Source organism: Hemicordylus capensis, chromosome 1, assembly GCF_027244095.1.
Source record: "Hemicordylus capensis ecotype Gifberg chromosome 1, rHemCap1.1.pri, whole genome shotgun sequence".
Lineage (NCBI taxonomy): Eukaryota > Metazoa > Chordata > Lepidosauria > Squamata > Cordylidae > Hemicordylus > Hemicordylus capensis.
In genome coordinates this window covers 57,627,312-58,060,788 of record NC_069657.1, presented here as the reverse complement: position 1 = coordinate 58,060,788, position 433,477 = coordinate 57,627,312, and the positions used below count along the sequence as shown (strand labels likewise).

Here is a 433,477-nt window from a genome sequence, read left to right as displayed (position 1 = left end):
CTGTGCCCACCCTGTACTCCAGCAGCAAAAATAACACTCCTGCCTGCCACATTTCAAATGTGTATACTCCCCACTCCCCTTCCATGAAGATTACGTTGTGTAGGAAGGTATGCAACATTCAAAGCTGTATGTGTATACACTTACTTGGATGTATATTAACTGAAGTAGGTGACAGGAACACACAGTGCCAGCTTGTCAGTTAGCCAGGCAGCAGGGCACAAGTGCATGTGTCTGCCTGCTGTAATGATCACAAGGGATGGGGGGGGCATGCATTCTTACAGTTAAAGGGCCTCAGGCTGCCTGAGTCACAGCCACAGGCCTCCCACCTTAAGGGACAACACACATGCAAACAGATTTTTGGTGCTTTGTGTAAAAGCTCGGTTGGCATTACCAAAAGCATTATATTACATAGATAAGGCACTGTTGCTGGTGCCAGTTTATATTCTGGTTCAAAATATATGGATCTGATTTTAGGATACATATTAAAATTATATACAGGTCCCATATTTCCTCAGAGGTAGCAAAATACAAGTTCCAGTGCAGATTCAGGGCATGATCTAGACCAAGTTAGTCATGACTAAGCTCCACTGAGATAAATGAGAAGGTAATCATGACTTAGTTGAGTCGCATTACATTTTCTACCTTTAGTCTAGTTCAAAAGTACCTAAAACCAAACTGTACAGAACAGAATACAGATTATTAATGCATGGATTTTGCTCTGTCCTAAAGACTGAGTAGATTTTTAGCATGTCCTGTCATACTGTGCGGGAGATGGCAATGGTAAACCCCTCCTGTATTCTATCAAAGACAACCACAGGGCTCTGTGGTCGCCAGGAATTGACACCAACTCGATGGCACACTTTACTTTTCTTGCAGAGGTCACTAGAACTAGCTAAACAATTCTCAATTTGTGACTTCAGGACTGAAGGGAGTTACAACCTTCAATCCTCACCAGGGCAGTAGAAATGATTGCTTCCAGCTCCAGACAGTCTTGGAGGAAGCAGATTATCTAGACCCATTTCAGATTGGTTTTCAGGCGGGCTGTGGAGTGGAGACTGCCTTGGTCGGCCTGATGGATGATCTCCAATTGGGAATTGACAGAAGACGTGTGACTCTGTTGGTCCTTTTGGATCTCTCGGCTGTTTCAATACTATCGACCATAGTATCTTTCTGGAGTGTATCGGGAGAAGGGAAGTGGGAGGCATTGCTTTGCTGTGGTTCCACTCCTACACCTTAGGCAGTTTCCAGGTGGTGGCTTGGAGACTGTTGTTCTTCAAAATCTGGACTTTTTAATGGTGTCCCTCAGGCTTCCATTCTGTCTCCGATGTTGCTTAACATCTACATGAAACCACTGGGAGAGATCATCAGATTTGGTGCAGGGTGCAACCAGTATGCTGATGACACCAAAATCTATTTCTCCATGTCAACGTCATCGGGAGAAGGCATAACCTCCTTAAATGCCTGCCTGGAGGTGCTGATGGACTGGCCGAGGGATAAATTGGCAAAGAGGCACATTTTAATGTGGTGTAACTTGCCCAGCACAGTACCTCCAGTGACTGTTGCTGGTGTCTATCTTATGTTTCTTTTTAGATTGTGAGCCCTTTGGGGACAGGGATCCATCTTATTTATTTATTATTTCTCTGTATAAAATGCCCTGAGCTATTTTTGGAGGATTATAGAAATCAATCAAATAAATAAAAGACTGAATCCAGATGAGACGGAGGTACTCATTTGGCAGGGTTGGAACTCGGGAGATGGGTTTGATCTGCCGCTTCTGGATGGGGTCACACTTCCCAGAAAGAACAGTACACAGTCTGGGAGTGCTTCTGGATCTGAGCCTTTCCCTGGTGTCTCAGGTGGAGGCAGTGGCCAGAGGTGCTTTTTATCTGCTTCGGCTGATACGCCAGCTGCGTCTGTTTCTTTAGATAAACAACCTCAGAACAGTGGTACATATACTGGTAACCTCCAGGCTGGACTACAGCCTTTCTATGTAGTCTGGAAACTACAGTTGGTCTCTGGATCATCTTGGAGCGACCATATTACTCCCGTATTGAAAGAACTACACAAGCTGCTGATAGATTTCTGGGCAAAATACAAGGTGCTGGTTAAAACCTATAAAGCCCTAAATGGCTTAGGCCCAGGATATTTAAGAGAATATCTTTGTTATGAACCCCACTGTCCATTGAGATCATCAAGAGAGATCCATCTGCAATTATCACCAGTGAGTCTGGTGGCTACTCAGGGATGGGCCTTCTCCACTGCTGCCCTGAGGCTTTATGCTTCCTGCTGAAATAAGAGCCTCCCCATCTCTTGACAGCCTTTTAAAAGCCCTTAAAGATGTGTCTGTTCACCCTGGCTTTTAATTAAATACTGTTTTAATAGTTTAACATTGTTTTGAAATTTTAAATTATTGGAATATTTTAACTTATTCTGTTGTCATTTGTATTGTTTTATTGTAAACCAAGATGCAAGTTTAAAAATAATATACCATAATATAAATAATGTCTGAACCTGCAGTTCATCTCGTACTGAGTAGGATTAGTGTTGCAACACATCATCAGTAGGGTAAAACTAACCTGTCTCATGACGATCTATCAGGCATGCACAACTCAAATGACCTGGTGGGCCAAAACTGACCGTGACATGGCTCATGGGGGCCGAGGTCAATTTTCAGGGTGCTGATTATTAAATTAACACTTAATATCAATTAATTAATTAAATCAAATTAAAGTGAAATTAATAAAAATGAATTTGATCAAAATTTAAGTTTTGAAGTTCTGGCAGGCCAAGATTAAAATAAAATAAAATGAATTTAATTAAAAATTCTAATAAAATAAATACAATACAATCTGTACAAAATACACAACAATAAAATGCATTGTTCTTCCTTTCCACCTCTGCCAAAATGGGGCAGTCTTGGCTAGAGAGAGCGAGAGAGAGAATTGGGCAGTCTTGGCTGGAAAACCAGAAAGAGCCACCCCACCATGCTGTACCTCGCGTTGCTTGCCTTCCCGTGCTGCGAACCTCCGTGGTTTAAATTTATTTTTTTTAATTCCAGTTCCAATTTTTTCGTGGCCTACAAGGCCATTTCCCCTTCCTCCCCCTGCTGTAAACCTCCATGTTTTGTTTTTTCTTAAACTAGCAGACGGGCGCATAGCATCTGCACCGCTAGTTTGTCTCTGCCCAGCCGGGCTCTGCCGCATTCTCTCCCTGCCACTTCCCTCCTGCCCCAGTCCATTCCCCGTCCTTCCCCAGTCGGTTCCCCATCGCTTCTCCCCTCCTTTCCGCCCCAGTCCATTCCCCGTTGTTCTGGAGGCACAATATATTTCCTATATATGTAACTTCTAAGGTGAACTATGGTAGCAATCACTCAACCACAACTGTCCACTGTTGGGAGAGAGCAACCATTTCCCCCAATAGTGGATAGGAGCGTGGCCTAATTCGATAGGCCTTTCCAGCACACAGCCTGAGCCACATTAAAGCTTATATGCATAGTGTAGCTATAACTGGTAATAGTGTAGCACCCTTGGAGGTGATTGGTTAATCGCTCCTTTGTAGCCTGTGCGGCATGGGGAGAATGATTGCCATGAACCCTGCTTCAGGACTTCTCCAACCTTTGGGCTGTGCGGTCCGGGGTGGACGAATGCCTAGAAGTATCCAGATCCTCTCTTACAGAAGTGGGGGTCGGCTTTGAAGGAATTGGGTGGAGTGTACCTGCCCATTCCCGAGCCAGGGTGTGTCGCCCAGTAGGGTGCTGGGTAGGACTTCAGAGTTCTGACCTGCTTCTATTGGCCTGCACTGTTCTCTAAGGGTGATTAATCACCTGGTGTTCCAGTCTGCCATGCTTTGTGTAATAGTTAACAAAGTTGTGGCCCTTTTCTTCTATACTAAGTCTACGTGTTTTCTTGAGCTGGGGTCTGGGGACAATGTTTAATTTTTGTTTAAAAATGTTTTAAAATTGTTAGTTGTTTTATTGTTTTTAATTTGTTTTAGCTTTTCATTGTTTTATAAGTTGTTTTAATTGTAAACCGCCCTGAGCCATTTTGGAAGGGCGGTATATAAATTAAATAAAATAAATAAATAAATAAATAAATAAATAAATTGAGCGGATGGGTTCAAAGAACCCACCCCCCCAGCTCCACCCCTTCCTACTTTCTTCATTATCATTCTCACTCTGAGGGGTCACCTGAGAGAGGGTCGAACAAGGCCCCCCTCTCCCCTAGCTACACCCCTGCATGTATGCTCAAGACTCATTTCCACAACCCACCATGATTATAACCTACATTCCTTGGCCATGCGTGAACTGGCTCTTCAGGCTTGTCTAGAACCAACCCACAGAACAAGTCTGTACCTTTAGTAGGGCTGACACAATAAGAGAATGTAGCTGCTTCTCTTCCCTCCTCAGTGCTCCCCCTGGTCACTGGTCACCCACTACAGAGGGTAGAGGAGGAGGAAGGGAGCTAAGTGGCATTCTCTCTGTGTGTTTAAAGGTGCAGGCATGATCTCCTGATTGAAATTTGGCATCTCTGCTCATACAGATATTACCGAGTAATTCAACACACCTAGAACAGTGGATTGTTAAGTCTCCCATTAAGCCTTCATTAGAAGTACAGCCATATTTCCAGACCTGTCCACTTATAGTTACTGAGGACTACAGTCTGAAACTTGAGAGTTTAATTACTTGCCCAGCGTAATTCCACCCCTCTCCTTGGTTGGTCCCACTGCACCCAAAGGAAACATTCCTCTCTCACCTTCCACCTATTTCACCCTCTCTTCTCTGTGGGTCCTGTCAGTCTGTCTCAATGGTGTAGTCGCAAATTCAAAAGTGCAGGCACTCACCATGCGAGCCCACATAGCCCCTCCTACCCCAGCAGCTTCACCCACATAGCCACACACCCCACTGCAAAAAAACACCAAGCAAATGGCCGTTTTATATTACTTATGTTTTAAAATACTGTTTCATTGTTTTCTGTGCAAGCATACAAGCTATGAAAATAACCCTTGAGGAGTTATCCAACACCAGCAGGAGGGCCAAAGTCATGCCGCCCTGGTCTACACTGACTGGTAGCAGCATTCCAAGGTTTCAGGTGGGAGCCTTTCCCAGCCCTACCTGGAGATGTCAGGGATGGACTTACAAGCTGCTGTGGGACATGACCATTTAGTACAGACACTTGCTAAATAATTAATTTTCTGCTTCTAGGACAAGCCACTTCTAGGACTTTTTTGATTTTAAAAAATCAACTGAAAGACAACAGATGGACCAATCCACTTCAGATTTGAGATATGGAGCCTGCCCTACATCTGTGCCCAATATACAAGCCTTGCAACAAGCCATTCCATAAATATACAGGGGGTAGGGATAATCAAAACATGGGAATCAGATACCTTCCATTATCACTAAGTTAGAGGAGGAGGGAGGCACTGCTGAGTACACAGGGCAGCCAACAGGGCCCAGGGGTGTGCACAGTGCTGGCCACTCTGCCTCCAGACTGGCTGCCTGCAGGTAGCCTGCCCTGCCCTGGTTTGTTCTCCCGCTGCATGGCTGCTTGAAAATACCTGCCTGACACCATGCGTGTGCAGTTCGGAGAGCTGCTCGCCTGGCCTGCTTCAGCCAGCTCCTCCAGGCCTAAGCGATCAGGCTGCATACAGGAAGCAGCTGCAGAGACAGACAGGCATGCTCCCCAACTACCTCCAGTAGTAGGGTTTTTTACCCCCAAGGTGGGGCCAATGAGGAAGCCCTGGATTTTGCTTTTTTCTTGATCAGGGCGGGCTGGAGGGAACCTCACATCAGTTCTTGCTTGCCAGGCAAGCACATTGCCACCTGTGCACATGGCTGCCCAGCACTGCCGCCACGGAGAAAAATCTGGTTTCTGAGGAAACATTTTTAGGCCCCGTTGGTGAACTGGACCCCCATCCACTCGTGCTGCCACCCACGCCCACGCCGTCTGCAATCTTCCCCTAACATAACGTGGCACGGTGCATGGCTTCCCCACTGTCCTTTCCTGCCCCTGGCCAGCCTTTCTTCTGCTTTCCAGCAGTACTCTATCCCTTCCTACCATTTAACCAAGAGCACTGATATGCACTTAAACTTGTTCTTCCATTACTTCACTCCCACCTCTGGCTTCTCTTAGTGTTGCTCATCTACCCTAGTAGGCACTAGCATTGCTTTCTGGTAGTCTAGGAATGACAGGTTGCTTACTTGTAACTTGGGTTCTTCTAGTGGTCATCTGTGCTCTTACACAAATGAGCTTTGCGCCTGCACAGAGACCTCGTCAAAGCTTCCCAAGCTAGAATCTCAGCCTTTTGGCAGTAACCTTGCTCCCACAGTATATATGCGGCTGTGCGGGCTTTCCTCCCATCTTCTGAGTCCGCTTATCTGAAAGAGACTAGAGAAAAACTATTAGAGAGGGGAGGATGAGTGGGCATGTAAGAGCACAGACGACCACTAGAAGAACCCAAATTACAGGTAAGCAACCTGACATTCTTCAACATGGTCTCTGTGCTTTACATGAATGGGCACATAGCAAGCTGCACCCGGCACCCTTCTTACCTGGAGGCAGGTTTAGGAGAAGATAGACTGCAAAACTGTCCTGCCAAATGCCTTCTGGCATGGATATCCAGGGCATAATGTTGGAATGAGTGCTTGGAAGCCCATGTAGTCGCTTGGCAAATCACCTCTAGAGGAATCAATCTGTTGAATGCAGTGGAGGCTGCAACAGCCCACATGGAGTGAGCCCTAATAGAGGGTGGTAAGGGTCTCTTTCTGAACTGGTATGCTAAGGTGATGGTCTGTACTATACACTGAGAAATGTTTGAGATGTGGCCTGTTTGCCCCTGTTAGGGCCCGAATGAAGGATGAATAGAGAATGGGACATATGTAGCGTGGCGGTCCAGTCCACATAATAAGCCAGTGCCTTGTGCACATCCAAGGAGTGGAGTCAGCGTTGAGTATCATCCGAAGGATCAGGAAAGAAGGCAGGCAAGGTTGTGAATGGTGGAAAGAAGTGACTATCTTGGGTAGAAAGGACCACTTTGTCCTTATGAAAAGTCAGGTAAGGAGGGTCCACCTTAAGGGCCCCGAGTTCACTGACGCGTCTAGCAGATGTGATCACTGTGAGACTTTACAGGTAAGGAGGTCTATAGAAATAGAGACCATGGGTTCAAAGGGAGGTTGCATGAGTGAAGAGAGGACTAGGGTGAGGTCCCACACTGGAGCCATGATGGGCAGATCAGGGTATATATGTGAAAGTCCCTTGAGGAATTATTTCACAGTCAGGTCCTGGAACCAGGATGGGGAGGTAGTCTGGGAGTGTGCCACTATGGCCGCTAGGTGTACTTGGAGCGAAGGCAACTTGAGTCCCGTCTCTTTAAGCGCAAGAAGGTAGGCGCAGATATGTTTGACCAAGACTAACGAGAGCAGGACCTTCTGATTATCCAAGAATTTTAGGAAGTGGGTCCATTTATGACATATGGTCATAAATGGACGTGCTGAAGGTCTACTGGAAGGGCAGACTGATCAGCCAGGCTGTGAGTTTCAGACGAGGTAGGTCAGGGTGTAGTATGTGTTCGGATTGTTGGGTGAGGAGATAAAATATGTCTGGGAGATGCCTGTAACGGTATTTGGACAGGTGCAGGAGGCGTGGAAACCAAGGCCTCCTGGGCCATGAGGGCGCGAGTAGTATGCAATGTGGTTGGTTCTGCGAGATCTTTTGTAGGACTTGAGGCAGTAGAGGTATGGGAGGAAAGGCATACACTGATAGGTTCAACCAGGGGATGGCAAATGGGTCGCCAAGGGAGCAATGTCTGGCTTCTGCTCGGGAGCAGAACTGGTGGCACTGGGAGTTTGTTGCTGAAGCAAACAGGTTGACCGTGGGAGTGAACCACAGGCGGAACAGGGATTCCAGTGTCAAACAGTGAATTTGCCATTCATGTGACGTTGTACCTGTTCTGCTGAGGGTATCCACTGTCACGTTTGCCATGCCCTGAATGTGAACTGCCAGGGGTGTGATGTTGTGTTGAATGTACCACATCCAGAGATCGATGGAAAAGTGAAGTAGCGTCTCGGAGGAGTTGCCTCCCTGGCGGTTGAGGTAAGCCTTTGCTTTCATGTTGTCCATCTGAATGAGGACAGAGGAGTAAACAATGACAGGTAGAAAACCTCTGAACACCTTGAAAATGGCAGGAAGTTCCAAATAGTTTATGTGGTGTGCTGCCTCCTTGGAGGACCACAGGCCCGTGGAGATGGTAATTCTGTGCATGTGCTCCCCATCCTTCCATGGAGGCGTCCGTGGTGAGTACGAGAGTGTGGCGAGGGGTGTGGAATGCAGCACCTACGCAGAGATTTACTGGGTCATTCCACCAGAGGAGAGATTCCAGGACATGCGGGGGGATACATAGATGTTGTAGCAGGGAGTCTGTTTGGGTGCAGAACACATGGAGAAACCAATGTTGGAGAGATCTGGTTTGTAGATGTGCATGTAGCATAACAGAGTGGGTGGAGGCCGTGTGCCGCAACATCTGCTGTATGACCCGAGCTGGCTGGTGAGGATGACAAAGTAACTCGGAGGAAAGGTCCAGGATGGCCTGGATCCTTTGGTTCAGGAGAAATTTTTTTGCCTGAGTTGAATTGAAGAGGATGCCTAGAAATTCTATCATCCCTGAAGGGATCAGCTTGGACTTTTCGTGGTTTACCTGCAGGCCTAGAGAGGAGAGAAGAGTGATAGTGATCTCCAGCTCCACCAACAGCGTTTGTGGGTCGTTTGCCAACAAAAAGCCAATCGTCCAGGAACGGAAATACCTGAGTGTCCTGTTGGAGGTAGGCAACCACCAGGGCCATACATTTGGTGAAGACCCTTGGTGCCGAAGCAAGGTCGAATGATAGGGCACGGAATTGATAAATGGAATCTGCTATTTGGAATCGGAGGTAGCGACAGTGTTGGGGTCAAATGGTGATATGGTAATATGCATCACATAGATTGATGGAAACAAACCATTGGCCCTTGTGTAGGAGAGATATGATGGTGGGAGTGGTAACCATCCAGAACCGACAGTAGGTGACATGCTGGTTTAGATCGTGGAGATCCAGGATTGGTCGGAGGAAGCCATCCGGTTTGGGAACTGTGGGGTACCAAGAGTGGAATCCCAGGGAGTGGGGATTGTGAACCGGTTCTATGGCAGCTTTGGAGAGTAGGGATTGTACCTCTGCGAGGAGGGCTGGTGTGGCCGGTGTAGAAACTGGAAGGTTGTGTGGAGGAGGAGATGAGAATTCTATGACATAGCCAAGTCTGGTTATAGTCAGTGCCCAAGAGTCTGTGGTGATATGTCCCCAAGTTTATATGAACAAGGAAATCTGGTGCCCCACCTGGGTGGGGGCGGTAAGTCATTGTCATTTAGCAGGAACTTGTGGCGCTCTAGAGCGCTGCTGTTGTGGTCTATTAATGGTGTAAGAGGAGTGCTTCTTATAAGGTTGATATCGCAAGGATTGGTCAGGCTGATGATAGTGTTGTTGTGGTTGGGAAAAGTGTTGTTGTTGTTGCCATCGTTGAGGTTTGTATGAACGAAAGGATGGCTGTTGGAGATTCATGAAGCAGGCGGTGTTCCTTAGCCGCTGAACCCTTTGAAGGGTCTCATCTGTTTCCTCCCCAAATAAGGTGTCACCCTCAAAGGGGAAGTCTTCTATAACTTGGATCTGGCATCCAAGGCAAGGCCAGATGAACGTAACCATGTCTCCGGAGAGCCACAGAAGTGGCCATTACCTTGGCTGTCCCTTCAGTGGTGTGCTTTATGGCGTGTAATTCCTGTTTAGTGACCTGAGTGGCTTCACGCAAGAAGACTTTAACAGGGCCTTGCTCTTCTTGAGGGAGGTGGTCGAGAAAGGGAGATATGCGGTCCCAAAGGAACATTTGGTAAAAACAGGTTGCTCACCTGTAACTGATGATCTGGTAGAGATCCGTCGATATTCATAAGAATGGGTTCTGCGCCTGCGCAGGAACCCCACGGTATCCATGCCTGAGCTCGTCGAAGCGCCCAAGCCACGCCCCCACGCTGCTGCGTGCTATATAAGGCGCGGCTGAGGCGCGTAGTCCCTCAGTTCTTGGACGACCGCCGCGGAGGACGATCATCTAAAGTCTTTTCTTCTTTTTGTTTTGTTTAAATTAGGTAAGTTCATCCATTAAAAAGGGGGAATATCCTGAAGAGGATAGAAGCCACACACCTATACGCACATAGAAGTAGCACTACTGCAGAGGGGAAGGTTGGGAGGGTCTTATGAATATCGACGGATCTCTACCAGATCATCAGTTACAGGTGAGCAACCTGTTTATCTGGTTCGAGATCCGTCGATGTTCATAAGAATGGGTGTTTAGCAAGCTCCAGTAGGAGGGGGGAGCAGTAGTCACAACAACACCTGTTTCAAAACACTTCTCCCAAAGGTGGCCTCTGCCGCAGAGCGTACATCTATGGCGTAGTGCTTAATAAAGGGAGACTCCGAAGACCAAGTTGCGGCCTTACAGATATCCCTGAACGAGACCCCAGAGAGGTGTGCAGCGGAGGAAGCTTCAGCCCTGGTGGAGTGGGCTTTAATGGCTTCTGGAGGTGATTTGCCTTGTAGATGATATGTCAGGAGAATAAGCTCTACCAGCCATCTGGACAATCTTTGTCTCGAAATTGGGGATCCTTTCCTAGGCCCTTTATATGATATGAATAGACGAGTAGAGAGCCTAAAGGGTTTTGTGCTGTCTATGTAGTATAGGAGCGCATGGCGCACGTCTAGAGCATGTAACGAGCGCTCCAGAGCAGAAGTAGGGTTCCCAAAGAATGTAGGTAAGATGATATCCTGGTTCAAGTGGAAGTCGGATACAACTTTTGGTAGGAAAGTAGAGTCTAAACGCATGCGGACTTTGTCTGGTTGAAATAAAGTATAAGGGGGGTCCACCCTGAGAGCCGCCAGTTCACTCACACGTCTTGCTGTTGTGATAGCAATCAGGAAGCTCGTCTTCCAAGAGAGATGTTTAAGGGAGGACGTAGCCATGGGCTCAAAGGGAGCCTGAGTCAGTGACGAAAGAACCAGCGATAAACTCCATGGTTCTACTGGCGTTCTGATTGTAGGGTACACATTTGACAGGCCTTTCAGGAAGGCCTTGCTCAATGGGTGCGAGAACAGTGTAGAGTTGTCACTGCCCGGATGGTATGCGGACAAGGCAGATAAATGGACTCTCAAAGACACGTTAGCCAGGCCCTTTGCTTTCAAAGACGTAAGGTATCGTAGAACCTCCCGGACTGAGGCTTGTTTAGGAAGGAATCCCTTGGAGCGTGCATATGACCTAAAACGGTCCCACTTGCGCTTGTAGTTGCGGCGCGTAGATTCCTTGCGCTGGTTGAGTAGGATATGAGTCAGCAGACTATCTTCCACACTGTTAGATGGAGGGTTTTGACGTCCGGGTGCAGGACGAGACCTCCGTCTTGAGTGAGGAGATCCGGATAGGAAGGTAGGTGCTTGTAGCAGTTCTTCGCCAGTCTGCATACTTGCGGAAACCAAGGTTGCCTTGGCCACCATGGAGTCACTAGGATGCAGTTGATCGGATTGCAGAGAAGACAAGCTACCACTCTGTGTATCAATGGCAGGGGGGGAAACATGTAAGGTGTCTCTAGGGACCAATCCAACTGAAAAGCATCTCCAAGAGACAGAATGTCGTGGCCCGCCCTTGAACAGAAGCGATCGCATTTCGTGTTCTCTGAGCAAGCAAAGAGGTCCACTGAGGGCCTCATCCACTGGTTGAAGAAGGGGGTTATCACATCCGTGCGGAGTTCCCATTCGTGCTGATGGTCCTGCAAGAAGACTCTGCTCAGGTCGTCTGCCAGGGTGTTGTCCAGGCCCTTGATGTGAACAGCTTTGGGGTAAATGCGGTGTAGAATACACCAGTGCCACATTTGAACACTGAGAGCACACAGACTCCAGGAGACCGTCCCTCCCTGGCGGTTTATATATGCCTGGGCGGTTGTGTTGTCGAGGTGGATCTGAACAATTTTCCCTTGAAGGACAGGTAAGAATGACTGTAGTGCTTGAAAAACAGCCAGAAGCTCTAGGAAGTTGATGTGCAATTTGGCACGTTGAGGGGACCACTTCCCTTGAATTTTGTGGTTGTCGCAATGGGCCCCCCAGCCCTGGAGCGAGGCATCCGTCGCCATCCAAACCGAAGGGGAGGGGGATCGAAAGGGTACTCCCTCGAGTAGGTTCTTCCGCTTGGTCCACCAGGAGAGCGACCGGAGTACTTCCGGGGGAAGTAGAAGGCGCTTTGATTGACTGTCTCTGATTGGACGAAATACTGAAAGAAACCAGAGTTGGAGCTTTCTCATCTTGAGTCTCGCATAATAGATTACTGTATTGCAAGCTGACATAAGGCCCAACAGACGTTGAATCATACGGGCTGGCTGTAGGGGATGATCTTGAAACTCGGAGATTTGGTTCAGGATGCAGTTGAATCTCTCCTCTGGGAGAAAAGCTCTTTGTTGTGTTGTGTCTAGGATTGCCCCTATGTAGGAGATTATAGGTGATGGTTCCAGATGCGATTTCTTCCAGTTTATCTCGATGCCCAAATCGTGAAGTAGGTTCACTACATATTGGATGTGCAAAACTAACTCGTCTTTGACTTTTGCAGTTAGGAGCCAGTCGTCCAGGTAGGGGTAGACCGATACACCCCTGGTTCTTAGATGGGCAATCACTGCCGCCATACATTTTGTAAAAACCCTCGGAGCGGTGGACAGTCTGAAGGGCAATACATTGTACTGAAACACTTTGTCGCCGACAGTGAAACGTAGGTATTTGCGGTGGTCCGGACGTATATTGATATGAAAATAGGCATCCCTGAGATCCAGCGTCGCAAGCCACTTTTCCCCCTGGAGTAGTGGGAGGATCTGTTGCAACGCCATCATACGGAACTTTTTGACGTGGATAAACTTGTTCAGACAACGGAGGTCCATGATGGGACGGATCCCCCCATCCCTCTTGGGGATCTGAAAATAGTGTGAATAGAACCCCGTTAGCCTGTCTGCCCATGACACCGGGGCAATAGCCCCCTTTTCCAGAAGCTCCTTCACCTCCTGCAGAAGCAGCCTCGAGGAGGGAGTGCATCTCACCCCCGTGAAGTGTGGAAGAGTCCTGAATTCTATTGCGTAACCATATGTGATAATCTTCAGGACCCACCGGTCCGATGTTATGCTGTGCCATGCGGGGGCATGGCTTGCCAGTTTGATCGTTGGCAGGGACGGAAGGATGGAGAGATCCATCAGTGCTGGTGGAGAGGCCCCCGCTGGCAGGGAAGGGGGGGTGTATGGAGACGGTAGGGAGGTTGGTGTCGATGGGCAGTCCACAGTTTCAAAGACGCTTTTGGGGTTCTTGTGGCTTCGCTCGCTGTGATTGAGGAGCCCTTTTCTTATTATAGAACGGGCGACGTTGGTAAGACGAGTAGGGCTTCCTAAAGTCACGTCTGTCTTGTGACCTGTAGGAAGGTTTGAATTTTCCATAGTTGTTCCTGTACGTTGATGTTGAGGAAGAGGTCGAAGGATGCGAGCTGAAAGTTTTTGCAGTGAATTCTGATTTCTTCAACTGCTCCATAGTGGAGTCAGTTGTTTCACTGAAAAGGCCAGTACCATCAAATGGTAATCCTTCTATTCTTTCTCTCATATCCATTTGGAGTCCCGTAGACCGCAGCCAAGCGTGTCTTCTCAGGGTTATCGAGATTCGCTCTCAGCTAGATGTTTGGCTATGCTGAGCTGTCTGCGTGTTAGTTCTCCAGAGTTCTCTAAGACTTGGTGGAATTTAGCTTTAAAGTCTTCTAAGGATAGGCAGTCCAAATCTTTCTCCAACTGTTCCCAGAGACCATGAGTGTACATTGTAGTGCAGGCCGCATAGTTTGCTACCTTAATAGAAAGGCAAGAGGTTGAATAGATCTTCCTTCCCAATAGGTCCAGTTTTCTACCTTCCTTATCAGGAGGGACTGTGTACCTCTTGCCAGACTTAGACGCCGTGGCACAATCTATTACTAGAGAGTTTGGCGCCGGGTGCTTGAGCAGATAGTCATTATCCCTATCTTGAATTCTATAGAGACTTTCCAATTTCTTTGACGTCGGGGTGGAAGTGTGGAGGACTTCCCAAGCGCATTTCGCAGCCCTTGTAATTACTGGTAACATTGGAAGGGCAACTGGGGCTGTCATTTGAGTCTTCAACATAAATTTATATACTGGGTCCTCGATAGTTGCCAACTGTGACTGGATATCTAGACCAAGAGCATCAGCCATGGCCCGAATCTGTTTGTGGTATGCTTTCATTTCATCATTTGGTGAAACATAAGTTACCGGTGCTACAGCCGTAGGTGGTTCCACAATGGAACTGGTGTCTTCAGGGTCGGACTCAAAGTCAGAGGAGCCGTAGTGTTCTGAGGGAGAGGCAGGCTGCAGCTGAGCGTCCTCAGCACGGTGAGGATCCGTCTGCGTAGCTGAATTACTTTGTAGTTTTAGGAGACTTGTCTGTGTAGATGTAGACTTAAGGTGGAGTGGTGAAGTCTGTGTGGCGCAATGGTTGTTCATGGAGCCACACGTTTGGGTCGCAATTGTCGCAAAAGTTGCAAAGGGATGAGCAGGTGCCACTTGTCTCCAGGGCAGGTTAACGCCATCTCTGTATGGACCAGCTGGAGAAGAGACCCCTAAGGAAGGGTGTCTATAACCACAGGAGTGCCAAGGAGTGTGTGGCAAGTTGGAGGATGGTGGAGCTGGAGGATGAGACAAGGTAGGTGTTCCTCCCTCGGCTTCAACGCCCACTGAAGGGAAGCCGGTAAATGTCGAGCGGCCGCTCGACGTTGAGTCCAGGAGAGACAGAAGAGATCGGGTTGCTGCTGGGAGAGATTCTTCGGCATTGACATCCACCATCTGGAAAGTCGGTATCGGTGGTCGATATCGAGGGGTTACTTGCATCGATGTTGACAGGACTGGAGTGTGCAAGGTGGACGGCGCAAAGGCCGAGGCTTGTGGTGTCGATGGAGAGGCAGACGAAGCCAAAGGTGTTGGAGCTGGTGAGAGAGTTCTTGTTGCCGGTATCGAAGCTCGTGGAGATCGCTGAAGGTTCGAAGCCCGTTCGTCGTCGGGCAAAACTCGTCCGGCGTCGAAGGAGGAAACAGGGTTCGATGTAGTCAGTTGATGTGGTTCGGTATTGAGCACTCTCAACGTCGACATGCCGGTAACGGGAGAATGCGTCGAAGGGGCATCCACGTCGATAACTATCGGTGTCGAGGAAACGGGTAGCTCCTCCAGAATCACCGTCTGTACTGCGAAGTCAGTCGACGTCGAAGGCCTCGACCTCGATTCTGATGACTGCGCCGTAGAGGGAGATGGTGTGTGTCCCCGCGGGCTCTCGTGAGTCTTTCGACGTTTGGAGTCAGTCGGAGTCGAGAGGTCATCATGTCGATGTTTCAAAGCCTTATCACGGTCTTTGGAGTGATGTGAGGGCTTCGAGGTAGAAGAGCCTGAGCTCTTTGATGACGTCTTCTTTTCGAGTGTCGAGTGTCTATCTGAAGTCGAGGCGCTTTTTGACATAGACGACGTTTTGGCGGGAATTATGTCAGAGGTTTTTTCCCTGCTCAACGTCGAAGAAGGCTTTGGCGCCTTAGATGTCGACGGTCGAGGAGTGCCCGGTGTAGATGGGCTCAAAACTTCATCGTAAATTGCCGCACGGAGGCGAAGAGCCCGATTCTTTCGAGTCTGTTTCGAGAAAGACAGACAGATTTTACACGAGGAGACGTTATGCTCCTCACCAAGGCACAAAAGGCAGAGGTCATGAAGGTCCTTGGAGGGTAACTTAGCCCTGCAGCCTTCACACCATTTGAAAGATTTTTTTCCGTCAGCCATAGCAAGGTCGAAGCCGTTCCGCGTCCGTTCGCCAGAAGTCACCGAAGCCAGTCCAAAACGAGAGCCAGAGATTTCCGAAAGCCGTTCCGTAAGTAGAGCCAGAGAATTCCGATATTTCCAGTCCGAGTCAAGAGGATAGATGAACAACCGAGGAACTAGACGAAGAGGCACGGACCGCAGGTCCAGGACACAAGGCGGTCGGAAAAGAACTGAGGGACTACGCGCCTCAGCCGCGCCTTATATAGCACGCAGCAGCGTGGGGGCGTGGCTTGGGCGCTTCGACGAGCTCAGGCATGGATACCGTGGGGTTCCTGCGCAGGCGCAGAACCCATTCTTATGAACATCGACGGATCTCGAACCAGATCGGGCATAATATGCTTGATAGTTCACTATGCGGGTTAGGAGAGAGGAGATACGAGTATTGGCGTCTCCCGAAAGCATCCAGTTTTCTGCCTTCCTTATCTGGTAGCGTAGAGGTCCCGTATCCATGGTTCTTGGACAAGGAGGATTCCACTATCACCGAGTTGGTAGAGGAGTGTTTCCTGAAAAAGGAGTTAACCTGATCTGCAGAGGCATGCACCTTCTAGAAATTGTCCATTTTTTAATTTTTATTTTGAAGTCTGAGGTAGGGAGAAAGGTTTCTGCCAGCAACCTTTCATGACATTTAGGATGGAGCTGTTAAGTGGGAGTGACACCAGGGCATGAGTGTCCTCTTCTATGAGTTGGAATAAAGGGTCAGGGTCAGCTTTATCCTCTTGAGAGGGCTGTACACCCAAGGACGACACCATACGAGAGATAAAATGCGAGTAAAGTTTGTAATCCTCTGAAGGAGAATTGGGTCTAAGTTCTGAGATCAGTTCTGGTGGGGAGGAACCCAAAGAGAGGACCTCTGAGCGGGAAAAGTCAAAATCCTGCCATTCATCTGCTGAGGAGGATTCGGAAGAGTCATCTTCCACAGTTGGGGAGAGGAGGCATCATTTGAAGCACCATGTGTAATGTTGGGTTTAGAGTCTGGTAGCACAGCAGCAGCTACCTGTATAGGGTGGTTTATCGGTGGGACTCTAGGTGGCAGAAGAGAAGTAGTCCTAGGAGGAAGTAAAGGGGGTGCATCGGTAGGTACCGATCATTTCATTGGGACTGTGGCTCTCGATACTGAGTGCATAGGCGATCAAGATCACTCTCTGGCAATCAAAGCGGTACCCGAGGTGACCTGACGATGCGGAGGGCCATAGGGTTCCCAACATCCTTGACGAGAGCCGTATTCAGGAATAGAATGGTACTGGCCTTGGTCTTGGTTTCGGTATCCGGTTTCATAATCACGCTCCTGCTCGAAACGTTCATCAAATTTGACTTCAAAGTCGTGTGTGGCTGTTCGTACTCCTCCTCCGGTTCCGAGTGCTGTTCTGACTCATAGACGGGATCATCAGGTCCCGATATATTTTCAAGGTGACCATCAGTCTCGAGGATGGTTTCGAGCATCCGTAGTTGGCGTTTGATATCGGGGGCTTGAGTTGACAGCACTTTACGTTTCTTTTTGGGAGGTGGAGCTGGGAGCGAGTGGGGCTTCTTTTGGAGAAGCCGATCCGCCTACCGCTCATAGCGAACCTTCTTTCTCTTCTTTTTTAGAGGTCAGTCTGCCGGTTTCAAAGTATGCGCAGTCGGATTTGATACTGATGCGGCTTGTGTTGAGGAATTCACTGGGATCGAGGTCGAAGCCTGAGCCACGAGATTGACGGGTAAGTTAGTCTTGGGCGTTGAGACAACCATCTCCATGGGGGAAGATACGGGCTGTGAGCCCCGAGCGGATGGGGAGCCGCTAGCCGCTGCCTGCATGGCCACTTTAGAATGCAAAGACTTGGATTTTGCAGAATGAAGGTTTAAGGGCTTGCTCCCAAAGTCAGGATTTGAGCCAAGAGGCGCGGTTCTTTCTGGCCTGCTTCATGAATACGGAGCAATGAGCACAGGACTCAACCTTGTGGGCTTCCCCAAGGCAAAACAAGCAGTATTTGTGGCTGTCCGTAGAGGGTATTTCCCCCCTGCAACGGATGCGCTGTTTAAATGTTGTCATTTTGGCCATAGGCCATCAAATAAATAAAGAACGCCAAGCCTGGAGGGCAAGGCATTGTGTGTGTGTGTGTGTGTGGGGAGACTGAGGATGAAACAAAAATGCTAACGAAGGAGGAGGTACAAACTTAAAATAGGGAGAAAAGTAAAAGGTAAAGGTTTATATGTTAGGTGAGATCTAGCACGAGATAAACTCCAACGATGTTGACCTGTCTGCGGATGAAGAAAGACTGAGGAGGGAAGCCCATGCAGCCGCATATATACTGAGGAGATGGGGTTACCGCCAAAAGGCTGAGATTCTAGCTTGGGAAGCTCCGACAAGGTCTCTGCACAGGCACAAAGCCCATTCATGTAGAACATAGAGACCACGTTGAAGAACAGGCAGTGCTCAGTGCAAGACTGCAGCTGGGATATATGAGAATAAACACTTTAACAGCTCCTTTGCCTTCTGCCAGGAGCAGATAACTTTGAAAGGAGGCAGAACAACCTGAGGGAGCATATTCCAGGCAAGTCCGCCTCCCTTGTAATTTGGAGCAGTAGTTGGGAACTGCATGATGGGGCAAGGACTTGTCAGAAGCAGGGCAGAGAAAGGCAGCTTGGGCTTGCATTCAGACTTTTCATGAAAGGTGAAGATTGGGACCTGGCCACTTACAAGCCATGGTTAAAAGAAACAAGCCATGATTGGTAATCTGAATTTAATGCAACTTCTGAACTGACCCAATGACACAGGAACTACCACCAATGTTACTTTGTTAAAAATCAACCACCCAGATAATTTGAATATATGGTAACTAACTCCTTTCACTTTCTGATTTTTATGGTAAGAAATGTATTGAAATATATCTATCAGAATATTGCCTGATCACAAAGGGAAAAAATAATGTCTAGTCCTAAGATATACATTAAATACTTTACATTTGGGGGAAAAGAACTAGTGCCAGCACAGTCTTGCATCATTATAAACATGACAAGAACTGATGTTGAATGCTGGTGCAAATATTTTTGAATGTTTGTGAGATTCCAGAGCTAAGTACATGCAATATAAATATTAATTGGGTGTAAAGGATTATTATCGAAACCTGATATTTTATTAGAAATGAGAGATGTGCCAATAATTGAAGATATAGAAAAAGATACAAACAAGTTATTAAAGAAGATTCACTGTACTGATGGGTGGCGAATGCCTCTCTAGAGCATGGGGTCGTCTCCTCTCGCTTGAAGGAGGCAGTTATTAGGCCCCTACTAAAAAAGCCCTCATTGGACCCATATGACTTAAATAACTTTCAACCAGTTTCAAACCTCTTCTTCCTGAGCAAGGTGTAGGAGAGCGTGGTGGCGTCTTAGCTCTAGGCTGCCCTAGATGAATCTGATTACTTAGATCCTTTCCAGTTTGGCTTCCGACCTGGATATGGGATGGAAGCTGCCTTGGTCGCCCTTGTGGATTGCCTACACCAGGAGATAGACAGAGGGACCAGGAGATAGACAGAGGGAGTGTGACTCTGTTGATTCTCCTGGACCTCTCAGCCGCTTTTGATACTATCGACCATGGTATCCTTCTGTGATGTCTCTCTGGGTTGGTACTTGGGGGCACAGTTATACAGTCGCTCCATTCCTACTTGGAGGGTCGTACTCAGGTGGTGGTGCTGGGGGATGCCTGCTCTACCCCATGGCCTATGGGGTGCCACAGGGATCTATTCTGTCCTCCATGCTGTTTAACATTTACATGAAACCTCTGGGAGAGGTCATCCAGGGATGTGGGTTGCGATGCCATCAATATGCTGATGACACCCAGCTCTACCTATCTTTTAAGTCAGTCAGCAGACACTAGAAAGGCAGTGGATGCTCTGAACTGGGGTCTGGAGGCTGTTCTGGATTGGATGAGGGCAAACAAGCTGAAACTTAATCCAGATAAGATGAAAGTGCTCTGGGTTGGTAGAACTGATCATCCAAGTAGTGAGGTAAATCTGGTCTTGGAAAGGGTCATACTCCCTCTGCAGCTTGCGGGTGCTTCTGGACCCAACGCAGTCCTTGGAGGTGCAGGTGGCAGCAATGTGCAGAAGTGCCTTTTATTAACTACGGCTGGCACGCCACCCGCGACCCTACTTGGAGAAGTCGGACCAGACGTCAGTCACTCATGTGTTGGTAACATCCAGATTAACTACTGCAATGCGCTCTATGTGGGGCTGCCCTTGAAGACTGTTCAGAAGCTTTCGCTGGTCCAGAATGCTGGGGCAAGCATGTTCATGGGTACAAGTCACTTCATGAGTATCACACCTATCCTGTGGCAACTTCATTGGTTTGCTTCTGGGCTAGATTCAAGGTGCTGGTCTTGACATTTAAAGCTCTACATGGCTTGGGGACCTGTCGGACCACATTCACCCATATGAACCTGCCATGGACCTCCACTCATCATCTCAGGCCCCGCTGCTCATGCCCGCCACTAACTGAGATCCGGTTGGCAGGGACTAGAGACAGGGCCTTTTCAGTTGTGGCCACACAGCTTTGGAACACCCTCCCTGAAAAGCTTTGCCATGCTCAGTGTTTTTAAAAAACAACTAAAAACACATCTTTTTAAAGAGGCTTTTTAATGCTCCATCTTTGGTTACATCTGATAGGCTCTTTAGTTTTTATAACTCTCAATTTTTAGCTTTTAAAATAACTTTTAATTTGAAACTTAATACTGATTGTGGTTTTTAGCATGACTTTTAACTTGTAAACTTAACTTGGTTAATTTTATTACTTTTATTTTATGTTGTATCTATTTTATATTGTTGTTAGCCACCCTGAGCAGTAGTGTACTGGAGGGGCGGGGCATAAATATTTTAAATAAATAAATCATACTGTATTGTTCTCGGAAGTTCTTGTTTGCATTAATTTGAGAACAGTTCTTTTAAAGTATTGCTATCGGCATGATATACCATGCCTAACTACAGATGTCCATGAGGTCCCCAACTAATGGGAGCAGTTCTGTGGATGGGTGGGCTGGTGGTTAAGCCCCAGTGAAAATGCTGTGCGTGATCTTTTGGATCCTGGCCATTGAAAGAAAATAATTGAAAACATAAAACATTATTGGATGCAGAATTCCCCTGAACCAGAAGTAATTCTGCTTGAGTCTCTTAAGAAAACAAACAAAACATTAGGAAGTGGTCTAGAATTTATGCTGACAAACTGCAACTGGCAAGAACTCTAAACACATTCTGGGGTGAGTAACTTGGATCATGAATGTATGGGACATATTGTGTAACATACATGACAGAGATGATAAAAATATTATTTTGGGGAAACTGCTTAATAGCATGATTGTGTAGTGAGATACAGTATCAAGTATTTTTATTTAATAAATGAAAAAAAATTGAGTGTACTGCACTGCGCACTAAAATGGAAGAAATAGTAAAACATTAATGGACTGTCTTGTACGCTGCAAACATTTTAATGATTATTGTTGAGCATACACATTGGAAATTTTTTAAACTTCAAACTGCAACAAGTTAAATAAATGTTTTAATATACAAAGAAAATACAACCAAAAGTAAAACTTGCTTTAAAGTGTGCCTTGCACCAGGAACCAGTGTCTTTTAAAAGCTTTATTGTTGAGCTGCGCGCGCACACACACACATACACACACACACGTAAGGATTTGATCTTTTTAGCAGGGCATTTAGAAATCAAAATGTATTCCCACTTGAAATAATAATAAAAGGTTGTGCATGATTATATGCAAAAACAAAAAAACCCCAACACTAGCATACTCCAATAGTGCAGGCATCATTAAAGGAAGGAAAGAAAGCTTGAGATGCCCAATGACTATGTTTTAAGAAAGCAGGTTTCTGACCAGTTAGCTTAAAGCCAGCAAAACAGGGATCAGTGATGGCAACTGTAGTGTACAGGGTATTAAATGCTAAACTTTACACAAATACACTGTTATAAATCTTGTATCAGTGAACACTGAAAATCTGCAGATCTGCTCTTTGGAACAGTCAAACATTTGCTTCAGCTTCCAGTTGCGCAAGCCCTTGAAGCATCACAGAGTGTTCTTGCTTTTTTCTTGCTGGCTGTGTAATTCACTGGGATTTTTTTCATCATTAGCAGCTAACAAAATTATTCCACGTGTTTCCAAAGCCTCATGGATGGGGGAAAAGGGCAAGTCTCATTAGAGCACAGCGTGGAGATTGTATTTTCTGCACATACAACACAAGAGGCTTCACTAGTTAACTCAAAACCAGATTGTGATGTCCCATGTCACATGCATCAGCTCAGTTGAGATGAAAGCCTTTCTCCATGGTAGCAGCTAGCAGGCGCTCTCGCATAATCTCTTCAGAGGAATACTCAGGCAACTTAAGGTAATGCACACAGGTATTCACAGATGGGTAACTTGCATCTGTAGCATCAACCTGCAAATCAAAATTCACAGATACCTTTAAAAGAGAGCTGTAAGTGTAGGCATGTTTCCATTTCATGTTGTTGGGACCTTTAAAAAGAACTATTTTAAAGGACTGTTGTCTTAGCAATAATGCTTCAAACAGGGGATAGTGACAGGTGGTATCTATCAAAGAGAGAGAGGGGGCATGCTCTCACCTCTTGTTTGTGGGCTTTCGAAAGGCATCTGGGGCCACTATGTGAAACAGGATACTAGACCTGATCCAACAGGGATGTTCTTATGTGGATCAAGAGCAACGCAAAGAGATTTAAAACTATCACCTTGTGTCAGGAATCCACATAGAACCCATTGGTGGAACAGACTCCATTGTGTATTCAGCAAGGATTGTCGATCATGTGTTCACATCCATCAACATGAACATGATACATGGCAATCTCTGCCAGTGTCCTGACAGTCACCTTGTTGTATAACAGCTGGTTTTTAAATCCGCCTTGAATAAATTAACTCAAAAGCATAATGAAGGCAGATAGAACCATGCTCAGTCTATATAGTCTTTGTTTATGAGATACTAAGGAATGCCCATACCTTGCGTACAACAGTGAGACGGGGATGGAGGTTAGCCAGACCTCCTGGGGGGAGTGTTGAACAGCCAGTTGTGAATTGCAGGAATGCTTTTCTTTCATCTGAAGACATGCCACACAAAACCCTTACGAATCTTAGGAATCCAGGGCTAAAATAGAAAACAAAACAAAAAATGCAAACTAGCCAAATACTAAACACAGCTATTGTGTAGACTTTTTTCCATGATCAAATTAGTTTTGAGCTACTCCATGAACACTACACATTTAACTGCCTTTTAGAGAATGGGGGGGGGGGGGAAGAGAAGAGAGAGACAAATTGATTCACCACACTGCTAGCCACATTTTAACACCTCATGACACTGAAGCATCTAATGCACAGGAGGCCCTTATTTTAGAAGTTGCATAGAGCAGCTACAGGAAGCAGCAGATACTTTCCTCACAGTTGTTGTATAATGAATTGAGCTTCAAACTTTTACACAAACAAATCTTATAAAAATTTAAAACCCCAAATCATAGACCTCTTCAAAAAATAGTATTCACTTTTAAAAGCATGGTTTTGCTTTGTTTAGAGGGAGGAAATTATTTAAAGAAAAATTACATTCATCTGGCAAACCTTATTTGCCAAACATTATATCACAAAATCGGTATGTAAACACACCATTTCCCTATCTGCATCTACTATGCTGGAATGAAATAAGCTTATTTACTTTCTTAACTGTCCACTCCCAAACAAGCAGTTCCCTCCCTATTATTAACACAGACTATGAACATAGAGCGTTGGCCTCTAGTTTGCCAAATGCATAACAGAGGATTCAGGTCATTCTTTTTAGGGACAAGCTACACTGTGTCACAGTGGATATACTTTCCATGGGCTTTGCCACAAAACCAGGCTTTGAGCGTTCACATCCTCTCTCACTATGCTCAAGCCACGTTGTGTGATCAATGTCTATGTATACATATTCATACCCATTTATCCACCCACACTAAGAGCAGGAGATTCTGAGTTCCCTCCCTGGCATCTCCAAGACAGGGCTGAGAGAGATTCCTGCCTGCAACCTTGGAGAAGCCGCTGCCAGTCTGGGTAGACAAATAATGAGCTAGATGGACCAATGATCTGACTCAGTATATGGCAGCTTCCTATGTTCCTATTAGCCCACCCCTACCAAAGGGGAGGGAGGAATTGCATGAGTTGTAACCATGTACACATGAATTCTCACAAAATGTTCTACCTGCAGAGTGTGATAAGACTAAGGCAGGGCTGTTAAACCCCCAGGCCTGTTAAATCCTCCAGGCCTCTGACTTTCCTTCCCTCCCCACACCATGCTGCTTAGCTTCTTCCTTTCCCTGTCCCCTGCCAAGCGCCAAAGTGCCAGTGGCTTCCTTCCTGCCCTTCCCACATATTGCACTGCTCCTTCTTTCTCCCCTCCACTGAGGTGGTGGCATCCAAAGTGCCAGCCACATTTCTTCTTCCCCTGGAGCTGCTCCTTCCTTTCCCCTTGCCCTACGCAGTGCGGAAGCACCGGTCGGCTTCCTCCTCCCTAATTTATATACCGAGCCATACCAAAACAACCCTGGGCAGTTCCATTAAAACATTAACATAATTAAAAAGATTTAAAATACAATAAAAACTCTATAAAACCAAAACTTTAAAAACTATAAACTAAAAGCCTGACTAAACAGGAATTTTGGGTCCTTCTTAAAAACATTCAGTCACCACCAATCGAGCCAGCGGAAACTGCAACCAGACCTCCCCAGATGACTTTTAACAGGTGGTGGGGGTTGATGAGGAAGAAGGCACTCTCTTAAATACCTCAGACCCAAGCCATTTAGGGCTTTATAGGTAATAACCAGCACTTTGTATTTTGCCCGGAAACTTGCTGGCAGCCATTGTAGTTCTTTTTAAATGAATGTAATATGATCTCTTTGGGCAACCCCGAGGACTACCGGGTTGCTGCATTCTGTACTATCTACAGTTTCCAAACTTTGTACAAAGGCAGCCCAACGCAGAGCGCTTTGCAGTAGTCAAGCCTGGCTATTACCAGCATAAGCACCATTGTTTTAAGGTCGACTATCTCCAGAAATGGACATAGCTGGTGAATCAGCTGAAGCTGGTAAAAAGCACTCCTGGCCACTCCCTCAATCTGAGAAATCATGGAGAGGTTTGGGTCCAGGAGTACTCCCAGACTATATACCTGTTCTTTCTGGGGCAGTGCAACCCCATCCAGAACAGGCAGATCTAAACCACTTCCTAAGTCTTGACCATCTACAATGAGTACCTCCATCTTGCTTGGATTCAGCTTTAGTTTGTTCTCCCCTGAACAGCCCATTACTGCCTCTAGGCAGGCATTTAGGGAAGTCAGGCCATTTCCTGATTAATTTGACATGGAGAAATAGATTTGGGTGTCATCAGCATACTGTTAACACCCTGCACCAAATCCCCTGATGATCTCTCCCAGCGCTTTCATGTAGATGTTAAAAAGCACTGGAGACAGTATGGAGCCTTGTGGGACTCCATTCTGGAGCTCTTGTTTTGAAGCACAACAGTCTCCAAGCAACACCATCTGGAACCTACTCGAGGTAGGAGCAGAACCACTGCAAAGCCGTGGCTCCCACTCCCAACCCCTTCAGGCACCCCATGGTCAATGGTATCGAAAGCTGCTGAGAGATCCAAAAGGATCGACAGAATCACACTGCCCCTGCCAATTCTCAATTGGAGATCATCCAACAGGCCGATCAAGGCCATCTCAACCCCATAGCCTGCCTGAAAGCCAGTTTGAAATGGGTCCAGATAATCCGCTTCCTCAAAGACAGTCTGGAGTTGAGATGCCACCATCCTTTCAATCACCTTGCCCAACCACGGGAGGTTGGAGACAGGCCTGTAATTGCCCAATTCTAAGGGATCCAATACAGGCCTCTTCAAGAGTGGTCTAATTGCCTCCTGGAGACATCCTGCCCTCCCTCAGAGAAGCAATGATCTTAACAAAGCCCTCTCCAATAACTCTGCTTGTAGATCGGATAAGCCATGAGGCGCAGTGTCCCAAGTATCTTGCCCACATCCTCGGGAGTCACGAACTGAAACTGATCCAATTTAACTGCACAAGAAGAGCTGCTGGACACCTCCATAATAGACTCTACAGTAACTAACAGTAGAGTCTAGTTCAGTTCGAATAAGAGAGATTGGATCTGCTGCAGTAACTAACAGTAGAGTCTAGTTCAGTTTGAATAAGAGAGATTGGATCTGCAAAAAATTCATTAAATATGTCACAATAGATAACTGATGGATCCAAATTCTCATTCAGGGGAGAAGGGACATGTACTAGTCCTCTCAAAACCTAGATAACTCTGCTGGACGTGTGCTTGCAGAAGCAATGTGGGCAAAAAAGAACTGTTTCTTTGCTGCACGAGTTGCCAGAGCATAGATTTTCAAATGCGCTCTGTGTTGTAATCTGTCAGATTCAAGCCGAGTCTTTCTCTACTTGTGCTTGAGCCATTTACCTTGCTGCTTCAGGCCCCATAGTTCTTCCGTATACCAAGGGACTAATTTAAAAGTGGGTAGGAGAGAACACTTAGGAGTAATCATGTCTATTGCCCTAGTGAGTTCACTATTCCAAGTTTGAACCAGGGCATCAACAGAATTGCTGGCAGAACCAACCTTAAAGCCTTCTTGGAATCCTATGGGATCCAATAGCCTTTCTGGGCAGATCATCCTAATAAGTCCTTCACCCCTGTGGAGGAGGGTTGTGGCTGTGAGTACAACCTTAACCAGATGGTGGTCCGTCTATGACAATGGGGAAATCACAAGAGTCCCCACCCATGAAACACCTTCCTGATCAGAGCAAAAAACCAAATCGAGAGTGTGCCCAGCAATGTACATTGGTCCCAAGACCACTTGGGATAGGCCCATAGTTGGCATGGCTGCTATAAACTCCTGAACCGATCCTGACAAATAACATTAAAGCCCCCCAGAACTACCTGGTTCTGGTTCTTCTCCCCACCCCACCTGTTATTTCTCTCCCCCTCATCCATCCCCTTCCCCCACACTCTCTTTCTTTCCATCCCCTTTCCCTCTTGTCAAGCCTCCCCCTCCACCCCAATTGGGAAGTATGATATTCAAAATTTCTTCCAAAAGCTAAAAGTCATTTAAATTCTTCCTGAGCAAATTCCAGTGTAAAGTAGTGCATTCAGCTAATCTAAGTGGCAGGGCTAGAGAGGGGGGAAGAAAGGGCATGAGAGAAAAAGCAGGAAGGAGGAGAAAGGAGACAGAAGGTGGTGCAAGGTGGGCACGAGGCAACCAAAGGCAGAGCAAGGCTAGGTGTGGATCAGAATCTAATGAGCTTGACACCCCTGCCCTATGTCATGCTCCTGCACCACACCATTTGTAGTGAATACATGCTGGAGCACAGTGTGAACCAGTCCAAAGTTTCAGTTCACAAATCTCCAGATTTCCCCCCCAAAATAGCTCTGTGAGCAAAAAGCAGAAGGTTCATGTATACATTTCTGGCTGAAGAGTTCTCTTCAGATAACATGTATCAACACTCAAATCTTTCCATAATGGAACAGATGAGCTCCACACACCAGATATATTCAGTAATCCAAAAACCTTTGGTTTAAAATGAGTGTTAAGCTGCTTTATGTTTTCACTTGTGCCCTAAAAAGAATGGAAATTGCAAGTTAAGCTGCCCAACTTAACTTCCTACCCACACTTAGCCTTGGTTTTTCAGTTGGACATTGGGCTGGGAAAGTACATATCCAGGCAGACATTTAACAGGTGTCATTTCCCTAATCACTTCCTAGAGATGCTCCTAATGAATTTCTGCCTGATGCCTCCCTGATCAAGTCAAAGTGTGGGTGCATGGAGTCTCATTTCTAAAGCCATCATTATATCTCAGACTGTACAAAGTCTTTACAGGTGGTACAAGTTATAATGCACGTCTTAATTTGCAATTTCCATTCTTTTTAGGGCACAAGTGAAAATGTAAAGCAGCTTAACTCTCATTTTAAAAAGAAGGTTTTTGGATTACTGAATCTCCTGGTATTTTAAAAAAGGAAAATATAATTAGACACTATGTGGAAGAGCTTACCCAAAACCACGAAGCAAAACTTCCTGATGCTGAACACCAAAACTTTGTAAAACCTTCAACTAAGATATAGGAACTCCCCACCCTTGCCCGCCGCCCTGAAAAAACACAAGTAAATGAAACTAGTGGATTCTAGTTTCACTGGATATTGTCCAGCTCCTGTCGGCTATTCCTCAGGTGTCATTTTAAAAGCTGCTCTGCAACCTTTTTGATTTTAAGTGCCAGCAGTCTGGTTCCATCTTGTTTCAAGTGCAGCCCATTCCTTGTGTACAGTCCTTGCTTGCCCCTAAATGCATCCCAGTGTCTAACAAATTTAAACCCCTCCTCCCGGCACCAACGTCTCATCCACGCATTGAAACACCTCAGCTCTGCCTGTCTCATTGTACCTGCGCATGGAACAGGTAGCATTTCTGAGAATGCTATCTTGGGGGTCCTGGACTTCAAAATACTACCTATCAGCCTAAATTTGGCTTCTAGGATCTCCCGACGCAATTTCCCCATATCGTGCCGACGTGCACCACGACAGCTGTCTCCTCTCCAGCACTGCCTAATGGCCTATCTATACGCTGTGTGATGTCCACAACCTTGTACCAGGCAGGAAAGTCACCATTAGGGGTGTGCACGGAACCTCAGAGCTGCGGTCTGGCACTGTGTTGGGGGTCCCTTTAAGGGCGGGGGAGGGTTTACTTACCCCTCCCACCACTTTCCCCCCTCCAGCGCGTGTATTCTATGTAGTAATTGTGGCGGCAGGATACCTCCTGCCGCCCCTTCTCCCTCTTGAGTGCAAAAGGCTTCATGGAGCCTTTTGCGCACGTCGCGTGTGAGCTTCACGTCTCACCGACGTGCGTGTGGCCACACGCACGCACGTCGGGGAGACATGAAGCTCGTGCGCGACGTGCCCGTGCGCAAAAGGCTCCGTGAAGCCTTTTGCACTCAAGAGGGAGAAGGGGTGGCAGGGAGGTATCCTGCCACCCCAATTACTACATACAATACGTGTGCTGGAGGGGGGAAAGCGGTGGGAGGGGTAAGTAAACCCTCCCCCACCCTTAAAGGGACCCCCCTACCCGAACCGAACTGGCCAGGTCCGGACCAGTCTGGAGGCCTTTAGAATGGCCTCCGAACCGGTCCGGACCCATCCCTAGTCACCATGCAGTCAACACGCGGGTCACAAACCCATCTCTCTATACCTCTAATGATAGAATCACCCACTACAAGGAGGCCCCCATGCCCCGGAGGAGAGTTTCCTGTGTGAGAGGATATGGGCTCATCATTCACGGAAGGGGTCCCATCTAAAGGAGCATTTCCCTCTTCCTCAGGGAACAAGTCAAGTCCCTTCTTGTCCCTGAACAAGTCAAGTCCCTTTTATCAGCTTCGGATGATACACCAGCTGCGTCCATTTCTTGAGATAAACAACTTCAGAACAATGGTACTATGCTGGTAACCTCCAAACTGGATTACTGCAATGCACTCTATGTGGGGCTGCCCTTGTATGTATTCCAGAAACTACAGTTGGTCCAGAATGCAGCTGCCAGGTTGGTCTCTGGGTCATCTCAGAGACCATGTTACTCCTGTACTGAAAGAGCTACACTGGCTGCCGATACATTCCCGGGCAAAATACGAGGTGCTGGTTTATAACCTATAAAGCCCTGAACAGCTTGGGTCCTGGGTTTTTAAGAGAACACCTCTTTGTCATGAACCCCACCACCCATTGAGATCAAGGGAGGTTCGTCTGCAGTTACCACCGGCTCGTCCGGTGGCTACTTGGGGACGGACTTTCTCCGCTGCTGCCCCGAGGCTTTGGAATGTGCTCCCTGCTGAAATAAGAGCCTCTGCATCTCTGATAGCTATAAGGGTCTTTAAAGACCCATCTGTTCACTCAGGCTTTTAATTAAATACTGTTTTAATAGTTTTAACACCGTTTAAAAAAATTTAAATTGTTGTAATGTTTTAACTTTTTCTGTATGTTTTGCTTTGTTGTAAACTGCCCAGAGACATAGGTTTTGGGTGGCATAAAAATATATCAAACAAACAAACTTAAGGATCAATTGTAAAACAACGATCAGTTGGGTCCTAGGGGGAATATATAAAAGTCACTTTTCTGGCATGCAGTCTAAAGGCTGAAACTATGCAAATGGACCTCAAAATCATTTAGCACTTCCTCAGTATTTTTTTTTAATGTCGCCAACCCTTTGAACCCGTTCAAAAGAGGAAAACTTTAAATTGCTCTATATAAGCAATGTTCCAATGGATCTTCACCAAATTTGCAGGGGTACTTTCTCTTCTCACATAGTGAATGTGTGCTGATGGCTAGGCAGATCAGACAAATGGTTTTGATTTTATAAGCAATAGAATGTTCAGGGCGTATAATGGTGGAAAGCTGAAAACACTCTCCAGCGTAACTATGCTGGTGGTGCTATTGCACCAGTATAATTAAACTAGCATCACCCTACAGGATTTTAGCATCAGCAAAGAGGTTGGGCAAACAGAATGCCCAATGAGACTGTCATTTAAATTGTACAACACAGAGTTCTGCTGATACAGAACAGTAAGTGTAGGTCAAATGCTTGCAGCATCTTCTATCTTCTATATATATAATTCACTAAGACGCACCTGTGGCTAATCCTGTTTGTGGCAGCTCTTGCAAGAGTTCACAAGCGAGCTGCTGGAAGGGGGAGAGAAAGTGTGTGTGTGGGGGGGAGAGAAAGTGGCGGCAGCGGGGAGGAGGGAGAACCGGGGGAGAGCTGAGAATGAGACGGGGGGAAGGAGGGGGGAGGAAAAATTAACAGTTGCGCAGATGCTCTGCGCCCGGGCCTGCTAGTTCTAAATTAGTTTGCCCAATAGAAGATAGTAATTTCATTTGCTCTTTGTTGCTCTGTGGTTTTGTGCACTTTGGTTCTATAAAAATCCCTCTGAATCACGCAGAGACAAGCTTCTTTTCCTGTGCTGCTACTCAAAATAAAGTTGTTTTATAGTAGAGAATAGTTTTAGAGAATCTAAATATGATATGTTCAATGAAAATAAATTCGTAGAGGCAGAAACCCTTCAAAAGAACTACCACACTGAGTCACAACAGGCCCTTTTCTTGTTCTGCACTTGTCCCATCTCTCCTCCACACCCTCACCTGCACCTGAGGCAGGAGTGGAAAAACCTGCTCCCAGGAAGTACTTGGTCTAATTGGTAATAATGAAGTCTGTGATTTCATACTATGAATATCTTGCCACAGATATCAGCGTGGGAAAACTGTCTGAAGTGAGAGAGTGTGCTTGCTTGCCATCCACTGGGAAGACTTGGAACATCTGGAAACACTCATTTAGAGGACAAGTGATGCTGATGTGAAACACTGATTATCATCACGGTGCAGGTAGTCTGCACTGGTAGTTCCAGTCTATATGCTCATTTTTTCTTTATTTTCTAATGTTAACTTAGAACTACAGATACAATGATCCTAAAATTCAGATCTTAATTTAATTTCTTCTAAATTCCCTCCACCCATTTTCGAAAGCCATTCAAAGGAATCAAGATATAAGACCTCCTGGTCATTAGAATAATGTACTAAGACATGTAAAAGAAAAAACATTTGAGGGAGCTGAATATGAGAAACGAGGCTATAATGCTGGGTCTGGCAGCTCCAGCACGTTTGCCAGCCCTGGCACATGGAAGGAATTTCTCTGGCCGGCCTGCCCTGCCTCAGCTCTCTCCTGCATGGCCTAAAGCAAGCTTCCCTCAGCTACCTTTCACTTGGCTTGGAGTTCTCTCTCCAACCAGGCTTGGGTCCTGCCATGTTGCTTGCCTCTCCTGAGACTTGGAGCTCTTCCTCCAGCCAAGCTCAGATGTCACTTGTCTGCATGCTTGTTTCTTTGCCCCTTGCATCCCACACAGCTCGCCTCTCCTGAGCCTTGGAACTCTTCCTCCAGCCAGATCCAACAGCTGCCCACATTGCTCGCCTCTTGTGAGGCTTGTAGCTCTTCCTCCAGAGAAGCTAAGGCCTCTCATTTGCTTGCTTGCTTGCTTGTCTCCCCTCCCTCCTTGCAGTTCACCTCTCATAAGGCTTGGGTTCTCTTTCTAGCAAGGCTTGGCGCGCTCTCTCTCTCGCCTGCTTGACTCCCACTCAGCTTGGGGCACTTCTCCAGCTAGGCTTGTGTCTGTCTCTCTCTCGCCCACCTGGCTCCTGCTCAACTTGGGGTGCTTCTCCAGCCAGGCTTGGTGCACGCTCTCTCTCATGTGCACTCACGGGCCTGCTTCAGTCACTTGTCCAGCCAGGCTTGATGCTCTTTGGCTGACTCACCTATCAGCTTGGCTCTTGCTCAACTTGGGGCTCTCCTCCAGCCTGCTCATCACAAGGATAAAGCAGGTAAGTGCCCTCTGATGGTCACAGCACTCTCAATTTTCCTTGTGCATGTATGTTGCCTGCATACATTCATAATAATGAATGTCCACTGAGGATACAGGTATTATTATACATATGTATAAGAAAACCAGTGCCCTGAATTCTCTACAATGTAACTTTTGCTCCAGCCACTACACCTTTAAAAAGGTAAGAATGTTTACATTAAAAGGTACTGCTGGCACACAAAATCTTCAGTAAGGGAAGACTTGGCACACCACTTCTGAAAGGTTGCCAATCCCTGCTATAATCTCAGGAAAACTGGGTGGTATATCAAATAAAGTCCATTACTTATTATATGAATTACATTAAAAAAATTTAAGAGTTAGAAAGGAATTGACAAAGAAAAGTTTGGACAGGTTAAAGTCTCCATACAAGAGATTCCTCTTGGGATGAGAGAGTCCTTTGGAAATTATTAACCACAAAATAGTGTGTGTGTATGTGTGTCTATCCTAAGAAGCAACCATGCTTTTCAACTACAGGAGAACTTCGTTATTTGCAGAACCTCTATTTGTGGTTCCGCACATCCATGGGGTATCATATTGACACCTGTTACCAGTATCCGTGGATCCTAATGGGTTAAAACCCATGTATCCGCGGTTCCCAGAGGGCCGGAAGTGACCCCCGCAAGTAACAAGGTTCTCCTGTACTCTGATCCCTTTATTTTCATATTTGGCAACACCTTTTTAAAAATGGATGTCAATCAATGGCAAAGTGCAACAGTGGTGGTGAGGGTGTGATAGACCCATTTTTTGTAATACATTAGCTATTTCTGAAATAACAGCAGAGAGTGAGTCACCCATTCTTACTTGGAAATTCCCTAACCGGAATGGCTGTCTCATATACTTGGTTTTCCCATTGAAAACCGAGTACATGAAACAACCATTCCAGTTCGGAAATTACTTACTGTTTTGGGGTAAGATCTTATAGCAAGCTTCTCTACACCTATTCTCCTCTGGCCTCAAAAGTCAGCACCTTGGCTCCATTTTCTGAACTACGTTTAGAAAGCAATGTTTGAAATTCTCAGACTTATAATTTACTCTTTCAGGTTCAACAACCCTTTCACTTTCAACTCTTTCAGTGTAGCCAAGTCACAGAACTAGTGAGAATATACAACTGCTAATCATGATCTATCAGAAAAAATAGGTTTGTGAAGTACCTGTCTCGAGTATAGCCAAGTTTAGGTTCTGTGTAATTGATTATATCTTCAGCAGCCCAGGATGGTGATTGATTTCCACAGAGAATCATCTGAACTTCTTCATGGCTGAAGGAACTCAGCTTTTCCATTGGAAAAACTCTGTTGAAGCCATCTGGATACAAAACAATTAGAATCAGAAAAATGAGTTATGAACCATACTACATTTGAAACTTGTTAACAGAAAGGACAACTTTGTCTTACTAGTGACCTCCCCTATATATAGGATCATCCAAGGTAATTGTTTTTATTTTCCTGTTTGAGTCAATACAACTGGTTTTTATTTCTGAAGGAATATCTCCATTCCTAAGACAACATTCATTCCGTTCCTAAGAAGTTTATAGTCTAACAATATCAGATCTACTAGCCAATGAGAGAGGCATTGCCTAGCAACACAGTGACACTTCATTTTCCCCTTGTAGGAAACAAACAAGCATGTATATTTATTTATTTTATTCAATTTGATTTATATACCGCCCTTCCAAAATGGCTCAGGGCGGTTTACAACAGAACAAAAACAAGTAAAACCAGTTAACAAAACCAAAACTATAAAAACATAATAAAAACAATTCCTGACAGGTTTTGAAAGCCTGAAGGGCTTAGTACTATCCAAATAGTATAAAAGAGACCTTCTAACATCTAATGTGTTTACAGCCTTTTCTAGAGGCGTAGAAGGAGTCCTGAAAAAAGGTGGGTAGAACAATGTCCTAGTTTAAATGAAAATCCGAGACAACTTTAGGGAGAAACCCATTGTCTATACGCATGACCACCTTATCTGGATAAAATTTCATGAAAGGAATATCTATCCTGAGTGCAGTTAGTTCACTCACTCTACGTGCTGTGGTGATGGCCACTAGAAAGGCCATCTTTAGAGTCACAATTTTTCGTGATGCTGAGCCCATTGGTTCAAAGGGCTCTAGAGTCAAAGCCGACAAGACAAGAGATATGCTCCGTTGAGAGATAGGTTGTCTTATAGGGGAATCTATATATATATTTCTCCTGGGTGTGCCCAGGAGAAATGCGTCCTGGCAGCCCAGCTGATTGGCTGGGCTGCTGGGGCGCCTGATTGGTCCTGGCGCACCCAGGAGAACGGCGGCGGCCATGGCCGGGGAGCCAGGCGGGCCCGGCCGCGGAGTCGAGGCGGCGGGCCTGGCTGGGCCCGGCGGCGGCGGCACTCTTGGGCCCGGCGGCGGCAGCAGCACTCTCCGGCCCGGCGGCGGCGGCACCCTCGGGCCCGGCGGCGGCACCCTCGGGCCCAGCGGCCGCGGCGGCAGCACCCTCGGGCCCGGCGGCCGCGGAGGTAAGGCGGCGGGCCCGGCCGCACTAGAGGCACAGATGCTCTGTGCCCGGGCCCACTAGTATAGGTTATTCAGGCCTTTTAAGGAGTTATTCAGGCCTTTTAAGAAGAGCCCCTGGTGGCGCAGTGGTAAAACTGCCGCCCTGTAACCAGAAGGTTACAAGTTCGATCCTGACCAGGGGCTCAAGGCTGACTCAGCCTTCCATCCTTCCGAGGTCGGTAAAATGAGTACCCAGAATGTTGGGGGCAATATGCTAAATCATTGTAAACCGCTTAGAGAGCTTCCAGCTATAGAGCGGTATATAAATGTAAGTGCTATTGCTATTGCTATTGCTATTATTGCAGCTTGGATGTGTGAAGAGACTTTTCCCATCCCAGCCTGAATGTCTTGAGGGTAAGGTTGCCACGTGTACTTTGACAGAGTCATTCGCCAGGCCAGAAGACTTCAGTGAAGTTAAGTAAAGTAGAACCTGTCGGATGGTAGCATTTTTTGGTTTAAATCCTGTTAGCGGCATAAATCCTGAACCTGCTCCACTTGCTTGAATAGTTGGACCTTGTGGAAGGTTTGTGTTTGTTTAGTAAGATCTTATTCAGCAGCTGATTTTCTAGGCTACCAGGCGCAGAGTGGCCGCCTCTGGGTGGAGCACTAGACTGTGGTCCTGAGACAAGCGATTTGGTAGTTGAGGAAGCTGGCCGCCTCAGTTTGAGTACCGACAGAAATCAAACCTGGCGTGGTCACCAAGGTGTTATCAGGATGCCTGACACAGGTTTCATCAACAGTCTGGCTACCACTCTGCCCATTAATGGTTGTGGAGGAAACATGTAAAGAACCTCCTCGGTCCAATCTTTTTGAAAAGTGTTGCCCAGAGTGAGAGGGGGTAGTGACCCGCTCTGGAGCAAAACCTTTCGCACTTTGCATTTTGTGCTGTTGCAAAGCGGTCGACTGTGGGGTGGCCCCAAGACGCGAAAAGTGGTTGCAGGACTTGATCATAGAATTCCAATTTTGTGTTGATGTTATTGAAGGAAAGACCGGCTGAGGTCATCCACAAGCACATTGTCTGTCCCTTTTATGTGGATGGTTTTATGGGATGTTATCTGTTGACAGATACACCAGTGCCATAGCTGGAGGATGAGGACACATAGCGATCTCGTGACTGTACTTCCCTGTCGATTTATGTAGGCAATGGCTGTAGTGTTGTTGAAATGTAGTTGGACTACTTGGTCTTTCAACAGGGGTAGAAAGGCCTTCATTCCCAACAATACAGCTAGGAGTTCTAGGAAACTGATATGTAATTACCTTTGCTGTGGGGTCCAATGACCTTGCACCATGTGGGTGATGCAGTGCACTCCCCATCCAGTCAGGGAGGCATCCGTTGTGACCTAGATTTCTGGTACTGGTAATTGGAAGGGTACCCCTTATAAAAACTAGGGATGTGCATCGGTCTGGATCCGTCCGGACCAGCAAAGGGGGGGGGGTGTCTATCTTTAAGGGTGCGGGGGGGGTAGAACTTACCCCTCCCACCGCTCTTCCCCCTCCGGCGCTGCGTTTAAATTTCAAGTTTTCGGGGCGGCAGCGTTCTTCCCTGCTGCCCCGGCCCCCGTTGTTGACCGGAAAAAGCCTTCAAGCAAACACGCATGTGTGCGTTGCGCCGCACGCATGCGTGTTTGCTTGAAGGCTTTTTCCGGTCAACAACGGGGGCCGGGGCGGCAGGGAAGAACGCTGCCGCCCCGAAAACTTGAAATTTAAACGCAGCGCCGGAGGGGGAAGAGCGGCGGGAGGGGTACGTTCTACCCCCCCCACCCTTAAAGTTGGACCCCCCCCGCCGGACCGGTCCGTTTCCGAAGCGGTTCGGAGGCCTCCAACATGGCCTCCGGACCGGTTCGTGCACACCACTAATAAAAACAGGTTGCTTACCTGTAACAGATGATCTGGAAGTGGTTCCATACATTCATAAATTCTAAATTGTCCTTCTTCGAACTCGACATCGGTGTTGAGCACCGTGTCCACAGTCACTTCCACCGTCTCCTCTACCCGAGCTGCTTTCAACGTCGAGGTAGTTTTCAGGTTCGAGGCAGAGGTCGAGGTAGCTGAGATCTTAGATGTCAACGTCAACACAAGTGCACCTGCCATCGATGTTGTTTATGGTGCGGATAATGGCTCCATTCGGCAGTCCCTCGATGTCGAGGTCGAATCCAAAAGCCTCTACATGGGATTCGAATGTGATTCTCCCGACACCGAGCACCCTCTACGCACTGTGCTACGGGAGGTGCACGGCATCAATGGTGACTGCCTTGGTGTTGGCGCTGGGGACAAAGACGATGTCGAGACGTCTGAAGGGTCTGAAGGCCCATAGGTGAGGGTGTGTGTACCTCAACCCGTGCCTGGCGCTCTTTATGCCTATGCTTAAGTTTTTTCCGTAAAGTCTCTGTTGCCGAAGTGCCACCCTTCCTTTCAGGACTGGCCCATGGGCCTTACGGTTTCTTAAAGAGATCCTTGTCTCTCAAGGCCGAAGTCAAGTGTTTAGTCATCGATGCCGAGTTACGTCGAAGTTCTAGCTGCTGACAAACTCTGTCTCCCAGCCGGGAGCATGGGGGACTTCTTAGGCAATAACACCTCTTCTAACAAATATACTTTAAGGCGCGCTTCACAGTTTTTCAACACCTGCTTGTTAAAAAGTCGCGCAGACGGAACACTGCTTGGTATCATGCGCCTCCCCCAAACAAAACAAACAGAGAGTGTGTCCATCAGTTGAGGGAATTTTTCCACGGCAATTCCCACACTGTTTAAAGGTAGTCTTTTCCTTACCCTGTTTTACCTTTCCAGACATGTTTTAGCAAAGAGTGGTCGTACGTTCCGAGGTCGCAAGGGAGAGAGAGAGAGAGATAATGCCGAGTCCAAGGTAGAGAAAGAATTGTCCAAGTCCGTTCCAAGAGTCGTTTTCCAAAAGACAGAAATGCACCAAGTCCAAAGGTTTAAGTAGTAAGAATGGAACAGACTTGGACTATTCTTACTACTTAAACCTTTGGACTTGGTGCATTTCTGTTTCAGAGGGTCAAATTGGTCAAGAGATAAACTTTATCCAAGGAGCAAACTAATCCGAGGACTGATCACTACGGCGGTCAGAAAGAAACTGAGGGAGAAGACGCCCAACCACCGCTAGAGGGTACTGCAGTCACGTGCAGGTGGCAGTTGCCGGTCTCATGCGGAGCTAACGAATTCTGCCCAAAGCTGATCTGCACAGGCACAGAACCCCACTACTTATGAATGTTGGAACAACTATCCAGATCATGTGGTGTTGATTCATTCACCAGGTCAGTGATAGTAGGATCTGAAACACCACTGTCTACACTGGCTGTCTACACTGGGCTCCTGAAAGAATTGGAGTGTGTAGCTTCAGAGAGGTAGCCCTCACTCGTTGCTGAAGGTCCTAGCAAATCTGCTGGAGATCTGATGGGTATAACCACTGGAGAGATCGACACCAGGTGGGGTGGTGCTTGTTTCATCCCCACAGATGTTTAGGGTCTGGGTGTCAGAGGTCTTGATACTTATGCACTTGGTGTTGAAGACCTAGAAGTTGGAGCAGACTTTGATATCGGGGGGATGGAGTTGACTTTGGGAGCCCATCTCGATGCTTGTGCTTCTTTGGTGCCATAGTCATTCCATTCTCCAGGTGTGATGTGTGTCTCTTGTGATCCCATCTCAGAGGGGAGCCATGCGGAGATTTGAACACTGGGGTCGGGGTTTTAGACAGTTTTAGTTGGACAGACCCTGAAGCCAAGTGTCTCGATGTTGACACTTTCAATGTTGAAGTGGTTTCAGCTTTTGTGTCAATGGATTTAGGACGTCACCATACAGCGTATCGCGCAACCTAAGGGCCAAGTTTTGTCTTGTTTGCTTTGAAAAAGACATGCATATCTTGCATGTCAAAGCATTATGTTGCTCCCCAAGGCAGATCAGACAAGAATCGAGCCTATCATAAGAAGGCAACTTATTTCCACACTCTCCACAATGTTTAAAAGACTGTTTTCCATTTTCGAAGCCATGTCTGTTCCGCATCTTAGCCCACAAATCTGAGATCGCGTCAAAACAGTCCATTCTCCAAATAGTCAAAGCCAGTCCGACAGTAACAATTCACACAGAGAAATTCAATGAGTAGTCGAAAAACAGTCTGGTTCAGAAGAAATAATATAATGCTATCTTTTTTACAGAAGAACTCACAAACAATCAATTCAACGAGGAGCCGGAGCGACCAGAGGTGTGACGCTACAGCGGTCGAAAAGAAACTGACAAAGTGCATCCAGCCCCACCTTTTATACTTCCACAATGAGCATGTGGGGGTGGAGTCTGGACACCAAGAGGAACTAGAGCACGCAGCTGTGAGGTCCCTGTGCAGGCACAGTACCCATTCTTATGGGTTACAAGGGATCACAATCCAGATCTTTCTCAAATTTATTTAAGAAAACAGTTATACATGGATTACAGAAAGGAAAACAGGGACAGAATTCACCTGAAGAGAATGGGTGAATTCACTTGGAGAAACAGTGAGATGTGGTGTTGGACTTGGATCAGAGAGCCCAGAATTAAAATTTCTGTTCAGCTTATTAATTAGCCTTGTTTGCAAGTGACCACATTTGCAAGTATGTTGTGATTTTGTATACCTCCATAAGGAAAGTTTAAACCAGTATCCTAAGGTAGCCTTTGAAGAGGTCTGCTGACAAGCCCAGCTTGGGCTTCTCCTTTGCAAGACTCAGGGGAAGGACATAGATATAAACATAAAGGCAAGGACAATCACATTCCTTGTCTCATTTGCATGTTCCTGATGTGTGCCTTCTTCCCTCTCTTTCCCACCATGACCACAATCTATTTCACAAAGCACAAAAACATGCAACCTTAATTTTTTAATTAACTGACCAGTGTTTCCTTTAAATCAGAGAACTGTGTCTCTATTTGCCCACCCTGTCAATTACATACCTCTAAAAGCATCCATCTGTTTCTGTATGCCAGTGTGCATGCAGAAGTCAAACATTAAATCCACGTACTCTTCTGCATTATCCATAGTTACCAACTACAACAAGAACATATGTAAGTTATCAGAGTGTTCACAACATTACATTACAAAATAATGGGGGTGGGGAGAAATCAAGTAATATGTAGTTTATTCCTTTACCTCATCTTCACCCCCAGGCTTGAGATCTACTGCTGAAAAGCCATACACTCTGGATGAAGGGCAAAACTGGAAATTCAGGCTGCAGAACAAGAAAAGGTATTAGCATGGTTTTGTAGTAGACAGCTGCTTAAAATGGGATAACCAAATTTTTAAAAGCAGCTTGTATCTCTCTTTTGAGGTTGGAAGACAGTCTTTGCAAGTGAAAGGTAAAAGAGTCTGGAAATGCATTCATGGTTTTGAGGACAGCAGCCACGAACCCAAGCTTTTTAAAGTCACTCTCTTGACACCTCACCTGACCCGATTCTGAATTAAAACTAGCCAATGCCATTTATGCAGAGAGAGGCAACAGATTTTGCCACCATACTTTCAGTATTTATTTTTAAGACTGTCAATAAATAGCTTTGTCAATTGCAGTTAAAATGTTATAAGAGCATATATCACAAACCTGATTGTCATTAGCCAAAAGTGATAGTTCATTGTAATTTAATCTATTATATTAATCCTCGTAGACGTGCCCGTAGGATGCATCCCAGCACCCAAGGGATTGGCTGGGCGTCAGAGGCTCTCCGGATTGGCTGGGCGGCAGAGGCTCGCAGGGGGCCGTTGGCTGCCACCAGGGGAAATGGCGGCGGTGGCAAGGAGAAGGCGGTGGCAGGCCTGGCCACGCCAAGGAGTCAGGAGGCGGCGGCAGGAGGAAACAGGCAGGGAGGTGGCGACAGGGATGCGGCGCACTCAGCTCTGGTGGTGAGGGAGCGGCGGTTTTGGGCCCGGCCGTGGTGGTGAGGCGGTAGGCTCCTGAAGAGCACCGGGGCAGAGAAGTGGGTGGTGGTGGGCAAAGCCCTGCTGCCCTGAAGAGCAGGGGGGTGAAGCGGAGGATGACACCCGAGGCAAGTGGGGGAGGGCAAACCAGGCGGTGGGGGGGTCCATGGCCACTCCTGCTTCCGGGCCAGCCAGAAAGCCGGGCATGCTGGCGGCAGGGGTGGGTGGGGGCGACCCAAATAGATGATCTGTGCGGGGTCAGCTAGTAAAATATTAAAGCAGAAATCACAGAGCAGGATGGTGAATGTGTGCACAGTAACATCCATGAATCCAAAATGAACATTAACACTACCACCCAATCATCATCCTGTCCAGAGCTCACAGCTGAGCAAAATCTGCTTCAGAGGATCTTCTCCTCTAGTGTGATCTTGGAACAGATTTTTAAAAATGTGATATTATGCTTAAATTCTGAATTTGACACAATTACAGAAATATTATGCAACAAATTTTTGAGTCTGATGCAGAAACGGATTGAAAAAAACAGCATGCACACTGAAAACACATGGAGGTAGTTTAAACAGCACTTTGGTGGTTCTTTGTGTACGTGCTGGTAACATGGAAATTCTTGCAAAAGGTTATATTATAAATATCTAAAGCCTTTTCTGTCTTTGGAGCTTATTCTTCATGTTGTGCTTATACGTTACTCTTAGAATTTAGAACTACTGTTGCTAATTTGAGCTAGGAAAAATATTGTTTAAAGGGGAAGATGTTTAGACTGAAAATCTATGAACGATCAATGGAAAATGTGCATGTTAGTCTGGATCACACACAGAGATGTGGAGTGGAAAATGTTTCTCATACTATGTTTTTCCGTGGAAAAAATTCCATTTGCCAACATCCAGACTAGCTTACGCTGAGCATATGCCACAGCACAAGTTTCAGACTACCATTACGCTGTCACTTTAGTAGGGGAGGGTAATTTTCACCAGTCTCCCCTTCCCTCTGTCACCAAAATATGTCCCTGAAAGTCATAACCAAAATATGTCCCTGATGATACATGCTAAATGACAAGAGTGACCCGATGATCTTAAAGATGCAACCTTCAAAACCAGCTTGTTACAGATTCACAAACATCTCCCTTTCCCTTCATATGGGCACAATTTATAAACTATACATTTATTCTTACTATTGGTTTAAGTGGGACAATATTCTACAACTGTAACAATAGAAAGGAACACAACACAGCATAAATTAAAGGTACAGCACACAGAAAAAGATTTTAAATATTTAATACACGTTTGGCCTTAGCTAAAAAAATCATTTCAGCAGGTATCATTCAGAAGTTCTACCAAGAGGTACCTAGAGAAAAACCAGATAATTCAAAGGTGATGTCTGCATACACACAGAGAAATATCTGTTGGGAATCTTTTCAAGCATGGCTTTATTTCTACATTAGTCTACTCCAGGGATTCTCAAACTTGGGTCCTCAGGTGTTATTGGACTTCAACTCCCATAATCCCCAGCCTCAGTGGCCTTTGGTTGGGGATTATGGGAGTTGAAGTCCAATAACACCTGAGGACCCAAGTTTGAGAATCACTGGTCTACTCTATAAGCTAAGGAGAAAAGACACTGCTTGACTCCAAACGTGGCACTGTGGGAGCAGGAAGTCCTTCCAGTCACATAAGGTGAGGTCCCCAGTATTTGCCAAAGCCTATTGGGCCCTCTGAATACTTCTCAATTTTGCGGGGGGGGGGGTGTCCTCTGGGAGCACCATGGGATGTGGTGTAGCGAAAATGGGATGGGGAGTAACAAAAACAGGAATCCTGCCTTGCACAAGAAATGTTTTCCACTTGTGTGACACCCTTTAGATTCAAGACCTTAGCTTTCTCACTACCTTTCTCATCTGTGGACACCTCTGTAAATACTTAGCTTTTCATTTATACTGAAGCACAATTTAAGATGAAAGTTAGAACATCAAGAACAAAAGAAAGTTATGTTTAAGATAAAAACTGAGCAGACGATATCACTAGAACTGACCAATGAAGCTTCTACAATGACTGACATCCACACTAGTTCAACAAAAGAAGTTGTGTGCACTGGAGAAGTTTACGGAGCTGCATGAAATTGTGGTGCTCGTGTTGCTTAACTGCTAGTAAGAGGCCTCTGGAACCCATGCAAGTTTGTAATGCATTGGGCAATGTGTCAACATCTTCTGCTAGCACATTAAACAGGCTTCCTTTCTTTGCACACAACAGCCTTGCACTAGTGCAACAGTATTAGGCCACTGTAAATGTCACTAGTTTTAGCACTTATCTACATTCCAAAAAACCCTTGATCTAGTCCGTTTCTAAACGTGTAAATTAATTTCTTACATCATAAGGCAGCAAGCAACAACAAGAAGAGAATCATCTTACCCTAAGTCTTCTATGCTAAGTGGAGGTCCAGATCCTGATGGGTTCTTCATCATTAGTTCCTGCAGTTTGGTATTTTTTTCATCTTCTGAAAGGCCTTTGTTGCTTAATATTTGACGTCTCTTAATTGCAAGGTCTTTAATTTCTTTTAAAGATCTTGCTCTGTGAGGGTTAACCAACTCAAAATCGTCCCATGTTAAAATTCCATTAAACCATGCTGGGGGTTTAGGTTTTGGTGGATCAAGGATAAATTCAGATTTAGAATCTTCTTCAAAGCTTCCTACTGAAAGAGAATCATGTCCTTCTTCTGTAGAAGCTTCCGACTGACTTTCAGTGCAGTGCAAGTCTCTGTCACCCCGTGACTCATAAATCAATTTACTCATATTGCTTTTAATATCTCCCATGCACATGAGTTTAAAGAAAGGCTTAGAAATTGGCAAATCCACCAGTCTGTTGTCTTGAATGCATTTAGCTAAGAAAATCCCCAGAAAGTGAAAGAGTTTGGTTATTCTTTCAAGTTCATCACTATCCTGTGGAAATGGTGCTGTGAAAAGTCCACATGATCGCTGTACATAATATCCTGGTGGTTTTAATCCGCCACCTATATCAACCTGTTTTTTAATTGGAGAAAATGTTAGGTATGTTAGCTATTTCAAGAGAGATGCAATACCAACTATCTTTTTTTCTAAACACACAAGCATACTACACCTGACGTGATTCATCGTCTGGAAAATCATCATCGCAGAGCCATGCTCCCAGCTCTGTCCTCTGGAATTCTGCTGCAACCAGTGCATAAAACTCCAAAGTGGGTCCCAAGCCTGTTCCTTCTTCTCCCAAAAACTCCACCTGAAACCACAGACCACAACCGTAGCATAAGAAACTCCAAGTCTTTGTCATTGATCTAGTTATTGTACATCAGGCTCTCTTAACATTAATAACACAGGTTTAAAATAATAATGGAGGAAACTGATTATCTAGACCCATTTCAAACTGGCTTTCAAGCTGGCTATGGGGTTGAGTCTGCCTTGGTCGGCCTAATGGATGACCTTTACTGGGCAACCGACAGAAGGAGTGTGACTCTGCTGATTCTTCTGGATATCTCGGCGACATTCGATACCATCAATCATGGAATCCCTCTAGATCACCTGGGGGAGTTGGGGATAGGGGGCACTACTTTGCAGTGGTTCTGCTCCTATCTCTTGGGCAGATCCCAGATGTTGGAGCTTGGTGACAGTTGCTCCTCAAAACGGAAGCTGTTATATGGAGTCCCTCAGGGCTTGATTCTGTCACCAATGCTTTTCAATATCTACATGAAACCTCTGGGTGAGGTCATCAGGAGATTTGGTGCTGGGTGTTATCAGTATGCTGATGACATCCAAATCTACTTCTCCTTTTCATCTTCGGGAAATGGCACTCATTCTCTAAATGCCTGCCTACAGGCAGTAATGGGCTGGATGAGGGATAACAAACTGAAGCTGAATCCAAGCAAGACGGAGGTGCTCATTGTGGGGGCTCAAAATCTGAGGGGTGAGTTAGATCTTCCCGTGCTGGATGGGGTTACAGTCTGCCAGAGGAAGCAGTATGCAGCTTGGGAGTACTCCTGGACCCAGGCCTCACCCTGGTATCTCAGGTGGAGGCCATGGCCAGAGTGTTCAAAGCTCTGGCTGATTCGACAACTGCATCCATTCCTTGAAGAGTATGACCTCAAAATAGTGATGTATCACAGTTGGTAACCTCCCGGCTTGAATATTGCAATGCGATCTACGCGGGGCTGCCTTTGCATGTAGTTCAGAAACTTCAGTTAGTTCAAAATGTGGCAGCCAGATTGGTCTCTGTTGCAACCCGGAGAGACCATATTATGCCTGTCCTGAAACAGTTACACTGGCTGCTAATATGTTTCTGGGCAAAATACAAAGTGCTGGTTAATCCCTGAACGGCTTAGGTTCGAGTTATCTTAGAGAGTGCCTTCTTTTGCATGATCCCCACCGCACATTATGGTCATCTGAGGAGGTTCATCTCCAGTTACCACCGGTTCATCTGGTGGCGACTCAGAAGCGGGCCTTTTCTGTAGCTGCTCCTGGGCTATGGAATGCACTCCCGGCAGAAATCCATAACTTGAGTTCATTACTGTCTTTCAGGAGAGCCCTTAAAACCTATCTGTTTGGCCTGCCCTTCCAGGGTTTTTAAACTACTGTAAACTGTTTTAAATTGTTTTAAATGGTTGCCCTGGTTTTCCAGGGTTTTTAGCTGTTGGATGTTTAAATTGGTTTTATTTTGTTTTTATAGTTTTGATTTTAATTGTTAACTGGTTTTAATTGTTTTTATCCTGTTGGATAAAAAATGGCCCTGAGCCATTTTGGAAGGGCAATATATAAATTGCATGCATGCATGCATGCATAAATAAATAAATAAAATATAAAACAAAGGGCATGTTTTACCTCAAGAACAGATTTTCTGTCTGCATGAATCTGCATGACATTTTCTGCCCACTCCATCAAGGATTCGCCACGTGGAACTTTCACTCTTTCATGTTTAAGGCGTCCAACTCTAAATTCTCCTGGATCATCTCTTCGCACTGTGCTTGTACTTCGTGTCCGCTCAACACTGGCCTCACGTCGGTTCTGTAGCCACACTATTGCTCTGATGAAAAGAAGAAATGCAGATACTTTACTTTAAAACTAAGCATCTTGATCCAGATCAGATGCTAGTTTAGTGAGATCCTTATGAGGCCAACTGCTGCTGGCAAAAGAATGGAGTTTCAAAAATCTTCAAGTATCCATAGCTTGTAACAGAAGGTGGCCTAATTTAGTTTTTTTGTAAAATCACAGCACACTTTGTGTGTGTGTCTCTCTCTCTCTGGAACCAATTCAGCAACCACGTATTATATTTTTCATTGCAACCATGTATGCAAATCACATCACTTGATTTTTTAAACTGTTTTGATTAGCAGATCTTTTAAACACTTATCAACGTTTCCTAGAGAAGTAGATTGGTATCTGCCCTCTCCAGATATAGAGGGTATCTGCCCTCTATCTCGACAACACTGTCTGACAGCATTTGAAAGAAAACTAGCACTTTCTCCTTCTTTTTCCTAGCAAATAATACTTCTGTAATGATTAATACTTTTTGGATTCTCAACATTGAGACAATACAGAGAAAGTGTTCAACATATCAAAACTGTCCCAAATAAGTAACTTCTTGTCAAGTTTCTTACCTTGATGCTCCAAATGCTGTACATGTGAAATACAGCTGTCTAGTTTCAAACGGAATTAAGAAAGGGCACTTGCTAGTTATCTGTTCACACCAGTCTGGCAAAGCTCCACTTGCTAGTGCCAAAGGTTCCTGTAATTTAACATAGAACTCATTTAAAACACACATTGGCCTATATCTAAGAGTTGTGCACAGGGAATGCTTCTGTGCATGCACGAAGGAAAAGGATAATTTTCAGCAATCCACACTTTCCTCTAAAGCTATCTGGGTCTCCCCAAACTGGGCCCCTGAGGGTTAAGGGACCCTCAGGGACGTATTTTTAGAGGCACTGGTTGGCTGCCCCCCAATCCTCAGGTGCATATTTTCAGGAACATAGGGGAGGGGAGCAAATTGCTGAATAGCAGTGATTTCTTATGAACCAGCATTTTGTGTCATTTTAAAAAAATGTATTTAATACCATTTTGAGACTAGAACCATCATAACTAAGAAGTGGGTATTAGTTTTTTTCAGCCAAGAAGACACAGAAGTAAATAAACCAATACTTTTCTTAATTGTACTTTTGTTATTGTGCTTATTCAAGTTGCCTAGTTCAAAGAAAATGTTTTTTAAAATAAATACGCTAAGCCTTCAAAACTGAAGCCACAATCTACTGAACCGTGTGATGAGTTACATGCATATTTATGGACCTGGATACTACTTCCACCCAATTATGGAAGAACAGCTGGCATACAGCTGCTGAAACTCTGTTATGTCAAAATTAGTATGTGAAGTGAATGGGATAACCAATTCAAAGAAAAGTTTCAAATACAACAAAAAAGAGTGCATTCAAAAGGTTTCACAGCTCTGTAAATACAAGAAGAATATATTTCAGACAGTTAAGTCCTCAAAAACAGCATAAAAACTAGAACACATTAAAATAATCTCTAAATAATCAACTTGGAAAAAATTACCTCAATCTGTTGCAGAATTTTAGTTGTGATTTTTTTGCTTGTAAATTCATCCGGAGGAAAGTTAAAATGAAGTTGTTCATCTCCTTCTGAAAGTATTAACAGAAGTTTTAAATTTTGCACTGCATTTATGTAAGCTTTTAGGGGGATATATGTTATATTCCTTACCTTCTTGAGAAGTTCGAGTTGAATAAGGATCACTTGCAACAATATACAAAATACGGAGCAATTGAAGAACATCTTCAACTCCACAGGAATTCTGCCCACTACCAGCTTTGGCTTGAGGCTGCTCTTTTACTGAACTAAGAATGTCTGAGTTCTGAAGTGTGGATATAGCACCCTGGCTCAAGCTGGACTTAGACCCATGCTCACAAAAATCCTGTATAAATGATCAGAAGAAAAATAAATACACACTAAGTTCATGGTTAGAATGGCAAAATGGTTAATTTGTACTTTCAGAGGAAAAACTGCCAATACAAACATCGTTTATGCAATACAAACAATTTAGTGCTTAGAATGTTGTTAGGCACAGTATTCATACTGCTTATACTGCATGTATCAAAAGCGTACAAAAAGACTGGAGCTCATTAAAGCTAACACATGAAGAGTGGCATATGAACATATCTAGCCAGAGAGCCATTTCATTAGTCACTCATCAAAGCCATCAGGACCCCTCGCATGATGCAAAACAAAGCACATCAACATTTCCAAAACCAATATTTTAGATGCGGACATATACCTTGTATGCAGCTATGAGCTGGGAACAATTTCTGTTTTTCCTAATGCTTTTATTAGTGCCGGTTAATTTCCAGTGGCGCAGAAAGGCTGAATCCGCATTCTTCTGAAGGTAGGTTATCAAGTCATTCTTTGGTAATTCATCAGTGCCAAGGTACTGTTCCACATGCTCTATTGACCAGCAACCCTACAACAGGAACCACCAAATGTTGGTCTTTCCTGATTGTAAAGTTTTAAAGATTTCACATGCACTACACACATTTCTTTAGGGACATGCATTTATGAACATTCTCTGTCATATCTTTGATAAACAAACAGAATGAAGTTAGTGCAGTTTTTAAAAAGCTTTTAAAAAAGCGTACAAACTGCACAAGAATCTGTCTACAGCCAAATAAATATTAAAAGTGTTTTCTCTCACCATTTTCCCACTCTCCTTCTCTTTATCAGAATCCTTCATTTCTCTGTATACAATTCTAAACATAAAAAGATAAAGAGTTATTTATGTTCTTTGTAGCATCTTTACACAGAATAATATGCTATTTCCAAATACGATAATATGTTCAGTGAATCTTGGGGCATATCTAGATTATCTTCTGCTCATACTCTGCATACTAACAGAATTTCTGAATTGTCGACAGCCACCAGTAAAAAGATGCTACTCTTATGTAGTGCACAGATAACATATTCAGAATCCTCTTAGCATGCAGAGCATGAGCATTTAAAAAAATTGTCTACTGGTGTAGCAAGTTTTAGATCTTTATAAATTATCTATGAACACAGATAAACTGCCATTATAGGCCAATCTGAGAGTGACAAACTCTGGTGCTACAAGAATTTTCTTCTCTGTGAATGTACAAAAGGCGCTGCTTATATTAAGAATTTTGGTCAATATTTATTAAAATGTAGAAAATAATTCAGGAACCATTGAGAGGTTAGGGGACGGGGGTTGACTTATGGCCTTTAGGTATCAAGCATGACTGCTACTGTCCAAACACTGCTGCTACACCACCTTCATTCAGAAGATACCAAGAGGAAACAGCAGTACTTGGAGGATTGCTAGCAAACACATGAACAGGACTTCTAGATATACATTTTAAATAGTTTGACTTGAATGGTTTCAGATAAAATAACCAAATTTTAGAATTCTTACGTGTAGGTTGGCTCCCAAATTCGTCTAAGTTTATCAGATTTCACGCTGCCATTGCAAGAAAGCTGCAGCAATTTTTGTACGTAGTAAAAGATAGTTGATCGGAAATTTGTTAGGGGTAGCTCAACTTCGCGGGTTGTACCAAGGCCTGTAACTTTTAAGGTAAGTGCTAAGCGTGGTGATGGTGTACACTCAACTTCTTCTAGACGTTCCGAATGAGGTGTTCCTGTAATCAACAGAGAATTAATGAAAAATGAGTAACCAATTCCTCTCCCACCCACCCCTTTTACCCTTGTATGGACTTTTAGACCCTCAATCCCTCCATACAGGCTTTAGCTTCAATCTCTCCATTAACTCTGCGCCCTTCTTCCCCTTAAAGAAATATTGTCTTCTCCTAGGGTTGTGAAGGGGGCAGGAGGTTAGGAAGGAAGGTGAATTCCTGATGTTTCTCCTTCCCCAAAGCAACATCTGGCTTACAGGATAAAAGAAAGCAGTATGTCAATTCAATACAGTAGATTTTTTTTTTTTTTAACATTTCAGAGATAGCTGGGTTGAGGGAACAATACCTCACTCATTTTGAACAACCCACTCTTCGCCCACTGAAGCTAGCTGTCATTATACTCCCATTCCCTCTACCCCCTCAGGTTGTCTGTCTTTTGCTTCTCTGACATGCTAACATATTAAATATATACCTGGGGGAGGGATTTCAAGATCAGTCGTCTGTTGGACATTAGTACGGCCAGGTCTAGGATCAAAGGCAGGTACTAAAGCAGAAAATTGACGTTTCAAAACATAATCATCATCCCAGGTTCTTCTACGGCCTCCCTTTGTTTCATACTCTTCTTCTTCCTATTAACAAAATTACCATAAAGAAACTGTAAAGATTATTTTGATTATAAGTATCACAGAATGTGTGTATAAAAACTATCTATTGTACTGTAAGATGGAAGAGCCAAAGGTAAAGCATTAAAGACCATTAGAGCAGTTATAACGAAACAAAAGTAAAAAGGATAAACCAGTTACCTGTCCATCTATTACCCACTATCCATCAACATTCTATAAAACTGATGCATCAGTTTTACCCTCTTTAATATGAGACTCACCTCTGCTTGAAAAATTGTGGTGTTGGCAACAATTTTATTGCTCTCTCAGATTTGAATGAAAAAATGACATCAACTATGCTTATGGATCTTAAATAAACTAATCTGGCACACATATTATATTTATAAATGCATATGAATACAATAAATGTACAACTACATTAAACAGACCACTTTAACAAGATGACAGCGGACCTAATCTAGGAGTATTATGGCTCTTGGGCTGCAGCCCATACCTTAAGGTACTGGATTTTCTGTAGGAATTGCCTATGGATAACTTGTGACATGGCAGCAGCACTGGGCTGCATGGCTCAGAAAACCCTTGGTAGGGGGAATATGGCCCACAGGATTCACGTTGGTTAAGTCAATCATTTACTGTGCTACAAACTATTTTTTAGCAATTTCCTTCAGTAGTTTCCTGAACTGAAGAAATGAAGGACTAGTTTCACATTTTTATAGATTCATCCAAGCAACCAAGATCTAATATCCTTTGCCATGTATACACAATAGAAAATTTGAAATAAGTAAATCAGATGAAGTTAACAGGACTATTTTCAATAGATAACATCTAAATTGACTGTAAAATGATGTATGATAAGCAACTTGTACGGCAATTATAGAGGGGCTTTTTTGGTTCAGTGGTTAGAAAATTTTTAGATTTGGATATATCTGGCAGCAGAACCAAAAACTATGGTACATTTAAGGAAGGCTATTGTAAGAATATATATTCACTGTACCATAACTTCTTCATATTCTTGATCTTCTTGATTGTCGTCTTCATTTTCATCATCTTCCTCATCTGGCTCCGGAAGATCTTCATCATCATCTAACTCTGCTAACAAGGTACTAGCCCGGCAGCTATCAAGAAAATCTACACAGAAAAATAAAACAACCCTAAGAACTCCTTAAAAAAAAGACCAAAACCCAAAAATCCAAAAATACCCTCACAAACAAAATAGCAAAGATGAATTCATTATATAAATTCAAAGCAGGAGCAGGGATAGAAAAGCATCATTTAGAGTACTGTTAAATACAGCAGGACTGAAACCTATTTAAGGAATTATGAACATGATAAGCTGAAAAGGGAGAAGAAGTACTTCAGAAAATAACCTGGAAAGGAATGGATGTGGGTCGGGGAGGAGAGGAGAGATCAGGCAAAGTTATTCTTTAAAAAAATGCACCACACACATAAAATCAAGGGAAATGATAAATAGTAATAAGTTTACTATTTTTCCTAATATGTTTCTTCTTCTTCTTTTTTCAGTAAAAGTGTTCAGATATACAAACATCCTTTTAACACAAGCAAATTCTACCAAAGAACCAGTTATAAATCATTTTTATTTCAGTTGCCCCTTAATTTAAGTTAAGGGGACTACAGTGCAATGTCATGCAAATCTTACACTTGTATGTACCAATCATAAAGGAAGACATAATACAAATAAACACACTCTTCTAGAATATCTTCAATAGTGTTTTTTTAAACCTACAGACACAGTTTAAATACTGAAACATAGCCTACCTTCAACCATTATCTGAAGACATTCAGATACTTTGTCTCTACTTTGTGACACTTGTAGAAGCAAATTAGAGAGGCATCAAAGAGAGACAAAGCTGTAATAATGGGTGACTTCAATTACCCTCTCATAGACTGGGCAAATTCTCATGCGAATATTGATAGATAGGTCAAATTTCTAGACATGGTAAATGATTGTGCCTTAGAACAGTTGGTCCTGGAACCAACCAGGGAAAAGACGAACTTGGGCACCTCAGTAGTGCCCATGACCTGGTGCAAGATGTCAGAGTTGTAGACCCACTGGGGAACAGTGACCATAGTGTGATCTAATGCAGTTTATATGGGAGTAGAGCACTACCAAGGAAGTCCAACACAGATCCACTGGACTTCAGAAGGGGAAACTTCTCAAAAATGAAGGGACTGGTAATCTACTGGAAATGAGGGAAAGTTAGGAGGGTCAAATCACTCCAGAAAGCATGGAATTCAAAACCGCAATAATAGAAGCTCAGTTTGGAATATACAAGAAGGAGGAAAGGTACCACCAAGTTCAGGATGACACCAGCATGGCTAACAAGTAGAATCAGGGAAGAAAACTTCCTTCAGAAAATGGAAGTCCTGCCCAAATGACGAGAAAAAAACAGGTTGCTCACCTGTAACTTATGATCTGGAAGTGATCTGTTGTATATATAATTGGTGACGGTGCTGTACAGACCCGTATTTGCGCAGCATGTTGTACATTGCGTTGATTTTCTTGTTGGGTTTTCCACATCTGATTTCCTGCATAATCTGGTGGGTATAGAACAGTTAGGCTATGCCTAAACCCACAAGTATGTGTGATTTGCTTGGGTCGTATATTTCCATTTGGGTCTGTAAGTGTTACACCCTGTGGCCACATACTGTAGTGGCGATCTCCATGTTAAGGGTACATTACTTGCAATTGGTCTGGTGTAAACTGAAAAGGGTCTGGACATCCCTGTTTGGTCCTGAGATTGTCTCAAAGGAGACATTAGTCACATTGGGTTCGATGTTATATATAATATTCTTACTGGCGACATCAATGATGTTTTCGGTACTGAGAGGGTCCCCTCTTCAGTATCGTGTTCAACATCGAGCGCTCCACTCAAAAAGCCATGGAAAGTAGATCCCAAAGGCGTGCTGTTTGTTGATTCTAAAATTGCAAACAATGATGTTGCTGTTTGGGGGTCTAATGAGACGTTTTCCTCTGCAGTTTCTTTTCCAAAGCCTACATAATCCCTTCTTTCATAGTTGTGTTGTGGTGTCATTGTTGACGGTGACTGCATCAGCATATGTGCAGGAGACAAAACTACTGTTCTTCCCGTTATTTCAAAATCCCGAAGAAAGATGGCGGGATACAACCTATCATGGACCTAAGACATCTCAACAAGTTCATCCAGGTTAAGAGGTATTGAATGACAACATTACAAGACATCGTACCACTTCTACACCGGGAGCGGTGACTTGTGACCTTAGATTTAAAGGATGCCTATTTTCATATAGGGATCCAGCCATCCTATCAAAAGTCCCTGAGGTTCACAGTAGGAACCTCAATTTATCAATATTGGGTCCTTCCATTCGGACTCTGCACTGCCCTGTGTGTATTTACCAAATGCATGGCGGTAGTAGTGACCCACTTAAGAACAAGGGGTGTGAAACTGTATTCCTATTTAGATGACTGCCTGCTAACATCAAAGGAGTTATTTTTGCAGATACAGTGGTCCCTTGACTTATGAAGCACTCGACATCCGAAGGTTTCGACATACGAACGACAAAAAATACCGGAAGTCGTTGCCGGTTCAGATGCGGCTTCCTCGACCTACGAATTTTTAGATGCGGTTTCCTCGACTTACGAGTGTTCCGGACCTCCGTGGATGCGCTTTTCGACTTACGAAAATTCCGACCTACGAACGTGCGTTCGGATCGGATTATCTTCGTAAGTCGAGGGACCACTGTACAGTACATGTTGAACCTTCTCCAGGACCTTGGAATACAAGTCAACTGGAAAAAGTCTCACCTGACCCCTGTATCCAACATATCTGACATTGGGGTGGTACTGGATGTCGATGTGGAAAGAGCTTTCTTACCAAAGGAACGCTACCAATCCATCACACTAATGGTTCAGCAGTTTCAAGCCAGTCAGTTGCAGACAGCACATCAAATTCAACGCCTTCTGGGCCTGATGGCCTCCTGCAATTCAACGGTACACTACACTCGGTTGAAAATGCAGAAGCTTCAACTGTGGTTCATGTCTTCATTTCGCCTAAACAGAGACAGTCCTACAAAACAGCTGCTTGTGCCTCTACCAATCCTATGGTCTCTGTCCTAGTGGACACGGAGGCTCAACCTTCTCAGGGGAATACCCTTTCAGGCACAGGCTCCGTCAGTGTGGGTCACGACGGACGCTTCACTCTAAGGTTGGGGCAGACATTGCAATGCCACACAGTGACGCAAGGTCTCTGGACCCATGCTCAAAGTCGTTTTCATATAAACTTCCTGGAACTGCTGGTGGTTTTCCAAGCCATGAAGGCCTTCCTTCCAATGCTGAGATGGAGGGTAGTACAACTACAGTTGGACAACACTACCACCATCGCCTACATCAACAGGCAGGATGGGACGGTCTCCAGGTCTCTATGTGCCCTGAGCATTCAGACCTGGCATTGGTGTATCAAGAACAGTATTACTCCGGTGGCCATCCACATCAAAGGCATGGACAACGTACTGGCGGATGGCCTCAGCCACTCATTCTCGACGGAAATCCAGCACAAGTGGGAACTGAACAACACTTACCTGCACAGGATTTTCGATCTCTGGGGTCGCCTGGTGATCGGCTTATTTACTACAGCTCAGAACACAAAATGCGAGCTGTTCTGCTCAAGAGCGGGCCATGATCCTCTGTCGTTGGAAGATGCTTTCCAGATGGACTGATCGAGTCATTGGACTTACATGTTTCCCCCATTGCCTCTTGTAAGCAGAGTTGTGGCACGAATCCTGGCAGGCCATGTAAAGTGCATCCTGATCACACCTTGGTTGCCCCGCCAGGCATGGTTTCCATATTTACTCAAACTAGCTTCGAACACCTTCGCATTCTCCAAACAGACACTCAAGAATCAAGCATTTCTTTGATCAGCCTTATATAATGAGGCACTTCATCCACCGATGCCAAGACCGGCTTACCCACTGACATCGGGATCGATGTCAGGCATGGTACCGTGCGCAAGGGAAACTCCACAGATGGCACCTGCAGAAAAGCAGTCTAAAGCCACCAAGGAGCCAGAATTCAAATGCCCAGTTATGGTGTCAAAGAAACACCATAAACATAAGAGACATGGGCACTCTTCCGAGAAGGAATTAGAGGATTCCCCACCCAAGAAGCATCGTTGTAAACATCCATTGTGGTTGTCCGCTGACGGCAACTTTGCCCAACATTTTACATAGAATTTGAATGACATCTTCAATGTAGTTGTTGACACCATTATGAGATAGTGTCAAGCCACTCTGGCAAGCCAGTGACAAACCCTAGAATTCTTTTTAACATGTCTTGTCTGTTTTAGCTTGAGATTCACCATTTTACAGTCCTTCGGTCGCTAACCAGCAAATAAGTTGTGTGCCACCGAACGAGTCAGGGGCATGCTCCTTTCTTTTTCTTCCTCCTTATTCAGTCCATATAGAATTAGAATTATCGTTTTTAGCAGTCCTTTAGTCATTAACCAGTATTAATAACTAATTCCTTAGGGTTTGTTTTTTAAAAAATGAAACTATTGACCCCAAGGAGCTGGGGGATGAGGAGCTGACATATAGGCGGACAATTAGAAACTGAATAAAAGGACCCCCTAACTGCCAAAAATAACGGAAGCACTGAGCACATGCGAGGCAGGCAGGGGCGTCTCAAGGAGCTTGTCAATATACCTGTGAGGTCCCTGCTGAGGCGCAGAACCCATTCATTATGAATGCAACATATCAAGATCAAGATCAGAAAGGAACATAAAACTCTGGCAAAAGAAATGTAAGGAGACAATAAGGGATGCAAAAAGACATTGAGGAGCATACAGCTAGAAGTTTCAAGGGGAATAAAAAAACTGCTTTAAATATACCAGGAGCAGAACCTCCCAGGGAGGCAGTTGAACCTTTAGATGATGAGGATATGAAAGGAATTATTAAGGAGGATAAGGAAATTGCAGAGAAGCTGAATGAGTTCTTTGCATCTGTGGAGGATACTGACCATATACCCTCTCTGGAACGGAGCTTCTCAGACTTCTTAGGCTTGGAGGATGAAGAACTGGACCAATTTGTGGTAAAGAGAGAGGATGTTCAAAACTGTCTTGAAAAACTAAATATCAAAAAATTGCCAGGGCCAGATGACATCTACCAAAGAGTTCTTGAGGAAATCAAATGTGAAATTGCTGATCTGTAACTTGCCCTACAATCAGCCCCTGTACTAGAGGATGAGAGAGTAACTAATGTAGCTCCCATTTTCATTTGTGTGGGGTGGGGTGGGGGTCTGGGAAACTACAGGCCAAGCTTAACTTCTGTACCAGGTAAATTGAAGGAAAGCACATGTAAGGACAAAATTGCTACAAATATAGAAGAAAAGGCCTTGCTAAAGGAGAACCAACTTCTGAAAGGGCAAGTCTTGCCTCATGAACCTTTTGGAGTTCATTGAGTGTATCAACAGGCATGTGGATAAAGATCCGGTTGACATAGTATTCTTTGACTTCCAAAATGCTTTTGACAAAGCTCCCCAGCAAAGGCTCTTGAGTAAACTTAACAGTGATTGGATTAGGGGAAATATATATGTGGATTGGTAACTGGTTGAAGGACAGGAAACAGAGAATAGGAATAAATGGACAGTTTTTACAAATGAGGGAAGAAAGAAGTGGGATTCCCCAGGGATCTGTGTACTGGGACCAGTGCTCTTTAAATTGTTCATAAATGATGTAGAAGTTGGGATGAGCAGTGAAGTGGCCAAATTTGCAGATTACACCAAACTATTTAGAGTAGTGAAATCAAAAACAAATTGTGAAGAGCTCCAAAAGGATCTCTCCAAACTGGGTGAGCGGGCAACAAAATGACAAATGTGGTTCAATGTAAGCAAGTAGAAAGTGATGCATATTGGGGTAAAAAAACTACCAACTTCACATATACTCTGATGGGGTCTGAGCTTTCAGTGACTGACCAGGAGAGAGATCTTGGAGTCGTGTAGGGGTGTGCCCGAACCGGGCCGGCGGCCATTCTAAAGAATGGCCAAACTGCCGGACCGGTTCGGCCCTGGCTGGTTCGGGTCCGGGTGGGGGGTATGTCTTTAAGGGCGGGAGGGCTTGCTTACCCCTCCCGCCTCTTTGCCCCCTCCAGTGCCTGTATTTAACAGAATAACGGGGCGCTGGAAACCAGCCGCCCCCCCCTGCCGCCCCCCCCACGAGCAGATTTAGCTGAAAAACTACCAATACCACTGCCCCTGCCGTCGCCCGCCAGCCCTCCCTCCCTCCTAGCCGCCCGCCCGAGTCCTCACCCGATGCTTTGTAAATAACGAGAGGAGCTCCTGAACAGAGCTCCTCTCGCTAGGAAATCCTTCAGCATACTGAAGCTATGCGCGCGCCGCAAAGGACACCGATCGCCGGAGGCCCGGTCTACCCGCCGGGAAAAGGCCGGGTAGACCGGGCCTCCAGCGATCGGAGGCCCGGTCTACCCGGCCTTTTCCTGGCGGGTAGACCGGGCCTCCGGCGATCGGCGTCCTTTGCGGCGCGCGCATGCGCGTGCGCGCAAAGCTTCAGTATGCTGAAGGATTTCCTAGCGAGAGGAGCTCTGTTCAGGAGCTCCTCTCGTTATTTACAAAGCATCGGGTGAGGACTCGGGCGGGCGGCTGGGAGGGAGGGAGGGCTGGCGGGCGGGCGACGGCGGGGGCAGTGGTATTGGTAGTTTTTCAGCTAAATCTGCTCGCGGCGGGGCGGCAGCGGCTGGTTTCCAGCGCCCCGTTATTCTGTTAAATACGGGCGCTGGAGGAGGCGGGAGGGGTAAGCAAGCCCTCCCCGCCCTAAAAGGAAGGCCCCCCTTCGGTGCCAGCCCGGACTGCTCCGGACCGTGCACATGTCTAGAGTCGTGGTAGACAGTTTGTTGAAAATGCCAACTCAGTGCACAGCAACTGTGGACAAGGTGAAATCTATACCAGAGATCATTAGGAAAGGGATTGAAAATAAAAATGCCAATATTATAATGCCCATAAACAAATCTATGGTGAGGCCATATTTGGAGTACTCTGTATAATTCTGGTCACCCTGTCTTAAGAAGGACATTGTAGAACTGGAAAAGGAGCAGAAGAGGGCAGCAAAAATGATCAGTGGCCTAGAGCACCTTCCTTATGAGGCAATGTTACAGCATCTGGGGCTTTTTAGTTTGGAAAAGAGATGACTACAGGGAGAAATGATAGAGGTTAATAAAATTATGCATAGAACAGAGAGACATTCTTCTCCCTCAAACTAGAACCGGGGTCATCCCATGAAACTGAAGGCCAGAAAATTTAGAACCAACAAAAGGAACTACTTTTTCACACAGCACATAATTAATCTATGGAATTCTCTGCCAGGGGATTCTCTGCCATGCTTTTAAGCTTTAAAAGAGGCTTAGACAAATTCATAGAGGACAGGTCCATCAATGGCAACTTTTTATAAAGTTATAAGTGGTTATAAGTTGCCTCCAGGCTCAGCAATAGGAGATCTCTGAATATCAGTTGCAGAGGAACTGCAGCAGAAGAGGGGGCATGCCCTCACCTCTTGCCTGTGGGCTTCTCAGAGGCATCTGGTGAGGGCCACTGTGTGAAACAGGATTCTGGACTTTTAGAGGCCTTGGGCCTGATCCAGCGGGGCTGTTCTAATGTCTTAATTAGTATGAGGCAGCTTCCTACGTCCTGAAACAATACACTCCGGCAACCACACTTAATGTGTAGAGCCACTGCCATGCAGCATTCCTAGTGGCTTCTGTATGGTTTGTGCAATGCACTGTACTTATATGTTCAAGATGCTAAAAACCAGAATTTTCAGTATCTTGTAGGATGAATCCACCAACATCTTAATTTAGTGCTTTCTAATGCCTATTACTTAATTGTAGTTTTCCATTTTTATTTCAAAACTTCCCAGACAATCTGTTTTCTTCTCTTACCTCAACTGGATCTCCCCCCGCCCCCAAGTTAAATATATTAAGGACTTAGTTATATGTTTTACAGTAGTAAACCCTTCTTGTGGGAATCTCATAAATTCAGTTGCATGTGTCAAATAATGTGTGAACACCCCGCCTGTATGAATACCCCCCTGTATGGTAAGAAGGTTACACAGTGGTGGGTGTGGGGGAGAGAGAGAGAGTAGCATTCTGGCACACAGTGTTCTAATTGTTATCATCTGTGTGCAGAATGAGTTTTGTTCTGGGCGGAAGTATCAAGGCAGTATGTGTGCACACGCATTCAGAGTGGGACCTTCCTGATTAAACCTGAGCAGGATCTAAAATTAACTGAGCACACATCAAAAAATGTGAGAGTGTGCGCACGCCTTAGAGGGAACACTGCTGGCACAGTAATAGAGTTCTTGGTCTGCAACTGATGTTCTTCAAGTTGTTATAAGTACTTTTGCACAATTAAATGCTGTCTCCACTTAGCTTGATCTCATTTGCTAGATCAGTGTCCTTCTCTGTAAGGCCTGGAGCCAATGGCGGCCCCAATCAACCTTAAGTGCAGCTCCTCCACTATTCACTTCTTAGGCCTATATGAAGCTCTAGCCAAAGCCTAATATTCTGTATGGTCTCCCCAACACCATGGAGAGATGACCATACTCATTGTCCAATACTGCGCTTTGCCCAGTGTGGGGAGCTCCTTTAAGGGAAAAAGAGGCCTCTTGCAGCCCCTGCACCAACTTGGAAGCCATCCACAGCAGGGGCGTAACAAGTCTGGAGTGGGCCCAGAGACAAAATTTTTTAATGGGCCCCTTGCGCTCACACACACACACACACACACACACACACACACACACACACACACACGACTTGCCTCTGGGGGACCCCTTGAGGCATGGGGGCCCCAAGGCAGCCGCCTCCCCTTGCCTAATAGTAGTTACTCCCCTGATCCACAGTGTGCTGGGAATGTAGCCCCTCCCAGTACTTTACTCCTAGAGCTCTTAAGAAACTGCTCTGTTTCTCTTAAAGGGCCCTCCCAGCAATGAAAAAACATAGGAATATAGGAAGCTGCCATATACTGAGTCAGACCATAGGTCCATCTAGCTCAGTATTGTCTACACAGACTGGCAGCGGCTTCTCCAAGGTTGCAGGCAGGAATCTCTCTCAGCCCTATCTTGGAGAAGCCAGGGAAGGAACTTGGAGCCTAGATGCTCTTCCTAGAGCGGCTCCATCCCCTAAGGGGAATATCTTACAGTGCTCACGCTTCTAGTCTCCCTTTTGTATGCAACCAGGGTGGCTCCTGCTTAGCTTAAGGGGACAAGTCATGCTTGCTACCACAAGACCAGCTCTCTTCCCATAGAAAAAAGTGTAGCACTGTGCAGGTCAGCACAGTGGGAAATGCCTCATACCTCTCACATTGAAGTTTTTTTGCCAATGTGGCCCCCATTTGAAAAATAGTGAAGATCACTGTGCTAGATGGTTGTGACATGTGCGCCAAATGTTTGAGTGAACACCTTCCCACTCATTTCTGTTCTACCACAAAAACAGCAGTTGGGGAGGCCCTTCTCTGTGGCTATTTCCTCAGTGAATTATTTAAGTTTACCTTTTCTCTTACAGCTATAATTAATACCCACCCACCCGTCCTTTTAGTGTTTTCTGTGAATGAGCATGAACTTTCATTTTAAATGTATGTGGATGGATGTTTTACCTTTTTTCCTACTCATGCATGGTGCAACAGATTAGTTTTGAGAAGTGCTGCAGCTGTGCAACAAAAACAATGATCTCCCATAGTCATAATTTTTGGCTGATCTTAGAAAAACACAATGAGGCAAGTCTACGATGAGTCAGACTCGTCGAAATGAGGTGTGCAGGGAGAGTGGGCTTAGCCCGCTCTCCCTGCAGACGATTGCCAAGCAGCACTGGGTGGCTGGATCAGCTGCCCATACAACTGCTGGCTCCGTCACAACTGCGGCCCCCGGAAGTTCCAGGATGCCCGGTGCAAGTGCGTGGGGCATCCTGGAGAGACCCCCAAGCCTGGGAGGCTGCTTGCAGCCTCCAGGTCGGGGGTCTACTCATGTGTCAGCGTGCTCTGTGGTAACACACGACCAAAACGCCAAGGTTAATGGAGAGCTCGCTCCGTTAACCTCAGCTAAGGGGAAGGGTACTATGGAATGTTTGCTGCAGGGAGCTGCACAGCTCCCGTTCCAGCACACGATTGGCAAAAGGAGGGCTAGGCCCCTTAGCCCACTTTCTTCCGATCATGCAAATTGCCTCATGTTGAATCCTGTGCCTATTCCCAGATAGGGTTTATAAACCCCATTTGGTCAGGCTCTAAACCATATTTTGGGAGAAAAATCTACAAAGACTATGGCTGGGTTCACATTAACACAAAACCATGGCTTGTGCTAACCATAGTCAAGAATCACATCACAGTTTGAGCTTCTAGACACACGAATAGGAGAGCTGGTCTTGTGGTAGCAAGCATTACTTGTCCCCTTAGCTAAGCAAGGTCTGCCCTAGTTGCAAATGAATGGGAGCCTAGAAGTGTGAGCACTGTCAGATATTCCCCTCAGGGGATGGAACCACTCTGGGAAGAGCAGAAAGTTTCAAGTTTCCTCTATGGCTTCTCCAAGATAAGGCTGAGAGAGATTCCTGCCTGCAACCTTGGAGAAGCCACTGCCAGTCTGTGAAGACAATACTGAGCTAGATAGACCAATGGTCTGACTCAGTACATGGCAGCTTCCTATGTTGCTAAACCATGGTTTAGAGCTGCTTGTCTACTTTTGTTGCCCATCTGGTCAGCTTCATAAGTTGCTTAGTTCTCTCCCAACCTCTATGGTACAACAGCTTCTTGAGGTGGAATAATGGCCCTAGCCATGGTTTGTTAGTGGTCTATGAATGCACACATAACAGCAAGCCAGAATTAGCACAAACTAGTTTGCATACCAGTTTCAATCATGGCTGAGCACTAGGGATGTGCACGAAATGCAATTCGGAAACCGAATCACAACACATCTCTTTAACACAGAGAGATTACATGTCCCCTTTAACATGGAGGAGAGCAGGTCCATATCTGCTCTTCCACTTGCCTTAATCACAGCACCTCCCCGCCCCCCAGCTATTACTGCGTGCCAGCAGCACTCTCCCCCAGCTGCCCCTGCACGACGCCAGCAAGCATGCGGTGGGGGGAGGGGGCACGTTGATTAAGGAAGTGGCAGCAGAGGAGCAGGTATGGACCTGCTTTCCTCTGTGTTAAAGGGGATGTGAAATCCCTCCATATAAAAGGAATATGCTGTGATTTGGCGTCTGAATCATGTTTCATGCACATCCCTATCCAGCACCAGAAAACAAGCCAGTGTCTGTGGGCAAATTCAGGTTCAGACATTAACAAAAGCCATGACTTCGGTAAACCAACAGCTTCAATGTTACATCTGAATCCAGCCAACTTCTTGAACTTTTCCACAGGCAAGTGATTTCAAACAGCTCTCTACATGAAAATGGTCAAATGTTCATATTATTATTATTTCTTGCTTACACAGTCAGATAGGTGTTATTGACTGGTTTGTCAATCCAGACATCAAGTCCTTCCCAAGGACCTGGGATGGCTGAATTTTTATCATCAATACTGTTGGTTATTATAGATATTGTTGCAAAATATAGGCTGTTCCCAGTAAAGTTGCTTTTTGTAATTGGCTGATAGTGATTTCTGTGGCCCCTATGGTGTTGAGGTGCTCTTCAAGTTGTTTTGGAATTGCACCTAGGGCGCCAATTACCACTGGGATTATTTTGGTCTTTTTCTGCCACAGCCTTTCAATTTCAATTTGTAGATCTTTGTATTTGGTGATTTTTTCTATTTCTTTTTCTTCTATTCTGCTATCCCCTGGTATTGCTATGCCGATTATTTTGACTTGTTTTTCTTTCTTCTCGACTACAGTAATATCTGGTGTATTGTGTGGCAGATGTTTGTCTGTTTGTAGTTGGAAGTCCCATAATATTTTTACATCTTCATTTTCTACCACTTTTTCAGTTTTATGGTTCCACCAGTTTTTGGCTACAGGTAGCTTGTATTTTTTGCAGATGTTCCAGTGTATCATCCCTGCTACTTTGTCATGCCTTTGTTTGTAGTCAGTCTGTGCGATCTTTTTACAACAGCTGATCAGGTGGTCCACTGTTTCATCTGCTTCTTTACAAAGGCGAAACTTGCTGTTTGCTGTTGATTTTTTGACTTTTGCTCTTATTGCATTTGTTCTTAGTGCCTGTTCTTGTGCAGCCAGTATTAAACCCTCTGTTTCTTTCTTCAAGTTGCCATTCTTAAGCCATTGCCAGGTCTTGGTGATGTCTGATTTTCCACTTATATTGTGCAAATATTGACCACGCAGTGGCTTATTTTTCTGCTCGGTTCTTGACTTGTTCTTTCTTGTAGGCCTGCTTTGTTTCATTGGTGTTGAATAGTTTCTCATTATTGACCATTTGAAGTGCATCTTCTTCACTGTCCTTGATATATTCTGCAAGGCCTCTTTTCTCCTCCTCTGCTGTTTGATGGACTTGCAGCATTCCTCTTCCACCTGAGCTGCGAGGGAGGTATAGCCTATCTACATAACTATGGGGGTGCAGAGCATGATTGATGGCCATGCTTTTCCTGGTCTTACGATCTAGCGTCCCTAGCTCTGCCTGGGTCCAGTCTATTATTCCTGCAGTGTATCTGATAACAGGTATAGCCCAGGTGTTTATGGCGTGTATGGTGTTCCCACCATTGAGTTTGGACTTGAGGATTTTTCTAACTCTCCTGATGTATTCACTTCCCATTTTTCTTTTAACTTCAGTGTGTGCAATGTTATCAGCCTGGAGAATGCCCAAGTATTTGTAATGTTCTTTCTCTTCCAGGTTCTTGTTGTTGCTTCCATTGGGAAGTTCTATTCCTTCTGTTTTTGTTATTTTTCCTCTGTTCATTATTAATGCAGCACACTTGTCTAGTCCAAACTTCTTCTTCTTATTATTATTATTATTATTGTTATTAATTCGATTTCTATACCGCCCTTCCAAAAATGGCTCAGGGCGGTCATAGAACTTAATTACCTCAAAGTAAATGCTATGAATGCCAAGCTGTTTTTATCATTTCCCCCACGTATGATTATCAGCAATTAAATTCCTTGCATTACTGAGATGCCTGTTTCCGACATCATTAACCCAATTCTTGGATCCATGGCTTGGAAGTATTCTAGAAGCTTATACGCTCCCTATGTATGTTCCTTCCAATCATAGTTTGCTGTGATGCCTAAATGACAAACTGTGGTTAGTGCTGCCTCCAAGATGTAGTTTGCAAATAGACTTCAAACTATAGTTTGAAGGGCCAGGTTTGTGACATCAAGGCAAGCCACTATATGCAAAACAACCTGAACCACATGAAACTGTGCTACAGAAATACCAAGTACTAGCCGACCCCCACACAGAGCATCTGTGCGCTCTTTGGGGCCGGCTACCTCTCTCCCGCCCACCTGCCCCAGTCTCCGGCCGGGCTGAGTGCCACTGCTGCGGCCGAGGTGCCACTGCTGTGGCCGGGCCTGCCGCTGCCTCACCTCAGCGGCCAGGCCTGCCACCACCGCCAGTCCCACCGCAACCACAACGGCCAGTCCCGCCGCCACCTCCACGGTCGCCCAGCCGGCCAATTCTCCTGGGTGCGCCTCAGCCAATCAGGCGCCTCCACCGCCCAGCCAATCAGCTGGGTGCCAGGACGCACATTCCAAGGCAAACCCAGGAGAATTAATATAATAGATTATTCTAACCCATGAACAGTTTTCAGCATTGACAACCATGCTCAGATGCTCCTTAACGCATACATATTATTCTGAATTTATTTGAGGAATAACTGCAGCATTCCATGTTGGAAATAATAGCCATAAACCTGTAAAATGCAAATGGATGGATGGTTGTAATTTAGAATAGTTCCCTTCTTTTTGTATTATATTTAACTAATTTTTCTACATTTCTAAACATCTTAAATACTGAAACAACTATATAAAAGACACCACTAATGAAAAGCATGTTGAAGAGTGTGAAGAATTAAAATACATGGAAACACTGACATTAGGCCTAAAAGCCTTTGCCTGTGGACCTTTTATGTAACTAGTAATGGGGTAAACAGCTCAGTTATTTGATATGCTTTAGTAAATGAAATTACTAAGTGAGAAACCCATAACAAAAATAAAGAAGAAAAAGAAAAACCATTAATGGGAAATCTGCTTATGTTCATTTAAAAATGAAACTTACCATATAAAGAATATTCTGCTTCCTGACCTGTATCGCTCTCACTAGATGTTGATGTTAGGCTAGTAGTTAGAGTGTTACTAAGTGACTGACCAACAGATAAAACTGTAGTTGCTGTGGCTACATTGCTGCTGCTAGTAACACTGGATGTAGACATGGTCACTGTTGATGTGGTACCAGTTGTAGTCAGATTAGGAAAACTTTGGGCACCCATTAGAGGAGAAGCTACAGATAAAGATATGGTAAGATAAAATAAATGATCCAAGGAAGTAAAATTTACATTCATGAGTGCTGTGTTTTAAACCACTATAAAAAGGTTTTTGTTTTTAAGAAGTCTCCCAAATCTATTGTATTCATCAATGCAGAACTACAGGCTAATAAAAGAAAGGCTCTTTGCTTAAAAAGATCTAAATAAGTATAGGAACTACTGTGAGTAGTTTTGAACAGGTACTATTACATAATGTGTAAATCATGTTATATGAAGTTCATGACAATCAGCAGTATACAGTGTTTGCTGTATACAGTGATTTGTGAGCTCAGTGGTACTTGTGGAACCCTCTTTTCTACTAAACAGATTACCAGCCCGGTTTCAAATCAGGTGCTGTTAGGAGGGCTAAGGCAGGGAAAGAAAGAAAGGCAGGTATATGGTGGGAGTTATCACCATTTCACTTTGTAAACAGAAATAAGTTAGAACATTTTTGCAGTGCTATCTAATTCCCCATCATGCTCCACCCCAGTCTGTGTAGCTATGACAGTTGCTGCGAATTAACAGATTATTACAACATAGTCTTTTGAAAAATGTGAAAATACACCAAGCTTTTTTTAAAAGTTTGTTTGGTCTAGTCAATAAGTCATTGCATAGGGTTGGTTCAGATGAAATGCAAAGCCATGATTTGCGCTGAGTACAGTTTCCCTTTTCTACTGCCTTCTGTGAGAGTCTCCAAACACTACTTCAAACAGTGGCCCGAGGATGAAGAGGGGAAGGATTGCAGTTCAGTGGTAAAGCTTATGCTTTAAATGCAGACAATCCAAGGTACAAACCCTGACAACTCTAAGCAGAGCTGGGAAAAACCCATTTGAAATCCTGGAGAGCTATTGGCTGTCAGTGTACGCAATACTGGTTCATGTCCCAAACCCTGGATTGGATTTGTTGGTTTGACTGCAATGCCCACGCACACTTTTGCCCAAACTGTGGTTTGCAAACTGATTTCAAACCCTGGTTTGGTGGCCGCTCATAACTCATGGTTTGTCTGACAGTGTTTATACAGACATCATGAGAAATCATGGTTTGGCTTTACTCCTGAACCATCTCCTAATCATATTTCATTATGCAGGTAGCTGGCCAGTGGATCCATTTTACTGCCACTGTCTTAATGGTAATATGGGATTGGGGGGCAGGGCAGGCAGAAGTTAAACATGTTTATGGTAAAATAATTGTGCAACCATAAACAAATTGGACAAGTTATCAAACTACATAGCAGTTACAACTGATTTCACCCTTTGAGATCACATCACCACACAATTAGAGGTTAATTATCTATCTCATATTAGTCCAGATAAATGGTTATGATTATGTTCTGATTGTCTCCAAATATATATATATATATATATATATATATATATATATATATATATATATTTTATATATATATATATATATATATATATATATATATATATATACATACATACATATATATATATATATATATATTTATATATTTATATACATATACATATATATATATATATATATATATATATATATATATATATATAAAAAATAAATAAATAAATCTTCTAAATACTCCGAAATATACAATTCTCCCACTTTGTTGGAAGGAGAACTTGAAAAGCAATCCTCTGTAAGATGTTCAAATAATATAGGCTGCAATTCAGATCCCAAAGCATACATATTCTTTTCAATGAAAAACAAAACCATTTTTTACCCTTGTGTAAGTCAAATGTTGCTCATCTCATAACAAAAGAATAGCAAGGCTTTACTAATGCAACCAAATTGCATTAGTAGGCCATAGTTGATATAAAACAAAATGATGAAATAACTTGATATCCATTTTAAAAAATCTAATTACCAGGAGTATATTTCCATATTGTTCTCAATTACCTGCAGCTTTTGTCATATTATTACCCACTTCAGTTCAAGTGAGAAACTGTAATAAACCACATGCACACAAATGGCAGCACTATCCTTCTACTCAGGTTTTGTCATTTATTTGTAGAACATAGACCAATTTTAAACACAGACTTATTTTCAAATATTCCAAATCCCAAACAACTTCTCTAATTATCCAAAATATGATTTTTACAAATTCAGTACTTCAGAGAAGTCAGCGTATAAAAATTATATACTTTTCAAATTAAATGATGTTTCGGACATTCTAAGCAGATGTCAATGGGATATGCATAAATTTCGGAAGACTTTGGTGGTTGATCAGAATTAAGGGCTCAGTTAATACTCTTCAGATCCATAAAAAGGATTACAATGCTACAGAAACATAACTCATATGGTGTTTTAAGGAATCAACTTCTTAATTAAAATATCAGCTAGCAGCTGAACATCCAAACTCTTCTAGAACAGTTGCTATTATACCAGCCTCACCAATCATAGTGTGTAGCAAGATTACTCATGTTGTAAGATTGCCCTCAGTTTCCCCGAAATCAAAGTGCCAGATAAACTGAGCAAGGGGCATTTTGACTTTCCAAGTCTAACTACTGTAACAGCACTAATTTCCTAAATCAAAGTCCTCTCAAAACGTTGGGAAGCAATATCTCTAAAAATAAAATACAAGTTGACCATATTTCAAGGGTGCAAAGCGAACAAATACCCTCTTTTCCTTCTTACAAAGGAATGTTATAAATTGATCACCAAAACAATGTTTTTACTTACTTGCAGTGCTCATTACATTCCTTCCCAAAGTATTAGTGTTGTTATCGCTGCTACTTCGGCTTAAATTCATGTTGTTAGTAGCATTGGTGCGAGCAATATTTGCCACTCTCCGAACAAAGGACTCCAAGCTAGAAGTTTCTCGTGAAGATAAATTAGGAACACTTGCACTGGAACTCATGGGAGCCCCAGCAGCCAGCAGTGAGCTCACTGATAGTCTGTTACTTGCTGAAGAACTAAGGGGTCGCTGGGAAGTGGCTTCTTTATTGGTTAGCTCAGATACTGAACTAACATCTGGAGAACTCACACTAACAATTCCCATGGATATAGCATTGGACTCCCCAGTAGCACGGATTGAGTTGTCAGGTCCTAGCTTTCTTTCAACATTTTCATTTCCCACGTCTGCTGTTAAGGTGCTGGTACTTGCACTGGATGCTGACCCTACTTCAGTCTGAGGCATGCTATCGGCAGAGGAGAGTACAACAATTGGTTCATGGATGTCAGTGCCTGAAACTATATTTTGTTCCATTACATTTTCAGATCTCCGCTCCATTTTGGTCGAACCCAAGCTGATGTCGCTGCTACTGGCCATGCTACACACAGAACTGCTACTTCCTTTTCTACTTGAGGAGCCTGCAGCAGCAGTCATCTTGTCTGGACAGTTGTTTTTCACCAAGCTGCTCCATGACTGCGTTGTGCCTGAAACAGTGGATGAAACAGGTTTGGGTGATGCCGCTGAATCAGGGTCGTACCCTGGGGCAAGCTTGAGGTCAAATTTTCCTTCTGCGCCCATACGGTAAGAGTTAGAGCCACCAGCATCCCAGGTGACATCAATCCAGCCTAGAAAGGGACAGGAGTTTGTGAGACCCAGCAGAAAGCAGACAGGAGCGTGTCAAGACAGTAGCTCCACAATATGGGATCAGCTTCTTATTGGGCCACTATCTCAAGTCACAGAGATCACGTAATGGCTTTTAAAGCCAAACAAAGGGGGGAAAGAATTCAAGAAGTATGATCCTTTTAGCTGTTCTAATTAATACTGGCAGCTCTTTACATAGTTCACTTCCATTATGAAGATCTTAGAGTCTACCCGGAAAATGTAACCGTTTATTATAAAAGGCAACCAATTACTTCTAATTTTTTAAAAGTTTTAGTTCCCTTAAAATATGTAAACTTTGAGCCAAATCAGGTAGAGACATGAGTATTTAAAGAACTTTGCAGATATTTTAACACTTGCTAACTTTTCAAATTTTCATAAGCTAGAGTTTGAAAGTTACTTGAAAAAATCTCCATTCTTGTATGTTAAGTCAGGTTGCCTCACTCCATCTTGATTGCTGCTCTACCATAGCAGTGGTTAATGCACTTCATACTGCCATGGAGATCATGGAGCCAGGTTCTTAAAACAGGCTCCTTCTCCAGGCTGTGGCAAGGCAACTCTGGTTCCTTTGCTGAGATGGGGTGGCGGTGCGAGAGAGTAAGAAAAAAGAAAGAAAAGGGTCTGGGTCCAGCAAGTATCCTTTGAGCTGTTTCCTGCTAGTGATATCAAGACCAATCTCTTGTGCATTAAATATGATGTTGAAAAATAACTGGGATTCATATTTTTGTTTCACCATTACTCATTTTCAAAACCTTGTTATGGAACCCAATTCTGTTTGGTTGGAATTCGGCCTAAACAAGGTCATATCACATGGCACTGAGAGAGGGAACTACTTAATGAAATCTTGAGCCCTTTGTAAAATCTCTACACAAAACCCAAGCATTTCCAAAATGTCTTCTGTGAAGCAACTAATTTTTGCAAGTGATTTAAAGAAAGGTATGTGTGTGTCCTTACTGTAACTATGCCCTTGCTTATAACATCAGAGCAGCTGCAGAAAGAGGAAGCTGAAATGTCTTGTCCATTATATTTCTCTTAGGTTAATCAACAATAAATGATTGTTGATTAACCTCTCTCTAAGCAATATATTGGAGAAATTCTGACTTCATCAGTGAAAGTACTGCTGAAAGTGTACTGGGTAAGACCAGAAGGCTTACCTTACAGAAAAACGTGAAACAAAAGACTGCATCCAATGGTCATATATCAATGCAAATTTTAAAAATTGTGAAAATTATGTGAAGTTTCCCCAAAAGCAGTAATACAAAAGTAGGAAAAAGGGATTTTTAAAGAAGAGAAACTTACTGATGTAAACCATGGCTGGGTTCAGATGTAATAGAAAATCATGGTTTCGTGCTACTAGAACAAACCTCAGAGAGTTGCGAACACCCTCTCCTCTCCTCCTCTCTGTTAGCTTAAGGCAGGGGTTTCCAACCTGTGGTGCTCCAAATGTGACTGAACTACAACTCCTATCATCCTCAGACACAATAAATGATAGCTGGGGATGATGGGAGTTGTAGTTCAGCAACATCTGGGGTACTATATGTTGGGAACCCCTGGCCTAAGGGGACGAGTGAGAACTCACAAGTAGTTTAGTTCAATCTACAGTTTGGCAAAAAACCCCAGTACCAAACCATGTTTTCAGATCTTGGTTTGTTACCAAACCACAGGTTTCCCAACTTTGCATGTAATGCAGAGGTGTTGTTTTCTTAAAAACAAAAGTGTTCATACTCTCTTTCATATGCAGATGAGGCAGAGTGAATAAGCCTGCAACTGTTTTAAGATTTGTTTTCATAGTGGGGAAACCTGGATTACCATTAGAGCTTGTACCCGGGATACAATCCCCACCCAAAGGTTCTTTGTTAATTAAAAAAGAAGAAGTCATTAGATCTAGTTGCAATGGCCTTGGGAATTTAATATCAACCTCTTAACCACAACCCACTTTGATTTCATCTATATGTAGTATTACAAAAACAGCAACTTGATCCCAGTGAAGCTAGCAAGGTAAGAAAAGACACAGGAAAACTGACAAAAGCCAAAAGTGAAAAAGAAAGCTGCAAATGCCAAAGCTAGAAGAGATATAGCAAGTTATTTAGATATTCTACAGAGGGGAAGCATTTATTAGTCTTCAACAACAGGTCATTTATTTATACTGCAACATAGAAAATGTATAGGTGCAGAGGATAACTAATCTGCACACTGGAGCTGCAAACAATTAGTATCTGATGTTCATAATACCAAACTATATTTGAGGGGTACATTGGACTTCTACACGGTCGTTATTTTATAATTGTTACCCATAAATTGTCCCACGCTACCCCAAGGAATTTTATTCCAATGGACCAATAAGGCAAGAAAACAAAGTACTGTGCTTTTTTTGAAATACATGTTTCTCAAGGTACAGTGAATATAATCTCCTAGGGAAGTTTGAACAATAGTTGGGAAAGTGCACGAACCCATCTTCTCCTCTGCCAAGGCCTCTCAGCGCGAATCAAGAGACAGGTGGCAACATGGCCTAACACTTTCAGTTATTATAATGCAGTAAAATCCAAGTTCCCTCCCTGGCATCTCCAAGATAGGGCTGAGTGAGACTCCTGCCTGCAACCTTGGAGAAGCCACTGCCAGTCCTAGACAATACTGAGCTAGATTGACCAATGGTCTGACTCAGTATATGGCAGCTCCCTATGTTCCTATAAGATATGTTGAACCTTTTCAACATTATCAAGCAATTTTCACTTCCTTCATCTGCAAACCTCATTGGCTCCATTTGCATCCTCGTTCATTCTTGCTTTTAGCAAAAATCTTAAATCTTTGAAATCTTTGAAAATCTTTGGAAAGTAATATCATAAATCACTGAAAATTACTTCCAAGTAAGTGTATCAAGGACTGGGGTGCTTATGAGGAGTTTCAAATGAGTTTTCTTTACCACAGAAAACTCACAATGGCAAAGCCATAGTGAAAGCCTGCTTTAAAATGACCGAACAGGTATTCTCTACAAGGCACAAAACTGTATTTAGTGTCTGAACAATCTCTCAGGGAAATACATCAATTCCTTCCTGTCTCCCCACAATTTCTAAATCTACATTTTCCCATTCACAATGCTAGAATATGTAACAACTATTTTAACAACCTAGTAATTTTAGAGTTAGTAATTTACATTTGCTCACCATTGTGTAATTCACCAGTAACAGTGCCTTCACCTTGTGGACTACCATCCTGATCTCTCCATTTCCAATCAATTCCTCTGATAACACGAGCACCTGGAACCATGTATTTCAAAACCTGAGAACGAACCAGTCGCCTCTGCCTCCTTAGGTTAGCTTCTGCTTCTTTAGCTGCTTTTCCTACATACAATTGAAAGAGTTATTATAACACTACTTTTTAAGCAATCACCACAAGATTTTAGCATTTCAACCTGGCTAAAAATATTTACAAAACCATGGACACAATCCAGCCAACAGTCAATGGGTACTTAATAATGATAAAAATAATGGGATCATTATTAACTGTGTTCTGGATTTCACACATGGCTGGAAAAATCAAGAAAAATATTTGTTTCATTACATACATTTACTATAATATTTTTGAGGGTAGGGAGAAATCAGTTCATCTGTACTGCTTACCTAACTGATCCTCACACACACCATTCACAGTGCCATAAAGTTCAAACCCTGACAGAGAGAGGTAGTGTGTTTGCCCACTGGCATTCTTTCCCATCTGTTTGATTCTTACATGTCTCCAACCTTGCTTTTCATCCTTTGGTGGGTCTAGCGGCCATGTTGCTGTTGACCTTGGTTTGGGAGAAATGGTATGAAAAAATTTAGATACTGGTAATTCTAAAAAGCATGGAAACCATAGGCGTACCATTAATAAGACAAAGGGAGACAAGTGTCTCCTGGCCCACAGCCTCTGAGGGCCCCCCCCAAGGCCAGTCCTTGCCCCCATTTCTCTTCCCGCCCCCCCTCCCAAACCTTTAAAATGCAAGAGAAGTGGTGGCCTTTCTGCAGCCCCGCCGGCAGCTACTCCAGAAACATCCTGCACATGGCCAGGGTGTCACTTGGCTCACTACTCGGCTACAATTAACCCAGCAGCCAGCTCCACTCCCCCTATAGCCAGCTCCTGCAGCTAGCTCCACTCCCCCTGTCTTTTCAGGCAGCCGTTTGCTGTCTGAACAGCGTTTCCCCCCCCCCCCCTTTCTCTCCCTCAATGGAGGAAGAGAAATTGGAAAAAACGCTGTTCAGGCAGCAAATGGCTGCCTGAAAAGACAGGGGTAGTGGAGCTGGCTGCTGGGTTAATAGTAGCCGAGTAGTGAGCCAGGTGACACCCTGGCCATGCACAGGATGTTTCCAGAGAAGCTGCCAGCAGGCTGCAGACAGGCCACTGTCATTCTTGCACTTTAAAAGGTTAAAAAGGGGGGGGGAGACATGAGGTTAAGACTGATAGGGCTTCAGCTGGGGGGCGGGGGGTTCCTGCCTTGAAAGAACTCTGTTATTTTTTAAAGGGCTGGATGTAGATTCAACTAACTGCTAGGTTTTATACTAAAGTGGGGCGGGGTGTGTGTGCAGCCATTTTTTTCTTTGTCCCAGTGCCGCCCCCCCCCCCATGTACTAAGATCTGTTGCACCTAGTAGAAGGTGAACGAGAGGAAGGCAGCAAGGGGCCCATTTTACATTCTTGTCTCCGGGCCCACTCCAACCTTGGCACGCCCTTGATGGAAACTGACTAGAACACAGATAAAAACCATTTCATGCTGCTGTTTAGTGATCAACTTTGCATTATTTGAAGAAGAAAGAAGCAACTTTAAAAGCTAGAGAATTATTGGGTTGCATCTAAAGCAGCATTGGTGCAACAGCATCAGCACTAGCCATTTCCCACACCTTCTGCTTGGAAAGCATTCCTGGGAAGGTCTTGGCAACAGTGGGGGATGCAGCACAAGTGGTTGCAGGGGAAAGGGGTAATCCACAGTAAGTAGGCAGAGACACCTTCCACAAGCAAAATTCTACATGTGAAAAATGCTTCTGGTGATTCCTCCCCGGAGCCACCCATGCCACATTCCATACAGAAGATCCCCTGACCCTCAGAACAGCTTTTCAGGAGGGCTCAGTGAACACCTTTCCTTGAACTCAAATAACCTCTTTTAGTATGATGGATTCAGGTCCTAAACCACACATTTCAATGAAATAAGAACACTCTATAACATTATGGATGGTAAATGTCCACAGTTATCATCTAGTGGGAAAAAGAAATGCCTTGTGCAATTTAATACAAAAATATTTAGCATAAATAAAGCACAGCATGCTTTTAATGTATCTAATACAAGAAAAAATACACCGATACTTAACATACCCTGGTTCATTGAGACTACAGTCATCAACATGAGTATAAAGAGTAGTCCAGTTCTGTCCATCCTTAGATACCTGAAAAACCCAATTTCTCAGAGCAGATCTTCCATACCCACGAGCATGGCGTAATGTGTATGCTGATGGTATTACCCAAAGACCAAGGTCTATGGCAAACCATGCATTCTTATCATCGTTCGTATGACAGTTTAGAGCTGAGCTGTCACGGCTTAAAATGTCTTCCAAACGACCATAAGGTAGATTTCTTCCTTCTGAAGATGTTACTACTACTAATCCATAGGCGGCTGGATTTACCCACTCATACGCTGTTCTACAATTTAAAAAGAACAGTGTCACTATTATTCATGAACAAGTATATGAACTTCAATAACCTTAACTTCGCCTTTAAAAAACAAAGTGCAAATGAACTTGCTTTTTATATTATTCATGTTAAGCACATGTTATTAAATGCTTCATATTCTATTTCTATTCCTACCTGTCCTCCTATAAGAACTATAACTTAAATTTTACAAGTTTTAAATTTTAAAACAGACTTAATTTTAAAGTTTTAAATTTTAAAATTTAAACTCTTAAATTTAATGTCTCTTTATCTATTATTTTTATCTTTTTATGAATTTTAATGTTTTATATTATATTTTGTTTTAATTTGGTACACTACCTTGAGATTTTTATACTAGGCGGTATATAAATTCAATAAATTAAAAAAAAATTTATACAGTATACCATTTTTCAACAAAAGTTTCCAAAATGGTTTACATAGAGAATTAATTAATAAATTAATAAAATGGATCCCTTTCCTCAAGGGCTCACAATCCAAAAAGAAACATAAGATAGGACACCAGCAACAGTCACTGGAGGTACTGTGCTGGGGGGTGGATAGGGCTGGTTATTCTCCCCCTGCTAAATAAAGATAATCACCACGTTAAAAAGGTGCTTCTTTGCCCAGTTAAGTATGGGTAATTTAAAAATAATTTTAAAAACTTAACACAAAACAAACTACATGAAATACAGTCTGAATGTTAAAAGATAGAAATGTAAAATCCAATCCAATATTCTACAAATACTGCAGAGTAATTTTAAATTATTTAACCAAAAATTTAAAAAGAAAAAATGAAGAAAGGGCTTACAGTGTCTTTAGATATGCAAAGTTGGGCTTTGGTATTTAAATATAACTTTTTTTTATTTAAGAAGATTCTAGAACTTTGTCAAATTGAAATTAATGAAATCTTACTTTGCATTTGTTCCAATCCAGTATATAATTCCATTTTCATCAAAATCATGCTGGTGTCTGAAAATAAATGTCTGGCCTTCACGTAGTTTTCTTACAAAAACAAATGATGCTCTGTCAAAGTCATACCATTGCTTTGCCACCTAAGGAAGAAAAAAACAACCCTAGAAAGGTAGAACTTTATGAATCTTTTATTTTCATTGTATCTATTTTATTAATGTTGTGAGCCACTCTGAGCAGTAGTGTACTGGAGGAACGGGGTAGAAATATTGTATATAAATAAATATGTTGTGGGCAGGGTGTTGCTCACCATTTTTAGAAGATATTGCTCTAAAGATTCTACTGTTGCCAAAGGCTCCATTTTCAACATTCGGCCTGTTCTGTCTATCAAAGCTGTCTCTCCAGAAGCACGCTCCAAGCGAAACCGTAGTCGTCTAGTTAATATCTAAAGTCAATGTAACAAAGTTCTACTCAGAAACGTAACTTCTACTTATACATTTCTAAACCATATTAAATACTTAAAAATGAATACAAATTCAAGCAACAGTTGATATATTGGAAAAATCAATATATCAGAAATCTATATCCATATTGTACAACTAAAGGAGCAAAAATAAATAAATAAATAAATAAATAAATCTGTGTTACCCAGTACTACTAACTGTCACTTCTACCTTAAGTACAAAGGCTTGTATCCTAAATATCTTATTCCACTCGAACATAAAGTTCTGTTCATGCAAAGGGGAGAATGTAATTTTCACCAAACTGCTCTTGCACAAAAGGAAAATATGCTTAGGATGCAAGCCTGTGCCCAGCCAAACCTCAACGTTTGGGCTCTGGGGACATTAATCCTCTCAACAATTTAGAGGGATGTAGGGGACTCACTGGGGATTGAATCAAGTACTGAGTCTGGTTTGCTCATCCTCTACACAGGCGGCTCAGAGCCTGGATTTGCTTACTTTTCTTTGCACCTGGAAAGGAGAAGAGTAGGAGGAAAAACCAGCTGTAGCCAGTCCCACAAGTCAGGCAGTGAACCTGTGCCCATTCATGCAGAGGCAGGAAAAGACTGGCTAGAGAGAGGAAATGGGTGCTGCCCCCTACACATATATGGCAGAGTCTTTTCTTCAACAGAATCTGCCTCATAGTGGAAGGAGCAGGGAACACTGGACTACTGGAGGACAACAGGTAGGGAGAAGGACTTCTCAGTTTATTGCAATTATATGGGCAGTTCTGCATACATCTCCACTGGAAAAGTTCTAGAGCAAAGGTGGAACTCTGGATCAGGGCTCTGTCTTGGAAGGAAGTCCAGCTAAACTACTAAAACAAACCTTTAGGGATTACAATTTTAAAAGATATAATCAGTGTGGTTTGTTTTTACCTACTACAACTTTATTTTTAATGGTCAATGATACCATAGTCTGAGGTCTTAGAACAAAGAAAATGCCTGTTAAGTCAGTGGCTTTTGAAACACGTATGTTACATTTTCTAGCAAGAAAAGAGCTCAGCCGAAAAGAGATTACCATATCAACCCTCCTTTTCCTAACTCGGTCAAGGTAGCAAAGGAAAAAGGGCAAATAAAAGCATAACAAGACATTACCATTACACTGTGATACAAGTAAATTTTTGTTAACAAATCCATCTTCCACTTACATTTACCATGGACATTCAATATAGTTTCTGGGATTGTACAATGATCAGTAGAGTGATTTCTTTCATTATGGAACATGTAACAATATTTATCTTCAGCATATTACAGTCAATTTCTATAGGACTACAAAGTTACCTGCAGATTATACGTTGATCCTGGCGTATCATACAAGTGTAGAGGTAAACGTTCAATAGATTCTAATACTGCTATCAATTTCCGAATAAGTGCAACAGCTGGACGACTATGAAAATATAGGAGGCAGACATTTAAAAAAATTAGATGCTCTGAAAACTCAATGGAAGTTGAAATCAGACTTCCAAACCCAAAAGGTTTTTAAACACTGCAATAGTGATAAACTGTGTGCAGCAAATGCCACATCAAGTATACTGATTCCCAATACTTCTTAAGATTAATCTACAGTGGCTGACACCCTAACACTGCACTTGCACAAGGCTGCTATGCAAGGGCATACCTGTTTCACAAAGGCTGGAGCTCATGTTCCAGATGAGTATTGTGCCAGCACAAACATCTTTGTGCTTGCTGAAAGAGGTGCACAACCTGTGGCATTCTGGATATGATTTGTGGGGAACTTTTGCGAACAGTGCAATTTTGAACATTCCCGTTTTGCACAGCCACACAACCTTCTTGCACTTGTGCAATTTTATTTATTGCGCAAGTGCAGTCTCAATCAAGATGTCAGCCAGTGTATGAAATCATACATGGTACACAAAACAAGTTTAAAAAAACCCAGGTTGCTCACCTGTAACTTATGATCTGGTTGTGATCCATTGTATTAATAAGGAATGGGTTCTGCGCCTGTGCAGGGACCTCATGGGAAGATTGACTAGCTCCTTGTGACGCCAACTCAGCCCTGCATGTACTCCGTGTTTCCGTTGAATTCAGCAGTTGAGGGTGCCTTTCTTTCAGTTTCTTGCAGACCACCATATCCTGACTATCTTCTAATGACCATACGAGTTAAGTGTTTTTTGCTTGTTTGTTGCTAAATGCTACTGTAGTGGGGTGGTTCGGGAGGGTCTTATGACTACAGCGGATCACTACTAGATCATAAGTTACAGATAAGCAACCTGTTTATCTGGATCATGATCCGTTGCATTCTAAAAGAATGGGTGATTAGCCAGCTTACCACCATGGTGATGGGCACAGTAGCCCCTGAAGCCTATGGCAACACCCATTTCAAAATACTTCTCCTAAAACCTGCTGGCTCAACAGAGCACAGGTCAATGGCATAATGTTTAATGAATGGCTTCTGTGATGACCACACTGCAGCTGCGCAGATGTCAGCCACACGGATTTCAGACAGATTTGCCATTGAGGATGCATAAGCCCTAGTTGAATGCGCCTGTATGGTACTTGGCGGATCTACACCCTGGAGCTTATATGCCTACAGTATTAATTCCACCAACTGATGTGTGAATCTCTGCCATATCAGCTGTCCCTTGGCCCTGCCTTTGTAGGCCACAAATAGCCTTTTCGTTTTTCTAAAAAAAAAATTGTTTCCTCTAGATAGTATAACAAATAACACCTCATATCCAGAGAATGCAGTGCCTTCTCCAACGGTGACTGCGGATTCTGGAAAAAGGTAGGTAGAACAATGTCTTGATTTAAATGAAATCATCATCACTATTTTAGGACAGAACTTCGTATCCAACCACATGACTACCTTATGGAGGATAGAACTGAGTATATGGAGTATCCATGGGCAATGCCCTCAGTTCACTTACATGTCTCGCAGTAGTGGTCGCTATGAGGAACACCGTTTTCAAGGTGAGCCACTTGAATGAAGCCTCACTCAGAGGTTCAAATGGGCTCTCCATGAGTGTTGATAAACCAAGGACAAACTCCACTGGTTTCCTTATCGGAGGATATAAGTTGTTTACAACCTTCAGGAACCTCTTGCAGTCAGGATGGGAGAAAACAGTCGCACCATTCCATCCCTTATGCTTTGATGATATAGCAGCCAGATGTACCTTGAGGGATACATTTGCTAATCCTGTGAGTTTCAAAGTGGTCATATAAAGCAAAACTTGTCTCAATGTTGCCTTGCCAGGAAAGAAACTTTGCTTGCGTGCATACTCCTTAAATCTCTTCCACTTGGAACCACAGTTCCACTTGGAACCCTTCTGGTTGATGGTCTTCTATTCTTAATTAGAATTTTCCTTAGAAGCTGACTCTCCAAGCTGTAATCCACAGAGCCTTTACATCTGGATGCCACACCGCCCCTCCGTCTCGCACAAGATATGGTTGAAGTGGAAATTTGTGGGGGAAACCCTTTGAGAGTTTGAGAAGTGGTGCAAACCATGGATGGCGAGGCCACCAAAGTGTCACCGTGGTTGTTTCGTCCTGCAAAATCTGTGCCAGTACACGGCTGATAAGTGGCTGAGGCGGAAACAGGTAAAGGAGCCCTTTTTTCCATGCATGTTGGAACGTATCCCCCCAGCAACCTTCTCCAACACCAGCACGCTAGCAATATTTTGGACACTTTTTGTTGACAGCAGTTACAAACAAGTCCACAACCGGATGCCCCCATAAGTTGAACACCTACCTCAGACAGGTGCTGTAGATCTCCCATTCGTGGTGTTGGTAGTGCTGCATGGCACAGCTGAGGTTGTCTGCCAGCACATTGTCCACACCCTGGATGTGTATGGCCAGAGGGTATACACTGTGACTGATGCACCAATCCTATATTTGTTGGCTCAAGGGACAAAGGGAGTGGGGTCTGAAAAGGGATGCTGCCCAGCAGATTGGCCTCCACAGTCTACCAGCGTAGCGATCATAGAACCCCTTGTGGGAGCGTCAGCAGCACCTTCTGTTGACTGTAAACATTGGGGCAGAAGTATCTGAGGTACCACATTTGTAGTGGCCGCAGATGTGTGCATCGCACAGTCGCACTGCAGAATGCCATTAACCCCATCAACCTCTGCACAGTGCAGGTGGATTACTTGGGGACTGCACTGAACAGATGAACCACATCTCTGATTTGTTGATATCGCTCTATTGGTAAGAATGCCCTTTTTAATTGCACATCCAGAATTGCCCCGATGTAACTTATGCGCCTTTGTGATTCCAGGTTTGACTTCTTCCAGTTGACGTTGATACCCAGATCCTTCAGCAGCTATCATACAAAGTGCTGCTGCTCACCAGTAGCTAGTTTTCTAATTATGGGAAAACCACAATACCTTCTGTCCGTAAGTGTGCCACCACTACTGCCATGACTTTTGTGAATACACGTGGGGCTGTTGACAATCCGAAGGGGAATACAGTGTATTGGTACATTGCATCTCCCACTGTAAACCGCAGGTACTTGCAATCATTCTCTTGTATTCCTATATGGAAATATGCATCCTTGAAGTCTAATGTTGGCACCCACTCCTTGCACAGAAGAGGAAGTATTTCTTGCAACGTCATCATTCAGAACTTGCATATCCACACAAACCAATCGAGGCCTCGAAGGTCCATGATTGCCCAAATTCCCCCATCTCTCTTTGGGATTTCAAAATAACAGGAGTAAAATCCAGACATCTTCTCTGTCCAACACACAGGGATGATCACTTCTTTCTCTAACAGCGCCTACACCTCCTACAGCAATATTGCAGTTGCTCTTGTGTATTTCATTCCCGAGAACAGGAGCAGACTCTTGAACTCTTTAGCATAACTAGTCTTGATAATTCTAAGCACCCACTGGTCTGATGTTATGTGGTGCCATGCTTGGCATGGCTTGCCATCTTGATGGAATTGATAGCAACTACAAAGCAGATGTTGTGTGCTTTCGCAGGTGGTGGTTATTGGTGTTTCAATTGTGGTGGATCAAAGAGTCTGCTTGCTTTGGTCTTTAGCAGGCTGCTGTAGACTTGTAGATCTTAGTCACACATGATGGCGCATTGTTACTGCCATTACCACAGCCCACGACTCAGTCTTGGCTAAATGCTTGAAAGTGCTCAGCTGCTGCCTAGTGATGGCAGTAGTTTTCTCGTACACCTCAGCAAACCTGTCCTGAAATTCCTCCGGGCTCACTGTAGTATAGTCCTGAAGCAGCGCATTCCACAAGTAATGGTTGTACCTGGTTAAGCATGCCGCAAAGTTAGCTATTCTAAACTAGAGGTGAAATAGATCTTTCCCCCCCTTACGTCCATTTTCCTTCCTTCCTTATCAGAAGGCGTAGTATGGCGGCAGCCCGACTTTGTTGTGGATTCGCAATCAATGACCAATCACTTTGGCATCAGGTACCGCAAGAGGTATGAGTTATCTTCCTCTTGTATTCTGTATAAGCCTTCTAGGTGGTTTGACATCTGCGTAGAGGTTTGCAGCACGTCCCATGCTGACTGTGCTGCCTTACTAATCACAGGCAGCATGGGGAGCGCCACTGGATGTCTTGGAGGCTGCCATCATGTTGAAGACTGGGTCCTTCAAATCTGCCTCTGGTTGTTTTAAGTTCAAACCCAACGCCTCCACCAATTCCCTGATTTGGGCATGATAGGTGTTTAGTTCCTCAGAGGGTGAAACAGATGTCTTTGTTGGTACATCTGACAGTGGATCAGATCAGAAGGATGGCTAGCCCCATCAAAATCTGATTCTGAGGATTCAAATGAATAACCAGCCCCATCAACCTCTACTGGGAGTGCGATCGGAGATGCCCTCTTCCCCTTTCTTTTTTGGCACTGGTGGTTGTGGCATAGGTGTTTCTGGATGAGGTGCAGGAGGCCGCACAGGTGCGGAGGCTGCACTGGTTGATATGCCTCCTCTGCTGCAGTTTGGCAAGCGGTGGATACAGTAGCAGTGGAAATGGTAGGCTTAGGTTGCAGTACATAGCCAGTATTGGTCTTGGGCTGTTGCAGGCCCACTTGTTCCCCTGGGGCTAGTAACAGAGGGCATTGCAAAGCACACTGCACCTTCCATATTTGAAATGGCATACTCTTTGGGCATCATAATTGTTGGAGTATGTTGAAAGCACAAGAATGTGTGATTGGTCTGTGACCCTGTTAGCGAAAACGTGCTCTGCTGCAGGAGCCTTTGAGTACTCACATACTGTATCAGAGACTTCCATGCCATCAAAGCAAATGTTGTCGTCACTGACACCGCCAATGGCCAAAAAAAAAGTTCAAAAGATCTTGGCACTACAGGATCTAGAACGTGCAAAGGTGATATCAGACGTACAGGTGCTGTAGGCACAGTCGTAGCAATATGCAAAGGTGACATGAATGGAGTTTTCGGCAACATCACAGGAATCTCCTCAACATCCTGGTCAATGCAGAGATCACTACTCAAAAAACCTTGGTAAGTTGAACCCGAAGGGATGCTATTTGATGAATCAAGCATAGCAAATAAAGTAGTCGCAGTGTTCGGATCCAAAGAGACCTCATCCTCTTGTGGATGCTCTGTGGTGAAATCAACAAAGTCCCCTGTATCCCTCAGTTGTTGCCCTAAAGCAGTTAACAGGAATTGTACTGGCGTCTGAGCCGGGGACAATAGGAGGACTTTCTTGGGCTGGGCAGCTTGAATAGACACGTGCAGAAAGTCTGTCACGAGCTGACCAGAGATTTATCACACAATCAGTTGTAGTTGTAGCTCAAGTTTCAGCTTTACTGATAAATGGCAAGTTTCAACAAACACTCTCACCACAAATACAGAAACAAGAAGGCAAAGCACCACAGTCCCAGTAAATATCCAATGACCAAGGCTTTCTAGCATAATGCCAGAAGTCCCAATTCCAGGCCCACAAACTATCTGACAAAAAGCACAAGGCTGATTAGACATATTGTTTCCAGCAGTCTGTTCAAGGCCACAAGCTGCCAAATTTATAGCCCACAGCCACGTGCATGTAATCAGCACTCCACCCCCGCCAGCTGCCATAAATGCCTGCCTGGAGTCGGTAATGGGCTGGATGAGGGATAACAAACAGACTGAATCCAGATAAGATGGAGGTACTCACTGTGCGGGGTCGGAACTCGAGAGACAATTTTGATCTGCCTGTTCTGGATGGGGTCACACTTCCCCAGAAGGAACAGGTACGCAGTCTAGGGGTGCTTCTGGATCCAAGTCTCTCCTTGGTGTCCCAGGTTGAGACAGCGGCCAGAAGTGCCTTCTATCAGCTTCGGCTGATATGTCAGCTACGTCTGTTTCTTGAGTTAGAGGACCTCAAAACAATGGTACATCTGCTGGTAACCTACAGACTGGATTACTGCAATGCGCTCTATGTGGGGCTGCCCTTGTACGTAGTCCGGAAACTAAAGTTGATTCAGAATGCGGCAGCCAGGCTGGTCTCTGGGTCATCTAGGAGAGACCATATTACTCCCGTATTGAAGGAGTTACACTGGCTGCCAATATGTTTCCATGCAAAATACAAGGTGTTGGTCACAACCTATAAAGCCCTAAACAGCTTGGGCCCTGGGTTTTTAAGAGAACGTCTTCTTCATCATGAACCCCATCACCCAATGAGATCATCAGGAGAGGTCCGTCTGCATTTGCCACCAGCTCGTCTAGTGCCTACTCAGGGACAGGCCTTCTCCGTTGCTGCCCCAAGGCTTTGGAATGCGCTCCCTAGTGAAATAAGAGCCTCCTCATCTCTGACATCTTTTTAAAAGTCTCTAAAGAAGCATTTCTTCACCCAGACTTTTAATTGATATTTTTTGATTGTTTCAATGTTGTTTTTAGAATATTGTTTTAAAATTTTAAATTGTGTTTTAAATTTTGTGCTTTTAAATTTTTTATTTTTGTTTTTAATTAATGTTTTACTTTTAATCTTGTTGTAAACCACCCAGAGACGTAAGTTTTGGGTGGTGTAAAAATATGATAAATAAATAAATAAATAAATAAATAAATTCAATCTGTCTCCTGCTGTCTTCTTGCCAATAGCTGGCTACTTCTTCGTAATTTCATCACCTGCCGTTGACGTCTTTCCATCTGCGTCCTCTAGGAGATAACAGCCATTCAATCTCTGGTTCAGATCCCGATCCTTCGCTCTAAAGATCACTTGGCCCTGCTGGCTCCTTCTGAAGCAGACACTAGCCCTGGCCTGTCTCAACTACCTCCCCACTCCGATCACAGACCCACCCCTCTTCAGAATCCCCAAGTGGGGGCATGACAAAGTCCTTTGAAATGCCTGTCAATGTTGAAGTTGTTGCCATAGAAGCAGTTGGTATCAACGCTGACCTAGAGTCCATTAATTCAAGTATTGCCTACATCAACCTCGAGGAATGCCAGCTCAACGTTGACAGATCTGATGACGATGTCGAAGCTGATGTCCAAAATGGCTATAGGGTTGCAGTGCTGTCAGAGAAGGCATACTGTCTTTCGATTTTGATTTGGCACGATGCTTCTTTCTCAGTGGAGAATCCGTTTCCTCATCAGGGGAGGGCTTCCTCTTCTTGTCTTTATGTCTGTACGTCTACTTCGATAGCTTCTTTGGTCTCTTAAACATCGGTTCTATATCCTCTGCAGCAGTTTTAGACTGCAGAGCTCAATGTTAGATCCCTGCATGCACGATGTTGATGTTGACATCGATCCTGATCTTGAGTGGTAGTTTGGTCTCGGCACTGGTGGGCAAAGTGCCTCATCATAAAGCACTGCATGTGGTCATAGTGCCCAATTTTTAAGAGTTTGCTTGGAGAAAGAACATCATATCTTGCATGCAGCCGGGTTATGCTGCTCTCCTAAGCATAGCAAACATGAGTCATGATAGTCAGTCAATGGCAATTTAGCCCAGCACTCCATACAACATTTAAATGTTTTCTTCTTTTCCATTGCTGTTCAAGGCGCACCTTGAGGCAGCAGCCTCAGAGTGAAATGAAAAGGTCCCGAAAACACCAAAAGAGCCAGCATGGTGTAGTGGCTAGAGTGCTGGACTAGGACCGGGGAGACCCGAGTTCAAATCCCCATTCAGCCATGAAACTAGCTGGGTGACTATGGGCCAGTCACTTCTCTCTCAGCCTAACCTACTTCACAGGGTTGTTGTGAGGAGAAATCTAAGTATGTAGTACACCACTCTGGGCTCCTTGGAGGAAGAGCGGAATATAAAATGTAAATTAAAAAAAATATATCCGTCCATAACATGCAAGTATAGTCAAATACAGCCCAAAGTCATATAAGAACAATGAAACAAATTTCTTATCTTTTCTTTCAGACAAACGAATCTAGATGAACCGAGGAGCCATCAATGAGGTGTTGAGGCTTAGGCGGTCAAATAGAAACTGAGAAAATGGCGCCCCCAGCTGCCGATTTCAACGGAAGCACAAAGCATGTACTGGGCAGAGTAGGCATCATGAGGAGCTAATCAATCTACCGGTGAGGTCCCTGAGCAGGCGCAGAACCCATTCCTTATGAATGCAACAGATCACGATCCAGATCTATTGGTTGTCTAACTGCAAGTCGTGCTCCATTCACAGAATGAGGTTTTTCCCACCCCTTCTGCTGGGCTGTATCTTCCCAACACACTCTGAAAAGCCAACCTGAGGGTTGGAGGATGCTTGGGAATAGTGTGGGATATGGCATAACTGTGAGTTGATGAAAATTGCCCTCCTCTGTGAACTGAAGTGCCTTTCTACTTATAAAAGGCACTACTGCACCCAACTTCTATATTTCATCATGAAATGGTGTAGGATACTTGACTCCTTCATTTGCTCAAAAAGTACGATCTTAAAGACATATTTTGTTTAGATGGAATTTGATAGCATGACAAAATTTTACATAGGCAGAAATGTAGCAGAGTGATTTCCAAAGCTTAGGACATATTTACCTTTCATCATCTTCATTTTCACTGAAAGCTGTTTTGAAAACATTTATTCTTTCCACTAGTTGACTACAATCTTGTTTCACATCAAAATCCACGCTCTAATGGAAAATGAGAGGACACCACTTAACCAAAAATCAGGCCAGACTGTAAGCATTATTGTGTGTTCTTTATGTAACAGAATGGGAGGCAATTCATACTGATACGAACAGAATCTTGCACTTTGTAAACAACTAGAACAGGGTGCAGAACTGCTCCCAAAGAGGTCCATTCTAGTCCAGTAAATAGAAAACTGATGTAAACTGGAGACTGACATACTTCCTCTAGGAGCATTCAACACCTCAACCCCAAAAGGACACAAAATACAAGCAGGGATACAGCCATGTCTGGGTAAGAACAATCTGTAAGATGCAACACAAATGAGAGAAGACCCAAGTTCTCTTCCAAGCCCTTTTGCACTTGGTGACAGATTTCAGGGAAAGGGAATGAGCTGATTGTGACCATAAGTGATGGCTGGTTAATAAGCCAAGGCATGATCTGTCAACCCGTGTGCCTAAGGTAAGTGAATATACATTGCTTCTAGTCAATGAACTACACAGAATATTTTTTTCTAGGAACACTTACAACCTTTAAATGGACTGTACTTTTGAACAATAAGCTTACATTATTCAAAACAGTAAGAAGTGCCTGCACCAAGCCGCTACTGCACATTTCATATGGTGAAATAGTATTTTCGTCCTTCAGTAAGACTATTAAATTTTCCAAAGCAGTCTTCATTAAATCCCTCCAAGTGTTTTCTCCTTCGATAAACTGAAAGAGCAAGAATCATATGAGTGCTTCCATCCATTTCATGATTACTCAAAAATGTATTGCATCCATACAGTAAGTGGTATAGCAATGTCAAACATTTCATGATGGCTCAGTGCAAATATAAATTATTTCTATTAACTCTTGTTCTCAAGCCCTGACATTTACTTTCTTTCACAAGCAAATCTGAACAGTCCACCTCTACTCAGATTTAGTTTTGTGTGTAAGTTAAAATAAACTTGGGAGTGCTCCCAAGCTCATTTTAAGACTCTGCACATGATTCTCCTTTTCCCCCTCTGCACCAAAACACTTTGAGGGATAGTTTATTTGTATGCTCATCTCAGGCTGATGTTGGGAAAGTAAGTGGCCTAACAACATAAAGTAAAAATCAACCACAGCAGCAATTTAATTATATAAAGCAATTTAATTTTATAAACATTTGAATGATACTTGCCTGCCTATTTGTATGGAGTTCCCAAGCAGACTCTAACTGAGTTGCTATGTTCCTCAGAGTTACAACTACACCTCTTGGCATACTTTCGACAGCTTTAAAATGGTCATCATACAAATCTCTTGCCATGGTTCGTACCTAAATATTATTTGGAGAATCAGAATTAAGTTATATCTATTTATTCTCACCACTTAACTAAAATGGAATATTTTCCAATATTAACATCCATCAACTTATCTTGGCCCAACAAGGTGATATGAACCTGCCCTATACAGCATCAAACCTTTGATCCATCTAGAACAGTTTACATGTCTACTCTGGCAGCAGCTGACCAAGGCCTCAGGCCAAGGTTGTTTGTTTTAACCTGCTAGTCAAGATCCTGTTGCAACTGGAGATGTCAGGGACTGAACCTGGAAACTTCAGCATGCAAGGCAAGTACAGGCTCTACAATGAATGATGGTGCCTCTGCAAGTCTGGACACTCAATTTTATACTAATATCCCTGTAATGTAGGTTAGACTGAGAGACTGTGATTTGTTCAAAGCTACTTGCTAAATTGCATGGCTGAACAAGGGTTTGCTGTGTTTACAAAAATGCTCAGCAAGTTTACCAGTATCTGCTCAGCAAGTTTACCAGTAAAAACAAATAACCTATCGTGGGGCTTGCCTGTTTCACAATCCAGTCTGGAGATACTCAATTCAAGTGCTGGGTCTGTGCTGGATGGAATATAAGCTACTGAAATCCCTGATCTCTAGATCATGCAACAAGTCTCTATGCTGAAAGAAGAAAGTGCTGATAAAGAGCTATTAGAATACTGCAAAGTCATCTCATTCAAAGAAGATAGGGCTAGAGACATCCATTTACTATGAATTGAAATATTTAAGTAACTCAGAAGGAAACATATTTTAAAGCTCATTAGCAAAATGTTGAAACTTACACAAGTTATAGGGGGAAAAGACTTCATCAAAAAAGATCAACCTTGATATGTTAGACACAACCCTCATCAAGAATTAAGCTGGTTTAATGTCAACTATGTATGGTTTGGTATTCCATGTTAGTAGCTCTATGCACCATGGTAGTAACTAAGGCAGAGAGAGAAAAGGAATGGAAACTGCATAATATTTGTGAGCAGCAGCAAAGGAATTTCAAATTGAGATTTGGGTTTGTAAACAGCCCATCATGAGGCAAAGAAGTGTCAGCTCCAGGCAAATCTCCCCTTTTGGGTGATAAGGAGCTTGTGTGGGTAGCAACAGTAGGAGTTCCCAACATTCTGAAATAACATAACTTTCTTGATCTATTTCAACCTGACTTCTGGACCCTTTTGGGAACTTGAACTGCCGTAGTTATTCTGCCTTGGAGCAGAAACTGCCTCAATGGACCTTCACTAGGAGAAATATAGAGAGCAGTACTGTCTTAGTGGTTGTCTTCAATCTCTCAGAAGCTTACAATATCATCAAGCATAGTATCCATCTAGAGCATCTATCCAAGATGAAAGTTGATGACACTGTACTCCAGAGGCTCAGCTTCTTACGAATAAGATGAATATTTATATACCATATTCAGTATCCATAAGAATAAGTAATGTGCCTGCACAGGACCCTCGTGGTAGAACGCTGCAGCTCATCAAGGCAACCAAACCCTGCCCACACACATTCAGCATGCTATTATCGTAAACCTGTCCCACTAATCTGGAGCTATAAATCTCAGCCACCAGAGAGTGAAAAAGATAGGGGCAGAAGTCAAACAACAAAGCCAGGCAGTAAGCGGTTTTTTCAAACCAGAGTCAGTCTGGGTCATAATATCACCAGTCAGTCGAACAGAGTCCAAAGCGTAATCCATAAACAGAGTCCAAACGGTCCAAGGTCAAAACACAGGCACGGCAAACAGGAACACAGTCAAGAATCTCAGTGAAGAACAACGTTGATACCAGCAGAGCAGCTGTGGTAAAGCTGGCTAATATAGGCTGAAACCATGTGCTGTTAATCATGGTTCCCTGACTCAGCAGCCTTGCTTGTTAATCTAGCTGTTCTGCGCATGCGGTCCTTAATCTCCTGCTGTGTCTTTGAGCGATGCCTCTCCACTGCTGAGACTGGCCATCCTTCCAAAGAAGCTGCCACAACAGGCTCTAACTCTTCTCTAGCCTCCTGTGGGCTGGTCCCGCTCTCCTCTGCAAGTTCTGGGCCTTGCACTCCCAACTCTGCTGCCATCCCCTCCATCTCCTACTCCTCTTCGCCCGTCCACATGCTCATGACAGCTATTTAAAGGCAGGCCAGGCACCTGTTACACAGGAACATAGGAAACTGCCATATACTGAGTCAGACCATTGGTCTATCTAGCTCAGTATTGTCTTCACAGACTGGCAGCGGCTTCTCCAAGGTTGCAGGCAGGAATCTCTCTCAGCCCTATCTTGGAGAAGCCAAGGAGGGAACTTGAAACCTTCTGCTCTTCCCAGAGCAGCTTCATCCCCTGAGGGGAATATCTTGCAGTGCTCACACATCAAGTCTCCAATTCATATGCAATCAGGGCAGACCCTACTTAGCTATGGGGACAAGTAATGCTTGCTACAACAAGACTAGCTCTCTCTCTCTCTCTCCTGTTCAGTTCTTGGATGACCGCCATGGAGGACAATAATCCGGAATCAGGTGAGTTTATCATTGAAGAAGAATAGCATGCACACTCAATACACACATAGAGTAGCACTACTGCAAAGGGGTGGTCTGGAAGGGTCTTATGGTTATCGACGGATCCCTACCAGATAAATAATTTATAGGTGAGCAGCCTGTGAGCAGCAACTACCCTGAGCCATTTTTGGAAGGGCAGTATAGAAATTGAATTATTATTGTTGTTGTTGTTGTTGTTGTTATCTGGACCGAGATCCAGAAGAATGGGTGTTTAGCTAGCTCTCCAAGGAGGAGGGTGCAGTAGTAGCTCATGTAACACCCATTTCAAAATGCTTCTCCTGAAGTTTGTCTCAGCAGCAGAGCACATATCTAGGGTGTTATGCTTGATGAAAGGTAACTCAGTGGACCAAGTTGCTGCTTTACAGATGTCCATGAAGGTTAGCCCCAATAGGTGTGCAGCTGAAGAAGCATAGGGATGGGTAGAGTGGGCCTTGATTGTTTCAAGTGGTTGAACACTGTGTGTCTTGTATGCTAGTAGGATGAGCTCAACTAGCCATCTGGACATTCGTTGTCTGGAAACACAGGAGCCTCTCACAGAACCCTTGAGTGCTGCAAACAGACTCTTGGTGGATCTGAAGTCCTTGGTGCAATCCAGGTAATATAAAAGTGCCCTACGCACATCTAAGAGTGCATTGCATGTTCTAAAGGGGTATATGGATTTCTGAAGAATGTAGGGAGAACAATGTCCTGACTGAGGTCGATGTCGGACACCACCTTGGGTAAAAAGTCCGGGTTCATATGCATTAGCACTTTATCCAGATAAATTCTGGTGTATTGCGAATACATTCGCAAAGCTGTCAATTCACTTACACGTTAAGCCGTAGTTATGGCCAGTACGAAGGCAGTTTTCAAAGTGACTAATTAGATGGGGGCAGAACCCATAGGTTCAAATGGATCCTTTGTCAAAGTTGAAAGGACCAAGGATATGTTCGATGGGTGTGCGAACAGGTGAAGACAAATTTATAAGGCCTTTCAGGAAAGGCCTTTTACTCTCTACATGTGAAAAGTGAGTCTTTCCATCATAGCCTGGATGTTGTGAAGATAGCACTGCTAGGTGCACTTTCAAAGATACATTTCCAGCCCTTGTGATTTTAAATCAGTCAAGTAAAGGAGTACATCCTTGATTGTGGCATGGATAGGGTGAAAACCACACATCCTTTTATAATTATGCCTGGTAGATGGCTTCCTTTGGTTTAGAAGAATCCTATTCAAGAGTCGATTCGCCATTCGGTTAGGCAGCGTGTGAGGACGTCTGAGTGCAGTATGCTGCTGTTGTCCTGTGTTAAGAGATCTAGTTCCTGTGGTAGCCTCTGGTAGTGGCTCCCTGACAGTTTGAGTATCTGTGGAAACCATGGTTGTCTTGGCCACCATGGAATCACCAGGATACCCGTTGTTGGAGAAGCCAGGAGGCTAGCAGCCACTTGGTTGATCAGTGGTAATGGAGGAAACATATACAGGATCTCCTGCTGCCAATCCAGCTGGAAGGCATCCTCCAGCTGGAGCAGCAATTAATGTACTTTGTATTCTCTGAGCTGACAAAGAGATCTATAGTTGGCTGTATCCAACTCGTGAAGAGAGTTGTAATGTACTCTGTCTTGATTTCCCATTTGTGTTGTTGTTGCTGAGGGAAAACTCAACTCAGATCGTCCACCAAGTTGTTGTCTAGGCCCTTTATGTGTATGGCCATCGGAAAGACTTGATGTCAGATGCACCAGTGCCATAATTGTAAGCTGAGAGACTTCGAGATACTGTCCCTCCCTGACAGTTGATGTAGGCCAGGGTGGTGGTATTGTCTGACTGCACTTGTACAAGCTTTTCCTGTAGAAGTGGTAGGAAGGCTTTCATTGCTTTCATCACAGCTTTTCATCACATCATTGCTTTCATCACATCACATTTCATCACAGCCAGAAGCCACAGGAAATGGATATTTAATTGTTTTGGTTGAAGGGTCCATTTGCCTTGTATCTGATGTGCTCCGCAGTGGGGGCCCCAGCCTAGCAGAGAGTTAGCCAGATCCAAGGAGTCATTAGAAAGTGAACCCCTTCCAGATCCAAGGAGTCATTAGAAAGTGAACCCCTTCCAGCAGGTTCCTGCCCATTGCCACCAGGTAAGTGAGCATAGAATTTGATCTGAGATCACTAGACGTAGGTCTTGATGATCCATATTTGGACGGAAGACCTACTGAAACCAAAGTTGCAATTTGCAAATTTTAAACCGGGCATATTGCACCACTGTGTTGCAGGATGCCATAAAACCTAGGAGTCTCTGAATTTAGTCAGGCTGGTTGAGATGGATGGTGCTGGAAATGGAGAACCAGGTCCCTGACGCACTGGAAGCATTCCTGAGGTAAATATACCCTCCTGGCTTCCATGTCTAGAACTGCACTGATGTAGTTGATTACACAAACTGGTTCCAGCTTGGATTTTTTCCAATTGACTTGGATTCCTAAATCTTGGAGGAGAGATAATACATATTCTGTCTGAGAAAGTAACTATTCTTTGTTTCTGGAAGTCAGGAGCCAGTCATCCAGGTAAGGATAGACCGATATGCCCTGGGTCCGCAGGTAAGCTACCACTGCAGCCATACATTTTGTAAATACCCTGGGGGAAGTGGCAAGCCCAAAGGGTAAGATTGAGTATTGGTACACTTGATTTCCTACTGCAAAACTGAGATATTTTCTGTGTTGTGCCCTCATGTGGAAGTACGCGTCTTTTGAGATCATCACAAGCCAGTTCTTTTGGTACAGAAGAGGTAGGATCTCTTGTAACGCTATTATGTAGTATGTGGATAAAGATGATTTCTTTAGTCTCGGGGAAGAGGGAGGGTCCTCCAATCCCAAAAGCTTTTGTTTCAACTTCAAATGCTCTGGTGTTGCAGGGGTAGCGGACCTCAAAGAGATTTCTGGAATTTGATACGATGCCAATGTTGAGCTTGATGTCAATGGCTGTGGTTTTGTAGAAGGATGCTTAGACATCAACATCGAAATTTTTGAATTCAATGATGAGGTCATGGGGCGGGTTTCTCCCAATGCTGAAGGGCTTAGTACCTCATCATAAATGGTGATGCGAAGCTGCAAGGCCCTTTTTTCTTATCTGCTTCGAGAAAGATAGGCATATCTTGCATGAAGAGACATTGCGCCCTTCTCCCAGGCAGATTAAGCACAAGTCATGGAGATCTTTTGAGGGAAGCTTCACATTACAGCCGGTGCACCTCTTCAAGGTCCGTTTCTCCTCAGCCATTTTAAGGATATTCCAACTCGTAGTCAAAGTCTGTTCCAAATTTGAAAACACACCAGCGAAGTTCGGAAGCCATTTCCAAGACAAAACCAATGAATTCAGTCCAATATTTTAAATCTTACTTGGAAAGAAGAACTTAATTGACAAGGAGCAACAGCCTGAGGACTGAATGCAATGGCAGTCAGAAAAGAACTGAAGAACAGGTGCCCGGCCTGCCTTTAAATAGCACACTGAAGGTGTGTGGGCAGGGCTCGGTTGCCTTGACAAGCTGCGGCATTCTACTGCAAGTATCCTGTGCAGGCGCATTACCCATTCTTATGGATCTCGACAGATCTTGATTCAGATCAAGGTTCACAGTTCTGGGATGCTTTCAGATTTTTGCCTTGTTCATAGATGTCTAGATTGTGTCTGTGGATCTCTGCCTCTTAGTAAAAAAGTTAAAAGTAGTTTATTCTCATTTTGAATACAGATGGGCTTAGTATTTGAACCAAAATTAAATTTCAAACTAGCAGATAATTTCTGTACTGTGTGTGTGTTTGTTAAGAAATTTAAAAGGCAACTTCTCCATTAAAGTGTTAATTTTCAAACATACTAACCTTTTGCTTTGTTTTTTCTAATTTGGATTTTAGCTTTCTGCCCCTCTTGCCTGTCCAACCAGTCACAAATTCTGATCCTGTAAAGTAAGATCCAGAAGACAAAATATCACATATTAACTGAACTCACACACAAACACACACAGAGTTTTCTTTACCTTACTACAAATACCTACACACTTACCCAAAGAGGTTTCAGCAGTAAATGAATGTTTAGTTCCTCTATTGGACTCAAACACAAAACCTGGCAAATCTTCTTTTAATATTGTAGCTTGCTGACCATCTGAATTGTGAATAGCAATTTCTCCTTCCTTTAGACAGGTAAGAGACCAATTCCCCACTGTAAGTTTAGAAGGTCCTGGGGCCGACAAAATTGGTTGACTCGTTGTGGATGGCTTTACCTGGCTTCGAGCTCTCTGTAACTTCTCTAAAAATTCACTTCGGCTTTCTGTGTTAGAGGGAGGGAGGGAGGGAGGGAGGGAGGGAAAGAGATAAAACTAGTATTTGACTTTTAACCATTAACACACAGCGATTTAGTTTCCATGAAGCAACATATATTATAAGTGCATTTAACACATATTTAAGTTGGAGATTCAAGTTCTCAGGATAGTTTAAACACTAACCCACTATAATACAGAATAATGAAAAGTGACTACTGGATGGTGATGAGGTTACAGAACACATATGTCAGAAAAATATTAGCTTGGATCCTAAGATCTATGGGTGCAACGAAGTTTACATAACCTGCGAGCCATCTGGACAGCCACTCCTGAGGGTCAGAAGATCCTGAGGAATGAGCAGGATGGGGTGTGGAGAGTTGCAGGGGGAGCTGCAAGTCCCCCCACCCCAACCAAATGTAAGCCCCTTCTCTGAGTGAGGTTCACAAAACTATATTGTTGAAATTCACAGGAACATAGGAAGCTGCCTTATACAGAGTCAGACCATTGGTCCATCTAGCTCAGTATTGTCTACACAGACTGGCAGCGGCTTTTCCAAGGTTGCAGGCAGGAGTCTCAGCCCTATTGGAGATGCCAGGGAGGGAACTTGGAACCTTCTCCATGCAAGCATGCAGATGCTCTTCCTAGAGCAGCCCCATCCCCTAAGGGGAATATCTTATAGTGCTCACTTGTAGTCTCCCATTCAAATGCAAACCAGGGCAGACCCTGCTTAGCAAAGGGGACAGTCCATGTTTGCTACCACAAGACCAGCTCTCCTACCATTTCTCTTCTCCGTTTCTATTAACAGTAATCCATATAAAATTAAACTCAGAAACCGATGGGAGAAGGATGTCATACAAATTTTGGAAATGGGAGTGGGAGTCAAGAGGGACACTACAGAGTTGTCAGCCAACTAACAAGAAACACTGGAAATTGCAGTTACCTGCAATAACAGTAAAAAAAAGAAATCAGTGTGTGTATTACACCATTATGTGATGTAATTCTGCTAGGTATTGGCCAACATCCAGACTAATCCTATGCTGCTGCTACAAATGTTTATATACCACTTTTCAACAAAAGTTCCCAAAGACGTTTACACAGAGACATACATAAAGATGGATCCCTATCCCCAGTGGGCTCACAATCCAGGCAATTTACAGCAATCAGCCCTTCCCTCTGCAGCTGCATGTGCCACCCCCAGGAACTGGTGCATTGGTGAGGGATTAGTCTGGATGTTGCCATTAAGACCTAGTTAATGTTGTCAAACAATCACCTGATGAAGCCATGGGGCTACCATTGGTCTCTCAGACAGGCTTGCATGAATGTGCCATGCATGTGAAACAGAGCTTCCACACAGGTGCGTGCGTATATACACATACATACACGTAGAGTTGAGAGTTACATAAAAACAGGTTGCTTACCTGTAACTGATGGTCTGGAGGCGATCCATTGTATTCATATGAATGGGTTCTGCGCCTGCACAGGGACTTTGCGGACCCTTTATTTATTTATTTATTACATTTATATCCCGCTCTTCCCAGAGCGGTGTACTACATACTTAAGTTTCTCCTCACAACGATTAGCTAGCTCCTCGTGGAACCTCCAACCAGAGCTGCCAGAACCTAAGGGGTATACTCATGGGTCAAATGGGATGTAAGCCAGAATTTGGCTTTTAAAAAGCCAAATCTGGCCACCTAGCCTCCAACTGCCATGCACGAGACCGTGCTCCCAATATCCCTTGCAGGTGGGGCGTGATCCATTCAGTTTCTGGCAGACCGTCAGTTGCTTTTTATGACGATCTTAATGACCTCTGTCCTGCCCTTCAGTTCTGCTTTTAAATTGCGGGGAGGTTCAGGCAGGTTTTATGAATACAACGAAATACAATGGATCACCTCCAGACCATCAGTTACAGGTAAACAACCTGTTTATCTGGATTGTGATCCGTTGCATTCATATGAATGGGTGATTAGCCAGCTGTAGCTCTGGTGGAGGGTTGCATGCTATTAATTCAAGGCAGGACTCGTTCTAGCAACCCCCCACCCAAACTCTCCTGCCGTTTGGCATAAATCTATCACATAATGTTGTATGAAGGGCTGGCTTGAAGACCAGGTCGCAGTCTTGCAGATTTCTGCTTTTGAAACTCCTGCCAAATCAGCCACCGATGAAACATAAGCTCTAGTGGCATAAGACATAATGGTTCCCGGCGGGGTTTTCCCTTGAGCAGTATAGGCAAGTTTAATGGTTTGAACAATCCACTAGGCCAACCTCTGTCTAGAAGCAGGCCGTCACTTAGCGTTTCCTATATACAGGACGAATTGCATCTTTGTGCAGCGTATTTGTTTTGTAGCTTTCAAGTAGTATAGAAGTGCTCTCTGGACATCCAGAGAATGCATGGTCCTCTCTAGGTCCTATTCTGGGCTGTGAAAAAAGGTTGGTAGTATTATATCTGCACTGATGTGAAAATCCGTCGTCACCTTTGGTCGGAAACGCAGGTCTAAGCGTAGCAGAACCTTGTGTGGGAAAATCTGCGTGTATGGGCAATCCGCTCTTAAGGCCGCAAGTTTGCTTACCCTCCTCGCCGTAGTGATAGTGATTAAGAAGGCAGTTTTTAGAATCTTTAAACATAGGGTTGCCATAGCCATAGGTTCAAAAGGTTGGTGTAGCAAAGTTTGCAGCACTAACGTCAAGTCCCATTGATGTTGTGGCTTCCGTATCGGTGGAAACAAATTGTTCAGGCCCTTGATGAATCTTTTGCAATCTAGATGGGAAAACACCGTAGCACCTCCCCATCCACCATGCTCTGAAGAGATTGCTGCCAAATGCACCTTCAAAGCAGCATCATCCAGGCCTGCCATCTTTAGGGTTGTCATAAATAACAGTACTTGTTTGACAGTGGCTTTCTTTGGAAAGAATCCTTACCTCTTGGTAAAACGCCTCCATTTGCTGCCACAATTTAGGCGTGTGGATCGTTTTCTATTGTTTGACAGTATTCTTTTTAATAACCTATGCGCCATGCCATCAGTTTCAGCATCTCTAACTGTGGGTGTTGAATTGCGCCGTGACTCTGCGTTAGTAAGTCCGGGTGGTTTGGTAATCTTCGGTATACCTTCCTCGGCAGATGTAACACTGTCGGGAACCACTGTTGCCTGGGCCACCATGGTGTTATCAATATGCTCCTTGTGGCGTCTCTCAGCATTTGCGAGACCACCCTCGTTATCAGTGGTTGTGAAGGAAATAGATAAAACAGGCTCCTGGTCCACTTGAACTGAAACGCATCTCCTAGTGAACCCGTGCCAACTCCTACACGCGAACAATATCTTTGACATTTTTTGTTCGCAGCAGTCACAAACAGATCCACATCTGGCCAGCCCCAGTCTTTGAACAGGGTCTCCAGAAAATTCCTGCCCAACTCCCATTCGTGGTGTTGATTGTGAAGTAGGGATCAACTGAGGCCATCTGCCTGTACATTGTCCGTCCCTTTTATATGCAACGCCGTCAGGGTTATGCCCCGAACTAAGCACCATTTCCAGATTTGCTGGCTTAGTAGGCAAAGTTTCCTCAACACAGTTCCTCCCTGTTTGTTCAGGTACACCACCGCCATGGTGTTGTCCAAGTATATTTGAACCACTTTCCCTTGTATCAGCGGCTGGAACGCTTTTAGTGCTAGAAACATAGCAAGGAGTTCTAGATAGTTTATATGCATTTCTCGTTGGTGACCGAACCACTGTCCTTGAATCTGATGGTGTTGACAATGCGCGCCCCAGCCCCATAGGGAGGCATCCATTGTCAGAGCACATGTGGGGGTGATCAGTTGGAATGGTACGCCCGACCGCAAGTTGGCAGGAATCATCCACCAGTCTAATGCCCTTAATACTACCAGCGGCAGTGTTAGCCCTTTCTGTAGACTGTCATGATTTGGATGGAAGTTCTTGAGATACCACATTTGAAGCATGTGCATGTACAGACGAGTGTTGCAAACCGTCGCATTGCATGATGCCATGAGACCAAGTAACCTCTGAACTAATACTGCTGGTTGCCTTGGTTGCCTTTTGAACAAGCAAATCAGTTCCTTGATTTGCAGAAACCTGGACCCTGGCAGGTACGCCTTCTTCTCTAGCATCTCCAGTTCCGCTCCTATGTAACTCACTTGTAGGGGTGTGTCCGAACCGGTCCGGCAGCCATTCTAAAGAATGGCCGAACTGCCGGACCGGTTCGGCCCTGGCTGGTCCGGGTCCGGGTGGGGGGTATTGCTTTAAGGGCGGGAGGGCTTGCTTACTCCTCCCGCCTCTTTGCCCCCTCCAGCGCCCGTATTTAACAGAATAACGGGGCGCTGGAAACCAGCTGCCCCCCCCCGCCGCCGCCCCCCCCCCCCGCCGTGAGCAGATTTTGCACAAAAACTACCAATACCCCTGCCGCCGGCGTCGCCCGCCAGCCCTCCCTCCCTCCCAGCTGCCCGCCCGAGTCCTCACCCGATGTTTTCGTAAAAAACGAGATGAGCTACCGGACAGAGCTCCTCTCGCTAGGACGGCCTCCATCATACTGAAGCTTTGCGCGCGCGCGCGCATGCATGCACCAATCGCCGGAGGCCCGGTCTACCCGCCGGGAAAGGGCCGGGTAGACCGGGCCTCCGATCGCCGGAGGCCCGGTCTACCCGGCCTGTTCCCAGCGGGTAGACCGGGCCTCCGGCGATTGGTGTCCTTTGTGGCGCGCGCATGCACGCGCGCGCAAAGCTTCAGTATGATGGAGGCCATCCTAGCGAGAGGAGCTCTGTCCGGTAGCTCCTCTCGTTTTTTACGAAAACATCGGGTGAGGACTCGGGCGGGCATGCAGCTGGGAGGGAGGGAGGGCTGGCGGGCGACGCCGGCGGCAGGGGTATTGGTTGTTTTTGTGCAAAATCTGCTCGCGGCGGGGGGGGGGGGGGCGGCTGGTTTCCAGCGCCCCGTTATTCTGTTAAATACGGGCGCTGGAGTGGGCAAAGAGGCGGGAGGGGTAAGCAAGCCCTCCCCGCCCTAAAAGGAAGGCCCCCCTTCGGTGCTGGTCCGGACTGCTCACATCACTACTCACTTGTCTCTGGGGTTCCAATTTCAATTTTTAAAAGTTCACCATGATCCCAAAATCGTGTAGGAGAAGGAGCACATAGTGGACTTGCGAAAGCAACTCTTCCTTTTTGTCGCTGACCATAAGTCAGTCATCTAAAAAAGGATAAACTATGATTCCCCTTGTTCTTAAGTATGCCACGACTGCTGCCATTACCTTGGTGAAAACTCGTGGCGCTGTGGACAGTCCGAATGGCAAAACCACATACTGGTATGCTGTATCTCCTACAGTGAACCTTAGGAATTTGTGATGTCTGTCGTGTATGGCTATATGGAAGTACGTGTCTTTCAGGTCCAGGGTCACAGCCCACTCCTCCCAAACTAGTAGGTGGAGAATTCCCTGAAGTATAATCATCCTGAACTTCCTGGTGTCTACATAACAGTTCAAGTTTCTCAGATCCATAATCACTCTTATCCCCCCATCCTTCTTGGGGATTTGAAAGTACCAGGAGTAAAATCCCTTCATCCTGTCCACCCACTTCACCTGAACAACCGCTTATTTCTCCAACACTTGCACTTCGTCCATCAGTACCTGGGTCGGCTTGGTACACGTTACTACCTGAAAGAGCGGCAAAGTTTTGAACTCTATCGCATAGACAGATTCTATAATCTTCAAAACCCACTGATCTGACGTTATATTGTGCCATGCTTGGGTATGGCTTGCCAGCCTGATGGATGTGCTGACACACACAAGACCGGTGTTTGGGGTCTTGTGTTTGATGGGCAGCTCCAACCACTTCAACAGCTCGAGATTCCACAAAGAGACTGCTTAGGTTGTTCTTTGCCTTGTCTCGGTCCTCTTTGACGCTGGGTATAGGGTTTGTTGCGTTGGAAAGGCTTATATTGTCTCCTATAATCCCTCTTCTCCTGTCTATATGAAGAACGCCCTTGTTGTTGCCTCCCGTATGATCGGTTACGTGACGGATGGCTCCCTGTAGCAACCATAAATATCTCTGCTGTGAATTTTGACTGTTTCCAAGATTGCATGGTCGTATCCGTAGTTTTGGCAAAGAGCCCCTTTCCATCAAAAGGCAAATGTTCCACCCTATCACGCTTCTTTTGTAAATTTGTGGAATGAAGCCATGCATGGCGTCGCAGGGTTACTGCCGTGGTCATTGCCCGAGACTCTGTCTCTGCCGCATGCTTGAATGTGCTTAACAGATACCTAGTAACAACCGTAGTTTTCTCATAAGTTCTTTTAAAGTTCTCCTGAAATTCCTCTGGTGACATTGTCGCAGAGCCCTGAAAAAGCACATCCCATAAGTGATGACCATACCGTGCTAAACAGGCAGAACAGTTAGCTATCTTAATAGCCAAGCTCGATGTGGTATAGATTTTCCGGCCCAAGACGTCTAGCTTCCTGCCTTCCATTTCATTTGGTGCAGAATGGCATTGTCCGCCTTTTGTAGAGGCACATTCATTAACTAAGGAGTTCGGTATCGGATGGTTCATTAGGTAAACATTGTCTTCCTCCTGCACACGATACAGTCCCTCAACTTTACGAGAGGTAGCCGTCAAAGTTTGCAACACTTCCCAGGCAGTCTGCGCTGCCTTCGTTATTGCAGGTAGCATAGGCAAGGATAGCGGATGGGCGACTTTAGCCCGTGCCATCATATTATAAACTGGGTCTTTTAAATCCAGCTCTGGTTGTTTCAATTCAAGGCCTCGGGCCTCTGCCATCTCCCGAATTTGGATGTGATAAGCCTTTAGCTCTTCAGTTGGCATTTGGGGGCACATCAGCTGGAAGTTCTGGGTCCAATGGTTCCTTCGGGATTGTAGGCTCGTCTTCAGTATCTGATGTATCAGAGGAATCTGCGTCCCCTGAATCTGAGACTTCAGTCGGTGCAACTGGCGCATTATATCCATGTACCACTGAATGTGCAGTTGGTTTGGGTCCTACGGGCACAGACGTAGGTGTGTTTGAACAGTGTTGGCTTCATCTAGCCTTCGCATCAGACAAGCGTGAAGTAGCTTGGGCTGGCACAGTCTTTGTTTGTGCACTTACACTCCATTCTTGTTGCAGCAACGGCTGCACTAGACCCGCCTCCTGTTGAGCTTTCCAAATTTTATAGTCTGCATAATCCACTGGGTATACCACCGATGGGGCATGCGAAAAACCACATAAATGTGCTGATGAAGATGGCTGGGCAAAGTATGGCGAATCTGGGTGAATAAATAGCAGAGACTGTCCAGTCAACATTGCCCTATCTGTAGTTGTCTTCTGGAAATGTACTGGGCTTGTGGCTGCTGACACCAAATGAATAGGTCTTGGTAACGATGGCTGATGAATTGGTGACATCAAAGGAGTCTTTGGTGCCGGTTGGATAGTAGGCATTCTAGTTACCGATAAGTGTCCGGTGCCATGCCCAATCTCGACTCCAGAGAATCGATAAAAAGTCGATCCCGTTGGCATGCTATCTGTAGAGTCTAGGAGAGCCAGCAAATCAGTTCTAGCTTTAGCAGTTGCTGATATTGCTTTCTCTGCAGCATCTTCCCCAAAATCAAGATAGTCCTCCATCCGGAGTCTTGGAGTCATGGTGGGAGACACAAGTTGAGTATGCACAGGAGTAAGCTCCACTGCTGCGCAACGCTGCTGCACTTCCTTCGATCCCGAAGTATCGAAAATCCTATATGCCGAAGTGTCTTCAACTCTTGACACTGTGCTGGGCATCGGCATCGACACTGTGTTCGGTAGCGGCACCGACATTGACACCAACTCAGTTGTTTTATGTGCCGTAGTGTCCGATACTGGCGGCATGATCATCGAGCTCGACACCATCGACCCTGATGCCGCTGGTAAATTTAGGCTCTCTATCGATATTGTGACCCATGGTGTTGAAGTGTCGGACACCGCAGAGTCCCAGTCTTCAAAGTCAGATTGCAACACCATACGCGATGGAGTTCGGCTATGAACTCGGGTCTTTGTCTTCTTTCTTGGCGGTGAAGTCTCAGGCTCATCCTCAGTTGAGGATTTGCACTTATGTTTGTGCCAGTAGCGCTTCTTCTCAACCACCTCAGGCTGCTTGAATTCATGAGCCTTGGTGGCTTTCAACTGCTGCTTAGCAGAGTCCGCCACAGGAACACCGGGGCTCGGTTTCAAAGTGCCCGATATCAAAGGGCTTGGCATCGAGGATTCAACCTCCGATCTAGATATCGAAGCCGAGGGTCTCAGCGTCGGCGGGCGCAGTGCGTTGTCATAAAGGTTTGCCCGCAATCTCAGCGCTCGGTTTTTAAGCATTTGCTTCGAAAAAGACGAGCAGATGTTACATTTTGCAGGATTATGCTGCTCCCCCAAGCACAACAAGCAAGAGTCATATGTATCAGTTGCTCATTCTGAGGAGTGTTTAAAAGTTGTTTTCGGCTTGTCCTTGGCAGACGTAGCATCAGACATCCCCCTCGTGGCAGTGGGAATAAATCGGTTTTTTAACTTGTTGTATTAGGGGTGTCCTTAGCCAGTTCCTTTAAAAACAGTACAAAATTCCATTTGTAGTTCCTAATCCGTTTCGAGTATTTACCAAATAATCCAATAATATCCAAGGAGCTATCTAGTCCGAGGTGTAGACGCAATGGTGGTCTAACAGAAACTGAGTAGATCACGCCCCAACTGCAAGGGATATTGGGAGCACGGTCTCATGCATGGCAGTTGGAGGTGCTACGAGGAGCTAGCTAATCGGTCCATGAGGTCCCTGCGCAGGTGCAGAACCCATTCATATGAATGCAACGGATCACGATCCAGATCCATTGTGTTTTTTAAAACTTCTGCCACCACATAAGTGTGATGACATATATATGCTATGCACACAGAAGTACAATTTATACCCACAGTATCTTTATGCCAGGCTGAAGATAGTATACGTGCTGCTCAACATCATATATCTAACACAATCAGTTTACAAAGTCTGTAATTACTATTCAGAGATGTGGGTTTTTAAGAAAATTTTGAATTGGAAACTTTCCCAAAAAAGTTTCCTGTGCAAATTTTGCCTCATTTGCATAACATTTGCATTGTTTTGTCAAAAGACCACTATATTCAATTTTCTGATGTATAGACTGATCTGACTTAACATGTTATTTGACCTATTTATACAGTAAAAAATCTCACCATATTAATTTCTTTTTTCTCACTGTATCTCTAAGGTTTTTCAAGTAGCCAAGTTGAAATTTTAGAGATGGAATATTTGCCATGAAAAACAAACAACTAAACCCCACATCTCTGTTACCATTCAGCATTTATTTAAAACCAGAGCACTAAGCCCTGTACAAAATATAGAACAAATACTCAAAAGTTCTTTGTCATAATCAACTGGGGCGAGAATGAGGCAAGTTTGGCTATGTGCTCAGCTATCCCTTGTGATGAGCTGTATAGCATTGCTGACCAAGGGCTATTACATCCTTCTCAGCCTCAGGGGCAATTCCACCCTCCAACCCAAGCAGTCCAGTGGTTTCAGAAACCTGGTAGGGCTAATAAAGGTTTCTCAGAATGTCTGTCATTACCTGCCTGGCTAATGTGCATGGTTCTTATTTCCCTGGCTGCTGAACTGCCCTCAGGTCTCAGTCCCATTGACCCATGCCTTCTGTGAGGCTCTTCGTCTTACCAGCTTTAAGGCTGCCTACAGCCCAGTAGGCTTACAATGTAAATTTTAATATTAACTATTCACATAATCTTGCCAGTTTTAATATTCACAATTAACTTATCTTTCCTGAAGTTTTTTTAAAAATGGCTATACATAGACAGAGCTGTCTTCACATTTACCAAAGAAACCCCATGATCTCATTGGTAATGAGCAGATAATAGTTTTGTTAGCAAAAGACATGTTGATATAGGCTGTAAATCCCAACACCACTCCAATGCAAAGACGAAAAAAATGTATTAACATCTGAAGGATCAAATATTTCTTAATAAAGAGTTTAAGAAATGCTGAACAGAAACACTTTCAGAATTAAGCCTTGTACCAGTCTGCAGCCTCACACCTGAGAATTTGAATCATAAGAGCTATTAAGCTGTTGCTTAATACGATACAGCCACCTTAAAGTTCATTACACACTTGCTAGTTTATTTTAAAAGTTATTAGTGGTTGCATCAACAAGATAAAAATACTGAAAAGGAGAGGCAGCAAGCAATATTCACTATGTTGAAAAACTACAGATGGCTTAGTGAAGTACAAGTGAAATTCTTCTAGTTCAATGTCTGTCACAGTTTCTCAGCTCCAATGAGAAACTTTGCACTGCTTTTCACACACATGCAATTTCATTCTGCCAGCTAGATGCAAGCCACAAAATCATCATTCCAACTTGCTTTAACTGGAATGCCGTGGATTAACACTACACATTGTCTTTAATGACTGACTAATATTAGTATGCATGAAAAGGAACGAAGACAAATGAATCTAAGATGGTCACTGAACACAGTAACTAAGAAATAAATTACTATCACATGCTAATGGAGAAAAGCATCACAATAAAACTGACCACCTTCCACCTGTTTACATCCTTTACTATTTAGTGAGGCAATTCCTGTAAAATAGAATATCTCAAAATCAAACATATGAAAATATAATATTCTGATGAGTTCTTTAAATATTAGTCAAGAACAAGATTGTACCTGAACTGTCCGATCCTCCTTCGGGACTCCCACTGGAGTACATTGTGGCTAGCTTCCCATCCAAGATAAACCTGAACCATCCATTGCTACCATTGGATAGTTCCAAAGCTGCAGCATCACTCCAAATATATAAGCAGTCTCTTCCTCTAATGATTGACCAATCTCTCCAGTGATACGGTTTGCCCTGTTGCAGCTCTTTAGCATCCTCTTGAGGTTCATCTTCCTGAAAACCAAGATAGATAAAATAAAATATTCCATATAAAAGTAATTTAAAACTAATCACTCAAATGTAAACACAGCCAGACATCCAAACTAAGAGTTGCACACAGGAATGCTTCTGCTCATGCTTGGAGGAGAGAAGCAACTTCCAGCAATATCCACTTCCCGGTTCCTTGCAAAAGTGTGACCCAGAGGGGCACCTTTTTGATGTGTCTCTCAGCGTTGTTTCTGAAGGCAATCCTCAGGAACTCATTTTTGGCAGCTACAGACTGTTGTAGCAGTAAGGGGGGTAGCAAAAATCGCCCCTCCCCTCAATGGACAAGCAGAAGCATTCCCCATGGGCAACATTTAGTCTGGATGTCGGCCTATGAACATATCTGGATATTTTTACATAATGCTCCTTTTAAAGCAGACAGTACCTTTTTATTTTAAACCTTTAAACAAGGTTTAAAATAGAAATTATGACACATTTAGAATTAATGCCTGTGCAACATATAGAAGGAAACTAAAAGCAGGTATCTTAAAAAGCATCTTTAAAAGTTCTGTCTCTTCTTCACCTACTTTCACTCCAAGCAAAATAGAAAGAAGCCTCAAGTCAAACGGCACAACAGAGCTCACTCTTGTCACAGATTAGACAATTAATAGGAGAGATGTGGAGCAATTTCATATTGGCACAATGCAGACTTTACTTATCCTTCAGAGGATAATCTAGGAAAAGTAAGCTATTAAAACAGGTTTATCCTATTGTATACTAGCACTATCAAACAAGTCAAGAAGTAGGAAGGCCATACAACCCATATGAAGGCAGGGAACTGATCAGGATTGCAACAAGCCCTATCACACGCAAGAACAGTAGGGATGTGCACTGACCATGGAGGCGCGGTCCAACGCCGGGGATGTGTGTTGCTTTAAGGGCGGGGGGTTGTACTTACCCCTCCCGCTGCTTTCCCCCCTCCAGCGCTCCAGTTTTAAGCAAAATCTTTGGGGTGGCAGCAGTCCTCCCTGCCGCACCGCCCCCTTGCTGTCTGCAAAATGCGGAAGTAACTCCCGCACATGCACCCGCTGCCGCCGCGCACACTACACACGTCACAGTAACCCCAGCGACGGTCAATTGGACCAGCGAACCGGTTCACAGGCCTCCAACATGGCCTGCGAACTGGTTCATGCACATCCCTAAAGAAAAGTACTGATGGAACAACTTAGGAAGAGTTCACATCACTGTTCCCTCTAAGGTGCGCGCATGCTCACGCACACACATACAACAAATGGCACACCCCAGCACAGCTGTTTCTTGCAAGCGTGCAGTCTTGCCATGCTGCTGCTTCCACCATCGCTGCTAAACTCCCCATCAAGGTCCTGGTTTTTCTCTCGTCCAGCCAGGCTGCTGCCTGTTCTTCCTCCTCTTCCTCCCTTCCCTCCAGCTGGGTCTCTCCTGGTTTCTCCCTTGCCTGGCTGGGCTGCCGCCTTCTCCTGCCTCTCCCCACCCGCCCAGCCAGGTTTCCCTCCTCCTCCATCTGCTCCAGCTGCAGATTGCAGATCCCCTCTGAAGTCTCACTGGGAGAGTCCCAAGTCCCCTCTCGTGAGACCTCCGTAGCAATAGCAATAGCAATAGCACTTACATTTATATACCGCTTTATAGCCGGAGCTCTCTAAGCGGTTTACAATGATTTAGCATATTGCCCCCAACATTCTGGGTACTCATTTTACCGACCTCGGAAGGATGGAAGGCTGAGTCAACCTTGAGCCCCTGGTCAGGATCAAACTTGTAACCTTCTGGTTACAGGGTGGCAGTTTTTACCACTGCGCCACCAGGGGCTCAAGAGATCTGCAGTCACAGGAGGATGGATGGCAGAGGAGGACGAGGTGGTGACGGTGGCTCCTGGCAGCCCATAGCCTCCTCAGCACCACAGTGTGGCTGCCGTGAGGAAGGCAAGACAGGGGTAGGGGGGTTAGGGGTGACTACTGCCTATAGTAAACTTCTATTGGATGAGAGGATTTCACTGTGAAGGAGACTTGCTTGTTTGTGCTAGTGCGTTGTTCGCCAGCAACAAGAAATTTTTTTCCTGTCTAATGTGTGAAGTTCAATGAACTTGCATTATAAGACACTTTCACAAACAGAAGAATTAACTGCACCTATTAGGATACAACACAACTAGATGGAGCTTCATTAGTTACTGAGTTAAACTGAATGTTGGAAGTTTATTACTTGAATTAAGTTTTTATATTGATGATTTAAAAAGGAGCTGGATTATATGTAGTAGGATAAAAGATGTTGATGCTAGAAAATAACAGAGCACATTTACTTACTTTTGAAAGTTTGCCTTTGTAGAATATATGGTCTTGCATCAAGCTAATACACTTTTTGTGAGTGGAATATATATGCAAAGGGAGCAAAATCTCAGCAAGGTTATACATTATTTTTAGCTGTAGGGCATAACATTGTAATATTTATTCAGATCTTTCAAAAAAATATCTTGATATTTGTGGGGGTTTTTTAGTTTGACTCATTTGCTGTTTTAAATGTTGCATCACTTCAGAAATGATGTAGTTAAATGTAGGCTGCCTTTTTAATGTTAGCTTCACTTTGGAATTAAATTACACTAAAGTGGTAAAGCGCAGACATGATTGTAATTTAGTTTGCCCGGTTTTTTCAGCTTTCCTGCTTCTGTTTGTCTTTTTATGTTTGGTGTTGGTTTTTTTGGTGATTCATAGTTTTTAGTGATTTACTGACTTTAAGCTTTTAAATGTTATTTGTATGGAGTTTTATTGTATTTTAACTTTTGTAAACCACCTTGGGATGTTTTATGAAACGCGGTATAAAAATTGAACAATCAATACTAAATTAATTAAATAAATTTTGTGACCATGCAGGCCAGAAGCATCCCATTTGGTGCCTCGAGGCCCGAAAGGCTGGGAGGGAGGAGGAGTCCCCACTGCTGCCTCTGTCGTCCCCAAGATGATGGAGGCAGCACCGTGGCAGAGGCCAGAAATGGGATGCAGACCAGCCCGTGTAATCAGACGGAAGGGAGGCTGGGAGAAGGAGTCCCCGTTGCTGCCTCCGCCACCATTCCTGCCCCTGCCACCATTCCCACCCCTGCAGCCACCTCCGAAGCTATCCACACTGCAAAGCGGTGGTTTTAAAAAGGTACCACTACTGCCTCCAGGAACCTAACCCCGCAATCCTGATATTCGCAGATTCTGTAGAGCAGAAAGGAACCTCTGCGAATATCGAGGTTTTCCTGTATATTTTTGCAAACCACCATGAGATATTCATGAGTGACAGTATAAAGATAAGATAAAATAAAATAAATAAAAGCATTGTTTTTGCAATTCTCCCCATTATATGGACAAATAACCTACTTCACAGGGTTGTTGTGAGGAGAAACCTAAGTATGTAGTACACCGCTCTGGGCTCCTTGGAGGAAGAGCAGGATATAAAATAAGCAAGCAAGCAAGCAAACATTCAGACAAATTGGATATTTGGAGCTGAACCACTAAATCAAATATACTGCATGCCACAAATCCCAAAACAAGCATTCACTTATTTACTCAGGCCAAGATTACACTCAATGAATAATTTTAGTCAATGGTATGCTACATTCCAAAACAAGACAGTGGGTCAATTTAACATACTCAAGTCCTGCCCAGCCGCCTATTCGAATGAACGATACTTTTCACTTCTACTCATTACCCTCAAATTTAACAAATGGACTTATAAATGTATAAGCAATTTGTACTTACTTTCTCTGGTTTAGACTCCTCCTCATTTTCATCATCTGAAGATGGTCCTGCCAAAGTTGACACTTTACTTATTACACCAAGCCTAGCAAGTTGGTCCAGAAAAAGATCTCCTCCTTTATCAACTAAATCTCTTATGATTTGTAAGGCTAGTAAGTGGCCATCATCATCATCCTGAAAGAAGAAGAAGAAAAATTACAAAGAAGCAAAAATAAAGACATACAGCATGTCACTGCTTATTTCATGTACATTTATTACAAACATTCATCAACCTCCAACTTATTTATTTATTTATCTATCATGTTTTTATACTGCCTGATATGTACATCTCTAGGCAGTGTACAAATTTTAATATTAAAAATCACAGAATAGAATACACAAAACACAATAAAAACAATATAAATCAAATTATTAAAATTAATTATAATTAAAAGCTTGTGAGAACAGGAGAATCTTGAGAGTCTTCCTGAAAACAAACAGAGAAGGAGATGTGCTTATTTCAGCAGGGAGCATATTCCAAAGCCCTGGGGCAGCCACAAAGAAAGCCCAGTCCTGAGTCTCCACCAGACAAGCTGGTGGCAACCATAACTGGTCCTCTCCAGAAGATCAAAAAAGGTGGCAGGGTTCATGACAATGGAGGCACTCTCTGAAATAGCCTGGACCCAAGCTGTTAAGGGCTTTATAGGTAATAACCAGCACTTTGTATTTCACCTGGAAACATATTGGCAGCCAGTGCAGTTATTTTAAAACCAGTGTTATATGGTCCCTTTATGTTGTCCCAGAGACCAATCTGGCTGCCGCATTCTGTACCAATTGTAGTTTCCGGACTACGTACAAAGGCAGCCCCACATAGAGCGCATTAGAGTAGTTGAGTCTAGACTACTTAACTTAAAATTAACTTAACTTAAAATTAATCATACACTGACATATATAAGAATGTTTTTCACAAAGGATCCACCACTTAAGTGATAATGCTTGTTCTGTTAACTCAAGAGCTGGAAAGAGGGGAAGACAGTAGCCCTGAAGACTTTCTCTGAAATAAGGAACTTAGAAGTGTTTCATTCATTACACAGCAACAACCTTCACTTCCCACTATTGCAAGGGAAGCCACAGCCCATCCCAATTCTGACTAATGCAAGAGGGAGCCACAGCCCATCCCAATTCTGACGAATATACTTGCATAGTATACATGTGACATATTGCTCAAAAAGCCTTTCAATCAATCCTTTTGCATCGAGACTGAACCAATCTAAACTAATCCACTCAAAGGCACATCCAATTTATACTTAAGTCGAGATTATACTGCAACTTGGACAACCTGTTTCGATGCTCCACTTTGTTTATATTATATAAAATGAAAGCAAAATTACAGAACCTATTCTTAAGCAGTCTATTACAAACAATGCTGAGAAGAATGTGAAAGAACACTATAATTACCTCTTGATCCAAAACAGTAGCAGTGATCTCCACCAGTACAGTAGGCAAATTGTGACCAGCATCAGAATCACAAACCTCTTTTAAAAGCGCTTCAGAACAAAAGTGAATCATTTTTCTGATGAGGGCAAGACTCGCTTTCCTTTAAAAAAAAGAAAAAATAGTATTTTTCTTAACATTAAGGAATGAAAATATACCTAGAAAGGATTGTACTTTGGCTAATACACCTAACTACAGCTCAATCTACTTGTTTTCTAGTACTATAACCTGGAACCAAGATTTCAGCTTGCCTCTGCTGCATAATCGCAAGGGAGACACTCACAGAGTTGGTGCATGGCTGCATTTCATTCTTTGCTAACAGTCCCACAACCCCGCCAGTTTGAAACGGTTTTTTAAAAAATATATGTCTACCAGGAAAATGTAATGAAGCTGTGCTAGAGCAGGAAGCACCCATCTGACAGCAAAGCAGCCGATTCAGTTACTGTGATTATTCGCCCTGCATTGCATGTCCAATATCTTCAGAGTGTGACTGAGTAACTGGGAATAAGGTTTCTCATTCTTTAATGTTATCCTACTTTCAAAAGTTTATTCTTAAAAGGAGTATTAAAGATAAAGCTAACAACAGGGGGGGAAAGGAAGAGGTGACTTTTCTTTAGGGACTCCTCTGCCCAAATATTGAATTCAGCAAACATGAACTGCAGCTATTAGATCAGAATCTAATGCACATCTTAGTCTGATCAGAAAAAGTACCTAGCAAACTTGAGAACATTTTTTGGATAAATTAATGGCAAACAGTCATTTCTAATGAAAAAAAAGTGCACTGAATTCAAGAATTTAGGTTGCCAAATTCTAGGGATGTAAACTGTTTCATGAACATCTGGGGCAGTGGAGAAGGGGCACATTAAAAAGAGAAAAGCAGGTCTTACCTATCCCTCCATTACACCTTTGCTGCCTCTCGCTGCCCCCAAGCGACTGTTTGTATTAAGCAGTCAGACTCTCTGTTTGCCTGGCTGCATTTGCTTAAAAACAGCCGCCTTGGGATTTTCTTAATGAAAGGTGGGGTATAAATTTAACTATAAATAAAATAAATAAAAACTGGAAGTTCCCTGTTCCCAGCAGGAAATGGCATCTGAGCATGTGCGGATGTCAACTTGAAAGATCAGGACACCATCTTGAGTGGCAGCGGGGGCAGCAAAGGTGTAACTGAGGGGCAGGTAAGACATGCCTTCTTCCCTTTATAGTGCCCGATCGGCCCTAGCTGAAATGATTCGGCTGGAGCAGCTCAAAGCATTTTGGCAACTGGAAACAGAGGTGCCAAAACACTTTGAGCACATCTATACCCCACAGTCTGGCCACAACTTTCAAACATTGTCAGTACTTTCTGGAAATGGGTGATATTTGAGGGAAGAACTGTTGGCAACTAGGGATGTCTTAATGGAAAAAATGCACTTTATTAAGAAGTCTAGCCCACCCAATTTTATACCCAAAGGCTTGGCCACCATTTTCCTAAAAAAATGTATGTATAAAAGGAATAAGGAACTTGGGGCATGTGGCTAAAAATGAGCTTTGAGCTATCCCAAATCATACACCCACACAACTGGGAGACTATCATCTCTGAGCCATCCTAACATCCTGAGTAGCCCATAATTCATTTTGGCACATTTTGGCAAACATGTTTTCCCCATCACTAATAAGTGCCAGTACACATGAAATGAATAAGCACTGTTGCCAGATTTGAGGGGTATACTCATGTGAAATAGGGGCTGTAACCCAGAATTTGGTTTAAAAAAACCCAAAAACCTTTACCTTATTTATGCATGTCACTTTCAAGTAGTTGCCAATATACATAAAATGAAGAACTGGGGATGCAGGCTTTAAAATAACCTTTGGAACATCCAAATGACACACTCAACCCACCAAAAGATAGTTGCCTTCAAGACTTCCTAGCATCATATTCAACTTAATGCTTTCTTTCTGTGCAAGTGACTTTCAAGTCACCGACCCTACACTAATCTTTGAAAATGTGTGTATAAAAGAGATGGAGCATTTCCCATCTCAAATAACCTTTTGGAAACTTTGAAGGGCACACCTACATCAACAGGAGACCATCCACTATAAGTCTCTTTAGAACAGTCTTTTGCCCAATGTTTCAAATGACACCCTCAAGCACTCTGACACTACCCTGATCTTGGAAAATAGACATACAAATGAATAGGGAAGTGAGTGTGTGATGCTATTTGAGGGTGGGAGAATTAGTGACAATCCAAGTATTTCTTAAAGACAAAAATATGTTAATATGAAAGTCGAGTTTGCCCAATGTTATACTTCATTCCCCACCCTCAGTTTGGACACCAGTCATACCACATACATGGTTTATTCATAAAGGACACCGTCTCTGGTGATATCAGAAGCTAGATGACAGATCATTTAGGGTGCAGAAGCTAAGGCATCACAAAGGTGACTATGTCCCAGTTGTATGGGTATGTGATTTGGAATGGCCAAAGTTTGCTGAGGTGAACATTCCCAATTCTTTCACCATTTATACATAGATTTTCTAAGATTGGCATGAGGCAAAACATTTGAGACTGTCTTGGGCAAAAGCAAAGCACTGGTCCAAACACAATACCAAAGTCTTGCAAAGAACAATCTCTTTGAGATATGGGCGTGTTATTTGGGGTGGCCCAAATCTTTTTTCTGGATGCACAGAACCAGTGCCTTATCCTTTCATACATAAGAAACATTACTGGCCTAGGGGTTGTGTATATGACAGCATCTCTTGCAAAAACAAAGCCTCGGGCCAGACAATGGCCCAAGAGTTGGAAGTGTTAAAAACCTCTAGGTCTTTATTTATTATTTATTTTAAAAAACATATTTATATACCACCCAAAACTTATGTCTCTGGGTGGTTTACAATAAAATAATACAAATTAAAACAAAATTAAAATGTTAAAAGATTGAAATAATTTAAAATTTAACACAATGTTAAAAGCTTTAAGTCTAATTAAAAGCATGGGTGAACAAATGTGTCCTAACTGCCTTTTTAAAAGTTGTGAGAGATTGGAAGGCTCTTATTTCAGCAGGGAGTGCATTCCAAAGCCTCAGGGCAGCAACAGAGAAGGCCTGTCCCTGAATAGCCATCAGACGAGCTGGTGGCAACTGTAGATAAACCTCTCCAGATGATCTCAATGGGCAGTGGGGCTTATGGAGAAGACAACATTCTCTTAAATACCCAGGGCCTAAGCTGCTTAGGGCTTTATAACCAGGTATTTTACCAGGATTTAATTGGCAGCCAGTGTAGCTCTTGTAGTATAGGATTAATATAGTCCCCCCAAGATGAACCAATCTGGCTGACACATTCTGTACAGTTATCGGACTACGTATAAAGGCAGCCCCACAGAGAGTGCATTGCAGTAGTCAAGTCTGGAGGTTACCAACATATGTACTATTGTTCTCTGAGATCGTTTATCTCAAGAAATGGGCATAGCTGGCCTATCAGACAAAGCTGATAGAAAGCACCTCTGGCCACTGCCTCAACCTGAGACATCAGGGAGAGGTTTGAATACAGAAACACTCCCGGACTGCATACCTGTTCCTTCTGGGGAAGTGTGACCACACCCAGAACCAGCAGTTCAAAATAGTCTCCCGAGTTCCAATCCCACACAACAACTACCTCCGTCTTATCTGGATTCAGTCTCAGTTTGCTATAGCTCACCCAGGCCATCACCGTCTTGAGGCAGGCATTTGGGGAGGTTATGCCTTCTCCTGATGATGCTGACATGGAGAAATAGATTTGGGCATCATCAGCATACTGATAACACCCTGCACCAAATCTCCCAGTGGATTCATGTAGATGTTAAACAACACTGGAGAAAATATTGAGCCCTGAGGGACACCATATGTAAGTTCAGATTTTGAAGAGCAACATTCTCCAAGTGACACCATTTGGAATCAACCCCCAAGAGGTAGGAGAAGAACTACTGTGAAGCAGGTGCTTCCCATCTCCAACCCTCTCAGACACTCCAGAAGGATATTATGGTTGACAGTAATGAAAGCCACTAAGAGATCCAAGAGGACCAACAGAGACACATGCCCTCTGTCAAATCCCCATTGAAGATCATCCAATGCAGTCTCAAGCCCACAGCCTGGCTGAAAGCCAGTTTGAAATGGGTCTATAATGGGTCTCCTACAAAACTGCCTGGAGTTGGGAGGCTATCACACTCAATTATTTTGCTCAACCACGGAAGGTTGGAGACTGGCCTATAGTTGCTTAACTCTAAGGGATCTCAATCAATCCATCATTCTTTATACGGTCCCTCTAAGGGATCTAATGCAGGCTTCTTGGGAAGAGGTCTGATAATTGCCTCCTTAAAACAAGGAAGCATCCTTACCTCCTTCAGAGAAGCATTTATCATCTCTACCAGGTCTTCTACAACAACCCCGCTGCTGGATAGTATAAGCCATGTCCGACAAGAGTCAAGAGAACAGGTGTCAGGCCTCACTGCTCCAAAGAGTTTGTCCACCACATCCTCAGGAGTCACAAACTGAAACTGATCCAGGTTAACCATAAGAGGAGTTGCTGGACACAGCAGGTAATTGATGGATCCAAATTCCAATTCAAGGGAGGAGGGGCACACATTAGCCCTCTCACAACTCTGAACAACTCTGCTGGGCATGAGCTTGCAAATGCAATACGGGCAGAAAATTGCTTATTTGCTGCATGTATCAACTAAGCATGGATCTTCAAATGAGTTGTAATCTGTCTGATTCAAGTCAAGTCTTTCTCCACATGAGCTCCAGTCATCTACCTTGCTGCTTCAGCCCCCAGAGATCTTCTGTATATCATGTGGCTGGTTTTGAAGTGTGTTGGAGAGGATGCTTAGGAGCAAGCATGTCTTCTGCCCTGGTGAGTTTGCTGTTCAAATTCTCCAGTAGGGCATCAACAGGATCACCAGCAGAACCAAGACTAAATCCTTCCAAGGCTTCTTGGAATCCTACTAGATCCAATAACCTTCTTGGGTTGACAATCCCCCAAGTTAGTGGCCCAGTCTGGTCCAAGCTTCTCCCTCCAGGATACTCTGTTGAGGAGCAGAGCAGGGGAGGGGCCGTGGGCGGGGAGGTGGAGTGGCTGTGTTCTATAAGAACAATATCTCCTTACCAGGATCCCTGTTGAAGTGTCTGACCATACTGAATGTGTGTACCTAAGTTTGGGGACCAGGGATAGACTGGGACTTCTGCTAGTGTACTGATTACCTCGCTGCCGAACTGAGTCACTAACTGAGCTGATGGACTTGGTCTCGGGCATGGCGTTGGAGTGGTGTTGGGGGACTTCCAGGCTTGTGGTGTTGGGGGACTTCAATGTACACTTTGGGACCGATTTGTCTGGAGCAGCTCAGGAATTTATAGAGGTCATGACAACTATGGGCCTATCCCAAGTGGTCTCAGGACCGATACATATTGCTGGTCACACACTTGATCTAGTCTTTCACTCTGAACAGGGTGGTGTTCCATGGGTGGGGACTCCTGTGATTTCCCCACTGTCATGGATGGACCACCATCTGGTTAAGGTTGGATTCACAGCCATGTCCCACTTCCACAGAGGAGGGGGGGGCCCATTAGGATGGTCCGCCCAAGAAGGTTATTGGATCCAATAGGATTCCAAGAAGCCTCGGAGAGTGTTGGCTCTGCTGGTGATCCTGTCGACACTCTGGTGGAGAACTGGAATAATCAACTCACCAAGGCAGTGGACACGATTGCTCCTAAGCGTCTTCTCCGACCTGCTTCTAAACTGGCACCTTGGTATACGGAAGAACTACAGGGTTGAAGCGGCGAGGAAGACAACTAGAGCGCAAATGGAGAAAGACTAGACTCAAATCTGACAGATTACTACATAGAGTGCATCTGAACACATTTGAAGATCTATGCTTAGATGATACGTGCAACAAAGAAGCGATTCTTTTTCTCTTGTATTGTGACCCCAAGTTCACATCCAGCGGAGTTGTTCAGGGTTGTGAAGGGGCTAATGTGTGCCCCTTCTCACTTGAATCAGTACTTGGAACCAACAATTACTCACTGTAATGTTTTAAATGAGTTTTTTGTGGACAAAATCTCTCTTATTCGGGCCGACTTAAATTCAAACTCCACAATTGTTACAGCGTCTAATGCCGAGGTGTCCAGCAGCTCCTCTTATGTGATTATCCTGGATCAGTTTCATTTTATGACTCCTGAGGATGTGGACAAGTTGCTCGGAATGGTACAGTCTATAACCTGTCCTCTTGATCCTTGCCCTACATGGCTTATACTATCTGTCAGGGAGACTGTTGTAGAGGGCCTGGTAAAGATTGTAAATGCTTGTCTGAGGGAAGGCAGGATGCCTCCTTGTCTTAAGGAGGCAATCATTAGACCACTTCTGAAGAAGCCTACCTTGGATCCCTCAGAGTTAAACAACTACAAGCCAGTCTCCAACCTTCCATGGTTGAGCAAGGTGATTAAGAAGGTAGTGGCATCCCAGCTCCAGGCCGTCTTGAAAGAAACTGATTATCTAGACCCATTTCAAACTGGCTTTCTGGTGGGCTATGGGGTAGAGACTGCCTTGGTCGGTCTGATGGATGACCTCCAATTGGGAATTGACAGAGGGAGTGTGAATCTGTTGGTCCTTTTGGACCTCACGGCAGCTCTCAATACTATTGACCAAAGTATCTTTCTGGAACATCTGAGGGGGTTGGGGGTGGGAGGCACTTGTTTTGCAGTGGTTCCACTCCTACCTCATGGGCAGATTCCAGATGGTGTCCATTGAAGACTGCTGTTCTTCCAAATCTGAACTTTCCTATAGGGTCCCTCAGGGCTCCATACTGTCTCCGATGTTGTTTAACATCTACATGAAACCGCTGGGAGAGATCAACAGGAGATTTTGTGTAGGGTGTTATCAATATGCTGATGACACCCAAATCTATTTCTCTATGTCAACATGATCAGGAGAAGGCATAACCTCCCTAAATGCCTGACTGGAGGCAGTAATTGGCTGGATGAGGGATAACTGAGGCTGATCCAGATAAGACGGAGGTACTTATTTGAACTCGGGAGGCGATTTTGATCTGTCAGTTCTGGCTGGGGTCATGCTTCCTTAGAAGGAATAGTTACACAGTCTAGGGGTGCTTCTGGATCTGAACCTCTCCCTGGTGTCCCAGGTTTAGGTGGAGGCCAGAGGTGCTTTTTATAAGCATTGGCTGATACGCCATAGGCATCCATTTCTTGACATGAACAACCTCAAAACGGTAGTGCATATGCTGGTAAGCTCTTGGCTGGATTACTGCAACACGCTTTATGTGGTGCTGCCTTTGTATGCAGTCCAGAAACTACAGTTGGTCTAGAACGCGGCAGCCAGGTTGGTCTCTGGGTCATCAAGGAGAGACCATATTACTCCTGGGTTGAAAGAACTACACTGGCTGCCGATAAATTTCTGGGCAAAATATAAGCTGCTGGTTATTACCTATAAAGCCCTAAACAGCTTAGGCTCTGGGTATTTAAGAGAACGTCTTCTTCACCACGTGCCTCACCACCTGTTAAGATCATCTGGAGAGATCCATCTGCGGTTGCCGCCAACTCGTTTGGCGGCTACTCGGGGGATGGGCCTTTTCCGTTGCTGCCCCTGGAGGACTTTGGAATGTGCTCCCTGTTGAAATAAGAGTCTTCCCATTTCTGGCAACTTTTAAAAAGGCATTGAAGACACATTTATTCACCCAGGCTTTTAATTAGATTTATGGTTTTAAATTTTTAATGTTGGTTTTAAACGATTTTAATGTTAATTATTATTTTAATGTTTAAATAATGTTAATTGTTTATTTTAATTGTTAATTGATTTTAATTGTGTTTGTTTTGATGTAAATTGCCCTGAGCCATTTTTGGAAAGGCGGCATGCATAAATAAATAAATAAATAAATAAATACATACATACATACATACAAAGTTTCTGTGATGCATACCAGGTCAGCCCCTTCATCCAGAATCAGATCTGGATTCTGGATGTAAATGCATTATTTACTGACAACTACTAATGCAGGGAGAAGCACACTTACAAGTGACTAGCACCAAAACGAAGCACTTGCCTGGACAGTATGTTACAACAACTCAAAGATTTCAATCTTTCAGCCGTGTGGCTGTATGATTTGGGATAACTCAATGTTTATTTTGAGCTGCAAACCTCTAATTGCTTATTCACTCATATATATAACAATTCTGAAAGACAGCAGCCATTTTCTAATATGGAGACCAAACTTTGGGGTAAAAAAAAATATTCACAGCCTACATTTTCAAATTCAGTGTACCTATTTTCTCAAAACACCTGGTTATTATATTTACAAACTGCTTTTCAACAAAAAAAAAGTTCTCAAAATGGTTTTTATAGAAAAAGAAATAACTAAATAAGGTGTTCCCCTGGCCCAAAAGAGCTCACCATCTAAAAAGAAAAATTAGGTAGACACCAGCAACAACTACTGGAGAAATGCTTTGCTAGACTGGTGGAGTTGCTCTCCCCCTAATAAATATATGAGCTTTACTACTTTAAGAGGCACCTCTCTGCTCAGTGCATGTCTCTAATTGCCCCCAAAAGGAGCATTGGTTTCTTACCATGAAGGCTTCTTTGCTGCTGAATTTGAGGATATCTCAGGTGGGTTATCTTTTCCATGTGCTCCAGGCGCAGAACTATGCAGAATAACTATCAACGCTTTAACTATCAAAGCCTAACTAACAGTAACTATCAAAGCCTGGGAAGGACAATCCCGCCCAGTTCCAAACAGCCAAGTCCAATAGGAGCCAGATAACGTACGAAAGGAAGCTAAAAAGGATCAATGTGCACTGGAGTGCACTGAACAAACAATCAGTAAGTCCCTGCAGTAGACGCGGGTAGCCCAAGCAGGTGGGTCAAGATGTACTCAAATCTTTTTTTAAAAAAAACTTTGTTAAAAATGTCCTCAAATTCAGCAGCAACCCTTCACAGTAAGTAACCAACGCTCCTTTCTCTGCTGCTGGATGAGGACATCCCATTTGGGACCTGCAACAGCTGACCATCCTGGGTGGGACTGCCCCAGTCTACTGCAGAGGGAGTACCTCTTGTAGCACTCTTCTGCCAAAAGCTGCCTTTGCTCATCGGTAAAGGTCCATCTTATAGTATCTCCTGAATGTAGGAGAAAACAATGTTGCTGCTTTACAAATTGTGGAAAGCAGAGAATTAGTAGAGTGAGGTGCCGTAGTCGCAGCTGCCCTTGTTGAATGTGTGGAAACATGCAATGGAACGTGAAGCTTTTAAAGACTCATATGCTAACACAATTCAGACCTTAATCCATCTGACTAAGGTGGATGCAGATGCTTTTTGTTCCATGGACGCCGATAGGTAGAGGAGAAAAATAGAGCATCTGAAGAGCAGAAGCAAGCTGTTCATTTGGGGGAAAACCTTCAAGCAACAATGGATGCCCAACTTGTGCCAGGCATGTTCCAAGGGATGATATGGTTACAGATAGAAAGATGGTAGAACAATTGAACACTGATGGAACCTTTGGAATGAATGAAGGGTCTGGAAGAAAAAATGAATCGATGTTTGCTTACAGACAGAGTTTGTAACTCCAAGACCCTTTTTGCTGAGGTTATTACCACTAGGAAAGCAAGCTTGAATGACAATAAAACGCAGTTGTATCAAATGGATAGGTTCAAATGGTGGGTGAAGAAAGGAGTGTGACTCCACTGAGGAACCGTTTCATGGAAGACTGGAAAAATGTGACCTTGTCGACTGGAACTAAAAGGCCTGATAGGGCAGCTGCCTATTTTTTTCAAGCTGTAAGCCTTCAAGTCTTCCTCCAGCCCTTCATGTAGGAAACCTAGGAGCAACTTGATTCCACAGGATTCCTTACATCTCCGGTTCCTTTTACATAAACGTAGAAAGATCCACCAAGTAAATTTGTAGATGAAGTAAGTGGATGCCTTCCTTGATGCCAACATAGCGTCCACTTTGTATGCCAAATACTCGTACTGACTCAGGATGTTCCTCTCAGTCTCCAGGCATGTAACTTTAGCTACTGCTGGGTCATGATCAGATATGGGACCCTGATTTAGCAGGTCTGGTGATGCTGGGAGGAGCCACAGATCTGATATGGCAAGAAGGAGAAAAACAGGTTGTTCACCTGTAACTTGTGATCTGGAAGCGATCCATTGTATTTATAATGAATGGGTTCTGTGCCTGTGCAGGGACATCGTGGACAGATTGACTAGCTCCTTGTGATGCACCCAACAGCCCTGCACATGTTCCATGCAGTTTGATCAGTTTCAATCATAATGAATGGGTGATTAGCCAGCTTCCCATCCATTGGCGGTCACAGTAAGCCCTCAAAGCTTACCTGCTTTAGCTCCTGAAACCTGCCTCCTTTGACAAATGCAGGTCAATGGCATAATACTTTATGAATGGCTGATGCGATGACCATGTTGCAGCCCAAATTTCCACCATTGAGATTCCTGACAGATGAGAAGCAGAAGATGCTTATGTTCTCATGGAATGTGCCCGTATGGCACCTGGAGGATCCTTCACCTGTTGTCTATATGCCAGGCCTATCAGCTGCACTAACCACTGGACAAGTCTTTGGAGCTATTCTGACAATCAGTGGAAAGCGGGCTACGGGTGCTTAGACCGCTTTCCACTGATCGTGAGACTCACAGGGCTCGCAGCCGAGCCCGGTTGAGTCAAAGTGGGTCACCCGCTTTTGTAGCCCTCCTCTAAGCCCGGGTTAGCAGAGCGAGTGCTCCTCTAACCCAGGCTTCCCGATCGTAAATAGCTGTGGTGTGGCTTCGCGCCGCGGCTACTCACGAGCAGGCCCCACCTCCCGGCTCCGGGGGTCTCCCCAGTATGCCCCGAGCACTCGCACAGGGCATACTGGAGCTTCCAGGGGCCGTGTGGTGCCCGAACTAATCAGCCCCCGCCGGCTCCATCACGGAGCCGGCAATCACGTGGGCGGATGATCTGGCTGCCCAGGGCTCCCGCCCTGATCGTCTGCGGGGAGAGCGGGCTTAGCCACAGGGTGTAATATCTTCATCTTTGCCATCGTATTGTAGACCGGCTCTTTTAAGATCTGGCTGCTTCAACGCCAAGCCCAGAGCTTCAGCCATCTCTCATGCTTGTGCATGATAGGCCTTTAGCTCTTCCAAGGGTGGCAACCACACCCTCTGATAAACTTGAAGATGCTAAACCCTTTGTGGCTACATACTGTACCGGTGACTTCCATGGGGCGTAATTTGCACTTGGTCTTGCAAAAATTGAAATGAGATTTGATACCCCTGCTTGGTCCCCTGGTTGCCTTAATGGTGAGATTAGACATACTGGGTTTGATGTTGAAGGCAGCTTCCTTATTGGTGGCATTGATGGCGTTTTCAGCATCAAGAGGGGCCCCTCTTCGCTATCATGCTCGATATGGAGTCCTCAGCTCAAAAAACCACAAAACGTTGAACCAGAGGGTGTGCAGTCCCAAGATTCCAACATTGCCAACAACGTTGTTGTTGTTTTGGGGTTTAATGAGACATCATCTTCCTATGCCTCTTCTCCAAAACCTTCATAATCATCTCTGTAGTAGCTCTGTTGCGGCGTTACTGCTGTCGGTGATTATATCGGTGTCCAAGCTGGTGACAAAACTATTGGTCTCCATCTCTCCGCCTCGGTTGCAGTGATCAGTGCCACGGTAGGTACCGAGTTTTCAGTGCCATGGTAGGTACCGAGTTTTCTTAATCTGAAAAAATTTCCTGTACCACCATCAGTGAGGGTGTACTCCTCTTGGAGTCAATCGTCTTGTTATTTTTCCTAGGAGGGGAGTCCTCCTCCTCCTCAGCTGAAGAATGCCTGCGCCTCTTATGATGGTGGTGTTTTTGGGTCATCGTTTCTGGTTGCTTGAACTCCAGCTCCCTGATGGCTTTTAGACTGTGTTTCTGCAGATTCTAAATGAGGACTTTCTTTTTCGCACGGTATCGTGCTCGACATCGATCTCCATGTCAAAGGGTATGCCAGCCTCGGCACTGGGGGACGAAGCGGCTCATCATAGAAGGCCACCTGAAGCTGAAGTGCTCGGTTCTCCAGTGTTTGCTTTGAGAATGAGCAACAAATTTTACAAGTTTCCGGGTTGTGTTGCTCCTCTAAACAAAGCAAGCAAGCGTCATGACTGTCCCTTGATGATGGCATCGGTTGTCAATATGACACGGGGCAGATATAGGAACTGTTTTCCCTTAGCAAGACAGCATGGTGCTATCCTCTGATCCAAGGACAGGAGGATGTCAGTAGGTACCAGCACCTTCATCTGGTTCTTTTGCGCTATCACCTTCTGATAAGCAAGTAAAAGTCACTGGAATCCAGCCTAGTTTACAGAATCTAACACTGACACAAGACCTAGTAGGCGTGCTAGTGTTATCACTGGGACCCTTTTGTTTGGAAGTATTGACTGAATGGCAGACAGATGTTTCTGGATATGATCCTGAGGTAAGGTCAGGATCTGTGTTGGTCTAGGGTGGTGTCTATCAGAACCCTCAGATGGTGCAGTCTTCATGTTGGACACAGGTGGCTCCTGCAAAGATTTAAGGCCTCCTGAAGAAAGCTATAAAATTTATTAGCCACTGTACTAGCCTTTCTGATAGATGCTGGATTAGCCCACTCCTGTTTAATCGTATCACTGAAGAATTCAGGGGAAAGGGAATTATCATCTCTGATCCTATTTTTTTGGAAAAACAAGTGCCCCCTTAATATTGGATGGAATCTTTTGGGAAGGCAACAGCTGTAAATCCAGAGTGTGAATAGCCTTATTCAACAATGGGGCAAAGTCATCAGAAATAAATAACCTTCGAAAAGTAGAGAATCAGTGTGTTGGTCATCTGACCACTTCCCCTCTTCCCTATAATCCTGATCTAGATCTCCGGGGCCTCAGTATTCCTTGGAGTTATTAGGCATGGGGTTGGATCCCTGTTTCACAAGGCCCAGATCCTGTAAGTAAGGGGCATGTGGGTGCCTATCCTGGTTGTGTGGGTCTGAGTTGTATTCTGATACCTCAGAAGAGTGGGGGGGGGGGCATTGTTCTTGTTTGTATTTCTCCCAGACCTTGCTGATCTCTTCCTTCTCTTTTTTTCTTTTCTAGGGTTTGGGTTATCAGAGAAAGATGAGGAGGAAGGTGTGCATCCCCCTTTTTTCTGCTGGAGCTATTTGGTGACAATGACTTTAAACCAAGCCTGCCAGGCTGATGGTACAGAGAATTGTAAATCTGAAGTCAAGGCGGTGGGGGCAACTTGTTAAATCCACCAGGATCATTGGGGCGGGGGGGTGGCCTTGGTTTCACTGGCCCTGGGATTGTCCTCCAATGCAAATGGATTGCCTGCCAAAAGATCCCTCTGGTCGCCAGATGACTCGCCTGCCTTCTTTGTTGCTGTGAATTCCCGCGCTCTCATGCTTCTCTCAAAGTGCTTTGGATGACACCACACCTCCCACCTACGTTGCAACCGTTCTGCTTTCCCAAATGCAAAGGCTGGGATCAGAATGGGTGTTTCAGATCTCAGCACTTTGTCCCGGTGGCCTGGGCAGAACAGTTGAAGGTGGCACCAGAGATTATGGCCCGAGGATGGCTGAGTGATCCAGCACTGTAGGTAGATGGTTTTCTAGGGCCATGGCTGCCACCACTGACAGGGCTCTGGGCCGAATTGGGACGTGTGTGTGTGTGTGTGTGTGTGTGTGTATCATCCCCCAAATTGTCCTGGCACTCTAGACTGCCTGAACAGGTCTCACAGCCTACTGGAGGGAGACCCAAAATATCCTCTGCGAGATTCTTCACAGTTGTGCAGCCTGGTGATAATGAGGACCTAGTGATTCTCAATGTGCTATTGGATGGTATGCACGGTTGAAATTGAGCACTGGCCTTCCCCTTAGGGATAGGAACATTGCGGATCTTTGGGTCTGGATGCTGCATGGTTGAGCGAGTGACTGCAGATGCAAAGTCGAAGGTAATTTTTTTTTAAAGAGAAAGTTAAGTTGAAAGTAGCAGATGAAATAACCAGTTAGAAGATATAAAGAGCAAGGGTTTTTTGGGGGGGGGGGGAGGCTCTCTCTGCAACTGGACACAGCCTTGGCGTCGCAAGGAGCTAACAAATTCTTCCCAAAGCTGATCTGTGCAGGCGCAGAACCCACTACTTATGAATGTTGGAACCACTATCCAGATCTAAAAGAACTGGTGGGGTTGTCCTTCTCAGGTTTTTAAAGTGCTGATCGCTATTTTGCATAATCCTGCCTTTGGAGCACGTGGGAAGGATAACCCACGAGAAGTCCTCATCTAGCAGCAAAGAATGACTTTATCTTTTCCGGAAACCTACTAACCTATCACATAAAGCACTGTGCAGATAAGTGCTTAGAGTGCTATTTTTCCTCCCATCTTTCTGCTTGGAAGAATAATTCATGTGGGGCTGTTTTGTTTTTAAGTTTGGCTTCCCCTCTGCAGCACCATCTCATTTCTCATTCCCGATACATCCCATTCTGACATTTATACAGATAACAATGACAGCAATCCAGAACCTTGACAGTACCTCCTTCTATAAAGTATACAGCAGAAATTTCTGTTCCCTTCTTTTTACCTTATTGAAGGAAGCATGGTTTGTTGAAATGTTTGCGCAAACACAGGCAATAGTCTTTTCAAGTATATTGGTGCCATTTCTGGATCACCTTTGGGCTCATTTGATTCTTCTTCATCTTTGTTTGCATCTTTCTTTTTCTTTTCATCTCCTTTGTTAACTGGACACATCCAGTCACCTGCAATTTGTTTTAAGAGACTTTTAATAAAGTATTCTTATACAAGACAAATTATATTTCCCCCGGGGGGTGGGTGTTGTTCATCACGTTCTGTTCTTTTAAATGTGGTGGTGATGCATGTTGCACATAGCTACTTAGGATCTAGGTTATGTGGCAATATATTTCAAAGGTTTACAGTCTTTACAAATATTCTCGCAACAATGATAAGTAACAGTGTTAAGAGAAGTTAGTACTTTCATGTTGCTGAATATATTTGATGGGGCTTTAAGGAAGAAGATATGAGTACAGTACACCCTGACTTAGCAATGCTCACTTCCAGATTTTTCTGAAGCTGCATATTTATTTATTTATCACATTTGTATGCCACCCCAAAGTTCCACCTCTGGGCAGTTCACAACAGTGCAGATGGAAGCAGCAGAAAGATGTGGCAAGCAAGGGGTTAATGGGAGTCTGAGCCTGGTTGCTGGGGTAGATGATGTCACAGACAGACCACACACCATATCCTGTGATTGGCTGCATTTTCCCACAGGGAACCAATTGAATTGGGAGTTGATTATTTCCTCTCTTTTGGGAGAAGGGGTTTCTGTTCTTTTGTGTTTGTCTTCAGTTCTTTGTGGGGTTTTTTTAGAGAGCTGGAAGTTGGGAAGGAGAGAAGAGAAGGCAAGGGAAGTACCTCTCTCTCTCTCTCTGGGGCCTTGCTCATTTTGAGCTGAGGAGTTTACTTGGAGGCCTGTGGAGAAGAACAGCCCCAAGGGCACAGGATAAAAAGGTATTGTAGGGACAGTACTTGTAGTTAGTTTGCATTAGTTTCTTATTTTGTTTTCCTGTGTTGAAAGCTGAAGCTTTCTTCTCTATTATTTTCCTTTTGCCCCAATTCATATCTCTCTGTAACAATAAAAAAAATTTTTTTTTGCAATTGTTAATACTGTTCAGGGGCATAACTATAATAGGGCAAGGGGAGACAGTTGTCTGGGGGCCCACTGCCTTGGGGGGCCCACCAGAGGCAAGTCACATGACTGACTCCCCCAGCCGCGCACCCGCCCGGGCTTCCTTCAGGTAAGCAGGCAAATGGTACTGCAATCCTCTTAAAGCAGCAAGACTACTATATATCCACCTTTTAAGGTTATTGACATGAACTTTCAACATTTACAGCCCATTTCAATCACATTATTAGTGTGATTTTTGAATTCACAAAAACAAGAGCTAACAATTCAGTATTTTAAATTAAGTATACATTACTGCATTACTCTGAAGGAAGCAGTCTGGCAACTTTTACACGAACCTGGAGACTGAAGAATAGCTACCACTTCACTGTGCCCCCTTTCTCGAGCCTTGTCCAAAGGAGTCTTTCCATCCTCATCTCTCAAATCTGGATTGGCACCATGTCTCAAGAGAGTCTAAAAAAAATCAAGACTTTATCATCTAAATTGCTTTAATCAAAAAGGCAGGATATTTAATACTGGGTTTCTTTGACCTTGCTTAGGAAAAAGTAAGCGGTGCCAGGGTGGGGGTGGAAGAGCCATTTCTGTGCATTTTTCAGTAAAGACATTGAGTTTGCCAACTGAACAGATGTAGCTAGCTGCCTTATACCAAACTAGACCATTGATCCATAACTTATTTGTATCTGTAGACTTAGATCCTTAACTATTACACACCAACTCTCAATCCATGGGTTTATTTACATAAGGCTCCAGAAAAAGAAATAGAAAAAAATACTCAGGATAGTTATTTTCAAGAACTTTATATAGGCTTATTGTGAAGCAAATTAAGTTCAGTGCAGTGAAGATTTCCCACTGACCTCCTAGACTCCAGAGGGTCCATGAATCCCAGCTTAAGAATAACTGGTTTACACTAACCTGCAATAGCTCTCCAAGCTTTCAGACAGAGGTCTTTCCCAGCCTAAACTAGAGATACCAGGGATAGAACCTGCATGCAAAGCATGTGTATAACCACTGAGCTACAGCCCTTCCCTCTACTGTATATATAAATGTTACAAGACTATCCATTGTCATAGCATGTATTACCGCTGCTGACAAAATAAATTTAAGAAGATTGCAAAATACTTCCTATGTAATGGAAATAATATATAGATTTTATTCCCTTATTTATACATTGTAGTAAGATACCTGGTAACATCCACGCCAAATTCGAATATACCCCTCTAGAAACAGTATTAATTCACCTTCATACTCCTTCCCCCACTCCCCGGGAAGGTCTTTCCATTCTCTTCTCTAACAGCCAAACTAAGTCACTGACCCAATATGTTGTTGGGCTCGGAATGGCCCAGCAACCTACAGGGTTCAACCTACCAGGTCCAACAATACACTGTCTTTTTAAAAAGAAAACAAAAACCACTATTTACTTCTGCTGATGTGCAAGTTAATGAGAATTCAATTTCTTTAGTTCTTTTAAATTACTTCCCTTTAAAATATAAAAAAAATGTAAATAAGACCAAGACAGTCAAACAATTAATATTTTTTTTAAAAATCACCTTTGCTACTTGAGGTCTTCCAAAACAGGCTGCATAATGTAAAGAGGATGACCTTTGACCCCTATTAACATCAGCACCTCTTTCACAGAGAAATTCAACCTGTTTACAGAAAGAGAGGACATAAGGAGAACAGTTCTTTTTGCTCATCTCTACAATTTTCTTTATGCAGAACATCAAAATTATCCTTTCTCTTGCTTACCATTTCCTGAGTTCCAAAAGCTGAGGCCCAGTTTAAGAGAGTTTGTCCTACATCATCCATGAAGTTTACTTCAAAAGCTGTGAAGACAAGATAAAAAGGTTATTTTAAATTGCAGTACCATGGCCACAACTGATGTAATGAAAACAATGGATGTATCAGCATTCATTCTAGTCTGCAGACCAAGCAAGCCTTTATACATTCTTCCCAACAAAAAGGCAATTAATCCTATACAAAGGCCACAACTGGCAGAATGCTCATGTGCTTGGGTACAACACATTGCACAGTGAAGTAAACATTAAGAAATAAACTAGAAATTACTAAAAATTAATGTTTTTCTGCCTACCTCCTGTGTCAATAGCATCTATCAGGGCATCAGTGTCTTTACTGCGGATGCAGTCTATCAGCTGCCGATGGGAACGCTCCCCAGTACTATCCAGTCTACGCAATCCTGGGATTCTGCCTGTAGATCCAGCACTAGACTTTGGCAGGGCTTTCCGCCCTTCAAACAACAGCACCAAAAGAAGATCTACCAACCGCATAGTATCAAGTACACATCTTTCATCGCCCTGCAATGCACTCTCTATAGAATCTGGAAGCTCAGATCTTAGAAGATCCTGGAAATAATTAAAAGTCTGAACAATAAAAATATACAAGACTTTAGAAAATCCAATGAGAAAGGGATTGCATCTCCATATGAAAAAGCTTAATATTTTAATAAGTCTAATACAAAAGTTGAATGTGCTAATTATCTTTAAATGTGAAAGGTTCTATAGTGCCAAAGAAATTCTTACGTGTGTTACTACTGGAGAGCCTCTGCAGAGTGTTGATAACAAGCTTACAATAGTTGACACCTGATTGCTCAATTTAGAGTCTGCAGCTGCAGATGGTGCACCTGTGCTGCTTCGGCCAGGTTTGCAAGCTGAAGATGGTCCTGAAGCTGTACCGCCTGCTGCAGCCATGCGAGATAGGAGCTCCTCAGTTAATCCATGTTTGGCTAGTGGTGCTGGATCAACTCCACGGCGTGTAAATCGGTCAGCTAGTGAAGCAAAACACCGCAATGCACCATCTGAAACCTGAAACAGATGAACATGTTTGAAAATAAAATCTTAAAGAGCAAATTCTGATAAGCAACCAATTTTAAAGGAAGACAACTATATTTGCTTTCCTTTAAAGCAACTGGAGGAGCAGAGTATAAATATTTTAAATAAATAAATAAAATTTCTTTAGGACAATGAAATTTTAGACCTATCCTTGCCTGACTGCATTTGTTTTAAAATCACACACAGAATAATCTCTCCAAGAGCAGACTTTTTCCAAAGGGACAGTGACAGGAATATTCTGAAACAATATTGTTAAGTATTTCTTAGCAAATTATTTATTAGTCTGAGCTAGAAAAACAGGCTGCTAACCTCTACCAGATGATCTTTCTAGTGATCCATGTTCACTCACAACTTGGGTTCTGTGCCTGTGCACTAACCCCCATGGAAGAATTCCAAGCTCCATGAGACACACTGGCTCTGCTGAATCACATGCATGGCACAACCAGTAATTTCAGCAGGAAAGCACCTTTCTCCTCAGTTCCTGATCAGCTGTTGCAATGAGTGAAGACTGTGGATTGACAGAGTCAGATATGTCTATATAACTGTGGAAGTATCCTAGCAGCAGGGTAGGCCAGGTGGGTGTTGTGAGTCAACATAGATCACCAGAAAGATCACCTGTTACAGGTAAGCAACCTGTCTGTCTTTGAAGTCACCCATGTACCTTCAACACTTGGGTGATTAGCGAGCTCACCAGAGGTGGTGAGTGCTAGGATGCATTTAGAGCACTATTTAAGAAGCCGCCCGAACAAAGTTGGCTTCTTCCTTTGAGTGGGTGTCCACAGCACAATGTCAGATGAAGAGGAGGTCTGTAGACTGCATAACCACTTTACAGATGTCTTTCATGCTGATTCCTGACATGTAGGCTGCTGATGTGGCCATGGTTCTAGTAGACTGTGCCTTGATCCTTGAGGGAGGCTTTACCCCTTGCTGGTTATAGCACATAAAGATGATTTCTACAAGCCAGTGGGATAGTCTTTGTTTCAAAATAGGTTGTCCTTTGCTTTCTCCGTTATAGGAGACAAACACGTTTGTTCGTTTGTCTAAACGATTTTGTCTTATCCATGTAGTATAAGAAGGTGGGCCACCTCTCGCCTGTAGTGAACTGCACATTCGTGGGGAACCTGGTGCTAAATCATTCATAGACAACTTGAGTCAATGAGGTCTTTGATGGGTGGGAAGGGTTTGACGTGAAGGTCCTCGCTGTATAGCGAGACATCTTCATCTTCTCCATATTTTCATCTGTGTACTGAACAGACTGTCCCCCTCAAAATGGCAGATTCTCAATTTTATCCTTCATGTCATTTTGAAGTGATGTAGAGCGCAGCCAAGCATGTCTCCTGAGAGACACAGCACCTGCAATGGATTGTGACTCAGTCTCTGCAAGGTGCTTTGCCATGCTTAAATGTTGCCTGGTGATATCAGCAGATTTCACTAGTGCCATTCTGAATTTCTCACAGAACTCCTTTGGGACGTCCTTTAAGTCCTCTTTCAGAGTGTCCCAAATGGAGTAAAGGCACTTCGCCATGCAGGCCATGTAGTTTGATATTTTAATGGCCAAGCATGATGTAGAGTAAAATCTGTGCCCCATTGCATCCAATTTCCTCTCTTCTTTATTCACCAGGGCTGAGCATATTCTGCCTGATTTACTGCTAACAGTGCAATCAACCACAAGCGAATTGGGCGAAGGGTGCTTAAAGAGGAAGGGGCAGGACTACTCTTGTATCCTATACAAGCTTTCCAGCCTTTTTGATGTTGTTGTGGAGACTGATGGAATGTTCCAGCACACTTTTGTGGAATTGACAGGGACAGGCAGTATTGGCAGGGGCAGCTGAGGAACTGGCCATGAAGTCTTATACATCCTTAGCTTCAGGCATTGGTGCTTTCAATTCCAAGCATAAAGCTTTTGCCATGTCTGCCACCTCAATTTGGTACGACCTAGTCTTTTCTGTAGGCAAGTTAGATGGAGGATGTGCTACAGTTTCATGGGGGATGGGTCCAAAGGGTTCTCTGTTTGAATCAAGTCCCCTTCAGAGTGCTCTTTTTCTCTTTTAGGCAATTTGTGTGGAGCCGGAAAGTTGGTGGAGGATCATACTCAGCTGGGTGAGGTCTCAGAGTAAACTCATGATCTTTTACAGGGGCTTTTTCTAGACTGAGTTGCATAGATTACCATAGCCTGTATTTTTCAAAGTCATATGGTAACGCAGGTGAAGGCAAGTAGTACAGATCTCTAGAATGCCCAAGACCCCTAATGTAGCCCAGGTCCAGGGCCCCTAGAGAGCTCCAGTAGTCCATCTGTCATGTCATGGACGCAAAGTGTGGAGCAGAGTGATGAAATCTCTCTCCAGGAGTAAGATGGAAAGCAAAGTGGGGTAACCGTCTCAGGAGATGCCAATGGAATCTTAGGGATTGGAACAGATTCCAAATCCTCATCCCCATCCAATCCATGCAAAGGGAAAACTTCAAAGGTATAACCCAACAGGGTACTAGCACTGGAGTCCATTAGAGGCTCCAGGCTGACTTGTCCTGCGGTGTCGGGGAAGCCTCTCTAGAAGAGAGATGCTTTTCTTTGCTAGAGATGAAATGCACAGATTGAGCTGGAGAAAATTCCAGAGAAAAGTCAATTACAATAGGTGATGTGGTTGGTGGTAAATTCTGTATAGGAGTGTCCACTTTACTGGTTGATGGAGCCGTTGATATTGGTATCCTAATCACAACAAATTTTGGTCCAACAGACGACATCGGGCAGGTAGCTGTCAATGCCGGTCGTTGTGTCAAAAGAGATCTGGGTGTAATCAATGTCAGTGTTGGTGCACAGGCTATTATCGGTGTCGATGCCAACATGGGCAGTACACCTGATATCAAGGATTCAACTCTACGACAGTTTTCCTGTGTGGTCAAAGGCAAGGGAGTATGAGATAGCTTCGGTGTTGACGCAGTCATCTGTCTTGACGTGGCCAATGTCGATGGTTTGGCCGTTGGCGTGTGGCAATGTTAGGGACTCGATGAGCCCGACCACTCACACTTGTGTTTTTTATGGCGTCGATGATGGGCATCCTTGTCCACTACTGTCTCAGGCTTTTTAAAAGTCGAGTCTCCTTGTTCTTTGTTAGGAGCTTGAGATGCAAAGGCAGTGGAATCCCCTGAAGTCACTCTTGATTTGGAGGGGCGGCTGTTGGCCAACATCAATACTGTTGACATCGGTAGGAATGGAGATTTTAGCATCAGAGTTGGTGGTCTGAGAGCAGTTTCGTAGAGTGCCGCTCTAAGAGGAAGTTCTCTGATTTTGGTTTGCCTCGTAAAGGACAAACAAATGTTGCAGGCTTTCACGTTTCACATTTGCCCTCTCCTAGGCAAATTAAGCATTCATCGTGCCTGTCAGAGGACGGCAGAGTACACCTACCAGAGACACACTTTTAAAAGGTGTTTCTAATGTTCATTAAACCAACAGAGAGCAAGACACACACAAAAGACTGTTGTCAAAGTAGGAAAATCACCAAGAGGAACAAAGCTGAAACAAAATCCAGAGAAGAAACCTGCTATGGAAAGCAAAACTTTCCATAGTCAAGCCAAAGAATCAAGAGAAAAGGTTTTTATCACAGGAACTGGGATGCGACAGAGCAAAATCTTCGCAATGCAAGTAACGTAACAGTCGAGAAGGAACAGAGGAGAAAGGCGCTGTCCCACTAAAAATAATAGTCACGATTCAGTGAAGCTGAAGAGTGCCTTAGGGAGTTAGGAATTCTTCCACGGGGGTTACTGTGCAGGCACAGAACCCAAATTGTGAAGGAACATGGATCACCTTAAATATTTATTCAAAATACCACACTATCTTGTTAAAGAAGTCAAAATAACACACACTAAGGATCTTTAAAGTCTTCTTTTTGGAAAAAGAAACAAGTGGGGAGCTTTCAGATCACCCCTTTCCTCTGTTTTGGTCTCACCCCACAACCATCTTTCCCTGAGGAATATGGGCCCTCAGGGACATAGTTTTAGAAGGCACAGGTGACTGCAGAGAGAAGGAGGGAGCCACAAAAAGAAAGAAAGAAAGAAAGAAAGAAAGAAAGAAAGAAAGAAAGAAAGAAAGAAAGAAAGAATCTCCCACACAAGAAAAAACTCTAGCACAACAATAAATTTGTGCTCTAGTACCCTGCAGTTTGGATTACTGTAATGTGCTTTAAGTGGGACTGCCCAGAACCTCAAATGATTCATAATGTAGCTGCCACAATTTTGCATGAGGCCAGAAGATCTGCATAAGATCCAGTCTCATGCCAACTTTACTGGCAGATGTCCATGAAGGATAGGGAGCAGTGTTCCCTCTAAAAGGGATTCCCAGATGTTGTTGACTACAACTCCCATAATCCTCAAGCAAAGGCTATTGCAGTTGGGGATGCTGGGAGTTGTAGTCAACAACATCTGGAAATTCCTCTTAGAGAGAACACTGATAGGGAGGTACCCAGAAAGTGAAACAGTGGTCTCCCCAGACCAGGTTGCCTGGTGTCATCACCAGTGTTCCCTCTAACAGGGATTCCCAAATGATGTTTGCTACAACTCCCAGAATGCCCAGCCAAAGGCCACTGCAGCTGGAGATGCTGGGAGTTGTACTGAACATCTGAGAATCCCTGTCAGAAAGAACAGTGGTCATCACTATATGCTTGTTGGAGCAAGCTTTTTAGAAATACTGTCTCTTGAATACTGTTTTGTCTTGCTGCTAGTTGTACTATATGTTGTGTTATACAACATATTATGGTGTAAGCTGCCTTGAACGTACTGTACACAAAAAAGTGGGATACAAAAAATATAAATCACCTATTCTCAATTATGGCACTACATATGCTATATGCTACAGAAATTCAGAATTGTTTACCTGATGATCTTCGTGTTTTAATAGGCTGGAGAGGGATTCAACACAGATCTCTAGAGAGGAATCCTGTGGTTCCATTTTTCCACAGAGTCTGGATACGACAGCCATAGCAGAATGTAAAGTATCTTTATGAACCAGGTGTCCACTGTCACGAATAAATGTCAACACACAGTTCAATCCCCCAGCTTCAAATACAGCACCTGACTCACGGGTACAGATGAGTTCCAATACCTAGAATAAAAAATTATAATGAAGTTTAAAAATATAATAGACTTATTTCCTCCTCATTATCCCAATGTCTGCTATTAACTAACTTAAAAAAAAATCATTTCACTGTAACATCTGCTTTTGAACACAAGGAAGTCTTCTGTGCTGCCAAACAGCAAAGCAAGACACAGATTACACATATGCACATGGAACAGATCTAAACAACTGCCTGATTGTTGTTTGTCTCTTTCAGTTTCATGTGTATGTGTAAATATGAAATTATGTGAAATTGACATGAAAAGTTATATGAAATTGACAGAAACTGTCAATATGAAATTACATAAAAGGAAGAATTAAACAAGAAAGATAAAACAGAAGAAAGGAAAAATCTTTCTCTGACAAAATGACGTCAGAGAAAGCAGTATTTAAGTGTTAGTACTGAAGTCAATCAGTGTCTGTGAGATCGTTGTTTCAGGTCCCAAGATGGAAAATGTGTGACCAAGTTTACAAACAGATTTTATAACTATTACAAATATCTAAATTTAAAGCACCACAGCACTTGGTTCAGGGAACTCAATTTACCTAATCCTTAAGTAACTAGAGAAGGAAAGTTATGGACAAAATAAAAGTGTAAACATACAGTATTCTCTAGTTATAAATATGGGAAATATTTGAAAATGCCTGCTAGTTTGATGCATCTTAGTCTGACATAGATAGATTTAACAAAGCTCCATTATCCACGACACAGGTATTTCCTGTTCTTTTAGAAGTTAATACCCACTACTATGGCAATGAAGAAAGAAGATTCAGATCAGATCCTCAGTGCTGGGGGAGAACTAATCCTTCTGCTTCACTTGATATTTTCCTGAATAAAATACCTCAGACCTACAAAATACCTAGTACAATGCCTGTATGTTTTCCCCACAGGACAAACAGCAGTGTGGAGAGGTTAATTAGGAAAATAGCACTAAGATGGGTGAAGGGTTAAACCTTCCTCACTTCCTCAGTATTGTGGTCCTCATTTACCATCTCATTTGCCTATTAACTAACTTCTTTAAAAACTAAAAAACAATGCTCCTATTCCCTCTTGTGTCACATCTTGTTGTTATATATCCCATATAACAAGCTATCAGTTGAAGATGTTAAGCATAGAAGCATGGTTTATAGGGCATGAATGTAATCTCTGCAGGTAAAATGGTTTTATCAGAGTATTAAAAATGTGTGTCCTCACACACACAAATCACAGTCCAATTCTATGTTAACTGTGCTTAAGCCCACTAATTTCAATGCATGCTTAACTGTGCTGGTTTGTAACCAAGGGCTTTTTATTCATATCTGTCCAAGCTAAACCCTTGCAAATCCCACCAGTTTCAATGAACATACACTTAACCCACTGAAATCAATTGGACTTGTAGTTAACAAAGTTGCAATTCTACCTTAAATGACTTCCTTGGGCTATCAGAAAATGTGACAGAAACCCCAGTGTTTTGTTCCAAAATCTTGACACAATAATGAACGAATTACAGACATTGCACATCATATGGGCTGAATCTTTCACGTCGTTCAGTCTGAGAAGGCTGCAAGTTAGTAAATAATTCAGGAAACGCTATCCTTTGTACAAACTTCAAAAAACTATTTTTGGCTGAATGTGAACACATTTTGGCTGAATGTGAACACCCTTTCCCACCATGCATTCCTCCTTGATGCAGGACCACTTGACACACGATATTCTTTGAGAAGAAAAACTTTATTTGGGTCTGGTTCGGGCCTAGTCAAGTATCTAAGCTAGGCCTGTGAGTTATGAATTTCAGTACTGCGGCAAGGGTTGCTATGGTAACATAATGTATCAATATGCTATTTGGAGGGAAATGAAGGAATTGGGACAACATATAGGGTTAAGAACTGCTGGCAAATGGTGATTGGTGCATACTCTCAATGTTACTAGCTATACAGTCTGATGTTTGACCTTTACTGTAATTGGGTAACTAGTTACGATATATGCTCCTGATTGGACAGAACTTTACAATCCTTACTTTGCATAATGCTGAAACTTTGTTCTATTCTACTATGATTGGTTCAGACAGTGTGCTGTAAGCCCCTAACTGATGGGCCTATATTTGCATTAAGACCTGTAACTGTATAAAGCACTTTTGTCAAGTCTACTGGGTGTGCAGGAACCCGGCATGTCATGATAATAAACCTTGAATCTGATGGATGGTGTGGCCTCCACTCATTAAAACGAACTCCTGGAGATTTCTCCAACGTCTTCCTACACAGATAATTCAGGTGTAGGAAAATTCTCTGCACATTATCACTTGTGATATGCTTCCTGACCTGCTATTGGAATTGTATATGGTATTTATATGCCTGTGAGAGAAGTTCTAAAGAAGGTTTAGCTGAAGCAGGCCAAGAGAAAGTGGACATAATACGGGCCAAGACAAGGTAGAAATGATACATTCACAGGGAGCTGCCAGTTGCCGGATCCAGGGAAGAGTCAACATCAACGGCAGAAGAGTGGTGAAACCCAGCAGGTCTCTAGAAGAGCAAGAAAAAGAACTGATATGATTTTAAGGTGGCAAGAGGCAGCAGAAAAGAGGAGGCTCTTCTGAGCCTGTGCCCCGGGAGACAGAGACAGAGACTGCCAGCAACAGTGGAACAGAAGTGCAGGAGACAAATGATTCTTCAGGGAAGCAGCTCTCTAGCTGTGTCACTGTGTAGAATGTGAAGCTGCAAGTTCAGAAGGCGGGAAGGCTAATCAAGATCCTAAACTGAACACTGCAAGTCAAACACAGGTGGAGCGAGGGTAGAATAGGAACAACTGGTTGGGGGATTTTTGTATAAAAGTATAAGGCAGGAAAGGGTAATTAGGCCTGAACATTAATTAGGAGAAGTTTCCATACCAGATCAATTACTTGTACCTTATGCCTAGGTTTTTGATCTTAAGCAACTGCAAGCAAGTTAAATATCTACATCTACAACACCTTTTTATCCTGTAAATAATATGTTGGTTTTTGCTTGTTAACTTGAGTCTCTGTCTGTCTATCCCCTTCATGTTCACTTAACCAAGCTACTGGGGTCTGTAGAGTTTAGCGTGTCTGTTCCTGGGAAGGAGAGATGGAGTGAGTACAGGAAAAGGGGGCAGGAGGTTTAGAGCTTGGTAAGAGTAACCCATACCTCTCAGTATCCCCTCAATTTCATACCTGCACACTAAAATGGGGAAAATTAAACACTGCACTGCACTTCACAAGCGACTGTGCAAGTGGTTTCTCCATGAGAAGAGAGCTGGTCTTGTGGTAGAAAGCATGACTTGTCCCCTTAAGCTAAGCAGGATCCGCCCTGGTTGCATATAAAAGGGAGAGTAGAAGTGTGAGCACTGTAAGATATTCCCCTTAGGGGACGGAGCCGCTCTGGGAAGAGCATCTAGGCTCCAAGTTCCTTCCCTGGCAAAAAGAGAGGAGAGCTGGTCTTGTGGTAGCAAGCATGACTTGTCCCCATAGCTAAGCAGGGTCTGCCCTGGTTGCATATGAATGGGAGACTTGATGTATGAGCACTGCAAGATATTCCCCTCAGGGGATGGAGCCGCTCTGGGAAGAGCAGAAGGTTTCAAGCTCCCTCCCTGGCTTCTCCAAGATAGGGCTGAGAGAGATTCCTGCCTGCAACCTTGGAGAAGCCGCTGCCAGTCTGTGAAGACAATACTGAGCTAGAGAGACCAATGGTCTGACTCAGTATATGGCAGTTTCCTATGTTCCTATGAGGTAAATACTGTACATCATGTGTGAAGATGCCAATTGCCTTGGGTCATTCTTGGCACATCTGTTTTGCAAGATAATCTAACTGTCCTGGATATTCAGGAATGCACATTATTTCATCAGTGGTTATTGTTGTTTTAAACTTGCAATTTTAAATAATAATTAAATACTGGTCTTATAAGTATACCACTGTATACTTAGTTTTCTGTTCCGTAACAAACCAAAACACATACAGCATACCTTTACACACTGCTCAGCCAAATCTCTGCTGGTTCTGTTGTTAAGTTCAACAACTACTAAACGATTACAAAGTGCTTTGATAGCACCATCTACCCCCACGATACGTCGTGTGCATTCTGCAGATACATCCAAGTAATAAGTTATAGCACGGGCTGTTACTTCCAATACATTGTCTGGAGCACTTTCATCAAGGAAAATTTTACACAGTGCTGGCAGAAAGGTACGAGGTGGGCATCTGCAGGAAGAGAAAAATGTGCATTACCCATCAACTGAATGTACACATTTGTCATAATACATCATTTCTCTGTCTACAAAACCTCAGTTTAATATGAGCTAAATTAAAATGAGTGGTTTTCAAACAGTGCTACAGGCAACACAAAGTAATAACCACAACTGCAGACACAAAACTCATTATAAATACATCAGCAGCATCTGGAATGGAAAAAGAAACCTGTTATCTAAACAGGCTGCATGTGCAAATATTGTTGCATGTCAACAAACTCAGCTATGCTTGATTTCAGATACACAGTAAAAAAAAAAAAACCCAATTAGACAAAATGATGAATATAGTAATTCAAAATAAAAATGTCTATACTAATGGCAATTAGTTTGCACATCTGAAACACGACAGGTCTTTAAATTTTGATTTTTAAAATTGATTTTTAACTCATTGTTAAAAGAGTTTTTCAAATGTGTTGTATTGTATTTTGTATGTTCTTTCCCCTCCTTTTGGACTGTTCTGATTTAATGTGCCGTGTGTGTTTATTTCCTGTTTTAATGTTGTGTTGTGAGCCGCCCAGAGAACAATTTGTTATGGGGTGGCCAGAAAATAAAAGTTTATTATTCCCCTGGTCTGAATACCTTCAACTTAACATTTCATTGTACATTTGAGAAGTTAACTCGGCAAGTCTTCAAATACATGAAGGTGTGCCTTAATGAGGCTAGAGAGCAGTATTTCTACTTACCAAAAATAGATAATGGGCTCAAAATGTAACACATCAGAAAAATTAAGCTTGATACTCTTTATATAAAAGTTTACCAAGAACTTCAAATATCAATTAAGGGGATAAAATGATTAATTAGTGAGCCAGACTGGTAAGATTGGCCTGCCTACATAGATGTATCATAATTCAAGTAGATAAAATCACTTATAGGAACATTGTATATAACATACAAGATTGGAATTAGAATTATTTAATATTTTTCACTGTCTTGCATAAAACATCTTCATATTACATAGTTATTAGCAGAGATGAGGTTGAACATTTTCCGCAGAAAAGTTTTTCGAAACAGAAAATTTCCCCATATTTTATTTTTCCATTTCTACATGTTTTTCAGTACAACAATTAAACCACATTAAGCACTTTTCTTGATTTCCTCTCCTCCAGCCCCAGCATCAAAAAGTTCAGCTCAACTGCTTCGCTACTTAAAAGCTTTCAGAGTGGGAAATTAATACTGAGGAGTGTTCTCTTGATATAGGTCAAACAATATGCCAAATCAGACATTTAGGGCATCTGGAAAATCTGCATAGTAATTTTATAAGGAAATAATATATATGAAATTGAGATTTTTTTAAAAAAAATATGGGGGAAATGTATGGATTTTAAAATTGATTTTTCCCCAGTTGTCGTCCAGTCCAAAGCTTTCTGTAAAACCCACATATCTTATTAGAAAGACAGTAATTTGAGACAGTATTGAGCCGACAGTTCTAACAATATTTTAAAATCATGCCTTGAAAGGCATTATTACAAATATTCAAACCCCATAAACAATGCTTAAGGAAACTATTTCAATAGAATTCTAACTTACACAATTTACTCAAGTGTGGTTCAAAACATGCTTATTTTTATGGGTAGAATCCAGTTCAACTGACTTACTGAGACATATCATAATTGCAAGGGACATCTGTAGACCTTAACAAGACATTATGTTAACTTCAGTTGAAGATACACCTATATTTTTTCGGATGCATGCAACAAGTCAAAATGCATGCTAATGAGCAAAATTGCAGGAATTGTACATGAAGGATAGGTAGGCAAAACATATGGCAAACGTTTGTACAGAAATGAAAGTATCAGATGGATTTTTGAAAAGTACTTAATAGGCAGCATGAGACAATAGATAATTGATATTTTATTACATGACTTTAAAACAAAACCAAAAACAAATCCAAGATATTTTTTTTCTTTTCCATTCTCTTCCTTGTTCTTTCTTCTGTTATTTATTTAACAGAAGTGTCAAAAATAGGGATGTGCAATTCGATTCACACAGGAGGGGGGCGGGATTCGTGGATTTGAATTGCCCCTTAAATGAAGTGGCTGATTTGAGGTAGAATCGAATGAGCCCCGATTAGAAGCAAATCGATTCATGTGATTCACGTGGCAGGCATCATTTTGTCTCTGTGTTTTCCCCGTGCTGATTGGTTTTCTGACACTGGCTTGTGATTGGCTTGAGATCTCCTTGCTTCTTGGTTGGCTTGTTGTCATTCAAATCAAAAGGCATGGGCAACTGTGCCCCATTGGCTGGGGGAGGGAGAGGGGAGGCCAAACAAGGGATTGTCAAAATGTCTTTAAGGGGCTGCTTGGAGGCAGACAGAGCCATTGCTTTGTCTCTCTTTTGCAGAGAGAGACTGCAGCAGCACTGAGAGAAGACTGGTGATGGTCTGTGCCTCCCGGGCCCCCAGTGAATAAGAGGGAGGTAATGCCTGCTGGGCTTATCTGTGTCTCTATTTCCCCCCTTCAAATTTGCAATGCTAACTGCTCCGCCTCATCTCTCCCCCCCCCATTGTACTAGCAGCACCAGTGGAATTGTTTTCCTTGTGTGTCCCCCCACTCCACATACACAAGCTTATTACTTTTGGATCCCCCCTGCGTCCACAAGCTTATTGCTCATAGCTAGCTGGCCTCCAGTGGTTTTAATAACTGGGGTGCTATGTTGGGTTTTTTCTCCTCTTGTTCCCCAAGCTACACCTCTTTGCTGCTGCCAGTGTGCCTGGACTGGACCTTTATTTTTTTTGCAGGCTGGTGTGCCCAGGCTGTTTCTCTGTCTGTTTCTTTTCAGGTTCTTTTTTGTTTTGATGGTTTGCGTGGGTGCTTGACAGGTGCCCAGCTCGGCCCAAGAGTGCCTCCAAAAGCAACACCTGGCAGACTCCAGCAGAAGATGTTGCTGGAAGCCCCAAGCCAAAGACTGGGGCCAAAGAAACTCCCCCCACACAGCTATATCAAGTTAAGTTCTTTAAATAGGGCCAAGTTTGGGGAAGAGAAGGATTAGGTGGCATGACCATAGGAGGGGAGGAGTGGGTTAGAGACCACAGTAATCCCCCGCCCTTCTTTGCCTTCCCTTCCACTTGCCCCACTGCTGCTCAGTCCCCTCTAAAAATAGCCCCACCCCAAGAAAGCCCACTTCTTTATTGGGAGAGGGGGGGATTTAATTTTTCTAACTTTTGTGTGAACCACAGTGCTATAGATAGTTCTGTGTGTGGCACACAGAGCATAAATAGACCACCCTTGACCCCACACCCCCTTAAGCACTTCTCCCCCCACCATCAGGGTTAGAGTTCAATTAAAAAACAAAACAAAAAACCAATATGTACTGGAGAATAGATGGCAGAGCCAGGAGCAGATTGCCAGGCAGAGAGAGGAGTGATGCTGCGGCTGGTCATGGTGGGCAACAATACGAGGGACCTACTCCCCAAGTCATCTCCACTGCAGTGGTGCCACACAGGCTGACCTATCCAGAAGAACCTGGTCCCACAGTGCCTGTGGCGGCTGAGACAGAACTGAGGAGGGGTATCCTCCCCTGTCAGAGCTCTTCTTCCTGTGGCAGAGGTGGTCATCAGCTGCTAGTCTAGCTAGATTTCTCTCTTCATCCTCCTCTCCAATCCCCATTGGCAGTGCAACATGCCCCCCTCCCATCCAAGACTGAGGAGGAGCAGGCAGAAGTCATTCCAGTTGTTCCTGTACCTTCTTAGCTCCAGGCGGTGGCCCCCAGAACAAACCAGTAACCCCAGTACCACCACCACCACCAAAACAGCCCCCGATAAGAGAGCAGCATAGCATGGGAGCACTTTGTGCTCTGCCCTGGTGACCCACACCATGCTGTCTGCATCCACTGCATGACACAGGTCAGCAGGGGTAAGGACCTCAAGCATCTTATAATGACAGGGGTGCTGCATCACCTGGGGGTCCATGCTTCTGCTAGCAACTATAGGTCTGGTGTGTCCTTAACTAGCAGCAAGGCACCTGCTCCTGCTCCCAAGCAGAGGAAATTGCCTGTGCAGTGGATGCATTCCTGTTGCAGACACTGGGTGCCATCCTGCTGTTGCCACAGCTGCTCTTGTGGAGAAGTGCTGTAAGACAGCAACTTACTTCCACCAGAGTGAAAAGAGTAGGCATATGCTCAGGGAGAGCCAGTTTGAGCTGGGTTTATATGAACACCTTATCCGACAGGATGTTCTGACCCGGTGAAACCCTGCCTTTCTCTTGCTCTGGCACCTGCAGCAGCAAGAGCCAGCCATCCAAAGCCCCAGAAAGGAGGTGTGGCTTGGAAGTAGGTGACCTGCCCAACCAGGACTGGGTGCTGCTCCTGAAGTTGTCTTGGCACTTGAGCCATTCTTTGTTGCCAAGAACAGCTTGTATATTCAATATAGCAAAGACTGAGCAAGACTTTCCCTGCCACTTTTCTCAAGAAGATGATGGGTGAGCTCCAGAACATGCTGACCACTGAGTAAGCAATCACCTTGGCAGGTTGCTGAGGACTCGAGTGGTGGATCAGCTCAGAGAATCCTTGGGTAAATCAGCAGAGCATTTTTTGTCCTGCCTTTGTGACCCAACGATGAAGGACAAAGTGGTCAACCCTGACCAACTACCCAGGTGGAGCAACCTCCTGGTTGCAGGCAGCATGGTGTCCCTGGCAGGGCCAAGTGAGCCGGGGGTTTCGCCTCCATGTTCCACCCTGTGGTTCATGGAGCAGTTCCTTGGTGCCTTGCCAGGGGGATGGGAGGAGCCCACCAAGCCCTGCAGCAGTGCTGAGCAGTGCATGCTACAGTACCTGCAGGAGCCAGTGGCAGGCCGGGAAATGGAGCCAATCCAGTTTTGGGCAACGTGTCGCCAAGTCTGACTTGGTGACGGATTTTGCGATGGTTGACAGACAGTTCTTCTCATGCCCACCAACCAGCCTTCAGAGCAAGAGGGTGTTCTCCATAGCCAGGGGCATGATGACACCCTATTGCTCATGATTGGATGCTGAAATGGTGGAGCAGTTGGTCTTTCTGAAGGCCAATGTCCCCTTGCATCCCGAGCTGGCCATGGAGTGGGTGGGGGTGACTCATGGCCACCCTCATCCACTGCAACATCACTGGCAGATCACTCCACCCTGGGGAACCCAGAAGTGTCACAGTCTGCCCATTAATGCCGCTGAGCCACACACACTGCCACCATTGCTGATGATGAGATATGGGTTGGTACTCTGATCCATGTGCCAGGCTGTCAGCCAGGGCCCAGCACCATGGTGTTATCCAGACACAAGCAGGCAGGAGTATACTCTTATGGTGAAGAAAGAATACTTCATCTCATAGTAAGACTCTAGAGGAGGTGTGCTCAACTTAAGCTCCCCCCGCTGTTTTTGAACTACAACTCCAAAAATCCCCAGCCACAGTGGCCAATAGTCAGGGATTATGGGAGTTGTAGGCCAACATCTGCAGGAGGACGTAAGTCCTGACCTAGAGGCTTTTTTTCTTGTCAGACCATTGGTCCATCAGTAGTCATGTGCACGGACCAGTTCGAAGGCCATTCTAAAGGCCTCCAGACCGGTCCGGACACGGGTGGTTTTGGTTCGGATGGGGGGTTCCAAAAGAGTTTGCGGGGGGGGGAGGGCTTTACTTATCCCCTCAAGAATGCCGCCGTATTTCTTAGAGCAAGCGGGCAGCAGACCTCCCTGCCGCCCGCTTCATTCTCCCTTTCGCTGCGGCTCTCCTTTTGAATACTGAATCGGGTGGCAGGGTATCTCCCAGTCCCTGCCGCCCTCTTAAATGCCCCCGCTCGGCTGGCGGCCGCCACCTTTAAGCCCCCAAGACCCCTGCCGCCCCTTCCCTTCCCACCGCAACGAGGGGTCGGCAGGAGAACTCCCCTGCCGTCCCCGTCCGCTTCCCCGGCTGGCTGCAAAAGGCTTCTAGAAAGCCTTTTGCGCGTGTGCGCAAAAGGCTTCCTAGAAGCCATTTGCAGCCAGCCGGGGAAGCGGACGGCAGGGGAGTTCTCCCGCCGCCTGCTCTCTAAAGTTTCTAACTTTAAAGTTTCTAACTTTAGAGAGCAGGCGGCGGGAGAACTCCCCTGCCGTCCGCTTCCCCGGCTGGCTGCAAGTGGCTTCTAGGAAGCCTTTTGCGCACGCACGCAAAAGGCTTCCTAGAAGCCTTTTGCAGCCAGCCGGGGAAGCGGACAGGGACGGCAGGGGAGTTCTCCTGCTGACCCCTCTTTGCGGTGGGAAGGGAAGGGGCGGCAGGGGTCTTGGGGGCTTAAAGGGGGCGGCCGCCAGCCGAGCGGGGGCATTTAAGAGGGCGGAAGGAATTGGGAGATACCCTGCCACCCGATTCAGTATTCAAAAGGAGAGCCGCACCGAGAGGGGGAATGAAGCGGGCGGCAGGGAGGTCTGCCACCCGCTTGCTCTAAGAAATACAGCGGCATTCTTGAGGGGGTAAGTAAAGCCCCCCCCCAACTCTTTTGGAACCCCCCACCCCAGTGCCGGACCGCAGCTCTGCGGTTCCGTGCACACCCCTATCCATCAGGCCTCCTGTCTCTGTGGTAAGCAGGATGGAAGGAAGGAGGTTTGATTTTATGGTTTTCTCAGCACTGAGTAACTAAGTATAATATGCTTGCTGTGCTTAGAGGTCTATTGCTTGCTGTTAACTATCTGGTTTTACTGGATCTCAAATTGACAAAGGCAGAACTTGGGTGCCTGCCTTCCTTGAGTTGAGGTTTGGTCTGTTTGTGAGATGGTGTTGAGGCAAGAAATCAACAGTGGCAGCTCTCTGTAATATTTCTTGGTGATTGCTATGATAAGCTCCATGTCTGGCCTTGAGACTAACTCGTGCTTCACTTACCGCTCCGGTTTGCTCCGCAATCTGCATTGCAAAGTGTACTCAGTCAAAATGTGGTTGAAGACATTCTAGTTGAGCTTATGGCTATGCTTGCTGCTAAGGGTGCTGCTGTAGTAGCTGTTGCATAGCTGTGTAAGAGAGAGCAACTTGTGCCAATGATGTTAGTGTAGTGCAGGCACTGTGGCTGGTGGTGTGTTCAGCGATTCTTTTTTGGCCATCTTTAGACTGTGTGTTTGGCAAAATGTGTTGTCCTGTGTTGGGAGGGACAGTGTGTGCTTCTGTTCTGCAGTGCTGTTTTTCAAGGCAAGGTTCCAAAATGTGTGCATTCTGCTTGTTTCAGCCATGGGGGGAAAACTGGGAACTCGAATAGCCCTATTGTTCCCCATGGGTAGGTCCTCGGGACACCAACGTGTGTTGGGTGATATGGCGTGATGGGTGCTACCTACCATCCAACCCACAAAAGAAATGAGCAAGGAGGTAATGCTTAATTTTTTTAGAACTGAAACCTCCATAGGATCCTATTGGTTTCTTGGGGAAGCTTTTAAAAAAATTCAAACTTGCCTGCTTACGCATTTCTTTTGTGGGTTGGGGTGGTAGGTAGCACCCATCATTCCCTACCGCCCAACCCACTTTGGTGTCTCTAGGACCTACCCATGGGTAATAATAGGGTTATTATTCGAGCTCCCTATTGCTCCATATGGCTGAATCACCAATTTTTTGTGAATTTTCAGTTTGATTTGTCGAACCGGCCAGCTCAATGAATCGATTTGGGCTTTTGCTATTCAATGTCAAATCAAATAGCAAAACACAATTCGTGCACATCTCTAATAAGTATCTGACTAGCCAATGTTGGAAACTGAATGCTGGCTTAGATAGGCCTTTGTCCAACCCACCAGCAAACTTCTTGTGTTAATTTGCTTTGTCTACAGATTATTTTCTTATTTGTTTTTCATTCAGCTTGAAAATAAATGTTAAATGTGGATGGATTTGAAAGCACTTGCAATATTCCACTCAGCTTTTTTAAAAAAGAAATTATTCTTATTCCCTAAAACCAGAGGTGTAAAACACACAAGTCTGGAGGTGGGCCGGACTGGATTCCAAAGCACCTCTGGGGGGCCACACATAGCCTCACCCTGCGTTCTGTCCTCGTCCACCTCCTCCCCCACCATCTTGTTTCCTTTCTTTCCCCGCTTTCTTGCCCTGCCACTTAAAATAGCCAAATGCACTACTTTTATACTGGAAGTTGCTTGGGGACATTTTTTGGAAGAAGTTCTGAAAATCATACTTCCCAATGACCAGAATATGCTCAGGGAAACTTTATATATATATTGTATTTAAGAAGTAATTCTAAACAGAACCATCATATTTTATTCTCAAAAACAGGGAAAGGGGATGGGGAGGCATGACAAGAGAAAGAGGGAAAGAGAGAGCGGGGATGGAGAGGCTTAACAAAAGAGAGAGAGAGAGAGAGAGGAAGGATAGGGAGACTAGACAAGAGGGGGGGAGGGGATGGGGTAGGCTTGATGAGAGTGAGAGAGAATGCGAAAGTGGATGGAAGAGCGGGAGAGCAATACCGGTGGTGGTGGCGGGGGAAAGAAAGAAGCCAGCCAGCACTTCAACACATGGGGGGGGGGGGGGAGGAAGGAAAAAGTGGCATGAGGGGAAAAATGAAGCTGGCCAGCACTTTGGATGCTGCCACTTCGGGGGGGGGGGGGGGAGAATGAAGAAGTGACACATTGTGGGGGGAGGGAGCTAGCCAGTGCAGAGGGCACTTCAGCGCATGGCAGGTGGAAGAGAAAGGAAAGATCGGAGTGGTATGGCACAGTGTGGAGAAAGAAGGCTGGAGAAAGGAGCTGCACAGGCTGGATCTCACCCGTGGGCGGCGCCTTAAACTGATCAGGTGGCATCCATAAGAACAGCCCAGCTGGTTCAGGCCCAAGGCCTATCTAGTCCAGCATCCTGTTTCACAAAGTTGCCCACCAGATGCCTCTGGGGAACCCACAGGCAAGAGGTATGTGCATGCCCTCTCTCCTGCTGTTGCTCCCCTGCAACTGGTATTGATAGGCATAGTGCCTCTGAGGCTGGAGACGGCCCACAGCCACCAGACTAGTAACCACTGATAGACCTGTCCTCCATAAACTCGCCAAAACCCCTTTTAAAGCCATTCAAGCTGGTGGCCATCACCACATCCCACGGCAAAGAATTCCATATGAATGAATTCCAGTTGGTCCTAAATTTTCTGACCTTCAGTTTCATGGGGTGACCCCTGGTTCTAGTGTTGTGAGAAAGGGAGAAAAGTTTCTCTCTGTCCACCCTCTCCACTCCATGCATACTTTTATACACCTCGATCATGTCTCCCCTTAGTTGCCTCTTTTCCAAGGTAAAGAGCCCCAGATGCTGTCGCCTAGCCTCATAAGGAAGGTGGTCCAGGCCCTGATCATCTTGGTTGCCCTCTTCTGCACCTTTCCCAGTTCTACAGTGTCCTTCTTAAGGTACGGTGACCAAAGCTGTATGCAGTACTCCAGATGTGGTAGCACTGTAGTTTTGAATAAGGTCATTATAATAATAGCATTTTTATTTTAAATCTCCTTCCTAATGACTCCTAGCATGGAATTAGCCTTTTTCACAGCTGCCGCACATTGAGTCGAGATTTTCAATGTCCATCACAACCTCAAGATCTCACTCCTTGTCAGTCACAGATAGCTCAGAACCCATCAGTGTATATGTGAAGTTGGGGTTTTTTGCCCCAATATGCACCACTTTACGCTTGCTTACATTGAACCACATTTGACATGTCGCCCACTCCCCCAGTTTGGAGAGATCTTTTTGCAGCTCCTCACAATCTGTTGTGGATTTCACTACCCTAAATAGTTTTGTGTCATCTGCACATTTGGCCACTTCGCTGCTTACCCCAACTTCTAGATCATTTATGAACAAGTTAAAGAGCACTGGTCCCAGTACTGAACCCTGGGGGACTCCACTTCCTACCTACCTCCATTGTGAAAACTGTCCATTTGTTCCTACTCTCTGTTTCCTATCCTTCAACCAGTTACCAATCCACACATGAACCTGCCCCCTTATCCCATGACTGCTAAGTTTACTCAAGAGCCTTTGGTGGGGAACTTTGTCAAATGCTTTTTGGAAGTCCAAGTATACTATGTCAACCAGATCACCTTTATCCACATGCCGGTTGACACTCTCAAAGAACTCCAAATGGATAGTGAGGCAAGACTTGCCCTTGCAGTAGCCATGCTGATTCTCCTTCAGCAAGGCCTTTTCTTCTATATGTTTAATAATTTTGTCCTTATGTATGCTTTGCATCAATTTACCCGGCAGCAAAAGTTAAGCTGACTGTAATTTCCCAGATCCACCCTGGATCCCTTTTTGAAAATCCAGACTAATGCTCCATCAGCAGAAGCCCCTTCCATGAATTAAGTAGTATTGAGCTTACACAAAGTGTCCTTGCATAAGCAGAAGCAGCTTCCTCTGATGAAGTGCCAGCAAGACCCATCATCTTTGCTTTTGCTGTTAGTCACTGGGACACATTAGAACAGGGGTTCCCAACCTGTGGTACTCCAGATGTTGCTGAACTACAATCCAATCATCCCCAGCTACAATTTATTGTGACTGAGGATGATGGGAGCTGTAGATCAGCAACATCTGGAGTAACACAGGTTGGAACCCCTGCATTAGAAGACTGAACCCCTGCATTAGAAGATTTCAGGAAGTAGCACAGAAGAAGCAAAGACTACAACTCCCAGCATTGGCCAATTGTCAGGGATTATGCGAGTTGTAGTCGAACAACAGCTAAAGGGCTAAAGCCTTCTAGAGCCCTGCTCTAGTATGAAATTACATAATAAGCATTAGGTGACTAATGTGAAAGCATCGGGGCTACCCACAACACAGTCCTCTACATAACTAAGCAATGAAAAACTTGAAACTTCCAGTATAATACTTTGCTTTTCAGGACATGATCCACAAGTTAAAAGTGATCCATTAGTTCCATATCTTCTGGGTCAGAATTTATGGCTACAGAGCCTGGAACAATGCTCCCTAAAATCTCTTCCATCCATGTGTGGAACAGATTTTATGTGCACCAATATAAAAGGTAATGGTTGGATGTGAACCACTAGTTAAAAAAATTGTATATAATTTAAGATATTCTAGATATGGAAAAAGAAATATTAAAAGGAGGAACAATTAAGAAGGAGCACTGCTTTAGATGTTTTACATAAAATCAAATAAAAAGTATTTTAAAAAATTGTATTAGCATTTTAGAATCTTACATGTAACTATTCCCCCCTCCCCCCAGACATTTTACTCTGTTACTCTACTGCATCATATCTCCATTCTGCTTCTCTCCTCCCCACTGGTCCACAATAGCAGGCCTTTCTTGCCAAGCAAAAAATTGTGACTTTCTGCTCCTTCAACCCCAGGTGCCTGAGATGCACAGCAAACAAGCCCCAGTACCCCTTCCAGCTGGAAAAGGTGCCCGGAACTTTCGGGCTCAGCCCTGTGCTGCAGAGGCTCTCCAAGCACCCGAGTGGCAAAGTGGCCAAAGCCCTTGAGCATTCTTCAGCTGGGGAGGATGCTGGGAGCACTCTGGCTCAGCTCTGTACTGTTGGGGTGCTCTAAGCATCTTGTCCATGAAGCAGCTAGACCATCCAGCTTTCCTTGCAACCCTAGAGCTAGAGACTGGGGCAAAGATTGTCATACAACTGCAGGATGATCCTCACCCACTTGCACACCTCCAGCTGGGGTTTGCTTTTCTTACTTATATATCAGAGGCCCAGTCCACTATGGTGAAGCAGTGAATGAAAATGTAGAGCCTTGTTTCTCCCACACCTCACTGCATTGTACCCAATTCTGTTTCTCTCCACCACCACTCCATTGCAACAGCAAGCATCTGGTACAAATGAAGAGAGTAAGCCCTGCTGGGCAATGTGGAACTTAATCTTGAGTAGACAGACATAAGATTGTTGTGTTGTGCAGAGACTGAACTTTGAAGCCCACTTGCCCCAACATTGTGCCTAACCCCAGTTCCAAGTGGAGAGGAAGCAGGCTTCATTTAAGTTTAACAATACAGAAGGGATCTAAACAGCCAGTCCCAGCAGCTTGAGAAGCTTGTGGGACTAACATAGCCTTTATTAGGGAAGTCCTTATTTCCTATAGGGCTTAGAGATAATATGACATGGGGTTGGGATGGGACTCTCTTTCCTATAATAATACGTTCTTTTGTAATCTGTCTTCTTTACAGATGCTACTTCAGCTTCATTTCATCCCTGGGTCACGGCAACCCATGGCAGAGAGGTAGGCAGTGGCTTAATTGTCTGCAGCTGGCTCGTTCTCTTTCCGCCACCCAGTGCTGGCCTCTGTCTTCTGATATTGTCACTGCAGGCCTTGCAGCAGCTCTGCATGCACAACTGCTGCTTGGAGGAAATGTGCATGCTTATGTGCAACCTTGGATTGTGAGCAACTGCAAGCAAGATGAACACAAATCTGCCCAGAGACTAAAGTTCAGGGCAGCATACAAATTTGATAAATACAAAATTGTCCTTGCTGAAGATGTCCACAGCTGTCAAAATTAAGTGTGCGGCACTTAATGGACTGTTGTGGAGCTGTGCACGTGAATAGCTTAGCACAGGAGTAAGCAACGTGTGCGGTTCTCCAAATGCTGTTCAACTACAACTCCCATCACCCCTAGCCACAATTACAGCTGGGGAAGATGGGAGTTGTAGTTCAACAACATCTGGAGAGCCACACATTGCCAACCCCTGGCTGGAGTGCTGCTACTGTTGCTGAAAGAATGGGAGACTTGATAGTCAAAGAATCACCTTTGTAGAAACCCAGAGTATTGAATAATTCATCATACAAAACACATTCCTAAGCAGGGGGGAAACAAGGTGTAGATGGAAGTAGTTGCCAGTCTACTCAAAATCTCTATCAAAAAACTGAAACAGAAGGTATAGATTAAGACTACTCATTGACCTTAGAAGTCAAACTCTAACAAGGTGCATTTCACATTCAGCTGCCTATCCCAAGGTTTCCTAGCTTCTCTGTAACTATCACTCAAAATGTAAAGCGTCTTTCTCTATGAGATTTTATCCTGCTATTAAAAAATATTCACAACTATATTCTGTGCACCATCTACCACACCACAGGTGCAAAATAAACCTGCACTAGAAAATGAAACAGCAACTCAGGACCAGTTGAAACTCTGCTGAACAGTGTTCAAATAAGCGATATTCAAAACACCTGTACCTTTTCATGCAGCCTAGTGTAGAATTCATACACACAGAAACCATACATCATTAAAAACATTACATTTTGTACAACCCTTTCCAACAGAACAAGAAGCATGCAACACTATTACCATTAACCAATGATACTCCCTAATTCAATTGGGATATCTTTTGTAAATATATTATGGCTGAACTCAAATTTATGCCATTAGAATCTTCTTAGAGAGAATTACATTAAAAATATATATACAGTACTAGCTGGGCTGAGCACAGAACACCTGTGCCTCTAGTTCACTGCCCGCCACTGCCATTTCCTCCCTGCCCGCCCAATGATGCTTCCCCCGCCCGCTGCCATTGTTATTTTCTTCCTGCCCTGCCTTCGTCCACCCCTGCCATTTTATCTGCCTACCCACCAGCCGGCCGCCACTGTTTCCCCCCCCTCCAGGTCCCTGGCCCGGATGCCATCATTTTCTTTCCTCCTGCCTATCCCTGTCGCTATCCAGCAGCTGCTCATGAACTCTCACAAGAGCTGCCACACATGGGATTAGCAACGGGTACACCTAAGAGAAAGACAGATAGGACAAATAGGACAGATTAACTGATATTTTGCTAATCTTATTTGCGAGTCTATGATGACTAATAATCAGTCTCTCTGAATCACTGCCACTGGAAGGTGACTAACAAATAATATAATAGGTCAGTCAGAAAGCCTGAAATGAACACCATTTTATTGCCTATAAGATAAAATTCAGCAATTTTGCAGACTAATCTATAAACCAAATATTTGGATTTAAACTAATTTAATCTCACTGAAGCCCAGAGTACATAATCTGTAGTGCTGGTCTACTACCAGGGTGGATTTGATTTAAATCAAACTGATTTAAATCACGATTTAAATCACGATTTAAATCACTAGCAGGGTGGATAAAAATAAAAAAAATCCAACTTAAATCAAAAAAATCCGATTTAAATAAAAAAAATCCAATTTTTTTGATTTAAATCGGATTTTTTTTATTTTTATCCACCGTGCTAGTGATTTAAATCGTGATTTAAATCAGTTTGATTTAAATCAAATCCACCCTGTCTACTACCCCCCACCCCAGCCCCGCTTAAGATTTATGGCTTCTTAGACTCTCTAGTCACAGTAACATAGCTAGAACTAATAGAGATATAATGGTCTGCTTTGTAAAGAAGAATAGGTAAGGCATTCATATTGCTATTTTTCCAAATGTCTGTGGTTTCTCAGACTCTCCAGTCACAACAAAGGGTTTACTTTCTACTTGCAGATGTATTTCATTATGGCCAAGAAGATTTACTAGCTCATAATAAAAAGCAATTTACTGCTTTTGAGAAGAAATCTTAACACAATATTGTTCTACTAAAAACATCTATTCCTAGCTCCAAGAGAAAAGTTTCTTATCTATGTCACAAACAGAAGTTGCCTATGACATCTTTAAAATTTTTTCTTAAAGTATCAATTGGTAAACGATCATACTTAATAACTGTTCCCGGACTTCCCAAGCAATGAAGAACATAACTGAGAGACTTTAAACATTCGCATCTCCCACTGTTGATGCCAGGAGAAAGCTGAGTTTTCAACTTTGCACACTAGCAGAAGCTCTGCACACTACACACTGGGTCAACATGAACAATCATTTATTTCCATGACGAGACCTGTACCTTCTCATACGTTACTGTGAAGTACACCACTTGCAATTCTGGGTTAGTCAAACACAGCTATACTTTCAACATGCAAGGTTCCGCTAAGTCAGTAGTGCCTATTAACAGCCCTTGATATGAAAGACAAATCTTAAACGTTTCAGAGCATAATGATTAGAGAGACTCTGAAAAGAAAAATGAAAATACTGTAAGCAACTTTTTTGCCACTTTTGGGGGGGAAACTGTATCAATCAATCATCTTTATTACAGTCATAGACCAGCATAAAATGCAGGGGGTGATTACACAGTACAAGGTATAACAGATAACGATATGTTAAAAGGCCTAAGATAACATTAAAAAGCATTTAAATGCATAAAAGGGCATAAAATGACATTAAAATGCATATGAGACAAAGGGATAAAAGGCATAAAAAGGGATAAAAGGCACAGAAAGGGTGTAATTGCATAAAAGCCTAAGTGATAAATATGATGAGACTATATAATTATATATAAAAAGCGCAAAGCTACAGTGCAAAGAAGTGGGAGGAGCATAACTCTTTCAGATGGCACGCTGCAGTGTTTCCTCTAATTGTTTTAAAATAAGTTAAACACTGGAGCTCCTGGCAGAAGCCTCTCCCCTGGCTTTCCCATTGGACAAGGAAGCCTTAGTCTGTATGGACCGATGGGGGGAGGCAGAAGGGAAGGGAAGCTGCTTGGGAGCCTCCTCTGACCTACTAAACGGGAGAATCGGCTCTCTGGCTTGCAGGGGCGGGGGAAGCCAATTTCTTCGCTCTGGCCACAGTAAGAGCTAACGCAGCAGCGGCAGGGGGCAAGAGTGCTGGCACTTCAAGCAACCACTGGAGCGCAGTGAGACTGTGCAGCTGATGGAATCCTCTGAGCGGGGGCTGGATTCTTGTGTGTGCATGCTCATGTGGTCACCTTAGAGGGAATAGTGGTGTGCTGTGTTGGATGAACACATTATAGCATGTAAGAGCCAGCAGGAGCTCAGACTAGGGCTGCTTGGACCCACCGCTTGCCAGTGTTGGAAGGATTTTGGACGCTGCCGGAAAGAATCTGGCAATGCTGTAGGTAATAGCGGGCTTAGAGTCAGAAAGCAGCATCGGGACATAGATATGGCTCGAATGTCCTGGGTACTTGCATAGCAATGGGTGGATAAAGGAAGAGCAAATGTCTCTGTAATGTAAACAGTGAAGTAGGACATGCTCAGTTGTTTCAATCTGCCTGGAGCTGCAGGGGCATTGTCGCTCTGTGAGTGCGATCTTTCTGAAACAGCCTTCAAGCACAGCTGAGGGGAAGGCATGGCAACATGCCAAGGTGAATGCGGGGAGGGCATGGCAACATGCCAAGGTGAATGCCTTCCTATGTTTTGGGATTTCCAATTGATGCCAGGGAGTGTAAATATGTAAGACTTGCACTGATTGTGCTCTATATCCATTATATGCTGTTTGATACAAGCTTTGGCCTGATCATAGCCCATATTAAGTAGAATCAAGCCAAGGGTGGGGGAAGGCCCAAGGACGCTATTTTTGTCTCAATTGACCATTTCCATTTAGACTGGTAATCGTCACATAAGGTTAAGGGAGCAAGACCAATGGGGCAAAAGGATAGTCTGAGCCAATAAGTTTAGAATGGCCACCTACACCCTAGCCTCCACTTTGATCAGGCCTGTCTCCAAGCGCAGAGTGGCATTAGAGACACAACTTGGAACTTGGAGGACTGCCTGTAGGAATTTCAATTGCACACATTCCAGTGGGGCGAAACTGTGCAAGGGACCCAGTTGTGCACTAAAGAAGCTGGGCTAGTGGTTTGGAAATGAACAGGTCAAGAGCTGAGGGAGGAAAAAAGTGTAGCCACTATCTCTCTTTTTCCTGTTGATCCATATGGAATGCAGACAGCAAAGCCGTAATAGAAATCCTTTTTTTCTTTTTTGCACCAAGGGAATCATGTGCACACAAAAGGCAGCAAGCTTACATGAAGGGAATTACTACAGCTGCCACCAGTAGAAAAACTACAGGACCCTGCTGCTTTAAGCAAGAGTGTAAACCCCCAGATACAAAAACAAAATGCATTTCATCTGCTCTCCATGACCCTCTTTTCCCATGATTCATCATTGGTAGCAATGGATTGCTAGCAATAAAGTTGGCCACAGAAAGTCTGGCTAGAGTATTTTCTGGGTTCCTAGCAACAACATTCCATCGCCATGGGAATCAAACTAGCCAGCTAAACCAATACAAGTCTGCACAAAATTATCAAAATGAAAATTCACTTACGTCTCAAAGCATCGATCCACATTGTCTGACATCAAAAGAAGCATACATAATTGCTCTAGTGCTATTAGCTGCATATCTCTTTCATCTCCTTGGCCCATCTGCAGCCATTCGAGCAACGTGTCTGGGTCCACATCTGCCATGATTTTAAAGAACTGCTCTCCTTAAAATTAAAAAGTAACCAAATTTTTTAAAAAAAGAAAAATCTGATCAGAATAACTTCAACACAATAGATCTTCCACTGTGCCAGAATCCCAGGTTTTTGCGATCTTCAGCTGAAAAAGAGACACACAATCCATTAAGAGGCATATATTTAATGTTGCAATTTAGGTTTCTTAATCTTACTCATCACAATGAATTTTAACCATCCAAGGACAAGCATACTCGCCTCTATCTATCTATCTGTCTGTCTATCTACCTACCTACCTACCCCCCCCCCACACACACGCATAGGTATGTATCAAAGCAATTTCCAAATTCTGCAACCTGTATACAGAATGCAAATGAGCATTTGTTAAAATTTTGCTTCTGTGGACCATAGGGATGTGTCAGAATGTAATTCGGATGCCAAATCATGTTCCAGCACATCCCTAGTGGACCATGGGGAAGAGCAATGACCTATGCAAAGCACTGAAACACCATTCTCCATCAGTAGATGTTTCCTAAGCCATGGCTGCTCAATTTCGGTCTTCCTGTAGATGTTGGCCTACAACTCCCATAATCCTTGACTACTGGCCACTGTGGCTGGGGATTATGGGATCTGGAGTCCAAAAACAGCTGGAGGGCCAAAGTTGAGCAGCCCTTTCCTAAGCCGAGCTTTAGAGACTTCATAAGACATTGCTGAAACACTTTCCAGCCAATCTTTGCAGCCATGACAGCTACAAATTTATTTTATAATATCCTATCTGCTGTTCTGTTGCAATGTCATCAAAACAGTATACATTCAGGTACAAGAAGTACTACTTAAATAATTGCATTTCTAGTGCTGAAAGGCCTATCAGGCCTTTCATATTGGCATATTGTAAATATGCCAGGTGCATGATAACTTGGAAATCAAGAAACTTGATGATGGTTTTAGGCTTTTGCCCCACCTTATATATTTGTCATATAAGGGACTTGCATGCAACTTCTACTATTGATCATGCCAAGCATCAACCCCTAGAAGCTGATGCTGTCAATCAAGAGTATTAGCAAAATGACATATTTGCTGCTACATTATAGTGGCACACTAGTCCTCATATTTAATCATGTACTGTACGTTTGATAGTACGAATTGTAATTATACTATGTGAAAGGGAAAGGTGGGCTGAGAAAAGACGAGATGGAACATTAGAATTTTAAGGACTAACTGAGGCTAATATCTTACTAATAATAATCTAGTTTTCTTGGAGTTCAAACGTGCCTTCTTCCAACATCTTACCAGAGCTTGTGGTCTTCCTTTTCATGTGCAATGTAACAAACCACTCAAGCAATAATCCATCACAAAGGATCAAGCAGACTTGATCCTTAAGCAATAATTAAAATCCAGAGACCAACACAATCCAATTTTGTTGCAGTTTTTATTCATTTTGATACAAATGCCACAATTCTATGCCAAACATCTGAAGCAAAGAGGATAAGTACATCTCAGTACAAGAGGGAAGGGCACCATGTACTAAAATCACTCACATTTGGACTATGCTAGACACACTTGCAACCAAGCCTATACATGTTTACTCAGAAATTAAATTCAACTAAGTTCAGCAGAGTTTACTTCCTAGTAAGTGTGCTTAGAACTGCAATCTCATCTCAGTGATCCCCCAATCTGCTGTTCAGATTTACAGCATCTAGTTCTGCAAAGGACACCTCTCTTGTGGCTTGCTAACATCAGGCATAATCAAGTAAACACCAGATGCTGCAAAAACTTTCTTAAAGTTCTCTAGATCTCTTTAGATATCAAGAGCCAAAATGGTATCCTTATTAGGTTCTTAATGGATCTTACACATGATGCTAAGCTACACCTAATTATCCAATTCGTCATTGAAAACCACACCAGACACACCATGGATGGCTCTGAGCAGGAAAGTTATTTACTGAAGTTAAATATGTCCTATATGTTCTATAAGAACATAAGAACAGCCCTGCTGGATCAGGTCCAAGGCCCATTTAGTCCAGCATCCTGTTTCACACAGTGGCTCACCAGATGCTACTGGAAGCCTACAGGCAGCAGTACTCCCCTGCAACTGGTACTCAGAGGCCTTGAGACTGGAGATGGACTATAGCCCTTTGACTAGTAGCCGATGACAGACCTCTCCTCCATGAAATTATCCAAACCCCTCTTAAAGCCATCCAGATCGTTGGCTGTCATCACATCTTGTGGCAGAGAATTCCACAAGTTGATTATGCGTTGTGTGAAAAAGTACTTCCATTTGTTTGTCCTAGATTTCCTGGCAATCAATTGCATGGTATGACCCCAGGATCTAGTGTTATGTGAGAGGAAGAAGAATTTCTCTCTATCCACTTTCTCCATACCATGCATGATTTTATAGACCGCTATCATTTCTCCCCACAGTCATTTTTTTCTAAACTAAACAGCCCCAGGTGTTGTAGCCTTGCCTTATAAGAAAGATGCTCTAGGCACCTGATCATCCTGGTTGCCCTCTTCTGCACCATTTATTTATTTATTTATTACATTTATATCCCACTCTTCCTCCAAGGAGCCCAGAGCGGTGTACTACATACTTAAGATTCTCCTCACAACAACCCTGTGAAGTAGGTTAGGCTGAGAGAGATGTGACTGGCCCAGAGTCACCCAGCTAGTATTATGGCTGAATGGGGATTTGGACTCAGGACTCCCCGGTCCTAGTCCAGCATTCTAACCACTACACCACGCTGGATCCTTTTTCAGTTCTACATTGTCCCTTTTTAGATGTAGTGACCAGAATTGTACATAGTACTCCAGGTGTGGCTGCACCATAGTTTTGTATTAGGACATTATAATATTATTATTAATAATAATAATATTTCAATTTCTATACCGCCCTTCCAAAAATGGCTCAGGGCGGTTTACACAGAGAAATAAACAAATAAGATGGAACCCTGTCCCCAAAGGACTCACATTCTGAAAAGAAACATAAGATAGACACCAGCAACAGTCACTGGAAGTACTGTGCTGGGGGTGGATATTAGCCGTTTTATTTTCAATCCCTTCCTAATGACTCTTAGCATGGAATTGGCCTTTTTCACAGCTGCCGCACACTGAATCGACAATTTCAATGAGCTGTCCACCACGGCCCCAAGATCCCTCTCCTGGTCAGTCACCAACCGCTCAGATCAGCATATACTTGAAGTTGGGGGTTTTCGTCCCAATGTGCATCACTTTACACTTGCCAACACTGAAGCGCATTTGCCATTTTGTCACCCACTCACCCAGTTTGGAGTGAAGTCTGCCAGAGTGTTTACTTAAAGTTACCATCATTAGGACACGGAAAGGGAACAACAAAAAGTTAAATCATACTGGCTTCTCAAAGTAAAATATAAAATATAACTCAGTTCTAAATAGAGTTGCTTGGAAATCTGTCTCTCTGATTAATACTGCTGCTACCAATAGAACTTACTTTCAAGTGAGTGTGCTTGAAATCACAGGATAAAGAGTGCCACTTCCTGTATCTCTGACCTATGAAACAAAACAAAAGCAGCTGGCCCTATATTGCCTACAACTATTACAAATGTAATATAAAGCACCATATTAAATACTTAACCAAAGCTGCCTGATTGGCCTATAAATACACCTCATAGTGAAAATCACGCCAAACTTTATACAATTCAAAAAGAAAGTCAAGAGACACGACTGAATCGCACTCTCTCTCCTACAGTGTAATAAACAGGGGGGAAGGGGCCACAGCTCACTGGCGGAGCACATGCTTTGCGTGCAGAAGGGCCTTAAATGAAAAGGAGTCCCAGAGGGCAGGGCTGGGAATTGCCCCAAGAAAATCGTCGAGAACCGTGAACGACATCAGCCTAGTGGCCCGATGAGGCACCTCCATACTTTAGTAAAAGCATTTAGGGACCCCGATATGGTGACGAAATAAATCCAACGCCGGGCAAGGTAAGCAGGCTTGTTTTACAGACGTTTGCGCGTTTCAGACACCAACATGAGCAATCTCTCCCCTAGTCTCAAACAAGGGTCGAGAACAGCGATAATAAGCCTCACACGCCCGACACCGAGAGGAAACCGATCTCCCTCTCCCCGGCAAGGCCCCAGAGTTTGAGGACCCCCCTGGATAAGCCCCACACCGGCACCCGGCCGGCCTCCTCCCCAACCAGGCCCAGAGGGCCTCAACATAGAACCAGGTCCAACAACAACAACAACACCCCCCTCAGTACCGGCAAAGCGTACCTCTGGGCCCAACAAGTGACGACCCACCCCCCACGCCCTCTATATACACACACACACACACTACCGTCCCCTCCGTAGGTCCAAGTTCTACCTTCCCATCTCGAGAGCCTCCTTTTCCAGGCCTACGGACCACCTCCGCGCCGGGGCTGTGTGTGGTCCCTATCGGCGGACTCGCCTCCACTCCCCCGCGGATCGCAGCCCTCTGCCCCGACGCCCGACCTGAAGCGTCGACGCAAAATCGCCTCAGAACCGAACTCGCCACATCGCCCACTCGACCAGGCCGCGGCACTCGCGTTGTCTGCCAGCCGCAGGCCTCGCAGGGTGACCCGGCCTGGCGGCTTAGGAAAGGCCGCTGCGAGACGCTGACTCCTCGGCCGCAGCGTCCTGTTTCTTCCTCACCAAGTGACCGACTCGCTCGCTCACTCACCTCGGCGCCCCAGACTTTCCTTCCGTCGCCACCGCCGCTGCTCCCGCCGCCTCCTTCCTGGCTTTCCAGAGCCCTCCCCCCCTCAGTCCATAGCCAGGCGGCGTCGCACCCCGTCCATCTTGATCCTCCCGGCAGAGGATTGAGGGGAGGGGGGGGGACGGAGCACCACAGACACGGGAGAAGGAGGAGGAGGAGCCCGCCAGCCTCAGAGTCACGCTTTGGCCGAATCCCGGAGCAGCGCGGGAAGATACGGAGGGCCACCATAGGGGGCGTTGTGGCGGCGGCTTCCTCTGGCTCCGGCGGCTTTTCGCTTCTGGCGTACCTCTTGCCTTTCTACTCCGCCTCAGTCGGTTCGATAAGCTTCAGGACGGAGTGGAGCAACAGCGCTTGTCCAGGTATAAAAGGGTCTCTTGGTTTCTTATAGCAGGACGAACTTTATTCTCGCCTCTCTTGCAAAATATTAGCGTCCTCAGCCGGCTGTCAGTTTTCAAAACTTGTGCATATACACGTCGGAATAGCAGCAAGTAAACGGGACCTTTAAAAACAACAACAACAACAATCACGTCTCTTTATGTAAATATATAGTTTAGAAATATCAGATAAGAAAAATATTTCTTCATGAATTTCATAATTCGTTTGTGGAAATACTTCGCCGTAGCACTCAAATTATGGAGGGGAAACTTGGGGGGCCCATAATTAAATCTGCAAGGCTTCAGGGAGAGGCAGCAGGTCAGTGATAGGCCCTGTTCAGACATAAGGCCAAACCAGAGGTAAATGTGCCGGAGGTTTGCGTTTGTGATTGCCCAAAAGTATGAAACCATGGTTTTGTCACCCAACCACAGCTCCATTTTCAGTCCCAAAACAGAATTTGAACCCTCAGCTTGTAGTGAGTTTCGCTGCTGAAACCTGAGGTTAGAAGACAGTGTTGTCTGAATTCTGCTTCTCCTATAACCTGGGTTTTATGTGCAAGTCCTCCTGCCACCCTAGAGAGGCTGGCTCAGAGCAGCTTATAAATGTGTCACTTCGAGGGCGGCCAAGTTTCTCGCTGGCCGCTTCTGGGGGCTGATTCCCTGCCCTCTGCTGTCTCCTGGCTCCTCTTGCTGCTGCTTGGCAACGCAACAGGGATGCTGTGTCCCTGCATTTAAAGGGATGGAATGGAATTGGGGAAATCATGCTTTAAATAAAAGAACAAGAATAAACACACATGCAAGAAGCCCTTTCATTGATCTAGCACTCTAATCTAGCACATAGCATCTAGCTCAGGCTTCCCCAAACTGCGGCCCTCGAGCTGATCTAACACTCGATCTAGCTCCATTCCTAGGGCTCTCAGATGTTATCTCAGATGTGGTTTATTTGGTCTTAATGCACACAAAGGTGCGGGGTGGGTGGGGAGAAGCAGACCGAAGGACATACCGTTTAATTGTAAACTGCCCAGAGACGCAAGTTTTGGGCGGTATAGAAATATTTTAAATAAATTAATTAATAAATTCCCAAGAATCCCATGGAGAGACACTCACAGAAGGGCCGGGACTATTCATCTGGTACTCCAGGAGCAGGACTCATTGACTTTCTAGGAGAGGATATGTATATTAAGGTAGGTAAAGAACAGGAGCGTAGCAAAGCTGGTGGTGGCCCGTGTGCGGCTGCCGCAGTCCCTGGCCCCACATCTGATGTCGGGCGCAACCCGGCTAGCCCCACCCTCGCGCGTGGTCTGACTCCCTCACAGCAGAGCCCGTGTTGCCCTCTTGTTCAACTGCCCCAGACCAGCTCCTGTGCACAAGTCACATTCCTTCTTCCACACTGACCAGCCCCAAGCACAGCACAGCACAGCGCCCCACACAGCAACACAAACCCACTTACATCCTCCACCCAGGCAGGCTGCACGGAGCTGCAGCCTGGCCCAGCCCCCTTCAAAGTTGATGGAGCTGCCTGGATTGGAGGCGAAAGCCAACCCACCCACCCCCGCCTCCTCCTGCTGGCCAGTGGCTCTGCTGCTGCTTGGGGTTGCATGCACATACACCTGTCTGCCATGTGCATGCACCCGCGCTTGCTACTTCTGGCCGATGGGGGAAACGGGGCGGCAGGGAGGGGCTTAAAAATAACAGAGTGCCGGCAGGGGAAATGCGGCGGGAGGAGTAAGTGCACCCTCCCCTTCCCTTAAATAACTACCCCCCTGGCGCTGAAACAGCCCCCGGAGCCGAAACGTTTCGAAGAGAGCCAGCGTGGTGTAGTGGCTAGAGTGCTGGACTAGGACCGGGGAGACCCGAGTTCAAATCCCCACTCAGCCATGATACTAGCGGGGGGGTGTGACTCTGGGCCAGTCACTTCTCTCTCAGCCTAACCTACTTCACTGGGTTGTTGTGAGGAGAAACCTAAGTATGTAGTACACCGCTGTGTGCTCTTTGGAGGAAGAGCGGGATATAAAATGTAAATAAATAAATAAATAAATAAATAAAGGCCTCCGAAATGTTTTGGGCACATCCCTAGTATGTAAGGCTTAGAAAGACTTCTTTCTAAGAGGGCTACTTCTAATCAGTGTAGACCAGAGATTTCCAGGCTGTTTTGTTCATGGATCACTTCAACATTACTTGGGGTCTCAGCGGACCACTTAGTAAACTTCTTGTTCTGCAGATAAGTGCATATGTAATAATGTAATAAATCCGGTATTTGAAGGTATTAATGTTTTATGTATTTTATTGTTGTTTCTTTTTCTTGTATTTATGCTGGCCTTGGGCCGAAATAAACAAATACATATATACATAATGTAATAAATCAAGTGCAGGGCAAATTACAGGTATTCTCAGCTGATCTGCAGCCTCTCTGCAGACCACCCTGGATGGTGCTCACAGACCACAGTTTGAGAACCTCTGGTTTAGACAATCTTGAGGTAAATAGACCAATGGTTAATGAAGGCAGTTTCATAAGACTTGCTCCATAACAGTCCCCAGCATTAGCCAAATCATGAACTGCAGTTGTTTTCTAAGAACAGTAGCTAAGAAAGTCATCACAAAAGATGAGGTGGGCAAGCCCTCTTTACCCCTCCCCCCATAATTTTAAAAACTGTTTCACTGCAACAATGTGTGTGGTGATGGCCCCAGCTTAGATGGATTTTAAAAAGGATGATGGTAGTGACTATCAGCTGTGCTAGGTAAATGGAAGCTCCACGTTCTGAGACTGTATACTAGGGATGTGCATGGGCGGTGGGGGGGATAACTTTGAGGGTGGGGGAGGGTGCTCTTACCCCTCCTTCTGCGTTTCCCCCGCTGGCGCTGTGTATTCAGATGGTCCAAACACGGCAGGAGGGTTAAGAGCACCCTCTTCCCGCCCTTAAAGTTATCCACCTCCCACCTTAGAACTGGCTCGAACACTGGTTCACGGAACTGTTTCGGCACTCCTAGAATGGAGCATTGAGCGGTTCCAAGCTCATTCCTACCATATACCCTCGTAGAAGATGAGAAGCATTCAATAGAGGAGAGCTGTTGACGTCCTTTAAGTTTCCCAGAGGCAGCTGATTTGCTACTGTAGGGAAAAGAATAGCATATAGACTCACAGCTCTTTTTAGATTTCATGGGTCAATAGAAACCCAGCTGATGTGAACTTGTTGTGGACAGCAGGCACACTATATTGGAAGGGTGAGTAAATACAGTCACCACCTGCTACTTATTTATTCCTTTTACATTCTTCCAAGAATGTAAGGGGAATATAGTCTCCACTCCCTAACCCCCATTTTATTCTCACACCAACTTTATGTGTTTATATGGGTTAGGCTGCAAGACAGTGACTTGCTTAAGGTCACCCAGCTGAGTGGGAATTTGAACCCAGGAAACCAAGTCCTAGTCCAGTTCCAATGGTCTATCCCGTACTACACCACATTGACTCTTATGTCACATCTCCAGTGTTTCAGACCACAAGTGAAGAATTGTTCAGCAGTACCTAAATTTCTAATTCACTGATTTTATATATCATTGTTAGAAACAGTTCTGGGGTGTGGTGCTCCTGCTTCTCAGGGATAATCTTTAGCCATTCTTAGACTTTTTGCTGTGTCAGAAACTCTAGCTTCAGAATGTGCAGAACTCAGGGGAGTATCTCCCCCTTTTCCTGGGTAGTTTTTGCACCAGTTCAGGATTTGCGTGACAAGCTCTCTCCTGGCACCAAGTACTTCATGCCTTGCTCTGCCTTGCTACTGTCAGAAGCCAGAGCTTCCAAAGAGAAGGGAGTGGCTGGCAACAGCATCCATATATACATAGTTGTGTGTCTTCACTTTTGGTGAAATCACATGTGTGCACACACTCATTTCTACAATGTGCATGAAACACATTACAGAACACCTTAACATTGAAGAGAACGTGGCAGCTCCTGTTTGCACACAGCTCTATATACACACTGAATGCACAACATGTGCACTGAAACATGTGCAGCTGAACTGGAGCGGATACATTGAAGACTCAAGTGTGAACTTGTTTAAAGGCAAGCATCCTGCCTTCCTTGGTTCAGCTTGCTACTTGTTTGTTTGTTCGTTCTTAGCTCTATTATTTTAAAAGTCAAAGCTGTAATTCTGTACACATTACATGAAAAACAGTTTCAGTTAAATTGATGGAGATTTCTGCACAATAAAGGTGTTTAGGACAGAGCTGAGAGAGTAAAATTCTATACTGGAATTTAGCTCTCTAGTTATAAAACTGGTAATTTCTGATCCTGATGCATCATAAAGTATGAACCCTTTACTCAAAAAAAATGTATATATGATTATTCTTTGCAACTTGCTATGAGTTAAAAGTGAAGAATAAACATCTCTACATACATACATCCTTGGTCATCATAGTAGCTGTCTTTGTGGAGTTGTGTGACATTTTAAGTAAAGGAATTAGTCACAAAGAAGTTAATGATATAATTACATAAGATTATAGTATGTTTAAATATCATTGGTGACTACACAGAATAGCAGCATGCTGTAGTCACCAGGAAAATGGGTGTGTAAAAAGATCATAAAGACAATGGAAGCTCCTTCAACCCACACAGGCATAGCTAGTCACATTTCACTGTACTAAGACCACTAGAGAGACAATGTATGGGGAAAGGCTTTTGATTGTCATACGTGATGTGTAAATATCATTTTAAGTATAAAATAATGGTAGTCTTTATGAGAAACAGCAAAAATAGGCAGTGATATTTTAATAATCACTGAATGGGAATTATAACATATTGATTTTAAGACATTATAGTCTAGATGAGGGGGACATAAGGCCCCACAATTATTGCAGCCTCTAATGTGGAGGTGTCCAGCAACTCCCCTTATGTGGTTAGGCTGGATCAGTTTCAGTTTATGACTCCTGATGATGTGGATAAGCTGCTTGAAACAGTGCGGCCTGCCACCTGTTGTCTTGACCCTTGTCCATCATGGCTTATACTGTCTGGCAGGGGAGTTGTTGTATAATATCTACCTTTGAGGACGATCGGAAAGCTACAACGGGTCTAGAATGCAGCGGCTCGTTTACTTATGGGTGCCAGAAAATATGACAGGGTAACACCTCTCCTGCAGTCACTGCACTGGTTGCCTATTCACTACCGAGTTCAATTTAAGGTCCTGGTTTTGACCTTCAAAGCCTTGCGGGGTTTGGCACCTGTCTACCGACAGACCCGCCTCTTCCATCCAGCTACATCCCATCCGGTCAGATCTGCTCAGATGGCCCTTTTGTCGGTCCTCAATTTCCAAGAGGTTTGGGGTGCTAGGACCCGTGAAAGGGCCTTCTCGGTTGCTGCCCCACTTCTCTGGAATTCCCTTCCCCTGCAAATTCGTTTAGCTCCTTCCTTGTTGATTTTTAAATCTTTATTGAAGACTTTTCTTTTTCGCCAGGCTTTTACCCTGTAGTTTACCTATTTGCTTTTTTCCCCTTTTTCTTTTTTGTTAGTTACTTTAGTTTTATTTAGAATGTAACTTTAATGCTGTCTTGTTTTGCATGTTTTTGTACACCGCCCAGAGTCTTTGGAGTGGGCGGTATATCAAATGTTTCTAATAAATAAAAAAAATAAAATAAATATCTAATAAATATCTAATAGATATTATAAATGCTTCTCTGAAGGAAGGCAGGATGCCTGTCTCCTCCTTGTCTTAAGGAGACAATCATTAGGCCTCTTCTGAAGAAGCCTGCATTGGATGCCTCAGAGTTAAGCAACTACAGGCCTGTCTCCAATCTTCCATGGTTGGGCAAAGTAATTGAGGGGGTGGTGGCTTCCCAGATTCAGGCAGTCTTGGAGGAAAATGATTATCTAGACCCATTTCAAACTGGTTTTTGGGCAGGCTATGGGATGGAGACTTCCTTGGTTGGCCTGATGCATTATCTCCAATTGGGAATTGAGTGTGACTCTCTTGGTTCTTTTGAATCTCCTGGCAGCTTTTGATACTATCAACCATAATATCTTTCTGGACTGCCGGAGAGAGTTGGGAGAGAGAGGCAATGCTTTGTAGTGGTTCAGCTCTATCTCTCGGCCAGATTGCAGATGGTGTCCCTCCGAGACTGTTGTTCTTCAAAACGTGAACTTTTATATGGCATACTCCATACTGTCTCCAGTGCTCTTTAACAGCTACATGAAACCTTTGTGAGAGATTATCAGGAGATTTTGTGCAAGGTGTTATCACTATGCTGATGACACCCAAATCTGTTTCTCCATGTCAACATCATTAGGAGAAGGCAAAACCTCCCTAAATGCCTGCCTGGAGGCAATGATGGGTTGGATGAGGAATAACAAACTGAGACTGAATCTAAATAAGACGGAAGTACTTACTGTGTGGAGTCAGAACTCAGGAGACAATTTTGATCTGTCAGTTCTGGGTGTGGTTACACTTCCCCAGAAGAAACAGGGGAAGGAATTGGGAGTGCTTCTGGATCCAAACCTCTCCCTGGTGTCCCAGGTTGAGGTGGTAGCCAGAGGTGCTTTCCGTCAGCTTCAGCTAATACTACAGTTGCCTTCCATTTCTCGAGATACACTACCTCAGAGAGGTAACCTCCACACCTGACTATTGCAATGCACTCTACGTGGGGTTGCCTTTGTACATAGTTTGTATAGGATGCGGCAGACAGGTTGGTCTCTGGGTCACCTCAGAGAGACCATATTACTCCTATATTAAAAGAACTACACTGGCTACCAATAGGTTTCTGGGCAAAATACAAGATGGTGGTTATAACTTATAAAGCTCTAAATGACTTAAGCCCAGGATATTTTAACATCTACATGAAACCTCTGGGTGAGGTCATCAGGAGGTTTGGTGCTGGGTGTTATGAGTATGCTGATGACACCCAAATCTACTTCTTTTCATCTTCAGGAAATGTCACTCATTCTCTAAATGCCTGCCTACAGGCAGTAATGGGCTGGATGAGGGATAACAAATTGAAGCTGAATCCAAGCAAGAAGGAGGTGCTCATTGTGGGGGCTCAGAATCTGAGAATTGAGTTAGATCTTCCTGTACTGGATGGGGTTACACTCCCCCAGAAGGAGCAGGTGTGCAGCTTGGGAGTACTCTTGGACCCAGGCCTCACCCTAATATCTCAGGTGGAGACTATGGCCAAGAGTGCTTTCTATCAGCTTCGGCTGATTTGACAGCTGCGCCCATTCCTTGAAGAGGATGACCTGAAAACAGTGGTGCATCAGCTGGTAACCTCCCGGCTTGAGTATTACAATGCGCTCTACGTGTGGCTGCCTTTGTACGTAGTCCAGAAACTTTAGTTAGTTCAGATTGCGGCAGCCACATTGGTCTCTGGGGCAACCCGGAGAGACCATATGATGCCTGTTTTGAAACAGGGCCAGCAGAAGCGCAGATTCTCTGTGCCCGGCCCAGCTAGTTTCCCAATATTCCACAGCAATACAGTCCTCACCAATTACTGTTTTTATTAATGATAACTATTTTAATGTAAACATTTAAGTTATATTGAATTGTCACAGACTGTACCTCTTATATTTCATGGTCATTTGACTGGGTGTGTGTGTGAGAGAAAGAGAGAGAGAGAAATCTGTCACAGTGGGCTCTAGTCCACAGAAATGTTTGCTACTACAAATTTCCTTGAATTGTCCTTAAGGTGCCACAAGACTCCTTGCTGAGAGTCTTGTGGCACCTTAATTTGTTATGCTCTCAGATTGAACAGAGATATTTATCTGCCTTGCTGTAAATCACTGTATGACTGGGAGGGAGTTTCTAAATGTAAAGTCATTCCGGCATACAGAGATCAAAGGGCAGTATAAGCACTTTGGATGACCTCAGAGAACTTAATCACATGGCTTGGGATGACACTGCTTTTCAAGTCTAAGCAGACTGACAGACACTGTTTATTAGGCTTGCAGTCAGATGCAGTAATGTTGTTCACTGTAACTATTTCATTCCACCTAGCACAAAATGCTGGAAATTCCTTTTCTTCAGAAATACATCCTAAAGCTTAAACAATCCACCATACGTTCTTCTTGTTTAAGAAACAGACCAAGTTTAGAAATGTTTTTTCCACTTTCTCTGAAAGAATTGTACAGTAAATTGACTCGTTATTGAGTCTGGCTGACATTTCATTGTTGATTCCCCCCCACCCACCCAAATAGGATTGCTGCTTTGAATCTTTTTCATTAAAGGAGAGAGAGAGTGCACGCTCATGTTTGGGTGAAATTTTGTATTTAAATCATAGCAATGTAGCCCTTCCCCCTCAGTTTTGCTGTTGCACAATCCTGGGAAGTGTAAACAAGTGTCTGGAATCTTGGGCCCTGGCAGTCACAAGTGTAACTCTACATCATTTATAAAACACAGTGTTTACCATTTGCTGCCTTGTGCAATGTGTTGCAACAAGGAGTGTGTCAAAGGTTGCCAATTACATTCTTTTAATATTTTGGTTAGTCACGTTGATGTGGTTTGTGCCTGAGTATTTTGGGAAGGGGTTTTTGAAAGTTCATTCACGACAGTGGAGAACTTTTTTAAAACCGCAAAACTGATTATTAGTGTAGAAGATGCCCAACCACATAATTGTGTATAATAATCAGAAGCAAATGTAGTCTCCAGAACAGCCAGTACAGGTTTTCTTATTTATGATCAGGTATGGCTATAGATTTCTGCTCATGATCCACCTTTCCACGTAGTTCAATAAGATTTTGTCAGCTTACTTCTTATAAATGAAGCAAACATTCTATAGATGTCATCACCTCAGACACACAAGTCTAGCAAACAGGAAGTGACCTCCCCATCTTAAACATCCTGCTTGTTCCTATGCTGCTCAGAACTGAAGTAATGAGGAAGGCTTCAAGCTTTTGGTTCTATCCAAGCACAAGGCTATCCAGTTTTTATTGTTGCTCATGTGAAACTTCTACCATGCTGTAACTTTGTAGAACTCACTTTATTAAAGGATGACGTAACACCTTTTCCAGTGCTTAACTTGGCTAACCTCAGTAACTCTGCATGCCCAGTGGAGCTTTTGACAAACAGCAGCTCTGATCTCAGGGGAATTTCACAAATAGTTTGCAAAGCAGCATGGGATGGGGCTGCAGTTGAATGGGAAAAGAACTAATGAATCCCTGAGCATTGACAAGCTCTTCAGCACACCTAAATACATTTCATGGATTGTGGCCTTAGGGTCAACATAGATGTTAAAAGAGAAACACAGGGTTATAATGTTTCCCTTTTAATTCTAATGTGGGGGATGGGAGGGCATGAGGAGAGGAGAATCCTGGGTATGACAGTGATGCTTAACCCATTCCGTAGCTGCTGGTTCTCCTGTGGAGATGCCTCCCTAGAAAGCTTTTAATTCCCCCCAGCTCAGCTAGGCACCAAAATCAGAAATGAGCTCTGGTGGGGAGAAATTGAAGAGGCAGAAGAGAATTAACAGATGCAATTGAGGTTGAGCACTTTCCTTCTTGCCCCCAAATCCTCCCCTGCAGTGCCCTCTATTGCCAATATCTGGTAAATGCAGGGTTGGAAGCACACAATTGGGGTGTGCACAAACCCACCAAGCTTGGTTCGTGTTAGAACCAGACCAGTTTGGTTTTGCCCCCTATCGAAGCCCGTCATTTGGTTCAGTTTAGGAAGGTTCGTTGAACATTTTGGAGACCACCGCACCTGCATAGTGAGACCCTGCATGGCCTGAGTCATGACCTGGCCATGCAGGGTCCCACTGTGCAGGCACAGGGGCCTCCAAAATGGCCACCGCGCTGGGGAATAGGCCCAGAAAGGGCCAGAGAAATCTAAACCGGACAATTTTTACAAAAAGCAAGGCCAGTGGGGGAGAGGGGGAACCTCCATGCACGCACCCCGCCACCTCTGAGAACCCATCCCCAGAGGGAGAAAGTCAAAAAGAAAAAAATTATTTTAAAAAACTGGGAGGGTGGTGTTCATTCCAGGGTTGTGCGGAACTGGGGGTGTTTTGGCTTAACCCTGAACCTTCGAACCAAACTGGTTCAATATAAAACCAGTTTGCACACCCCTAGCACACATTTGCCAGCATAGCATCTAATTTGGCCTTAAGTCTATATTGATGATCAAGTAAGTGTAGTATTTTTCAAAAGCATACTGGGGTGATGTATTCTCATTGTACACAACTAACAATGTTGCAGTTCCTGTTCCAAAGCCAGAACTGAAGCCTGACTGAAAAGGATCTAGATAGTCTGTTTCCTCCAAGAATGTCTGGAACTGGTCAGCCACTATACACCTTGCCTAGGAAGGGAATATTGACCACAGGCCTATAGTTGTTTACATCCTCAGGGTTCAGACTGGGTTTCTTTAGGAGTGATCGAATAGCAGTTTCCTTCAGTGGAACTGGGACCACTCCCCCTCTCAATGAGGTGTTTAAAACCTACTGGACCAAGCTAAAAATTCTCTCCCTACTAGATTTAATAAGCCATGAAGGGCAAGGGTCAAGCATGCAAGTGGTTGGCTATTGAAGCTATGCAGGTCTATAATACATTGCACATCAAATGCAATAAGGAACCGTTCGTTATAATTAACCAAATAACCAAAATGCAACATCCTGTGGCAACATGTTAGGATGTTACCAATCGACAAACAAGCAGGTAGAATACAGAATGGAAGTTCCTTTGTAATGCAATGGTTACATAACATGCATATCCAGTTTAGGAACATAAGAAGCTGCCATATACTGAGTCAGACCGTTGGTCTATCTAGTTCAATATTGACCACACGGACTGTCAGCGGCATCTCCAAGGTTGAAGGCAGGAATCTCTCTCAGCCCTGACTTGGAGATGCCAGGAAGGGAACTTTGAACCTTCTGCTCTCCCCAGAGCGGCTCCATCCACTAAGGGGAATAACTTACAGTACAGTACACAGTCTCCCATTCAGATGCAACCAGGGCAGACCCTGCTTAGCAAGGGAGGCCATTCATGCTTGCTACCACAAGACCAGCTCTCCTCCCAGTTTATACTGGGTGAAAATGAAGTCTGCCCTTTTTATTCAGGCTTTTGATCAATGAACTGTCCCTTGCTCTTTTTAAATGTTTAGCTGCATTTGTTTCTGAAAAACAATATTACTGAATTGTGTTTTTTTCATCTTGTTAACCACCCAGGGGTCTTAGGATGAAAGGTGGTATGTAAATATAAATAAATAATACTTGACTTTTTATTTTTTGCAGGAAGATGTTAATCAGCATAGCAATTAAACTCAGGGTTTTTTTTTAATCTGAGGTGATTTTTCCCTACATCTGTTCATTATAGTTACCTGAACCACAGTCAAAAACAAGATTATTAAATATCCAAACACCTTTGTCTAACATGAGTGTTAAGGTATTTACAGTTTTCACTTGTACTCTGAGAAACATGAAAATAGTAAGTTAAGGGTCATCTTAACTTCTGCTCCATGTAAGCAGTAAAAACATTGTATATTATGTTGACTTTACAAATAAAGTTCCATGTACCCAACACTTTGCCTTGGTCTTTCAGCTCAATATTTGACAAATTCAACAGAAGCCACTTTCCCAATCACTTGTAAGATACAGCCGATTGATTTCTGCCTACACTGTGACATTTTGTGCAGCACTCCATAAATGAATGGCTTAGAGAATGTGCCTTCAATATCATACGACAGATCTGTGTTCTCATAGCATCTAGCTGCAGTCCTCAAATAACCTGCACTGGATTCTAGAGGAACTTTTATTCCTGGAAAGTGGTCACGGTTGACACCCAATCCTATGAGCACTTAATCAGAAGCCAGTCCAATAAAATCAATAGACTTTCTTCACAGTAAATTCTTCCATGCTTTGCTGAAGGACAGCGTGATGGGCAGGTTGAAGAGAAACAGAATCCTCTTGCTGCCTGAGGATCCTTGGTGGTCTTGATCCTGAATATTCAAGTGCTTATTTAGAATCATTCTTCTGAAGTCTATTCCCATATGTGTAAGTGACACTCTCCAATATTTGTCAGTATTTCCCCATTCCTCCTCCAGTATCAAATACCACTTCTGCCATACACTGCAATACATGCCAGGACCTGATTAGTCTTTATAATGGAGACTTCAAAGACTATTAATTTAAACTAGCTTAACCCGCGCAGAACATCTACATTCTAGTACTTGATTGCTCCCCACAGCCCCTGCCACAGCCCCCCTCACCTCAGAGATCTCTCCACCCTCATCTAAGCCACAATTCTGCTCCTCATCCTCCATCCAGTTGCTTCCACCCCCCTCACCCCTCTTGGTCATGGCTGCAGCATTGCTAGTGCCTATTGGCCAAGGTGCCAATATCCCTATTCCCAGAGATCTCCCCACCCTCACCCAAGCCCTGTGCCTGCTCCTCCCCACAGGAGCATCAGCATCAGCGGTTGACCGGGCCCTTCCTTGCTGCCACCCCCACCATAGCTGCTCGTTCCCCCCTCAGGCCGCTGACAGGCCTGGGCCTGTCCGTCGCCCTTCTTTTTCTCTTCTCCACTCGCTCTTCCTCTCTGTCTTCCTTCCTGAGTTAACAGATCTTGTTCATCTTGTTTCCTCATATAATTCACACAATGGCAGCCTCTTCCTGAAGGGGCTCTTTCCTCCCTCACGACCCCTCTCTTCGCAGACCCCTGGCCACTATCTGTGTGTGTGTGTGTGTGTGTGTGTGTGTGTGTTCCTTCCTCTCCTCTACAATTAAGAACATCATCTGACCAGCAACAGTTGCATTCCAACTGACCTTAACCATCACCGACTCCTCCTCCCTATCTGCATATGGAATCTCCACTGCCCAATCACCATGGCGCTTCTGCTCATGAACTCTCACGAGAACTGCCACGCACGGGATTAGCCATGGATCCCCCCTTAGAGAATTATATATATAGAATATATAGATACACAACTAATTTTTTAAATACACACACACTGTCTCCCCCCCAGCAGTTTGGACCTGAATGTTAAGGTCCATTTAAAAATGAACAAGGCGGGGAAAGCAAGAAAGGTATGTTACCCTCAGCCAAACATTTGTTTATTTATTTATACATTTCTATCCTGCTTTTCTTCCAAGGAGCCCTTACATGTGAAAATTGCCTTCTTAGGGGGTCAGTTTTGAAACTACTGTATCTGTATCTGTTTTGAAACTACTGTATCTGTCATTTCTTAACAGATTTGCACCAATTTTCTATGAGCAGTTCTCATAGTCTAGTTATTCCATGCAAAATTTCAGGCAGGTTGAATGAATAAGTTGGATTTTATAACTGATAGAATGTTCAGGCCTTAATACAGAACTTTTTACCTCTCACCATAATTATACATATACTCCCACACTTGTATTAGATTTTCTGACTTATTCCATAGACTTCGACTGACTCATACAATGCAAAAGCATTATGTTCAAGTGCTGAAATTATATATTTATCCCAATTCCATGAAGGTTATGTGCTGCAGATGCAGGCTTTCATGTATTAATGAATTCCTGTTTGGATCCATGCAATGTGAGACCCATGTATGCCACCGTTGGAAACTAGGTTGTAGCTCAGTGGTAGAGCAGCTGTTTTGCATGCAGAAGGTCTCAGATTCGATCCCTGGCAGCATCTCCAGTTAGGGCTGAGAATAGCTCCTGCCTGAAACCTTGGAGAAGCCACTGCCAGTCAGTGTAGACCAGGGATTCTCAATGTTGGGTCCCCAGATGTTATTGGACTTCAACTCCCATAATCCCCAGCCCCAGTGACCTTTGGTTGGGGATTATTAGAGCTGAAGTCCAATAACATCTGAGGACCCAACGCTGATAATCCCTGGTGTAGACAATACTGAGCTAGATGGACCAGTGGTCTGACTCAGCAGAAGGCAGCGCAGCTTCCTACATTCCTATGTCTGGATTGCCACATTCAGCATCCAGGGCTAGCTGTGCAATTCCTGCTGTTGGAATGCAACTACAAGCAGTACTAAACATCTGGTTATTGCTAACCATTTTGATAGCCCTGGCTATGTTATAAGATGTAAGTGAAGGGTTACACATCTTACTATTTAATTTATACCAGTACCACCCACCCACACTATTAAATTAACTCCTTGCTTAATATTCTTCTCAAATGCATAGCAAACACACTGGGGTAACCTCGGGGGAACAGAATTTTAGGACTAAATAGCTACCTCATTATTGATATCCGATTAAAATAGTAATAATAGAGAAACCACCCTGGTTAGATCATAGCAATATCAATAGGATGAAAGTGTGTGGTGGTAGTATATGTAAGAAGCATGCCTTTGGGTATTTGAAAACTAAGTCAGATTACAATAATTCCAGAAAGGAGTTAGAAAGCTTTAACACAAATATTAAGGGCTGGTTACACGATTGGATCCATGGCCAATAAACTGGGAATCTGAGATTCCCGCAGTTCACAAACTCCCAATTTCCCATCATGCGAGTCTATATATTTTTGGCCATGTGGGGTTAGCACCACACCACTCTGACATCTACCTGAGATGGACAGCCAGGGTTCAGATCTAGGATTAGCAATTGGCTTGGTGTCAATTGGCTGACATGGCCAAACATTTTCAGGTTCACATGATCAGATTCAGCAGCATGCACACAGAAGGAATCCCAGATTTATTTATTTACTGACCATGGATCAGATAGTGTGAACTGACCCTAAATAATTTCAAGGGAGATAGGTGCATGAATAACTATTGGTAGATTTACACAGAATCCCTTTATTCAAATGAAGTATACTTCTGAATACCAGATACTGTTGCCTTCATGCTGTGCTTGTATGCTTCCTAGCAGCTGGCCACTATTAGAATGCTGGACTAGATGAACCTGGTCTTCAGGAAAGACAGACTGTAATGCTGGTGTAATGTGCATCTACCAACTTATAACTGTTTGAAAATGTAAATGTACTTCTCCTTTCCTACCAAGTAACAGGCTTGTCAATTTTCATTACTTGACTCCTATTGAATTGATATCTTGAAGCACTCTAAAGCTGACGAGCCCAGAACCTACAATCAGCACACTGTAGTAAGAAGTGGTCCTTCAAGCTCACAGTTACACCATCAACACCCTTCTTCAAATGGTTTCAAAGGCTACAGAAAAATTCAGCACAATTAGAATAGAATTTGCTACTGTTATCTCAAAGGATACTTCATTAGCAGCCATTCTAATTTAAAGTGAAGAATGAAAAGTCAATGAGAAATTGGAAATAAAAGCACACCTCTACTGTATGGAGGCACTGAAGTAATACTAACTTGCAGAATAAGTGTTCTTAAGACAGGGATTGCAGTGCAGAAAAATAATTCTCTAACAAATGCAAGTTTTATTAATAAAATAGCAAGCAAACACTTAAGTGAAGAAAATTAGTTTTATGTAAATTAGAAAATGATTCATTAGAATTTGGTTCAAGCGGTTAATTCTGTACAATTTACAATTTTATGTACAAAATATATATAGTAAAATACAGTACACTCTTCCTGAGTCTTCTATAGATACTATTTCTGCCCACCCCACCCACCAATTCTTAGACAGAAATACTACAGTTCTCCTAACATTTGGTTTATATCGAGTAATACTGGCATTAAAAGAACAATGCAATGGCTGCTAATACTATTCTTAAAATTAATAACTGAAGTAATTGACTTCTATAATAAAATAAGCCAGTGTTAGAAAGTACCATTTTGTTCTGTTCTCATGACAGATTAACACAAGCCCACTTTAATAAGTCTCCCTTTTTTCTTAGAATAATATGCACCTGGATGTGCATGACCTACTGTACATGTCAGTTTGATCACAGGAAGATCATGAAATGATCATGATATGCCTTTTGCAAAGGCACTTGCATAAAATTAGTGAAACTGTTTATCCTATTAAAATTTAAGAAGGAGATTTATTGAATAACTGGGACTTTCTAAGGAGCAATAAGGCTTCAAACATACACATGTGCTTAACTCTGCAACCATAAGTGTTCCAAACTACTGCACGAGAAGATTTTCATAAAGCTGTTGAGCTTTAGAATTCAGAGGAATTTGAAGTTATTAATACCTTAAAATAGCTGGATTTGAAATACTTAACAGTCATTTTACAAACGTATGGACTACAAGAATTTTTTAATATTTTTACTTGATGCTGTTTGTTAAATTAGCAGCTGGAACACATTACAGAATTGCAAGTAATTTATTGATTCAGGTGGCAAAAATTAGCATTTTTAACAATAACTGCAGCTTAATGTTTGATTAAATAGTATTCCAAATATATTCAAGCCAACACTCACATTTGATGTGCCACCCTGTAGCCCTAGTGACAATGCATCATACATCACTCATGCATCACTGCAATGTTTTCAGTGAAGCTAGCCACATATTTTGTGCCATTAACCCCAGCAGGAGAGAATTTTACCTCTTTCATTCACCACACTCCATGGGAGCCAACAATGAACATACACTAATTAATTCCATAGGATTTTTGCTGAAGCAGCTCTCAGCAATAATCTGTAAACTGCTTTTCAAAATTCTAATTTTTTTTCTTTATTCCCCAATGGGAGCTGGTACACCAAAATCAAATGCAAGTAGTCCAGATGCATGTGTGGTTCTGGAACATGCACTGGCAAATCACAGGCATTTCTTTCCTGTTAACTTGTGCTAAGATCAAAATGTCACATAAATATGCAGTTTTATTAAATGTAAACATTTCACAGGTTCTGATATACCTAATAAAATATTTGATATCTTGTATGCAGAATACTGTTCAGTATTTAGAAACAAACACAATGAGAGTCATAACACTGCATTTTTTTAAAATGCAGCATTTGTTCTAGTTGAGCAAGAGAAGCCCTCTTCTACACCAGGAATTGTATATACAAACTGGTACAACACATGGTTGCCATTTCCATATCCAGAAGCCACAGCTGTACACACAGTGCCTGCTACTACCAGTCAATCTCCTGATAAACAGGTTGCTCACCTGTAACTTTTGATCTTTTGGTGAGCTAGTGTCATTTGCATGGGTTCTGTGCCTGTGCAATAGTCCCCTTGGAAGGATTTCAAGCTCTTTATAGCGCTCTGAAGGTCAACCTCTTGTGTGCGGAGCGCACTTTGCATCCTTGGCACCAGAGTGTTTAGTCTCTCAGTTCCTGAAAGGCCACTGTGTAAAATGGACTTTACAAAGTAACTAAGGTAAGTGCAGTAGGTACATCCGAAAGAGGGGAGAAGCTGGGTGGGTGTTGTGAATGATACAGGATCACCAAAAGATCAAAACTTAACAGGTGAGCAACCCGTTTATCTTAACAGTGATCTGGTATCCTTCACAATGTGGATGAATAGCAAGCTCTCTTTGAAGGAAGAAGGTCTGAGAATGTAAAACTATAGAACTTTTAAAAGTAAAGCCCACCCCAAACCAGCCTCAGACGTAGCGTGGATATTCAGGGCATAGTGTTTTACAAAAGCTAAGCTAGAAGACGAAGTGGTGACTTTCTGTATTTCAGAAAAGGCAATGCTGGGTAAGTGGGCAGCAGAGGTGGCCCTGGCGGAATGGGCTTTGATGGTGTCAGGAGGCTTAACACCTTGCTTGTTACAACAGATAATGATTAGTTGGACTAGCCATTCAGAAAGTCTTTGGCAGGGTATAGGTTGGCCCTTATTAGCACCTTCGAAGGCTAGGAAGAGTCTTTCAGACTTTCTAAAGCTCTTGGTCCTGTCCAAGTAGTAGAGAACTGCCATCCGGACGTCCAGGGAATGCAGAGAGCATTCCCGGGGGGAGAACAATGTCCTGGTTAAAATGGAAATCTGAGACCACTTTAGGTAAGGAGGAATCAGTTCGCATCACAACTTTATTAGGGACAAAGTAAAGGAACATCAGCTCTTAGGGTGACGAGTCTGCCAACTCTCTGAGCAGCAGTAATGGCAAGAACTACTGTGAGTAGAAGAGGTCAGAGTTGCACCTACGTAATTTTGGAACCTATATCTAAAGGCCTTTGGAGCCCCTCTACCCCGCCACAAGTTAAGTATCAGCCCTCTATACATACACACACACACCCCATGACACATGCATTATTTTTAACAAGTCGGTTCTTGACGGCAAACAGCAACTGAACTCACAAGAATATAAAACAGATATATTTATGCAAATATGTATTAGCAGAAACATATTTCCATACCACATCTTTCTTTCTCCACTCCCTGCTCTGTCTCTAAAGCAGAGGTCATGTTCAGCTTCTCAGCATACATCACAGTTATGCTCGGCTGCCTGGTGCAGAAAGGGCCAGTGGCACAGCGTCCATACCAGGACAGACTGAAGAGAATTGGGGGGCTCCACAGGGGGTGTGGAGGCCCTGGACTTCCACCTGGAAGTTCAGGGGTAAGAGCACCTCTGGACGAGGATACATGCGAAAGACTCTACAAATCAATACTATCTTCATATGGCAGATATATTTAAGAAGTCTAATTTTAAGTTTGATTTTGATTGGAGATCTGAGAATATATAGGGCGATCTTTAGATAAATCAGATACAGTTTTTTGGATGGGTGAAATAAAACTACAAGATGTGTTATGAATAAAATTAAGTGGGCCGTCAAGTTGGTGTCAACTCCTGTTTACCACAGAACCATGTGGTTGTCTTTGGTAGAATACAGGAGGGATTTACCATTGCCATCTCTCACGCAGTATGAAATGATGCTTTTCAGCATCTTCCTATATCGCTGCTGCCCAATGCAGGTGTTTCCCATAGTCCGGGAAACATACCAGCGGGGATTCAAACTGGCAACTTCTTGCTAGTCAAGTCATTTTCCTGCTGCACCATTAGGTGGCTGTGTTATGAGTGGTATAGTATAACTGTGGACAAATGTGTATGTTTACATAGAGAGTGATATGCATATGTGTATGAATCTATGAATCTAAATTTAGTTCTTAAGGTGTTTTATAAATGGCATGTGGATAATGAGATCTGGCTATGGTTACAATATCTTAATGTATCCAAGCACTTATTATGGCAAAGGTATTATATAACCCAATCTGTATAAGTTTTTATGGTTTTATTTGTATGTTATTAGCAATTTATTGTGTTTGTTTTTAGATAGTTGAGGGATATGGAATGTCATTGAGGAAGACTTCTTGTTGAAATGTGTCTGGCATTTTAAATATTCTCATTTTTAAAAAATTATGTGATCCCATTTGGAACTCTACTTGGGAAGGACATTCACTTCATCTGAGAACTGGATTTTACGATATCTGGTGGAGTTGTGATTCAACACTTGGTATTTTATATATGTATTACCATGAAGAATTTTTGTGATTCCATTTTATATTTCACTTGAGAAAGATATTCATTTCATCTGAGAACTAATTTTATCATATTTAATGGAGATGTGATTTGGCATTTTGTGAATAATTTCTCTCTTGAAGATTCATTCTAAGATTTCATCTGATACCTTATTTGTAAAGGACATTTGGGAATCAGGTTTGAGTAAATCTAGTGAAACTGAGATAAAAGCTCTGGGATTTTAGGATCATATTATTTAATGGACTGAGATGTTTCTTTGGGAAATTTGGGATCTTTTAGTCTATAGTTTTTGGAATCCATGTGGGTCTTTATTTGACTTGTTTTGGTTTATAAGAATTTTAATAATAATTTTATTGTCTTGATATAAACATCATAGTTTATATATTTAATGAGTTGTGTTGGGTATTTTAATGATATTTAGGGTTCTTTGGCTTGATTGTCATTGTTAGAACCCTATAGTAACTGCTGTTGTGTTCTTGCAGACAAGGCTGACATATGGACGTTTATGGATGAATTGGAAAGGCCAGTATGTTTCAGGGAAGTCAAGAACAGGAGGACTTGGTTGACCAAGGCAACAGTTGCTTTGAAGCCCATAATTTTGCATATTTGACAAACCTCTTCCATTTACAGGTATAGTTGTCTGGTAGAGGCTTTCCACTCATGGAGCAATATTTGCTCTAAAGGTTCAGCCTCCAGGTCATCATGTTCAATGTCCAGAGGCCATGATGGAGCACCTAACCTCTGTTCTGGGAGACAAGATCCAGGCACAATCCAGGCAGCAATGGAGGCTTCAGTACGGTTATAAGAGAAGGGAGAGCCACGGCTGCTTCAGTCACCATGGTGTATTATGAATTTTGTCTTGTGCTATAGGATTTCACTGAGAATACGTGACAAAAGAAGGAAAGTTGGGAAGAAGTAGAACAGATGTGTGGCCTAGGCTATTTGAAAGGCATCCCGCAGGGACTGTACGCCCACTGCCGCTCTTGAGCAGAAGAGGCAGCACTTTGTTGTTCTGGGTCACCAAGTTCTACTTGGGGAGTCCACCAATGAAGGAAAATAGAGACAACATCGTGGTTGACCTCCTATTCATATTGGCAAGAGAGGTTTTTTTCTCTGCTGAGACTTTCCGCTAACATGTTGTCAATGCCCTTTATGTGAAGGGCCAGTGGGTAGATTTGATAGTTTATAGACCAATCTATAAACCTATCAATCTCTGAACTGATGGGTTGCAGAGGGATTTTGATATTGTGCTGCCCTGGCAGTTGATGTTAGTAATTGTGATCCTGTTGTTGAACAGGATGTGGAGTGTCCTGCCACTCAGAATTGGTAGAAAAGCTTTCAGGGGCAAGAGAACAGCCAAGAGCTCCAAAAGGTTTATGTGAAGGAGTGACTGTTGGTGGTTCTGTATGGAACCCTGCACAGTAAGCACTCCACCCTTTCAGGGAGGCATCCATGTTAAGTGTTATGGTAGGAACAGGAGGATGGAAGGGGATACCCATTGCTAGGTTTTCTGGTAGAGCCCACCAGAGCAGGGAGTCTAGTAGCTAGTGGAGATGAGACATTTATTTTATTTATCATATCATATTTTATGATATTTTCATATCGTATCACTTAGCATCCAGGTGTCAGATATGATAAAATGCCAGATAGAAAGAATGGGGATAAAAGTTCCCACAGGCAGGGGAACCTGGGAATCAAAAGACTCTGCTTGGCTGGATGCTGATGCATTGTGGCTACCCCTTTGAGAGAAGGAACACTTTTGAGAGTATTGGAAGGACTTTGTTATCCCTTCACTCAGCTTGGTTGTACTGGTATTGAGGTCTGTTGAATCTCTTAAACCTCTGGGAGTAGGACTGTAGAGCAGAGGAGCAAGTGAAAGCTTTAGCTGTAAACTTTTACTTTTTCATATGTTGCATAGTCTCATCTGTCAGAGCTGAGGAGGCCTTCCCTATCAAATCTTATCTTTCATATCAGGTTGCAGAGAGGACGAACAGAGCCAGGTGTGACACCTTAGAGAGAAGGTGCTAATCATGGTGCAGGATTCTGTTTCCATAAGTTGTTTGGTGATACTTAATACTTTGGCATGAAATATCCACCCATTTTGAACCCTTCCGAGACTGAATAATGGAATTTGGCTATCCAGGCCAGATAGTTGGCTATTTTCATGGATAGACATTATAGCAAATAAATTTTCTGGCCAATGGAATCTAGCTTTCTGCCTTCTTTGTCAGTGGGGCAGAAAGCCTTTGACTGGACTTGCTGCTCAGTGCACAGTCCACAACAAGCGAATTAGGTGGAGGGTGCTTAAATAGAAACCTGCAATCAAGCTCCTTGAATCTAAAATTTTTGAGTCTTTTGGAGGTAGATGTGGCAGTATCTGAAGCATCTCAGGCACCTTTTGCTGAATTAATCAGTACTGGCAGCATGAGAAGTGCTGCAGGCTAGGAAGTTGTAGCAGAGGCAACAAAATCCTTAACAGATGGGGCTGGAGATTTTAGTTCAAAGCCAATAATTCTAGCCATTTTGGCTTTTTAGATGTGGTATGTTTGGGTCTCAGTAGGAGAGTTGCATGGATTATTTGGCACATTGTCATCGGAAGAAGGATCCGATGGGTTGTCTATATGTGTGGATCCAGTGTAAGAGTAAGGGAAAGAGGTGTACTCAAGGTTGGAGAAGTTCTTTTCTGGAATAGCAGGTGTGCAGCGGGTAGCTAGTTTGACAGGCGAAGCTGGATGGGCTGGATCCATAGGTAAAGGAAGAGGAGGTGCCATAGGGGGTTGTGGCACAGAAGGGGGGTCCAGTGGACACTTGAAGGATGGGTCTGCAAGGACAGGTGATGACAGATCTTGAGAAGCAGTGGTAGACTGGAGTCTCTTGAGCTTCCAAAGCCAGACCTCTTCATAATCATATGGCAGAGATGGGCAAGGCATGTATAGAAGGGTTTTTAAATCTCCCCAGCCTCCTGATAAAACCTGAGTCCAGGGCCCCAGAGAAGCTCCAATAGTCCAGCCATCTCCAGTAAGGAAAGTAGGCAGTGAGTGAGAAATTAAGCCTTTTCTTCTAGGCTTGGACAGGAAGGTGAGATGGAGAGCAGCAAGGAGTTGCACATACTGGAGATGCAGATGGTGTCTTAGGAATCTCAAAGGCGTCCAAGCTAGCTGCATTGTCAGCACCAAGACTGTGGAGGGAAAAACCTCTAAAAGGTGAAGCCAGAAGGTGTCATCATTGGAGAAGCCAGAATGGATTGATGTTGTGTAAGAGAGGAAAGTCCTTTGACACAAAGTTTCGAAGGCAAATGTAATCTAAAGACAGATGTTGGGAGAGCAGTCGAAAAAGCAGGCATGTACTTGGCAGACGTGTGCTCGGTTGAGGTAGATAGCGACAACAATGCTTGGATCCTGGCAGAGCCTCATTTCGGCATGGGCACAGAGATAGACGTCGGAATCAGTGTCAATGCCGTTGTTGGGGGTGGAGCTGTGCAAGTTACTTCAATCACCTCCAACGAAGAAGAGGATGAATGCGAGGGAACAGCCTGAACAACCGCTGGGGATGGCGTTCGAAAGACATCCTGCGTCGTAGTAGGCGGTGGTTGACGAGGCTACGCTGAAAGCAGCGGGCGGCTTTTCCGGTGTTTTGAGGGAGAGTCCTCCTTCCCATGTGTACACTTTTTGTGATGACTATGGCTATCTTTAGAGACATCACAAAGCTTTTTTTAAAGTTGGGGAAGCAGAGGAAGGTTTCGGAGTCAAGTCCAACTTGGACAGCGTGGACGTCGACAGTGTCAGCGACAACAGAGAGTGCAGAATTGGGGTCAACTACCAAAGGGCCTTTTTGTAAGGTGCTGCTCTTAAGCACAATTCTATGCTTTTCTGAGGGAAAAGCAAATTTTACAGGGACTGATATTATAATCTTCCCCAAGACAGAGCAAACAAAGGTTGTGTTTGTCGGAAGAGGGGAGGGTTTTAAGCAGAAAGAAGAAGAACACTGCTTAAAAGTCTTCCTTGAGTCCTTTAGAGGGAAATTCCAAACATCAGACGAAGAGTAGTCAGAGAAAACTACAATCTCAGTGTAACTTATAAAGCAAACCATAAATTGTTTCTTTCAGGAACTGAACACAAGCAGCAAAAACTGAGGGAACCATTCATGATGGCAGTCATGAAGGAACTGAGACACTAAGCACTCTGGTGCCAAAGATACCAAGCGCTCTCTGCACGTGAAGGGCAGAGCTTCAGGATGCTATGCAGAGCTTGAAATTCTTCCAAAGGGACTGTTGCACAGGTGCAAAGCCCACATTGTGAAGGATACCAGGTCATCATTAAGATCAATAGATACACATACGAAGGTACACGTTTGCACTCCTTGGGAATGTGGCTATAATATGCTAACATTATTAAAGTTAAACAAAACTGAACTGGAAACAAAAGTACTACTTTATCACGAGAATAATTAGAAATGAAAATGAACTTTTTGTATAACAAAGTGCTTAGGATTTAAAACAAGTTATTTCACAGAAAGTTTGTCTTCAGTTGGATACTTGAACTTTTTCCAGGACTCTCTGCATGCTTAGCTGTTGTCTTGTCTTTTATGCTTTCCTGATTACCCTTCACAGCTGATTCAAGTCTGGCTTTCATTGGTGGAGAAGAGGCCATCAGTTTTTTAAAGACTGAAGAGTACTGTGGACCAATCTGCATCAGATATTGCAAAGCAAACTCATGTAGACTCTTTGCTGAACTTGTGGCTGATCCTAGGGCATTCTCATCCAAAAGAAAAGCAATGAGCATTGGTAGAAAGCAAGCCACTAGCTGAGTTCCTGTGGAAGACAAAGTTTCCAAATACGGATGAATACCTTCAGAAACAGCAGTACTTAAAATAAAATACTTCATTATTTCAGCTAGTTTTTCAGGGAAGCTATTGCTCTGTTGCCTCTTCCTATGACCAATCTGGGTGTGATTCTATTAAAAAGTTGGATCTGCTGAGAGACAGCCAATCCTAAAGGCCTTGCAACTGAGCACTCTGAAGTGGCTAACAATGCGCTTCACAAAGACAAATATCCTTTACTTCTTCTTGCCCATGACACCCTTCTGTGTTCTCACCTTAACTTTTGATCACTTCTTAATGGCACCCTGACTCCCAAATTCTAGAGTTGGGAAGAGAAAGTTATAAGGATACAGGTGGACCTCATTATCTGCAGATTCCATCTCAGCAGATTTGGATATCCACAGTCTGGAAAGAAACACCCAACCTTGGCATATGTGGGCAAGGGGCGAAACATGCCAACCTCGCGTATCCGTGGGTCGGAGGTAGCCGGAAATGACCACGGAGATCATTTCTGGCTGCCATTTTCTTCAACGAAGCTACAAAATGGCTCCCATCTTTGTTAAAGTTTTTAAAAAAGGAAAGAAATGCCAATTTTCAGCCAATTTGGGGGCACAACATGACTCAGGGGGAGCAGCAGAGCACGATAAGAAGCCCCCCCTGCGAAATTCAACCATGTTTCAGCTGATCAGAAACCTAACCCCTGCAATCCTATAGGATCCCATAACTCGATATTTGCGGTTTCCATATCCGTGGCTGCAGCCCGGAACAGAACCCCCACAAATATAGAGATTCTCCTGTATATAATTTTAATTGCTTTGGTATGTTGTTTTTTAAAAAAAAAAGACCCACAGAAAAATCAGTATATAAATAATGCAATAAATAAAAGGTCAGCTCTGCATTTTTCAAAATCATACTTCCAATTATGTATCCATGTAAGTGCCAAGTCATTTTTAATTAACTGATAAACGTTTAAAAAGCCACACGTATTGGAATAACTGCATTATTTCTACGGAACTGGCACTGCTGGCTCAAAGGTGGCAGGGGATACCTTTAAGGACCGAGGAGGGTGCTCTTACCTGCCCCCCCCCCATGCTGTCATTTAAATCAGTCCTGTAGGGCGGCAGCGTATCTCCTTGCCATCCTGGTATACTGCGAACCAGAAGTAGCCAGACATTTCCACTGCACATGCGCACATTGCAGTGAACACTTCCAGTCCACAACGTACCATGGCGGCAAGGAGATATGCTGCCACCCCGCGAGACTGATTTTAATGACTGCGCCGGCAGGGAAAATGTGGGGGTGGGTGGGTTAAGAGCACCCTCCCCAGTCCTTAAATGTAACCCCCCCCAACTTGGAACCACTAGACATTCAAACCAGTTTGGAGGTCTGTAAAAGAACCGGTTCTGTGGACATCCCTACAGCAGCTATTGGGTCCCAACCCAGAAATCTTTGCAACAGCAACTTTTGCACGTTTTAGGATCTTCTCTATTGAAAAACAGGTTGCTAACCTGTAACTGATAATCTGGTAGTGATCTCTTGACATCCATTAGAATAGTTCTGCACCTGCACGGAAGGGTTCTGCGCCTGAGAGGAAGCCTCTTGGTGTGGAGTTCCACAGCTCCTCTCGGTGCTTGCGCCCCACGTGACCACATGGCTATTTAAGGCGGGAGTAAGCACCAGCACTTCAGTTCCATGGAGACTGCTGGAGCAGTCAAGCATCTTTGGAGCATTAGATAAGTTCTACTATGTAGACTTGAACACTACTGCGGAGGAGAAGTTCAGGAGGGTCTAATAAATGTCAACGGATCACTACCAGATCATCAGTTCCAGTTGAGCAACCTGTTTATCTGGAGTGTGATCTGTTGAATCCATTAGAATAGGTGTTTAGTTAGCTCCTTTTAGGAGGAGGTAGCAGTAGTGTTACTGTAACACCCTTTTGAGAACACCTCTCCCAAAATTCACACCCACTGCAGAACGCATCAATGGCATAATGTCTCACAAAGGGCTGTTCAGAGGACCAGATGGCAGCCCTAGAAATGTCCTGAAAGGATATGCCAGATAGATGAGCTGCAGAGGCACTATAAGCTCTAGTTGAATGTGCCCTGATAGACTTAGGCAGCGACACCTTTTGCAGGTGATACATCATTAAGATTGACTCTACAAGCCAGTGGGACAGTCTCTGTCTAGACAAGGCTTGTCCCATTGTTTTTCCCTTGTAAGATATGAGTAGTTTTTTTAAACTTTCTGATTGCTTTTGTCTTTGATAGGTAGAACAAAAGAGTCCCCCGGACATCCAAGGAGTGTGGGGCCTTTTCCAGAGAAAGGGAATCAAAGAAGGTAGGCAGCATGATATCCTGGTTTATGTGAAAATCTGTCACAATCTTTGGAAGGAAAGTAATGTCTGGACACAGCAGCACTTTATCCAGGTAGAAGTGAGTATAAGGTACATCCATCCTCAGAGCCGTAAGTTCACTCACCCTGCGGCCCATGGTAATAGCTACCAAGAAGGCGGTTTTCAGGAAAGTCAGCTTTAGACTAGCAGTCCTCATGGGTTCAAAAGGTGCCTCTTTTAGCTCTGATAGAACTAGAGAAATACTCCACTGTTCCAGTGGCTGTCGTACTGGAGAATACAAGTGGAAAACCTTTGTAGCTGGGGTGGGAGAATACCATCTTCCCATCCCACCCTGAATATTTTGCTGAAATCTCTGCTAAGTGGACCTTTATGGAGACATTCGAAAGCTGTGAGGTCTTCAATGTGGTAAGCTACAGCAGGATCTGCCAGACAGTAGCCTTAAGAGACCGGAAGCTTTTCTTGACAGCGTAGCAAGTGAATCTTTTCCACTTGCTTGCATAGTACTTCCTGGTGGAAGCCTTTCTCTAATTCAGTAATATTTTATTCAGTAGCCAATCCTCCATGCTGTAAGCTGTAGAGTGGGCACCTCTCTGGGTGCAGTACTTGTCTGTTTTCCTGAGTCAGGAGATCTTGACATTGTGGAAGCCTTTTGTACATGTCTGCCAACAGTCTGAGTAGATGCAGAAACCATGGTTGCCGAGGCCACCATGGAGTGATCAGGATACATTTTACTTGGAAAGTTAGAATCTGTGCCACTACCCTCCCCACTAGAGGTAGTGAGGGGTACATGTAGGTTAGGTGTTGTGACCAGTCCATCTGGAACGTATCTCCTAATGACTGCGGGTCGTGGCCGGCCCTTGAGCAGTACTGTTTGCATTTGGTATTGTGCGCAGTTGCGAATAAGTCTATTTTGGGGAAGTCCCAGAGCCTGAAAATAGGCAGCAGGTAAGTGTCATTCAATTCCCATTCTGTCATAAATCTGTTGGCTTGGCTAACCCGACAGGATTTACAACCCCTTCAGCTCTACTTCTGTGAGTTAAACAGAAAGTCTGGAAATAAGAGTAGCAGCGAAGCTGCACGAATGAAAGCGAGAAAAGACTCACAAAGCAAAATAGTAGGAAACAAAATAAAGACCCTTGAACTAAACTAGGTGCCCCCCTCTACGATAACTGATTAATAACTGAAAAACAACAGAGCAAGGAATGAACAGAACAAGGGGCAGCAGAGCAAGGAAATGAACAGAACAAGGCAGGCTAGAACACAAAAGGTTGAAGAATACTAAGTAGGAACACGGTCTGCGGTAAATGAAAGTTGCTAACAGCAATCTGTGCCAATAACAGTCTGGTTAATATAGGGCTCAAGATAACTGGCAGTCAGTCAGGCTTTCCTGACTCAGCACTTCTATTTCCTCTCCTGTGATATATTGCGCCTGCGTGTCTCCCACTGAGCCTTTCTCTTGAGATGCCTTCTGAACACAGGTGAAATTCCAGCTTCCTCCTGATCAGCCTCTTCAGCCCTCATGTCTGTCAGCTGCCCAGACTCCTCTGTATTATGCTGTTCCAGCCCAGCTCCAGTCTGTTCTCCCAGCCAAATCCTGCTGCTGTGCCTCTGAGCCTGCACTCTGCACTCTCAACTGAGTCTCCCTGTTCCTCCTCTGACTCTTCTGACTCAGAGATCTGAGCCATGACACATTTGTGCTGTTCTTCTGTGGTAAACTAACTCAGAATATCGGCTAGGACATTCTCTGTCCCTTTAAGTGAATGGCTAATGGGGTGATGCTGTTCTTGATGCACCAGTGCCAAATCTGTATGCTCAATGCACACAGAGATCTGGACACCGTCCCCACCTGCCTGTTCAGGTAGGCAATTGCAGTAGTGTTGTCCAACTGCAGCTGTACCACTCTACCTCCGAGCATCAGAAGAAACGCTTTCATGGCCTGAAAACCTGCTAATAGTTCCAGGAAGTTTATATGGAATTGACTCTGTCTCCATGCCCACTGGCCTTGAGTAACTTTAGCATTGCAGTGGCCGCCCCAGCACTTGAGTGAGGCATCCGTAGTCACCCAGACAGATGGGGTCTGCAGTTGAAAAGAGACCCCCCTTAACAGGTTGTCCCTCTGAATCCACCAGCTCAAAGACTGAAGGCTCTGTGGAGGTATGGTCAGCTTCTTTTGGGAGCTGTCTTTCAGGTGGAAGGTAGATAGGAACCATAATTGCATCTTCCTCATTTTTTGATGAGTATAGTGCACTGTCATTTTGCATGAGGCCAATAGGCCTAGTAGGCATTGTACTTGCCTCGCCCACTGGTTTGGATTGGCCAGAAATTGTTCCGTAGTGACCTGGTATCTCTCTTCTGGCAAGAATGCCCTTCCTGTTTGGATATCCAGTACAGCCCCTCTGTAGAATATATTAATTACTGGATTCAGATGAGATATTTTTCCAGTTGACCTGTATTTCGAGGTCCCAGAGAAGGCCCAACAAGTATTGTATCTGCGAAAGTAACTCTTCTCTGTCTCCTGACATCAGGAGCCAATCATCTAGATACAGATATATCTTCAAACCTCTTGTTCTTAGACGTGCCATCACTACTGTCATGCATTTGGTGAATACACGCGGGACAGTGCAGAGGCTGAATGGAAGAACTTGATATTGGTAGATTGAAGTCCCCTCTGTGAACCTGAGGAATTTTTGGTAGGATGGTCGAATTCCTATGTGGAAGTAGGCATTTTTTAAGTCTAACGTCGCAAGCCACTGCTCCTGGTGTAGAAGTGGTAGGATGTCCTGCAACGTTGTCAATCAATCAGGCACGGAGCTAGCCAAGCGGCAGCCTGGTCCAGCCCCACTCGGCAACCCCCTCCAAATGTGCCCATGCCCATGATGTCATGCACACAGGGGCATGGCTCAGGCTCCGGAGGAGCCCAGAGTAAACTCCCCCCCCCCATGCCCAGGCCGCCGAGAGCCCGGGCAAACTCTGCGTCAGTTATTTCAGGCAGCGCCGACTGCCCGATAGGATGTTTTCCCCTTCCTCTCCCTCTCTGGAGGAAGAGGAGGAGAAAAAATCCTATCAGGTAGTCGACGCTGCCTGAAATGAGCTGAGAACTCCTTCCGGCTCTCAGCAGACCAGGCCATGGCCCCTTTGCATGTGACATCACACACAAAGGGGGTGTGGCCTGGGCTACCAAGAGCCAGAATGAGTTCTCAGCTCGCCATTTCAGGCAGTGTCAGCTGCCTGATAGGACATTTTCCCTTTCCTCTTCCTCCAGAGAGGAAGAGGAAGGGGGAAATGTCCTATCCAGCAGTTGGCGCTGCCTGAAATAACTGGCACAGAGTTCGCCCGGGCTCTCGGTGGTCCGGGCATGGGTGGGGGGAGTTGGCTCTGGGCTCCTCTGGAGCCCAAACAATGGGGCGTTGATGACCTTTTCCATTGGCAGCCTGGGTTGTTTGAACCCATTGGCCCAATGGTGGCTCCACCTCTGCAACCAATACTTCTTCACAAGGACGTATTTGTTGAGATGTCTCCTGGTGTAGAAGTAGTAGGATGTCCTGCAACGTTGTCAACCCATCAGGCGCGGAGCCAGCCGAGTGGCAGCCTGGTCCAGCCCCGCTCAGCGACCTCCTCCAAATGTGCCCATGCACGTGACGTCACGCGCACAAGGGCATGGCTCGGGCTCCAGAGGAGCCCAGAGCAAACTCCCCCCTCCCACGCCCGGGACATGAGATTTGTTGAGATGTCCATTATTGGTCAGATCTCCCCATCCTTCTTGGGAATCTGAAAATGGCGGGAGTAAAAGCCTTCCCACCTCTGAGCCCATCGCACACGGACTATTGCTTTTTTGTGTAGCAGTTCTTGGACTTTTTGATGTAGGGCAGGAGTAGCACTAGTGAAGCGCAGGCTTCTGGAATGTGGGCGAGCCTTGAACTCTATCGTGTAGCCTGACGTGACAATTTCCAACACCCATTGGTCTGATGTTATGTGGTACCATGCTTGAGCATGGCTTGCCAGTCTGATGGTGTTATTGGCTAACAGAGCCTGATGGATGATGTTGCTGGCCGCCACATGTTGCCCTTTGGTGTTCTGGAAGGGTGATAAAAACGAATTGTCCATTGATGTTAGAGAGTGTGATGGGCTGTCTACTGTCTCAAAGACACTGTTTTGGGGCCTCTCCCTATTTGTTACATTGACCTAGATTGCTTTTATTCTTCTGCGGGTAATATCGCTTGGTGAAAGGCTGATATGTCCTTCTATAACCCCTGCGGTCTTGTCTATAAGTTGACAGAGGACAGCTGTATGGTTTTGACTTTGATGCATGTGCAGCTGATGCAGAGGAAGAAGTGAATGTCTTAGCCGTAAATTTTGGTTTCTTTAGTTTTTCCATAGTTGCATCTGTTTGTTCAGAGAATAGGCCTTTCCTATCAAATGGTAATCCTATCTTCTCCTTCATGTCTACTTGCAGAGCTGCAGATCATAACTAAGCACGCCGTCTTAGTGTGATAGACGCGCTCATGGCTCTGGACTCTGATTCCACTAGGTGTTTTGCGGTACTAAGTAGTTGGCATGTTAAGTCGCCTGCCTTTTGTAGCGTCTTTTTAAAGCAAGCTTTCATTTGGGGCAAGTGTGTCCAGTTCTTGTTCCAAACTTTTCCACAGGCAGTAATTGTACTTAGCCATGCATGCAGAATAATTGGCTATTTTAACTGAAAGGCACACAATAGAATATATCTTTCTGCCTAATACATCTAACTTCCTCCTTTCTTTGTCCGCATGGGTCATGTGACGTCTCCTGGATCCTGAGGATGTTGCACAGCCTATAACTAGAGAGTTGGGTACAGGATGTTTAATTAGGTAAGTACTGTCTTGTTCTTGTACCCTATAGACACTCTCTAGCCTTTTGGAGGTCGGAGTGGAGGTGTGCGGAACCTCGCAAGCACTTTGTGCAGCCTTTGAAATAATTGGTAAGAGTTGCAAGGCCACTGGTTGTGCTGTGATAGATCTGGCCATAAAATTATAAATGGGATCGTCGGGAGCTGTGATTCCAAGTCTAGACCCAATGCTGCAGCCATTTCTCCAAGATGAGAGTGATACGCCTTCAGTTCTTCCATGGGGGATACATGTGAAGGTGTGGCTACATCGGGTGAAGGATCCGGGTCAGTAGTTTCCGATCTGACTCAAATTCCGAAGATCCATGGTGATTTCCCTCTGACAGATCCGCTGGGGAAGAGTGCGGAGAAGAAACTCTACTTGGGGATGGCAAGGGCAAGGGCAAGTCATCTGTTTGAACTGCTAATGAGACTACTTGTTTTTCTTGTGTTTAGTAAGCAGTAGGTGTAGCATCTGTGTAGATGCTGCCACTGTCTTCACCTTCCAGACAGGCACCACAAGAGGTGCATCTCCTTCAGCCAAAGTTTGGATTGGTAAGGCGTACGGACTAGCTTGGGGACACCGACATCCAATCCCCTTGGCTGTCAGGCTCTGTTTTCCTCATAGTCATACCCCAACCCCAGGGAGGTTTGGCCCATTAAAGCAGTCTGCCTTGGCGGAGATATGGTATGGGTGAATCCACAAGTGTGCCACAGGGACACAGTATATAGTTGCGCCGCAGTTAACGTGTTAGGTGTTTGATGCTCCGAGGGAACAGCAGTCGGACCTTTGGTTAAAGTTGAAGTCTCACCATCCTCCGAATGAGGAAAACCTTTAAAAGGTGGATGGGGTAAGTCGTATTCGAGTCCAACATCGTCAAAAGTGCCAGGGTCTAAAGCCGCTCCTTCAATACCTGAAGGGTCAACTTCCTCGATCTCGTAAGTCAGCGGCGATTGGAATTGAGGAGTCACTGAAGTTTGAATAAACTTGAAGCTGGCTCGTTATCCCTCAGTGTCGAAGGTGATCTTATCGGAGTCACTGAAGGAGATAGAGACTGCGTTCTCTATATCGACTCCTTCTGTATCAACGGGCCCTGTGGGTTAGGCATCGATAGTTTAGATGCCGTCGCTTGCTTCCTCGATGTCGACATCTGTGTCGACGTCAGTGCAGGCCGGCGTCAAGTGTCCCCTTGTCAATGTCAAGGGTGGAGTGCATTCTGTCACCCTCAGTGTCGATTACTGTCCAATGTCGAAGATGGCATTGGTGCATTATGTTTTGTCGGTATCGAGCCCAACATTGACATCGTTGGGGTCAGCAGCGGTACTGTCAGTGTTGGACGTCTAGATACCGACACAAAGACAACATCCTGAGCTGAAGTTGGTGAAGGAGTCGATCTCGATATCAATCATTTTAGCTTCTTTTTGTGTGCCCCGAGGCCTCCCCCATTTTTTCTCCCTGCCTATTTGAGGCCTTTGGAGTTCTGAAGGTGGGCAACGAGGGTTTAGACTGGGTCAAAGCCACAGCCCTCAAGCCATTGTTCTCAGAAGAAGGAGTCGTTCCCTCCTTTAAGGTACTGGGGGCAGCCAGTACATCACCATAGATAGCAGTTGTCAAGCGGAGTTCACAACTGCGCTGCGTTTGCTTCGAAGATGACTGGCAAATTTTACACACCAAAGTGTTATGGGTCTCTCCTAAACACAAAAGGCATAAATCATGGCCATCTTGGGAGGGCAATTTAGCCTTGCATTTTGCGCAACGTTTAAATGTCCATTTTTCAATCTGTTCAGCAGTATCCATTCCCTTTCCATATTCGTGACCAAACTACTAGCAATAGCAATAGCACTTACATTTATATACCGCTCTATAGCCGGAGCTCTCTAAGCGGTTTACAATGATTTAGCATATTGCCCCCAACATTCTGGGTACTAGGGATAAGTCCGGACCGGTCCGGACCTGGGTGGTCTGGATTGGGGGTGGGGGGTCGCTTTAAGAGCGGCGGGAGGGTTTACTTACCCCTCCCGCCGCTTTCCGCTGTGGTACCGTAATTAGTAGTGTAATTGGGGTGGCAGGATAGCTCCCTGCCGCCCCTTCCCCGCTGCGGCTTGGCAAAGCTCCCAGTAATGCTTTGCGTGCGCGCACGTCAGTGACATGAAGCGCACGCACAACGTGCGCGCACGCAAAGCATTACTGGGAGCTTTGCCAAGCCGCAGCGGGGAAGGAGCGGCAGGGAGCTATCCTGCCGCCCCAATTACACTATTAATTACGGTGCCACAGCGGAAAGCGGCGGGAGGGGTAAGTAAACCCTCCCGCTGCTCTTAAAGCAACCCCCCACCCCAGTGCCGGACCGCAGTGTGGCGGTTCCGTGCACACCCCTACAAACTACCTGTCCAATCTTTCAACAAAATTCGTCCACTACTCACAAAAGTAGTCCAGTAAGCCAGTCCAAGGTCAATTGCCAAAGTATCCACCCAATCCGTCATCACAATTAGATCAATAAAGCTTAAATCTTAGTCCATAGGCTGTCCAAAGGTCAGGAATACCAAACATAAGTACGAAGAACTCTCAAATAAGCAAGGAACCAAAACGAGGAGCTGCAGAAACTGAGGAACCGATTCCCACGGTGGTTGCAAAGGAACTGAAGTGCTGGGGCTTCCTCTCACCTTAAATATCCACGTGATCATGTGGGGCGGGGTGCAAGTGCTGAGCAAGCTGTGGAACTCCACATGGAGAGGCTTCCGTGCAGGCGCAGAAACCATTCTAATTGATTCAATGGATCACGCTTCAGATCAAGTGGTTGCTATTATCAACTTCAATAATGTGAAACATTTGGGTGCTGAGGTAAAGGGTACCCCTGGATTCATATATGACAGGGCTAGCCACCTGTTTGGCACTTACTTCTTGCACACAATTTAAGTGCTAGATGTTTGGTATCCTCTTTGCATAGCACAGCATCTAAAAGTATGATCTCTGTGCAAAAGTTTTTTCCTCACCCCATGTCTGCAGATTGTGCAGACCAGTGCTAGTACTCCCTGTAAGAGGGAATCCCAGATGTTGTTGACTACAGCTCCCAGAATCCCTAGCTGCAGTGATCTTTGGCTGAAGATGCTGGGCGTTGTAGTCAAGAGCATCTGGGATTTTCTGTTAGAGGGAATACTGATGCAGTGTTGCTGGTTATTCTGAAAATGCTTTTCAGATAATGTTAAGTCAAGAGATATAAATAGATTAATAATAATGTAATGATGACTGGTTATACTTTTACATGTGATAGTTTAACTTTCAGTTGAAATTTCTTTAAACACTCATTTTAAATCTGAGATTAATTAACTAGAAGAGTATCTATTGTGCTGTACAAAGGACACTTACGATGCTCCTCCTCAGCAAGAGCTATTACAGCAGCCACCACTTTTATCCCTTCTTGGATAACTTTAAGTTCAGCAGAATTCTCAGGTTTAGCTTTCTCCGTTTCCTGGAGTTTGCCTACAATTGATGATGCTAATGAATGAATGTAACAATATGAAATAGCTCGATTTGGATATTGAAAAATGGTAAGGAGAAGCTGGTAGCATTTAAGCTGTACCTAAAAAGGAATTGGAAAAATCTAGAATTACAAAACAGAAAGCAATGTTAACATTGCATAATGTTGCATTTGTTAGGACTAACAAAAAACTTCCATCTGCTGTACATCATTATGAACGATGAATTTTACTTTTCCTGTTACAAAAAAGTTACAATGCTGGCTTGCATTGATAGGAGGTTTCTTTTGTACTGGTGCAGCAAGAAGCTATGTAAGATCTACTGTTGGGCCTAGCAGGAGAGGGATAGAGAAGATGATGTAGGGCAGGAAAGAAATTAAATACAGATGCTTTTGTCAGACACCAACATATGATCACCCTGTATTCTTTCCCCCCTTACTCTTAGAAGTTGCAAATTGTTCAGCATTCTGCTTTCCTTCTATATTGTTTCTTTTTTGAGCAAACAACTGCTCTTGCAACTTGTGTTGGTTTTGACAGCACCTATTCTTTCAATACACAGATGTATATGAGCTACAGAAGCCAAGTAGCTCACATTCCAGTCAGTTGTTTTCAACTGCTTCTCTGAAAGCACCTTTCCAGACACCCATCCTCCCAAGCCTAAGGACACCTTACACCCAAAGTCAAGGGTGAGGCATAGCAGTCTGTACAAAGTAAAACTTCTCAGCATGAAAACACAAAACAAAAACCTACTTCTTGGCTTCTCCACAGGAAGTTCAAATCATGAAGCAAATTTATTATACAAAGTCCCTGTGGAACATTCACTGTGAAAAGGTGTTCATGGAGGTCCAAAACTCAGGAGTTCTTGCCAGGTGATTTCAGATTTCTTGTCTAAATTACTGGGACTGGCAGATTTATGTAGTACAGGGAAGCAAGGTAAATGGCTGATAAGGGTTCTCACTCTCACCAACAATATGTTGGGAAAGGAGTATGTAGGATAAACACCCAACAGAACAGAATACTTTAAGTGTTGTCTTAAGCGATAGAAAATAGAGAGCAAGAACAAATCTAGACAGATAGCCTTCTCATCCACTTATCAAAGTACAGTTGCTTGCTTTCTCAGAAGACAAAGTGATAAATGTGTACAAATTGATTTCAGGATATTTTTAAATGATGCTATAAATAGTCACACACACGTCTACTAGTTCTTGCCACCTGGTTTAAAACCTCAAACTGTAAGTCAGAGTAACAGTTCTTAATTCAGTTATTTAGGTTCAGTGAAAGAGCTGAATATATACATATGGCAATGATGGCAGATTTCTAAACAACTTTAAGCAGCTCACAACACTTACAGTAGGATCTTTCGATTCCAGTGCTGATTTAAACTTTTCAATGCAACATATCTGAAGGCATTCCATTGTAGTAACTTCTGGACTTGTAGACAAAATAAATATTGTGACTGCCGTGAGTAGACTTCCTTCATCCAATTCTTGGCGAGCATCATCTACCAATGATAAAACAATCTTAAAATGTGTATTCTGAAATAAAAGCATTTCAAAAATCAGAATGCATAAATATTAAGGCCAAGTTCTATGAGTCAATACAGTTTTTAATAAACTAAAAAGTTAATAAATAGATTATATGCTATTAAGCATGTACATTTGAGGCTGTCTTGTACCAAATCAAGTCTTGTACCACAATATGAGCTGCTGCTAGGTAGTATCTGAGGCCTCCTATTACAAAACAGTTTGCAAAGCTTAGGGACCAGAGAGAAACCAGAAAGGTGCAAGGGTGAGATGGAAACCTGATCATGCCCAATGACAGGAGGGATTCTGCTCTTGTTGGATGATTTCTAATCTGTCCCCATCCCCAACTCCACTACCTTCAGGCAGTATTCAAATCAAGAAAAGCCAATGCTCAAATTCATCTGGAAATTATAGCCTCTGACATGGGAGCCCTTCCAATAAGTGGCTGCTGGCTTGCAGTAATTACTCCGTAATAAGAGGAAAACACTCTGTGTATATTCACATCCCCAAACAACTTCCTCACCCTCAATTACCTGTATCCCAAAAATCAAGAATAGTGACCAAAGCACCACGGAGTAATTCATTCCAAGCAGTTCGGCTTTTCTCTGCCCGAGCCATGGGAGAAGACAACACTCCTTTTAGAGCTTGTAATGATGCAGCTACTGTCAAAGGTAACTGACCAGTGGGTAATTTCACAGCTGTTTCTCGGAAGACTCCAATAATAAGGTACAAGATTGTAGGAAGAACGGCAATGCTTCCTATAGGATAAGACAAAGGATATCACTGTTAAAAAGAAATGTCTTCTGGTGCTTATTGAGCAAGAAAGAAACATCTTATATTCATTATTTGGCATTTTAGAACAACATTATTCAGGACCAATGTTCTACTTAGTAGGAATCTTTACTTGTAATATAAGCACTAGGATGATGCATGTCAGAAAACTCTGGAATTCTGCTTCAAAATTCCCAGGCCCCACCACACCATGAAATCCCCAGCCCCCATTTTCTATCCCTTTTGTGGATAGAAAGCCACTCACGGGGCAAGTAGGAGGGATGACTGGGGAATGTCATTCCTCCTGAGCCTCTCAAGGAACTAAATCCCACCCCCACCCCCGGCATCTCTGTGGTTTCCAGCTGCCCCACAAGAGTGACAAGCTTCCTGCCCATCACCCCTCCCCAGACACTCCCAAGGAGCGATGCAAGTGCCCATCTTCCCCCATGCCAGTGCTGGGTGGCTTTTAAAGTGCCCCCACCACCATCACCCTTCTACCTGGGGCAGTTGCCCTCATGAGTGGCTGCCTCCTTGCGGTGGGGCGGGGAATTCCGAAGCAGAATTCTGAAATTTTCTAACATGCACAGTCCTAATAAGCACTATGAAAATGACGTTAAATAGTTGTAACATATTGAAGTGATATGAGTGATTAATGAAAGGAAAGTAAATGAAAATGTGAGAGAATAATATAACCATAACATTGGAGATATGGCCAATTCTAATTGCATAAGCCATGTAACCTTGCACCTGCAATCTCATGATAGTTCACAGCTCCAACATTGCTCTACTTAAACCATTTCTGTGACTGAGAAAGGGTTACATTCTAGGCAGCTAATAGAATACCATCAGAACCAACTCTTTCTCTATTGGTTCAGCACTAAATACCACTAAATACAAGCAAAATGACACAGGGAAATTGTAAAGATCTTGCCTCAACATGTACTTGAAAATACAAAAGAAAAAGTCACTTCTCCCCACATAGAAAACCTATCTTGGGACTGCATCCTACCTTCTGGTGAGCAGACTGCAGGAACATCAGCAAGGATAGCCAATGCTGCTGATACTAGTCTGCTTCCATTCTCCGATAACTGAGGTTTTCCAGTGCTAATTCCAGGGCTGCCTGTTATCTTAGGGTTAAGCTGAGGCAACTGTCTTACAAGAATACACACACACATTTCCAGTGTTGCAAAGACTAAGGACTTCCCAGGTATCAATCCTCCTGTATCTTTGCCTTCTCCAAACTCTGGCAATGTTTCCTTTTCTTCTGCACCATCATCAACTAAAAGGATAAAGACGGGTTAGCTGTCAAGTGCCCTTTTGTGGATAGAAAATTATTCTTTGAAGTTTTAGACCAAATAGCCAGTTGAATTTGTAATTTTAATCTTCATAGGCACAGAACAAAATATAGCCACCAATCCACAGCATGGACAATCCAGGCATGGAAACTTGCTTGTGTGCATAGAATTGTGTAATTTTGCACAATTAGAGCCAACAGCAGCTATATATTTCCAGAGGGAAAAATCCTTGCAGTGAATTTGTAAGAAAACAAACTCATTCATAAACTTCGGTCCTCATATGCACTTATGAATTGTGCACAGCATTATACTCTGTTCTGTAACCATGAGGGATATAATTTTTTAAAAGGAAGATTCTGCCCTGCAAGTTATGTGCATGAAATTAAAAAAGGCATGAAAACACAAAAGGCTGGGCAGCAACAGGCTGGCATCGGGCCCAACAACTATGATACAATATCTGGTTTCTTTGATGTGCCAGTGCCACCTAATGGTGCAGTGGGGAAGCAACCTGCCTAGAGAGCAGGAGGCTGTTGGTTCAAATCCCCACTGGTGTGTTTCCCCGAATATGGGAAACTCCTATATTGGGCAGCAGTGACATAGGAAGGTGCTGAAAGGCATCATCTCATACTGTGCACATGAAGGCAATGGTAAACCACTCTTGTATTCTACCAAGAAACCCACATGGCTCTATGGCCGCCAGAAGTCAACACGGACTCGACGGCACAACCTTCCCTTTCTTTGAAATGGCATGTTTGAGATTAATATTATGCCAAGAACTCATCTTAGGCATTACCTATTTTCATAGAAACATAGCAAGCTGCCATATGGTCAGACCATAGGTCCATCTAGCACAGTATTGTCTTCACAGACTGACAGCGGCTTCTCCAAGGTTGCAGGCAGGAATCTCTCTCAGCCCTATCTTGGAGAAGCCAGGGAGGGAACTTGGAACCTTCTGCTCTTCCCAGAGCGGCTCCATCCCCTAAGGGGAAGATCTCATAGTGCTCACACATCAAGTCTCCCATTCATATGCAGTGGGAGGACCCTGCTTAGCTAAGGGAACAAGTCATGCTTGCTACCACAAGACTAGCTCTCCTCTTCCTTTTCTGGATCACTGGCATCCAAGTATGAAAGTTTCCAAAATAAATCAAACTGCAGAATACCACAAAGCTGTTTTGCAACTCATACATGCATAGCAATGCAACATCAAGTGTTTGTTAACACAGCAGGATAAATGCATAACACCACAAAATTCCATGCAATATCATTATCTACAGTTTCGCTTTACTCAGGTTACATCTGCACTACAAATGCAGACTGGATTTAGACCAGTTTTCACTGTCATGCTTTCAGCCAAGAAAATCTGGAAACTAATTTTCTAAGAATGTTGGTATTGTTTTGTTTGCCATTTCCTGTTTCCTTAAAAAATTATAACTGCAAAGGTTTTTAGGCAGCGAAGACAAGTGAAGATGTTAAATCATTTCAGTCTGAAGTGTAAGCATGCCCTCTGTTTAAACAATCTGTAGTATTTAAAACAAACACTACATTTCAGAATTATGCTAATAATGAAAAAAAAGAAGGAATGAATTAATTGCCATCACTAACTAAAAAAAACATTTATACTAAACCCTTCCTTTGAAAAAAAGCTGCACTCCAGTATGCCACTTCCAAGAAAAACTAGAGAAACGAACAACAAATGCAGAGTTAAAGTATATTGGTACTATGCCAGCAGCTTTAAGAATCCTAAAAGTTTTTTCCTGCCATATAACAGGCCACAGTCATAAGCAATCTCATCCCAGTGGTATACCTTCTGCACTTCTCCTTTTTTCCTTGACATGTTCCTGAGCTGCAAAAAGTATCTGATGAACAACTTCTAGAGCAGCAAGTTGAATGTCAGGAGACTCTCTGGTCAGTATAAGTCGATGTAAAACATTCAGTAGCTCAACACTCAGCTCCTATAGAAAGGGAAGTTGATAAGGCCTTTTAATTAACTTTTAACACAGCCCATTTTATCCTTATAATAGGCCTGGAAAATAGATTAGGAGAAGAGAGAGCAGCTTACTCAAAGCCACCCCAAATGACTGGATTCTCTATGTTCTATTCACCACATCATCACATTTTTGTAGGCTAAACACTAGGAAAAGCTTCTCAACTATGGGCACAATTCTTAAAACCGCCCCACTGCTTTTACATGATTCCCTTGAAAGCCAGATACCACATGGACCAACAGGCTGTGTAACAACTACTGACACTGCCTGTTACAAGCTGATGTTTTTGTTCTGTTTGAGCCAGTTAAATTTTCTTTTTTAAAAAGGACAAAAATTGCCAGTTTAACCTTCCCCAACACTAGATGACCTCCCGCTATCTAACAAAAATATCCTGAAATGCTTCCAAAGCATAATCTCACTCAGACTGTGCTCTTCATTAAAAAATCAGGACAATTCCAGTAAGCTGATATTAATAACCATTACTATAAACCAACAGTCTGCTTCTTGTGATATGGCCACCATCTGGAAACTGTTTCAACTGCCTCTGCATGGCAGCTATACTAATGAATAAGCTGTTTGTGTACTGGCTCAGAGTGCAGCATGTAGGGATGTGCCTGAATTAGTTTGATGCCTCTTTGAAGAGGTGCGGTTCCCTGCAGCCAAATTTTTTCGGTGCTGGGCGAGGGGTTCCTTCAAAATGAGGCGGGCAGGTCCTACCTGCCCCTCCTGCAAGCTTCCACCGCCCCATTGCTGCGCTGTTCTAAGAGAAACATACCCATGAAAGCAGCAGCCCGTGTCGCAGTCTCCTTTAAAACGTTGCACCGTGGCAACAGGATGCTTCCCCCAGCATCCCTCATACAGCATTGGCAAGCAAATGGCGTCAATGCATGTGCCACCACCATTTGCATGCCAATGCCACATGAGGGATGCTGGAGGAAGCATCCCATCACCACTGTAGGGTTTTTTAAAGGCGACCACTGCATGGGCTACTGTTTTCATGGGGATGTTTCTCTTAGGGCAGTGCAGGGCAGTGGACGCTCGCAGGAGGAGCAGGTAGGACCTGCCTGCCTCCTTTTAAAGGAACCCCTCCCCACCCCCTGGGATGTGCCTGAAGTATTTCGTGCACATCCCTAGCAGTATGCCCAGTCAGTATTCCCGGAGACTTACTATGCAGTTGTGGCCAGTTTGTGTGGCTGGCCATAATATACAACACAGCTCATATTGTGCAGTAGTTGCATCACAAAGGCTAATTCAAGTGACTTCCACACTGTGACAGTATCGTGAGACATCAAGGTATCGAAGAGAGAAATGTGGTTCCTCGAGATGTTGGAACAACAGCCATCGAAGCATTGCAATAGCTGGCAATTCAGACTCAATTTCTGAATCAGATTGTTACCTGATCACCACCAATCTTAGACCTTGGCCAAGGGATATCAAGTAGTGCTTGGAGGGCATGCAGACAAGCAGTAATATTTTCCATTGCTGCATCTGATCGAGGAGAACAGAGGAATTCCACAGTAATTCCTATAAGATGGGGCAAAGGAAGAATGTCATTACTGTAAGTATTCACTTAACCCCAATTTTATTTATCAATTAATACAGTATTGTCCAAATGACAAATTCCAACTGGAATTTCACATGCAAATTGTGACAGCAGACAAATGCTCCAGATCCAATGGGACTGAATTTTAGACTTGCTGCCATTCTGATTCACTGTCTTCAGCTAAGATGGACCACTGGCCGAATTCTAAACAACATAGTTAATTTTATCATAGTATTCTGCAGTCAATCCATAAAACAAGGCAATTCAATCAAGGATAGCATTTTGACATTTACATAACAGTTCATACAGATTTCTAATGGCGCCTTGCAAAAATGACTTTTGAAAAAACATCAAAGCAAGTTCAGAAACTCACTGACCCAAGACAAGGTGAAATCTGTCAGTATTCACATCCTCAGGTGATTTTACAGCAGCCCGAGATGTAGAGTCTTGACACATGGTAGTTGGGGTGACAGGTCGAGAGAGATTAGACAGACCTTCATCTGAATCACCCACAAGAAAACCTGTGCTGGTGAGCCACAATGCTGTAGCATGAAGAATTGGGGCCCAGGAGTTTTGATAGTGTGGTCTTGAATTTTCCATTGTTTCTGCAGTATAGAAAGCACCGCCTACAAAAAATGCAATAGATACCCAGTATTTCCCAAATAACTTATTTTAAAAGATAGGAATGCTTTGTTTTTATTTTTTTAATTATACTTTTTATTGTAAAATAATAAAAGGTTATTCTTTACAAATAATATTCTTCATTTAAACGTCATGACAATTCCAGTAAGCTTCGTCTTCACTCTGCAATCTTACAAATATCATCCTACTTAATCATTTACCCTGCCCACCTCCAACAGGGCAATATGCACTGTGTTCTCTCCAGTGTAGTATTCTCTCTAATTTTTCCAGTGTGTTCTCTAATTTTTTTCATCTGTGTGTGAAATGAGTTTTGTTCTGCGTGGCAGTATTAAGGCAGTGTGTGCACACATGCATTCAGAATGGGACCTTCCCGATTAAACCTGAGCAGGATCTAAAATTAACTGAGCAGCAAAAAACATGTGAGCATGCGCACACGCCTTAGAGGAAACACTGCTGGTATCATGTTACTAGTTACATTTTCATTTAACATATCCAGCCCAATAAGTAGCATTTGAGTTGCTAACTGTATTCACTTGCTAACTGCATTCAATGGAAACATTCCAATTCCATTTGTTTCCTACCTTCAGCAGGAAGCTGAGAGGTGTATTCTGAAGGCAAAGTCAAAAAAGCAAAATCCTGGAGTGCAGCAAGCCAAAGTTTGCTCAGATTACCCAGGTCTGCTTGGACTAGCTCCAAAAGTTCATCCACTGAAGATGTCTGATCTCTGTTGCTCTCCTCCGTGATGCTTATGACCAAGGGTGGCCTGCTGACATCATTTTGTTTTTTCTGTCTTTGAATTGCAACTATATAAACCTGGGTTTCAAGAACAAAAGGATATGTGTAGTCTTGTGTTCAGTCAATGAATAGGAATTTGAGAGAATCAAACAAAATTCCAACTATAATGCTCAACTCCTCAAATGCATATACAGGCATTTAACAGCATTTCTTCTCTTCTGATCAGTTTCAGTATTTAGGTTAATAAGTTATGTGCATATGTATGTATGTACATACAGTGCCCAGAATTCTGTGTGAGCAGATATCTATCACAGAGCTCTCTTTCCTCATACTGCTACCGATTCTTGTGGCACCTCAAAGAACGATAAATTTGTAAAATAGGCTGTCATGGAATACAGTCCACCACTTCATCAGGTGCACGAAGAGTTATCCTCTGTAGGCAAATATATATGGGTATAGATATATAGAGAGAAATTAAACACAGGGGTGCCAAATGGCAGGAAATACAAGGGGCCCAGTCTTGTGACTAGCTTAAACGTATTCACATTTTATTATTTATTTATTTTTACATTTATAAACCACCTCATCCAGAGGCTCTGGGCAGTGTACAACAACTTTTAAAAAGACATAAAAACACACAGTTCAAAACACAGTGCTAAAAACAATGTAAACACAATTAAAAAACAATCAAAACCATTTAAAACCAATTAAAATACTTTTAAAGAACAACAACGCTTTACAAGCCTTGGAAGGCCAGGCCAAACAAATAAGTTTTTAGGGATCTCTGAAGGCCGAAAGCGAGCCTAAACTGCAGATATCTGCCAGAAGTGCATTCCATAGATCAGGAGCAGCTACAGAAAAGGCCCAGTTCCGAGTCACCACCAGACGTACCAGTGATAACTGGAGACGGAGCTCTCCAGATAATCTCAACAAGTGATGGGAATCATATCGAAGAAGGCGCTCTCTAAGATAGTCTGGACCCAAGCCGTTCAGAGCTTTAAAGGTAATAACCAGCACTTTGTATTTCGCCTGGAAACATATTTGGCAGCCAGTGCAGCTGTTTTAAGACAGGCATAATATGGTCTTTCCGGGTCACCCCAGAGACCAATCTGGCTGCCGCATTTTGAACTGAATAACTGAAGTTTCCGAACTACATACAAAGGCAGCCCCACGTAGAGCGCATTGCAGTAGTCAAGGTTACCAGCTGATGCCCACTGTTTTGAGATCGTTTTCTTCAAGGAATGGATGCAGCTGTTGAATCAGCAGAAGCTGATAGAAAGCACTCCTGTCCATAGCCTCCACCTGAGATACCATGGTGAGGCCTGGATCCAAGAGCACTCCCAAGCTGCGTACCTGTTCCTTCTGGGAGAGTGTAACCCCACCCAGCACAGGAAGATATAACTCACCCCTTAAATTCTGATCCCCCACAATAAGCAGTAATATGTGACAACCTCTTCCTAGCAATGCTGCAAAGCAATTCACTCTATAATGTGATTAAAAAAAAAGAAGAAGCTTGTTTCGGTTAAGACCTGTGGAAAGGACGTCTAGCCTAATTATAAATTCTAACAACTGATTCTCACTCTAGTCTCCTTTTGAAATCTCATAAGCTTTTGTAGATTAAAGCCTATCAGATGCATGAAGTACAATCCTCAGTAGGCAGAGTAGAGTGAGAAGCAGTTGAATTAGAATGTATAATGAGGCTTGACACCAAGAACAGAGAAAAGCCACCAACATCAAAAAGAAGGTAGGATAACAGGCCAATGAGTTCTTCACTGTCTCTTATCACGGAGGGAGTGGGGTTGATATAAGTGGAAAGCAGCTGCAAACTCTCCTTGCTGGAAAGAGGTTCTCTGAAGTGTGAACCAGCACTTAGCGTGCAGTACATACAACCACAGCTTCAGGAGTGAAAAATGTATACTGAGCCCACTTTAAAAGAACTGTGATAACATTCATTTACTGCTCCAATTTAACAAAGAATGATGGGGATCTTCAAGTTGATCATTGTTGCTAGAGTAGAAGAGGGGAACTAAATACCCTACTTGTCCAGAGATAGCTCTAGACACAGAGGGCACAGATTTAAAATACAACTTGACAATATATTATCTAATTTCAAATGCTACATGTTACTGCTCAATATATAGTGGGTTAGGTAGTATAACAGAAATACCGTACACAATCAGGAAAGGCTATTTAAGAGTGCTGCTAACAACAAAATCCTTCCAGATAGAAATGCCCTCCAAAATTCACAACATATTGTAATATACAAACTCAGCTCAAGAATCCAGATTTACATCTTTGCTCCACAACTGCAATTTAAAAGCACTATTGCAACTTTTAAAAATTACCTCTGCCCAAGCTTTTAGCACAGCCAAAATCTCCATAGTCGATGTGCCTTCATTGTACACTTGACTTTGTGCTTCTTTCCCAGCCTGAACTTTAATCAAAGATGTCACAAGTAATTGATGAACCCTTTGAAGGTCATTAAGGTCACTTACTACACCGCTTGCTATCCAGGCACTGCAAACCTAGTATAACAGTGAATCATGTGGTTACTTTAAGATGTTGCAGTGGATATTTCTGCAAGAGGCAGACAAACACCAGGTTGATTCAGACAAAGCCAAGCCATGGGTTACCAACTAAATGAACAAGCACTTTCCTCATGGGCATTCCTCCCCTACCTCATGCTCTGATTTCCTCTCTTATTTTTGATTTAGCAGCAAACCTACTTACCACTACATCAGAACAGAACAGTTATAGTTTCCCATTTCATGAATGTGCCTCTGCAAGTCATGGGCACACATGCTTCCTTCCCCCTTTCACATGTGACAGAAGGAGAAGCAGGGACATACCGTAGCTACAATTGAAGGGGAGCGGTGCAGTGGCAAATGTACCTGGGTCCAAGAGAGGGGCACCTTCTGGCTGGGTGACAACTTACTTTTTGCTCTCCCCACTTGCCTCTTCTAAAGGCGGCAGCAGAGGGGAAGAGGGGCCCATTTTCACTTTTTGTCTCAGGGCCCACTCCAATCTTGCTATGCTCCCAAGGAGCAGGAACACTTTTAATTTAAAGTATAGCACGGTTCTACTTTGCATCTGAAAAAGAGAAGTGTGGTTTATTCTAAATTACAGTTATAAAACAAACCAGCTTCTGAAATTATGATTTGATCTTGGTTTGTCTCTCCCTGAGGTTCAAAATAAGCCACAGTTCCTAAGTTCAGACAAAATATAGAACTGTAACTTACCTCAAAGCATAAGTAAAAGCTTTCCCTTTGCTCTTGCATGTGAAAGAAAAGGAGAGGGGAGGGTGATATGGAGGACATGGATTTATCCATATAGGGATATGGAGATAATTCAAGGACACTGAATTCACAATGCAATCAGGTTTAATTTTTGAAAGGATAGCAGTCCCAAATACTATATTTAGAGACAAGATGAATATATAATTGTTTATTATTTCAACTTTTATTTGTGGTTGGTCAAGACTTCATGGAATTTTAAAGATTTAAAAAATCTTGCCTGACATGCTTTTGCTGTTACATCAGGTGGTGTTTCTGGAGTAAAGGCTGGTCTAAGAGCTGCACCAACCTAAAAGAAAGTAATTTGATAAAGTGCTAAGACTCATTCCATTACAAAAACTGTAACTTGAGGCAACAGACTCTGTTTACACATTTTTACAAATACACTTGAAAGGAAAATCGGTTAGATATCATTATACTAAGTGGTAACATGCAAGAGTACTACTAATTTTTTGCTAACTTGCTGGATATGTCAGGGCCAAGATGCATGTTTTAGCTGCTTCAGAAACCATTTTAAAATAGTCACTACCTGGTAAGCTGTTTGTGTACACTGGCTTGCCATGCAAGATCAAGCAACTTATATCAAGTGTAAACTATCCATTACAGAAGTAGAGTGCTGTATGTACAAAATAAAGCATTTTAAATGCTCAGTTACTGTATACATTGTACAGTTCTTAAAAATATAATAAATGTTAGCAAGTTTTTTCAAAACATGTATTTCTCCATTTCTGCTCTCTTTTCAGACTTTCCCCAATTTTTACATAGCCATTATCCAACAGTAAAGAACTGCAATACCTTAATTGGCAATTCAGATTTCTGAAGCCATCAAAAAGATGTTTCAAACAGGATTTTGTTGCTCCTAGCCCATCCAGGTAATGCAGTAACATATAGAACTTTCATTAGCCATCAAAATATGTTCATTTCCAAAATTCCCTTATTTTAGAACAATTCCTCCAAACATCCACAAAGTCAGCTCTTTAATTACTATACCACTAACATTTATCTTCGGATATTTTGCAAGTCTTATTTAGTTTGTGTGGTGCAAGATACCAAAATGCATTATTTATAATGAATATCTTTAAGAATTAATGCATGGGGAAGGGGACATTCAATGCAATGAACTGGCAGGAGATTCACCAGACAAGAAAAAGTACTTCACACAGTACATAAATAATGCATGGAATTTGCTTCCATGTGATCTAATGATGGCTACTTGCTTAGGTGGTTTTAAGAGACAATCAGACAAATTCATGGAGAATAGATCTAAAAATGGCTACTAATTATAATGACTAGATGGAACTTCCAAGTTCAGAGCCAGCATACCAGTGAATAACAGCCACACTGGGAGAGGGCTATTGTCTTCAAGCCCTGTGGTCTTCTCAGAGGTATCTGGTTGGCTATTATGGGACAAGATACTGGACCAGATGAATTTGGATCTGACCAGCAGAGCACTTCTTACATTCTTATGACAACGTTTAATAAGAATTCTGTTTTAAAAAAATAAACCCCAGAAACCAATACTAGAACCAATAAGCTACTCACATTTGCTTGATACTGCTCCAGAATTACATGACCTGGGAACTCTGGCTCTGGTACAGAAGCAAACTTTCGGATGAGAACCAACAACATCTGAAGACCAGAAAGACGAAGGTGGTCACTATGATCAGTGGCAGCCATAAAAGCCATGCGGATCAAGTCAGCTAAATGCAACACTAGGAAATCATCTGAGGGTGATAAAAAGGATGAAGGGAAAAGATGGCAACGATTAAGCAACTTGTTAGTTTTGATTGTAGTCTAGGCCTGCAAAGCATTCATGCCCATCTTCTTACACTTCCTCAGAAAAATACATCTAACACATGGAAAGGAGTCAATTTAGGCTGCAATTTATTGCAGTAGAATGTCACCCTGGGCTGGTTCCATGCACATCCCTACCAATGACAAGTGCAGGTTTTCAACATTTTGTGAGGAGTCAATCATTCACAGCCTGTGCGTTTTGGAAAAAGGAACTTCAATAGTATTGTTTATTTATAAATATACACTATCTGCAAGTTAACAACTGAATACATACATCCTTCATGTCATCTTAATGTCTGCAACAGCAACTGTGAAGAGCCTTATGCTGAATTCCATTAAGCCACTCAAGACATTTCCCAGCTGGTGTCTCAGCTAATGTTAGTACATACCTCTTGAATCCCTTTGCTTCATTTCCTGTGCCAAAGCTATGTCAAAATGAGCATTGCCCGCATCCTCACATTGGCCGATAATTTTACAAACACACTCTGCAGCAAAAACCCTAGTAGACCATCGTGGGTGGGGGAAAGGGTGTGATTTTTCATCATTTTCCAAGGCAAATGCCAATTCATCATCCCCTTGAGTACCCTCCTCTTCTTGGGTAGTATCCACTGAAGCTACTGTTGTGAAATCTGCATGAAGACACAAAAAGGGAGGCAAACGGCTTATGGAGCTATGTAACATAGTTGACCAGAGTGGTGCCAGAGTACAACTATTATTTTTAATCGGCCAGGTGCAGTGGGGAAGTAACTGGCCTAGGGAGCAAGAAGTTGCTGGTTCAAATCCCTGCTGGTATGTTTTCCAGACTATGGAAAACATCTATATCAGGGAGCAGCAATACAGGAAGATGCTGAAAGGCATCATCTCATACTGCGCGGGAGACGGCAATGGTAACCCTCTCCTGTATTCTACCAAAGATGACTACATGGCTCTGTGGTTGCTAGGAGTCGACACCGACTCGATGGCACAACTTTACCTTTATCCATAAAAACCTCACCATGGATAATCAAATAGAAATAGGGGTGCGGGAGGAAAGAACAGGGATAATGGGCAATGAGAAAAGCAGAGATGGGTGGGGAGAGGAGAAGAAGAAAGAATGATGAAGTTGGTGGCCTGAGAGGAAGGATCAAGGATTCTTTTTTTGCCCTCTCGCCTCCCAATGCATTTCCCCCCCTTTTACAGGTGACATTTATTATTTGTAAAACAGGTTAAGAAACCATCTGAAAGGTATCCTCTCCAATGATAAGGTATGTGCTACAAGTCCTGTTTATAAGCAGAAGATATTGAGTACCCAGAATGTTGGAGGCAATATGCTACATCATTGTAAACCGCTTAGAGAGCTCTGGCTATAGAGCGGTATATAAATGTAAGTGCTATTGCTATTGATATTGGCCCATACCAGCAGAGGCAGCAAGGACATCTTTGCAGAGCTTCAACCAGAAGGAAAGTTTTTCAACAGCCATTGATATAAGCATATGGCTCAGGGTCTCTTTGATATCTTGGCACAGTTTTGGATCTAGTTCTTTGTCCAATAAACTCAGCAATGCCCCTTCAAGACCTACTTCTCTGATATTAATGCCTGTAAAGATGAGAGTAAGTTATGAATGCCATCACTGAACAAATAACCATGAATTATTGCCCTCAGAAGCTTACAAAAGCATGAACTGAAACAACATTTAACACACTGGAATAATTTTTAAAAGTGCTTTTGTAATTGCATACTTCCATGAATGCTCACAGATTATCTAAACACAAACAATGGGACACAAGACACTGCCCAGTTCACTATGTATCATTCCAGTTTTGTTTAAAGCATTCCATCTAGCAAAGAAATGCCTTGGGAGAAAACAATTATGGTTTTTATGCCACTTAGAAGCTCGGAGCCCAATGCAATACAATGTATTTTGGGCCTCTGTACCAGCATCTGTTCCCATTGTCTGCTACCTACAGCTATGGAATTTATAACTTCTGAAACTCTGGCTTAGCCAACCTTTCAATATAGGGGTCAATATAGGTGAAAAGATGGGCTAAAGGTCTTACAAAGTATGTATCTGTTTTCAAACAGCTATCCTTCCTGAGAGCAGCTTAAGACATATTGTCTGCAATGAAGTATTTTCAGGCTGTGTAGAAATATGCAATTTGTTCCTCTTTCCTATACAACTACTCCTTTGGACATTCAGAGGCAGCTCGCTAATGAGGTTTGCTGAGAAAATCCCCTCCGCAGTCCCAGCTACATCTCACCCTCTTCCTGTTCAAAAGATAGAGGACAAGGAAGTTGGAGCAGCAAGAAGCAATTCCCTGCTTTGTGCTTTTTGAACAGGCCGAGGATGGGAAGTAGTGAAGAAGAGGAGCAGAAGTGTTCATGGTGGTGGCATCTGCTGTCACCAACCCTAGGTAGAGCAAAGAGTGTCTTTGTGCTCCAAGGGCTTGCAAGGGTTAGACTGGGAGCTCCTGAGCCAAACCTTGCAAGCCTCTGGAAGAAGTGCAAGGTGAGGGTGATGGGTTGTCTGCAACCTTTCATCTTTGTCTGGCGCTTTCATCTAACCTTGTATACCTTTGCAAGAGCACAATGCCAGGGGCTTTTGACAGTATCCCTTCCTTACCTCATGCTCTTGTAAAGGCATGCAAGGGTCAGACTGACAGCTCGCAATCTGACACTTGCAAGGGGCCTGGAGTGACATGCAGAGGCCAATAGCAATCAGTCTTCTTTCATCAACCTACATACCCCCTAAACTGCAGTGGGCAAGGTGGCATTTTGCATCTCACTTCAGGCACCCAATATCCTGAGCCGCCCCTGTGGACATTACAGCAATACGTTTCCCTATATTCTCTCTATCTCAGTGGCTAGCAGGGAGCCAAGCCACCTAATGGCACAGGGTAGAAATGACTTGACTAGCAAGCCAGAGGCTGCAGGTTCAAATTCCCGCTGGTATGTTTCCCAGACTATGGGAAACACCTATATCGGGCAGCAGCAATATAGAAAGATGCTGAAAGGCATCATCTCCTACTGTGTGGGAGATGGCAATGGTAAACCCCTCCTGTATTCTACCAAAGACAATCACAGGGCTCTGTGGTTGCCAGGAGTCAACACCAACTCAACAGCACACTTTACCTTTACTTTAGCAGGGAGCCAGTGGCTAGTAGCTTTGCATGAGGACAGAGTTTTCGATACAGGATAGTATTCAAGCATTCATTCCTGCAGTTTGAAGTGGTACAGTCCAGGAGAAGTTCTTATCACAGGATAAACTGTTTGCCTAAACCGGACCTTCAACACTCCCATACCTGCCAACATGTCCTTATTTTCCCATTCACTTGAATGGGAAAAAGGGACATGGTGGCAGGTATGCATTCCTACATGAGAACCTCTGTTAACTGAGCAAAGAGGCACTTTTTAAAAAGTGGCGATTCTCTTTATTTAGCAGGGGGAGAGCACTGGCTCTACCAACCCCAGCACAGCATCCCTCCAGTGGCTGTTGCTAGTATCTGCCTTATGTTTCTTTTTCTATTGTGAGCCCTTTGGGTCAGGGTGCCATCTTATTTATTTCTATCTATCTATCTAAAACGCTTTGAGAACTTTGGTTGAAGAGTAGTAGATAAATATTCGTAGTAGTAGAAGTTGTTTGGATATGTATGTGACTTCTGGGCCTCTCTCATGTCATTAAATGGCTCCCAAGTCCTAGTGTCCAAGCAGTCAAACAGAAACACATGAATATTTGCAGGACTTTAAAAGGCACAGTAATACCTATACCAAAAATCAAAATTTGATTTGGGGAGGAGGAGAGCATGCAAGAGCTTTTCAAAGTTAGCCAATCTGTATTTTTAAGGCTTAGTACTACCTGGAGTAAAGTCTTCTCTGCTGTCTTTAGCAAGGGCAACAGCATGTTCAGATACTTCAGCTGCCTCTCTCTGCACAAGCTGACGTAAACAAGCTAGTACTGCTCGTCTCAGTAACAGATATGAACTAGAAAGATTCACCTGAAACGTGAATAAGGACATAAACTGGATTGCACTTTTGTAGTTAGTATCAGAAAGGAAAGAACCTAAAGTAATTAAGATTAAAATTAAAGTAATTTCTAAGTAATTACAGCTCCAAGAGAAAACTAAAAGTCATAAAGGAAAAAGCCAGAAGGACAGGAAGAACAGTGTCAAAGTGCAATATTTCACAGAAGCACAACACACACAGTAATGTCTTCCCCAGTACTGCACTGGGGAAAGAACACAACTTAATGTTGCTTCCTTCCCCAGAGCATTGTGAGGCGGTTTCCAGAAAGAAAAGTGGTGATTTATGATGCCACCTATCAAGGTGGCAGCTCTTCTAAGCATGTAAGCCCAGCTCAATTCAATGTGGTTACCTCCCAGCTCATCAGCAAACCAATGTATGTTTTCAATCACATATAGGTTCTGATCCAATCTCCACCATCTTCACTGCATGTGGTTGGGTTTTATTCATCATTGCATTGTTTTATCTATCTCTTAAATAATTCAATATCTTGAGTGGAAACACTCAATAAATACAATTTCAATAAATATTTTTACTATCGGTCTGTCTGTCTAAAACGCTTTGAGAACTTTGGTTGAAGATTGGTTATTTGACATGCAATGAAAAAAGTTCACTCTCTGTCAAACAAAGAATATGACTTCAATCCAAAGGCTCTTATGTGAGCAGAAGCTATTACTGCCCAGATAAGGTGCTTCCTTCACATTTCTACCAATTTCCCACTCCTGCTACAGTTCCCCATGCCGTTTTGGAGGATGCCTTGACGCTCAAGAGTAGCTTTTTAAGGGGGACACAGGGGGCTGCAGTAGAGAGGAAAAGGTGGTTTGATTTTGCAACAAGAATTCTGCTTAAGGTCCTTTGAATCCAGGGATGTAGAAAGGCTTGCAGTGGCCCCTCCCACTGCCTACCCTCACTGTGTTCCCTGCACTGGCCATGCCCCCTGCATCAACGTCAGAAGCATGTTGATGCAGAGGGTGTTGCTGTGTGGTGATTGGCAAGCAGAAGCTGTCAATCAAAAATTGAGTCTGGACACTTCCTCAGTGGAATATTCCTAAGGGAGGGGCTTTAGATTGGAGGAAATAGGAGGCTATTAACAGTTAACCCAGAAGATAGGGATGGTTAGGGTCTCTTGATAGGGTTCTCTAGGGAGGGACTGAGGGTTGGGAATTGGGAGGTTAGGTGGGTAGGTTTTACACACCAGACTAGACCTCTGTCAATCAAGCATGACCAGATACAATTGCTGGAAGTGTATAGTTTATACATGGATTATACAACCAGGCATGGGTGTACCGTCCATTACATAAGGGGAGACAGTTGTCTCCCAGCCCGATGCTTCAAAGGGCCCCCCCAGAGGAAAGTCTCATGATCCATTCCATCCCGACTCCCCAGCTCCCCCCTGATTACAGCCCACTGCCCAAGACTTTAGTATTCCTTTTCTCTCTCTCCCCTTTCCCCATCTCTCTTTTGCTCCTCTTTCCCCATCCTGGCCCCATCCAGCCGGCCTTCTCTGGCGTCAGGGCTCACAGAGAGGCTTTTATTGGCTGGCAGGAGGACGCGGCAGCGCCCTCCACACGCATGGCCGCTGCTCCCACCTTGCTCACAGACAAAGCTGCATGTACGGATCGAGCCACCAACACCGTGAGGGCGGCGAAGCACATGCGACGGGCCCACACACCTTCCTTTCCAGCTGCAGCAGGTGGCTCTTCTCTGCTGCCCCTCTGAATCCCTCTTTGCGCTTCTAAGATTACCAGGAGGTATGTTTCACCATCTTGAAAGGCCTCCTTTGTCCAAGGCGGACGGGGGAGGAGGACGTGTTGCTCTGCCATTTCAGGTTCAAAAGTGCAGGTTGGAATTTTAGGGATCCCTCCCCACCCATTCACTCCAGTTTAGTCTGCTTCTCGCCTTCACACATGAAAAGATCCCTTTTCATACATGAAAAGATCCATAGTCCATCTTTTCTTGATCATTTTAATAAATATGATTCTTCCCAAGCCAATTTCTTGGAAACAAGACCCATTACTTTCAGTGAGAGTTAATTCCAAGTAAAGCTACTAAGGATTGCAGCCTCAGTATCTGCCACTAAATTGTTGTAGCTGCACGAGTCCTCCCATGTTTGCATTTTGCCGCCACAAAACCCAACATCTAGCAGTACTCCTTTCTCTTAAAGAGATAGCTAGCCCCTTTCTGCCCCCGCAAGTTCTCAAACTAAACATGCTTCTGGCTTTGGCAAGCTAGGAGTTACAATGCTTAATGTGGAGAACAAGCAACGGCTGCTGGGGAGTTGCTGGAGACCTCTGAGTCCAGAAAAACGAAGTCAGTTGTGATCTGCCCCTTTTGAAAAGTGCATGCTGCCGAGATCTACAGTTCACCTCTCTTTTTAGGAGCAAAGCACAGAAGAGCTAATTTTGCTGAAGTAATATTAGGTCAGCGGATTGGGCTGTAAAAACAAATCAAGTTCATTTTTACTGACTAAGACAAACACCCTACCAATGACACTTAAGTATCAATGGAATTCCATTCCTTGGCTGTGAAACAGATCTTTGTTTCCAATGCATGAGTTACTTGGGAGTAAACCTGATGGAACTTTAGTGGCATTTCCTTCTGCATAAACTGGTCTCGCCTTGGCCTCCACCTTCGCCCTGCCTGGCCCGTTCCTTTCAGCGACTCGTCCCCTTCCTTTTCTTCCCAGTTTTTCTCTCTTCCACTCCCCCTATCTCTTTTCCTCCAAAGTGAGCCCCCTTCTCTCTGAGCTCAAGATGGCTTTCTCCCAAGTCAGCGTTCACATGCAGCATAGCAACCCTAGACCGCTGTGCCTATTTCCTCACAAGCTGTGCTCCCTGAGCTGCGGGTTGTTTACTCCCAAGTAAGCGTGCCTAGGATTAATGCATGCCAGAGGCATGCTTTGAGTTTGCAAAGCTTAAATCCCTGCCACTATCCTGGATCGGTTAGGAAGTGACGGGCGACTTTCTTTTTCTCTTCCAAAGCAGCTCCGTCCGCTTTCGCACCCCAACTTGCAGAATAGTGTGGTTGAGGAAACGCCTTTTCCCTCCGCTTACATGCCTTGGCAAGCCACCCACAGTTGGGAAGCAAAGTCCACTCCTCCGATGGAGGGGGGGCGCAACACTCCCTCCCCTTCAAGCTGGCCTTTCTCAATGCAGCCCCTTCCGAGTGCAGGCAGGCTGCAAGCCTCTAAAGCGCCTTCTGGACAGCGCCCACCCCATAAAAGGTGACCAAGCAGGCCGGGTGTGTGCAGGGGGGGGTGCAGTTTATTTTACATTTTATTTCCCGCTCTTCCTGGCTTTTCTTCTTCTTTTTGTCTTCCCAAGTTTAAAAAGGGCATACACACCCATCCATCACTTTCATTCAGTCTAATGTTAGCCACATTGAGAAACCTTCAAAAGAGATTTGTCCTGTAGTCTTCGTTCTTTCTCTCTCTCTTTCCTTCTCTCTCTTTTTCTCCCTGCTCTTATCTCTCTCCCTCCTCTCTTCTCTTTTCTTACACACTCTCTCTGTCTCACTCATCTGGGAGTAAGTCCCCTCACCAAAATGACCTCTTACCCAGGAGTAAGGTAAACACATTACTCTCTTCGAACAACCCCTTTCTCAACAGCCCGGATCAATCTCTCTTTCTGCTTCCCTCACTGTCTAACAATCTATTTTTCAAATTCAGTTTGTGTTCATTACCTCCATACATACATAGCCTCTCACCAGTGATCTCTTTAAATTCCCTCTACTATCTCTTATAAACTTCCTTTAGCCTATCCCAATACTATCTCTTTAAATTCCCTTTAACCTATCTGTGTATTAAATCAAATATCCTCTTGGAATTTTATTATGCATGAATGTGATACATTTGTTTTTTTACTAGGGTGCCCAGTGTGTCAAGGTAATGTTAATGCTCTACTATTATACATGCAATAATAATTTTAAAAGAAATATATATAATGACTAAAATCATTATATTCATATAGAATAAAGTGTGAACAGCCTTCTTCATTTCAGATGTAGTGCTGCAAAAGTATCTAATAGTTTAAATCCAATGTTATTTCTATACTATTTTGCAAGTGTATGACTGGGAGGCTATTTTAAGAAAAAAACATTAAGGAAATTGGTTCAGTCATTGCAGCCCACATACACTTCTTTGGCTTTACATTTTATGATGTTTGAACTGATTGCTGAATGTACATTTTTTACTTTTTAATAGGGGTTTATTAGAAGCAAATTTATATTGAGACAAATGGGCCAAGTGTGTGTGTTGCATCTATAGTGGCATATAATAATGCACATGTGGGCACACCGCTTTAAACAGCAAAAAGGTCAGGGAGGAGAATTGGAGCAGTTAAAGATGAAAGAATGTGAAATGTTTCCATTCAAAAGGATATTGCTATTTTATATGTCCCTTTTGATATTAATAACATTGAATTTTGTTTGTATATTTTTAATGTGATGCATTGTTCACATTACTGTTCATTTTAAATGAACAAATGAAAAGGGGCCCATTTTAAAATCTCATCTCTGGGCCCACTCAAACCTTAGTACACCCCGCAACCTGGGGAAGTTATTTTCAAGAGAAGGGTTGGAAGTCACAGAAAGCTTGTTATTTCTTATTCAGTCACCTCAGAAACCTGGAAGTAAAACCACTGTTTATGGACTGAAACAATCTTAAAATAAGAATCTCAGTGTTTGAACATAACAGCTGGTGTATTGATTTGCCAAGATTAAGGCTGACACCTTGTTTCATCAACCACTAAGCGTGTGATCCTACATTGTAGAGTTTTAAATACACACAGAAGCTTATTGTACTAGAATAAATTTTAAATTTTTTTGTTTAGAACTATATACGGTTTCAGTTGAGTCTGCTTAATTCTCTTCATGTTATCCTCGGACATGATACTGAAGACTGTGTTTGAAACCCAAATAAAATTAGAAGTTGGTGATGGCAGTGTAAGAAACAAAAGGATTTAAAACAAAGGGGTCATAAACATTTGTCTTACCATCTATATTTTTATATCTTGTGTCCTGACAGGCTGGCATTGGGCCTGGAAGCACTGATGGTTGGTTCTTCCAGTTGGCAAGACAAGTGCTTTGTTTGCTAGTTGCTTGTTCTTTTATCTTCCTCACATGGAGCAAGGGATAGAAAAGGAGCACATAACCAGTCAACAAAGTGTGCTCATCTCGCCAACTGGGAGAGTCCAACCAGTGGTGCTTCCATACCCAATGCCAGCCATACCCATGAGCAAACGTGCTTCTGGTGTCAACATAGAGGGTATGGCCAACGTTGGGTCCAGAAACGCTGCCTCTCCCTCTTCCAGCTGGTAAGCATTTTGTTGGCTGGATGTCAGGGTGCAGGGGTATCATGGTGGGTGAGGAGTGCTCTGACAACCCCCGGACATTGGTCTCCTCATTGTTCCACAGTGACTATGTCACTGAAAGCCTGTGTCTCCAATTTTAGCAAATGGTTTTGTATCATCAAACCTCATTTCAAAAGAACTCCAAAAACTTCACATCACTAGCATATAAGAATTTTGGTCAGAATATTAAAAAGATTAGAAATAGATATGAGGAGAATAAATTCAACCGGTGGGGGGGGGAGGTTTACAACTGAGAAAGAAGACATAGTACAGTGAATGGAGAATGGGAAAGGGCTGGAAAGGCAATCTACCAAAAAGTACTCTATGCAAGAAATACTCATTATGCCCAATACTCTCTAGCTGATCTCCTAAATGCTGTTTCAACACCACTTTGAGAATTTAATTTTCTTAACTTCTCAATTCCAATAGACAAGGATAAAGTCATATATTTAAAATGCATTAATGCCACAGTCCCTCCACTCCGCCTTCATTTTAAGATGATTCCAGAAGGAACCCACAGACATATGGAACTTGCTAAGTTGTACCTAAGCCAGCATTTAGACAGGTTATCAAGCTTCAATCTGGTTTTTAAAATGGTTACAGAATGAATAAGTGCATAAAGCAACTTATATTTGACCATTTGTTATCTTGTACCATTAAGTGTCAAACATCAGAAACTTGAAAAATGTGAAGATGTGGGGTCCCACAGCAGAGAAGCCTTGTTGGGAGGTCATGGACCTCAAATGTTAATGACACATCATTAGAATGAAAGTGACAAAAGGAGGTAAAATGGGCACATTTTACAAAGCTACGAAATCGCTTATCTATATTTTTGTATGTTTCTGCATGCACACTAATTTACAGAAAAGTCATTAAATGCATACAAAAATATGCCCTGTACATATTTAAGAAGGCAACCATGACTGTATATTTAAGATGCTTGAAATGAACCATTCAAGTACAAAAATGGATACTTCATATGACCATGAGATTTAGGCATGCTTTAAAAATTGAAATTTGCCAGTTCAATTTTTACATGAAGAAGCCAAAACACACAAGCTCAACAGCAAGACAAAGCACAATGCACATTTTGATCTCTTTGATCTCCCATATTTTTTAAGGACAAGGAAAATGGCAAACACATAGGAAGAAAGTGCAAGCAACACACACGCACGCGCACACACAGAGAGAGATATGTTTCAAAAGGTGGTCTCCTTTTGCACTGAACATTATACGTCAAATTAATGCAAAAATAAGGTGTATACAACAAAACTGAGTGCCAGCTATAATGATGTTAAGAGAAAATTTGGTTAGGCTGAAACAAACATCACTCAACATGCTAAAAGTATTTTCCTTTACATTAATGGTTAAACACAGGGGGGAAAGGAGAAAATTAACACACAGCACTGAACATTGCTGAAAAAAATAACAATGCACAGAGACCTACCAACACAGAATTTTCCAACAAGATCTCCTGCACAAAAACAAATGATAATCCAGTCATGACAAAACCCAGGCGTCACCACGGTGATCCGACTCCAACAATACAGGATAAAATTCATTGCATGGTTGTATCTCAAACATGTCATAAGAGGACTTCTTAATTCAATTATCAATACCCAATATTCCCAAGTCCTTAAAATAAGCCAACTGCCTATACTAGTAGCTGTTCAAAGCTACTGATGCGATAATACCAAAAATCCAATTAACATATAATTTTATACTACAGTACATGCTGCTTAGGAGAAAAGGAACACCACCACCACCACCCACCACCCCCAGCAATACAAGTACCCATTAAATGTGGACCAGGAACCAGGCCCATATGTATGAAGCACTTTTATATGCTAACATGCAGGGGCAGATTTAGATCCTGAGTGTAGTAATTAAGAACAATAAAAAAATATTTCCATAAAGGCAGGTGCTAAACTCATAACACTCACTACAGGATACTATTACTCCCCCCACCCGCCCATGACTTGCCAGAACTGGGTATGAAGCATAATCGCACCGTTATATACAGAGTTCGGTGACCCAGATCATCAAGAATTATTCAAAAATATTTTTTATAACGAATCTCTTTCTTAGGACAGCAATATAAAACCCACATATTTATTTCAGATGCCCAAACAGCATTTTGATATCAAAGTGCCTAACATTTCAGAATGTAGACACAAAAAAAGTATACACTGTGACTTTTTACAGTGTTGTCTCTATCCCAATAACCACATCATCAGGGGGCATTATTCATTTTGTCAGACTACAATATGCTATAATTAATGCCATTCTTCTTTCTACACAGGACAAATGAATCAATGTCTATGCTAAAGAATAACTGGACACAATCTGACATTAAAATAGCAAGATTCAGAAAGTAGTAGGAAACTGTTTCAATTTCCCAGAATATTCTTGTTCTGTCTTATAAATTCCATACTTTAGAACAAAAAACAAATGCCACAACCTTTCAAAGGGAAATGCAAGCATGTGATTGCTGATAAATTTACTGAATTAGAATTTAGGTCTTCATCATAACCACAGGTTTTTCTCTCACTACATGTTTTAAAATTCAATTAAAAATAATAATTATTGCCCATCACAGCTGCTGGAAACAATGACAGTTCTAATTTTGTTTATGTTTGAGTTTTATGTAACATTGCAGCAGATCTACTGGATCCCTTGTATGTTATGGCCTTTTGCCGCACTGCTTAGTTTCTGTACATACATTTCTGCCAACTCAGTAGGGATATGCAAAACCTTTTGACAGGCTTGTTTCGAGCTCAGAACAAAAACAACCCAGTTTCAAGCACCATTTTGGAGACCTGTTTTTCCCTTGCTGATTGTTTTTCTGGCATTGGCTTCCGATTGGCTTGCAATCTCCTTGCTTCTTGGTTGGCTTATTATCATACAAAACATTGCCATGGGCAATTATGCCATTGGCTGGGGTGGGGGGGGGGAGGGAGAAAGCCCAAAAGAAGTGAGTTTCAAAATGTATTCAAAGGGACTGGGAAGCAGAGAGAGTCCTTATAGTGTGCCTCTCTTGAAGAGAGGACATCAAGAGAGGAGGAAGAAAGGTTTGATTTTCTTTTCTCAGCACTGAGTATAATACACTGTGCTATTGATGCTATAACTAGCTGGTTTTGCTGGATCTCAGATTGACAATGACAGAACTTGAGCGCCTTCCTTGAGTTGTAGTTTGTTTTGTTTGTGAGATAGTGTTGTGGTGAGAAATGGACAGTGGCAGAGTGAGTGAGTGAGTGAGAGATAGAGTGTGTTAAGAGTTTTCTTGGTGATTGCTGTGATGAGCTCCATGTCTGGCCTTGAGACTAACTTGTGCTTCACTCACTACTCTGCAATTTGCATTGCAAAGTCAAAATGTGACTGAAGACATTGCTCTAGTTGAGCTGATGGCTTTGCTTGCCACTAAGGGTGCTGCTGTGGTAACTGTTGCAATGCTAGGAAATAAGGAGTCATAACTGTGTGTGAGAGCAACTTCTGCCAATGATGTTGCTGCAGCACAGGCACTGTGGCTGGCAGTAGATTTTGAGTCAGTTATTCTTTTTTGGACTGTTTGAAATGTGTGTTCTGTGTTGGGAGGGACAGATTCCTTTTTACTGTGTGCTTCTGCGGTGCTTTTCAAGGCAGGGTTGAAAAATGCATTGCAAATTGCAATGCAAAATTTGTGTGCATTCTGTGTGCAGCTTGTTTGGCATAGGGAACAATGGGGAAACTCGAAACACCCCCATTGTTCCCCATGGGTAGCTCTGAGGGACACCAAAGTGAGTTCTGTGGCAGGACACGATGGGTGCTATCTACCACCCAACCCACAAAATAAATAGGCAAGTGGGTGATTTTTAACTTTCCCCCTTATAGGATCCTATATGCTGATGGGATCTGGATTGTAAGTGACTGACCAGGAGAGAAATCTTGGGGTTGTGGTGGACAGCTAATTGAAAGTGTCGACTCAGTGTACGACAACTGTGAAAAAGGTCAATTCTATGCTAAGAATCATTAGGAACGAGTTTGAAAATAAAAATGCTAATGTTATAATGCCCTTATACAAAACTATGATGTCGCCACATTTGAAGTACTGTGTACAGTTCTGGTCAATGTATCTCAAGAAGGATATTGTAGAATTGGAAAAGGGCAACCAAGATGATCAGGGGCCTGAAGCACCTTCCTTATGAGGCTAGGCTACAGCATCTGGGGCTCTTTACCTTGGAAAATAGGCGACTATGATAGAGGTGTAATACATAAGAGAGGCATATAAAATTATGCATGGAGTAGAGAGAGTGGACCGAGAGAGATTTTTCTCCCACACTCACAACACTAGAACCAGGGGTCATTCCACGAAGCTGAAGGTCAGGAAATTTAAGACTGACAAGAGGAGGTACTTTTTCACACAGCACATAATCTATGGAATTCTTTGCCATGGGATGTGGTGATGGCCACCAGCTTGGATGGCTTTAGAAAGGGATTAGACAAAGTCATGAACACTGGACATGTGGACAGTGGCTACTACTCTGGTGGCTGTGGGCCACCTCCAGCCTCAGAGACATGATACCTCTCAATACTAGTTGCAGGGAAGCAACATCAGGAGAGAGGGCATGCCCTCACCTGTTGCCTGTGGGCTCACCAGAGACCTCTCATGGGCCACTGTGTGAAACAGGATGCTGGCTAGATAGGCTTGGGCCTGATCCAGCAGAGCTGTTCTTATGATGTTTGGGGGAAAGGTTAAAAATCAGTTCAAAAATCGCCTCCTTGGCCATTTATTTTGTGGGGTGGGTGGTAAGTACCACACATCATGCCCTAACACACAACCCACTTTGGTGTCCCTAGGAGCTACCTATGGAGAACAATGGGGATGTTTCGAGTTTTCACATTGTTCCCTATGGCTGAAGCACTCAAAACCTTTTGAGTTTTGTTCCATCAAAACAGTCGGTTCGACCGCTATTTCAATGAAATGTTACGGCTATCTGTGTTTTGTTTTGATCTTGAAACAAAAATGCAAATTTTTTCATGCACATTCCTACAACTGAGCACACCATTTCATATACTTGGCAAAAGGGTACATGAATGCTTACACCACATTAAATCCAATAGTCTTTAAGATATCACAAAATTAATGTCATGTTACTGAAAGCTACTAGTTCAACTACTTTTAAATGTACCTAATGGTGCAGAGGGAAGCAACCTGTCCAGAGAGAAGGAGGCTGTTGGTTCAAATCCCTGCTGGTGTGTTTCCCAGAATATGAGAAACTCCTATATTGGGCAGCAGTAATATAAGAAGATGCTAAAAGGCATAATCTCATACTGCACGGGAGGAAGCAATGGTAAACCACTCCTGTATTCTACCAGGAAAACCACATGGCTCTGTGGTCACCAGAAGTCAACACTGACTCGACGGCACAATCTATGACTGTGACTATTAGAGTTGAATTTCAATGCTGTTTTTTCCCCTTTAAAGAAGAATTGCTTGAAATACTATTATAAGAATAGCTAAAGTGTTCTGGTTCAAAGTCACAAAACAGACAGAAAAAAATGAATTTTAAGAAGTTACTTACACATAGGCACCTTACAAGGCTAGACAAGTTTACATGACGTGGAGCAAACATATGAAGCTGCTGAAGGCAAGAGATGGCTTGAGCTTGGACAAGGCAGTCAGGATTATCTTGCATCACTGCACAGCCCAAGAGACAAGATGCCCTTAAGGCTGAAACTGTAGAGCTGCTGCCTACAAATATGACAAAAAAAAAAAATAAATTAATATGCATATGAAATTATTTTTAAAATAGTTGTTCATTGAGAGTTATGTTTAGCGGGGAAAGTAACCTATTTCAAAATTAACCTATTTAAAACTTTTTTCTCAAAATAATACTTTTGAAATACCTTTTGCTAAACATGACCCTCAATGAACAACTATTTTAAAATTCATAGCACCATTCTTGAATCTAGAAGTATTCTAGATACAGGAACCAGTGTAGTGTAGTGGTTAGAATGCTGGACTAGGACTGGGGAGACCCAAGTTCAAATCCCCATTCAGCCATGAAACTAGCTGGGTGACTCTGGGCCAGTCACTTCTCTCTCAGCCTAACCTACTTAAACTCAAGTATGTAGTACACCGCTCTGGATTCCTTGGAGGAAGAGCAGGATATAAATGTAATAATAATAATAATACTAATATTAATAATAATAATAAGTATTTTTGATGTTTAACAGGAAGAACCCCCTTCCTTTGCTATTGGAACAAACAGTTTCTAGTCTCATGACAGTGGCTGGCAATACTTTCCTTCTCCCTATTGGTAAGAATATGCATGCCTAGTTACATGGAGTATGGATTCCAGGTGAAGAAAGAGAGAGAAAAGGAAAGCAGTCTACAACAGACATAGTTCTTCAGGGAGAGACAGGGATTCAGTTTTTCCATGAAATAGAAGAAGTGGAGCCTAAGGAGAGTCTCTTGCCAGGATTAAAAGGAACTTGTGGTTATTTGCTCAGCAAAAGGAGTATTTCTACCAAATCAACTTTTGGCATCTATAAACTATGAAAGGTGATTCTCCAAGCAATATGGGAAAGAATTCTCCAATATCTGCAAAAACCTGAGCACTTTTAAAAGGGAAATCTCATAGTGCTCCATAAACATGATCATATATGAAAATTAGCAAAAAAAAGCATCTCCCAACTTCACTTCTACTGATCAAACCACAAATGTACACTTACCTTGCAACTCAGGACCCAAAGTGGAGATAAGTGCATTTAAACAGCGACCAAGACTTTGATGAACTTCAGCATAGGCAGGAGGTACAGTCAACAACAACATGAGAACAAGAGAGAGGGTAGGTTCCACATGCACGTGATACAAAGGGCCAGCAGAATCAATGATCAGTGATAGAGAATGTAGTGCCCAAGTCTGTAAAGTAACAAAAATGTAGTGCTGTCACAGACACACACACCCTGACATAAAATTGGTGCACTGTGATCAAATAAAATTGTTGTGTAAAATGGAGTGCACATTTGTGAGAAGGGGAGAAACAAATGCTAATAATTGTTGACAATAAGATGACTGAAAGGTACATAGCTTTAAGATGAATGTTCTGAAAAAAATAATTGCTGCTCCTGGCAGAACTGAGCAAGGGGAGAAGCCAAAAGCTACTGCTTGTAGGATGCAGATGTACGCACGCACACAGACGCACACAGCAGAAACTGACCTCATCTTTCTTGTCTCCTTCAATGGCAAGAGCGACTCGCCTACTCTCATCTGAAAGGGAGGCACAATGGATGGAGGCAGCCCAGGAAAAGGAAACGCTGTGTGTGCAACAACAATGGAAGCCACCCAGCTCAGTTCCTCTAGAGTGAGCACTACTCATGCTTGCCTGAGATTTGGGAGTGGACAGGAACTGAGTTCAAGGACAGTGGTGATGAACCCAAGCCCACATTCATGTTCCTTACTGCGACCCCAGGAGTAAGCACTGTCTCTATCTACCCAGGTCTGGGAATCCCAGCAGAAGTTGCTGTCCCCTTAACTGTCCTCCTCTCTTTTGCTGGATTCAGATGTAACAAGAAAAAACAGGTTGCTTACCTCTAAGAGGTGATCTTTTTGGTGATCAGTGTTTATTATTTATTTTATTTATATACCACCAGACTCTAACTCTAGGTGGTTCACAAAAATAAATCAAAATAGTTCACTCCCAACTTAGAGTCTGCGCCTGCGCAGTAACCCCTGTGAAATAATTCCAAGCTCCATGAGGCGCTCTTTGGCTCCACCGAATCGTGCATGTGGCGTGACTTACTTCAGCAAGAGAGCACCTTCTCCTCAGTTCCTGATCAGCAGCTGTGATGAGCGAAGGATGTGAACAGACAAACTCAAGGCAAGTCATTATTACTTTGGAAGTATACTAGCAGCAGGGTAGGCTGGGCGGTGCTGTGACTGAACATGGATTGCCAAAGAGATCAACTGTTACAAGTAAGCAACCTGTTTATCTTTGAGGTGATCCATGTTCCCTCACAATTTGGGTCATTAGCGAGCTCACCAAGATGGTTGATGGTTTAGAGCACCTTTTTTAAGAACCAAAGTTGGCCTCTGCCGCTGAGTGCATGTCCACAGCATAATGCTTGATGAAGGGCATATTGATGCCCAAAATGATGTGCCCATAACCCTAGTAGAATGTGCCTTCACACCTTGTTGATTGTAACACATGAAGATAAGCTCCACTAGCCAGTGTGGTAGTCTGACTTGAAATAGGCCATTCTTTGTTTTCTCCTTTGTAGGAAATCCAGTTTGTTGGTCCGTCCAAAAGGTTTTATCCGATCCATGTAGTATAGAAGATACCTTCTCACATCCAGGGAGTGCACAGATTTCTCCAGTTCTGTCCTCAAGATGAACTTATTTGGAAAGAATTTGGTTTAAGGAACATAGGAAGCTGCCATATACTGAGTCAAACCCTTGGTCCATCTAGCTCAGAATTGTCCACACAGACCAGCAGCGGCTTCTCCAAGGTTGCAGGCAGAAATATCTCTCAGCTCTATCTTGGAGAAGCCAGGGAGGGAACTTGAAACCTTCTGCTCTTCCCAGAGTGGCTCCATCCCCTGAGGGGAATATCTTGCAGTACTCACACTTCTAGTCTAAGGAAAGCTGTTTGCTCACTGACTCTCCTTGCTGATATAATGTCAACTAAGAAGGCAGTCTTTAGATATAGAGACTTCAGGAAAGTGGAGACTAGAGGTTCGAACAATATCTCCATAAGCATAGATAAAATCTAATGAGAGGCTCCATGGTTTAATGGGCTCTCTCACTGGTGGGAATGTGTTATTTATTCCTTTCAGGAACCTCTTAGCATCAGAGTGGGAGAACATAATGCATTCATCCCAGCTCGGATGCCCTGCAGAGAGCTGCTATGTCAACACTGATAGACGGATTGGAAGATCCTGCTTTTTTCCGACTAGTCAAGTATAAAATTGTATAAAATTATAAGTTTAAGTATAAAATTATACTTGATTAGTATAATTATTTCTCTGTGTAAGCCGCTTTGGAACTTTTGTTGAAAAGTGGTATATAAATATTTGTTGTTGTAAAAGGATTTGACAGATTGAGGCATTGTAGGGGTCAAAGCCCTTGGATACAGCATATAGTGTAAACAGCTTCCATCTGCATATGTAATTCCTCTGTGTTGACTCCTTTCTTTCATGAGGATAGTATCTAATAGTTGAGCCTCCAGGCTATCAGATTCAATAGCTGGAGGTTGGATGGAATATGTGGCCCGCTCCCAGCAATATAAAATTTTGGTCGAGCAGAAGAAAATGATGTTGCCCCCAGAACAGATGGAGAAGAATAAAAAAGCATGACTGTCTGGGCCACCAAGGTGTGAGTTGGATGCACTGAGCCCTTTCCTGTAGAATTTTGCTCATGAACTTGGAGAGCAGGGAAAAGGCCTGGGGTGGTGGGGCAGGGGAGGTTTGGGGGAGATAGTACAAGTGTTTCATCCTGGGCATCTGGAAGGCATCACCCATGGAATTGTTTCCTACGCCTGCCCTGGAGCAGTATAGTCTGCATTCTTTGTTGCCTCGTGTTGCAAACATGTCCAAGGATGGGATTCCCCCAGGTGTGAAAGATGTTCTAAACAAGTTCCGGGTTTATCTCCCACTCATATTGATAGGTGAGGCTTAAGTCCCTGCTCAGAGCATCCGCCAAGGTGTGTTCTGTGCCCCTGATATGTAAGGCAATTGGATGCACATGGTGATTTATGCTCCATTCCCACACTTGTAGTGCTAGAGGGACCAGGAGACTGTCCCCCGCCCCTTGGCAGTTGATTTAGGCAATTGCTGTTGTACTGTCTATCAGAACTCTTACTACTCTGTTTTTAAAGGGGGTTAGAAAGGATTTTAGGGCGTGAAGCACTGCCAGTAATTCCAGGAAGTTTATGTGCAAGGATTGTTGTTCCAGCATCCACATGCACTGGGCTTCCCAGCCCTACAGGGAGGCATCTGTTATCACGGTGAGAGAAGGGGTTGGAAGCTGGAAAGGCACACCAGTGAGAAGGAGTCTTCTCTGGCCCACCTCTGCAGTGATCTTAGCACAGTAGGTGGAAGTGTCAACTAATTATTCTGGTTACAGACTACAGAATTCCAACAGACTACAGAATTCCAACAAAACTACAGAAACCAGTTTTGGAGCCTGTGCATAACCTATTCGGAGTCTTGCATAAGGTGTGGTAGCTGTACATGAGGCCATTAGGTCCAACTGTCTATAGAGGCTTTCCAGTTGCTTGGATGTTGTTGTGGAGGCCAATGGAGCATCCTAAGATACTTTGGCAGAGCTGGCTAGAACTGGTAGCATTGGGAGAGATGCTGATTGAGAAGATGACTAACTGGCCATGAAGTCAAACTCGATCTTTGACTTCTTGTGTTGGTGCTTTTAGTTCCAGTCCCAATGCCTTTGCCATGTCTGCCATTTGTATCCTGTAGAATTAGGTCTCTTGTGTAGGAGAACTGGAAGAAGGGTATGCAACAGATTCATCTGGGGAAGGGTCTGATGGATTCTCCGTTTGAACAGATTCCTCTTCGGAAGACGAGCTAGACTCATGTTCACCTTCAGAGTGTTCTTCCTGACTGTCTGGTGATTTTTCTGTGCTGTAGAATAGTGGATAATCTCCAGATTGGGGTCAGTATGCAGATTATGAGTGGTAGATGACTGTTTCCCTTTATTAAGAGGTCCATCTGGAACCTTAGGCCTTTTGAAGGGAGAATCACTTATGGGCCGAGGTGTGACTTCTTTTTCTCCAGCAGGAACTCCTCTGAAAGCTTTTCTAAGCTTCAATGACTTCCATATTCTATGCTCATAAAATTCATATGATAATCCAGGGAATGAAATAAAGTAACTGCCTCTGCATCGCCTGAGATCCCTCATATAGCCTGGGTCCAGGGCCCTAGAGAACATAGGATGAGTCATAGTGGAAAGGTGAGTCCAGTGATGGTATCTCTCCCTCCATAGGAAGGAGTTTCTACTTACTGGGGATGCTGATGGGGCGTTTTAAGGACTGGGACAGATTCAGAATCCTTATCTCCATCCACAGCATGCAGAGATAAGCTCCTGAAGGTAGAGCCTGATGGGATAGAGATTGTAGAACCCATCAGAGACTCCAGGATCCTTGAAAATGTTTTAAAGAGGTGTGTCTACTCTTGCTGGAATCTGAGTGGATGGTACAAAGCCAGGGAGACATCTGCGGAGAAGTCTATCTTGATGGGGAAAGCTCTCGGTGTCACTGATTTCAGCAATGCTGTCATGGGGATCAAAGTTGGTACAACGGCAGTGTTTGGAGCTTGACAAGCCTGGTGGGTCTTCACATTTGTGGTGTCAGTGGCCATCTTTACATAGTGCTTCTGGTTTTTTGAAGGCCGAGTCTCCTTGTTCTCCATCTGGAGGAGGAGCTCGAGAGCCAGACTTAAAACTAATCCCCCAAAGTTGCCCTCGAGTTTGAGGAGCGACAATCGGTCGACATTGATGCCGTTGACATCAGAAGCAGTAACCAGTGTTCCCTCTAAGTTGTGCGCATGTGCATGCACTCACACTTTTTTTTAATGTCCGCCCAGTTAATTTTAGATCCCACTCAGGTTGAATCAAGAAAGGCCCCACTCTGAATGCACATGCGCACACACTGCCTTGATATTGCCACCCAGAACAAAATTCATTCCACACACCGGTGAAATTTTTTAGAGAGAACAATGGCAGTGACCTTGCATTGATGTTGGGGGGCAGAGTGCAGTCTCTTATAGCAGCCCAGAGACAGAGCTCCCTGCTTTTTCTAGACTGTTTAGAGAAAACTAAACAAATGTTGTAGGCTTGAGCATTGTGGTTTTCTCTGAGGCAGATTAGGCACTCGTCGTGCTACAAGCGACACACCTCAAAGGGGTTTTTTTTTAGTGTTCATTAGAATGTATGTTGAAACATAGGGTGAAAGAGAAACCAGAAAACAGTCCATAGTTCGAAGCCAGAAAGTCACAAAAGAAAATGTAGCCAAAAGCGAAATCCAAAAGGGGAGAATGTGAAACTGTCCTTAATCAAAAACCAGAATACTGAAGTAAACGTGGTGTGTGTGTGTGTGTGTGCACACGCATCTGCGCGTGCACACATGCTTTAACAGGAATGAAATATGAACAAAGTGAAGCCTTTCCAAAGCAAGTAGTGCAGCGGTTGAGAAGGAACTGAAGATAAGACGCTCTCCAGCCGAAAATAACAGTCATGCCACATGTGCAATCTGGCAGAGCTGAAGAGTGCCTCATGGAGCTTGGAATTCTTCTGTGGGGGTTAATGCTTAAGAGTAGAACACACGTTGTGAGGGAACATGGATCACCTCAAAGATCCACTGTTTGTCTCACTTGTTTCTTTGGGATTGACAAACCAAATCTGCAACCAGTTTGAATTAGGTTTGAGAACGGGTTTTTGCTAACCGTTTTTTCCCATTGGGCTGGTTCAGACGTCATGCAGACCCAATATTAAATCTTAGCGTCACGTGCCATCTCTCAGCCTTGGGATCACATAATCCCACCTTCGCTTCTTGCATAGGAGTTGGAAAAATTCTGCTTTTGATTGTGGCTAGAAACAAGCCAGGATCAATTGTGATGTCTGAACAAAACGGCCACAGCTTATTCTAATCAGAGTGCTTGAAATACACCACAGCCGGAAACCAACTTCAAACCTTGGGTTTAAATTGTGATTTCAAGCACTCCATTTGGAGTAACCCAGGATCAGTCCATTCAGACATCACAACTGATCCTGGCTTGTTTCTAGCCACAATCAGAAGCAGAATTCTTCAGATTTGCACGTGGGCAAGGAAGGTGGGAGCATATGAGCCCAAGGCTGTGATGAGCATACAAAACCAAGGTTTAATCTAGAATCGGTGTGACCAGCCCATTATGTCTGAATTCACAGACTACTGACAAACCACAGTAGAGGCCATTGCTCTGCTGCAAGGGAATGCTGCTGCATCATAGGAGTTAACTTAAGAAGTTGAGTCCTAAGCAGATGGGAAATGAAAGCAGAGTACATAGTACTCTATGGGAAAGTACATGGGAAATTTCAAGCAGCCCCCACTCTCACAGCCAGTGTTGTACACTAGCCCCTTTCTCCCCAATACATTCACTATTTGTAATGAGGCTTGGCACCACCAGCTCAAGACAATATAGGAAACAACAAAAGGTCACAAGTTCTACAATTACCTAAAGTGTTTTGAGAATTACTTATAAGGAGACATACTTGTTCGGTTGTCGCTTTGTAAAGTAAGTGCACACTCAAAACCAAATAATACCTGTACTTCAGGTGAAGTGCTATCCTGAGATAATGTATAAAGTATTCCAACACATGCATTCAGATGCTGAGTAGAGCTTATTCCTCCTTGATATCTATAGAGAGATCCCAGAGCCAAAGAATGTCCTGTTCTTGATATAACATCTCTAGCAGATTTTAGCCTGTGTATTGTAAGAAAAAACAAAAATGATATAAAACTAGATCAGAACAGTGATTATAGCAATGAAGCCTGGCTTTACAGGAAGATTATAGAAAAGCAATGGGGAAAATACTCAAGAAGCCTGGCTTTACAGGAAGATTATAGAGAAACAGTGGGGAAATACTACCACTTTTGTCATGTCTCCTCATAGCAAATGGTAACCTCAACTCTTAGGTCTTAAAAGGAAACCAAACCAAAACAACCACCACATAGGGATGTGCAGATAACCGGCTACACACTGGGGCAGCATGGAGGTATGCTGCCACCCCTCAGGACTGTTTTAAAGCACAGCACTGGTGGGGGATATGCGGCCGGGGGGGGAGCACCCTCCCCAATCCTGAAAGCTACACCCACCCACCCATCTTCGAACCAGTTGAATCGCTGGACTTTTGAACTAGTTCTGAGGTCCATAAAATGGCCTCCGAACCAGTTAGTGCACATCCCTACCACATAGCAACATAAATAGAATCAATGTAATATAATAAAACCATGTTATAAGAACTGGCTTACTTGTCAAAGCTGATTTGTGCCAATCCAGCAGTGAAAGTGCCATCAGCAACCACCTGTGCAAGTCTGGCTAAGGATTCTGCAGCTGAACACCTTAAAACAGGGTTACTACTTTCCAAGGCACTCAAAACTAAGGTCAGGGAACACTTTCGAATTTCTTCAGAACCTAAACTTCCCTTGCAGCCAGCCAAGTGCTAGAACAACAACAAAAAGTCAGTTTTTCTTCATGTCAACGCAACACAATTTTAAGGACCAAAGAAAGTATATGGAAACACATGGCGGGGAGCCAAACCAGCTCTCCTATATGCATTTCCGCAGTGTGTACAAGACCAATAGTAATACATAAATAACAACAAATAAATAGTCATGTATATACTCCAAATATTAGTGGGTCTATAAGCATGTTCTCATTCAAATATGAGTGCAGGAAGTATCTCCAAGCCTAAACAGAAAAATAGAGAAAGTATATCTCCATTTCACACTGAAACTAATATTTTCCTTATAGGAAGACACTTATAAAAAGGATAAAGTTTAATACTGACCATAGGAACATGATGGATTTTAGAAGGTGACAGCTCTCATTGAGGGAGTACTAATTTTTCAGATTCACAGAAACTGCACCACACTAACACATCTAAACATTTAAGATGTTCATCACCATTTTAGAAATCAAAGTACCTATTTTATAATAAAGAGAGGGGGAGACTCACCTTCAGAAAATTAGAAAATGCTGATAAAACATTCTGTTGCACTATTTGCTGCCGTGATCCTTTGGTTTGTTTTATAGATGCCAATAATTGTTCTAACACCTGCAGTCTTAAACACAAAAAGGGAGAGGGAATGGGATGAAGTTGATCTCTCTCTTGTTCAACTGAGGCTGTTGGCACAGCAAAAGCACAGTTGCTTGCCAGGTCTCCTAGTATAGAACTCATTCCTTCCAAACAGCCATCTATGTTTCCTTTCTTCTCTAACTGAATAAGTATTTGAAAACCTTTTTGTTTTCCAAAGTCTCTGCTGCTGGCTTCCCTTCAGTATACCATTATTTACCTTCTGTTTTGTGATTAAATATTATGCAATTATATTGTTCATGTAGGTGCTGCATATGTATGTATGTACTGATTGATTGATTGTAAAATGCCCCAAGCACTAGCTAGGGAGTGTGATTTTATGTGCCTCCACTATATACTTCCTATATTTTACAGGATATTCAGTTATGGAGATTTGAGAGGGAGAAAAATAATCAGCAACCAAGTTGCTGCTCCTTCTGTGGCCAGTTAAATATCTCAAATGGTCATATACTGTCACCATACTAAGTTCTATGATATTCCCCAACTATTCTTCATTCTTGTAGTTTGTTTTGTTGCTAAATCTTCTCTGTGTTATTCCTGGTTGTCTCCGATTAGATTCCAACCTGCTGGTCATGTTGGTAGTTTAATCACAGGCAATCTGCATGCGATTTTGTTTGGTTTTACAGAAAACATTCTTATCCAACTGAGTTAGAATAGGAATATGTTAGACTGGGGCAGGGAAATGGCATAAGGAGAAACAAGAAAAGAACTCCAGAAACAAGGAACAAGTTTATTCAGGTAGGTTATTTCAAAGGCAGTATTCCTCCAAATACCAGTTCCTGGAAGTAGAACAGCAGAGGATGGTTTGTTGCTTTCCCAGAAGTAGCTGGCTGGTCCCTGTTGGAAATAAAATGCTAGACTAGATGGCTTCCTGATCTGATCCAGCAGAAGTCTTCTTATGTAGTCATTTCTGACCTGAAGCAACCACAAGGACCAAGGAGATACAGGTGAAACTCGGAAAATTAGAATACCGTGCAAAAGTCCATTAATTTCAGTAATGCAAATTAAAAGGTGAAACTGATATATGAGACAGACGCATTACATGCAAAGCGAGATAAGTCAAGCCTTAATTTGTTATAATTGTGATGATCATGGCATACAGCTCATGAAAACCCCAAATCCACAATCTCAGAAAATTAGAATATTACATGGAACCAATAAGACAAGGATTGAAGAATAGAACAATATCGGACCTCTGAAAAGTATACAGTGTACTGTGCTTGATTGGCCAGCAAACTCACCTGACCTGACCCCATAGAGAATCTATGGGGCATTGCCAAGAGAAGGATAAGAGACATGAGACCAAACAATACAGAAGAGCTGAAGGCCGCTAATGAAGCATCCTGGTCTTCCATAATACCTCATCAGTGCCACAGGCTGATAGCATCCATGCCACGCCGCATTGAGGCAGTAATTGATGCAAAAGGGGCCCAAACCAAGTACTGAATACATATGCATGCTTATACTTTTCAGAGGTCCGATATTGTTCTATTCTTCAATCCTTGTCTTCTTGGTTCCATGTAATATTCTAATTTTCTGGGATTGTGGATTTGGGGTTTTCATGAGCTGTACGCCATGATCATCACAATGATAACAAATTAAGGCTTGACTTATCTCGCTTTGCATGTAATGCGTCTGTCTCATATATCAGTTTCACCTTTTAATTTGCATTACTGAAATTAATGGACTTTTGCACGATATTCTAATTTTCCGAGTTTCACCTGTATCTCAGAGTTTTCTAACAGAGCATGGTGCTTGAATGGATAAAAAGTTGAATTCATGCCTTGATGGGCAGATTTCAAATCCCACCTATGCCAAGAACTCCTTGTGGGTACAGACTACTCTAAGGGCTCAATTTTCCATCTGCAATATTGCAACAACAGAGGCAGCTCAATGCCTGTTGCAACTTGAGGTAACTCACAACATACCACTGCATCCCATCCTTGCCAGCCCTGCACCCTGGATGAGCCTGGCACCTATGTAGCCCTCTTCCTTCTCACTGGCCTCACCTTCCAGGCACACATTCAGTGTTCTCTCTAATTTTCTTCGTATGTGCGCGGAATGAATTTTGTTCTGGGCAGCAATATCAAGGCATTGTGTGCACACATGAATTCAGAATGGGGCCTTCCTGATTCAACCTGAGCGGGATCTATAATTAACTGAGCAGACATCAAATAATGTGTGAGCGCACATACACATGCACATGCCTTAGAGGGAAAACTGCGCTTATTCTGTTCTGGCGCTGGCATGTGCTGCTGTCTGCTGTTCCAAACAGAATGCATACATCCTGTTTTACCAGCCCTGTGTGTCTTGCCACTGCCACTGCACCACCGATTGGCCCATTCCCTCCGTTCCAGCAACAGTTTTGTTCAATTTTGGTACTGGGGTGTGGGGCGAGGGGCAAGAGAGAGCGAGAGCACAAGCCACTCAGTGATGCTGGTGCAAATCTGTAGCCCCCACAGAGCAGCAGGCATTGCCGGCCAGCCAGAGGCCACATCAGTGCACAGAGAAAGGGCAGCAGTATTGGGACACAGTACTGAGTTGGTGACAAACAATCATTGTGGTGCAGCTAAGGGCAGTGGCACATTCTGCCACCTCTTTAAAAAGCCTCCAAAAGGCACCACCTAAGGCAATTGCCCCATCTCAACTGATGGGCAAGTCACCCCTGACAATAGTAAGCTGCCTCACAGAGGAGTTATGCAGGTAAATGCATTAAGGCTTATAAAATACGTTTCAAATTCAAGCCCTGTATTTACAAAAGCTGAAAAGGATACCAAATGTAAACTCACACTAAAATGTGCATTAGATTTCTATGAAAATGTTTTATGGAACTCAGGTATCTGTCTATTTACCTATCATGCACCAATAACCCTATCTTGAATCCCTGGTAGATAGAGCTATTGTCAGGGGTGGCATCCTGTGGCAGCTGCTGATGACCCTGGTCCTTCAGTAGGAGACACTGCCAATCCCAGACAACTTTTGTGAAGTACACATAGTACAGTGCCTGTACTTTTGTACAGTGCCAACAGCATGAATCTTGGCTGACAGGGTCATTCTTTTATTGCCTCTTTTCTGACATCTGTCCCATCTGCAAATGCAAGTTTACCCCCAGTGGCCCCTGCAATGATGCAGAGAGATGGTGGAATTCTTTGGCACTCCTAGTCCTATCAGTGCCGCATAGGAAGGATTCCACTGGGAGGATGAGGGAGGGAGACGAGAGAAAAGGAGAATGGAAGAAGAACTTTGCTGCTACCGAGATTTGTGGAAGTGGGGCTCCATCATCACGAAGCAATGACCCATCGTGGATGTCCACGGAAGACATTATGCCAAAGACTCCCTCAAACCTGAAGCTGCCCCTGGTCATTGTTAGCTATAAGTCACCACTTTATAATTATTTTAGATTGACATGATAATGTGCAATATGAGTGTGTGTATACACGCAAAGTTGAATTAAATAATCATCCTGGAACATTTTATAAAGCTTATTATAAATCCAGAATTAGCCAACTATTTTTACATCCTCCTCCTGCCATACAGCTTTAATTTTTACTTATTTGAAATTCTAAAGGGCATATTCATATGTGCTGGACTTGAAACACACACCATTTTAAACTGTCATAAATATTTTACCTTTGGGACTCAGCAATGTGGGGAAATATTACTCCAAAGAGACGGGTTGCTGCATTGACAATGGATAACATTGGAGGTAGTGGCTTAGGCACCGAATCACCTTCTGTTGCTTTTTCATAAATAGAATATGGATCATACTCCAGGCTTCCTCCAGCTATACTGTTAACCAAGAGCATCTGCAAATACAGGAGCAATACAGTTATTTTTCTTGCCAAATCACTTTTCTTATCTCAATGCAAAAATAACTACCGTACTAACCTGCTCTTCAATAAATCTATGCTCCGTCTCCTGTAGCAAGGAACCAAGTAAACTAAGTTCATTCTGGTGACAGAGAGATGGAAGATATGTGGCAGAGGTTGCCGTCTGATTATCAGTTTGACACAAATCAGGCACTAGTTCTTTGAGAATGGCAGAGAAACTTCCTGCAAATTAGAGAAGTAGGAAGAGTACTACTTGTAAACATAGGTAGTAGCCAAAGATATTTTCAGCAAAGTAACAGTGTGAACTGACATTAGGGGATCTCTGATAAATGTTTCTTGGCAGATCATTAAACTGAACAAGCTAAACAAATAAGTCAAAAAAATTTAATCTCAGGAATCATTTCATACTGGCTGGGCGCAGAGCATCTGCACCTCTAGTTTGGCACAGCCATTTTCTCCCCCTGCCCACCTGCCACCACCACCCCGCATTGGCTCTGATTTTCCCGGCCAGCCAGACACCTGGCTACCCGCGCTCCCACTGGCCGCCTCCACCAGCCCTCTGGCCTGCCGCCTGTTCCTACTGGCCAGACAGTGGGCCCACCAACTCCTGCCAGTGGCTGCCTCCTCCCACCTGCCCACCGCCTCCTCCCACCAACCTGCCAGCCTGCCACCTCCTCCCACCAGCCAGCCCACCGCCGGCTGCTATTGCTATTTTCTCCCCTGTCCCCATCGCTATCTAGGCAGCTGCTTGCGAACTCTCGCGAGAGCTGCCACACATGGAATTAGCTATGGGTATGCCTTAGAGAAATGTATAGAAAGAAGATTCTCTAAATCACAAAAATGTGATGAATAGTGAACACACAAACGAAACTCCACTGCTCATAGTATTAAGGTTATTTGGATCAAAAGGACAGCGTGGACATGATACATACATTTTCCCCTAGAACTATATATATATAAAAACCACACAACTAGCAGTATTAATGAATATATAACTAAATGCATCCAAGGTTTTTGCTCTGTGAATGGAAGGACCCCCTCCATGAATGAAGCAAAAACTTGCAACCATTACCTAAAACTTTATGGGAATAAAATAAGGATATAGTTACTATTCCACAAAAGAAAATTTTGCAGGAATTAATTTGTTTTGCTATTATATAATGCTTTACTAGAATATACTTGACTATATTACAACAGAAAAGAAATAATGGAAACGTCCATATTCCAATTTTGCCACATTCCAGTTCAACACAGTTTCAGTATCACACCTACAAGGTAGAAATAGTTTGACATTTGACCATCAAGTACTCGAGACGCAGGAGGGTTTAGACAGTTTCCAACAGCAGCAGCAGCAGCGTGACTACCAGCTTACAATTTATTAGGATACTCTTACTTCATTTGTTACTTCTGAATTGCAGCAGTTTGGCTTGAATAGTTTATTTCTTTATCTGAGTTCTCTCTTCAACCATAATACTTCATGTACACAAATCTTTAAACATAATATGGCTGAGATAAGGAAAAACACTCAATACAGCCAATGGAACCAGGCATTTCAATCTTGGCAACTTTCACAATGGAAATGTCAGGTGTAGGAATAACCTGCTCCTACTACTACTAAAATATTTATATACCGATCATCAACCAAAGTTCTCAAAGCCGTTTACATAGACAAATAAATAATACATCAAGCAGATGGTCCCCTGTTCCCAAAGGGCTCACAATTTAAAAAGAAACATAAGACAAATACTAGCAACAGCCACTGGAGGGATGCTGTGCTGGGGTTGGATAGGGCCAGTTGCTCTCCCCCTGCTAAATATAAGAGAATCACCACTTTGAAAGATGCCTCTTTGCTTAGTTAGCTGGGGCGACCTAAGCTTCATACTCCTTCCATTCAGTTTCCAGATGGTCAGCTTCATGATTAATGGATTTGGATAACACAATAGACTTTGTTCTAACAACCCTATGCTGAGATCAGCAGCTAAGTAAGGTAGACCGTGTCAGAATCCTGGAGGATCACAGCCTGTATGGCCAATGTTACAATTAGGATTTCTTATGTATTTGCCATCATATTCTTGCAAACTATCCTGCTCAAGACCAGGGCATACAAAAAGGAATACAATAAAACTCATGGCTGCTTTTGAGATAACACATCCACCCAAAGCCAGAGGATCCTATGCCTGCTGAAGAATTATATAGACTCCTATTGTATCTGGAAGCAAGATGATAAATCACCATTATCCCAAAAATCTGAACCATCAGGCAGAACATCTTCTAACTCAGGAAACTTGTTTGTGTACAACTTCTGTTTACTTTTAACATGCCCCTACAGCAAGTCTTACACTTGAACCACAAAATTATGTGGGGCTTTCCCCCAAGCAGCCAATCTGATCTGAAGTCCATGTGGCAGTCATATTTTTAACATTAAAATAACTTTTAAATGTTGATACTGTAGTCTAAATTCAGACATCACACCAAACATGGTTCAGGAAACATAAGATTTGGTGTAGTCTCAGTTGACAAACCAATCCACTTTGAAGACCACTGCACCTAGAGACAGAATGCTGAGCACACAGAACAATCAAAGCAGACAAGCAGTTCTAAACCATGGTTTGCAAGCTCAAATAAGATTTTGATTCTAAACTTTAGCCACGGTTTGGTTTTATGTCTGAACTAAGCTACAAAATCCATCAGATCCAACTAGCAGCTTCTCTTATGCCTTCTAACCTGCTTTTCACCTGCTTTTGTTGGGAGCAGTCCTCTCAAGGAATATGCTGTCTTGGACCCTACACCATAGTTCAGCAATTGAATAAAATACGAATTCATAACATTACATTGCCTGTTGTATATTAAAACAAGACTTATTTGCCCATTTGTCAACAAAAAGGGCAACAAGAAAACTTCTTGAGGGATTCTAAGAACAGCACTGTTTTATAAAATACATACCTTCATAAGTTTTGGGAGGCAACAAAGTAAGCAATTCATAAAGTCTTTTTCTGTATGTCACTGATGATGATTTTAAAGGATTGCCATAGGCTTTATTTAGTGAAGGAAGCCTTAAAACATAAAGAACACATCCTAAGGTTAGACAAAGGAAAAGTTCTATCCAACTATTTTCAGTTACTGGCTTGTTTTGCACTTCACTTGAAACTCATTATCTGGAAAGCTACAAAAAAAGAAGCCACTCAACAAGGCACACTTGTATTCATTCTGAAAACACTACTTTTATTTCTGTGTATTCAAAAAATATATACAGTGTGTATTTATGTGGGTAAACCCTTTAAAGGGGAGAAAAGGCATGTTTTCTTTATTGCGGAAGCCATTAAAAAAACCACAAGTATAGTCATGTTAACCAGGTTCTGTATCAGGTATAATATTGCACTGTATGAATAACTGCTTTAAAGTTTTCCATCAATTGTTATTCCTATGAATACATACCATGTTGTTGGTGGGCCACTGTGCGAAACAGGATGCTGGACTAGATGGGCCTTGGGCCTGATCCAGCAGGGCTGTTCTTATGTTCTTATGCTCAGAATTGCCAGATTTGTTATTACAGCTCTAATACAACCACACATGCAAACTGGACTTTAAAAGTTTACTTATCTACCATATTTATATACTGTCTGATATATACATCTGATTTGAAAAGGACACCATAGAAATGATCCAACATTAACTAAAAAATAGCTCACAGCTCAAGATTAAGTTTTAATGTAAAAAGTTAGCTTCAACAGAATGCTGCTTGATAGCTTCAGCATATCAGATACTTTTGCAATACTTACTGTGTCAGTAAATCAACAGCACATGGGAGGGGAGGAAGCAGTCTTTGAATAACTTCATCTGTAAGGAGTCCCCCACAATGAACAATAAAGCATTTGATAGCTGAGAAGAAAATTAGAGTAACTAATTACAAGGAACTGGGCTTTTCTTTTTACAAGAACTAAAAACAACAACAGACAAACATCTGCCACACAATACACCAGATATAACTGCAGTCGAGAAGAAAGAAAAACAAGTTAAAATAATCGACATAGCAATACCAGGGGATAGCAGAATAGAAGAAACAGAAAAAACAACAATACACAAAGATCTACAAATTGAAATTGAAAGGCTGCAGCAGAAGAAGACCAAAATAATCCCAGTAGTAATTGGTGCCCTAGGTGCAATTCCAAAACACCTTGAAGAGCAGCACCTCAACACCATAGGGGCCACAGAAATCACCATCAGCCAATTACAAAAAGCAACTTTACTGAAAACAGCCTATATTCTGCGACAATATCTATAACAACAACAACGAAAATAAAATTCAGCCATCCCAGGTCCTTGGGAAGGACCCGATGTCTGGATAAAACAAACCAGTCAATAACACCTGTCTGACTGTGTAAACAAGAAATAATACTAATACTATCTATTTAACCATAAGAATGTAATTGCTTTACATAGAAGGAGGGTGCTCAACATTCTCAGGCCATGATGCTGGGCAGCGATGGTGGCATGCAAGCACTCTCAGACTATGCCACCAAGCCCGGCAGTTACCAGGCTCTCTCACTATGCCATTTTTCTGTGCTTACAGTGCACCCCACAAGCCAGAAACGTAGCCATTTCCCTAGTCTGTTTGGAAGAGAAGCTTCAGCTGGCTGCATTCCAGAAGTGACAGGTGATTCTGATAAGGCATTTCCTGGTGCCTCCAGGGTGCTTTCCAGACTAGAGCCTACAACAGGGTCAGGACAAATTTCGGAAGTGTGCTTCCACATTTCCTGCGTCGTGACACCGCAGTCCTACAGAGACAGCAGGGTGCTGTTCACATTTCCAATGCCTTGTTGTGAATTTAATGGCTGCAATTTAGAGCAAGGATGTTGTACATCCGGCATGAACAAGTTGATGTTTTGGGGGGTTGTTAGTTGCTGGGAGACTGCTCCCCCTGCTGTTTATGTCCCAAATGCGACTTGCCTGAACGGAAGCATTTTGCTGCTGTTCCAATAGCTAGTCTGGAAAGTGCCCAGGTCATTGCAATACTACAATTAGACTAGGGAGATGTCCCTCTGATTGCATCTGAGCATATGCAGAGATTCAGGTCAGACCAAATAAAAAAAAGACACATAAGTGATGGAATGCTGGCTTCCTTCGTTCATTATGAGTCTTTGCTGATAAGCAGTCTTCAAGTCTTAGTTTTTCAAGACAGTTTAGAATATCCTCTCTTGTCACCTTAAATTGGCCCACTTCTTCAGCCTCCAAGCCTGAAAAGCTCAGTTCCCGAGTGGGTACATGGTCAGTATCCTCCGCCATCAAGACAGATGCAAATAACTCATTCAGCTTTTCTGCAATCCCCTTATCCTCCTCAAAAATCCCTTGCATGCCCTCATCATCTAAGAGTCCCACCGCCTCCCTGGCAGGTTTTCTGATCCTGATATATTAAAATAAGTTTTTGTTATTGCCTTTGACACTTTCAGCTATATGCTCCTCAAACTCTCTATTTGCATCCCTTATTCTCTTTAGAGAGGATATGCCAGCTCCTGAAGAAGTTGACATGGAGAAGTAGATTTGGGTTTCATCAGCGTACTGGTAACACCAGCTCCAAATCCCCTGATGATCTCTCCCAGCGGTTTCATGTAGATGTTAAAAAGCAATGGAGAAAGTATGGAGCCCTGAGGGACACCATACTTAAGCTCAGATCTCGAAGAGCAACAGTCTCCAAGTGACACCATCTGGAATCTGTCCAAAAGGTAGGAGCGGGACCACTGTAAAGCAGTGCCACCCACCTCCAAAACTCTCAGACGTTCCAGAAGGATACTATGGTCGATAGTATCAAAAGCCGCTGAGAGATCCAAAAGGACCAACAGAGTCACACTTCCTCTGTCCATTGCCAATTGGAGATCATCCATCAGGCCGACCAAGGCAGTCTCCACCCCATAGCCTGCCCAAAAACCAGTTTGAAATGGGTCTAGATAATCAGTTTCCTCCAAGACCGCCTGGAGCTGAGAGGCTACCACCCTCTCAATTACCTTGCTCAACCATGGGAGGTTGGAAACAGGCTATAATTGCTCAGCTCTGAGGGATCTAATGCAGGCTTCTTTAGAAGAGGTCTAATGATTGCCTCCTTAAGACAAGGAGGCATCCTGACCTCCCTCAGAGAAGCATTTATGATTTCTACCAGGCTGTTTACTACAACCTCCCTGCTAGATAGAACAAGCCATGTTGGACAAGGGTCAAGAGAAGAAATGGTAGGCCTCACCACTCCAAGCAGCTTGTCCACATCCTCAGGAGTCACAAACTGAAACCGGTCCAGTCGAATCGCATAAGAAGAGTTGTTGGACACCTCCGGTTCAGACATCAAATTAATTGTGGAGTCTCCATCTAGATCAGCCTGAATCCAAGAGATTTTATCTGCGAAAAACTCTTTAAACACGTCACAGCGGGTGACTGATGACTCCAACTTCTGGTTCAAGGGAGGTGGGGCGGACACTAGTCCCCTCACAACCCTGAACAACTCCGCTGGGAGTAAACTCGCAGAGGCAATACAGACAGAAAAGAATTGCCTCTTTGCCACACGTATTGCCTGAGCATAGAGCTTTAAATGTGCTCTATGTCGCAATATGTCGGATTTTAGTCAAGTCTCTCTCCACTTGCGCTCCAGTCGCCGACCTTGCCTCTTCAGCCCCCGTAGATCTTCCATATACCAAGGTGCCAATTATGAAGCAGGTCGGAGGGTACGCTTAGGAATAATCTTGTCTACTGCCCTGGTGAGCAAGTTGTTCCCGTTCTCAACCAAGGCACCAAAAGGATCACCAGCAAAGCCAATAATGAATCCCTCCAAGGCTTCTTGGAATCCTACTGGGTCCAATAACTTCTTCGGGCAGACCATTCTAATAAGCCCCTCACCCTTGCAGAGGTGGGAGGTGGTCATAAGTCCAACTTTAAGCAGATGGTGGTCCGTCCATGACAATGGGGAGATCACAGGAGTCCCCACCCATGAAACACCACCCTGATCAGAGTAGAAAACCAAATCAAGCACAGGACCTGCAATATGCATCGGTCCTTGGGATAGGCCCATAGTTGTCATGGCCACTATGAACTCCTGAACTGCCCCAGATAAATTGGTCCTGAAATGAACACTGAAGACCCCCCGCACCAAAAGTCTGGGAGACTCCAATGCAAATTCCACGACCAAGTCCGTGAGTTAGTAAGGGATTCCCTTGGGCAGTGGGGCAATAAGTACACCAACAGAAGACCCAATCTACCCCGATCCCAAAACTTAAGTACACACATTCAATATGGTCTGATACCCTAACAGGGACCCTGGTGAGGGAGATGTTATCCTTATAGACCACAACCACTCCACCTCCCCGCCCACCGGGAAATAAAAACCCTGGAAAACCCATGCAACAATTTAAAATAGTTTACAGTAGTTTAAAAACCCTGGAAGGCCAGGCCAAACAGATAGGTTTTAAGGGCTCTCCTGAAAGACAGTAATGAACTCAAATTACGGATTTCTGCCAGGAGTGCATTCCACAGCCCAGGAGCAGCTACAGAGAAGGCCCGCCTCTGAGTCGCCACCAGACGAACCTGTGGTAACTGGAGATGGACCTCCTTAGATGACCTTAACATGAGGGGGATCGTGCAAAAGAAGGCACTCTCTAAGGTAACTCGGACCTAAGCCGTTCAGTGCTTTAAAGGTAACAACCAGCACTTTGTATTTTGCCCGGAAACATATTGGCAGCCAATATAACTGTTAAAAGACAGGCATAATATGGTCTCTCCAGGTTGCAACAGAGACCAATCTGGCTGCCACATTTTGAACTAACTGAAGTTTCTAAACTATGTACAAAGGCAGCCCTACATAGAGTGCATTGCAATATTCATTCCGGGAGGTTACCAACTGATTCACAACTATTTTGAGGTCATACTCTTCAAGGAATGGATGCAGTTGTCGAATCAGCCGAAGCTAACAGAGAGCACTCCTGGCCATGGCCTCCACCTGAGATACCAGGGTCAGGCCTTGGTCCAGGAATACTCCCAAGCTGCACACCTGCTCCTTCTGGGGGAGTGTAACCCCATCCAGCACAGGAAGATCTAACTCACTCCTCAGATTCTGAGCCCCCACAATGAGCACCTCCTTCTTGCTTGGATTCGGCTTCAATTTGTTATCCCTCATCCAGCCCATTACTGCCTGTAGGCAGGCATTTAGAGAATGAGTGCCATTTCCTGAAGATGAAAAGGAGTAGATTTGGGTGTCCATCAGCATACTGGTAACACCCAGTACCAAATCTCCTAATGACCTCACCCAGCATTTCAGGTAGATATTGAAAAGCATTGGTGGCAGAATGGAGCCCTGAGGGATTCCATATATTAATAATTATTATTTCTTGTTTACACAGTCAAACAGTTGTTATTGACGGGTTTGTTTTATCCAGACATCGAGTCCTTCCCAAGGACCTGGGATGGCTGAATTTTATCATCAATACTGTTGGTTATTATAGATATCGTCGCAAAATATAGGCTGTTCCCAGTAAAGTTGCTTTTTGTAATTGGCTGATGGTGATTCCTGTGGCCCCTATGGTGTTGAGTTGCTCTTCAAGTTGTTTTGGAATTGCACCTAGGGTGCCAATTACCACTGGGATTATTTTGGTCTTTTTCTGCCACAGCCTTTCAATTTCAATTTGTAGATGATGATGAATGCGATTTCTATACCACCCTTCCAAAAATAGTTCAAGGAGGTTTACACAGAGAAATAATAAATAAATAAGATGGAACCCTGTCCCCAAAGGGCTCACAATCTAAAGATAAACATAACATAGACACCAGTAACAGTCACTGGAGGTACTGTGCTGGAGGTGGATAGGACCAGTTACTCTCCCCCTGCTAAATAAAGAGAATCACCATGTTAAAAGGTGCCTCTTTGCCAAGTTAGCAGCTCCCATTTTGCGGAGCAACTGTCACCAAGCTCCACCATCTGGAATCTACCCGAGAGATAGGAGTGGAACCACTGCAAAGCAGTGCCCCCTGTCCCCAACTCCCCCAGGCAATCCAGGAGGATACCATGGCTGATGGTATCGGATGCCGCCAAGAGATGCAGAAGAACCAACACACTCCCTCTGTTGGTTCCCTGGTAAAGGTCATCCATCAGGCCACCCTAGGCTGTCTCAACCCCATAGCCAGCTCTAAAGTCAGTTTGAAATGGGTCTAGATAATCAGTTTCCTCCAAAACTTCCCGGAGCTGGTCGGCCACCACCCTTTCAATCACCTTGCCAACCAAGGGAGATTAGAGATTGGCCTGTAACTATCCATCGCTAAGGGGTCCAGGGAAGCCTTCTTAAGGAGTGGTCTAACCATTGTCTCCTTCAGAAAAGGAGGTACCCTACCCTCCATCAGTGATGCATTTATGTTATTAACTAGGTCACCTCCAACAATCTCCCTGCTAGATAGAAGCAGCCAAGTCGGACAAGGATCTAGAGAACAGGTGGTAGGCTGCACCACCCCAAGCAGCTTGTCCACATCCTCAGGAATCACAGACTAAAACTGATCCAATCTAATACTGCAAGAGGGATTGTTAGACACCTCCTCCATAGACCTTGCAGAAATAGTGGAGTCCAAGCCAGCCCAAATACAGGAGATCTTGTTTGCAAAGAACCCATTAAAAGCATCACAGCAGAACGACCCTGGAAACTGATCTGAAGTAGAAGGAGCAGAAACTAAACTCCTCACAACCCGGGATAGCTCGGCTGAGTGCGAACCTGCAGTCGCAATGCACGCAGACCAAAATCTCTTTTTTGCTGCATGCACCGCCATTGCATAAGTCTTCAAATGGATAACATGCAGCATTCTGTCAGATTCAAACCGAGTTCTCCTCCACTTGCGCTCTAGTCGCCTACCCAACCACTTCAGCCCCCGCAACTCCTCAGTATACCCAAGGGGCTATTTTTGAAGCAGGTCAGAAGGGATGCTTAGGAGCAATCTTGTCTACTGCTCTGATGAGTTCCCTGTTCCAGGTTCCCACCAGGGCATCGACAGAATCACCAGCCACACCAACATCAAAATCCTCCAAGGCCTTGTGAAATCCTACTGGGTCCAGCAGCCTTTTTGGATGGACAATCCTAATATGCCTACCACCCCTACAGGGCTGGACTGCGGCTGTGAAACCAACTTTTGCCAGGTAGTGGTCCGTCCACGACAATGGTCCGTCCACGACAAATTGCCAGGTAGTGGTCCGTCCACCAGATCCCCGACCCACGGAACACCCCCCTGATCCGAACAAAAGACCAAATCAAATGTATGGCCGGCAACATGAGTTGGTTCAGAAACTAATTGGGATAGGCCCATAGTTGTCATGGCTGCTATGAACTCCTGAGCCACACCAGACAAGCCAGCCCCAAAGTGGATATTCAAGTCCCTCAGTACAGTCTAGGAGACTCCAACACCAACTCCGTGATGAAACTCCGTCAGCTCAGTTAGGGAGTCAGTTGGGCAGCGGGGTGGATGGTACATCAACAGAATCCCCAATCTATCCCTAGTTCCCAGCCTCAAAAATATGCACTCAATATAAGTCAACTGTCTCTGAAGCTGAAATGTTTGCACCCTCACACCTAGTGGATTTTGCTTGCCGAACCAGGTATCACCCTGTTCCTGTCAGCAATCCCACAGGCATCATTTTAAAAGCTACTCTGGCACTTAAAATCTTTTGGTTTTAAGTGCCAACAGTCTGGTTCCATCTTGGTTCAGGTGCCTCCCGTCCCTTCTGTACAGGCTTTGCTTGCCCCCAAATGTATCCCAGTGCCTAACAAATCAAAACCCCTCCTCCCGGCACCACTTTTCTCATCCACGTATTGAGACCCCTCAGCTCCGCCTGTCTCACTGGCCATGTGCATGGAGCAGGTAGCACTTCAGACAATACTACCCTGGGAATCCTGTACTTCAATATGCTACCTAGCAGCCTAGATTTGACTTCCAGGACCTCCTGGCTGCATTTCCTAACATTGTCAGTGCCGACGTGCACCACAACTGCTCCCCAGCACTGCCTAACAGCCTATCTAGACACTGTGTGACATGTGCAACCTTTTCACTAGGCAGGCAAGTCACCAGGCAGTCTACCCATTAGTGACAAGCCCATCTCTCTATGCCCCTAACAATAAAATCACCCACTATTAGGAGGCCCTCAACCCCCAGAGTATCTACTGTGTAAGAAGATATGGGCCATCACCCAAGGAAAGGGTCCCTTCTAAGAAGCATTCCCTCTTCCTCAGACTGATGTGTTTCCCCAAGATCTTCATTTACCATGAGAGCAGAGGAGTTGTCAGCCTGAGACTGAGATGCCTCCAACACATCCCTGAAGACCCAAACCTCTCTGCCTGCCTGAGCTTCTCCAGGTCAGCCACCTTGGCTTCAAAGGAACCAACTTGTTCCCTGAGAGCCAGAAGCTCTTTGTATCAAGCACACACCCGTGACTTCTGTCCCTCAGGCAGACAGTCATACATGCAACACTCTGTGCAATGCAGAGCTATGTGAACAGGAGTTTGCAAACTTAATCCTATTGGGATTGGGAGGTTAGATCCCTAAGCACACTGACGGTGGAGACAGAAATAAGGTCAATACCTTGCTCTCCAGCAATGCCCCCAAACCCTCCAATTTTTGTTCGGTTTTAGCAGGAATGAGCCACAAAATGGCTCTGCAATACAAAATGGTAGCAGGAAGTGACAATGGAAATTTCCAGCCACTCAGGAACTGTACATAGGCAAAAATAGCCCAATCCTCACCCCACAAATAAACTGAGTCCCTATGACCCAACTTCGGATATGCGAATCCACAAATGGAGAACCAGTGAATAACGATCATTTCCTGTACCTCTCCCAAGAGGGCACTGATCTCTTGCACTGACCTCTTGCACTCATGTACGCACCCAATCTTTCAGCATGTGCTTGAGCCAACTGCAGACAAGGACCCATCTAGATCAGGTAGATATGAAAAACTTCTCGCTCCTGCTCTCACACTCTCTCCCTCTTTCTTTCACCCCAAAATCTCTATCCGCCTTCCAAGCACTATAACATGGTGAATGTGTTTCAGCTACTTAAGCCATTCTCTAGCGAGTCTGCCAAACACTTTATGGGAAGGCCATCATTAGCGGGCTTGCTAGGCACGAATCTTTTGCCTAACCATGCTCTTTTCACTTTCTGTAACCCCTATTCCCCTCAATAAAGCAACTATTTGTTTTCAAGGCTCATGTCCATGCTCTGTCTTTTCCAATGCTGCAATCAACTTCCCCAGGTGAAGGTTAACATAGCTGTGGGCTGGTCTGCAACCATTTGAAACTAATTCCCCCCACTTTGAGCCAAGCATAGTCATGAAGAGTGGTAACTATCACACTTCAGAGCAGACCTGTCAGCAAGACAGGCTATGCCACAAGCCAGGTTTTCCAACAGTTATGGAGCAGGGGGAAGAGGGTAAGGAAGAAACATGCCCCATTGGGGTAAAGAGGGGGAAATGAACAACATGCCCCAGTGGCATAAGGAAAGGTGATGGCAGTGAGATCTGTAGGGTAGCACCCATGGTGGCTGGTACTTGCTACCCCCTGCAGACCTCCCTGCACCTGTGCCTGAGGTAACTACCTCATCTAGCCTCATGGAAGGGCCATCCCCGCAAGAGCTAATCCTCAGCATGCTTTTGCTTAAAATGGGCAATTCATCTTTTCTTAACTGAAAAGACAATCTTGAAGTATCTCTGCTAACTGAGCAACCCCTGCTAATCTGAGGAAAGAGACACCTTTTAAGCTTCTCTTTTCTCAGGGAAAAAGCAAACAACCCTATCCAGTCCTAGCACAGCATCCCTCCAATGGCTGTTGCTGGTATCTGCCATGTTTCCTTTTAGACTGTGAACTCTTTGGGGACAGGGGACCATCTTATTTATATATTTATTTTTCTGTATAAACTGCTTTGAGAACGTTGGTTGAAGAGCAATATAAAAATATTAGTAGTAGTACTTGTAAAACATCTATTTATAAATCACCAAGAAACACTATCTTCTACTCACAAACTGGTGAGTGGCATGTAATAATAATAATAATAAATAGCATTTATATTGTGCCATTTGAGTGTGTAAGACTCTTCACATGCATTCTCGAGGCATGGGAATCAAACCGGGGAAGTTCTGCTGTTCTGTTCAGTCTTGAAGCCACTACATCAGACCAGCTCTCAAGTACTGCAGATAATAGAATGCAGTATTACCTTATGATCATCAGCAACCAAGAAAAATGGCTATGCCAGGGACCCTCTGCAGGACCTCTGGCATTACTGTTGGAGAAAGCAGGCATTGGGGAGGAACTTTTAAATATGTTTTCTTCTACAATTTCCATCTAAAGATCTCTGTCCTGTATGACATAGTGGTTGGAATGCTAGACTTGGGCCAGAAAGACATCTGTTCAAATCCCTACTCAGCCACGCTGCACACTGGGTTACTTTGGGCCAGTCATTATTTCTCAAAATTATGTACCACATAGGGCTCCTGCTTTGGGATACAAATGTAATTAATCAATGAACTTGCTCAAGTAAAAGTGGATCGCTTATGCTCAATATGACATAGGCTAGATAAGTTCTGGCATATCTGCTGAATTAATGCTCACATTAATCTATCCTCATTTTAAAAGGAAATTTTCTTTAATTTCACACATATTAATCTAACTCACAAGATGAAATCTCCAGCTCTGATACCTTAATTTATTTTTCAAACATGTTCTAATGGAACATAAAAGGACAAGCGGTTTTGCGGAGGGCGGGGATGCATCTATCAGTTTTATGGGAACACAGTGTAACTTAAATATAATCAATATGGGAAGCATACATTGATATTAGCTATATAGATCAGAATGATCACAAAACACAGTATATTTTACCTAACAGACACAACAAAATCAACACACTATTTTTCTGTACATCTTTTGCAAACTCAGAGGGGGGGGGAGAGGAACTAGTGGTAAATGTTACATACCACAGAGAGCCCCTGCCCGGCCTTCCAGTGTCACTTGCCATGTGAACGAATCACCCCGACTCTTCTCCGTTTCTAAATCTTTAGGAGATAGTGGGAACACACACTTCCATAGTAACAGCATTCTTGAAAGATGATGCTGGACAACTGTAGGACCTATAATTTTTAAGAGTGAAAATTTTCTTGTAGGAGTATTATGAGCTATAGTATTATAAAAGCAAGAGCCAAGTACAGGGGATGGAGCTGCTCTGGGAAGAGCAGAAGGTTCCAAGTTCCCTCCCTGACAACTCCAAGATAGAGCAGAGAGAGACTCCTACCTGCAGCATTGGAGAAGCCACTGCCAGTCTGTGTAGACAATACTGAGCTAGATAGACCAATGGTCCGACTCAGTATATGGCAGCTTCCTATGTAATATGCAAGCCCCCCAAACACCACTTATTGGCTGCCAAAAGAGCTGAAGCTCATTGTTTCTAATCTGCATGAAGAGTTCATTGCTACTGATCAGTTGTTTAATTATACATATTACACTTGGACCCAAAGAGCCCCAAAATTAAAAGTTACTTAATTTTCCCAGTTCCAGCAAGAAAATCTCAGAGCAACACTATTTCTGGTTTCTTTTGTGAAGCATCTAGTGACAGGGATATTTGAACCAGCTTGAAGTTGAGCTAGTTCACCACTGAACTGGGCTGGCTCAAGGGTTTGCCCTCAAGCCAGACCAGGCCCGGTTGGGCTTGACCTCAAGCCAAATCCCCTGGACCAGAGCCAGTCCAGGGTTTGAAATGTTAAAAAAACAAATTAATTCACCACTGAGCCCAGGTCATTTTGCCATATCGGGGGCTGCTACCGCGGTGGTGTGGTGTTGTCTCTGAAACCTCCACCTCTCCCCAGTCTTTTCTGGGCTGCTTTGGCCCATTTGGGGGCCTCTCCAGTGCTCTCCTGGTGGCCATCTTGAAGGCTGCCACACATGCACACAGGCTGTTTGCATACCCAGTTGGGCGCACAAATAGCCCGTACGCATGCGCAGGGGCCTACAAAATGGCCACTGCAAAAGAGCCGGAAAGACCCCAAAACGGGCCAAACCAGCCCAGAAAAGACTGGGGAGAGGCGGGCAGGGGGAGGGGAAGGCTTCAGGGACCCCACCGCGACAGCTCCTCCGCTGAGGCAGCAGGATGACTTGGACCCAACAGTGAGTTAACAAAAAGGCTGCAGGAGGGGAGGGAGGGATTGGCAAAAATTATCCTACCAAAAAATGTGGAAGTGTTTTTCATTTGCATGAGAGCAACTTAAATATTATACATTCTCCATTTTTCAATTAATAGGACATTTTGTATAAAAGGACTGCCATTTGTTTTTCTCCCTCTTTCCGCCACCACATAACTCTTTGGGGAGGGTGGAAATTTAACTTCTAGAGAACTTCAAACCTTGAGCTGAAATTGTAAACATTTTAGCGAAATCAGACAGGTTTTATCACTGTATTCATTTGCATAGTCCAAGTTCAGAAATTCAGTTTTCCTGGTAATTATATTAGCATTTTTGATGCTAATATAATTATGCATTGATGCATTTTTGATGCATTGATCAAATTGATGCATTTTTCTTAATTTTAATACCAAAAAGGTAGATGCACTTCCACCAAACTACTCATAGAATTAGATGGATCATTGTAGAACAATTTAACTTAGTTGTGGTTCCAGTTTTTATCACTATACGACAATTTGAAAAAAAGACATCTATCACCTGAGAGAGAGTTTTTAAAAAGGCCATTTACTACAACAGACAGATATTCTTGCAAACTACAAAAGAGTTTTTAAAAAGAGGTTGTGGAGCAGAACAGCATTTCATATACAGAAATAATAAAAACCACAAGGAGACAAGACAGACATTGCCCTACTTCTCACTTGAAGAGAAATAAAGGAAGGACTTGGTCAGTAATCTTACCCAGTGTCATTAAAGCAGCTATCAGTAGCCATCCAGACTGCATTCGCTGTACTGAAATGCGACTGTTTTGAGAAGCAGAACGCAATAAATCCTCAGCTACCATCATAATAACCTACAGTAAAATAAAACCAGTAAAGCAAGACCCATTATTACCATAGCATAGCACACCACACAAATTCAGTGCTTTTAGACAACTACACATATATATCTGACAGATCCCAGTGAAGGTAAATGCATAAATTTACCTCAACAAGAGCTTCATGCTCATACACATGACCCTAAAAAGAGGCGATTGAGAGGACGGCGAGTGTATGAATGCCTTGAACAAAATTCCAGAATAGCAGTTTTGCCATCCCATTTTAATCAAAGTATTTGTGGCATCTTAAAGATTAACAAATAAATTGTGAGAAGCTTTTCAGGGCATAGAAGCAGCCTCTTGAATTAATAATATATCCATACACATTGGTGGTGGTAGTTTACAAAACTATGATTAAAAGGCTGGGCAAAGCAAAGGACAATAATGTGTCACTAACAGTGACACAGCAATAGTGTGTCACTTTCTTATGCAGAGAACAAGGTTCAATTAGAGCTAATGTGACCCACTCCTAATCAATGGCCACTGATGTTAACAGGTTGCTTAACTGTAAGAGATTATCTTTCTGGTGATCCATGTTCACTCACAAAATGGATTCTGCACCTGCACAGTAATCCCCGCAGAAGAATTCCATAGCTCCATGAGGCACTCTTTGGTTCCGCCAAATCACACACATGACACAACCATTATTTTTGGCATGAGAGCACCTTCTCCTCAGTGTTTGATTGGCTGCTGGGATGATCATGAAGAACATAGATAGATGGATGGATGAAGTCAGGTAAGCTATTACTGTGGAAGTATCCTAGCAGCTGGGATGGCCGGGTGGGTGTTGTGAGTGAACATAGATCACCAGAAAGGTCACTTGTTACAGGTAAGCAGCCATGTGAGAAAATCCATGTTCCCTCACAACATGGGCGATTAGTGAGCAAACGGGTATAGCTAGGGGAGAGGAGGCCCGTGTTCACCTCTCTCTCTAGCGACCCCTCAGAGTGAGGGAGAGAATGAATTAAATAGGGAGTGGTGGAGCTGGGGGTCCCTCAGGAGCTGGAGACCCAGGTTCTTTGAACCCTTTCGCTCAATTATAGCTACACCCCTGTGAGCAAACCTGAATGGTGGTGGGTGTGTGCTAGGATAATTTGAGCACCTTTTTCAGAATCGCGTGGTCCAAGTTGGCCTCCGCTACTCAGCCGATATCCACAGCATAGTGCTTCACAAAAAGGAATTCTGAAGACTACAGTGCTGCTTACATAAGAACATAAGAACAGCCCTGTTGGATCAGGCCCATGGCCCATCTAGTCCAGCATCCTATTTCTCACAGTGGCCCACCAGATGCCACTGGGAGCCTACAGGCAGGAGTTGAGAGCATGCCCTCTCTCTCCTGCTGTTACTCCCCTGCAACTGGTATTCAGAGGCACCCTGCTTCTGAGGCTGGAGGTGGATTATAGCCCTCCAACTAGTAGCTGTTGAAAGACCTCTCCTCCATGAAGTTATCCAAACCCCTCTTAAAGCCATCCAGGTTGTTGGCTGTCACCACATCTTGTGGCAGAGAATTCCACAAGTTGATTATGCGTTGTGTAAAAAAGTACTTCCGTTTGTTGGTCCTAAATTTCCTGGCAATCAATTGCATCGGATGACCCCTGGTACTAGTGTTACGTGAGAGGGAGAAGAATTTCTCTCTATCCACTTTCTCCACACCATGCATGATTTTATAGACCTCTATCATGTCTCCCCGCAGTTGACTTTTTTCTAAACTAAAAAGTCCCAGGTGTTGTAGTCTTGCCGGATAAGGAAGGTGCTCTAGGTCCTTGATCATCTTGGTTGCCCTCTTCTGCACCTTTTCCAGCTCAACAATGTCCTTTTTTACATGTGCTAACCAGAATTGTACACAGTACTCCAAGTGTGGTCACACTATAGTTTTGTATAAGGGCATTACAATATTAGCAGTTTTATTTTCAATCCCCTTCCTAATGACCCCTAGCATGGAATTGGCCTTTTTCACAGCTGCCACACGTTGAGTTGATATTTTCAATGAGCTGTCCACCACGACCCAAAGATCCCTCTCCTGGTCAGTCACCGACAGCTCAGATCCCATCAGCATATACTTGAAGTTGGGGGTTTTCGTCCCAGTGTGTATCACTTTACACTTGCCAACACTGAACCGCATTTGCCATTTTGCCACCCACTCATCCAGTTTGGAGAGATCCTTTTGGAGCTCCTCACAATCCTTTTTGGATTTCACTAGCCAAAAGTGTTTGGTATCATCTGCAAATTTGGTCACCTTGCTGCTTACCCCTACTTCTAGATCATTTATGAATAAATTAAAAAGCACCAGTCTGAGTACAGATCCCTGGTGGACCCCACTTCTTACTTCCCTCCATTGTGAAAACTCTCCATTTATGCCTACCCTCTGTTTCCTGTCCCTCAACCAGTTAGCAATCCACACATGTACTTGTCCCCATATCCCATAACTGCTAAGTTTCCTCAAGAGTCTTTGATGATAAAATTTGTAGAAAGCTTTTTGGATGTCCAGGTATACCATGTCAACTGGATCACCTTGATCCACACACTTGTTGACAGTCTCAAAGAACTCCAAAAGGTTTCTGAGGCAAGATTTACCTTTGCAGAAGCTATGCTGGTTCTCTTCCAGCAGGGCCTGTTCTTCTATGTGCTTTACAGTTTTAACCTTGAGGATGCTTTTCATCTGTTTGCCTGGAATGGACGTTAAGCTAACCAGCCTATAATTTCCTGAATCACCCCTGGATCCCTTTTGAAAATCGATGTTACATTTGCTCCTTTCCAGTCCTCTGGTACAGAGTCAGATTGTAGAGATATGTTATATATTTTTGCAAGGAGGTCAGCAATTTCCCATTTGAGTTCTTTGAGGACTCTTGGATGGATGCCATCTGGCCCAGGCGATTTGCTAGCCTTCAGTTTTTTCAGACAGTTTATATCATCAACTCGTCACTACTATCTGACTCAGTTCTTTAGCCTCCGTCCCTGAAAAGCCTGGTTCAAGAACAGGTATATGTTCAGTATCCTCTGCCGTGAAGACCAATGCAAAAAATTCATTTAGCTTCTCTGCAATCTTCATATCCTCCTCAATAATCCCTTTGCAAATGACTGTCATGCTTATGCCTAACATGTGGGTTGCTGAAGCCGCTATAGCCCTAGTAGAGTGTGGCTTGACTCTGGAAAGAGGTTTTACGCTTTGTTTATTCTAACAGATGATTAATTCTATCTGCCAGTGTGGAAATCTGTCTGGAGACAGGATGTGCCTTTTTCCTCCTTTATAGGAGATAAATAGCTTGTTGAACTTTCTGAACACCTTTGTTCTGTCCATGTAATAAAGTAGAGATCTTCTAATTTCCATGGAGTGCATAGACATCTCCAGAGGAGAAGCAGCGTTCATGAAGGAGGAGGTTAAGACTAGGTTCAGATGAAATTCAGAGACTACTTTGGATCTGAAAAATTGATTTGTTCTTAGAATGACCTTGTCCGGAAAGAACTTTGTGTAAGGGGAATCAGTTCTTATTGTTGACAGTTCACCGACTCTCCATGCTGATGTAATGGCAACCAAGAACACAGTCTTTAAAGTTAGAAATTTAAGGGGAGGCGGCGGCTAGGGGTTCAAACACCTTTGAACCTTTGTACATAGTTCAGAAACTTCAGTTAGTTTAAAATGTGGCAGCCAGATTGGTCTTTGGGGCAACCCGGAGAGACCATATGCCTGTTTTGAAACAATTACACTGGCTGCCCAATACGTTCCCAGGCAAAATACAAGGTGCTGGTTATTACCTTTAAAGCCCTGAATGGTTTAAGTCCGGGTTACCTTAGAGAGCGCCTTCTACTGTACGATCCCTACCACATGTTAAGGTCATGTGAGGAGGTCCATCTTCAGTTACCACTGGCACGTCTGGTGGTGACTCAGAGGTGGGCCTTCTCTGTAGCTGCTCCTGGGCTGTGGAATGCACTCCTGGCAGAAATCTGTAATCCGAGTTATTATTAGCCTTCAGGAGAGCCCTTAAAACCTATCTGTTTGGCTTGGCCTTCTAGGATTTTTAAACTATAAATATTTGGCCTGGTTTTCCAGGGTTTTAAAAACTGTTTTTAATGTTTTAATTGTTAATGGTTTTATGTTGTTTTTACAGTTTCCAATTTTAACTCTTAACTGATTTTAGTAGCTTTTATTTTAATGTAAACTGCCCTGGCCCACTTTGGAAGGATGGTATAGAAATCAAATAAATGAACCAACCAACAAACAAACTGAGCCTCTGTAAGTGTAGATAGGAAACATAAGAAACAGCTTTCTACTGAGTCAGTCCATTGGGTCCATCTATCTCAGAAGTATCTGAACAGACTAGCAGCAGCTTCTCCAAGTTTGCAGGCAGAAGTCTATCTCAGACCTATCTTGAAGACACCAGGGACGGAACTTGGAACCTTCTACATGCAAGTGATCTTACCAGAGTGGCCCCATTCCATAAGGGATCTTACAGTGCTCCCTTTCAAATATAAACCAGGGTGGACCCTGCTCAGCCAAGGGCACAATTCATGCTTGCTACCACAAAGACTAATGCAAGACTCCAAAGTTCAATAGGCTTCCTGATTGGTAGAAACATATTATTGATCCCCTTAAGGAATCTTTTTGAGTCAGGGTAGCAAAATATGGTGTGCGTGTCCCAACCAGGATGTCTTGCAGGGAGTGCAGCCAAATGAAACTTAATAGAGACATTGGATAGGCCTCAGTTCTTTAGACTTGTTAAGTATAAAAGGATTTGATGTATGGGAGCTTTGTAGGGATCAAAACTTTTGGTAGTAGCATACTGTGTGAACCGCCTCTATTTGCATTTTTAGTTTCTTCTTGTTGACTATTTCCTCTCATTTGGGAGGATGTCATCTAAAAGTTGAGTCTCCAGGCAGTTAGGTTCATTACCTGGAGGTTGTGGTGGAAGATGTGGCCTGATCCCTGCAATAGGACATTGGGGGGGGGGCGGGCGGAAAAAGAGTTGACCATCAGCCACCTTTAGGTCCAGTCTAACAAACCATTCTTTCCTTGCTAATAGGGGAAGGATGACTTGTAAGGATATCAAATGGAATTTCCTCACTTTCACATGTTTGCTCCATTGTCACAAGTCCATGGTGGGACAGAGGCCTCCACCCTACTTGGGAATTTGGAAATATCTTGAGTAGAAACCTTTCTCCTGGTCCTCCGGTGAAACTGGTTCTATCACCTTTTTTTGAAATAAAGAATGCACTTCTAAGGTAGGAATTGAGATGGTGAATTTTATGCCTGAAAGAACAGGGAGATTGGTAAATTCTATGTCATAACCTGTTATAATGCTCAACATCTATGCATCCACTGTTATGAGACACCAAGTATGGGGAAAGGGTGTGAGCAGGATAGGAGAAATGGAGAATTCGAGATATATCATGGTCTAAGGTGTCAAAGAGTCTGTTCTGACTGTTCTTCATCTTCAGTCTCTATTGCTACCTTTGCTTTTGAGGATATGGTTTCCTCATGTTGCGTCTCAAATATTTCTTATAAACTCTCCTGTCAGCCTGCTTATAATGGAATCTTTGCCTACCATAAAATTTGAACTTCTGTGAGTAGTACCATTGTGATGGGGAGCAAATGAAAGTTATCTCTGTACAGTGTGACATTTTCATCTTTCATCTTTTTCATCTCATCAGTTTGGGTGTTGAAGGGACCTTTGCCCTCAAATGGTAGTTTTTTTTAATGTTATTCTTCATGTCAGCTTGAAGGAAGGTCAAATGTAGCCATGCATGCCTTTGAAGGGATACTACAACTGTGATGGTACGAGATTCTGTCTGTCAGGTGCTTGGCTGTGCTTAAATGCTGCCTTGCAATGTCAGCAGACTTGTTGAGAGCTGTCTTGAACTTGTCACAGAACTCTTCTGGCACATCCTTAAGGTCATCCTTCAAGCTGTCCCAAACAGAGTAATGATACTTTGCCATGCAAGCCATTTAGTTTGCTATTTGATGGTCAACAAGAAGTGAAATTAAATCTTCATCCCATGGCATCTAGCTTTCTGCATGCACAGAAAGGACCAAATCTGCCTGCAGACCTGTCTGAGTTGTCATTTGGGCAGCAGGAGGGGAGCTGAAAGGAGCTCTCACCACACTCCCTGCCCCCATCTCATAGTCACTGCACCCACTGGACACAGCAGCTGTTTTTAGAAGTTAAGAGGGGAACTTTCCCCTCCCCCACCCCCCTCGCAGCCCTCACTGCTCTCCCCACAGCGGCTGTTGCTGTCATCCCACCATACAGTGGCATTTTTTTAAAAGGCGAAATGGGAAACTTTCCCCTCACCTGCCCTCCCACTCCAAGTCTTTACTTGCAAAGGGGAATCCTTGCTGGATTCCCCTTTACATGGCTTTCAACCCAGTTCATGAGTGGGGGGCCTGGCTCAGCTTGCTGCTGGGCCGAGCTTTCGAGCCCAGCTGGTTCAAGCACAAACCAACTCAAGGGCAAGCTTGTTTTCATATCCCTAGTCTTGGCTATCAACACAGCCGATGTCGGTACAATGACCATTGACGTGTATCACCGAGTGGATGGAGATGTTGGTACAACCAGTGTAGATTCAATGGCCATTTTCAGTATTGAAGTTGATGCTAGTGTTGAACCAAAGGTCTTGCAGTGTCTGGAGATGTCTGAAAACTCTGATGCCTGTCTTGGACAGTCGACAGAGATGGTGTATGTGGAGACTGCTTCAAGGTAGATTCGAAGTTTTCTCCAGGAGTCGTCAATCCCAATGGTTGATTTGTCGATTTCCGGTGATGTTTCAAACTCGAGGGGCTCAGAGTCTTCTGTTTGGTGTATTCTCTTTATATGATGCCGATGGTCCTTGCTAACAGCCTGGGGCTTCTCAAATGTTGACTCCCCTCGGTCTTTTTCAGAGCGAGGTGCCTGAGTTACTGATCTCGGCGAGCATTCCAATGTCCACTATATTGGATGATTGCCTGACACAGATAACGCCAAAATCAATGGTATTGGCAATCTTGGCACTGGAGTTGGGGTCTTAGTGCGCTTTTGTACAAAGCCAACATTAGATGGAGTTCTCTGCTTTTTTTGTGTTTGCTTTGAAAATGACAGACAAATTTTGCAGGACTTTACCTTGTGATTTTCTTGCAGGCAAATTAAACATTCATTATACATGCCAGAGGAAGCTCTATAGGCAGAACGTTTCTTGAAAGTTTTTTTTAGAGTCCATTAGACCAGTGACCAAAATGAGTGTGAAAGAGAAAATCTGAAACAGTCCATAGTTTGAGAGCCAGTGGAACCACTGATCAAGACCAAAACTGAGGCAAAATCCAGGGCAGAAACAAGAAACAGTCTATTGTTCAAAGCCAGAATAAATCAAATCATTATTTTAAGAACTAAGAAACAAGCAGGGCAAATCCTTCACGAGGTAAATGCTGTGGTGGTTAAGAAGGAACTGAGGAGAAGGTGCTCTCCATTGAAAATAATAGTCGTGCTATGTGTGTGATTCAGCAGAGCCAAAGAGCACCTCATGGAACTATGGAATTCTTCCATGGGAGTTACTGCACAGGCACAGAACCCATTTTGTGAGGGAACATGGATCACCTCAGAGATAAAATATTCTTGATGCAATCTCTCCAATTGCACCTCTGTTTGTACTCTGCATAGCAATGAGATACATCTTGGCCTTTCCTCCACACTTTGTAAGCCCGTTCTCTTTCTCTACATACATGTATACAGCGTGTATTCAGGAAACTCTCCAATTTTGCAGGGGTTACGTTTCAGTAAAGTCCCACAAACAGTAAATCTACAATATTAGAGTGCTTAACTTAACCCAAAAAATGGGGTTAGGTTCCACAGTTAACTTGAGATCCATTACACCCATCTTCTGTTCTTTATATTTATTTCTCTAAGACGTACCCATGGCTAACCCCAAGCGTAGCAGCTCTCGCGAGAGTTTGGAGAGCTGCTGGATAGCCACGGGACGGGTGGGGGAAAGAAAATGGAGGCAGTGGCTGGCGGGCAGAGAAAACTGTGATGGGTAGGTGGGTAAGAGAAAATGATAGTGGCCGACGGGAGGGCAGAGAAGCAGGGACAAGTTTTCAAAATAACTTTTATGTCTAAACTTACTTTAAAGTTAGTGTATATTTAGATAAACCAGGTTGGAGGCGCAGATGCTCTGCACCCGGCCCAGCTAGTTTATCATATTTAGATACCACCTAATGTGTATTTCTAGGTGGTATACACAATTTAAATACAAATATAAAACAGAGTCAACACAATTAAAACAATTTCACAGAATAAAAACATTTAACAGTTTAAAATTAATTTCAATTAAAAGCCTGAGAATACAGATGTGTTTTGAGGGTCTTTCCAAAAGCAGTCAGAGATAGAAATGCCCCAGGGCAGTCACAGAGAAGGTCCAGTTCCACGTTACCAACCAATGAGCCAGTGCAACCATAACTGGTCCTCCCCAGATGATCTTAATAGGCAGCTGTGCTCATGATAAAGAAGGTGCTCTCTCTGGACTCAAGACGTTATTGGCTTTATAGGCAACAACCAGCCTATTGGCAGCCAGTGCCATTCTTATGTGAAACAGGCCATTTTGAGTTTCTCACACTCAAAACAAAAACACCCTTTAGATAAAGGGTCTGTTTCAAGCTCAGAACAAAACCACCCTGTTACAATTTGAAACATTTCAAGTGCCATTTTGGAAGCCTGTTTTTCCTTTGCTGATTGTTTTTTCTGGCAGTAGCTTCCGTCGAAACAATTGATCGCTGTTTTGATGGAATATTTCAGCTGTCTGCCTTTAGTTTTGAGCTCAAAACAAAATGCAAAATCAGTTTCATGTACATCCCTAGTTTAAAGATAATTTACATCCAGAAATGGGCATAGGTGATGTATTAGCCAAAGCTGATAAAAAGTGCTCCTGGCCACTGCCTCAACCTGAGAAACCAGATAGAGTTTTGGATCCAGGAGCATTCCCAAGCTACATATCTGATCCTTCAGGGGGAGCGTAACACCATCCAGATCAGGCAGCTCTAAGCCATCTCTTGGTTCTCAACCCCCTACAACCAGTACCACCTTATTTGTTATCCCTCAGCTAGCCCATTACCGCCTCTAAGCAGGCATTTAGGGAAGTTATACCATTTCCTGATTAGGATGACATAGAGAAATATATTTGGGTGTCATCGGCATATTGATAACACGTTACACCAAATCTCCTGATGATCTCTTCCAAGGGTTTAACCCTGTGACAGGTAGAGAAGGATGGGGTTTCATGTAGATGTTAAAGAGCATTGGAGACTATACTCAGGCTTGTAGTTCCTGCAGGCAGATTACAGGTAACAAACAACATCCTAGACATAATAAGGAGTCAGAGCTCAATTCCAGAGAAGAATACTGAAGAATATCTAAGGAAAGCAGCAGGTATGCAAATTGCCTACTCCTGACTCAGAGAAATAGCAATGAAAGACACCACAGAACATACAGATTTCTGCCCTGAGGGCTCTATTTCCACCACAGAGAAGCAACTAATCTGTGGATGTACTTCTAATTAGCTGTTTTCAAGGAAAACCCTTTCCTTGGCAAAGCCAAATGAATTTCATTTGCATTGTCCAGCAACACAGCCACAGATTTTCGGTCTTTTTTCACTTGCATTGACAAAGCTGTGATGGCTGTGGGAAACTGGTGAGCTATGGTAACCTGCCAATTTAAACTAATAAGAAGCCCAGGATGACATTATTCATGCTTGAATCTTTAAGAATTTCAACCACTCTAACACACTACTGACTAGAATTTTGAAAACATAAAACATAAGCAAACCTAAGAAGTTGTCCTGAACTCTAAAATTCTATCTCCATTAATGATAGTAATGCTCATTTCCTTACCATCTATTTAATTAAGTAACAAATTAGTAAGTTTATTCTTCCATTCAACTCATTTAATATACACAATTCAATGCTAATTATATACTTAGAATCAAGTATAACATCATTTGGTTATATGTAGACCTCAGAGCTAAATGAAAAATGATATATAGTAGTACATCAACATGGTAGACTCAGTAATAAAGTATCAGTGACTGTCTTTGTCCCACGTGGTGAGAAACACAGAGCTCATGAGCCAACACCTTGACTGGTCCAACTAGCCATTGAAAATATTGCAAGCTTTTTGAACACCATGTATAACTTTGTCATTTGTCCCCTGCTCAGCTTGATATATTAGAAAACACCATAACATTCATATAAAATCCATTAAAAATAATCTTGCAAAAACAAACCATAGCATAGTATTTAAAATCATGTATTTTAGTTGCCTGTGTCAGTATCAAAGGGTAACTGAAAATGCAATTGTCACACCGCAATGAATACTGGGAGAAATGGTTCTAATAATTACCTTCCCTTTGCAATGAGGAATTCCTAAAGGACACTGTCTGACAGCTCCCAACAAAGCAGCAATAGCAAAGCTGTAGCCAGTCACTGCTTCAGGGGAGGATTTCAGTGCTGTGAGTCGCTCAATGCAGCGATCCAGAAGTGGAGACACAAAGCAGGGCAATGCCACAGAAATGCAGCGTAAGCACCATGCTGCTGCGAGCTGGACTGAAATGCTAGGATGAAGAATGACTGAGATCACTGCATCCAGAATGCCTGAAAAGTCACAGAAATTTTACAAAGTTAGCACAAAAATGGGGGTGGAGGCACATCAAGATGTATTCACAACTGAACACACCAAGGAAGATTAAGCAATATCAAGCAAGACATTTCATGTTCATGTATCTCAACAGTCCATTCTTTTTCTTGTTAATGATGTTTGTTCTTCAGATTCAAAATCTTGGAATAGTCTTCCATGCTTCTCTGTCCTTTTCTCTATATGTCCAAGCTCTTGCCAAGTCCTGCCTTTTGCAGTTGATCAATATACTCTACAGTATATGGAATTCACTCTCTCTACCAATGTACTCAACATGATAGTTCATTCTTTTATTACTCCCTGCATGGACTATTCCAACATCTTCCTCTCTCCATTCCCTCTTAAAATCTGCTGTCCATTTAGTGTTTTGCACTTACTACTTTATCACTCCTTTAGTATCTCCCTTTTTTCCTATACCTATCTTCTCTATATGCTAAAAATTTCACTCTATAAGTACCAATGTCCTAGAAGCCTGAGACAACTCTCGCGGTTTCCTGCCTCTATTTATTCTCCTTTGCAGCTCCCTATCAAAGCCCTTCCATCTGACATCCTACTCTCCTCTTCCAATTACTGCATTCCATTACTACATTCCAACACTTGCTTAAAGTCATATTTTCTCCTTGTCTTCTCCAGATTGACAAACTTTCCATTTTACCTTTCACCCTCTCCTCCCCAATGCATTTCGTCTCTAACTGTAGGCATACAACACAACAGGAAGGGCCCATTCCATTTATTTATTTTTAGTACAGTTCCTAGTGGTTTTGTTGTGTTTTGCAATATTTACATTCTTTTTCTAGACTATAGCACTCCAAAATATTAACCGATAAAGAACTGTATTAAAACATTAGAAAATAAATTGTGTGGCTGCTGTTAAGCACTGAAAATTATAGAAAACCTCAAAATCTGCTACATTTGAGTACTGAACATCTCCTACCTATCTTGTTGTAAGATGTATAGCCCACTCCACATTTATTCAGGACTAAATCACTGTTTGTAATTGAAATTGTTCCCAAATACAAACAGGATGTGGCTTTAATAAAGATTATACAGAATATATACTTATTTTAACTAAGAGCCATAATAATATAAAATTTTTCTCCCATAAGCAATATTTTTCCTAAGCAGCACAAAAGTTCTAGTTGGGGGTGAAAGCTTATCCCAAAAGCCTATTTGTAGCTCCTATAATGCTATGACATTATAGAGCACACATACACAGATGTTTTAAAATACATAAATGTATAAGCAATTTCTATTGGGGACATTGGAAGTCTCCGAGTTAGTTCTTATGGTAATTCTGCATTTTACTAGATCAGGCTGAAGTAAAACAAAAATTTAGACTGTGCATTTAATTTAATTCGGATATTTATACTACCATTCCAAATGCTCAAGGATTTTAAAAAGTTCAAATGATTACCTGTACTAGAATCTTGCAGCACTGGTGCAGCAGTAGTGCCTAAACCATATATGAGGTTTCCAAGTTCTTCTAGGGCACATATAAGCATATGCTGGCTTGCTACTATATCTGTTGTACCAATACGGGTTTCCACGTTAGTGTCACTCATTGCAGCGTCTAGCAATATGATACAAGCCGTTATTTGTCACAGTAAAACAAATCCCTTAAAAAGCTGGAGAAAGGATATTGCATGCAACATTTTCCAATACAATTTTACAGTTAAAGCAAGTTCTTTTGACAATTTAGAAGAGATTATCTAAAGGAGGCCACGTACATATTCAACATGTCTGAATAAGTGCAAAATAAAACATTAGTAGCACAGGTTGTAGTTAAAGCATCATAAGGAGCAAAATTTTACTTTGAGGTAATATTATGCAAACATATGCACCATGCGAAGAAAAAGTAAGACATGGTTAAAACAGTGAGTTGGTGCACACATAACACTCCCAATCTTTTAAACAGGAGAGCATGTCACAGAATCTTGGGCTTCCTCCCTGTAGCCCCTTCCCATCTCCAGTGTGAACTCTGTTCCCCAGCATAAATTCCAACCATGGTCAAGACTTAGGGCCAGTTCACACATATACTTTAACTGCAGTTATAGCTGCCAGAGCTTTTAACTCTAGTACGCCTGAACACACAAAACCCCTGTTAAGCCTCAAAAGTTAACTCCAGTTTGCTCCGACAAACTCCATTTGGGGCCTGAGGTTTTCTAAATCGTTCGCCACAGTAACTGTGGTTTTGCTGCAGAAAAGTTATGACTGAACACTGACTCGCCCATAACTGAGGTTAAGCGCCTCTGTCTGAATCAAACAGCAATCACTTCTCGGAGATTCAACACCGCCCCTACATCCTTCCTTCTCTTCCCTGTTCTGTTGTGAAATTTAAATACACAAAAACCTCCTACTAGTTTCTGCTCCAAGGTACTGTAAAGTCTTTTGTTTCCCAGTAAAGTAAAATCATTCTTTCTATATCCATTGTGTTTCTTTCAATTAGAAAGCACACACACACTCCCTCTAAAAACAAGCCATGCTTCTACAGCTGCAATCCTATGCATTCTTACTTACGAGAAAACTCACTGAACAAATAATTCACTTTTAAGTAATCCCAGCAAACTGTTCTGGGATTTTTTTTTAATTGATTGATTAAGTGCCATCAAGTTGGCATCCACTCTTAGTGACCACCTAGATTGATTCTCTCCGAGATGATCTGTCTTCAGCTTGGCCTTTAAGGTCTCTCAGTGGTGCATTCATTGCTGTTGTAATTGAGTCCGTCCACATTGCTGCTGGCCATCGTCTTCTTCTCTTTCCTTCAAATTTTCCCAGCATTATGGACAACTCAAAGGAGCTTGGTTTTTGCATCATGTGTCCAAAGTATGATAGTTTGAGCCTGGTCATTTGTGCTTCGAGTGAAAATTCTGGATTGATTTGTTCTATGATCCATTTGTTTGTTTCCTGGCTGTCCATGGTATCCTCAAAAGTCTTCTCCAGCACTAAAGTTCGAAAGCGTCAATACTTTTTCTAAGCTGCTTCTTCAAAGTCCAGCTTTCACATCCACAGAGCGCCACGGGGAAAACCATTGTCTAAGCAATTTTAATCTTTGTGGGTATAGACACTTCACGGCATCCTTTCCAAGGCCTTCATTGAAATCCTACCAAGTGCTAGTTTGCGGCATATTCTAAGAATGCTCAGAAGTAAATTTAGTTCAATGGGCTTCCTCTTAAGTAAGAGGAACAGTTCTCCCTCCCTGCCCTGGACTGCTCCTTTGCTTGCTAGGAAGGGGAGAGGAGGACACAAGGGGTAGGAGTAAGGACTGCAATCAATGGCTTTTTCTGCTGCTATGTCTCCTTAAAAAAAATAGACAAGAGAATGGGAAAAGAGATAAAATGTTATTCTCTGCTTTGCTTTGCAGAGAATAAGGACGGAACCTTGCATGTTGTTCCCCTCCCCCTTCCCTCTCCTCCTCTCAGCATTTCGTGGAGGAAGCAACCCTGCACTCATGTGTGGTCTGGCACAGCATTGCATAAAACCTCTTCTGATTTACCCACATCTATTGGTTTACCCACATCTTTTTATTTACCTACATCTATGTCCACCCACCATGGACAACCAGGAAAACAAACAAATGGATCATAGAACCAATCAATCCAGAATTTTCACTCGAGGCACAAATGACCAGGTTCAAACTATCATACTTCAGAGACATTATGCAAAAACCCAACACCCCTGAGAAGTCCATAATGCTGGGAAAAGTTGAAGAAGAGGACGACCAGCAGTAAAGTGGATGGACTCGATTATGACAGCAATGAATGCACTACTGAGAGACCTTAAAGGCCAAGTTGAAGACAGATCATCCTGGAGAGAATCTATGTGGTTGCTAAGAGTTGACACCGACTTGATGGCAATCAATCAATCAATCAATCAATCAATCAATCACTGCTATGGTGGGTATTTCTTCTCTTCTTCCCTCTCTCCCCTTCTGCTCCCCGTCTCCTTTCCCTCTCTCTCTCCTTTCTTTTCTCACCTCCCCGCAGCCAGCGCAGTGTGCAAAGGCTGGCTTGGGATGGGGGTTGGGGAGGGAAGGAGAAACTGGGAAAGATGTTTCTAAAATACAAAATGTCAAAAAATAGTAAATAAAGCAATTTATTAGGACAACATAGCTAGGAGCAGAGTGATGAAAGAGTTCAGCTGTCATCTGTCCAAGTAAACTAGCAGAGCACAAAGGACACTCCCCCTTTGAGATTGTGGCCAATCTGTGATGTTTTGCCCACAGCCGGGCTCTAGAACTTGCAGGTATGTCCTGGAACTGGAGTTTTGTTAGTTGTATGTCTGTGGCATGAATTTGAGTTTGGAATTTTAACTCCAGTTCGAGCACAGAGCCAGTCGAACAGCAGCCTGGTCCGGCCCCGCTCGGCAGCCCCTCAAGTTATGCCCCATGTGTGTGACGTCACATGCACGGGGTCATGGCTTGGGCTCCAGAGAGCCCGAGCGAGCTCTCCCCTTGTCATTTCAGGCAGCACTTGCTGCCTGACAGCATGTATTTCCCTTTTTCTAGTCATATTTTTATCAGGATCGGGGGCGTAACTATAATAGGGCAAGGGGAGACAGTTGTCTGGGGGCCCACTGCCTTGGGGGGGCCCCAGAGGCAAGTCACATGACTGACTCCCCCAGCTGTGCACCCGCCCGGGCTTCCTTCAGTTGTATTCATTCTCCAAAACTAATGTGAGTGTTAAGACCTGGAGCTACCAGATTTCTCTAGTACCATTAAATGACTTGCATCGTCCACAATTTACAAAACATTTCAAAAAATAATTTAGGATGATACACACACACACACACACACACACACACACACACATTTTGTTACCACTATTCAGCCTCATTTAAGATCTCTTTACTTCATGAGCTGAGCTTCAGTGAGGGGGGCGGGCATTTTAAAATCTTGTCTCTGGGCACACTCCAACCTTGCTACGCCCCTGATCAGGATCACAGTGCAACAGGAAAGGGTTAAATACCTTCTTCGTGCACACTGCAGTTCCAATCCTGATTGGCTCACCATGGGTAATTAACACATCCCACATACACCAGGCCAAACTATGCTTTTAAAATAAACACATAATTTGGCCCAGTAGGCCGTTTGTTTCACAACAACAATAGCTAGCTCGGTTCCATTAGAGGTAATCAAAACATTTTGATTCTGTCATGTAAATCTTCAGCTGCTAGCCATCAAAGAACACTGTATACTGTTTTGGTTGCCATGGTTTGAAATCAGTCATCAGACCTACCCTCTATACGTTTATCTAAACCTACACTAAAATAAATTTAGACATAAAAGTTATTTTGAAAAGCCATTCTCAAGGGTCACATGGCATTTTTGCATGATATTACATCCAGCAAACATTACTACTCCACATCCTTCTTGAATAGATTAGGAAATGATAGAAGTAGTGGTGAAAGGGGTGAAGGACTAATAATCTTGTTAGTCTCATACCCACAACTTTCTTCAGCTTCCAGATGGCTTGACAAATCTCCTTGGCAGTTGCAATTTGAGCTTTTTCCCCAAGAAGGCCCCCTACTGTAGCTCGGAGGATAAATGAAACACAACGGCGGCAGCAGATAGCATCCATCTGAGTCTGAACAGCTTTAGGGTGAGACTGGGAGACTAGGTCTAGAACATGGGAAAGCAAGGCAGGGAAATTCCTTTCAAGCCACTGCCCTCCTAATGTGGAGATAAATACCACATATGCCTGAAAGAGATTTGATTAACATTCAAGTCAAAATAAAGAGAAAAATATCATGCATTCCTAAAATTATAAAAGCTTCAGTTTCATCATACAGCAGTCATTGCTAAAGATTCCCCACCCCACCCCCAATACACACACTTTATTCTAACATATTTATATGCCATATTGTGAAGTGAAGCAAATGCACTTTGACTTTTAGTCATTTGTATGTTATATCTCATTGGCCAAATGTAGCTATGTTGAAACAACTGCTTTCAGTTAAAATGAACAGCAGCAACACCAAGCTTGACTTGACTGTAAATTAATTTTATTTCACTGCAGAACACAAGTAGCAGTTATTTGTTACGCAAGATGTTGCATTTGGCTTAGCTGAAAAAGAGCTTCCAGCTGTTTAACATTCTGCACACTGAACCCAAATTTAATGTATGAATGAATTTTAGGAACTATTAGGTTACAGTGAGGTTATTCACTGTGAGTTTACTCCTTGTGAGGAGTAAGATTCTTTCCCCCTGCACTGGTCTGCAGGTTTTAATTCTAAATGTTTACAAATACTGAAATATTCTTCTATACAATTAAGGTTATTTCTTATAATACATGACAGACCAGTTATTTCAGTGGCACTGTCTGCCAGGAAAGCACATTACAATATTGCAAACATGAAACAGGAAGACTATCACACAAATCAATTTTCCAGGCAAAAACATATTTCAGGAGTCAGATTTGCTGAGCATACAGCAATTAATCTATCTATCTATTCAAAGCATTCACACAAGTTACAAACACAATCTTATCCTCTGCACACGTACCAAGTGAGAACCTCGTGCGGTTTTTGCAACACCACCTTCTGGCCAGCTCTCACATTCCAAGAATCACCCACCCTTTCCCATTGCCACTTTTGTGTTGATTGGGGGGAAAGGGTGGGTTCTTCTCAAAATGCAACAACTGGCCAGCAGATGGCATTGCAAAAATCACACATCCCTGCTCTCAGCATGCATACAGAGCAAAACTGAACTAGGATATAGCACAGAAGTCTGAAGCAGTGTGTGCACTGGGAATAAGATCACTCTTGGAACTTGAATAAAAGCTTTGAATAGCCTGCACTTGATAGCTGTATGGAGAACTTTCTGCACCCACCTTTAGACATGAATGTAACTAGTTCCCTGCCCCCCAAAAAGATAGCATTAAAAGCAGCCCCATGAATTCTCTCCTGTCATCTACTACTGGTTCTGGACCACCACATTCAAGTGTGTTTCAACAATTTGGGATACATAGTAAAGAACAAATTCTAGCTTTCTGTTTTTAGCTGCAATATCTATGCAAGGTTGCTACCTGCTTAGTATTTTTTGTTTTCGCCACTGAAGTGCTGGATTTGTGTATATGTCCCAAAAGTAAATTCTTAAATTTACTATGCGTAGGTTCTTCGTGTACTCTAACAAAATATGTTCAGATACTATCTTGCTATACATGCTTGTTCGGGGATTAATTTTCTCTCATTTACAAATAATCTTGATAATTTATGTGATTGGCCCTAACAGTGATTGGAAAATATGCAAAAGATTGGCCTAAGGCCAAACAAGTTGTTTATTCATGCTTAGTCAAGAAAAACATTATTTCAGCTACCAACTGAGAGAAATTAAATTATTTTTGAAAACTAGCTTATTTGGGTTGCTTTTGTGATATCTAGAAGTATAGCGCTGCCTACTGCTGAACAGTATTCCTTTTAAAAAGGTATTGGTATATATGAGAAAGCAATTTTATGTTTAAAAATGAATAATGAACTTATACCAACTTCATATATTAAAATCCACTTCACAATCCACCTGGAAAAGGAAACACATCTATCTATCTATCTATCTATTTCTCCTAGGTGTGCCCAGGGAAAATGTGTCCCGGCAGCCCAGCTGATTGGCTGGGCTGCGGAGGTGCCTGATTGGCTGGCACACCCAGGAGAAGAAGAATTGGCTGGCTACGAGCCAGGGCCGCCGGTGGGCCCGGCCTGGTGACAGGTGGTGGCCGCGGGCCCTGCCTGGCCGTGGCAAAGCAGTGGCGGGCCCAGCCAAGGGCCAATGGCGGTGAGCCCCGATACCGGGGCAGAAGGTGGGGGGAGAGGTGGCTGGCCTGCAGCCGGCCACAAAGACTGGCAAGCGGTGGCAGCGGGCACAACAGGCTGTGGAGGCGGCACGTGGTGTGGTGGTCCCGCCGGCGGGACAGGCCGCGGAGGCGGCTCTCAGCCAGGCGGTGCCAGAACCAGCCGCCGAGGCCGCTGAGACCATGGGAGAGAGACTGGGGTGGGAGGAAACCAGGCGGCGGGAATTTCCTGTTCACTGCCCGGGAGGAGGAGCAGCGGCGGAAGCCCGGTAAGTAGAACTTTTTAAAATGCAGGGGGAGGGGGCAGAGGGGACGGGGAGGGCAAGAGGGAGTGGGCCAGTGGGAGGGCAGGAGAGAGGATCAGGGCGAGGGGAGGGAGGGCAGGAGAGACTGGGGCAGGAGGGTGAGAGGGCGAGAGAGAGTGGGGCGGAAGGGAGGGAGAGGGAGGGCAAGAGAGAGTGGGGCGGAAGGGAGGGGAAGAGAGGCAAGAGTGTGGGGCAGAAGGGAGGAAGGGAGAGTGAGGCAGGAGGGAGAAGGGAACAGCCAGCCCCAAAGAGCACACAGATGCTCTGTGCGGGTTGGCTAGTTCACAATATTACAATAGAAAGTTATCAAATATTAGATAATTTCCTATCAGCAACTTTTAAAAACAGAAACAAGCTTCATTAGCATCCAAGTGTGCTACCAGGAAATCTGAAAAGAAACCATCAGTCTGCTGTAACTATAATCTATACAACCTAAGTCAACATAGGCTACTGTGAAATAGGTTCCCAGAAATAAAGGCATAAAAGAGCAGTACTCTACAATAAAATCTTTTAAAGAGGAAGTAATATAAACCAAACCTGAGTAACTCCAACTCTGACATCTCTGCTGACTGAGCTGGTCCCTTTCAGTATATCACCACTGGCTCGTAGAAATCCTGAACTCCCACGAAGGAAGCCTGTTCCCAGCAGTTCCAAAGCTTCCCCAAATGAGATTTTACGAACATTGTGTCTGGCAGAAGCTTTCATTTTAAAGATGGGGGCGGGGTGGTGGTGGTGGTGAAGAAATATCATTCATTGAAGGTTGTGTAGCATAAGAAACACAAATATTACATTTGTAACAGACTTATTGGGTGAGAAGTACTATGCAGCCCAATATCTTCTCAGAAATAAGTGCCAACAAACTGAATGGGACTTACTTTCAAGTAAATATGCAGATGTTTGCGGGTAATGAGATTCTCCGAGGACTGTTTTTAATGCACCCTATAAGTATGCATTAGGTATGCAACCAGGATTAAGTTAATAGGACCCTTCATATGTAGACATTGGCAAAAGGCAGTAATAGCCCAACTACTGGAAATATCAGCAAATGAAGGCTTTGAATGGGACACACAGTTGACGCTATGCTACATTAATGTGCCCAGAAATATTTAAGTTTAGTTTCCTGAATGAGAAAGTGTTAGCACTTTCCACACTAAATTACATAGCACAATCTATAAATAGAATAATTCCCAATTTAGCCAGACTACAATTTCCACAATTGAACCAAGGAGCTTAAGCAAGCAATTTTTACTGGATATATCAGGCCTGACAAATGCTATTTATACCCAGGTTCACCAAGATGAACCCCAAAAGTAGAATTTCAGTAACATGAAGTCTTCTAAACTTCATCATCAGCCTTTATTGCTTTAGCCATTCTATAAAAACAAAACACAAGATACCTGTATTTTTTTAAAAGTCACAACAATAAAATCTCTAGAACTAGTCAAAGCATTGCCTTAGCAATCAATTGCACTATCTGAAATAGTTTTTGCATTCATTTGTAAATATGCCACAGCAAACACTGCATCTTATACATCACTAAAGTATCTGAATCTATCAAAAGATAACATATCTTCTCTGGAACAGTTCTAAAATGTAGACATGTGAATATGGTTCCAAGAATTCAGAACACGGTTCTGAGTACCATGGCCACTACAATAAATAATTTGGCAAATCTTCAATCTCCAACATGCCACAGTTATAAATATTATCAACAGTATCTGCATCTACTGAAGAATTCAGCTACCACAGCTGGATAAATGGGAAACAGAGGAGTGCTTTGAGTGGGAGTTGGGACTGAAAGATTCATGTTGAAACAGGACCCCAATAGCCATCCCTCTCCAGAAACAACTGCCATCTCTCTCCCTCCTTCCTTGTCCAAAAAGTCACCTTAAGTGGCACAGCAGGGAAATGCTTCACTAACAAGCAGAAGGTTGCCGGTTCAAATCCCTGCTGGTACTATATTGGGCAGCAGCAATATAGAAAGATGCTGAAAGGCATCATCTCATATTGTACGGGAGGAGGCAATGGTAAACCCCTCCTGTATTCTACCAAAGAAAGTCACAGTGCTCTGTGGGCGCCAGGAGTCGAAATCGACTTGACACACTTTACCTTCCTTCTCCAGTTTCATTGTCAATCCAAATATCACAGATCACATCAATACTACCAAATCCTTGCTTCTCATCTTTCCCCTTCAGTCCTATGTAGTGGGGAAAGGGAAGGATAATTTTTTTCCTACAAATGCACAGCAGACACATAGGACTGCTCTTCACATCCTGTTTCCCTACATGGTTTTACAATGGCATAGGAAAGTAACACATTACACGATTGAACATGGTCATGTGTTAAAATCAACGAATATCTATTTTGAAGCATGCAGGCTACCTATTGAAGCTTGCCAATTAATGGCCACCTGGCACAACAGGCATGTTCCATTTTCACAAAGGATTCTGTCTATTTTTCCCATACACCTATGTAAAGGAAAACTCACATGTTAAGCAGTCCTTATTTGATTAATTCTCAAGCAGGCAGAAAACTCCTCATTTTAGTTATTCAGGATTTACGTGTTCTTCTCCAACTCCAGTACAAGCACCCAACAGATACATGCAGCAAGAGAAAATGGCTAGCTTCCTTGTACCTTTTGTATTTCACTAAGAATCTATAATACTTTAAATAGAATCATCTTACCTGTGCCTTGTTTAGATGTTACAGCACTAACCAACACACTGCCTAAAAGCTTAGAAACAGCTATTCGTACATCATAGTTAGATCCTTCAAAGGACTTAAAACACAAAGACACCACACTATCCAGGTCTGTACTCCACATAAATGTTGCTTCACTCTGAAGTTCTAGAAGACACTACCAAACAAAAAACAAAAACAAAAAACAACCCCGAGATAAAAGGGAAATGAAGAGATTCGATCAGTGTAATTTGATACCATTAGAATTCTAAAGTTCTTGCTTTCCCACTCTGTAGTACCCCAAAAAGCCACTCAGGGTCCAGGATTCCTTAGGAACAGTGTGGGATGTAGTGAGAGAAGTGAATAAGCAGAAATTGACAAGAGGCACCTTGCACAAGCAAAGCTCTACCACAATCTCACACTGTTTGCGAGGGCCGCCAAATATTCCAAGTGGCTTTTCAGAGCAACTTGGAACTGAAGTAGGCAGGAAAGATCCCTCTTGTGAGCTTCATTCTGCTTGTGCAAGTCTGGATTCAAATCAATAAGTCTCAATGTCTAGCATACTATACCAAAAAGACCTACAAGTACTGTTGTGATTATAAAGAGAAATATCTGCACAGAGACAGGGGACACTCAAGTACTGGATCTCTTCCTTCATTACATATTACCCCGCTCTCAAACAAAAGGCCTTGTAAGAGCACAATACAACATGAGCCACAACTTTCTTTCACTGCAAGCAGCTGGGACTCTCCCTTTCTTTCAGGTGAAGAAATGGTGGCTCAGTCAATCTGGCTTGGAAATAGAAAAATCTTCCATTAAGACAAAGATCTGCTTAGCCATGCATCTACTGGGGTATTGGCAGGATTCCAGCCTACTTAATGTGCAGTATTTTCAAGTTCTCCAAACTAAAAAGAGAATTGCTTTCTTGGGCAACAAAGCAAATACCTCTGCTGGGCTGAAGTGCCACTATCACTTGCCAAAATATTAGAATGGATAGTGACAATAGCAAATATTATGTTGTTGTTTTTTTAAAAAAAATCTGTACATGTATATGGCCTGTGGTGACAAATCACTTGTAGAATGAAAGGAGGAAAGGAGAAAGGAAAACATTATCCTGATTCTTAATGTTGCATCTCTGCCTTACTCTAGTCAGGGCTGAACATGCATAAAATGTTACAGACACCTATTTTTATGATGGAACTACTCCCTAGCAAAGCGCTACAACCCAGCATCCTGTGAAATGATGTGGATTTATGGATTACCAAGATAATTTTTTTTATATGCAAAAAAACTTTTTCTGTGCCATGAGAGAGAAACACTGATTTCCTTTTATTCTCCATTTAACATATGCAATTATATATAGGAAGATTAATTATCAAAAAATCATAGGGCAATTTACCTTTGCAGCAGCACAGCGAACTGCCATTGATCTATCCGTTAAGCATGACCGGGCAGCTTTGTAAATATCTCTGAGACATGGAATGGCAGCAGCTCCCAGACCTTTCAATATATTTTGCAAACTTAGCATGATCTCATACCTCCCTTGAGACTGACAAGACAAGAGAAAATGGTTACCTTATCTTCAAATAAAGAATATATTTTACTTATTTCTTATATTTTTGTTTCACATTTCCTCTAAAGAGCTCAGAGCAACTGTTTGAATCAAATTAAAAAAAATCTCAGCCTAACCGAAGGCAAACCAGTGAGCTTCATACAGAGAGAGGATCTGAAGCTGTTTCCCCAAATCAGATTTCAACATTTTAGTTTCTGCACCATCTCAAAATTTGTTTGAGAACAGTTTGACAGTGTGTTAATAGGACTAGAACTGATGCAGGAAATAGCTTTAAAAGACATGAGAAGAGCTTTCTGATAAAAGTCTGCTTTTATAGATAAAGCAGGGAACAGTCATTATTATCAAGAAGATAATATGGTTAGTTAAGGATGAACTTAGCTATGAAGCTTGGCTCAAATGAAAAAGCAGCTTTATTCATGCTTTAATGGTTGGTATTAGAATATATGGATTGATTGATTGATTGATTAAGTGCTATCAAGTCAGTGTCGACTCTTATCGACCACATAAATAGATTCTCTCCAGGATGATCCGTCTTCAATTTGGCCTTTAAGGTCTCTCAGTGGTTTATTTATTGCTGTTGTAATCAAGTCAGTAGCATGTTTAGCACCATCCAACCTGAGGAACCCATCATCCAGCACTACATTGACAATCATTCAATTTTGTCTCTCCATGTGGTTTTCTTGGTAAAATACAGAAGTGGTTTACCATTGCCTTCTCCTGCACAGTGTGAAATGATGTCATTGTCACTGAATTGATCGTCTGCCTCTAGCACCTTCCTATATTGCTGCTGCCCAGTATAGGTGCCTGCTTGCTTTGTCTGGGCAACTGGGATGACCTTCACGCTTTGTGTGACCCTACTTGGAGTATACCTCCCGGCGTACTTCGCTCATCCCTCCCAGGAACACACCACCACCACAATGAGGCAGCATAGCAGGACGGGGGAGCGGGTTAGAATATATACCAGGAGACAATTATCAAGCTTCATAATCAAATTATACTTACAGCTCAATAGATAAAATAAATAAATAAAATCAGTAGCCATCATATAAGTTTCTGGTCATTTTCCAGATGACAACCCACCTATCATCTGCTTTTTAGATTCCTTACCTCTGCATTCTTCATTGCTTTAAGGACATTCCCTATAGTATCCACAAAGCTGTTGCCCAAAATTCTTCCCAGCTTTTTGTACAAATAGCCCAGACAAACAACTGCAGCACTTTTAAAGAAGAAAATGGAAAACAAAGAGACATTGCAATAGTCAATGTATGTTTAACAAAACTTTTTTTTAAATTGGCGATGTCAACATTTTACTACATGTAACTGAAGTTCTTAATTACACATAGCAATTATAGTTGCATTGACTTTTGTATTTAATTACTCAGAAAATAAATCAGCATTCATTTTCAACATCAGCATAAATCAAAAAGCAAATGTATTGAAAATATTTCTATACCGTCCAAAACTTGTGTGTCTGGGCGGGTTACAATTAAAATCATCAAATCAACTAACAATTAAAATCATTTAAAATATTTAAAAAATTCAAACCCAGTATTAAAAAATTTAAAACTATAAATCTAATTAAAAGCCTGGGTGGATAAATGTGTCTTCAGTGCCTTTTAAAAAGTTGCCAGAGATGGGGAGGCTCTTATTTCAACAGGTAGCGCATTCCAAAGTCCACTGAGAAGGTCCGTTCTCGAGTAGCCACCAGACGAATTGGCGGCATCCGCAGACGAACCTCTCCAAATACCAGACCGATTTCATTATTACATGAAAAAGAGGAATTTGCCTCTGTCCTTCAGGTAAGCCAGACCGACTCTCACATACAAAAGCTCATTCCACAATGAATAGCTTTCCATGTAAGGTGCTATAGTACTCCTCTGTTCCAACAGGACTTCATGGGGCCTTTTTATACTTACAGTTTTGTGGGTAGATAACTTGGTGAATCATCTTTACTGCGAATAAGTTCATTGCATTTGTCAATTGTCTGGTGAACAGAAAAGGTGTCTCCAGAGCTATAAAGGATAGCAAGGTTCTTGGCAATGAGCTGTCTGGCAGGAGGTCCTGGTGAACTTGTTAATAAAAGTATCAGTTGTTCAACCAGTTTGGTCTGTTTTTCCCTTATGTCAGCCTGGCAATAAAAGAGTAATTAGTTATGCAATATTTATTTAAAATGAGATTTGTATGTATGTATGTGTCACTGTTCTTATCTGCATATGAAGAAAGAAAATGAAGTCTTAAGTTTTAAATCATCCAAACTTCTTTCTTCACAAAGCTATTCAACAAACCCATAGAAAGCCTTTTTTTTTTTTGCCCCACTAAGCCACGAAGCGCATGCATTATTGAACATTATTTTCTCTCTCAAAATTTTATGGCGGTGAATTTGTTTGAACTTCATGAGAATAACTTTACACACAACTTACCTTAAGAATTTGCAATGGATTTTATGGCTGCAATTTGAGAAAGCCACAGCATGGTAGGAAGATATAAGTATGCAACCAAACCCATATGGCATAATTTCCCTGCAGCCACTCACCTGCTGCTTTTCATTTAAAACCACCTTGCCAATTCCACTGGGTAATATTAAACACATTTGGGCTAAACAAATATTTCACTCCCAATCGGAACTATAGGATTGTGGCCCACAATGTCTTTAAAACAGATTTCTTAAAGACAGAATCTTTCAGACAGATTTCTTTAAAAATTTATTTCATTCCTGTTGCATAATACGTACCCGACTGGTTGCTGGTAACAGTTTTTCCAAAAATCTCAACCATTCAAAAACAAATTCTGCTTTCTGAAGTTCACCCAGGTGGTTATAAACCTCTTCATTAAGCAATAAGCTATGAGCCAGCTCCATTCCTTACAGTGTCTCTTTCTCACTATCTGAAAGCCATTCATGAAGACATACAGGACTGCAGCTAAGTAGTAATACCATTACGTATTGACAGACTGAACGAGATGGAACACCTGAACAAATAAAAAGATATCAAATATTTAGGTGGGAAAGTCACACAGTATGTAATACCTAATCTTGTGGGTTGTTCTACTAGCAGAGAGAAGATCAGGATGGGCTACCACGTTTGTTGTGCTGGATCACCGTAAGCTGTGGCAGCACACCTGCACTGAGAAAGAGTCAAGGGCACTGCACCAGAGCAATACTGTAGCCACTATCTAAAGCAGGTATGCCTAACAGGGAGTACTAGTACACTTAAGGGTACTTGAAGGGCTTCCGGGTAGGGGGTACACAGAGCCCTTCTGTCTTCCCATGCTGAAGCCACGCAGTTTGCTTCCCATCTTATTTATTTATCTATCATATTTTTATACCACCTGATACATAAATCTCTAGGCGGTGTACAAACCTCAACATTAAAAATCACAAGTTAAAATACATAAAACATGATAAAAACAATATAAATAAAATTATTAAAATTCTAATTAAAAGCTTGCGAGAACAGGAAAGTCTTAAGGGTCTTCCTGAAAACAAACAGAGAAGGAGATGCTCTTATTTCAGCAGGGAGCATATTCCAAAGCCCTGAGGCAGCCACAGAGAAAGCCTGATCCTGAATCACCACCAGATGAGCTAGTGGCAACCGTAACCGGACCTCTCCAGAAGATCGTAAAAGGCAGGAGGGTTAATGACAAAGGAGGTGTTCTCTTAAATAGCCTGGCCCCAAGCCATTAAGGGCTTTATAGATAATAACCAGCACTTTGTATTTCACCTGGAAACATATCGGCAACCAGTGCAGTTCTTTCAAAACCGGTGTTATACGGTCCTTTCGTGTTGTCCCAGTCCCAGAGACCAATCTGGCTACCGCATTCTGTAACAGTTGTAGTTTCCGTACAAATGCAGCCCCATGTAGAACGCATTACAGTAGCCAAGTCTGGAGGTTACCAGAATATGTACCACCATTTTAAGCTCATTCACCTCTAGAAATGGACGTAGCTGATATATCAGCCGAAGAAAAAGAAACCAGGGAGAGCTTAGGGTCCAGGAGCAGTCCCAAGCTACATATCTGCATACATGTAAATAATGTAATGTACATGTAAATAATGTAAATAATAATACATGTAAGCCAGTGATTGGAATAGCCTGTCTCATAATTCTGACACTTCAGTATGTACAAACACACACTGGGTACTTGAGCTGGAGGTTTGAAACAGAAGTTACACTTGTTAAAAAAGATTGGGAACCTCTGATCTAAAGTACAATATCAGGTACAAGTACAAAATGATTCATTTGTACCAGCTATTTTGCTTCCCCTCAGTTATGCACATTCATAGGCTCAATGTGCCAGCTTACTGATATTGCTTGAGATTTTCATCATATTAAGCATATACAGCTAAGCACAATTGTTGTAACATACTTTGCTCCTTTTAAGCAGCAAGGCTCATTTGGGGAGCAAAGGAACAAATAGGTCAGCAGGGGCAATTGTATCATGTTGCAATGTGGAAAAAGCACATCAGTGGGCAAATGTGGCACTGGATATAACACATCCCTCTCACACTGACCAATCTAATCTCACACCGAGGATTCCAGCCAACTTATAGCTCCACGTGGGGGACACTGGGGTGGCCCAGAGTGGGGTTGTGGGTGATAGTGCCCAATGGGTGCAAGGAAGCTACCACTCATATTTCAAAGGAATTGGGCAAAGGGCTGATTTTTAAAGAATTTCTGAAGTTGGCAGGTCTTGGGGCAGATCTGGGGCAGAAGAGTGGATCAGGTGGTAGTGCCCCAATGGGTGCCTGCTACTATCCAGATTTCAAAGGAATTGGGCAAAGGGGTGATTTTTAAAGTTTGCACATCTTTAAGCTTTTCACCCATAGGGAATAATGGGGATTTCAGCAGTTATAACTCCCCGGTTGGAGGGCGGGTGGCACCAAGGTGGCCCAGGGTGGGTTGTGGTAAATTATAGGGAACTTGTGAAGTATGAATTATGGCTGCCAACTAAAGACTGCCAGTTTCTGCCCTGAAGCCCCACTCAGAACAATGAACAACAAAATAGTGTCACTGGAGGAAATTCACTTGTGTTTCCCAAAGTACAGAAAGTTAAATAAAAACATCCAGTGTTCACAGTGAATGCAGTTCATGCAAGTCAACAGCTAGGCTTAATATTAATTGATGTCATCATCATGTCTGCAGTTGCCACCGACTTGTCTGGTGGCTATGCAGGGACAGGCCTTCTCTGTCACTGCCCCATGACTCTGGAATGTGCTCCATGCCGAAATAAGAGACTCCCCATCTCTGACAACCTTTTAAAAGTCTCTAAAGACTCGTTTTTTCACCAAAACATTCATCTGCTCAGACCAGAATACCTGTTCGTATTCACTTTCTTGTTTGTTATACTGTTATCACTGCATAACAAATAGCTCTATGCTGTGCCAGAGACCAATTTTATATCAACAATGGAAAAGACATTTTAGATCAATACATTCAATATTGTGAGTTAAACTTTCATCCTATCTTAATATCCAAATTATAAATGCCAGCACAATCAGAACTATACTGTTAACAAAGGCTAATCATATGGTTTAATAGACTCTGTCCTGATCCAGCGGCTCCAATGTGCATGTGAGCAAAGGCTAGCCACTCTCTTTATTGGCACATGCATGCCCACACACACAAAGCATTCCCTGACACTGCAAGGGAGGAAGCTTCTCATATGGAGTTCAGAGCATATATCAAAGCCTCATAGAGATTTGGATCCCAAGCAATAAAAATAAAAATAATGTTAATCATAACTCAAGTACAAGAACTAGGCAACAGAAATATAATACTTTCTATGAAATATTCTTTTATTGGAAGAATCTCACAGTTCAGAAAGCCAATTTCTTTTGACAGGAGACAAAAACAGAACAGGGAAGAGTTAAAGGAAGGGCTGTGACTGAAAAGATAACCCACTCTGGTTCAAATTACAACCATAAAACTAGCAGTTTGGTTGCAAACACAGCTTTGCCCTACAACGATTCTACATTTTAAAAGTATGAATCAACTCTTTGCATGATTATTCAGTTACATGTTGCACCACAGCCCATAGCACTCCACCCTGAAATGGACTTCACAATTCTTATGTAACAGTTTATATCCTCTGTCAGTTTTAATGAACATTTACAAAGAAGAATACGAAATACAAAGGATTTCCCCCCCCCACACACACACTAAAAATAGAGGTATATGGAGGCCAGTTAATTTTGTTCTAGAAGTTGATTTCCTCACGGAGTCTAGCTTTCCTCATGTGCATACATCTTGGGAGGGGTGGGATGGGAAGAAAAGTGACCTCCCTACATAAGCTACAAGGATAATATCTGTAAACTGATGCATGTATCACCAGTTAAGAAGATACTAGTCATCAGTAGATAAAAAACAGTTACTGTCAAAAGTTAATGACAAAGTCATACCAGTCCCATGGCCTATACCTCTGAAATTATAATATTTGATCTTGGATTGCATGGACAGGGCACAAATTTATTTTACTTATTTAGTCAATTTATATACTGCCCTTCCTAAAGTAGCTCAGGGCAGTCTATATTAAAATCAAATCAAACACATAATAAAACAGTTGAAATAAAAAACCACCACATTTAAACCAGATTAAATTTAAAATCAAAACTAAATATTAGGGATGTGTGAAAAGTTTTGGGTACAGAACAATCTGTACCCGAATCTGCCTGTTTCGGGTGATTTGTGCAGAAAACGAATCGCCCATCTGCAAGTCCCGAAAGATTTGGCTCCAAACAAATCACCCAAATGTCAGAGTCAAATGTTTTCTTCTCGAAGGCCAACCTCCCCCTGCTGGGTTACCCAGAGCTCGCCGTGGAGGGTGAGTGACTCGTGTCATCCCCCTATGCAGCGCCTCCCACGCCACAGCAGCTCATCCCAACAAAGATGTGTCACAGTCTCTGCCCCTTACTGCTGCTGACACATCCAGAGACGCACAGAGGCATCGTCGCACTGCCAGCCTGAGAATGGTAAGATGGGGCACTGCTGCTGTGCTGGCACTCAGGGCTAGGGCAAGTGAGTGCTCCCTGCATCAGGGAGGGGTTCACCCAGATGTTGCTGAGAGAGACTACAACTCCCATTCCCCACTGTTGCAATGGCTGGCCACCATCAAGACCAGAGACAATGGGAGTTGTAGTCACTCTCAGCAGCATACATCTATGGATCCCTCCCTCTTGCAGGAGCACCTGCTTGCCCAGTGCTGAGGGCCGGAAGGAAGAAGCGGCACACCATCCATCACAGAGGCAGGCTGCTGTGTGTGCGGACACAGGAACGTTTCTGGAATGCTATGTCTCACACATGCTTACGGTGAACTACACACACATGAGGGGAGCACACTGTCACAGAGGGTTTGCTTTGTTTCCTTTTAATGATGAATAGTGTTTGATTTGTTTCAACCATGCATGACACCATGAGGCCCATGATGGAGGTGGGTGACGCATCCTGGTCTGGCACCACTATGGCCCAGCACCAGCACCACCACCCATCCACAGAGGCTGTGGTTGGGGGGGGGGGAGAGAGAGAGAGTTTTGCAAGCATGATGCTGATATGAAAGAATTGCTTTCTTTCATTAACTATTTTGAACTGATGCTGAAATGAAAATGATGAATGTCAACGTGATAAAAATATGATGCTTGCTGATGCTGACAATGTGATGACTATGAGTTGTTCATGCATTTCTGTTTTGTAATGTGGTTTTCACATGTCTATTTAATGTTTGTTATCTGAGACTTTGCTTTGCTTTTTTCCACCCATGGAAGGACTGTGACTGAAGCAGCAGCAGCACATACACACATGCACCCACCTACCCCCAGCCACAGCCAAGGATGTGCTTGCTGCTGGTGCCCTCACAAATGTCTATCATGCAGACTTAGAGAGCACATAGATTCTGAGGCCATGGCCAAAATTTTAACCCTAAACCCACTAACCCTTTCGCAGAGCACACATTCACAGGTACACTATGTTTTCTCCCTACATAATCTGAAGTCTAGCAGTATATATATTATGCAATTCAAATGCCTTGGTATGGCTTGTTGTTGTGCCTGTGTTTTGGGGACTTCGTGGATGAGCACAGGACAGGTTCTTTTCTCTCTCTGTGTGTGGATTTCTTTGCAATGCAGATTGGGTCAGATTGTGACTTGTAGCATCATAATCAATTTTATTCAAAGATTGCTTGCATCTACAATAGGTTGTCCCAGTGCCACAGGCTCCGATCTGTTGCAGAAATGTCAAAATGCCAAAAAATTGTGTGCCGTTGCTGTCATCATCACTCTTCTACTTGTGTAGGTGGGAGGGGGGCCAAACTTCGCTGTTCCACTGGCAGAAAGTTGTTTTGCATTCTTACTTAACCCTCTTTTATGGGCGGGTGCCACAAATGTAGTTGTGTGTTTCTTGTTGATGAAATGCTTGGGGGAGGGAGGGCAGGGCATATTTGATGCTGTTGTTGGCCCTAGTCTGCTGCATCTGTGATATCACACTTGCTTGCTGCTGGCTGTTGCTCTTACCTGCATTGGGAGGGGGTGCATGGGGCAGTGCATTTCATAGCTGTTCATGTGCATTTCATACACACTGTTATGTGTAGATCGATTGCATTTCTTGGGGGGGGTGGGACACAGTGGTTGTGGCGAATGACACAGTGGATGTGCGTGACCTTTGGAAACCTTGTTCTTTGCAAAGCTCTGCTGTTGTTGATGTGTGCTGCATCCACCCTATGGGACAATGGGGACAGACAGTGCCCATTTCTGCCTGTGGGTGCCTCCTAGGAGTGCCACAGTGGGTCAGGTGGTACTGCCCCAATCGGTGCCTGCTTCCACTGATAGTAGCAAATGAGAGTGGATTCATTTTCAATGACAAACAATGATCCACTCATTTACTACCAGAGACTCTACACTCAGACACCTCAGAAACAACAAAACCCAGTAGCCCATGGGCTCGTGGGTATGAGAGTGGTTGGTATCCTATGTCCACTACACCACCACTTACCCTGGTCACCACAGTGCCCCTCAATTGGAATCATGGGGCTGCTGAAATCCCCATTATTCCCTATGGGGGGGGAGCTTAAAGATGTGCAAACTTCACAAATTCTTTAAAAATCACCCCTTTGCCCACTTCCTTTGAAATCTGGATAGTAGCAGGCACCCATTGGGGCACTACCACCTGACCCACTCTTCTGCCCCAGATCTGCCCCAAGGCGTGCCAACTTCAGAAATTCTTTAAAAATCAGCCCTTTGCCCAATTCCTTTGAAATATGAGTGGCAGCTTCCTTGCACCCATTGGGCACTACCACCCACCACACCCCACTCTGGGCCACCCCAGTGCCCCCCACATGGAGCTATAGGTTTGCTGGAATCACCACTATTCCCTATGGGAAAAATCTTAAAGATGCATAAACTTCAAAAATTCTTTAAAAATCACCCCTTTGTCCAATTTCTTTGGAATTTGAGTGGTAGCTTCCACCCATTAGGCACTAATACACACACCCACTCTTGTGACCCCGGGGCCCTTTTTTATTCTAATCGATTCAGAAAATTTGAGTACAAATCAAATCTGGGGTGATTTGGGGGGCTCAGATTCGGACTCAAAACAAATTGGGGGGTGTTTAACTTTGGGTACAAATTGAAATGAAAAAATCCATTCCTACATGCACATCTCTACTAAATATCATTAAAAGCCAGGCTGAAGAGATGCTCTTATATCCACGGGGAGCGCGTTCCACAACCCAGTGGTGACAAGTGAGAAAGCCTGATCCCAGGTCACCACCAGATGAACTGATGGCAACCGAAGATGGACCCCTATTGCTTAGTGAGCAGTAAGGAAGGCACTCTTGCAGGTAACCCAGACCTAAGCCATTCAGTAAAGGTAATAACCAGCACTTTGTACTTTGCCCAGAAATATATCAGCAGCCAGTGCAATTGTTTAATAACAGGCATAATGTGGTCTCTCCGAGATACCCAAGAGACCAATCTGGCTGCCCCATTTTGAACTAACTCAGAGTTCTGAACTACAAACAAAGGCCGCCCTACATAGAGGGCATTGCAGTAATCTAACCTGGAGCTTACCAGCTGGTTTACCACTGCTATTAGGTCATTTTCCTCAAGCAATGGGTGGAGTTGTCAAAACAATCACAGCTGGTAAAAAGCACTCCTCACCACAGCCTCAACCTAAGACACCAAAGTGAGACCCAGGTCCAAGAGCACTCCCAAACGACAAACCTGTTCTTTCCGGGGGAGTGTAACCTTATCCAGAACAGGAGGCTCTATCCCATCTTGCCCATTACAAGCCCCAACAACGAGCAGCTCCATCTTGTCTGGATTCAGCTTCAGTTTATTATCCCTCATACAGCCCATTACTGCCTGTAAGAAGGCATTTAAGGGGTGAATGTCATTTCCTGATATTGATGACAAGGATAAACAGATTTGCGTGCCATCAGCATATTGATAACGCACAGCACCAAATCCCTTGATGACTTCAACATTGGTGATAAAATAGAGCCCCGAGCAACTCCATATAACAGCTCCCACTTTAAAGAGCAACTGTCACCAAGTGCCACCATCTATGTATCTACCTGATAAACAGGAGCGGAACCACTGTAAGACAGTGCCTCCTATCCCCAAACCCCTCAGAAGGATACCATGGTCGATGGTACTGAAAGCTGCCAAGAGATTCAAAAGAACCAGCTGAGTCATACTTCCTCTGTGAACTCCCTGGCGAAGGTCATCTATCAGGATGACCGAGGTCGGTTCAACTCCATAGTATGCTCTAAAGCCAGTTTGAAATGGGTCTAGATAATAAATTTCTTCCAAGACCACTTGCTCCCACCCTCTCCCACCCTCCCACACCCTCTCAATCATCTTGCCCAACCGTGGGAGGTTGAGCCTGTAATTATCCATCACCAGGGGATCCAGAGTGAGCTTCTTAAAAATGGAATTAACCACTGCTTCCTTCAAACAAGATGGTATCCTGCCCTCCCTCAGTGAGGTATTAATGATATCTACTAGGCCAGCTCGAACAACCTCCCTGAAAGATGGAATCAGCCATGTTGGGCAAGGATCCAAAGAACAGATGGTAGGCCATACTGCTCCATGCAGCTATTCCACATCCACAGGAGTCACAAACAGAAACTGATCCAATCAGTGTTCCCTCTAACAGGAATTCCCAGATGTTGTGGACTACAACTCCCATAATCCCCAGCCAAAGGCTATTGCACCTGGGGATGCTGAGAGCTGTAGTGAACAAGATTTGGGAATCCCTGTTAGAGGGAACACTGGATCCAATCTAACCTTGCAAGAGGGATTGCTAGACACCTCCCTAACTGGCCCTGTGGAAATACTGGAGTCCAGATCGGATGTGAAATATTTTATTTGCAAACAGCTCATTGAATGTGTCACAGAAATACATTGTTTCCAGAAATGGACTTGAAACAGAAGGGGCTTGAGTTAAACCCCTCACAATCTGGAACAGCTCTGCTATATGAGAACTTACAGTCAATACATGCAGAATAAAATCGCTTCCTTGCTGCATGTATTGCCACAGCATAGGCCTTCAAATTGGCTCTATGCTGTACCTTATTCAATTCAATATGAGTCCTCTTCCATTTGCACTCCTGTCGTCTACTTTGCCGCTTCAGCTCCCATAGCTCTTCCATATACCATGGAGCTAATTTTGAAGTTGGTCAGAACGATCAGGGTCTACTGCCCTGGTAAATTCCCTGTTCCAGGTATCCACCAGGGCATCGACAGATTCACTGGCAGAACTAACTCCCAAACTTTCTAAGCCCCTTTGGAATCCTACTGGATCCAGCAGCCTTCTCGGGCAGATCATTCTACCACCCCTGCAGGGGTCAGACATGACTGCGAGACTAACCTTAACCAGTAAGTGGTCCGTCCATGACAATGGGGAAACTACAGAAGACCTCACCCACGGAACCCCCCTGATCCGAGCAAAAGACCAAATCCAGCATGAGACAAGCAATATGGACTGGTCCTACGACTAATTGAAATAGGCCCATAGTTGTCATGACCACTATGAACTCCTGAGCAGAACCGGACAAGTACCAAAGTGGACGTGAAAATCACCCAGCAGCAAAATCCTGGGCAACTCTAACACCAACTCAGTGACCAGCTCCAACAGCTCAGTTAGGGACCCTGTTAGGCAGCGAGGTAAATGGTATACCAACAAAATCCCCAATCTATCCCGAGTCCCCAATCTAAGGTACTCACACTCAATATAAGTCAATTCTCTCATAGGGACTCTGATAAGGGAGATGTTATTCTTATGGATCATAGCCACTCCTCCACCACCACCCCACCCACTTCCCATAACCTGCTCAGCAACCTTAGGGGAAGAGGTTAGGCCCACACAAGACCACTGGCCAAACCAGGTCTCAGTTATACAAGACAGGTTGTCTCCTTTATCCACGATCAGGTCATGGGTGATTTTGGTCTTATTTTGAACCATCCTGGCATTATAGAGAAACATGATTAGATTCAGTGGGGAGTTAGAACTATTCCCCAAGGCCCAAGAGCTGACAGGGCAGACAGAAAGGAAAACAGTAATTAGATTACTGGACTCTCTTCCCCTGTAACAGCATGTGGGCCTGCCAACACCCAATCCTCTATTCCCCACTACTACCAAAATAAAAGGTAAAGGTAAAGTGTGCCGTCAAGTTGCTTTTGACTCCTGGCACCCATAGAGCCCTGTGGTTTTCTTTTGGTAGAATACAGGAGGGGTACCATTGCCTCCTCACATGCAGTATGAGATGATGCCTTTCAGCATCTTCCTATATCGCTGCTGCCCGATATAATGCCAGCGGGGATTCGAACCAGCAACCTTCTACTTGCTAGTCAAGCATTTCCCCGCTGCACCACCCACAATCTCATCGAACATGCCCCCTACTCCATCCTTAACAAGAGAGCCCAGAAACATCCCTGTAAAGTAGCCTGGTACAAACCACTTTTAAAAAACCACACTAAAAACTAAAACTAAACCTCAAGGACCTTGAGCAAAACTCCCCCTTAGACCTCAGTGACATACCAAAGGTTGACCCATTTCGGTGGCCGTCTGCAGGTGCCCATGCTGGTAGCAACACCTATGGCTGAGCCTCTGGCTTGTCTCTGTCCTTTTAAGCCAAACTCCCCAGACCCTACCTCTTACATGGATTCCAGAACCTGACTGATGAAACTGGCCCCCAGAGCAGCAGCTTGTTAGGGCAATCAGGAGAGTGGCTCAAGCTGGCAGAAAGAATTCAAGCAGCAGGTCTTCTCTGCTGCTCAAGGCCTGGATAGGACTGAATCCCTGTTATCAATGTTTTAAACTGGAAAGATAACCAATGTCATCAGTCATTCTTATCAGTTTGCATAGATAAGCAATAGCTATTACTTAATGCTTCTGATCATTTTTACTATTTATCTGTAGCAATTTCTAAGCATGGCATTGAATAATGTCTACTAGTGGGCTGACTTTTGTTAGGCAGATTATTGATCATGGCCACAGATACTTGTGTTAATGCTTCAATGGCCAAGAGATATTCCTGAATGTGGGGCTTAGTGGTTGAGAGTTTAGCAGAAACCTGAACTGACAATTTTAAAAAAGTCTTTAAAGACACATCTGTTCACCCAGGCTTTTAACTTATACTGTTTTAATTGTTTTTAATGTTGTTTTAGAACATCGTTTTAAAATTTTAAAATTGTTGTGTTTTAAATTTCTTGTTTTTGTTTTTAACTAATGTTTTCATGTTGTTTATATCTTGTTGTAAACCGCCCAGAGATGTAAGTTTTGGGCAGTATAAAAATATGTAAAATAAATAATAAATTAAAAAAACAAAATGTCATCAACTCTTTGAACCCCTGTTCAAAACTATTCTATCTAAGCCATTTTCCAACTGATCTTTACCACGTTTGCAGGGGTGCTATCTCTTTTCACCTAGTGAATGTGTGCTGATGGCCAGGCAGATTAGACAAATGGTATTTATTTTATTAGTAACAGAATATTCAGGGCTTAAAATGGTAAAACGTTGAAAACACTCTCCAGCTTAACTATATTATTTTGCACAATCTTTGGGCTCTGTTCTGAAGGCTGTTAGCCCCTCTGCTTTGTCACCACTGCAGCCCATTTTTCTTGGCTTCCTTATCTTCACAGTGCAGGTAAATATAGGGTGAACCCCACTCCTTCCTGTGTTCCTGGAAGTATTCTATTTTTCATCCCCAAGTTCCCTCCACCATCTTGGGGGTGTGTGTGTGAGAAAGTATAAAGTATCAACTAGCTAATTTAGAATCTATTCTTTACCAGAAGAGTAGGAAAGGGTTGTGTGTTTTTTTAACTCCATATTCAATAAAAAAAATTTATTTGGAATTTTATGCCTGTGGTTGTTACTTTCTGGGAAACTGTCTGCTTTATAACCTTAGTAAGGATGTGCACAAAATGGATTTTGCATTTTGTTTTGAGCTTAAAACAAAGCTCAGATGGCCAAACCATTTTGTTGACACAGCGGCCAAAACAAAACTTGAAACGTTTCAAGTATTTTGGCCCTAGTGAACAATGGGGAAACACAAAACACCCCATTGTTCCACATGGGTATCTCCTAGGGACACCAAAGTAGGTTGGGTGGTAGGACATGATGTGTGCTACCTACCACCCAACCCACAAAAGAAATGGGCAAGTAGGCAATTTTAAACCAATGTTTAACCTTTCCCCCAAACCCCCATAGGAACCTGAAGTTGCTCTAGTTTTTGTTCCCCCCTCCCTCCCCACAGTCAAATAAGGGGTACAGTTGCCCATGACAACACTTGATTTATATGAAAACAAGCCAACCAATCAGCAAGGAGACTGCAAGCCAATTGGAAGCCAATGCCAGAAAACCAATCAGGAAGGGAAGAATAGGCCTCCAAAATGGCACTCGATCAAAATGAGGTTGTTTTGTTCAGAGCGCAAAACAGCCCATTTTGAGTCAAAATGTTTGGCACATCCCTAAACCTTAGCCTAAAAGGTCCCCAAAGGAATTAGTTTTCATGATGATCAGATTTATATATAACACATATATCACACATTATATACCACACATTCATTAGTGCACATCCTGAAATACACATTCAAGTTGAAGTCAAGCTGCTTCAGCCCTACATCCAGTATTCTTACTTGGTGCTATGTGGCAATAGAGAGCTTCGCATTGTGTAATAAATGTCCATATAAAAAGGTACACCCCATTCCAGATTAAGTATATTAACATACAAATCAATGACCTGATGGACTTTCCCCCTACCGTATTACTATAATAAGGAAATAGAGAATAAAAACTATTCACTACCCTAACTACAACAGTCAGGGGGCAGGATATTAAACTTCTTTCTTCAGTAGCCCATATAGATTCATGAGTAGCAAAGATTAAGAAATTTAACCTAAAATACACACACACACTTTCCCCACAATTTTATTCTAGGAGATGCAGATTCTCTAATCCTATTTATGAAATTTTATTAGTGTTCCTTTCCAACTTTAAAAAGCAAACTTCTTGTTAAATCTTCTAATCCATTTCTCTCTTACAAGGCTTTGTAAGAAATTAATGAGGTCATATTTACTTCTTAACTGACTGTATGATAAGACAATCAATGCTCAGTTCTTTCGTGTGATGAGTGTCTTCCAAGTGTAAATTACAATTATCTTTTAAGACTGGCCAGTCTTTCAAAAGCAAGGACTTTCAGCTAGGGTTTTGGTTTTTTAATCCTTAAGAGGACCAAATCTGACCAAGACATTGTCACTAAAATTGCAAAAGAAAACAAATAGCTTTGTTTCCAATTCAGATCTTTGAAGTGAAACCTGCTTTTTTAGTCTTTATTGATCTAACAAGCGCACACATAAAAATAGATTTGCAATCTACTCCTATTTTGTTAGATGCAAGAACTTGTGGTTTCTCTGTACTTGTTTCATCATTTTGAGCAGTTGTCTCAATTATATTGCAACATAAGGAGACATATACATATAAGGAACAAGTCCTCTTTAGCTAGATGTCAAGCGTAACTCTGCCTTCCCCTAATGTCTAATATCCTGCCAGTTGTCAAGATCACTTTGAAAAACTGCAAGATATATCCCAATACTAAAAAAGAATGATAAAAACAGCAGCAGAAAAAAAAAAAACAAAAAAAAAAACAAAAAAAAACACCCAATTTTAGTTTGTACAAGATGGTGAACAGTGATACTGTGTTCAATCACTCAAGTCAGGGCTTGACATATCCCAGGTGGCAGGGAGCCTAGACTAGGATATTCAGTGGTAGAATTGTTTAATAAAATCTTTATTTGTCCCTCACAGCCCTATTTCTGTTCTAAGAGTGTTACATGTAAAGGGGATAAACCGATAAAGAGATGCTCATTTGCCCTGCACAATGGCTATCATATTTTGTCAAGTGTCCATTGTCCAGTTGCTAAATATTTGAGCTGGCTCCTAGTTCCAAAGAAAATTTGTCAACTGCGTTAGACACACCAAGGGGGAGAAAAAAATGACCTAGGACTATGAAAACCACCACTAACCCTTTAAATATGTATGACTCTTAGTCCACCAGTCTGTTCTTAATACATTTTCCAGCTACTGATACATTCAGGATTTCTTTCCTAAAGTAAAGCTGCACCCTTTTAACCATATGCAGCAACCTTAAAATTCCCACTCCACAGAGCCACATCAGCATCTACAATGCTGCTGCAGCTCAATAAGCTTCACCCGTTTTTGCAAAGCTGGGATTTGTTCTCTCTTCCACCTCCTTTTAGAGACAAAGACTGAAATATTGTCTATGTAGCTATTCAAGCACACCAGTAGTAGTGCTAGTGGTATCAAGTTTGCTTGTTGATATAAAACAAAAGAGCCAAGTACATACAGAAATACATTGGACATAAACATTTCTAAGTATAATCTTCAATACATGTAAATTGTTCCTTTCCAATAATCCAGTTAAAACAAAGACAGATGTCAAGCAAATTACACAACTCAAGAGCTGGGCAATGATACTGGTGTAATTGGGACCACACTGGGAAAGATGATTGATATTAATTCATAGCTGCTCAAGAAGCTTTGCTGACTCCAGTCTTCCTAGCACTATCACTAAAGGGGAATTTGTGTACACAGCATCTCTCAAACAGAGCAAGCAGACACCTAGCATGGGCTCAGAAACATTTTATTCTGTGCATACCATTACCTAGGGGGCACAGACTGTCAAACCCACATGAACTCACATTTCAGATAAAAGGATGCTCTTTTCATCTTGCTTTTTTCTACTCCTCCATTATAAACCATATGAACCATATAAACCATAAGAGAGCCAGCGTAGTGCAGTGGTTAGAGTGGTGGACTAGGACCGGGGAGACCCGAGTTCAAATCCCCATTCAGCCATAAAACTAGCTGGGTGACTCTGGGCCAGTCACTCCTGTCTCAGCCTAACCTACTTCACAGGGTTGTTGTGAAAGAGAAACTTAAGTATGTAGTACACCGCTCTGGGCTCCTTGGAGGAAGAGCAGGATATAAATGTAAAAATAATAAATATGAAGCTACCTCATACCAAGTCAGACTATTGGTCCATCTCACCCACATTGTCCACTGGAACTGGCAGTGGCTATCCAAGATCTCAAGCAAGTCTTCCCTAGGCTTGCTACCAGATTTTTTAAAATAGATCTGCCCGAGAGTGCATGTGAAATGTTTAACATGCAAGTACACTGTTTGTATCCCTATCAGAATACATTTATCTGTATGTAGACAGTCTACAATGTATGTACACAGCATAGTTGAAGGCTACAATCATAACCTGTTTTCTCTAGTACGAAGCTAGCCTTTTCTCTACGTTTCTCAAGTATAAAGCTAGCTTTCTATGTTGCCAGTGCAAAGTATTTCATTACATGTACCTCACCACTTGTTGCCTGGGAGCCCAAGCCATTGTACATGGAGCTCCCAAGCAGACTCCCATCCAGGCACTAACCAGAACCAGACTTACTTAGATTCAGCAAAGTTGCTGCATCATGTATCTTCAGACCATGCTCTGAAACCAAGTTGTTTCTGCTACACACACATACCCTGACTGAATACAATAGCATAATAAACAAATTGACAGAAGCAGTAATATTTAGCCTTCCTTATTTCACCTTCTCCTTTCTACATGCTCGACAAGCATATTTCTCAACACAACAGGCATTTTTAAGGTGCACGTTCAAGTTCTGTGTTGTTAATAATAATAGCAACAACAATAATAATATTATTATTACATTTATATCCCGCTCTTCCTCCAAGGAGCCCAGAGCAGTGTACTACATTTCTCCTCACAACAACCCTGTGAAGTAGGTTAGGCTGAGAGAGAAGTGACTGGCCCAGAGTCACCCAGCTAATTTTATGGCTGAATGGGGATTTGAACTGGGGTCTCCTTAGTCCTAGTCCAGCACTCTAACCACTACACCACGCTGGCTCTGTTACTCAAACCATTTTCAGCTCAGTCCTGAGCATGTAACAGAAAGCCTCAATAAGTTCAACGGGACTTCCTTGGGAATAAGTGTGCACAAAATTGCAGTTTTAAAGCGCCCCTTTTATACTAATACAGTAGATAAAGGGTATGGTTTTCCCTTCACTTTTAATCTATTTTTAAATACATAACATTCCTTATTCTTCTTCATATTGGGAGTTGAACATAGAGCCCAGAGAATGGCATTTACTTTATAGTAATTGATTCTGAGTAAGAAAATAAAGGTGAGCTTACTGATTCCTAAACTAGTGATATTTCATTCATTAGGAGGTTGCATTCATTCCACAGCTTCCAAGTTTATATTATACAAGACTATATATTTGTCGTTTACCCTAATTTATCCAGAATAACCACAATCTTATTCCATGTTATGATCACGAAAGAAGAGGAAAATATTTACTTAACATGCAAGCACACACTGAAAAAGGAGTTTTATTTTAATAGTCACCACGTTTTAACCACAGAGTTTGACAGGGAACAACTCATCAGCCTTAACGGATCTCAGATTTGTGCTTAGTTCTGCAAGCAGTATCTGGTGTCTATTTCACATAGCTTGAAGGCCAGGCAGCCTATGAGTTCCACTCACACCTTCTCCAGGAGGAACAAACATATGTCCTTTGGCTTGGAAACTTGGGAGTCTCTCTTCTTTCAAAACCCTTCCCAAATGTATAAGGGTTTCTGACACTATTGGACCTCAACAGCTCCCCACCTCACGAGTCCCTCCTTCCTAGGAGACTTAGTAACAATACCTCAGAACTTTTAACTGAGTGCCTGCTGCCTTTTGTTAAAGGAATCCCCAAGCAGGATGCCCCTCACAATCCCTCCCATTCTTGCAAAATGCCCTAAGTCGCCTCTCCACCCACAGAAAACTGCATACCCCCAATAAAGGCTGCTCATCTCAGAGGGGCAGAAACCCCCTCCACACCCTTTAGCCAGCAGCAGGATTGCTCTCGTCCCATATGTCCAACCGCTGCCCCGCAAAGGGGTGACTCCCATTCAGTCAGAGTCTGGCTTGCTCCCTCCCTCCCGTCTGTCCCCAGAAAGAAGGAACTGCCTCACCCACAGTCAGCTCAGGTTACCTGGCCGGCCTGCACGCAGCCAGCCCAGGGGGAAGCCTCTTGCCTCTTCTCTCTCTGCTCAGGGTGGGGTCCTGCCTGGGCTGCCACCGCGGGACTGGTCTGGGATTCACAGCCGAGCACTCCCTCCCTCCCTCCGTCCGCCCGCTCGCCTGAGCCAGGGAAATCCACACCCTCCCTCTCCTCCGTCGAAGGGAGGAGGAGCTGCGGCGGCCAGAGGCGACCTCCTTCTCTCTCCCTTCCTCTTGGGAGGCGGGTTGAGGCAGCGCTCAGGGGCGTGTAATCGGCCCCGGAGCCATCGAGCACCCGCTGTGGTAAAGCGCAGGCCTGACGCTTTCGCTGGACTGGAGAACAGCGCGGCTGAGGTTGCTTCTGCAGCCGCAGCTCGGCATCACTTTGGGACTCGGGGGGAATCCAGCTCTCCCGGCTTGCGCGGGCACGCTCCCATCATACAACCAGACGCACGCTTTCTCCTCTGCCTCGGCGGCAACGCATAGCTTAATATGCTTTGTATTTTTGGTACCCATTTATATCCGTGTGTTTTAAACTTTCACTCGCCTAGTGTTTTTGTTTTGGGTGGGAATTTAAGACTTGGGTGGGTTTTTTTTGTTGGTTGGTTTGTTGCAGTAATCGCCAGGTCAGAGCCAACAGTACTGCTCCGCTCCTCCTCTTGCCCATCTTCTGCTCTCACGCACTTCTATTCTCCCTATTAGGGCTCAAAAAGACACTCTCACCGGTGAGCTCATTTGAAATCGGCCCAGGCCCCACCCCACCGCACTCTTGGTTCAAAGTTTTTTATTTCATTTCCTTCTCGGAAATGCAGGAAAAAGAGGGAGAGCAGGGAATGCTAAAACCCCTGCAGTTAGCAACGGAAAGATAGTGCTCCGGAAAGGGAAGAGCCTTTCTTTTTAGCCTATTTCATGTTGGCTTTCCAGATTGATAGTCTTCATTTTCAGAGAACATTTCCTTGAGCCTTTTAGAACAGCTCAGTTCCTTCCTTAACACACTTCCACAACTCAAGAGCCCTTTCCTGTTGAAATATATTTGATCTGACAGCAGTGCTATATTTCTAATTGCAGCCACACACAGACTCAAGTTAATGAAGCCCCCTAAACATTTTTGAATGTAAGTTCAATATGAGAGAGTCTTGGTTTCCTGATTAGCATACTCTATTAATATTTATTTATTACATTTTATATCCTGGTTTTTCCCCAAGAAGCCCAGAGCGGTGTACTACATTTTCTCCTCACAACAACCCTGTGAAGTAGGTTAGGCTGAGAGAGAAGTGACTGGCCCAGAGTCACCCTTAGGTACAGATCTCAGGCTATTTGCAGCAAGTAAATTAGAATAAACCAAGACTCATCAGTTTGGACTTCATGGCCAGTGTTGGTTTATTTTAACCCAGATAGGATGTAGATACTCGCACAGGGATGGGATTGGTAAGCATGTGTTCCCAAGGCTCAGGGATGTCACACACAGACCAGTTTTAACCAAGGCTCTGCACATCAGAAATAGCCCTGTCTCTACTCTGTGTAGGATCCAAAGACCAAATTTTCTCTAAAGTAAATGTAAGGATTTTTTAAACAAAAAACTGAACCACATCCCGAAAATGTGAAACAATGTGAGTCACTTAATTCATTCCCTTTGTAGTTATTACTCATAATGATCTAATCAGATAACACTGGCTCTAATGTGAAGCCATTCTTCAACATTAAATGCATCAGCAGAGAAATCAGTGTTTACTAATTGTACAAAGGATATGCTTCAGCAATAATGCATTACTTTTTAAAAATCTTAATAATTCTTTAAATCAGTGGCTGACATTATGATGAAAATTACCAAAGTTAGGCAATGCCAAACTTGTCCTTTTAATTTCAATGGAACTAATTTGAATAATTTTCCTCATCAGGTCCGCCAGTAACAACTGCAGTGCAGGAACAGTTCACAAATGGCTTAGTGACCTATTGGAACATTTTATACAACCATGCAGAGGTGCTCTTAGCTACAGACCTTGGGAATCTGGTCTGTGGCCTCCTGCCTCCATTGGGGGGGGGCAAATGTTCCCCAGAGCCCTGCCGTTGCCCTGCACCTGCAGCACCGCCACACCGATATTTGCCATTTGTGCGGCTGGGGGGTGGGGGTGAACCAAGCAGCAGGCCTTACCCATGGTGGCGGTGGCAGGCGCAGCGGTTGGTGGGCTTTTCCGTCAGGGCACACCTGCCCATGTTGCCCAGGAAAGAGTGGGTGAGAAAGTGGAGCATCTCGCTGCTCTGCTCTGGGAAGCCACTGCTCATTTCTCCAAAGAGGCTGCGGATGAGCCTGCTGCCTAGCGAGAGAGGGAAGGAGGACAGGCAGGCGAGTGGGGGTGGATAGGGATGCTAATTGGAACTACTGCTTGCTTTCTTGCTTCGGGAAGAGTGTGAGGCTCTGGGGAGGCCACCCAGAACATTTAGCACACACACACACACCCCGGAGACAGGAGAAACGGCGGGGCAGCTGCAGGTATTGAAAAAATAATAATTTAAGGGGGGTCCTCACGGCAGAGGGGCCTCTAAAGTCCTTCAGGTCTGGGCTGATTCTGGACCTAGGTGTGCCACTGCAACCATGATTTCCATATATGGTTATTTTCTCCTTTGAAGGCTGAAAGGGAAGTGTGGTGATATCTTAAGTTGTCTCTACGTGCAAATTCTCCCCTTGGGCTCTAATTGCTTGTAACTAGTTGGGGAGTGATTCAGAATCCTATACTTGACTGTGCAGCCAACAGTTGTCTGAAAATCCCCACTAACTCCAGTGGGAGTGGTTTAAGATGGGGGAGTTTTCAGCAAACAACATTATCACTAGATGGTGACTGTTGTCAGGAACGCCGAGGGAGCAGTAGTCAGTGTTACCAGTCGTGGAGCCAGGAAACAGAGGCCTGGGTTCTGCCCTGTCGTTGGTGGCCCCACCATGTGTGCACACCAGTGACACTCCTTGCATTTGACATCACATGCACATGGACGTGGCCCAATTGCCAGAGAGGCTTGCATGAGTCCTCTGGAGTTCATTTCTAGTCAGTGTTTGCTAGCTGGGTGCATTTATTTTCCTTTCTCTCCCTAAGGAAAATAAATGCACCCAGCCAGCAAACACTGGCTGGGAATGAGATCTGGAGGGCTTGCGTGGGCCCTCCGGAGACTGGGCCACGTCCACATGTGTGTGACATCATATGCAAATGGGGCATGGCCCAGTCTCCAGAGAGCTTTCACAAGCCCTCTGGAGTTCATTCCTGATGTATTTATTTCCCTTCCTCTCTCTCCAGCAAGAATGAACTCACAAGAATCAACACAGCCCTTCCGTGGCTCGCAGCTGGGTTCTTTGAATCCATCCACTCAATGGTGGCTCTGCCCCGAGACTGTACTATATCTGCACATTTCTGTTACTATTAGTGTGCTTTTGATTACACTGCTTGGAGGGCAGGATCACAACTACATTAAACTGGTTTGGCCTGGTGTAGCAGCCACCAGTATAACAGGGTCATAGGCTCTGTCTGCCATCGAGACATTCTCCACAGACAGAGCTAGATGGTACGGAGTAGTTTTCAAAATGTTCTGTTGTCTTGATCAGTTAGGATTTATGGGCTGTTTTAATGCTTTTAACAACTGTCCATGTTACAGTTTTGTATATTTATACTGGCTTGCTGATTTTAATGATTTTACTGTAAATTGCACTGAGATTTTCTGGGAAGAGGTAGACATAGGAAGCTATCTCATACTGAGTCAGACCATTGGTCCATCTAGCTCAGTATTGTCTTCATTGACTGGCAGCAGCTTCTCCAAGGTTTCAGGCAGGAGCCTTTTCCAGCCCTACCTGGAGATGCCAGGGACCAAACCTGGGACCTCCTGTGTGCAAAGCAGATGCTCTGCCACTGAGCTACAGCCTCATCCCCAAACTTATTTGTGAAATAAATATTATACTATATACTATGGACTAATCTGATAAAGGTGTTAGATAAATTGAGTCCACCTTTATTTTTATTTATTACATTTCTGTACCGCCCAAAACTTGAGTCTCTGGGCAGTTTACAATTAAAATTTAAAACATAAAATCACTTAACAATTAAAATCATTTAAAATATTAAAAAAATTAAAAAAAACATTTAAAACCCAGTATTTTAAAAAAGAAAAAAGGGGAATTTTTCTTTTCTTTTCAGAACCATAGATCTAATTAAAGCCAGGGTGAATAAATGTGTCTTCAGTGCCTTTTTAAAAGTTGCCAGAGGTGGGGAGGCTCTTATCTCAACAGGGAGCGCGTTCCAAAGTCCAGGGGCTGCAACAGAGAAGGCTCATTCTCGAGTAGCCGCCAGGCGTGTTGGTGGCACCCGCAGACAAACCTCTCCAGATGATCTTAACAGGCGGTGGGGCTCATGGCAAAGAGGACGTTATCTTAAATTCCCAGGGCCTAAGCTGTTTAGGGTTTTATAGGTAATAACCAGCACCTTGTATTTTGCCTGGAAATGTATCAGCAGCCAGTGTAGTTCTTTCAACACAGGAGTAATATGGTCTCTCATAGATGACCCAGAGACCAACCTTAGCACCAAGTTTGCATGAGGTGATTCTGTAGAGAAGATAATCAATATCCACAGGCATATGGCTTCAATTACCATCAGTAACATATCAGAAGTATTACAAATCCCTGACGTATCTGTTTTTACTACTTCTTAATAATTAACTTTCCACCACTACTACCACCCTTCCCCACCTAAGAGCAATAAGTTTCAATATTTTGGGGAGCGAGGGAAAGCAGACCCTTGAATTGGGGGGGGGCGGGTTTGAAATAATTTATTGATTTATTGATACATACAGGTACCAAAATACACATCAGGGTGTTTTCCAGATTGCACTGCAACAGATTCGCAATGTGTCCTCTAAGTGCCCCTCCATATTGCTTGTGCTTTGACATCACAGTCGCTGTGCTGTCAACAGGCTGCCGTTCATATTTCCCATGCCTTGCTTCGGACCTTATTGATGGGATTTTGCCCTACAATGCTATAAATGCATTGCAGGAAAGTAGCTGTATTTTTCTATTTTACAAGCCGACTCCTGCACAGAGCATCTGTGCACTTTTTGGGGCTGGCTACCTCTCTCCTCACCGCCCCAGTCTCTGGCCGGGCCGAGTGCCGCGGCTCGGCCTGCCGCCGCCTCGCCTCCACGGCTCGGCCAGACCCGCCGCCTCTCTCCCCCCACCCCAGTCTCCGGCGGCATGCCGCCATAGGCAGGCCCACCGCCGGGCTGAGAGCCGCCGCCGCCAGCGGGGGCCGCCGAGACCTGCCGCCATCTGTCGGGCCTGCCAACCCCCAGCCCAGTATCAGGGCCCGCCACGCTGCCGCCTCCTCGCTCCTTGGCCTGTCCTCCCCTCCACTGCCAGGCCGGCCCGCCAGCGGCCATGGCCGCCGCTGTTCTCCTGGGTGCGCCTTACCCAATCAGGCGCCCCTGCAGCCCAGCCAATCAGCTGGGCTGCCAGGACGCACGTTCGAAAGGCACACCCAGGAGAATTAAATATATAGATAAGGCTTGCCCCATTTTTTTATGCGTTCCTGTGCAGTGTAATGTGGACAGTTCAAATCACAGTGTGTGATGATTCGTTCCCAGCCCGGCTTTTGAACAGCATGGTGATGGTGCCTCTTCTTCCACGTTGCTTCCTTTTTCATTCTGCTTTTGGGACAAGTGTGACTTGAAGCTGGCTGGGATGAGAGAATGGTCACTTACTTAAGAGGAAGCCCGTTGAACTGAATTATTTATTTCTGTGCAATCCCATTTGTTTACTGATTTTTGCAGCCCCTTTCTGTCACTCCAAAGGATCTCCTCACGCACTAGACTCTTCCTCCTTTAAAAAAACAAATTCCCAGGTATTGCTTACACAAAGTATTGCACAATGATGCCAGACAAAATTAGATTTTTGTTTTGCAACAGTGCATCACCCTCCTGGCAGATTTGCGAAAGGCAGCTCTGATTTTTTTTTTTTTTTTAAGAAAAGTCATCATGTCACCACCACCACGCCATGACTCCATTGGCCGAAATGCAGGAGGAGGAAGGGCAGATAAATGTGCTTCAAGGAGAATATGGACACCTCCTGCCTGGAAAACATGTTGTAGTGGACGGAAAATATAAATGGCGACCAGCCTACAATGAAACATTAAACAACCCTTAACTCTCAATTTGAAACCGTTGCACTATTCTATTGCACTTTGCAATGCTTTAACCAGTGCAAATCTCGTAGTCCAGAAAACGCCCTTGTGCAGAAGTAAGGCTGGCTGCCTGCAAAATGTAGTTTGCAAATTGAGAGCCAGCTTTGGGGTCACATGCTCTCCCTCATTTCTCTGGAGTGGGTTCTCTCCTCCCTTGATTTGTATGTAGGAAGACTGCATTACATCATTTATTTAAATTTATTTGATTTATATACAACCCTTCCAGTGGTGGATCAGGGCAGCTTACATTTAAAAAAACCAACAATTAAAATCCATTAACTATTAAAATTTAAAAAACCAGTTAAAAGCATGTTAAAATTACTAGATAACATTAAAACTTAATATCATTAAAACCCAGGCTAAAAAGATAGGTCTTTATGGCTCTCCTGAAGGCTGCCAATGAAGACAATCCTCCCCAATCTATGGGGAGCACATTGCACAGCCTAGGGGTGACAACAGAGAAGGCCGTAACCCAGATTGCCACCAGATAAACAGGTGGCACTCGAAGACGGACCCCTCCTGATTACCTCAATGAGTGGTGGAGATCTTTTGGCATAAGGCATTCTCTCAGATAACCCGGGCCTAAGCCATTCAGGGCTTTAAAGGTAATAACCAGGACTTTGTATTTTGCCTAGAAACATACTGGCAGCCAGTGCAACTGTTTGAGAACAGGCATAACTGTTTCTGTTTAAGAAACAGGTGTTTAAGAGAATGTCTTCTTTGCTATGAACCACACTGCCCATAGAGATCATCAGGAGAGGTTCGTCTGTAGTTGCCACTGACTCGTCTGGGGGCTACTTGGGGACGGGCCTTCTCCATTGCTGCCCTGAGGCTTTGGAACACACTTCCTGCTGAAATAAGACCCTCCCCATCTCTTACAACTTTTAAAAGGGCAGTCAAGACGCATTTGTTCACCCAGGGTTTTAATTAGATACTGTTTGAATTACCGTATTTTATGGACTATAAGACTCACTTTTTTCCTCAAAAAATATCCGCCAAAATTCAGGAGCGTCTTATATGTTTTAACAGTTTACTATGTTAAAACTCTGAAAAACTGGATTAAAATTAAGGTGCGTCTTATAGTCCGTAGCGTCTTATAGTCCGTAAAATACGGTATGTTTTAATAGTTTTGACTGTTTAATTTTAATTGTTGAAATGTTTTAATCTTTTATTGGCTGTTTTTATTGTTTTGTAAACCACCCAGAGAACTTGCGTTTTGGGCGGTATAGAAATGTATTAAATAAATAAAAATAAATAAATAATGTGGTCTCTCCAGGATACCCCAGAGACCAATCTGGCTGCTACATTTTGAACTAACTGAAGTTTCCAAACTACATACAAAGGCATAGAGCACATTGAAGTAGTCCAACCTGGAGTTTACCAGCTGGTGTACCACTGCATCATGATTTATAACCTTCAAACATGTTTCTAAATAGGTATAAATAGCTTCTATATTTGTTCTAAACTATTCTATAATTATAATAAACACCATGCAATCTGAAAATGAGTTGTGAAATCACTCTTAACATTTTTATTTTTAATTAAGTAATAAAAGGCATTCTGTGAATTAATTGCACTCTAGCTTTGACAAAGAGTAACAATTATGGTTGATTTTAAATAACCCAATCTCTCCCACCCCACCATTAAAACTTAATTTTTGACAGCTTTAAAAAAATAAATTATTCTGACAGCAAAGTGTAGTACAGATAGGGACAACTCTCTGCTGATTAAGGTCCCTACTGTACAATTCCCCTTTCATCACTAATCCAAAATAGTGTGCACGCGCAGAAGGCTTCCTTCCAAAACACTTTTGCAGAGCAGACAGACGGCAGGGAAGGGGGCAGGCGGGCGGGCTGGAGTACATTCCGCTGCCACGCCGCCCGCCCACTTGTAGAGAGCGCGGTTGGTCCGGGGTGAGATTTAAGGGGGCGAAAGGGGGCGGCAGCAGCAGGGGGCTTCAAGGGGGTGGCAGGGAAGTATCCTGCCGCCCAATTTCTTTAACAGGGAGGCACCATCGTGTTGAATTGAAGCAGGCGGCGAGGGATTCTGCCGCCCTTTTGTTTGTCGGGCGGACGGGCGGAGAGTTCCACTGCTGCCGCCGCCCACAATTCTCCCCGGTTCCCGCTTTGCCACTTCCCGCCATTGCCATCTCTGCTCTCCTGGTCCCCCCGCGGGCCCTTATTTTAACTCTTTTATTTTCTCCCTGGATTTTTTTTTTGTTCCCCGCTGCTCTCCCGGTTCCCCCGCTGCCGCCTTAGCCCTCCCGGTTCCCCCGCTGCCGCCTCAGCCCTCCCGGTTCCCCCGCTGCTGCCTGTGTCCTCCTGGTCCCCCTGCTGTTGCTGAACATGGCCGCTCGTGTCTGGACGGCCGTATCTTTCACGGTCGTTCTGGGCATGCGCTCTGCGCATGCCCAGAACGGCCGAGAAAGACACGGGCCGAGAAATGACACGGGATCATGCTCAAGCCTTTTATTATAGAGGATAATAATGAGCACCTTGAATTGGATCTGGAAACAAACTGGCAGCCAGTGCAGCTCTTTCAGAATGGTTGTAATAGGCTCTCAGCAAGGGGCTCCCGAAAGAACACTAGCCTCGCCATTTTGCACTAGCGGAAGTTCCCTAATATTCTTCCAGAGCAGCCCCATGTAGAATTTTGCTGTTAAAAAGAGCAGTCAAATTGTAAACATAGTACAGATTAACACAATTTGATGGTGAATATACTTCACTTTTTTCATGTTTTCAAGAGACCACCATAGTATAGGGGGTGGACAAATTATTCAGCCCTTGAGGCCACATTGGAATTTTTTGAGTAGATTATTTGAATATTAGTTCATAATCAAACATGTCTTAAACAGAAAGAAATCATTACTGCCACAGGAACAGACAATTTTTTGTTCAGTAAAATAAGAGCTATCCTAAAAGGTAGGGAGAATGATATTCTCCAATAGCTTCAGCCATGATTGCTCATCCATCTGGCTATTGCATTACTGATCTCTTCAGATTCTTGTGCCATGTCTGGGATGCTGATAGTGGCAGCTGGGATAGCTCAGGGAATACAGTGGTCTCTTGGTGCTGGTTTCCAATCCATCCAAGAGAACCCCCATTGCAGTACCCTGACATACCTTGCCTTAAAGACTGCTTGTACTCCTCTGTGGATGGAAAATTCCATGCTCTTACACTAACTGGTAAGGGAGCATTTTAAAGAAGGCCCCCAGTGATATAACAGGAGTGAGAATGAATCTGTGAGTCCTTCCCTTGATCCTTGTCATGCTGGCAACCAGTTTCTTAGACATCTTAGAGTGTGACACAGAAACATACTGTTGGCATCTGGCTATTATATAAAATTATATATGTAGTAATATAATTACTTGCAGCTAAGCTTTTGCAGATCATCAAAGCAATGAAAATGGTTTTTAAATTTCTTTAGCTTTAGATTTCCAGCTTCTTTTAATCATGCACAACCAACCAAAAAGATGTGCTTCAGAGCATCTGAAACCGAAGAATACACTAGCCTTTTGGAACTTTGAACTTGTTTATTTATTCAATAAATAAATAGAATGAATGAATGAATGAATGAATGAATGAATGGTGAAAGCAGCCTCTTCCAACACAGCCATCTCCACACAACACTGCCTGCCAGGTGGTGGGGGCTCATCTATGAGAATAGGGGGAGAAAAGATGTAGTCTTGCAAAGACTACATCTCCCAATGTCTCCTGTGCATACCTCTCAGTGTGTCCTGCATGCCTTCCCAGCCATCACTGGGGTAGCACAGGACTCTGTTTCCTTGTAAAGGAGCCTTTGCTTCACACCGGAGCAAAACAGTATTGTATGGAGGCAGCTGTGCTGAGGTCGGCAACCTCCGTGCATTTTCAAAGTGCTGATGCATATTACTCAGCTTCAGATACTCTGAAGCAGAGCCCTAATAAACATTAACCAATAAGTTATACATAATTTTAGATTGCCATGATAGTGCTTTGGCATACTGTTCCATGACAGCGTTACTGGTTAATTTTAAAGAGGCATTTGGCAGGGCATGAGCTGTTTTTAAGAAGATATTCATAATGGTAAACGAGACTGACAAATGACAGAGAAGAACAACTTCCAGGTTAGGTTGAACAGAGTCATGGACAAAGATAAAAAGAGGCCCAGTAGCAGAATTCTATCAAAGGTTGAGAATCGCCTATTTACCACAAGACAATACACAAAGGTAGGAGACAATTTGAGACTGTTTAAATAATTAAATATATTTAGCTGGATATCATTTTACTGAAGTTCTTTGCTTTCAAACATTCCAGTCGGTCTACATATATTGTTACATACTGGCACAACCATGCAGCATTTGCTGGACAGTATGCCGTTGACCAAATTACTCATTTTTCAAAACTCAATCATATGAGTGAAAGGCCCATTTGTATCCATTTTCAACACTTGCCGGTTTCCATATGTGCCATGCTTGAGAACAACACCAGCTTCAGTACATCTGGTGTTAGCAGCCAGTTCTTGTTCACACAGAGTCACAAACTGGGAATAGAGAGCACTTCCAGTTTCCTTGTCAATGTTGGAATGATACTGCATGCTTCTTCCCTTTGGTTTACCACCCAGTGTGGCCTGAGGAACTATTAATATGCTGCCTGGTAAATCCAAAACAGAAACATATTTGCCACCTTCCGTTTCACTTAACTTCACATTCAGGAGTGTATTTACTGAAAAGATAGAGAAATAGATTAAAATTGGCAAGTTTTAAAACAGCTATGCATTAACAAATCAACATGTTAAGTTCTGCCCATGATGACAGAAGTCAAGACATTTGCAGTGTGAACTGTAGAGCTTTTATTTATTAATTTATTGAATTTCTGTACTGCCTAATATAGAAATCTCTAGGTGGTATACAGATTAAAATATAAGATATGAAAGATTTAAAATTCATAAAAACAGATAAAAATCACAATAGATAAAAACACATTAAAATTTAAATTTCAGTTAAAAGCCTGGGAAAACAGGTACATCTTCAGGGTCCTCCTAAAAACAAAGAGAGAAGGAGATGCTCTTATTTGAGCAGGGAGTGCGTTCCAAAGTCCTGGAGCAGCCACAGAGAAGGCCCGGTCTCAAGTTGCCACCAAACGAGCCAGCAGCAACCGTAATCAAACATCTCCAGATTATCTTAATAGGCGACAGAGAAGGCGCTTTCTCAAGTACCCTGGACCTAAGCCATTAAGGGCTTTATAGGTAATAACCAACACTTTGTATTTCGTTCGGAAACATATCAGCAGCCAATGCAGTTCTTTTAGAATCGGTGTTATATGGTCCCTAGGGTAAACCAATCTGGCTGCCATATTCTGTACCAATTGTAGTTTCCGAACTGTACTTATACAATGTACTTATACATTGGTAAAATCATTTGGAAATTGTTTCTGAACTTAGATTTCCAGTTATTTATACAAGTCAATTAAAAAGAAATACCTGTCTATTAGCTCCCTCTGCTGGTTACCTGATACACACACACACTCTCTCTCTCTATATATATATACACACACACGTCTAGAAAAGCTGCAAACTGCAAAGCATTGTAAAGATCTCTACAATCTTTTCAGAAGGTTAGTCATGACAAAGTCCTATTAATTTTAATGGGAGTTAAATTAGTCATGGCTTCTCTCACTGATTTCAGTGGTGCATGACTAACTTTTCTTGGATACATCCCAGTATGTTCCCATTCTGAGTCACCAGTCTCCAGTTGCTTTTGTGTCTGATTAAGTGTCAAGTTTGCCACCCTTTCTCAAACAACTGATTGAAACACTGGAGTGCTATCTACAAAGCAGATTAATGGACTATCCTAAATAGCAACTTACTGGTGGACCAATGTATCAGGACCCTGATTCTTAAGCTAAAATTCACATAAAGGCCCAATCCAAGTCAATCTTCATTTCCTCCTATGAGAATAAACCTGGGAGGGCTGCAAGCTCTCACATGTCCCCTCTGCATATAAAGATAGAGAATGAAATCTTCCAACAAAGATTCCAACAACAAAGCATGTTCCACACAAACTTGAAGAACTGTGGTTTGTTAACTGGAACAAGGCAGACTACCGTGGCTTGATATCCTAGTTTGTTCCAGCTCTGGTTAGTTAACAAACCACAGTTCCATGAGCTCAGTGTAGTTTGGGACTTCCTTGAAGCCATGGGCATAGCTAGGGGAGAGGGGGCCTGTGTTTGCTTTTATCTCTGGTGCCCTCAGAGCGAGAGAGATAATGAAGAAAATAGGGAGGGGCCCTCAGGAGCTGCGGGGCCCTCAGGAGCTGCGGGGCCCTCAGGAGCTGCGGGGCCCGGGTTCTTTGAACCCATCCATTCAATTATAGCTACATCCGAGCTTGAAGCCCACAGTTCTCTGAGGCTCATCCTTGTAGCATCTGATCTGGACCAATCTTTCAGGTGTAGTGAGCTGATAAGAAAAATAAACCTAGTTTGCTTTTTTAATCTAATGGATTTTCTGATCGTTTAGATCACAATTTTAATCAAAAAACACTTCCACAAGTCCACTGTGTTTAAAATTATTTTATCAGAATGCTAAATATCCACAATTATTTTATCAGAATGCTTCATACCCATAAGGAGAGGAGAGCTGGTCTTGTTGTAGCAAGCATAAACGTGTCCCCTTTGCTAAGCAGGGTCCAGCCTAATTTGCATTTGTATGGAAGGCTACATGTATGAGCACTGTCAGATATTCCCCTTAGGGCACAGGGCCACTCTGGGAAGAGCATCTGCATGCTTGCAGGCAGAAGATTCCAAGTTCCCTCCCTGGCATCTCCAAGACAGGGCTGAGAGAGAGTCCTTGGAGGAGTCATTGCCAGTCTGGAGAAGTCATTGACACCTTGGAGAAGTCATTGCCAGTCTGGGTAGACAACAGCGAGTTAGATGGACCAATAGTCTGACTCGGTATAAGGCAGCTTCCTATGTTCCTAACCATTGCAGAAACAGGTGAGTTAATTCCAATATTCTGGGAGGAATTTTACTGTTCACACATCTAGCTCACAGTTCCTTTGCTCAACCTCATTACCTTCCCCAAGATGAGATGTGGAAGAGATTCATGAGTGTTTTTATATCTTTAAACAAAAGTAGCTTCATAGTAAGGAGAACATCTGATATACAAAAGAGTATACAATTGTCATACTGAGGACATGTCACAAGATATGTTTATTTTTACTGCTACTACTATGGATATTTATATACCGCTTTTCATCCATAGTTCTCCAAGTGGTTTACATAGAAAAACAAACACCACATAAATAAGATGGTCCCCTGTCCCCAAAGGGCTCACAATCTAAAAAGAAGCATAAGGTAAACACCAGCGACAGCCACTGGAGGGATGCTGTGCTGGGGTTAGATAGGGCCAGTTGCTTTCCCCTTGCTAAATATAAGAGAATCACCACTTTAAAAAGGTGCCTGTTTGCTCAGTTAGCAGGGATAGTTTTTCTGAAAGTATTTATGTGGGGTGGAGGATGTGTACTGTTTATTTTGTTGCATGTAGTTTGGGCAACTGCAAAATTTATCAACTGTCCAGCTGATGCAATTCACCAGCTTCATACCTGCACATGTAGCACATAACAGATGACATTCTTCTTTTTAAAAAAAAGGGGGGGGGGAATCTCCTTTTATTTAGGAAACAGTATATACAAACTGACCTGCTTCAGATGTGACTGTAGTTTGAACTAGACTTCTAATTCAAGGTTGGTGACAAACTATAGTTTGCAGTAAACAAAGTTTGCCCATTTTGGACATAATACACGATAGTTATAGGGAACTGGGAACTTAAGGAAAAAAGTAGAACATACAATGTGAAAACCCAAAACATATCCCAATAACCAAACAGAGGTTTGGCCACGTCTCGTCCATACTGTCAGGCATGAAGCAATCCTGATGGTAAATCAAACAATTTATTCACAAAGTGTTTTTGCCTTCTACCAATGATACTCAACCAGTGTTCCCTCTAAGGTGTGCACACTCACAAGTTTTTTGGTGTCCCCTCAGTTAATTTTAGTCCCCACTCAAGTTGAATCAGGAAGACCCCATTCTGAATGCACGTGAACACACAATGCCTTGATACTTCTGCTCAGAACTAAACTCATTCCGCACACAGATGAAAAAAATTAGAGAAAACACTGTACTCAACTTCGCTTTTAGATTTATTTTGCACCATTATCCTGAAGACTCTAAAGATGATATTGTATCCATACTTCATTTCACCCTTATAGCAGACCATATTGTAAATTATGCTAAAATAACTACATTCCTAAGGTTTCCAGCAAACTTCATAACCATCCACATGTTATGTTCAGCACTCAAATAAATGGACAGTGTACACAGGTACAGTCATTCTCATGTTATGTTGAACGCAGGTACAGAAGTAAACTTCCTATCTGTACCATGCATTTGAAGGGCCTGTATCCAAGTTCACTTTTAAAATGAACACAGGTTCAGTTGTCCACACAAACACATGTACAAGTATACAGACTTCTGTACACTTGCACAGCATACTGTCTGAACTGGGCTTATGAGTACCCAGAATGTTGGGGGCAATATGCTAAAAATCATTGTAAACCGCTTAGAGAGCTCCGGCTATAGAGCGGTATATAAATGTAAGTGCTATTGCTATTGCTATTATGAAGAAAACTGAATTGGCTCTTCCTCATCATTGCCAAATATTCTGTTCACTACACTAGTTTTGCCTTTGAAGGGATTATCACCTAGTACACAGGATGACACAAATTTTTATTATCTAATCTGGAATAATGATCACGTCTCTTTTCCCAGGTCCACTCTATATCTTACACACAACCACTAATATGCGATTAGGATCTTCCCCAACATTGAAAACTTAAAATAAAATAAAAAATCAACCCCTTAACACTCTTCAACCTCTCTGATCATTCATAAAACAAGATGGTTAAACAGTGAGAAGGGATAAACATGAAGATCTCCTTCCTATCGTACATTCATGGTGTTGCTACTCCTGTACGGCCTCTGTCTTTGATGTGAAGCTAACATCAGCAGTTATGTGTGGGAAGCCGTAACCACACTATGGCTTTTCCCCATACCAACATCTCCCAGTTTCCTGAAGGGATGTAACATCAGGAGGTGGCCTAGGCAGTACTGAGTGTGTGCCACCTAATAAATTTATTTCCTAAACAACCATTAAAGCAATGTAAAAAGAGAATAGAATATAAAAATATCACCAGTTCCACTCATTTCAACAGTGCCTCAAGTCTAAAGCTACATATGGCATTACATTAATAAGCCCGTTGCTGCAGAATGTGTTATTAACAGCTACCTTAATAAGTACTAGTTAATTAAAAAGCATATTAGATTTATATACAGCAGGATTCAGAATAAAATTCTTGCTCAGAATAATTTCCTCCAGAGAGTCATTTTTACTGTTTCAAAGCTTCGTAATACATAACCTCATTAAGTTTGTACTTATTAATTTCTTGTGATACATCGTACGTTGGGTTCAGTTATGCAGCTGCTCTCTATATATAGTTACTTAAGTATTTTAATGCCATTGAGACTCATTTAGGTTAACACGTGTACTAGTGGAACATTTCTGCACTCCCACATGAGGGTGATTTTTGCTGACCCCCCTCACCTTCTATCTACAGTTTCCTGTGCCCTCAATCAATCAATCAATCTTTATTATGGTCACAGACCAGAATAAAGTACATTTTAAAACCTAAGTAGCAATAGATTTTACACTCTAAGACTATCATAAGATGATTTAAAGTATACAATAAGAAATATAAAAGATGCTAAAATACATTACTAACATAAAATGATTTAAAAGATTAAAAATAGGCATGTGACTGCACTAAAAATCTAGCTATTTATTTATTTATTACATTTTATATCCCACTCTTCCTTCAAGGAGCCCAGCACGGTGTACTATATACTTAAGTTTCTCCTCACAACAACCCTGTGAAGTAGGTTAGGTGCTAATAAGAGACATAGTAGACCCTGGGCTACATTTTGATTTAACTACGGCTGCAATAAGAAGCATAGGAATAAACCATGTAGCAGTACCCTAGATCGCGTTGCATGCTTATAAAGTAAGAAAAGATTTTAAAAGTTTTAAAACATATAAAATCATGACAGTCATCATTTAAAATAATAAGAGCTGATATGCGTTAAAAGGTTATCATATAATATACACAGAAACATAAGCCAGTAAAATAGTAGCCAGGAAGTTGCAGGTCTATAGATTGTTTGGCTGCCACACTGAGGCAGTAGCCATGACTGTCCTCTAGTTCATAGAGGTGGGCTCTGGGCACGTGTGGTCATCGTCCGCTGAATATTAATCGCTGCCGCACAGAACCTGGCGACACTACAGGTGGCAGCAGGGTTGCTATCGGAGAGCAGCAAAGAGGTGTAAAACTGTTCCGTTCGCCAAGCATAGTCATGTAATAGTGGTAAGATAAGGGAGGCATGGATGTCCCTGTGGGAGAGGCACTGCAAAAGAACGTGTCCTGCTGTTTCTACCCCTCCTGAGCCACAGGGGCACTAGATTTGGATCTTCCTATAGCGACCTTCAAGCACGGCAGAAGGAAGCACATGGCAGCGCGCCAGTGTAGCACCCTCCTATGCTTTGGGACCTCCAATTGTGTTAGGCAAGGCAAGGGGGTGCTAATATACCTGAGCCCTTCACTTACAGGGAAGTTAGGGGCCTTGCCTATGTCAGACTGGCGTTCTATATCCATAATACACTATTTGATGAGTGCCTTGGCCGGGTCGTACCCCAAGTTAACTAAGTGAAGCGGGGATAGGCCCAGGGACTTCCTGTGCCCCCAGAAATATATATTTTCAGAGGGCACAGGGGGCTCTAGGGGAAAATAGATCACCTCTCCCCCCCTTGCACACATGGAAGAAAGTTGCTTACACAAGCACTCATCTGGATGTTGCTTGTTGTTTTTAATTTCCTGTTTTAAGAATATTTCCCATAAACACCTACCCATTTTTGGAATAATTTCTTCATTGGCTCCTTTGAAGAAACATACATAGATGATAAGTCCTCGCTGAATCTATAAAAAACAATAACAAAGAATTATGTTTGCATCCGTGTGTTTTGTCTGTAGTTAAAGAGGTCCATTAAACTCTATTCATAAAACCATACCTAAAATGCAAACTTATTTATCATATTTTAATACCGCCTGATATGTGCATCTCCAAGTGGTGTACAGAATTTAAAAACACAACAAATAGAGTAAAAAGTTAAAATCTCACAAAATAAAAAGTAAAAACCATCTCATAAGATAAAAAAAATTAAAACAATTTAAAATTAATTTTAGTTAAAATCCTGAGAAAACAGGTGCATCTTGAGGGTCTTCCTACAAGCAAACAGAGAATAAATGCTCTTATTTCAACAGGGAATTTATTCAAAAGCCCTGGGGCAACCACAGAGAAGTCCCAGTCCCGAGTTGCCACCAAACAAGCTGGCGACAACCATAACCAAACCTCTCCAGATCTTAACAGGAGACAGGTTCATGACAAAGAAGGCGCTCTCTTAAGTACCCCGGACCCAAGCTGTTGAGGGCTTTATAGGTAATAACCAGCACTTTGTATTTTGCTCGGAAACATTACGGTAGCCAGTGCAGTTCTTTCAGAATTGTTGTTATATGGTCCCTTTGAGTTGTCCCAGAGACCCATCTGGCTGCCGCATTCTGTACCTTTGTAGTTTCCAGACTACGTACAAAGGCAGCCCCACATTCTGCATTATAGTAGACGAGCCTGGAGATTACCAGCATAGGCACCACTGTTTTAAGTTCATTTATCTCCAGAAATGGACGTAGCTGACATATCAGCCAAAGCCGATAAAAAGCACTGCTGGCCACTGCTTCAACCTGAGAAACTGAGAGAGTTTTGGATCCATGATCACTCCCAAGCTACATACCTGATCTTTCAGGGGGAGTGTAATCCTATCCAAACAGGTAAATCTAAACCATCTCTCAGGTCCCGACCCTGTGCAGTCAGTACTTCCATCTTATTTTGGATTCAACTTCAGTTTGGATTCAACTTCAGTTTGTCATCCAGCACATTAGTGCCTCCAGGCAGGCATTTAAAGAAGTTATTCCATTTCCTGATCAAGTCAATATGGAGAAATAGATCTGGGTGTTATCAGCACATTGATAACACCTTGCACCAAACCTCCTGATGATCTCTTGCGGAAACTTCATATAGATTTTAAAGAGCAATAGAACATTGTGGAACTCCATACTATATGTATGCTAGGAACTGCATATGAAGAGATACACTTATAGAAAAGTTCAAGAAACAGGTTATAGAATTTATTAATGTGCTTGTAAAAGGGAAGTAAAATAACAGTTGGAAATGCGTACAATTTTTAAACATTCATTTTATGAAATTATTATTATATTGTAAATTTGAATCATTGTAAATTTGAATCTGAGAAAAAATCTGCTTCTCTTAGGCAGTTAGGTGGCCTTAGGCCATCCGACTAGACTTCATACCACACTTACAACATGGGAATAGTTATAAATGGCCTACTTTATAGAGTAAAGTACAGAAATGGATTATATTTAGGATTTATATAGTGTTTTATGATGTCCAACAACCTTGTAAGGTAGGTCTGAATTATCATCCCCATATTGCAGATGCTGAGGCAGAAAGATAACAACTTACACAAGGCCAGCAGGTAATTTTGTGGCATTTGACCAGAGACTTCAGGATTCACAACATAGTCTTTTATAGAATGTTCACATGTGAGGCTTAAATCACCATTGATGCTTGTGTTATTTTTTATGCAAATGAGGTATATAGTCAGTGCAGATTTCTCACTGGTATCATAAACACCACTGGAACCAAGTGCTGCTTTAACCTTCACTGTCCAAAAAGCCATTATGCTTTAACTAGTCCTGATCACCAACATAATGTATGTGAAATGCTTCCAGCACTCAACAGTCAGGATTATATTAAGATTATTGCAATAATCTACATGAAGAGTTCTTGGTTATTTTAGGAACAGGATGATGTACTCGAATCGTAACGGGTGAGAGGGGAGAGAAGAAATCTCGCCTACAGATCTGCAGCAGAGAAGGAGACAGGAAGAGGAAACGATGAGATGTCCCCACTAGCAGGAGTCTCGGCAATCTCCTTACGAAAACAAAGAGTTCTGCAAGCACCCTGAGAGACTCGTCGCCAATACAGACATTACCTCCACCCATTTAGCTTCGGAGCCCCGCTCGGGAGGTTTCACCTGCAGCCTCGCATACAGGCACTGTTGTAAAAGCGCTCGCGCTAGCAGAGCGTTACTCGCGTTGGCCATAGTTATAGAAACACACCGCACTGCTGCACTCCTGCAATGAAACCTCAGCAGGCACTCCCTCAGTTCTTTGCTCCACCCCTAGAAGCAAACTCCGCCCATTTCGTTTTCTACGGAAATCACAAACAGCTATGCACAGACTTAAGAAAACACCAGATGCACATACGACCCGGAAATCCTATTCAAATACATACCAGGAAATGCACCTACGTTGAAGCTCCTCCGGTAGGGGACCTTCTGGGTGAAAGAGGCTCCAATTCCCATTAGCTCCAAAGAGAAATCCACTCCTTACTAGATCTTTCAAAAAATAAAAATATAGGGGGCGGTTTGCTACTAATGGCCCAGCGGGGAAGTAACCTGCCTAGAGAGCAGGAGGCTGTTGGTTCCAATCCCCACTGGTGTGTTTCCCAGAATATGGGAAACTCCTATATCGGCAGCAGTGCTATAGGAAGGTGCTGAAAGGCATCATCTCATACAGCGTGGGAGATGGCAATGGTAAACCCCTCCTGTATTCTACCAATAAAACAACATGGCTCTGTGGTCCAGGAATCGACACCGACTCGACGGTACAACCTTTCCAACCTTGCTACCACTAGGGCAAGATTTCAACCTCTAGGAAATTTTAATCATGGTTTTGCTATCCTCTAGGATTGCCATATGGAAAAGGGGACAGGTCTCTTGTACCTCTTGTATCTGCACAACTCAAATGTCCTCTTTTACACACAGTGGGTTTTACCACGAGTTTACAGGGAGGCTTTACTCAGTTTACTGCAAACTCAAAGTTGTCCCCCACAAAACGACACAAATAGTGGATTTTTTAAACACCGAATATAAATCAGGCTACACTCTAATGCACAATGAAAAACCCAAATTGTGTGTGAACTGCTCCCCAATAACTCTCAGGACTTCAGGATAAATCTAGCTGATATGTGAACACACACACCCCCTCCATTCTGAAAGAGATGTGAGTTAAAGGGCTTCAAAAGCCCTGTGTGAAAAGCTTCCTGCTGGTGGGCCGGGCCAGACTATCCACAACTTGGCGTGCAGGGGCTGAGGTAAAATTTTAGCACATTATTACATTAAAATTAAAAATATGATTAGTTACTTGTGGATCTATTCCCCCTGTCAATGGACTCAATAGTTATAACCAATGATAGTGGCCAGAAAATAGATCTTGTCCCTGTTGAGTCAGTGGGGCACCTGGAGTGTATGCCAGAGCCAAACAAATGCCATCCTCTCCTTTCCCTAAATTGTTGCGTTCAGGCTGCAGTCCTAGGCATGATTACATGGGGGTCAGCCTCACTGGTTACGCCATGGAACATATTTCTGAGAAAGCATGCATAGGATGGTGCTATAATGCAGTTTCCAGCTCCCGTGTTGCTGCAGGATACCTGGAGGCTAGTAAAATAGTCCCTGTGAGCCAAATCTGGCCCCCAGGCCTTATGTTGTTCAGGTCTGCTTTAGTAGATGCACAGAAAAGTGAATTTCAGCAGGTGTAGCTTTTCTTTTAAGATAACTTCATGGAGCAGAGGTCTATCAACTAGTCGGAAGGCTATAGGCCACCTCCAGCCTCAAAGACAGGATGTTTGTGAGTACCCATTACAGGGGAGTAACAGCAGGAGAGAGGGCATGCTCTCAACTCCTGCCTGTAGGCTTCCAGTGGTATCTCGCTGGCCGCTGTGTGAAACAGGATGTTGGACTAGATGGGCCTGATCCAGCAGGGCTGTTCTTATGTTCTTCCCCCTACATAACAAGCTGCACCTGTTAAAATTCCCTCTTAAGGTACAGGAGACCTGTCCTCTTTTCCATATGGCAACCCAATTTGAATTCAGTCTCCCGCATCCCCGTCCTCTGGTCTTCATATGTAATAGTGTTCAGTCCCAGAAATTGCTAAGCACACATTGTCAGTTAAGTGCATGTAAATTATTGCACTTAACTTCATATTGCCTTAATTTGCAATACAGTTAATTTAACAAAAATGGGGAACGTGTACCTTAAAACTGGAGTCAAACAGCTGCTTTTTGATGATAAGGAATGGAAATATACGCTGATAAAGATTGTCCTTCAACAGTACAATAATAAATGCATGTTAGGGAAAACTGTACAGTTGTTAACTTCTGCATAAGGCACAATTATTTTCTGTGTTCAGGGCCAAATTTGACATAATGTACAGCTGCTACTTCTGTGAATTTCTTTCCTCTCCCTTCCTTGTAATGTCTAATATCAACAACATGTGCTGTGACATCATCATACTGAACATCTTGCTCTCCCCACCTCATTTCATTGGCTGGTGAAGATGGGGAGATGCCCAGCATAAATATGTACATATTTCTTATGTATTTTTTCTCAATCATTGTATTATTGGATCTGTTAGATTGTGATTTGAATTCTTAGTTTTAGATCCTTTTATACTGTTCGTGTGGTGCAAAGAAGTATGTAGTAGTCTTTCCTGTCATATATTCATCGTACCCTTCCCTGTGCCATCCCAGCTATTCCTTTATTCAACCCTTTAAATATACATATGAAGTTTTTATGCCTCTGTAAAGTGCAATGTGCTTTATTTTTTTCTTTTTAACTGTGCACACACAGGCACCCAGCAGAGAGGGCTCACAATATCATAACTGCATAACATATGCCTGCACAGCAGTACAGAAAAAGGACTGATGTTCTATAGAAGCATAATGCATATGGTAACATGATACTAGCGTATCAGTTCCTTTGGTGTGATCAATGCAGCCTTTGGCCCTGAGGTGTGACGTGGTAATAAAGCAGTAAACTTGGATAGTCAGCATATCCAGAGAAAGTTACTTTAGAACAGTTACTTTAGAACTTTTTCAGAAAAGCTCTAAGGCAGTGGTTCCAACCTGGGGGCCTCCAGATTTTACTTAACTACAACTCCCATCTGCACCAGCTACAATTTATTGTGGCTGGGGATGATGGGAGTTGTAGTTCAGCAATATTTGGAAAGACTGCCTTAGAGCTTTCCATTTGTCTTGGACACATAACATTACATTGGCTGATTTTTATCTTGATACATTCACATATCCTATGCTTTCTACATATCCTATGCTTTTTACATTTATGTCCAATAATGCATATCCATAATTCTTAACAGATTTGACATTTGAATGCCTCAACATGGTCCAAAAAGCCATATAAGGCATAATAATGTACTGACTATCAAGGCTGATGTCAGGGGTCAGAATCTCCCAAAGCTGAGGGCCCTTTCCCCCCACTCCAGATCCTGAGTCTGCTTCTGTACCTATCTATAGCCTTTGTGTGGTGGTATTGGAATGATTCTCTTGGAGCCCATCTAATTAGGAGGGGGCCCATGGATGGCAGTTTGCAGAGGGCTCCCTGAAGCCTGGAGCTGGAACCTGCTGATCATTAATATTTTAAGGTAACAACAGATTAGAGCATTATCTTAGTGCCAAACTTGATCTTATATATCATTGCCACACTGTAGCCCTATGCAGATGTATTGGGCAGCAATTGGCCAAGGCAACAGTCAGCCAGTCTAGCCGTTAGACAGCTAACTGCCCCAAACTCTCTCCCTAGGATAGTAAGGCACGTGGTCTTGTGGGCATGATGAAGGAGAATTCTGGCATCTCCCTGGTTATCTATAGGGTAAAATTTATTTGTATAAAATAAATACGTCTGCGTAAATGTTTGCATAGTTTACTTTGGGTGCAGGTTCTATCCTTTTTGGCACCAAGTATGAACAATAATTTTTGCTGTTCCCTCAAAGTATGGGTATCTTGTTTGCAAGCAGCTTCTCCTTCTGTATGGAGACAGTATTGGTACCTAAGTGGCTAGTTCTATGCATGTTTACTGCAGTGCAGACAGAGGAAAGAATACACTGCTATATTAAAAAATAAATTACTGTTGCCTAGTCTTTCAGACAATTACAGAACAGATACATGTACATGGTGGATTAGGGTAATCAAAACTTAATTACATTTCAGAGTAAAATAACACCAGATTTGATGTCTCTGTCAGTAATAATTATAAAGCTCCTATGAGACAACTATCTAGTTCCAGTACAGCAAAGCTTGTTGTATAAAGATAAATGTATTTTTATACTTCTCTCTGCTGCAGAAAACTAGAAATAAACACACACTGAATCAGATTGTTTCCTCTGCAGGTGTCTACCATGTTAACGAAGCCAACTTGCTAACCTGCTGTGATATTTACCACTTGAAGATTCATTTCAGTGCATTTGAAATGTCAGATTTTGGGATTCTTTTGTGCCAAATTACTGATGTTCTTGTTTTACTGATGCAGACCAGACTGCTGATGTTGAGGGAAATGTGACACATTTGATTCAGAGGAACATATTTTGTTCAAGCAATGAATTACTACGGGAATTCTTTCCCCTGAGAGGCACCACTCCTGGTACAGTCTTTTGTTCTTTTGGTGCCAGGAAAATGCCTTTTTAAAATTTCCCCATACCCTTAAATTAGTTTTAATATAGGTTTATTGTTAATTGCTACTAACTCCCACCCAGCCCCTTCATAGTGTGTTGCTGTTTTTAATTTTTAATTTTAATTTGATTTTAATTGCTTTATTTTACAATTGGAAGTCACCCTAAGAAGTCTAATTTAACTGAAAGGTGGGACATAACATTTTATAAACAAAACAACCTAGAGCTACCGAACTGGGAAACCCTCCTGTCTTTTTAATAACACAACTGTTCCAGCATTGGTCCTATTGACCACCATCCCCACCCACCTCCTGGAACAAGCAGAACTCTCCATTTTGTCTGACAACATGTGAGAGTAGAGGATGGGACTGAGGTGTGTGTGTGTGTTGAAAAATTGGGTGGGACAATGCAAGCCTACAGGGATTTTAAATACACAGGATGATTCTCCAAGTTTTGACCTGGAAGCCTACGGTTAAATACATAGATGGTACATAAGAAAATAAGAACAGTCCTGCTGGATCAGGCCTAAGACCCATCCAGTCCAGCATCCTGTTTGACACAGTGGCCTACCAGATGCCACTGGAAGCCTACAGCAGGAGTTGAGGGCATGCCCTCTCTCCTGCTGTTACTCCCCTGCAACTGGTACTCAGAGGCATCCTGCCTTTGAGGCTGGACGTGGCCTATTGCCCTTGAACTAGTAGCCCTTTACTCCATGAAGTTACCCAAACCCCTCTTAAAGCCTTCCAGATTGTTGGGTGTCATCACATCTTGTGGCAGAGAATTCCATAAGTTGATTATATGTTGTGTAAAAAAATACTTCTGTTTGCTGGTCCTAAATTTCCCGGCAATAAATTTCATTGGATGACCCCTGGTACTAGTGTTACGTGAGAGGGAGAAGAATTTCTCTCTATCCACTTTCTCCACACCATGCATGATTTTATAGACCTCTATCATGTCTCCCCGCAGTTGACTTTTTTCTAAACTAAAAAGTCCCAGGTGTTGTAGTCTTGCTGGATAAGGAAGGTGCTCTAGGTCCTTGATCATCTTGGTTGCCCTCTTCTGCACCTTTTCCAGCTCAACAATGTACTTTTTTACATGTGCTAACCAAAATTGTACACAGTACTCCAGGTGTGGCTGCATCATAGTTTTGTGTAAGGGCATTAGAATATGAGCAGTTTTATTTTCAATCCCCTTCCTAATGATCCCTAGCGTGGATTTGGCCTTTTTCACAGCTGCCGCACATTAAGTTGACACTTTCAATGAGCTGTCCACCATGACCCCAAGATCCCTCTCCTGGTCAGTCACCGACAGCCCAGATCCCATAAACGTATACTTGAAGTTGGGGTTTTTATCCCAATGTGCATCAGTTTACACTTGCCAACACTGAACCGCATTTGCCATTTTGTTGTCCACTCACCCAGTTTGGAGAGACCCTTTTGGAGCTCCTCACAATCTGTTTTGGATTTCACTACCCAAAAGAGTTTGGTATCATCTGCAAATCTGGCCACCTCGCTGCTTACAGATCATTTATGAATAAATTAAAAAGCACCTGTTCAGTACAGATCCTTGGGGGACCCCACTTCTTACTTCCCTCCATTGTGAAAACTCTCCATTTATACCTACCCTCTGTTTTCTATCCTTAAACCAGTTAGCAATCCACACATGTACTTGTCTCCTTATCCCATGACTGCTAAATTTTCTCAGGAGTCTTTGATGATAAACTTTGAAGAAAGCTTTTTGGACGTCCAGGTATACTATGTCAATTGGATCACCTTGATCCACACACTTGTTGACACTCTCAAAGAACTCAAAAAGGTTTGTGAGGCAAGATTTACCTTTGCCGAAGCCATGCTGGTTCTCTCCCAGCAGGGCCTGTTCTTCTATGTCCTTTACAATTATATCCTTGAGGATGCTTTCCATCAATTTGCCTGGAACAGACATTAAGCTAACCAGCCTTTAATTTCCTGAATCACCCCTGGATCCCTTTTGGAAAATCAGTGTTACATTTGTTACTTTCCAGTCCTCTGGGTACAGAGCCTGACTGCAGGGATAAGTTATATATTTTTGCAAGGAGGTCAGCAATTTCATATTTGAGTTCTTTGAGGACTCTTGGATGGATGCCATCTGGCCCAGGCGATTTGCTAGCCTTCAGTTTTTTGTTGTTTCACTGTTTTTTGTTTCACTGTGACTGTGCATGCTCAAATGGCCTCTGTGAGGCCTGGCATGGCCTAGGGCCTCACAGAGGCCATTTGAGCATGCACGGTGGCCATTTTGTTTTCAGTGGCCATTTTAATTTTTTTTTTAATTTTAGAAAAATGGCGCCCTCCTTCAAGTGGCGCCTGGGGCACGTGCCCTGCCTGCCCTACCCCTAGATACGCCCCTGCTGCTATCTGACTCAGTTATTTAGCCTCCATCCCCGAAAAGCCTGTTTCAGGAACAGGTATATGCTCAGTATCCTCTGCCATGAAGACGGACGCAAAGAACTTAGCTTCTCTGCAACCTCCATATCCTCCTTAATAATTCCTTTTACTTCCTCATTATCCAATGGTCCAACCACCTCCCTGGCAGCTTTCCTGCTTCTGATATATTTAAAGAAGTTTTTGTTATTCCCCTTGATGCTTTTAGCTAAATGTTCCTCAAACTCTCTTTTCGCCTCCCTTATTGTCACCTTGCATTTCTTTTGCCAGAGTTTGTGTTCCTTTCTGTTCTCTTCGTTTGGACACGCCTTCCAATTTCAGAAGGAAGTCTTCTTCCCTTTTATGGCTTCCTTGACAGTACCCATTAGCCATGCTGGCATCCTCCTGGACTTAGTGGTACCTTTCCTCCTTATGGGTATACAATTTAACTGGGCTTCTAGTATTGTGGTTTTGAAAAAACTCCATACATTCTGGAGTAAAGTGACTCTCCTGGTTTTCTCTTTCAGCTTTCTTTTCACTGTACACCTCATTTTGGAGAAGCTTTCTCTTCTGAAATTCAAAGTGTCTGTGTTAGACTTCTTTGGTGAGCCTCTCCTCACATGTATGCTGAATTTGATCGCACTATGGTCACTATACCCTAAAGGATTGATGACACTAACATCCTGCACCCGGTCCTGGGTGCCACTCAGGATTAAGTCCAAGGTAGCCTTCTCTCTGGTTGGTTCCAAGACCAACTGTTCTAGGGCACAGTCATTCATCATATCTAGAAATGTGACCTCTTTGTCATCATCTGACTATGAATTTACCCAGTCTATGTGTGGGTAATTTAAGTCACCCATTATTACTGTCCTGCCTGTCCTTGAAGCCTCCCTGATTTCTTCCTGCAACTCCCAGTCACTGTCAGCGTTTTGATCTGGAGGGCGTACCAGAGGGGTACTGAAACAGATATACAATTAAGTTGGTTAGTGCCCTAAGTAGGCAGCTATCTGCCCATATTATTGTTAAGTGCTGTACTAGCACATATTTGCGAGTGTGCAAAGTATGTTGAGGCATACTAGAAAATTTTCCAGAACAGACACCTGTTCACTCACCATAGGAAACTGGGTGTTTGGCTGCAGAGCTTGTACTCTGCAGCATTCCTTTCAATCACATTGACCAATGTGGGCTGAAACATCCTGTATGACTGGACTGTGAAGATCAGAAGTGCTGACGCAGTGCACCTAACTAGATATGCCCAATAAAATAGTGGCATCAACATTCTGTCTTCAATCTGTTCAAGGATTGAATTACTTTTGCTCCATAATTAAACCTGAATGGTTTGCCAACACAAGATATCTCCTTTGAGCTTGTTTCGTTGGATGAATCTTGAGTTTTGTCTTGAATCCAGAAAACTCCAGCCCACAGATCTAAGGCATCTTCCATAATTATCATTCCTCATGCCATGTCAAGGTGAACATAGATTCTGTTTAGCTGACTTGGCAATCCTCCCTGATTCCATGCCATTCATTTAAGAGCTCTGATGTATTTAAGTCTTAGAAAGTGTCATCCTGACATGCAGTACCCCACTACTTGCTGGTGCGAAAAAAGTCTGAATTCTCTCATGCACACTTGCCCCCCCCCCCATGGTCCTTGCCTCTTTCTGGGGACATTCACTCACCCTCTTCTAAGGAGTGATTTATATGCAAGTTTACTAATTTATCTGGTAGCAACCTGCTCACACAGTATACTTATATTTATTTGCAACATATGTCCTTGAACTTCAAGCTTAAACTGGGTATTACATATTCTCCACTGTAAGGTAAAGGATTGAGGAAGCAATGCCTTGTATGAAGAAGATCTAGCCAGCTGTTTCTGATGTGAAGGTCAAGAATCTGTCACTTTCACAATGGCTCTCTGGGGATGTGCACAACTTATAGAGGTTTCCCCACAGTAATTAAACTAGATTTAAAATAAAAACATGGAATCAGCAACAGTGAACTCATAGCCAGGGGGCAACATCCAGACTAGTTAGCCATAGCTAAGCACCACTAAGATAAATGAGACAAGTTAGTAATGGCTAATTTAAGTTCAATTAATTTAAAGAGGACTTAGCCATGATTAACTTAAGTCTGGATATTGCCAGAAGTTAATTCAGCAGCAAAATGTAATGCTGAAATCTCTATTGACACTATCATAAAAATTTGTAAGGTGAATGATATCTACATTTTTTTAGATGTGCAGTTGTTTGCTATTTCACATGCAAGAAAAATGTTTGTAGGTTCCTCTCAGCACTTTTTCAATAAAAACATGTTGATCAGTCCTTTAAAATTTAGAAAATATCACAAGCTAAGCAGCCATGGAATCTTATTTTGTGTGGTCAGCCCTCATTTTGTAGTAATTTGTTTCAGTTAATACAGTACTCTGCAGGCTTCACTAAGCTCACTCTTTTCATAATATTTTAATCCAACTTAACAGCCACCCAGGTGCTGTTGTTTACTTTGGCTTTAGGAAGAAGAAAAATACTTTAACTGAAAGAGCTAAATAACAATCTATAATGTGCAAATTCTTAATGAATATTCATTTAGTCTAATAAGATACAGGCCACTTGCCAACAATAGCTTTGCTTCATGATTAGACTTGTAATGCAGTTTTAAGCATTTAAAAAGATTTATCATTCCAAAGAAAAGAAAGCTTTCATCTTGTATTTCTAAATTTTCTTAAGAACATAAGAATAGCCCTGCTGGATCAGGACAAAGGCACATCTAGTTCACATCCTGCTTCATGTAGTGGCCAACCAGGTGCTTCCGGGAAGCCCACAAGCTGGGGGGAAGGGGCAACTGACCTGATCCTGATGGAAATATACAGCTATCAAGGCTAGTAGCCACTGATAGCCCTATCCTCTAGGCCTGTGCATGAGTGCAAAAGCTGGGATCAGGTCCATCCCAATCTCATCCAACTCAAAAATGTCAGTTCAGGGTTGGGATTGGACAAAATGTTTTAAAAGTAACTGTGGATACTCACTGTGAACACATAGGAAAACTATCATAACACCAGAGAGTCACTGGGGAAGTGAGAAGACATCAGAGAGTCCAAGGAGAAGTTATACCAGAAAATAGCAAGAGAAACCTGCAAATCAGCTGGTGGCTGCTAATGTGAGTAAAAACAGGCTAAAAGACTTTTTTAAAAAAAGATGAGATATGCACAGGCAGGCAGGCAGATAGAAAGAAGATGGGTTTCTCCCCTCCAGCCATGATCATTTAAAACAAAAACAATCCACTTGCTGCCATTTGGAGCTCTGGAAAGCTCTGAATTTTTGCAAAAGGGGTTAGAAAAGTCCAATCTGAACTGGGCTGGCCAAGTTCAGGTTCAGACTCTCTCTAAACCCCTCCTGGACATAGTCTGATTTAGGGATGTGCACAAACATATCTTGTTTTGTCTTGAGCTCTCAACAAAATGCAGACGGCCAAAACATTTCATCAAAACAGCGGCCAAACCGGTTGTTTCAACAGAACAAAACTCAAAACGTTGTGAGTGTTTCGGCCATAGGGAACAAAACACCTCATTGTTCCCCATGGGTAGCTCCTAGGGACACCATCATCCTAGGGCATGATGGGTGCTAAACATTGAAAATAATTTTTGAGCAGAATAGTGACTGCACTTTTTGCTCCATAACTCTGCTTCTACCAGGGCTAGAGCTCAGCCTTTCTTCTTTTTTTTAAAATGAAAACTAAAATCCACACGAAGTTGGGTGGGTTTAGCAATCTAGGTGAGATGCTTAAAATCCGGGTAAAATCCAGAATTTCAGGGGGCATGTGCAGCTCTACTGCCACCAAAAAAGGCAAAAAGCTCACAGATGCCAGAATCCAACTTGTTCCTTTTGATGAACTGCTTTTGCAGTTTTGCAAAAGCAAAGGTCACACATTGACAGACCCCAGACCTATTTCTTTCATGATGAATTGCTTCTGTAACCCCTGAATGAAGCAGAGATCCTAAATCCATATACAAAAGAACCTGTTTTTCCTTTTATAAAGATTTTCTGAAACCAAAGATTAGTGCAAAGATGTCCCAGACTGAGACCCCAGAACCTGTTGTCTTTCATGATCTGCTTTTTGTAGCACCCACAACGCAAAGGAGTCCCAGACTGGGATGTCAGCCAGTGTTCCCTCTAACAGAGATTCCCAGATGTCGTTGACTACGACTCCCAGAATCCCCAGCTGCAAAGGCTTTTGCTTGGGGATTCTGGGAGTTGTAGTCAACAACATTGGGGATTCTGGGAGTTGTAGTCAATGGCTTGGGTCCAGGCTATTTAAGTAGGGATGTGCCCGAAATGTATTTGGTGCTGGCGGGGGTGGTACTTTAAGGGCGGGGGAGGGTGTACTCATCCCTCCCGCTCCATTTCCTCCACTGGCGCTCCGTTATTTGTAAGCCCCTCGGGGCAGCAGCGTTCCTCCCTGCCGCCCCATTTCCCTCATTGGCTGGAAGTGGTCGGAAGTAGCAACTGCGCTTGTGCCTGTCTGCCATGCTTGCGCACACACACACACGCGTGATGGCTACTTCCGGCCACTTCCGGCTGATGAGGGAAATGGGGCAGCAGGGTCCTCCCCACTGCCGCCCCAAGGGGCTTACAAATAACAGAGCGCTGGCGGGAAAAATGCGGTGGGAGGGGTGAGTACACCCTCCCTCGCCCTTAAAGTACCAGCCTGGCCAGCGCCAAAACCCCCCCGCAGAGCCGAAAAGTTTCGGAGGCCTTTACAATGGCCTCCAAAACATTTCGGGCTCAAGCCTATATTTAAGAGAGCACTTCCTTTTGTCATGTACACTGCCACCTGTTACAGTCTTCTGGAGAGGTCTGGTTATGGTTGCCACCAGCCTGTTTGGTGGCGACCCAGGACCATACTTTCTCTGTGGCTGCCCTAGGGCTTTGGAATATGCTCCCAGCTGAAATAAGAGCATTTCCTTCTCTTTTTTCAGGAAGACTCTCAAGACTCTCCTGTTTTCACAGGCTTTTAATTCAAGTTGTTAATAATTTTAATAATTTGTTTTAATAACTGTTTTATGCTGTTTTTATTGTGTCATATTTTAATCTGTTTTGATTTTTAAATATCTTAAATTTTGGATACTGCTTAGAGATGTACATATCAGGTGGTATAAAAATATGGTAAATAAACAAACATCTGAGAATCCCTGTTAGAGAGATCACTGATCTCAGCACCTCAGTTTGTTCCCTCAACAGCTTTTAGGGGGCCCTGAGAAGAACAGGTCCTCAATTCTCCACTTTTTTTCCTCCTTGGAAGAACTGTTTTTGTAGTCCAAGAAAAAGCAGGGCTCTCAGATGGACAGACTCCCACACGCCACATTGTTCTGTTTGATGCGGGGGTGCTAGTTTAGCTCCCAAGCAGGGGCTGTGTGGCCCCTACAGGAACTAAACAAAGGCTGGTGCTGCATTCGCAGCATTAGTTTTACTCCACAAAGGGGCCACGTGGCTCATTTCGTTCGGGAGCCAGACCACGCCTCCCGTGTCTGATGTCAGACAGGGGGTCAGTGGGGCCACAGCCGCACACAGGCCACCAGCGGTTCCACTCCGTGCCTGGCCCTGTGGTTGTCTTTGGTAGAATACAGGAGGGATTTACCATTGCCATCACCTGCGTAGTATGAGATGATGCTTTTCAGCATCACCCTATATTGGTGCTGCCCAGTATAGGTGTTTTCCCTATACTGTTGCGAGCAGGCTGCAGTGCCCCTCCCAACTTTACACCGCAATACTAGCGTGGATTCGAACCAGCAATCTCTTGCTCCCTAGGCAAGTTACCTCCCTGTCCCCACTGCGCCATTAGGTGCCTCAATACCAGGGTGGATTTGATTTAAATCAAACTGATTTAAATCACTAGCAGGGTGGATAAAAATCAATGATTTTTTTAAAAAAATTAAAAAATCAGATTTTAAAAATTTAAATCAGATTTTTTTGATTTAAATTGGATTTTTTTGATTTTTAAAAAAAAAATCATTGATTTTTATCCACCCTGCTAGTGATTTAAATCAGTTTGATTTAAATCAAATCCACCCTGCTCAATACCCCAGTTTATTTCCTTTTATGAGCTGTTGCTTGTGACCAAAAAATAGATTGAAACATCCCAGATTCAGATAGGGAGCACCCAATTGCTTCGCTTTGTGAACTGTTTTTGTAGCCCACCCCAAAATAAGAAAAAGAAATCGCAGATTAACAAACCGCAGTTGGTTCTTTTGAGAACGGCTTTTTAGAACCAAGCGCCACAACTACTACTCGTAGTACTCTCACTTTATCTGCCTCCCTTTTATTGCGGGTACTACTTAGTTTTGTCCCGGCTGCAAGTGCACTGCTCACGTGACTTCCTCAAGCTCACGTTCTCGAGACATCCGGGCTCTGAGCCTATTCTTCTCCTCCTCCTCGCCCCCTGTTTCGTCATCAAAACAGCGCGGGGAGGTGACAAGGGGAGTTACGCTGCCTTTGTAAGGGGATGGAGCAGGGCGGGGCAAACCATGGGTTGCAGGGACTGGTGGATTCGCCCGGACTAGTGTGCGCGCTGTAGTTAGGAATACCACGACACGTTCATATAAGATGTTTTTTTCTTGTCTAGCCTTATGGCGACCAGGTGGCAGGTTAAGAACAAGAGGATTTGAAACGTTATTCGTGGCCCGCCATCGGTTTTCTGTAAGGCTGCTCAACTTAGTGGCGGTAAACTTGAAAAGATGGGTAAGCTTTCCTAGTTAATGCCCATGTATCGCTTCACCTACTTCGTTACTGTCATGCTCTTCTTGCAAGCACACGCACAAGTAATGCTACATGCTGCAAGCAGGTTTGCTGCATTCTGAGCAAAGCTAAGACAGTTTTCGGTAACCATGACAAGGGCTCAGTTGTGACATGCTTTATTTTTGCTAGGCTTATGGATCAATTTCTAAATAAGCTGCGGAGCTTGGTGTATGAGTAACAGCTTAGAACTTGCATATTTTTCCCCCAGTCGTCAAATGTGGATGATGCATTCCTAAAAGAGAAGCGTAACACAATCATGGCCAGAGGACTTCCAAAGCAAAAGCCAATTGAAGGAGTTAAGCAAGTCCTGGTTATAGCTTCTGGGAAAGGGGGTGTTGGAAAGTCAACAACTGCCGGTAAGTTTTTCTCTGTTTTAGTCAGCATATTATTTTCTTTAATTTGCTTGAAGATTTTGTATAGTATACATATAATAGCTCAAGTATAGCTATATGGTTAGTTAGTGACATGTTTTAATAGAGCAAGATATACAATATATATTGTAAGTTCTTATCTGCAGTCTATTTACAACATCCTAGTAAATTTTGAAAATCTGTCTAATTTGGTTTTTAATAAATATTTTGTCCCCCCCACACACTCTGAATTTGGTACAACAACCTGTTCATCACAGAAAATGAAGCTGAAAACCATTTAGACATTACTTTGGGGAAAGATCTCTTAGTCCTGAGTGTATCCATTAGTTTTCATTTTTGGATTCGCTATCCACAACCAAAACATAACAAACATTTCCTTCACAAGTCTTTTTGTTTGTTTTATTTAGAGACCAAAAGATTAGGATGGATTACAAATTCAAAATTAAAAGTTAGTTTTAGTTGCTTGCATTTTAATTATCCTTAGTCCTTAAAAAAAAAAGTATAAGAAGGGCTACTAATTGGTGTACTCTGACTCATAGTTTGTAGATCAAGTTTTTAATAATCTTGATGGACATATAAACATGAGGTTGCAATCCTATATGCACATACCTGGGCCAGGTCTGTTGAGTGCAGTAGCAACTATTGTAGACACTCATTCATTGTGCTGTAAGTCTTCACTTCACCTGGGAGTGAATCCTGTGGAGCACAGTGGATTGTGCTGCACAACTGTTTTTACACTGGATTGAAGGCTTAATATTCCAATTGTTAACAGTATCTAAACATAAGCTTTTGGTATTGTTTTCTAGTCAGTAATTTTTGAGGCTGTATGGTAATCAGTAATCACTAAATGTATACATTTAGTTTATTTTCTGTGCTACCAAGCATGAAAGGCCAGGCTGTTCATTTTGAGATTTTGTCAGTGATTGATCTTATTATTCAAAAGATGTTGTTGCAAATAAAGATGTCAGCAATACCCATTCACCAGGCATAAAGCTTTGCATGAAAACAAGTATGCTGAATATTTCTAATTTTTAGTGACCATAGTGACCAATATGAAAATTGTAATGAGGGAATGATATCATCTGTTTTTCTCACTGCAATTAATAAATGGACAGTAATGAACATTTACTACTATGTGGAGGGAACAGAATGCAATGTTATGATCTATGTTCATGTCAAGTTACTAAGAAGCTCCAGTTCTTTACCAATAGTTGAAAGAGTTGCCATAGTATATAGTCATATACTGAATAACACTTTAAATATAAGTGCCTTTATGTATGAACTGGTGATTGGTTTGGCAGAAGCTTTTAAATTGCTATATATATATTTAAAGAAAAGTAACAATACTGTCTGTTGTACAGAAAATTTCTCAGAAACCTGTTTCTGTGTACATGTGCTGCTGCCAATTTTAAAAGCAGGAGGCAGTGTGTTGCTTGCTGGCTATATTTGCATACTTCAAGATTATAACCTGATCTAGGATTTTGTTTCCAAAATGGGGGGAAAGTTCAGCATTTAAGGATAACTTCCTTCATGTGGGCAAACTGAATTTTCTACACTACAGTGTTGTTGGATTCTGAAGTTGCCAACACAGATGCCAAGTGATAACACAAGTAGTTTTGGAGGGTGACAGATGGGTGAAAAATGTATAGCCATCTTATTTGTTTGTTATTTCTCTTTGTAAACTGCCCTGAGCCATTATTGGAAGGGCGGTATAGAAATTGAATTATTATTTCTTGTTTACACTGTCAGACAGGTGTTATTGACTGGTTTGTTTTATCCAGACACTGAGTCCTCCCCAAGGACCTGGGATGGCTGAATTTTATCATCAATACTGTTGGTTATTATAGATATCGTCGCAAAATATAGGCTGTTACCAGTAAAGCTGCTTTCTGTAATTGGCTGATGGTGATTTCTGTGGCCCCTATGGTGTTGAGGTGCTCTTCAAGGTCTTTTGGGACTGTACCCAGGGTGCCAATTACCACTGGGATTATTTTGGTCTTTTTCTGCCACAGCCTTTCAATTTCAATTTGTAGATCTTTGTATCTTGTGATTTTTTTCTGTTTCTTTTTCTTCTATTCTGCTATCCCCTGGTATTGCTATGTCTATTATTATTATTAGTATTAGTATTAGTATTAGTATTATTGCTATGTCAATTATTTTATTTATTTATTTATAAAATTTGTATGCCATCTCAGACTTCCGTCTCTGGGTGGCTTACAACAACATAAAACCAAACCAAAACACAAAAATAAAAAAAGTTTAAAACCAAAATTAAATTTAAAAGCTTGAATGAAAAGGTAAATCTTCAATGACTCTTTAAAAGTTGTCAGAGATGGGGAGGCTCTCATCTCAGCAGGGAGTGCATTCCAGAATGTCAGGGCGGCAACAGAGAAGGCCTACTTCTGCATAGCCACCATATGAGCTGGTGGCAGCTGCAGGAAGATCTCTCCAGATGATCTCAGTGGGTGACAGGACTCATGGAGAAGACGACATTATCTTAGATACCTCTAAACTGTTTAGAGCTTTATAGGTTATAACCAGCACCTTGTACTTTGGCTGGAAATTTATCGGCAGCCAGTGCAACTCTTTTAGTATAGGAGTAATATGGTATCTTTGAGATGACTTGGAGACGAACCTGGCTGTCACATTCTGTACCAATTGCAGTTTCCAGACTACGTACAAAGGCAGCCCCACATAGAGCACATTGCAGTAATCAAGTCAGGAGGTTACCAGCGTTCTGAGGTCATTCTGTTCTGAGGTCATTCATCTCAAGAAATGGATGCAGCTGGTGTATTGGCCAAAGCTGATAAAAAGCACCTCTGGCCACCGCCTCAACCTGGGACACGAGGGAGAAGTGTGAATCCAGGAGCACTCTCAGATTGCACACCTGTTCTTTTGGGGAAGTGTGACCCCATCCAGAATAGGCAGACCAAAATAATCTCCTGAGTTCTGACCCCACACAATAAACACCCCTGTCTTATCTGGATTTAGTTTCAGTTTGCTATCCCTCATCCAGCTCATTACTGCTTCCAGGCAGGCATTTAGGAAGGTTATGCCTTCTCCTGATGATGCTGACATGGAGAAATAGATTTGCATGTCATCCACATACTGATAACACCTTGCACCAAACCTCTTGATGATCTCCCAGTGGTTTCATGTAGATGTTAAACAACATAGGAGACAATAAGGAGCCCTGAGGGACACCATCAGGAATCTGCCCTAGAGGTAGGAACAGAACCACCACAAAACATTGCATACCGCACCCCTCAGGTGCTCCAGGAGGATACTATGGTTGATAGTATAGAAAGCCACCAAGAGGTCCAAAAGGACCAACAGAGTCACACTTTCTCCGTCAATTCGCAATTGGAGAGTGTACATCAGGATGACCAAGGCAGTCTCCACCCCCATAGCCTGCCTGAAAGCCAGTGTGAAATGAGTCAGTTTCATACAAGACTGCCTGAAGTTGGGAGGCCACCACCCTCTCAAATACCTTGCCCAAACATGGAAGGTTGGGGAAAGGCCTATCACTGCTCAATCGCAAAGGATCCAAAGCAGGCTTTTTCAAAAGAGATCTAATAATTACCTCCTTAAGGCAAGGAGGTACCCTGCCCTCGCTCAGGGAAGCATTTATAATTTCTACCAGGCCTTCTATAACAACCTCCATGCCAGATAGTATAAGCCATGTTCGGCAAGGGTCATGAGAACAGGCGGTAGGCTGCACTGCTCCAAGCAGCTTGTCCACATCCTCGGGAGTCACACACTGGATCTGAGGCAGGCTAACCACACAAGGAGTCACTGGACACCTCTGTATCAGACACTGCAGTAATTGTGGGACCCAAGTCTAAGTCAGCCTGAATACAAGAGATTATTAACAAAACTCATTAAAAAGGTCACAATGGGTAATTGATGGATCCAAATTCTGATTCAAGGGAGGAAGGGCATGTACTAGCCCCCTCACAGCCCTGAACAACTCCAGTGGGCATGAGACTGCAGATGCATTAAGGGCAGAACAAAACTGCTTTTTTGCACATATTGCTTAAGCAATATGCTTCAAATGTGCTCTATGTTGTAATCTTTTGGATTAGAGTCTTCCTTGCTCTAGTTGTCTATCTTGTGGCTTCAGCCCAAGTAGTTCTTCTGTATACCAAGAGGCCAATTTCAAAGTGGGTTGGAGAGGATGCTTAGGAGTGATCATGTCTACTACTCTGGTGAGTTTGCTGTTCTAATTCTCTACCAGGGGATCAACAGGATCACCGGCAGAGCCAACACTAAATTCCTCCAAGGCATCTTGGAATCCTATTGGATCCAATAATCTTATCTGGTGGACCTTCCTAATAGGCCCTTCACCTCTGCGGAGATGGGGTGAGAAAGTGAGTCCAACCTTAACCAGATGGTGGTCAGTTCGTGACAATGGGGAAATCACAGGAGTCCCCACCCATGGAACACTATCCAGCTCAGAGTAAAATACCAGATTGAGCTCATGACCAGCAATATGTGTCAGTCCTGAGACTGCATGGGATAGGCCCAAAGTTGTCATGGCCACTATGAACTCCTGAGCTGCCCCAGACAAATTGGTCCCAAAGTGAACATTGAAGTCCCCCTGCACCACAAGCCTGGAGGACTCCAACACCAACTCTGCAACTAAGTCTGTAAGCTCAGTTAGGGACTCTGTTGGGCAGTGGGGTGATCATCACCAACAGAAGTCCCAATCTCTCCCTGGTCCCCAGACTTAAGTACATGGATTCGATATGACCAGATACTTTGACAGGGATCCTAGTAAGGGAGATGTTCTTATAACCCACAGCCACGCCACTTGCCTGCCCACATTCACTCACCTGCTCCTCAGCAGAGTACCCTGGAGGGAAAAGCTGGGACCAGACTGGGCCATCAGGCTCCCCCATCCAAGTTTCTCTGATACATACCAGGTCAGACCCTTCATCCATAATCACATCATGGATGATTTCTGATTTATTCTGGACTGAACTGGCATTACAAAGGAGCAGGGTGAAGCTCTGTGGCTATTTGGCACTGCTCCCCAAAGAGCTGGCAGGGCTGCTGGAAGAGGAAGCAGTGATTACATTTCTGATTTCCCTTCCCCTGTAATGGCCTGCTGACCTGCCAGCATTACTTCTTCTATTCCTCACCACCACCAGAATAGCTGCCCTACAGTCAATGCACTCCCTCGCCTCCCCGTCTCCAGACAACCCCAAACACATAATAGATTGACTTCACCCAAGACTCTACAATAGAAGCTCTTTCAGCAGCAGCTCCAGCTTCTTGTGCAATCATTCACCCCTGCTAACTGGGTAAAGAGGCACCTTTTTAACATGGTGTTTCTCTTTATTTAGCAGGGGAGAGTAACTGGCCCTATCCACCTCCAGCACAGTAATGCCAGTGACTGTTGCTGGTGTCTGTCTTACGTTTCTTTTAAAATTGTGAACCCTTTGGAGACAGAGAGCCATCTTATTTATTTACTCTCCATGTAAACCACTTTGGAAACTTTTGTTAAAAAGCGGTATATAAAAAGTTGTTGTTGTAGCATGCTCTGCCCCAGCCCTCAGTCCCATGCTGAGGACCTGGCACCAAAGGCCAACCTTGGCAGCTGGCTTCAGTGGCCGCCTGCAGGTCAGCCGCCAGCCACACCGCCAGCGCTCCCTCTGTCCTTATAAGCACCCAGCAGTTCAGTCACCCCTTTCATTGGCAGCTCCAAGATGGGGCTCATGAAATTAGTGCCCACAGGTAGAAACTGTCAGGCCCTCAAAAGAATGAAAGCAGCAGAACAACAGCTGAGCAGAGCCGGTTTTCTGGCTATCCAAACTGGGCTGGGGTTGGGCTAGGGGAGGCTGTGACATATCTCTAGGCCGAGGCCAAGGAGACAAGCTGATAAAATCCGAGCCCATGTACCTTCTCCTCCCGTCCACTCCCTGCCACCGTTGGTGCTCCCTCCTTTTGACCAGTTCTGAAGCCTTCATTTTATACACATGAATACTTTGCAGATAGAACTGTCATAAAGGCATGAGATGAAACGAGTGTGAAAGCTTCTACTTGCCTCCCTCACTCCCATGATTTACTTACATGATTCCTTCTCTTAGCTGTCATAGGATATGAAGATAGACCCCCTTAAAGAACAGTAACCGATTTTTTAAAATCAGGAAGTAGAGTATAAGAATAAATGGATAGTTTTCACAATAAAGAGAACTACACAGAGGGGTACCACTCTGTTCTGTATTAAGGCCAAGTATTTTACTTGTTCATAAATAATCTGGAGTCGGGGATGAGCTGTGAAACTGTCAGATTTGTAGATACCAAAATATTCAGGATAATGAAATTCCAAGTAAGCTATGAAGAGTTCAGAAAGGATATCTCCAAACAGGCTGTATGGGCAACATACTGTCAAAAGCAATACAATTTAAGCAAGGCTGTTTGCAGATTTTTATGGGCCCACCAGCATGGCTCCCTTTCTATCCTCCCTTTCCCAATCTGGGCTCTCTTTTACATTCACACCTGCTTCTTCCCCCAAGGAGGGAACCAATCATTGGAGGGAACCCAATGATCTGTCAGTAGGCCTTGGTCTACGTTCTGCCCATCCTAACTTTACAGGCTAATATTACTTTCAGTATTCACTGTGTCAAGAAACTTAAATAATTCCCGTATTATAGCCCAGCAGTTATGGAGACTTTTTATTTCTCTTTTTTTGGATAATATAACACTTGTAATGGAATTGTGCTAAACTCTGTTTTCTCCCCTCTTTCAGTAAATGTAGCCCTTGCACTGGCAGTAAATGATTCGGTAAGTGACCATCTAATTATTTTAATATTAATTAACTTTAATGGGATTGCAGAGACAGGTATTTTAAAACTTCCAGGGAGGGGCAGGGAGAGGAGAACAATATAGTAGTCCCAGTTTGATTGCCAACTAGCAGTGTTCCTATATACTGTGATAATAGGAAAATTACTTTACATGAGGTAACTATTTTTGTGTGTAATTATTTAGAGAATATGTTTTGTGTGTGGTGTGTTGTACTTCTAAAGACACGATTCACTGAGACTGGTGGAAGTGTTTAGCACAGTTGAGAAGTATGGCTGTACTAAAATACTGTATAATACACTTTTAGATGCTTGGAATACTTTGCATACACTATTTCAGTAATCCTTAGGATAATCCTGTAAGGTCGGTCAGTATTATTATCCCCATATTGCATTTATGGGGATTGAGATGGAGAGATATTGACTTATCTTGACAGTATGAATTTGTTTATAACACAGGTTCCTTTCACTTATTCAACTGAATGCACACTCAGTTATTATTGAATAGATTATAGCCTTTGGCCCTGTTATGTATGTGCATTTGGAGGAATGTGTGAAAGAGCCTATATTTTTATAAAGCTACCTGCACAGTGTTTGTCCACACAACTGTGGCCTCTTAAATAGGCAGAATCTGCAGTAATTACATACATAGGGCCTTTCACACCTTGCCCTGAAATGGGACCAGCAGACATGATTCAACTGAACCAGGATGCATATGAAAGTGCCTACAGATGAGATTTGGGTCATAGCTCATTCTCCTAGCTATTGAACTACACAGCATGTGTGATGAATAAGGGAGTAGTGCCCTGTAATAAATAAAGTGGTCTCTTCTTTTTGCCTGAAATAACACAGAACCCATGTGGATAAGCCAACAGGTATTTAATTTGTTCTATAGCTTTGTAGTGATTATCCTCCCCTCACCATAAAGAGTTAACCAGCAGTGAACACTTGTCTTGACTGACAGGCTGGTGAACAACAGGGTTCAGCCAATCATCACACTAGGTGGGTGGGACCTAGAGAGCTGTTGCCAGGATGAAGGGAGGTCTTTGTTAGGTGGGAGGTTCATAGGACATGTGGCCATGGAGGTTGGCCGCAGGAGGATAACTTCAGCTCCTGGAAGATAGAACTGCAGGGGCTTGATTCTCAACCGGAGTTTGGCGAGTTGAAGAGAAAAGGAAGCCAAGGCTAATGGCTTCGGAAGTTTAAGGCAGGAGAAAGTGGTGTAGTAAGAGTTTTGTGCAAGGATTTCTGTTTCTTTGGTGTGTGTGCTTGTTTACCTGTAACATAATTAAAATAAGAAACACTAGTCTATACCCATCCTACTATATAAAACTCTATAAACATTTAAGCATCCATTAAGACACTCTGTTCTTATAACCTACTATTTTTAACTATTTAAAACAGGGGTGGGGAAACTTGGCCCTGCAGCTGTTGTTGAACTACAACTCCCATCATCCCCAGCTGGGGATGATGGGAGTTGTAGTTCAAAAAAAGCTGGAGGGCCAAGGTTCCCCACTCCTGATTTAAAAGCTGAGAAAGCCTCAGATGGAAGCATTCTGTAGTAATTGAATAAAACTGTTTTTTTTTTTACAAGCCTCTCTGAGTTAGTTTTTAACTTTGGCAAAAGGGGGCCTCAAAGGCAGGTGGGTTCTCTGGTGCAAACATGTCCTCAAACGTTCAGCAGCTATCAGTTTTCTCACCACATGTAGGCTTGCACATGGAAGATTTTTGTACTTATCCAATAACAAAATAGAGTTTTCCCTGGGATTCCATCTGAAGCCCAGGGAGGTTCAAGCTCTGTCAATAAGATGGGTGGTGGTGGCAGCATTTTGAACCTACCGATAATACAGGATAGTTTTAGGAGAAGCCTAGCAGGCAGCTCAAGCAGGGATGATGCAGCATTTCTTTCCCTCACGCAAGCTTGCTCTGAGACAAAGGCTGTAATCCACTGCAAGATTACAGAAAATAAGCACAATACCTAAGTTGGCAAAGCAAGGATAGAGTTCACCGCATGGATGTACCAGATAGCTGTAGTTAAAAGTTCAAATTGGCTGATAATCTATCAGGTTTGCAGGGACTGTAATAAAAGGCAGTGGGGGTGGGGGTGGTGGACAATTTAGGAGTAACAGATGTAGCATGAATATTTTTTATATAGAAGTATCATTTTGAAATCTGTTTACTAGAATTAATGGTTTAACTGACACTAATGGGAATCACCTAGCAAGTCTTCAAACACTGAGTAGAAAATATTTCATCATTAATGCTGATGATTTTTCAGAGGGTGAAAATAGCAACAGATTTTGCACTGTAGCAAACAATTACCTTTGTTAACAGTAGTTTTTTTACATGCAGCCTATCTACTGCTTTTGCACCCTTGAAGATAAGTCCTACATGATTTTTTTCAGTGTTTTACCATGTTAATACAGTGTTTTGGAGAACATATGGCCATGTTGGGTTTCCATAGTATTTATCGATCATGTAGATTTGCATGATAAATGAGGAGGGTAGAGTGGCTAAGGGATGAGAATGATCTAAGAAGTTTTCACTTCAAATCAGGTGTGTAGCTATTATTGAACAAGGTGGGACAAATGTCCCTGGGCCGCTGGGGGAATGGGGCCTACTGGCTGCATGACAGCTTGCTCTTCAATGTTGTTGTTGTATAAATACTGTTTATTATTTATTCATTGAACATATTTATATACCTCCCTAAACCCAGGTCTCAGAGCAGTTCACAGCAAAATAATAAATAAACATTAAAATCAATTAAAATTCTAAAAACAGTTAAAACAAATCAATAACAGTCTAAAATTTAAAAGTTAAAAAGCCAGGGTAAAAAGATGAGTCTTCAAACACTTTTTAAAAGCTGCTAGAGACGGGAGACTCTTATTCCCATGGGAAGCACGTTCCAAAGTCTTGAGGCGACAACAGAGAAGGCCAGTCCCTGGGTGGCCACCAGACGACATAAAGATAGCCACAGATGAGCCTCCCTTGATGTACACAGTGGACGATGGGGATCATGCAGAAGAAGACGCTCTCTTAAGTACTGTGGGCCTAAGCTGTTTAGGGCTTTATAGGTTATAACCAGCACTTTGTATTTTGCCCAGTAACTTATTGGCAGCCAGTGCAGCTCCTGTAATATGGTCTCTTCGAGATGACCCGGAGACCAACCTGGCTGCCGCATTTTGTACTAATTGTAGTTTCTGGACTATGTTCAAAGGCAGCCCCACATAGAGCACATTGCAGTAATCCAGCCTAGAGGTTACCAGCAAGTGTACTACTGTTCTGAGATAATGAACCTCAAGAAATGGACGCAACTGGCTTATCAACTGAAGTTGATAGAAAGCGCTTCTGGCCACTGCCTCAATCTGGGGAACCAGGAAGCGCTTCTGGCCACTGCCTCAACATGGGGAACCAGGGAAAGATGTGAATCCAGAAGCACTCTGACTACAGTTATTAGGTAATTGTAGTAGGTATATAGGTTTTTAAAAATGGTTCTGAGCCAGGGGAACATGTACATGCAAGTGTGTGAGCTAGAGAGTCTGCGTGTATAGGCAGTGTGCAATATTATTTGCACAGGAGTGAGAGAAAAGGCAGGCTGAGAATGTTTTGTTTTTCACGATGTCCTTAGTCCTTCTGCAGCAAAGACATGGCAAGGGGAAGGGGAAAAGGAGAAGCGAGTGGGAGTCCCGGGGCCCATCTTCACTTCTTCCCCAGGGCCCACTCCAGCCTTGCTATGCTTCTGCTTAAAATGTTACATTTTGCCACCTGGCCTCAGTAAGTGACTTTAGGCAAACCACTGTTTTGGGGGGAGTAAACTAGATGTGATGTTAAACACATTGTTCTTCTTGTAAAATATCTGCCATAATGGGGCACATGATTCAGATTGGGATGGAAGCACAGGTGGAAGGGGGCTAATCATTTGAAACTGTGCTGTTTTCAAAACCTTTGGTGGGGGGATATCCAAAAGCAGACACAAACACACCCATTGTGCCATTTGATGCAAACAGCCACTGTTAGAGGGCAACTCAGGCCACTGTTCTGATTAGGATTTCCTTCACCTCCCACTCACGCCCTGCACAGCTGCTATTTTCAAGAGGAGGCAGTGGAATCTGAGAATATGTGTTCAGTGTCATATCTAGTTTGACCCCCAGTCTCAACTCACACTTGCAATATGAGAAGGATAGTGCTAGCCTCCTTGCAGGAATGTTATAAGGATTACTGAGATAATGTATGTGAAATATGTGAGTACAAAAATGTGCTCTTTAAACATGAAATATCATTTTAATGTTTCTGTTGCTTATCAGTATGTCTTGATTCTGGCATAATTGTAAAGGATGTCATGACACTGAAAAGCAACATGTCTTACATAGGAAGCTGCTGTATACTGAGTCAGACCATTGGTCTATCTAGCTCAGTATTGTCTACACCAGGGGTTCTCAACATTGGGTCCCCAGATGTTTTTGGACTTCACCTCCCATAATCCCCAGCCCCAGTGGCCTTTGGTTGGGGATTATGGGAGTTGAAGTCCAAAAACATCTGGGGACCCAACGTTGAGAATCCGTGGTCTACACAGACTGGCAGCGGCTACTCCAAGGTTGCAGGCAGGAATCCCTCTCAGCCCTATCTTGGAGAAGCTAGAGAGGGAACTTGAAACCTTCTGCTCTTCCCAGAGCAGCTCCATCCCCTGAAGGGAATACCTTATAGTGCTTACAGGTGGTTTCCCATTCAAATGCAACCAGGGTGGACCCTGCTTAGCTAGGTGAACAAGTCATGCTTGCTACCACAAGACTAGTTCTCCTTGTGTCATCTTGTACTCCCGTTATTTAAATTTCAACAAATAAGCCCATGAATTACAATATAAATTGAGGACATGAGATTTCCTTTGTTTCAGCTTTCAAAAATAGTGGTGTCTTATTTAGAAAAGGAAGAAATGATAGACTTGTTCAAAGTTTATAGTGGAATTTGTGGATAAGGCATGTGCAGCCTACTTCAGAATATATTGGGGTGAGTGGGTGTGCTTGCTGTGTGCTCTGCTCATAGATTCATGGCACCCCTGCTAAGGAAAAAGGTGATTGGGAAAAGCACATGCTTGGTGTGCAGAAAATCCAAAGTTCAGTCCCAGCATCTTGAGGCAAGGGTGGGAAAAGCTGTTGCCTGAAACCCTGGACAGCTGCTGACAGTCAGTATAGACCAGGGATTCCCAACCTGGGATGCCCAGACGTTGGACTACAACAACAATTGACGTAAGGCTATTGTGGTTGGGGTTGACGTTATAGTTATGTTGTTGTAAACTACCCAGAGACGCAGGTTTGGGGTGGTCTACAAATTTGAAAAATAAATAAATCTGGGGACCCCAGGTTGGGAACGCTTGGTGTAGACAATACTGAAGTAGATGAACCAATGGCTTAACTCATTATGAGGTAGCTTCCTATGTTTGAAACATGTTTCTGAAGTTTTCTGTGGATCTGAGGACTAAACTACCTGCAGGTCAAACATATAGTTTAGCCTTCTGTATTCCTCTCATCTTCATATGTAAACAGAAACTTTGCAGGGACTGAGAGAGACTGATAAGACCACAATGCATGATCAGGGAGATATTCAACATTTCTCTCTCACCAGTCCCAATGAAAATAGGTCCATTTCCCAAAACTATTTGTTAGTCCTGGGAGGGAAGCTTCCATTGGTGCGCCTTAGAAGCTTGCAAAAAGAATGTATTTGTTGGTTTTCTTCCCACTGTGCCACTTCCCATAGTGCCACTTTTGTCATGTGGACTGTCCAGCACATGTTGTTTCTACATTGGGTGTGTTGTGGCAGACACCATAAAAGTCCGGGCTGGAGGGAGCTGTTTGTGTGGCAACTGCAGGTGGGGGGGATGTGGGTACACTGGGTGTACATCTGTTGCTGGTCAGGGCTGCCACACAGAGATATCTGCACTGGTGCATCTGTTTAAGTACTGTGCCACAGTTCTTAAATGGTTTCCTTAAGCCTAAGCAGGTATCACTTGTAGAGTTGCTTTTAGCACAGTAATCCAATTCCAGAGCTATTCCATGGAAGATTACGCACACAGCCATCTCTTCCTGTAGATGAAACCATTTAGTTGATAAGCGAATTCTGTTTAAGTAACGAAAGAAAAGATCATGCCAAGTATTGCTTTAAGCAATTGGAGTATTTGGGCCAGTCCTGGGTCACTAGCTCTGCAGCAGTGTTGAGTTGTTATAGCTTGTTAGTTAATTAATGTCAAGAATATGCAATTTTTTAAAAGTTGTTCAGAAGTCTAGAAATCGTAGCTGCCTTTCCCCTGAAGGTACCAGTCTTTACCCTAATATCCTTCTCCTTAATTGTATGTCTGATTTTGACAGCAGATTCTTTTTAATTCATTTAAATGGAGGTAGCCACTCCCTCAGGAGTCCTCCATGGAACTTTTGGTTCTTCTGCCAGGCTGACTGATATTCATGCAGGAAGTCCTCAGATTTGTGACACAATTGGTTCCTGAAAGCTGTCTCAATTTGAACAACTTGGAATCTGTTTTCCAATAAGAAGCAATGTTATAAATGGGGCTTTGGTTCCTCAGCCAAGGCAAGACACCCTATATTTTTCTGCTACAGTCAAACCTGGTGGTATGTTAGTCAAAGACATGCAGCATAGAAGTTGATGGAGGAGAATGAGAAGTTAATCACCCTTGGCACCTGCTCCCTTGCCAGTCCGTTCCTGGCTCTTTCTCACTTTTCCATGGAAAAAAGAGAGGCAACTGGGTATCTCTCCTCTCTCTCCTCCTGGGCAACAGTTTGGGAAGGAAGGAGGGTGGGCAGGAAGTGACGTGTGGGCTGAGAATGTGCAGGGCTCCTTCCCTCCTGCCATCACAGCACAGAATCTGAGCCTGGAGGAGTCGTCACAGCAGCAGTGGTGGCGAAGGGTGCATCTTTGACAGGTAACTTAGCCAATTCCTCTGTGACCTCAGATGCAGCAGCATTCAGCAGATTAAACCATCACCAGGGCTGTCTGTCTCAATGACAATGTGAGCCTGAGTAGCCATTGGTGCTGCTGCCTCATAGCCCATGCACCAGCAGCCATCTAGTGGAGACTCCCCTCTCTCCCATGGCTAGTGTGGTAAAGTTGAAACAAAGTAGTAATTTACAAACATCTTCAGTGCCATTTGTCTTAACTTGTAGTGTCTTAAGTCGAGGACTTCCTGTACTAGTGCATTTATTTCTGGAAGCTGCATCATAGCTTAAAGCTGTTATAGCAGAAATAACTCCAATTAATAAAAGCCAGCCATAATAGGATCAAGATTGCTTGTTTATGAACAGAGTATTTTAGTGAGCAAACACCAGCTGTGCATGACTAAGGATGGCAAAAATCCAGTTGGGAAATGGTGCTTATGTTGTTACGTGGAGAAATTCTCTAGCCAACCTGCTCTCAGAATTCCTTTTACCAAGAAGAACTGTCATTCAGTCCCAGGAGAGGTGCTCTGTGCATGCTTGAGGATCTGACAAAATAGATGGCAAAAGTAGCCTTGTGTGTACAGGTGAAACTCGGAAAATTAGAATATCGTGCAAAAGTCCATTAATTTCAGTAATGCAAATTAAAAGGTGAAACTGATATATGAGACAGACGCATTACATGCAAAGCGAGATAAGTCAAGCCTTAATTTGTTATCATTGTGATGATCATGGCGTACAGCTCATGAAAACCCCAAATCCACAATCCCAGAAAATTAGAATATTACATGGAACCAAGAAGACAAGGATTGTAGAATAGAACAATATCGGACCTCTGAAAAGTATAAGCATGCATATGTATTCAGTACTTGGTTTGGGCCCCTTTTGCAGCAATTACTGCCTCAATGCGGCGTGGCATGGATGCTATCAGCCTGTGGCACTGATGAGGTGTTATGGAAGACCAAGATGCTTCATTAGCGGCCTTCAGCTCTTCTGCATTGTTTGGTCTCATGTCTCTCATTCTTCTCTTGGCAGTGCCCCATAGATTCTCTATAGGGTCAGGTCAGGCGAGTTTGCTGGCCAATCAAGCACAGTACACTGTATACTTTTCGGAGGTCCAATATTGTTCTATTCTACAATCCTTGTCTTCTTGGTTCCATGTAATATTCTAATTTTCTGAGATTGTGGATTTGGGGTTTTCATGAGCTGTACGCCATCATCACAATTATAACAAATTAAGGCTTGACTTATCTCGCTTTGCATGTAATGCGTCTGTCTCATATATCAGTTTCACCTTTTAATTTGCATTACTGACATTAATGGACTTTTGCACGGTATTCTAATTTTCCGAGTTTCACCTGTACATGGAGATCTGAGTATGTTTCTAAGCAGTTACATTATTTTGGGAGAGAAGAAGAGTAAACAGTGGAACAAAGGTTTGTATGAGATACTTAACATTGCTTCTGTGTAGTTTGGTTCGGGCATGTATTTAAGACTGGTTATCAGTTGTATATGAATTAATTTGCACAGCTTAAAGCAAAAGTGGGCCAGCACTGAAGATCATATATAGAAGAAAAGACTGCAGCTAATTTGCATGCGTGCATATAGCATAATTTTCAGTTCATTCACAGAAACCTAACAGATGCTAGTCTATGGTTGGTGGGCATAGTGCATGTATTTTGAAATGTGAAGCACACAGGTCCAGAGTCAGTTAGGAAAAAAGCAGGGGAAACCCTACAACATTTCATAGATGAAAACAGAGAAAATTTTGTCTATGTATAACACTCCTGTCCTGAGTCAAAGGCTGTCTGCCCACCCCACCTTCCATGTGCCCATAGTTGAAGATTCTTCTGTGTTTGCTATGTGCTGTATTCATTTACTTTGCAGTGCAGGCAGTCCTCAACTTAAGATGTTTTGTGTTAAGGCAAATGGCACTTAAGATGTTTGTAAATTGCTACTTGTTTCAGCTATACAACACTCACCATGGGAGGGGAGGCTCTGCTAGATGGCTGCTGGCTAGAGGAGCAGCAGGCAACAATGGTGGCTCAAGCTCACATTGTCATAGAGACTGGCAGTCCTGGTGGCGGCAGCTGCATTTGAGGCTCCAGAGGGATTGGCTGACTTGTCCATCCACGATGCTCCCTTTCGCTGCCACGCCTGCTGTTTTGGCTCTTGCCCCGCTTCCCATGCTCGAATGTGACAAATATTTATAAACTGCTTTTCAACCAAAAGTTCCCAAAGCGGTTTACAGAGATACAAATAAATAAATAAAATGGCTCCAAAGGGCTCACAGTCTAAAAAAGAAACATAAGATAGCCACCGGCAACAGTGGATTCTCCTCCATCAATTTCTGATTCTCCACCATTAAACTATCTGCTGCTTATCTGCACATTGGTGACTGACACACCACCAGCTTTGATAGTAGCAGAAAAAAATTAGAGTATCTGACCTTGGTTCAGGAACCAAACTCCCCATTTATAACATTGGTTCCTATTGGAAAATACATACCAAGTTAAGACATTTTGACCTGAGACACAGTTTTCTGGAACCAATTGTGTCTTATGTCTAAGGACCTCCTATAGCCTGTTCTGCAGCAGCCTTGGGATGCAGCTAGGTAATTGGAGGTTGGAGCTTAGGCCTAGTGGCTTGATTCCCCTTCCCCTTGTAAAATAAGCATTGTGTCTGTGCACACATACACTCTCTCTCTCTCTCCCTCCCTCCCTCCATCCATCCATCCATGGTTTCACACAGCATTCTTGAGCATATGTTCTAGCACACAAAACCCACTCCAGTATATTAGTGCATCTGTGTGTAGGGGAGAGCAAACTTAACATTGGTGTGGGCACGCAGAAACAGGAAGCTAGGACAGACTATATCAACTAGCCTCTCCCTTCCACTGAACAGCTGATGGATCCACACACTTTCTTGATCATTCACCATATGAGAACGGTGAATGATTGGGGCCTTCTCCGTTGCTGCCCCGAGGCTTTGGAATGCACTCCCTAGTGAAATAAGATCCTTTAAAAATATTGTGGAAGAGGGCACTTGGGAGTGATTGTGTCTACTGCCCAAGCCATCTTTCCATTCCAGAGAGCAACTAGAGCTTTGACAGGAGCGCCTGCCATACCAGCTGTAAAATCCCCCAGAGCCCTCAGGAATCCATTGGAGTCCATCAGTCTCCGGGGACTGACCATTTTAACAGGTCCCCTATCCTTGCAAAGTGGTGTAGCTAAATCTCAGAAGGAAGTGATCTGACAATGACAAGGTAACAGATGACACATGCCCCATTTTCAAATTGTCCAATTGAAAACAAAAAAACAATACAGATTCATGGGTTGTGCCAACATTAGGTTGGGATAGCCCCATGGTTGTCATGGCGGCCATGAAGTCCTGACAAGGCAGTTTCAGCATGGATGTTCAAATCATCCAGAACGATCATTCTGGGAGTCCTCAACACCTCCATGAGTGCAGGCAGGGAGACAACTGGGCAGCAGGGTGGGCGGTACACTAATAGAATCGCCACTCTGTCCTGAGAGCCCAACACCAGGTATTAACACTCTGAACTGGCACTCACTTGGACACGGGGCCTAGAGAGGAAAATAGAGCTTTTATCAAATACATTGACTTCCCCACTCCCCAGTCCTCCAGCCTATGCCGATGCTGCCCTAAACACCCAGATGGACACAGCTGGGAAAGACTAATCTCTCCCAGCGCCCCCACCCAGGTCTCCATAATACAGATCAGGTTGGCCCCTTCCTCCACAATTAAATCATGGATGATATAGATTTTGTTTTGGACTGACTTGGTATTAAACAGCAGCACCAGCAGGCCAAAGGACAAGCTGGTAAGGCGGCCAGGAACCCTCCTATTATGGGAACAGCCAGAAAAAGGGATCGGAATCCCCTCTTCCCTACAAACCATACTTTCCCCTACTGGTTACCACTCTATTTTAAGCACCCCCAGCTCTCCCCTGGTTCACATCCTCACTCACATAAATGGCTAAAATTACTCCCAGCAAGCAGTTTAGAGCCCCTTTGGTTCCCATAGGGGTGCTCCTGCCAGCTGCGAGTTCGTTGCCCAGGGGCAGCGTGCTCTTTTATACTGCCAGCCCAGGAAATGATGCAGGTCCTCCCAGCAGAGACTGGGTCAGCACTCTGGGTCTTTCTGTGAGCTGCAGCTCTGCTACCAACAGAGGCCTTAAGCATTGTTGCTCCCAGAAAGAGAGAGATCCTCAAGAAAACAGAGAGGCAGCTTCGGGCACCACAAGCTCTGCTCACCATCCCCCAGGGTAGATGATAAACTCCCTCCTTCCCTCTGCTGTAACTGTGTTACAGAGTCCAGGGCAGTGTGCTCTTTTATATTGCCAACCCAGGAAATGACAATATCCCCCATTCTATAGATGTGCATTTTTGCAGAAATGCACATTTGTTTCTGTTGAATTCAGTTTTATTACTTCTAGCCCAGTTTTTTGGGCCACCAAGATCATTTTGAATTTTATTCCAGCAGGGGGAGCTCAACAAACCAAATTTTGTGTGTGTGTTTTCACATTTTCCCCTTCTGTGGAGCTGGTCATGACATATAAAAAGTGAAAAACCAAAAATCTCTTATTAGCAACAGAGTCCATTTTAAGAACAGGAAATGGGGAAGCAGAAGTAAAAGAGTGATAAATAGTTCCATATCCAAGAGTTATATTTCACTTGGAAATAAACCTGCATATGGACAAAGATACAGTTTAACAAATACACACCACAAAATGGGTTGGTTAAATTGTAACTTGATCTACAAACTTGCATTTGTGATGTCAGTCTACCTTTTGCGAAGTTTAAATGTAATATCGTAAATTTTTGCAAAGGGCTCAGTAATGGATAAAATGCTTTCCGAATTAACATCAAGTGCAAAATTAAGGTGTTTGTTTGTTTGTTTGTTTGTTTTAAAAAGTAAACATCTTTATTGAGCCCCTGGTGGCGCAGTGGTAAAGCTGCCGCCCTGTAACCAGAAGGTTTCAAGTTCGATCCTGACCAGGGGCTCAAGGTTGACTCAGCCTTCCATCCTTCCGAGGTCGGTAAAATGAGTACCCAGAATGTTGGGGGCAATATGCTAAATCATTGTAAACCGCTTAGAGAGCTTCCAGCTATAGAGCGGTATATAAATGTAAGTGCTATTGCTATTGCTATTGCTATTGCTATTGGGTCTGTTTCTGAAATTCTGATTTCAGTGAAAATCATTCATGGAGCTAATTGAAACTTGTCTGCTAGTGCTCTTGGGAAATTAACTTTAACCAAAGGTACAGAATTCAGAAGAGGGCCTGGGTCAAATACAGCTTAGTCTGGTCCAATGTACCTAACCAAAATCAGCAACCCAAAATCCAAAACTAGAGCTAGGCAGAAAATAAAATGTAGGATACAGGCAAGGATGTGGAGCCAAAGTGAAGGTTTACCAGTTGCATTACCTTGAAGCTTCTTGTTTCTTTATGCAGGGCTGCTGGGGGAAAGATTTTGTGGAGAAAAGTGGTCAAAGGGCTATGTATGTCTCCCTCCCCTACCAGTTAGTGGTGGTCTCATCCAACTAGCAGTCTCCCACTGTTGCCTTTCATTACTGATAGTCTGAAAGAGAGTGCAAGTTGTTAAGCAGCGACTGGGTGTAATTTTCCTTCTTTTCTTATGTTTCTCCTTCAAGTAAGAAATAAAAATAAAATAGAAAGCATCATGGCCATGTCAAGCAAATATAACAGATAAATTATTATTATTATTATTATTATTATTTTACACAGTCAGACAGGTGTTATTGACTGGTTTGTTTTATCCAGACATCGAGTCCTTCCCAAGGACCTGGGATGCCAGAATTTTATTGTCAATGTTGTTGCTGTTATAGATATCGTCGCAGAATATAGGCTGTTCCCAGTAAAGCTGCTTTTTGTAATTGGCTGATGGTGATTTCTGTGGCCCCTATGGTGTTGAGGTGCTCTTCAAGGTCTTTTGGAACTGCACCCAGGGCGCCAATTACCACTGGGATTATTTTGGTCTTTTTCTGCCACAGCCTTTCAATTTCAATTTGGAGATCTTTGTATTTTGTGATTCTTTCTGTTTCTTTTTCTTCTATTCTGCTATCCCCTGGTATTGTTATGTCGATTATTTTCACTTGTTTTTCTTTCTTCTCGACTACAGTGATATCTGGTGTATTGTGTGGCAGATGTTTGTCTGTTTGTAGTCGGAAGTCCCATAATATTTTTACATCTTCATTTTCTTCAACTCTTTCTATTTTATGGTCCCACCAATTTTTGGCTACAGGTAGCTTGTATTTTTTGCAGATGTTCCAGTGTATCATCCCTGCTACTTTGTCATGCCTTTGTCTGTAGTCAGTCTGTGCGATCTTTTTACAACAGCTGATTAGGTGGTCCACGGTTTCATCTGCTTCTTTACAAAGGCAGCACTTGCTGTTTGTGGTTGATTTTTCGACTTTTGCTCTTATTGCATTTGTTCTTACTTCTTGTGCAGCCAGTATTAAACCCTCTGTTTCTTTCTTCAAGTAACCATTCTTAAGCCATTGCCAGGTCTTGGTGTTGTCTGATTTTCCACTTATATTGTGCAAATATTGACCACGCAGTGGCTTATTTTTCCATTTTTCTGCTCGGTTCTTGACTTGTTCTTTCTTGTAGGCCTGCTTTCTTTCATTGGTGTTGAATAGTTTCGCATTATTGACCATTTGAAGTGCATCTTCTTCACTGTCCTTGATATATTCTTCAAGGCCTCTTTTCTCCTCCTCTGCTGTTTGATGAACTTGCAGCATTCCTCTTCCACCAGAGCTGCGAGGGAGGTATAGCCTATCTACATCACTGCGGGGGTGCAGAGCATGATTGATGGTCATGATTTTCCTGGTCTTACGATCTAGCGTCTAAAGCTCTGCCTGCGTCCAGTCTATTATTCCTGTAGTGTATCTGATAATAGGTATAGCCCAGGTGTTTATGGTTTGTATGGTGTTCCCGCCATTGACTTTGGACTTGAGGATTTTTATAACTCTCCTGATGTACTTACTTCCAATTTTTCTTTTAACTTCAGTGTGTGCGATGTTATCAGCCTGGAGAATGCCCAAGTATTTGTAAGGTTCTTTCTCTTCCAGGTTCTTGATGTTGCTTCCATTGGGCAGTTCTATTCCTTCCGTTTTTCTTATTTTCCCTCTGTTCATTATTAATGCAGCACACTTGTCTAGTCCAAACTCCATTGCTATATCGCTACTGAATATATGGACAGTGTTTATCAGTGATTCAATTTCTTATTGGGACTTTCCATACAACTTCAGATCGTCCATGTACAGCAGATGGTTTATTTTACTTGATGTTTTAGATGTTTGGTATCCAAGGCCTGTTTTGTTTAGTATTTGTGAAAGTGGGGTCATGGCGATTACAAACAACAGAGGTGATAGTGTTATGAGCACCCCAAAATATTAATACACATATTGGCCTGTGTCTGATTTCATTTTATATTAAGAAATGATACCTGAACTCAAGGTGAACTAGGATGTTGCTCTCCCTGCTCTGTGAAGGGAGGAGGCGATCCAGCATTGTGTTGTTAAAATAGATATGCAAGGAATACAAAGGCTTGGCCTGGGCTACTCATATGCAAAAATGCAACTGACGTCCAGATGTCTGTGAAGGAGGCCAGAGGCTCATCCCCCCCGCCCTTTCCTGTTGCAAGAAGTCAGTGTTAAATCCTTGTCAGTGATTAACTGAATTGTTCTCCATGGAAGTTCAACATAGCCAAATGCATACAGAGATCCGTCTGTAGACTTTAATCTCACCTCACTGATGCTACAAATGTATTGAATGTCTCACGCACATATATGTCACTTTAAATATTCTCTTGTTTTCAATTACAAGAAAAACACTAGGTAGAGATAAATAATGTAATGGCTGTCTCACACCAAATAGGATCAATTCTCTCACTAACTCCTGATACTTTTAACACCTATTGGGGGAAGATGCAATTTGCAGCATCTTAGATGCAGATTTGCTGTGGGCAATGCCTCCCTTCCCCTCTGAGCACACAGTTTACAGAAGATGGGATTGAGAACTCACTGGACTGGCCAATATGCTGAATAATTAAGACATTGTCCGGCGAGTTGTCACCTTTTGGGGGGACCCAGGAAAAAGATGAGATTTTAATAGATTCTATTCAAGGATCAAAGAGAAATATACTATAAGAATGAGGCTTTTAGACAGAGAGTTTAGCAATCTTTTGCCTACAGCAAAAGCTGCTCACGAGGATCCCAGAGTTTGCTGCTAAGCTGCGGGGTAAAGCAGGAACTCTGCCCATGAACAGGAACTGTCTCCTACAAGCTATCTTGTGCCTACAACAAGATTTGCTCACAGCAATGCCAGAGTTTGCTGCCCAAGCTGCCGTGATCTGAGCACTGCAACAACTCCTGTCTCCAGCCAAGCAGCTGACGAGAAGTCTCTGGTCCTGGGTAAATATGCTGCAAGCCTTGGGTCCCTCCATCCTTTCCCCCTCTTTCTCCTTCCCCCCCTTCTTTCCCCCTACTAATTCCAAAACCATGCCAGCCCTCAGTCTCCCTCCCCCCCCTCTTTTCTGCCTATATCTGAATTGTATTAGGCTCTAGAAAGATTTAATTGCACACATATATGTTAGTTAGGAACACTGGGGAATATTGGTGATGAATAGGATGTTCTGTTTAAAATACTGTTGTTGATATTGATAGAGTGTTCTGCTTTCTGCTTTGCTAGATTATGTTGTTAGTCTTTATACTCAGTAAAGCCCATTGAATCCTTTTGAGTGGTTTGATCTCCTTTCTTCCTTGCATCCAGATCACACATGGTCACTAATATAAAAGAACTTGGTCCAGACCTATTTTGTATACTAGCTAATGAGCATATTTAGTACTATATAAATCAGGCCTGGTCTGTAACAATAGTGAGTCCCCTTGGAAAATGCCTATTATTATTATTATTATTATTATTGTTATTGTTATTGTTATTATTATTATTAATAATAAAACTTTTATACCACCCTTCCAAAAGGCTCAGGGTGGTTTACATTAAAACACCATTAAAATCAGTTAATTAAAACAAAAATAATAAAACACAATAAAAATAATTAACAATTTAAAACATCGTAAAACAACAATTAAATAATCAGAAGAACTTAAAAACAAGTTTTAAAAAGCTGAGAAAGCCTGGTTGACGAGATGTGTTTTCAGGTGTGTTTTGAAAATTGCCAGAGATGGGGAGGATCATATCTCAGCAGGGAGCGCATTCCACAATCTCGGGGCAGCAGCCAAGAAGGCCCGTCTCTGTGTAGCCACCAAACGAGTTGGCGGCAACTGGAGACGGACCTCCTCAAGTGACCTCAATGGGCAGTGGGGCTTATAGCAAAGAAGACGCTCTCTTAAATACCCAGGGCCTAAGCCGTTTAGGGCTTTATAAGTTATAACTAGCACTTTGTATTTTGCCCGGAAAACTATTGGCAGCCAGTGTAACTCCATCAACAAAGGAGTAATGTGGTCTCTCCGAGATGACCCAGAGACCAACCTGGCTGCTGCATTCTGAACCAACTGAAGTTTCCAGACTATGTACAAAGGCAGCCCCACGTAGAGCGCATTACAGAAGTCAAGTCTGGAGGTTACCAACAAATGTACCACTGTTTTGAGGTCATTGATCTCAAGAAACGGACGCAGCTGGCGTATCAGCCGGAGCTGATAGAAAGCACCTCTGGCCACTGCCTCAACCTGAGAAACCAAGGAGAGATGTTGATCCAGAAGTACTCCCAGACTGCGAACCTGTTCCTTTTGGGGAAGTGTGACCCCCTCTAGAACAGGCAGATCAAAATCGTCTCTAGAGTTCCAACCCCGCACAACAAGTACCTCCGTCTTATCTGGATTTAGCTTCAGCTTATTATTCCTCATCCAGCCCATTACTGCTTCCAGGCAGACATTTCGGGAGGATATGCCAACTCCTGAAGAAGTTGACATGGAGAAGTAGATCTAGGTGTCATCAGCATACTGGTAACACCCAGCTCCAAATCCCCTGATGATCTCTCCCAGCGGTTTCATGTAGATGTTAAAAAGCATTGGAGAAAGTATGGAGCCTTGAGGGATACCATACTTAGGCTCAGATTTTGAAGAGCAACAATCTCCAATCGACGCCATCTGGAATCTGTCCGAGAGGTAGGAGCGGAACCACTGTAAAATAGTGCTTCCCACCCCCAACACCCTCAGATGTTCCAGAAGGATACTATGGTCGATAGTATCGAAAGCCGCCAAGAGATCCAAGAGGACCAACAGAGTCACACTTCCTCTGTCCATTGCCAATTGGAGATCATCCATCAGGCCGACCAAGGCAGTCTCCACCCCATAGCCCGCTCGAAAGCCAGTTTGAAATGGGTCCAGATAATCAGTTTCCTCCAAGACCACCTGGAGCTGAGAAGCCACCACCCTCTCAATTACCTTGCCCAGCCATGGGAGATTGGAAACAGGCCTATAATGGGGGATTGGAAACAGGTTCAACTCTGAGGGATCTAACGCAGGCTTCTTTAGAAGAGGTCTAATAATTGCCTCCTTAAGACAAGGAGGCATCCTGCCCTCCCTCAGAGAAGCATATATGATTTCTACAAGGCCACCTACAACAGCCTCCCTGCTAGATCGAACAAGCCATGTTGGACAAGGGTCAAGAGGACAAGTGGTAGGCCTCACCGCTCCAAGCAGCTTGTCCACATCATCAGGAGTCACAAGCTGAAATTGATCCAGTCGAATCGTATAAGAGGAATTGTCGGACATCTCCAGTTCAGACATCAAATTAATTGTGGAGTCTCCATCTAAGTTGGCCTGAATCTGAGAGATTTTGTCTGTGAAAAATTCATTAAACACACCACAGTGGGTAACTGATGCTTCCAAATTCTGGTTCAAGGGAGAGGGGGCAGCAGGGATTAAATACTGATTTCTTCATATCCAGTAAATAATCAAAGGATATAGGTGTCCTTAGAGCCACTTAGATCTGGTGCTGTGACAATAATCCAGAAAAATGCCTGAGATCCACCGTGCCCTTTGCTTATCTTTCCAAACACCAGTACCTGATGACACATTGCACACTGATATCTAAACTCCCTTGAAGACATAATTGAGGCAAGATGATATATTCTAAATTTGAGCATCTTTAATGGATAAAGTGGATTAAGGAAAACCTCAAAGGCATGTTTTACTTAACAAACCATTTTACTTCTAGTGCTTGCACAAATATTGAGAAATGGAAAGCTATATGTGTCTGGGGGAAATGACAGGCTATTAAAACAAGTAGCTTGTTTTTTTAAAAAAATCTTTCTTAGCTTATAAGAATATTCTAGTTCCATTGTGCCAACTCTAAGTTTAAAATAATGAAAAGGTTAACTAGCTTATATGGTTAATATTTGAGTTGGTGTCCAAGTCAGTATTTTCTGTTTGCAGTGCAAAATCTCCATTGAATTGAAACTTGGTATATACAATCAGGACACAATTCTGCATTTTTTAAAATTTGTGCTTTAAAAAAAAGTTAAGTACATGATCCACCCATCCATTTTTCAAACTTTACCCTCATAAAAAAGTCTGTAAATTCAGATATATTCCAAAAGGAAGAGGTGCCTCTTGAACCCTGGGATTTTCTAGCAATAGCATGGGATATATTTTAGTAAGCACTCTTGAACAACTGATTAATTGCCCTTGTATAATACTTCTATGAAATGGCTTGGGTAACTACTTAGGAATTAATCTCTTTGACCTGTAAGCTTTGGAGAATTGTAAAAAGATGAATAGTGCTCTTCACTGTAATAACAGAAAACAATTTGTAAATGTAGAACTTGGTTAACGTAACTTAGAACTGAGGCTCACATGAACACACGGAAATGCTAGAAGCTAATTCCTGAAAGCAAGTTTGTCTAACATAGTGTCAGTACACTCTTTTGCCCTAATCTGAAGGAGATCAATAAGAGAGCAATCTGCACGCACAGTTCTCCCTCACTCAGTCAGGAACCATGGATACAGTTTGTCTGTCCTATCTATCCTATCTATCCTATCTATCCTATCTATCCTATCTATCTATCTATCCTATCTATCTATCACATTTTTACATCACCCCAAACTTTAGTCTCTGGGCAATTAACAATAGCATAACGCCTGATGTTCATATAAGCATCAACACTGCCTTTCTTTCAGTGTATCCATACCTATATTCTGACTCAGCTAGTCATGAGTAACTATATGCATCTAGAGTTGAACTGGACCATTTATTTATAAAAGAATGATCTCCACCTTTCTGTAGAAAGAGTAAATTAAAGAGTAATTTCTGGGAAATTAAATGAGATTATACCAGCATTCTTTTCTGCCTTGACTTCTTGAGAGTATGTAATCTGCTGCAGATTTAAAAGCAATGGGACTACTATTGCCACCAAGCCAACATTATTATCTGAGGCTGCAGTCCTATGTTGGGGACAAGCCCCTCTGAGCACAGTAGGATTTACTTAATGACTAGGCCGTTAGTATATTATGCAAAGCTGTTTGAGGACTTTTGATTAGTGTGGTTTTACATATATGACAAATATTTATAAACTGCTTTTCAACAAAAGCTTTAAGCAAAGTTCTAAAAATAAATACATACTCTTTGTTGGAATCTTCCAGAAGTCACATACTCGTGAAACTGTTGGAGATGGAGTAGCAGTGGATCAACTTTTTGCATCAACTATCCTAATGACCACTAGGGGCATTGGGGGTAGAGGTAGTTAGTGAGGGTCCCCTTACCTGTCCCTGCTTTGCTTCTACTCCATGACTCCTGCCTTGGTAAAGGTAAAGTGTGCTGTCAAGTTGATTTCAACTCCTGGCACCCACAGAGCCCTGTGGTTTTCTTTGGTAGAATACAGGAGGGGTTTACCATTGCCTCCTCCCGCACAGAATGAGATGATGCCTTTCAGCATCTTCCTATATCACTGTTGCCTGATATAGTACCAGCAGGGATTCGAACTGGCAACCTTCTGTTTGTTAATCAAGCATTTCCCCCGCTGTGCCACTTGACTCCTCAGTTATTTCCTTTAGCGAGTCAGTTCTTCCTTTCTCCTTGGAAAGCAGATGGGAGCATCCTTCTTTCTCCCCTTGTATTCACTATGTAGCTCTAGTTAGGATAGGTCTTTCCTATCTCAAATGTACTTAAACTAATAAATTCTATTTACTTTATACTGCACTACAATCTCCATGCTTGTTCTTGACTAACTGCAACAATAAGGCTCTGCACTACATTGTAACTGGAGTGGGCAGCTTCCTCTTGGTGCTTTGCTAAACAATCACAAATTACAACAGAAACATGTTTAGGTTCTGAAATAATTGCAGTTTTCAAAGAAGACATTATTGCATTCTAAGGCAGTATTGAGTCTGTCTCCATCTTCAAATAGCATTATAGCAAAGAGCTTCCATAATGCATTCCAGAGTATTTTTTTGTTTGTTTGTTTGTTTGAAAGAATAAGAGGACCTGTAGACTGAAAGAGTAATCTTTAAGCACATGGTAGGCAGATTTCCAAATATTTATCTTTCAAATGGTAATTAGTGGGTAAAGCATTAGGATGCCTATGTGAAGGAATTTGATTAGCTGTATACATGCATAAAAGAAATGAGTCATAAATCTTCATAATCAGGTAAATTATGTGTTTTGTCTGAGAACAAAGAAGTGAGAAAATGGTGTTGAAGTCTTTGAAATCTAGCATGAAACTGTGGCTTCCTGATCTCTTAAATTGCAGCTTTCATACAGTCGACATGAAACAGCATAATCTGTCAGAGTAACTCCACTGGGTTTTTAAATAGCTTTGTACATTATAAAGAAACATGACTTTTTAAAAAGTGCTAAATGAGATGTTTGCTTTGATCTGTATGATTACCTAAATGGTACTGTCTCCCAATTGACATGTACGTCAAGAGGTTCAGGAAAAAGTATTTGTGGATTGTTCAGTCATGATGATAAATTATGGTGGTATACGGATATAGTTTCTTGAATCTTGGAAGTTACATGATAGGGGTTGAGGAGGAAATAGGCCTAGACCTCTTGGTTTTCTGTAAATAAGCCCCTGTATTGTATAATGAATTAATAGTCCCAAACCTCTTCTCGTAAATAAGGCCTGATAAATGAATTGTTATATTATATTCCTAAAAATCTCCGTATTGTTGTAAATAAGATTTCTGTGCTTGCAAATCCCTATCCATGAAGAAGGTGTAGGGTCAAAAGTTCATTCTTGTTTCACTTTTGTTTTAGCATTTTGATAGTTGATTTTTGGAGGGAAAGGAGATTTCAAGAAATGGAGGGAATTTTGTTTGATTTGTGGACTCAAATTGGGTTGCTTAAAAAACTGTTGGGCCAGAGAAACTGTATATATTGGGAGTGTTTTGAGCGGGAGGTCAGGGAAGTCAACAGAGATCTGAGAGGGAGTCTGCTGGAGAGAGTCTTGGAAGCCAGAGAAGTCAAATCTGCTATAGAGATAAGAGAATCAGAGCTGAAGGTTGCAGAGTGTGCTGGAAGTCTGTCTGCTGCAGGGGGAAATTCAGTTGAAATCACTAAGAAGAAAAAGAAGAGCCAGGCTGGATTGAGCCCCAATCTGTGCTGCAATCAGAACCACCCAGCAAGCCAGAAGCTGACAAGAAAGCACAGAGGACTCTGAGTAGGGACCAGTATAGAGTCACGTAGTAGATGCATTTTTCTCGTTTTTATTTTCCCTGACTTGCTCTGTTGATAACTGTTTTGAATTTGTATTCCCCCTGCCTGCAAGAGTAATGTTTTAATTGAATCAATTTTTTTTAAGTAAATATTCTTCTTGTTTAAAAAAAAAAAAAAGAAGCTTGTTGATTGTCTCCAACCCCTTTCCTTTCCACACTACTAAGGGTTCTCTCTCTCTCTCTCTCTCTCTCTCTCTCTCTCTCTCTCTCTCTCTCTCTCTCTCTCTCTTTTTCTTCTGAAGGGCTGTTGTAGTGGGCCCAGCCTTACCAAAAGTCTACTTAGTGGCAGTGATAAAAAGGTTAGGAGGAATAGAGGGCTGTTCCTTGACAGAAGTTATTATTGTCCACAGGTACATACATGCATCTCTCTTGCCCACACCATGGTTTTTGGTCAACTTTGTAGTAGGGATGTGCCATTTGATTAACACACAAAGTCAGGGTGATTCGTGGATTCATCTGCGAATCAAATTGCCCTTAAATGAAGGGGCCAGTTTCAGATCGAATCGGCCCCCATTCAGCACGAATTGATTCATGCATTTGTGTGGCTGTTTTGGAGTGCTTTCCCCCTTGCTGATTGGTTTTCTGGCACTGGCTGGCTTGAGATCTCCTTGCTTCTTGGTTGGCTTGTTGTCATGGACAACCATGTCGCCATTGGCTGGGGAGAGGGAGGACGCTTGGGGGAAACACTTTTGGAGGGAATTTCAGAATGTTTTCAAAGGGACTAGGAGACACAGAGAGAGCCATTATAAAGAAGAGGATACATTGAGACAGGAGGAAGAAGGAAGGAAGAAGGTTTGGTATTCTGAGTATATGCTCTACCTATTGCTTCTATAACTGTTTTGCTGAATCTCAGATAGACAAAGGGGGAACAAAAAGGGAGTATTCAAATGTATTCAAAGAGATTGGGAAGCAGAGATCGGGAGAGGAAGAAGGAATTGAGGAAGGCTTGATATTGTGGTTTTCTTTTCTCAGCACGGACTATAATGCTGTGCTATCTATTGCTTCTATAACTATCTGGTTTTGCTGGGTCTCAGATTGACAAAGGCAGAACTTGGGCGCCTGCCTGCCTGCCTGCCCTGCGTTGTGGTTTGGTCTGTTTGTGAGATGGTGTTATGGCCCCTGATCAATCTTGATTGCCCTCGTCTACACCTTTTTCAGTTCTACAATGTCCTTCTTAAGGTTTTGTGATCAGAACTGTACGAGGTTCTCCAAATTTGGCCACATCATAATTTTGTTTAAAGACATTGTAATATTAGCAGTTTTATTTCCAAGCCCCTTTTTAATGATTCCAGGCATGGAATTGGTCTTTCACAGCTGCCACACATTGAATTGACACTTTCAATGAGCTGTCCACCATGACCCCAAGGTCCCTCTCCTGGTCAGTCACTGACTGCTCAGATCCCATCAATGTATATGTGAAGGTGTGGTTTTTTGCCCCAATATGCATCACTTTGCATTTGCCAACATTGAACCACATTTGCTATTTTGTCATCTGCTCCCCTAGTTTGGAGAGATACATTTGGAGCTCCTCACAATCTCTTTTGGATTTTACTACCCTAAATAGTTTGGTGTCCTCTGCAAATTTGGCCACCTTGCTACTTACCCCAACTTGTAGATCATTTATGAATCCATTAAAAAGCACCGGTCCCGGTGCAGATCCTTGGTAGACCCCACTTCTTTCTTCCCTCCATTTAGGGAACTTTCCACTTATACCTACCCTCTCTTTCCTGTCCTTTAACCAGATTAATGCATAGGCAAGATAAGCACTTGCCTATGGCAGCAAATTTTGAGAGGTGGCAAATATTTGGGGGCTCAGGGGCAAGTTAAATAAATAGGTTTTTAACCTTTTAAAACCACCACTCTGTATATACACACAGGATGCAACAAATTTTAGACAGAGACTTTCATTTTTTTTAACAGACATTTTTATGTTAAATATCACCAAGCCTTATATACCTGCAGAATATACGGAGCCGTCTTTATATATAACTGCTGCTAGAGTTCTTTATGCTTCTAACTGGAAAACACATATTGTTCTGACATTAAAGGAATGACATCTTAAACTTTGGGAATATGCACATTTGCGAATGGCAAGGATTACTTCATCTATAAAGAACAAGTCAGCAGATAAGTTTGAACTTATTTGGGAACCATTTATATGATACAATTTGCTACAGGGTCAAATACCTCATCCGAGATTTGTATTCTTCCTGCAAATAAATTTGTGAGACATTTTTAATTTTAGTATTGATTAATTTCGATTCCTAAGTTACTTAAACCTTTTTAATTGGAGGTTAACAGACTAAATTGAAATAAGAGTAGATAGAATAGGGTGATACGATAGTGAGTTTAAATCCTGGTTGATGTATAAGACATATGGGAGATGTGAGTTAATGCATTTGTGTAATTTTCTCTCTGTTTTTTCTCTTCTGTAATTTTTCTTTCTTTCTTAAACAAAAAATAAAATAAATAAAACCACCACTGCATGGCGGGGATGGTAGCAGAGACAAGGGCAGAAGGTGGGGGGTGGTGCTCCAGTGAGAGGAAACTGGTGTGGGGGAGGCGGTGGCAAGAGCTCTTCTCTTGGGCCCGCCTGCCACCCAAATGGCAGGTTGGGCAGTTCTTGGCTCATTTCAGGGCTCTCTGAGCATGTGTGCATGTGACCTGCCATTTGGGCGGCAGGTGGGCCCACGGAAGGAGCTTTCGCCACTGTCTCCGCCTCCCCCATCATGGTCTCCCCTCACCACCACCAGCGCTGCTGGAGTGCTGCCCCACTCCGGCCACCCCTGGTCTCCACCACCATCCACGCCATGCTGCCGCCATCCCACTGGCGGTTTAAAAAAAGATTTAACTTACCCCTCCCCCCAAACCCTCTAGCCAGAGTGGCAAATATTTTCTGCCCAAAGTGTGTGCAGTCAAGTGGATTTCGACTCCTACAGGCGGTAAAAAGCTTAATCCACCCCTGCCTTCAACCAGTTACCAATCCACACATGAACCTGTCCCCTTATCCCATGACTGCTAAGTTTTCTAAAGAGATTTACCACACAGTAATGTTCTTTTAGTCTGAAGTCATATGTGATTGAATAGATTCTTATAAGCGGGATATGGCCAACCTTTCAACAAGAAGGCTTTTGTAGTTGTGTAGACATTCAGTAGGTAAGCCTATTTTCTAGTATAGCATATGTTTGAATGGCTACACCTGCCAGCATTCTTTCCAGCTATTGACAGGACAAAAGCCATAATGATAAATCAAAAAAATCGTAGAATCTATCTATACATAGCACATTGAGTAGGGGTTCATAAATATAGTTGCCAGTGGCAACTGTTAATCTTAATTCTGGGGCCTGTAGGGAAAGCGTCCAATATGCTTTGGTGGTACAAGAAACAAGTTCTGGCAAAACAGGGAGGCAGACTGCCGCTTTCAAAATGGTAAATCTGCATCATGAGATGAAGGGGAGGGGTTGCTACAAATATGCACACGTTTCTATGCACTGCTGCTCCCTGTAAAACCTGCTCAGTGGACAGTAGGTACAAAAACAGTGCACTTGCTTTGAATCTAGCTGGAAGCTAGAGATCAAAGTGTTGTGGTCTACAAATTTCTCTACTAAGCCCATCCAGCATTTTGGGGCACTTGACTGTAAGTGTAAACAAGATGTAATTTATAGGAACAAGCATATGCTGGTGGATATTGATGATCCATCAACAGAATCCACAGCATCAGATTTGTAAAACCAGTCTTTGTTTTGTTTGGCCTGGTTAAACCTCAGAAACTGGGAATCGGTAAGAAGGGATTGAGCAGAATTTCCATTGGCTGGTGCTCAAGGCTGTCTAAGTCTTCCTCTCACTAAGTGTGGCTCTCATATTTCTGGAAAATGTATAGAGAAACTAGTGACTTCCTCATGACAATTGTGGAGGGTTGAGCTAAATCCCCCATTCTATGTTGTAAAATGGTTGCAAGGGAGAAAAGAAGAGATTGATGGGTTTGCTGGCCTTGTCTGTACAAAGGTCAAGGTTTTTCTTTATTTGGCTGTTTATACAAAGGTTAAAAGTTCAAATCTGTAAACTTCCTTTACTAAGCCAAACAAGGGAAAGGTCAGAAACTTAGTTTGGAAGTTGTTGCCCAAAGCAAATGGTTAAAGTAGGGGGAAGGTCAAAGCCTAGGCACCCTCCTTTGTGAGAGGGGGAGAGGATAAAAAGGCAAAGTTTAGAGTGAGCAGGGCTTACAAACAGTGTTGGATATGGCCAGAGGCAGCATTGGATGAAGAAACACAGAGAAAATGGAGAAGGAAGAGCTGACTAAGGGAGCTGCTGGTGAGATGGTCTATTAGGGTTTTGTTCAGAATCGTATCGCTGGATGAGCTTATCGCATTCTATTTTGTTTCTTGCTCTTATGGTGGTTGTATTTTATAACAGAAATATTTCAAAAACTCGTGCCAAAATTTGATTACACTTTTTTTCTTTCTGAAATGTGGTCTCTATGTTGTATTCCCCACCCCATGCTTAATTGGAACACTGCTTTACCTAATTTGAGGTCTGGTAGACTGTTTAGTGGAGGCAGCTAGGGAATACAAGTGTCCACTTGGTGGTAGCAGTAAAGCTTTTTTAATCATAGGGCTGGTTAATACCAGGCCGGGTCAATAATAATAGTCAATCCTATGTGTATTCTACATAGTGTGAAACATAAAGCTGAATAAGAAAACAGTTATTTTTAAGTTAGGAAGCTTTTACCTACTTATGATAAACACCTTCCTGAAATAAATAATTTCCTTAAGTTATGCTTTGCCCACTTAAGCACCCGGCCATATTCACAGCTGCATTAAATAAAGACTATTTTCAGGATGATTTAGCATAGCAAGGATGGTGGTGATCCTGACAAATCCATCCTGAGCCAGAGGAAATTGTGAGTGAGCAAAGCAAGGTGGATCAGGTGTGTGGAGTTTGTATCACTATTACTTTTGGACAGTTTTGTTTTAACAAGAAATGTTTTCATTCTAAAAACAGGTTATTATTTTTTAAGTCAGTGGTTTCCAACATGGGAGCCTCCAGATGTCACTGAACTACAACTCCCATCATACCCAGCCACAGCAAATTCTAACTGGGGCTGATGGGAATCGTTCAGGAACTTCTGGTTGGAAACTGTTCCCTCTAACAGGGATTCCCAGATGTTGTTGACTACATCTCCCATAATCCCCAGCCAAAGGCCATTGCAGCTGGGCATGCTGGGAGTTGTAGTGAACAACACCTGGGAATCCCTCAGAGTGAATAGTCACCACTGCTTTAAGTGAAAGCAGTTGCACACTTGAAAAACCTTTTTTCAAAATAAATTCTTAGGTGAGGTGAATCAGTGCTTCCAATGCATTGGTGCACCCAGTAGTCCCAATTCTTGCTATAGCACCGTTGAGGTCTCATTGCCATGCACAGCTCTTGCCCAAGGCTATCAGAAACCAAATAATTTATACAGAATAAACAAATACAAATGTGCATAACTTGGATAATAGCAGAATTCAGCTTTTCTTGGGTCAGAATTTCAGCTCGCTTGGCTGGGAGAACTTGATAATTCCCTCTGCCACCCCTAGCCCCTTAGTACAGTGAATATACAGTCCTGGTTAAAGGAAATTAAAAGAGCTATAGAAATGATTAATGCTCATAACCTTAAGGTTCATTCTGCAGCTGCTATGTATGATTAAGCCATAAAGCTTATCTAGCCTTCTCTTAAACATCCAACAAAAATAATGTATAGATTCTCTAAGTTGCTTGCATCATTGTTCAGCCACTCCAACAGTTGGGAATGGTTTATAATGTTTTATCTCAACCTCCTTTTCCTGCGGTTTATGGCCTATTGTCGATCAGTCTGTGGTAGTTGAGAGCAATTACACTCCATCATGCTGGTAGCTATCTCTTTTAAAAACCTTTATAGAAGTGTAAAGCTAGAAGGGGCTGGAGGTAATCATACCAGCACCCCTTAACAGAGCTCACATCTCTCTAGATAATAGAGTGCTTCAAATAAAGATCAGGAACTACTAATGTGCACTCCATCTAAAGTGCCTGCAGGGTAAAGAACTTGGTAAAACAAAGCTATAAAGCCAGTCAAATGTGCCATAGGCTAAAGCAGGGGTCCCCAATCTTTTTTTTTTTAAAAAGTGTACCCCTTTTGTTGCAACAGCTTGGGTGCCCAATAGAGATTTGTGTATGAGTATACAAGTTTAACAGTTAGGAGATGGGCTACTCCAGTCATTCTCTTACATCCAGACTAAGTTACTCATGAATACTCACACTGAAATTAGTGGGACAAGTAAACTTATTCCAAGAATGTCTTCTTTGCTATAAACCACACTGCCCATTGAGATCATCTGGAGAGGTTTGTCTGCAGTTGCCACCGGCCCGTCTGGTGGCTACTCAGGGACAGGCCTTCTCCATTGCTACCCTGAGGCTTTGAAACACACTTCCTGCTGAACTAAGAGCCTCCCCATCTCTTACAACTTTTAAAAGGGCAGTCAAGATGCATTTGTTCACCCAGGCTTTTAATTAGATATTGTTTTAATTGTGTGTTAATTGTTTTAACTTTTTAATTTTAATTGCTGAAATGTGTTAATCTTTTTATTGGTTGTTTTTATTGTCTTGTAAACTGCCCAGAGAACTTGTGTTTGGGGCAGTATAAAAATGTTTTAAATAAATAAAAATAATAAATTAATTAATTTCAATGACTGCTTATAAATAACTTAATCTGTATGTATGCCAGTGACTGGAGTAGCTTGTCTCATAATAGGAACATTTAAATGTGTTTGTGTATACACACATATAAAGACACACATTCTAAGCCTCAAGCTGGAAATCCTCAAATTGGGAACAGATAACATGGCTGCAGCACAGGGAGGCTAGAGGGCCCTGAGTACTCCCTGGGTGCCCTTCAAGTAACCACTCGCTGCTGGCAGCCCTTCAGCTACAGGTAGAAGAACACACCTCTGTCTTTATCTGTCACTTCAAGAAGGCAGCGTGAAGGAGACGCTGGGAGTTACATCTTCATTCTGTCTAGCTTCCCTATAGCCCTCCCTCCAGCTCTTTTTTGGGCTGGGAGAGTATTCTAAGCTGTAGCTGAAGGCTGGTCTTCTTTGACCTTTCTCCTGGCAGCTTCCCACCCTGTCCAGAATTATATGTGTCTAGCTTAGATTAGGATATATCATATATCTGAATATACCATTTTTCATACCAATATACCATTATGGTGTTTTTCACTACAAGTCTGAGGTCCACCAGTTGGGCTTGGCTAAAAATAAACTGTTTTAAAATAGCTATATTCTCCCTTTCTCACTAAAAGTGAAAATCATTGCTCATAGGTAGGGGGCAGAGCCAGATGCACAGTGCGGTCTCAGGTAGCAGGGCCAGTTACCTACTGAATCTCATGAGCCCTAACTTGCATAATGAAAATACTTTGCCCTCCCTAAATTCAGACAGGCTATTTTAGAGGGCAAAATAAGCCCTCTAGGTTTTGTTGTTGCTATTGTTAAGCAACAGCTAGAAAATAAACCTTGTTGATCTACCAGTAGGTCCCACTCTCCCTTCTGTTTATCTCTTCTCTGGTATTTTATTCATTCATTCAATTTCTATACCGCCCTTCCAAAAATGGCTCAGGGCAGTTTACACAGATAAATAACAAGCAAATAAGATGGATCCCTGTCCCCAAAGGGCTCACAATCTAAAAAGAAACATAAGATAGACACCATCAACAGTCACTGGCGGTACTGTGCTGAGGCTGGACAGGGCCAGTTACTCTCCCCCTGCTCAATAAAGAGAATCACCACATTAACAGGTGCCTCTTTGTCAAGTTAGCAGGGGTTACAAAATATATACAAAAAAGGGGTTACAAAATATAGGGTATACAAAAGTTAATGGCCTTAAAGGTTCTAGGAAAGTCCTTTCCTACAAGAGAGTAACATGATCCAGTCCATGTCCCCCTCAACTGAGGCAGCGTGACAAGATGTGGAATGCAAAGCATGCCAGCCTCCCATTCACTCCAAATTTCTCTTCCAACCTGTAGTTGGTGCGAGTCTTGCTTGCTTCCTGCAGATTCCCTCTTCCTTGATCTGACCTGCCTCCCAGCCATTCCTCCCGTCATCTCTTTATCCAGCTGCCACTGCTCCTCTGCTTCTACTGTCCCTGCCTTTTGAAAAGACAGAAGACTGGGCGTGGAGTGACACCAAGTGTCTGGAGGACCCCACACTTCCACTCTGTTCCCTGCCCCCTGCGTTGCAAGGAGTGCAGAAGCGGTGGCGCAGAAGAGGCAGTGACACCACCACTGCCCGGTGGGGAGGTTTTATGCAAACACGTTAACAGAATGGCCAGTAGGGCAGGTGACTGGAAATGGCAGTTTCATGGAGGCAGCTAAGCTGCTCCCCTCTGGCAACTCACTAGGGCTACATATCATTTCAAGAATTTGGACCCAACCCTATCAGACAGTTCTTCATCGGTTGTGATCTGTAAGGATGTGCATGACCCGGTTCGGCGGTCCTTTCATGGACTGCCAAACCGGTGCAGATGTCTGACTTTCGAGCATGTTTGGAGGTGGGTGAAGGGGTTTCCTTTAAGGTGCAGGGAGGTGCTCTTACCTCCCCTGTCGCATTCCCCACTCTGGTGCTCTCTCCAAAATCGCTGCTGCAGTGTTGCTGTGTACAGTGAGGGAAATAAGTATGTGATCCCCTGCTGATTTTATCCGTTTGCCCTCTGACACAGAAATGACCAGGCTATAATTGGAATGGTAGGTTTATTGTAGCTGTGAGAGACAGAATAACAACAAACCAACCCTCAAAAGCCCAGTGCCCAAAAGTCAGCGATGGATTTGCATTGTAGTGAGGGAAATAAGTATTCGATCCCTTCACAAAAGATGTCTTAGTACTTGGTGGCAAAACTCTTGTTGGCAATCACAGAGGTCAGACGTTTCTTGAAGTTGGCTGCCAGGTTTGCACACAACCCAGGAGGGATGTTGTCCCACTCCTCTTTGCAGATCCTCTCCAAGTCAGAAAGGTTTCGAGGCTGATGTTTGGCAACCCGAACCTTCAGCTCCCTCCACAGATTTTCTATAGGATTAAGGTCTGGAGACTGGCTGGGCCACTCCAGGACCTTCATGTGCTTCTTGAGCCACTCCTTTGTTGCCTTGGCTGTGTGTTTTGGGTCATTGTCATGCTGGAATACCCATCCACGACCCATTCTCAATGCCCTGGCTGAGGGAAGGAGGTGCTCACCCAAGATCTGACGGTACATGGTCCCGTCCATTGTCCCTTCGATGCGGTGAAGGTGTCCTGTCCCCTTAGCAGAAAAACACCCCCAAAGCATAATGTGTCCACCTCCATGTTTGACGGTGGGGATGGTGTTCTTGGGCTCATAGGCAGCATTCCTCCTCCTCCACACACGGCGAGTTGAGTTGATGCCAAAGAGCTCGATTTTGGTCTCATCTGACCACAACACTTTCGCCCAGTTCTCCTCTGGATCATTCAGATGTGCATTGGCAAACTGCAGACGGGCCTGTACATGTGCTGCCTTGAGCAGGGGGACCTTGCGGGCACTGCAAGATTTCAGTCCTTCACGGCGTAGTGTGTTACCAATTGTTTTCTTGGTGACTATGGTTCCAGCTGCCCTGAGATCATTGACAAGTTCCCCCCGTGTAGTTCTGGGCTGCTTTGTCACCGTTCTCATGATCATTGCAACTCCACGAGGTGAGATCTTGCATGGAGCCCCAGACCGAGGGAGATCGACAGTTATTTTGTGTTTCTTCCATTTGCGAGTTATCGTGCCAACTGTAGTCACCTTCTCACCAAGCTGCTTGGCGATATCTTGTAGCCCAGTCCAGCCTTGTGCAGGTCTACAACCTTGTCCCTGACATCCTTCGACAGCTCTTTGGTCTTGGGCATGGTGGTGAGTTTGGAAGCTGAGTGATTACTTGCTTCTATGGACAGGTGTCTTTTATACAGATACTTTAACAAGCTGGGATTAGGAGCACTCCCTTACAGTGTTCCTCATCTCAGCTCGTTACCTGCATATAGTGAAAAGACACCTGGGAGCCTGAAATCTTGCTGGTTGATAGGGGATCGAATACTTATTTCCCTCATTACAATGCAAATCCATCGCTGACTTTTGGGCACTGGGCTTTTGAGGGTTGGTTTGTTGTTATTCTGTCTCTCACAGCTACAATAAACTTACCATTCCAATTATAGCCTGGTCATTTCTGTGTCAGAGGGCAAACGGACAAAATCAGCAGGGGATCAAATACTTATTTCCCTCACTGTACCTCCTTGCAGCCCTGGTCAGAATCCTGTTGCTGTGTGTCGGCCACTTCCAGTAGGACACTTACCGGCAGTGTTCCTTCTAAGGCGTGCGCACATACATGCGCTCACACGTTTTTCGATATTCGCTCAGTTAATTTTAGATCCCGCTCAGGTTGAATCAGGAAGTCCCCATTCTGAATGCCCATGTGCACACACTGCCTTGATACTGTCACCCAGAAGAAAACTCATTCCACACACAGGCGAACAAAATAGAACACTGCTGACCGGGGCTGCAAAGAGGTACACTGCAGTCCTGCAGCAGTGATTTTGGGGAGAGTGCCAGAGGGGAAAATGCGGTGGGGGAGGTAAGAGCAACTTCCCTGTGCCTTAAAGACCCCCCCTCCCCGGCCTCTCAAATATGTCTGTTCACATCTCTAGTGATCTGATGGAAAAATATGCCCTATAAAATGATATAGTATTTTATCAGACCATATTTGGGAGGCTTACCTCAAAGGTAGCAGCTGACTCCCTTCTAACTGGAAACTGGCTGCCTTCTAGGCAGTCACAGTAGCAGGACTTTAAAATGTTGCCTTCCCTGCCGTTGCCTCACAATGCCCCAAGGAGAGATGTAACCGCATAACATTCTTTTCCTGATGGATGATCAGTGCTGGGGGGCGGAATGGCCATGCTCTGTAACTATAGCAGGTGGTTATTCCTCCCCCGCCCAGACATGCACCAGGGAAAGCCTGCAATATAATGTCGGTGCTTCCTTCTCTGGGGGAAAGGCAGCATATTAAAGTGCTGCTGCTGCTGCTGCCTGGAAAGAAGCTGATTTCCAGTTGGATAAGCAGCAGGATGGTCGTCACCAGCCTTGATGGCTTTGTAATAAGTTGGGGCAAATTCATGGGGTAAACCTCCCTGAGCCATTTTTGGAAGGGCGGTATAGAAATGGGATGGATGGATGGATGGATGGATGGATGGATGGATGGATGGATGGGGGACACTTCAGTGTATGAATCCCTTCCCCCAAATATTTGCTTATTTTACATTTACATCTCGCATGAATTTCATGACTTGGGTTTCATGACTTGGATTGGAACTTGGGTCCCCACAATCATCTTAGTCCAACAGTAACTACACCACAGCACTGGTGTGTCATTTGCATAACATGACTTAAGGGCAGGGGGCGGGAACCAGTGTTGTTCACCAACCTTGACTTGAAGATGGAGTGGATTGTTATTAACTGGGTCTGCTCTGCTGGGTTTGCTGGTTCTGTTTTGACTAGCGCAAGACCTTTGGGGGAGGGCGCACACTTCAGCTCTAAACAGCTCTATAGCTGAGGCTGACAGGCTGCCAAAGTGCTGCTCCTCTGGGCTCATTTTGAACTTCCCTCAGTGCTGCTTCATCCAACTATAGTCCTCGTTGTTGATGGATGCGTTACGGCACCACGGAGCAGCGGGAGCGCTTCTGATGGTGGCAGGGGAATGGGGAGGCTTCTGGCTGGCTGGCAGGCACTCACTGGCTCTCAGCATGTGCTGCATAAGCACACCACCTATCTGCTGGTTTGGGGTCAGGTGGGGGAGAGCCTCTTATTGGATGGTGGCTGTGGCCGCATAGCAGCTGCCATTTCTGTGACTGAAAAAAGAGAAATGGTTGGCCATGCGGCACTGATGTCAGTTGGCCCCGGAACTCCAGAGACCTCCTCCAACATGGAAATAGTTGGTGTGGGTTCAAAATTGTCAGGAATCTGGGATAAAAGTTGCCTTCTGGCAACCCTTGCTCAGAGGCTGTGACACTTGTTTTTAAAATATACTACTTTCTAGGTAGAAGGAAAAGAGACAGACACTAATAACTTAAGTATCATTACAACATGCCACAGCTTTATTAAAAGAGGAAGAAGAACCAAGGCCAGAAGAGCCCATATCAGCTCCTCAGAGCTCTACTGTAGTCAGAGAACAGGTCCTGTAAAGGTTGGGGAGGGCTGCTGCTCAAGGCCTCTGTGTCCTGAGTGAAGGAAGATACAAGGGCTCCTATAGGTTTCCATCTCTTAAAAGAGTTGGGTTTCAAGCACTGGGGAGCTTTTGTTCTCTGGGGGCTCATAAATCAGAGTATGAGCCAGCATACTGTAGTGGTTAGAGTGTTTGTTCGTTCATTGATTCATTCATTTGATTTCTATACCATCCTTCTAAAAATGGCTTAGGGCGGTTTACCCAGTGTTGGACTAGGACTGGGAAGACCCAAGTTCGAATCCCCATTCAACCATGAAGCTCACTGGGTGACTCTGGGCCAGTCATGTATCTCTCAGCCTAACCTACCTCACAGGGTTGTTGTGAGGATAAAAATAAGCATGTATACCACTCTGAGCTCCTCGGAGGAAGAGCAGGATATAAATGTGAAAATATATACAGTTAAAAGGCACAATTCAGAGGATTAAGACTACTATTTCAGTCAGATTGGCTTAAAACCTATCACTGTTTTTCTAACACCATCCTGAAGGAAATTAAATCAAGCAAGAGATTTTATGCATAGCAGATTTTACTGTGGGTTTACCAGGAGGCTTTACTGCAGACTTAAAGCTGTCTGAAAAAAACACTGAAAATAGTGGAGTTTGTTATTCTGGAAATAAATCGGGCTATACTCGGGCGCAGTGGAAAACCCGAATTGCACATGTGGATTGCTCCCCGATAACTCGCAGGGACTTTGGGGGAAATCTGGCCGATATGTGTACTTGCATCCTCCATTCTGGAGGAGATGCGTTCTAAAACCAAAAACCTCACGGTAAAACTGCTGTGTGTAAAACTTCCAGGAGAACTGTGAGGTTTATGGGAAATTTTGGGGAAGAGAATCTGTAGTTTTGGACATTGTTAAATGGTTGTTAAAGCATTTGTTATTTTTAATTTTGTGTGTGTGTGTGTAGAAAAAAAATGAAGTACAGATTTAAAGTGAACACAAATTACCTGCTTCTTGCTGTGTCCTTATTCACTGCTGAATAGTTCTGAGGTGGTATCACACTGTCACTATTACTGAATCTACTAATTTCATTTGTGTTTTTTCGGGTGTGGTGGGGGGAGGGTGACTTTATCTTAGTTGAAGGTTTTACAAAGTTTTTGGTGTTCAGCCTCAGGAAGCTCTACCTTGTGGTTTGGGTAAGCTCTCTTTTCCATAGTGTCTAATCATATTTCCTTTTTAAAAACACCTGTAAATTCAGTATTCCAAAAGCCTTTGATTTAAGATGAGAGTTAAGATGCTTTACATTTTCACTCATGCTCTAAAAAGATGGAAATTGCAAGTTAAGGTGCCCATCTTAACTTGCGCGCCATATAAGCTGTAAAGACTTAGTGCAGTCTGGTATATGATGATGGTTTTAGAAATGAGGCTCCATGCACCCACATTTTGCCTTGGACTTTCATTTGGACATTGAACCAGGGAGGGATGCATCCAGGCAGACATTTAACAGGTGCAGTTTCCCTAATCACTTCCTAGAGATGCCCCTGATGAATTTCTGCCTGATGCATCTCTGACAAAGGCAAAGTGTGGGTGCATGAAGCCTCATTTCTAATTCCATCATCATATACCAGACTGTACAAAGTCTTTATAGCTCATATGGCATGTAAGTTAAGATGGGCACCTTAACTTGCAATCTCCATTCTTTTTAGGGCACGAGTGAAAATGCAAAGCATCTTAACTCTCATCTTAAACTCAAGGTTTTTTGGATTAATGAATTGGGCTTAGGTCATATCTGATCCAGTCCTGTTTTGTTTTGTGTTTTTCTGTCAATTCATAGCCCTACAATCCATCACCTGAGATTATGCCCTTGCTACACTTTATTAGCAGGCTGCCATGAACATAGATAGCTATCGCCCTACAAAATAGTAAGCAAATCATCTGTATTCATATTAACTGTCTTCTTTGTATATATTTCTCCTAGGTGTCCCCGTCGCTAATCCCATGTGTGGCAGCTCTTGCGAGAGTTTGGGATAGCGATGGGATGGCTGGGAGGGGGGGAAATGACGGGATTGGCATCAGCTGGCTGGTTGGCCAGCAGGGAAACAAAACACTGGTGAGCGGCAGTGTGTCCGGTAGGTTGGGGAAAGATGGCAGGTGGCTGGCCAGGTGGCCGGCCAGGAAGAAAATGGCAGGTGGGTGAAGTGGGAGGAGGGCAGCCATGGAGGCTGGTGGGGAAGAAGATGGTGGTGGTGGCGGCGGCGGTAGCAGCGAACTAGAGGTCAGGCCTGCCACCGGGCAGGGAGGAGTAGTGGCAGTGGGCAGGGAGCCTAGCTGCTGAGGGGGAACGAACTGTGTGTGTGTGAGAGGGGGACAAAATGGAGCTGAAGAGGGGGAGCGACACGGAGAACTAGGGGCACAGATGCTCTGCGCCAGGTCAGCTAGTTCCTCCTTTGTTTAGCATATGTACTTGAATGTACGTTCCATGACTTCAGTCATACAGTACTTATTTCTAGGAAAGTGTGCTTAGGACTGCAACTTAAGTTACTCTTAATTTTTCTCTAACCTTTAAATTTCAATGTAAGCCTGTATTTTTTTTCCTTATTGGCCCCAGTCCAGCTTTAGTAATGATTTGTTGCATGTCATTACCAGTCCTGGTTAGGAATATGCTTCCATGTCAAATGTACTGCACTTGATCTTAGCTAAAAGGCTGAGAAGTGCATGTATAACCGCCTTCCTGTGTTAGGTGATTGTCTGCAGTGCTTCCTAGATTCAAAACCATGTTCACTTCATGGCTAAGAAGTAATCATAGTTAAATTGTAGCCAAAATGCATTTTTGCTGTCCTTAGTATGCATCATTTTTCATGTTGCTTGATGAATGATACACTGTCTGCATTTTCTTCCCACAGACAAAAGCAGTTGGTTTGCTTGATGCTGATGTATATGGACCTTCCATTCCAAAAATGATGAATTTGAAAGGAAGTCCAGAAGTGACACCAAGTAAGTTTGGACGTTATCACTCTTTTTCAAATATGACTGAGGGAAGGGACTACAATTCTATAAGCAGACTGTACAATTCAGTGATGATTTGGGGCAGTTAGACCACAGTAATACAACTCTTCCTATTCCTTCATTCAACTCTTCCTATTCCTTCATTCAACTCTTCCTATTCCTTCATTCCCTCTTCCTATTCCTTCATAAATATCATGACCCAGACACCTTGCAAGGACCTAGATGCTGGGTCAGAAAGGCCAGAAGCACTGGATCGGGGCTTTGACACTGAGCCAGCAATCCGTGAGCCGGGATCCTTGTGACTGTAGCCCCTGAGCCGTATACCACCAAGAGGCCAGCATCTTTGCCACTTGGCACCAGTATTCCCTCTAACAGAGAATTCCAGATGTTGTTTACTACAACACCCAGCATCTCCAGCTCCTATGGCCTTTGGCTGGGAGTTGTAGTCAACAACATCTGGGATTCCCTGTTAGAGGGAACAGTGCTTGTCACCTCAAGTTCCACCAAGCCACAGCAGATAGTGTGCTTAGCAAGACATAATAGAACGGTGACTGTCACTTAAATTTCTCAATTCTCAAGTGGATGGAGTGGATTTCTCAAGTGGATGGAGCTTAGGAAGGCACTGTGTGAGTATGCAAGAGCTCATTTAACTTGATCCAATGGTCCCTAGATATTACCTTCTCCCTGAGACTTATTAAAGGTTCTGTCCATTATTTGATTGCCCTTGATTCCTAGTTTTGGTTCTTTCTCAGCCTTTGAGTAGATGCATAGTCTTTTAGCCTTTGCTCTCACTGTTTGCTTTGGACCACTGTTGGACGTGCTTTCTGTGAACTCCATTATGGGTTCAGCCTCACCAGGACTGGATAATGAATAGGGGATAATATACTTCCTCAGCATGAAGTGCAAATCCATGGCTAGATACTTGGTGATCTAATGGCATGAGGATGTCCAGTGTAAGAAATATGCATCCTTTCTGCTGCTTCTTTCTGGACAGGCATGGAGAAGGAAGGGACTTGTGATTCTCTACCAGAGCTGAGTGCTGCAAAGAAGGTTAAACTTGGGGTGTCTGTCCACAGAGTCAAGGGCAATGGGGTAGCTTGGGCTAGTGCAAATTAAGCAATGTGGATGAGCTAGCCAATTCCCAGAATGTAGCAATGATCAGAACAGATGTTTGTTGGCTCAGTCCCTTGTAAATGTGTTGTATTGACTAATTGTTTCTTAAAAGCAATTACATTTTAGGTGAAATTTTCCTGTAAGACTAATTGGAGAATTGGTTAAATAAGTTAGGGCCATTTCCATCCACTTCTCCAATTTGACGGATCAGATGCATTACAGCTGAATTTGCATGTTTCAAAATACTTGGAGAACTGTGCCACTTCATTATGCATGCTGAGTCTCATATTTGAATGTGTTCCTAAATCCTTGTAAAATTAGTATGTTGGGTGAAAGATTGTTTTGAATCTTTTTCCTGACACACTAGTTTTCCATATGCATACAGTTTACTTCTTACTTAAGGGAAGATTCAAACACAAACTTCATGATCTGTATTCTTGAGTGCTACATTCCCAAGAGCTCTTTGCATTGTGAAAGCAGTTTGCTTTCCAGACTTGAGCATGAGACTTGATATCTGTTTTGATACATTGAAGTAATATTGTACAGGAGTAGCAGTCTGTATGCATTTCATACTCCTTCATGCAGATGGCTATATGGAAATTGCACATCCTGCAACATTAAAAAAATGAAAATGTGGACATTCTCATGTAATACTCTTATTTTCTTTGCAAAATTAACAGCTTGAGGGGCTACTTCTTATTAGGGATGTGCATGGAACTGGGTGGGGGGAGGCTCAAAGGCGTGAGGGATGCGGCTTTAAGAGCGGGGGAGGGTGCACTTACACCTCCCGCTGCTCTTCCCCCGCTGGTGCTCTGGTTTTCCAAAGTCCATGGGGTGGCAGCGTACCTCCTTGCCACCCCGTTTACCCCTGCTGTCTGGAACTAAGCGGTATCCCATCCCCGCCGTGTGCGTGCCTGTGCGCAACATGTGCCTGCCCCTGCTGGCGCGCCACATACTTCTGCTTAGTTCTGGCAAACAGGGCAGCAGGGAGGTGGAAGGGAAATAGTTCACTGGCATTTCATGATCCAGTGTATGTATTTATGTACATATGCATATGAGGCAAGATGTATGTGCTTTCCACTCAGGTGTTTAATTTCTGGTGTTTTACCAGGGATAAGTACTAGAAAACAGGCAGTGTCTGCTAAGTGGGGACAGTTGGAATGTATGAAATGACATGTTTGCTGTAATTAAATACATAGTGCAATACATGAGAATCTTTTTAAAATTTATTTTAGAAATCTAAAACACACACATATAAATGGAAAACTTAAACTTATGTGGGGGTGTGAGAATCTGCTGTCCTTAAGTAGAAATAATATTTGATTACTACCATGTTCATGTCTGAGTGTGTGTTTTTTAAGGCAGGGTTTTAGATCACCTCTTAATCTCCTGCTTCCTACAATATGTTACTTAAATTGACAACCCATACCGTGTGTGCAGCTGTCATGTAATAAGGGTGCAGTATATGCAACAATACTTGCTCCCCTGAATGGCAAGTAATATTGTATGTCATGACTGTCATTTGTGCTCCTTGGATGAGACATCATGAAAAAGTGAAGAGGTGGATAACTATTTGAGGGGTGAAAAATCTTAACTAATATTTCAGCTCTGCAAACAGCTGTTGTTCTCCATGCAGTGGATTCCTAACCTTCTGTGCAAACTTGGAAGAAATACTTGTCTGCCACAGTCTTATTTTTAAGTTCATGTGGAGGAGTAACTGCTCAGTCACCATGCACTGGAATATAATTTTGGAATAAAGAAGTTTATAGTTCTCATCATGAATTTTTGAAAAGTTACATTTCAAATGTAACTTTTAACCCTATGGCAGTTGCAGTATTTTATATTTGTTGGCTTTTAAGTAGTTCGGCTGCAATCCAGACTGGATTTCTTACCCATGGAAAAGAACTGGCTCTGGAGCCAAAGTTCTTTTTAGTGTTCAGTGCTGTGGTTCCATCTGCGGAAAAGACAATTCACGATTGAAACTTAATAGTGGTTTGTCTCTTTTGCGGTGGGAGACTGCTAAGGAAGAAATATGAAATGAAGTGCTAGCTTCTGGTCACTGTTCTCTCCTTTGTTACCAGAACTGCTCTGAGGTGCTTGGCTAGACTCTTCAACTATGCTTTTGGCTTGTATTGGGGAAATTAGTTTGGCTTGGGGAGCAGTTCAGTTCCAGTATCAATCTGAGGAAGTTTTGGGATATTGGAAAGAACAAGGAGGCAGAAATACAGTTCAAAGTTTTATTAAAGGTAAAAATGGGAATACAGACAGCAAAAAGCGTTAGATTAGGCAATGCAATAAATCTTGGCTAGTATTCTAACTGGAAATGATTTATCTGAAGTCAATCAGTTTGGCTCAGGATCTACACAAGAGCCTGGCAAGGCTTGCCATGAAAAGTGCTTGGAAGGTGGGAAAGGGAGGCAGAGAAAGGAGAGAGAAATAGCGAGGAGGCTTTAGAAGGGCCAGAGGTTAGTTTTACCCAATCCTTCCCAGGTAAGTTGGCGTGTTCGTTGCACGTTGGCAGGGAGGCCTCCTCATGAATAAGTAGAGAAGCGGGAAGAAGAGTGAGGAGCAAAGGGCTACAACTCACATGTCTGAGAGGCTGCCAGATAGTGTAATCCAAAGAGACTCTGAGGCCATGTGGCTTGGACCAGGGCAGATATACTCAAAATCATGCTCTGAGACTTGAATTGAGTCAAACATGGGGACTTTCCTTCCCTGTAGGGCAAGGAATTCCGAGAGAGATAGAGATAGAGATCCATTCCTAGCTGGACTGAGTGATCTTGAATGGATCTCGTCCCACAGAAGACAAGGATGAAGCTATGCAAATGTGCTGTGCTTAATGAATAGAGGTAGGCTCAGTCACTTATCTCAAGACTGGGCTGGCTTAAATCAGATGTAACAAGATTACATGTTGCTAGTTTCTGTGAGCCACTTCTCCACCAATTCCTTGCCAGCCAAGCTGTTAATTCATAATGAGTTGGGAAATGTACCGTATATCTGTACTATTCCTGGAAGGAGTGTTTCATACTGTTATCTCTTCTAGATGAGGAAATTCCTACCTGATTGATATACTCTTCTGAAAAGGGGGTCTGCACACAGGGTTGTGCCTCTCTGCAAAAGAAAGGGGCGGGGGCATCTGGTTTCAGACAGATTGTTAATTTGACATTGAGGCACAAGCGACCAGCTGTGGATCCTGCCAGACTCAGGAAGGATGAAAAGTTCAATGATCATGAGCCCATGATCCAGTGCTGCTTAGACATCTGATACAGGGGTGCATTGCAGCGCTACCCCAAAATATAGCTGGCTGGCAATATCTTTATGCATATTGTGTATTTTTGGAACGAAGGTTTAAGACTTCCTTTTAATATAAAGAATAAGAAATGTATGGAATTGTGCCATTGCTGTGGACATCTTACTCTACAAACTATTACAATTTCCGTTGGGCTTAACATTGCAGCAAACTTCAGAATGGAGAGGTGGGAACATGCAAGGGACCTGAATGGGCCAAAGTTGTCGGCACATGTAGGGGGTTGGATGTTTATTAAATATTCAAAACACCCTTACAAATCATGGCCAGCCCATCCATTAAGTGCACTAGGTGGTCACCTAGGGCACCAGGCAGGGAAGGGCACTGACAGTCTAGGTCATGTGCCATCTGGTGAGCTATCTCCTAGGGATGTGCACGAACCTGTTCGGAGGCTCTTTTATGAGCCTCCGAACAGGTTTGAACACTGGGGCGTTGGAAGTGGGTGTGTGTGTGTGTGTCACTTTAAGGGTGGGGAGGGTGCACTTACCCCTCCCCCTGCTTTCCCCCCGCCAGCACTTGGTGTCGGCAAAAGCCTTCGGGGCAGCAGTGTATCTCCCTGCCGCCTCTTCCCACTCTTTGGCCAGAAGTACCGGGTGTGCAGGCACATGCGCAACGTGCACACACGCGCCCAGTACTTCCAGCCACTTTCGGCCGAATAAGGGAAAGGGGCGGCAGGGAACTACACTGCTGCCCTGAAGGCTTTTACCAACACCAAGTGCCTGCGGGGGAAAAGCAGGGGGAGGGGTGTGCACCCTCCCCCACCCTTAAAGTGAGACCCCCCCACCCCCTTGAGCCACCCCTGCCTGGTTCCGTGCACATCACTACTGTCTCCTGCCCAACTGACAACTTCTCTCCTTGCCACCTTCACCTGCTGCTACTGCCACTGCCAACTGCTTCTGAGCAGCTGACCTGCCATGGCACATTATAATAAGGCAATGTAATTATAACACACTGGCTGCCCAGAAGCAGACCAGAAGCTGGCAGTGGTAGGAGCAGTGTACAAGGGGTGTGCATGGAACCACCGAACTGCAGTCCGGCACTGGGGTTGGGGTTGCTTTAAGAGCAGGGGGAGGGTTTACTTAATCCTCCCGCCGCTTTCCCCCTCTGGCGCCTGTAGTTCCTGTAGTAATTGGGGTGGCAGGATACCTCCCTGCCGCCCCTTACCCCGTTTCACTTCTTAAGGCTCCCAGAAGTCTTCTGCACACGCACACGTCATGGGGACGTGAAGCACACGCACACTGTACGCGCGTGCAGAAGACTTCTGGGAGCCTTGAGAAGTGAAACGGGGGAAAGGGCGGCAGGGAGGTATCCTGCCACCCCAATTACTACAGGAACTACGGGCACCAGAGGGGGAAAGTGGTGGGAGGGGTAAGTAAACCCTCCCCCCGCTCTTAAAGCAACCCCCCACCCGAATCGCCTGAACTGCCCAGGTCCGGACCGGTCCGGAGGACTTTAGAATGGCCTCCGGACCGGTCCGGACACATCACCACAGTGGACAAAGGCAGCAGAGCGGTGAGGACAGCAAGTGGGCATGGGGGTGTGTGTGATGGGACCTGTCCACATGGTTAACCCGCAGTGGGAAGTGTCTGCCCATGCAGACGAAGGGGGCGGGGCACGAAAACCAGTATTCACCCTGGCACCAGCAATCCTTGGACCGACCCTGCTACAGATGTTCCCTGAATTTCCCTTTTTGTGAATAAATGACTGTAATTAGTGCAGAAAAAGCAGCAATTGCAGCACAATGAGATTTGGGTCTGCAATGCTACACAGTCACACATTGATAAATCCCATAAAATCAATGACATTAAAGTACATGCAAGGATGCACAAGTTTACAGTCTCTGCTTAAAACACTTGAACATTTGAAAAAAATTGTCATGGTAATAAATGACCTAGATAAACTGTAACTTTATCAAGAAATGCTGAAAATGTTTCAGTCCATGAGTTAACAAATGTGCTGTCTTGAGGCCCTTGCTTCGATCCACTTTCTGTCCTCCTAGTATAGTGCAAAACCATCAACCCAAGAGTACAACAATTAGCTCCCCCTTAGAGCTGATGGGCAGAGGAAGATTGTTGATGTGGTGTTCCGTGTTCTTGTTGCCCCTGAAAAATGTAGTATTGGTGTGGTACACTTGTGCAGGCTGCTAAGTGTGAAAAAGGAAAAGTATAAGATTTCTCAAGCAGTGTTCCCTCTCTCTCTCTCCCCCCCCCCCATATGTTTGCAGAATGAGTTTTGTTCTGGGTGGTAGAATCAAGGTGTACGCACATGCATTCAGAGTGGGGCCTTCCTGATTCAACCTGAGTGGGATCTAAAATTAACTGAGCAGACATCAGAAAATGTGTGAGCGTGCGCACATGCACACGCCTTAGAGGGAACCGTGTTCTCAAGGTTGATTTGTTATTGTTGTAATGCCTTATGAGTCAGATTTCTTTTTCCCCTCAAGTCGAGCGCTTGATGAGGCACTTTACAGTAGTGGCAAAATATGAAAAAGAAGTGCTTGGGATGGGATGTCTTACAGTTATAGGAATGTGAAAAGCCATATTTGAAGGTTTGATGACGCAGCATTTTGTTGAGGCTCTTCTTAAGGAAGTTTCATTTGACTTTAATTTGTCTGAAAACCAGTTGTTGCATGTTTTAAAATCCAGCCCCGGGTTCATAGGATTTATTGACTGAAAGTCTGGTTTATAGGATCCCCCCCCCCTCAATCTTTGAGGACAGGAGCTTTTGCTCATACTGGATCAGTAGGAATCAGTGACATTCGTTGCCCCCTCAAGTTTAAGTACCTGAGCAGAAATATTTAAATTCTTGCATATAAGAATGGGGCAGAAGGCTTGAAAGTACAACTGCCCAGGGCTGTTAGTTGGAACAGTCCCTTAACTATGGGTAACCATTATTTCTGAACACCCAAACCATGGCTATAATTTATTTATTTTATGGATTTATATACTCATGTCTCTCTAGGTGTTTTACATCCATGATTAAACAGCAGGGCTATGAGTTAACCGCAAAACAGGATGTGAAATCAGGGTTTGAAGTGGATATGCGACCTGTGGTTTAATGCTTATTTTTATTTATTAAAAATATTTATATTCCACCCCTCCTATGTAATTCTGCTCTGATACAATAAAAGTCAGTTAAAACTAGACCTATTTAAAAGTACAAGTTAAAAACCCACTAGAAAATTTAAAAGGCCTCTCTAAAAAGGTAGATCTCTGAATGTTTCTTAAAAATAAAAATGTTACAACTGCATCAAGGTGGGCCTAGGAGCTCCTGATGCTGCATCTTGCTGATGTTAAGAAGGTGTAGACATGATCAGAAATATGGATGGTCTGCCCCATGTAAGACTTGTTCATTGTTTTTAGAACTGCACAAGAAAAACTCTGATTATGGTTTCCTTCTACTTCAGTCTTTCTGCAAAGTGACAAACAAGTCTCACTGGTGTCTCTCTATACATACCTCTGGGGCTAGGACATAGATCAACAGGCTAAACCATGGTTTTGCTGTTTATTTGTGACCATAGTCAGAGTTAAGGTTTTATACCAATCATAGTTAAACATTGTGTTTTGTAATGAAATAATGGAAGCACCTTTTAAAAGGTGTATAATTTGTTAATGCTGCTTGTTCCTGCTGCTCTTTCTTCTTCTTTTTATTTCTCCTGGGTGTGCCTTGGAATGTGTGTCCCGGCACCCAGCCTGAGTGGGGCGAGGGGGAGGATAAGAGAGTGGGGGGAGGGCAAGAGAGAGTGGGGGAGGGGAAGGGCAGGAGAGAGAAGCAGGGGAAGGGGAGGGAGGGCAAGAGAGAGTGGGGCAGGGGGGTAGGGGAAGGGCAGGAGAGAGTGGGGCAAGGGGGAGGGCAGGAGAGAAGAGCAGGAAGGAGGTCAGGAGAGACTGGGGCAGGGGGAGGGAGGGCAGGAGAGATTGGGGCAGGAGGGTGAGAGAGGGGGAGGGAGGGCAAAACAGAGTGGGGTGGGAGGGAGGGGAGGGGGCAAGAGAGTGGGGTGGGTGGGGGGGAAGAGGGGCAAGAGTGTGGGGCAGAAGGGAGGGAGGGGGAGGGAGAGTGGGGCAGGAGGGAGGGGGGAACAGCCAGCCCCAAAGAGTGCACAGATGCTCTGTGCGGGTTGGCTAGTATATGGTAAATTTAAATTTTAGTACATTTGAATCTGAGAAAGATCTTATGCTTCTCTTGGGTGTGATGGTGTGTTTTAATTATTAAACTGAATTATTACTGAAGTGTTAAAAATTTGTTGAGAACAATAACAGTTAAAATCTGATGATTATATTCAGAATTTCTTCTTAAAAATAAATAAATTGTAAACCATTTCTCCAGCATATTCTGGTGTAAGAAGTAGTTCATTCAGCTAATTTCAGCGGCAGAATTCTGCATGCAAAACACACCCACACACAAATTCTTCAAAAATATATAATAGGTTTATTAACTGCTCTGGAATTATTTTATTGATGGGCAATATATAAGTTCCTAATAGAAAATTAATTATAGCTGACTGGTTCTCCACAAGCACTCACAGATGATCATGTTTCCCCCCCCCTTAAAATATTTTTATTCTTAATTTCCTTTCTAGAAAACTTAATGAGACCTCTTGTGAACTATGGAATTGCATGGTAAGCAATGTGTATGTTTAAATTGACCTATTTTATATTTTGTTCCTTATGTCATGTTTGAAAGTTGAATAAATCTGTATTTTGTTGTTCCTCTAGTATGTCTATGGGTTTCTTGGTAGAAGAGACTTCACCAATAGTTTGGAGAGGACTCATGGTAATGTCAGCCATTGAGAAACTGTTGAGAAAGGTAAGGAATTATGATGTTGCTTTTTCAGAGACTGACTTTGTGAGTGCACTATTAAGCAACAGTAAAGTAAAAACACTTGGTTTCAACCGCTGGTTATAACAGTAACTATGTAAGATTTTAAAATGATACAACAAACAAGAAGATCTTCACTTACACATTATTACATCTTTAATGCAGTGAATTTGTCCTAATTTGTAATTCAGCAAATCTTAGCTTCAATTGATGCAAATGCAGCTACTTCCTTGGAGACAAATGTTTCATTGCCCTCCAAAAGAAACAGACTAACTTTCTGAGCTGTAGGTAAACAGTCTATTGTAGCAGATTAGTAATCTCATTCTGAATTTTCCCATAGACAGTTGCCTAACTAGCAGAGAAATAGTCTTTTGTGAACAGTAACCAACATCCAAATTAACCCTGTGCTAAGTGTTTTCTGTTGCACAAGTGGGGAGCAACTACACAATTTCCGGCAGCCTTTTCTTCCCTCTGCTGCTTCCTGTGCCTCTTGAACCTGTGTGCCTGAGAGTTCAGAGACATAGTGTTGGAGGCACAAGAGGCTGCAGAGAAAAGGATGGGATTACTGAAAATCAGGCGCCCTTTGCATAATACAACCCCCCTGATGCATCAGTGGAGGGTTAGTCTGGATGGCGGCCATTATTTACATAAATGTATGTTGCACTTCAGTCCTGAGCTAAACATTTACAGCAGACATGGGTGTGCTGCCAAAAACAGCAGCCCCTCATCTTATTCTCCCTACTTATTTTCTTAACTAATAACATTCTGTGATGCAAAACCTGCAATGTGATGGCATGCTTCAAGTTTCTCCAGCCCCACAAGCAGCAATCAGTCAAATGAAGTGCAAAGAAACTCTTTTTATAGAATCATACAATTTTAAGCAGCCTTAGAGGCCTTCTAGTTCAACCTGCTGCTCAGTGCTGGAAACCATTACAGGATCCCTGACAAATAGTTGTCTAGCCTGTGTTTGGAAATTTAGAGAGAAGTACTACCCAAGGCTGACTGTTCTGCAATCAACAGCTGTTACTGTTTGGAAATTCTTCCTGTCTACCTTAAATCTCCTTCCTGGTAACTCCAACCCATTGGCTCTAGTTCTGCTCTCTCCTTCTGCACAACAGCCCATCAGATATTTGAAGACTGCTTATCTCTCTTTAGCCTTCTCTTCTCTAGACTAAACATAACCAAACTGGTCATTGTAGGTATCCAGACCTTTCACCATCTTTGTTGCCTTCCTCTATACTCATTCCATGTGTAAATCTGCCACGCTTAGCCAGACGCAGCCAGAAGCATAAGGAGAATAACAAACTTCTATGGGAATAAATTGTCCAAACCAGACCATCAATCCGAAATTCAACAAGGTCCAAAGCGAAATTCAGAGGCAAGGTCAGTCAGTCCAAGGTCTAAACACTTTCAAGGAAAAACACAGGAACGCAGCCAAGTAGCATGGAAGAAACTGTTGTTGCTATCAGCAGGGAAGTTCTGTTACAGGCGTCTTAAATAGCCTGAGCCCCACCCCCCCTGGTGCTGTCAATTAAGAGTTGCTGAGTCAGCAGCTTTGCCTGTTTTACGCATGCGAGTTTTTAGCTCTTGTTGTCTTTTGGATCTGCGCCTCTCCACAGCTGGGATTGGTTGCGCCTCCTCCACAAGAGCTGCCTCACCCGGCTGTAATTCTTCTTCTATTCCCTGTACTGCAGACCCACTAGCCTTAGCAAGCTCTGGTCCTTGCTCACCCTCATCTGCTGTTTACTCTGTCTCAATCTCCAACTCCTCCTCAGAGTCTTCCAGCATGCCCATGACATTCCAATTTATCAGTGTAGCCCTTCTAAAGAGTAGTACCTGGCAACTAGACATGTTGTCCAAGTGATGTCTGACCAGCAGAGGTGTACCTAGGTAATTTTGGAGCCTGGATCTAAAGGCCTTTGGAGACCCCCCCCTTCAAATTAATCATCATGCTCCGCCGGGCAACCACACCACCTGGGAGAGACTAAAGAGGATTGGGGGGGGGGCAAGCGGCTGTGGAGGGCTTGAACTTTGGCCCCGAAGTCCAGGGGTAAGAGCGCCTCTGCTGACCAGTACAGAATGCAATGGAACTATTACTTCACATGATCTGGACACTGTGTTGCTGGCTCATGTTCCACTTGTTGTCTACTAAGACCTTTTCGCATGTACTGCTATAAGCCACATCTCCCCCATCTTGTATTTGTGCATTTTTATTTTTCTTATCTAAATTCAGGACTTAAATTTGTCTCTGTTGAACTTCATCTCATTAGTTTTGTCTCTGTTCAAGCCTAGTTTGAATCCTGATTCTGTCTTTTAAGGGGCTAGCTATTCTCCCTGCCCAGCTTGTGATGGCAGTGTTGCATGTTATACATAGTGATACGTAGATTTTATGAAGGGGAGAAATGCAAGACTTCTGTTTTTGGCAACAGTTTCATGTCTACTGTAATGGCAAATTCCAGCCTAAATTTCTTCCATACACCTGAAAGTAAGATTTTCCTCCAGTCCTTGCTGCTTGTAGTTCAATATTGCTTGTTAATATAAAAGTGTGCATAATCCTTGATAGCAGCCACTTAGTACAATCAATAAGGCACCTGCTGTACTGGAGAAAGTATGTGTGTGTATAAAGAAATTGTTTTCAACAGAGTAGTAGTGATTCTTCTTATACCAGTGACTACAATTGCCTGTGATATCCTTTTCATGCCTTTTTCTTATGAGGTAGGTCATTACACTTCCACAAAATGTCATGGTGCTGACGTTGACACCTTCTTTATGAATAGACTAGGCCTTGGAAAACCAAGGGGATATATACATACATACGTGTGTGTGTGTGTGTGTGTGTGTGTGTGTGTGTGTGTGTGTAATGTTGATAATGGTATATACTGAGTTGGTCGTTACCTAGCAACCAAAGATGCTGTTGTACTCTAGCAGACAGAGAACCCGAAAAGAAATGCAGTCCCTTGGCACAGGGGCTATTAATGATTTTCCCTGACAATGAAATTTCTCTTGTGACTGCAGAAAGCTTTACCAAGGACTTTCCTCCAGCCAGGCATTGCACTTCTTTGTATGAACTAAGTATCCCTTAATCTTGCATCGGAACATATTGAACATATTTCAGGGAAGCAGAAAGCTTGCAGATCCTGGGAAAAACTAGTATAATCCGTAGTAGAAAGAGCACTTAATAATTGCACTACTTTATCTGTGTAATTGTAATACATTGAAGGAGTTATATGCTTACAATTAGCTGCAGTTTAATTAATTAGTTAATTAATAACCGGGCATTTGAGGTCTAAAGATTTCGGCATCCCATGCATTGCTTATTTAATATTATGCAATACTTTATATTGTATTCCAGAGATGGCTATTTCATTGTAATCTTACTTAATCTAGCCCTGCATTTTGTCACTAGTTTGTATAGGTTCATGAGGGTGTTTAAATAAAAACAACAACAAACCCAAAACTTAAGAGGGTTTATAGCTTTAAAAGAATTTTTAAAAAAATACTTATGCTTTAACCTCTTAATAGTACCTTTTGGTTTATAGCAGATCTGGACGAAATAGTTCGTTTTCCTCCTCCATTTCCAGCTACATATAAGCAGCCTAAATTGTCGTCTTAATCTTGGTTTATGATATGATATATATTGAGTTTAAGGGGCTCCCAGACATTGAGGCAAGGATATAAAATATTAAATGAAGATCTCAAGATAATTAAGTCAGCCAGATCTAATATTCCTAATGCATTTTATTGCATCCAGTAGACGAGGTTCATAGACTTCCACATAAAACCAAGCAATATTGTGAAATGGTCTTTATCACCTGTTTTAGAATATAAACTCTACAGTGATGTGACATAGCAAACTATGAGGTGTATCAAGTAACTGTTTGTTTCTCTTCTTAGAATTAGGTGCTGCAGATATCCTCAAGGCACATTGCTGCAAATATAATTATTTTTGTATTATATTAAAAACAACAAACTATATTTCTGGAATCAAAGGGAGTATAGATAAAGATTCTGCTTGGGAAAAATCTACTACACTGAAACTTCATTCTGCTACCAGAAAAGGTATTGTAGGGCAAGGTAGTTGAATAGAGAAACCTAATTCTATAGCACAGTCCATTGAAATCAGTGATATCCTTTCTATTTAGGATTATGGCAGATATGTCTTTTAGCATAAGAGGTTGGGGAAACTTGGGTTGAAACAGATCTTTTGGAGCAACAGACCAATTAACTATGAATGCCACAACTATGGCTGTTAAAGCTTAAGCAACAGAAATACAATAACTGTCACTGTTGCAGCTTAAGAGTTCCATTGCTCATTATCAAACTAAGAGGGAAAATGATATGCAAGGCTGGTACACTTTGAGTGAGTGAGACTTTGCCATATCGGGGGGGGGGGGGGGAGTGAGATCAAGAGGCTTAGCTCTCTTTCTCTAAAATATTTCCTAAGCATCCATGTCAAAAGATTTCCATGTGAAATATTTCCTGGGCATCCCTGGTGAAATGAGCAAAGAGGCACTCATCAAGTGGTGATTCTCTTTATTTAGCAGGGGGAAGAGCAACTGGCCCAATCCATCCCCAGTACATCATCCCTCCATTGGCTGTTGCTGGTGTCTGTCTTATGTTTCTTTTTGGAATTTGGGACAGGGAGCCATTTTATTTATATCTCTGTAAACCGCTTTGGGAACTTTTGTTGAAAAGCGGTATACAAATATTGATAGCATTCGTAGTATATTCGTGGCTGGTGACCAACAGTCTTTGGGACATTCAGTGATAATTGATATTGCTTGGACTTTGCTCTTTTTTCCACTATTTGGGGATCGAGCTCACAACAATGGATCCTTAATAAAATGTTGCACCATATCACTGGTGTGCAATTGTTACCTTAGCCTGTGGTTGAACATGGTGAAAAAACAAAAGTTAGAACAGAGACAGGAGTGCCTGCTATAACCTAGGTCCTATTTCATATGCAACTTCTGCTGTGTGGAGTTGGGAGAACTGGTGTTCAGTCCCAGCTCCTTTTCAAAGGGTTTTCCCCTCAGAAACACAAAGCTGTGAAATGGCTGGCGAGAAAACAAAGAGTGTTACACACCTTGCCCCCTCAAAAACAGAAGGGCTTGTGACTGTCTTGAGGCAGTTTTCTTCAAGCCGATAAACTTGCTGCTGGTTTTGTCCAAGCACCCACTACCATAGTTCCATAACCCCCACCTACCTGCTTATTTGTCAACTGTCTGAGATTGCAAACATTCCTTCCCATTGACAAACATGGGAGCAGTTGGGGAAAGATTTGTCCTCTTAGGAGGTGGTTCCTTTTGATCACCAGATATGCCTAAAATTAACAGAATTAAAGTTTCATGATCAGCAGATCATACTCTTTAGTTATGTTTTCTTAAGATGTGCCAAAGTATAAGATCAACAATACAAGAGATTAGTAAGTTCTTCACATGAAACAGCAGGTGAATTTGATTCAGATATTTTAGAACTTCTGTGACAACTCCCCCCTGCCTTCACCAGCACGTGCATGAGGATAGCATTTGCTAAGCTAACATTACAATGTCGGTATTAGGAGATTTTTAATGGGACCTTGGCTTGTCATCAGTGGAAATAAGTGCCAGAATTTAAGCTTTGTTTTTGCTAACAGAGACATTTGATAGCATGGAATTGCAGTGTAGTGACAAACTTCTGATTTGATTTTATGCAATATATAGTTCACTACCAAGGTTTTTCAGGCAAAAAATTAAGTATCATCCCTCCTGTGTGTGCTTAACAAGTGAAAAATATTACAGTAGCTTTACAGAAAGCTAAAGACATTAATGTGTCACAAAATATTTAAAGAATGGATTTATCTTCTTGCTTCTTGAGCTATGAGGAAGCATAATCTCCTGTATAGGACTGTGGATGATATCATGATAGTTATGTTTCAGAATGTGTTGCTTTTACCATCAGTAACTTCCAGATCAAAGATAATTTTAAAGGAAGCTTGCAGGAGAGAGAAGAGGAGAGACAACATCTGCTCCTAGGTAGACCCCAGGGTGAGAAACTGGGTGCCTGCCTGTTTGCTTCTCCTGCTGCCCCCTGTCTGTTATCTGCCCCCCCAGGATTGGCTGCTGTGCTGAGGTGAGGCCTTGCAGGACTGGGGCCTGGGGAGGAGGGTGACTTGGCAGTTTCCTGGATTCCATGTGGCTAGAGCTGCCTGCTCAGGGCTATATAGGATTATGCCAGTTGTGGCAGGGTTGCCACTGAAGGGGCGACACCAAAGGGGGTCTCCCCTTTGGGGGAGCCACTTCGGGGGACAGCGAGCGCGAGGGCCAGGCCTGCTGGCCCACGTATTTGTATGGGGGGGGGAGCATTTAATAGTGGGGCTTCTGTTTTAATTTGTCCTGGGTGAGATTGTCCTAAAATGTGTCTGGGCTTACCTGGAGATGGGGAGACGGGGTGTGTCCACTGATTGTGGGGCGACCATTCCGGTGGTGGTGGGGAACAGAAGAAGTAACGTTGGCAGGTCAACCAATCCAATAAGATTTCATGAAGCCTTGGAGGGATTTAGTGTTGGCTCTGCTGGTGATCCTGTTGATGCCCTGGTGGAGAATTGGAACAGCAAACTCACCAGGGCAGTAGACATGATTGCTCCTAAGCATTTTCTCTGGCCCACTGCAAAACTGGCCCCTTGGTATATGGAAGAACTACGGGGGCTGAAGCAGCGAGGTAGACGATGGGAGCGCAAGTGGAGAAAGACTCGGCTTGAATCCGACATATTGCAACATAGAGCTCATTTGAAGACCGTATCGCTCAGGCAATACGTGCGGCAATAAAGCTATACTTTTCTACCCATATTGCATCTGCAAGTTCACGTCCGGTGGAGTTGTCCAGGGTTGTGAGAGGGCTAGTATGTGTCCTTCCTCCCTCGAATCAGAATCTGGAACCCTTGGTTACCCACTGTGATGTGTTTAATGAATTCTTTGTGGAAAAAATCTCTCGTATTCAGGCCGACTTAGACATCGTCTCCACAATTACTTCAGTGTTTGATGTAGAGGTGTCCAGCGACTCTTCTTGTGTGGTTAGGTTGGATCAGTTCCTGTTTGTGACTCCTGGGGATGTGGACAAGCTGATTAGAATGGTGCGGCCTACCACCTGCTCTCTTGACCCTTGCCTGACATGGCTTATACTATCTGGCAGGGCGGTTATTGTAGAAGGCCTGGTAGAGATTATAAATGTGACTCTGAGGGAAGATAGGATGCCTCCTATTCTTAAGGAGGCAATTATTAGATCGCTTCTGAAGAAGCTTACCTTGGATCCCTCAGAGCTGAGTAACTACAGGGTGGTCTCCAGCCTTCCGTGGTTGGGCAAGGTAATTGAGAGGGTGGTGGCCTCCCAGCTCCAGACAGTCTTGGAGAAAACTGATTATCTAGACAAGGTGTAATCAGTATGTTGATGACACCCAAATCTATTTCTCAATGTCAGCATCATCGGGAGAGGGCATAACCTCCCTAAATGCCTTCCTGGAGTCGGTAATGGGCTGGATGAGGGATAACAAACTGAGACTGAAACTCGGGAGACAGTTTTGATCTGCCTGTTCTGGATGGGGTCACACTTCCCCAGAAGGAACAGGTATGCAGTCTGGGGGTGCTTCTGGATCCAAGTCTCTCCATGGTGTCCCAGGTGGAGGCAGTGGCCAGAGGTGCCTTCTATCAGCTTCGGCTGATACACCAGCTGCGTCCGTTTCTTGCGATAGATGACCTCAAAACAGTGGTACATCTGCTGGTAACCTCCAGACTGGATTGCTGTAATGCGCTCTATGTGGGGCTGCCCATGTATGTAGTCCGGAAACTACAGTTGGTTCAGAATGTGGCAGCCAGGCTGGTCTCTGGGTCATCTAGGAGAGACCATATTACTCCTGTATTGAAGGAGTTACACTTGCTGCCGATATGTTTCTGGGCAAAATACAAGGTGTTAGTTATAACCTATAAAGCCCTAAGCAGCTTGGGCCCCTGGGTATTTAAGAAAATGTCTTCTTGGTTATGAACCCCACTGCCCATTGAGATCATCAGGAGAGGTCCGTCTGCATTTGCCACAGGCTTATCTGGTGGCTACTCATGGATGGGCCTTCTCCGTTGCTGCCCCGAGGGTTTGGAATGCGCTCCCTAGTTAAATAAGAGCCTCCTCATCTCTGACAATTTTTAAAAAGTCTTTAAAGACGCATCTGTTCACCCAGGCTTTTAACTGATATTGTTTTGATTGTTTTTAATGTTGTTCTAGAATATTATTTTAAATTTTTTTAAATTATGTTTTAAATTTCTTGTTTTTGTTCTTAACTAATGTTTTAATGTTGTTTTTATCTTCTTGTAAACCGCCCAGAGACGTAAGTTTTGGGTGGTATAAAAATATGTTAAATAAATAAATAAAGCAAGCAAGCAAGCAAGCAAGCAAGCAAGGATAAATTGCTGGAGAAGATTTGGGTCAGTTTGGATGCAATATGGCATTGGGTCCAAGCTTCCCAGTTGTGTGCTCCCTCCCTCTCTGCCTGCCTGCCTGCCTGCCTTTGCATATGGCGCTTCCTTTCCTGATCCTTTTGTCTGAACAAATCACAGTGTGGTGTTACATCTGAATTGGCAAATTGTTTGAGGGTGTTTTTTTTTTTTTTTTGCACTTGTCCTTTAAATTGTGTTTTAGTTCCAGTTCTGATTTGGAAGTCAAGGGCAAGCCACACTTTGTTTATTAAGATGTTGTCACATTGTGATTTGCCTAAATAAATAACCATTTGGCCAGCAGTTGGAATATGCAAAGAAATGAGGGAGCACACAACCATGGTTTGGCCAGCCCTTGGATATCATTGGCGTACAGCTCTTTACATACTACATGTTGACTCGTCTATATTATTATTTCTCCTGGGTGTGCCTTCGAATGTGCGTCCCGGCGCCCAGCTGATTGGCTGAGCGACGGAGGCGCCTGATTGGCTAAGGCGAACCCAGGAAAATTGGCTGGCCAGGCACTGGCCGCTGAGGCAAGGCAGTGGGCCTGGCACCGCAGCAGTAGTGGGCCAGGCCGCGACGGTGGCAGTAGTGAGCCAGGCCGTGGCAGTGGGAGAATTGGCTGGCTGGGCAGCTGTGGAGGTGAGACAAGGCAGCAGGCCAGGCCATGGCGGTGGCAGCAGACCAGGCCGCGGCTGCGGGAGAATTGGCTGGCCAGGCAGCTGTAGAGGTGAGACGAGGTGGTGGCGGGCCAGGCTGTGGCAGTGGGTCTGGCCCGGCCGCTGAGGCGAAGAGGCGGCAGTGGGCCCGGATGCAAGGCGGTGGGAGGCCTGGCCATGGCAGCGGCACTCAGCCCAGCCGGAGACTGGGGCAGGGGGGAGAGAGGTAGCTGGCCCGAAAGAGCGCACAGATGCTCTGTGCGGGGGGTCGGCTTGTACATAACTAATTGTTTCATCCTTCAGATGACTGTTATTACTGGAAAAGCCATTCCTTTTTGTAACCCTTAAAGTGATAACTGTGCAGAATGTGTTTTTGCATAACATTCCTAAGCACATGCACATTTCAAACTTTTTAAAGATTAAGATTGCATGGCCTCATAAAAAATGTGTCACTTAAAATATTTATTGGAATGTTTATTGTGAATGCCGAGAATTTTGATTTTTAATTTGTGACATATACATAATGATTGATTAGCGCAATTTACACAGAAGCTTCAGTGATGTTCCTGAATGTGAGGAAATACACAGAACCACATTGCAATTAATTACATTGTTCATCACAATAAATGTCATTCTTTTTTTTTTAAAGATGAATGCTGTGCTTAAGCAAAGTGCAATTATATTTTCAGCATCTGAAATGTTTCACAATACTATACACACTGAAGTAGCGAGCATTTTAGCGTTTTCCACACATGCACAGTGGCTGACAGATGGTGAGTGTTAACAGGTATAATTTTGTAACCACTGCTCACTTGTTTGTTTGCAAGAGGGAATTCCTTTTACTGTAATGTTTTGTTAATGTGAGCTGATTTATTCGTACACAAAGAAATATTTGCATATAGACACATTTCTTAAAACTGATCAGGAGGATTAGGGCTAATAGTCCATGATGTGGTAGAATGTTTTATGAACACGACTTGCATGGCAATTTCAGTTCCTGTCTGAAATAGTCTATTTGCCCACATTTTGCATAGCCAAAAACTATACTAAACAGAATGTGATGGGCTTGTTGCAAAATGCAGCAAAAGGGCTGGTAATGCACAATGCTGTCTCTTGTAATAGGACACAAAGAAGCAAGCCACAACTGCAGTACTGAGGTGCAAAAACACATGCACACACCCTGAGCAGATGTAAAGTCCCAACAAACCCCAAGCATTAGTCAGATCAGGGATGCTACATCATCTACCAACTAAGGGGCCACATCAGTATTTTTCATTTAGAGACATTTGAATGTCCTTGATTCAGAAATAGGGGCACCTTAAAGAAATAGCAAAGGTGGAACAGTTAATACTTACAGCAAATATGAAAGACCTCTTGAAAAGCTGCTACTGGCTATTGAAATTATGAGATAGAACCTTAGAATACGAAAATCTGGTTCAGATGATATTCCCCCCACTTTCTGGCCCATACAATTAAAATCGGAATGTACCATGAGTATAGAAATCCTTGGGTCTTCTCGCACATCCTGATGCCCTCTCAATGTGTTTCTTAGCATCTACATACACTATAACTACCAATTTAAACTAATGTTATACTAAAATTAAGCTAGTGTTTGGGCTGTGTGCAGAACACTGATTCAGATGAGCCCTTCCCCCCCCCACACACATGATAAAGAACATGCTAGACATTGCAGCAACATGTAAGGACTTAGATGCTCATGGGACATTCCCATTTTAATCAAATTGACCAATTCAGGGCAGGGAGAAATGTTGCTCAAACTGGCCCAATAAATGGGATCTGATAAGTGTCGCCCTAAGATAAAGTTGTTATTAACTTTAGCATTGATGGTATCTCGCTCCTCTACAATTAAAGAGGATTTATGACTTTCCAGGACATCTTTGCTGGAGATGCCAACCTATGCTGCAGGGATGTTTTGATCATGTCAGAAATGTAGGGATTTTTGTCAGGATATTCTGGATAATATTAAGGATATAACTGGCTGTGTATCTCTTCATATTTCCAGGACTGTACTGTTTGAACATTTGAAGGGGTTGATCCTGAAAGAGGGCTTAGAACTGGTGATGGATGTTGACTGTAGTTAGGATATACATATTGACATCGGGGAAATACTCAGACTCCATCTGTGTTGGACTGGTTCACACAAATTTAGACTAATAGCGTTCATTACTTGTGTATTACTGAAGAGCAGAAGAAAGTATATTGACTATGGATATGCATGAACCGGTCCGCAGGCCATGTTGGAGGCCTGCGAACCGGTTCACATACTGCTTGGTCCAGGGTCCGATACTGGGGTGTGTGTGTGTTGCTTTAAGGGCGAGGGGGTTGTACTTACTCCTCCCATCACTTTCCCCCCTCCGGCACTCCATTTTTAAGTAAAATCTTCGGGGCGGCAGCGTTCCTCCCTGCCGCCCCTGCCCCCTTGTCGACTGCAAAACATGGAAGTAACGTCTGCACATGTGCAGCATGTGTGATGACAGTGGCGCGCACATGCGCAGATAATACTTCCGCATTTTGCAGTCAACAAGGGGGCAGGGGCGGCAGGGAGGAATGTTGCCGCCCCGAAGATTTTACTTTGAAATGGAGCACTGGTGGTGGGGGGGAGCGGTGGGAAGGGTAAGTACAACCCCCCCTGCCCTTAAAGCGACACCCCCCCGGCATCAGACCGTGCCTCCATGGTCCGTGCACATCCCTAATATTGACAGTTTAACTGAAAGATGGATTTTATTTTAACTATTGGAATAACCATTTTTCAGGGTGTTTTATAGCCATACTTGTTGACTGACATCTTGACTAATTGTGTGGAGGTGCTGCGTGTAAAACACCTCAGCAATATTTAGGTAATGCAGAATTGTGATGTACATGGCGGCGTGGGGGGAGTGTTTATTCCCCCCCACACACACACACACCCCTGAGTAGGTCCCTGAAGTTTTCACAGCCATCAGAGACTTACTTCTAAGTTGCAGGGAGCACTTCAAGGACAGGGAAGATCAGCAAAAATTGCTCTGCGCAGCGCAATTCTGCATTACTAAGTGCAGAGGCACTTTTTGCACTGCACATCTGCACTGTTAGTGAGGGCATTAGCCACTGGATTTACAGTCATACACATTGTATCCTTTTTGTTGTACACCACCCAGATTTGTGCCAAAACTAGGTTTGGGGCGGTATATAAATATGTTAAATAAATAATTAAGTTATTCAACAAATGGTACAACTTTTATTTGTTGTAAATGCAAGGGAAAATGAGCCATTTTTGCTGATTGCCATTCCACACACGCATACTTCACTGTTCTGAAGGCTGCCCAAACCCTTTGCAGTACAGGTGAAACTTGGAAAATTAGAATATCGTGCAAAAGTCCATTAATTTTAGTAATGCAAATTAAAAGGTGAAACTGATATATGAGACAGACGCATTACATGCAAAGCGAGATAAGTCAAGCCTTAATTTGTTATAATTGTGATGATCATGGGGTACAGCTCATGAAAACCCCAAATCCACAATCCCAGAAAATTAGAATATTACATGGAACCAAGAAGACAAGGATTGTAGAATAGAACAATATTGGACCTCCGAAAAGTATACAGTGTACTGTGCTTGATTGGCCAGCAAACTCGCCTGACCTGACCCCATAGAGAATCTATGGGGCATTGCCAAGAGGATGAGAGACATGAGACCAAACAATGCAGAAGAGCTGAAGGCCGCTAATGAAGCATCCTGGTCTTCCATAACACCTCATCAGTGCCACAGGCTGATAGCATCCATGCCACGCCGCATTGAGACAGTAATTGCTGCAAAAGGGGCCCAAACCAAGTACTGAATACATATGCATGCTTATACTTTTCGGAGGTCCAATATTGTTCTATTCTACAATCCTTGTCTTCTTGGTTCCATGTAATATTCTAATTTTCTGGGATTGTGGATTTGGGGTTTTCATGAGCTGTATGCCATGATCATCACAATTATAACAAATTAAGGTTTGACTTATCTCGCTTTGCATGTAATGCGTCTGTCTCATATATCAGTTTCACCTTTTAATTTGCATTATTAAAATTAATGGACTTTTGCACGATATTCTAATTTTCCGAGTTTCACCTGTAGATTGTCAGGGGTGCAAGGGGATACAAAGGGGGTTGCAAACATGGTTCTCACTTTTGAATTTTTTTATTTGTTAACAGCCACAACTTTATATTTTGCAATTTTTTAAAAAGGTGCAGCAGAGGATAGGGTCTGAAGAGATTCTGTGGCAATGTAAGGAAGAGAAAATGTCAACAATAAATCTGTTACTAGAAGTGGAGGAAGTTTGAGGGCATTTTTTTTTGGCTGAATTGCTCAAAACTGTTGCCACACAGGTGCCACTTCATCTAATTTGGATTTCCACAGAGCAGCCCCTTTTTAACTGAGTTGAAGGTAATACGTTCAGCAATTTTTTAAACCTCATAGATGATAGGCAGTTGCTAACTCAAGACAAAATGTTCAGACATTGTTGAACTTCTGGTTTTATCTATCACAATCTTCACTGATTTTTTTTAATTGAATGTCAGAATATTCAATAAAAGTATAACTATCCTCTAAAGAGACATCACTTTCTTAAGACTACTATCTTTTTATGACTAATCTATCTCTGTCATCCGTAACTAATTAGATGAACCCTTGGAATACTTTTTGACGTTTCAAAGCTCCTATGTCTGGTCTGTTGAAAAGAATTCACTGCTTATCTTTTTAGGATTAATGGAAGAAATTTATATCCTATTGCTTGCAATTCTTGTAGGCATTCTTAATATGAACTACACGCTTTTTATATTACAAGCTTTTTATATTACAAGCTTTTTATATTTAAAAATATGAATTACAAGCTTTTTATATTTACCTACTGAATCAGTACTCTATATCATTTTACATTTTCAGATAAATCTCCTTTATTTCTATTTTTCAAATGGAGAAAAATGTGGTACACTATTCTGAGTGTATGGCATTTGATGTGAATGAATGTTAACAAGATTCACTCAAGGAGAAGAAATATGGATTTAGCTAGATTACTGGTCATACTAATTTGTTACTTGCTTCTTCCCAGACAAGATCTACAGATGATAATGGTTGTATCCAAAGAAAGTTAATAATGACTAAAGTTCCATTCATTTAAATGAGGCTAAGTCTGAAATCTTATTGATTTCAGTAGTGCTTACTCATGACTAGCTTCCTTTGTATACAACCCACTGTAATCATTTTAAGTTTTTCCCATTTAGGCTGAGTTCAGATGTATAGGATAATCACAGTTTTAGCTGGCCGAGATTGGAACTGCAGTATGCCTGAACGCGTGAAACTGCGGTTACAGGACGAAAGCTACCTCCATTTTGCCTTGCCAAATTGCATTTGGAACCTTGGGTTTTCTCTAAGATTTGCCGCCAAAAACTGCAGCCTGATTGATTGATTGATTGATGTATATACTGCCCTACCAAAAATGGCTCAGAGCGGTTTTGCTGCCAAAGTATTGTGCTTGACTGAAGTCTCAGCTATAACCATGGCTTCATGCCCATTTCCAAACCCCAATCATAGAGGTGGCAGCACAGACCCACCTGAGGTCATGGCTGCTCCATGCTTTCGGCATTTCTTTCTGGTAGCTTCTTGGAAAACTGGCCATGCCCTTCCTGTCTATGGAGCTATGGAGTTGCCAGGCTACAGGGATACTGCCACACCCCATCCTGGACTGTCCAGCCGCTCGGGGGCACCCCAGATTCCCACTCCATCCCTTGCTCCCCCCACCCAGCAGCAGTAGGGCGAGGGCATGGGACGACAAGACGGACACTCAGTGCCTTACTCCCCAAGAAGGGGGCAACAGTCATGTATGTTCACAAGCACAAACAGTCCAAGTGGCAGCACGAGCAGGACACCCCATCATGGTGCCCGGAGGGGGACAAATGGCTGGGGGGGGGGAGAGTATAAAAGGCAGAGCCAAGCAGGGAGGCTGGAGCAGCCCAGTTCTCTTTTTTACACAGAAAGGGTGGGGAAGGTGGTCCCAGCCTCTTCCCCTGGAGTGCACATATGCAGTATTGGCCATACTCCATGAGAAGAACTGTCCTGGGTTATACCTAGATATTGGTTATATTAACCTGGCAATAAAGCCAAGTGCCATAATAAAATCTTAGACATCCTCTCAAGGTCCGCTTTCTCATGAGAGTGACAGACCATAGAGACACACATGCGGGAGCATGTTCAGCTCTTAGTTCTCGCGAGAGTTTGCTACCGGCAGGGGGAGAGGAAAGTGGCAGTGCTGGCGAACAGTTTGCGGGCAAGAGGAGAAAGAGAATGGTGCATGGGAGGGGGGGGGGAAGAAGGCAGCAGCAGGCGGGTGGAGAAGAAGTCTGCGGTGGGCAGGGGTAAGAAAATGGCAGTGGGTTGGGAGCAGGGAATGAAAACGGCAGGGGGGAGGCTGAGAAAAGGGGGGAAACCGAGATGGAGGGGGGAGAACTAGAGGAACAGCTGCTCTGCATCCGGCCCAGCTAGTTATTTCATATTCTTTTCACATTAACTAAATATGACATTTTACTGGGGGTATGCTTGTGTGTATTAATATTACCCTTGAAAGATAAATTTATATATAATGTGTTTGGCCATCTGGCACATCTGCTGATTGTGAACCCAGACGAGCAGTGTAGCAGCAGGCAGCATGGGGAAAGGAAGCCTGGCCATCAAGAATCCCACAATGCACTGTGTGAGAGCGTGGTATATTGTGAAAGTTTCCTGCTGTCAGGTTACTCTAATATTTAAATCTCTCTGATGACACCTTAGAGAGATTCAGGCCATGTTTTCAAAACACATTTGTAACTTTAACTACAAGTTACAAGAGGTCTGTATCAGTAAAAGTCTCAGAATATTCCTCCTATTTCCTGCTGCCTAAGTTGCTGGTGACTCAATCCTATCCTTGTTCACAGAAATTGGAAGGCTAACTGGACAACAATTTGGGAGTCCACAAGCCTGAGAAGGGCATGAAAAATGGGTAATTAATACATTAAAGCAAAATACTCATGATGTCAAAACAATGCAATGATCTACAAATGACACACTGACCATGACTTAACACTACATGAACAGCCTAATTGTGCTGCAGGCACATAAGCTTCCAACCCTGCCTTCTCTCGTGTGCCAGACAAGAAGACTGGAAGTTTTACCTCAGAACAATCTACAGCTCATACACAATGGAGAACTGCAGTGTATACTTAAAGTGACAGCAAAAGCTTTCACTCCGTTTCTGTGGCGTACAATCAAAAAGGGATGTGCACAAACCACGGTTCTAGCACCGGTTCGGCATTGCAAGGAGGAGAGTGGGGAGCAGGAGCTTTAAGAAAGAAGAGAGCTGATCCTTACCTACTTTCCACTGCCCTATTCAGGTTCCTGCTGGCTCAAGTACCCCCATGCAGTGACAGCACACCCACGCATGCACGGTCAGCAACATCATGCTGACCATGGAGATGGTGGTCATGCTGACCATGAAGCTGCATAGGATGATGGACAGAGAGCAGGTAAGGACCTGCTCTCCTCTTCCTTAAAACTCCCCGCTCCCCTCCCCACGGTGCCGAAAGGATGCTCAAGCCAGTTTGTGCACACCCCTACAAGAGAGGATGAGTGGGGACTATGCAAGCCTGTGGCTCATTTATGTAGTGCAAAACGGATGCTTACTATATCTGAACTGGGCCGCTATTCCTTACTAGAAGTTTATTTTGTTTTGGAGAGAGAGAGACAGAAAAAAAGGAGGGGAAGAAAGAGTGAGCGGAGGAGAGAGAAAGAGAGAAAATGAAGGGTGGGGGGAGAGAAAAAGGAATGGCAAGGGACGGGCCCGGGCCTGTCAGCGGACTGAAGGGAATGAATGGCGGCAGCGAGGAAGGGCCCGGTCAACCACTGCTGCTGCTGCTCAGGGCTACTGAGGCCATTGGTGGAGGCAGGCAGGCAGGCGAGAGATGGTCCTGGACCTGTCAGCATCCTCAGGAGAATGAGTGGTCATGGCAGTGGCAGCAGCAATGAAGGGCCCGGTCAACTGCTGCTGCTTCTGCAGGGAGGAGCAGGAGTGGGGCTCGGGTAGGGAGGTCTCTGAGGTTAGGGGGTTGCGGCTTGACCAGTTGGCCTCAACATTGCCACAGCCATGACCAAGAGGGCTAAGGAGGGTGGAGCAACAGGATAGAGGAGGAGGAGTGCTGCTCAGGTGAGGTTGGAGAGATCTCTGGGGTGAGGGCTGGTGTGTGGGGTGAGGGGAGCAGTCAAGTACTAGCACGCAGATGTTCTGCATGGGTTAAGATAGTTATCTTTATCTTAAGACTCATAGCTTTTTTGCTCAATGCTGCAACTCAGGAGGAGATCAAATAATATGCTTAAATACTTCAGTAGATGTTATTCCCTTATTTTATCAATATCTTTTACTTTGTATTATTAAAAACAGGATAGTAGATTTTGCAAATGTTAGGAGAAAAACCCTTAATCTGATGGGAACTGAAGGGTGTCTCAACTGTTTTTAATCCATATACCCAGAACTACAATTCGGCAACACAAGTAATGTATGGCATTTGATTTAATGTTCCAGTAGGGGAAATGACAGTTAATTGGAAGAACATTCATACTGATTTGATGAGGTTGGAGCACTATCTAGTGAGCTTCCTTCACTCTCTCCTTACTCAGACTAAGTCTTTCTATTATCATTCAAGCCACGCAGGAGATCTTTAAAATATTTCCACTTAACTTGCTCTGAACAGCCCTAGTGATAGAATTTCTCCTGGAAAGGTGCATGTAATTGTGAAAGAGGGTTGAGTGTACTCTTATTTACTGTTGTCTCTGCTCTCCTTCAGATGTGTCATTGATGTAGCTGGTTTAGATAGATTGACATCTTTTCTGCTTCATATTACTAGAAGAAAGAGGTAGTCTAGGTTGGTACTGATCATACTCAACCATTCGTATGTCATTTGAACAATTTTTGCTATCAAGTTATATTGCTTTGCTAGAGCATCCACAGTTTCTAAAGCAGAATCTGTTTTATCACCATTATCAATATAACAAGAAGAAATATGAAATTTAGAATTACTTGCATCTGTGTCATGATAGTTAATTGTTTCCATATTCAGATAATCATGTCAATTAGACACAGGTACAATAAGGTTTATAGGTTTTGATGGTGGAATTGATTGATTGATTAAGTGCGGTCAAGTCAGGGTCGACTCTTAGCGACCACATAGATAGATTCTCTCCAGGATGATCTGTCTTCAACTTGGCCTTTAAAGTCTCTCAGTGGTGCATTCATTGCTTTCATAATCAAGTCCATCCACCTTGCTGCTGGTCGTCCTGTACTTCTCTTTCCTTCAGCCTTTTCCAGCATCAAGGGAGCTGGGTCTTTGCATGATGTGTTCAAAATATGATAGTTTTGATGGTGGAATAACAGGACCAAAAATCATCAAATGTAAGATGTTTAAGATCAGAAGATAAAGACTGAACAATTTCTGGCTAATTTCCTTTGATCTATAGTTGGCAAAGGTTAAACTTCTAAACTAATTGTTTCAGTTAGCAATTAATTTTTTAAAAAAAAAATAATCCTACTTCACAACTTCCAAAATGCCCAGGCAACTCCACAGGTGACTCAGGTGCAATGCTAAGTGTGTTGTACTTTGCACAAGTTTAAGGTGCAGCCTTGCATGATTTTCATGGACAAACCCTTGAAGTCTCCTGCTAATAGACAGGAAATTAAAGTGCTTTGCCTTATGGGCCTAGTCTATTATGAGGGCCCTTTCCTCTCTAAAGGCAAGTTAAGTTCGAATTCAGCTTGACTCTTCTGAAATAGACATCAGATTGAAGGTTATTTATTTATTTATTTGATTTCTATACCGCCTTTCAAAAAATGGCTCAGGGTAGTATACACAGAGAAATAATAAATAAATAAGATGGATCCCTATCCCCAAAGGGCTCACAATCTAAAAGAAACATAAGACAGACACCAGCAACAGTCACTGGAAGTACTGTGCTGGGGGCTTTAGGAAAAGGGTGGAATAGGTCTTTGGTCTCAAAAGGTCATAGTTTGTAAGGAAGATCCATGCCACACAGAACTCATGTTTCTTTTTAAATTGTGAGCCCTTTGGGGACAGGTGTCCATCTTATTAATTTGTTATTTCTCTGTGTAAACCGCTCTGAGCCATTTTTGGAAGGGCGGTATAGAAATCAAATTAATAATAACAACAACAACAACAACAGTATCTGATCCAAAAATACCACCTAGATTCAAGGAAAATTAGAGAAGTCCTGGAAATAATAAAGCAGCAAATAACAGCAGTGTCAAAGAAGATTAGCAGGTATGAAGCCAGAATTACACAACACAGGCAGAATCTCCAATTCCAGACGAATCAGAGACGTTTCTACCAAAGCATAGAAGGAAAAACTGCAAGAAACCTAGAAACACCAAATAAAGAAGAAACAGTGCAATTCTGGGGGAAATTATGGGACAATCCAATAGATTATAATCAAAAAGCAGGCTGGATGAAAGAGGTCAAAAGATGTAACCAACAAGTGCAAGATCTAATAATAACACCAGAATTAATAAGTGAAAGAGCAAAGAAAATTAAAAATTGGACTGCGCCAGGCGATGATGAACTGCATGGCTTTTGGCTTAAACACCTAACAAGCCTTCATAAACAACTATCAAAACAGTTCAATCACATTTTGCAAGGCGGTGATATTGAACAATGGCTAACAACTGGGAAAACTCATCTCATAATGAAAGACCCAGCAAAAGGTGCAGTCCCAAGTAATTATAGACCGATAACCTGCCTGCCAACCATGTTCAAATTATTAACTAGAATAATAGCAGATGAAGTGATGCAACACTTATTAACTAACAAACAGCTTCCAGTTGAACAGAAAGGAAATTGCCCGAACACCAGAGGCACAAAAGACCAGCTGCTGATTGACAAAATTATTTTAGAAAATTGCAAGAGAAGAAAAACAAATCTAAGTGTTGTATGGATTGACTACAAGAAAGCCTTCGATTCATTGCCTCACACATGGATACTAGAATGTTTAGAAACAACTGGTGTCAGCAAAAACATTCAGATATTTTTTAAAAAAAGCAATGAGCATGTGGAGTACACAGTTAACAACCAATGGCGAGACGCTTGGACAGGTTAGCATTAGAAGAGGTATTTTCCAAGGGAACTCACTATCCCCTCTGTTGTTTGTAATCGCCATGACCCCACTTTCACAAATACTAAACAAAACAGGCCTCGGATACCAAACATCAAGTAAAATCAACCATCTGCTGTACATGGATGATCTGAAGTTGTATGGAAAGTTCCAGTCAGAAATCGAATCACTGCTAAGCACTGTCCGTATATTCAGTAGCGATATAGCAATGGAGTTTGGACTAGACAAGTGTGCTGCATTAATAATGAACAGAGGGAAAATAAGAAAAACAGAAGGAATAGAACTGCCCAATGGAAGCAACATCAAGAACCTGGAAGAGAAAGAACCTTACAAATACTTGGGCATTCTCCAGGCTGATAACATCGCACACACTGAAGTTAAAAGAAAAATTGGAAGGGAATACATCAGGAGAGTTATAAAAATCCTCAAGTCCAAACTCAATGGCGGGAACACCATACAAGCCATAAACACCTGGGCTATACCTGTTATCAGATACACTGCAGGAATAATAGACTGGACCCAGCCTGAGCTAGAGATGCTGGATCGTAAGACCAGGAAAATCATGACCATCAATCATGCTCTGCACCCCCGCAGTGATGTAGATAGGCTCTACCTCCCTCGCAGCTCAGGTGGAAGAGGAATGTTGCACGTCCATCCAACAGTAGAGGAGGAGAAAAGAGGCCTTGAAGAATATATCAAGGACAGTGAAGAAGATGCACTTCAAATGGTCAATAACGTGAAACTATTCAACACCAATGAAAGAAAGCAGGCCTACAAGAAAGAACAAGTCAAGAACCGAGCAGAAAAATGAAAAAATAAGCCCCTGCATGGTCAATATTTGCACAATATAAGTGGAAAATCAGACATCACCAAGACCTGGCAATGGCTTAAGAATGGCAATTTGAAGAAAGAAACAGAGGGTTTAATACTGGCTGCACAAGAACAGGCACTAAGAACAAATGCAATAAGAGCAAAAGTCGAAAAGTCAACAACAAACGGCAAGTGCCGCCTTTGTAAAGAAGCAGATGAAACAGTGGACCACCTAATCAGCTGTTGTAAAAAGATCGCACAGACTGACTACAAACAAAGGCATGACAAGGTAGCAGGGATGATACACTGGAACATCTGCAAAAAAATACAAGCTACCTGTAGCCAAAAACTGGTGGGACCATAAAATTGAAAAAGTGGTAGAAAATGAAAATGTAAAAATATTATGGGACTTCCGACTACAAACAGACAAACATCTGCCACACAATACACCAGATATAACTGTAGTCGAGAAGAAAGAAAAACAAGTGAAAATAATCGACATAGCAATACCAGGGGATAGCAGAATAGAAGAAAAAGAAATAGAAAAAAACCACCAAATACAAAGATCTACAAATTGAAATTGAAAGGCTGTGGCAGAAAAAGACCCAAATAACCCCAGTGGTAATTGGCGCCCTGGGTGCAGTTCCAAAAGACCTTGAAGAGCACCTCAACACCATAGGGGCCACAGAAATCACCACCAGCCAATTACAAAAAGCAGCTTTACTGGGAACAGCCTATATTCTGCGACGATATCTATAATAACAGCAACAACATTGACAATAAAATTCTGGCATCCCAGGTCCTTGGGAAGGACTCGATGTCTGGATAAAACAAACCAGTCAATAACACCTGTCTGACTGTGTAAACAAGAAATAATAATAATAATACTGACGACAAACAAACTGCAAACTGACACAGTGTGTGAAATACGATGCTGGACTAGATGGGCCTTAGGCCTTATCCAGCAGGGTTGTTCTTATGGCTAGTAGAAGTGCACATTATTGCTTTTGCCAGCAGTTAATATGGATTAAATGATGTTGATGCTGTATGTTTCTCCATGACTCATTTCTCTGATATGTACTTGCCAGTTGTCAGCCTTATCTTGGGTTCTCTGTGTTAATCTGGTATCAGTGTGAGAGCTTGCTCCTGATTCAGCAAACCTTATTGAGGGGGATTGCCATTGGCACAGGGAAATGCTGGCTTGAAGGAAAAGGGCTGTTGTCATCCAGCACTGCCTGTCTGTTCTTTGTGCTGATAGTAACATCTGTTGGTGCTTGGAAATGGAGATCCCAGCTCCACCCCTTGCTTAGTGGTTCCTCCTAACTTTACTGGATGACCTGTACAGGGTATTGCAAAGCAGTGATCTCTGGCATGGAGTATTGATGTAGAGCAGGGCTGCGCAACATCCTTTCGGCAGCTGTTGGACTACAACTCCCATCATCCTTGACCATTGGCCGCGATGGTTGGGGGTGATGAGAGTTGTAGTCCAATAACAGTTGGAGGGCTGAAGTTGTGTAGCCCTGATGTAGAGCTAATAGTAATACATGCTTAGCAGCTCCATGCATGAATACCACAGTGTGTCTGGGCTGGGCCATGTGTTTAAGGCGCATCTTTTTCTAATCTATTTGTAACCGTTCTAGGTTGACTGGAGCCAGTTGGATTATCTGGTAATTGATATGCCACCTGGCACAGGAGATGTGCAGCTGTCAATTTCACAGAATATCCCAATTGCAGGTACCTTTTATAGATTGTCTTGCTAATTTAATGAAACTGACAACTAAAAAAACAGTGGAACCATTGTCCTAGCAAACGTGATTAAAGTGGTATTTTCAAGTAACAGTGTGATATTACAGTATAACTGAGGAAAGAGGCATCTGCTAACTGAGCAATGAGGCACCTTTTAAAAGTGATGATTCTCTTTATTTAGCAGGGTAAGAGCAACTGGCCCTAACCAGCCCCAGCACAGCATCCCTCCAGTGGCTGTTGCTGGTGTCTTTCTAATGTTTCTTTTAAGATTGTGGTTCCTTTGGGGACACGGAGCCATTTATTTTGTTTACTGATTTATTTCTGTATATAAACCACTTTGGGAACTTTGGTTGAAAAGTGGTATATTCATATTCATTGTATTGTATATATATTTTCACATTTATATTCCATGCATATACCTGACTTTTCACTTCAGTTCTTAACTTCTATAATGTCTGTCCATCCCTCCTTCCAGACAGTCAAGTTTGGAAAAAGCTTGAAAATTAGGAGCCGAGCTAGAGTTTTTCAAAGAGGAAATACTTGCCAATCTGTCTTAAAAATCTATCTGTCTATCTATCTATCTATCTATCTATCTATCTATCTATCTATCTATCTATATGAGCCCCGAACTACTTTAGCCTCAGGAGTTTAAAGAGTAGTTTGCCTTGAGGGAGGGATAAAGATGCCACCAAGGAAGACAAATTTTGGAGGGGAAGTTTTGGAAACAATAATGTGTGTACCAGATATGCATATCTGCTACTCTGGATCCTAGCCATAGAGAAGTAGAACTAATCTAATGTCTGGATGGAAGAATTTTTATTTGGTGAATATAAAATATTAATTTCTTAATATTAATATTAAGAAAAGAAACTCATAGTGTTTACTCAGTATGTCTATGTATCATGAAACAAAAATTCAAAGCATCATTAAAATAAGACTCCTGTTAGTGGCAATCAAGATTCACACTGCAATAATGTGCATTTACGAGCTGAACAGAATTCTTCCTAAGGCTGGATGTTCAAGAAGAAATGAAAAAATACAGAGTGGGGTATGGAGAGAATCAAGGTTTCTGATCAGAGACAGGCGTTAAGTCTTGCTTATCTTTGTCTGCAGATAGATTCAGTGTAAGAGGGCATGAAGTTCTTGCAGACTTGATTAGATTAGAGCTTTGCCATGTGATAAGTCTTGAGTTACCCAGAAGGATGCTGGCATGAAAAAGAAAACATAAAAAGCAATAAGAAGCCACTAGGTGTAGAGTACAGAATTTACAGTCCTTTTTTTTTTTTAGCATGTCAGGGGGTGGAGAGAAGCAGAAACAAAAGGAAAATGTAGTCGTTCTTAGTTTACAAAGCTGATCTGTCAATCAAACAAATTCAATTTAATTAACTGACCTAGACAGTACTTTCAAGTGAAGATGAATTCTGTTTCTGTAAATAGTCTTTCTCAAGTGTGGAAAGTGCTGCTGCTCATTCATGGAAAATGCACAGTGTTTCCTTCCATCGGCAGCCCTTCATGCCTTAGGGCAGGGGTTATTAAGCACTTTGATACTGTGACCCCCCCTAAAACAGTATATACACATGTGACTTCCCCCTGGATCAAAGCTGCTGATTTGATTATGTAGAAATAAATAAAACACAGTTACCGTTTGAATGCTGAGGAAACACTTGCTTTCAAACTTGGGCTTGTTTGAGACTGCCAATCTAATTTCAGGCTCCAAGTTTTTTTGATGGGTATTTAGCTGGGGCATTTGTTCTTTATAGCAGCAATTGCTGAAAACTCTGTTTTACACACTAGGGATGTACATGAAACAGACCTTGCGTTTCATTTTGAGCTTGAAACAAAATGCTTGAAACGTTTTGTCAAAACAGCAGCTAAGCTGGCTGTTTCAGTTAAACAAACTCAAAAAGTTTTTAATGTTTTGGCCATAAGGAACAATGGGGAAACACCCAATTGTTCCCCATGGGTAGCTCCTAGGACACCGAAGTGGATTGTGTGGTAGGGCATGATGGGTGCTACCTACCACCCAACCCACAAAAGATATGGGCAAGCGGGTGTTTGTTGTTGTTTGTTGTTGTTGTTTTAACCTTTCTCCAGAACTCCCATAGGATCCTAGGAGGGGTTTGGAGAAAGGTTAAGAATCGCTCACAATGCCTGCACTGCAGTAACATCATTGACACAAGTTGCTCTCTCACACACAACTCCTTACTTCAGCATTGCAACAGCTGCACAGCAGCACCTTAGTAGTAAGCATAGCCATAAGCTCAACTAGAGCAAAGCTCAACTAGAGCAATGTTTTCAGCCACATTTTGACTGAGTACACCTTACAATGCAGATTGCAGAGCAGACCAGAGCAGTGAGTGTAGCACAAGCTAGTCTCAAAGCTAGACATGGGACTCACAGCAATCACCAAGAAAAAATCTCTCTCTTATACACTGCCCCCCGCAAGAGCGTTGAGCTACCACTGTCCATTTCTCGCTACAACACTATCTCACAAATGAAACAAATCCCAACTCAAGGAAGGAAGGAAGGCACCAAAATTCTGCCTTTGTCAGTCTGAGATCCAGCAAAACCAGACAGTTAATATAGAAGCAATAGCACAGCATATTGTACTCAATGCTGAAAAAAGAACACCACAAAATCAAACCTTCCTTGATTCCTTCCTTCTTCCTCTCCTGTGTATCTTCTTCAGGGGCACACTAAGGGTTCTCTCTGCTTCCCAGGCCCTTTTTGATTTAGATTTTGAAATTCAAATAGATTTTTGAATCAGTATTTTTTAGCTCTTTCACTGAATTCTTTGTACTCAGCTTGCACACCAATCCAAAATTTAGGCAGAGACATTGATGAGAGCTTAAAATGTCCCAAATAGCTGCTCTGATGTTTCCAAGGCATGGAAAGATGGTCAGTGAGACAGCAACTCCTCTGCCACTCACAAAAGCGAGCTTGTGCACAGCAGCAGTGCTTCTTTGGCAAATACCGTATTTTACGGACTATAAGACGCTACGGACTATAAGACGCACCTTAATTTTAATCCAGTTTTTCAGAGTTTTAACATATTAAACTGTTAAAACATATAAGACGCACCTGAATTTTGGCGGATATTTTTCGAGGAAAAAAGTGAGTCTTATAGTCCATAAAATACGGTAGGTTCCCATTGGGAGAAGAACTCTTGTAAGAGTCTCCAAGAGGGAACTCTCTTCCAGCCCGTTAGCCAAAGAAGTGCTATGGGTGGTTGTTGACTGCTGTCTCCCTATCCGCCTCACACTGCCCCTGATCACACACATGCCTCGGAGACATCAGGTAAGGCCCCTACCTCCTTACAGCTGTCTCCTGACTCCTGAGCCCCTTTAAAGTTGCTTCCAACCCCCCAGGGGTCCAGATCCATAGTTTGAGATTGCTGCCTTAGGGAGCTCTGCTCTAGATCTCTCTGAGTAAGGAATACAGAGCTCTGCATGCAAGTCAAATAGCCACATACATACTAATCTGGATACTAGTCATCAGTCATAAATGGTAGAGAATAATTTTGGCATATCTGTTGTGCTGATAAAGCAGATTTTGTTTTTCATCTGACCTAAATGTTTAAAAAGGGCCTTTGTGCCAGGATTACAAATGAAAATGTTTAACTGTCATGTTCTAATTCTATACAGAAACTATAGAACAGGCTTGTCATTAATGGGTAATCTGGTTGCTACTGGTGACAGAAATTGCTCTGAGGTGGTGGATCAGAGCTCCTGTTTTGCAGCACATTCCTCAACATGAGTCTGGTTCATTTGAAAATAAAACAAAAACAGAACTTTGTTGAACATGCTCAGTTCAGTGTTGACTTAACTCTTTTTCATTATTGAGCTAATACGCTCACACCAAAAGCCTCCTGGTTTGTTTTCCAAAGAGCCTGGTTAAATATCACCAGGAATCCTGCATTGCAGACCATCTAAGTAAGCTTAGATGCTTCCTTGTATTTGGGTTAGCTTTATACATGTAATAAAACTGCTTCTTATGGGTGGGGAGGGTGGGAAAGAATACATTGGTTAATGGTTTTTTATATGGGAAGACTGAAGACAGAGGAATGAATTTCTTCATACAAAATTGGGAAGAAAATGTGAGCCAACTCCAGTACGTGTCAAAAGAAGCACAATCCATGCAATGTCTTGTTCATTCAATCATCCTTAATATAGTTCATCTCTGAAAAGTGATTAGGTAAAAATTATACATTCTTCTTAAGTAGAGCTGCTTCTCAAGCTAATTTCAGTCACATTTGCTGATTTTAATGATCAAAATAATTTCATACTTATCAATCCTATTAATCCTGCAGAGGCAACACTGCTTAAGGGAGAAGCATCTGAGGAGTCTGATTCTTGTTCCTCAATGAGACTATCACAAATTTAAAAAATGAATATTTTACTATGAGTGAAGAAATGTATTGGGAATTGTTAGGGGATGGGAAAGAAGGAATAATTTCAGTGTTGGAGAGAATGTTTATTCCAAATAGAACAATGGATTTCTGTGTGAGTTGATTGGGGGGTGGGTGGGTGCCAGAATAAAAGGTTAAGAACCCACATCCTTAAAAAGCATTTTAAGAGTAACAAATAGAAACTAGCTTAACCCGCACAGAGCAACTGTGTGCTAGTACTTGGTTGCTCCCCTCACCCTCTGCCACAGCCCCCCTAACCTCAGAGGCTTCCCCACCTGAGTCTCTGCTCCTCCTTCCACTCCTTTGCTCCATCCCCCTCACCCCTCTTCGTCATAGCTGTAGCATTGTTGGCACCTATTGGCCAAGCTGCAGCCCCCTATCCCCAGATACCTCCCCACCCGAGCCCGGCTCCGGCTCCTCCCCACAGGAACAGCAGCAGCAGTGGTTGACTGGGCCCTTTCTTACTGCCGCCACCACCATGGCCGCTCGTTCCCCTCAGGCTGCTGACAGGCCCGGGCCCGTCCCTAGGTTGCCTGCCTCACTCTTCCAGTGGCCTCGGTAGCCCCAAACAGCAGCAGTGGTTGACTGGGCCCTTTCTCACTGCCGCCACGGCCACTCGTTCCCCTCAGGCCTCTGACAGGCCCAGGCCCAGGCCCATCCCTTGCTTGCCTGCCTCACTCTTCCAATGGCCTCGGTAGCCCCAAACAGCAGCAGTGGTTGACTGGGCCCTTCCTTGCTGCCAATAGGCGCCACCATGGCAGCTCTTTCCCCTCAGGCCACTGACAGGATCAGGCCCATCCCTTGTCCTCCCTTCTTTCTCTCTTCCTCGCCCTTCTTTTTCACTCTCCGCCACTCACTCTTCCCCCATTCCCTCCCCCTTCCTGAGTTAACAGATCTTGTTCATCTTGTTTCCTCATCTGATTCATATAACGGCAGCCTCCTTCTCCTGAAAGGGCACTTAGCTCCCTTACAATACCTCTCTTCTCAGATCTCTTCCCACTATCATTTTTTATATATAGATTCCTCTCCTCTACAATCAAGAACATCTTCCGACCAGTAACAGTTGCATTCCAACTGTCCTTAACCATCACAGGCTCCTCCTCCCTATCTGCATATAGCATTCCCCACTGTCCTGTCAGGATGGTGGTGCTTCTCTCACAGGCTCCTCCTCACTATCTGCATATGGAATCTCTACTGCCCAGTCACCAGAGTGATTCTCCTCGCTAACTCACGAGAGCTGCCACGCATGTGATTAGCCATGGGTATGCCTTAGAAAATGATAGATAGATAGATAGATAGATAGATAGATAGATAGATAGATAGATAGATAGAACTGCAGTACCAGCAGTATGAGAATGAAGCTTTGGTCTCAAAATTTAATTGAAGAAAATAAAATAGCAATTTTAAGTAAACCTATTGGGCTTTTTAAGCCATAGTTAAGAGCCAAGTTCCTAAACTGCAATTTGTGTACCATCTCCTGATAGTCCTCCTTAACTGGAATGTGAATTATGCTGGCTATATCTGAGGTACAGTTGCAGGATTCTGCACACTGTTGTTTACTGGCAATTCACCCCTCCATTACTCTAGAACTATCATTCCAAAATCAGAAGAAAGCCAATACAGATCTGAAAAGAGCTCATTCTGCATGAAGAGTTGATGTACAGAGAAGGCTTTGTCATGTAGAGATAGCCACCACAGGATTGATGAAAGGTTGTTGCCTTGTACATCAGTGTACAGAACACAAATCCTTAAGAACATACAAACTCAGATAGTTAGCATCCCTGGGAGCACCTGGTCTAAAGGTCAAGGGTTATAAATGTTTTCAGTAAAATAAATAATTTCAGTTCTCCATCCCACCTGCTATCCTTTCTAGCCATATAGCCAGGCTCTTCTCTAGTTTGCCTCCTTTCATTTTCCATGTACTTATATGCAACCTGTACATATATACAACCATTTCCCCCTTTTTTTCTTATGCATGCTCCTCTATACATACACCATTTCTTCTACTGAGGCATAATTTGAAATGTTTCTTCTGAAAAGCTAAATAATCGCTTCCCTAAATGTCCTAGTCAGGAAGAGGCATTTGTCAGTACTTATTTCACATAAAACAGGGCTGCAGTGTACTTAATGCCTCTCACACCTGATGGTGGGTTCAGATGTAGTGTGGAGCTCCAGTTGCTGCCAAGCTCCACACAACACTCCCCTCCCTCCCCCACCCCTGGGAGCATGCACTCCACCTTCCTATCCCTGTGCAAGCCTACTTTTTGGTGGGTTAGAATATGCCAAGATTGGTCTCAGCATTCAAACCCATCAGTCTCAGCATATTCTATTTGCTTCAGAAAACCTAAGCCCTGAAACTCCCTTGAATCCTCAGGTGATTGTGTGACTGATAGTGTTGGTTGAATGAGTGATATAAATTTTCTTTCTTGTTTTTTTTTTAAGGGGCTGTGATTGTGTCTACTCCTCAGGACATAGCATTGCTGGATGCACGCAGAGGAGCTGAGATGTTTAGAAGAGTGAATGTGCCTGTAAGTCTTTGCAGATATATACGGTTTGAAAGTCCTAAATTATAAATATATATATTTTTAAGCTAGATATGGGCGACCCATGGGCAAGATCCTGTCAAATTAAGGTATGGTCAAAAGTTTGCCCACAGTTTCACTCATAAGGAAATAGCCTATTTTTTTTAAATTTTTAGTTGTAAAAATGAGAATAATGTTATTTCTGTGTCCTGTTTGTAATGGCTTGGCTTGGCCGGAGTTCATATGCTCCAAAATTGTGAAACTATTTGTGAGAGGATCAGTTTATGGGCCAAAGTTTCTAATATCTCCCCACTTCCCAATCATTTGAAATGAAATAGCTATTTGGATAAGAATGGCTTGAGAATATAGAAGTTGGCCATACCTGTTTTAAGCAGAGTCTGTTTTTCACATGTTCTAGTTTGTTGAAGCATGTTTTGGGAAGAAATTTGGCTTCATGCTGTAAGCCACAGGGAACTATTGAAGGTGATGATACAAAACTATCTTAGAAATCAGTTGTGGGTGTAATATTTAGCAGTGCTAAAATACAACCCCTTAGTACTAAATATATCAGAGTACAAATTAACCTGAAGTATGGTTTTTATACACCAACATATCATATGCAGTTTTATGTATTTTTGAGAGCAAATATGCGCTTTCTAGAGTTTACATGTATAGCTGATTAACTGTTTAAGGCGAACTCCCATGACTGCTCTGGTCCCCCATTTAGTGGACTAGCAGGGACTAGTGGAGGCTGATGGGTCCCACTTCCAATGCCTGTGGTAAGACATAATACAAGAACCCTTGGCAAGAATGTGAATGCTGAAACAGAATCTAAAATGAACATGGAATGCCCTTATTTGAAATAACTTGAAAGATACCAGACTGCCTCACCAATTTAGTCAGGGAAAGCATTTGGACCCTTGAACTTGTGTGTAAGAAAAGCCAAATTTGAGAGAGATTGATATAATCAAAGGATTGGGTAGATTGTGGCAGCAATTTGTGTAAAGTCAGAATCATTTTTCAACAGGGAACTATTGAAAGTGATGATACAAAACTATCTTAGAAATCAGTTGTGAGTTTAATATTTAGCTGTGCTAAAATACAACCTCTCAGTCCTAAATATATCAGAGTAACCCCTGCTAACTGAGCAAAGATACATCTTTTAAAAGTGGTGATTATCTTATATTTAGCGTGGGGAGAGCAACTGGCCCTATCCAGCCCCAGCACAGCATCCTTCCAGTGGCTGTTGCTGGTATCTGCCTTATGTTTGTTTTTAGATTGTGAGCCCTTTGGGGACAAGAGACCATCTTATTTATATATTATTTATTTTTCTATGTAAACCGCTTTGAGAACTTTGGTTGAAGAGCGATATATAAATATTTGTAGTAGTAGTAGTAGTAGCAGCTTACCTATAACAAGCAGGGCTGGTCAGAGGTCAGTCAAGTTGAGGGACAGCTGATGCCTGAGGTCCAAGAGTCTGCGAGGAGGGTTTTGGGAGGAGGCAGCAGCAGCAGCAGCATAAATCTCTGACACCACCATGACTACCACCTCCCATGTTTGCGAATGGAGAATGGGTGGGAGAAGGTGTTAGATGGCTGTGATGGTGCAACAGGCTTGCAGTGCTGCTTCCTCCTTCCAGAGTCTCACTTGATAATGCAGGGGACTCTAGGAGGAATACTCATTCAGTGATGGAGAGGAAAGGTGGAGTTCCTGCCAAGAGACTCAGTGGCAGCTTCTCCTCTTCCCAAATAGGGGGAGACATGACATGGCAGCAACAGCTCCTCCTCCTGATAAGGAGGAGGAGCTGCTGCTGCTCTGCTTCCTCATTCTACTACCCCTTTATTGGGAGAGGGTGTGAGTAGGCACTTGTCCACTGTCACATGCATCTCTTGCTCTCCATCCACACTTGGATAAATGGGGGACAGAGTACCAGGGGAGCACTATAGGACAGTTGGAGGGTCCACAGCAGCATTTTAACTGTGGTTTGGAACATTAGTGATGTAGCTTCCCTTGGTATTTCTAAAGGGCAGGTACTGTAAAATTCCAGTTTCTCAGCTTTTATGTCCATGTGGCTCTAGTGATATTGAGACCACTTATCATGTCCTTTTACAATGTATATTCTACTCTGATTCTCGGCTAAGGCTGATTCAGCCCTTATTAAAAAAAAAAAAATCAGGCTATCCTGATGAATTTTATGTCACATATATTTTAGCTGATAAATATTCCAATGTTATATATCAAATAGCAAAATTTTGTTTCTTAGCCACAAGGGCTCCCTGCACTCTGGGAGCTCCTCCATGACTATGACCACATAGGGCCTCGAATCTTAGAAATAGTATTTTAGAAGCAATTATTTTGGTATTCTACTATTGTTATCTCCATTACTGATTACCTTGCTTATTTTGTAGATTTTTTCATTGCTTGTATTCTGGTCTATGACCATAATAAAGTAAAATAAGTAAGTGATGCAACTTCTTAGACAGCCAGCTGATGTCACTAGTTGACATAAGGATTGTGAAAAGGAAAGGAGGCGGGGAGCTGAACACAAAACAGTTGAATATTGCTAGCTGCTTGCCTTTCCAGAGGCCTGGCCCACCATTGAAAAGACTGCATTTATTTTAAAGATAAAGGTAATTTAAGCATCTGAGATGGCTGTTTTCTTTTGGATGGAGTGTACATCAGGTCTGAATTTTCTAAATCCATAAATGTCCTGGAAAGCGAGAGAAAATATGAGTTTTGGAGCATGAGTAAACAATCCACAGCACATAGTTGGAAATTAAATATTGTAGATTCCTGACCCCAAGGAATTTACAGTTTAATATGTAAATTTTAGACAGCACTAGGTAGGGAAGGAGAGACATTTATAGGAAAACATGATAAAGTTTATCCCAAGAGAAAGTTTAACCTAAGTATTCTTAGGATAATATTTTGATTTGTAATTGTACATGGCTCAGGCTTAAATACCCACCCACCACGCCCCCGCAAAAAAGGTTTGATAGGAAACCTCAAATAAGAGAGGTGATAGCTTCTGTTGACAGAACTACTAATAGTTATACATAATAATATAATACTCAAGGCAGAATGAAATATGAAGAAAGCACAAGTAAAACAAAGTAGATGTTTGGTATTTTTCAGTGCATTATACATGTACCATCACTACTTAATCAAAAAGCTGCTTAGTCAAAACCAATAAAAGCGCTGTTTATCTCCTGCAGTTCTGCAGAATTATTCATAGAATCTGGTATTTGGAGCAGAATGTTCCCAAGAACAAAACAAAAGTCTCGTTAATAGCAAAGGCTGAGAGTTAATGGGACCTCTGTGGTGTACATATTGTAACAAGTAAAGTGCAGGGTTTGCACAAGTAAAGTGCAGGGTTTGCTTGTTATCTGTATCTTGAGGTGCTTTCATCTTTAGACAAATAATGAATAGTCTGAGCTGAAGTGGTTGTTTTTTTTGGTGAACACTTTCAACAACACTGAAAAGTTGTTTCCCTCTCCAGCAATTATTCAGTGATTGCTGCAACAGGACTCAAAAGTATTTGCCAATTCAGGAAGTGTTGCCCTCACTCTTAATTAGCTTCATTTGCCTTCAGTAATGTTGCATAGCCAGATCTGATTGGTTACATAGCATCATGCATTATCCCACTCACTGTGTGAGCCTCAATTGCCTGTGATTGCTGTTCTTATGTGACTATTCCCAGGAAGAAGACTACTTAAAATATTATAGAAGAAAAAGAATTGTGCTGAACTAGCAGCAGATTAGAGACACAATGACAGTGAATAGCTCTGAAAAAGCTGAATATTCTAGGGTTGGTGGTAGTGGTAAAATATTTTTGCTCCAACCTGAAAGCATTACTTGATACAAGAATGTAAATAGAAAATTCTTCAGTGTATCCCTCATGACAGTGTGTAGCTAACTGATATACTTTGCCTACCTATAAGAAACAATTACTCTTCATCGGATGTATCATTAAACTTCATTAAGAGTAGCATCAATCATTTCTATAAAGAGTTTTCCGGGGGGTGGGGGGGGGAAGGAAATGCTGCCTATTAAACCAAGTGATGCTGGTTGAAATCTACAGCTATGCCTGAGGAGTTCAGTTGACTTGTGTCTCCTGAAAGCTGAATTCCATTCTGATGATAAAGTTCACACTGGTGTATTAGAGGTGAATACCGCCATTCCCTAAAATTCTTCTTGTAATCTTTCTTTGCAAATCAATTCAAAATCTTATTTGATACTCAGTCCCAATAGTTGATGTAAGATGGTTTCATGGCTACTTTCAGTTAGCAGTATGGCCCTGCTAACTGAGCAAAGAGAGACCTTTTAAAAGTGGTGATTTTCTTATATTTAGCAAGGGCAGAGCAACTGTCCCTATACAACCCCAGCACAGTATCTCTGTAGTGTCTGTTGCTGGTATCTACATTATTGTGAGCCTTTTGGGGATAGCAAATCTTTCTTTCTTATTCTGTGTAAACTGCTTTGAAAACTTTGGTTGAAAAGTGATATGCAGGAGGGCCTCGATATCCATGGATTCATGTATCTGTGGTCGAGTAAAAGACACTGGATCACAGCATATGCAAGAAAGAAAAACACGTTGACCTCATGTATCTGCGGGTCGGGGTGTGCGGAAATGACCGTGGAGGTCATTTCCAGCTGCCATTTTTCTGTTTTGGAACCTCAAAATGGCTCCGTGTTTTGTTTTTTTAAAGAAAAGAATAGTGATTTTCAGCCTATATGGGGACATTCTGAGGCACAACACAACTCAGAGGGAGCAGCAAAGCATGGTAAGGAGCTTCCCTCTGCATTCCCCCCCTCCAAAAAAAATTGGCCGATTTTCTATGTAGTTTCTGAATCTGCAGTTGCAGCTGGGAACGGAACCCCCGTGAATATTGAGGTTCTCCTGTATAAATATTTGTAATAGTAGTATTTGATGTTTGACAATATTGATAGTGTGTATATTTTCCAATCCTTAAAAAAAAAGAAAAGAAAAATACCAGGTATCAGAAAGCAGACCTCAAAGCCAGATGTTAAAACACTCCCTTGTCCTATCAAAAATAATGTTTCAAAATTCAGCATGAGTTGAAATATACTGAAGTCAAAAGTCAGCAATTAGCTAACTAAAAAACCTTCCTAAAGAAGTAATTTTACTATGCTTACCAGTCATTTTTATTAAAACATTACAAATGTTGTTTATCATCTTACCAAAGTCTTCAGATTTCCCATTTCCTCTGAAAAGCACCTTGCAAGTCAGAGGTAAATTGTGTAGTAAGCAAAATTCCTTGACTCCTTATATTTGTTTACTCTCCTCATGAGAAATTCCACCAATCATTTAAAAAAGAAGTATTGGGTCCTATCAATATTCCTATAGATGTTTGATTTTGAATTTTATTTTATGTGAAATCTGATGACACCTCTACTATTGCAAGTAATGCTTTTGCTTTTTCCCCCTTTTAAATGTAAAAACATGAAGCAGGCAAAAGAGAAAAGAAGCCTGAACTTAAATGGTGTTACCACACTTGCCCTGAAACATGTCCACTACTCACATGTATTTGTATGCCTTTAACTGACTTGAGGGGAGTTGCTCAAAAATTAGCCCAACCCTAAATGACTTGGACCCCAGCAGTGTTCCCTCTAAAAAATATTATCAGTGAGCTGAATAAGTTTTCTTCTGGACAGCAATATCAAGACAGTGTGTACACATGTACATTATTATGTGTCACTATGGTGGATGTTCAACATGCTGGATGTTCAAGCTGGATGAACATGCTGGATGTTCAAGCTGGTTTCAGAAAAGGCTGAGGAACAAGAGACATCATTGCTGATGCACGCTGGATAATTGAGAAAGCCAAAGAATACCAGAAAGAAGTCAACATGTTCTTTTTTTTAACTGCAGAAAAGCCTTTGATTGCGTCAACCATGTCACATTGAGGAATATCCTTAGAAAAATAGGTGTACGAGAACATCTCATTGTTCTCACGAGAAACCTATACACAGGACAGGAAACCACAGTCCAGATGGAACATGGTGAAACAGACTGGTTCCAGATTGGCAAAGGAGTAAGACAAAGCTTTATACTTTCTCCTTATTTATTCAATTTATATGCTGAACATATACTGAGAGAAGCTGGATTAGAAGAAGATGAGCTTGGTTTTAAAGTTGGAGGAAGAAACACCAATAACTTGCGCTATGCTGATGACACCACACTGATAGCTGAGAATGCAGATGATCAGCAAGCTCTAGTAATGAAACTCAAGGAGCACAGTGAAAAAATGAGACTACGACTAAATGTAAAGAAGACTGTCAATAAATACGCTGCAAACTAGCACTTGGTAGAGTTGCAATGAAGGCCTTGGAAAGGATATTTAGATGCCATGATGTCCCTATACCTACAAAGATTAGAATCATTTTGACAATGGTGTTCCCTGTGACACTCTATGGATGTGAAAGCTGGACTTTGAAGAAGCGGCTTAGAAAAAGTATTGACGCTTTTGAACTTTGGTGCCGGAAAAGACTTTTGAGGATACCATAGACAGCCAGGAAAACAAACAAATGGATCATAGAATAAATCAATCCAGAATTTTCACTCAAGGCACAAATGACCAGGCTCAAACTATCATACTTTGGACACATTTTGCCAAAACCCAGCTCCCTTGAGAAGTCCATAATGCAAGTTGAAGGACAGAGAAGAGGATGACCAGAAGCAAGGTTGATGGGTTCGATTACGACAGCAGTGAATGCACCACTGAGAGACCTTAAAAGCCAAGTTGAAGACAGATCATCTTGGAGAGAATCAATCTATGTGGTTGCTAAGAGTCAACACTGACTTGATGACAATTAATCAATCGATCAATAGATACCACACACACACACACACACACACACACACCCAAAAAATATGGAAGGAAAGGAATTAATGTGCCATGCAAAGCTCAGTGGTTCCACTCCTATCTCTCAGGCATATTGCAGATGATGGAGCTTGGTGACGGTTGCTCTTCGAAATGGGAGCTATTGTATGGAGTCCATCAGGGCTCCATTCTGTCACCAGTGCTTTTTAACATCTACATGAAACTGCTGGGTGTGGTCATCAGGAGATTTGGTGCAGGGTGTTATCAGTATGCTGGTGACACCCAAATCTATTTCTCCTCCTCCCCGCCCCCCATCATCAGAAAATGGCATCCACTCCCTAAATGCCTGCCTATTGACAGTAATGGGCTGGATGAGGAATAACAAAATGAAGCTGAATCCAAGCAAAACTGAGCTGCTCATTATGGGGGATCGGGATGAATTAGATCTTCCTGTGCTGCATGGGGTTACACTCACCCAGAAGGAACAGGTATGCAGCTTGGGAGTGCTCTTGGATCTAGACCTTACCCTAGTGTCTTAGATGGAGGCTATGGCCAGGAGCGCTTTCCTTTAACTTTGGCTGATTCAACAGCTCTGTCCATTTCTTGAAGAGAGCAATCTCAAAACAGTGGTGCCTCAGCTGGTAACCTCCAGGTTTGACTATTGCAATGTGTTCTATGTGGGGCTGCCTTCGTACGTAATTCGGAAACTTCAGTTAGTTCAAAATGCAGCAGCCAGACTGGTCTTTGGGGTAACCCGGAGAAACCATATTATGCCTGTCTTTTAACAGGTGCACTGGCTGCCGATATGTTTCCAGTCAAAATACAAAGTGCTGATTATTACCTTTAAAGCTCTGGACAGTTTGGGTCCAGGCTACCTTAGAGAGCGCCTTCTTTGGTATGATCCCCATCATTCGTTGAGGTCATCTGGAGAGGTCCGTCTCCAGTTACCACCGATACATCTGGTGGCGATCTGGAAACAGGCCTTCTCTGTAGCTGCTCCTGGCCTGTGGAATGCACTCCCAGCAGATATCGCAGTTTAGGCTCATTGTTGTCATTTAAGAGAGCCCTAAAATTGTTTTAAGCACTGTGTTTTAAATGATGTTTGTTTTTATGTCTTTTTAAACCTGTTGTGCACCTCCCAGAGCCTTTGGATAGGGCTGTCTATAAATGTAAGGAAACAAATAAATAAATAAAATTAGGCATTGTTTGCAAAAGGAGACTAAAGGACAGCAACCAATACGATGCTGAGAACATATAGGGCAATGCTGGTTTGCACTGCCCCATAGTCTGCACAGATAAGTTGTATAAAGCTATAAATTGTCTTAACACAACATTACAAGCGTCTGTTAATTAACATAGCAAAATAATTAATAACAAAGTGATAAACAAATACCAAAAATTAATATTCAAGATTAATTGTCATGCTGTCCCTATGTCTCTACTGCCACAGGTGGGACTGTGGCCAAGCCAGGGCCCATCCCGCCAAACAAACACATAGAAAGGAAGGCAGAAATGCCTGCCTTTCAAGCCTGCACATAAGCATTCCCACCCTCCTGAAAAAGATTCAGTCTGTGTGAAGAGGATACCTCCCTGCCAAGAAACAATTTTAAACATCTTCTTCCTGGACCTGTTAAGCTCACCAACTTCCTGAGCCCCAGACCACCACAGCCAAGGTAATAACTCAACCATGGCGATAGTGGAGGCGGGACAGATCCAAAGAATGCAATTCTTTGAACGCAATTCAGATAAACTTGAATGAGGGGTAGGCACAGATAAGCCTGTGCTGGCTTGTCATAACTCAACTCGAATTACCCCACCGCAGCATAAACCGCGGTAGGGTGCAATCCCCTGAGCTTTTACAAGATGTTTTACATCCATCCACACCTTTTTCTTCTTCTCCTGAGCAGCAGGTTTAAGAGTTTGTACTACCCATTCTTACATGAAACCCTGTGAGGTAGTTGAGTATTATTTCCATATTGTAAATGGGGAAACTGAAATTGAGGGGCAGAAGCTTTCTGAAGGCGACCTAGGAAATTAATGACGAAAGTGAAATTTGATGCTGAAAATAAACAAAAAACCTATGCCACAGAGTATTGTAAAACAAACTGTACTTAACTATGAAGTTCTTTCTTCAAAATGGTGGCTGCCCTAAGTTTCAATATTCTTCTCTTGTCCCCAGAATTGCATCCCTCCATGTATGTGCTCATGAAATGCTTTGGTTCCTATTATTGCACCAGAGATTTCCCAGCTTTCACTGTTGGCCACTACACTATACTGTGACATTTCAATATTTACAAAAGGTAACTTTTCAGAGTATAGAGAGGCCTATATTTGTTCCCTGGTAGGAAATGCTCTTGAGTATTAGCTTCAGTAACCTTGGAAGAACTAGCAGTGTTTTGTCTTCAAACACTAAATTTTATACACAACTATCTTCTGCTGTGCTCAGTAGGTGTATAAATGGATTGGTAGAACTTTGTGTGTGCAACAAATATTTGATGCCCCATGTACCTGGGGGGAAAGGTCCTCATATTTAATTTTGCAAGTCTATATATAGTATATATGTATAAACATCCCACTATCTCCTACAACCAAGACTGTAGGAACTTTGTAAATTCAACATTTTTATAATAAAAAGTTTGCTATAAAGTCTGGTCATGCTGTTTCTAATGTTTTTCTGTGTTTGAGGGAAAGGGCGGGGGCAAATAAGTTGGTTTGAGTGATGAATAAAATATAATTAGGTTTATTTTTCTCCCTGTCCTCATTAAAAGAGGAAGTATCTTTGTTATGCACAGGCTAGCTAACTTTGACAGGTCCTCTGATTTAACGTGGAGCATTTAGCATTTAAAAGGGTACATCTAATAAGTGTGTTGGATCTTCCTTCAATAGTTTGTCACATTGTGCCTTATGTAATTATTTCTGTGATTTGATCTTTAAATGTGTCTTTGCACTTGAGAGAGAATAGCAAATTGTGGTTCTCTTTTTTCCGGAAGACATTTTCGGATAAATAGCCAGTAAAACAGGTTTTTGTTTTTTAAAGAATGGGGAAAATATTGTTAATGAGCTATGCTGTTCAAAGACTTTGGCATGACTTGGCTACTACCAGTGATTAATAATTAATGAACAGTTGAGAAGCAGATCATTTCAGCCATTTAGAGGATTGGCTCATACCTTCCTGTAAGGTGGGAAGAGCTTGTGAAACTCGTTAATCTGGTATGAGTTTGAAGTGGGGTGTCTGAGAGACCTGGAAAGTTGGCAGTTTTGAATTTGGGTGGTTGGAGGAAGAAAGAGAGAGAAATTCTAATATTATAGAGTTTGAGGCTCCAGGCTGGCAATGTTGCTTTGTGGGGCCTAGCAGAATGAACACGAACACCTGCCTATTTGTTTCCTGCCTGCTCAGACTGCATGTGGTGTTGATAAACAGCATATTATTTTCATAACAAGTCACCAGAATTCTCCCCACTCAGAGAAAATGTTTCTGTCTGGAGCATCTTAGTGGTTGGGGGAGTGATGGGTGCAAAAAATGTGATTGCGATATACTTAACATTTTGTTTCATCATCTGATTCATAACATCAAGTTGTGAAATATAAACACAAAAATAGTGGGGACACTCCTTATATTTTCGGAATGATGGAATAGACTTTATTTCTGTAAAGTTTGTTGTCTAGTTAGATGAAACTAACATGTCACTTTATTATTATTTTATTTGTAATACAGTATCTTTCAAACCATTGCATTTTTTTAAATCCACCAGGTTTTGGGGCTTGTTCAAAACATGAGCATTTTCCAGTGTCCAAAATGTAAACATGAAACTCATATTTTTGGAAATGATGGTGTGAGGAACCTAGCTAATGATCTTGATCTAGATGTTTTAGGTAAGAACTCTATGATTTTAAAATTTATTTTTTTCAAATAAAAATATTTGAAAGAAATGTGGGACTCAGCCCAGAGATACTTGGTGGCTCTTTAATCCCATTGAAATAAATGGATTTTGAATACTTAGTCTGGATTGTGCCCTTGCATGGTGTATTCATGGCTGCTATGATGAATTGAAGTTAATACTGAAATACCTTTGGCCTTGATTTTTTAAATTAACTTATTCAGTGTTACTTGTTCCAAATACAGGTACTAATGATACTTTTTTCCTCCCTCCTATAACTGAAGTCTGTTGGGATTGTACGTACTATATTGTAGGAACTTCGTTCTAGTCAAATTTTGTTCAGAAAACAAATGAAGAGTAGTAAAATTCCTCTTTTGTGTGGGGATGTTAATTCATTGACTATCTCCTAGAAACGTTGTTGTCTCTACAGATGCAGAGCACACTTCACGCTGTTGGCATTAAACATAAGCAGCTTTGCATCTTTAAAAAAAAGATACACAAAGTCAATTTTTACCTTATCTCTGTGTACTGGTGTATAATGTCTGGTACTCATCAGACATCCCTCCCCCAACCCATTGGGAAAATGTGAAAACACCCAGTGGTGGCTGGTATGACATCCTGTTGCTTGCAGGTTGTGAGTTCATTGACCAGATCAGAAGTAGTCTACCAAGCTGTTCAGCTGGGAGAAGAGGAAGAGAGACATTCCTAGTCAAGTTGACTGTGAAGGGAATGACGCAATCATGGCTGGGAGGGATAGCACCAGGATTGGTTGGCAAGGAGAGTATGATTGCCCGGGCTGAAGAAGTTAGCAGTCACTGAAATCCTATGTTGAAGCCTGTGATGTTTCAAATGTAAGCTGATAATGAAATATAAAGCATAGTATTCCTTAATTAAGTTTGTCAGTGAGATAATTGTATCTGCTGCTGATATATATTCTCATGCACTGCTATAATTGCATCAGTTCACACAGATTATTCATTAGGAACATAGGATGCTGCCTTATACCGAATCAGACGATTGGTCCATCTAGCTCAGTATTGTTTACACAGACTGGCAGTGGCTTCTCCAAGGTTGCAGGCAGGAGTCTCTCTCAGCCCTATCTTTGAGATGCCAGGGAAGGAGCTTGGAACCTTCTGCCTGCAAGGGTGCAGATACTCTTTCCAGAGCGGCCCCATCCCCTAAGGGGAATATCTTACAGTGCTCACATGTAGTCTCCCATTCAAATGCAAACTAGGGCAGACCCTGCTTAGCTAAGGGGACAATTCATGCTTGCTACCACAAGACCAGCTCTCCTCCTTCCATCAGAACTAGGAAGCTGATTTCACAAAAAATCTTCATAGAAACTTCAGGAGCTGACAGAGATCTAGCAGAGCAAGGAAATCCATAATTAAAAGTACACAGTTGGGTTAGCCAAGCTGTCTGCTAGAAGTATAATGAGGATTATTCTGGGACCTTGTTTCAGCCTTGAGTTATACCGGTCAGTAGGAAACCTCCAGTGGCAAAACTTCCTATAATTAGAGGAGATTCATTGCTCTTCTGACATGTACCAATATACATGGAAGCAATTGACTAATGAGGAATGACCAGCACTGGCTACATAACAAACTGGTTATTCCATACTTTTGAATGAAAAAATGCAAAGGGCAAAAAACTATTCAAGCATTTATGTTCAACTTCAGAGCAATTTGACCAGCTGCTGCGTGGGTTTTTTAAACCCCTGTTAATATTAATATCTGTGTTGATCTTCCTTCACAGAATGCCACTGGCTTTTCCACTCGTTTAGGGCTAAAGCTAGGCCTGTAACCAGCCTCAGAAAATTTGGGGGGTGGATTGCAGAAGTCGAGGAGGCAGGTTATAAAATGTCCAGTGAAAACAGTCAGTGAGGCTGGGGAGGAAGGAGAATCTTTTGGTGTGGCAGCTACACACCATGCCTCCAGCTGACTATGGGCCTGGCTAAAACCCATGTTCCACTTCTTTAACAAATGGATTCATTATCTAGATCAGTTTTTCTCAATGTTTTTGGAGTCATGGACCGGTACATTATTTGTGCGCAGTTTTCTGGACCAGCAGATAGTAAGGCGGTTGCCCCCCTCGTCTCAAATCCCCCCCCAGGCACCCCCCCCCAAAAATAAAACAATTTTGGGCAGCTCTCCGGAGCTCATTTCCAGGCAGCCCTCACTGCTGGATAATGTTCATTTCGAGGAAGTGAAATGAATGTTATCGAGCAGTGAGGGCTGCCTGGAAATGAGCTCCCAAGAGCTCCTGGTGGCTCCTGCTGGCCCAAAATTGTTTTTTTGGGGGGTGATGTTTAGTAGTGATGCCTCACAGACCGGTACCCAACACTTCACGGACCGGCACTGGTCCACGGACCGGTGGCTGAGAAACACTGATCTAGATTATCCAGTTGGGAGAAGGTAAAAAGTAGTTGGAATTGATACAGAATCCTGGTGTCTTGATAGCTCAGAGAGAGTATGTGTCAATTGGCAAAGCTTTTTTGGGGAGCAGTAGGATAAACAGGTGTGTTCTTTCGTTAGGGTGGTTTTTGATGTGACCATGCCAGCAATACCTTGTGCTCCCATGGGAAAAGGACACAGAATCCTGCTATATGTCACAATGATTCATGTAAACAGCATGTTTTCCTTTAGCATAGAAAGTAAATGGGACTATGGAAGAGATTTTGATAGACTATCACTCTTGCAGCACAATCCTATGCATGTTTACTCAGAAATTATTCCTGCTATGTTCAACAGGGTTCCCAGGTAAGTGTGCGTAGGATTGCAGCCTTAAATTCCTCTATACTGGAGAAAGGTCTTTCAGTTTAATGAAATTAGTTTTTAAAACAAAATAAGAATTTTACAGCTTGCTCATGCTCTGCTGGCAAGTGAGTGTTTGGACTAGGACTTTAGACTAGATGCTTTGATTATCTCATTAGTACACCATCAGAAAGTTATGATATTTGTCTTTGGCACCACACTTTCATTAAAGGTGCAGATACATACACCAACACACAAGTGCTAACAGTCAATCACAGTATGTGATTAATCCTTAAACACTGTTGTCTGTACATCTCAATAGTGAGAACAAAAAACAGGAATAAGCAGTTTTATGTATATGTTTGGTTTTATAATTTCAGTCTTTGTATAATGTTGCAGTTGTTGAAATCGAAACACATTATATTTCATAAGGTGTCTTTTTAAAGACTACCTAGTGTATTAATGTGTAATTTTTCTTTATTTCTGTGGCAGTCCCCAGCTGATTAGAAAAGCACAATATACAGTTAACTGTTGGCGAGAAAAGTAATTGAATATGTAACTAGCACTTAATTAAATCAGTAGTCTTCTAATAACAATAACACTTCCTTTCATTCTGGCAATTAAATATTTAAGCATGTATTTGAATATTGATTAGACTGTTACAGCACTGGAAATCAGTGGGGAATGAATAGCTGTGTTAGAGAAATATGTAATGGAGGAATATTTTGTGAACTGGATAATGTTACCCTAAAACTTTGGGAATTAGTTTTCTGGCTGTGGTATGGTCAACCTGCAACTCTGTGGGCCTATTTACATGCATTCAGGACATTACATGTGTCCAGCTGGGCTTTTGCTCTGCTTTTGGCATAGCAGTGCCACCAGTCCCTGTACTGCAGCATAGACTACAGTACTTCTTCAAAACCAGTTTGTGGTCCTCTAGTAGAGAGCAGGCTGCTGTTCTGAATGCCCCATGGGGCATGCAGGTCTGGCATGCTCTCTTTTGTCACCCTAAATAGGTCAAGAATGAATTTTGTGTTCCCTTTTATTGAATAATTTTAGTCCACAAGAAAGGTGCCTCTCTGCCATTTGGAGATGATTGCAAAGCAATATACTAGCTATCCAAAAGGAATGAATTTTGAAAAATTCTTCTAATGATTTTGACAGTTTCTATTCCAGCTGATTTTCCTTTCAAATACCGATCGTTGCACTGGGATAGGATTTCAAGCTAAATTAAAGGCCTTTGTAAAATACTGAGCCTTTGTACACATTATGTTCTTAATGCAGGAGATGTTCCACTACATGTTCACATAAGAGAGACATCCGACACAGGCAAGCCTATTGTAGTTTCACAGCCACAGAGCAATGTGGTGAGTTTAATGTTTGTTTGTTTGCTTGCTTGCTTTACATTTATATTCTGCTCTTCCTCCAAGGAGCCCCAGAGTGGTGTACACCAGGGGTTCTCAACCTTGGGTCCCCAGATGTTATTGGACTTCAGCTCCCATAATCCCCAGCCCCAATGGCCTTTGGTTGGGGATTATGGGAGTTGAAGTCCATGTACATCTGGGGACTCAAGGTTGAGAACCCCTGGTGTACATAGTTAAGTTTCTCCTCACAACAAACCTGTGAAGTAGGTTAGGCTGAGAAAGAAGTGACTGGCCCAGAGTCACCCAGCTAGTTTCATGGCTGAATGGGAAAGTATTTCATGTGCTCAAGTACAAAACCTTACTTTTGTGTCAGACCATGACTTCATCTACTTCCCTTGTATGCATATTCTAGCACCTCTGCTGCCTGTCTCTGTATATCTGTTTAATTGCTGCTTCGCCATGATTAGAATAGAAAGTAATTCTGTAAGATCTTTGCAAACTAATAAAGGAGAAAAGGGAACGAGGCCACATTACAGTTAGACCATGAAGAAGGTTATTCAGGTTATCATTTTGTAGTTGAGTAGCAGAAAATATGAAAGGGCAGACCAATCCTGTCTAATAAGAGCCTCTCCACCTGTGACAGCTTTTTAAAAAAGAAGTAATTAAAGATGCATTTTTCACCCAAGCTTTTTAACCAGAATTGTGGTTTTAAATTGTTGTAATATTTTAATTTTTCTTCTAGCTTGTTTTATGTTGTAAACTGCCCAGACATAAGTTTAGGGTGGTTTACAAATATATTGAATAAATAAAAAGACATGAAATATTGAACCTATACATAGTGTAAGGTTTTCACTGGAAACAGAAGTGTGTCCTCATGAGAGGCATCCAAGTTGCATTTTTGGTACAAAAACATTCCAGTGGAGTGAAAAGAGAAACTTCTATATAGAAATAGAAAGAAATTATACTACTTAATGTCTTATATGACCCCTAACTAGCCCAATATCTTCATATGTCAGTGTCTAATAAAAACATCTCCAGTGGCCAATTCTTTAACAAGAGACTCTGCACAGTATACTGTATGTGATGTTTTGTTTTTTAATCCTTATAAAATGTCATTACGGTGGAGCAGGATAGAAAGGTTTTTCACAAGGAATCAGTCTTGAGGTTTCAGCAGATAGGAACCATTGGACAATCTAGTTCAGTATTGCCTACCCAGACTGGCATTGGCTTCTCCAAGGTTACAGGCAGTAGTATCACCCAGCCCTATCTTGGAGGTGCCAGGGAGGCAACTTGGAACCTTCTCTTCCCAAAGCAGCATACCCTAATGGGAATCTCTTACAGTGCTCACATGCAGTTTTGGATTGCTTTGCCATATGATGCTTCAAAGTGTGGTGCCTACTTTCATTTATTTATTTAAAATATTTCTATAACACCCAAAACTTGCGTATCTGGGCAGTTTACAATTAAAATCATTTAAAACATTAAATAATTAACAATTGAAATCATTTAAAAGATTAAAATCATTTGAAAGATTAAAAACATTTAAAACCCAGCATTAAAATTATTTAAAACTATAAATCTAATTAAAAGCCTGGGTGAATAAATGTGTCTTCAGTGCCTTTTAAAAAAATTGCCAGAGATGGGGAGGCTCTTATTTCAACAGGGAGCGCATTCCAAAGTCCAGGGGCTGTAACAGAAAAGGCTTGTTCCCAAGTAGCCACCAGATGAGTTGGCAGCAGCCGCAGGCGATCTTCTCCAGATGATCTTAGCAGGCGGTGGGGCTCATGGAGAAGAAGACGTTCTCTTAAATATCCAAGGCCTAAGCTGTTTAGGGCTTTATAGGTAATGACCAGCACCTTATATTTTGCCTAGAAATGTATTGGCAGCCAGTGCAATTCCTTCAACACAGGAGTAATATGGTCTCTCCTAGATGACCCAGAGACCAACCTGACTGCCACAATCTGAAACCAGCTACAGTTTCTGGACTATGTACAAAGGTAGCCCCACATAAAGCGCATTGCAGTAATCCAGCCTAGAGGTTACCAGCAGATGTACCACTGTTATTTATTTAACATATTTGTATACCACCCAAAGCACAAGTCTCGGGGCAGTTTACAAGAAAACAAAAACAAGTTAAAAGGTTAAAACATTACAACAATTTAAAACAACATTAAAACTATTAAAAACCATCAAACTATTAAAGCAGTATATAATTAAAAGTATCTAATTACTTCTTTTGTTCATAAATTTTAACTTGGTATTTAATAGGCAGGGGTATAACAGCATTTTCAATCTGTTCTCAGGGTTTATTCCAGGTGATGATATGCATACATATGTGCAAAAAGTATTCAACCCTCTGGGATAGTCATGGAGCAAAGTCAGAATATAACTCCTTAACTGATAATAGTAGTAAGTTGCCCAAGTTTGTAGTTACCAGGTTTGGCATACAAGTCTGCCTATCTCAGTGATGCTCAGATGTTTTACACACCTGATTTATTTTCTCTGAGAAGTTCTTCTTCTGCTTGGAATGTACAACTTACCCTTTGGGATGCTATCTTTTGTTACTGAATTTTGTTGTGTTTTTATTTTGTCTGGAAAAATAAATAATAACTTTATTGGTTAGCTGCCCCCGTAAAAAATTGTTCTCTGGGGACAATAAAACAAAATAAAGCATACAAGTAAAACTCCCAAAACAAAAAGTTACAATAAAGTAAAAGGATCCTGCCTTGTTGCTGCTTGGATCCAAAAGGTAGGATAGAAATGTATAAAATAAATGGGTGGCATCCAGAGTTCTTGGTGCAGCAGTGCATCATCAGTGAACGCTCCTTCCATGAATGGATGCAACCCATTATAAATAATGAATTTGCATAGTCCTGTCTGAACTATGATTAGTGTACAGAATTGGGCCAAAAAAGATAAAACTTGGAAGGTCAATTGAAAATGAAAAGGCAGTACAATAGGATGTAGCTGATATTACAAACAAATTTAGAATTATTGCGAGGGAGGGCGCAGAACTTCATTTCCTAGTGTTCCCCACTGGCATTTGTAATTGCTGACCCAGGGGGTAGGGACAGAAGGAACTTTCCCCCACTAGGAAGACTTTATCAGGTGCTAGCCACCTAATGGCGCCCCGGGGAAGTAACTTGCCTAGGGAGCAAGAGGTTGCCGGTTCGAATCCCTGCTGGTATGTTTCCCAGGCTATGGGAAACACCTATATCAGGCAGCAGCGATATAGGAAAATGCTGAAAGGCATTGTCTCATACTGTGCAGGAGATGGCATTGGTAAACCACTCCTGTATTCTACCAAAGAAAACCACATGGCTCTGTGGTCACCAGGAGTTGACACCGACTTGATGGCACAACTTTACCTTTAGCCACCTAATGGCGCAGCGGGGAAGCAACCTGCCTAGAGAGCAGGAGGCTGTTGGTTCGAATCCCCACTGGTGTGTTTCCCAGAATATGGGAAACTCCTATATCGGGCAGCAGTGATATAGGGAAGTGCTGATAGGCATTATCTCACACTGCACGGGACAAGGTAATGGTAAACCACTCCTGTATTCTACCAAGAAAACCACATGGCTCTGTGGTCGCCGGGAGTTGACACCAACTTGATGGCACAGCCAGCCAACCAACCAACTTCCTGTGCTATCTCTACAGGCCTATATGTGATTACTCTGCAGTAAGTTCTACTGTGTTCAGTAGTACTTATTCCAAGGTAAATATATGTAGGATTGCAGTCTCTTCCGTTTTTACAGAACTGCTCCCACTAGTCACTCCTGTGACAGTTCTAATAGAGGAAGGAATTCTACCTGCTCCTAGTCTGAATTAAGAGCTGTGTAGAATGTATCCTGAGTTAATTTCTCTTAATACATCTGGCATGCTATGCTGAGCTGTTTGGTGATTCATGCTTGACTCATGAATTTGACTGCAACCTAAAGGAGCATGCACTGTGGAATCATGGGTGCAGTTTGACCTTTTGCATAGTTCTTGCTGCTCCAGCTTCTGCAACCACGAAGGCAAATTGCTTTTAAATTTTTAAGTACCTCATGGGTTGTGGGAACTGCTTCCATGAAAACAGCAGTGATCTGTCTGTACATGTGTGTTCTCTCGAATGTAGGAAGTAGTCAAGAAGTAGAAACTGGAATCCACTCTTAATTTGAGAACTCTTATTTATTATTTTATTATTATTTTACATTTATATCCCACTCTTCCTCCAAGGAGCCCAGAGCGGTGTACTACATACTTGAGTTTCTCTTTCACAACAACCCTGTGAAGTAGGTTAGGCTGAGAGAGAAGTGACTGGCCCAGAGTCACCCAGCTAGTTTTATGGCTGAATGGGGATTTGAGCTCAGGCCTCCCCGGTCCTAGTCCAGCACTTTAACATAGATAATGACTAATTTCTGGGGGGACTGAGGCAGTAAGTCAAGGATTGGTAGGTCTTTGCTGGACCATTGTTCACTCTTATTTCAAAGATCTTAAAAGAACTTCTGCCTTTTTACCTGCTCTGTTTTGTTTCTCTCTGTGCTGCAAAACAGGCCTTTGGCCTCCAAATGATTGGTCAGCAAATTGTTAATGTTAAGCTGTCAACTTTGGGAAAGGAAAATGCACTGCATGTTTGCAGAAAGATGAGCTATAACAATTCCCATTAGAAGTTCCAAACTAAAAAGGAGGTGGAAAAGGACTACATCTAGCACACATCATATTAATATAAAAACATTTCTGGATGATAAATGATAACTGTAAAATCTCCACTGCATTTTCTGGATTAAAATTCTCTTGTTTCATTTCAAACTATCTTGTGTTGCTTAGTAATGATAGTACAAACAATTGAATCCACCTTTTAAATCAGATAAATAGTCAATTAAAAAGAATATGAATAGGATAAAAAGTTCAACATAAATATGTTAAATTAAATAAATGTGTAGATTTTACGTTTATATAAAAGAGAGAATTGAGGCTAGCTGCTGTTTTGATCTCCTCTTGCCTGCTGATGAAGGTTACAAGAAGAAAACATATTTAGCAAGAGATTCAAAGGTCAGTTCCACAATTCTGTGTATTATAAGGATCCCCCCTCCCCCAAAGTTAATGGTCATACATGCTTGTAGTCTATAATTAGCAGCCTTGTTTATTTATATTTATTTACTGCCCTTCGTCCTAAGATGCAGTTAACAAAATAAAAACAATTCAATAAAAACAGAACAATACCACTAAAAGTTTAAAAAGAGCAAAGAAAAGCTCATTGGCCAAACGCCTGGATGAAAAGGGCAATCTTCACATTCTTCCTAAAGGCTGGGAGAGAAGGATCCATGTGGGTCTCAGCTGAGAGTGAGTTCCATAGCCTGGGGACAACACCTGAGAAGGCCCTGTCCCATGTGCTCAACAAATGGGCCTCATCAGGTGTCGGCATGCAGAACATCGTTATTTTCCTGGAAGGATACCAGCACTTGGCCAGGATTAATGGCAGAGCTGAGTGTTATATGAACTAAAGAATGTTGGAGACAGTGGTGGTGTCTCAGCTCCAGGCAGACCTGAATGAATCTGATTACTTAGATCCTTTCCAGTCTGGCTTCCGGCCTAGATGCAGGATGGAAACTACCTTGGTTGTCCTGGTGGATGACCTATGCCAGGAGACAGCTTTTGATACCATCAGCCATGATATTCTCCTGGGGCATCTCTCTGGGTTGGGACTTGGTCTCTAGGGGTCTCTGATCACTTTTCTTGCTAAAAACGCAAAGCTCTTCTGCTGTCCAGAGTCAATGCAGGTCTCTCCAGACCCCCCCAAGCCACCCAAACTTGTGTGTGTATTCATAGAACCTGCATAATCTGTCAGCTTGCTACCTCTAACAATTTATTCCATTACATTCAAGTGTTCTTAAGCATCTAAGCACTCCATGATATAACAGCTCAGCTAGGCAGTGGTGATGAGGTTGGCTTGCTCGTGACAGGTATTAGACAATGTTATTAAAATGTATAAAAGATTAATCCAAGGGATAAACTTGTTGTCTTTAAATATCTTTACAGACTCAAGCCTATTTAAAGATTGCTGCTGAAATAGTGAAGAAATTACCAGTTGCTCCAACTTGAAGTCCATTTTGTGGATCCGTGACTGCAATCAGGAGGTGTAACAGAAGAAACAATGTTATGTTGTGGACTGAATCTTACTCTTGTATTTTTGAATAGCAATTGAATTGTATATACTATAAAATGTTGCAGTTAAATATTTTAATATCGGCACCTCACCATTTTCAGCAGTCCAAGTATCAAGTTGTTATATTGAGCATTTGCACAGACTTGATTTTCCTCTAACAGCAAGAGCCAAAGAGCACAAACTCAAGTTCTTCAGTAGCTCTAATATATTAAACAGGAAGGTTTGTTCTGGGAGATATTCACCCCAGTTTTTTTATAATCTCTCCATATAAATTGACTGCCAGATACAAAAATGGGCTACTACATATGAATGAATGGTTGTCTCTGTCTTGTATTTGTATTAAAAATGAAGAGACTAGCAGTTGTGGGGGGTTTTCTGCTATGAAGATTTATTGTCAAAAGCCGAGGCAAGATTCACTTCTTAGCCATCAAACAATTAACTAGGCATCCTAAGAACTGACTTTTGTTTTATGCATTTTTCCCTTATCAGCTGATGCTTGATCATGAGATAATTCCTTATTGTAATTGTCTAAGCAAATTGCTCCATTTCCTTGTATCCTGTTGAGCCTTGAATAAACCCAAAATGCAGCAACAAGTGCTTCATTAAAATTAGATGTATCTGAGATCAGGTTGCCCAGGGAGGAAATTAGTGATAAAAATTAATTACTGATGATTGCATATATGAATATATTCCCACTAGGAAGTAATAGCCCTGAATCCATAAACAAAAGATCTAATTGGCAGTCTTTATCCACCACATACTGAGCCATTTTTATCTGCATTTTCTGCCGCCTTAAGTTCTGCATAATTATTTTTGTGTTGATAGAACTAGATCGTGAA

At 43.1% G+C, this 433,477-nt stretch overlaps 5 protein-coding genes and 1 long non-coding RNA gene across 29 annotated transcripts; 3 read left to right on the top strand and 3 right to left on the bottom strand.

The window, feature by feature from the left end:
• Positions 1-21,372: 21,372 nt before the first annotated feature.
• Positions 21,373-160,214, bottom strand: HECTD1 (HECT domain E3 ubiquitin protein ligase 1). Of its 10 annotated transcripts, none has more exons than XM_053284319.1 (42): positions 160,077-160,214; positions 155,275-155,546; positions 137,993-138,227; positions 133,800-134,027; positions 128,627-128,908; positions 128,179-128,467; positions 127,836-127,912; positions 127,637-127,735; positions 126,428-126,542; positions 124,971-125,145; positions 110,346-110,484; positions 108,912-109,082; positions 104,952-105,174; positions 94,001-94,264; positions 93,820-93,896; positions 87,311-87,445; positions 86,713-86,859; positions 86,056-86,150; positions 77,442-77,547; positions 75,969-76,103; positions 75,662-75,801; positions 74,417-74,740; positions 72,695-72,861; positions 72,239-72,415; positions 68,207-69,043; positions 65,302-65,523; positions 51,089-51,222; positions 49,944-50,100; positions 49,255-49,477; positions 48,523-48,577; positions 48,109-48,291; positions 47,538-47,748; positions 47,373-47,458; positions 46,427-46,554; positions 45,651-45,852; positions 43,921-44,058; positions 43,216-43,823; positions 40,043-40,121; positions 39,847-39,940; positions 33,542-33,692; positions 22,925-23,069; positions 21,373-22,352 (listed from the first exon to the last, which is right to left on the bottom strand). In XM_053284319.1, exons 2-42 carry the CDS (start codon positions 155,412-155,414, stop codon positions 22,215-22,217), a joined length of 7,731 nt encoding a protein of 2,576 aa, XP_053140294.1. In that variant the 5' UTR covers positions 155,415-155,546; positions 160,077-160,214; the 3' UTR covers positions 21,373-22,214. The 10 variants fall into 10 exon arrangements, with proteins under 10 accessions (XP_053140294.1, XP_053140296.1, XP_053140299.1 ...); XM_053284321.1 differs by having other exon boundaries at positions 47,373-47,455; XM_053284324.1 differs by having other exon boundaries at positions 68,207-68,902.
• LOC128339851 (uncharacterized) lies at positions 125,578-155,081 on the top strand. Its single transcript, XR_008313259.1, has 3 exons — positions 125,578-125,914; positions 150,340-150,392; positions 154,942-155,081. It is a non-coding gene; the product is annotated as an uncharacterized LOC128339851 (long non-coding RNA).
• LOC128351554 (uncharacterized) lies at positions 159,282-227,086 on the top strand. The gene is made up of 5 exons (XM_053311252.1): positions 159,282-159,329; positions 159,634-160,471; positions 183,843-184,079; positions 186,823-186,892; positions 226,981-227,086. Exons 1-3 carry the CDS (start codon positions 159,282-159,284, stop codon positions 183,911-183,913), a joined length of 957 nt encoding a protein of 318 aa, XP_053167227.1. The 3' UTR covers positions 183,914-184,079; positions 186,823-186,892; positions 226,981-227,086.
• HEATR5A (HEAT repeat containing 5A) lies at positions 175,816-295,645 on the bottom strand. 7 transcript variants are annotated; one of them, XM_053284331.1, is made up of 37 exons: positions 295,404-295,645; positions 278,596-278,831; positions 277,781-277,992; positions 276,972-277,080; positions 275,691-275,840; positions 274,298-274,469; positions 272,150-272,310; positions 268,967-269,222; positions 264,941-265,096; positions 263,236-263,486; positions 252,745-252,856; positions 250,810-250,962; positions 240,621-240,720; positions 239,785-239,894; positions 236,900-237,063; positions 236,642-236,817; positions 232,874-232,979; positions 232,167-232,357; positions 231,459-231,618; positions 224,878-225,067; positions 223,725-223,894; positions 219,611-219,637; positions 212,652-212,790; positions 210,215-210,394; positions 209,208-209,447; positions 208,567-208,748; positions 207,245-207,313; positions 206,077-206,256; positions 203,578-203,809; positions 202,732-202,980; positions 202,208-202,335; positions 200,631-200,778; positions 198,541-198,810; positions 197,294-197,518; positions 196,587-196,738; positions 195,128-195,341; positions 175,816-184,547 (listed from the first exon to the last, which is right to left on the bottom strand). In XM_053284331.1, exons 2-37 carry the CDS (start codon positions 278,719-278,721, stop codon positions 184,243-184,245), a joined length of 6,165 nt encoding a protein of 2,054 aa, XP_053140306.1. In that variant the 5' UTR covers positions 278,722-278,831; positions 295,404-295,645; the 3' UTR covers positions 175,816-184,242. The 7 variants fall into 7 exon arrangements, with proteins under 7 accessions (XP_053140306.1, XP_053140308.1, XP_053140307.1 ...); XM_053284333.1 differs by having other exon boundaries at positions 295,408-295,645; XM_053284332.1 differs by having other exon boundaries at positions 295,424-295,645.
• A 10,213-nt stretch (positions 295,646-305,858) lies between these two features.
• Positions 305,859-315,066, bottom strand: DTD2 (D-aminoacyl-tRNA deacylase 2). The gene is made up of 3 exons (XM_053283589.1): positions 314,853-315,066; positions 312,633-312,702; positions 305,859-306,343 (listed from the first exon to the last, which is right to left on the bottom strand). Exons 1-3 carry the CDS (start codon positions 314,961-314,963, stop codon positions 306,018-306,020), a joined length of 507 nt encoding a protein of 168 aa, XP_053139564.1. The 5' UTR covers positions 314,964-315,066; the 3' UTR covers positions 305,859-306,017.
• Positions 315,067-328,215: 13,149 nt separating this feature from the next.
• Positions 328,216-433,232, top strand: NUBPL (NUBP iron-sulfur cluster assembly factor, mitochondrial). 9 transcript variants are annotated; one of them, XM_053283579.1, is made up of 11 exons: positions 328,216-328,509; positions 328,775-328,922; positions 335,692-335,726; positions 372,518-372,608; positions 381,620-381,659; positions 381,756-381,846; positions 404,615-404,708; positions 411,571-411,656; positions 422,248-422,368; positions 426,411-426,493; positions 432,512-433,232. In XM_053283579.1, exons 1-11 carry the CDS (start codon positions 328,375-328,377, stop codon positions 432,572-432,574), a joined length of 987 nt encoding a protein of 328 aa, XP_053139554.1. In that variant the 5' UTR covers positions 328,216-328,374; the 3' UTR covers positions 432,575-433,232. The 9 variants fall into 9 exon arrangements, with proteins under 9 accessions (XP_053139554.1, XP_053139555.1, XP_053139556.1 ...); XM_053283582.1 differs by lacking the exon at positions 328,216-328,509 and adding an exon at positions 371,449-371,536 and having other exon boundaries at positions 328,818-328,922; XM_053283580.1 differs by lacking the exon at positions 426,411-426,493.
• Positions 433,233-433,477: the final 245 nt, after the last annotated feature.

Excerpts from the sequence above, each read along its gene's own strand:
- HECTD1 (XM_053284319.1), bottom strand. The coding sequence starts at position 155,414 with ATGGCAGATGTGGACCCAGACACGTTGCTCGAATGGCTGCAGATGGGC. Across the intron at positions 93,897-94,000 it reads TACTGCTGAAACCTCTTTGG|GATCAGAATTTGTGACTGGT; the intron begins GTAAGTGTGTAG and ends CTTACTTTACAG. Across the intron at positions 47,459-47,537 it reads AACTCGAACTTCTCAAGAAG|AAGGAGATGAACAACTTCAT; the intron begins GTAAGGAATATA and ends TAATACTTTCAG.
- LOC128351554 (XM_053311252.1), top strand. The coding sequence starts at position 159,282 with ATGAGGCACCTCCATACTTTAGTAAAAGCATTTAGGGACCCCGATATG. Across the intron at positions 159,330-159,633 it reads CATTTAGGGACCCCGATATG|TACCGGCAAAGCGTACCTCT; the intron begins GTGACGAAATAA and ends CACCCCCCTCAG. Across the intron at positions 160,472-183,842 it reads GAGCAACAGCGCTTGTCCAG|GAACTGAACACAAGCAGCAA; the intron begins GTATAAAAGGGT and ends TGTTTCTTTCAG.
- HEATR5A (XM_053284331.1), bottom strand. The coding sequence starts at position 278,721 with ATGGAGCTGGCTCATAGCTTATTGCTTAATGAAGAGGTTTATAACCAC. Across the intron at positions 274,470-275,690 it reads TTCGCTGTGCTGCTGCAAAG|TGTCTTCTAGAACTTCAGAG; the intron begins GTAAATTGCCCT and ends TTTGTTTGGTAG. Across the intron at positions 263,487-264,940 it reads GCTGCAAGATTCTAGTACAG|GCATTCTGGATGCAGTGATC; the intron begins GTAATCATTTGA and ends GTGACTTTTCAG.
- DTD2 (XM_053283589.1), bottom strand. The coding sequence starts at position 314,963 with ATGGCCAACGCGAGTAACGCTCTGCTAGCGCGAGCGCTTTTACAACAG. Across the intron at positions 312,703-314,852 it reads CCGAAGCTAAATGGGTGGAG|ATTCAGCGAGGACTTATCAT; the intron begins GTAATGTCTGTA and ends TGTTTTTTATAG. Across the intron at positions 306,344-312,632 it reads AGAAATTATTCCAAAAATGG|TAAATACACTCCTGAATGTG; the intron begins GTAGGTGTTTAT and ends CTATCTTTTCAG.
- NUBPL (XM_053283579.1), top strand. The coding sequence starts at position 328,375 with ATGTTTTTTTCTTGTCTAGCCTTATGGCGACCAGGTGGCAGGTTAAGA. Across the intron at positions 404,709-411,570 it reads ACAGAATATCCCAATTGCAG|GGGCTGTGATTGTGTCTACT; the intron begins GTACCTTTTATA and ends TTTTTTTTTAAG. Across the intron at positions 411,657-422,247 it reads TTAGAAGAGTGAATGTGCCT|GTTTTGGGGCTTGTTCAAAA; the intron begins GTAAGTCTTTGC and ends TAAATCCACCAG.